Source organism: Rattus norvegicus, chromosome 1, assembly GCF_021556685.1.
Source record: "Rattus norvegicus strain SHRSP/BbbUtx chromosome 1, alternate assembly SHRSP_T2T, whole genome shotgun sequence".
Classification (NCBI taxonomy): Eukaryota; Metazoa; Chordata; class Mammalia; order Rodentia; family Muridae; genus Rattus; species Rattus norvegicus.
Window position 1 is genome coordinate 166,982,050 of NC_141534.1, and position 441,288 is coordinate 167,423,337.

General features: G+C 43.7%; 8 protein-coding genes and 4 long non-coding RNA genes across 26 annotated transcripts; 6 read left to right on the top strand and 6 right to left on the bottom strand.

Moving 5' to 3' along the window:
- Positions 1-19,726: 19,726 nt before the first annotated feature.
- On the bottom strand, positions 19,727-58,322 carry Pold3 (DNA polymerase delta 3, accessory subunit). 3 transcript variants are annotated; one of them, XR_015685468.1, is made up of 12 exons: positions 58,169-58,307; positions 56,660-56,715; positions 49,410-49,512; positions 45,548-45,587; positions 43,696-43,828; positions 37,773-38,034; positions 36,241-36,313; positions 33,344-33,509; positions 30,254-30,363; positions 26,658-26,761; positions 24,430-25,687; positions 19,727-21,510 (listed from the first exon to the last, which is right to left on the bottom strand). XR_015685468.1 is itself a non-coding variant. In NM_001024750.1 (12 exons), exons 1-12 carry the CDS (start codon positions 58,226-58,228, stop codon positions 21,308-21,310), a joined length of 1,389 nt encoding a protein of 462 aa, NP_001019921.1. In that variant the 5' UTR covers positions 58,229-58,322; the 3' UTR covers positions 21,079-21,307. The 3 variants fall into 3 exon arrangements, 2 of the variants coding, with proteins under 2 accessions (XP_087513039.1, NP_001019921.1); NM_001024750.1 differs by having other exon boundaries at positions 21,079-21,510; positions 25,609-25,687; positions 58,169-58,322; XM_087656913.1 differs by lacking the exons at positions 24,430-25,687; positions 26,658-26,761.
- A 47,868-nt stretch (positions 58,323-106,190) lies between these two features.
- Lipt2 (lipoyl(octanoyl) transferase 2) lies at positions 106,191-108,518 on the top strand. Its single transcript, NM_001108917.1, has 2 exons — positions 106,191-106,661; positions 107,095-108,518. The coding sequence occupies exons 1-2, from the start codon at positions 106,196-106,198 to the stop codon at positions 107,322-107,324; spliced, it is 696 nt and encodes a 231-aa protein (NP_001102387.1). The 5' UTR covers positions 106,191-106,195; the 3' UTR covers positions 107,325-108,518.
- Positions 108,519-117,416: 8,898 nt separating this feature from the next.
- Positions 117,417-173,029, bottom strand: LOC100912071 (uncharacterized). Its single transcript, NR_131097.1, has 3 exons — positions 172,950-173,029; positions 121,859-121,913; positions 117,417-119,879 (listed from the first exon to the last, which is right to left on the bottom strand). It is a non-coding gene; the product is annotated as an uncharacterized LOC100912071 (long non-coding RNA).
- Positions 125,521-148,134, top strand: Kcne3 (potassium voltage-gated channel subfamily E regulatory subunit 3). 4 transcript variants are annotated; one of them, XR_015638143.1, is made up of 3 exons: positions 125,521-125,601; positions 131,402-131,889; positions 145,774-148,134. XR_015638143.1 is itself a non-coding variant. In XM_087586439.1 (3 exons), the coding sequence occupies exon 3, from the start codon at positions 131,442-131,444 to the stop codon at positions 131,763-131,765; it is 324 nt and encodes a 107-aa protein (XP_087442565.1). In that variant the 5' UTR covers positions 125,521-125,601; positions 129,429-129,570; positions 131,402-131,441; the 3' UTR covers positions 131,766-132,148. The 4 variants fall into 4 exon arrangements, 2 of the variants coding, with proteins under 2 accessions (XP_087442565.1, NP_071571.1); XR_015638142.1 differs by lacking the exon at positions 145,774-148,134 and adding an exon at positions 136,968-137,215; XM_087586439.1 differs by lacking the exon at positions 145,774-148,134 and adding an exon at positions 129,429-129,570 and having other exon boundaries at positions 131,402-132,148.
- Positions 173,030-173,443: 414 nt separating the features above from the next.
- Positions 173,444-222,609, top strand: Pgm2l1 (phosphoglucomutase 2-like 1). Its single transcript, NM_001109454.4, is given in 14 exon segments — positions 173,444-173,842; positions 196,924-197,091; positions 198,926-199,032; positions 200,012-200,096; positions 202,083-202,166; positions 205,258-205,451; positions 207,069-207,258; positions 207,557-207,654; positions 208,258-208,435; positions 210,825-210,918; positions 211,590-211,719; positions 212,198-212,387; positions 214,101-214,234; positions 216,202-222,609. Coding segments are annotated over 14 exon segments (1,866 nt in total). The 5' UTR covers positions 173,444-173,731; the 3' UTR covers positions 216,305-222,609.
- Positions 187,029-197,736, bottom strand: LOC147996897 (uncharacterized). The gene is made up of 4 exons (XR_015652167.1): positions 197,389-197,736; positions 196,419-196,494; positions 193,704-193,759; positions 187,029-190,648 (listed from the first exon to the last, which is right to left on the bottom strand). It is a non-coding gene; the product is annotated as an uncharacterized LOC147996897 (long non-coding RNA).
- Positions 222,610-230,457: 7,848 nt separating the features above from the next.
- P4ha3 (prolyl 4-hydroxylase subunit alpha 3) lies at positions 230,458-265,408 on the top strand. 4 transcript variants are annotated; one of them, XM_087570559.1, is made up of 14 exons: positions 230,609-230,717; positions 235,424-235,600; positions 236,257-236,399; positions 237,976-238,199; positions 242,462-242,611; positions 245,618-245,669; positions 249,687-249,850; positions 250,052-250,228; positions 255,768-255,832; positions 258,014-258,173; positions 260,101-260,163; positions 262,777-262,845; positions 263,663-263,759; positions 264,750-265,408. In XM_087570559.1, exons 2-14 carry the CDS (start codon positions 235,596-235,598, stop codon positions 264,818-264,820), a joined length of 1,440 nt encoding a protein of 479 aa, XP_087426685.1. In that variant the 5' UTR covers positions 230,609-230,717; positions 235,424-235,595; the 3' UTR covers positions 264,821-265,408.
- Positions 265,409-269,727: 4,319 nt separating this feature from the next.
- On the bottom strand, positions 269,728-316,713 carry Ppme1 (protein phosphatase methylesterase 1). Its single transcript, NM_001191838.1, is given in 14 exon segments — positions 269,728-270,876; positions 271,980-272,047; positions 274,686-274,750; positions 276,737-276,781; positions 278,253-278,382; positions 281,326-281,449; positions 284,703-284,768; positions 286,299-286,389; positions 288,770-288,924; positions 292,504-292,555; positions 292,847-292,904; positions 300,903-300,995; positions 301,462-301,555; positions 316,468-316,713. Coding segments are annotated over 14 exon segments (1,161 nt in total). The 5' UTR covers positions 316,569-316,713; the 3' UTR covers positions 269,728-270,857.
- A 60-nt stretch (positions 316,714-316,773) lies between these two features.
- Positions 316,774-415,267, top strand: C2cd3 (C2 domain containing 3 centriole elongation regulator). Of its 7 annotated transcripts, XR_015685472.1 has the most exons (34): positions 317,102-317,241; positions 319,056-319,325; positions 323,229-323,386; positions 333,947-334,170; positions 334,849-335,096; positions 338,978-339,110; positions 339,557-339,646; positions 343,236-343,383; positions 348,324-348,475; positions 349,210-349,377; positions 349,998-350,110; positions 352,420-352,538; positions 354,944-355,066; positions 357,632-358,150; positions 360,122-360,273; positions 361,741-361,987; positions 364,412-364,592; positions 366,947-367,130; positions 368,163-368,335; positions 369,739-369,862; positions 372,556-372,824; positions 373,244-373,333; positions 374,226-374,825; positions 378,037-378,171; positions 378,258-378,375; positions 381,951-382,089; positions 383,849-383,913; positions 387,385-387,590; positions 388,153-388,283; positions 392,972-393,133; positions 395,917-396,137; positions 399,077-399,971; positions 404,350-404,461; positions 414,491-415,267. XR_015685472.1 is itself a non-coding variant. In XM_087656939.1 (33 exons), exons 1-33 carry the CDS (start codon positions 316,881-316,883, stop codon positions 414,638-414,640), a joined length of 6,975 nt encoding a protein of 2,324 aa, XP_087513065.1. In that variant the 5' UTR covers positions 316,774-316,880; the 3' UTR covers positions 414,641-415,267.
- LOC147996898 (uncharacterized) lies at positions 378,036-380,314 on the bottom strand. Its single transcript, XR_015652180.1, has 2 exons — positions 379,976-380,314; positions 378,036-378,719 (listed from the first exon to the last, which is right to left on the bottom strand). It is a non-coding gene; the product is annotated as an uncharacterized LOC147996898 (long non-coding RNA).
- LOC147996899 (uncharacterized) lies at positions 397,305-425,803 on the bottom strand. The gene is made up of 6 exons (XR_015652177.1): positions 425,642-425,803; positions 419,585-419,794; positions 418,318-419,245; positions 416,345-416,449; positions 413,763-413,978; positions 397,305-398,005 (listed from the first exon to the last, which is right to left on the bottom strand). It is a non-coding gene; the product is annotated as an uncharacterized LOC147996899 (long non-coding RNA).
- On the top strand, positions 418,090-431,042 carry Ucp3 (uncoupling protein 3). Its single transcript, NM_013167.2, is given in 7 exon segments — positions 418,090-418,185; positions 424,183-424,340; positions 424,847-425,048; positions 425,247-425,447; positions 426,352-426,453; positions 426,821-427,001; positions 429,608-431,042. Coding segments are annotated over 6 exon segments (927 nt in total). The 5' UTR covers positions 418,090-418,185; positions 424,183-424,214; the 3' UTR covers positions 429,723-431,042.
- Positions 431,043-441,288: the final 10,246 nt, after the last annotated feature.

Genomic DNA, 441,288 nt, shown 5'->3' on the forward strand with positions numbered 1-441,288 from the left:
TGGTGGGAATGCCAGGGTCTTGTTCCCGAGTGCTTCAGGAAGGTCCTCAGTATTTCACCAGAACATGTGCTATATGAGGCCCATTGTTTATCTTGATTTTTTATTTCATGTGCGTTGGTGGTTTGCACATAAACACACAATAAAGGTAATGTAAATAGTAAAGGGTCAGATATGGAACTGGAGTTAAGCTGTGAGCTGCCATGTAGGTTCTGGGATTTGAACCTGGGTCCTCTGAAAGAGCAGTCAGTGCTCTTAACCACTGAGCCCTCTCTCCAGCCTGAGATCCAAGTTTTCAGACACCAGTCATCAGACTGGGTGTGCAGTATACTGTTCTTGGTTTTTAGAAAGATATTTTTTCTTTTTTCTCAAGTGTAATTGTTAAATCTTATAAAAGCACAGTTTATCTTGCATGCGCAGTGGAATGGGTTTCCTGTGGTCTGGGAACCTCTGTCTACAAAGGCTGCTCAGGTCAAGGCAGATGAGCCTCTTAAGTCTTAATGTATCATTGTATCAACTGTTCCCCCTCAGCAGTCCTTAGCCCATCTCTATTATTAAAGCCTGGATACTTTAGATTGTTCATCCAGCACCTGCGAAATGGACTTTGGGTCTGCCTGCCTTGCAGTTGTCCCTTGGTGCCTTTACTGGACTAAATTTGTCAAGTTTGCAGTGTGGGACCAGTGATGTCTTGAGTTTTTGTTTTCTCTTTTCTCTTTCTTTTTTTTTATTTTTTAAGATTTATTTATTTTTATATATGTGAGTACACTATCGATGTCCTCAGACATATTAGAAGAAGGCATTGGATCCCATTACAGATGGTTATGAGACACCATGTGGTTGCTGGGAATTGACTCAGGACCTCTAGAAGAGCAGTCGGTGCTCTTAACCACCAAGCCATCTCTCCAGCCCCTCTTTCTCTTTCTTATCTTTCTTCCTTCCTTTCTTGCATGTGCATGAGTTATATTATGTCTGAATGTATGCATGCCTGCGGATGTGTGGATGAATGTGCTTGTGTGGGAATGTGTGTGTGCATGCGTGTGTGTGCATGCGTGTGCATTAGTGTGGAGGCCTGAGGATGACATTGGAAATCTTCCTCTATCACTTTCCACCTTCTCTGTTGAATCAGGATCTCTCAATGGAACCTAGAGCTCACTCACACAATTAGCTGGCTCCTGGAATCGTGTCTCCTTTTCTAGGTGCTGGGTTTGCAGGTGGCTGCCACCCACCTGGCATTCACATGGGTGCTAGGGACCCGACCCTGGTCTTCACACTTGCACTGCAAAGCCCTTTATCCCCAAGCAATTTCTCCAGCCATCTTGTCTTTTGCAACCTTGCTTTCCAGGGATTGTACTCATGCCCTCATTGTCTACTATGCTGCTAATGATGTCAGAGGCTTCACTCAAACATCCCACATGACTAAGACTTCCACATTCTGTAACAGTTCTGTCAGAACCTGATGAATTGAGGGATAATTGGAAACCCAGGCAGTTTACAGGTCTTGCCGTTGGGCCCTCTAAGGCTTCCTCCACCTGTCTGCCTCAAGTTCTACCAAGAGCGGGTGGACAGCTAGGTCACGCTTCGCTCCCTCCTGCATGTGTATGCTGCCAGGATGTGTAAGGAATGTCAAGGCCCAACTACAAGGACCTCACTGCCTGTATCCCCTGGTGCCCAGCTTGCTTCAGTTGGGATTCATCCTCAGGCCAGCTGAGCTGTGGTTTTTTCCCGTGCTCCATCACTGACATTGGTGTTTGGTTCTTGATGTGTGTGCTCCAAGAGCAGACCAAAGTTAAGTGAGTCCCTCCTCACAACGAAGCTTTGCGCTTTCAAAAGTTGCCACTCCAGAGAGAATGCTGGCCAAGGTAACTAAGGTTGGGGGATGGGCTGAGTGGGGGAAAGTAGGCACAGTGGTGTCATGGTGTTGGAGACCCGGGCTAAAACCACACAGAATCCCACAGTTCTTACCCCAGGTTGGGGAGTCTCTCATGAATAAATGCTTCTTAATTTACTGTAGGATGCTGGGCATTTCTTTGTTTTTAGCAGTTTTAACATTTGGGCTGGTTTATTTTGTTTTAGAAGAGGAGTCTTGAAGCGGGTACACGTATTTTCAGAAGTCATCCGATCACGTCATCCTGTAGCTTTTCTAACCTGTGGGCTTTCCCCTCTGTGACACAAAGTGTGTACAAATCTGGGATTGATTTTCCTACTAAGAAATAGCTCTGGGGACTGGAGGAGTGGCTTGGCTGGTAAGGGTGCACCATGCTCTCCCAGAGGACCAGAGTTCTAGCACCCACAGGAAAAGGCTCACAGCCACCTGCAACTCCAGCTCCAGGGGATGCCCTCTTGTGACCTCTACAGGCATGACACTCATGTCATACACACACACACACACACACACACACACACACACACACACACACACCTCCTTGTTCTGAAGTCTACTTTGTCAGATGCTACTGTATCCATTCCAGGTTTCCTGGTATTTATTTTGCACGGCCTATCTTGTTCTATTCCTGGAATTTTAACCTACCTGCATGTATCTGTGTTTGATATGCTGTCTTGTTAAGTGCATGGTTGGCTCTAGCTCTTTCTCCCCCTAATCTGACCTGAGGATTCTGCCATTTAATGGATAGTAGATCGGTCCATTTACATTTTATACCGACATAATTATACTTAAGTCTGCAACTTCCTTGAGCTGATTTTGCTTATGTGTATATGTATGTCCACGTGTATACATGCATGTACACATGTGTGTGAGAGCTCAAATTCCTGGAGCTGGGGTTACAGGTGGTTGGAGCTGCCTGGTGTTAGTTCTGGTAACTAAATTTAAGTTCTATAATAGAGCAATCCCTACCTTTCTTCTCCTTTTTAAAATCAGGGTCTCACTATGCTTTTCACATTCAATTTTTTTTCTGTATAGCAACATGATGGACTTTCTTTCATGTACTTGTATAGGCATGAACTTAAAGTAGTTCTTTGTGTGTGTAGGTATGTGCTTGTGCGGGTACATACATGTATACATCGTGTGTGTTGAGGCCAGAGAGCCAGCCTTGGGTGTTGTTCCTCAGGCACTTGGTTTGTTTGTTTGCTTGTTTGTTTGAACACAGGATCCCTCATGGGCTTGGTGCCTGCCAAGTGGTCTAGTCTACCAATGCTTGATGTCACTTCAAGCATCAGCACATTGCACTTAGAGATCTGCTAGCCACGTATCAGCCTGACAGCTAATATTCCCACTGCACCTGTCTTCTATAGTCCACACACTCTCTCTTGGTGCTGGGCACAGCACCCAAGGCACTCATTTCCCAAATGCAGTTTTTCTGTAGCCTCTGTCACCAACCATGTAACTTACAACTGAGTTTGGGGTTCTCCTTGGGCAGCCATCATAATGTTTCTTCCAGAAGCATCTTTATGCCTTGATTTTAATTATCCTTTGAAGAAGTGGATTAACAAGAAAACATCTTCAATGCTTCCACATTTCCACATATGGGGCATTCCCGGAACCTTCATTCGTGCATGCAAACTGGATCTCCACCTCCTGGTATGTCCCTCCATCTTGGAGAACTTCCTTTAGCATTTCCTACAGAGCACACAGCTCAGGGTTAACAAATCCTCTCAGCTTTTGTTTGTTTGTTTGTTTGTTTGTTTTAATTGTGTGTGTGGACACATATGTGCAGGTGCTTGTGAAAGCCAGAAGAGGGTGTCACATCCCATGGAGCTGAGATTATAGGTGGTAATGAGCCTCCTGACCTGAGTTCTGAAAGCTGACCTTGGGTCCTCTACTGCTGGGCCCTCTCTCCAGCCCCTGCCTTACCCTTTGGAAGTCCATTTTACCTGGGATAGAGTTGTGGGTTTTCTCTTTAATCCCCAGCTTGTGTTACTCTGCCCTGGTTTGCAGCGTCAGCATTTGCACGTTTATTATTTTTCATTCCGTGTCTTTCTATCATTTATTTGTTTGCAAAAATTAATCTTGTCTGGTACAGGGTGTCCAATCCAGGCCCTTGAGCATGCCAGGCTAGTGCTGTCACTGAGCTACACCTCAACCCCTTCTGTAGAGATTTCACTCTGCTGCCTCAGTGAGGGTTCTGTATTCCATCCTTCACAGGACACATCGTGGAACTATATGCTTCAAGTTTCCATAAACGTGTAAGATTTGAAGCTTTGCTATTTCTCCCCTCCCTGTAGCTTAAGAACTTTTGTTGTTTTGGGAGTTTTGTTTGTTTACAGTTTTGGTCTTATTTCAGTGTTGGAGTTCAAATCCAGGACCTACCTTGCACATCCTAGAAAGTGTTCTACTCCTGAGCCACATCATTACCAACTCTGTGATTTGGTTTCAATCATTTCTACTTCCTTGCCTTCCAATTCACTAAACTTTTCTTCTACAGTGTTTTTATCTGCTGTTAATTTTATCTTATAAACTTTTTTTAAAAAGACTTTGATTGTATTTGTGTGTGTGTTCGTGTATATACACACCCGCAGGGGCAGAAAAGCTGGATTAGCTGGAACCGGAGTAAAAACTATTTGCGAGCCACCCCACCTGGTTTCTAGAACTGACTTCATGTCCTCTCTCAGAGTAGCAGATGCTTTTTTTTTTTTTTTTTGGTTCTTTTTTTCGGAGCTGGGGACCGAACCCAGGGCCTTGCGCTTCCTAGGCAAGCGCTCTACCACTGAGCTAAATCCCCAACCCTGTAGCAGATGCTTTTAACCCCTGAACCATTTCTTCAGCTCCCAGTACAAGGTTTTAAAAAGACCTTTTAAAGGAAAGCCCCACATTCTTACCAGGTCTGGTGTTTTTCTTCTGGATTTGGGCCATTCTGACAGTGTGTGATGGGCTTCATTATTGGTGTGCAATTTCCTAATCACAAAGAATGCTGACCAGGTCTTCATTGCCGCCTGCATATCTTTCTCACCGAAGGGTCTGCTCAAGTCTTGCCCATTTTGGAGACAACCAGCCTGTAAAGTGTTTGTCTTGTAGGTGCAGGGATTTGAGTCCCTAGAACCCACCGGAGGATCTATGCAATCCCCATGCCGGGAGGCAGCAACTGGATCCCTGCGGTTCCCTGGTCAGCCACCCTAGCCTACTTTCCACCCACCTAGAAACCCTGCTTTTAAATAAGCAAAGCTAGATTGATTAGAAAGTAGGTGGTGCCCGAGGCGGTCCTCTGCACCCCCCCCCCACATGTGTGCATTTGCACACACATGAACATGTATGCACACATGAAAAAAATAGTTTGTCTTATTGAATTAGAAACATTGTCTATTTTAAATAGAGCTCTTTTATCAGATGTCTCTGTAAATATTTCCCCTCATTCCGTGGTTTGTCTACTCATTCCTTTAGTGACATCCTCTGCAGAGCATAGCTCTCATTTCAATAAACTCCAGCTTATTAATTCTTGTACAAATCTTGCCTTGAGTGTTATACAGCTGAAAGGTCATCAGCTATCGAAGGTCATGGCTTTCTCTTTTAGCTTCTTAGAGCCTTATAGTAGGTCTGAGTTAACTTCTGTGATGGTTATAACAAGATCTGTATCTCGGTTTCTCTTTTTGTACATGGATGTCCAGTTGTTGCAGCACCATTAGCTAAAATCATGGTCTTCCCTCTATCCCACTGCTTATGCCTCTGTCAGTCATTGGCTAATTAATACGGATCTAGTTTCTGGACTCTCCCGTTTCATTAATCTATCTGTTCATTGTTTTACCAAGTCATACTGTAGTTTGCTGTTTTTGAGACAGGGTCTTATGTAGCTCAGGCTAGCCCAGAACTCCTGATCCTCTTGCCTCCACCTCCCTACTACTGAAGTTACAGTCATGTGTGACCATGCCTGGCTTACATAACCTTGGTTGTTATAGCTGTATATTAAAATTTACCCTTTTCTCCCTTTTGGGACATGGTCTTGCTACATTGCCCTGGTTGGTCTAGAACATATGACCCTCCTGCCCTGGATTCTTGAGAGCTGGGATTGTAATAAGCATATTGTGCCTGGGCATAGAATCTGGACAGTGTCCAGATTTTCAGCTCTGGATTGGTTACTCTGGCTCTTTTGACTCTCCATGTAAACTATGAAGTCAACTTATGTTTATAAAATAACTTTCTGGGATTAAAAGATTGTTACTATTACGTGGCTGAGTGCAATGTGCGTGCACACATCTATGTGGCACGAGTGCACATGTAGAGACCAGGGGACAACTTGTGGAATTTGTTCTACTTCGAGTTTTCCATGGGTTCCAGATATCAAGTTCAGGTCATCAAAATTACTTGGTGAGTGCTTTTACCCACTAAGCCACTTCCCTGGCCCTTTCTGGTGTGTATGTGTGTGTGTGTGTGTGTGTGTGTGTGTGTGTGTGTGTGTGTGTGTGAGAGAGAGAGAGGGGGGGGGAGAGGGAGAGGGAGAGAAAGTGATCGTAGAGGTGGTAAAGTCCAGCCTGTCATACACACTAGGCAAGTACTCTGCCACTGGGTGACCACAGTTTCTGGGATTGACCAAGGAATGAATTTTAAACATAACATGTTTTTAATTAATTGTTTTATAATTTTCATTTCATTGCTGAAACTTCCCTTCTTATTTTGTTTATCATTTTCCTTAAATTGAGTATGTTCATTTGGGCCAGAGATGGCTCAGCAAGAAAAGGCACTTGTTACTGGTCCTGCCAATTTGAGTTCAACCCTGGGACCCACATGGAATAGAAGAAAAAGAACAACTCCCACAGTTGTGCTCTGACCTCCACATCAGAGCCAATTCACTGAAAACTAAATAATTGTGAAGGGGTGTGTTTATAACTGTTTAAAACTCATTATCTCCTCTGTCTAGCAATCAATGCCCCTTGTAAGTCTGTTTCTATTGAAAGTTTGTCTCCTAACCACAGGTAATGTTTCTAGCATCTTTACAAGTCTGCAAATATGTCGTCATATACTGGATATTGTGAATGCTGTACTTTGGGTGTCTGGGTTTGCTATTTTCCTTGATGGACTCTTGAGGTTTGCCCTGGTTTACTCGCAGATGAACTTTACCCACTTGAGGCTGGTTTTGAAGTTTTGTTAAAGTGGTTCTAGAACAGCCTTATACTCACTTCACGTCACTCTACCCTCAAGGCCTGTCCTCCCTGACAGCTGCTCTGAATGCGCAGGGGACCTCTTGAGAGAGCTCAACTTTCTGGTTACTTCTAGTTCAAACATGTCTCGGTTCTCTGTAGTTGTAGTTGTTTAGATGCAAGTTCTCCAGGCTTTGGCATTTTGAAGGACGTAGTGTTCAATACCAACTGCATTATTTGACCTTAGGTCAAACACATAATCTTGTCTGTAAACCAGGGGATAGTATATGCCTTGTGGGGTTGTTCTGAATTAAGAGACTATATGTAAAACCATATTGATATGGAGTGGAAGGGCTCACTGTGTAAAGCGCCTGCTGGAGGACCCAAGTCTCCAGCACACATATAAAAAGCCTGAAGGAGCAGTGTGCACTTGAATCTCAGTACTGGGAGGCAGAGACATGAGGATCTGGAGGACTTGCTGGCAGCTGGTCTAGCTAAGATTCAGTGAGGAACCATGTCTCAAAAATTAAGTAGAGAGCAATAGAAAATGCCACCCAGTATTAACCTCTGGCTTCCATACACATAAAACCAGGCACACACAGGCACACACACTCATAAACCACACACACGAAATCTTGGTCTACAGCTTATGGTCAACTGCTAATAGTAGATTTTCATCTGATTCTATTACTCACTTAATATGTCTCCTGGGTTTCTTATTTCCCACAACACAAAACTCAAACTTCTGAACATGGTTTGTAAAACTGACCACAACCAACCTCCCTCTGCTTCTGTAGCACTGAACTAGTCACGCTGAATCTCAGTGATTTCACTTCAGCCCCACTCAGTGGGATTCTTAATCTAGTCAAGCCTTTCTGTGGTCATAATCTCATATGGAACATTGTTCATAGCTCCAAACTGGCCTACTCTTTCAGACATCACTATATCCATCCATTCTTTGGTTCCACCATTGATCCAGCACTTAGGAGAAGCCACCAGGTGCTTAGGCCTCAGAATTACCAGGGAATTCACATATGCAGTTCCCGCCTTCATGGGTGTTCATGCTTTTGCCATACCATATTCACCAAACCTGGATTGGAACCCTTGCAAATGGTTTCACATACCCCATAATTTGCCTCTCCCAGCCCTGAGTTTACATCACTTACCTGTAGGAGACCGTCCTTAGATCATAAATTCTGAGGGACATGAACTTTACTGTCATAATCCTCAACTTCCACAGTCTGGAAATAACTGTCTGGGTAACAGTGAATCAGTGATGTGGCTTGGTTCTGAAACATGCACAGAGCACCCAGCCTGTCAGGCAAGGCATTGTGGAAGATCAAAGAGCCCAAGTCACAAGACAGGCAACTCAATCTGCTGATTCCTCAACGTGGGAGCAGTCCAAAAACTGACTAAGACATATAAATGTCTCTGCTCAAGTCTTCAGCTAAAATTAGACAATAAATCTTGTTGATTATAGAATCCTTAAATTCTTTGTGCCCTCCTTCTTATGGCATAAGTAAAAAGTTATCACAATTAGTTATTATAAAATTAACTTATTAAAAGACAAGGAACAACATTTCATCCTTAACCGATCTGTGCACCCTACACAAGCCATACAAATATCTTAATGGTACTAAAACTTTGGCTGTGAGATTCAGATATAACAGAATGTACAGCTTTGACAAGATTCATCCTCAGAGATGCTGCACTGACCTGCTGTTCCAGCTCCCTGCTTCCTGATGCTGTCCAGACACTTGCTTCCAGAACAGCTTCAGGAGTTGCTACTGATTCCAGATGATCTCGCCTCATCCAGCCTTACAGACAAATCCAGTCAGGACTTCAGTCAACAGATGATAAAGCTTGCTTTCTTAAGTCTAACCAATTTTTCTGATTTTCCTACCCTTCCCCACCCCTTTAAAGATTTTCTCATTGCCCCTATTCATCAGAAAGAAGCCATGGGGAGTCGTTGGCCTGATTCCTTGGGTTTGGATGGCTAGTCATCATTATTTTACAAATTGTAGTTAGGTTGTCATTCTAAGGGATAATTTGGGAATGGTCATAATTTTGAGCAGGGAGGAAATAGATGGGATGGATTACTAAATTTATTCTTGAACAAAACTTGTGTAGCCATAATCTTACATTGATAGAAATCTTTATAATTGATATAAAATCATAATTTCTTACATTAGTACAAAATTTATATGGAGAGAATTAAGGTTTTCATTGGTATTAATTTATGCATTGATACAAAATTTGAAATTAATATTGCTACTCTTCAATAGACATTGTGCCTATACAACTCAATTAAGAACACAAGGCTTTGACCCAGTCCTATTATAGCTGCTATTACAAACTGTTTAAGATGATCAAGTAACATAAGTTAAGGACCATAAAGTACACTCATGCTTATGTTAGATTCTAATTTAATTTATAATACAGTGCTTTCAATTTACTCAGATAGAAATGATTAACAGTTCAAATATATGTTACATAAATAGGTAGTCTTTAAAAACATCAGAAATCCACAAAATATGACATTTAATGTTGTTTCATTATTAAGGATCACTTGACCATGAGACATGTCTGCTCCTGCAGCTTCTCCATTCCCCTTCAAAGAAGAATTGAGCATCTTTACCTCCAGACAAGTTTGCTTGTCATGGCAAGGTAGCCATAGGGCAAAAATTGCCCTATCCATCTACAGACAAAAGTTGCTGTCCAGGAAAGGACACACAATGCAGGAGAGTTGACAGTTTAGCTCTGCCAAGGCAGAACAAACAAGTCCTTCATAGTCCCTGCTCCATTTTAACATCTGCCAGATGGTTCTGGGCCAAAAGACTGAAGACAGATGCTCCAACGTTATAAGGAAAGGGGACTTGGCCTGGGGTAGTGGGGGAAGGTTTAGGAGTGCCCAGCCTTTGAGGTAGCCAAGACATTTTAAAATTAACTGGTGTGTGTTTGTGTCTTCCACTTGTGAATCCAAGGATTTCCTGGGCAGGTGGCTGGAAGCATGTGACCCACCAGGAACACAAAGTTGTGTAGCTAAACTCCATGCTACACTCATGTCCCTAGAACGAGCATCTAGGTCTTTGGGAAGGCTATATGGAAAGATATCTTTAGTTTCTTTAAGGGCCTACCCTTCTTTCAGGTGCTAGAGAGATGGCTCAGAGGTTAAGGGCAGAGCACTGGTTGCTTTTCCAGAGGACCCAGGCGTAATTGCCAGTACCCACACAGTGGCTCACAACTATCTGTAACTCCAGTCTCAGGGGATTTGAGGCCCTCTGGTGGCCTCTGTGGGCCCCAGGCACACACATGGTACACATAAGCAGGTAAAACCCTCATAGACATGCTAAGTAAAGTGCTTTAAACATCTGTCATTCAAAGGAGTCTTCGGCAAGTAGGTCTAAGAATCTGTTCTAACAACGACCCAGAATGCTTCCAGGATTTGTTTGTGTCTTCTCAAAACATGAGCTCTGCGCTAAGGTAGAATCTGCTGACCAGATTTGTTTATGAGGCATTCGATTGTCCTAGTAGAAGGCTTTTAGGTCCAGTATTTAGCCACCTGTAGGATGGAAAGAAGAAGCAGACTCATGCCTCATACATGTGTAGCAAGCAGTGTAATAACGGAATTGCCTTCCCAATGAATATTTCTTTACGAATGTACATATTTGGTTGCTTCTCTCAAAACTTCGTATGGGCAAATCCTGTTCCTGGCTTTGTTGTTCACTGTTTTCAAGGCTTGCCAGAATGCTCAGCGCAGAGACACAGGGTAATTTCTTGATATTCCTTTGCTTTGAGATAGGGTCTCATTTTAGCCCAGGCTGGTCTTGAACTTGCTATGTAATGACTGAGGATCCTTGTTGAGGATAACTTTGAATATCTGATCCACCTCACAGGTGCTCGAATTATAGGAATGTGATGAAATGTCATTTTATTTGAGGCTGGGAATGGAACCTGGGGCTTCATGCATACTAGGTGTCTCAGTCAGGGTCTTATTGCTGTGAACAGACACCATGACCAATGTAAGTTTTATAAAGGATGATATTTGATTGGGGCTGGCTTACAGGGTCAGAGGTTCAGTCCATTATCATCAAGGCAAGAGCATAGCAGCATCCAGGCAGGCATGGTGCAGGAGGAGCTGAGTTCTACATCCTCACCCAAAGGGAGTCAGGAACAGACTGAGCATCCCCAGGCAGCTAGGAGGAGGGTGTCCCAGCCCACCCCACAGTGACACACTTCCTCCAACAAGGCCACACCTCCTAATAGTGCCACTCCCTGGCCCAACATATGCAAACCATCACACTAGGCAAGTACTCTACCAACTGAACCACATCGTCAGTTCCTTTTGAGTAAACTCTAAAACCTTAAGAGAGAGACCCAAAGCCTGCACTTTACAGTTGACAAACTGAACCCAAAGAAGATAAACGACTTTCCTAGAATCATGAGCCAATGAATCTAAGAAGCAGATTTGGAACTTATTCATTCATTCATTCATTCATTCATCTATCCATTCATTCGTTCTTTTCTAAGTACCTGCTATGCTCCCAATATTGTCCTGGCTTCAGTGATAGAATGACGGACAGGACCGTCCCTGACTTCCTGAGAAAATTTGTATTGTGGTGGAGACTGCCCATTAGCCAATACCCCAACAGATGATAGTGATCAGTGCTATGAAGACTATGTGTCATAGGTCCCCACCCCCACCCCAACCCACCCCTAAAAAGAAAAAAAAATCCCTAACCAGTCAGCCTTCAAACCCTTGCTTTTGGCTTTTGAAGGCCAAGCTCTCTTCACTACACCACTATGTCTGCCTAAAGTAAACAAACAAAGCCCTAATTTACGAGGCTCCCTCAGCTGCCTGTGTGTGCACTTGGTGGAGTTTACACCCCATGCTGCCCTGAAAGAGGGCCAAGACCATCAGAAGCAGCAGCTGACTGGCTTGCCCGCTGAAGCAGGTGTCCAGGCACTGGCCAGACTGGCTTCTGCTGCTTTGAAACTTCACATCTGGTTCCCAAAGAGAGGAGGCGTGTGTTGGAATAAGACAGCTATTGAATCAGTGGACTGAGGAGGGCTGGAGTTGGCTAATCTGGAGAATGATGCAAACCACAAGGGGACAGTACTCAGGAACCACCAGAGAAAACAGATGGACTTGAGCTGCAGGCATGACCACTGCCTCAGCACCCCAGGCATTTCTGGGGAGGCCTCACCACCGCTGGGGATCTGTTTATTTCTTTGTCAATCATGGCATCCTCTGGTGTTGCACTTAGGTAAACAGAATGTGTACTGAGACCGCTGGCTTCCCTCTGTACTGTCCAGGTAGGGCTGTGGTTGAACAAGTGTTTTCTATTCGCACACAAAATGGCACATGGCCAACCTAGAAGGCAGGGGTGTCAGTGGATTAGAGGGAACCATTGGATCAACAACTGGGCACAATCCCAAAGATACCCACTCAACCACTGGCCCACCAGCACTCTCTCCTCATTTTGTTATGACGTCAGTTTTGAGGCTGATGTGTTATTTTGTAACATAAAGTGGACACTTGAGTAAAGTTGAATTTGAAAAAAATTAATGAAGTATGACAACTCATTTTTCTTACAGTAGTAAGATTAATGACTAACGCATTGCTCTAGAAATAATAATAGCACTTGTTGACCAACCACTGGGAACATTTATTATCTCCAGTCCTCACAGTAACCTTTATGGAGCTATTCGCTTAGCAAAGTGGGTGAGCACTGAAGGCTCAGAAACTAACCTGGACCCTTAGGGGCTCTCACAGACTGAATGACCAACCAAAGAGCACATTCAGGCTGGACCTAGGCCTCCCTGCACAAAGTAGCAGATGTGCAGCTTGGTCTTCAAGTGGGTCCTGAACGACTGGAACAGGGGTTACCCCAAAAGCTGTGGCCTGGATGTGGGATATATTCTGTATGGGCTGCCTTGTCTGGCGTGAGTAGGAGAGGATGCACCTAGACTGCAGAGACTTGATGTGGGGGCTGGGGGAATATTCATGAGCCCCCACCCTCTCAGAGTAGAAGGATTGTGGGAGGGGGGTGACTGGGAATGGGAGGCAGTGAGCAGGATGCAAAGTGAATAAGTAAAAAAATGTTTTTAAGTTAAATAGTAAAAGAGGAAAACATAAGAAACTGTCTCTGAGGTCACACTGGGTTGGGAATGTGGCTCTGACTGTAGCAAGCTTGTGTAGTATGCATGAAGGCCTGGGCTGAGTCCCCAGCACCACATAAATCTACAGTGGCAGGTACATACATAGCATTTGGGAAATAGAAGCAGGAGGTTCTAAGTTCAAGGTCACCCTTGACTACTCAGTGAGTAATCTGGGATTTCAAAACAATTCCCATTGATCGTAAATGGGCACTGAGCTCCATCCAATCCACACAGCTCTGAAGGCCAAGTATTTTTTATAAAACAACACAGTGTCCATCTCTAGATGCTCTGGGCTTCTAGAGTGTGGAGGCTGGGAATTCACTGAATTGGTACTATAAACTCGGCTACATGCCAAGTTAGGATCTGGGAATTATACACAGTTCCCATGTTTTAGGAGTGAACTTTGGGGTCCATGGCAAAGACAGTTTGAGAAACATTGTATCATATGTCCCAAGTCCGATGACTTCAGTGGATGCCTTGCTGGGCAGCCTCTGGATTTCTTAATTCACAAAATTGAGCTGACCACACTTTGTCAAACTGATATCAAGTGTACAGAAACCCCTGGTCATCCAGTAGGTACACGGTAAACATGACTTGGGCTGTGCTTAGTAGACCAGTCTGAGAGTATGGGTCACTTTGGCCCAAAGGATTCCAGAGAGCTGCTGTCATTCCAGGTCTAAATCAGAGTATGTCATGTGCGTCAGAGAAGGGTCTCCATGAGCCCTGAGAGGAGCTGTGGAACCAATCCCATCTCCATGCTTTAACCAGGACTATGGCTCAGGCAGGAGCCAAAGGATTTCCAAACAGGAGGTGACCCAACAGAGACTCACCACCCCACACTGAAGTCACTCCTAACCTTCTCCTGTCCTGGGGTTCCAGCGGGATCAAGGCAGTCATCAGTTAAGAATGGAACAAAATCTGACTTCAAATTCTTTTCCTCTGCTTGTCCTCTCAAGATGCAATTGCAGCTTGACTCTGGCTCCATACTGTAGCTCATAGCTCTCTTCAGGCCGTTAAGGATGATTTTTCTAATGTACAAACCTGACATATTAAAATTCTTTGCATAGTGCAAAGTCTAAACTATTCAGCAAAGAAAGACCCTGGCTACTTGGCATCATAATCCACAAAGCTACTGATAACGGAAGCACTGTGCTCTCCCATGCCCCTGTTCCTCCTCCTCTTTCTCCTCCTCCTCCTCCTCTTCCTCTTTCCCCTTCCCATCTTCCTCCTCCTCCTCCTGCAATGTCCTTTCCCCTTTCCCACCTGGCAGACTACAGCCTACTCAAGATATCAACTTTAGCACTTCCTCTTGAGCTTACCTCCCCTTAATCCCTCAGGCTCCAAGTCAGAAAGTCCAGGGTCCACCTCTGGCTTGTCTTCCATGCTAGCCAGATGTTAGCCAAAGGCCTCCTCACCCGGCTGACTGGTGCAGCTTTCCAGGTGGGGAGAGAGGTCTGGGCCATTGTGGACAAAGGGCTCAGGGTCCTAAACCAGCATCTCTCACCCATGATCAACAATTTTAAGGTATCCTTTGTTTTGTTCCTTATGCAGAGTCAGTATCCACACAGGTCTGCTAAGCACAGACATGTAAAGATTCTGGTTCTTCTGTCTGTTCATTTAAGTTTTATTATTAAAAGTAAATGTCCCACTTTTTCTATTTTCTTGTAATCTCTTTGAACTCAGAGTATGTACTGTGTGTGCACACATGTGGAGGCCATAAGAATCCAGGTGTCTTCCTTGATCACTCTCCACTGAACCCAGAGGTCACCGACTGACTGGTATCCAGACTCTGCCTCTTCTGAAGTAACACACGGGTGAGTGTGAACTCTACCTGAGGGACAAGGGAAACATCACAATGGCGCATTCTAGTCTGATAGTTTATTTGTTTTCTGCGCATCCCATCCAGACAGACCAGAACAGCACTGTTGGTATCGTGCTGTTTGTACCATTTTCATATGCCTTTTAAGCTGAGGGAAGTGCCCAAGTCAAGGGTTTTGTTGTTCTGCATGTGTGAGGACATGCAGGTGCTTGTGCATGAGGTCAGAGGTCTGTGCCATCTTCCATTTTCTTCTACTTAGAGGTGGGTCTCTAGGCTAGTCCAGTTAGCTAAACAGCCCCAGGGAACAGGACACCCACACACACACCCACACCCACACCCACACCCACACACACCCACACCCACACACACACACAGTGCTGGGACTACAGGCAAGCCAATGTGCCCATGTGGCTTTTCCTTGGGAGTTGGGAATCTAGACAAATGTTCTATCCACTGAGGGCCAGCCCAGAGGTTCTGATCTTCTAAATGGAGACTATCGACATGGCCTTACCTATTTGAAAAAATGGGCAACAACTGTCCCTGGGCTACTTTCTACCTGTGAGCCTGTAGCATGGCTTATTTAGGCAAAAATGCCCGATGTCCTTTGTTATTCTTACAAAGGTTGTGTCAACAGCAAGGCCAAGAATTGGGATGAACTTCTCAAGGCAAACAGTAGTCTTGATTTCAAGTGAAACCAATTAGATGGATTCCTCCAAGAGCTTAATTTACAGGGTTTCCTGGTGACCCAAAATGATTGGAAAACTTTTGCTTTTGTCTAAACTTCTTCTAAATTCTTTTTAAAAATTTTCCTAACATTTATTAGTGTGCTTGTCTAACTTTATAAGTTAGTATGGTATACAGAACATAATGGGCTGTTTACAGACTCAAGAGCACTTGGTGAGGAGGCTGCAGAGGACTAAGGAGAGTGGCTGGTAAACACTGAGACAGGCTTCAGATATGTGTGGGATCCGAACAAGCCAGCGTGCTTTTCACTTATAAAAGTGAGCATCCCCACTTGAGCAGGCCAGTTGGCTCAGCAGTTAAGGCTGCTCCTTCAGAGGACCGGGTTCAATTCCCAATCCCTCCACAATCACCTGCAACTCCTGACCTCTACAGACATCAGGCACAAACATGACGCGGACATACAAGCAAGTAAAACACCCATACACACACACACACACACACACACACACACACACACACACACACACACACACACACACACAGAGCAATGGAGACCAACTGTCATGATGTATATATCCTGCCTTCAATACTTCCCAATTCTGTGATCTTGAACAAACTACCTGTTTCCTCGTGAAAAGTGAGAATAAAAGTGCCAGTGGACCAGAGACATAGTTCAGTAGAGTATATGCCTACAGTGTACAAAGCCCTGGATTCCATCCCAGTACCACACAAATTGGGCATGATGATCTGTGCCCATAGTCCCACCACTCAGGAGGTGGAGTAGATCAGGAGTTTAAGGTCACAGTTGGTTGCAGTTGAGTTTGAGGCCAGCCTGGGATACAGGAGCCAGTGTCCCAAAAAGTACTCATCTCAGAGTTGTTAAGAGTAAGGGTTAGTTAATATTTACAATGCATGCAACAGTGTTAGGCAGATAGTAGGTGCTCAAAATGAGCTCTTTTCTCCTAGTTTCGTGTGTCAAATTATGAAGTGCTGCCCACACATTATCTTCCTAAGGGTTTGCAGCAATGTAGGTGGCTGTACATTTTTAATGAAGAAGCTGAAGTAGAGGGCAGAACATGGCCTACAGTCAGTGCTGAACAGAGGCCCTTCTGCTTCAAGCTTACATTTCCATCAGAGAACCCTGCTATCCACTGTTGGGATTCCACATAATCAAGTTGAACCTACAGAGAGCCACTGTACAAACTGACTCAAAATAACCCTAGTTTATCTGCTCAAAACTTGTCTGCAACTTTCCAATTTGAGTGGACAGGAACTATGTTAAAGATCCCCACTCATATTTTTCCTTACGTGGACTGGAGTATATGAGTGGTGAATAAAGTTCCAGTGCTGAGAGAACCCATGCAATTGGTAACCCTTCCCCAGTGTTTCTAACACTCATCTAAGCATTGTCATTGTTGAACATTGTTATTATAAACTGGTTAGTGTGTGTGTCTTGTCTCTGGTTCTTACAAATGCCAGAGTCTCTTGTCTGGGACCAAGGTGATGATCATTCAACAGCTTGGGGCCTTTGCATTTGAAAGATCCGAAGCAGACATTAACAAGATGGTTTTTCCATCCTTCGAGTGCAGTCCAGGAAAAGGCGAGCCACATGGAAGAAGAACCCTGAGAAAGCCCAAGAGACCGAAGGAAAAGCTGAAGAAGGGCTAGCCACAGAGAACTCTGAGCCTTAAAAAAGAAGGTGGTGTGAGCCAAGGGGAGGCCTCAAGGAATGAGGAGTCTGGCAAGAGTGAGGGAGAAAAATAAAGGAGGGGAGTGTGGCAACTTAGGCTTGAAATGGAAGGGCAATTCTGGAGTTACGGTGGGTTCTGATCCAATGGAAAATTAGACCAGAAGCCTTACCAAGCTTCTTGCTAAGGAGCCTGGGTGGTCATCTGTGGGTGGCCCACACTTAAGAACACACACAAAACTGGACAGAAACACAAGAGGGGAGAAGTGTCATGCAGCAGGGAGTGGCAAGAGCGGATCCTAAATGCAGTTATTTGGGTACAATGTGCCCTTCAGAGAGGGCACGGTGACAGCATGGGCTAATTTACAGAGCCGCCGGGCAATAATTCAGAGAGCAACGCTCCCTTCTCCCAACAAAACGAGGCAGCCCCTGAAGGTTTCATGGTGGTAAAAGCTGCACTGTACAGCATTCTGAGATCCCAGAACCAGTGAAAGGAGAGACAAGTTTACTAAAGTGAGTCTTGACACTGAGTGCGTTTCTGGCAGATCCGTTATTAGACGCTAGTTCTGCCCCGTCCTCGGGAAACGATTTGCTTCCTTATAAGGTTCTTCTCTTCTGCTCTGTGTAACAAAGACCATCTTCTTAAAGGAGCAAGCTAGGAGAACCTGTCCTCCCCATCCCACTCCTTGTGTTTTAAGCTAAGTAGAGATCCCTACCATTGAGAGTGTCAAGGTACTATCAGCTCTTGAAATCCCTCCTTACCTATTCTGCTACAGAAATGCAATCTGGAGTGGAGTCTAGGGAACAATGCATTGTTTGAAGCAGCTGCAGGAATGAAGCGACTTTGGCTTTGACAAGTCTCTTTAATTTCATTAGCACTTCCCATTACTAGACTTCAGATACAGTGTGCATGTACTGACAGATGTGCTATCACACCATACAGGAGCACAGGACATGCCAGCTGTCACTCATCACAAGGAACTGACTTCTAATGGAATTAAACAAAAACCAAAAAGACCCACTCATTGTTTTCAGCTGGTCTCTATTATCTATGGGCAAATTCCAAACTACTTAGCAGTATCCCAACTTCACATCTCAATGTATTTCCCCATTTTAAAATTCTACAATCTGGGAGCTGGAGACACGGCTCAGTGGTTAAGAGCACTTGCTGCTCTTGCAGAGGGCCAGGGTTCCAGTTCTGGCACCTACACGACGGCTCAGACCTTGGATAAATGCCTTCTGATCTCCAGGATACCAGGAACACACACAATGCACATACATACGTACATGCAGGCAAAACACTCATACACATATGAGACAAACTTTAAATCTATAATCTATTCCTTCACACCCAAAGCCATGCTCTTGGCCTGGAGCATCCTTCTCATTCTTCTTTCTTGGTAAAGTCACACATGTCCTTCAAAGGAGTGTGTGGTTCTCTCCCCCCAGCTGACTTTGAGACCCTCCTCCTTGAAAGCGCTGAAGAACGGACTTACCCACCACTGCAGTCGCTGCCCTGCAACTCCATTTTATAAACTCATGTCCGTGGGATCCTTAACAGTTTCTACTGCATCCTGTGTTCTGGTCAGATGCCTGATGTATGTTAGACACAGCAAATGTTTGAATGAACAGCAAACACTGCTATCTATACGCATTTCTCTCAACAAAAAGAAAATTCCACTCTTTAAAACCTGCCATAAGACAGGATAACCATCTTTCCCTTTGGATCAGGTGTAAAGCCAGGAGGCCTCCGAGAGGACATCATTTGGGTTGTATGTGGGGTAGCTGTCTGCACCCACCATCGGGAGAAAGGCAGCACCCAGTGCCCATCACTGTGGACCACATTCAAGCTACAGGTACCAGTTTCACTCCGCATGCTGAGCGGCTCAGATATTTGCCCAATATCATCCAGGCAGCAAGGGACGAAGCCAAACCAATACAGAACCCCAGATCAGGACTAGATTCTCCCCCTAATGAACTGAAAAGTAAAGAGAGGCTCTCCCACAGGACTGAAAAGATGAAGACAGCAAATAACTGGTCCATCTCAGACTACAGGCACGTGCTTAACAGCACAAACGGAAAACCAGCCTGTTCCTGGGCAGCATTTAGATAACTGTGCTCCTGCCGCCTGGCTGTCAAGTAACAGACCCATCAGACATTCAGTTTGGCTCTCGGTTTCAAAACAGCTTCTTGAATTTATTTAACTCCTGAGTAACCCAGTAGAGCACTGCACAGACTGGAGAGAAGCCACCACTCAATGCCTGCTTAACTTTGCAGGCAGCTCAGAACCCAGGTGGCACATTGGGTACAGAAATCGAAGATTTGCATTCTCCCTGTAAAGATACAACTCCAACTTGCACCAATTCAAGTTTGGTTTTATTAGAAATCCCACCATAATCAGATTTTTAAAGACTGGATGGTTGCCTTGTAACTTTTCCATTCCCATTTAGAAAGATAACTAGAAGCAATGACAAAAATAACCACTTAAAATAGGGGATTCTTCCCCCGAGTTTCTTGTAAGCGTAAGTCCAGGCATTCCACTCTTCCACTCAGAAAAGAAAAATAAAAGGCTTTGGAGCACACCAACCTTTACTCAGATGGACAAAACATCTGCCTCCAGTTCTCACGTTAGACCAGGACGCATATCCAGAGTGGCTGGTCTCCATCCAGCCCATGCTTGCTAAAGCAGCCGAGTAAATCCCAAGGTCAGTCCCAACCCCAACCTTCAACAGTAGGAACTGCTTACACCTCTTATGACACAAGCCAGGCTTCGGCGGAAGGGTCGGGTCAGACACCCCTCATCTCCCGTGGGTGAATCACAACAGCAGTCATGTTTGTGTTCTCTTCCCTACAGTTCAGTGTGCAAAGCCATTGCCACACAACGTGAACAGGGCTCACCTCCTGCCCGGCCATAATGGAAGGTGACTGAAAGTTATTATTAGGACAAAAGTACAAAAGCAAATGTTTAATTGCTGTTTCTATCTATAACCAGTCATCCCCACCCTCTCCTTTTCCTGGGGAGCCTGTACTGCTGGGCAAATGAAGAACCTAGCAAACCAAGGAGCAACACCTGTGTAGAAAGGTGGGCCTACGTTCTCCCTTCCTTCCCAGAAGGGGAAACTGACATTTCTGGACTCTGTATTTCCTTGGGAGGGAGAAATTATCTGGTGCTCACCATTTCTTCTTTTAACCTTTCATCAATACAGGTCCCATCTCTAGGGTATCTAGAAGAATAGACCACACATAAGCACCGTGTATCCTGTGTTGACAACGTGACAGCTCTGGCATTGCCCACCATGTGACTTTAGGCCATTTCTGGTGACGCTGGGTACGTTAGCACATCTCTGTCTGTGCTCTTCCCTAACCAGTGAGTGTGAGGGAAGTGTGAGGGAGCTTCCATGATGAAAGGACTGGACAATACACACTGGCCAAGCCTGGAGCCAAGCGTCACTTCCTGCATCAATGGAGATAGGGAATTATAAAATTTTAGCTCCTCATCTGACCAAGACTTAAAAAGATTTACAGGAAACAGTTTTGTTGGGTCAGGGGACAGAAGTATGGTAGTAGGAAGAGAAAAGTGAACACATCCAGTAGAATTCATAAAATAAAAACAGTCACAAGTTCACAGAATAGAGAGGACCAGAAGAGGAATATGGCACAGGGCAAGTAGGGCCCAGCAGGTAATTCTTGAATGAATTCTCCTAGGCAGGTCAATGATTGTGCTTTATAAACTTATTACAATGTAACAGCTTTTAAAATATTATTTTGCCTCTTGCTTGCAGGAGACTAAAACAGAAGTGGTACAAGTGTCCACGATGGCAGAGCAGCATTTGGTCCAGGCGAGGCAAGGAGCCAGGCAAACTTACACAGTAAGTGACAATCTATACTTCTTGGTCTTCTCCCTTGACCACCCCAAGTCCTTCCAGAGACAGCATTTACTTTTTCTGGAAGAAGCCAGTAATGGAAACTTGTCTGTTGGCTTTGCCCAGAGCAGCAGCCCCTTTCTTGGGACCCTTCCGTTCTTCTCTGGGCTCCCGTTTCACAGTGGCAGCAGGGGGTCTTTGTGCTGAGGCCATCTTCATCTTCGTCTCCTCCTCACTGTCTGTGCAGGACTCACTCTCATAGACTTTCTCAGTCACTGGAATAAAAAAAAGAAAGGACATAGGTAGACTGAGTCATTTACTATAAATGGTAAGTTGTCCTGCTGTCTTTTTCTTACTGAAAAAGCACATCTAGACTCAGCCAGAAACTAGCCTACAGTCACATGGCTGACTCCTCCACAGTGTCCCCCGTCATCAGATGGGCCTTTATCATCTCATTGCCCACATCTGTAACTTGGGTCCTAGTCTACACTGACTAACTTCCTGAGCCCTACATATGAACTGTATGGCAAACACCGACCTCTAAACTCCACGCTCTCACTGGCTTCCTGAGTCCTATTTCCCTGACCTGCACCCATTACTGATTCTGCCTAAGCACTCTCCCGCCATGCACACTTGTAGCTCACTCTACCCTGGTGTCAACCACTGCCCCAAAGGAAAGCCATAGTTTGTTACTCAGTTTTTGAAACCTAATAACTACTACTGAACCCAAGATTTACTACAGCCTACATCATGGTGAAAACGGCCTCAAACAAACCATTCTAGATGATACACTTGAAAGTTTTAATGGACAATGATAAAATAAGAAAAAATGTTACCAGTTTCTTACTCCCTAGCAGCAGCAGGTTTTCCCTCTGCCATTAAACTGGGCTTGCAGAGACGGCTCAGCTGCCCAGAGCACTTGCTACTCCTGCAGAGGACCTGACCTCAGTGCCCAGGACACACATTACAGTTCACAACTGCCTGAAATGCCAACTCTAGGGAGGTCAAATATGCTCTTGTGATCAATCTCCTTGGGCACTAGGCACACATGTGGTGCATACACATGCATGCAGTATACATATAAAAAACTAAAACTACTCAAACTCTTCAAAAGGAAACCTGGAAAAGTACTATGCTAGAGGCTAGTCACCTCAGCCCCAGCGAGCGCAGGCAGAAGCAGTGTTCCAGTCATGTTCTAAGAGAGCAGATGGAGAGACTTTCTACTCCACGGCATCACACACCACCAGGCCACACACAGAGCTACCTCGCTGAGATGAGAACTAAAGCAGCAGCACCACCTTTCCCGGCCTCTCAGGATGCAGCAGGTGATGCAGAAGCAGTGAAGGGAAACATCTCTCCACTAAAAATGTGACCTCATGTGCATAAAAGTGTGTGAAGCAATCAAGTTCAAAGTGAAATTTCCCCATCAAAGAACAGAGATGTTTCACACTCTTATTCATTGATAATTCCTTCTAACAAAAATACACTGAGTAAACTGTTCCAAAGTTACAGGCACAGGGATTCAAATACCTGGGTCCTAAAGCCCGGGGCTGTCCCAGTGTGAACATGCCCTGGGTCAGCTGGGGACCTCGTGGGAACACTGCTGGATTCTAGCTCCAAATTCCGCACTCAGCAACAGGTCTGTGGTAGAACCTGAGAACTTGTTTTATGCACATTCCCAGACACAAACACTGATGGTCTGGGTGACACTTGATGAACCAATGTCCCCCATTCCATTAAAATGGGGAGTGCAGCATATACGGATGCACGGGCAGTCCTTGGCAAGGCCGTTCCAGTGTGTGTGAGGTCCTTTCTTCACAGTGTGCCCTGCTGGAGGGTAAGTGGCTGCCGCCTCTGCAGCACGCCTCTACCTTATGCACCTAATGCAAACGCCAAGTATCCCCCATGGAGGTCTTAGGAATTGTCTTCACTTTCAAGAACTGAGAACCCACTCTGCTGTCACAAACTTTAAAAATGTAACTCAGACTGGAGGACTTGGACTCTGGTGATCCGATTAGAAGTGCAGCATCTCAGTCAGTGTGATGCAAGCACCTGACATCTGTATACTTGGAGTCCAGTAAGAGAACCCTGACGAGACCAGCCCAAGTTATACGGTTAGACCATGCTTACAAAGGAAGAAAGGAAAAGAAAAGGACAAGAAAAATGCAGAAGAATTCCAATTTTAGTAAGACTTTCAGGTACTTCGCGTAGCTAATAATATTAGAGAAATCTGTCAACCTTTTTGCCAAGATACTTGAGACATTTCCACTGAATATCTACAGTCCAGCAAGCACGATCCCAGAACACCTTCCATCTCCAAAATGCACTATGATACTTACAACTCAACTCATGGGACAAAATTACGAGCTGTTATTATTTATTTCTGTCAGGAAGATCTGAAGAGGCTATGGTACATTACTTGGAAAGTTAAAAACCAGCCAGGCCATACCAACCAAATGTCTCAAGCAGCACACTTGGTGTAAATTAAAAGGGGTGTTCCTACAGTTACAGCTTAGCTACTTCAAACTACAGGACAAAGGAGATTTGAACTTCAAAGCACAGCCCCTCTATGTTAGCTGAACCTGTCACTTTCCTTGGCTGCCATTCTAAAAAGCCTGCTGTGTGGACAACATTCCATTTAGTTTCTTTGCTCTTAGAAACCCCTTCCTTGATCAGAAATTCACCCTAACCTAGGTCAGGGCCCAACACCATACTTGCTGCTATAACCCTCAGGAAAAAAAATCTAGCAAGAGAAGGACAGCCCCTGTGCAGGTCCATCTGCACAGTTGAAGCAGAGTGAAGAAAACACAGCCAAGATTCATTAGGTTGCACTTGGACTAAAATTAAGGGTGCTACGTGAGCAGTTCCCATCACAGCCTCCGAGCCTGTCAACAGTCTTGTGTGGAGAAAAGCTCACAAAGAAGCCCATGTTCCATGCCTGCTCAAATGTGAGGGCTCAGAACAAAGCAATAATTAGCCACAGTCTCCTAGTGAACTCTCATAAAGATATCCTTTACTTTCTCCTTTTAGAGTAAGAATGACAAAAAAAAACAAAAAACAAAAAACCTCACTGATGCTTTTTACCTTTTTAATTAAAAAAAAAATCACAGCTCAAATAGCTAAAGCATTCTAATTATATAAAATATTAAAAGCAAAGCAAAAAAAAAAAAAAAAAAAGGCCCATAAACACATACCAAAGTTCAGAATGCACAGGTTTTCAGGAAAAGTGTCACAAAAAGAGGACCAGCGCATGCTGAGAGTGTTATTCCCAACTGCAGATGGCAGTCACAGTGACAAGCCTGTCAGAAGCACGGGAGATGGGATGACAGGATTGGGCATGCAACCAACACAATGTCTCCACACGCTTTAATGAGCATCCTGTCAAGGAAGAGTTGATTCTTCAGAGCCAATCAATCTTCTAAAGATAGAAAAGGACAACCAAAAAAGACAGGGTAACCTGGTGGTGGTAGCGCAAAACTTTAATCCCAACACTTGGGAGGCAGAGGCAAGTGCATCTCTGAGTTTGAGGCCACCCTAGACTACAAATTGAGTTCCAGGACGGCTAGGGCTACACAATAAAAACCATGTCTCAAAAACCAAACCAAAACAGCAAAAAGATAAGGCATTAGAATCTTCTCTAGGAGATCCACTTCATGATGGGTGCCATAAGAAAGGAGAAAAAGAGGGGGGCGGCTTTAAAAAAAAAAGGAGAAAGATTATCCCTGCTCCAACAAACCACAGGTTTTACAAGCCTAAATCCATAACTGCTTCCAGACAGGAGAGCTTGGTGTTGGAATCCGATCATGTCAAGAGGCTCCAAGTGTGGAATCTCAAAAGCCCCACTGAAGACCACTGAATTGTGGAAAGAGCCCGAGCTGGCACAAGGAGGAAGGCACAGGAAGTAGGGAGATCAAATCATATGCTCCTGGGATGAATGAGACTGGGCACCGAAGACTGACTCGCCAGGATCCAATCATCTTCAGGAAGCTTCTTTTCTACCACTGAAATACTTAGCACAATGAGTAGTCACAAGAATGTTTCTCAGTGTTTGAGACAGTGTTGCTACCTCATCTGAATCTTCACAAAGACTCCACTGGGAGGCAAAACAGATATTTCTCTTCCATTCCACAGATCAAGAAAATCTCTAGCAGAGATGACATGGCTTCGATGTCACACACTCAGAGCTTTATTTCATGGTTTAGGGCCCACACAAAAGCCCAGTGTTCTGACTTCACTGCAGTGGGCTTTGTACTCTGTATTATAAGTGTGGGCCACGGGCCAGAAGCAGCAACTTGAATGACCTAGAGAATTCACATCTGGGATAGACTGCTCTGCAGGGGATCCTAGTGCCCTGATTCAAACATCTGTCTTACCCATGCAGCCTTCTTCATCCACAAAGGTTTTAGATTTCAGTACACGCTTTCGTTTTCTTTTGTTTTCTCCACTTGAGCGCTAAAAGAGCAGAGTAACAACATTAAGTTGACCAGTGAAGCTAAAGAGAAAAACCACCTCCTAACATGACATTATAATAAAAGGAAGAGAAAGGAACTCTACACAGCCCTGCCACTCTGCCAGAATGGTTACTGTATGCACTGGCATCGTCCCAAAGACAAACAGGTTAAGGACCTTAGTAGAAGAGACAGACAAGGGCAGCATACACTGCTGCGGTAGGCTGTGTAAGGAAAGCTGGGGCAGAGATTTTCTTATGGCTCTGAGTATGCACCCATGGAGAAGACACTTGCTGTGCCCAGCCTTGGCTCTGGAACACCATACCCAGCTAGTTTAGCCAGAAGCACACATTACTACTGTCACTTTCCTTTTGTCTCCACTTCTTTCATCCCATTCTTTGGCTATGATGTAACAGCATGAGATTTACAGGAGTCTTAACAGAGTAGATTAAGAAAACTAATGGTTACAAAGAAAAGGAGGCTTATCAGCAGACTCTTCTTAGCATTTCACCACCCATACTAACAGACATGGACAAGCCACAGCTAAAGGGCATTCAAAACTGCACGTCACTGTTTGTTGTGGTTTTTCTCATCCAGTCTTTTCCCTGAAGAACAAATCTGAGTTTTATTTTCTTTTATCTTTCATAATTTGCCCTGGTATAGGCAGGGCCTCCTTTTGCACAATTCCAACTGCAGCTATGCAGCACAGCAGCCATATGGTAGTGGTCACAAAATCCCCAACAGCTGCCTGTGAGCCACCTCTGCTGCCTTCCTAAGGCAATGCCCTAAGCCATGGCTCCCTCAGGTGAGAAGAGAGGCATGTCCATCTGGCCAACATGAGGAGGAGCATCACGAGATAGAGCCAGCAACAAGCACTGGTGAAACACAGAGAAAGTGACACACAATTCAACATGGTGACTATAGGTTCCTGAGGGAGAAAAGACGCACAGGAGGGAGCACTCTGGTGGGTTTACCTTGACAGGAGGGGGCTCAGTTTTTGGCACAGGATCAGGAGGTGGAGATGCAGGAGGTGGAGATGGTGAGACTGCTTCAAACATCTCAGGAGAGTCTGCGAAGACTGGGAAAGCGGAACAGGCTTAATGAAGGCAAGCTCTAAGGGGCACGCTGCCTTCTCCACTGCATCGGCCTTCACTCGAAGTCATCAAAGGGGATTTTACAAGCAGTAATCACGACAACCAAGGACTCCGCAGTTACAGACTTAACTTTAAGAAACACATTGATTTTAAAGAATTTCTAAAGTGACAATATCTTAGAGATCATCCTGGCCAAGGTGAAACACAGAGAAAGTGATACACAATTCAACATGGTGACTATAGGTTCCTGAGGGATAAAAGACAACAAGATCAGAGCATGAAATTGGTTGAAAGATACTGATCACTTACCACATGTCTGGAGTTTCACTTTACCCTCACACAGCTAAGAAACAGATCTTACTCCCATAATACAGTTCAATAAACAGAGGTTTCAGGAGATTCCTTCACTTGACAAAGGCTCCTAACAAATTTTAAACCCATCAGTGTGATTCCATAGCCTTCCCTACCCTACCATCCATGTTCTTATCACACATGACCAGAAGGCAGTGGAGACAGCCTGCTCTACTCAACACGTCACAGCCATAAAGATGCTGCTGTGGTCTGGTGATGACTTACCCCTAGACTGTCTATGAAAGCTGGTCTCCATGAAGGACCTAACAATGAAACCTGATTAGTAGTCTTTGGGACTATTTCTAGTGACTTCACTGATAAGCCTTGCATGGGCACAAAAAGTTAGGAGAGAAAGAATGCAGTGAAATGGGACCCACAATGGAGCACCACGGAGAGGAATCCCAGCGTTTCTCAATAAAGAAACAGAGGTATGGTAGAAGGCCGTCAGAGTAGAGGGGATGAGCTTGTCTGAACCTGAGGCCCTGACCAGAGGCCTTGCAATTATACAGTGTAGTGAGCACTCTACACTGAGCTATGTCCCTAACCCTGACCTGCTGCTGAATCACCACAAAGAAATTGCTAGTCGTGGGCCTTGGCAGCTGCTTCGTTTCACCTGTTCCCTGAAACTCTAGGCTACATTCAAATTCTTTGCACGAATCTTGGAACTGAAACTGTCTTCACTGTAGGTCAGTGTTAGAAATCATGATAGTGAAAGGCTCATGGCCAAATGATCTAAAGAGGTGAGGCAGCACAGCCAGAATAAAACAATAAATGAGACACTTCACATATGAAATGGGCTCCCTAACTTTGTAAGCTCAGTAGGGCAAGAGACAGAAATGAAAGAAAAACAGTGCAGTCAGTGTCAGTCTAGCTATGAAGCCAGCTTCAGGAAGCCAGGGCATGATGGGGGCCTAAGAAAAAGAAGTGTCATACCCCAGAACCAAGAACTCAATGTTTGGAAGTAATAGCTAATTAGACAACTGGACCTCAGTGGTCGGAGGAAAGTCTAGGCAGCAAGGAAGGCAAAGAAAAATTTTTTTAGCACTCAGTGATAAAGCTGGGAGTTTCTGTTCAGTTCCTCAAGAACATGACTTACAAAAGGAAATGGTTCCAATGGCTCCCCCTGGCCCCTCCTAGCATGGCACATAACTGTTTACCTATGTCTCACTTCAAAGAGGCAGGGATGCCAGTTGTTCTGGCACTAACGCAGAGCAGCAGTAACTGGGTTTGCTTTAAATGAAGGAGACTAAGCACTTTCTGAATAAAATTAGGAGTGAAGAATATTCAGGTCGAGGGAAGACCACAGGCACTGCCTTCTTTCCACTCGCCCACCTCCCAAAGAATCGTACAATAATAAATGTCATAACCCCACGGGAGAGAAGAGAACAGAGATAGGGATTTCAACACGTCCTAGCAATGGAAGGCAGACGGGAGAATGCTGACAACAAAAGTCGGTTCCGTGATTCAGACGGGAGGGATTACCATTATAAACTGTTCTATCTGACTTTAAGGGAGGATAAACCAACATTTCCTACTTTATAAACATTAACCACTCATTCTCATAATAACTCCACAAATCATTATTTGTCTCATGTAACTGAGGTTCAAAGACATTTTTTAAAAACTTGCCCATAGTCAGTCTTTACCATTAAGCCAAGCCTTCTGACTTAACTCATCTTACTGACGTAAATATGCTTTGTACACTAAGTATCTGAAATAGATTTGTAGTCGATGATGAAAACATTCCCGTGGCAAAGCATGAGCTCAGGAAAGCAGCTTTGCTGGGAAACTAGCTTCAGCTGACCAGCAATGTAACCAACCACTTGTTTGTCAAGAGTCCTCTGGCAGAGACTAGAAATTCCAACTCCTGGAAAGCAGTCACCGCTTCCTAGGACTCAATACTTACTGTTACAATACCTATCATTACCTAGGGAACAATGTGCACGCGTGTGTGCTTAACATTCTTCACAAACAACCTGCAAGGACTGAAAACCCTCGCAACCTACCACAGCTATAAAAACTATTCCTTCTTAGCAACACAGAGACTAACTAATGTTACTTCTTTCTGGGTCTGGCATATTTCTTTTTTTTTTTTTGGTTCTTTTTTTCGGAGCTGGGGACCGAACCCAGGGCCTTGTGCTTCCTAGGTAAGCGCTCTACCACTGAGCTAAATCCCCAGCCCCTATTTCTTTTAAATATGTAGAACTGCTAAAGGTACTCAGGGTGAAGGCGAGGCTTTGCTGAGGTGTGAGAAGCTACCGTGTGTCAAGCGCTGTCCTGGCATTTCTGACCTGTTGTCTTCATGTTCACAAGGAGCTGTAGTTTGTAGTGACATTGTAACTTTGGAGGAGTAAACATGGAAATTAAGTCTCTGCCCAACATTAGAAAACACAGGAAGCAGTGCAGGAAGATTTCAACCCAGGTCTGTGTGTGTGAGACTCTGGTGCTCCTGCTATCACTGCACGCCTGGGGCACATCTGCTAATGCCCAGTCTGAGATGAGAGACCAAGCTATTATAATCAGTGGAACACAAATAAAAAGTTAGAGATCGTATAAAGGTTCGAGCAAATCCTGATGGCTTTTCAGACACAGAAATTTTAGAATAAAATGATTTAGCCAGATGCCAAAATGATCTCTGGCAGAGGAAAGAACCTGAGGGCCTCTGCTCTGTCAGCTGCTGTCACATGCTGCTCACCGACATCACGTTTCCTTGCACTCTTTCCCTACTAAGTACTCCTAACAGCCTGCAGGTATTACCACTCTGTGGCTACCATCGTCCACAGGACCTCGACTCAGAGCTGGCACTTTCAGTGACACTAGACCATCCAGTTTAGTAGCTCCGTGAGAGCAAGAAGTGTATGCAAGTGTGTGCAAGTGTGCATGCGATTCTACAATATGCACATTAAGAGCCAAAGGAACACCAGCCTTAAAGAGAAAAGAAAGCTCTTAGTATGTGCAACAGCATTCACAAGTTACCAAATGATCACTATTCTGATCAAAAGACCGATGTAGATTTCAGTGAGAAATACTCTGCTTTCATTAGAGTCCACAATAAGTGACGCTTTAGGTCCCTGAGCATGAACCAAGAGATGATCCCCCTAACAAAAATTATTAGCAATATTTACCTTCATCTTCACTGCTATCGGACTGAGGAAGCTTGATCCTTCTCCTCTTTTTCTTCAGGTTTTCGGTTTCCTTTGCTTCCTCATCAGATAAGTCTACTCGCTTGCCCCTGCTGCCATCCAGGAATAAATGAAGCCCGTTACACAGAGCACACATTTCAGTATGTGTATGTTCCTATGCAGCTTCTTTTAGAGCTCACAGTTTTAATTCCAGAGGGTGGAAATAACAAACAAGAAAAGATTTAACTCTTTTTTTGTTTATTTGACATAGGATTGTTTTTTGTTTGTTTGTTTTTCTGAGATAAGCATTCTCTGTGTAGCCCTGGCTATCCTGGAACTTACTCTGTAGACCAGGCTGGCCTCCAACTCAAAGCTCTACCTGCCTCTGCTTTGAGTGCTGAGATTAAAGGGCAGACACAACACTATGTAGTGCTGGCTGTCCTGGAACTCAATGTATAGACCAGGCTAGTCTTGAACTTACAGAAATGCTCCTACCTCTGCCTCCTGAATGGTTAACCACCATGCCCAGTGAGACTGGTTCTCTGGGGATATATACGGTTATAACTATAACTACATCACTTTATAGGTGGCCAGAATAAAAGGTTTCCCCAGTTCTCCATAGGCCATTTTTTAATCTAGAGTCCTCTAGATGGCCCCCAAACCCTGCTAACTGGCCTTTTAGTTTTTTAACACACAATTAATAAGCAGCTAATCAGCTATAATACAAAGACCAGGAAGGAAATACTGTTCTCAAGAAGCTCTGGCAGGCCATGCCCATAATTTCCACAGAGAGGCTTCTAAGACTAAGGCCAACCTGGGCCTCGCAGTGAAACCTTGCTTCAAAAGAGGAGCCTGCTCTGGCCAAGTGCACTAGCTACTATAGGACATGATAAAACTTAATGGACAAATAGCTGTGGGATACGACTGTTAAACGCTAGTAGACATTCAACAGGTAGGAAGGGAAGATAAGTATTCTACAGTGAAAGAACAGTGTGAACAAAGGCACAGACAAGACCATAAAGTCATCCTAATGATGTAATAAAAACCTAGACTCTGTCTTGACATTTTTCAGCTTTTCTGTCTGCTTTCTCCATTACAGCTTTCACTTAATCTATAAATAATTAGGGGCCTATTGTGTGTTACAGTCATGTAGATATGTAAGCCAGGGTCTTTTTGTCATTGAATACCTGTCTTATTTCATTTTGAACATCATTTTTTTCCTACTTCAACTAGAAAAAAATAAAATAAACACAACATAAGCCAAAAGAAATAAACATATTAGTGGAAAGCAATGAAATAGAGAAGAAAGAAAAATTTAAAAGCCCAAAGTTGTTCTGTTAAGGAGAAAAGATTAATAAGCCTTTTACAAAAGGAGGAAAACATGTACTTCCAAGTAAGAACTAGAGAATAAAGGAATCTGTAGTCTTAACTATACAGTCTATAAATACTCCAAAAACAAGACTGCATTGTGAACAACTTTAGTAAGTTCAAGCACTTAGAGGAAATAAATTCCTTTAAAAGCACAACTTACTCAAAACCAAAAAGAACTAGAAAATCTGAATAACACTATCTAAAGAAGCTCTCACACACAAAAATAAAAATCCTTCCTATAAAGAAAACCCAGGCCCATATTCACTGATAGATTTATCATATATTTAAATGTACTGGAAATACATCTACATAGGGCCAGAGATGGCTCAGCAGGTCAAGGTGCTTAGTGCCAAATCTAATAAACTATGTTCTATCCCAGGCCCACATGGCGGAAACTGACTCCCTCGAGAATGCCCTCTGTGCCATGGTGTGTACATAGCCCCCACCCCAGACAATAAATATAAAAATAGAAAATAAAGTTCACAAAGTCTTTTGGAAAATGGGAAACTCCTCTTAATTTATGAAGTTAACACAAGTTTGATACTAAAGCTAGCCAATTACCAGCAAACAGATGACATAAAATAGATATTTGAGGATATAGATATCCTCAAAAATATAGAAACAACCCTCCCTCTAGAGTTACATCAACTGATCTAGCAGTGTGTAAAATAGTATGACCAGGGAGCTAATGCTAAGAATGCAAGGCTGGTTTAACATTTTCACGTAAATCAGTATAATCTACCACATTAGCAGAGAAAGTTTATGAGCCACCTTAGTAAAAGCAGAAAGCGGGTGTAAAATGTAAAATCAATGAGTAAAAGCCTCTCAGCAAACCTGGAATAGAAAAGAGAAGAAGCCTCAACCTGGTAAAGGACACCTACTACTAAAAACCTACACTTGACTTGCTGTTCAACAGGGAAATACTGAGTAGATGCCTGGTAACAGCCTCTAACAGTCAGTGTTGTGATCATGGCTGGGGACATTTTAATCCACATATATCATGTGTTCCTGGGAGGTAAGGCCCACTGGACAGAGCCTTACCCCTCTGAAATGTCACTATTTTGTTGCTCCAACTTTACCACAAAAGTTGGTTCTTTGTGGGCCTATCAGTGCTGACAGTGTCCTTTAGAATTTCTTTCAACAGACTAATTCCTACCAGCTATGAGGTAGTGTCTCAAACTCCTGGATCCATTTTTAACAGCTTGTGTGCTTTTTATTTTCTTTTCTAATTACATTTTACCACTTGAAAAATAAACTCATTGATATAAAAAGAAAACAAAGAACTTCTTCTCTTAAACTGGACTGGAAACAGTAACTTCTCACTGGGTAATTTGATGTGAAACACAAGCACACACACACACACACACACACACTCACACACAAGCACACTTACACAGTGTCTACACACACACATTCACACACAGGCACATTTACACAGTGTCTACACGTTTAACCTGAAGTCTGGAGGCAAAGGCAATCCCTTTGCATCAACAGGGACAAATGCAGCCCTGGATCCTAAATCCCCCAAGCCAGCTGCTCTGTGGTCCTGACTCACTGGATGAGCCATGGGGCTTCTGTCTTCACTCTACCTGGATGGCTGCATCCCTAAACATTAAGTGGGACTTAATGCTGAGCTGAAAACTGCCTGCTGCAGACAACCAAGCAGACCATCTCACCTCCACAAGACACTCTCCCCTCCCCCAAGGGACAAAATTTTCCTACCACTTTTTTTCCTTCTGCTGCATCTTCACAGGCTCTGACTTTCTGCTGGATTTCTTCAGAGCTGGGGGAGCTGCCAGCTTTGGTTCAGCGACAGACACTGGAGGTTGCTCCACTGTTTTTTCTTCCTTTACTGCTTGTTCTGAATCCAAATTGACTTTAAGTTTACCTACAAATAAAGTACGGCAGATGATGTACAACCCATCATACAGTAGTAATCCATCACTCTTTGACAGTCCACAGGTAACATGTTAGGAGCAAGGGATAAAAAACAGTCCCTGTCCTAAAGGAGATCACAGTTGATTAAGAAAACATCTGCAATCTTCATTTCTGCTCCTCACTAATCTCTCATTACCTCACAGCTCTAAATGACAGCAAACAAAGACCTAAAAATACCAAATTCAGCTTTGGGGCCTTAACTTTTTTAACTACATCTACTACTTTATTATATGTATGCTGGGTGTGTGTATGCCATGGTATATGTGTGAAGCTCAGTGGTGTATGCTCTCTCCCTCTACCATGCAAATCCCAGGGATCAAATCGTCAGGCCTGGCAGCCCTTAAGTTCATCTTAATTTACAATAGAAACAGAGCTGCAGGTAGTCATGATGTTCAAGAATAGAGCTTAAAACTGGGTGACTGCTACATTCGTAGCAACATCTTTTCTATTCTACCTTTAAAAAAAAATTACTTATTTTGTTTGTATGGGTATTTTATCTGCATGTGTATCTGTGCACCACATGCATGTCTAGAGCCTGTGGAGCCCAGAGGAGAGCATTAGTTATAGATGCCCTGGGTAGTTATAGATGGTTGTGAGCCACCATGTAAGTGCTGGGAATTGAACCCAGGCCTTTTAGAGGAGCAGCCGGTGCTTTTTAACTATTGAACCCTGTATTCTACCTTTGAATGCCTAGATGTTCCCATCTCACTACCACCTTCAATGATAAAACTGAATTAATTCAAATCTGCTTCCCTCTGGGCAAGTCCAAAAGTATTTTTTCTCTTTGAGAACTGGAATAATATTTACAAGACACTATCAGGTACAAACATTAAGTGAGTTACCTAAGGTATCACTGAGAGGAAAAGCAAGCTCTGGATATGGGCCTCAGTCAGTTCAGCTCCTGATCTGGGTCTCCACACTAAGCTGAGACACCACAACACACATAAGCATCCACGTAGGACAGGAAGGACACAGCCAACCAAAAAATACAGTAATGCACAATCTAGTCTCATGCATACCCAGTGATAGTGTTTGTAGGCAAAGTCACAATACACAATCAGAAAGCTATGTATAGCAAGTGCTTCTTCAAAACAAAAACAAAAACAAACAAACAAAAAACCCAGGTTGGGTTGCCTGTTCTGAAACTGCTTACTCAGTTTCTAAAAGCACGTATATTCTTTGATAGTACAGATAATGGGTCAGAATGCAAATGCACCTATTCATATTTTTGAGGGTTTGTGTGGGAAACCTAAATGGTGGGCTTCACTACCCCAGTGGTAGTATCATTGCTTCAATTTTCAATTTTGTGGTTCCTATCTGTGATTTTCAAAGTTTCCCACCAAAATATCCCAAACTGACTAGGAAAGTGAATATTTTGCAAGCAACAAAATTTCATTCTTTTAAAGGCTAAGTAAACTATCATTGTCTGCAGCTATTTATGGGGAAAGGCTGTTTTGTTTTCCATTCTATGCCCAGTGTGCAACAGTGACAAACACATAGTAGGTATTCAATTAACATTTTATAAAGGGATAACATTTGAAATGTAAATACATAAAATATCCAAGAAAAAATTTTATTTGAAAAAAATTTTTATAATTTGACCTTTTTTTTTACTGTTAGATGCACACATACAAATAGTCAAAAACAGTTTTAAATAATTAAAGTTCTTCACTGAATCTTAAGGTTCCAAACACATAAAACAACCACAAAAGCATCAAAATTGTTAAGAAAGAGTATTGGACTGAATACATGTCCCAGTACCAGGCACACAGGCTAATGACAGTGTGCCATGCGTCATAGAAACAGGGACCTCCTATGCACTGTTCAGTGCCACCATCAAAGCATGTTTCTGGATACCTTCCAAGTACCACATTTTCTACTTTCACAATAAAAAGGTTCTAAGAGCCTCCACAGCACATAAAACACACCATCACTCCAATCCTCCTCGAGTACTGACTGACCATCATGGAAAAATAGAATTCACATTAATTTTGCTTGGATAGGCATGCAACAAAAGGCCACAGATCTCTGTGTGGTTCCTACATTCTTCTTGGTATTCTGCCATGTACCCCCAGGGGATGAGTACTTGATATGAGAAGTATAAAAATATGTAGCTATTGGTTCTAACTATTGGTACTTTCCATTAAGAAAGAATTCTTACTTAAATAAGAGATCTTTCCTTCCTAAAAAAAAAAGAAAAAAAAAAGCATTTAAATGGCCTGACCATTACTGCCTATATTCACATTGACATGTAATTTAGTGCTGTGAGCAATCTTAAAAACCAACTTAAGAAAGGCAAAAATATTTATTTTTGTGGTCCCCAGAGAGACGGTAGTAGTTAGCATCACACCAAGCAAACTGATGCCAGTATCCATGATATTAAGTATAACTCAATATAGGCAGCCACTCTCTCATTTTAATTACCCATTTCCAAAACTCCATGGAGTGATTATTGTATTTTCTTTCTAAGGCAGGAAGTAGAAGCAGAGATAATATAAACTGCCCTCCAAGAGCTCTCACGTACACCCAGAGAGTCTCCTGAGTGGTTGGTTATTTCGCCAATACGTCGGTTGGCAAACTGAATTTGTTAGGAAGAAGGAACGCCTGGATAGGCAAAAATTAGACTCACGGTCTCCACCTCGGCATCTGTGTTACTACAGTAACATAAAGAACATGCTTACTCATGGCGGCTTTTCCAAAAAAGTTGCTCATCACATTCCCTTTTCCTGGTGCTTTGCCCCCAGCGGAAGATGCCTAAAAGCATAAAAAAAGACACAATTTTAAATTTTGTTTAACATTTAGACTGCTCTTGGAGTGCATGGCTTCAATCAATCTCTAGTGATACAGCATATTAAAAGCCAGGCATGACACACAAGACTGTCATTCCAGAACATGGGAGGTGAAACTTGGAGGATCGGGAGTTCAAGGTCAAAGTCAGCATGGACCAGGTGAGGAACTGTCACAAAAACAAAGCCTTCTGCCTTGACAGTACCAACTCTGTATTAACAGCACTGACTATATCAGGGCAAAATGAGCAGATGTTAGCTACAAGAGCCTAGGATAGGGATCCAGATCACCAGACAGCATCAGATTCTAATTCCCAAAGCTTGCTTTCTGTTTATACAATTTTATGAATATATCTGAGTTTTCCTTGAGCACATTTAAAAATTACTTGTCTTAAAAGAATTAAATCAGGAGTGGTATGGTAAACAACGGGAAAGAGGGTAAATTATCAGAAGTGAATCTGAATCCTGGACCTACCATTTAATAGCAGTATGACCTACAGGCAAATTACATCAAAAGTCTGGGCTCAAGTCTGACCCATACAAACAAAAAACAGTGAGAATCAAACAGGGTGGCTAGTGGCTTTCCACAAAAGACTGGGCAGTGAGTGCACAGCAGGGATTCAATGTGCATTGTTCCCCATCTTCCCTCTTTTTTTCCAAAGCAGAAGCTTGAAGACAACAAAGATAGGAAGCAACAACAAAAGCTGCACTTTCTGCATTCTTAAAGCAGTATCTTTGTATCTTTCTCTTATTTTCTTTTTGAGACAGAGCTTCATCATGCAGCCTCAACTCCATGAATGCTGGGATAACAAGCATGTACCACCAAACCAAGACAGTTATTTTTTTAATGCCCTTTAGTTCAGATTACCTAGCAATAAAAAGCAAAGAGAAATGAATGAAGAATAAGGACAAGAATAAAAAGTATAAACCAAAGCAGGACCGTTAAATATGCCAGGAAGGAAGTGCTCTCAAAGTCACACTGCTAATAAATATACAATTCCTCAAACTTGCATGTTCTCAGGATGATTTCTATGTACATTATTTCAATGGCTGTCACAACAATCTTATTAGTGTATAAGCCAGGTATCACCATTTTATAGAAAGAGAATCCAATCTTGGTGAGAAGTATTATGGGGGAAAATGGACTATCAGAGGAGATATTAAACATTAACTAAATATGGTTCAAACCACATTAGGCACAGTGGCTCATGTTTCTTCCCAGCACTGGAGAGGCAGAGAGGGAAGAGGATGAGGCCAGCCTGGACGTGATTGCAAGACCTCAGACAATCATAAATGTTCGAACCAAAGCAGACAACTCAGAACTGATCGTGGAACCTGTTAATAAATAGGCTCGCATGGAAGCCATGAAGGCTTTGCGAGATCCTCATCCTGTTACAGAAAAACGGCCTACAGGAAAGAAGACTTACACTTGTTACTTCTCGGGCTTCTGTTTTGGTGTCCTTGTTGGTGTCTTGGGTTTTAGTAGCAGCTTTAGAGATTAACATTCCCATAATTCCTTTGGGCTGCTGGGAAGCCTGTTTGGAGGCAGGTGGACCATGGCCATTGGTAGTCAGCTCACTGGCTTGTGTCTCACTTGCTGCCTGAAGATTTGATTGCTCAAACTTTCTGGAGGATGAGGATTCTGCAGGAGCTCTGGGGACAGCAGCTGCACACTGTATGGCACTAAACCTAAGGACAGACGTGAGTTTAAGATTAATGTCATTATCAAACTTCATTTTCAAACTCTGTGCCTTCTCTATACCTTTTCGCATTAATATAAAACTAAGGTATTTAAAACTAGACTGATCATAGAAAGAATTTTCACATAATACTCTCATTTGGGTAAAGAAATAGGCAGTGTGAAGAAGTAACTCTGGCCTACGATTTGCACTTACCTAGTTATGAAGCTAGTTCTCAATCAACTGCACTCTATCACATCATACTGAACACACTTGCTTTTTTGTTTGTTTGGGTTTTGTTCTTTTTGTTTTGGTTTTAGACAGGGTCTCTCTACATAACCTTGGCTGTCCTACAATTCAATATATAGGCAGGCTAGCCTTGAACTCACAACGATCTGCCAGCCTCTGCCTCTGGAGTGCTGGGATTCAAGGTGTGCACCTCCACCAGCCAGCATCTACACTTGTTTTTATTTGCCTCTTATTCTCCAGCAAACAGTGATAATCTCACTGTCCTTAGGAATCCAGAAGGTCCTCTGCCCAAGTTTTAGCAGCAGTAACTATCAACAGAGCCAGAGCTAAAAGCCATACATTACTAACCAATTTCTTGGCAACTCTCCTAGTCAGAGTGTCATGCTTTAAAGGGTGAGGTAGGGATAGAGCCACTTGTTCCCATAACTCATGCTCCTTTGCATCCATTTATTTCTCACTTCTAAAAATACCAACTAAGACCAGGGAGCAACACACTAACGGCTAGTGACGTTTGGTGAGCAGTCTGCATAGTGTACTGCTGGGAACCGTCCACTCATAGTCTCCAGTAAGTGCCAATGTGCTGCTTCCCATGACTCCACTGCAACAGTGCACGCACGATGTGGATGGGAGCCACTCAGCCTTCTCAGGGGTTACACATAAGGCAGAGTCTGTGTCTACCCCAGCCTTTCCTGATTAAGACAACATGTTACTCCCCAGTGTTTTGCTTATGGGGTAGGTGAAGGTTGCCTGGAGGCCTCTTCATGCTCTGTATTTCAGGAGCTCAGTATACAGTTGGGTAGAATGACTGGTTGGGGGTGGGGAGAGCTTCTGGCTTCCCTTTCTTTTTCCATGGATCACCTTAACTTGAAAAAGAACATTCGGAAGACACAGAAACCATGTAGATCAGGAGCTACTCAAAACTAACTAGAATAACTAGCTGCCTACATGAATGTCACTGACGATTTCATCTCAGAAATAACTTTGGACTAAGTAGCTTCTGAGCAACACAAATCTTCCACTGAGTCACTGTGGCCCACTCAGAGCACCTCTGGTTGAAGAGAACAGACGGAAATCAGTGACTTCTACCCACTGGTCTTCCTCGCTGGCCTTGCAGCACTTCAGGTACAATGGAAAAGGCAGTGTTTTATTTCACTGTCAGTATCTAAAGGTAGCCCAAAGACAACTCTTTCTTTGGCCTGCATTCCACATCTTAGGATCAGGACAGCAACTGGAAACCAGGAAGACACCAAGTTGGGCTGGAGCAGTCCTAACAGTAAAGACTGCTCACCTTCCTTGCTTTCACAGCAGTTTCTAAAAAACACTGGCTTTTGGAGGCTCACAATTCTTAAGAACAAGCACAAATGTTTTTAATGGAGATAAACGTTCCCATTTTCCTCTCCTACTTCATGTCCCATCCCCAGCTCCTGATAGACAAGATGGTCAACTGGGCAGTGGTGACACACCTTTAATCCCAGCACTTGGGAGGCAGAGGCAGGAGGATCTTTGAGTCTGAGACCAGCCTAGTTTACAGGGTGAGTTCCAGGACAGCCAGGACTACACAGAAAAACCCTGTCTCTAACCGCTCCCTCCACACCCCAAAAAGATAAGATGGTTAATCTCTCAGTTGTCAATTTGATGAGATTTAGCACCTCCTGGGAGTCCGGCCTCTAGGCACAGCTGTAAGGGAATCCCTTGATTTGGTTGAGGAAGACCTACCTGCCCACTATAGGTGGCACCATTTCCTGGAATGAGATCCTGGACTCTATAAAAAGGAAACTGTGAGAGGAACATGCTTTCATTGCTCTCTGATTTTTGATTGGAACTATGATATGACGAGCTACCTCAAGACCCTGCAGCCTTGACTTCCCCACCACAATGCACTGTGCCACTGAACTCTAAGCCAGAATAAACCTCTCTCCTTAAAGTTTTCTTTTGTCAGCAACAGGAAGATCAACCATGATTTGGGGTCTCATGTAGTGCAGGCTAGCCTCGAATTCCTATATAATTGAGGATGATGACGAACTACTACTCTTCTTGCCTCTACCTCCTAAGTGCTGGGGTCAAAGGCTGCACCACCATGCCTGGCTAACTGTTAAATTCCACAGAGATATTCAGTATTAGAGCTCACTGCAGTTCTCTATGAACCACATTCTTACGTACCCTGGCATTTTTGTGCATAGACAAATTTTGCTTTAACTAAGCTGTTCTTAACTTTATGTGTCATAACTCACTTGGGGATCAAATGATCCTTTCACAGGAGTTGCCTATCAGATATTTATATTATGATTCTTCACAGTAGCAAAATTACAGTTATGAAGTAGCAATGGAATAATTCTATGGCTGGGGTCACCACAACTCGAGGAGATGTATTAAGGGTTGCAGCATTAGGAGGGCTGGGAACCACTGCTAAACTCCCAAGCAGTTCCTACTCTTCCTTGTTTACTTGCTGGACATTAACAGAAGCTGTTCTATCTGATATTGGATATGATGAGTCATCTTGACATGCCACACGATTTTAATACAGATTATTTTTAAAATATAATTAAATGTTTTACATAAAATTAGCAAAGTATTTTTTCTTGAAATCATTCCCTAAAACAGGAATCTTATAAATTATTTTCTGGCTATATATCTATTTAATAAATAGTCAAATGTCCATCTTTTCCAAGTTTTAAAATAAAGAGACAAAACAAAACAAAACAAAAAAACAAAAACCAAACAAAACCCTAACCAATCCATTATAATGCCCATTATTAATAGAGGCAACATTAGGTACTGTGTATTGGGCAGCATTTTGAAAAGTTAACCAACAGGAATCCTCATCAGACGGTGTTTAAAGAAAATACAGTTGTCAATTCTGTATCAATTTCCCCAAGGATCAGTTATCCCATCCCCTCTATTTCTTCAATCACTCCCTCTGACTCTTATGTAACTACACAACTTAAGGCATTCTCTTGCCCTTAGCCTGGCTAATCTGGTGCTAAGTAACAAGTTGGCCTGGAATTCAGTGATCCCCCTGCCTCAGTACCAGTCTTGTAATTACTTCTGTGGTTGGGCTTTATTTTATTTTGCAGTGCTGAGGCAGAACTCAAGGCCTTATGAATAATAAGCAAGCCCTACCACCGAGCCACATCCCCTCAACTCTAAAATTTTACATATATATGTATGTATGTGTGTGTATATATGTATATAAGTATATTTGTATATATGTGTGTGTGTGTGTGTATATGTATATGTATATATGAATTGAAACTCTGGAATTATATTTACTATATAATAATTAAATATATTGAATTAAATATTCAATATTAATAATTCAATTTCTTGGGGTTGGGGATTTAGCTCAGTTGTAGAGCGCTTGCCTAGCAAGCGCAAGGCCCTGGGTTTGGTCCCCAGCTTCGTAAAAAAAAAAAGAAAAAAGAAAAAAATGAATAATTCAATTTCTCCTTAGCTATGGTCCTCCTTTCCTCCATTCCAGTCACATTTTCTGGAAACAGTTATCCACGTTAACAGTCTCCCTTCTTCCTGTCTTACTCAGCTGGATCAGTCTGACCCTCCCCTAGCACTCGGAGGCTATCACCACATCCAGTGGGTAGCTTCCATCTCTATTTGACCTGCTTCTCTTGAAGCATCCATTAGTCCCCCTTTCTTGAAATTTTGCCCTAGCTTATGAAACCTCATATATTTTCATAATTTTCTACTTCACTGGATGCTGCCTCTTAGACCCCCTCTTTTCTGTCCATTCATTAGAATAAAGAGCAACCGCAAGAGTACTTACTCTGTGTGGAACACAGCTGTAAGAGCACTGCATCTCTTAGGTTACTCAATCTCTGATTACATGTGAGATTGGTACTATTGAAGGAAGTTGAATCACAAAGAGGCTAAATACTTTGTCCAAAGTCATATGGCTGGTAAAAATCATAACCCTCAGTTTTATTTTCTATCCTTCCTTCATTCTACATTCTCTCTTCACAGTTGCATCTGCTGCTCTGGCCCAGCGCTTACCTAAACCCAAAATCCTTCTGCTCACCTTGAGACTTAAATATTGCAATAAATATCCTCCCTGGGATTTCCAGCAAATCTACACAGTCAAACCCCAACAGCTCTTCTCAGAATCAAGCCTAAGCTCGACGAAAAACACTCAGTAAGGTGTCTGACTCGTCTTCTAGTTACTTCTCACCTGTCTGCCACCCTAGGTTCTAGCCACAGACAATGATTGTGCAATGCCATGCTTCTCTCTCAGCTCCGTCTTTACCCTGACAATTTCTACTGGACTTTTGAGTCTCAACCTAAATGCCTTAACCTTTTAGAAAAGCTACTTCTACCTATCCAGAAGCTGGTAATAAATGCCTGTCTCCAAAATCTTTTCATATAGTACAGCACTGTACTATAATGCTATCTCTTGTGGGTCGCCAACCTCAGGAACAGGCACTGGGCCACATTGTCAAAAGTAACAATTCAATGGTACTCATCAGATATACAACACAAAAACCCAAATTAGCTTTTAATTAATTTATTTAATTTGATATGTAAGAGTGCTTTGCTAGCATGTATACCTGTACACCATATGCATCCACAACGCCCAAGGAGGCCAGAAGGTATTAGATCCCCTGGAACTGGGGTTATATAGATGGTTGTAAGTCACCATGTAGGGTACAGGGAATTGAACCTGGGGTCCCTACAGAATTAATAAGTACATTAAACTACTGAGTCACCTCTCCGGCCCCCGAAATTTAAATTATTATTAAATCAAAGTGGTAGATACCCAAGAATATTTTTAGAGACTTGACTTGAGCTCTTAGTACAATCTCACAAAGTAGGAATCACCACAACTGATTTAAAGATGACGAACCCAAAGCTAGAAAGTATTAAGTAATTTGTCCAAAGCCGCCGGGTTATTAAGTAGCAAAACAGGACTAAAACCTATAATTATCAGTCTCTAAAATCCACTCATTACGGCCTGTCGCTGTCCAGTGCCCTGAAGAACACAAAAGATTTACAAGATCTGATCTTGGCTATGGAGCTCTGGGGACAAGTCACTTTTGGCTGGAAGGAATGGGACGTCAAATTTAGGAACAGTCTTCTGAGGGGCAGCATTTGCTCTAGCCCCTAAAGGATGGGAGAGTCAGACAAGCGGAGACGAGGGCAAAGGGGTACTGAGGGGACACAACAGACATTCCTGGTGGTGATGACAGGATAAATATATGAGAAATAGATTTATGGGGAGTCCAGTGTGGTTTCAATATGGGTAGTGGCTGCTATTTTTCACCTTATGATGTACTAATAAAACTAGGCATGTGTCTTACTGCAAGATAAATGAGGTTTTACTAGACTTGGCACTCACTCTTAAGAGGCAGCCACTGTGTAAACACCTTACAAAATCAATTCGTAAAGAAGCCCACAAGAACATTAAGGAGCTTACTTGCTGCAGTTCTGCAAATTGCTTTTAAGGATGTCATAGTCGGTATTGAACAGAGGCCCACTGTCCTTTAGCATAGCTTTCTGGATGCTGTACACATGGATGCTGGCAGTCACAGCTAACTTGGACTTCACTGCTACAAGTCAACAGGAAAAGCAGTCTGTTAATACACAACTTCATAGCTTGTGGGGACTTTAACAAGAAACTCTTCTGCACTAAAGCCATTTGCAATCTATGGTGGTCCAAAAACTCTAACAGGCCAAACGGCTACATATAAAGTAGAACATCAGGCCTCTGTCTGCAGTGGGACATGGTGAAGCTGAGTTGTTTCTAAGTACAGCACCTGTGAGGGTGTTACTCACCCAGGGACACTCAGCAAATAGTGACTGATGATTAATGACGATTATGAACCTTGTTTTCAGTCAGTTAAGTAATCACTACCTGAGAAGACTTATCTCTCCCAAGAAGACACACTTGTATGTTTCAATTTCAGTTTAAAGAAAGCAACTACATAATATTATTACTAATGAACTGAGTCTACAGAGGAAAAATCAAAAGACCATTATCATAGGAGTGAACTATGGGTTCTACAAGGGAAGGCACTGTGCCTAACTTGTTCCCTGAACCCACAGCCTAGCATAGAGCTTGGAACATATTAACCATCACATATGATGGAGTTTTTTAACATTTCCTTTTGAGCCAGAGAAATTTTTATGCAAATATATTTGCATATATATAGTATACGACTTAAAAATTTACTGATAGTCATAAAGAATTTTATTTTAAAACAACCTTTGGCATACATATAATTTTATTATTAAAGATGAAAACAAATTAAGCAAACTAATGAAACAAGTATGCGTGTTTATTTTTACATAAAGAATTGAAATCTTGGCTGAATATTTGACACTGCAGAATGCAGAACATATCAATGTTTTCTAGCTGATCAATATTTTGCTTTTATAACCATCAGTGCTGTCGATGACTTTGCAGAAATACATAGTACAAAATAGAAGAGGTATATTTAGGCCATTCCAGATTGTTAGAACCCTGATCTAGCTGAAGTTTACTAAACTTCTTCTTAAAATAAAACAAGGAACAACCCAAATAGCAATTTTTAGAATCTAATATTCTAACATAAATACAATCCCAAGCACACTAATTTGATACTTACACACTAAGGAACAAGGATGGGAAAACATTCTGTGTTTATGTTTCTAACAGAGCACAGAAGTTTACATATACAATGAGAAGACTACAACTGAGAACATTCACCACAGCATGAGTCTGGGCTCCAGTCCGGGCCAAGGTGGGTCAGGCCATACTCACTGGTGCTGCATGGCAGGATGGCACGCAATGCAAAGAGCACTGTGCGTTCAGACTGAGGCTGCAGCAAGCTTACATGATGTAACAACGGGAGCACTGTCAGGAACCCACGTTCTGTGAGCTCATCATCCCATACATACTGCCACATTCACTGTTCACCACATTTGATACTGAATTAAGTCTTGGTTATTCTGAGCTCAGTTTGATAATCTTTTCTGCAGGCCTAGATTTGGTTATTCATAATATACTCAACATAATGTCACAGTCCCAGCTTAAGGAGCCATGTCGTCTAGAATTCCTGACAATTTTTTATGTCTATCATGAGTCTTGAAATCCTGTCATAGATGTACTTTATAAATGTCAGCCTTAACAACAAGAAGTTAGCCAAGTGTAAGAAGATTAATGATTCAAAAACCATTAGTAAAAGGAATATTAGACTCTAGTTAAATAGTCAAATACACTTTATACAGACTGTACACAATGCAGTAGAGGCAAAGTGGAAAGCTTATTCAGCCGCTCCAACGCTTACCTTCCAGTCTATCTTCTCTCACTACTGCAACCTTGTGGCACTGCAAGGAACAACACGTCATCAGTAAAGGAGTTACAGAAGTCAGAATTTCAGCTTCCTCGACTCAGTTGTGTAACTATGAAATTAGAAAAACACTGGGTACCCTGAAAATACACTACAGTATAGGGCAGTCTGACTTATTTTAAATTTGCATATTTTACATCATCTTGAAAAGAGAGTAAGGAAAATGAGTGTCAGCCTCAGTATTTTTATGAAACAAAACAATCTCAAACAGTAACTTTTAGTAAATGACTAAACAATAACTACTATATAATCTACAGAACTAAATAAACATTATATCCATCTATTCTTTTATACTCATGGACTGTCATCAGAGAGGCTTCATCCAGAGACTGATAGAAACAGATGCAGAGACCCACAGCAAATATTATACAGAATTCAGGGAGTCCTGCAGAAGAGGGGAAGGAGGATTGTAGGAGGCAGAGGAGTCAAGGATACCACAAGAAAACCAGCAGAATCAACCAACCTGCACTAGACCTCAACTCACAGAGGTTCATAGGGACTGATCTGACAATCAGGGAGTCTGCATGGGACTGACGTGTGTGTGTGTGTGTGTGTGTGCGTGTGTGCGCATGCGCGTGCGTGCGTGTGTGTGTACGTGTGTGTGCGTGAGTGCATGTGTGCGTGTGCGTGCGTGTACGCATGCGTGTGTGCGCGTGTGTGTGTGCGTGTGTGTGTGCGCGTGTGTGTGTGTGCGTGTGTGTGTGATAGTGATGTAGTTTGGTGTTTTTAATGGGACTCCTACCAGAGAGAGCATAGGCTGTTTCTGAAGTTTTTGCCTGCGTTTGGGACGCTTGTCCTCCTACAGGAGTGCCTTGTCTAGCCTTTATATGAGGGGAAGTACCTAAACTTATTACAATTTTATATGCCATGTTTGGTTGATATCCCTGGAAGGCCTGCCCTTTCTTGAAGGAAAGAGAACTGAGTTTAAATAGATCTTAAATTGGTAAATTGCCACAATGGGCGATTTAAGCAGAATATATCCTACAGGAAAAAAAAAACTTGCAAAAATAATTCTTGAAAAAAAATTCAATAATTATTATTAAAAATACTCATTTTTCTCCTCTAAATCTAAATTTGGCTTCAGCAATGAGTGTGTCGATGTTAGGAACCACCAAAATCCTTAATATAGATGAGCAATATAAAAAAAAAAAATCAAGCAATCTATTTTTGGTTGGTTGGTTTTCAGGAGACAGAAAAGCAACCTCAGGCTCAGGCTGGCCTCAAACTCAGTACCTCCTGCCTCAGGCTCTCAAGTGCTGCCAATCACAGGTGTGAGCCGCCATGTTTGACAACAACATAAAGTTTTATTGTTTTGTGTTTTATTACTGATGACAAACCCACAACCTTGTACATGCTAGGCAACTGCTCTACGACTAAGCTATCTCCCCAATACATCGAAGAAAGCTTTTTAAAAATGTAGTCATAAATTTGAATTAAGAAATTTCATAGATTTTTTTTTCTTTTTTGGTTTCTTCTCTAGTTAAAAAATGAAGCAAGGCAATAGCTCAGTTGCTAAAATGGTTGCCAAGCAAGCAAGAGGATCTGAGTTCGATTCCCAATGTCCATGTAGAAAGATATGCAATGGTAGGACCACTTACAATTTTAGTGCTGAGGAGACAAACAGGAGGATCCCGGAGGCCACTGGCCAACCAGCCTAAGCCAAATCAGCAAACTTCAGGTCCCAGGCTTGTCTCAAAAAACAAAGTAGACAACTCTTGGGAGTAATACCCAAGACTGTCCTCTGGCCTTCACAGGTGCTTGTGTACCCTTGGACATATGCACATGCACACACATACACACACACACACACACACACACACACACACACACACACACTTGGACATATGCACATGCACACACACACACACACACACACCTGCACACATTACATTATCATAGACACTAACCACTGAAGCACGCAGACTCACAGTGCAGCCTTAGAGGCAGTAACTAACTAAACCTAAGGCAGCAGTCCAGACGGCCAGGCAGTTCAGCGTGGCTAAGTGCTCCTGTGCTTGGGGCTACTGAAAACGCACAGCCTCAACGGTGGCCATGCCACCTTGCTGTGCAACAACAGTGCAGATCAGCGGAGCTGACTACTGCAGTGGGCACCTGTCAAGATGAAGGGCCCAGCAGCACAGCATCGCAAACCCTGCTACTTGTTAGAATTTTATTTTATATTTTTGAGAGAGGTCCTGCCTAGACTCGCCTGCATCAACCTCTCAAATGCTAGAATTATAAGCATGTACAACCATACTAGACTTCGATAAGAGTTCTTCATAGAGGCCAGGTGTGGTGGGTGATATCTTTAATCCAGAGCAGAGAGAGGCAGGTGGATCTCTGTGGTCAGTCTAGTCTACCAGCCAAGCTACACACCTGTCCTTAAAAAAATTCTGCATAGATTCCAGCTTAAAACTTGACTATTCTGTAATGTCTATTACTATATAAGTGACTATTCTCTAATGTAAATGAATAATAAATTAGGTGGTGATTTTAAAAAATCATTCTCAACTAAAAATCACTACATAAAAAAGCTAATGAGAACTAGTAATGGCAAGTCCTAATTAACATAACAATGACCCACTAACCAGTGGTTCTCAGCCTGTGGGCAAAACCCCTTGAGGATTGGATATCAAAAATCCTGCACAGCGGATACTTATATAACAGTAGAAAATTAAAGTTATGAGATGACAATGAAGTAACTCTATGGCTGGGGTCACCGCAACGTGAAGAAATGTATTTAAGGGTCGCAGCATTAACAAGGCAGAGAACCCCAGATGACTAAACACCTGAGTGTCAACAGTACGCTGACAAGGAAGGATGGAGAACGCGGGGATCTGAATCTAAAGTTCTGCTTCTCCTCATAAAGCTCACCTAAGAGCTGTAAATCTCACATGCTTGAGAGCCCTGTTAAAAACCAACTCCCATCAGTATTATGGCAGTAAACTTACAATTCTGAGTGAAAGTCAAAAGGGAAATAAAAAAGACAATCTCTAAGAGGGGCCCCTGATCCCGGGACGAATGACACTGAAACAGAGGTGACTTCAGACAGCCGCAAGGAAAGTGAAGAGAGAGAAGACGTGCCATTCGCCAGTGTGCAAGAACCATGAATGCTCCTGGAGTCAGTACAAGACAACAGAGCTTCTGGAGCCTCGCAAGGCCTAGGAAGAACACAGTGATGTCTGTGCCCACCCCTGAGGGAAAAATGGAAGTCAACAAGAAAGCAACAGACCTGAGACTGAAACTGCTTTGTGGTTGAGATGAAGAAAGCAACAGTACCCATGTTGGTGGGCTAGATGCAGATGGGACCAGAACAGAAAAAAGATGCAGGAGCCCAAACACACTTCCCAGCCCACGCCGCCGTCTGTCCCAGCAGCTGAGCCTAAGGTCTATCAGCGGGCACTCTAAGTGACCTATCAAAGCCAGTGCTCATGCTACAAACAAAGTTGCCCAATCTTTTTCCTCCTTTTTTAACACCAGAATCTGTGACTTGACATTTGAAGAGATGAAAATTAAGTACAAGTAAGTCTTTAATACATAACCAAAAGAAAAAAGAGGTTCAAGGAAAAGCCATTCCCTAATATCTCATTTCCTAGGTAACTAACAGGGATAGTCTCTTCATCACAGCCAAGATATTACCTAGCCTTACCTGAGTGCAGATTTAGTTTAAAATTTCAGAACGCTCACTCTCTTTAAGAGGTACTTTAAAACTTCCACACCACTCAATCTTGCTTCTTTCTCCTGTTGTTTCTAATGTTTATATCTCATGAACATGAAGCCTTGTTACAAGAGAACTTACAGAATGTCCATTCTGTATAAGACTGCCAGACACCAAGTAGGTAACATGCAGCTGAGCTCCCGAATTTTCCTTCCGTTTCCTTTCAACATATTCATAGAGCATCCTGTTACAAGCAAGACAAAAGTGACTCATTAGTATGCAACTTCCTCATCAACTCCTGATTCATGACTTAGAAGATATATATATATATGTGTGTGTGTGTGTGTGTGTGTGTGTGTGTGTGTGTGTATATAAAATCAGCTTTTTCAACAGCATAATTTTTTACTTACTGAACAGACAACAGACAGATTTTTGAAAAAACAATGGATGAACTTTAGACGGAGCATGGGACTGAAGTCAACTTGTTTGAGTTGGCTGAGGGACCCAGGAAGTAACTGAGATAAATCTAGAAATATGCCACGAGGGACAGAACCCACAGCCAAACAGTGGCAATGATTAAACAGCAGATACAAAAGTGAGACAACTATGTAGCTATGGCATCCAGAATAAAATTTAATAGGCTTCATATCTTCAGGCATAAAGCAGAAGTGCCATTACTACATGAATAATTCTTTTTGTTAAAGACTTACTTATTTTATATATATGAGTTCACTGTCACTGTCTTCAGACACACCAGAAGAGGGCATCAGATCCCATTACAGATGGTTGTGAGCCACCATGTGGTTAATGGGAATTGAACTTAGGACCTTTGGAAGAGCAGTGAGCACTTTTAACTGCTGAGCCATCTCCCCAGGCCATGAATAATTCTTATAACCCAGATTCATACTCTCTCTGCAAGCCTCTATTCTCAAGTATCGGCAGTCTATATATATGTGCTGTTCTGGTGATGATTTGGGGTTTTTAGTAATTCTATGAGATCATTACATTAAATATTCCAAGCTATCATATACATCATGACAAACATATATCCACGTGTTAACTACTGAATTACTTACTCAGAGGTTTCATGATGTAGCTTATACCATCTAACATCTAAAACGTTCCCTAACCTTACACTGCCACACTGAATGCAGAAATGTTGCTTGCAGTAAAGTCCTCATTCACTTTTATCCCAATCACCCACAATACCAGAAGCTGATGCCCCTCAATGGAGTTTAACAATAAAAAGAGAGAGGGGCTGGGGATTTAGCTCAGTGGTAGAGCGCTTACCTAGGAAGCACAAGGCCCTGGGTTCGGTCCCCAGCTCCGAAAAAAAGAACCCAAAAAAAAAAAAAAAAAGAAAAGAACAATAAAAAGAGATACAGCATTTGTCTTTATTGCAAGAAATATTTAGCAAGCTTCTACAACATATCATACTTCAGTTGAGAACAGCCAGAAACTCAGGAACTCTGAGAGCTAGATATGGTGGTACATTATCTTTAACCCTACAGGGAAAGGTAGGTGGATCTCTATGAGTTCAAGGCCAGCCTGGTCTACACGGTAAGTACCAAGTTACCCAGAGCTATGTAGTAAGCCAAAGTAAACCTCAGCCTCTGTCAACCACTCTCTTCTCCAGATGTCCTCTCTTACCTTCCAGGATACCCAACCCAGTCTCCTGATACAACTGCTCCACGTTTTCCTGCAGTTTCTGTGCCTTCCTTTCCTTAGCTGTTAGTCTTGTCTTTAGCCATCTTTCTCTATTTTAGTACGACCAACCACCCCAGTTTGCCTGACTTAGATAGGTTTCCTGGGACATGAGATATGGTTGGTCACCCCCTGGTATTCTCCATGGCCTATTTTATTCAACTCTATGGCTTCATTTTTCCCTGATGACATCATCGTTTGTTCAAACAACCTTAGCCAGAAATCATTACCCTTCTCCTTATGGAATGAGTTGCCAAGTCTTATTTATTATTCCTCCCTCCCAACCAATTCTTGATTCTGTCCTCCTTGAAATTGTCCTCTTTACTAGACTATTTCAAGTCCAAGGGTCACCTATATTCTCTTTCACCATCATTATCTGTGAGGGTGTCATAGTGAAGTTTTAAAATGCAAGTCAGCAAAAAAGCCAACAGAAACAAAACTTTCCTGAGTGCTCACTCGGGTTCTAAGCAGTGAACAAAGGAGTCACAGTTCCTACCCATTTGGACCAGCCATTTCCTTCCTAGAGCATAAGCTTAAAATTGGTAGGAACTTGAATCACAGAGCTCTGTCTGCCTCCCTTTAATGCTAGGAAGGGAGGCAGAGGCAAGCAGAGATCTGTGAGTTTGAGGCCAGCCTGGCTTACAGAGGGAATTCCAGGCCAGGCAGGGTTATATAGGTTTCATCCACCTAACTCCTCCTGCTCCAAGCTTTCTGTAGCAGAGCAGAACACCTCTGCCTGCTGAGTGCTAACAGAGTTTACTCCTCCCTGTAGTAGGAGTATGCTGAGTCCTACTACACCACAATCTACATCGGTTTATATGGATGCCTTTCTGAATTCCATCAGTTACTTAAGTACAAAGCCTGCACTATTTGCCAGTTTTATGGATTCTTCCACCTTGCTCTCTCATGTCTTTCCCACTGCAGAGATCATGTTAGAAGGGCAGATGAGGTGGGATTCTTGACTGTTTATGCTAATTAGGACCATGCTAGTAGAAAAATGAAAGGTGAGAATCATGCTCATCATGCTCTTAAGCATGTCAGTCAAATGCAATCTTTTCTCCACAGCGCTGATACTGCCTGTGTGAGCAAGTCACTGAAAAAATTTGACTTCTTACAGAATATATTTCCAACACCTATGATGACTTACAGCCTCCCCTTTGAGAACATTAATTTTCCTCTCCTTATCAGTTCTTTTTTTTTTTTTTCCTATTTCTTTTTTTCGGAGCTGGGGACTGAACCCAGGGCCTTGTGTTTGCTAGGCAAGCGCTCTACCGCTGAGCTAAATCCCCAACCCCCTCCTTATCAGTTCTAATCATAACTTCCCCAAGAACTAAACCAATTTTAGTTCTCCATAATATTTTCTCAATCTTAAGTTATGTTTAAATCAATGAGGAAGGATCTTCTCTGTTAAAGACTAAAATAATACTTTTAAAAAAGAACTAAAAACAAGAATTTGTTCTGTTTGTTTTGTTTATTCAAGAAAAGGTTTCTCTGTGTAGTCCTGGCTGTCCTTGAACCCAGAGATCAGAGATCAACTTGCCTCTGCCTCCTGAGCACTGGGGATTAATGGCACTTAATCATTCCTCTTAGTTTACATTTTCTATTTTCTAAACATGTCTGAGACAGCATCTCCCTCCCTACATACTGCTCTACATTTTCTTATTAGGGTTGGAGCCCAGGCAATGAATCAAGGAGGACTTTTGAGGGGCTGCTTGAGGGTGAAGCAAGTCAGAAAGATGAGTGGCTTCTGTTGTATGCTAGAACAGCTGTTAAGGCCCTGAGCAGCTGTTCAAGAAATCTGACTGCTTCAAGACACCAAGCCCTGCAACACCCTGGCCCATAGCCGCAGCTAAAGTTCAGTCAGCTGACAACCAGCAGCAACTGACAGATGTACAGAAAGATGATTAAAGACTGGGCTGACACTTCAGCTAAGACTCAGATACCACTCAGCTAACATGGGCCATTCCCACTGTGCCCGGTCCACACTGCAGAACCTATGAATGGTTGTTTCTTCCATTAAAGTTTGGGCCAATTTGTTACACACCCACAGTAATCAAAACAGTGACAAACTTCATGAACGATCAAATCATCTATGCTTCCAAGGAGACAACCTGCAGAAGAGGTCTATAAACCCCTGGTGTTTTAAACTACCCATTTTGTAGTACTCTGTTAGAGCAACTCTGAAACCAAGAACTAACACATGTAATGGAATAGTGTTTGGCCATAAAACAAATTATGTGCCAATACCCACTTCAGCTTGGACAAACTTTGAAACATTAACCAAAAGAAACCAGATAAGTATGAATATGTGTGTGTACATATGTATATATAATATTCTATAGACAGAAAGATTAATAGTTGTCTAGGAAAGGTGAGGTGAGAGACAGAGGTTAAAAAAACAGTGACTATTATCAGGCGTGATTCATTTTGGAGTGGTGAAACACTGTAAAACTGTGACTATACTAAGAGAAAAAGGTACCTCAGAAGCATTCAAATTTGCATCCGACTCATCACTAGTGACGCTAAGTATGTAAGGGCTGTTTTATTTTGGTTTTAGTGTGTATGAATGCTTGACTGCATGTACGTCTGTGCAGTACATGCGAGCAGTGCCTTGGAGGCAGAAGGAGTGGATTCACCTGCAACCAGAGTTACAGGTGGTTGTGAGCTGCCGTGAAGCTGCTGGAAACTGAACCTGCTCTTCTCTGGAAGAGCAGGCAGTACTCTTACCTGCTGAACCACCTCTAGTTAGTTTTTAAATGGTTTAAAATGTTTGCTTATGTATCTGTTGGGTTGCTACTGATTTACCAAATGGGATGATTTCTAAATTGGCATTAGTTATCTTTCTTGCTTTGAAAGATTAAAACAAAAAACAAACAAAAACCCTGCCGATGGTGACAGCTTCACACTAAAAATATTAAATATACTTTGGATGGGTAAATTATTTAGTGGTTCAATATAGTTTAAATAGATTTTATAAAAGAATTAACAGTGAGATTTGGCCCCAACCCTTGCCTAGGCAAAGGCGGAGAGCTGACCCTGGTGGCACAGGCACAGGAGGGTCTGAATAACACAGCCACTACCCAACTGGACACATAGGCCAGATGGCATGTTAAGGCTAGAACAAACTATAGCTCTAATCCTTCAAATGCACCTTTACTTTAATGTCCACTAGGTGACTGTAATAGCAGTTGCTTCATTTCATATTCAAACACCTATCACTGAAATAAATAAAGCACAGCCAGTTGTAGTCCACGCAGATCTCTGAGTTCAAGGCCATCCTGGTCTACAAAGTGAGTTCCAGGCCAATCAGATCTACACAGTGAGGCCCTGTTTACAAACAAACAATAAATAAAGCTCTTATCTGTGTCCATTCCCAGAGTTATTGCAACTCTTAGGTTTAGGCCATAGTTGATCTTGGACAATCTTGTTAAAAACAGGTCTAAATCTAGCCCTGAGCTAACAGTTTCAGTCCTTAAGATCTTGAACATCACAGCTAAAATCAGCTACACCAATAGAATTAACTTAAAGATAAAACTGTTGGCTCAAGAAATCAGAGGCTTCTAAGACGGGCACCATGTTGCTCTGGCTCACAGAAAGCTCCTCCTACAAATAAAAATCAGACTTCCCAGAGGCAGAACAAAGCAAGGTGGCATTTAACCCACACGTGTCTTCAAGTGAGTAAGTAACTCTTCCTCTTTGGACAACATTCTGCACCTTTGCAGGTCAATATTCTAACACTAACTTAAAAGTTGTCATTTCTCTTTTGGCCTCAAATTAGATCTGTTCTAACAAAAATAAAATAAAAAGGTGTGGTTAAATGCAAGAAGGGCAGTGCTCTAGCCATCCTAAGTACTCGCTTCACTCTCACTCAAACATTTAATTAGTACGTGCGTGTGTACATACATGCAACAGCTCGAGAGTGGAGATCAGAAGACCACCTCTGAGAAGTCCCAAGAACTGAACTCAGGGCATCAGGCTCAAGTCAAACATGTGGTGACCTAAATCATCATTAGCATCGTCAACTTTGACATACTCAGGAGTAGGGAGCCTGTACTGAGGAACTGCCTCCACTTGATGGGGCTATGGGTATATCTGTAGGGCCCCATCTTGGCACATCAAGTCACTGAAGGGCGAGGTACATCCATCCTATCCCCTTAGGCCAGACAAGGAGAGACACAGGTAGTCAACAGATTTAGGGACAGCCCTAGCTCCAGCTGTTGGGGTTTTCCTTAATCGTTAAATGATACAGGAGGGTCCAGCCCACAGTGGGCAGGATCATTCCTGGGCAAACGGCTCTGAGCTGTACAAAGAAGGTAACTGAGCAAGCCAGAAGCCAGTACCCTGTGCCCCTTCATGGTCTCTGCTTCAGCTCCTGCTTCTAGGTTCCTGCCTCGTAACGTGAATAAACTGTTTCCTTCTCACATTGGTTTTAGTCAGTGCTTTATCACAGCAACAGGAACTATTATGAAAATATGGGCCAAAGTTAGGCCTAACAAACATGTGAAAAAATAAAAATCTAAAACAACAAACATATAAATCTAAGCTAGAAGACTGGATAGACTATTTAATAAAAGTTACTTTTGTGCTGCTGTGATAAAAGACCATGGCAAAAGCATCTTACAGAGTAAAGAGTTTATTTGGGTGTACAGAGGGACAAGAGGCCACCATGGGAAGAAGGGTGACAGGCAAGAGCTCCCATCTTCAAATGCAAGCATAACTAATAAATCCGAGAACGTGAGCATGAAGTGGGGGAAGACCAGACAGTCAAGCCTGCCTCCAGCACCTCCAGCAAGCCTGGGGCTCCTAAACCTCCCAGAAAGGTGCCACCAACTGGGGACCAAGAGGTCAAATATCTGGGCCTATGGGGGATCAATCTCATTCAAATCACTACACAAGTGAGGTTAACCAGGAGTCAAGGCTTCAAATTACCACATTTGCATAGAGTCCACTGATCTAAAAGGGAGGAGTACAGGGGAAGGGAAATTCTAAGTGGGTCAAAGGCTACCATGCAAGCATGAGGACCTGAGGTCAGATCCCCAGGACCCAAGCAAAGCTGGAGAAGTAGCATATTTCTGTATTCCAGCTCTCCTGTGCTGAGAGGATGGCAGAGACCAAAGTATCCTCAGAAGCTTGCAGGCCAACCAGTCTGCTGTACACAGCAGAGAATACCAAGAGACCCCATCTTAAACCCCTTAGAAAGGCAGGGATGGAACCAAGATCGTCCTCTAACCTTTCCATATGTCCTGTAGCCTGTGAGCATCCACATTCACATACATGAACATGCACACGGTTCAAAAGACAGACAAAAGTAGTAAAAGGTAGAGAAAATAATATTCTTTCCTATTAACACAGGCAGAAAGTCAGTTCTAACCAAAGAGTTCTATGAGAATTAAAACAAAGTGAAAGTTTTCTTTAAGGAGCTGGCCACTGGGAGTTTGACCATGTCCCATGACTATACAGGCAACTCAGATTGGACTAGTTTTTTTTTGCTGTTTTGTTTTGTTTTGCTTTTTGTAGGTGGGGGGAGGTCATAAGTGTAGGAGTTGTACCTGGAAGGACTGGGAAGTGAGTGTGACTGGGGTGCATGATGTGAAATTCCCAAATAAAAAGATTATGCTGAAAATAATAAAAAACAAAGTGAAAGAAAAATTCCAACATTATTAAAATTAGCAGTAAAATGGACTTACTGTTTGGCCTGGTTAACATGAACTCCCAGTGTATAGCTTAGCCATTTGTAAGTCACCTGAAACAAAAAAACAACATTTAAGGTTTTATTAGATGATTCCAGAGTACAGATAAATGCCAAGGGCCTGCTTCTAAAGAGTCTCATTCTTGGATGACTGTGTCATATAAACTACGGTAGACACCATTAGAAAAGCCATACACTGAGTCAGGCCAGGGAGTCATCTTACCAACACTAAAATGTTTCACAGACTAATCAACAAAAAAGAATCTATGAAGGTGGGTCAGAGAGACGGCTCAGTGGCAGTGTTAGTCACTTGCTACCACATCTTTAATAACCTGGCTTCCATCTGTTGAATTCAAATGGCGGGATTGGAGAACCGGGCCTCTGACATCCACACATGTGCCAAAGCACACGTGTTTGCACACTCATTCATTCGTGTGCCACTAAATATAATAAAAAAGTTGTGTGTGTGACACTAAGTATAATATGTTTTAAGAATCTACAAAGCCAAGCCAAATATATGTAAAGATTATTTTGCTTACACTCCTTGTTTTACTTAAGCTCTCTGACACTCGTCTTCGAGATACTACCTAAAACTATCCTAAAATGTATCTAAAACCTAGATTATTTGAAAGCATATAACCCAGGAACTTCTCAGTAAACTTGCAACTATACAAAAGAGGAACAGTTGGGGTGGGGGATCACAAAACCGAGTAAAATGGGTAAATGTAGTATCGAGGTAATTTTGATAACTAGAGGCATCAAACTTCCATCCTTCCGAGACCCGATATGTCTGTTGTTTCTTCCAACGTTAAATGATGTAGTCCCAATAAGAAGAGTTTTGATCAGAGGCTGAGTGACATGAGGGGAAGAGACAGACCCAGGATTCAAGAATTATCTGTCCAGTACTAATGGCCCATAAACACGTCATTTGGCCCTTGGCTAAATCCCACTTCTAGGGATAACACAAAAGCCTGGAGGGCCTGGGAGGTGTGGGTCACTGTAACCATTCTGTACCAAGCTGTGTCCACGGGCTCACAACTGCAAAGTTCCTTCGCGTTCAAGTCTCTCTCGATCTTTACACCAGAGAGGCGGGTCGAGCTGCTTTCAATATTTAAATTTCCAGGAAGAGGAAACTGTCTCTGGAGGGTAAATCACCCGTCAGTAGACCAGATAAGTCGTCCGGTCTCCTCCGGGGATTGAGGGGCCCATCACTGGACAGAACAGGAGGAGGAGGCCTCACGAACCCCTCCTGCTTCCCTGGTTCCGCGCCCCCCGAACCCCACAATCCCGCCGAAGGTCCAGGAGTTTCAGCGCTCGCGGGAGGCTTTGCCCCAGGGCGTGTCTCCCCCACAAGTGCTTAGTGGCGACTAGCGCCCACCTCAGCGGGTCCCCGTGAAGCCCTAGGCACCGGAGGTCTACACCCCTCGCCGACCCGGCAGGCCCAGGCCCCCTCACACCCGCCTTGCACTCCCGCACCTCCCACCCCCCTCAAGTCCTAGCTCCTCACGATCTTGTTTTGGTCCGTGACGAACTCGTCTATGTTTTCTAGATACAGCTGTTCCGCCATGGTGGTGCAGCTTCGAATCCTTTGCTCAGACCGCCCCAGCCGTAGCTCCCGCCGGCGGGAAACAGCTTCGCTCACTCTCAGGTCGCAGGTCGTTTCCCAGGGCAACCAAGGCGCCGCACTACGGCGGCAGATGAGGGCCAAACTTGTGAGCGAACAGCCAAGGCTAACGTAGAGAGAGGTTGAATCCAGACCGACCAGAAGTGAGGCGTGCGACGATGATTGTGATTGTACACCTGAGGACTTTTCGGTCTCTCCGCTGCCACGAGCAGACTGACTCATGACCATATATTTCACCGCTATAAACAAGAATCTTTCCGCTTAGAAAGTGAAAAATATCTCTTGCTGTCTAGCACTGGAATTCAATGGTAGTGAAAGAGGCCATGTCTGCAGAGATTGACTAGAATTTCAGTACTGTGGAGAGATTGGAATGTTGCAGGGTCAGAGACTTACCTTACCTTAAACTAGTTCTAGCCCTCTGGAACCTTCCTTACCCACTTCCGTATCGGAATTAACACTGGTGATTTAAGGGATAAAAACCTTGTGGAATCTATTAACTTAGCAGATTCCTATTTTCTACCAACCCAAAAGCTAAAGATGCCATCAGATAACATCGTGAGTCTATAGGAAAGCCTCTTCCATCTTTCTACTCTCTGATTGTATTTTAAACTTGCCTTGATTTGTGAATTTTGCTGTTCTGTAGAACTCCATGAAACTGCTTTCATGTTGGAGCATGGGATTTGGGATAACCTAAATCTGGGTTCCCGGATCATGGTCACTCAAAATACCTCCAGAATAAACTATTTCTCATTTCCTTTAAGATGAGAACTATGGGTTTTGAATCGACAACGGAGTGAAGCGGGGTGCCCCATACTTGCCACTTGATAGCTTTTTTCAGCCAAAACTTTAAGTAGATGCTCTGATGTATTTCTCAGGCACTGGGGCACAACAAGGGCAGCAGTAACAAGAGACAGATAAAGGACTGCCTGTTAAAATCCCTCAAAAATTAGTGTGGCGAAGGTTTTCCAGTAGGAGAAGAGAGAGGAAGACTGTCTCAGATTGTTCTAGCTACTGAAATGTTGGGAGAAGGGGCCACCGGGGAGAAGAGACATGGAAAGAATCAGATCCTGTTGGCTCTACTAAGCTGTGTAATGGAGCCACATAAACATTATTCCAAGGAAAACTGAGAGAGAGAGAGAGAGAGAGAGAGAGAGAGAGAGAGAGAGAGAGAGAGAGAGATCCTTAATAAACCTCCAACTACTGGAGCAATTGGATAAGAAACAGAAACAGGCTGTGGAGGTAAACTGATTGGTTTTGAATCCTGATTTTGCTATGCGTGTGCTCTTAGGTAAGTTTTTTTGTTTTGTTTTGTTTGTTTTATTTTGTTTTTTAAGATTTATTTATTTGATTTTCTGTAGCAGTGCTCTATCTGCATGTGCACCTGTGTGCCAGAAGAGGGCGCCAGATCCCGTTACAGACGGTTGTGAGCCACTGGAAATTAAACTCAGGACCTCTGGAAGAGCAGACAGTGCTCTTAACCACTGAGCCACCTCTCCAGTCCCAAGTTATTTAACTTTTTTTTTTTTTTGGTTCTTTTTTTCGGAGCTGGGGACCGAACCCAGGGCCTTGCGCTTCCTAGGTAAGCGCTCTACCACTGAGCTAAGTCCCCAGCCCCAGTTATTTAACTTTTAAGTGTTGGTTTATTCATTTTGTAAGATGGGAATAAGAACTTCAAAGGTTTGCTGCAGCATGAATGCATATAAGATATAATTTTCAAAAGCCTACAAAGGGCCTTGTACTCTTCTAGGAGTGATGGGGGTAGAGCTGTGGTCAAGGTTACAATGTTACATTCTCCAGAGATATGTAAGTAAGGAGGAGGAAGAGTGGTTTAGAATAGTGGTGTCTGGCATGGTGGCACATACTTTTGATCCCAGCAAAAGCAAGGGGATCTCTGCCGAAGACTACCCTGGTCTACCTATGGAACTCCAACCTAGCCAGAGCTACATAGTAAGTAAGAACTTGTAACAAAACACAAAGAAACAAAAAAAACAATAGGGATAGTGAAAACTGAAAAGGCTGCCTGGTTTCAGTTTTCTTTTAGAATCAGGAAGAAAAGGCTGCTAATTAGATGAGGGCAAATACAGAAGTAACATGGAAAGGCACTAGATTGGGGATCAACCAGGAGTTTCGTGGATGATGTGAAAAGACTGAGAAAAAGAGCAGATGAGAAAAGAAATCAAATTATTCTATTTGGCTGGAGTTATAAATGAGACATAAAGTCTTCAAATATGCTCACCACTATCACACTAATAATAGTTGGTAACTACGTTATTCCATAACAAACATATTGAGCAAGTGCTTTTAAAATGATGTTTCTTTTAGTCTCATAGAAACCCAGCAAATGGATTTCATAGAAAATCATAACAAATACCCATAAACAAACCTAGGACCACATCAAAGAGATTAAAGTTGTGTCTACAAATTCACTGAAAAGGTTTTAGGGTCAAAAATAAACCAGAGAAGAGTATCCCTTGGAATTTTTCCCTCCCACAAGTTAGAGATGAAGAAAGTCTTTTAGTTCATGTAACAGTTCAGGTAACATGTAACAATTCAGATAATAGTTCAGATAACAATTACTTATTTATTGAGTACCTAACATGTGGTGGGTATCCCTAGCAGTGACCCTAATCCTCAAGAAGCCTTGTTAGATTTTATTTTCCCTTCACACATACACATATCCAAGATGAGGTCCCATCACTTCAAACCAGCTTTATGTTGTTCATGGGAAGAGTGACTAGGAAGCCATCTATATGCACTTTGAAACAGAGTTTTCATAAGCAAAAACTATTTTAAATATGCTCTCAGGGCCATGAGATGGCTCAGCAGGTACAGTGCTCAAGCCTGATGACCTGAGTTCAGTCCCAGGAAGCCGAATAAAGATGACAGGAGAGGACCGAGTCACACGGAATCATCCTTTGATCTCCGCACACCATGGTGCATGCAGGCCTCCATACATGCACACACTAAATAAAAATTCAAACTTACTGTCTTCATAATGTCATAACACCCACATGTAATAGACTCCTAACAAATGTATTTTGACTGAGGTTTAGTTACAACGAAGGCATTGAGATCTAAAGGGAAATACCGTTGAGAAAGAAGTGGAGCTCGGCTGTGCCCACTGTGACTTCCCGTCACTGAATCGGCAGGCGCCATGTTAGACTTTGTGTTTAAATATTCTCATGTAAACTCTTCAACAATCTAGGATGCTAAGATCGCCTGTATACTAATGTAGAGATGTTACATGACTTAAGTCTTTATCTCAATTTTATAGAAACTGTTCAGAGTTAAGTAGTTTGCTCCAACCCACACACAGAGCAAGTATGTTCCCATCCAGGTGTGCTGAAGCCCACAGTCTCAATGCTGTGCTTACTTTAGTGGTAGCACTGGGCTGCCTTTTGTTCTCATCCTTGTCTTTTGGGGGTTTTGGTTTTTTCTCGTCTTCTGACTGACTTTTTACAGATCCATGTCATTTTTATAGTCAGAGAAGCAACATAAAATCAATCTGTTGTCTTCTTCCAGGTATGGGAAGGGTTTTCCATATTTGAGACATGGAATGCAAATCTTCAAAAGGAATGAAGCTACACTTTTGCCTACACTTTCTATGACACGACTTTGGAGCAAACAGCACTTTGACTGCCTCTGCCTTGAGGATAAAGCTTAATATCAGTGTGCCGTGCTGGGAGTTCAACTCTTGGCTAGAAACCAGGACCGGCAATCAGCTTGAGAGCCGAGAGAGTTTTAGATGGCCAAAACTTAAGCATGTAAGTGTCACATGACACCAGCAGTGGGAGCCAGAGAATCAAGACTCAGCCAAAGGTCGTCCTCAGCCACAGAAGGCTGGCCTTCCTTCCCTTCCTCATCATCACTCCCATAGCAGCAGTGAGCACTGTCAGGGACCTGATGGGAATACAGACAGGCTTCAGTGTTGGACGGAGTGAGGAACCCTCTACCTACATACTGTCAGGCTTCCCAGACCCAGTTACCAGCAAGGGAGCAGGCCTTTGATAGGAAGGGAACCCCACCCTGGGCTCCAGGACTGAGACACGGGCCTCATTGACACAGAAGCGTCAGATAGATGTTAATACATACGACACCTTTTGACTATATACCAGACCTTATATGATCTTATAGAGACACAGTGTGTTCTTCATCTTAGAATTTTGTCTGGGGTTGCAACTGGATGTAATGTTAGAGCATCACATAGTGCCAAAAGGAGGTGACTATACAAGCTTAAAAGTAGGAAATAAGGAGATAACTTTGAACATGGGTATCTGAGGCTAGACACCATGTCTTTTCACTATAGGCAAAATATGTAAGAAATAAACTCAGAATAGTGTCAGAATATGTACGCCCTAGCAACAGATAACAAGCCCACCTTTCCTCTTTTCAAAAAGGTTCATCTAGGGGCTGGGGATTTAGCTCAGTGGTAGAGCGCTTACCTAGGAAGCGCAAGGCCCTGGGTTCGGTCCCCAGCTCCGAAAAAAAGAACCAAAAAAAAAAAAAAAAAAAGGTTCATCTAGGGCTGGAGAGATGGCTCCGTGGTTAAGAGCACTGACTGCTCTTGCAGAGGTCCTGAGTTCAATTCCCAGCAACCACAAGGTGGCCTACAACCATCTTTAATGGGATCTGGCGCCCTCTTCTGGTGTGTCTGAAGACAGCTACGCTGTACTCACATACATAAAATAAACAAATCTTTAAAAAAAAAAAAAAGTTCTTCTAGGGATTGGAGAGAAGGACCCGCAGTTAAGAGCACTGCCTCTTCCAGAGGACCTGGGTTAGATTTTCCGCAGCCTAATGGTGGTTTGCAACTGTCCTGTTCCAGGTATTCTATAAAGATTGTTGTGGCAGGTAAAGCCAGCAAAGCCAGGTCACACCAACTTCTGGACAGTGCCCAAAGGACAGTGGGATAAGCCTCCAAGTATCAGTGTGTCGATGTAAAAGTCTGTTATCAAAAACAAGTGTGTGAGCCGAGGGAACACATAGCTGCGGTTCTTTCCCACCTGCAGCACCCTCCTGTCTCTGGTTTCAGGGACACCTGGCTCCAGAAGTCCATGTATTTGTTTTTTAAAAGATTTCGTTTTATTCTTTTTTTGTTGTTGTTTGTTTTGAAACAGTGTCTCAATACATAGTAGCCCTAGCTGGCCTGGAACTCCATATGTAGACCAGGCTGCCCTTAAACTGACAGAGCTCTAGCGGACTCTGCCTTCAAGTGCAAGGATTAAAGATATGGACCACTACACCCAGTCCTTATTTTACTTTTATGCTTGTGTGCACATGTGTGCAGGTACCCACAGTGGCCAGAAGAGGGCACTAGATCTCCTGAAGCTGGAGTTCCAGGCAATGGGTTTTGGGAATCAAACTCAGTCCTCTGAGCCATCTTTCCAGCCTCTCCCATGTGTATTTTTTAAAGGCTTGTTTTATTTCAATTATATGAGTACACTGCCGCTGTCAGACACACCAGAAGAAGGCATTGACTCAGGACCTCTGGAAGAGCAGTCAGTGCGCTTAACCTCTGAGCCATCTCTCCAGTTATTTATGAAAACGAGCCAGCAGCCTCCATTCCTGTCTTGCATCTGCTTTAAATATTTTCCCTTGTTCCTTTCACGGGGGTGGGGTGGGGCTTGGAGAATGCTTTGGAAAAGACCACGTTGTAAGAGAAAATAAGCAGGAACCCGCATTTGGGCATGTCCAGCAGGCTGCAGACCATGCCTGTCCTCAAAACAGGCTGGGTTAGGAACAGTTATACAGGGTAATGGGCAATGAGGAGGATTCGATCACTCAGGGAGCAGACCAAACCTCAGGGACGACCCCAGCAGTGAAAGGACAGTGAAAAAGAAAGGGAAGTGAAAGGGAGGAGGATCCCTGGGAGGGCTCATGTGGAAACAAAAGAAGTGAATTTGAGTACACAAAAGTACCAGTGTCCCTCCCGGTATCACTGCGGAGGGTCCGAGAGAAACAAGCTGGGTCTGGTAGTTAGAAAAACTCTAGGAACATCAGCCAGGGAGTGGGGGCTCAATAGCTAGGGCTCTGTGAGGTGAAAGGTGAAGAGAATGGAGAAGACCTGAACACTGGGTGGAGACACCTCTGGCCAGTTAGCCAGGTGGAAGTGAAGATCTGGGAGGGGCTGTGGAGGCTCTGGGACTCCTAGCAGGTCTGTGCCTCCCCTAGGGGAAAGGCAGCAAGCAGGTGTCTGCCTTAGCAACAGTCATTGTACCCGCTGTCGACTTGACACAAAGCTAGAGTCATCAGAAAGGAAGGAACCTCTGTGCCTCCATGAGATGCAGCTGTAAGGCGTTTTCTAAACTGGTGATCATTGAGGGAGGGCCCATGGCTGATGGTGCCATCCTTGGACTGGTGGTCCTAGGTTCTATAAGAATGCAGGCTGAGGGGTTGGGGATTTAGCTCAGTGGTAGAGCGCTTGCCTAGCAAGCGCAAGGCCCTGAGTTCGGTCCCCAGCTCTGAAAAAAAGAAAAAGAAAAAAAAAATGCAGGTTGAGCGAGCCAAGGGAAGCAAGCCAGTAAGCAGCACCCCTCCATGGCCTCTACATCAGCTCCTGCCTCCAGGTTCCAGCCCTGCTTGAGTTCCTGTCCTGATTTCCTCCCATGATCTGCAAATGTAGGCCAAATAAACCCTTTCCTCCCCAACTTGTTTTTTGTTCATGGTGTTTCCTCACAGTAACAGAAACCCTGTCTAAGACAGTCATGATGAGCGTCCTGGGCGCACCTCAATGTGAGGTTGGGGTACCCAACTATTTGACATCATGGCACATTTTCATCTAAAGTGTCCATGCTTGAAAACCAATGTGATCTACTTACAAGAAACACACACACACACACACACACACACACACACACACACACACACGTGCACAAAAAAACAACAACAACAAAAGCCTTTATACTATTTTAAGTACTTTTGTGATTTTGTGCTGGACTGTATTCGTGGCTGTCCTTGGTCCCATGCTGGAAGGAGGGGGTCGCAGTCAGAGCCTCTAGCTGCAGGAACTAAAGGCTGAATCTGCGAGAGGGTGGCATTCAGTAGAGCCTTGGTTCCCAGGGAATGGCATATTTTCAAAAGGCCTTTGCATTCCAACCCCCAGCCCCCACTTGACCATAGATGGCCTAGGGTAGGCCCTTAGCAAATACCTGTTGACAGGTAACTGAATGGATGGGAGGGTGAAGTTGAATTGCATATTGTTCCGCTCTATAATCCCTTTTGTTGAACCATGGAATATTGTTTGTGGAAGGCGTTGTTTCCTTTTCCTCCCACCACTGAAATTCTTTTATAGTCTGTTATCAGAGTAACCATTATTGATAAGCTACCTAGGGAAATCCAGTTTACTTCAAGGGCCCAGTGATCAGATATGCAGGAAGATGGATAGCCAAAAGGAGCAACAGTTGGGACTAAATCCAGGTCCTAAACTGGCTTGAATTCTGTAAGGCACACTACTGCTAGAGAGCCAAGAGGATTGTCTCAAAAGTCCCTTACACACACACACACACACACACACACACACACACACACACACACACACACACAGAGTTACACGATGCAACTTTAAAAAGCATGCCATGAGGGCTGGAGGCGGCGCAGAGGTTAGCAGCAGGTACTGCCCTTGCAGAGCTGAGATCCCAGGTTTGGTTCCCAGTACTCACATCAGATGGCTCAGAACCAACCTCTACTCCAGCTCCAGGGGATCCAGTGCCCTCTTGTGGCCTTTGTGGATATCTGCATTCATGTGCACATTCCTGCGCACAGACAAGTACATACCTTTCCATGGTTTCTTCTCAGTCTGGAGTAAAAGAAATAGAATCAGAAGCAGCCTTTCGAATATTGACCCCGCTGGTTCCCCCTCCGCTGTACCCCCAGGGGCGCTTCCTCCGAAGCCTCGGATCTCCTTGCACCTGCTGCGATTCATCCTCTTTATCACTGTGTTCTTCTTTTAAGTCGTTGTCTTCTTAAGAAAGCCCATGCCCTCTGTCTTCTTTTCTAGCTCCATCCTTGTCCCTATCTCTCCTGCCCTGTCCTGGTCCTTCTTAGCACCAGTTCCAAGATGATCCTATGCTCCCTGCTTGTCCCTCTGTGGTTCCTAATGGCTTGGAGGATAGAGTCTCAATTTCTAACAGAGGAGAAAAGGTTCTGGGTTTTCTAGATCTTGTCCTGTCTCCACCTGTCAGCCTGCCATAGGCTTTAAATATGTCCCCACAGAACGTAGTATCATATTACTAGTCACTTCTCAGGAGGTTCTCTCTCTCTCTCTCTCTCTCTCTCTCTCTCTCTCTTTCTCTCTCTCTCTCTCTCTCTCTCTCTCTCTCTCTCTCTCTCCCTCTCTCTCTCTCTCCCCACTAAATTTTTGATGTACCCATGCCATACACATCTCTGTTTCTGACTCTGCTGTGAGCTCCTGTGTGTGTCTGATTCACCGCAGTTCAGCTGGGCCTACAACTGCTGTAGTTGGGCCACAAGCAAGCCACCAGATGTGATTTAGTTGGTGAGAGATAGGCATGTTCCCAGCCTGGAGCGTTGGGTTTCTGACCGCCTGCCCCTCCCCATTGTTCTCTGTCCATTCCCAAACGTTATCTTCTGCCTCTGCCAGCCATTTCTGCCTCTGAGAACTCTGCCAACTCTGCTAAGCCAGAAAAAGGGAGCATCCCTCGCCTGGGCACTGAATGAGACTTGGATGAGGCATTTCCTCCTGTTGAGAGCTAGCCTCCCGCTTGGCAGTCCACAGGGGCCACATTTCCTACAGATCACCTGTCTGAGGGCAGGTGCCAGGTGGCTCTCCTCCTTTGGTCCAGCCCTGAGCAAAGGTCACCCCAGCCTCCCACAGTCAGTCTGTCTCTCTGCAGTTCCACCTCCCCATTCACAGCCACAGTTCTAATGCCAAATAGACCTAGGTTGGCCACCCCCACACGAAGATGCTTTAGGGCACTGCTTTAACTGGGGGGGGGGGGGAATCCATCCATTTTAGTATGGGTTGGATGAGTTTTAAAACACCTCTTCTCTTGTGGCCTCATTTCTTATATATGCAGTCAAATCTCTGTTCCCAACCCTCAGACCCAAGCAACCACTCGTTTCCTTTCTGTCTCTAACATTTTGCCTTTTCTAGAAATTTCCTATACCACACGACATGGAGAGTGTGTATGGTTGCTGTAATGGACTGAATTAGGTAGCCCACACACCCCTATGTTTCCAAGATTGTTAGGTTGGAATCTGAATCCTGAGTTCCTCAGAACATGACTGTACTTGGAGATCATCTGAGTTATAAATGAGGTTACTGGGACAGGGAGGGGGCATCTAATAGGATGCAGATCCTCGAAGGGAAGAGGAGGCCATTTCTGTACACAAAGGAAGGCCACACGGAGGCACAGGGAGGTGATATCTGCATGCCAAGAAGAGAGGCTCAGAGACCAACTCGACCACTCCTTCATTTTGGACTTCTATCAAGAAAATAAATTCCTATTGTTTAACTCTCCTACTCTACACCGCTTCGTTTCTGCAGCCCAAGCAAGTGAACCAACAGTGCACACGTCAGTTACACAATGGGACAAAGCACCCATGGGTGAACAGGAGGGAAGGTTTAGCATGGCTCACCATCTTAGCAGTTTAAGCTCACGGTTGCTTAGTTCCATTGCACTGAGTACAGCTGCTCGCCTCATGGTGCAGCAACAGCAGCAGAGAGAAGGGGCTGGAGGTACAATATACCCTTCAAGAGTGTCGGGAGTGCTCTCCCAACATCCTACTTCCTACGGTTATACCTCATGCCAACCTCTCGGTAGTCCATCAAGACATGAGCCCATGCCTGGATTAATTCAAACGCAAGTGTAGAACCCTCGCAGTCCCACCATATCCCAAAGTCCCACCTCTGAATATTGTTGCATTGGGGATGCCAGGTCTTCAGCATGTGAGCCTTGGGCACACGTAACATCCAAACTGTGTCATCAGTCATTCACTAATTCTTATTGATAAGTAATAGTCCATCGTATGAGTATAATGCATTTTGTTTGCTTAGTAGAAAATGGAGTTCTGGGTTGTTTCCAGTTTGGATGCCTACCAGTTTCGGTGTGAAGGTGTTTTCACATCTGTCAGGTCGACCTTAGGATCTAGAACTTAAGATTAAGCCTTCTTATCCACTGCTAAACGCTCTGTGTGTCACTTTCACTTTCCTGTACTCCACCAGCACAAACTGATGTTAAGTCCTGGAGCACTTAGCTGATTAGTTCATTTACTTTCTTCATTTGTTTATTGCAGTGCTGGAGATCAAACCAAGTGCCTTCCGCATGGTTCCAGAGGCCTCTTCCTTAGCCACACTCCCAATCCTACATTTGGCTATATTTATAATGAGTGTTCTCTCTGCTACCCCACTCCCCAAGCACCACTAGTTTAAGGGTCTTCTGGGTTCCTATAACCATTTGAGGTTTTCTCTAGCACACTACAATATCAGTTTATTTCATCTACTAAGCAAGTTCTTTCTTTCTTAGATTTCTTTATTTAATGTATGTGACTACACTGTAAGCACACCAGAAGAGGGCATTGGATCCCATTACAGATGGTTGTGAGCCACCATGTGGTTGTTGGGAATTGAACTCAGGACCTTTGGAAGAACGGTCAGTGCTCTTTACCACTGAGCCATCTCTCTAGGCCCTACTAGGTAAGTTTCTTATGAAGAGGTATGCTATCTACTTTGGTACTGTCACTATTTAGGACCCGTGTGATAACTGGCGCTCAGTATATAGATGGCTACATAATCCAGTCATTTAATAAGTGTTCACTGATTGCCCGACATTGAAAGCTGCCCACAGAGAACACACGCATATATACAATAATGTGTTTACACACACACACACACACACACACACACACACACACACACACACACACGCAGTGGGGGTGTGGTTCAGAGGGGTTGTAAGTTTTTTTAGTTAATTGAGGAAACAAGCCCTGTTCAGAAAAACTGATTAGAGACCAAGACAATGGAGAATGAAGTTGCTGAGGAGGTGATCCAAGGGTTAAAGACACCCATTGTTCTCCCAGAGGACTGTGCTTTGGTTCTCAGAACCCCAGAGCAGTCTTTTGTAATTCCAGTTCTAATGAATTTGATGCTCTCTCTATTCTGGCCTCTGAGGGAGCTGCATGCATGTGGTATACAGACATACTTACAGGCATCCACCCACGTGCACGAAGTTGTAGTGAGAATTTTGGTTTCTTTGAAAACCTGGAAAAGTTATGGGAATATGTTTTTGTTTTAATCTTAGGTGTGGAATATGGGGCCGCTACAGATGGTCCACAGCAGCTGACTATGATTTGCTTCGTGCTTTGGCAGGAGCATGATTTTTGCCAGCTGCACATAGATTTTGCAAGTGTACGACGTTTGGAATTCTGGGGACTCTTGAGAGAGGATATAAATGCAAGGGTCCCACGTGGAATGTGGCTAGCTGCTACTGCTGCTGCTGCTGGTGGTGGTGATGACTGCTGGTGACTGCTGGTGACTGCTGCTGCTGGTGACTGCTGGTGACTGCTGCTGCTGCTGCTGCTGCTGCTGCTGCTGGTGACTGCTGGTGACTGCTGGTGACTGCTGCTGCTGGTGACTGCTGGTGACTGCTGGTGACTGCTGGTGACTGCTGCTGCTGGTGACTGCTGGTGACTGCTGCTGCTGCTGCTGCTGCTGCTGGTGACTGCTGGTGACTGCTGGTGACTGCTGCTGCTGCTGCTGCTGGTGACTGCTGGTGACTGCTGGTGACTGCTGCTGCTGCTGCTGCTGCTGCTGACTGCTGGTGACTGCTGCTGGCTGCTGGTGACTGCTGGTGACTGCTGGTTGCTGTTGTTGCAGTTTGTCAAGTGGTTGTGCACAAAGTGACGAGAAGAACAAATTGGATGTCCTGACTGCAAAGATCAAACTTGCCCCAAGGAACTCAATACCTCTAATCAGCAGGAAGTCATCTAACGATATCAATGCCCACTTTCCACTCTAGCCTTCTTTCTCTTCTACCTCGTGTTGAGGGGTTCGAAGGGATAAGGGTGGAGAAAGGTGGTAGAAATAGAAACCCATATAGTGGCCAATTTGAAAACTTTTTTAATGGACAAGCACGAGGCTTTTCACACACTAGAGAAGCACTCTGCCAACTCTGCTACGTCCCCAGTCCTTCCCATACCTTTGAAAGTGCCCTCCATACTTCTTGGTTTGGCTTACTGATTTCAGTGACTAGAAACTGCTTGACTATAGAGACTAGATTTCTCTTCTTACACTTAGAATGCCTGGGCCACCATGTCAACAATCCTATGCCAGATAGTGGAGGCGACATGGAGGACAATCAAGGTGTCCCAGCAACTGCCAATCACCAAATATGAAAGTAAGAGCGTCCTAGGTCATCCGATGTCACCCAACTCACCAGCTAACCAGATGCACATGGAGGTCAGAATAGATAAGCCGAGATGACCAAGACCATAATGGCAGGCTATATAAACCCATGCAGTTGCCAGCTGTAGAAAGAACGGTTGTTCTTTAAGCCATTAAGAAGTCATTTAGCAGCAAACGCTGAGACAAATTCAAGAGACAAAACCTTGGCACAAAGCAAGCCGGGCATGAATTACCGCTCTATCACCTTCTAGGGAAGGGCTCTTCATTGAGCTGCTCCATTGCTCTTGGAGTTTCAGCATCCTCAGGTGAGCATGGAGTGATGGCACTGCCCATTCCTCATGGGTGTGAGGATGTAAGACATAGATGATGCCAGGCGTTACCTTGTATGGAGCTTCTCCCAGAAGAAAGAGAGCCATGGCTGTCATGGTCCATCATTCAGATGGGCTGACTAAAACTGAGAAAACTAAATTCTGAGGTGTTTGGTGACTTCTCCCAGCCATAACATGATGCACTGGGGACTCGTACTTAGGCCTCTTGACCCCTCACCATTATAAAGTTCCTAATAGCTAGTGGGGGGGGGGGGGAGAGGGGTTAAGGAAGAATAATTAATGTCTACATAGTGACAGATGATCTTCTGTTATGATTTCTCCAGGAAGCCAAAGCAGGCTAGAGTTGGTTTGAAACTTAATTTTTTGTTACCATTGTTTTGGGTTTGGTTTCTTTTTCTTTGTTTCTTAGGCTGAGTTAATGAGGGATCAACCTGAGCTTTTATGACAGAGTCAGCAGCATGAAGCACAACACACTGCCAGACGCTGACAGTCTCACGCGGTTCCTCTCCAGAGCCTGAGTCTGGTTTGCTTTCTCTAGTGCTTATTTAATGCTCCACACCGTGCGTGCGTGCGTGCGTGCGTGCGTGCGTGCGTGCGTGCGTGCGTGCGTGCGTGCGTGCGTGCGTGCGTGCGTGCGTGCGTGCGTGCGTGCGTGCGTGCGTGCGTTGAGATAAGGTCTCACTCTCATTATGTGGTTCAGGCTGGCCTAGAATTAGCAATCCTTCTACGCGCACACTCGCATGTATACACACACACACCACTGAATTCAGTCACTGAGCACCGTGACGGGCCCTTTTCCATTTGCTTATTTATCTCAGCCATTGTCCCTTTTTCAGAAGTCTTTGGTGGCCTTCCAACTCTGCTTGTGTCTTCTGTGGCATTACCTCTCCTCTCCTGCACCCTCGGCCATTCTTTGGCCCCTGTGCTGGACGAGTGCCTGATGCTCAGAGCAGAGACTTTGCTCTCCGGCTTCACAGAGGAGCTGGTAACGAGTTTTCTGGATGTTGGGAGGTAAGACCGTTAGGTACCCACACACCCCGACTATGAAATGAGGGTATTGAGCAGATGTCCTGTGACAGATTGCTTGCAGATGTGATTTTTAGGATGCAGCCTGTTCCCTCATAAAGGGCTGGCAGGGACACGTGAAAATGAGCAGCAAATGGCAGAGGCAGCTCTCCTTCACTGTCTCCCATGAAAAGTGGTCTGCTCAAGAGAGAGAGGACTTTATCAGCCAATTAGAAAGCACTCTGCGAGACAAGCTTTAATGGAATGGATTGCCTAGATTGAAAGAACAGGGTATTTTGCACTACAGTAGTATTTTAGGGGCTGGAGAGAGGGCTCTGTAGTTATGAGCACTGGATGCTTTTCTAAAGGACCAGAGTTCGACTTCCAACATGGTGGTACGTAATCACTTGTACATCCATTTCCAGGGTATCTGACACCCTCTATGGGCCTCCACGGACACCAGACTCACTGGTGGTGCACATATATGAGCATAGATTAAAAACCCATACAGAAGAAGTAAACTAAAATATGTTTTAAAAACGAATTCTAAAACAAAATGTCTACACAGAAACTTGTGCATGGGTGTTTGTAGTGGCATCTTTTTATCATGAGAAACATGCAAAGACAACCCCAATGGCTGTCACCTACTGAATGGATGAGCAATATATGGTACACAACAAAATATTGAATTAGAAAAAGAAATGAAGTTCAGACAGACCTTAATAAACAAGCTAACTGAAAGCAGTCAGCCATAATGGCTCTGTACAACACAATCCCATTCACATGAATTCAAGTCCAGAATAGGGAAATAGCGCAAACAGTAGATGAGTGGCCAGTGACTGCCCAGGCTAAGGAGATCGTGGGGAAGTGTGGAAACTGCTGTTATAGACGGAGTTTCTGTGATGACTAAAATGTTAGAGAACTGACTATGGGAAGAGTTTCACATATCTGTGACTCAATTAAGTTGTTGAAATGCATGCTTCAAATGGGCAAATTATACTGTATGTAAAATGGTGGTTCAATAGAACTTTTCTAAAATTGGCACACACAAACTGTGTTTTATAAAAAGATAAGAAAGGCCAGGAGTATGTATGGTGTAGGGGAAGGGAGTGCCTCGGCAGGGCGCATGCTTCCCTTCTCCCTGAGATACCAGTGACAGGATGGTATAGTATAGAAGAGAGTTTATTCAGGGCATGAGGAAGGGAGTTAAGGGAGAAGTAGAGATAGAGAAAAGCAGAGAGAGAGAGAGAGAGAGAGAGAGAGAGAGAGAGAGAGAGAGAGAGAGAGAGAATAAGAGACTGGCCATGAGCACTTGGAGAGAGGGGAAGGAAGGAGAATGGGGAAGGGGAGCAGGAGCAAGGGGAGGAGAGAAGAGAGCTAGAGCAAAAGAACAAGAGAGAGCAGAGGGGGCAAGCAGCCCCTTTTATAGTGAGTCAGGCACACCCTAACTGTGGGGCGGAGCTAAACTAAATGCCAACACACACTTATAATTCCACATTTGAGAGGCAGAGGCAGAGGCAATCTTGACAAGTTTCCAGCCTGTCTAGACAACACAGTGAAATCCCATGTCACAATGGCAACGAAAGTACAAACAGAAGAAGCCAAAGCAGGTGCAGTGCTAGCCCAGACCATACAGAACCAGCCCAGTCCCCGACCCACCTGTCAGGAGGCAGGTTTCTTAGTTCCCAAGCTCGGAAATCTGTCTCCTTGCTTACTTCGCTGCAAACCGGAAGTATGCGAACTTGAGAAGGGGGAAGCTGGAGGGAATCAGGTGTGAGAAGGTATGCTTGGCCCTTTCAGAGCACAGCAGAAATTAGGGAAATTCATTCAAAAGAAGCCATTGGAAATTAGCAATATAAAAACACTGCTAGCATTTTCTAGGCTCCAACCGGACAGTTACCTGGTGAGAGCCAGCTGTGCCTGACTCACTATAAAAGGGGCTGCCTGCCCCCCTTCTCAGTCTCACTCCCTAACTCTTGCTCCCTTCTCGCCTCCTCTTACTCCTGCTTCCCCTCTCTTCCCATTCCCCCCCTCTCTTTGTCTCCCCCCCCCTCCATTCTAGGGGCAAATAGGAGTGACCATGACCTAGGGATAGAGACTTAAATCTGAATTCCATATGCAAGTAGTTTTCATGAAGTCTTTATAGGAACAGAACAAAGAAAGCCATAAATCAAGACACTTTTCAAATATACTGGTGGGCACATCCGATCTGCAGGCCACAGAGTGTTGGGTACAACAGAGAAGTGGGCAAGGAAGGCTCTTCAGGAAGCTGAACATAACTCAAGATAAAGTGTCATTAGGCCTCTCAGTGGTCAGCATTCCAGCGTCCCCACATCACTGATATCAGTGGAGTTTTACGTCTGTCCATCAGCCTTGGAGGACACAGCACCTTCCAGGAATTTTTGTTAACAGATTTAAAACTCTGTTGCTCAAAGTACAGGTTTTCGACTTAACAGACTGAGCTAAGTCATACCTGCTGTTGCTTTTTGGTTGTGGGTTTTGTTGTTTGTTTGTTTGGTTGGTTGAGACAGGGATTCTCTATATAGCCTTGGCTGTCCTGGAATTTACTATATAGAGCAGGCTGGTCTCAAACTCAGATATCTACCTGCCTCTGCCTCTGTTGGGATTAAAGAAGTGCACCTCCATGCCTAGTCCATGAGATTTTCCTTCTTAAAAGATGTTAAACAAAACATAAATGATACCATATCCCAGAGGCAATAAAATGCCATTCTGTTAGAGCATGTGCAAGCTAAGGTTTAACACTGACGCATGACAATTTTGAAATTATTTTGGAACATTCCTTGCAAACCAACATAAGAACAGACTCAGTGAAGTCAAGTGTTTGGGGCACATGCCTGCAGAGGCAGGAGAATGGCCACAAGCTTAGGAACTATGGGCTGAGTTCCATGCCTGGCAAGGAGACCTTGACTCAAAGAAAGAAAGAAAGAAAGAAAGAAAGAAAGAAAGAAAGAAAGAAAGAAAGAAAGAAAGAAAGAAAGAAAGAGAGAGAGAGAGAGAGAGAAAGAAAGAAAGAAAGAAAGGGAAAAAGAAAGAAAAAGAATAAAAGGAGAAAATAAGCCAGACACCACGACCAGTGCCCGGGATCCCAGCACTTGGGAGATGATAGTCCAGGAGCTCAAGACCAGCCTAGGCCACAGAAGGAGTTTGAGGCCAGCCTTACATTGATAAGACCCTATCTCAAAAAACAAACAAATAAAAAATCCAAGCAATTATTTCGTATGAAGGGCAGAGTTTGAACAATAAAGGTTGTTCTGGCTAACACTTAGCTCAGATGCAGAGGGCCGTTGCTACTTCCTGAATGTCAGGCCAGGACAGAGGCAGAGTTTTAAAGCACTTGGCTCCCTAAAGAAAAAGCTGAATTCCAAGTTAGCATTTGTAACTGCAATAAGATCCAAGAAGGGCAATTTGAGGGGAACTTTTATTATTTTTTTTTTTAATTTTTATTGAGACAGGAGTTTCCGTATTCCCAGGCTGGCCTGGAACTCTCTATGTATCTGAGGAAGACCTTGGACCTCAGATTCTCCAGCCTTGACCTCTCAGGTACTGGGGTTACCGCACTGCATCACCAGGCCTGGCTTTGCTTTTGCGTGGCTTATGTTTCTTGCATGTCTGGGGAAATGTACTTTGTCTAGACATATGTTCCTAAGTTTATGCATAATAGCTCCGGGGGGTAGGGTAGAAAACCAAATATCTGGCTTTTTTCCACTTCTATTAAGAGAAACAAGATCTGCCTCCTTCTAAGACTCATGTAGCAGTGAATTCATCATTTAAGAAAGGGATTTGGAGGTCAGGCCCCAACCCAATGAGTAAGCCAGCCAGGCAACAACCACAGCAGTGCTAAGCCCTGGCATCCACATCTAGACATTTAATTGTAATTCAGATGTAATTACTTAACCTATCGTTCAGACACTCACTCAGCCATGCGTGCCTACAGTCACCGTAAGAACTTATTAAGTACCTACAAGCTCCAGACCCACAGTAGAGAGAACCCCTTAGAATCCAAAACAGAACACTCTCTGTGAAGCCTTCTCCCTGCAGACGCTCCCTCACTTATGAAACACCACAAGGGACCCAGCCAAACGTGCAAAGAGCACAGAGGAGCAGCCTGTCAGCTTGGCTTGAGGTTGGGAAGGGGGAAGTTGGAAAGTTTTTATGGAGATGACCTTGAAGAGAGTCTTAAGGAAAATGGGTGGGTACTTTGCTAGGCATGAAAGAGTCAAGTGTGTTGGGGAAACCCATGTGGGCAAAGTGGGAAGGAAGTTCTTAGAAAGAAGGCACACCTTCCCCTAAGCCTTCTACAGGATGAAAAACTGCTTAGAACCTGGAAGATTGTGGGGAGGTAACAATGTTGCAGGTCCAGAGCTTAACTACAGAGTTTTCTGGCTGCCTTCACTCTCCCCAATAGTCACTTCTTGTTCCACCTCTGCATCTGACTAGCGTCCTTGTGACTAACAAATGAAGCCATTTGGAAGGCAGTAACTTAGCAGATAGACCACAGGCTTCCACTCAAAGGCCAAGAATGTCTCCAGACAGTGTCAGAGGCTTAGAGTAGCATTTTCTCCACATTGCTGTGACCCGCTCTCTCCCAATGTTTCCACTGATGCCTTTGAAATGATGACTTTCTTTGGTCTGTTACTACAAACATTTCATAAACTGTTACAGCTTTGGAATATAGTATCTCAGGTAACTTAATTCTGTCTTCGTGGGCCAGTCATTCATATTTGGCTCTAAAACAAATAATTACTTAAGGCCTTTGAAGATGATAAGTAGTAAAGTCATGCCCCATGCAGATAAGGGATGACATAAACCACTACAAAGCCCAACCAACTCCATTTTTGAAGAAACTCCATTTTGTGCAAGACTAGGGGCTAAACTCCAATTCCAGGAAGAAAATCAGAGTCCTCCTGAGCAAGCTTCCTATGGTAACCCACCCCACTTAGCAACAGCCAATCAGGCTGCAATACCAGGGTCAAGGTACATGTGGATAACTCAGGACACCCTGCAGGGAATAGATAACGCAGCCATCCTGTTTGTCAGGTGGTTTTGTCCCCCTGTTCATTTCCTGCAGATCACACCAGAGATGCGATTTTAAAAATATTAACTTGCTGACCCATATGGAAATTCCCCAAGCTTGCAGTAATTACAATAAGGGGTTCTCACTCTGACCCACTGCAATGGGGACAATGAGAGACCTTGCTCGTGAGCTCCTAATAAAAACCCTATGCTCTTTCATCAGAATTGGCTCCAGTGGTCCTTGGGGTGCCTACAACTTGGACATAACACCACAGACCAGACATAGCTGTTCTGGGTGGATTCAGAATGGAAATATAGAGGCAGGTCAGGTTGTAGGGTCACTGTGGGGGTAGATGGCAGCAGAGGACTGGGTCTCACATCACCACCTCCATCACACATTTAGTAATGTCTATCAGAGCAGTGGCTGTCATATGGGCCCTGAGCCAATTAGTTCTAGATGGTAAGTTGATTCTGTGACTCCGTGACGTGCTTACCTAACTCAGCCTTTCCTTCTCTTCTTTGACCAGCCGGTTTCTGTTTCTGTTGCTTGCAATAAGGTATCGGGCTTGACTGTGTTGAGACGTCAGTGCTGAGAGCAGCCTGGGTGGACTAGGACGAGGAAAGGTTAAGACTGAGAATTTCAGACTGCAGAGATGGCTCAGTCAGCAAGCAGCCATGTGGACCCAGGTTTATATCAGCATCCATGTAAATGCCAGGTACAGATTTCTGGCCCTACAGACCTGCACCTACACCTGTATGCACACATGCTCTTACCTACACAAACATGCATCTACCATGAACAAAAGTGAAAAAATTAAGTTAGGTTGTTTGTGGAGTAATCATCAGGAATCAAACCACTTTCATTTGTATCTTAGCTCCCTTGCCTGTGTCTTTATCAGCTTAAGATGCTATAACAAAATACCACAGACTGGGTAGCTTAAATAGCAAGTATTTATCTCTCATGCTTCTGGAGGATGAGAGGTCTAAGACTGGGATGCCAGTAGACTCTGTTTGCTGAGGGCTACCTTCCAATTTGTAGGGAGCTGCTCATTTATGGTCTCCTCTCCTGGTGGAGAGAGTGAGCTCTGATCTCTTCAGGCTCTGTTTTCACCATAAGACACCACCTTACCACACAATCTAAAAGAAAATTACTTCACCAAGCCTTTTCTTCCAGATACCACCACGTTAGGAGTTAGAGCATCCGTCTGCCTCTGGGGGGATACACAGATGAGTCAGGAGCCACACATTAACTGAGTGACCATGAACAAGTCAGACACTGCCGATGGTCTCACCTATGTGATGTTAAATGGGGATTCCTCTCTAAGGCTGATGCAAAGATTATATTAATCATGGGCCTAAATGTGCTTTGTACACTTATGGGGTTTAAATGAGATTGGCCTCCTTAGCCTCATATATTTTCAACCTTGGTTCCCAGTTGGTGGAAGATTGGGAAGGATTAGGAGGTGTGGCCTAGCTGTGCCACTGGGAATGAGCTCTTAGCCACCTCTCCAGCACCATACCTTCCTGATTGCCACCAAGCTCCCCGCCATGATGATAATGGGCAACCCTCTGAAACGATAAGCCAGCTGCCAATTAAGTGCTTCCTTTGTAAGAGTTGCCTTGGCCATGGTGTCTCCTCACAGCAATAGAACAGTAACAGTGCCCAACACTGAGTGTGGCACACAGAGCATGGCAACATTTGAGACACGAAGAAAGGATAGCAATCCTTTTGAAATAATGGCTCTCTTCCAAGGACTGTGATAATTTTTTTGGTCAACATTATCTTCCTAATAGCCTAAGGTGACAGCCATTGACTGCCCCTTCCCAAAGCCCTAATAACATGTGGTCCCGGAGGCAAATATTGGGAGGTGGTGGGACTTTTAAGAAGTCATTACATGCTAGTTTAATTCCAGCACTTGGGTAACAGAGGCAGGCAGATCTCTGAGTTCAAGGCCACCCAGGACTGTAGAGTGAGTTCCAGGACAGCTAGGGATATATACATAGAAAAACCCTGTCTAAAAAAAAAAAAAGAAAGAAAGAAAGAAAGAAAAGAAACAATAGAAATCACTAAGTTTAAGAGGCAAATGGAGCATTAAGAGAGATCACGTAGTTTTTGAGAGATTAAAGGGTGGGTTGTTACAAAAGTGAGTTTGGCTCTCAGCTCCCACCTGCTATCTCTTCCACTTGTGCTATTTGTCCTTTCTGATTTCTACCATGTAATAGCCTCCTCTCCTTGTAAGGGTCTGAGAATTGTTGAAAGAAGACCCTAGACTTGAACAGTACACAAAGACAAAGAGCATTTATTCTGCAGAAACAGCTCGGGTCAACCAAGCATCCAAGCAAAATGGTGACCTGGGGGGCGGGGCTCACAGCCCCCTTTTAAAGCCAGTTAGGGGTCTTCCAGTTATGGTTAGGTCACCTTCAACAGGATTGGTTGGGCTTATGATATGGTATATTTGTACACTTCTGATTGGTTTGTACCTCGAGGGAGAGAGAGTTACCATACAGTAACTTTTTCACATCTGTTGTAAGCCCCTGGACAGATGTCAGGGCAGTTGTCGTTTGGCTGCCCTTTTTCTTAGATTTTTTTTTTTTTCGAGAAACCTGGGCTGTCCTTCTGGGAAATTGAAGCCTAAGGCCTAATATGGCTTCCTGTTCTAAAATGGAGTGTGTTAGGTCCTTTCATCCTTTATAAATTACCCTGTCTGGGGTGTTTTGTTAGAGCAACAGAGGCTTAGACCACCACCAATGTTCCTGAGTTGCCCAGGGCTCTATTGGTGCTAGCACTGAGTCTCACACAGCAGCCGTCTCCTCAGATGTGGACAAAGTCTATCATGCCTACCTTACAAAAGAGAAACGGAGCCTCAGCAAGATCTTACCATGTGCCCAAATCACATTTACTGACAGTCAAAATTTGAACCCAGATCAAACAAGACTTAAAAAACAAACAAACGAATTATAGGGGCCAGAGGGCAAATAGACATTGGAGTATGTGAAGCCTGTGGTCTTTTAGCCTTATGCTAAGCTTGGTTTGGGGAGCTCTCCTGGAAGACTGCCCAGAGGAAATCTCAGCACCCTGGTCCATTGAGGGCAAGCCCTTCCAGGCATGGTGCCTGCTCCTCTGTGTTTTTACTCCGTAGAAACTGTTTTGCTTCTGTGGCGTGACTTAAGCCTCTCCTGTTTGATCCTGTTTATAATTTTCCTTTGTGTTTTGTCTTCTTTAAGCATGAAGGAACAATTTAGCCTTTCTAGTTCCTACTGCCTGATCCCCGATCTTTTTTTTTTATTTATTTATTTTCGGAGCTGGGGACCGAACCCAGGGCCTTGCGCTTGCTAGGCAAGTGCTCTACCGCTGAGCTAAATCCCCAACCCCCTCTTTTTTTTTCTTTTAAAGATTTATTTATTTATTATATATAAGTACACTGTAGCTGTCTTCAGACACACCAGAAGAGGGCATCGGATCTCTTTACAGATGGTTGTGAGCCACCATGTGGTTGCTGGGAATTGGACACAGGACCTCTGGAAGAGCAGCCAGTGCTCTTAACCGCTGAGCCATCTCTCCAGCCCTTGAGTCTTGAGTAATAGAATTGCAGTAATGACTTAGGTAGAGGTGAGTGGGTGCCCAGCAGGCATCAGGACCAAGTACTTCTCAGATGCTAATGCCTGAGTCCAACCTTGAAGGACAATATCTAGGAGTGGGGTGGGGGTGGGGGTATGATTCCCACCCCCACACCCCCAGTAATTTGCTCTAGTGCTATGTTGAGAAACTGGAGTCTGGAAGCTAAGCTAGCCTGTGGTCCCCAGCTCTGTTCTTTGAAAATTGTGCCTTCTAAAGAGTACCATCCCTCTCTGAGCTTTAGTTTCCTTATCTGCCAAATGAGAGAGTCACGTGATTAGGTCACAAGCTTCCCCAGCAGTCCTGTGAAGTTGGCTTTACAAGGACAACCATAATCCTGCCGAAGAATGATACCCCAGTCTCAAATAGTATGCAGAAGTAAAGAGCTTTTTTTCCCCCGCAGCCGTCTAGCATGGAGGGGAGGTGTCTCCCATTACCAAGATGGAGACATCCAAGTGAGCTCGAGGGCCCGATTTAAAGCACATTAGGGGAATTCTGAGAAGGAGTAGGAGACCTTTATCTCAATCTGTTGACTCTATCTCAAGGGACATCTGAGAACCATTGCTGGGGATTGGGGGCTAGGTGGTACTATGTAAGTGGATGTGAAGATGTGAGTGTGAGTGCAGGATTTGAGTATGAGCCAGTGTGTGTGTGTGTGTGTGTGTGTGTGTGTGTGTGTGTGTGTGTGTAGACCATTCACTGAAAAGGCTCACCTGAGACTCCAGCTGTGGTACAGGTCCCCTCAGCCACTTCTCCATCCTCTACAACAGCCTTCCCATCTACATTCCTTCCTGGGTGGGAAGGAAGGACACTGGCATTGGCAGGGTGGCACTGAAGACAGCATCAGCAACAACTCTGGACTTGGGCTTTGGGTTTGAATCCTGACTCCACCCTGTGCTAAGTAAGTAGCCATGAGCACATTACTTATACAGCTCTACATTTCCTCCTGGAGGTTGCGGTTCCCAGCTTGGCACAGCTGTGGGCTCAGAATGAGAGGAGAGTATGCAGCACTTAACAGACCCCAACTCTGCAGATGCTCAGACAGGACCAGCCACTGTAGGGCCTGAAGCGAAACAAAAATATAGGTTCTCTCTCTTTTAAAATTGTATTACGTTTTGTGTGTGTGTGTGTGTGTGTGTGTGTGTGTGTGTGTGTGTGTGTGTGTGTGTGCGCGCGCGCACGCGCGCGCGCACGTGCCTGTGGGCTGGAGAGGTGGCTCAGTGATTACGTGTTGGGAGCTATGCCCTTAAAACCCTCCATTATTGATGTTAATATTATAGTTAGAGTTAAGTTTGACCGGGTTCATAAGGAGGTCAGGACATGGAAAACCCCCAGCTAGCTGCACAAGGTGGTGGTCAGGTTGCCTAATGATATGACAAACTTGTGACCTTTCTGAGAAACTAACATCCTGTTGACGTCAGCCGATTATCTGACCACAAGAGCACTGTGTCCCTGGCTTGTGTAGACAATTCTCGTTTCCCCCTCCCTCTGTTACCCCTGCTATGGTATAAATTCAGCCTTGGGAAAAAATAAAATTTGTCACCTTGATCAGACTCTTGTCTTGGCGTCCTTCTTCGCGTCTCTTGATCTCCATTCTCTCCTAGGTAGTCCTCAACTTCCACTGACTGTCCTGTGAGCCCGGGCAATTACGACTACATACTACTTTCTCAGAGAACCAAGTTCAGTTCCTAGCATCCACATTAGGCAGGTCACGAACACCTGTCGCTCCAGATTCAGGGGATTCAAGTTCCTCTTTTGGGCCCCAGAGGCACCTGCACTCATATATATGCTCATATATACCATGCACAGCTACACACCCAGTAACATAAACTAAATAAAATCTTTAAAAATAAAACAAAATGTTAATTTTCCTCCCCTCAGGCATGCTCAAACCCATGAGCTTCCTTAATTCACAGTCTGGCCCCCAAGTGTACTTAGTCTGCTTCTCTGTTCCCATAAATAAGTGTACCCATCGTTAGGCTCTGGGCCTGGGGGACAGTTGTGGCTTGGTGATACAGCGCTCCCCCTAGCATGCTCAAGTCCCTGGGTTTGATTCTTCTGCTCCACATAGAATAAGTGTAATTGTAAAAATGCTCTTTTCAGCTACTATGTGGAGGTGGTTGTGGGTAAGGGGGTGCTGCGTGTAAGGGTCCCCAAGGAATTCAATCAGCAAAACCCAGAGGCTTGGAAATCTCTCCCATTCCCAGCCCCTTCCTGGACCATCTGTGGCCCTAGAGTCTGGATGAAGGTCAAGGCAGCTGAGTCACTTGCTTCCTGAACACTTCCTATTTTTTCCACGACGTTCATTCATCTTCCCTCCCTCCCAGATGCCAAGGCTTAAATGAAGATAGGACATCACACAAGATGTTTCTCAGAGTCTCAGTCATCTTTTCACTGCTCCTTTTATGTCACCTAAGTCCTTCTGGATCCCCAGGAAAGAAACCAAGGGCCTGGGGCCCAATGGCAAGGAAGGAGCTTCCTAGTAAGAACACTGTCCACTGGGTAGGAGGGATGCTTCAGGCCGGAGTGTGGCAGAATGCTAGGAGCTGGGAAGTCAGCCAGTGTCTCATCTTTTGTTTTTTCCTCCTAGGGCTTCCTGTCTCAGAGGTGGCTGGAGAGGGGTCATGGGGACTTCCTGGCCTCTACAAATAAACCTTTCCGTTGCAGTTGTTCAGGCCACACTTCCAGGCCAGACAGACCAGGTTGGTGAGCAGTACCAGACAGCAATGCATCCCTCAGCGGAAATGCCCCCCCAAACCCCAACTCCCACCCCCATCCCTGCCTCCAGATCCCATCAAAGATCCCTGCAGGAGGAGGCTACACACTGCTGCCTCGGATTAGAGACCAGGACTTATCAATCGCCCACTTTGGTGAGTGGTAACTGGATGAGGAGAAGTATCAGAGATTAGCAGTTTATCCCTGACGAGTCCCAGAGCCTACCATAGTCACTGGCATGAACAGGAGCTCAGTGACCTTCTAAATAAGTGAGTGGTGACTCAGTACAGCACCTGCACTTCCCTGAGGCAGGGGAGACAGACCCATCCGGAATGAGCAAGTTTCCGTAGACACATAATGTATTAGTATCCGAACCCAGACAAGAGCTGCATTCCTTATTGTTTCCATTTTGGTAGCAAAATACCTCACAAAATTAACTTGAGGAAAGAAGGAAGGGCTTATTTTGGCTCACGGTCAGAGGTGACAGACCCTCACGGCAGGGGAAGCATGGCAGCAGCAGGAAGCAGCTAGTCATATTGAACCCACCACCATCAGAAGCAGAGAGGAGTGAATACCAGCGTTCAGCTCTCTTTTCCATTTTTATTCAACCTAGGACACCAGCCTAAGGAATGGTGCAGCCTACAGTTGAAGTGGGTCTTCCAGCCTCAGTTAACCTAATTTAGATAATTCCTCCTGGGCATGCCCAGAGGCTTGTCTCAGGTAATTCTAGATGCTGTTGTGTTAAGGATATAATCTTAATTTATCACAGATGCTCACAGTTCCTAAATCTTATACCAGTGTTCTTTGTACTGACTCGTGATGCATGTGTAGGAGAAGTATTTTTCCCTGTGCAAATGGAGTTAGGAAACTTCTATAAAAACCCTCAGAGAGCTTGACCATCTGAGGACACTGGAGATCCTAAGATAGAAATTGGTGAGTTGAGCATGTGTTTGAGGAATTTAAAGATGAGAGACTCCATGGAATGTTTAGGACAAGGGCTGATGGAGTTGTGCCGAGAGCAAACTGTTCTCCCATTACTACTACGAGGCAATGATGGGTGTTTTCTAGGGACTGGTGTGGACCTGGATGAAGGGAATCGGCCTACAGTCTTTAAAAGTGACACGCCCCAAGTGTGGTTACACACACCTGTAATGCCAGATTAATAAGAGGAAAAGCATACACATGATTTTTATGTAATATCAGAGCAACAGTTCTCAACCTTCCTAATGCTGAAGTTCTTCATGTTGCAGTGACCCCCAACCATAAAATTATTTCACTGTTACTTCATAACTATAATATTGCTACTGTTGTGAATCAGAGTGTAACCTGATATAGGATATAGATATATAGGATACAGAATCTGATAAGCAGGGGACAGATGACCCCTGTGAAAGGATCATTCAACCTCAAAGGGGTCCCAAGCCACAGGTTGAGAACCACTGTAGCAGAGGCCTACATATACCTAGCTACCTACATAGGTAAATCTGTGTGTTTTTAAGGTTAAAGAAGAAGCAGGTATCTATAGAGAAACATCAGTGAATTAAAGTATTGTCCATTGTAATATGCTGGAGGGATGTAGCAAAACCCATTTGCTCAGACTCCTTTCCCTTAGATACCGCAGGGTGTGCTATTCACTTGAGGGTCTCAGGGACTGCTGTAGAGTGAGGTCAGAAACTCTCTCTTAGCTTTCTTTTTTCTTTTTTTTTCTTTTTTTCAGAGCTGGGGACCGAACCCAGGGCCTTGCGATTGCTAGGCAAGTGCTCTACCAATGAGCTAAATCCCCAACCCTCTCTTAGCTTTCACAACCTGAGTAAGAGGAGAATGTGGGAGGGACTGTCCTGTTCCTGCTGTCTTCTCAAATACAAGGTGCTGCTGTATGTGGGGGTAGCACTTCTGAACCTCACTATTGTTGAATGAAAAAGTGAACAAGACTCCCCACTGTTGGTGAAGGCATTAAATACTATAACTGTCTGGAAAGTATTCTGGAACAATCCAGGAAATTTTAAAATGTAAGTACCATCGGGCCAGGCAAGTCTTCTTTAAGACCGTGTTACCAGCACAAAAGTATCTTTTTGTGCTATAAAATAAATATAGGTGCAAGAATAAATACCTCTCCCAAAGGTAAAATAAAGGTACAAGGGTATTTATGAGAATATTGTTTATGGTGACAAAATTGGAAAGGACCTGGGCATCCAACAGCAGGAACATGCTTTCAATATCCTTTTGTGCATTTGTTTTACACCGTGACTGTTTGATGCTATAGCTATTCGAAAGACAAATCAAACCTTCCTCAATGTCTTTTTAACAAGCTAGCTACGGACTGTAGGAACCGTAGCTGTGCTGACGCTGTAGGTGAGAGCAGAACGCCCCGGAGTGTGTTCTGCGGGCCTGAGTTAAATGAGCAACAGTAGAGAGAATCTTCCTGGGTTTATAGTTCTCTACTAGCAAAAGTGTGGCAAGTCCCTAGACACAGTGTTCATACTGGTTTGTTGGGGGCACGCTGGAGGAAGCACTGAAAGAAGGGGACTGATTAACATGTTCAACATGCCTTGTGTTTGACCTATTAAAAGAATGCATTACCAGAGCTTCCAGGGACTACCTAAGGAGTATACATGGACTGACCCTGGACTCTGACCTCATAGGTAGCAATGAATATCCTAGTGAGAGCACCAGTGGAAGGGGAAGCCCTGGGTCCTGCTGAGACTGAACCCCCAGTGAACGTGATTGTTGGGGGGAGGGCGGCAATGGGGGGAGGGGAGGGGAACACCCATAAAGATGGGAAGGGGGAGGGGTTAGGGGGATGTTTGACCGGAAACCTGGAAAGGGAATAACACTCGAAATGTAAATAAGAAACACTCAAGTTAATAAAAAAAAATTCTGAAAAAAAAGAATGCATTACACTTTAAATTTTTTAAATTTGTATTTTTATTTATCTTTATGTGTTTGTGTGACTGTATGCCATGTACGAGCAGGTGCCCAAGGATACCCAGAAGAGGGCACCTGTTTCCTTAAATTAAAATTATAAACAGTGAGTCACCCAAGACAGGTGCTAGAAACTGACCTTGGGTCTTTGGGAAACCAAAGGGTAGAGAAAAGGCACAGCTTCAAAAATTAGGAAAAACTGGCTTCAGCCTCCTATTCTATTGCTTACTAATTGGGTAAATACGCACTACTTATAAAAATGTCCCCAGTCCAAGGTTCTCTTATCTGATAATATGGGGGTAACCCTTAATTCTCAGGGTCATGTAAAGGTTAAGTGAGGACTCGGGGTGGAGCTCAGCGGTAGGCACTGAGCTTCAACTCCAGCAGTGGAATAAAGAAAACAAAAGAAACTTATGAGCAAGCATGGTGACACATGCCCATAATTGCAGCAGGAACCGAGAGCGGCCTGAGTTACAAAGCAGTGTCCCACAACATCGTATGACACTTAAGTGCTTGTTACTTAGTGGACACTCAAAGAAAGGATATTGACTAGACCCTGTCACAGCTGGATTGAGCTGAGTGGGGAACACAGGAAGGTTTATCATTTTGCCGCACTTAGGACATTCAGGAAAACAGAGTTCACACAGGTCACTTTAACAAAGAGAAAGTCGTAGTGACAATGTTAGAAATTTGGTATCTTTTAAAACACAGAAATATTATAAGAATGTGCTTTTGCTTTAATTCCAGGTGTGGGGATGTGGGGCTGCTCCGGACTGTCTGCAGCAGCTATGATTTGCATCGAGCTCTAGCAGTGGCATGGTTTTGCAGGGGCAGATGGTTTCTTTGATTGTGTGGTGCTTGGAATTCTGGGAATTTTTCAGAGAGCCCTCAGTGATTGTGGGTCATTTAGGGAGGGTGTTGTTGTTTGTTAGTAGCCATGATTAAAGAAGAAACAACAACAACAACAACAACAACAAAGGAATATTAGATTCAGGGAGTTTTCTAATTCCTCTCTCCCCTCTATTCTTGTTTCTCTCCTATATAATATTAGGGGGAGAATGGGTGGGAAAAAGAAGAACCTGCAAAGTAGCAAAGGTCATTAATGAGTGGCACACAACGTGGGGCTCGATACAGAAAAAATGGGAAATTTGATTTCAAATGCCATAGAGGAAATGGCAGGAGGTGAAAGAATAGATATTATTTTTCAAGAAGGCAACACAGCATTTATTCTCGTTCCTGCTACTGGGATATCCCCTACTTTGCTCCCAGGGAAGGGTTCTGTTTTCTTCTTTTTCTTCTTCATATATTTTGTTTCAAATGGTTGAAAGGCTGGCTGAGCAGTTGGAAAAATTGCAGGTGGAAATGGAGGAACCAGAGAAGTAAAAACTGGCTGAAATGGAAAAACAAAAGGGGTCACTCTGCTGTCTTGGTTCTGCAGGGTCTGCAGGGTTGGCTCTGCAGCTGGGGAGGTTGTGTGTGAAGGTGGAGGCAGGTGGGAGTAGAGGAGAACAGGAAAAGAGAGAACAAAAAGTCTCAGTCCCTGTGACTGAGCAAGGAAGCAGGAGTTGCCTACAAAAGGAAAGAGGGAAAGGAACTGTGCCAGAGGGTGACTGTGCCAGAGGGCAGTAGGGTTAGAGAAAAGCTGAAAAGGGGAGGACAATCTGATGAAAGAGCTCATTTCAAAAGAAAGGGTTGATCTTGAACCAACCGTGCTGCCAGAGTTAGAGGAGGGCAGCCCTGGGTTAAGCGATCACCATCAGCTTTCCCAGTAGTTACATAGCATATGCCTGCTAATGGTTATGATGGGATAGGATGGCATCCTGTACAAGTGACAGACCAAAAACATTTCAAAGAGATCATGATTTCATATGAGATGTACTCACCTTATGTGAAATAAATTCTAAACAACTGGGCTACTCAAACTAGAATTATTCCCCAAAGCTGGAAGGGATTAGTAATAGCTGTGTTAGAAGCTGGTCCACAGTTGCAATGTTTAACATAGTAGGAAGAAAAGGCCTCAAATATTGAACAGTGAAATAGAACAAGGAAAATGAACATACTAAAACAGTTGCTAGGCAAAGGGCAGTGCAAGAACAGATTCAATTTGATGACGTTACTGTAGAAAGATGTCACTTAGCATCTTTAAGAACTTGGGACAAAGGGGGTTGGGGATTTAGCTCAGTAGTACAGCGCTTGCTTAGCAAACGCAAGGCCCTGGGTTCAGTCCTCAGCTCCAAAAAAACAAACAAACAAACAAAAAAACAAACAAAAAAAAAACAAACCAAAACTTGGGACAAAGTTGAGGAGCCTGGGAGAAAGTCTACCTCATTATACAAGGCTCTGGAGAACACTTCACTAATTTTTTTTTCCCCAAAGATTAACCTTAGCTGTGAACAAAGCCATATCAGACCGTGATGCAAGGGGTTAGTGATAGAGACCTTGGTGTTTGAAAATGCAAATGCTGAATGTAGAAATGTTACTAGACTATTAAAGGCAGAGCAGCACCTATGGGTAAAGGAATAAGGGATATGACTGATATTGGTTCTAACATGTACCATGTTAATATCATAGGCCAAGCTATAGCTAGAAGTCTCCGATGCCTAGTGCTTCAATTGTAAGAAGTATGGTCATTTGCAAAGAGACTATGACCAAACCAAAAGCCTCAGGTCCCAAAATGCCCAGATATCTCAGTTATCTACTTACAATAATGCTCAACCTGTAAAAAGTTGCCAATGGGAAGTTATTCCACAGGGAATATTAAACAGCACACTTTATGTTAATATTTTGTGTGACAACTACTAGAAATAATTTGTAGGCAAGTTCCTTAATCCATCATTTATCATTACACGGATGATATTTTGTTGGCTGATTCTTATGCAGATGCTTTAGAGAATTGTTTAAGGAAACACAAAGAATTCTGCCATGCTGGGGATTACAGATTGCTCCTCAAAAACTACAGGAGAGGCGAGTCTGTTAACTATTTGGGTTATAAAATAAGTCAACAAAAAATCCAACCACAAAAAGATACAGATCAGAATAGATCACTTGCAAAATCTTGATGATTTTCAAAAATTCATGGGAAATATTAATTGGCTATGGTCTATTGTTGGATTAACTAATCAAGACTTAAGTAATTTGTTTCAAATGTTACAGGAAAATTTAGACTTAAACACCCCAAGATGGTTAACAGTTGAAGCAGAGACAGAGTTAATTCTGGTAAAAACAGAGACTGAAAGATGTATATGTGAATTGCATAGATGCCAAACTTGATTGTGTTTTTGTTATTTTGCCTTTACCTGGGCTTATTATGCAATGGGAAGATGGTGTAATGGAGTGGGTTTTCTTAGCACACAAAGTGTAAAAGTGAAAGACTTACACAGAGAAATTTTCTGATTTAATCATAAGAGGTAGAATAAAACTACATTAATTTCCAGGAGCAGAACTAGGAGAAATAGTAGTGCCTTATATGAGTGCTGAGATTATGTCATTATCAGTGATCAATAGAACTGGCATGGAGCTTGTAGCAACTAATTGGTAGAAATTAACATCAAATATCCTAAAAGCAAGCATCTTCAGTTTATAAAGAGAACTAACCAGATTCTCCCACATCTTGTAAAAGGAGCACAAACTTCTGAAGCACATGCGTCTTATACCGAAGGAAATAATTTAGAAAAGGCAGGCTGTAAGCCAGATAGAATGAGCAAAGTAATTCAAAGCCCATATGCTTCCGTTCAAAAGTCAAAGCTGTATGCAATACTTATGGTATTATTCAATTTTCCTGAATCTCTTAGTATAATTACTGACTTTCAATCTGCAGAAAGAGTTGCTCTGCATGTAGAAACTGCTGGATTCATTCTGGTTAATTCAGAATTAACCTTATTGTTTATGTAACTGCAACAGGTAATCAGAAATGGAAAGTTCACCATATGTCACGCATATTCAATCTCATATAGGCTCGCCAGGTCTGTAAGCACAAGGAAATGGGGAAATTAACCTATTAGTAATACAAAAACCACCATGTTAACAGTGAAGGTTTAAAGGATAATTTTTCTATCACCTAGCAACAAGCCAAGGAAACTATAAGAAAATGCCCTACTTGTTCTTGCAGAATTTGGAAAACTAAGGTTTCTACACTATACCATTGATACATATTCAAGGTTTCAGTGGGCAACTGCTTTGAGTTCTGAGAAGGCTGATTCTGTAATCACAAATGTGCTGGAAATAATGGCTATGATGGGGATGCCAGTTCAAAGTATGACTGACAACGCCCTTGCATATGTCCCTGGTAAGATGAAGCAATTAAATTAAAGCACACTTCAAGTACACTATACAATTCTACAGGACAAGCAGTTGTAGAAAGTTCTAATCACACCTTAAAGGAAATGCTTATATAACAAAAAGGATAAGAAGGCCCCTGTCCCCCAGGGATAGACTAAATAGTTCTCTAACTAAATTTTCTGAGTGTTAATGAGAAAGGAACAACAGCAGCAGCCTAGAGACACTGGGTTATAGAAAAAAACAGTGGCATTAAATTAGCCTATATATACTATAAGGGTGTGTTAACATCAGACACAGATTTGTGTGTGTTTCCACAGGAATTGAAAAGCTGTGGAACCCATCAAAATTGATAAAGAGTAGAACTGAGCAGGAGAGGTCTGCTGAAAACCTTGTCCACTGACCCAAAAAGTGCTTATTTCTTTGAAAATGTCTCTGCTTATAATTTCCCACTACCCAGCATAATTAATGGGTTAAAACAGAAAGGGTGAAATGTAGTGACAATTTTGGAATTTTGGTTTCTTTAAAAAATATTATATGAATGTGCTTTCCTTTTAATCCCAGGTGTAGGGATGCGGGGCTGCTTCGGACTATGCACAGCAGACGACTGTGATATGCCTTGTACTCCAGCGGAGGCATGGGTTGCAGGCTGCAGATGGTTTCTGCAATTGTGTGATGTCTGGAATTCTGGAAACCTTTCAGAGGATCGATAAATGCTAGGGCCCCAAGGGGTGTGGGCGATTGTTGGTCATTTAGGGAGGTTATTTTTGGCTTGTTAGTAGCTGTAGTGAAAGAAGAAACAAAAGGAAAGATATTAGATTCAGGGTTTTTCCTAATTCCTCTCTCCTCTCTATCCATGATTCTCTTCTGTCTAGTGTTAGAGGAGAAACTGGGGAGGAGGTGAGGAGGTTACAGGGTGGGAAAGGGAAGAACCCACAAAGAACCTCCAGAGCAAAAGTTAGGGACTTAGTTCAAGGGATAACAAAGGACCGACAGAAGGGAGCCGAGAGATAGTAGAGGGACCGAATTGAGTTAGCTACTTTTCTGTTGCTGTGATAAAAACACCTTGACTTAAAGCAATTTATGGAAGAGTTTACTTTATGCTAAGCATAAGTGTCCATCAAGGCAGGGTGGCATGGTGAAGGAAGCGTGAAGGCGGCTGATCACAGCCTGATGTACAAACACACAGCAGCCAGAACACACTGGAAAGCAAGGGTCTGAACTCTCAAAGCCAGCCCACAGTGAAACACCTCCTCCAGAAAGCACACATCACCTAAACCTCCCCCAAACAGCACCGCCAGCCAGGAACCAAGCATTCAAACACTCAAGCCTACAGGAGACACTCTCCAAGAGGTAAACAGCCACCTCTGTGGCCCTGGGGTGGTTTCGATAGTCAGTACTCAATGCGATCTACTTGGTTCCCAGTCAGTTCACAGGACAGTGATTGGGCACTGCTGCCTGGCTTCTACCACAACCCAGCTCATTTCCTGTCACACCTTGCCATCCGAGTACCTAGGTGTCCAAGTCTCTGTACTTTTAGTCCCAGTACAGAGGAGAACCACTCCTCACCCACACATTCTTGTGACCTTAGTAACTGCTGTAAATTTTGGAATAACTTTGGACAGAGGCACTTTGGCCTTAAGAACCATTCAGTCCACCGTGACGCACCTGACTTTGTCCCTTCATTTGATGTGTGATATCAGCGTGTGATGCTTTTAGATGCTTCTTATTGTTGAATTTGCTTATCAGTAAGCCCCTGAGCCCCCTACCAGCCTCCTGATCTGGTCTCATTGATCGAGACTCCTCAGAACCCAGCCCTTCGCTATGCCTGCTACTAAACGATGTGTGGGTCCTGTGGCTCCTTCGCTGAATGGTCCTTTTACTCCCTTATTAGTAGCAGCTATGTTGTGACATAACCCTAATGTCACAACACAGGTTTTTGCAGCAAGTGAAGAAAGGTAGCAGATCCTGATAAGGAATATCATGGGAGTCTTCCATTCCCTGCATTGCTTTCAAGGAAGTAGAGGGAACAGGGGGGTTAGCGCTAACAAAGAGAAGGGCTGCTTTTTTTTTTTTTTTTTTGGTTCTTTTTTTCGGAGCTGGGGACCGAACCCAGGGCCTTGCGCTTCCTAGGTAAGCGCTCTACCACTGAGCTAAATCCCCAGCCCCGAGAAGGGCTGCTTTTACATGCTTAGAGAATTTAGAGGAATCCAAGAGCTCAAAATACTCTTGTGTAGCCCACTACTCCACCATCCAAGTGTCAGAATCCTACAACCTTGGTGTCTGATCAGCCTTGCTTGCTATTAAGTCTCCTCTAGAGATTGACACCTGCATCCACTTCCCAGCGCAGGTCTTGGGTTTTTCTGTCTCCCCACTGTAGGTGCTGAGAGCCTTTTTGTAAGTTTTCTTTTCTTATTAATTGCCTATGATTTTTCTCATTCCTATCTCATAAATTATGCATGAGCCTAGGAAAACTCAATTCCATTACTGTCCTTCAGTTTCCATGATAGAAATGGTTAGTGTTTCTCTGCTACAGATTAAATCTGGGAGTTTATGTACTGGAAGCCTGGTTCCCGGTGTGGCAGTGTGGGAGATGATGGAGCCTATAAACTGAATGTTGGGCACTGTAATTATGTCACTAGGGGTATGGCACTTGGAAGGAATTAACGGAGTTCTCAGGGAATCTCTAGTAGTAGTGTCTCTTACTGCTGTGACAAAATGCCCTGCAAAGGCAAGGAAGGAAGGTTTTGTTTTGGCTCTCGGTCTGAGGGTGCAGTCTCTCTGATGGCTGGGCAGCCACAGCGACAAAGGCATAAACAAACTGGTCACGTTGAGTAAGGAGTCACGAAGCAAAGGGAGATGGATGTCGGTGGCCCTCTAGCTGTGTCCTTTTTATTTAGTGCAGACCTCTGGCCCATGTTCCCCTCACATTCAGTGTAGGTCTTTCCTCCCAATTAAACCTTTCTGGAAATAGCCTCATAGACATACCCACAGGCGTGTTTCTGTGGGGACTTTAAACCCCATGGAGTTAACGATCGGTTTCTTAGAGATGAGTTATATAAGAGACTGGCTTTTCTACACTTTCTGGCTTTGTGTTTCAACACAAGCTAGCTCCCTCTAAAGTGTGTTCCCACCATGATGCCCAACAGGATGGGATAATGATGTAGCCAAGGAGGTCATCACCAGAGCCATGCAGAGGGCAACACCTTTGCTGGGGCTCTAAAACTGGAGACTAAATAAGTATTTTTTGTTTATAAAGTACCCAGCTTTTGATACTCTGTAATAACAGAAAATAAACCATTACAACTTCCCAAGTACTAAATTTGTCCGCTGGTGTATTCCCCTCCACAACTATTCCACCCAAACTTATTACAGCGAGAGTATTAATGACTCAACCTCCATCTTGTAAGAGCTTTGGTCTTTGTTTCACCTGTCATCAATGATAAGGCCCTCACTGTTGATGAGTGATTCGGCTCAAACATTATTATTTCTGTTGCTGTCATTGTTGTTTTGGGACAGGGTTTCTCTGTGTAGCCCTGGCTGTCCTGGAACTCACTCTGCAGTCCAGGCTGGCTTTGAACTCATGGAAACATGCCTCCCTCTGCCTCCCGAGTGCTGGATGCTGGGATTAAAGGTCATCAGACCTTAGCTGGTTTTATTACTTTTAAATTTCACTTTATTTTGTGTGTGTTTTTGTATAGTGGTTGACACATTTAATCTCAGCTCTTAAGAGGTTGAGGCAGGAGGATCACTAAAAGTTCAAGGGAGGCTTGTGCTGCATGGGGAGACCCTGTCTCAACAAACAAACAAACAAACAAACAAACAAACGAACAAACCTCCCAAAGAGAAAGAAACCCCAGTGGCTGTGAGCAAATCAAAGCTGATATGGGAGAGGCAGGAGAACATGGCTCATAGTTAGGAGAACTGAAGGGAAATTGATCCAAAATGGACACAGATATTGGAACGAACAGAGAAATACATTAAAACAGTTATTATAACTAGATACCATGTGCCCAAAAGAAAAATAGAAACATGGGGAATGGCAAAGAGACAAAGTGCTATATATCATAAGCTAATAAAGGCAATAAAATCAAATAATGGAGCATCTAACTATACAACAAGCAAGGGAAGGCAAACCTCGCTCACATGGTAGGTTGTGTCTTTGCTATGATTCATGAGCGTGGACTACAGCAAATGGAACCCTGGGAGCACCCTGTTGCCGTGGGCATGTTCTTGTCAGCAGGCTCCAGGTTTGCTGAGGTACAGCTTTAAAAGTGTAGAATTGTAAAGACTGATGGGATATCTTCCAACATCCATCTCAAGCGTGTTCTCACCCTGTTTTGTGACCCAGAGAATGGAAGTGACTTCTCCAGTCTAGCAGTACTGTTACAGGACAAGAGCTAGGAGAGTTAAGTCTCTATTCAGTTCCATTCAACATAACAAATCCCTAAATGAGGCCCTAGGGACCCGGCTAAACAGAAGGTGTGGGTGACTTCACTGGGTGGGAGCTTTCAGACAGGAAACACTTGATCGTTCCTTAGATAGCTGACAAGCCTCCTCACTCCCAGAGGGTGTGTTCTGGGTTAAAAGACTCTGCGTGTTGCAAAGCTAAATGAATTTCTGTAATTTGGAAGGCCGTACTCATTCATTCTACTAAGGATATTCTAACCAGAGTTAAGCCACCCACCTGTGTTCATTCGACCCAGTCCGAGTTCTTTGTGATCTGCAGAGCAAGGCAAATAGGGGGCAAATAAAATCACTGACCTTATAAAACTTGAACAAACGTTTTCCGTGTCATGCATCAAAGGCATCGTTTTAAAAGATTTTATTTTCATTTTTAAGTCAGCGTATGTGGGAGGGGGAGTTATGGCTTTGTGCACACGAGCACACCAGGAGGCTGGAAGACTGTGCCAGATACCCTGGGGCTGGAATAACAGGCAGGTAGAGCTGCCCAATGTGGCTGCTGGAAACTGAACTCCGATTCCTTGGTTAGAGCAGTACAGGCTCTTAGCCACTGAGATACTGCTCCAGCCCAAGAAGGCATTGTTTTGTTAAAAGAAAATTTTCTGATTACAGACTGCTTTGGCCTAAGTGTTTTGAAGTCTACACGTTCACAGCCCTGTGCTCAGCAAGAAGCTCCTACCGTGAGCCTCTGGTCAAATTCCTAAAACATCTTCCCTCTAACCGTGTGTGAGTGGCTGTCTGACTTTCACTTGGTGTAGAGGCATCTTGTGGATTGTGTCCACTTCCGGGTGCTAGCCTAGTTAATGGCTCACTATCTGGCACCAGAATGTTCCCAAACACAAAGGTGCCAAACATCGAAGTGCCAGGGCAGGTGAGTATTTCCCAATAGCCTGCTAGCCTTCACATACTGGCATTATTATCAAAATGGAATAAAACACTAAAACGTTGGCATGGCCCTACAGGAGTTTCCATAAAGCAGACTTTGAGAAACTCTGTTCTAATCTTTTCCAGAACCCCAGGCTGGTTTTACCTTAAGAGCTATAAAGCAGGGCTGTAGTGCTGAAGAGTGGGAGTTATACTGAAGCAACCGAGTAGTACTGTGCTGCTGTTTCCCCATTATCTGCTGGCAAACTTCTTGCACTTCGGGTAGATTTTTCTGAAAACCTTTTTTTGGGGGGGTTTCCACAAATTGAGTCCTCTGCACCCCTATCTACGCAACACACTCAGCCCGGCAGATCATAGGTACAATTATTCATTCCACTTCCTGTCTGCCCCTCCTCAGCTCCCCGCCCCCACTGTAAGTCATCTCCTCTGTACTCTAGACTGCAAGTTCCATGAAGGGAGGGACAAGGGACTGACTGAGTCTGTTCATTTGCCAGGTCCTCACTTCCCAAGGTGTGGGTAGGTTCAGGAAGGAAATGAACAAACGAATGAATGATGGATGGATGGATGGATGGATGGATGGATGGATGGATGGAGTGAGTGAGTGAGTAAGCAAGCTGGATGTCCCTCCAGATTCTCTGTCAACTTGAGAATATTCAGCTCTGCCATCTGGATTAGCATTTTCTTTCCTCTCTTCAACTCCAAGATCGATCTCTGCAAGAGCTTGGATGTCTGTATGTAGAAAAATGAATATAGACCCGTATTTGTCACTATGTACAAAGCTCAAGTCCAAGTGGATCAAGGACTTCAAAATAAGCTAGATACACTGAATCTAATAGAAGAGAAAGTGGGAAAGAGCCTTGGACTCATTAGCACAGGGGGAAATTTCCTAAACAGAATTCCAATGGCTCATGCTCTAAGATCAAAAATTGATAAATGGGACCTCATGAAACTGGAAAGCTTCTGTAAGGCAAAGGACATAGTCAATAGGGCAAATCAGCAACCTGCAGATTGGGAAAAAATCTTCACTAATCCCACATCTGATAGAGGACAAATAACCAAAATATATAAAGAATTCAGGAAGCTAACCACCAAAAAACCAAACCACCCAATCAAAAAATGGGGTATAGAACTAAACAGAGAATTTACAATAAAGGAATCTCTAATCATTGAGAAGCACCTAAAGAAATGTTCAAAGTCCTTAGTGATCAGAGAAATACAAATCAAAATAACCCTGAGATTCCACCTTACAGCAGTCAGAATGGCTAAGATCAAAACCTCAGGTGACAATATGTATTGGCAAGGATGTAGAGAAAGAGGAACACTCCTGCATTGCTGGTGGGATTACAAACTGGCACAACTACTCTGGAAATCAATTTGGAGATTCCTCAGAACATTGGAAATAGGCCTACCTAAAGATCCAGAAATACCACTCTTGGGAATATACTCACAGGATGTCCCACCATGCTGCAGGGGCACGTGATCCACTATGTTCATAGCAGCCTCATTTGTGATAGCCAGAAGCTGGAAACAACCCAGATGTCCCACGACAGAAGAATGGATATAGAAAATGTGGTTCATTTACACAATGGAATACTACTCAGCTATTAAGAATGAGGACATCATGCAGGCAAATGGATGGAACTAGAAAATGTCATTCTGAGTGAGATAACTCAGACCCAAAAGGACATGGTATGTTCTCATTAATTTGTGGATATTAGCCAAAAAAAAGTGCAGAATACCCAAGATACAGTTCACAGAACTCAAGAAGGTCAACAAGTTGAAGGGCCCAAGTAAGGACCCCTCAGTTCCTCTTGGGAGGGAGAAGAAAGCAACAACAAGAGGGAGGGAGGGACAGAGGAGGAAAAGGGGATGGTAGGGAGGAGAACTTGATCTGGTATTGGGTGAGGGAAAAGGACTGAAGCCCTGAGGGCCAGCAGAAAGAATGGAAACAGGCAACCTTGGGAGGAAGGAGGTTAAGAAGACCCTATAGAATGTACCAGAGACCTGGAGAATGTGAGATTCTCAGTACTGAAAGTGGGGGACCCTAGATGAAAGGCCCTACAGTGGGGAGAGGGAATGTATTGAATTCACCTCCAGCAGAAAGACAGGGCATCAAGTGAGGGATGGGGTTGCTATCCCACAGCCAAAGCTCTGACCCATAATTCTTCCTATCTGAAAGAAATGGATGGAAATGGAGAAGAGCCTGAAGAAAAGAAGGTCCAGTGACAGGCCCAAAGTGGATTCCAGCTCAAGGGGAGGCCCCAAGACCTGACACCATTACTGAAGTTATGGGGAGTTCACAAAAAAGGACCTATCATGACTACTCCAGAAGATCCAACAAGCAGCTGAGTCAGATGCAGATATGTGTACCCAACCAAGGAACAGAAGCTGCTGACCCCTCTGGTTGAATTAGGGAAAGGATGGAGGGAGCTAAGGAGGGTGACCCTGTAGGAGAACCAACAGTCTCAATTAACCTGGACCCTTGAGATCTCTCAGACACTGGACCACCAACCAGACACTGAGGTGAGGCCTCCAAACATATACAGCAGAGGACTCCTGGGTCTAGGTTCTAGAGAAGATGCACCTAACCCTCAAGAGACTGGAGGCTTCAGGAAGTTTAGAGGTCGGGTGGAGTGGGTGGGGTGGGTACACCCTTGTGGAAACGGGTATGTGTGGTGGGGGTGGCAGGGTGACGGGGAGGAGGTAAGGTATGTAGAACCCTCAGGGGATGGAGTAGAGGGTGGACCAGGAGGGGAATAAAATCTGGAGTGTAAAAATAAATAAATAAATTAAAAAAAAAAAAGAGCATCTGTAAGATTCGCTGTGCTTGAGCCATGAAAGCTCCCCGCAGGGCATGAGCGCAACCTCGTTTTGCTCTGGAACAGATCAGAAGTGCAAGCCCGGGCAATCACTTGCCTCAGGACACCCAGGTCAGACTAATTGCCTCAACCCAGAAGCTGTGTAACAACTACTTCAGTTTCTTCCGGGGCATTGTCTGTTACTTATGCAGTTAGATGTTTTTGATCAGGGCTGCCATAGGAAAAAGTAATGTTCCCAGTGACCTCACCTCCCGGTGGCACTGTTTTGGGAACAAACTGGATTCTCACGGTTCTCCCAATGGTGGCGGGGTGCCCACTTCGGACAAGGTATTTTTCATACTGAAGAGAAACAAAGATAGCGTCAGCCCTCATTTGTAACTTCCCCAAGCAACTGAAATCTAAAATCTCTTTGTTTCCCTTTTCAGTTTGTAAGGCTGACTTTTGTCTTTGTTAAAGTGGAGCAGAAACATGAAGTTAGGGGCAAAAAACAAAACACCTAAAACAAAACAAAATCAAAAAGGAAAAAAACCCTTTATTTACGTATATATTTATTTCTAGACATTTATTTTTGCAACACAGGCCAAAATGGAAATCCTGAAACCTCCGCCCACCTTACCTCCTTAATATAGATACCTCACTTCTCTCCCATGGCTCCACACACTAGTGTCATCGTCATCCCTGACCCCGGACATCCTTCTTCCTTCCAGACCGGGAGGCAGCTCGCCTCCTCATGCCTGGCCTTCCCAGTGGGCCATCCTGGCTTTGACCTCACAACCACCAGACCCTTGTTCAACATTCAATGGCTTCCGCTCTCAGCACCCTGCCAGATCTCTCTTACCCTGCTTCTCCGCCCTGGAACCCGTGGGAGAGTAATCTAGAAGGGAAGAAGAGGAGAACGTAGCCCCACAGTGTTATTCATGGGTCGACATCATAGCAAACTATAGACTACATGCTAAGACATACTTTGACATAAATTTTATGAAAATTAAAGAGACAGATGATAAATTATATTTTTGTTTCACCATTTAAATCACTACCACTTTGTCTTAGTTTCCATTGTTGGCATGACCAATGGTGACTTGGGGAGGAAAGACTGAATGATTTTAAGTAAGACAGTAGCATGATGTCATGGACTCGCCTTTTCTTTATTTCTTCAGCCAATGCCCCCAACTGTTCACACAGGCTGTTCTCTGTGCCCAGCGTGTTTCTTGGCAGCACCAGTTGGCCTTCTGCCTCCTCAGAGGGACCTTTCTGTGGACATTATCTCAGATCACTCTCTCATTTCCCTTCTATCACCCTTGCATGGTGATTTTCTTCTCTTTTCCTTTCTTTTTTTTGACTGTCAACAAATCGATGAACTTCCTGGCTAACCAAAGAAACAGGGAATGTTTCAGTCATTATTCTTTGAGCATCAACTTCTGTGTCTCGCACAATGAACGTAATACATATTGTCAGGAAGATGGGTGGCAGGATTAAGAGCATCTTCGTGTCAGCGCTTCATGAACTAGGAAGCAGACACGATCTGTAAAATGCTTCCATGTCAAGTGAAAGTCAAACAGCCATTCTTGCATGGTTAGAGGGAAGATTTTTCAGAAATTTGACCAGAGAAGCACAGTGAGAGGTTCTTGCTGTACACAGGGCTATGCGTTATGTAAACTTCGAAACACTTAGGCCAAAGCAGTCTGTGCTCAGAAAATTTTCTTTTAACAAAAAAATGCCTTCTTGGGCTGGAATGCTAGCTCAGTGGTTAAGAGCACATTAGAGACGGCCATGGGGTTTTGGAAGCGCTCTGGCTACACTGTAGAAGTGAAGGAAGTAGGTGAAAGCAAGCTGGAGGGAGTGAGTTGCCATTATGCCAGGCTGTTAAAAGCCAGTGATGGGAAAAAGGGAAATCAAGTGGGGCTTGAGTGGCAGCTCAGTGGCTAAGAGCATGTGCCGTTTTTCCAGAGGACCTGAGTTCTATTCTGAGGACCTACATCAAGTGGCTCACAATGGTCTACAACTCCAGCTTCAGGTGGTCTAAAGCCTATTACTTCTAGGAGATTGTTTCTTAACCTGTGGGCTGCAACACCTTTAGGGTTGAATGACCTAAGACCATCGGAAAACACAGATATTTGAATTATGATTCATGACAGTGGAAATATTACAATTATGAAGTAGCAATGAAAATAACTTTATGCTTGGGGGTCACCACACAAGAGAATCTGTATTAAAGGGTCTCAGCATTAGGAAGCTTTAGAACCACCAATCTAGGAGCATGTGCACTCGGGTGCACATACCTATACACAGATACATACCCATAATTAAGTATAATAAAAATAAATATTTTTTAAAAGATAATGCAATGAGGCCAGATAGTTGGCGCAGTTCCCAGCACCCATATAATGGCTTACAACCATCTGTAACTCTGGTTTCAAGCTGTCCAATATCCTTTCTGACCTCTGCGGGTGTTCATACACTTAATCTAAATTAGTCAAGCAAGTTGAATTAAAAAAAATGACTTGAAGGCTGAGACAAGAAGGGGAGGCTGAGAAGAGGACCCTCTGGGTCCTGTACCTCAAACAGCCATTGGTTTTGAATGATGCCTAGTGTATGATTTGATTGGGAAATGGGCTACTACTACGAACCAGTTTCAGACTATTAGCAAGAAAGAACAAAAGAGGCCTCACAAGATCTGGTGGTTCTATATGATGTCACTGTTCCAGCTTTAGTCCTTGATAGACCCTGAGGATGGTGCCGACTGTACTGAAGACCAGGAGAATTAAGTCCTCAGTCTTACTGCATGCCTCCGGTAGTTGTGCGGGATCAAAGACAATGGTCACACCCCATGGATTAGGGGCGAGGCTCCATTTAGAGGCATGGCAGCCAGCAAGAACACTAGGTCCAACCCATAGGTGACTCTAGGACGTGACAGCAGGACTGTAGGCAGCAGCCAAGAACAATCTGCCTTGTACTGTAGGCTAGGGTCAGGGGGGACATACAAATAGCTCTGTCCTGTTGACGAAGACATGTTTCCTGACCCTTTAGGGCAAAGTTCATGGCTTCCTCTTCTGCATATTGCATTGCTGTTGTCTGCAAATGGGTCTATCTCTGCACAGAGATTGGCAGCTTCTTGAAGACAGGGACAAAAAGCACATTTTCATTATTTTATTTTACCTTGTGGGTTTTTTTTTCTGACATAGAGTTTCATGTAACTAGCCTCAAACTAGTAGGTAGCCCCAATTGACCTTAGTTCCTGATTTCCCAAGTGCTAAGATTATAAATATGAGCCAATATATCAAGAAAAATTGTATTTTGAATCTCTGTCACCTATTGGGATGGTAAAGTGTGGGGTAGGACCATATTTCACACAGCAACTCCATTCCCTTCATACACTCAGCTTCCCATGGTGATCTATTTATACACTTACCCAGCAAACATTTTCTGCCTATCATGTGTGAAACAAGAGGGGTGTGTGTGTGTGTGTGTGTGTGTGTGTGTGTGTGTATTTAAAGATCAATTAGAGAGGGTTAAGGCTATGGACTCTGGCACTTGACCACCTAGGAGGGAACCTTTTCCTTGCTACCTTCTGGTCAATGGTAAGTAAGCAAGCAAGTCAGATTCTAGAACTCCATTTCCTCAGTTGTTCTATAAGGACAATAATAGCATCTACTTTATGGATTATTAAAATACTGCTCACATCAGACTGTCCCCTACTCCATTATCTACAGTGTGTAAAACAGACATTCTTCAGTTTGTCCCTTGCCCTGAGAGACTCCATTTTGATTGTAAAAAGAGGCAGGATGACTCTGCTCTTGTTAGGTATTTAAATAACACCATCTGCCTGGTACCACCCCCAAGCCACAGACAGAATTTACTCCCAAAGGTTAAAAAAAAAAAAGTACCATCCTGTAAACTTATCAAAGCAAATCGGGGCTATTGGAATACATGGCATATTAAAATCGTATCAGGAAATTCAGACCCAAGAATGTATCCGACACTCCAAATAGAGAAAAGGGTGCAACACTTTTGCCTGGACCCCACAAAAAGGAAGGCATCTACCACTGTGATGGCGAACCATCCTCTGTCCACTTGGCATATGGCTTGAAAGACCACAGGCAGAGAATGTCCAACTGTCCTGGGAACGCCCACCTGTCCCAAGAACTGCAGCCTGAGCTTACTCCCCACTGATCGTCTGCTTATCAGTGTCTGCCATCCATCTGGTTGACCTGGTTCTCCGCTTCATCTCTGTGACCTCCGCAGTCTCACACCTTGCCTAACCCTGACCCTGCGGCTTGACCTGACAGCTACCAGTGCCTTCAGCCGGGATCATTAATGCCTTATCTAACCACCCTCAGCGACTGTCTTTGTATCTGACCTCTTTGGGACCTCCTGAACTCCACTATGGGTGTTTTAATCCTTTGTAGCCATTCAGTAACCTACACGTATACATACTTACACATATATTTACTGTGTGATATGTAATTGTGGTCTGAGAGCTGAGATTAGTAGTTAAGATGGAAATAAAAGAAACCGTGTTTGCTTTGGCCAGCTATCAGGGGAAAGTGGGAATACAAAGAGCAGCCAACACAACCAATGTAGCTCAGGGATTTATCGTTATTAAATAAATTCTGACATGTGGAAATGTTGTTGTAAAAATATAAAAAATGAAAAAAAAAAGTATGCCTGTCTTTTACCTCACTTGGTCCGGCACTGAGGTGCCCCAAGGTATCTGCTAGATATCTTGGTGGAAACATCCCAACTCCAAGGCAGCCCAGTGTCTCCTGCTTCCACACACTTTCCTACACTCAAACAGTCACATAAAAGAACACACAGCACAATAACCTTTGGCCCAATTGATAAGATATAATTGCCCACCTAAACATACAAAGCCCAGTATCATCCATCTCTTAAGAACATTCATAACAACCTGTAAAGGTACAGCATGGAATTTTAACGTCACCCGCCATATTGTCCTGCCACGGCTTCTCTCTCTCCCTCTCTCTCCTGTCTCTTCTTCCTTTCCGTTTCAGTCTCTTCCTCTTCCTTCAAACGTCTCTCCCGCCCATCCTTCCTTCTCTTCCTTCTATCCCGTACCTGCCCCTCATTTATATTTTACAAATTCAGTGGGGAGAAGGTTCTGGTGAAGTCACCTGATTCTTGAGTAGTGACTAGGCCGCTGTCCTTGGGGCAGTGGGATTAGCATCAAAATACAGATAACTCCAGGGCAAACCACATGGAAAGACATAACTGTATCCACCTATATTTCTGACATAACATTCTCATGACAGATAGCAAATGCACTGATGATTTTAAAGTTTTTAGAGTGTCCAACACATGACAAATATTATCTAAGTATTGCTATTACTCTAGGGCCACGGGACTGGCAAAGGGCTAATGAGTCCAACCCAGAATAACCTAGGTAGATTAGAGTCAGCAAAGGTTCAGAAAGTGTTAAAGGAAATAGGAGGAGGGCAGGGTGTAGGGAGGGAGTCTCTGGGCTGAGCCTGGTGGGTGTAAATTGGATTCAGCATGCTATGAATAAACACTTTCTACAGCAATGATCGTCTTAGGTCCTGAAAATTTGGGATCATTCAGGAGCTTGGAGGTTGCCATGTCCCTTGGTGAAGGCTCTCAGTTCAATGACATGCACGACAAACTATTTAAGGGGTTGTTCTTTCATTCTGCAAATATCTCCTAAGCTCTATAGGTGTCGGACGCTAGTTAGGGGAGATGAGGACCCGAGAATCACACTGTGCATCACCTACTTCAAAGGAGTGTACACAGTGACTGAGACAGAAAATGACCCCGGTGCTCCGCTTTCCTCTGCTTCACGCCAGGACAAGTATTCGGCAGGAACCGAGTTCATCTTAAACAGGAACCAAATCATTGCAGTTACTTTCCCCACCCTACACGGAATTATTAATAAGATGTAGGTGCTCTGAACAGGGCCTTATGTAACCCCACTTTCCAACATCTCCTCTCCCAGAGCCTGGAGCCATCTAAATGGTTATTTTTTTTTTAAACCACATCCCCACCATTGATGACTCACAGTAACTTCAGTCATCCGCTCTGAAACCCACTATTATATATGTTTGCCTGTTCCAGTCCGTCCACCTTGTTAATTCTTGGCATTGAGCCTCATTCAGGTTGTTATTCGGTTCCTGCTTTTTCCTGCCCCACCCACACCCGGTGTTACTGGAGCCACTAAGAGTCAAAGTCCATCCCAGCACTTAGGAGGCAGAGGCAGGAGGATCTTCTGTGATGGAGGTAGGCGAGGAGCTGCATGGCAGAGGTGCGGGGTCTCAGAGAGTGAGAAAGCCCACAGTGCAGGGACATAGGCTCAGGCTTTAGGCCAATATCTGAAAAGGAAATAAAAAAAAAGAGGGGGAAAAGTTAGTGGACAGCGCAGATCTGAGTTATGTCCCGGGTCAGAGTACTGCACCAGAGACACACAGTGTGGTTAGAAACAGGGAGTGGTTGTTTTTTATTTTTTTTTTCCGGAGCTGGGGACCGAACCCAGGGCCTTGCGCTTTCTAGGCAAGCGCTCTACCACTGAGCTAAATCCCTAACCCCAGGGAGTGGTTATTAAAAAAAAGAAAAACATTCCCAAGAATGAGAGTGAGCTAGTGGGCTAATAAAAGCCTTGGGGACTGAGGGCTCAGGACCCTTTACAGGACTTTGACTTCTACCTCTCCAAATTGTAGTTCTGGGGGCTTTCCTGACACATTCTCTTTTCTATGAAGCTCAGGTCAGGAAGGGTTTCTGGGCCAACTGGTTTCTTTCACAAATTAATCTTGATCTCCAGTCCCTGTCCTTCCCTCAGCTTCTGGATCTGGGTCGCCTGATGACTCACACTGGAATTCACCTCAGAATGGGCCTGCATAAGGGAAGCAACCCCTAAAGGTTAATGGTGCCTTCCCAGGAGTGGCTTGTGTTTGAAACCCATCAATGTAGGATATGCATTTCTGCCCATTTGCTTTAATCTAGAATAATTCTAATGGGCCAGGCTAGACTCAAAGCATTCCTGGGGAATAGCTAAGGAAGGAATCTAATGCAACGGTTTCCCTGCACAACTATAGAGTCTGCCTAATCCTGCTTCTTTCGGGTCTTATATATCTTAAAGTACCTGCTACATCCCACACCGACCCACAATAAACTTCTTTGCACACTAGTCTCCTTTCAGTTTTCTAGAATTCAATATATTATTGAATTCCGTTTTTCTTTAAAACATTATAAAACTTTAATATTAGCTTGTCAGCTGTAACACCTAAGCTCTCAGGGTTGGATCTTCGTTTCTCAAACACTGTGCACTACAGTGACACGGTCCTAGGACTGGGTCTGTAGAACACAGAACATACTAAAGAATGATTATTTTTGGAATGAAAGGAATGTAAGACCAATCCTGCTGGACTCTGCGTCATACAGGTAGGCGGGAACTGGGGCCTCTGTCCCCGCCCCTAGACCGAACAGAAGGCGGGGCCCACGCGCGCCGCCTCCCGCGCAATGTCGCTTCCCGCCGTCCGGCTGCTTTGGCTCGGGAGGGTGCACTACTCTGAGTTGCTGGAGCTGCAGGAGCATTGGCTACGGCAGCTACAGGCCGACCCTCGCCCCCGGACCCTGTCGGGGACCAAAGCGGGCGTGCTCTTGGTCTGCGAGCCAGCGGGGCCAGTGTACACGGGCGGGCTACGCGGCGGCCTGACACCCGAGGAGACTATGCGGCTGAGGGCCCTGGGAGCTGAGGTGCGCGCCACGGGCCGCGGCGGCCTGGCCACTTTCCACGGCCCGGGACAGCTGCTCTGCCACCCGGTGCTTGACCTGCGGCTTCTAGGCCTGCGCCTGCGCACCCACGTGGCGGCGCTGGAGGCGTGCGCTGTGCGTCTGTGCGAGCTCCGGGGCCTGCGGGGCGCCCGCGCGCGGCCGCCGCCCTATACTGGCGTCTGGCTAGGCGAGCGCAAGATCTGCGCTATCGGTGAGCGCGCCGGGGCGGAGCCGGGGCAGGACCAGTCTTGGGAAGCTCTGACCTGGAAGTGCCACTGACCTCACTCATGGAGCTGAGACTGAAGAGTCCCCTAGTTCCGCACTCATGAATAGAGAAACACTAGGCATGAATTGCCAGGTTACTTCCTGTGACTCACAACGGGGGGACGTGGCGCGGGGGCGAGGGGGCAGGATGCCAAAATTTAAAACTTCCAATGGAAACGCAATTCCTGTGCTAAACGAATCTTTAAAATAAGGGCAGCCGATGTGTAACCACAACCACTACCGCCATTGACCCAGTTTGTGTTCCATCCAGGTTCCCAGAGATATGGCCCAGCTCTACTTTTCAGCACTAGAGGGATCCTGTGGTCCCAAAGAAGGGAAGTGTAGCTATCTATGCTAAGACATTTTGGCTTGCCTTGCAGGAGTCCGCTGTGGAAGACACATCACATCCCACGGCCTGGCTCTGAATTGTTCTACCGACCTCACGTGGTTTGAGCACATCGTGCCTTGTGGACTGGTTGGGACTGGAGTCACTTCACTGAGTGAGGCACTTCAGAGACTCGTCACTGTGGATGAAGTAATGCCATCTTTCCTTGTGGCCTTCAAGGAGACTTTCAAGTGCACGTTAATCTCAGAGGACAGGCCCAGCTGAAGGACATTCATTCACCTTAGCCTGGGATGACGGTTCTGCAATGGAAAGCTTCTAGTCCGAGTCCCTAGAACTACTCTTTGATTTTTCTGACCATGACTGAGGACAGATCCTGAGCTATTGCTGCCGTATCTCTCCCCACCTACCTCAGGGGTCGTTATGGAAACACTATGAGAAGTCACATGCTACGTAAAGCATCCCTGTGACCTGTTAACGGAGACACTCCAGTGTTATTATAAACTGCCATTTCCTAATTACTTGCTACTTTTTCAGTGCTGTATCTAACAGCAATTTTGGTTGTTAGGTCTTTGAGTTGCGTGGGAACCAAATCTCTGTGAAGAGATAAAGTTACTTTGTTCTCAAAAAAAAAAAAAAAAAAAAAACAACCTGGATCTTCCTTCAATAAAGGGGAAAGCCTCTTCAAAAAATATATATTTTTTTGCCTTTCTGGGTTGAATGCCTCAAATTTGATAATTTTACCTGTTTTTGCTTAAGGTCAACAGAGATGGGTTAAAGGCTTTGTAAAGACAAGAGTATACCCTCATTGAGTACAAAGGCTATAGAGGAAAGGTTTCCCTAAATGGGATCCCTGGTTCTGCATGAAGGTCAAGTCTGCTAAGAAGAAGAAACTTTTGTGATTCGAGACAGCCAAGGAACACATTAGCTCAATTCTTATGGATCAGGAATTTGGAAGAAATGTACCTAGGTTGGTTGGAGTCTTACCAGAGCTTCCATTTAAAGGTGTCGGTTGTCATTAGGAGGCTTAGCTGTTGCTGGGAGGTCAATGTCCAAAATGGATGGATCACTCCATTGTGCTTGCTTGCTTGCTTCTAGTTGTCAATGAGAAGCCTCAGTTCTTTACCATGCACACTCTTCTGTAAGGCGGCAGTGATATTAGAAGGGCTATAGGAGCTCTCATGTCTTTTATGAGCTAGCTGTGGAAGTCACACATTCCTTTCTGTAGTCTCCCAGATGAGCCTCATTCAGAGCAAAAGGAATATCCCATTCACTGCAAGAGATGGAGTTTTTAGGAGCCATCTTGGTTTTGTCCTCCTAGCTTATGAAAGGTAGAGCTTTGGCTGAGGCTCTGGTCCACACTTGGAGCTGTGGAAGTAAGTTATTTCCCTCTCTGGGCTTCAGTGCTGTTCACACTGTATTTCCCAGGAGCCTCATAAAAAGGCTTTAATGGTTAGTTTTAATACATTCACCTCGATTCATTTTTAAAAAAAGCTTTTGGAAGCAGTATAACATTAATATTTTATACTTTTACTGTCTTCAACAATTCGGTGCGTGCTCTATACTTTCAAGAAGCCTCACTTGACTACCCACCCCCTATTTAAGTATGTGCCTGAAACCAGGCCCGCCTTCATTAACTTGATTTGTAACATTGGTCTCATGTAGCCCAGACTGACCTAGAACTTGCTATGTAGCCAAGGATGGCCTTGAACTCCTGATCCTGTCTGAAAGAGCGCCCACCTGTACTATGCTGGGTCGATGAGAATTGCTACATGGTGACTGATTGAGTTGATCTTCCTGAGCCACACTTTCCAAAACGAAGTGTCTAGGCAAGAGGGGTGTCACATAGCTTAATGACAGGGAACACACTGAGAATAATATTGGCACAGACCCCGTGCTCAGGAACTGCTCTCATCACGATTGTTATATTCTGTTCTCCATTGATTTTTTTTGGGGGGGGGTGGGAAGGGTTAGCTTCTCTGTGTAGCTCTAATTGTCCTTGAACTCACTCTGTAGACCAAGCTGGCTGCCTCGAACTCAGATTCACCTGCCTCTGCTTCCTAGTGCCAACTTAAAAGTTATGTGCCACCACTGCCCTGCTTCCATTGGTTTTCTTAAGGGAGCTCTCCCCAGGTCCTGTAACTTCCCCTTGTGGCAGTAGGGTCTTTAAGAATAGAGCTGTGACTCTCTTGTTTCCTTCATATCTCTGGCAAACAGCTTCTGAGCCTGGCACACAGGAGACCAGTCATAAATACTGAGTAGAACTGAACTGTTTAAAAAGTCTCCCATAATGGTCTGGGGGATAGCTCAGTTGACAAAGTGCTTGTTGTGGAAGTGTGAGGGTCTGAGTTTGAATCCCAGAACCCACATAAAATCTGGCAGGCACACAGTTATGCTGGATAGTTGTATGTCAACACAAGCTAGAGTCATGTGAAAGGAAAGTGCTGGAGATGAGAAAATGCCTCAAGACCAGGCTGCAGGCAAGCCTGTAGGGCATTTTCTTAATTAATGATGATTGGGGGAGGACCCAGCTCATTTTTGGTGTTGCCCTCTGTGGGCTGGTGGTCCTGGGGTCTGTAAGAAAGCCACAGGGAGCAAACCAGTAAGAAGCACCCTCCATGACCTCCGCATCAGCCCCTGCTTCCAGGTTCCTGCCCTGTTTGAGTTCCTGTGCTGACTCCTTCAGTGATGACCTACAGTGTAGAAGTGTAAGCCAAATAAACTTCCCTCCACAGCTTCTTGGGGTCATGGTGTTTCATTGCAGCAATAGAAATCCTAAGTAAGACAAGAAGTACACATCTGTAACTACATCAGTTCCTGTGGTAATATGAGATGCAGAAATAGGAGAGACACCAGAAACCTGCAGGGTCAACTGGCCTGGCTAATGCAGTAATGACAGCAAAAGATGTAAAATGGACAGTGTTGTCCTCTGACCTCCACACACATACCACGGCACATGAATGCTAACACACACACACACACACACACACACACACACACACACACACACACTAATGCATGCACTCATGCTTACAGACATAAGCTTACATGTACAGTCTCCCATGCTGCCCACCTGTGCACCAGCTCTAGCTCTTATGTGACCCTTTTAGGCACATGTTGGGGTACAGGAGTCACCCCATACAAACATCAATCTCGGTCAGACAGGGATAGTTTATTAGACACACACCTTCACAGTAATTGATAAGCACATAGCTCATAGGTTATAGGAACATGCAGGAAGTGCTGCCTGGTGGTCAGCACTGACTCAAGCCACTTTAGACATGACGGTTTATTTTGACCTTTAATTTGATGGGTCCTACGTAAAGCTTTGGGAATGGATTAACAGACCTTAGAACATACAGAACCTAACAGAGAACAAACTCTGAGTCAAGTTATTTTTCTATGTCAATGACTGGCAGGCATATTACAGCAACAACAGGAAATAGCTGGCAGGCATGGAACAAGATGGCTACAGCTATGCTGGGAGAGCGGGTAGGCCTCAACAGAACATGTGTCCCTTTAGGGTGCATGCTAATAGCTAAGACTATACCTTTGATGTGGACAGACCTACATAGAGCACAAGCAAATGTATTCCCTGTTCTGGACTTGAGTAGCACACATTGGCACTGCCATTCATAGGTTACTGCTGATCCGCAGGTGTACTCTCTCTGGCTAATAGGATTTGTGCATGTATGTGGGTATATAAACATATTAATGACTAGCATTAAGAAACGGGCCTTTTAATTGATAATTGGAAGCTGAGAAGCAAACACAGTTTAAATTACATTCTCCTTATCTCCAAGACTACCCTTCCCTTCTCAACCAGCCCATATGCTGACATCCACTTCCTAACTCCCAGAGGTGTTTGAGTTTGTGAAGCCTAGTCTAGCTAATGCAGTGTTCTGAGATGCAGCAGAGTATAAACCTCAAGACCATGGCATTGGTTCTGTGCTGCAGCCACGGAGGAGCCTTTTAAGAAGGGACCAGGATACCCACAGATATACAACGAATCACTCAGCATCACTAGCAATCAGTGAAACCCAAAGCAACACTACAGTGAGACACTCCCTTTCATCTGATTCAGCAATCTCACTATTATTATATTAGTTACCTTACTGTTGCTGTGATTAGAGAGAGGAGTTTAAACTAGAGAGGAGTTTATTTGGGCTTATGTTTCCAGAGCGGATAAGAGTCCATCATGGTAGGAAGCAGGGCCATAGCAGCTTGGCATGGCAGCAGGAGCACAAAGCTGAGAGTTACCTCTCAACACAAACAGGAAACCCAGATCAAACTGGAAATGGCTTAAGGCTTTTAGTCTTAAAGCCTGTCCCTAAAGACTAACTTCCTGTCTCAAGGCCCATCTTCTAAACCTCCCCTCATACTCCCACCAACCAGGGACTAAATGTTTAAATGCCACAGCCTATGGGTGACTTTTCCGATTCAGATCATCACGTCTATGTCTGCAATATAAACGAGATGTGTATGCCCACCGAGGTATGTTCACTCCTGTTCACACCAGCGCCAGTCACAACAGCCAGGTGTGACCACCGTGAGGGTAGAAGTGCCCATCAGCTGATGAATGGATGAAGAAAAGGAGATACACCTGCAGAGGAATACTATTCAGCCTTAGCAAGGGAGTGAAGCTGGAGGACAGCCACAAGTGGAAAAGCTCAGAATCAGAAAAACAAATGCTGTATGGTCTCATATTTGCGTCTTAGTTGTGTCTCTATCGCTGTAATAAAACACCATGACCGAGGCAACTTGTAAACCGAAGAGTTTATTTGGGGCTCGTGGTTCCAGAGGAGTAAGGGTCTGCTACCATTATGGGGGACTGTTGCAGCAAGCACCAGATGTGGCAGCGAGAACAGCCGAGTGCTCACATCTCGAACTGAAAACAGGAAGCAGAGAAAATCAAAGTGGCCCAAGTCTTTAAGTTCTCAAAATCTGCCCCAAGGACTTACTTCCTTGAGGAAGACCGTACCCCTTCAAGGCCACACCCCTCCAACAAGGCCACACCTCCTAAGCCTGCTGGAACAGCCACCAACAGGGAACAAAGTATCCAAAAGCCTGAGACAATAGGAAACCGTTCAAACCACCATCAGGCGAAATCTTAAAGTCAAACTCATAGAGATTGAGACTAAAACAATGGTTACCAGAAGCAGGGGAAGATGGCAGAAGGGAGGGTGAGGCCAGGCTCCAGGAACAGGAAGAGCAGTTTCGGGCGCTCTGTTATTGTATTAATGTAGTGTGTTTTGCTAGGAGAGAAGATTTTGGATGTTTTCACAACGGAGAAATGCTATTTAAGAGAATTAATGTTTATCGCATATGTGTGTGTGTGTGTGTGTGTGTGTGTGTGTGTGTGTGTGTTGTGGTACCTTCTAAAGAGGTACAATTTTATTTTAGTCAAATACAAAGCTTATTTTACACACATACGTATGCATGTATGTATGTAAGTATGTATGTATGTATATAACATATACTTTTAGTTCCAGCACTAGGGAGGCAGAGGTAGTCAGAACCCTGTGAGTTCAAGGTCAACCTGGCCTACATAGTAAGACTTTGTCTCAATAAATAAATAAAACTTTAAAAAAAAAAAAAAGAAGAAGAAAGAGGGCCATGACTTACTTTTCCTTGGTCCCCAGCTCAGAGCCTGCTACAGAACAGATTGCAGGAAGTGTATGTTGCTCACCGGTATCTTTTGCTCCCTGCCCACTGGACACAGGACAGGAATGTACTTCCAGACACCCTTGTAGTTGGGCAGGTAATTTGTTCTGGTAAATAAATTATGAATAGGGGTGGCATCTCTCTTCTCAGCTGAACACTGAGAAGGTGGTGCTAGACTTCAGGCACCATCAACAATAAAGAGAATGGTTCCTTCCTGAGAGACTCAGTGAGCAGACCCTCATCTGAGGCTGAGTACAGATAGCGCTCTAATCGGGTATCAATTACTACAGTGGCACACACATTTAATCCCAGCACTGGGGCGGCAGAGGCAGGCAGACCTCTGATTCCAAGGCCAGCCTGCTCTACGGAGTGAGTTCCAGACTAACCATGGCTTCATAGTGAGATCCTGTCACAAAACAAAAAGAGTGGTTATTGGAAAAGGTTCTGGAATCTTAACAGTGCGGTCATGCACATGGGGCTCTGGAATAGGACCAGAGTAGGACACGAAGCGTTTGTGAATGAAAATTCCTGGAAAGAGGCTGTGTCCACAAAGGCAGAACAACTGGTTAAAGTTAAATGATGCAGAGACTGCTATAGGTCCAGAACCTAATGATGGTTTGTTGTGTTGGAGCAAGTCATTCCTTGCTCACCTCTGTGTTGGACCTAACACCCTATCACCTGCAGATAAAGCCAGACCTAAGATCCTGACAGATAGCTATTAACCTGACAAAACCCCATTCCCCACCAACCATCCAGCATGAATGCTATCAGATGGCATCTGAGGCCTAGAGCTGAGACTCCCCAGCCTGGCTCTAGCCTACCTCTCTGCTGTCTCTGATTTATGGCTTTCTTTATCCTGTTACTATAAAAGCTTCATGCAGCTACTTGCCTGCTGCAACATGGAATTCCAGGTGACCAGGCCACGGCCACTCATGTTTGACTCTAGAATAAACTATCTCTTATCCCCTTGAGATGAGAGAATTGACACCCATAGGGAACCCTGCTAACCTGTTCTCTGTATTCTTTGCCACTTGTCCCATCCACAGAGAAGGATTATGTGAGGTTGGAGACAACAGGTGTACAGGTAAATGGGTGCCAGACTCCAGGAGATATCACTGGGACAGAAGGCACTGGATGAGACCCAGGTTTGGAGAGGAAAATGCTAAGTTAAGTTTTTGAGGGATCAAGTTTGAGACAGTCCTGGCAGATGGATGTGGAGAAAGCTCAGAGACAGCTGGATCTGGTGCGTGGTTGCGACCTGTGGTAGTTTAAGTCTGTGGGGCCTAGGAGAGGGGAAGGTTGTTATATATGAGGCACGGGCTGAGGAGAAGTAGGCCAAGGAGACTAACAGGCAAGCGGCATGGAACTGGCACTGGGCATAGAAAGAGACGACACTTCTTCCATTTGTCCCAAAGCCTGTCAAGATAGGACTATTTTATGGGTGGAAAACATAAAGGTAGGATGGGGCAAAGAGGTGCCTCAGCAGTTAAGAGCACTTTTTCCTCCTGGAGAGAACCTAGGTTCAGTTCCCAGAACCTATATGGTGGGTCACAACCAGCATTGACTCTAGTTCAGGGGATCCGACACCTTTGTCTGAACTCCTTGGACCCTGCATGAATGTGCACAGGAATGCATGCACAAAATACTTAAACACGTAAAGGAAAGTAAATAGCCCTTTAATAAACAGCTGTGAGGGGCTAAGTGATTTGAGTGAGATCATTTGAGTGAGTAGGTTAGGGGCCAGGAGCTGGTCTCTGAATGGTGTGGGGCTGGTGTCCGGAAGGAGAGGGACCTCCAACAGCAGGAGGGAGGAGTCAGGGCGGACGGACGTGGAACAGAAGAGTGGATGGTGGCATCATGTCAGGCCACTCCGCAGATTCCCAGCTCCATCCTGCCTGGACAGAGCTCGCCTCCGGTTTCCCACTAGGGATCTTCCTCCAGGAAGGAAGCTGAGCAAGAGGAAGATATCTAGCACCCTGGCTTCCCTCTGGAGAAAGCCCCCTCTTGTTTGTTCAGAGGCTTTTCCTCGTGCGTAAACAGATTGTTCAGGGTCTGGTGGGCCAATGCGGACGGTACGGACGTGACTGGCTGCCGTTAACAGTCCAGGATCTTGTTCCTTTGGTGAGGATGGCCAGGAAACCAGACAGAACCTGCTCTGGGAACAGGACCAGGTGTATCTTGCTGCATTCGAAAAGTCTCTTTTAAACAAGGCTTACTATCAGTGTTTCACATTGTTATGTGTTCTTTATAATTTATATGGGGCAGAGAGATGGCTCAGCACATAAGAGCACTTTTTGCTCTTGTAGAGAACCTAGATTCAGTTCCCAGCACCTATACGGTGGGTCACAACCTTCCTTAACTCCAGTTCAGGAGATCTAACACCTATGTGTTGGAGATAGATAGATAGATAGATAGATAGATAGATAGATAGATAGATAGATAGATAGATAGATAGATAGATAGAGATAATATAGATATAGATAGATATAGATAGATATGGATATATAGATATATAGATATATATATTTGTTGAGAAGATCTCAGTATGTAGTCCAGGCTCGTCTTAAACTCAATGCAATTCTTCTGTCCTAGCCCCTCAAGTACAGGGATTGTTAATGTATACAACCATGCTTGGCATTATTTTTTTTTCTTTTTTCTTTTTTTTGGAGCTGGGGACCGAACCCAGGGCCTTGCACTTGCTAGGCAAGCACTCTACCACTGAGCTAAATCCCCAACCCTGGCATTATATTTTTGAATGATTTAATTTTGTCTTAGTGAAAACTATTAGCTTTTGGTTTGTCCAAGTTTCCTATGCAGTTGTAGGTGACCTTTAACTCCTGCCTTTGCCTTCCAAGTGCTTGGATTATGGGAGTCCACCTCCAGGCCTGGCCTTCATCAGCTTTTTAGTGATGCACATACACATAATAAAAATTGATGGGTTCAGCATGCTGAATGGGGGTCTTGTTCCAGGCCTTCACCCCTTTAGGCTCAGCCCTCTTCCCTGGGAGCTCACAGGGAGTGCTTCCTGCTTGTCTTGCTTACATGTCTTAGAGAGCCTTGTGCACGTGTCAGTGTATGTGTGTATGTATGTGGAGGTGGATGGACATATGTGCTTGTGGGCGCTCTTTCCCACCTAGTAGCACACCATGTGCTAGTCTTCTGCTTCACCTGTTGCTTCAGGTCAGGACATGAGGAACAATTTGTTCTTCTAAAGGACCATTCGGTATTCCATTGAATGACTTGCTGTGCCACTGTTTAGCTAGTTCCTAGTGGAGACACGAAGGTCATTAGTGATCTTTAAAATAAATTCCTTTGTTTTAAAAACTCGGCTGTAGGGCCAGGGTATCACTCAGTCGGTAGAGAGCTTGCCTGGCATGCATGCAGCTCTAAGTTCGATACTCACCACTGCAGAAAACCAAGTTTGGTTGGGTGTGTTTGTAATCCCGGCCTTCAAGAGGTGGAGGCAGGAGGATCAGAAGGTCAAGATCATCCTCCAGTATGCACCAAGTTCAAGGTTATTCTGGGCTATGTGAGACCCTGGCTCAAAAGAACAACCAAGAGACATTAGACCAGTGGTTCTCAACCTTCCTACTGCTGGCAGCCTTTAATACAGTTCTTCATGTTGTGGCAATCCCCAACCATAAAATTGTTTTTGTTGCTATTTCATAACTGTAATTTTGCTACTCGTATGAATCATAAGGTAAATATCTAATATACAGGATATCTGATATGCAACCTCCGTGAAAGGGTCATTCAACCCCCAAAAGGGTCAATGCCCATAGGTCGAGAATCACTGCACTAAAGAGCCATATTGTTTAATATTTCAAATTCCCTTAACCATGAACTTTTCTATATGAGAGACTGACTCTGGTGGCTTGTTTGCTTGTTTGTTTGAGCAGTCTTACCGCATAGCTCTGCTCGCCTCGGCCTGAGTGCTGAGATAAAAGGTTGAGCTGCTACGCTCTGCTTTCTGGTTCTGTTTTGTATCTTTATTGCCTAGCACATTGGAGGAACTGGTGACTTGATGGCTTCTGTGATGGCTTCACATCTGTCCTTTTGCTGATGCACAGCACTATTCCGTCTGTGAAGTGGGCTTCCCAGCCTTACTCACATCCCTCCAGATGCAGGCAGCGCACTTCCTGTGGGAGCCGGGCCCTGGCCCATTGCTCTTGGCACTGGGATTGAGTCTAGGACTTTATTGTGGTGAGCACTCAACCACGAAACTCCACCCAGCCCTGCCTTCGCCTTTCATTTTGCATTGCTGGTTTTGAGACAGGGTCTCTTGTAGCTCAGGCCTTGAATTAATCCTCTTGCCTCCATGTCCCGGTGTTGGATTACAGACCAACACTTTTATGTCTGGCTTCCCACTCTCTCCTCTTTTTTGGCTTCTCACTAAGTTTCTCGTGTTGGCTTTCAACTCATTTTGTAGCTCATTCTGAGTGACTAGGACTAAGGCCCGGCTCCTTATTGCATTGTCTGGCTGTTAGAAAGTTTGTCTTTGGAGCTGGAAAGATGACTCCGAGGTTAAGAGCGATTACTGCTCCCTCACAGGACCCAGGTCTGGCTCCCAGCACCCAAATCATGGTTCTTCTATATCACCTATAACTCTAGTTCCAGGGGTTCTGATCCCCTTTTCTGGCTCTAGGGGCTCCTGAGTGTGCACGGCGCACATGTACACAAGCAGGCTCACACACATATGCATACATTTTTATTACTGTGGTTGTTTTGAGACAGAGTCACAGTATGTAGCCTTGGATGAGTTGGAACTTGCTACGTAGACCAGGCTAGACACCTATCCACAAAATTGGCCTGCCTCTGTCTCCCCATTACCGGGATTAAAGTTTGGAACCACTGTGTCCAGACAAACACATACATTTCAAAAGCAATCAATCTTATTAAAAGATAAGTTTATCATAAACTGAACTCTGTTACCAACATTGTCACAATTGTGCCCTTCTGCAGCATCATCTAGAAGCCTTCCCTGGGCACCTTCATGCCTGCCTGTGGCCCTGAGCACACTGAGTCATAGTTCCTAATTTGTGTGTCAACACCATCCAGACTGCGAGCGCTGCTGTCGGGGTGGTAGCTGTGCACCCGTGGCTTCCTCATCCCCAGCCCAGGCCTTCCACAGAGGAGATGCCCAGAAACAGTCTGCAGAATCAGCAAGTGGATTCTCAGAAGTGTTCTCTTCAAAAAAGACTTCTGGTTCTTCTGTTTTCTTTATTGTTTATTTATTTACTTACTTACTTACTTTTCTTTTTTCCTTTGGTTCTTCCATTTTCATGTAAGATGGATTTTAGACCCCTTATCAGGTTTCTATTGGCCAACGTGTACTTAATCCGTATTGCCTGCAATGGCTTAATCCGTATTGCCTGCAATTGAGGATACCGTGACTTGCACCGTCTGGTATAGTCTCAGCTTCTCCTGTACGCTGAGGATACAGAGATGGTCAGTTCCAGCCCTTTGTCAGAGTCACAACTTTGTAGCAGAGACACATCTGTAAACTAACCGAGCAGTCAGTTGTTAAGTGGACTGCACCCCACATGGCCAGACACTGCCAGAATGTAGATGAAGTGATGATCTACAAAGGGAGGAGGCGAGAAAAGCCTCAAGGTGAAAGCTAATGGACTCAGAATCTGTGTCATAAACAGGAAACAAACGCTCTGCTCGCACCAGCTCCAATCCAGGGGCCTATTCTAAACCCTGTGTGTTGTAATCTCTGCATCAAGAGGCAGGAGCATTGCTACAAGTTTGCCTTGTCTACAAAGTGAGTTTCAGACCAGCCAGGTTTAAATAGTGAGGTTATGATTAAGTATGACAGAACTCACCTTTAATATCAGCCTTCAGGCAGCAGAGGCAGGTAGATCTGAGTTCAAGGCCAGCTTAACTGACTTTGCAAATTGGGACCCCGTCTCAAAAGAGAGAGAGAAGAAGAGAAGGAAGGAGCGGAAAAGGGAAGGAAGGAAAGAAAGGAAATGAGCGAGCCTCTGCCTTAAATAACAAAATGAAGTCTGAGCTAGGCGTCAGGCATAATCATCAGGGCCTTGGATAATGGCATCCGGACGGGACCTTCCTTCTGCTGTTAGCTCTGCTTACCTTGAACCAGTCTTCTTTCAGCCCTGCTAAGGCCACACCTCATATAACCTTACGCTGAACCCGCACTCCATATTACTGCCCCCGCCGTTTCCTAATGCATCTCCTTATATACGACCACTTGTGATCAGGTTCTTGCCTGACAGTCTTTTTCAGGAGGACCCAGATTCACTTCTGACACATTTGTCTGGTGGGAAAACCCGAGTCAGGACCAGAGCTTTGGATTTTAGTTGCCTCGTGTGGGTTTTACAAATACTGAAAAATTCTAAGGCACTGCCCCTCCTCCCAGAAGCTGCAGATCTGGTGGGAAAACCCATAATAATTCCTCTATAATTATGCTGGCTAGTTTTATGTCAATTTGACACAAACTAGAGTCATCTCACAGTAGGGATCTTCAGCTGAGAAGATGTGTCTATAAGTTCAGGCTGTAGGCAAGCCTGTCCCTGTTCTTAATTGGTGATTAATGAGGGATGGCCCAGCCCATTGTGGTTGGTGCCATGCCTAGGCTCGTGGTCCTGGGTTCTATAAGAAAGCAGGCCAGGCAAGCCACGAGGCGCAATCCAATAAGCAGCACCCATCCATCATCTCTGCATCAGCTCCTGCCTCCAGGTTCCTGTCCTGTTTGAGCTCCTGTCCTGACTTCTTTCAGTGATGAACAGTGACGTGGACACAAGCCGAATAAATCCTCTCTTCCCCAAGTCGCTTTGGTCAAGGTGTTCCATCGCAGCAATGATAACCCCAAGACAGAAGACTTTGGGGTGCTTTGCCAGCCACACCTTTGTTTGCTTCTTAGAACCCCATGAGATTTGCAGGACCAAGATCCCTGTTTGGCAGGTAATGATCCTGAAGCGTAAAGTAAATTAGCCCAGGGCCCAGAGTCAAAGATGTCTTCAGCTGGCCCTTCCCTCCACTGTACTTAAGTCTTCGCTGTCTACACGGCTTCTAGACTAGGAAGAATTAGGAGAGTCTGCACTTCTGTGTTGGATGGTGCTCCAGTAAAGACACACATTCGTTGCTTGTCTTCCAAATATCTTGATGACTCTTGAAGTGGGTGGTTTGAAGCACCTAATAAAACAAACAGTGCACTTATGATCCAGGGTCCCCAAGACCACCACCCTCAGACTGGAGAATACCCCTTTCTCTACCCTCTCCCCTCTCCCTTCCACCCCACTCTGCCCCGCCCCCAGCTAGGGCATATTTCTCATCAGTTTGGAGGCTTGAGAAGCCAGAGGAAAAATTCCCATATCAGGGAGTAATGTCCCCAGGAATAGGGATTTTAATCAGGGTGACATTGGAGGAATGGGAAAATAGATGGGAATGGCGCTTGGAGAGGTAGAGGAGGACATCTGGTTTAGTGCAGGAGACCTTCCTGGGAGGAAACATGCCAAGGCAGCGAGACTAGCACAGCCAGAGGCTCGAGGGATGGAGAGAACACATGCTACATTTGAAGGTGAGGTTGTTGTAGTCTACTTTCTGGGGCGATTCAACCCTCCTCCCCATGCTTTAGTTCTCTTACTCCCCTCTACTGCATCCTATAGCCCCTAGACCTAGACCCAGGGCTGGAAGTGAACAGGAGAGGAGCCACTCATCCTGGCTGTTGTCACTGCCTGTGCTAGGTCCTTCTGTCTGTCTTTCCATGTGCCAACATTCTCTGCACAGGCCTCACTGCTCTGCAGTTTGCATCTGGGCTGAGCCAACAGGAGGCAGAGGAAGAGGACCAATGGTAGGAGGGTCAAGAGAAACCAGTATTTATTCCAGCATGGTTGGTTGTAGCCTTTAGCAAATGTCATGGCTTTAGCCTGGATGTCTTCCCCACCTCTGTCTCTCCCCATCCCTGATCTCTCATTCTCCTGCTGGTTTCTCTTTCTGCCCCTGCTAAAGTTCTTCCACCCTGCTCCCAGTGGGTTTGATAAGCATTTGTCATACTTTCTTCAAACTGTCCAGTGTCAGGGTGCCACCTGTTTTCTGCTGGGACCCTGTGTGACACATGGCCCTAATCCATAGTCAGAGAATGGACAGAGCCCCCATGGAATGCTGGGCAAATGTCAAGAGCTGTTGTCATTCAGATCATTAACCATTCACCCCTTCCCAACCTCAAACATTAGGGCCCAGGATACCTGAGATATCTCATACGCAGAATTTTAAATGCCCAATGGTTGAATTATTGACCCTGTTTTGGAAAGGGGAATTCGGCCTCAGAAGGTTCTGCCTGTAGTTGGCTGGAATCATGGATTGAAAATATTCAGAGGAAAGAGGGCGGGGGTTGTTCTGATTTGTTTTTGATATTTTCGTCGTTTTCTTTTTGAGGCAAGACCTCACGTACTCCAGTCTGCTCTCAAATTTGCTATTTAGGCAAGGATGACATTGAACTTGTGGTCTTCTTGTACTACCCTTCTAGTCCTGGTATTACAGGTATGTACTGCTGTGGGCCGTTTGTGTGCTGCCGAGGACTGAACCTGGAGATTCATGCATGCTGTATAAGCACTCTGCCAACCAAGCCACATCTCAGCAACACGCAAACTTTTTTGGGTCATTTTTCTCTAAATAATACAGCACAAAGACTCCTTACATAGTATTTATATTGTATTATGTAGGAGAATGCACAGGCTATATACAAATGCTACACCATTATCATACAAACGACTTGAGAATTCTTGGTTTGTGGTATTCAGAGTTCCTAGGGCCACTCCTCCACAGACACAGCGTTGACTGTGGTTAGAGGCAGGTCCAAGGGTTAATTCAAGTCTGGTGTGATGAGGAATGGGTATCAATAACTTGATGCAATCACCAAGTCTCCTCTGAGTCATTATTTTCCCTGGCAAAGCACCAGGCCTCTGAGCTGTTGATAGACCCCATCCATGCTCACCCTCCCTAGCTTTCTCCCCCCCCCCATGTATTAGCCACTCTGGGAAAACTGGGAAAAATGCCTATCTGGATTCTGCTCTCAGAGCTTATAGTCTAATGGGGAAGGCCCTCCAAATGAGCACACAGATAAAGCTGGATTGAGGTCCACAAAGAAAAGAGACCTGGATGGATAATGGTACCTTCACTGAGAGGCAGACACTGAGGGGCAGCCAGGGGTCCAGTCGCAGCACGTCCCTTGGAGATGAGTGGGCTGTTAGACTGGGAATCTGATGGCTAACCTTAGCGGGTTTAGCTCAAAGGTGGAAAAGCTCCCCGCCGTCCTGCCAGGCGTTCTTAGGTTCCATCTTGGAGAGTTTCCCTTGAGAACACAATGCCAAGTGATTCCCATAACCATCGTCTAATATCATTCAATCATTCACTTATCGTTCAACAAATTCATCTCACGGTCCTCGCTGTGCTAGATTTGGTTCCGGGAATGACTTGGTACACTCAAAGACTTCTGTGCCAGGCTTGGAGTTGACAACCAAAGCAGACAAATAGATCATGCCGAGAGCAGAAAGTGCTGTGTTAACAGGGAAGTTCTGTACAATCGCCAAAATGGGCCCCAGAAGCAGTCATAAGTACTGGCAGTAATGGAGAAGGCTCTGTCCAGAGACGGTCAATGGAGTAAGCAACCATGGTGGGACTAGGGAGGGGGAGTTAAAGTATCCTGGGACTTAAAACACGTGGGCTCATTGCCATCCTTGGACCTCAAAGGGAAAGGGGAGTGGGGAGTCAGTGGGGAGATGGAGCCTCGGCTGAGGATATAGTCAGAATGCTAGCAACAGCCTAGAAAAATCAAAGCAAGAGAGCCAGGGAGATGGCTCAGCAGGTAAGTTCCCTCACACCAGATCTGAGGACCCGAGTTCAAGGCCAGGAACCCACGTGACAGAAAGTGCTGTTGACAAGTAAAGCAGAAGGGTCTTAGGGAGTAAGAGAAGGAACTTGGAAATTGAGTGGTTAAGAAAGGACTCCACAAGAAGGGGGCATTGAAGCTAGGACTTGAAGGTGGTAAATCTCTAGGTGAGTCTTTCCCCTAGGCTAAAGTCAGCACATCCTAGCTTTTGTCTCCACTCCTTTCCTTCACACACCCCATCCTAGCATGAAGACCTTGCCTCTGTGGATGAGGGAGTTCCTCTCACAGACTCCTCAGGGACAGACACTCTGCTCCCTTTCTTATCAGAGGAACAATGCCTTTACTGCACACATCCCGAATGCCTGGTGCACATCATTCCATCTAACCCCCTAGGAAGCCCACGAAGCACAGCTGGGGGAAGCGAGGCCTCTCAGACCATTTTCCAACAGCTCCTTGGTCAGCTGCCTTCTCTAAAAGAAAAATTGGCAGATATTTCATGTTCCCAGGGGGCATCAAGGCCAAAGGGCAGAAGGAGGCAGTCTGGGGTGTGAAGATAGAGATTGTGACAACCGGAGCCACTTTCCTGCTTTTGAGACAATGAACTTCCCACCCCGTCATTAGTGAAGCTGGACAGCTTTGTGTCAACATGAAATACAGAGGATTCACTAGGTGGGGACTGACTAGAGAGCTGTGAGTCTGTCTCACTTAGGTTCTATGTCTGTAAGATGGTGTGAGTCAGAATCTCTGATTCTAAAACGTTATCGGAACTGATCACATGTGCCTCAGAGCACTTCTGATATGGGCAGTGAGTTGCTCCCCTATGTCAAGAAGGCAAAGCTCTTCCCAAACTAGGGAAAGGGGGAGAACTTTGACCGAACCAAAGCTAGCCTGTCTGTCTGTCTGTCTTTCCTTCCTTCCTTCTTTCTTTCTTTCTCTCTTTCTTTCTTTGTTTCTTTCTCTCTCTTTCTTTCTTTCTCTCTTTCTTTGTTTCTTTGTTTCTTTGTTTCTTTCTTTGTTTCTTTCTTTCTTTCTTTCTTTCTTTCTTTCTTTCTTTTTCTTTCAAGATAATGTTCCTCTGTATAGCCCTGGTTGTCCTGGAACTCCCTCTGTAGATCAGGCTGGCCTTGAACACAAGAGATCTGCCCGCCTGTGCCTCCTGAGTAGGTTGCCACCACCTGGTACCCAAGGCTAGTCCTAAATTCTTTTTTTTTCTAGATTTATTTATTTTATTTTATGTCTATGATTATTTTGCCCAGCTATATGGCATGTTGCACCGCATGTGTGCCTGGTACCAGTGGAGGTCAGTAGAGGGCATTAGATCCCCTAGAACTGGAGTTACAGATGGTTGTGAGATCCTGGATGGGTACTGGGAACCTGACAGGTTCCCCTGCAAAAACAGCAGGCGTTCTTGGCTGCTGAACCATCATTCCCCACATCCCTGTGGGGTTTGGTCATTGTTCGTGTTTTGTGTGCCTGGGAGTTCTGTGCCCTACTTGTGTGCCAGACACCCTCAAGGATAGTCTTAACGATCACTGGGAGACTGGGAATCTTGTTTTTCTTTTCTTTGTCTTTTCTTTTTTCTTTCTTTGTTTGTTTGTTTGTTTGTGTGCTTTTTGAGACAGGGTTTCTGTTAGCCCTGGCTGTTCTGAAACTCACTCTGTAGACTAGGCTGGCCTCAAACTCACAGAGATCTGCCTGCTTCTTCCTGCCCAGCACTGGGATTAAAGACATGCCCTGCCACCCCCTGACTAGACTCTTGTTTTTAAAAATGCTGATTTCTGGACCCCATTCCGGATCTTCTGAATCGGCACCTCCCAGGAGGAACCCACAGTCCTTGGTGTGTAGACTGGAAGCAGTGTCTACTGAGGTGATCAGGATGACCTCTGACAGGTGGTTTCCAGCTTAGGGAGGAATGGCTGGATAGAAACGTGTTGCACAGAAACAACACAACAATGGCGTGTTTTGAAGGAGATTAGCAATTATGCACAAAATGCCTACCAAGTGGCACATCTTGTTTTTTCCTAAGCACTTATTAGATAATCATATCCTAAGATTCTGATTGAAATTACTCACCTTGGAAATACTGCAGTAGATCTTTGCAAGTGTGTGAGGGAGCTCATCTGAACGTGTTCATTGTGTGACACACATTGTGTGACCTCCGCTAGGGAAAAGAGCTTGGATAAAAGTGGCTGCTACCGAGTCCCTGAGAGGCTGGTCGCTGTTTCTGTCATCAGCAGGAGAATGACACTTGTCAGCTTCTCTTCTATGTCGCCTGTAATATCATCAGAAACAATTTGAATGCGGACCCGGTGGCTGGAAAACAAGTGTTCTGGGACGGACACCAGTTAAGAAGTGGCTGGACACGAGTGGCTCAGGCATGTGAGGGACTGCTGAGGGAGGAGAGGCCTGCTGCAGTGCCCCGTGGATTCTGACTGAGCCTGTGCTCTGCCACTGACTTGCTTGGTGAGTGTAGATAAGTCGCCTTCCTAATTCGTGCGTCCCTGAAAACAAGGTTTGTGTTAGAATCAGATGTTTTCTTTGGCTATTCCGGTTTTCATATTTTGGATTCTGAAAACACGTCTGGCCCTACTGTAAGCCTATGAAGAATGGATGCAGGAACGGTGGTACCCGGAGAGAGGAAACCAAGGCCCCAGAGAGGAGCTGCCCAGTGGCACACAGCTAGGCGGGTGCCACCCCTGACTCCACCAAAGCCTAGCGCTTGGTCTGGGTTTCTGGAGATCAGCTTTTTGCTAGGTTGGCTGAGACAGAGACACAAACGAGAAAAATTCTGTCCGGGATCCAGGAAGCAGGTGGTTCCCCACAACCGGGTGAGGCCAAGGAGCTGGGCGGAGGCGCCCCAAGCCAGCCAGCGCTGGAGCTGGAGTGCTAAGGCAGGGCGGGGCCAGAGCAGGGACACCCTGGGAAGGAAAAAGGGAGCCAAGAACCAGTAGGAGTGCAGAGCTGTGAGAGCACTGAGCGCCGCTGGGCATCACTGCAGTGCTCACCGGAGACAGATCGCAGAGTCAGGTAAGGCACCACAGTCTGGGCAAGATGTGCAGGGGTTTCGGTGTCTTCCTTGAGGGGAAGGACCCGACGTAGGGTGCTGCTAACACAGAGTGGAACTTCCCCAGGGAGAAACAGAGGGAGTAGGGAGTTTCGCTGCGCTTGGAAAGGCGTGTGTGTGATTCGAAAGAGCTGTCCCAGGCTCCCCTCGGGGCAGCAAAAGCTCCTCCTCTCCTACCGAAAGGGGAACACACAGGTCTGCAGCGGACACTCACGGAAATAACATTCCAGCAGTCAGTCCCGCTCAACCAAAGCTGCAGGCTCTGCAGAACTGCCGTGCACATTCTCCTTCACTGTGACCAGCCCTCGGCAGATCCTCGGAGATCCTGGGACTGGCTGAAGCATCATTTGCTGCTAGCAGCAGGTCTAGGTTGGAAGTCAGGAGTCTTGGGTTCTGGTCTTCAGGCAGTGTAAACCGGTGCAGGTCAACCATGGCTCTGTGCCTTGTGCTTTCTTAGGTCACCACCTGTAAAATGGGTCTCCTGCTCCAGTTGCCCCCATGTAATCCACATTAGGGTAAAGGGGAATGTTGGGGAGGTGTCTCTGCCAGTGCTTTAGATCAAAGTCCTCATCTCTGCCTCCCGCTCCTCAGTAATTCGCATGGGAGAAAACTGAGGCCCCAGGATAATCTTATCACCAGGGGCCATATTGAATTAGAACCAGTGTTTCCTCACTCCTAGCCCAGGACTCTATTTCACTTAGAGATATTGAATAAACTCGTTCTCTCTGGCACTCGGCCACTTTGTCAATTCCAGACGGAGGAGTGCTATGCTGGAGGCATTAAACTCCCTTTAAAGTCTGTTGACTCCCGAAGATGAAAACCAACCAGAAACTTTCCGCAGTTCAAACTCCTTAGGGCATGTTTCTATCTGTGCCTTCTATCGGGGGTGCTTGAAGTACGTTCTAAGAGGGAGGCAGACAAGACAAGAACCCCCAGCCTTCCCCTTGGCTACACAGATTGGCCCAGTAGGGGCAGAGAGGTAGATCTCCTCTTTCTCACGAGACAGAAGGCTCTTCTAAATGGCAAGAGCAGCAGGATTCATCAGAGAGGGTGGGATACAATGGTGGAGGGCAACCCCTGGTGTCTGTGGGTAGTGAGAAGCACGGGGGGGGGGGGCACTCGTGGGATGACTGCTCCTGGTAAGAAGAGGTGAACTGAGCCATGGAGAGATAGGGGGAACAATGTGGGCAGGTTTCCCAGCAATGTTCTCAGGCTTGCTCTTTCTAAAACACTTTCCCGACTATTGTCTCCTCCAGTACTTACGGGGTAAGCACTAGGCACTGGTAATTACCTCTGTCTTACAGATATGGTTCAGAGGAAATAAATGAAGTATTCAAGGTCACATGGCGAGACACACAGCCAGGATTGGGATCATGAAAGGCACCCTTGAAAGGCGAGATCACAGGCTGAGACCCGGGCTGTCTGTGTGCCGTTTGTGGGTGTGGATGGCCACACCTTTAGTAGGTACACAGAGAAGAGAGTTGCAAAACCATTTACCGGTGTTTGGGGGCCAAGAATGTTTGCCCTTTCAACAAATAGGCTCAGATCAAATGTGGGAAGTGTCCGGGTTTCCAAAGGAGGCTCAGAATTTCCCTCTCCTGCCCCATGCCACCTGTTCAAGTGGCCTTTGCTTTATCTAAGGCAGCCTGTCTTGGTCTAACTTGGAGTCTCTCCTACGTTGGTTTCTATTGAAACCCTGAAAGCTGTTTCTGTGAATCCGTTGAGGGAAGAGTTGGGGAGGGTACTGTCTTCTGGGAGAGGTATTAATTCACTTGTTCTCTTTAGCACTCACTATGTAAACAGGACTTAAGAATAAAGAAATGCACGAGGCCCAGGCCCAGGCCCTGAAGCCTCCAAGCATAGGTGCAGGGACACACTGGGCCCACATCTATACTTATGCACAGTTTCCAAATGGCACAGTTCTCTAAAGAGGCTGTTTTGAAGGTACTCCGGTAACAAACAAGAGGAGAAACTAACTAGTGAGTAGGAGAGGGGCTGTCTCTAGAAAGGCTATAAGCAGGCAGCATAGAGGAGGGGTCTTGATGAATGAATGAGTTTGTAGAGCAGATGAGAAATGCAACAGAATTCCTGCTTACGAAGAGAGACATGGGAGTGCAAGGGCTGCAATGAGTTCACAGCCTGGAGCTCATTGTCCTGGTCACAGACACTGGGAGAGCCACAGGGAGACAGAGCCAAGGCAGGGTCACATCGAGAGGAGTTAGTTTGTTTTCCAGTTTGCTCAGTAGCTGTCAGTCTCCTAAGCTAGGCCATTGTCTGTCTCACCCGAGGCTGCTCTCTGACAGGCTCTGCCTATTCCAGCCTGGAAACCTGATAATCAATGAATTTCCAGGAGATGGAAACCAAGGGACTCAACGGAGAAAAGCAAAACACAACAGTGTTTCTGTTGAGTCAGGTCACAGGGAGCCAGTCTGCGCCTTCTTCAGCTCTCGGTTTCTCCTTATCCCAACGGGATGCCCAGCACCTGCCACCTTGTCCCCACCCAAACCCAGCACCCAAGGACAGGTACTATGACCTCTGTGGTCTGAGAGGCCCCAACAGGAAGGTCTGATGGGTGAGAGTTTGTTTGACTCCACTCATGAATCCCACCCTGCCCTTCACTTGCCTCTTACCCCAACTTTGCACACAGTCTGTCTCTTCCCCCGGCTGGGGCAGATAAGAGGCTAGGAGGGAAAAGGAGCAAGTGGATCAGTTTGACTGGGCTGGAACGTCGGGTGTAAGTCAATCCCTGGACTCAGAAACATCTTAGCCTGCTGGGAAGACTCTGTAGCCTCTCTGTCTTGGGCTTTGAAGTCCGTTAGAAGGCTACCCAAGGCTACCCAAGGGCAGCCAACCCAGTCTCCTAAGATCTCACAACTTGGTTCTGCGATTCACAGGATATTTGAGCTGACCATGACCCCTTCATTTTACAGATGCAGATAGAAGCTGAGGTTAAAAAAGAAAAAGAGAAATCACATGCCCAGAGTGACTTATGCTGGACCATCACAGCTGCCTGGGCTTCCATTTCCTTTCCTGTAAGACTGGAAAATGAGAGCATTTAGCCTTGGTGAACTCTGAAGGCCTGTCCTGCTCCTACGCTACACAAACCACCACAGCTCTCTGTGGGATTTACAGCCAAATGTTACATAATGCTCTTTAATCTTCATGATAAAGCCATGGTACAGAGAGTTAATTCTAGGACATATTCATTTTAATTATTTTATTACATTTATTGGGAGGTTGTGTGCATGTGGAGGTCAGAGAACAGTTTTCAGGAGTAGGCTCTCTCTTTCCACCATGTAGACTACAGGATCAAACTCAGGCCATCAAGTTTAGCAAGTACCTTTACTCATGGAGACATCTCGATAGCTCGCTGGGACACATCCATATGCTGTCTGTCCAAACAGATTTGATTAGTAATGCATCATTTCTATGAACTGCAAGCTGCCATTTTACCCTTGGAATTCTAAAAGGTTCCTACTGAGGTGTTAGCACCCCGGGGGTATGGAAGGGTTTAAGGTTGTTCGGTTGTTACAAAGTCACCTGATTAAGATGTTGTGAGCCTGGAACTGGGAGACAGCAATCAGATGTCCCTTGGCCACTGAATAGTTCTGTAGCTACAACTCTAGGCTGGCTTGAGCCAGCTGTTGCAGGAAGGGGAGAGGAGTAGGGGTGGGGTCAGAACCCACAGAAAGATGCTTACGCAACCCTTAGGAACTGTGTGATCCACCCTTGGTTCTGAGGTTTGTGTCTCTGGTTCCTTTCTCTTCCTCCTCTTCTGCCTCCTCCCCAGTTTCTAGCTCTGAGCCTTTCCTGCCAACACTAAAACTCTGGCTGCATCCAGATATACCCTGCAAGTACTGAGAGGGCTGTAGGACGTCCACGCAGAGATCCTCAGAGGTGTCTCAGAGCCAGCAGAGTCTCCGAACTGTTTGGTGAGTTCTGCAGATCGGTGTTATCTTCCCTGTGTCGTGCCAAATAAAAACCCTTTCAAGGAAAACTGAGCAGGGACAGGGAGCGTTCACCTTCGTGTGTGGATGCTTCCAGTTTCCAAAAAGCCGAGAACGTATCTGCTTCTCACAGTGGAAAGCACCTTCGTCCTCCTCAATGCAGGAAAAGAATGCATTCTTCCTGCACGCTTGGGAAGCAGGGTGGGGGTGACAACCTTCTGAGCTATAGTTTAAAATGCACAGCCCCAAACTTGCCCTCTTAACTGTCTGCGTGCTCAGCTACCCGTCTTCACATTGCCATGCCATAAATCTCCAGAACGTTGCATCTCGCAACAGACACTTCACCCTCATTGTCCCACCACCCCCACTGACAATCTCTTTTTGATAGGTAAGGAAGCCATGCCTGTCATGGCTTCTAACTTCCCTCCGTGTGGGCTTTTCTAGATCCGTGCTGTCCTGCTCCCACTTTGTCATGTCTGTCCTGGTCCAGGATTCAGCATCCTATTCCTAAATGTCTTTAGACCCTTGTCACCGGGCTGCCTCAACTCTTACCCCTTCTAGGTCACATTGCAACTACATGATTATTTCTAAACACAGATCTGCCCATTTTGCCCTCTTGAAATGCCATGGCACTTTTAAAGCCAACTACAGGATCAGGTTCCAACACTCGTGTGGCACTCACAGTCCCCTAGCACTTGGCCCCGTTGGGTCCTTCCATCCCACATCCTGTCTTCTCCTTCTGTCCATCTTACATTCTGATCTCTTTATGACACCTTCCATTCCTATAGAAGTTTTGTGTGCTGTCTTGTTTGTGTACCTTTGCTCATCTCTTTCCCAGCCTTGCCTTCTCTACCTCTTAGAACAGTTCAAGTCAGTTCAAAGAACTCCATTCTGGTAAACGTTCTCTAAGCCCTGATCAGAGTTGCATCGTATCAGGTTGGCAGTGAACCATTGAGTGTGAAGACTTGGGTTTGAGCCTCTTCAAGGGGTCAGCACAGACCCTGATCCAGAAAATGGTGACTGATTAAGTGACTCATTGAGTCATTAACTTCACTGTGTCTTTCCTGCCTGCTTGCTTCTTATATCTGAATTCAGGAAGTCTGTGTTCTTGTCTCTCCTTGATCCAGACAAGGGCACAAGTACTGAATGGTAGAGAACCTCAAAGGCCTTTTGTAGAATGTAGGCCAGTCTTGGGTGGCAGTAGGGTGCTGCTCTATTATCCTGTTCCCCAAATTCTGCATCAAGTTATTATAAGTTTTTATCATTGTTAGAACCATCTTTTTTTAGGGGCGTTTGGTATGTATACGTAATAATAAGGATTGCTGACAGTTCTACCTAGGCGAAAGAGGGCTTTGGAATCAGCCATTGAATTATGGTTGTTTGGTCTATTAAGGACTCCTGAAAATAGACACTATTCACTACTCCTTGATCAAGAACAAACTACCTATTTGTTTGGGGTCTCAGTTTCCCTGTGTATAAAATGGAAGGAGCTAGATTAAATAACTCCTAAAGTTCTTGTGGCCTAAAGTCTAGTGAATTTATATAATCCAAGAAAAAAAAAAAGGGAGTAGCATGGCTTTCAATGGCCAGGAAAGACTATTCTGCACACACCATGGGATGCTTCCGTAATTGCTCACATACAGCAGAGGGGAAACCCCACTTAACACTTCCCATCACTGAGCCTGAGGCCTCGAGCAGCAGACAAGAAGAATAGAGATGAATGATAGTATCAGGGCTCTAGCCTAGGTATACAGTGGGGAAGTTGTTCACACTGTGGGTAACAGAGCCACCCTTTCTTTTTCTCTCTCACCATCAGATCACATTCCAGCTCTTCCCATACCTCGATTTCTGTTGCTATGGAGACTTCCAACGGGACTGAGACCTGGTACAAGAGCCTCCACGCTGTGCTAAAGGCTCTGAACACAACCCTTCACAGTCACTTGCTCTGCCGGCCTGGGCCAGGGCCAGGGTCAGGAACAGGGCCAGACAATCAAACAGAGGATCATCGGGCTAGCCTTCCCGGCCGTAATGACAACTCCTACATGTATATTCTTTTTGTCATGTTCCTATTCGCTGTCACTGTGGGCAGTCTCATCCTGGGATATACCCGTTCACGCAAAGTGGACAAACGTAGTGACCCCTATCATGTGTACATCAAAAACCGTGTGTCTATGATCTGATGTGAGGTGCCTGAGGACAATGGAAGATTATGATGTCTGAGGATTGTCTTCTTGGGTCTCCGGAACTCATCTCGACCCTATCAAGCCACAGTACCTCTGTCTATACAAGATCAACGAGAAATTGGTAAGAGAGTTAGGTCATCACTGGGACCAGAGAAGAGGGGCTGATAGGCCTGGTCTTCTGGATGAGACATTTTTCTAGACACAGATGCGCATTATAAACTCAGAGCCCGTGAGCACACATATAAAAGTATGGACAACCAACAAGTAGGAGAGGAAGCTGTGGTGAAGGGAAATGGAGCAGGAAAATGCTCTGGAAATATAATCTTTTAATGTATGATCTTTAACATGAGAGATCTTGATAAAACAGAGAATGCTACTTACTTGTATCGATTCAAAGTTTGTTCTTTAAATAGCCTTAATATTTGTGGGTTTTGCCTCATCTGCCAAGAAAACGGAACAAGTCCTATGACTGGAATCCAGGAACTCTGGTCATTTCTTCTAGGACTTTTCAATCCCACGTCGGGTAAGATCCAGGCCAGAAGAACATTCGGCCGAGCACAATGATGCATGTCTACAATTGTAGTGCTCAAGAGGCTGAGTGGGGAGGATCATTTGAGTTCAAGAGTTCAAGACCAGACTACTCAAGCTCTATCTTGGAAGGGACTTGGTGGGGGCTGTTGAGAAATATCTTACTTTTACAAATATTACCAAAGACACGTCACTGTGCTAACGTATTGCTCGGGCACTTCCTGGATCTTAAGACAGACTGCAAAGTACAGAGTCGTGAGCATGACACCATTAGTGACACGGCCACATGCCTCTTGAGCCTCGTCACTGTGCACTTCCCAGTCAGGGCTCTAATCCCAGGGGCTTCATTACCTCGGGTGTAGCCTCTACTCTATATTCTGTGAGAAATGTTTTAATAACAACTTGAAACTTGCTTCTGAAGCAAGTTCTTGAAAGCCCACTGTGAGTGGTACTTGGGTAGTCCTGGGTTACATAGGAAAGTGAACTGAACAAGCCAGGAGGAGAAAGCCAGTGTGTAGCCTTCCCCATAGATTCAGTTTCAGTACCGGCCTCCAGGTTACTGACCTGATTTCCCTCGGGTTGGATCTAAGATGAAGTAACTCTCCCCTCCTCCGAGTTTCCTTTGATTATGATGGTTATCACAGCGCTACAAACCCTTAACCAAAACAGCTGGATATGTCTCTTTTGGGCCTTTTCTTTTTTTCTCTTTAGTATAATGAAATATTTAGACTTGAAAATGTAAATGCCTTACCAACTCTGATCTTACATTCATATAAGATTAGGCTGAGGCATGTAAAATTGCGACTTGTAGGTCAAAAGCAGGTGAATACCAGGTTGTTTCACGTGGTTCTCCCTAATTATTCGTAGAGTGTGGTGAGTGAATTCTTTACTGGCTATTGTTCCAGGTCCCAGCCTTGGAACCACCCACTGCTGTGGCTGACTTCCATCTGCCGGGCTCTGTGTGCTTCCCAGAATGTGTATGGAGACATACATGCTTGTATTCAGCAATCTTTCGAAGGATTTTTGACAGCATTCTCTCAGTGGCATAGGATTATGGGTGGTCTTCCCTTTCCACTTCAGTAGGGTGTGTCAATCTTGACTTATAGGACCCAACATACCATAGTTGCATTTTAAAGGGCAGGCGTCTTCTCCCTTGAAATGCTTCTCAGTGAAAGCACAGGCTGCTCTTGCAGAGGACCCAGACTTGGTTCCCAGCTCTCATGTAATGGCTCACAACCATCTAACTCCCGTTGTAAGAGGTCCAATGTCTTCTTCCAGTCTCTGACACACAGACACACATGCAGGCAAACATCCATACACACAAAACAGAAATGAAGAAACTTGTTTAAATGATAAAAAAAAAAATGGTTCTGTGTTTCTTGAAAGCTCAAAAGAGCACATGCTGCCATGAGCAATTATGTTGGATCTCTGTAAAAGTGTTCCGGGCCCATGTTCTGAGCTCTTCTTTATCTCTTCTTAAGAGGGAAGAGGTGACTTCCTTAAGGACATAGGACAAGGCAAGACAACAGACTCCAAAGTCCACAGCCAATGGGATTTTAGAGGCTATGCACTCTAAACATCCAAGTAAAAAGTGCACTGTGATTGAGTGTGGCAGATGAAGAAAGCTCTCAGTGTTTTTGAGAAATGAGGGGTTGGGGATTTAGCTCAGAGGTAGAGCGCTTACCTAGCAAGCACAAGGCCCTGGGTTCGGTCCCCAGCTCCAAAAAAAAAAAAAAAAAAAAAAAAGAAAAAGAAATGAGATTAACTTGATCAGCAGGGGTCAGAGAATGGAGAACAGAACCGAGCTTTGAGATGTAAAGAAGCCGGCAGACTGAATGGAGAAAGTAAGACAGGGGAGCTTGGAGCAGAGGCATTCAGACACTGTTCTTGGAACCCGGGAGAAGGAACAAAACCGTCCGGTGTGGTTGCTCTGACTCCAGTCCACATTTGTGGAGAAAGCTCAGCACGCTCAGCACACTAACACTTGGCAGGAGACTTAGGACAATTCTAGCTCCTTTACTTGCAAGTTATAGAAACCTGATGTATATTAACATGGCCGCAGAGGGGATTATGAATGCCGCATAGCTCATGGCTCAAGCAGGCCCTGCAGAAATAAGGCAATTCGAGGGATCTCAGGACCAGGAACTATGTCTGAATTCACAAACTAGGAACGCCGTCTGTCTCGCTACTGAGGATCAGATTAGACACAATTCTAGAATTCTAAGGGGGTCGATTTAACATTCTAATATGCTCTGATGAAGGCATTCCTCTCAGCCTTCTGTCAAACTGACCCCAGAGGGAGCTGTCTCGTGGTAATGAGACATTCACTCAGCCCACCTGATCTTTGTCTGCATTCGTTCTGCCCTCTGCTGGCCAAATCTCAGAACATCGTCTTGACTCTCCAAGCAAAGTTTTGAGACTCATTTATGGACCAGATGTATTCATTGCGTGCATACTTTACAGTAAGCGTCGCCAAAGCATGACGTCATACATAAGTAAGCAAGCAACCCCTGAGGGCATGCGTTTGCTACACAGCAGACACCGGCCTGTGAATTTACATGTCTCTAATTTAGGTGTTAATACCTGACAACAGCACGACAGCAGGTATTTCCCATAATGGTTTCAGAAAAGCTCACTTATGTTTGACCAGTGTCTTCAGAACAAGCCATCCAATCATACCTGTGGCGTGCACAGGCCAGATCTGAAAATGCCCAGAACTAATTGAGAAAGTCATCTTGAGAGCAAAGGGTTGAGGCCAGTGATGCTGAAGGAGAACACAAGACAGATGTTTCCTGGTGAGGGATGCTTGGCAGGAAAAACGTGCAAGGGACAGAATGAAGTTCACTCGGGAGAAAAAGAGCCTAACAAAGTGTGCCTCGTCTCAGGGTGTGTCTAGCTTTGGTCTGAGGCACAGGGAGCTGTCATACGTGGCTGGGACATAAAACATCCACAAAACGTACACTCTTTTGGGGTAAGGGAACCTCTGGCACCCCTAAACTCGTCAGTTCGTTATTGTAAGTCACCGCTGAGGTGGCCTAGAGGAGGAGGTGAGGGGGTTCTGGCCAGCGGAGGACAGTTCTGTGGAGAAGTCCAGCAGCCATGAGCTGCTGTAGGAGAGCAGTGAAAAACAAGCTCACCTGGGTGTGCTTGTAGTTGAATTAGCAACAGGGCAGTTCCTGGGGAAGGGTCTGAGGTTTGCCACCAAGTTAATTCTACCTTTAAAAAAAAAGATTTATTTATTTAATGTATGTGAGTACACTGTTGCTGTCCTCAGACACACCAGAAGAGGGTGTCAGATCTCATTACAGATGGTTGTGAGCCACCATGTGGTTGCTGGGAATTGAACTCAGGACCTCTGGAAGAACAGCCAGTGCTCTTAACCACTGAGCCATCTTTCCAGCCCTAATTCTACCTTTTGTGTCTCTCCTTTTTACCATGTTGGGCCTGCTGGTGATTAGAGGGGTACTCACCAACACCCAAGCATACTCACATTTGCTTGAGGGCCAGTCTCTGGGGAAGGGGCAGTACTAAGGGGATGACAGAACCACTGGACTTCACAGGACTTCATCAGCATCCACCATAGCTGTGCCCACCACAGTTGTGCTAGCTGGGAAATGGGAGCAGAATGTTCCTCTTAAGAGAGCCTTCAAAGTTAAAAGACAAGATGGAAATTGGGTGGGATGGAACATGCTTGCAATCCTGGCACTTGGGAGGTGAGGTAGGAGGATCATGAGTTCAAGACCATCCACAGCTACATAGTGAATTCAAAGCCAGCCTTGGTTACAGGAACAGGGGTGAGGAGAAGGAAGGGCACGTGAAATAAAAAACAAAAACACTGTAATAGACTAAAAAGTTAAGTCCCAGAAAGTAGGGGGGGACAGATACTAATGTGAAGGTGAAAAGAGGAAAGGGACTGGGTGGTGGTGGCACAAGTCTTTAATCCCAGCACTCAGGAGGCAGAGGAAGATGGATCTCTATGAGTTCGAGGCCAGCCTGATCCACAGAGTGAGTTCCAGGACAGCCTGGGCTACACAGAGAAACCCTGTCCTGAAAAACAAACAGAGTACAAAAACAAGGAGAACGGATGCTGGTACATAGCTCAGCCAGTGAAGCGCTTGCTTGGAAAGAGGCTGGGCATGATGGCATGTATTTGCAATCTTAGCACTGGGGAAGTGGAGACACGTAGATCCCCGGGACTCACTGGCCAGATGTCTAGCCTCCTTGGAAAGCACCAGGCCAATAGGAGATTTAATTTCATAAAACAAGATGGCTGAGAAACAGCATCCAAAGTTGCCCCTCTGGCCTCTGCCTGCACATACACAAACATGTACAGGCATGTGCAAAAAGGAGGAAAAAGAAGTATTCGTGGATGCTTCTAGAAGTGGGTTAGTTAGAGAATTAGTAAGACTTGATTAGGAGGTGCAGTAGAGTTTGGTCCATGGGTGGTAACAAAGCAGGCTGATGGTGCCCTGTTATTCAGTGGCCCAGGACAATGACTCCAACCACTTCAACATGTATTCCTCAGAATCTTTCTGATTGCAGCTTCTGTTGTGTGCTTAGTGAAGAGAAAGAGAGAATAGGAGTCCAGGGCCAGAAGTTTACTCTAAAGTACTCATAACAAAAGCTGCATATATTTCTTTTGCTTACACCCTGTGTTGTATCCTCCAACAGTTGATACAGGAGGTCTGCCTGGCTACTCGTGTCCCAGCCACTGTCTGCTACTTTTGAAAAAGAGAACAAAACCTGATGGGCAGCTAGTAGTCTTGAGTCTACCCTTCTCTCTCCCAACACAACTGGTCAAGATCAAAACACTCATGATGCTGCCAGAAGGAAGAAATGTTGCTGCTTTAATTGGAGCTAATAAGGAGGGCAATTATGGAACCCTTAGGAACATAAATAAATCTGTCTTGTGAATGTGACTTTGAGACTTTTGATCTCTCCCTGACCCCTGCAGTGGCACCAATGAGTCTGGTCTGTTCTCATTGGGATGGTAATATTAACAATATCAGTGTAAGCACAAGAGGCTCAGACAAAGCAAGGCTTTTAGAGCCAACCCTGTATAGAAAAAGATTCTTCTTTCAAAGTGCTACCGAGACTCCTGAACACGATCTGCCTGATGAAATCAGAGGAGACGCTTGCAGCCGTGGTTAACTCGTGACAGAGAGTGAGCTCCTGGGGGTAGACGAGTCAGAAGTTAGTCAAGAAGAAAGAAGCGGGGAAGAAAACTAGTATGTGATGAACAGCTGCATCCTTTGGTACACACTGCCATGAACCAAGGGACGCCTCTTCCTGGGGACAGCTGACAACCAGCGATGAACGAATAGATAAGACGATCTCATCGCTTCAGCTTGGAATAGCTCTGAGCGGCCATGTCCGCTCCAGAACTCCAGGGTCAGCCAAGGCTTCCATCACAACCATTCCGGGTTAGCTTTTTTCATCTACTCACTCCTGCTTCCTTACTTCTTTACCCCCATCTTCCCAGAGGGTTCCCCAAAAAACCTTCTGTGCACAATTCTCCATTTCTAAGGAAGCAATGTCTCCTCAAGAACTGCATTAGCACTGAGTCTATTCCAAAGTCGGTGTCTATTAGAACAGAGGAATGGGGTAATAACAGTGAAGGAGGCAGTTACTGGTTCTAGTAAACTAAAAGAAAACAAAAAACCAGAGAGGAGCAACGCTAACAGCCTCGCCGCCACCGAATAGAAAGAACTAGCCGCTAGATGGCGCAGCCCTATAGAGCAGCGGTTCCTTCACAGCAGAGAATGTTGCCTTAGATACGTCACTCTGTGAACGGGGTGGGGGGAATGTTGGCTCATTATTTATGCCCTTTTCCCCCCTTTTACACATTTTAGGGACACAAGTGTCCTAGCCTGTTTCAACACCTTAACGCCATGCCATTGCACACATTCAACTGATCTCTACACAGGATTCCCAAAGTCTGTTTTGTTTTTCTACCCACCACAGTCATTGTTGCCAAGGGGATGCTAATGCGATAGGACATGAGGAATTCCAAACAGTTGCTATGATTCTCACCTAAAAAATGAAGAGAATGGCAGGGAAATCTGTGGAGCCCTCCGTCCCCAACCCCCCTCCCGACTGCATGAGGAGCTGACATAACATCACTGGTTGTGAAATACAGCGGCTCAGGGAAAGTAGTCACGGGAACCGTCGAAGAAGATGAAGAGTTTGAGACAAATGTATAATTGAGTCAATCTATCAATCCTCTTGTTGGAGAGTTAATAAAAAGAAATATTTCCACTCAGAAAAACATTTAGTCTGTTGAAGGTCGGAGGATTTTCCTTACCTCAGGGGGAACATACTTAGAGGTTCCTTTTTCCAGTATAAATTTCTAAAGGAGAAGAGTCTGTTTGTCTAGGGGAGGAACACTCCAAGAATTACAGGGGGAGAGAGATGGATTCTGCAAAACTTGGAAGATGAATGGGTAATAGGGACCTGCGTTTGGTCTTCTCCCAGTCCCCTCCCTCTCTTGCTGTCAGTGATGACTGCAGTCACCCAGAGGAATGGACACCAGGTCAGGGGGTTGGCTCTTCTTCTGACAGGTCCATACCTGCTTGGACAGTGAGAATCTTCAACGTAACTTCAGTGGACCAAAGGCAGTTCTCCAGGTTTTTCATGGCTTCCAGTGCTTCAAGGTCTCTCTCTCTCTCTGCATTATGAGCGGCCGACTGTGGGTCTCTATTTGTTCCCATCTGCTGCAGAAGGAAGCCTCTCTGATGATGGCTGAGCAAGGCACTGATCTATGAGTATAGCAGAACGTCATTAAGGAGTCATTTTATTGCTATGTTTTGTTTTTGTTTTTGTTTTAGAACAGTAGTGTTTGGTTTACCACTACATCTCTGGGCTAGTCTCAGGTTCTTGGTTACCCAAGCAGCGTCAGGTATGGGTTCCATCTTGTGCTGTGGGCCTTAAGTCAAATCAGACATTGGTTGGCTCTTCCCACAAGCTTTGTACCACCGTTGCCCTAGGATATCTTACAGGTAAGACACCATTGTAGATCAAAAAGTTTGTGGCTGGGAAGTGTTTGCATTTCTCTTTTGGCAGTGTGCAGAATACCTTCCTGTACCAAAGACGCTAGAACATAGAATGCAAGCATGAACTTGACTGGGTTATCTGTTTTTGTGATATCTAACCTCTTGAGTTCTTCATATATTTTGGATATTAGCCCTCTATTGGATGTGTAGTTGGTGAAAAATTTTCCTGTTCTGTAGGCTGCCACATTGTCTGAATGACAGTGTTCTTCGCTTTCCAGAACCTTCTGAGTGTTATGAGACCCCATTTATTAGTCGTTGATCTTAATGCCTGTGTCAATGGTGTTGTGTTCAAAAAGTCTGCGCTAGTGAGTTCAAGATTATTCCCCACTTTCTCTTCTATAAGGTTCAGTGTATTCAGTTTTATGCTGAGGTCTTTGATCCATTTGGAGGTGAGTTCTGTGCAGGGTGATAAGTATGGATCTATTTGGATTTTTCCATATGCAGCCATCCAGTTTGTCTGGCATTATTTGTTGAAGGTCCTGTCTTTTTTCCAGTGCCTATTTTAGGCTTTTTTTAAAAATCAAGAACCAGGTGTGCATAGGTGTGTGGATTTAGGCGTAGGTCCTCGATTTGGTTCCATTTAACAATGTGTCTGCTTTTGTGGCAGTACCATATGCAATTGTTATTATGGTAGATCTCTAGTGCAACTTTGAAATCGAGAGTCTTGATTGTAACTGGACTACTGGCTACTTTATTGCGTTCTTTTTCCTACCACCCTTCCTCACCCTTCCAACCCCTCAACACTAGGTAGGAGAGAAAGAAGGCTAGAAGGGAAAGCAAGTACCAACCTCGTTAGACACTTCCTGCTGACTAGGGGCATCAATTTCCTTGGGGCAAGTCCGATCTTCACTGTCAGGAGATTCAAATTCTTCTCCATCTCATGACCACTTGACAAATCACAGCAGCAGGGGGATTAGCAGTAGCCTCAGCCTCTTGGGGCTCTGGCATTTTTATACCGTCTGAAAACTCCCCAGAATGCCAAACATAAGCTATCTTCAGTTGTCAAAATCACACCCCTGCCAGAGCACGAGACAAATCATAGCTGCTGTGGATGATCTGAAGTATCCCCACACTCCACATCTGGGATTAAAACAAAAATGTAATCGCATAACACACTTTTGTGGTTTTTTTTTTTTTTTTTGGAGCTGGGGACCGAACCCAGGGCCTTGCGCTTCCTAGGCAAGGGCTCTACCACTGAGCTAAATCCCCAACCCCCACTTTTGTGTTTTTAAAGAAACCAAAATTCTCACTACAGGTGACACCTCCAGCAGTTCTTTTATTCTTCAGGTTTGTTTTAGCTATGCTGGGTTTTGTTTTTTTCCATACGAAGTTGAAAATTGTCCTTTCAAGATCTGTGAAGAGTTGTGTTGAAATTTTGGTGGAGATTACATTGATTTTGAAGATCTTTTTTTTTTTTTTAATCCGGGGCTGGAGAGATGGCTCAGAGGTTAAGGGCACTGACTGCTCTTCCAGAGGTCCTGAGTTCAATTCCCAGCAACCACGTGGTGGTTCACAGCCATCTATAATGAGATCTGATGCCCTCTTCTGGTGTGTCTGAAGACAACTACGGTGTACTCATATTAATAAAATAAATTTTTATCCTACAAATATTTTTATTGGTTAGAGTTGCCACAAGATTTTATTTTCATATATTATTTGAGGCTTGCTTCCCTGATTTCTCTCAGTCCATTTGTCATTTGTACGTAGGAGGCCTACTGATTTTTGTGAGTTACTATCTATCCAGCTACTTTTCTGAAAAGTGTTTATTAGTTGTAAGAGTTTCCCAGTGGAATTTTTAGAGTCATGTATAGATGCTACCGTATCATCTGCAAATAAAGTCTGTTGACTTCTCTCCAATTCCTATCCCCTTGATTCAGTTGTCTTATTGCTCTACCTAAGACTTAAATTGCTATATTAAGTAGATAGAGAATTGGACAATGCTCCTTCTCTTCCTGTTTTGTGGAACAATTTGAGGAACATTGGCATTAACTCTTCTCTGAAAGTCTGGTAGAATTCTGTGCTAAAACCATCTAGCCCTGAGCTTTTTGTTGTTGTTATGAGACTTCTAATGACATCTCTATTTCAGTAGGAGAGATAGGTCTGTGTAAATTTCTTATCTGATCATGATTTAACTTTGGTAAGGGGTGTGTATTGAGAAAATTATCCATTTCTTTTAAATTCCCAATTTGCTTGAATAAAAACATTCTTAAAAGAATGTCCTTAAGATTCTATGGATTTCTTCAGTGTCTGTTACTATGTCCTCCCTTTTCAATTCTGATTATGTTAATTTGGATATCCTCTCTCTACCTTTTAGTTAATTTGAATAAGGGCTTGCTAATCTTATTGATTTTCTCAAAGAACCAACTCTGTTTTATCGATTCTTTGTGTTTATTTGTTTGCTTCTGTTTTATTGATTTCAGCCCTAAGTTTGATTATTTCACGTTATCTACTCCTCTTAGGTGTAATTTCTTCTTGTTCAAGAACTTTCTGTGTGCTCTCATATTACTAGTATGAGAACTCTACAACCTTTTTTTTTTCCCCTCCCGGAGCTGAGGACCAAACCCAGGGCCTTGTGTTTGCTAGGCAAGCGCTCTACCATTGAGCTAAATCCCCAACCCCTACAACCTTTTTTTATGTAGGCATTTAGCATATGACTTTGCCTCCTTGAACTGCCTTCATTGTGTCCCATAAGTTTGGGTATATTGTGTATTCATTTTCATTCAATTCTAGACAGTCTTAAATTTTCTTTATTTCTGTTTTGACCTGTTTTCCCAGTAAGTAGTCAGTTGTTCAGTTTCTCTGAGTTTGTAAGCTTTCCGTTGTTGTTAATATCCAACTTTAATCTTTGGTGATCAGATAGAATGTAAGATGTTATTTTAATTTTCTTGTATCTATTGAGACTTGCTTTATGTCTGACTATGTGGTCAGTTTTGGAGAAAGTTCTGGGAGGTGCTGAGAAGAAGGTATACTCTTTTGTGCTTGGGCGAAATGTTCCAGAAAGATGTTAGGTCCATTTGGTTTATAAGGTCAGTTATATCCAGCATTTCTCTGTTTAGTTTTTTTCTGGATGACCTACCTGTCTATTGGTGAGAGTGGGGCATTGAAGTTTCCCACTATCAGTGTGTGAGGGTTAATGTAGTAGTGTCTCTTTTACAGACTTGGGTGCCCTTGTGTTTAATGCATAGATGTTAATGTCCTCTTGGCGGATTTTTCCTTTGATGAATATGTAGTCTTATATCCTTCTATATCTCTTATGATAAGTTGTACTTTGAAGTCAGTTTTGTCAGATTTTAAAATGGCTACACTAGCTTGCTTCTTAAGTCCATTTGCTTGGAATATGTTTTCCATCCATTTATCTTGAGTTGGTGTATATCCTTGATGGTAAGATGTGTTTCTTGTATGGAGCAGAAGGACGGTTCCTGGTTTGGAGTTGTTCTGTTAATCTGTGTCTTTTTATTGGGTGAACTGAAGCCATTGATGTTGAGAGCTATCAATGAGCAGCATTTGTTAAGTCCTGTTATTTTCTTGGTGGTCCTTGTTATTTTTTGGGGTGGTGAGTGTGTCATTTGGTGTGTGTGTGTGTGTGTGTGTGTGTGTGTGTGCGTGCGTGCGTGCGTGTGTGTGTGTGTGTGTGTGTGTGTGTTTCCTCTCTTTTGACTTACTGGTCTAGGATTATTTATTCCTTTTGTTTTCTTCAGTGTGCTTAACATCCCTAGGTTGGTGTTTTCCTTCTAGCACTTCCCATGGGGCTGGATTTGTGGATAGAATTGCTTACATTTTTTTTTATCATGGAATGTCTTATTTTCTCTATTGTGATTAAACATTTTTCTGAGTATAGTATTCTCGGATGGCATCTATGGTCTCTTAGAATTTGTAGTATATCCTTCTGGCTTTTAGAGTTTCCATTAAGAAGTCAGGTGTTATTTATTCTGATAGGTCTTCCTTTATATGTTACTTGGTCTTGTTCCCTTGCAGCTTTTAATATTCTTTCTTTGTTCTGCAAGATTAGTGTTTACGTTATCATTTACTATGGGAGTTTTCTTTTCTGGTCCAATTTCCTTGGTGTTCTGTATACTTCTTGCATTTTGATAGGCATCTTCTACTTTAGGTTAGGGAAATTTTCTTCTATAACTTTGTTGAAAATATTTTCTGTGCCCTTGACCTGGGTTTCTTCTCTGTTCTCTATTGTGTCTTAGTTACCAAGAGTCTTTTTTCCATCTCTTGTATTCCTTTGGCAAAACTTGCCTCTGAGGTTCCTGTTCCAGTTCCTAAATTGTTTCTTTCTAGGGTTCCCTCAGTGTATGTTTTCTTTTAAATGGTTCTACTTTCAGGTCTTAAACTGCTTTGTCATTTTCTTCCACTGTTTGATTTTCATAGATTTCTTTAAGGAATTTAATTTCCTCTTTAAGACCATCTATTATATTCATAAAGGCTATTTTAAGGTCTTTTTCCTGTGCTTCAGCTATGTTGAAATTCTCAAGGCCTGCTGTGGTAGGGTTGCTAGTCTCTAATGAGGACACATCATCCTGGCTGTAATTGACTATGGTTTTACACCAGTGTCAGGCATTTGTGTTGGGAAAGATTTTAATTGTAGGTGCTGATACCTGGTCTTTGTTGAGTGGGTGTTTTGTTCCTTGAATTCTGTTGCCCTTTCTGGTTCTTAGGAGAGTCTGGTGGCTGTGTGTTGCCTGGTAGGATTTTCTGGGATCCTGATAGGTGTGGGCACTGTTGGTTTCAGGTAAAATTTGCTTCTAGGTATTGGGAGCTAATACTTAGGGATGGGGATAGACGGGGTGATGGTTGGTGTTGGGTGATGGTGTTGATGGGGTCCACAGAAGGGAAGAAAGTAGGGTGTTTGGTCAGAATCTGCTCAGTCCCCTGGGAGTGGTGGTAGAGTGAAGAAAGGCCTCAGCAGGTGGTCTGCTACTGAGCTGAGGATGAGAGCAGGATATTGAATTTGGAGGAATGAAAGGAGGGGTGAAGACCTGTAGTAGCCCTCCTGCTTTGTTTGCCTGCTTGTTTGTTTTTAAGTGAGGAAGTGTAATGCTCTTGTACTTGTTACCAACAAATCAAGTAATTCACAGTAGTTGAAGTTCCAAGCTCATAACAGCAAATCTTGTTTGGCTACATCAGTAAGGCACAGTAGTGGCCTATTAAGGGATTACAATGTTTTAGGCAACACAGTGTTTTGTTTAATCCTCACAGCATACTTCTGAGGAAAGACCAAGACTCAAAGAAGTTAATTGGGCTGACCAAGGTCATATGTTAGTAAATGCTAACGGCCAGACTCCGCGGAACTTTAGACTCATCATTCTTCGATGTTTAGTCTATTATTCGTTAATTCACTTGACCGTTATATAGTCTGACAGTAAATAGGATCAATAAAACTAATTCTTCCAACAGTGAGACAGATCGACAGATCTGGTAGTCTACAGAACAAAAGGCTCTTAGAATTGTAGAATGTTTTCACTGGCAGCTGGCATAGTGGAAGAACAGAGGCTTTAGAGACAAAGAGACTGAACTAGAATACCAGGCTCTGCTAGTCCTTCCTTTCTTCCTTCCTTCCTTCCTTCCTTCCTTCCTTCCTTCCTTCCTTTCTTTCTTTTTTTTTTTTTTGCCACCCCACCCCTGCTAATCATTTCTTATGTGACCTTGAGCAATTTATTCAACCAGTCAGTCAGATTCTCAACTTCCATATCCCTAGGCCAAATACATACAAACATGTTTTATTAAACTGATGTAAATATTAGCTATAATGGCACATAGATAAACTATGGCCATTATAAAAATAATATGGGCCCCCTTTTTGAAAATCATTAAGAAGATAGTAACAGGAAAGAACTAAGCCAGCTGTAGGAAACTGGGTGTACTAGTGTGTGTCTATAATACCATCATTCTGAACGGCAGCAGGAGGACAGAGGCTGGGCTAGACTGAGTTATTCTGTCTCAGAAAGAATAATTAGGTGCTGGACAGGTGGCTCAAAGGTGCTTGACTGCAGAAACAGGAGGATTTGAGTTCAGATCTTCATACCCACATAAAAACTGTGTGAGGCAGTATGCACCTGTAACGGAGATCAAAGACAGGCGGATCCCCAGGCCTTCGTGGCTAGTCAGCCCAGATGAGTTGGTAAACTCCAGGCTCAGTGAGAGACCCTGTCCCTAAAGAGGGGCAGAATAAGGTAGAGACCGATAGAGGAAGACTCCCAATGCTGATTTCTGGCAGCGAAGGCATACTCCAGGCATATATGCATAATGGCCCACAAAGACAAAACAGATACATGAGTGAACTTATGTAAGTAAGTAAATTACAGGGCTCTCATAAGTATGGGGACCTGATGACCCAACCATGTCTTGCATGGCTGGTATTATGCATTCTAATCATTTCCCCTCCCTAGATCATTGATTCTAATTCTCTCATGTTGCAGATGAGGGATTTGAAGTTCAAAGAAAAAGCAAGCCTACAAATTTTGGCAGAGTCGGGACCACAACTGAGACCTGTTTTGTTCCCAGCATTTCCCGAGTGTGTTACGGACGATGGGAAAAAGATATTCTTTGAACACAAGTTTCTATCAACAAGCACGTTTCTAAGCATTTGGGTAGGTGAAATCGACATTCTGAGGGATTTTTCAGAGTTTTTCCCCCCACAACATGAATCCCAGAGACAGATGTAGTACAGAACACTGCCCAGAAGTATTTGAAATGGACTTTTTAAAGGCGTGTACTGAATATGTCTTAGATGTCTCTCAGAAGTACTGTTTTGTGACTGCTCTAGGGCAGTAGAGTTTCCATGGGCTTTGATCTGTCTGCTGAGGTTGCTCAGATTGTAAGTTAGAAGCAAACAGATTTCTTCCATTAGGCAGTTCTCTTGGTATCCTCATCCCAGCTGACTTGTAAGCCCGAGGAAATAAAAATAATGGAAACCAGATTCTGGGAAAAGCATATTTGTTTAGAGTCACCCAGTTGCATCCAAAGGCAAATCTAATATGCCGTTCTCCCAGGAGGAAGGATACAGAAGCAAAGAATGCATCGTGACCCCCAAATTCTTTCCATTATGGGTCGCTCACAGTCAACACACTACAGAGGCAATAGCTAAGGCCCAAAAGAAAGTTACACAAGCCAGAAACTCAGGCTTCTCATCTTAGTTCTTCCACCTATCAGCCATTTGACCTACATTAATTCATCTGCCCACCCCTTTACCCTCTGAATCAAATTCAATCACCCTCTCCCTTCTTGGAACTACCATACCTTTAGGTTTTACATGTGACCCTTTGCCCCAGGTTCATAAAAACTTCTATGAAACGGTTTTGCAAACAGCACATTGGATGATCTCTGTAGCTCCTTTTAGCTCCAGTGGTCCTTAATTCAAAACATCTTCTTGCTATACTTTTGTTTTGTGTGTGTGTGCACAAGTGCATGCATGTGTGTGCATGAGTGTGTACATGCATGTGTGTGTATGTGTGGTGTGTGTGTGTATGGTGTGTGTGTGTGTGGTGTGTGTGGTGTGTGTGTGTGGTGTGTGTGGGGGGGTGTTTGTGTGTGGTGTGTGTGTGTGTGTGTGTGTGTGTGTGTGTGTGTGGTGTGTGTTCAGGTACTGAGGCATCACATTCCCCTGACAAGGGTGCTGGGAACCTAACTCCAGTCATCTGCACCTGTGTGGCACATGCTCTTAACTGCTGGGCCATCTCTCAGGCCTGCTAGTTATATAATTTATTTATTTTTATTTCATGTGCATTGGTGTTTCGCCTGCATTTATGTCTGTGGGAGGACATTGGATCCCCTGGAACTGGAGTTACAGAGTGTTATAAGGTGACATGTGGATGCTGGGAATTGAACTCTGATCCTCTGTAAGAGCAGCCAGTGCTCTTAAGCCCATCTCTCTGGCCCATCAAGTTCGTTCTTATGTCTCTTTTGACACATTGTTTTCAGTAAAACAGCTTTTCTGTATTTTAATGATCCCTGCAGTTCCCCTCCACAAACTCTTAAATGCAAGTCACTGGGGAGATGACTCTACCGCCGTGATGACACCACAAACCAAACTTGCATGCTGGACCTGATGCTGAATTTGAACTCACTCTTTGGTCCTGAGGATTCTGTTACTGGCCTCACACTGCTTAGCTCCTTACTTCCCTTAGAATGAGTCCCCCACCCTAGCAGAGGAAAGCCCCCACCACCTCTGTGTGAATGGGGTCTACTAGATTGCAGTGCTTACTTGGGTCCTCGGGGAAGCAGACACCCAGATCCAGTGAGAAATGCAAGAAAAATCTGCGAGGGATCCAGGGATGAGGTGTCCTGAGTGGGTTCCTGGGAGAGTTCAAATTGTAATGCAGCCTTGACCCCCATGTAAAAAGGTGGGAAACTTTAAAAGGAAAACTGGGTAGTGGGAGCCTAAGTCTTCCCATTCAGCTCTACTAAAGGCTTAGCTCTGATGACAGGGATCAGGGACTGCCCATTGGAGGAGGGGAAAGGCCAGGGAGGCTGTAATGAGGGTGGGGTAGGGCTGAGGGAACGGTGCAGCAGATTCCAGAAGGCACTGCAACTAGAGGCCCGCAGCTAGCTATACTCCTCCCAGCAGCCACAGTAGTTGTGAGTTGCCATGTGGGCGGGTGCCACACTGCGTGCGCACGTGAATCCCCAAAGCAGACACAATTGAACTCAAACGGAGGCTTCTTGTGCACATTTATTACAAACAGTTATTGAGTGTACAAAGTATTGTATTAGGCACTGCAGCAGCCTGCCTCCTCACCTTCTCCAGTGGAAGAAGTGAAGCTCATCTGGACCGGCTTCAGGTAAGGGGGCGAGTCTTTCGAGCTTGCCTTGACATTCGTGTATATTAAGACTACGTCAGGCTTAGTGCAAAAAAAAAAAAAAAAAATCCTTAGGAAACCCAAGGTAAGTTTGAGTTTGAATAAAATATTCCTCAGTTTGGGGAAGCTTGGAGCAGACTTAAAAACTTTATGCAACCACTGAATGTGAAAAAAAAAAAAAAAAAAAAAAAAAAAGGATCTTTTACTAGAACTGCCCCTGGAGACACCAGAGAAATCTTGAAGTTGCTCCAGCAGCCAATTGAGTGGTGCCAAAGCATGCTCCTCCCCTAGAGCCCCGCCAGCCAAGATTCATGATTTGCTGAGAGGCGAACCCAACACCTGTTGTGGCTCCTGGATTAGATTCAAATTTTGAGAGAGAAACTACAGAGAGAGGAAGGAACTGGAAGGGGTGGTTGACTAGAAGCGGGGAGAGTCTTTCCAGATTCATAACCCAAACTCTGGCAAAGAAAGAGAACACCTATGGTGGAAGGAATACTGTGTATGATTTCAAAGCCCCACTTCTTATTCCAGGGCTGCCTTACATCTCTCGTGCATCTCTGGGGCTGTCTGTGCCTCTTGGTTTTAATCTGCGGCACTAAAACAAACACCCTTTACAGTTCTTCCATAGAGCAGCCCAGGATTTTTTTTTTTTTTTTTAAGACAGACAGAGTCTCCATGTAGCCCAGATGGGACTTGAACTTCTGATCTTCTTGTAGTGAGTTAACAGATATGTGCCACTATACCACACCAACAGTATAAGACTAGACAGCTTCTTTAAAATAAGATAGATAGATGATGGGAGGTGGGGAGAAGAATGAAAAGAATATTCTGTAAGATCAGAGTAATGTATGTCACATCACAACGTAACATTCTCAGCACAGCATTTTATCTAATGAGGTACCTGACCTAACAGGTATTGTGAGAGGTGGCATAGTCTGGGAATGAGGGACAGAAATATCTCTGCAGGGGAACTAATTTTGTGATCAAGATACACAGGCATTGAAACATGGCTCTGTCCTCTGTCTATACAGAGGTGCAGATGTGGAGAGGAGGATATTCTACTTGACAGTTGGTTATAAGGAGTCCGATATCGACAAGTGTGTGTGCCTGTAACGTGACGAAGACCTCTTAAAGAACATGAAACTGTTCTCATTTTACCAAACACACTCCAGTTTTCCCTCAGAAAAGCAAACCATATATACTCCCCTTTAAATCTGCATCTGGTGTTTATCCTCACCCAGGTAAGAATACTGGGAGTAGAAAGCATGCCATAGGTCCCCCAGGCTTAATGTTTTAAGATTTAAAAAACAAGAGGAGTCTATTCTCCCTTCTTTCTCCAACTCAGAAAAAAAAAACCCACAAAACAAAAGACTGCAGTCAAGAGCATGAAATAATTAGTAGCCAATCATGAAAAGGCCACACAGTCCTCAGGTTTCAGGTACTCGGCCTTCCAGGAGAGGCCCTCCCAGAGTGGATCAGGTGTGCTCCTTATTTGAATTAAACATCATTGAGGTCTATAGTTGAAAACACAAACTCTTGATCTAGTCCTAGATAGACAAACCTGAAAGGGAGTCAAAGACCAGTAGGGAGAGAGTGATCTGGGCTCCATGGGAGACCAGACTGGAGAGATGGGAGGAGGGATTGTGGTGTCAATGGGGGACACTGGAGCAGCCCCAGGAGGGCTGTGTCCTGGTCAATAAGTAATGGCAGGTTGGTCAACTCACCTACTTCCTAGACATGCCTGGGGCCTACAGGTCGCAGTCTGCAAACTCACACCGGCTCTTGGATCTCAATCTCATTTCCTTTGGAAGGAAGAGTGAACAAGCACACAGCTGTGCTGGCTACAGGCCGCACACTCTGAGGACGTACTGAGCACAACACAGTTGCAGCAGACTTTTACACCTACTTTTTCTTTTTATCTTATTTTATGTGTGTGAGTGTTTTTTCCCATGCATGTCTGTGCACAACGTGTGTGGGGGGCACGGTTTCCAGAAGAGGTCATCATATCCCTTGGGTCTGGAGTTACAATGATTGTGAGACATCATGTGGGTGCTGGGATCCAAACATAGACCTCTGGGAAGGGCAGCCAGCATTCTTAACTCCAGCCCCAGATTCATACATTAAAAAACAAAACACAAAACAATTTAGATAGCTGGACTGCAAGGATTTTGAGGAGCAGCAGTGTTCCTAATATGAGCCCTTTCCCATTACTTCAGTGCTCTCTCCCAAACTTGCATCAAAAGGATTCTACTATAACTTCCTATAAATTGCCTGTGTACTAGTGTGTTGCACTCGATAGATTGAGAGCATTGGTTAAACTATTCCATTCAACACTACCTAAAATGGCATCTGGCCCTAGCACAGACACAATGGTATTTTGGTGACTAGATGAGAAAAACATTCTCAGTACTGGAGTGGACCAAGAACTCTGTTTCATGGGGACAGTAATAGCCACATCTTGTGTTCAGGACCTTGCTTTTCCCACTGTGTGACTTTGGACTCCAGTAATTTGAAGTTTATTTTTTTTATATATATTTATTTCCTTTGAGCATGGGTGGGGTATACACAAGCCAGGGCACCTGTGTGGAAGTTAGAAGATAACTTTGCAGAATCAGTTCTCTCCCTCCTGCCAATGCGCTCCAGGGATGGAAGTCGGGTCATTGAGCTCACAAGGAGGGTGTGCCACCTAACGAGCCATCCTGTCCCCAGTATTCTGGATATACAATAGAAATAACTCTGCCCTGTCTACCTCAGAAGGTGCCATGAGAAGCACCTCAGAGGAGCCACCAGATCCGCAGCAGAAAATAAAAGACTTCTGGTTCAGGCAGTGCTTTGGGGATGAGGTGTTAGAGTCAAAAACTTCAAAATGTGAAACAGCTTTCACACCAGCAAGGCAGGTGTTGTACCTGGAAATACATCAGTTTCACAAGGTAAAGATCATTGTTGTTGTTTGTTTTGAGGTAAGAGCCTCATATAGCCCAGGCTGGATCAGGATGGCTTGAACTCCTGATCCTCCTACCTTGATTCCTGAGGACTGGGGCTATGGATGTGTACCAGCCTCAATTGTATTCTTCCTTGTGCCTTGTCCTCACATGTCTGCCCACTGTCATCACACCTCCCAGTTTTTTCCGAGCCTCAGCCTGCAGTCATGGACTGACTTCTTCAGCACAGAAAGGGACATGACTACCAGCAGCTTCTGGTTTTGTCTTGAAGTTTTGCCATCCGAGAGAGACTGGCCCTTTCATTTCCAACGGACAAAGTCTCTCTTCCTCATGGTTTGATGTGTCCCTCCTCTTGCCAAGGGTGAGGAATGACAGGATTAGTGTGAGGGGATTGATGTTGTAAGTGAAGGTGGGGGTACTACTAGAAGCACAAACGATGGGTGGGCATTATGCTGACATGATTAATGTTCACTGCAGTATTCTGAAGATCATTCTCCAGCTGCTCACTGAAATAGCACCACTTAACAATCAACCGTCTCGGTTTGGGCCCTGCTTCTACATGATCTGCGTGATCATCCCCTCCTCTTCTCTGCCCCACCATATCTTTTCAGAGTTCCCTAGGACAGAAGGGCAGAAGGCAGAGAGGGAACCATGAAATCACACCATCCTCCTTTGCAAGCCTTCACTAAGGTTCGAGCCATACATCTAGAAAAGGGCTCCTGTTCTAGATTGGTAGCTAGAGAATTCCTATGCTTAACATCAGATACTGAAATCCTCTGGGCTTTGGTCAGTCTGTGGCTCACATGCCAATGTTGCCGATCCCGTAGGCCTAGGCTTGTGAACCGTAGGCCTAGGCTGTTCAATGCTGTGCAGCTGCTTGCTTTGATACCCGGGCCATGGCAGCCCTTTTCTTGACTTCTTTCTAACAGTTCAACCCACACAGCTTACAGTTGGAGAGACTAGAGTCTCTAAAAGGGAAATTCGTATTCCAAATCGCAAAATAAAAAGGAGCTTGTGGCTAAGCCAAGATCAGATGCTACATTACAGGGAACCCGATTTTCCCACCATCCTTCCCTTTGTTCTGTGCGTCTGTGAACTGAGGGATGAACACTCCCTTAACCTCACAGCTTCCCATCCCTTTGTCTCTCTGGGTCATTTCACAGTGTTACTGTTCATTCACCCTGGGCCTCTGGATCACTAGTCTTTGTCTTACTTTCTGTTGACAGGAATGAAATTCCAATACCAGAGGCACTGTCCTACTTCTGTGGAGTTAACGATCACCATTACTCTGTGGCAAGGGCTCACTATGAGCTAGTTTTGACTTGTAAATAATTTCAGGCACAATCCTGACTAACTCCTACTTACTTCTCAGATACTGTACAGTATTTTATTTCAGGAGGAAACAGTCTGGTTCCTCAGTTAGAGCCAAGTGTACTTCTTGTAAATAAGTCTGCCCTGTACACCCCCAACGAGAAAGTCTCATGCTGTATTGATTACTGTCCACTTGCTTTGTCTCTTTTCTTCGCATTGCTGAAATTTCTATTTCCTCTTACCACTATTTCCTCCAGGGCCAGCAAAGAGCCCAGCACATGACAAACATTGCAGAACTATTCGTTGAATGAAAGACAAGGTCTTTGACTCCCTGACTTTTGATTATTTACAGTGGTACTCGAATAACAATAAGAATGTGACATATTTTATAAATGAACGTATAATGTAAGCATCAAAGACTTTTTTTTTTGGTTCTTTTTTTTCGGAGCTGGGGACCGAACCCAGGGCCTTGCGCTTCCTAGGCAAGCGCTCTACCACTGAGCTAAATCCCCAACCCCAAGACTTTTTATCCTAAAAGCACTTCTCTGCGTCTGACACAAGGATGAAAGAAAATATTGTGGTGTATGGAGGGAAGGGAGCCATGAATGGCTGAAGTCCTGAGTGAATGTGTACCTGTAGACATGGGCACTGCCATGTTAAGGACTCCAAAGCCTCAGTCCCATGAAGGAATGGCAAAACCTTCCCCTTCGGGTGCAGCTCAGAGGGAAATGGCAAAGCCTTCCTTTGACCCAAATACTGATAGTGTGTGTGTGTGTGTGTGTGTGTGTGTGTGTGTGTGTGTGTGTAGAGAAAATGTCCACCACTGCATTTTCTCTCTGACCACCACCATGTTTATAGCCTGAAGAATTCTCACCTGCAGAAACTGCTCCCATCCAGATTAGCTAAACCTGTCTCCTCAATCCAGATGTACACCATAATCCTGCCTCCTTGTCTACCGGTCATAGCCAGCCTCCTTATTCAGCTGGTGTAATAGCCCTGCCTCCCTGTTTGACTCTATATAACAAGCATGCTTTCAGAGTGCTTTGGCTTCTCCGGCAGCTGACCTAGTTTCTGTGTGCCCATGTGTCCATCTGTCTGTCTTTCCTTTATTCCCTCACCCCACTCGGGCAGAGTCTGCACATGGCAGTCTACGCACAAGTTTCCCCACACTGTTACATATTCGTAAGATTTGTGCTCCTGCCACAAGTAAGCATCATCGGAAGAAATGAACGGTGTCTTGGGATGTTACTTCTTCTCTAGGAGGCTTGATTATCTACCTGCTCTTTTTTTTTTTTTATTTCATGTATGTGGGTACATTGCCACTGTCTTCAGACACCAGAAGAGGGCATCGGATCCCATGACAGATGGTTATGAGCCACCATGTAGTTGCTGGGAATTGAACTCAGGACCTCTGGAAGAGCAGTCAGTGCTCTTAACCACCGAGCCATCTCCAGCCCTCTATCTACCTGCTCTTGTCCTCTCTATGTCTTGAGCAACTGTCAGCCTCCATGCTAAGTTTTACTTGTATTACCTCATCTATAACCAATCTTTGTGGAAGCTGCTGCTGTTGTTTCTCTTTTGAGACAAGGCTTCTCTGTGTACCCCTGACTTGCCCATAGTCACAGAGCTACCGAGTGCTGGGTTAGGGCTCAAACCTGGCTCCTTCTCTGAGTCACTATGCTGCATGACTCCTCTTTTGACTACTATTCCTAGAAAAACCCTTTACCTTGCTTGGGCCAGCCTACTGCTTTCCAGACATATCTTGGGACTTTTCCATGTCATGACTATTTTATCAAGAATTCAAGGAGCCAGGTATGGTGCTGTATATCTCTAACCCCAGAATTTGGGAGGCATGCAGATCCCAGTGAGTTTATGGTCCATAGATTGAGTTCCAGGCCAGTCAGGACTATACAGTAAGACTCTATCTAGGAAAAAAAAGAAAGAAAAGAATTTTAAAGGAGACTTAACTACCTTATCACATTTCTCATATACGTAATGTTTTTCCAGCTATATGTGTGTGCACCATATGCATGCCTAGTGCCAGAAGAGGGAATCAGATCTCCTGGAACTGGAGTCAAAGATGGCTGTGAGCCCTCATATGGGTGCTGAGAACCGAACCTGGGCAAGAAGTGCTTTCTCTTTAGAATTACAGGATCCAAGCTTGTTTACTGGTTCTGAAGCTGTAGATGGAAATGTACTTACCCTGTAATTGTTTGGTTCTATGGGATAAGGCATTGTGTAAGAATAATGGGAGCTGCTAGGTACTCAAAACATGCTAATAAAAACCTGTGTGTGTGTGTGTGTGTGTGTGTGTGTGTGTGTGTGTGTGTGTGTGTGTGTGTAGGCTGGGTCCCTTCCTTTCCTTACTCATTGATCAACTGAAGAATGGCCCAGAGCTAAGGGAGAAGTATTTGGAAAATGTCCCAGAGAGAATTACCACAGCCTTAGACTCTGGGATTATCTGGTGCAACTTGCAGCTGTGTACAGCCACAGGGAGGAAGCATCATTATCCATGTTTCCTCTTTATCCTGATTACTGAAAGATTATTTTTATTAAATTAAAACTGCTTAGCATTTTCTTAAGTGGAGTATTCCTCTCCAGGTGACATCAAAATTCAAACATGCCCCAAGCTCTCTACAGTCTCTTACAACCTTCCTATTATTTTTCAAGACCTTTATCCTTATTGTAGCCAGCTGATAGAAGTCTTCACTTTGGTAGGTGTGTGTACAATGTCTTAAAGATAGCATGATAAATGTTGCAACCTGTAGTTGCACAGAAGCCCAATATACCTGTGATGAGCCACACTGATGGTTTGTGTCGAGAACCAAAAGGTACTCACCACAAGTACTTACAGAATACCTTTTGCCTAACCTTATTAGAATGACTGTGCTCTTGGCTCTTTGCCAGGGGAGTGGAGACAAGCTTCAAGCCTCTGTACCTCCTCTGACTCTTAGCAGCTCAAAGGGAAATCCTTTAAGAAAAAGCGAAGAGGCAAACACCTTAGGGAGGTTGTTAGCAATCTAGTATTTTCAAACCAGCTGGGAGTGTTTAATTTGTTCACTAAAAAGAGCAAAACTGTCTCCAGAGTATGGTCACAACAATACTGCTGTGTCTACAGTCATCAATACTGTACCAACCACTTAAAATCTAAAGTTTTCTTAGCACAGTAAAATAAGGGCGCGGGGAAGAGCATCTGAGGGTGAGGGAGATAGTCCAGTCAGTAAGGTGCCTACTAGCCAAGGATGCGGATATGGGTTTCTTTCCCAGAGCCTCAATAAAAAGGCTGGGCACGCTGGCTCATGTCTGTACTCAGTCCTAGTGAGGCATAGCTCGGCAGACCATTGGGGTTTGTCGTCTGGCCAGTCAGCCTTGCTTACTTGGTGAGCTTCAGGTCAATAGGAGACTCTGTTTTAAAAGTCAAGGTGAACAGCTCCTGAAGAACAGCTACCGAGATTTTCCTCTGACCTCCACACATGCACCTGCACACATGAGCACCTGTGCATACATGAGCACACACATACACACATGCATATGCACATGCACACAGATGCACACAGATACACACACAGATGCACACATGCACACGTAAACCAACAAAGATCATTTTCACTTATGTTATCCTTTGTAGTTTACAAAATGTTTTCTCGTCTCCACCTCACTTGAGCTTCCCAGTAGTTTTGCCAGGTAGACAAATAGCATTAGCACTAATTTTGCAGACGCTAAATGGTAACTGAGTTCAGTTTCACAAAAATAGCTTTCAGTAACCAGAATTATACACATGTCCAGGATCACACAGATAATCAGGGCAGAGCTATGATTAGTCCCATGATCCTCCTAGAGAGGAAGGAAAAGTTACATAACTCGTTTAGGCAGGAAACAACCTGCTGGCTTATGTAACTGGTGAGCTATACAAGACAGGGTCATCTCCCTAACATCCATTCCGCTTCCTGTTGGTAGTTCTCTGATTTTTATTATCATCCTCCCAGCTATGTGCCCCCAGGTGCTTCTGGAGACAGTAACTTCACCCCTAACCAGAGCTCCAGAGCTTATGGCTCAGACTTATATTAGTTAGCGCAATTCTACTTCCTTGTCTTGTCTATTTGCTCAAGGATGGGCATGTGGTGTGATCTATGCCAAAGAAAATCAAGGGAAGTTTTGTCAAGGGTGCTTGGAAAGACCATCCAGACAGAGCACCTGGAAATAAATATTTTTTCCCACTAAATGTACAACTGCTTTTTTATACCTTGTGTGGTGGTTTGAATAGCGTTGTCCCCTATAGACTTATGTGTTTGAAAGCCTGGTTCATGGGAAGTGGAGCTATTAGAAGTGTGGCCTTGTTGAAGGAAGTGTGTCACTTTGAGGGTGGACTTTGAAGTCTGCTCTAGTGTAGAGACCCTCCTCCTGGCTGTCTTTGGAACAAGATGCAGAGTTCTCTTGGCTCTTCTAGTACCGTGTCTACCTGGAGTCTGCCATGTTTTCCACCATGATCATAATGGACTGAACCTTTGAAACTGTAAGCCAGCCCCACTTAAAGGTTTTACATATAAGAGTTGCCTTGGTCATGGTGTCTCTTCATAGCAATAAAACCCTAACTAAGACACCTTGATAGAAAACACCCTTACAGTGATGTCTTTGATGACACTAACTGAGTGAACTCTGAAGTCAGCCTGTCTCTGGAGCTCTGCAGGCTTCTTTTCCTTCAGACTCCCAGTGGGGTTGGAGGGAAGGAAGTCTGGGGATGAGTTCTGCACAGATCAATGGGCTCTGACAATGACATCCAAAACCCTATTCACCATCTCAGGAGCTAGTCATAGTCTATCTTACGCAGTTTTATATGGCACAGGTTTCCATCAAGTAACAGAAAACACAACACAAACATTAATGGGCCTCCTGTAACCTGCCTGTATGCCACAGAGTATACAGTTCACAGTAATAAAATGATGCCATAATCTAATGGTAACTCCATAGAGTGGAAGGGAAAGGTTGCAGACCAGATCCCTGGGGACTGGCATTGGGTCCCCTTGATAACGGACTTGTTTACTCTTCCTATCTTACTCTTGTTATTGTCCTCAACCTTTTTTATTATCTGCAGGATTTTGACAATCTGCCACTTCAGAATATTGATGTGAGTCTCAATAGGAAAGAGAAGCCTTCCAGATTGGATTATATGGGGGAGAGTAAGGGTGAAAATACCATAAAGATCAAGACAGTGTCCTAAGGTTAGAAAGAGCTTGGTGGGGAGATGTGACCACTCATGAACCTGAGGGGATGAAGGATGAGGAGTAGCTGAAACTACAGATGGACAAGGCTGTGTAAGGAGGGTCCCCAGACACAGGATAAATGAGATGACAAGCCAGCCCCTGCAAACACCTCACTCCCGATATTGCTGGTGTTCACCGTGGCTCCAACACCACTGAATGCCTGAAGGGAAGGAAGCCTGTGAGGAATTCTATACTGGCCAACCTTCTGAGGCACAGAATGGGCTGGAGGATGGGCATAAAGGTGCAAGTGGAGGGCAGCCAGTACACTAAAGACTGGCAACGTCTGTAAAACAGGAGCATTTCTTTTTCAGAACAATTGAAGTTATCAACCCATGAAAGGGTTCTGGCCCTATCCAGAGCAGTGAATCACTTTTTAGTCCCACTGTATACACATATAAGCAACTCCTTACTCTCAACAAATAGTCTATAGGATTGATCTGTGCAGTCTGCCGCATGGAGGTTTACTATAACACACGGATGTCATCAAAGAACAGGCTGAGTATTTAGATATTACCTAGTTTTCCACGGACCCTTTTAACCACAAGTAGGGCTACCAAAAAGCCTAAGAGGCCGACTGGGCAGTGTTACAATGTACACATTTGATTTTTTTAAAAATTAAATTATAAGTGTTTTATATTTATTGTAATAAACATTAGATTCTATAGTTATTTTACTAGTTCCTAAATGAAAATGGAACACTTGAGTATTATAGTGCAGAACCCTTGGAGATGCAATTTCCCTTCTTTTCTGGAGATTCTCTGTGGCTAATTGTGGAGAACTGTAGCCATCTGTTCATTCAGTGGCATTTTCGAGCTATTTTTTGCAGACGATATTCATTACTATGTATGGTCAATGAAGCCTCTGCTTGGTTACTTCAGTGCTTGACGTAACAGGGAGGTCCTTAGATGCCTGTAGCCAAATGGAAAGAAACGAAGCACCCAAAGCACCCTTCTCCCATCTAAACTAAAAGACAAACACTCGGGGCAGCCAAGGGCAGCCTCGTAACATTTCGAAGCAAGGTCTTCCTTACTTTGCCAAGGCTAGTCTCCTCCATCTCATGGTCCTGATGCCTCTACTTCTCAGGTTACTGGGACTGTACTTTCTGTATTTTGCCCCACTGCTCTGGCCCATTCACAATTTTAAAAATACAAATTAAAATGAAAAACTTTTTTGAAAGGTTGGTTTTTAATGTTATATAAATGTGTGCCTATGTGGTAGCAGGGAGAGGGGGGAGCTGCACACCTGAGCGTGGGTGCCCACAGAGTTCAGAGACATCTGATCCCCTCCGGAGCAAAAGTAAAAGGTGGTTGTGAGCGACCTGATTGTGGGTGTTTGGGACTGAATTCGGATCATCTGCAAGAACTATACATGTTTTTAACCAGCCGAGCTCTATCTCTAGCCCCATTAACAAACATTTGATAACAAACTGTACTGGTCAAGATTGAGGTGGGAGGAGGGATGAGTTACTGACAGGAGCCCAGAGACACCAGTCTTTACAGGTAATTAATTATGAAGCTCACACTCATTTGAGCGAAATAGGGATACATGGGAGGAAAAAGCCTTGGCGAAGGGGAGATAAGATGGGGAGACAAGGATGGACTTTACTGTGTTTACAGAAGTCTCCTTCCTCTCAATTGTCTTGCAATAAAAACCTTGCCTATTAGTTCCAGGGTCTGCCTCCTTTCTGTCTACTTCCCACCTCCTCCATATGGTACAAAATATTTTTAAATTATCAAACACCATATGGTATGGTTTTTTAAAAATGTCTTACAATGTATAGTGTACAGATTTGCCTTGGACATATCAGATGTTTAGTCAATAAGTGAGTTTCTATGAAAGGCAGCATGTAGATTATGTAACCAGGATTTCTGCAAAACACAACAGATGGGCTATGGGGGAGAGGACAGGGCAACAGATGACCCAGTCACCGCTCTAAGATGTTAAGTATTTTGCATATTTAGTTGCAACGAAAGTGAGTCTTCATGACTGATTCAGCAAATATAAAATAATTTCAAATAGGCCATAATATAGTAAAAAGAAACAATGAAATGTCATGGAGACGGTCTGACATGCAGATCCACTTTTGTTTGACTAAATGAAAATAAAGTATTAATATGTAAAACCATCAACACAGTAAAAGTATATTGAATTATTATCTAAATAAGAATACCATAGAATCAAAAAGTACTCATTGGTTTTGTGTGTGTGTGTGTGTGTGTGTGTGTGTGTGTGTGCCCTAAATTTAGTTATTGAAGCTGCTTCTAGTTGAAATGCATTCAGTCTTTTTGAAATAAAGCATCTCCATGGCTACTGTTATAAATTGGAACCCAACACCCTTTCCTTAGTCATAAAACAGCTTCTTTTGTGAATCCTTGCAATTCAAGCATTATGAAGGCAGCTTACGGAACAGTCAAATGAAAACCTGAGAACAAGTAGAAAAGAGTAAAAGTCAAGGATCACAACACTCAAATCACACGCTGCTGGAGTCGCGGGATGCACTTTCCAAGGGCTCCACATCGCCACACTTCCTTTCTGCCAATCTGAGATTAGGGAAATAAAGGGAAATGAGACAAAAGGGCAGATTTATAATAAATAAGTGACATAATCAGCCAGTGAGTCATGGGGGAACAGTTCCTGAGCCCCAGTGAGGCAGCAGCAGCTTTGAGTAGGAGAAATTTCCAGTTCTTTTTTTCAGGGACCAAGTATGTTGCTATCCCTCCACTTAAGTCAGTACTGCAATCAGTAAAATGTAACCAAAAACGTATGTTTGTAAACTACAGGATAGCAAGAAGGCTCAGTGAGCAAGTGTCGGTTACCTCCCAACAACCTGAGTTCCATCCCTGAGACTCACATGGACAGTGAGAACCGACTCACAAGAGTCTTCCGGCCTCACAGCTCTCCTCTTCCACAAGTAAAAAAGAATTAAAAAAAAATAAAAATAGTTTTCAAAATGTAAAATGAAGGCTGGATCTTCCTCTGTGATGGGTACAAGCCAGAATTAATTCTAAAACTGTACGTGTGGCAGTGGGACCCCAGGAGGTGGCTGTGCCCAAGGCAGAACAGGCCATAATAAACTAAGTGGGTATTTCATCTGTCTGTATGTCTGTGTGAGGGTGTCAGATCTCCCTTGGACAGTCACAGACAGTTGGAAGCTGTGAATTGAACTTAGCATCCTCTGGAAGAGCAGCCAGTGCTCTTAACCACTGAGCCATGTCCCCAGACCCACCCAGCATAGCCCTCTTCTAAGGGAGTCTCGGCTTGGCAGTTACTACTTATCTCCAGGGCTGTAGGAGTTAACCTAGCTTAATACTCCATGACTGCTCTGCAACTTGGAGACTGCAGCATCCCTTCCAGGAGCACAAATCCTGAAGCAGTCATGTCCCTGCATTTGAGATACTCTGATGACAGGGAGCAGGCTATGAGGACGGATGACTGAGCCCCACCACTCCCCTTCAGCAGACTAAAGACACCAAAACAGTGGTGCAGGGAAAAACAACAATGTGGCCACACACAACTTGCCTGCTCCACCAAGCACTACTAGGTTCTCGGTGTTGTGTTATATTTCTTAGCACAATGGCTGTCTTTTCTACTTCTCTGCAAAATAATGTGAAATGCTTAGCCCAGACACATCCACATAGACCCCCAGCTCTCACTGTTTCCTTATCTAAAACCACTTTCTACACCTGTACCCAAACCTTCCTCGATTAGTCCAGTATTCAAAACAGTCTCTTCTCCCTAAGACCTCTAGTTCCCATGGTAACCAAAAGACACGTACAAAGGGTGGGGGAGAGGGAGGAGACATGGCAAGGCAAGCTATAGAATCTGAGCTATCCCCAGCCGACTTGCTGGGACTCTATCCCCTTTCATCTTGAATACATGTAATAAATAAACCATAATCTTAGGTTTTAACGATTTAATACTTTGGTTTACAAGGGGAGGAAGGGAACTGGCTCGACCAGTTTTAAAAGGCGAATTGCCAAGTTTTAGGGTCATTTGTTTCCACCGCTTCAGGTTTTTAAAGATTTCATGAAAAACATTTCCGTAATGACTCGTGAAAGTTTTAAAGAAAATGTCAAATCACTCCAGACAAACATCACATTTTTTTTCCGACCACAGAGAATACTTTAAATGAAAGTAGGTAGTCCACAGAACCATCTTGGCTTACTCTGCCCTGACTGAGATCAAACATCGAAATCATTTCTCCAAGCGTTCAGTAGGCACATGGCATAGGAATGGGCTATTCTTGGGACAGTGTTTATGGCAGTAATTTGATACTTCATGAGGCCAAATTATTATTTCCTCTGATGTCAGCTCTAGGTACTCAACCATGAGAATTAAGTGCCTGCTACCCTTTTCATGAACTCATTTCCTCTTTAGTCTCCTGGGGATAGTATATGAAGCTTTTGTGCCTTCCCTAGGGTTCTTCCCTTTGCTTTTGCAGTAATGGAGACGAAATCCACATTAGCTAAGTACCCTACCACTGAGCTACACCCATGGCCCCTTTTTATTTTGAGACTACATCTTACCATGTTGCCCAAGCTGGCATTGAATTTGTAATCTTCCTGCTACAGCTAGAAAATAGTGAAGATTGCCGTCATTTCATCCCGCCTGGTATTTTGATGCTGCTGTGAATTCAAGAACTTAGGGGAGTATGGCCTCTCTGTCTCTAACTCTGCCTTTCTCTCCTCTATATTGCTTCATCCCTAGACCTTAACGGATGCCATGGGAGTGTTTGCAGACACCATTTGCTCATTTTCCCATGCCGTCGGAACTCCATATTTACATAGGTTCCATCTTCCTGCCTACAGCTCCCTGGGCCAGCACGCCAGGAAGGAACCCAGTTTAATCTAAAGCACTCATGTGGCCTCACGCACCTTGCCGAGAAGTCATTGTGCAGGTGTATACGTTTGCCAAGGGCTTCTGAAAAAAGTTTTTCAGGTTAACAAAAACCACACATCATTCTCTTCTGCCCTTGGAAACGTTTAGGGTCAGAAATGATGCCTGAAATGGCGTAGCTTCTTGTCCTTATGAGAATAGAGATGACAGAGTCTGAGCCGCTGACTAAACTAATCCTGGAGTGGGCTCAGTGCAAGACTTCTCGTTCCTGGAAATATTGTGCGCCCACTCCTAAGGATATAAGCCACTCAAGTATGTTTTGTTGTTTGTTGCGAAGACAGCCTAAAACAATTTCTCATAGATGGCTAAGGTTTTCCATCTAGTGTGTAACAAACAAAATCGGTAGAGATGATTAACGCCAGAATAAAACTAATAACTAAAATTAAACAAGAATCACCGAAGTAATCTAATCTGAGAGGCTCAGCCAGCTGAGTTCCCTGGGAATCAGTCACTAGGCAGGCTGGCCCATTTCCCCTGGAGCCCAAGGACTCATGGGAAAACAGTTTAAAGGGGGGGCCTTCAAACAGTTTAAAGGGCATGAACCTTTTGCTTGTCACATTCTTGCCTACAGTGGCTACATGATGTCAAAGGTGACATCATCTTCTGACCGTGAGAATAGGAGCAACATGACAGATAGAGCCAGAAGAAAACAGGCTTACTTAGGACCTCTCTTAGCGTCTACACACAGTCTGCCTCTGCAGGGACTTCTTGTGTAGTTTGAAAAAGGAAAACACACCTCTTTTGGGTATCCCACTTAGGTTAGGTTTTGGTTTTGGTCAGATCCAGCTGAATGCAGCTAGAGATGACAAACAGACTCATTAACTGATGATTTTAACTAAAAGATGGATAGAAAAGGCAAGGGTGAAACCCATGAGGATGGAGAGATAGCTCAGTCAGTAAGGCGCTTGCTACATAAGCGTGAAGACCATCTCCAGTGTGCGTGTAAAGGCCAGATGTGCAGTGTGCAACTGTAGTACCTGCACTGGGGAGGGAGAGGCAGGAAAATCCACAGATCCTGTCTGCCATCCTGTCTGGCTAAACCAGTGAGCTCCGGGTTCAGTGAAAGACTCTGCCTCAAAACATGAAGTGGAAAATGGTAGAGGAAAACAACTAATGTCAACCTCTGGCCTCCACATGCACCCGGACCCCCACACCACACACATGCACATGAAGAAACACATATACACAAAAAGAGAAACTCCTAACTTTATAAGATATTGTATAATATGTATGGACCTATAATTAATAATGCACTTTATGAACGCATATAACTTGTTCAAACTTGTAATTTTGTACATGTGTATACTTAATAGCTTTACGAACTTATAATTATGTGTGTAACTTATTGGTTTACATAGACATTTTCGAACAACAAAATCAACAGGAAATTATAGCTCTTTAGTCTTCACTTTAACAGTAATCCATAGGTTTTTTTTTTCTTCCTTCTGTTAAAAAGTTAGCCATTTATCCAAGATATATCAGACTGAGGATGAGAAACTATCAACATAAAATCAGTCTCTAAGAAGAGTCTCCAGTCTCCGGCAGATTCAGTTTCCCTTTGTGTACGTGCACCACACTATGCACACATTATATTAGAAACTGGATCTTGGACTGGAGAGATGGCTCAGCGGTTAAGAGCTCTGACTGCTCTTCCAGAGGTCCTGAGTTCAATTCCCAGCAACCACATGGTGCAACCATCTGTAATGGGATCTGATGCCTTATTCTGGTGTGTCTGAAGACAGCTACAGTGTACTCAGATACATGAAATAAATAATATAAAAAAAGAAGCTGGATCTTATATTTCATTAGAAAATGAACCATTGTTAGGGCAAGAAAACTAACCTCAAATGTATTTAAAGTTCAGACTGATACATACATTAAAATGCTCCAGGCGGAGAATGCTAGCGTAGCACTTAAAGAGGAAGATTATTTTAGAGCTTTCAAATACAGCAGACTTTTTGAACATTTTCTTCTTTCACTAACCACATTTTATTTACTGGTGGTATTTAAAGTTGTCATGAAATCAAGCTAGCAAGTGCCACTTGTCAGGGGCAAGTAATCCATGTGATAAGAAGGGACCCTTTGGTTTGTGCATCACTGTTTCTATTGGATTGAAGACTGTACGGCACAATATTGGGTGCACAGTATAAATAAAGCACGTGAATAATCAAAGAGAATTGGGGGTTTTCAGAAAGAACTGAGAAAGCTGATTTGAGAGATGGAGAGAGAGAGAAAGAGAGAGAGAGAAAGAGAGAGAGAGAGAGAGAGAGAGAGAGAGAGAGAGGTCTTGGTTATGGAGGATCTGTTTTTGTTATGTCTTTTTTTTATCTGCTTGTTTTCCCTTTCTCCTCATTCCAGCAAAAGCTCTGAGCTTCCTTGAGAAAAGGCTCCTCTTTCACTTTCCATCTACCTTAGAGGATCTTGCAGCTTGAGTCAGTCACACTACTTCCTGGCCGCTGTGCTGGGGGAGTGAGCACACATTGCAGAAGCAATTCTCTTTATTTTATGGTTGCTGGTTAGGATGGCACTTACTGGGGATGTGTGTCGTCAGCCATATGTGTCTGGTTCTGAGAGTTAAGTTGGGAAGGCTGAGGGGACGTGAGTAACACAGTTGGAGGATGTGGAAGACAGTACGTAAGTGCTGCAGCTAGTTCCAGCCCTGCAAATACCTTCAACTAAAGAAGCTTGGTGCTACATAAAAAATTAGTTAGAAGCCCATGTGACATGACATTTCCTCTATTAGCTGTTTTAAATGTATAGTTCAAGGCATTTAAGATACACTTGTACTGTGGTAGGAAACTCAAATTTCTGTTTAAGCTAAGGTGTTCGATTTTGTCCTTTACAATAAAAGATGTATTGTTCATCTCCATTGTTCATCTAGGCTAGAAAACAAAACCACTTACATATGCATAAAAAGTGAAAGCTGCACAATTTTGCCAAGAGAAATTAAGGAAAGTCTTTTCAAAACAGACACGTCATTTTTAAGAATTGGAAAATTCAGTGGTGTGTGTGTGTGTGTGTGTGTGTGTGTGTGTGTGTGTGTGTGTGTGATGCATATATGTGCATGTGTGTGTGGAGGCCAGAGGTTAATATCACTGAACCTGGAACTCACCAATTTAGACAAACTAGCTAGAGAGCCACCGGGGACCTTCTGTCTCACAGCCCTAGTAGGAGAATTGCAGGTGCATGTGTGCTTGGATTTTACATGGGTGCTAGGGACTCAACTCAGGTCCTCATGTTTGTAAGGCAAGCACTTTAGGGACTACGCCATCTCCCTAACCCCCAAAATGTGGTGCTTTGTTGTTGTTTTGTTTTGCAGACAGGTCTTCTCTGTATTGCCCTGGCTGTCTTGGAACTCAATTTGTAGACCAAGCTGGTCTGGCCTTGAACTCAGAGATCCCCCTGCCTCTGCCTCCCAAGTGCTAGAATTAAAAAGGCATGTGCCACCACGTGGGGCTCAAATGAGTCTTTTTAAGATGTCATTTATCCTTAAATAGACCTGAAGATTTAACATAACTTCAGTCATAATCCCAGCAGGCTCCCCCACCTAAATTCTAGCTTTTATATTCCAATCTTTCAAAAGACCTAGAAAACCCAAGTAATCTTGAAAGTCAGTGATAGAGTTAGAGAACATGACTTCAAAGCTTACTGAGTTCACTCCTCCAGGATGCCTTCTATGGTCCTTTACAGTTTGGGACTCACTTTGTAGACCGAGCTGACCTTGAACTCAGAGATCCTATCAAGGGATCCCTGTCACCCTCTGTCGTTTTACGACATGACTACTGTTACCAAAGGATGCATCATATTGATCTTGGTAAACCCTACTCCCGAAGCTTCACAAGGGCAGAGCCCAGGCTTACTGTCTTGTGTATCCCTGAGTCCAGGATGCCTAGAAAAGTATTGTAAGGTATGCATCACATTAAGTTAAACTTAAATAATTTATGTAAGGATTAACATTTAAAAAGGAAACTAAGAAAAGTCTATCTTCTGCCTGAGCACTATTTATTTAGGTAGCCAAGATTAATTGATTCTACTTGGTTTAAAAAACATTATTACTTTTGTGACAGGATTAAAAAGATTCAGTGGAAGGCCACATACCCAGGAATATATTAGCAACACAAACTGGACTTGATGGATGTGTGTGTCAACTCTCACACACATACATATATGTATATAGATGGACAAAGTTGGGGGACAGAGAATGGGAGGGAGATCTGGGATTAGGTGGGGAAGGGGTGAATGTGATAAAAATAAATATGATCGAAATATTTTGTACAAAATTCTCAAAGAACTAATTAAAAATGATTAAAACCATGAAATTTAATTTCCCCCCAAACTAGTCCAGTTCTTTGAAATCAAGTTTCTGAAATACTTTTAGTATATTGCCCTGTAATTGAATAATTTAGATAGTTCAGATAAATGGAATAATGCAGAAAACAAAAATACAGCTTGATGCACAAAGGTATCCCTTGTAGTTTTTACTGAAGAGAAAAATTGAGATAAGTAATTCTAACAGATCAACTTGACACAATATTTTACAGTCATAAGATACATACTAACCCTCTCCAAATGAGGTTATTTGTGGTAACCATCTTGCTAATAATAAGCGGAATAAAACTTTATAACCTTCTTTAAAGTTATAAAGGAGAAATGGCAGGCCAGCATGAAAAAAAAAAAACAGGCCAAAAGTGAAGGGGAAATATTAGACCAGAGAGAAACTGAATAGAATGTAGCTTTTGACCTGAAAGCATTTGCCAGTGTTGAAGACTGTGACTTTAATTTTAAAACTCTAGTGAGCAAATAAGATAGGCCAATAAAGTAATGATTTATACAACGTTGATAGTCGGACAGGAAAACCTCTTCAGAACCGTCAGGGCCCTAATATATTGAGGGGATCTAGAACAATAACATGTGTGGAATTAGTTTCTAGAAACTCACAAAAGTTGCCGAGTATTCCAAACCTAAACATGGCTGAACTCCCAGGAACATGGCAAATCCTCCTGAGAGCTGAGAACATTCACTGGAAGTCTAAATTTATCCCAAAATGAGTTTCTAAATATAATGTCCAACATGTACATATATACAAAAACTAAATTCTATGATTTGAGATCTAGGGGAAAAAATGGTAAGAAAAAACTGAGGCACAGGTATTTTAGATGACAAACATCTATACTGACTATAGATATTTATTTTTAAGATTTGAAGATCTCTGTAGAAACTAGGAAGGCCCGGAAAATATGGTTCCTAATTTCCAACAGTCTAAAGTAACTCTATAAACAGAAATATAGTAACTAAAATTAAAAACATAAAGGTGAAGCCCTTGCGTTGGTGGCTATGTTAGGGCATTGTGAAGGTGGCATGTCTTGAGAAGTCACAGAGGCATGTTCTTACATTTCTCATTTAACTAAGGATTAGCACTAACCTGTTGCAAACTCTCTCAAACATCATCAAAAGAGAGGGGCACACCTTTAAGTCCTTTATGAGGACCGTATTGTTTGAGGCAAATACATCACAAACAAAATATTGTCTTAAGATCTCATGAATATGGCCGCATACGTCAGTGATAACTAGCAAACAGACACAAAATAACATCACGAGGAAGGGAAAGAAAAAGCACAGCATAACTTCTGAAACTTTATCTTTCACATGAATATGGGAACATGGGATTTTCCGGCCATAACAGTGGTCAGTGGTTTTCAGAAGGCAAGTCATGTGATAGTTTTGTTAAATATATTATTCAACATTTCATTATTTTTGATGCTATTGAAAATTGTTTTGTTAGCGTCATTCCCACACAGTACAAGTGTTTATGTCGACCTTACAGCTTGAAACCCGGTAGAATCTGCTTATTGATTCTAGTTAAATTTTTATATACACAGATCATGTCATCTCTGAATAGTTTACTTCTTCTTTTGCAATAGGAATACCTCTGACATCTTTTTATCTTTTTATGTTGTTGTTCGGTTGCACTAGTTAGACCCTAGTACTGGAAATACCAGACTTTTTCTTCCTGTTCCTCATCCTAGGGAGGACCAGGCCAGCACTGCATTGTTAATTACAGTGTTGGTTAACTGTAGACCTCTTTTAGATACAAAGTTTCCCTGAGCTCCCAGGTTACTGCATGTTTTTATCATGAAAGGGTGCTAAAGTCTATCTAACACTTCTCTGTATTTATTGAGATACCAAGTGAGGAGAAAAAGTCTGAGCATGTTAAAGGATGGACCAATCTTTCTTTTCTTGAAATGGGGTCTAATACAGTAATCCAGGTTGGCCAGGAACTCAATGTGTAACCCAAGCTAGCCTTAACCCACAGCAATCCTCTTACCTTAGCCTCCAAAGTGCTGGTCTTCAAGGCATGCGTCACCACGCCCAGCTAAAATGGGGTAAATCTTAGACAAATTATGATAATTAAAAGAAACCAATGACAGTGACTTATACATGATGTGGTTCCATTGAGAGAAAATGTTTACGATGGGGCAATATTTACAGAGATAAAAAAATGGATTTGTGGTGCTTCACGGCGCAGGTTGGGGGAGTATCAAAAGGCTTGAGTGATAAGAGGCTGATAGTGAAGGGCACAGTGTTTATGGGATGGTGAAAATGTTCTCAAGTTGTTCTAAAACTCGTCTTTGTGTGTGTATATATATATGCATCTATGAATGATTTTTAAAACCATTTAACTGTATACTTTAAATGTATAGATTATATGGCATCTGAATCATATCTAAAGATAGATAGTAATAGTGTAATGAGGTGCTCACAGGCAGGCAGCAGCTCTACACCTCCACAAGCAGGAGAGCAAGGGCCTCCTTATAACTGGCACCCTAGGTTTGTCACTTTGCTTCACTGTAGCCCTGCTAAGCCTGCAGCCATTCACCCTTACACAAAGATCCCCTTCTGTTTGTTATTATTATAGCTCCTTGCATCAGAAGAGGCCTGAAAGGAGGACATTGCTTACATAATTCTTCCTACCTACACACACACACACACACACACACACACACACACACACACACACACACACACACTCCCTTTATTTTAATACAAAGCTAACTAGGGTTTACCACAGGTATCTCAGTAAGCATCAAGAAGAGAATATATTCAATCGCTTCTCGGCCTTTTGGCTAAGATCAAGAAGAGAATATATTCTTTACGCGGTGGTCACAGAACAAAATGACAGATTTCTTCAAAATTTAATGCCTCGGTTGGCAGGCAGGATGGTTCAGCAAGTAAAGGCTACCTAGCCTGAAGACCCGAGTTCTACTCCGAGGCCCCATATGGTGGAATAAGAGAACAGACTCCCACAGTAGTAGTATGTAGTATGTTGGCCTTTACACATATGCTGTTGCACCACACACACACACACACACACACACACACACACACACACCATGCACGTACACGCAATAATATATTTCAAATTTTAACAGGATTTAATATCTTATTCCTGAGTTGTATCTAGTGGTGCCACATCCAGGACCTGGCAAGGCTTTAGAGGAGATGGTTGTGATAGTTAACTATCTTTGTTTGTCAACCTCACTGCATCTGGAGCCAAATAAAACATAAGCCATTGGGCCCTTCTGTGAGAAATTTCCTTGATTAGATTATCTGAAGCAGGAAGACCCAGCCTAGATATGGCCAGCCCAGATAAAAGACATGGAAGAAGGAAACTCCTCCTGTCCCAAGTTTGCTCTCATTCTTGCGGGTAAATTCATCTATCTTGTAGCTGGTACATTCTTGGGTTTCTGTTGTAAACCAAAGACCAGCCACTGGGACATGTCCTTGAAGGACATGTTGAGACCTACAAGCCTCTTTCTAACTCTCCTTTCCTGGCCAGCATGAGGTGAGTTCTTTCCTCTGCATTTTACCCCTTGCTGTAACATACTGCTTTTCCACACACCTAAAAACAACCGAGCCAAATGACTATCGACTGAAGTCTAAATTAACCTTTTTTTTTCTATTAAGTTGATTCATTTTCGGCATTTTGTCACAGCAATGGAAAGCTGACACAGTGACACAACATAAATATAAATGATAATTATATGCATCTGGCATAACAAGAATGCATAGATATTGATTATAGTACACAATTATGTACAATGTCACATTTGTGTCAAAAGAGGACTGCCTATGTAACAGAGGTCTCATAAGATTTTCCTCACAAACTGATGTTATAGCCACTCCATGATGTTCACCTAATGATAAAATTGCCTCACAATTCATCTCTCAGAACGCATTTCCATTCTGAGAACCAAGAACTCACTTTCATAACCACAGAGCTGACAAACTCACCAAATAAAAATACAGTAAAAACACAGGACGCTTTGGACAAACCCCAACGGAAATGGGAAAGCTTCTGAGAGTTTCCTGACGCCCCCTTCTGGACACACTTAAACAATGTTCTCAGATTTACTGAATTGAGGCTCTTCATTACCTTCCAGTGTCTAACAATAAGCAGAGCCTGTTGAGTGAGACTTAGTTAACCCGTAATACCTGTTAGGATTTGCTGATAAAAGTAAGGAAACGTTGGTTGAAAAGGATATTTAACTAGAGCCTGTATTCTCCTGTCTTCACTACATATCCTATATAATTCCATATATTGAAAGTTGCTGATTTGGCACTATTACTTGATGTTTAAAAAAAATTGTCTCATAAAAACTACTACATACAGTATTTAAATACTAATTACTAGGTTTGTTAAAATGTAAGTCTGTTTCAGTAGAACTTCATTAAGTACTGGAAATTTGCATCTCTTAATATGCTTCCAGAGAGTGCCAACATGTTGGTCCTAATATGTACTTTGATTATGGCCATCTAGGTCACAATCAATAGATATTTTTATGGAGGTACCGCGGTCGTATCAAAATTCGGAATCGCTGGGAATTATGCTCACTCATATAGAATATATTTTAAATAACCTCGTAGTGGACTTGAGAATCGCATATCAATGGAGTTGAAATGCCCTCTACTTTTTTGTTTAATTCTCTGTTCTCCAAATCCCAGTGCAGATCCCTCCTGCTTGATGGCTTGATTCCCACTGTTTGCAGCAAGGTCTTTATCATGGACTAAACATTCTTGCACATACCCTATCCCTCCAGATTTTACTTCTGGGGAATTTGGTTGTGAGCCTAGCTTTAACGGCTGAAACATTACTCCAGACCCAGATTTTATTTATTGAAGGAAATAACTATTTACATTCTTGTAATATCAGCTCCTAGCATAATTCCTGTCTTGTTGATTGCGAGCCTAGCATTTAACATCTGAGCCATCCTCTGAGCCCAACTAGCATAATTCTTAACAGATAGTGAATGTTTAATATTTGTTTTGTATAATAATTCTGATTATAGTGGATAGCCAATTTCTTTCTTGGAACATGGTTGTTCCCCAGTCTTATGAGGTTAAAAGAGTCCCATAAACCCTTAAAAGAATTACTCAAATTTTAAGGCAAAACCTGCAACTCCAAACAATGACAGAAACTCTCAGTACAATTATTTTATGCTAGTAGTTTGGATTTTATTAGGGCAAATGACACCGTAAGCAAAATAAAAGACGTATTTTGAATTCCTTATGTCTTTTTTCTGTGAGCCTCCGAACACTCTAAAAGCATCTCTTCAATTACTGTACTGACATGCTATAAATATTATATACTCCTTACAAGAACAAAAAGCTGATGAGGGAGAGTTTTAATATACTTGGTCAAATCAGACCAAGAAAGAGGAGTAATTGGCATGACATGGTGGTGCACCTCAGTAATTCCAGCACTCAAGAGACAGAGGCAGATGGATCTCTGTGAGTTCAATTTCAGCATGGTGTATATCACGCTCAAGGCTAGCTAGCCAGAGCCACCCTGTCTCAAAAACAAAGAAATCAGAGTGGTCCATATATAGGCTTCAGTATATCTCTGGCCTCAAGTAATGAGACCTGAAAGGCACACATTTTATAGAAGAGAGCAAGCCAAGATGAGAAGAAATTATTTCCATTTGAGGGTATCCAGTTCTTTTTTTCCTCTGTATTCCTACTTGTATTGGTTTATGTATTTTATGATATTTGTACATTCTTAAAATAGGGTTAAATGCTGGACATCATCTGAGAACATTCTTACACATTTTCCAGATATTATATTCTCTCTACCTCTATTCTGCTGTTGCAGTTGACCAAAAACAACTGCTAGTTGAGGTAATGCGACAGACTGAAACTCGCATTCATTTCTCAAGAACACTACTGCTCAGAAAATTCAGTTCGCCTTTCAGTTCCCTCTGTGTAAAATAGGAATGGAAAATGTTTACACGGAATGGACGAAATGACAAAAAAAGACTCGTAAACTTTCAAGCACCAAATAGATACGGTTGTTCCTTACGACATTCCCCCCCCCCCCTTTTTTTTTTACCTTAAAGCAGGAGACCAGCACTGCACAACATAAGAAGCGTCAGGGAACAACAGCCAAGGGCTGGTGCTTTCTCTGAGGGAAGGGAAGGCAACGGGTGTACAGAACTCGGGGAGCCGGGAAAAACTACAACTCCCATGAGACTTCACGCGCGCCCCCTTCGGCTCTGAAGCAAGACGAAGCCCTGAGGCGAAGAGGGTGGGGCCTGCGCGCGCCGGGGACTCTCCTAGTGAGTGCAGAGGCGGGCTGCTTGAGACGGCTGGGTCGCCAGGTGGAGACACGTGCAAGTGTGGGGCGGGTGATAAGGGAAAGACAGCTGAAGAACGGCATAAAAAAATAAAGCCAGCTGTGCACCGTTGCCTCAGCGGACAGTAAACGCCGCTGCGGAGGTGCGGGGCGCGCGCTCCCGGGCTCGCGCCTCATGCCTCGGGCACTTGGACGGGTCGGGGCGGGCGGGGGCGGCGCGGGCGGCGCGGGGGCGGGGCCTAAGGCGGCGCGGGCGAAGGCGGCGACCCAGACATCTGGGACTGTTGTTGTTCTCTCGCCTCACGCCCGCCTCAGTCAGTTCGAGCTGAGATCCGGAGCTAGTCTGCTGGGAGGCGGCTGTCCTGTCTCCGCCCTCCCTCCGGGTTCGCTGAAGCTGCGGCAGGAGCCGGCGCTGACTGAACAGCTCGCGGTTGGTCTCTCATGCCCTTCGTCAAGGAGGGGGTTTCTGGACCCTGGTGAGCGCACCTAGAGCCCCCAGATTCGGTATCTTCGTCTGCCCCTCGGGACCGCAGCTCATCATGGCTGAGAACGCAAATGATGACCTGAACTCTAACCTGCTCCACGCCCCCTACCTCACCGGGGACCCCCAGCTAGACACGGCCATCGGGCAGTGGCTGCGTTGGGACAAGGTGGGTACCTGGTCACCCCGGCATCTGTCCCTTCTTCCTGCCCACCTTTCACAGTCCGCCCTTTCCGGTACCCACCCAGGGCTCTGCCGGCTCCAGGGGAGATGGCTTCAGCTAGCGCAAGGCTAGTGGAGTTGGGCGATGCCTCTCACCTATGCCGGGGCTGCTTCCCTTAGGCAAGCTAGGCTGGGCAGGGACAACTGCAGTCGCTTTCTTTTGTGGTAGGCTACACCGCAGCCCGGCTTCCTCCCCTGCTACCCCTTCCAGTGCCTCTCATTTCTCATTCTCAAAAATACTTTATTCCTCATCCTCATCATTGTAAGTTACATTCCGTGTACTATGCATTCCATCTCCTTTCCTCTTTCACCCTTGACTTCCTTCTCTCTGCAGAACCTAAAAGTGGCTTCTGGTACGTTTCTTGAACGTTACTAACCACTGACTATCTGCTTTGGTGCTCTGGTGTGTTTCCACCCTCTGTCACTAGGTAATCGCTGGCTAGGTATTCACTGGTCTATTTCACTCTTATTTTCTGGTATCACCTTTTGCTATTGAATGTGACAGGGGTTCTCCTCTTATTTCATTCCTCTGCCAGCAGTTCTTTATTGGAAGTCCTGTTCAAAGAATTGTGGCCATATACATCTTGAATAGTCTAGTTGTACTGCTAGTGTTTGCACCATTATTTCTCAAATCTTAAAAAGCAGATATTTAGGAATTTCTTAAGAATTTCAGAATTACTGATGCCATTGTTTCTGCCCTCTTCCTCTCCTTGTGCAGGTATATAGGGTGGGTGGGTGAAAGCTAGAATTAAAATGCACCCTTTTCACTTCTAAAAGAGGCTTTTGGAGGCTCTCTCAGAGGATGGGATGATAATCCAAGTGTTTTTTTAATCAAGTGCATATGATACAGCTGCTAAAACAGAAGGCAGCACGTTTAAAACTGAATTAAGGGGTTTGTATGGAAGTATGTGAGATCATGTTATAAAAAAACAAAAGCAAAAACAAAAAACAAAAAAAACTACCTAGATTAGCTTTCTGAAACAGTTCATTTTCATTTTTGCCCAGGTATCTGTGCAAGATACAAAGAAGCACAACACAACAAAACAAAAATAAACAAAACCAACTGAATACTGAGTGTTCTAGGCCGGCCAGGAAATACTGGTGGTGAGAAAGATAGAGTTCTTGCCATCAGCAAGTCTTTAGTTAGTAGATAAGGAAGTCCAATAAATAAGCAATTACAATTAAGTATTTGGTGTTACTGGGTCATATATTTCTAAGATGTTCTAATTCCAGAGTCTGAACCAGTATTTCTCAAACCTGAAACTGCTAACAGATCATCTCGGAATCTTAAGAGGCATTTCTGACCAGACAGCTAGGGTGGGGCCTGACAGCCTTAGTGAGCTTCCAAGGTGATTGATAATAGTTTTGCTTCTCTGTGGACCACACTAAAAATAATGACATTCTTTTCTCTTTCAGTGTCAGCTTTGTCTATGTTTTTCCTAATAAATGTCCCAGTTGAATGAATTAATATTTCTTGTCTGTGCTATGCCCAGATACTGCCAAGATATACTGAAATATTTAAGGACTGTAAGATGCATATAAAAATAATGCTACAACAGTCACAGTCGCAATAAATGTGGTTGCAGTCATCCAGTGCTTATGGGAGTTCAAAAGTGAGAGTGATCATGAAGTGGTATGGTCATAGACGACTTTATGAGAACGGAATACACATAAAAAGAACAGGGAAAGCCTACATGAGAGAAAAGAGGAAATAAATAGACCTCAAGGAACAGAAAAGAGGATAAAACAAATGCTCCTAAATAAAATTTGGGGAACAAGGAATGAGTGCCTTAACCGAAAAACAGACTTAAATAATTTTATTAATTATATATTATTGATCTCTTTCATAATGGGAGATAATGGTTTTATTTGAGAAACAAAGGTTTATCTACTGTAAATTGATACTTAAGTAAGCTAGGCTAAGTCCAAGGCCACTAGGATTTGGAGTACAAAATGGAATATAAGTATTAAGTTCAGTACTTATAGTCTTTTACTGCAGGGAGTCTGAGCTCAATCTCTGATTAATACCAATCAAGGAATCCTGATAGTGCTGCTGATTCTTTGAGATTGGTAAAGCATGTGATAAGTTATAAATTGGTCTCAGGGCAATTTGCTATTTGCCATAGTCAGCAACATTACTAATTTTAGCTTTGATGGCTTGGTGTACATTGAAAAGTCTTCATGAAAAAAAAAAGATATTATCTGTGTTGAACTTTCTCAGTTAACATTCAGATTTGCTAAGATGGAGAGAGACTGAGAGTCAGAAAGATGGAAAATTGAATGAGTGTAGTTAACACATCTGTGTCTGCCAGAGCTTAGGGTACAGAGAAATCCTTGGAAAGATTGTGAAGATCAGATTGTTGAAGAGCAGTAGGATGTCATTAGTGGATTCAGCAGTTAAGAGTATATGTAAGAGCTGGAGAGATAGCTCAGCAGTTAAGAGCACTGACTGTTCTTCCAGAGGTCCTGAGTTCAATTCCCAGCAACCACATGGTGGCTCACAACCATCTGTAATGGGATCTGATGTCCTCTTCTGCTGTGCCTGAAGACAGCTACAGTGTGCTCATATAAACAAAGTAAAATAAATCGTATTTTCTAAAAAAGAGTATATGTAAGTGCTAAAAAGAAAATAGTGCAAGAAGACAGTCCCAGCATGGTTACTCTTGCCTGTAATCTCAATGCTTGGGAGGCTGGTACAGTAAGAGCAGTTAGAGTTAGAGGCCAGCTTGGGCTACACAGTGAGTCCCATACCAGCCTAAACAGTGTGAGACTCTTGTTTTTATATTTTTTGTTTTTCTAATCAGACTTACTGGGGCAGGGCACTCCTGTGTAGCTGCTGTAGGCTGCTTTCTATGCAGATTTACCAGACTTGGGTGGATACGATGTCCTACTGGCATCCAGACTTATTTAGAGTGTTCACTTCCCTAGTCTCAAAATGAGTCAGTTAACTCAAGGGTATAGAAACTGATGACTGATTTAAGAATATTGTTTTGTTAACTTATGTTTTGTGATATAGTGCAGTAGATTAATTTCCATAGGGAAAGCCAAGTAATCCAAAGATTTTTGGTGACTATAAAGCCAACTCACAGGGAATAAAACATATAGCATTTAACAGCATCAACTTGAAACAAGTAAATGCATCCATCTCTTGTGGGGCTATGCTTTTACTCTAACCCCTTAAGTCCAGGGGAAAGGAGTTCCTCCTATTAGCTGTGCACAGAGAACTCCATTACCAATGTGTTCTCTGCGCTAAGGTAAGGCTCTTACCTCCTTCCTGTTTCTTTTATTCAGGGCTTTCATGCATTGTCAAGTTACAGACAAGCAGTCCTGGCCTAAAAGCTGGGTTCTTTAACCTGACAACTGTCTGTTGATTCTGTCCCAATGTGAATTTATATCTAGGATGCTAAGCACTGGTAAAATATGGGTGAGTGGATAGCGAAGGGGGACTGAGATACAGGGCAGAGCTGCTCTGCTGATTGTAGCAACAACAAATGCCCTGTATATTAACACAATGTGGAGGCAGGAATTTGCCATGGCAGTTTAAGAAATAGTAAATAGAACATTCTGGTCTCAGAATGTAGATCTGTATTAAGAAGGAGTAGAATATGAAGTTGAAGATAAGTTAGGCTTATAAAGAGCCTGGAAAAGGAAATAAAAGATCAATCTAAGCCAGTGATTTTCAGATATCTAATAACAGAACATTTTTCAACAAATTAACCAGAACAAATGGGTGTGAATTAATTCCTCAAGCCTATTTTATTATATAGTAAGTACCTGAGCCTGGGTGATGTATGAAGAAAGGAAGTTTATTCAGCTCAGTTTGCATAAGATCAGGTAACCACATTTGTTTGGCTCGAGTTAGAGCCTCCTGGCTGATGGAGTCATGACAGAAGCATATGTGAAAGGGATTACACAGTGAGGCAGGAAGCCAGAGAGCAGGGAGGAGTGAGCCTTGCTGTTTAAATTTTCTCTCATATTACCTCCTCTCCTCTCTTCTATAAATTACAGCTTACTCTTGTTAGAACTCATCCAAAAAATCCCTAGGGAAGTGCCTTTGGTGGTGACCCAGTTACCTCACATTAGGACTCAACTCTTAAAAGCTTCTACTACCTCAGTACCTCATACCAAAGACCAAGTCTTTGAATGGGAAGCCTTGAGGTACAGGCCACATTTAGACTAATAGCACTTTTAAAAATTTGATAGTTATATAGTTATTCTTTTGAAATATTAAGTTAAATTTTTAAGTTTATGCAGATTAATTTAATCTATGTAAATAAAATCCTGAGAACAGTAACTCACAGACATAGGAATCCCAACTGACCATTCTAGTTAGGAAAATGTTGGCAGAAAACATGTTGTATTTACAAAACAGAAAATTCATGCTAACTTCCCAGAAAAAAATCTGTGATTATTAATAACTATCAATCTATATGAAGAAAACAGTTTGTATGAACAACAAGATAAAGCAATAGGTAAATACATAAACATATATATGATGTATAATACACACACACACACACACACACACACACACAGTGGGAACATTAAAACCTCCAAAATTATAAATTAAAAATAGAGAATTATTTCATCATCGGATAAGAAAAGATAGAAAGATAGTATGAAAAAGCAATAGGAAACAAAGATAAGCTCTAGGAAATGAAAGAAAAAAGTGATTCCTCTACCAAATGTGTATGTATGTATGTATGTATGTATGTATGTATGTATGTATGTATATATACCCACATATGAATATATACGCATATATGTATACATATATATATATAAGTATTAAAGTTGAAGAAACAAGTAGGTGCTGTAAGAAAAGCTTGTATGTAATAACTACTGTAGGGGTCCATTATGAAGAAATTCTAGTTGATAAGTTATGCTCTAGATCCACAGTGTATCAAAAGAAATATGGAACACAATGTCTATGTCCTAAGTAGCTTTTTTTAAAGATACTAGATATCTTTTAAATGGTGAAGATGTCATGTCATTTTTATTAACATCAGAAAGGCAATTACGCAGTCACCTATAAAGAACAGAAGGAAGGGAAAGGAGCAGAGTGTCAGCAAAAGCAAGAAGGAAGGAAATAGGGCTTAGTGGTATAGTGCTTGCCTAGCCGGCGTGCCACCCTGAGCTTAAAAGAAAAGTAAATTACTGACCACAAATGAAGCAAACTAAAATATTACCTGACTTGATTTTGAATAGTTGATCGATGAAGCTTAAGTAAGAAACTCTGTTTGAACACCTCTTTTCAGATAGCACAGGTATATTGCTAGAAAAGTCTAAAGTAAGCAATATTTAGAGCACCTTAGCCTAGTAATTATATTATTTTTCTCTTTGATAATCGTCCAGAAGGAGAACAGAGCACTTAACTTTTTAATTGTGTTGGAAATGCTTACAAGTTATCGTCTTGGTCATTTTAAGGGTATATATAATTCATTAACTAACATAAAAATATTCACATTATTGTAGAACAGACCTTCAAGATTTTTCATCTTCTAGGCTGAAATTCTATGCCCATTATATTTTGTGTTTCTTCTCTCCTCTTTCCCCAGAAAACCACCATTCTTTTTTGCGTTTCTAGAATTTGACTCTTCTGGGTACCTCATATAAGTGGGGATAGAGTGCTTTACCTTTTGTCACTGTCTTACATCAGTTAGCACAAGGTCCTCATTATCATCCATGCTGTAGGTAGGATTTCATTGTGACTGTACAAATGTATACGTGTTGTATGACAAAACTTCCTGGGGAGATGAAACACACAGTCCGCTCACTCCAGATAGGAAACCCAGGACAGTCCCAAGTACAGATACCATCCCAGTCGAACTTGGAGAACCAGTGGGTTTTGTTGGCAGTACTTACACATATATGGGTGAGGAGTTACTTACAGGAGCGGAAATGACAGGAAAGACAGATGCATCACCCATGTCCACCCCAGCATGGGTGACAGGTAAACAAAGCTTGAGAAGCTGGAACACTGCACAGCCTGCAGGCAGCCCAGCCTGTCTATTGAAGAGTGTTCTTATTAGGTGCCTAAGTTGTCTAAACCTCTTCCAGGCCACTGGGCTGGTTTCTGCTTTTTCCAGGCAATGGGTCTGGTTTCAGTCAGTCATCTTTACCGCTGGACTCTGGTAGGGAGGAGCCTAGAAAATCTGGTCCATTTCAGGGAGTGTTTTGAAATATTGCACCCACCTGCTTAAGGAGCTCTCCTGAAAGGTGCAATGTTTCATTCTTGGGGAAACTGTTACACAAGAGGTCATACAGTGATTTTGGGTTAGGGCCTATGTGCTTTGTTTCATGATGCTTTCTGCCTTCCTAATTAATGACTATTGAAATTGCTAGTTAGTACTGAGGCTGCTGCCCTCTGCTGTTAGGAGTTAAAAGAAAGTGATTTGGTCTAGTGCAAAAGAGACAGAGAGATTCAGTATGAGCTTATTGTCACAAATCCTGTATAGGATCTTTTCAACTAAATCATTGAATAAGAACTCGTATTAGTTATTTTTTTCATTATTGTGACAAAAGGAACATAAGGGAGGAAGGGGTTATTTTGACGTTTCTCTGAGGGTATCATCCATCATGACATGGAAGGTGTAGATGGCAGCAGGAGCATGAGGCAGCTGGCATATTATATTTGTGGCCAGGAAACAGAGATGAATGCCAGTGCTTAACTTGCCTCTTCCTTTTTATTTAGTCTTAGACTCCAGCCCATTTTGTCCGCATTTAGAATGCAGAGTCTTACCACTTTAGTTAAATCTCTCAGGAAATGCCTTTACAGATACAAACTAAAGATGTGTTTCTTAGTTGATCCCAAAACCCATCAAGTTGACAAGATTAGACATCGCAGTACTGTATCTTACCAAAGTATAAAAATGGTCATATTTGAATGTCCCAAGGAGTACAAAGGCCATAGCATTGTAAATTAAAAATATTTTCTCAGATACAAAGCATTTCAGTTTTCAGCTAACCAGAGCTTATCTTGTTGGAAAATCTCTTTGATGTAAGTGGGGTTTTTTGCTGCAGAATTTTCTCATGTTATTTTTCTCTTTAAATATTTCATCTTTATACAATAAAAATTAAAATTTTAAAGCCTAATGTGTTAGTCAGTTTTACATCACTATAACAAATTACTATAGATGCCCATCTTATAAAGAGAAAATTTGACACTCTGAAGTGAAAAGAATAGCTCAAATTTACATCTGTTAAAAGGGTCTCTGCATAGAGATATAAGTACACTATTGTATGTATTTAATTAGATTTTTTTACTTTGTTGTGCCAAATACTTGTAATGTGAGATCTATGATAGTTGTATGTTTTGTGATCAATACAATATTGTAGTGTTGTGTAGTGTGACTTTATATACTTGTTTAAATTGACTAAATTTAACCCTTAAAAGGGCAGAATTCACTGTTAATGGTTTAAGTGGTTTAAGTGTAAAGTATATCTCAGTAAGCCCAATGTATAAAAAAGTATACAGAAAAGTTCCGAAATTAATGTTGAGGAGACATGGATAAAGCTAGATGCATAGTGTTTTGCCTGAGTAGTAGAAAATGCTTGGTAATGTTCTCATTTTTTCTTTATAAAACATTTGAAAAATATAACAATATTAAAGAATCAACACTTAGAAAATGCCTGTGTTCTCAGTGGCTTTATAGTACGTTTTTTCCATGGCATGCAGATTACAAAAATAGATTGAGTGCTGTGCTGAGAGTATAGCTCATTGTAGAGCCCATTAGTTTAGCATATGCAGAGCTCAGATTAGTCCCTAGCATCAAAAGCCAATAGTAAATTCATATTTATCTGAATTGTAGTACACTATTAGTCCTCTTATTTAAAAATATTTGTTTATAATTCCATAAAAGTTCTTTGATATTTGGGAAGACAAGAGTAGATCACTTATTTTATGTAAATTTTATGTATATTCTTGTATCTTTTTTTTCTTGCTTTATACCTTAACTAGATGTGATTTTTCTCTTGTTTTCTCTTTTCTATTTTTAATTATAGCTATCCATTATAGAACCAGGAAGTTCCTTTCTCTTCTTTGTTATCTAAGATATATACATATGTAATATATGCACATATACAAAACATGCTTACATTTCCTTGGCTTCAGATTTACTGTGGTCTGGTATTATGTTTTGAGAAATACATCTGGTTTTGTCCCTGGTTGTTAGTACAGTGTTCCTAAAACCTTTGGAATTTCCTGAGTAATTGAAGTATCCTTTGTTATTCATAACAGCCCCCTTTGATCACATCTGAGTTTATGATTAGGTGGAGCCCCTGGACAGTCTTAGAATAGACTGGTCACCAGAATGACCTGTGGACCTTTTTGCCTCTCACTAACTGCTGACCTCTAGTGTAGGAAGGTCCGGGGACTAGAAATTGGGCTCTGTAACAACTTTTGAATCACTGAATCCAAAATGCTAGGAGGACTCCTAGCTAGAGAATGGATGTCCCATCTTCCTCCCCCAACTTCTTACCTACTCATCTCTTCCATTTGGTTGTTCCTGAGTTGCATCCTTACAATAACCTGGTCAACTGCTCTCTCGAGTTTTGTAAGGCATTCTAGAAGTTTTGAACATGAGCTCCTCATCAGTGAGAACTCCCTTTTATGGTTCTATGATCCTTTGCACTCGCATTCCAAAAAAAGGACCAGTATTGTGACTAAATGTTGGGGTCCAGGAATTGCCTCACAAACCATATGAACACCGACCAGGGCCATAGTCCAGATTTCAGAACTGACTCTGAATTAAGATCCTACAGGGTTTTTAAGCCCCAAATTCATGAACATCTGTGCCAACTTATTTTGCCAATCAGGATTTAGGGATAGTGGAACATGTCTTTGTTGTACACTTACCATACTCCCATTGGTTGGGATACTCAACTGTGGCAGGGGACTTGCCTGGTCTAATATTCGTGTTCTAATTTATTTACCAGGATGGGACTTGTCTAACATTCCTGTCTTAACTTGCCACCCTGGATGTCAGTTACCCACATACATGTCTCTTTCTTCAAGTAGGATGTCAGTTCCTAGGGAGGTCTTGGGAACTTAAATTTTACTAGACCACTACTCAAAATGGAATATTCATTCCAAATAGTTTCTTATATTGGTGCAGATGTTTCGATTATGTTGGGGTCCATCCCAGGGGCAGCTTATAAAGGCAAATATCACAAAAGCTTATTCATAGGTGCAGGAAGTCCTGTTAGGTGGTTGGTTTCAGGTTCAAGCTTATTGTGGGTAACTATACAAAACAGTCCTACTGATTTCTATTGTGATTGGTTTCCAAGGGCACAGAACGTAACAGAATATGTAATCAATTTTGGTATTAGAAAGTTCCCTAATAACAGTAGAAACATGAAAAAGTTTGCTTATAATGGCAGACTAGCCAGGTAACAGTTACTTAGACCTTCACATTTTACCCGGGCCTTAACATTTTACCAAAGCCTTAACATTCCATCTAGGCCTTAATATTTTACCTAGGCCCTAACACTAAACCCTTTAATCTGATCTGATGCTGGAGGCATAGTGTCAGAATTAAATAGTCATAAATACTCAGTTTATAGCCTGAGAAGTGGAGAATGATTGCTGTTGGGAAAGACACTGTGTAAGATTATGTTGTCTTAGTCACTTTTCTATTGCTGTGTTAAACACAGTAACCAAGGTAACATAAAAAAAGGTTTAATTTGGGCTTATATGGTTAAATTTGTTGGCGTTAATGGTGGGAGGAAGTATGGCAACAGGCAGGCATGGCTGGAGCAGTAGGTGAGCGCTTACTACACCTTGAGACATAACCAGAGAAAGAGACAGTAGGAATGGTGTGGGCTTTGAAACCTCAAAAACTGCCCTCAGTGACATACCTCCTACTACAAGGCCACACCTAATCCTTTGCACAGAGTTCCATCAACTGGGACCAGATTTTCAAACAGATGAGCCTGTGGGAGTGGGGACAGGAGGCATTCTCATTAACATCACCATAAAAAAGGGAACAAATAAAATCAAGGTACTAATAGTTTTAGGATTAACTAGAGAAATAATTATGTTTAAGAAAAAATATGCGTAATAAAGCAGTCTGGTCAGAGTGTTGCCCTGCTGGTTATTGTCTAATAGTTTGTAACAAAGGCAGCTTTTAAGTGCTTGCTCTAAAACCACATAATTTAGTGTCAGAAGAAAAAAAAATCCTAAAAAAAAAATCCTGCAAACATTTTTACATGATGATTTTATTTTGTCCTTATGACTATTAGGTCATATTTTAATTTTTATACAAGTTGTGAATTGGCTCGAATAGATAGCTAACTTCATAATGCTGTCATAAAACCCATTGTTTAATTAAGAATCTTAGTAAACACATGATTGCTTCTAGATTTTTATCCCCTGTGTTTAATATTTAAGTAATAGTTAAAATTGTACTTTTTTAAAAATCAACTCTCGTTAAAGATCTGATATTCTGTGAGTGGTCCTACCTCAGTATAGAAATTTCAAAACTGCTCCCCCTGAAGCCTGTGGTATCATTTCTGCAATGCACTCTTCCATGATAGAGCTTACCGAATACTCTGCTTTCTGCTTTTTTTTTTTCCAGACAGGTCTAAGGGTTCTTCTACAAAAGGAAGCTTTATTTCAATATGATCTGAGTCATATTGGAGTCCTTTCATTCTTGTGACAGACAACTGTGCTCATCTTCCAGATGCAGTCAGTACCAGTAACCACCAGCATTTTTTAAACGTTTAAAAAGAAAACAGTTATTGTAGTGTAATGCCTAGAACACTATTTAATACTAAGTACTCTTCAGATGTCGACAATACAGACCTGCCCAGAAAACACGTGACAAGACCCTGGAAGTGTCTCTGGACTTTATTCTAGGGAACCTCTTTAGAAAGGCTGATGCGATCTTGTATTTATTTTGCTTTTGAGACAGGGTCTCACTGTTTAGCTCCGGCTGCCCTCAAACTTACAGAGATCTGCCTGCCTCTGCTTCTGGAATGCTGGGGTTGAAAGTGTGAGTCACTATGTCTCTGTTCTCTGTTTTCATCTTGTACATAGCTATGAAGGTTTAGGAGGAAAGGCCCCAATGAATAGCCAAATATTGGTGTCTATGCTTATATTCACTAAGTTAATGTAAATAATATTTGTCAGTATGTCTGTCTTATTTTTCCTTGCCTGTTAGCATAGTAGACTTGATTTTTTTTTCTGTTTACCACACTTTTGAACTTACAGCTTTTTTTTTAATTCTGCATAGTTTTTTGGAGACAAGGATTTTTTCCCACAGGGCTCAGGCTGTCCTTGAAATTGCTGTATAGCCTAGAGATCCTCTTGCCTCAGCCTCCCTTTCTCAGAGGTTATTCCTGTGTGCCACACACCCAGCTTTCCATTCTGTAAAATGATTGATTACTTAACAATAGACTATAAATGCAAAGCTATGAAAAGCACTTGCCGCTTTCTGTTGCTGTTGCCTTCCTACAGCCAGCTTTTTTTAAATCCAGAAACATTAATCAGTATTTGTGTGTGTTCATAGATATTTAACCCGTACCCTACTGGTATGTTGTTTTTTTTTTTTTCTTTTTTCTTTTTTTTTTTCCAGAGCTGGGGACCGAACCCAGGGCCTTGCGCTTGCTAGGCAAGCGCTCTACCACTGAGCTAAATCCCCAACCCTCCTACTGGTGTTTTACCCTTTGATTTTTTTTTCCCATTTAAAATACTTTTCATCAGTATATTTGTAGAAGGGCTCCATTCACTTAAGAGCTATCTAAGACTTTAGTAAATTGATGAGTCAAATTAATTATGCAGTCTTAACTGCTTCTTATGTTTTTTCCTTATTTTATTATCATCACCACTGTTTCTAATGCATCATCTTCAGACATATCTACGTGTCTCTATAGTATCAGTTCTCAGAAATTGGATTATTGAGTTAGGTTTCATGCATATAATGTTTTAATGTTTTTTTTTTCTTTTAATTTTTCTTTTTTTTTTTTCAGAGCTGGGGACCGAACCCAGGGCCTTGTGCTTGCTAGGCAAGCGCACATTATGTTGTGACATATTACAAATTTTGCCCAGTCACCCTCCATAATGGGTGATTTATTCTTCTGTCCACAATACGTAAAAGTCTTTGCTTTCCCAGATTCATTTTCATTAGAAATATGCATTTCTTTATTAAATCAATATGATGTCTGCTCAGACTTTGTTAGCAATGTGAATTGACAGTTCTATTTGGAATAATGTAGAAGCAGCCAAATGTGGTAATCTAAACACTGGAGAGTTAGAGTCTTACTTTCTCAAATCTTTTTTTGGTTTGGTTTTTGAAGACGGGTCCATTGTGTAGCCATGGCTGTCCTGGAACTCGCTCTGCACACCAGGCTGGCTTAGAACTTCATTCACATAGAGAGCCACCTGCCTCTGCCTCCTGAGTGCTAGAATTAAAGGCGTGCTCCATCACCACCCGTCACTTTTCCAAATTCTTGACTTCACAGTTCAATATCAGATATTTTTCTATGTTAACATAAAAAACAAAAACTGTATTTTTATTTGAATTTCTATTTTTTTAAAAAGTGAGGCTGAGTGTATTTTCATATACTTAAATCTTTATTTGATTTTCTACAAACTGTCTTCATAGATTTTACTAACTTTTCTACTGAGTCATTATATATGTGTGAAGAAAGAAGCTTCAGCAAGCGTAGCCATGGCTACTTGAAGATGGCGGCAAGAGGATCAGTTGGACTTAGTTTTTGATATCAGCCTGAGCTGCACAGTGAAATTTTGTGTCAAACTAGAGAAGGAAGGAAGGAAGGAAGGAAAGAAGAGGAAGAGAAAGAAAGAAGCCTGTTTTTTCCACATTTTTCCTTGAAGATCATCTATTTATTTATTTGTTCATTGTTATAAATTTTTTATGGAAAATATAATTCCAACTTTACCAATAATATACTATTTTACTTGATAAATCACCATTTTTCATTGAACATCTTAGAAATATTTCTGGTTTAAAAACAACAACAACAACAACAAGCCCAGAACCCTATTTTGATGCCAGGCCTGGTGGTTCAGGCCTGTGCTCTCAGCTACTTAAATACATCATTTAATGTATAGCTTTTATTTAGGCTTCCTCCCATTTCTCTTTTTTTTTTAAATTTTTATTATTATTTTTGAGTTTTTATATAATGTGTTTTGATCATAGTCACTCCTCTTCCCATAACTCCAGATCTACCCCAGTTCACTACCCTTCAAACTGTGTGACTTTGAGTTCTTTATTTTTTTAAAAAGCCCATCAAGACCAGTTTGCGTTACTCAACTATTCTTGAATATATGGTCTTCCCCTGAGATTGGTCCACCCACCAGGGGCTACACTTTGAAAGAAAACTCTCTCTCCTCACAGCAGTTAACAGCTGCCAAAAGTTCCAAAACTAGGAGTGGGATTCATGCCCAACTCCTATCTCCGTGCTGGGATTTGGTCTGGCTCGAGCTGTCATAGGTTTTCTTCCTGTTGTTGCACCTGCTCTGAGTTCATACATGCAGCAGCACTGCTGTGTTCAGAAGACACCATTTCCTTGTCATCCACTGCCTTGGGCTCTCCTACACTCGCCCCATCTTCTGCAATAATCCCTGAGCCCTGGGAGGAGGGGGTAAGGGTCCACTCAGGACTGAATACTCTGCTTTCTCCTCTTCTCTGTACTTGGCCAATTGTAGGTATCTGTTAATCACTGTTTATTACAAATAGAAATTTTCTTCGATGAGCATGTGGAGTTACATTGATCTATTGGTATAATGGTAAGTCATTAGAAGTTGACTTACTACTATGTACATTTAGCAGAATAACAGTATAGTAGATTCTCCCTTAGGACCTAGCCATAGATTCTTGTCACAGTAATGGTACCAGGTATGGGTTTGATCTTGTGGAGTGGTTCTTCAATCCAGTTGTCAGTGATTGTGATGTTCTTACCACATGTCCACTAGTGGGCATGTCTTGCTATGCCAGTCACTATATTATAGGTCTCAGGGTGTTCATAGCTGGGTATGATTGATGATTACATTTCTCTTCTAGTAGCGTTCATAGCACCTTCTATAGCTGAAAATTAGCCAGTAGGGATGAAGCTTTCATGTACATAAATGCCAGCTTTATTTCTCCATATTCTATGACTCAAATATGTCTTCAGCAATAAAGTCCATAAATAAAATCAAGGGTAAGAGGGGAAACGAGAGCAGTGATAACCTATAATGTTTGGGGGGGGGGGTCTATGAGGCCTCAGTGGCCAACAACACTAAAAGAAGTAACCCATTCCTGGCACTGGGCTTTAAAAGGTTTATAAACAGGCAAAAATTGAATCTAGAGTCTAGTACTGTTACTTAAAAATGAGAGTTCAAAGGGCCGCCATACGACTACTTATGGATTCAGTATCAGCACTAAACAGACTAAATCCCAGGTCTGAGTTATTTGAATGGCCTGAAAATTCGGCTAAAACCAGCTTAGATTGCTGTTGGTTTTAGGTACCCAACAAAAGAGAAGAAAGAAATCTATGTAAGGGGAAGTACATTCATTTTTGTTCATGTTGTTTTAAGAAAGGACGTCAAGTAGCCCAGGGTAGCCTTAAACTTACTCTGTAGACAAAAATAACCTTGAATTGCTGGTTGTTCTGCCTCTGTCTCATGTGCTTAATTTGCAGCTACAGTGCTTGAAGCCTTCATTGAAGGCCTCAATTTTTCCATATTAATAACATTACAAATATAACACCCAGCGTAGAGTGAGTTAGCCAGATCCATTAAAGAAACAGGTCAACATAAACAATCCCCACAAAAACAAATGTACTACAAACTGACTTGTAGCGGTGCTTCATGCTAAATTGTAATATACAGACTTTAAAATAACTGTCGATCACCAAATCTAAGAGGTCAAAAAGAGAAAATTAAACATTAGGCAGAGAAGTGAAATAATACAAAAGCTGGTATGTTTTTAAGTGAGTTCTGATTCTGAACCCACTTTTTACTTAAGTAAAATTCAGAGTTAAAGAGAGAATTAGCAACCTACAGATAGGGCAGCAGGAATATTGAGAAGGAAGACTGTAGTGACAGAGTGATAGATAGTAGGAAGGCTCAAGAGGAAGTATGGGTATGAGTCCTGAGATGATATAATTTAGTTCTCACATCCATTGAAGCCACCAGGGACAGGAAAGAGAGTAGACCAGCAGCAGTATTTGAAGAGACTGTAGCTGTGAACTTTCCTAAGCTAATGAATAATACCAGTTTATGGATTAACTTTGGTATTGATGTATGCTCTAAGCTTGCCCATAATTACAATTATACCTAATTATATTACTCTAAATAAGGAAGAATAAGAATATTAGCAAAGAACAGTCACATTTTAGTTGTACTTTAATGCATATATATATGACTGTTTTACAAATCAGGAATTATTACATATATGACTTATGAACTTATTATGGCTTATATCTCCTAAGGTAAAAATCCTGAGTATCTCACATATCATTAAAAGTTAATAAGATTCTAGATATGATATTTGAATGTATCATTATACTTTTTTTTTCTTTCATTTTTTCAGAGCTGGGGACCGAACCCAGGGCCTTGCGCTCGCTAGGCAAGCGCTCTACTGCTGAGCTAAATCCCCAACCCCTCATTATACTTTTAATGTATGTATGTGCATATGTGTGCTTGTTCATATTTGTAGGTACATGTGTATTTTTGGGTGTTGTGGGTGCATGTGAGATTGGTGGCCAGAGGATGACCTTGTGTGTCGTCTTCAGTAATGTTATCTATTACCTATAAAACAGGGTCTCTCAATGGCCTGGAGCTCACCTGTTAGGCTAGGCTGGTTTGGCCATAGAGGCCCAGGGATCTTCCTGTCTCCACCTCCCATCATAGGATTAAAAGTCCATGTCACTAAGACCAGCTTTTTACATAGATACCCAGGATTAAATGGAGATCTTCATGCTTGGGAAAGCACTTTACCAATAAAGCCATCTCCCTAGCTCCTTATGTTAGCCTTTTTTATTTCACCATTTTTCTATAGAATATGTAGTTTACTTATTTTAGTCAATATTATTAACATTTTAGTGAGTATCCTTATAACTAAATCTTTGGTATGTTTATTTTTGTTTTGTTTTGGAGACAATCACATAGCTGGCCATGAACCAGACCAGCTATGTCACTGAGGACATATAACTAAGTCTTAACATGAATCCCTGATTAATTATACTTCTCTTTAGGGATAAATATCTAGAACTAGAACAACTGGATCAAGACTATTTAATATTCGAGCTACTGGCTAAGTAGCCTTTTACTCCAAATTGTTGGGATAAGTAGTATTTCAGATTTCTAAATTTGGCATTTTAAAGCCCCTTTGTGCAAGTTTCAGCTTTCAGAAATAGCTAGGATCATTTACTTACTTCATCTCACATTCTTTTTCTGCATGGCTTTGTCATGCTTCAGTTGAAGAGAGTGTCCCCTCTCCCAGAACTTGGATGAGATTTCGTCATAGCCTCAAGAAACAGCAGGAGCAGTGGAAGTGATTGTCCAGGGCTGGGCCAGGAAAGGTGGTAGAGCTGCTCTCTGGATACTTGCCCTTAGAACCCAGCATTGGGAGGGCGTCCAGGCTACAAGGAATGCCCTTTGTAGATGTTCTGTTTAATAGCACGGGTCCTTGATAACAGCTATCATCGCTGTCAGATACAGGACAGACACAATTGGAGTTGATTCCAGCAAGCAGATCTTTTGAGTCTTTCAACAGAGGCCTCAGACACTTCCTGTCTACAGAAACTGTGGAAGATAATAAGTGGTTATTGATTCCGGCTTTAAAGTTGGAAGGATTTATTATCCAGCCATAGTAAATTCAACCTTCTTCCCTAGCTCTGCTCTTAAAAACTCTTAAAATTAAATCACAAAGCCATTTTCACCTAAAATTAAAATCAGTTAAAAATGGTGTCTTGATTTAATTTAACTAAGTTACTGAGTTACTGTGAAGAGCCAGTCTAGTCTAAATCTAATACTGAAATCATCGTGTTTCTACTCGCAGCTTTCCCCTGTCCCCTCCAACATCGAGTTCATACTCACTTTTCACTGTCAGGTCAGACCTTGCTTCCTTCAGTTCCCTTTCCTCAGTTCATCCTGGCTTAAAAACGTAGTTCAAATACTGATCTACCACCCAGAACCCAGCGTACTCTGTGGAAACTGCCCTTTTACTTACCTTTCCACCTCACTACATAGTAACCAATAGTATCTTCTAAATGTGGCACATAGTATGTGCTTGGTAAATAGGTATTCCATTTAGTTAGTTTTAATTATTTTACTAGTCTATGTGTATAGTGTTTTGCCTACATATATGTCTGTATACCATAGCCATGCCTAAGTGTTTAAGAAGAGGATATCATATCCCCTGGAACTGGAGTTATTGTGAGCTACCATATGGATGATGAGAATCAAACCTGGGTCCTCGGCAAGAGCAGCCAGTGCTCTTAACCACCAAGTCGTCTCTCTAGCTGCATTCTTATTTTCATACTGCTAGAGATCAAAGCCGGGGCCTGTGTACTAAGCTAGCACCCTGCCAGTGAGCTACATCCCCAGGAAGGCTTTAAAATACAATAATTAACATCTTTAACTTTTCACATTAATCTTTCCCTATCCAATATTACACGTAAATGATAGCAAAGCTGTATTTTAAAACTCACTTTCTGGCTGTGGTCTAGTTAATGTTTTCATTTCTTGGATTTTATTTTTCCCAGAAAAAATGATTTTTCAAGTAAACTGATGAGTATAGCCATTCAAGTTTTTTATCTAGGCTAACTTAATGATAATTTGAGTAAAATTTTTTAAAGATGAGGAAATTAAATTTAGAATTGTACACAGATATTTTCATATGGGGAGACACTCCTTTAACATGATTATATTTTGGGCCATTTCTCTGGGAATCCTGGGTATGGACCTGGCCAGTGTTCGTCTTCCTTGCCAGTATTAAATAAACTTGCTTCAATTGAGAAGAACATGATTATATTTTGAAGCTAATAAGCAGTCATCTGACTGTATTCCCCGCTCTGCTCCAGGGCTGTGGAAATGGATCTCCAAGCTGGCTGACCCTCAGAAGTAAATGTCAGCTGTGTCCACCCCTCAGGTTTTCAGGTTGCAGTTTCCTATTTCAACTTCTCTTTAGACATACTTTAAAAATTCTTTATTATTTTCTTAACCTGGTATTTGTTGTTCAAATATAGATCTCTGAGATATTTAAGAACAACAAAGTTTTGTAATTTTAGACATTCTGAATTACAGAAGAGTTTGTACATAGGCTCCCTTTAATGAATAGCAGTATCAGGAATTGGGATTGTTAACTGATACTGTGTTCTTTAATGTCTTTTCTAATCTTCTAAGATACAGTGCATGGTTCAGATTGTTTGCAAGCTGTTAGGTCACTCAGATATTCTTAAGTAGATTCAAGTTGCATAGGGATTATAAAATAGTATATTAATTACTTTCTCATTGCTGTGACCAAATACCTGACAAGTAGCAACTAAAGGAAGACATTCTTTTTTTGGCTTAGAGTTTGAGGAGATCACTCCTCATGACAGAGAAGGCATGGCAGCAGGTGAAGGAGGTGTCTGAGTGTTTTTTATCCATAATCGGGATCAGAGAGTTGGGGGTGGAGGGCAGCAAGATGGTGCTCAGCTTCTTTCTCCTTTTATAACCTCAGCCCATGGGATGCTGCAGTCTACATTCAGGATAGGTCTTTCTTCAAGCAAGCCTTCTGGAAGCACCCTCAGAGAGCACAGAGGTGTGTTTCCATAGGGCTTCTAAGTTCAGTCAACCTTGCCGTAAGTGTTATCTGTCCATCACAGGTATGGGAAAGGATTTACAGGTAAACCCATTGGCAAACTCGGTTACTTTTATTTAAAGTACTTTAAATGCATTTATATTTATCACACAGAAGCAATGCAAAAGGACCTAATTATGAGCATAAGAGGTTCAGAAAAGCTTAGACGAGTCCAATATGATTTTTCATATGTAAGTGATATAAATTCCTTCATTTGTTGGCAGAGTTGGTGTGACTTGGTGTAGTGTGTAGTTTTCTTCATATCTGTGAAAGGTTGTAAGAAGGTAAATGTTAAACATTTATGTGTATTCAAAGAATCTTGGGAAAGCCGTTTTATTCAGTGGTGTAGCCACTGGCAGGGTACACATGGCTCTGGTAAACATCCCTCACTCGAGTAGCTATAAGGAGCCCCAACGAAACTCACTGAGTCACCAAAAATCAATTAAAAATGTAAGCGCAAGTATGAAAGTAGAAGATGGGGCTAAAGAATCGGTGAGAGCAGAAAAGAGGAAAGAGTAATGAGGAGGAGGACAGTATGATTGAAATTTGTACATGCACGAAAATGTTACAATGAAATGTATTATATATAATATGTGCTAATAAAAACATTTTAAAATAATACTAATACTAAAAGATTACTTTTTCATATTTGCATTTGGACTTAAATGTTCTATGAGTATTATGTAAGTAGTTACTTCCTTTTATTCATTTTAGCTACATAGAGATGCAACAATCAAGCTAGGCATGGTGGCACACCCTTTAGTCCCAGTACTTGGGAAGCAGAGGCAGGTGGATCTCTGTGAGTTCAGGCCAGCCTGGTCTACATAGCGAGTTCCAGGCCAATCAGAACTACATAGTGAGACCCTCTTGCAAAATAAAATAAATAAATAACCAATCAACCTCTCTGCTTCCTGAGGACATGTATGTGTTTAACAGTTGCCAGGAGGGAAAGTCTTATCAGGCTACTAGAACTTGCCCATCCTCTTACAAGTAAGCCAAGTTAAATGCACTGACTTGCCAGGCTGGACGTGGCTGGAATCATTTCTTCAGTCCACCGTTTCTCTCCATATCTAGGGTAAATAGAAATAAATTTCTCAAGCAGTAATATAATAAGGGCAGTTTGTGAGATGAAAAAGATTTCACACAAGCTCACAATAGAGACACCCATTATGAATACAAAACTGGTAGTTATAATAAATGATGGGTTCTATGTACATGAAATATCCAGACAGTATTAGGGCTATAAAACATAAATGTTACCTTTTCACCTCAGTTTCCACTCCTGGTGGAAACTTCACCAGGGATAATCAATTTTTTAGTTTTCTTCTTTTTCTTGCATGAACTAAGGCATACATGTACACTTTTTTTTTTGAAGGTTCTTTTTTTTTTTCTTTTCTTTTCTTTTTTTCGGAGCTGGGGACCGAACCCAGGGCCTTGCGCTTGCTAGGCAAGCGCTCTACCACTGAGCTAAATCCCCAACCCCACATGTACACTTTTTAATACTAATTAAAATACTTCATATACTTTTCTGCCTGCCTTTTCACTTATTATTATATCTGAGATATACATGGAAATTGTATTTTAAAATAATTTACCTATATTTCTCTAGGTCCTTGTTACTGTTTACTGGCATCATGGTTATTTAAATATTTTTAGCAACAAAATACAACTTCAATTTCATTATCTAAAAAATAGAAGCTATTTATAACTACATAGCTTTGTAAGTCTTTTTTCCAAGTTTATAACACCATGTAATTTAATTAATAATTTAATTATCTAGCTATTAATTAATAGAGACATGAATTTAAAATAAACCTCAAATGTCTGTCACCATAATCATTTAACTCTTTCCCATACAGGTTTACTGTGTTTAATGTATCATGATTCTTCATTCTTATTTTTCTCAAACAATAGCTTTTTAAGAAATAGGACTTAAGTTAGTACTGTATCTGAGATTTGTAATACAGAGAAGTTTAGGTCCTGCTCTCATTTTTGTGCAGTTTAACATTAGGAAGTATCTTCAGTCAGCTCATAGTGGTGGATCATTTGCACATTTATGTAGCTGTATCAAAAAAGATGCTGTTTCACATTGTACCTGGAGTTGAATTGTTTTTACACATTATTAACCTGCTCAGTACAATTGTTTTCTACTTAGAACCAGACCAAATGTTCAACCAAATGTGTTTAAATCCTGCCCAGCTAGCTCAGTCCTCTGGGGAATCTGTGACTCTTTTTTTCTTCATCTGTGTGATAGTTACAATAATGCTACCAGCAAGAATGTAGCGGCGAACATTCTGGTGTTGAGTGAAAGTATTGCTTCAGCACATGGGTCCATGGGTCAAAAACATATGCAATCTAAAATTTGATGCTTTGCTGCAGTTACTCTGGAAAACCTTTCCAATTTACAGCCTCACTAACTGGAAATCAGTACTCATCCTCTGTGCATAAAGAGGCCATTCGGGTTTTGCTTTAATCTCCTGATGTTAACAGCTTCGTTTTACTTCTTTCAAATCTAATGATACCTTTAACTTTGGGATAGTTTGTTAGTAGCTTAGATATTCTTTTGTTTAGATTTTTCTCCTAATAGCTATTCCTATTTTTATCCAGGCTGTGTAGATGTTAGTGTATGCCATTTACAAAACAGAACATGCTTGAATCTAGGTTTTACACATGCACACTCTTCAGTGTTATTAAAATCTCAGAGCCCGGTATGGTGGCACATGCCGGTAATCTCAGCGCCTGAGAGGTAGAGGCAGGATAATAAAGATTCTAAGGCCAGCCCTGCCTATGTAATGAGTTCAAGCACAGCCTGAGCTACATGAGAGCCTATCTCAAAAAGAAAGAAAATTCAGTTAATAGAACTGCCATGTCTTATTAGTTTGCCCACAAACTCCAGTTACTTTAGTTTCTATGATAGCCAGAAACTGTTTGGTTTAAATTTTGTATTAATGATGTTTTTATGTGTAAATTCAAAGTTCTTTTAGCACTGAATACCCATCGGGTGCCTTGGTTTGTAATGGTGAGCATTAATTAGCATTTTATAACCTATCAATGCAAAAAAATGTCAATACTACAGACTCAACTCATAGTAACTTTGGCGAGAGAAGTTATGGTTCATTTTGCATTTTTTAAATATTTAGTCCTCCCATAAAGAATATTAGAAAATTCCATTTAGGCTTTCTCATAATTTTATTTCAATTTTATATCTGCTGGTCTTTTTGTTTGCCTGTTTATTTCTTTATGCTGGGTATTGAATCCAGGGATCTACACATGCTAAAATTATAAATATGGATGTTGGCATGCCTTGTCTCTCATGCCTTGTTTGCATTTTAATGAAAATCTAACATGACATACTTGACACCTAAAATCTCATTATAGTCATCTGGCGCTGTAGGTGAGTGGAATGCGGTTTTTAAAAGACTAGTAAGGGTTTTATTTGTTTGTTTGTTAGTTTGTTAGTTTCTTTTTTAGTTTCTTGAAAAGGGGTCTGGAGCTTGCAGTGTAGTGAGGTTGCCCTCAGACCCCTGATAGTCTCTCTCCCTATCAGATACTCAGTAGAGACACAAAATAACTAATTCTGTATGGTCTTGGTGAGGTCTAGGAAGGAGATAGACAAGAATGGAGAGGAAAAACAGTCTGTATTCTACCCATCAAGCCATCTTGTTACTCTTATCCTGCAACCCCTGCATTAGTACTTGGTTTCTCAGAACTAAGCAAAAGAGGACTTACTGTTTAGCAATATCGATTAGAACTATGTCCATTCGTGGGTTATAGGCTTGTTCCACCGTGCCTGGTTTATCTTGATCTGAAGATCTAGTTAAGTAGGCATTGTGAGGTATCTTCATAGCATTTATCCAATAGTTTGTCTATATATTTTAAAGTTTAATGTAGACTCTTACTTTAATTGACTAAAGGAATTCATAGTTCTTAAATTTAGGATTATATAAAAATAGATAAATGTAAATCACCCTCAGTGGAACCTCTCTTAAGGACTCAGTATCTCTGAGGACTCAGGAAGTGGAAGGATTTTTAATAAATATATACTATACACTATATATATTTGTGTCTTTGCTCTGCTGTTGTATTTTTGTAGTATATACTAACTTTAATAAGTACTTTAGACTCTAATGAACCAGGCTTATACGTTACATTTTGCGTCCTCAGACAGGCTCAGTATCAGCAGTTTATGTTCTCAATTAGATCTGCTTTTTGTTTTGTTTTGTTTTTTAAACAGAATCCCAAAACAAAAGAGCAGATTGAAAATCTCTTGCGGAATGGGATGAACAAGGAATTGCGTGATCGTCTTTGTTGCCGGATGACTTTTGGGACTGCAGGACTTCGATCTGCCATGGGAGCAGGGTTCTGCTACATTAATGACCTTACAGTAATACAGTCAACACAAGCAAGTATCACATATATATGTATTTTTATACTTTTATATATGTACTATTATATATGTACTTTTCTCTGTTATTTTAAAAATTTGGCAGTACCCTATAACTTTAATTTTTTCAAATCCTACTTATAATGATGGTTCTTAAAAGCTTTAACCTCGGGGTTGGGGATTTAGCTCAGTGGTAGAGTGCTTGCCTAGGAAGCGCAAGGCCCTGGGTTCGGTCCCCAGCTCCAAAAAAAAAAAAAAGCTTTAACCTCCCTTCTAGCCCACCACCCACCAGAGGTAATAGAAAAGAAAGGATACGGGGAAGTGGACCTGTTTAGAAAAGGTTCTTTGGGGCAAATGCCACCTGCATTGTCAGGAAATCAACAATTCAGTTTACAGGTCAGCAGCAGCAGCTTGATTCACTTGCAAACACTTCACATATTACACCAGCAGTCTAGTTCCTTCGAGTCAGGATAGCAGCAGTGGTGGTATGACCTAGCAGGAACAGCCAGGCCTCAGCTGAATCAGCATGAGTCAGCAGGAGGGATTCAGACCAAGACCAACAGAAGCACCAGGAGAAGTTTTTAGCTATGCCTTTCTCAGCAAAGCAAAAACCAGCGAAGACCAACAAGCGTTACACAGCTAGCTCTACCAGCAAGCCTTGCCAAGCTCCTCTCAGTCCCTTTAGTTCTATTTATACCCTCCAAACATCACTTGTCCTCTACATGCCATGCCTCCCCAAGTGTCTTGCCTTAGCACGTGAGTGTGTCTCAGCAGACATCACTCTGCCAATCAGCCCAGATTCTGCTGAAGCAAACAGAAGCCACAGCACTCCACCAGAGGTTTTTTGGTTCGTTTTCTCTCTGTGGAGTCCCAACAAATGGAGCTCAACTATACTTGTAAGGCGGACCGATACATGTGTGTCGTTAACGAAGAATCCATCACATGTCCTTTCACATGCTTGCTTTAGCAGAATATCCTTTCACCTATATCTGCCTCAATGAAACGTTCCTTCATGTGTCTGCCTTAGCGAAACATCCTTTTACTTGTGTCTGCTTCAGGAAAACATTGCTTCACATGTTTGCCTCAGAAAAACATCACCGACACAACTGACTACTCAAGAACTCTTAAAGTTTCTACGTCAGTACCCTTCTTTTAAAAAAAAATTAACTGTTTTGTTTGGGAAGGTATTCTCATAAACAAAAGGGACAGACTCGATTTTGATTTTTTGTTTTGCCCCAAATTTATGTTGGAAATCATTTATGTGTCTACAAGGACACTTCTTTTCATGAAGAGTTCTTTGACTCAGTGTTGTGAACACCTTTAGTCCCAGCACTAGGAGGAGGAGGGGGAGATTGAAGCTGATGGAACTCTATAAATTTGAGAACAGCCTGATCTACAAAGCAAGTTCCAGTCCAGCCTGGGCTACATAGTAAGATGATGAAAATTCTGACCTAAAGCCTTGAAGTAAAAACTAGTTTCCCTGGTTCCTTCTGAGTGTTCTTTCTGACATGTCCCCTTCTCCTCTTACCCTCATTCCTCTCTCCCTCCTGTTGTGTGTGTTGTATTGGGATTGTGGCATTAAAATGGTATTTCTGTAGTAATGTGGTGGGCAGTATTGCTCCCACATTAGTAAGCATGGCTATAAACATCAGAGCCAGTTCTGAGTCAGTAAGCAGCTGAATAAAACCAAGAGACTTAAGTTGTAAAATTCAGAGGTTGAGGCTGGGCTGCAGCTCAGTGGTAATGCACTTGCCCAGCTTGTTTGAGGCGCTCAGTTCATCTTCAGTGCTGAAAGGGAAATGGGGGGCACTTAAGGCAGGTCAGGAACTAACCTTCTGTGTCTTTGCTTCAGGGGATGTACAAATACCTGGAGAGGTGTTTTTCAGACTTCAAGCAGAGAGGCTTTGTTGTTGGCTATGACACCCGGGGTCAAGTGACTAGCAGCTGCAGCAGCCAGAGGTACAGTGTTAACTACCGCAGGGATACATTGGAATGGGAGTGAAATATTTAATTTTTTTTTTCTGCTGGTAAGAGTTCTGAAAAGAGACCTTGGTATAGAAGCTGATCCCATGCTAATGCTGATTGAATGTTTTCCTGAAGCTTAAGAACAATTTTATCTGAAAGAGAAGTAAAAAAGCACTTCAGAGATAAATAAGCTTTGGATTTTATAGAAGTATAACTTCCTAAAATATTGGAAGTTCAAATAATAATATCAGTGTATATATTGGGGAATGGAGGGAGACTGTAGGAACCGAGTAGGGAGTAACTATGAAGCGTCTGTTCTCTTACAGTCCTGCTCTAGGATCTATTCATAAGTTGATAATCATGGTACCTCTTTATGAAGTTTATCTGTCTCACTGTCCTTTGATCTTGTTGCCTTTTACATGCTTTATTTCTTAGTTTAAAACCGCTATCGCTGCCAAAAGATGAACAAGATGTAAAGAATTGTAGTGTCAGTTCTGCTTGTTGTTAAGGACCGTATAGTTTTCTTGTTTGTATTTGGAGGATTAGGGTCTTTTGTTTTGTGTGTGTGTGTGTGTGTGTGTGTGTGTGTGTGTGTGTGTGTGTGTGTGTGTGTGTGTGTGTGTCTGGGAATGAATGCAGCTAGGGCCTGGTGCATACTAAGCCAGTGCGCTACCACTAAGCCATATCACTAGCTCCTTAAAGAAAACAAGCATCAACAACAAAACCCTTACTTAACAGTTTCAAGTTGGAGCATGTAGCTTAAATAATTGTCTGGCCGGGCGTGATAGCACATACGGGAGACTGAGGCAGGATCATGAGTTTGAGACAAACCTACCTAATAGTTCCAACCGGTTTGGCTACTGCAGAAGATCTTGTTTCAAAATTCAGAATAATTCTATCGTGAAACATTTATTATACGGAAGATTGGCTTATTAAAATTATGGGAAGGACTAAATGAAATCTCTCTTTTTAGGCTTGCTAAACTCACTGCTGCGGTGTTGCTTGCTAAAGATGTTCCTGTTTACCTTTTTTCAAGATACGTTCCTACACCTTTCGTAGTAAGTATGCTGTGGTAGTCACTACTCAGCTGGCTGTCCTTCAGGGGATTTCTTAAGTCAATAGGATTTAAATCTTTGCCATGCGTACGTCCAATTCAATGAAAATCCAACTAGAGGAAGAAAAATAGTTTTGCTTTGAGCTTGGTTTATATAAGTTGACCAGCTGATGGTCATGGTGAGATGTTTAATGATCTTATTTCAGAAATTGATTTATCAGGACAAACGTGACACATAGATTTGAGCTCACTATTAGCAGGTTGAGATGGGTTTTGTGTGCATTTCCACCTGAGAGCTGAAAAACAGTGACCAGTCACCAACAGACTTCAAAGACTGATACGATTGACCACTGACCTGATGTGTTTTATATGTATACAGTGATCTAGACTAAAGAGCCACCAACCACATTTGCAACTAGTGCAGTTAATAGATCATGTCCTAGTTACTGTGTTACAGTTATAATCGATGTACATGGTCTGGTGCTACTTGACAAAATGTAGCAGTGGAAATGTGAGTATATTGACAAGGTAAAGCAAAGACTCTGTCTGTAAAACTGAACAGCAACGAAAACAACAAACAGCAGAACTTGTAGAGCTAAGCCCTACTTCGAGAGAAGTGTGTAAGTTTAATGAATGTGTTAGCAAGAGAAAAGATGTTAAGATACCGAGCTTGTGCTCTAATAATGCGTTAGTCCTAAAGCAGAGTAAAGCGAACGAAATCATAAAAGTATAAGTCAGATAATAACAAAAGACAGAACTGGGCTGAAGATATGGCTCTAGGTGCCAAGCCTGACAGAGTTCAGTCCCTGGGGCCCACACAGTACAAGTAGAGAGCCACGTTCTACAAGTTGTTCTCTATTCTTACGTCATGAATGCACCCCCAAAATAATAAGTAAATGTAATTTAAGATTTAATTGATAAAACCGTGGAGTGCTGAAGCTGTAAGACGCAGCAAAAGGAGTGTGTAATAAATACAGTAGAAACTAAGATAAGCGTAGTATTTCTAACAACATAATTCAAATAAATGCAAACTTGGATAAATAGCCAGTTTCTTAGAATAACAGTTGATACAACAAAACTGATAAGAAATAAGCCTAGATAAGATCTATAATTATTCAGTAACTTTAATTGGTATTTTTAAAAGTATTCTCAAATGTCTATAGATTATTCTATTGTAGTTGCTAAAGTATTTTTATCTGTCCCAGATTTATTCCCTTTTATCACCATGACTTCAAATCAAGGGTTGTCTTCCTTGACTAAGGGTAGCCAGAATATCTTGGAGAAGGAACTCTGATCAGGTGTGGGTTTTAAAACTGTTTTTGGAATCAAGTTAAGGGAATAGACTAGTATGATCGGACCTAGAACATCTACCAGGTCCCTTCCCCTTTCCCTCCCCCACCTTCTGTGGTCTGGAAAGTGGTTGGTATGATGGTGGAAACAGGAAGGAAGTGTCCAGGGAAGAGAAATAATCAAGAAAACGGTGAGCTGACACTTTATGTGCCGTGGAGGCCACAGATCATATGTAAAGATCTTCAATTAGAAGACAAAAAAGACTTATACCTTTGAATCTGCTACCCAATGACTGTGTAATGTCAGATAAAACTCGTGTAAAATGTGATGGATTAGATGGCTTCTAAGTTTATTTCCATCTCCAACTATTTGTAATTATACTTGCCATTCCCAGTCCAGCAAAGTGTCTGTCATATAGCATTTACTAAATATTATTATATAACAAAGATTAAGAAAATTTTATATCAATCAGCAATAGGAGATTGAGAAGAAAGACCATTTAAGGTGATAATTGAATGGTTGTTGAACTGCGCGTGTTAGAGAAGGACCTTACCCATCAAGCCTGGAGCAGGAAGATCTTAAATTATGATATCTGTGTCCTCCTGAATTATTTAACCAAGTAGCGTTCATAGAAAATATGCAAATATCTAGCAAGCAAAGTAGAAGAATGCTGCTAGGAATTTATTTTTTTAATTTTCAGCCATATGCAGTTCAGGAGCTCAAAGCAGTCGCAGGTGTGATGATTACTGCTTCTCATAACCGCAAAGAGGACAACGGGTACAAGGTAAGCCTTGGACTCCCAGCCTTGGCCTATTTTATAACTTTTACTTGAACAATATATACTCGATATTTTCTATACTGAGGAGCAAAGCCAGGCATTGGAAACATATCAAAGCTTGGATGTGTACCTCTGATAGTGTTTACTGGTTCCCAGGGTGTGTATATTGCAGTGGTCTCTTCGTTGGAGTTTTTACTTCTTTTTTTTCCCCTTGATTTCTCCATCCCATCCCAAATATATCCTCTGTATAATTTCAGAAATCAAGTCATGTTTTATATCAGGAATATGAAGACTGAATGGAAGAGTCAGGGAACTAGTACCTTGAGCTCACTCTCCCCTCTCTCTGTTCTGCCCAGGCTTCGCAGTGGCACAGGACCTACTTGCTTCATTAGCCTCTCTGACAAAACATTACAAGTAGAGTGCCAGAGGTAAAAGTAGCTTGTGAGGTGCACATGGAAGGCACACAGTATAGTACTGAGCTGCGTTCAGGCTCCTGGGAGATGGACCCATATTCTTACATTTTCCTTCTTGTTTGGGAGGACTCCAGACACACCAAGTTCTATCTTAAATGGGAGAAAGGTTTAAAACTGATTAAAGATTTGGGGCCTGCTGGGTAGTGGTGACACATGCCGTTAGTCTCAGCACTAGAGAGGCAGAGGCAAAGCAGATCTCTTGAGTTCGAGACTAAACTCTACAGAGTAAATTCCAGGACAGCCAAGCCTACACAGAGAAACCCTGTCTCAAAAAGCAAAATAAAACAAAATAAAAAAATATTTGTGGCCTGGCCCATTCCTAGAGGCAGGGAAGAAGCATAATTAACTCAGTTTGTGACCTGTAAGTTTCAGGTATGGTGAATCAACCAGGTAAGCAGATGTGCTGTGAGCAGCTGGATGTGGAGATCTGTAACTCAAGGAAGAAATATGAGCTGAAGACACAGACTTTAGGGTTCCATATCTATTACGACATAGAGACTGGGGAAATGACTCTGTGGGTAAAGTGCTTGCTCTGAAAGCATGGGACCCGCACTTGCTTCCTCAATGCCCATGTAATCACTAGATTCAGCAGTGCGCATCTGTAACCCCAGTGCTGTGGGACAGAAGCAGGGAACCTGGGCTCACTGGCCAGCCATTCCAGCTGAGACAAGGAGCTCTACCAGGTTCAGCATGAGATCCTGTCTCAAAAACTAAGCTTTAAGAGGGGAATAGAGGTACAGTTCAGGGCTAAGGGTTAAGACTGCTGCTGTTCTAGAAGACCCTGGTTCAACTCTCAGGAACCATGTGATGGCTCACAACCATCTGTAAATCCGGGGAGGGATACACACACTTTTTAACAAACTTCTCATGCAAGTAAACACAAATATCCTAAAAATAGGGAAATTTTGGCCAACTTTTAATTACTGCTTCTATTTTACTAGAGCTTATGAATCTGATTAAATTGTTTACTTGATCTTGACTTAACATTGGTAGTTTATATATCAAGAAATTTATCCTTTTTATTTATTTATTTATTTGTTTTAGGTTTTCCAGTTTAGTAGAATACAGATTTTTAAAATATGTCCTTCTTCTCTGAATGGCCTCAGTGTCTGTTACAGTACACTGTTACAGTACAACAGTAATACCCTCTTCATCTTTAATTTGGATTTTCCACTTTCCATATTTTGCTTAATATGTCTTAGGTTTCCTGATCTTGTTGATTTTTTTTCAAAGAACCAAGTCTATTTCATTGATGATTTGTATGGCTTTTGTCTTGTTTCTGTTTGTCGCCTTCAGCCTCAAGTTTGAGTACTTCTTCCCTTACATTCCTTGGATGTTATTCCTTCCTGCTCTAGAGCTCTAGGTGTGGTGCTAAGTTGCTAATAGGAGATCTCTTGGGGTCGTCTGCGGGCTTTAACGTGGTCAGTCAGTGGTCTCAGCTCGCTGCTATAACTGCCTTCACTGTGCCAGAGGCTTGGATACGTTGTGTTTTTACTTTTACTTAGTTCTAAGAGGTTTTTAATTTTCTTCTTGATTTTTATCTTGACCTATTTTTTAATTCAGTAATAAGTTAATTAGTTTCTATGAGTTTGTGTACTTTCTGCTGTTTCTGTTGTTGATAGGAGAATCTTAAGTATAACAATTCATTGCGTTGCCGTGACAGCCTAGTATTAAGTATATGCACTCAAATGCATTCTGCTTTCTTCCTATTTGTAACATAAAGGTTCTATGCTGTATCCATGACAGATTTGGCATAAATGTTTTTAAAGCAAAGTCCCCTCCAGCTTTGAAACCCTATAAAGTCTTAGAGTTAACTTTTGTTTTGTTTTTGTTTTGGGAGTTGTATGTGATTATTCCTGACAGCTTATTGATTAAGCTGCTTGATGAATTGGAAACTGGTTGAAATGTATATAGATAATTAACATCTTTTCTGATACATAGTTTAATTCTGATACATACTTTAATTTATAGTGGAAATGATTTCTTCTGTTTCTTATAACTGAACTTAATAGTGTAAATCTTTGCGGATACTTCTTTGTTTCTTTGTTTTTAAAGGTTAAAGTGTATGAATGTTTTGCCTGCGTGTATACAGTACCCTCAGTGCAGCGCTGAAAGAGGGCATCAGATTCCCTGAGACTGAGACTGGAGTTACGGGTAGTTCTGAGCTGCCATGTGGGTACTGAGAACCAAATCCAGGTCCTCTGCCAGAGCAGCCAGTGTTTTTAATTGCTAAGCCATCTCTTCAGCCCATTTCACGGTTTTTTTTTATATTATCTTTATATGTTATATAAATATATAATATACTTATATATTATATATTATCTTTAACATGTAGTTATAAATCTAAGCGTATCATTAGACACTAGTGTGTGCATATAAGGTGGTTATATGATGCCTTATATTGACTTGTTACTATTCTAAGGTAGGAAATAACACATGATTCTCTTTCACAAGCCTTTCTGAAATCCTTAGCGTCAGTGTATTTTGGTGTTAGTGAATTAGTCTAATACTGACATATTTACTTGCTTAACTTTTTCACAATACCAGAGATCATCTCTACCATAGCTAAGAAAAAGCCCAGCAAGCATTTTAACTAATTATGGCTATGTTTATGTATCATATAGGTTTATTGGGAAACTGGTGCTCAAATCACATCTCCACATGATAAGGAAATCCTGAAATGTATAGAGGAGTGTGTGGAGCCCTGGGATGACTCTTGGAATGATAATTTAGTGGACACCAGCCCACTGAAGAAAGATCCTCTTCAGGACATTTGCAGGAGATACATGGAAGACCTGAAAAAGATCTGTTTTTACAGGTATCCAAGCGGGGCTGTGCGACGACCTTAGAATGCCATTAACATAGATCCAGGCCTGGTATAGAAAGTGTCCTAAATGAGCTTTATATCAGAATCAATCAGCCTCTCTCTTTCCTTCCGTCTCTCTTTCTCCTTCCCTCCCTCCCTTTGTGCCTCCCCTCTCTCCCCTCTAACGTACTAGGAGAGACTTAGGTCATATTAAAGACATAGAAGAACCAAGATAAGGGATATGTCACAAACCAACATGAGGGGCACGTCACTAACCAAAGACTATAAAGTCATCGAAATGAAGAATCACTGTAATTAATTGAAGAAGAAGAAAAAAGAAAATCAATGGTTGTTAGTAATAGTAAGGAAGCACATTATTGGTTACTTTTGACTATTTGAAGACTAAAAATCAGTCATTCAGGGCTTTTAATGAATTGTGAATCTTCATTTTTAAAATTAATTCTCATACTTTTTCTTTTCCATGTGTAAATTCCATTTCAGAGTTAAAGAGTTGACTGAAAGAGGAACGTTTTTTCAAAGAGAATTAAAAGCTACTTTTTTTCTATGCTAGAGATTGAACTCTGGGCTTTATACATACTAGAGAGGCACTCTACCACTGATCTAGTTTCCCCAAATTCAGCTATTAAATGCAGAAAGAAGAATACATTTATAACATCACAATTTTGTTATTTTGATAATGAACCTTAGCAGTCATCCTTAAAGCTTATAACAGCAATAAATTGATAGGGAATTACAGGTGGACGGATGAGGATGACAGGACACTGATAAATATTAACTGTGAAATTGGCATTTTGAGCTTCCTCTTGTGACTTAGTAGAAAATACACATCTATTCTTGCTAGAGGAATTGGACTAGAATCTAATGTTGCCTCTAAATTCAATGACCCATCCATAGTAGGAACAGAGGAGTGTACTATTTATTATATACAAAGCTCAGTTAATAGAATGAGTGCTAGTGTGGACCAAGCCCTCCCTGGGTTGACTCCCTAGTAATGCACAAACTGGGCATGGTGATGTACCATGTGAAATCTTAGTACATGGAGGCAGGAGGACCAGAAGGAGTTCAGTCATCCTCAGCTACATAGAGAGTTTGAAGCCAGCTGCAGACATTTAAAAGATCTTGTCTGAAAGACAGGAATGAGGAAGGGAAAGAAAGAAAGAAAGAAAACAAATTATAAAAGGTTGCATAATTTGCATACCAAGATATTTGACATAGTGTGGGGAGAGCAAAGATTGGAGAAATAGGGAAAAAACGTTTACAAGTTAAAAAAGATTTGAGAGACAGCAACCAGGTGATATTTTTAAACACTTGGAGAAAATGTGAACACGGATATTCGACAATAGTTAAAAAATATTGTTCAGTTTCTTAGATGAATGAAGGTGTAATTGTGTTCTTAAATACTAAAGTACTTTGTGCAAAATAATATGATTTTTTTGAAGAAGTAAAGCCAGGCCAACAACGGTGAAATCAATCACCAAGTATATGTGGATGCTGGGTGTTCTCTCTCTATGGGTATTTTGCTATTTTTATAAATTTTGTTTATTATAGGAAGTGGTTAGTTAAATGGTAAGTAAGGGTGTGTGTGGTTTTTTTTTTTTCTTTTAACAGGGACTTAAATTCAAAGACCACCTTGAAGTTTGTACATACCTCCTTTCATGGCGTTGGACATGACTACGTGCAGTTGGCTTTTCAAGTATTTGGTTTTAAGCCTCCAATTCCAGTCCCAGAACAGAAAGATCCAGATCCAGACTTTTCTACTGTTAAATGTCCAAACCCTGAAGAAGGAGAATCTGTGCTGGTATTGTTTTTAAATTTAAATGATGCTAAGCTTCTCGGCCACCAGGCGGGATGGGTCTGAGTGACGGTCAGAGGTGGCGTCCATGCTTTCCTCATGCTCTGCAGCAGGCTCCACCGTGTTAAATCAGAGCAACTAGGAGTTCTGTTTGAAATTTCTGTAGAAAATGGCTTTAGTTCGATCTCTCTAGACTGCATGCTTTTTGGAATTCATGTCATGACAGTAGTGCCCACATTTAGGAAAAAGAACATTGGGTCTAGGTTCTTTAGTATAATCTAGCCTTTTTGGGTCACTGTTTTAGGAACTGTCCCTGAGACTGGCAGAGAAAGAAAATGCACGGATAGTGCTAGCCACAGATCCTGATGCAGACCGGCTGGCAGTAGCAGAACTTCAGGAGAAGTAAGTAATTTGAGCTCCTGCCCTGTGGGACAGATATCTACGTCTCCTCTCAGGCATTGAGGGTTGTCATAGAAGAGGGCTATGTAAAGATCCTAAGAGCCAGAGGTGGTAAGTGACTACAGCCATCTGTGTCTTCAGGGCTGAGGTCCTCGGCACCTATGGTGGAGACAGGCGGAGGGGTTCATGGAGCTCCCTGGCTGGCCAGCCTAGCCGAATTGATGCTCTCCAGGTTTAGGGAAAGCCCTATCGCAACAATAAGGCAGAGAACTGGCTTAGCGATTAAACGTACATCTCAAGTTCTGGGTTTGGTTCCAAGTTCTAGGGAATCCAACACCCTCTTCTGGTTTCCACAGACATTGCAGAGACGTGCACATACAGGAGAAAACAAGCACACAAACATACACATAAATAAAAATACTTGTGTGCACACATAGATATTCATGTATACTACACACCGAAAGGTGGAATAAATGTTTTGTCAAAAGTTCCATGTAATAGAATTTGGGGTTTCCCATCTAAAGGAAGGTGATTTGAAGCTATAAGTCAAAAAGTTTTCATGAGAAGCTATGAAGGTCTTGACTTTGAATTTTATTCTTTCTTCAGTGGTCATTGGAAGGTGTTCACAGGGAATGAGTTGGCGGCTCTGTTTGGGTGGTGGATGTTTGATTGCTGGAAGAAAAGTAAACCAAATGCCGACGTGAAGAATGTTTACATGCTAGCCACCACTGTCTCTTCTAAAATTTTAAAGGCAATTGCCCTTAAAGAAGGATTTCATTTTGAAGTAAGAATGAACTGAACTTCACTAGAAGTCTGTGTGCTGCTTTGCTAAACATTTCTGTAAAGACATCACTGTACCAAACTAACTTTCATTGATCTCATTGATAACTCTGTTTTCTACCTCAGTTCATGCCTGATCAATATTTTTGATAATTTAGACACCCTAGCCAAAATCATCTAGTAAGTGAATTTCTGACTTAAGATGAAATGTTCTTTAAGACGTCTCCATGTAATATTGTCTGGGGATGTTGTATGGGAACATAGAACATTTTAGACCGGGAAAAGTTTCTGACAGACATCAGAAAACTATAGATCTCATTGAATCTTTGCTTCTACTCATCAAATGCAGAATTATGACTTGTTACCTTAAATGTAACTCTAAATTGGAAACTAAGACCCAATGACGCTATATCCTGAAATTAAGTAGTGACTCTCAGAGCAGATCATTCATTTTTGTGACCCTCAGGCACTTAGTAACCATGGACTTATGATAGGCAGTTAGTTTCTTGCAGTCTCTCTTGGACTAATATCAATTTTAAGTTGCCTTTTGTCATCTTTGTTATCGTCAAGCTATGGGTCATAACACTAATTAGATCTAGCTACTAATCGTAATTAGATTTGGGAGGTTTTCATCTAATGAGTTACTGTCCCACTGCAAGCCATGCCCTGCTTTAGTGTCAATAGGGCACATCGTGCACACTAATGCTAGACCTTACCATCACTAATCTGATTCCTAGTTCACTTTTCTGCTTCCTCTCAAAACAACAACAAAACCCTATACACAGAAAAGCCAACCCCACCCTCAGTAAAAACAAATGTACAGTTTTGCTCTTTAGAATCAAGTTTCTTTTATGCTCAGGATATTTTTTTTTGTTACAGACAAGGAAAATGTTAACATCATGCATCATGATTCAGGATCTTAGCCCTGAATAAAATTTCAGTATCTTCTAATTTTTTTTTTCATTTCTTCTAGTTCTGGGCTGGAGAGATGGCTTAGTGGGTATAGTTTAGCTGTGCACTCTTGGGAACTTGAATTTGAATCCCCAGAACCCATGTAGAATTGGATAGAATACTGCATGCATAAATTCTAGTCCTCCTGTGACAACATGGGGATTGGGGGTGGGATAGTCCTTCTGAAGCTCACCGGCCAGCTGTCCCAGTGAGTGCAATAGCAAGCAAGGAGGAAACCCTGCTTTAAGTAAGATTGAAAGATGTGGACTAACTCTAGTGTTGTCCTTTAGAGTCCACATGTGGACTGTGGCACATGCATGCATGTGCATACACACCCATCACACATAACAAAAAAGAAAAGATGAATATTGTGCTTGTTAAACACAAATAAAAAATTAGTACATGCTGACATTTTATTCAGGGCTGAGATCCTGAATTATGTTTCATTTTCCTTGTGTATAGCAAAAAGATATCCAGAACATGAAAGAATCTTGATTCTAAGGAGCAGAATTATACATTTGCTTGTTTTTACTGAGGGTGGGGTTGGCTTTTCTGTTTAAAGGGTTTTGTTGTTGTTTTGAGAGGAAGCAGAAAAGTGAACTAGGAAACAGATTAGTGATGGTAAGGTCTAGCATTAGTGTGCACGATGTGCCCTATTGACACTAAAGCAGGGCATGGCTTGCAGTTGGACAGTAACTCATTTGATGAAAACCTCCCAAATCTAATTACAAGAAGGACTTGGTAAAGGCTTTGTGTCTGCCAGTGTTGTGGAATGGTACACACAGTTCAAGCATGTGATGTGCTTATGTTTTGTCACTAAAAACTTAAAGGCCTTGATTAGTCGAGAAGACTAAACCACATCCTTCATGAGTGCTCATATTTTTTTTTTTCGGAGCTGGGGACCGAACCCAGGGCCTTGCGCTTCCTAGGTAAGCGCTCTACCACTGAGCTAAATCCCCAACCCATGAGTGCTCATATTAAGGTTGTAATGCGCTTAAAGGACAGCAGTTGCTTCAGGAAAGCAATATAATTAAACTGCCTCCATCCCTTACGTGCAGTCTTGGGAAGAGTAATCTCTGAGCTTCTGCAATGTTGGTAAGCATTGGAAGGAGTGATGTGAAGCATCCATTTCAGTACGTGCTAGGCAGTATCCATTGTACCACATATATACATACACCTGTCATTGTGAATCTGTGTTTATCACTTATAAACATATTATATTTGATGTAAATTGCCTGTCACTCTGCTACTGGGTCATTAGTTGTGCCTGTGTGTGTGGTTATGGTAGCTTGAGACTATATGTCTACCACGATGTAAACCTTTATGGACCAAGGACTGTGACAGAAGCTCACTATGCAGGAGCTTCTTAGCACTTAGAAATGAGCTCTTTAAAATGTGTTCATCAGAGTCAGTTAACTGGAGTGGCTTCCTCTACATTTCAGGAAACATTGCCAGGCTTTAAATGGATTGGAAGTAGGATAAAAGATCTCCTAGGACATGGAAAAGAAGTCCTTTTTGCATTTGAAGAGTCTATTGGTATGTAGTAAATATCCATACTCTTTTCTTTCGGTTGAAAGCATTTAAAATACAGTAATTCTGTAGAGAGGAGACATTTACCTTCCGGTTATAATTTTGAGTTGCAAAAGCGCAGAGATGCATGCCTAGCAGTATATGTCTTCAGTGGATAGTAGCTCATTGGATGAAAAGCCCTCAAACCTGATTACAGACAAGGGCTTGGTGAAAGGCTTTATGTAGCCATGGTGTTAAGGAAAGGTACCCACAGTTTAAGCATGTGTTGTGCTTATGTTGCCATTCTAAAAACTTGATTACCTAAGAAGACTGAATCACATTTTCCATCAGAGAAGAACTTAAAGATGCCTGAATACATTGTTACTAGACTCTGATGGAGTTGGGTGTGGGTGTTGTTGTTGTTGTTGTTGTTGTTGTTGTTGTTGTTGTTGCTGTATTTTGTGGTTCATGTCGGTGGTCTTTGTTTTGTGTTTTTATTTTGAGAAAAGATCTTGGTGTCACAGCCTAGACTGGCCTTGAACTCCCAGTTCAGCCCCTGAGTGCTGAGATAGAATCGCACAGTATCACACCTGGTTTGACACTGTGCTGCTCTTCAGTTCCCTGGTCAGGGAAGAAGTGCAAAACTGGAAGCTGTAGCAGAAGTTTCCCCCTTTCTAAAGACACCGTCTAACCTTCAGGCTTTCTGTGTGGAACCTCTGTGCTGGACAAAGATGGAGTCAGTGCAGCTGTTGTTGTTGCTGAAATGGCCGCTTTCCTGGATGCCAGGAAGGTAACACTGATGGAGCAACTGATGAAAGTTTACGAAACGTAAGTTCTCATGCAAATCTCACATGACAGACCTGCTTGCTTGCTTTTTTGGTTGGTTGGTTGGTTGGTTGGTTGGTTGGTTGGTTGGTTGGTTGGTTTGGTATCCTTTTCTTAGTTTGTTTTTCAGGAATAGACCTTCCTTCCTTCCTTCCTTCCTTCCTTCCTTCCTTCCTTCCTTCCTTCCTTCCTTCCTTCCTTCCTTCCTTCCTTCCTTCCAAGACAGAGTTTCTCTGTGCTGCCCTGGGTATCCTAGAACTTGCTCTGTAGACCAGGCTGGCCTCGAACTCATGGAGATCTGCCTACATCTACCTCCCGAGTGCTGGAATTAAAGCATGTGCCACCACCTCCTGGCTATATTTCTTTACTATTAATATTATCAGTATCACTTTCTATAAAATAATTATGTTGGCTTATCTGTCATATACACATATCCCAAAAGTTACCAAGACTCTGACTTTAGCTTTAAATCTTTGTGCAGATACGGTTATCACATGTCAAAAACTTCATATTTCTTGTGTTATGACCCACCTACCATCAAAACCATCTTTGAAAGGATTCGCAATTTTGAGTCTCCAAAGGAATATCCAAAGTTCTGTGGGGCATTTGCTATTTTGCATGTACGGGACATAACCACTGGCTATGATAGCAGCCAGCCAAATAAGAAATCAGTAAGTACCTTTTCTTTCTTCAAACAATGAAGACAACTTAATGACTCAAGTCACCAAAAAAATCTAAAACTGCAATAAGTTTTTTATAAGATCCAAGCAAGTGTGCTCATGTTTACTAGTGTATGGTGGTTACAGTTTAGAAGCAGCCAGACATACAGGCAAGAGACATACAGGAAGAGACATACAGGCAAGGTTCTACAAATGGAGGCCTTCAAAGCCAGTAGCTTTCAGTCTTCCTAATGCTGCAACCCTTTAATACAGTCTCATGTTGTGGTGACCCACAACAATAAAATTATTTTGTTGCTACTTTGTAATTTTGCTGCTGTTATAAATCACAATATAAATATTTGATAGGTGAATTCCAAAGGGTTCAAAACCCACAGATTGATAACGGCTGTTCTAAGCACTCTCCAGGTACACCTCCTTCCCAGCATTCTGTGTGTTCAGCTAGAAAGTGAAGCCCCTGGAAAACACCTCTTTAAAAAACAAACAAACAAAACCAACAACAACAACAACAACAACAACAAAAACTTCTAAACAATATGTCGTGATTCATGCTCTAGTAAGACTGACCTCTAGTTTCCTGAGGGTAGGACCTGTTATTTTGTGCATTCACTGGTTTCTTTGATTGATACTTATCACTTCCCAAATAATGTGTGTGGCTGGTGCAAAGGGAAGTGTGCTTGGAGAAGAGGGACCAAGGGAGAAGAGGACGAGGGAGAGGGAATGTGCTGTTAGCATGAATGCTGTGGGAGCATGACGTCTAGAAGCTGATCTCAGAGCCCTTCAGCTTTCTATTTTGAACATGCTTCCAACCCGACTCTATAACTCTGGACAAATAGAGGAACTGATGATTTCTTAAACACATTTGGGCCAACTTGTTTGCCTCAGTTTATCTTTTCTCCTTTCTACTGTAGGCTCCGACCCCACCATCACTTAAGGTATAATTAAGGCAAGAGCCGATGGTGGCAGGCACTTCCCTAGAATGCTTGAGGCCTAAGACTCAAGGCAGATGTTACCTCTTCCTTAGGAATTCCAGGTCCCATAATCAGTTTTTGTGTAATCAGTGTTACACACCTTCTTTGGGTGTATAATCGTGGCTTTGTTGACATCTACTTAGGTCACTGCTGTGTTAGACGTGGCAGGTCCATTTCCTCCATGCCTCTCAAAGCTCCTACCTCTGTGCTCAACAGATGCTCAACAGATCCTTACGTGATAAGTTCTTACATTCATTGTATCATAATTATGATAACTGTTAGCTTAAGTTCCACTTGTAATTGTTCAGATGTATTCTAAGAATATATTTAATCCATGTTTTCATCTTACCCATTTTATATAATTTTTATCTTCTTTGAAAATTCTATACAAGTATACATTATATTTTGATCTTATGCACCCCCACTACCTCCTTCCAACTCCCCCTGGGATCCACCAACCCATCTCCCTCAGGACTTTATGTCCTCTTTTTAAATCTTAAATTTCAAAGCATGCAGTATAAACATACTTACATATATTATATTATACAACAGATTTTCAGAACTTTTAATCTTGATAAATTAAAATTCTCTCATTAAACAACTTTACACACTCATCTCCCAGCTCTTGGCGACCACCAGTTTACTTCGCTTCTATGACTTAGACACCTTAGATACTTCATGTAAGTGGCGATGTATTTTATTTTTCTTGAAAATGAAACTGTTGCATTTTGTGTAGGTACTGCCTGTGAGCAAAAACAGCCAAATGATCACATTTACTTTTCAAAATGGCTGTGTTGCTACTCTTCGAACAAGTGGGACAGAACCAAAGATAAAGTATTATGCAGAGATGTGCGCATCACCTGGCCAGAGGTGAGATTTTTTTTGCATATATGTGTATAAGTTTTATTGAAATACAACTTATATACCATCAGCTCACACATATCAGTGGTTCTTAATATATCTAGAGTTGTGTAACCATCACTGCAATCCACTTTAGAACATTTTTCTAACTCCGAAAAGAGTTCCTTTAGAAATCCTTTCCAACCCTGAACAGTCACTGATCCACTGTCCTTTCCCATAGATCTACTTATGCTGGTTTTTCTTCATGTTTTCAGCGTTTAAAAAGAGGGAGGGAGGATTTATTTGGGGTCACACTTTTTGAGATTTTGGTTCATAGTTGTCTGGACCCAAGACAAGGATGAACATAATGTCATGTGGAGGAAGAAGGGATCAGGTAAAACTTTCAAAAACAGAGCCCTAGGAACCTATTTCCTTCAGGTACATTCTACCCCAGATAGCATCAATATCTAAAAAAACAGCATGCATGTACTACGCCTGAGGCTGTAAGGGACATTTATACTAAATAAAATAGATTATATAGTCCTTAGTTGCTAAAATCATCCTGGGTCCCCAAATATTTCACTGTATTAGACCTATACCATGTTTTTAACTCCTCTTGTCAGTGGACATTCAGAGTATTTTTAAACTATCAAGAGCAGTTATGATTGAGTTCGTGTGGCATTTTTTATTTTTCTTGGATATATATAGAAGTAGGATTGCTGGGCCCTAAGCTAACTCTTTTTTTACCTGCCAGACTCTTTCCCAAAGAAGCTGTATCCCTGGGAATTGAATTTCAAATTTTAGTGAATTTCTGTTCTTGGGAAGACTGAGATTTAGGATAAAGAAATGATAAATCTTGTTTGTTTTTTTTTTATCTGCCATGGTTTTGTATAATCTGCAAGTTCATTTTCTAAAAATATGGGTTCAGTTTGTCACAGATCTTCTTAGTAAACATACCAAAAATTATTTAAAAGTGTTTCTTGGGGCTGGGGATTTAGCTCAGTGGTAGAGCGCTTACCTAGGAAGCGCAAGGCCCTGGGTTCGGTCCCCAGCTCCGAAAAAAAGAACCAAAAAAAAAAAAAAAAGTGTTTCTTATGATTATGTCATTCATTGACCAACGAATTTGGGGAAGGAGTTTTCTTTTTTAATTGCCTTCAAAACACAACTAGGATGTGTTACTTTGTATTTCCCTGTTCCATGTACTAAAATTAAAATTGTATTTCTACTGGAGAAGAAAAGAATCTCTTTATGTGTGGAGCAGAGTTTATATTTACCCAAATAATTTTAGCTTAAAATGAGGAATTATTAAAGTAATAAAAATGGTTTTGTTGTCTGGCTTGTAAAATGATTGTGGAAGCAGGTACAAGAAGCCTCGCTAGAAATGTCTGGCCTATAGCAGTGCTTCAGTGATGATTCACAGGGAATACTTGTAAGGGTAGAGTTATTTTTTTTTAATAAACACCTCATTGTTTTTCTTCTTTTCTTAAAGACAGGCTCTCACTTTGTAGTCCTGACTGGCCTGGAACTCTATATAGACCAGACTGGCCTCAAACTCACAGAGATCACCTGCCTCTGCCTCCCCAGTGAGTGCCAGGACTGCTCTCTGATACTGAGAGATGTATAGTATTATTCCATATCTTCTGTACTGAATGTCCAGTGTCTCAGAAAGCCAATGCTTAATAATACTACCATTGGCGTTCTGGCTATTAAATTGACTAACCTAAGAGAATTCATTGGTCATGATGAACTCATACTTTATCTTGGGCCAAAAGACACCTAGTAACTCAGTTCAACTCTAGCTTGTGATTGTTGTTTTCTATATAATTTTTTAAACAGTCTTCTTTTGTTTTATTTCAACTGGGTGGATTTCTATTTTGTTTGCCAAGTATTGAGTAGTCCTATCTGATATGTGCCTTCCTTTAAAAGTGAAAATAATTTAAATAAATGTTAAGGCTATGAAAATAAGAACTTTAAATTTCTCTGTCTTTTTCCCTCAGTGACACTGCCTTACTGGAAGAAGAATTAAAGAAACTCATTGATGCTCTGATAGAGAATTTTCTTGAACCCAGTAAGAATGGACTGATCTGGCGTTCTGTGTAGGGCACATCAGTACGTTATGCCTTTGCACTGACATATGGAACGAAACCTCCAAGAACTCCACTCAGTGAACCTTGTGTTAGAATTCTCTCGTCTGCCAAGTTATCTTTCCCCTTTTCTTTCCTGTGTTCAGCCGGCTAAATAGATTATATACATTTGAAATGAAAATGTTTGGATACGAGTCAAATATTTTCAAAATCTTAAGTGACAGTCATTACAATGAAAGTGTTTCAGTGGCTCGCTGTTCCTCCTGTATCACAAACAATACAAAAGTGAGTTTTCTTATTGAACTGTGGTTAAGCTTAGTTATATATCTTGTAATTGTGTACAGCATGGTTGAAAGAAGTCAAACATTACATAACTATAGGGTTAGTTAGGACATTCTTTCTTAATGGTGTGTGTGTGTGTGTGTGGAAGTATTGTCTTGCCCAGGGTGGGAAAGTTCTGTTGTAGATATTGTTTTTCAAATTAGAAACCTAGCTTGGTGACATATTCCTGTTACAGCCTTAGGGGGCTGAGGCAGGAGGATCATTAGTTTATGGCCAGCCTGTTGCACAATAATGTTCTGTCTCCACAAAAAAATAAAAAAGAAAGAAAAGAAAAAAAACTGTATCTAGGTCATTTAGGTTTTCTGACTAGGACAGATGTTGCAGTCTGTGGTTGTGCACCCGTGATGGATGTGTCATTGGCGTGGTGATCATTTACGTATGTATTTAAGACGAACGTTTACTGAACACAAAACAGTAGTGGCAGCACTCCGAGTGGATTTACTCTTGTCAAATTCCTCAGTGCATTCTCAGGGTCAGGTGTGAACCGAAACGACGTGGAACGTAATTCCATCAGTCCATTTTCAGGTAGTTAAGGAAGATCTTCCAGACTGTATAGGTGCTTCCTCTACAGAAAACAGATCTGTTGACATCTAGAGATGGGTGTAGAAAAAGGTCTTAATGTGGCCTAATGTGACTGCAGCTGGGTCTTCATGCTAGGACTTAGTTATCATAGCCTGTAAGTGACAAGCTCCGTCCTGTGGCACAAGCATGGCATTTATTCGGCAGTCTTTTTGAATTACATTTTCATAGCCAGGTTTGTTGTATCTGATAAGGTGATGCTAATTTCAATAAGAAATGAAGCATCAGGTTAGAAGTATTTCCTACAGCCATACAACCTTGATTCAATACCCAGTCTCACTTCATCTCAGAAGCCAAGCAAGGCTAAGGTGCTCGGATGGGAAATCTTAGTATGAAGCACTGAAACTGATGTTCAAAACTGAGGTCAGTCTATTTTAGGGTGTTGCTGGCTTTGGAATTTCTGATCATATAAATACTTTTCATCTTTTTCAGTGCAAAACAGTTTTCAGGAAAGTCACTTGAGGTTGACTCTTCAGCCTTCTGACGCCCTAATAGAAAAATAGTGTCTAAGCTTTCCACATTATATCCCTACACAGTTTACAGAATACATACATGATAGTCATGATGACAGTAGCAAGGCTTTCAGGTGTAATCATTTAAGAAAATTTGCCTATAGGAGACAGCACTGATGTTAGATGATTTGTTTCCTAAAAATAAATACTAAAAAGCCTGAACCAATTAGAACGTTCATTAGACCATGGTTTGGTTTGTTGCAGCTTGAGGATAACTGTGTGGGGATAATCCCAACACTGCTTTTACACTGCGTTGCCACGACTGCTCTGTGTTCCTTCCTTAGAGCTGGGTCCTGTATGGCTATGGATGACAGCTAGTGACTGTTCAGTGCCACTTTAAAATAATCTCACTCTATGAGATTATTTTAAAGACTTTGTGCTAAAGAAGTAGTGCATAGAATTTTTTTGTTTTATTTTTTAAAATGTCAGCTTTTAGGAGTATGAACAGTAATTTAGGAAATAGCATGTATTCTACAAAGTGGCATAATCAAAGCTGTACATTGGAAAACATGCATATTCAGTTTTAGTGTCTGTGTCTCAGTGGCCCAAGGACAAAATGAAACTTAAGTGATGTGACAGCCAACTTATAACAAAAGAGCCACATCATGATTGCCCTTCACTTACAAGAACATTTTTGTTTCCATGCTTAAGCATATTTAAGAAATAAGTCATCTTAAAGTGAAGTTACTGACATTCGAGCTCTTATCTTGAAAAGCTAAATTCCAACTCTATATAAAGGTTCCGAGAGTGCATAAGTTGCGGAAACTATTTGATTTTGTCTACAGAAATCAGAATCAGAATCCATCTGAGCATGTTTAACATGAACTTGACACAATGGGTGCATAGGTGCTTAACAGGATAAATTTAACAACAGCTCAAGAGAGGAGTGCCAGCCTGTGCGTCTCAGCCTTGGGCTAAACTACGTTGTTTATCTCTTCCCCTTTTTTGGCAATAATATGGGAATATATGCTCTTTGAGCAAATAAATCAAAACAGGTATTTTCTGAGGAAAAGAATTAGACTGGAACATAGCCCAGTGGTAAAGCACTTACCTAGCATGCAGATAAAGCAAAGCTTACATTTGATCACTGGCGATACAAAAAAAGAAAGAGAAAGAAGGTTATTATTGATGGAGCAAAGTCAAATCATAAAGTGGCAATAACCAATAAGAGACCAACAAACTATATATACATGCCAGTAATGGTGACAGAAGAAAAGCTTGAGAAGTACAAACCATGCACTGTAACAGGATAAACTGTATGTGAGGCTGTTCACTTATGTTTGTGAGGACGCACAGACAGCAAGCCTATACTGTTTTCATTCCTTCAGTAGTGATCGCTGAAAAGAAGCCCAGTTCTAGGAGGTGAGGTTCAGTTGAGCTGTGGGGTGTTATTTTAGAGTCACTCGAAGATAAAGAACAAAATTAAAAGAAATAAAACCAAGATTGAAAAGTATAGCCTCTAAGAAAAAGTTCAAAGAATTAAGATTTTTGGACTCTGAAACAAAGAGCTATTGAGTTCATTTACCAAACCATAAGTTATTCATTGGGATGTTTACTAAAGGTATCAAAGTAAGAGGGACTAATGGCACCCTGATTATCTCTGGTAAAGACACCATGGGGAATAAAGTTGTAAAAAAACAAGACCTGTTCTATAAACACGGAAAAAAAAGATATAGAAGGGAGCTAGTTGAAAAGTGAGTCAAACGGGTAGGAGAAGTTTAAGAGAAGGATAATGGGGTTACTGTGATCATAATGCATTCTGTACATGTACGTAATGGTCAGAAATAAATGAATAGACAACGTGAAATGTTTAAGAGGTTAGAATTTCTTGGGCAGAAGTGATTATAAAACCTATTTGAAACCTTATTTTTGATGGAATAATATTTGAAATATTAAGGGAGATACCAGATGGCAGTTTAAAGATCCTTCAAGCACATTTTTAAGAATCGGGTTGGGACAAGACTTATGTATAGAGCACTATCAGTAACTTCTGCATTTCACTCCGTATCTGGTTGGCTCACCAGTAACTTGTATATATTTTGAATGGGAGGTGCATGGGTGCAGTGATGGGTGTTCTCTTTAATTTGCAAGCTGTATGAGACTTGAATGCACTCTTGTTCATCTCGGGGAATGAGCAGCTTTATAAGATATTTAAGATTTATTGCAAATATAAAGTATCAGTATTTGGATATAGTAACTTAAAGAGAGATTCTAAGAGATTGGATATTTTGTGATGTCTGCATGTAGCAAGTAGACCCCCCCCCCTGCCATTTCCTCATCAAGATGCTTCTGAAATTGATGCAACAGAGAGTGGGAGTCCCCTGGAAGGGTTGAGTACTGCTGTTCCTGCTGCTGTTCTCGGACCTCCCACTGATATTTCTAAAGCCTGAAAACTACAAATTCCACTTGGAAACATTTAATTTCCCACCTTTCCTGCTCTACCTCTCTTCCCTAGGCATCCTCTCTCTTACTGTGAAATGCTACTACCCTGTTACCTCACTGATAAGTCTTAACTGTGTTCATTCAGATGGCTTTAAACTTAGTCGTGAATTGTTTATAGACTGTTGTTTTCATTGTTGTTGTCTGAATATCTGAGATGTACTGTATGAAGTAACCTCACTATCTTTCAAAGCCCATTTCTGGTTGCTGGACACTCCTAGATGGCGTCACTGTGGGCTTTACAATGAATTTGTTTTCTGAATTTGTTCTAGAAACTGATGAGGAAACAACTATACCAACCAAAGTAGTAGGTTGACCAAGGATTTTATTGGGGGTCCTCTGTGCTTTGGGCAGTAAGAGTACAAAAATTTGAGGGAATTTTTTTTTTTACATTGCCCCTCAACGCATTTTACCATAAGCCGAAAGAAGTCGAAGAGAGCTGGTTGTGGTAACTCATATGTATAATCTCAGCCCTGGAGAAACTGAGGCAGGAGAATTGCTGGGAGTTCACAGTCAGCTTAGGCTACATGGAGAGATCTAGACAGAAAAACCTTAAAATAGAAGAGAACAGTGCATTGTCTGCCTCTTCACAAAGCATTGGTTTAGTGCCAGTCAAACACAAGTCAGTGTTACTAATATTTTTAACTAGAGAGAGAGAGAGAGAGAGGGAGAGAGAGAGAGAGAGAGAGAGAGAGAGAGAGAGAGAGAGATAACCTATGCATTTAATTAAGAGGCCAAGACAAGGACGAAGTGACCAGAGTCTGCTTTCTAAATTTTCCATCCACAGAACCCTAAAGTAGAAAAGTGTGAAAAGGATGGAAATGGGGCCCAGAGCAAAGCCCAAAGAAGCCACACACTGGCGTGAGGCCATGAGAGCCTCTCAGTCACAGTGGATTCTCAATAGAGTAAACTCTAAGAGAAACATGGAGCCAGGACGGAGCTCAGTGGTAGAGTGCTTGCCTGACATGCCAAAGGTCCTAGGTCCAACATCCCCAGCACCATTGAAAACATTTAAAAAGGGGAAAATACCAGAAAAGAACACAAGCCTGTCATGTAATTCCTCAACTCCCAGCCCCAGACCCCCACCTGCAGTGGCTGCTTTTTCCTGAAGGAATACACAATGACCTTATAAGAAATGTGCATTCTAGGCTATTCTCTGCCTTTCTGACCTGTACTTCCAAACTGTTAATGCCAGACCAATTGGCCTGCAATATGTTACCCTTGAACCTTATAACATTGTCTGATCTATAAGCCAATTTGTTTTCTTTAATTCACTGACAGACACTCTTCAACCCACCTGTCAGCTGCCTGACATGGTTCATTGTTTTTAATATCTGTTTTTCTTAATTCAGTATCTCCTGTCATGCAGTATTTAACTGGTGATAATAGTAGTAAAGGAACAAGCTTAAAAGATAATAAAACAGTAGTTTTCCAATTCAGTTTCTAAAACAGTATTACTGAGATATCCAGTAAGCAACATTTACTAAGCATGCATACCGTTAAATACTTGTTGTCTTAGGGATTCTGTTGCTGTGATAAACACCATGACCAAAAAAAGCAACTGGGGAAAGGAGGGGTTTATTTCCTCCTTGAGCTTATACTCCATCCCTGGGGGAAGCTAGGGCAGGAACTCAGGGCACGAACCTGGAGGCTGGAACTGAAGCAGAGGCCATGGAGGGGTGCTGCTTCATGGCTTGCCTGCTTTTTGAGAACACCTAGGTCCACAATCCCGGGGCGAGGGGAGGGGGGCACCACACACAGTGAAACGGCCCCTCCCACCTCTATCATCAAGAAAATGCCCCATAAGCCAATCGGATCTGGGCATTTTCCCAACTGAGGTTTCCTCATCTAAAAGAACTAGCTTTTGTGTCAAGTTGACATAAACCTATGCAGCACACTGTTTCTTTGAAGAGTACAAAGCATCTTTCAACATGAAAGTATATATAATTTTGCTCGCAAAACAAGGTTTTGGCCAGGAAGGCTACGAATGTATCTTATATGGGTTTAATGTCACTGGTCTGGATGCCATTTTGAACCTAATAGCTCCACCTTTCAAGTGAGTCACATCTGATTTAATAATGCTTAATGCATTTTGTCCAATATTAGGATTCATCATGTGTGTTATTGGAGTCACTCAGGCACAAAAAAATGGGAGGAGGGGTGTCTGTACCTGTGTATGATGAGACCATGTTATAGACCACTATAAGCTCTTGGTGTACATTATTGAATATGACAGGTAAAACACAGAATTAAGAATGTAATACTTTTCTAGTAGTAGCTCAGAATTGTGCCCTTGTTTTCAACAGTTTCTGTCAATATCTCATCTTTCCCTGTAAAAGAACAGGGTCTATTGTTAGCCTGTGAGAATTTGCACTTTATGTATTTGTGTGTGGATTTCTGTGGTTTTAACCAAATGAAATGTTCTCAGTAATAAACAGGTCTCTCCATAGGCATGAGTGTCTGTGCAGTTTTTATTGTCTCAGATACTTTATAGTTCATGAAGTTTTCTTTCTAAACTGAGGTCCTTAAAATGTGGCATAACTTACCCTAGACTTTGCTTGTAACTTAAATTCATTTTTTTGCCTCAGTGTGATGTGGATTATTTCTTGATTGGCTCATCTGGAAGTCCCAGAGGTTGGAAGTCTCAGGGGTTATCATATTAAAATGATAGCCTGAGGCTACAAGGGAAACTGGGGTTCAGAAAGGTTGATTTCCTGGTGGGGAGGTAATGAGAGCAGATGAGATCCAACTGGGTGAGGAGACTTTCTACTTGTCCACTCCTTCCACTGGTGGACAAAAACTTTAGAATGTGTTTGGGGTTAGGGTCCCAAATCCAATCCAAACATTTCTCTCTGTAGTTAGGGCAACCTTTGGGCAGTTCAGGGACCCACTGAGAACACAGTGGTAGAGCCAAGGCATCTCCTTACCCTGCAGCTTCCTTCCTCAGCTAATGGCTCAGTTTGAGAAGGTAGAGCATTGATGAAGGAAGAGGCCACTGAGGGGAGGCCACTTCAGTTCACTCTGTACCCTGACTGCCAATGACCATCCTGCCACCATGGCTTTCTCACCATAATGCCATATATCCCCCTTGAACTGTAAGCCTTCCTTAACTTGCTTTCCCTTTATTACAACAGGAAAAGTAATACATTCAACCAAGTACCTGAGAATGGCTTCTCACAATGTACTCAATGAATCTCAGTCCTCCACCCAGATGGGGCATCCTTCCCTACTTAAATATAAAAGCCCCATGATAGAAAAACCCTGAACCAAGTGAGTGCTCAGAGATCACAGAGGTGACTGGGACTGATGCTCAGATCTCTTTAAATTGTGTGTGTATGTGTGTGTAAGTTGTAAATCTGTAACATGTTTAAGACAAGATCACATAACAGAAATGTGCAGATAGACTAAGAATAAAATGGTGCCAGACAGAGACAGGAAACTGCTGAAGCTGGGAGAGCCCTCCCCCTTTCACCTACACTGAATTTTGGCATTTCTGTTTGTCTTGTGCCCATGCACAAGGTCAAAGGAAGTCATTGAACATCCTCTGTCACTCTTCCTTATCCTCTTGAGGTAGTGTCTCACTGTGCCTAGAGCTCGTTCGTGGTTTGCAACACCCTCTTCTCACTACACTGGAGCCCAATAGGCCCCAATGATCCGACTGTCTCCCCCACTCCATGGTGCAGGCATTCATGGCAGTTTTTAGCGCGTGTGCTGTGGATCCAGATTCAAGTCCTTATGCTCACACCACAAGTCCCTTAACCTCAGCCATCTCTCCAGCCCAACTTTTACTTTTTTAACCTAGTAAATCCTGCCTCCATGGCGTCTTACTCTGAATTCCTTTTGTAAACAGGCAACCTTTATGAAGTCTGGTGTTTGTTGACTTTTTCTTTCTTTTCTTTCCCTCCCCCACCCACCTCTTTCTCCCTCTCCCTCTCTCTCCCCCTCCCTCTCACCCTCCCTCCCTCTCACCCTCCCTCTTTTGAGACAGTTTCTCTGTGTAGCCTCTAGAACTAGCTCTGCAGACCAGGCTGGCCTCAAACTCACAGAGATCCACCTGCCTCTGCCTCCTGAGGGCTAGGATTAAAGGAGTGCACCACCACTGCCTGCCTGGCTGACTCCTTGTATTATGAACTTGTTGTATACAGCCAGGGGCATCCATCTGACAATTGATTTTGTTTTTTGTTTTTGTTTTGTTTTTTTGAGACAGAGTTTGTCTGTGTATCCTCTAGAACTAGCCCTGTCAACCATCATTTAGGAAGATGAAGTAGGAGGGTTGCCATGAGTTCAGGGCAGAAAACAAAACAAAAACAAAAAAAATAAACAAAATAAAGACATCTTTAAGTGTTCAATACATTCACCATGTTCTTAAGCCTTTCCAATGCCATGTTAAAGCTGCAGATGTAGAAGTAATAGACTTGGAAGTCTTAACTGTACAAAAAGAAATGAATCTTTTTTGCTAAGCCAATAGCAAATGTTTACCAAGGATGGTGGATGTGTATTGGCTTCTAAATCCCACTAGGGGGCAGTGTGAGAATGTCTCTTTGGAAAGACCCTATCTACTTTGAAAGAAAAGGTGTCTTTTAGTAAACTGGCTATTCGGGCTCTGGAGACAGGTGCATCTGAGCCATGACAAGCCCAGAAGACTGAGTTAATCCTGACAGTGCCCACTTCCTCCTGTAGCAGTTCTTCATTCCTAAGAGCTTTCTCAACTGACGGAGCCAGGGTAGAGATTAGTGTGTCCTCTTTTAATATAGAAAGAAGTGAGTAGAAGTCAGTTCCCAGAAAGGTTCCTTGGATATAAAAGAGAGGCTACCCCAGAACTGATCGTGAGCAACTTAAAGGAATGGACTGGAGTGGTGGTTCAGCGGGTAAGAGCGCTGGCCACTCTTCCAGCTGACCTACATTTAATTCCCAGCACCCACATGGCAGCACACTATCACCTGTAAGTTCAGTTCCAGGGGCCTCTGTAGCCTCTTCTGGCCTCTGTGGGCATTGAGTATGTGTGTGGTACCTTTACATACATTGCAGGCAAAAACACCCATGCACATTAATAAAACATCTGGTCCCAGAGATAGCACCAGTCTCTCTTTCAGAGGACCTGGGATCAATTCCCACACACATAGCAGATTACAGTCTAACTCCACTTCCAGGGGATCTGTACCCTCTTCTGGTGTCCAAGGACACCAGGTACCTATGTGGTAGACAGACAGACATGCAGGCAGAACACCCAGACACATAATAAAATATAAGTGATGGGTGGAAAGAACATGGAAGTCAGCCTCGGAGGCTCTGTTCTTGCTCAGGCTGTGCTGCAGCTGAGCCCTTTTGTCTCAACTGTGAAGTGAATACATATTTCATATTGCTTAATTTTTGACTTTAGATTTATTTTTTTCCACTTTATGTGTGTGTTAATACTTTGTTTGCATGTATACATGTGTGTGCACCACAAGAGCGCCTGGTACCCACAGAGGCCAGAAAAAGGCATCAGATCCTCTGGAACACATTGGTTGTGAGCTGCCATGTGGAAATCAAACCCAGGTCCTCTGTAAGAACTACAGGTGCTCTTAATGGCTGAGCCATCTCTCCGGCCCTGGAATGGTTAATTTAGGGTCGCCATGGAAACAAAACTCATGGATCTGTAAAGGATTATCTAGAGTAGGGTAAATGAGTCAGGAAGACCCATCATAACTCTGGATGGTACCTTCCATGGGCTACGGTCCTGGATTAAATAAAAAGAAAGGGAGCTGAGCCCAAGCAGTGGATGATGGGGGCCTCAGAGGAAGCATGGGAGACTGGTCATGATGGACTGTATGTATCCCCTGAAACTGTAAGCCAAACCTTCCCTTCCTGAATTGCTTTGTTGGGTGTTTTTGTTGCATCAACGAGACAGTAGCTAATACATACTCCATGGATTCATTGTCAGAAGAAAATGGAGATAAGTATTATAAAAGGTTTGACAGAAGGCTGGGATAGTGACCCTTTAAAGAAGAGAGAGGCAGATGGATTGTCCTGAATCTACTTTATTCTTTCCTTCTGAGTGCATGCTGATTGTTGTTAGGCACACTCCATTAGGCAGTCCTGCCTACTCGAAGCTTATGATCTGGTGGCAGCAGACAGCTATTTCCCGCAAAAACAAGAAACTATGAGTGTGATACATTCTTCTAATGGAAAAATATAGGGTGTGTTTCTAATGGAAAATATGGGAGCTTTAACTTAGCTGGCAGACAAAATGTCCCCAAGGAGATGATGACTCAAAGGATGAAAAGGAGGTAGTCAGAAATTACTCATGAGTCAGGAGAGAGCATGGCAGGAGCCAGAAATGAGGAGACCAAAAGGCAGCACACTGGGAGGGAGGGAGGGAGGGAGGGAGAGAGGGAGGGAGGGAGGGAGGGAGGAAGGAAGGCAGGGAGGAATCAGGGGAGGGGCACGGGAAGAGCTCAGGGGAATGGCTGTTTTCAAAGATGCTGCTCCATTTTCCTGCCTTCATATTTATCTGATAATTTTTATATTTTCCTCAGTCCTTTTATTCCTATTTTCTTTTTCTAAAAAAATATAGTAACATTTCCCAAAAGCTAAAAATGCTTTTCATTTTTTAACCTTCAAAAATAGGAATAGCATAATAATACAGGTTTACATCAAAGTCCAAACAAGAAGCCACAGCAGCTCGCTAAATACCAAAAGGAACTTGAGACCTAAGAACAGTCCCCAATAAAGGAATTCAAGGGGTTGGGGATTTAGCTCAGTGGTAGAGCGCTTGCCTAGGAAGCGCAAGGCCCTGGGTTCGGTCCCCAGCTCCGAAAAAAAGAACCAAAAATAAATAAATAAATAAATAAATAAAGGAATTCAAAAGAATTTCTATGCTGTAGGAAATTCTTGTAGGAAAAACCAAATGTATATTTTACCCTGCCTTGTCCACAGTGTGCAGCTATAAAAACCTAAGAAAATGCATGAAGCAGGAGTCAAGTCTTTGAGGACTCTGAGTTCCTAACACCTGTATTCAGTTCTAGGAAATAAGTGGCAGGGTGGTTTAACTGAAGCCCCCAGTTTCTGGCCAGAGAATCAAAATGGGGTCAGGCGGGGAGCACAAGGAACTGGAAGATGTTAGGCCTCAGTGGGGAAGGCCACAAGAGTGAAATTCTGTAATTCCTGGGCCCAGTGTTAAGCGGTATGTTGATGCTTAAGAGCAGGGCATAGACTTGGGTACTGAGACACAGGGTACGCCACTGTCCACATCCCAAACTGCCCAATTGTGTGCACAATGTGGATGTATGTCACATGAGAGCTGAGTCCACCTGGGACAATGGCAGTGCCAGAGAGAAAGAACCAGACCTGAAGGACATACAATTCCAATTGTCTAGTGCTCAACCCAAGAACTCTTAGCATACAGAGAATAAAGAAAATCTCAATGAGCATAAAAAGGAGATAAAAGAGGAAAACAGAACAGAAAAGACAACCGGTGATGAGGACAAAGCACAAATGTCAAGGTTGTTGAAAACGATGTTAGAAGATACTCTAAGAAGCCCGGGTGAGCATGCTTGAAATGAAGAGAAAGGTGAGAGAGACAGAAGAAAAGAGGAGGGAGCAAAGGGAAACCTTAGGACTGAGTGCAGAATGGAGATGACAGAGGAGTCGATGTATTTAAACAGATTCACAGAAAGTGTGTAATGTGAAGGAGAGAAAAATTGCTCTAAAAAAGAATCTGAGCCTCAGAAATCTGATAGGAAATACCAAATTCACGTACTCAAGAAACGCAAGAAAATTCAGAAAAAAAAATAATGTAGGATCAATTCCCAAATTTGATAAAAGGTACAACTTACAGAAGCAAGACGTTTAAGTGATTGCTAAACAGGACAAACGCAAATAATTCAATGCCAAGCCATTAAGCTGCTGAAAGATAAAAGACAATATGACAAAGAAAACACTTTGAAACTAGCTGGAGCAAATGATACAGGAGTGATGGAAAGAGATGTACGTTTCCCCCTGAGGACAGAGAATGCTAAAGTGCCGAAAGAAAAGCAATGCGAACATGAAATGTTATGGCCGATGAGACAAACCAGAAATAAAGCAATCCTACAGAAAGAGCATCAAGAGACTTAGTTGCCATGTAACCTGCTCTAGAACAATTGCTATGCGGATCGAATCAAGAACCAAAATTTCCCAAAAGAAAGTTTAGAATTAACTGACTTCAATGGTGAACTCTTCAAGTCACTCAAAGAAGAACAAATTTCAGTCCTTTCCAGATTCTTCTAAAATGTAGGAAAGGAGGGAACACTTCCCACTATAATCTCTGAAACTAGTTTTACATTGATATGAGGACCAGACACAAATAACTATAGGCTAACATCTCTTATAATAAAGATATAAAAATTTTACAACAAAATATCAGCAAACAGGGGGCTGGAGAGATAGCTCAGCGGTTAAGAGCACTGACTGCTCTTCCAGAGATCCTGAGTTCAAATCCCAGCAACCACATGGTGGCTCACAGCCACCTGTAACCATGTAATCTGATGCTCTCTTCTGGTGTGTCTGAAGAGAGCGACAGGTTACTCTTCAGACACACCAGGGTACAGTGTACTCGTATACATAAAATGGATAAATAAATCTTTAAAAAAAATCAGCAAACAAAATCCAGCAGCACGTTAACACAAATGTGCATCGTGACCTAAGAGAACTTATGTTAGGCATTCAAGGTTGGTTTAACCCACAATAATCCATTTATATAACACTATATTAAGAAAGTAAGATGCAAACACCACACCGTCATCTTAGTTGGATGTCTTGAAGCTGAAGTGATAGGTGATTGTGAGCTGCCCGACCTGGACGTGGGTGTGGGAAATTCAACTCAAATCTTCAGTAAGAGCAGTGTGTGTGCGCTCTTAACTGCTGACCACCTCACCAGCCTGTTTCCTATTGTTTACACAAATTATCACAAACGCTGTGACTTACAATAACCCAAATTTGTTGTCCTACTGCCTCAGAATTCAGAAGTCTGAAACAATGTGTTAGACTTTCTCGGCACTGTGATCAAATATCTGACAGACACGATGTAAGAGAGAAAAGTTTTCTTTGGCTCATGGGGTCCATCGTGAAAAGGAAGGCATGGTAGCAGGGCCTGCTCCATGGTGCTGGCAAGATACGTGGCTAATGCTCACACTACCCAGCAGACAGAAACCTCATGGCTCTGGCCAGAAGTGAGCCCTAATGGAGTAGATAAGCCCTACTTCCTCAAAGCTTCATAGCTTGCTCTTTGCCAAGTAATCAAAAGGATGAAGCTATGGGGTACATTTCAAATTCAAACCATAACTAATATGTGTCACTCAGCTAAAATTAAGGTGTCAGCAGGTATCTGTTCTTCCTGAAGACTAGGAAAGATCTGTCCTCCAGCCGTCTCAACCTTCTAGAAGCTATCGTCTGTTACCCACAGACCATTTTCAAAGTCACGACACAGCATCATCAAGTCTATCTGACTTTGCTGTTATTGTCTCGTATCTTTCTTTGCCTTTTTAAAGGGACCTTGGCAATTGCACTGAGCCCACCAGGATAATCCAGGATGGCCTACAATCAAGATCCTTGTTAGAACTACACACATTGGCTCTGTGATGCTCTCTCCCCATCAAAGCCTGCCAGGAGGGGCCCCTCTTGCGTGCCCTCACCCATTTACGCCTGTGATTGCCTGTGGCGCGTTTTCGTGACAGTTCACTTTTCCATGTCCCTTTATGAGCAGCAAGCTGCATCTGCACCTACTAGAGCACAGATGTTACCGAACACTTAAATGAATGAACATTGCTGGGCAAAGGGGTAACGGGTGAAAACAAGGAGCCCAGTAGAATATAATGATACTTTTGTGTGACTATGTAGTGACTGGATCCCAGAGTTTCAGCTTCTGTAAGTCCTAGCCATCTTTCAAGATCGCCTGAGGTCCTGTCCTCTGTGAAGAGCCCCCCACCCCCACCCCCCACCCCCGCTCTGCCCTGCCACTTGCACTTCTGTCACCATGCTGTATCTGTCACACTTTGGAATTCCCCTTCATAATCCAAAGGTTTTTGTGTTCTTCTCTCCAGTCCCACAGGAGGAATCTGGCTGATGGTACAGCACAGCGTTAACTAAAGAAGTCACTGCTCATCCGCTCTGCCTCAGTTTCCCCAAGTGTGACGGGCACCGTAGAATCAGGGAGGAGTTAGCAGCGGCCCAGGCACTGAGATGTCTGGTGTTGAGGGGCTGCCAAGGGCGGGAGACGCGAGGCTGCGGGGCGGGAGCGGGCGGGCGGGCGAGCGGGCCGGGGCGGTGCCGGGCGGGAGCGCGGAGGGACGCGCGACCCCGCGATGGGCCCAGGGGCGCGGCTGGCGGCGCTGCTGGTGCTGCTGGAGCTCGGGGTCCGAGACCCTGTGGCGGCCGCGGGGCGGGAGGACACGTTCTCCGCTCTGACCAGCGTGGCGCGCGCCCTGGCGCCCGAGCGCCGGCTGCTGGGGACACTGAGGCGCTACCTGCGCGGCGAGGAGGCGCGGCTGCGCGACCTGACCAGGTGAGGGCGTCACCGGGGAGACCCAGCAGTGCTGGGTGAGTAGTAGCTAAGACCCAATGTGACTTCCAGACCCAGCTGTCATGGTGTGGGGACCCTGAGATACTTTGAGGGAAAAGAGGAGTTCTGCGTCACAGTCTATGAGAGTTCTCTCTGTCCCATGTGCTCTCTCTCTCTCTCTCTCTCTCTCTCTCTCTCTCTCTCTCTCTCTCCCTCTCCTCCCCCCCCCCCCCCCGTATATGTGTCTCTCTGTTTCTGTCTCCCGGACTCTGTGTATGTGTCTCTCTGTCTTTGTGTATGTGTCTCTCTATGTATATGTCTGTCTTTGTCTCTGTCTGTCTCTGTCTCTGTCTCTGTCTCTGTCTCTGTCTCTCTCTCTCTCTCTCTCTCTCTCTCTCACACACACACACACACACACACACACACACACACACAGAGCCCAGGGTGCCACACACCTCCCCATCCATCCACCTCCACATGTCCAAGTTGGTACCCTGTGAAAAGCATGGTGATTCTAGGATTTACTTGGATCTCACAAAATGCTATGGCAAGTAGCGAGTGACCTCGGACTTCTTGTCAAGTTACTGCCAACACAGTAGAATGGTGTAGTGACCATTATAGCTCTCATTTCTCTTCCACACATAAAAGCTCTCTGAATGTAAGTAGTGGCTGAGAGGTTGTATGTATGAGAAAATATCTGACTCTAAGAAAACGATGGGAAAGCTATTTCATGCTGGGTAATGCTGGGTAATAATGCAAATGCACAGCCTGTATTATTTTCTATGCAGTCAGAAAAACAGCGTTAGAGACTGGAAGGTGAACTGTTCTAAAGTGTGGGACTTCGGGCGCTAATCGGTGTCCAAGATGAGGAAGGAATCTTTGCACAGGGTACCGGCATGCTCTGTGCCTTCTTCACTTCAGACGCCAAGACGCCCGCGGACGGTAAAACGAAGCCGTTTCCACATACATCCAATTGTCCTTACAGACTTGGCTAGAGAGAGCAGAAGCAGGTCATTTGATTTCTAGCTTTAACTTTAAACTTCAAATGCATCCCCATGCCAGCCCCCCTCCCTGCTCCACTCACACAAATGTTTATAAGAAATGGTCATTAAGGACAGCCAGTTTCGTAAGAGTTGGCTAATCCTGCAGTCTGCTCTTCAAATAGCCATCGGTGGCAACTGATGACTTGTATTCGGGCAAGCATTTGTCTGAGTTGCTGTATCAAATCGGCTTGTTAAAAACTGCAGGTCATACTCTTACGCTAAGAAAAACAATCTGTAAGTAAGAGGCAAGTTTAGGAAAAGCTAAGAAAAGAGACCTGTCTATACTAAAAAGGAGGAAGAAGAAGCAGACGAGGAGGAAGAAGAGGAAGAGAAGGAGGAGGGGGAGGAAGAGGGGGAGGAGGAGGAAGAGGAGGATGATAATGCAGGAAGAAAGTGTGTGGGACACTGGGTACAGAGTCTAGAGTCAGGAGCTCCACAGCCCTCTGTTTGGCTTTTGACTCTAACAGTGTTACGTCTTTTAAGATTTAGTTTCCTAATTTATACAGCGAGGCTTTAATGGTTATTCTCATTGGGTGCTTGGAACGGTTGCATCCCGGTAAAGTTATTTATCATTGAGCTTAGCACGGAGTAAGTTGCTGAGAAAATGCTAACTCCTTTTGACTGTTCAAAGCTGGCTGGTGAAGTCCAGTCCCAGCAGTGGGGAGGCTGAGGCAGAAGGACTACTGTGGGTCAAGCAGCACCAGCGTGAACCAACCACCAACACCGCTGCTCATGGACTAAGCAGTAACCCCGCCAGCTGTATGCACTTGCTGGGATTCTAAAAGACCTAAAAAGGAATTTAAAAATATCCTAGATTCTTTTCTTAGATGATTATGAACATTTAATCTCATCACGTTCGTGTTGATGTTTAGAGGCTGTGATTCTGTCCCCCAGTCATGCTCTAAAGCCCCAGTGGAGTGTTCGCTTTTAAAAATGAGAATTTGGGCAGTTTGGGCTCATTTTTCCATAGTCCCAATCTGGTGATTTTTATGTAAATTGAAATGTTATTTGTAAGGCCCTCGTTTTATATTCTCTGGGTTTCTAAATCAGGAGATGAGGTGGGTGTGGTTGCTGAAGCTGCTCCTACCAGCTAATGGATAGAAAGTGCTCATTAGCGCCCCCATCACTGCGTACCCCATCACAGAGCACACAGTCGGTGGGGGGGGGCACAGTCGGCAGGGGGGCGCAGTCCATCTCTAGTTTTTGTTGGTGCCGTTAAGAAATACAAAGAGTGAAAGACTGGAATGAAATCTGGGCTCAAAGTGAAGTATCCAGGATGCCTCCAAAGAGTGGTGGCAAAGCCATCTCTCAATTTCAAAGGAGAAACACATTGAATTGACATGGCCCATGTACTGTGGTCGAATAAGCTACCCGGGAAGCTTATTGCAGGGATTGGGTTGCAAATTTTATGTGCAGATTCTTGAAGGAAAGGATCTGATTTTCCACTCTCAGCAGCATTTGTTAAAGCAAAAAGCCGCTTAGGGAAGCCTGAGGTTTGCCTTCAGCGTCTCTGGAAAGGAGCTGTTTGCTCAGAGGCCGGGCATACAGCCAAGTTTGCATTCCTAGCCAGCCTCGGATATCAATCTATAGATCCCGCCATCCCCCTTCTTCCCTGTGTGAAAGAAAAAGAAGTCATATTTGAACACTGCCTTGCTTGATGTGCTGCAGTAACGAGAAAGCCCTTGGTCTGATGCAAAGTGGGGTGCAAGGAAGGCAGGAGTGAAGACAGAACTTTTGGTTTGATGACTGACGTGGAGCGATGTTCACCTCTGTGCCTCACTGCTTTCCCTCTGCGCCTCTGATTGTCCAGATGCCTTTTAAACACTTGTCCTTGCCCTAGGAAGGGTCTGTTGATTCTGTTGTGGAAAGGTGATGGGAAGAACAAGAATGGAAAACAAAAGGACCCAAAGAGGTCTAGCGTAGACCAAACCAGTCTTTTCACCTCACGGAGCAGAGCTGGTTGGTGGCTGGGTCAGAATTAGCCTCAGGGCTCGGGCTCCTCCCAGCTCCTCCCTGTCCAGTGTGCCTTGTAAAAATCACGGCGCTCAGCCTCAATTGTTCCTGGACACTTCACTTTTTACGCCAGACTTGGCTTGGGCCCATACTTGGACATTTTTTTCTGTCTAGCAGTTCACTAAGTGGATCCATATGGAGCCCAAGCAGGAAATAGCGAGCTAAGTAAACCGGTCTCCACACTCCAGAGGCAGGTTTGGGTTTGAAACCCCAGAGGAATGGCCCACAAGCAGCCCAGTCTTTGGGATTGGAGACCCCAGAGGGACTTGCCAGGCTTCTGTGTCCTGCTTGGGTCACCCAGGCCCAGATTTTTGTTCCTCTGTTTTTGTTGAACATTGATTGCCTGGAAGCTTCGGTGGGAGTCTTTGTCTATTGCCAGCTTTCTTTCTCGCCTGCGAGCCTCGCTCTTTGGAAATCCTCAGATTACACTGCCTGTCTCCCTCCCACATTCTTCTCTCTCTCTGTCGACAAGGTCCCTCACTTTCCTCAAAGCACTCGTGAGCTCTTGTACTCACTCATGCAGTCTACTTCTATTGGGCTGTTTTTATATTGATTTTGAAATTAATTTTTGGATAAGGAAATAAAGCTATTTATTAGAGCAGTGGTTCTCAGCCTTCCTAATGCTGCGACCCTTTAATACAGCTCCTCATGTTAAAGAACTTGGGAGGCTAAGTCATGAGGATCACAAGTTCAAGGCCTTCCTGGAACTACCAAGTGAGTTTGTGGTCATCCAGGGCAAATTAGAGATGCCCTATCTCAAAATTAAAAGAAACCTAATGATATAATGCAGAGATAAAGTACTTGCCTCATGCACAGAGTCCTAGGTTAAATCCCCAGGAGCATACACATCCACACAAGAGTATTGAATTTAGATAATATGATCTGAACGAGAATAGTCCTCATAGGTTCATAGATGTGAAGACTTTATCCCTAGTTGGTGTAACTATTTGGGAAGGATTAGGAGGTGTGGTCTTGTTTGAGGAGGTGTGTCACTGGGGACAGGCTCTGAGGTTTCAAAACTCACTATTCCCAGTGTGCTCTTTCTGCCTCATGCTTGTGGATCAAGATGTGCGCTCAGCTGTCCTTCTGCCACGCCATTGCTCTGCCATCATGAACTCTAACCCAACTGAATACTCTCTTTAATAAGTTGCCTTGAAGGTACTAAGTGATAAGAACAAGTTCTTTCGGACCATGGGATATCTTTTGGTGGGGGAAAGGTTTGAGGGGTTTAAGACAGAGGTTCTTTGTGTAACCCTGACTGTCCTGGAACTTACTCTGTAGACCAGGCTGGCCTTGAGCCCAGGGATGGACCTGGCTCTGCTTCCAGAGTGCTGGGATTAAAGGCTGTGCCACCACTGCCCAGCTTGGTCCATGAACTCAATGAGCAGTGGGTCTCATCTTTGCTTTGTATCCCAGGACCCAGCATGGAGTCAGGCATCTCAGAAATGATGCTTACATGTTAACTCATTGACTACGTAGTTACATGTCAAACGTTTGCAGTTTGTACACATTGGTTCCCATTAGCTCGAAACCTACCCTTCTTACCTTCCCTTCTTCATTTATTTTCACGGAGCCATGGCGAAGTCAACTCAGAACCAAGGCTTCTGAATGGAGTGGCTTTGGTTACAATGCTGGTTTGCTACTTTCTAACACTGCAGCCTCATTTTGTTTTCCTCTACTGCAAATAGGACAAAATAAAATCTTCACTGAATGGGCTGGAGAAGTGGCTCTGTAATTCATAGCATTTGCAGCTTTCCAGAGGACCCAGGTTTGGTTCCCAGCACCCACATGGCTCACAACCATCCACATCTCCAGTTCTAGAGGATCCAGAGACCTCTCTTCTGCACCAGCCCTGCACACATGCGGTACATAGATACACAGGAAGGCGAAACACCCATGTACATAAAATAGAAATGAAATAGAATAGAACGCCCAGTACGTGGTAAGGATCCAGTAGGTAGCAGTCATGGAAACATTTAAAGAGCTCCTCAAGAAGCAGGTTGCCTACACCTTTTCCAACCACCATGGTTCCGTACGCTCCGTGCTCTCTTAGCATACCTCACACTGACTGTTGTTTGTTCCCAAATGCTTCTGAGTTCCTTCCAGACACTAAGTACTGGGTCTAGAGTGACAACAGAGGGACAGAGCTTTGTGTCTGTAAAGCCTTTGGGCTGGAGCACACCTTACCTTTGTGTCTCTAACATTTAGTGTAGTGACAGACGCACTGACTAAGCGGTCTACACTGACCCTTGCAGTGAATAAATGAACGGACCGGCTTATGGGTTATTTACAGTTTCCAGGTCGTTTATTCCTGCCTGGATTTTTTAGATGAACTGTTTACGGGAGTTTCAAGAGGTTCAACACTCCAGTTTCCATACCACCACCCCATTCCTAAAGAGGTTAGGGCTACAGGCAGGTACTACTGTAGCCTGCTCTTCATTTTAGCTGCTCTCATCATGGTAGCCCTCCTGGGATATAACAGTTGTGTCTGGGTGAGACGTTTCTTCCTCACTTCTTTCAGATTCTATGACAAGGTACTTTCTTTGCACGAGGACTTGAAGATCCCTGTAGTGAATCCCCTACTTGCCTTCACTCTCATCAAACGTCTGCAGTCTGACTGGAGGAATGTGGTACACAGTCTGGAAGCCACTGAGAACATCCGAGGTAATGAGGAGGGCTGTGGAACACAGGGGAAGCTTCTAGCTCCTGATTCAGTGGTAAAGAGAGAGAAACTGTTGAGTTACAATGAGGATTAGCAGAGCAGACAGAAACTCCTAATCCCTTTCAAGTCAATAGCAAGTCCCTTGCCAATAGGTTTATAATTTTATTTTATTTTTATTTTTTAAAACTTTTATTATTTTATGTATATGAGTACGTTGTTGCTCTCTTCAGACACACCAGAAGAGGGCATTAGATCTCATTATGGATGGCTGTGAGCTACCATCTGGTTGCTGGGAATTGAACTTGGGACCTCAGGAAGAGCAGTCGGTGCTCTTAACCGCTGAGCCATCTCTCCACCTTCCCATCTATGACCTCACTTGATCTTTGCCACAATCAAGTGAAGAAATGTACATCTGCCCAGTTAAATATATGTGTTATGGAAAGAACGTTTGGCCTTGTAGTCGTTTCTGTTTCAAGTTTTTAAACCTGAAAGTTAGAATAATGTAATGTGACCTGTAAAGAAAATCACTTTCCTAATTCATTCTACCTCGCACTATAAAAAGTTGGTTGGTTTGGATCAGTTACGAAAAAAGAGTTGGGGCTGGAGAGATGGCTCAGCGGTTAAGAGCACTGACTGCTCTTCCAGAGGTCCTGAGTTCAGTTCCCAGCAACCACATGGTGGCTCACAACCATCTGTAATGGGATCTGATGCCCTCTTCTGGTGTGTCTGAAGACAGCCACAGCGTACTTATATAATAAATAAATAAACTTTAAAAAGAAAAAGAAAAAGAGAGAGTTGTCTCTTGCTAAAGGGAAGGATTATAGACGTACAGGGCAGAGGAACACAACCAAGCTGTGCACCTTGTTTCTTTTCGCCTCCTCCATGCCGTTGTTCTGGATGTCCCTCACTCAGAGAGTCATTCACAATCTACTCTGGGTGGGTGGGAATGGGAGTATCTTCATAGAAGCAGGGGGAGGGAATATGGAGGGGGGGAAATAACATTTGTAATGTAAATACATAAAATATCCAAAGGAAAGAATCTACTCTGGAGGGCTGGAGATGCCAGTGGTGAAGAGCACTGGCTGTGGTTAGGGATTTAGCTCAGTGGTAGAGCGCTTGCCTAGCAAGTGCAAGGCCCTGGGTTCGGTCCCCAGCTCTGAAAAAAAAAAAAAAGAGCACTGACTGCTCTTCCAAGAGGACCCAATTCAGTACCAATGCCTGCATCCCAACTGCTCACGCCTGCCTGTAACTCCAGCTCCAGGCGATCTCAGGTGCTGCTCTTTGTGGCCTCTGAGGTCACCTGCACACACACGCACTCACACACCCACACACATACACACACTCACACACCCCCACACACACATGCACACACACGTACATACACTCACACTCACACACGCACATGTACGTACACACGTGTACACACATAAACGCATGCCATTTTAACAAAAAGAACCCAGTGTCCCAGGAGCTGAGCTTGTTGCTGAGGGCAGTTTGACCAGGTAGTCAGATCCCACATGGAATAAATGCCCATTGCCTGAGTTTCAAGGTGGGGTCACAGCCTTTCTACCTGTGCAGCTCTGAAGGATGGTTATGAGAAGGTGGAGCAAGACCTTCCTGCCTTTGAGGACCTCGAGGGAGCAGCAAGGGCCCTGATGCGACTGCAGGACGTGTACATGCTCAACGTGAAGGGCTTGGCCCAGGGCGTCTTCCAGAGAGTCACGGGCTCCTCCATCACTGACCTGTACAGTCCCAGGCAGCTCTTCTCTCTCACAGCGGATGACTGCTTCCAAGTTGGCAAGGTGACATGCAAAGAAGGCCGCCTGCTCGATTCTACTTTCTTATGGATGAACTGTATCTCATACATGTGTCTCTATGTATTCCCTATGCTTGAGGTAGTGACAGGGTAGATCACTAAGACTGCATCGTGCAGAGTAGGAGAAGCAAAGTTGAACCCCATCTTTTAGCCTCCCATGCTCTTACCATGGGGACGTGAGGTTATCATATACTTAGGGCGTGTGAGAAGGAAGAGCTTTTCTTTTCTTTCCAACAGGGCATTGTGTATCCCAGGCTGGTGTCAAACTTGCCAGCGTCTTCCTGCCTCTATCTCTCCAGTGCTGGGATTGCACCATGCCCGGCTTCTGCAGTGCTGGAAATCAAACCCAGGGTCTCATGCATACTAGCCAAGCACTCGACCAACTGAGGTACAGCCTTCACGCACAAAACGGTTCAGTTATCCACGCCAGGCTGATAGCCATGAACCAGGCAAAGATCATAAAAAACAAAACAAAACAAAACAAAACCCTCTAACTGCAGAGCCTGCTAGTGTATGAACCGTGGTGGAAGCAGAGGGAAGGGTGGAGAGGAGGATCCAGATGGTGCTGTGAAGGTGAGATCACAGAAAGGCCTACTGAGATGCTCTGGAATCCTTTGCTGTGTCCCCTACGTACTCAGAAATGCTCAACTAAGTTAGTGTCAAACAACCAAGGCTGTGCACCTGATGTTGCTCGAGGAAATAGACCCCAGGAATCTCCCGTGGGTGTATTTACCTGATATTTGCTCACACTGAGTTGTTTTATAGTATACTCTTTGCCAGCCTTTACCTTCAAAGACATGGGGTAAAAAAAAATTATTTTCCTTTAGAAGATGCTTACCGCATGAAAGTGTTACTTTTTTTCTCCTGCCTCCCCCTACCCAATGTTCATTCACCGATCTAACAATGTGCATCGTGGGTCCTAGCTCCAGGCTTGGGGAATCAGGGTCCCAGACCTACACAGAGTAAGGCTCTCTGCTTGCCCGTTCTCTCTCTCTCTCTCTCTCTCTCTCTCTCTCTCTCTCTCTCTCTCTCTCTCTCTCTCTCTGCAGTCTTGGGCAGAATGGGAGTCCTGTCATGCGCACGGCTAGTTCAAGTAGCTGGTGCACAGTGCCAGTAAATGCTCGTTACTGGAGCCTCTTGGCCATGCATTGAGAACCGTTAGCCATAGACTGAAAATCTAGTAAGCTAACTTCCTGAAAGTCTTGCTGCAAACCTGTGTTTGTTTGGAAAACAATGCACTTCAAATTTATCTGTATTTATTTGAAAGATAATGCATTCCAAAATGTAGGCCGTACCTAGGACAATATCAAATGTAGTTTTATCTCTCTATCTCTCTATCTCTCTATCTATCTATCTATCTATCTATCTATCTATCTATCTATCTATCTCTCGTGTGTGTGCAGTTATATCTATGAATGAAGTGACATTCATTTTCAAACTTGGCTATATTTAATTACACAGTTTTCCTTCTTCCTCCTTCCACCTTACTGTCACCCAGGTCACCAGTGTTCTCTCCGAGCAGGACATTGTCTTCTGCGTTGGCTTCCTCACTCTGCAGTTTATACTACGATACATTTCTATTGTCATATGTATTGACAGCTCATTTTTTCACCCCGCCATTAATAGCTCATTTTTAAAGACTTATTTAGTGTGTGTGTGTGTGTGTGTGTGTGTGTGTGTGTGAGTGAGTGTCTGCTCACGTGTACGTCTGTGCACCCTGTGCATGTCCAGTGCCTTCAGAGGTAGAAGATGGTGTCAGATCCCCTGGAACTGAAGTTATGGGCACTTGAGAGTCTCCCTATGAGTAATCAGAATTCAACCTAGGTTCTCTGCAAGAGCAGTCAGTGCTCTTAGCCATCTCTCCAGCCCAGTAATTGATTTTTATAGATCTATTGTGTGCATATGCCATAAATGGCTTAGTCTCTTGTTGATATGTGCTCAGGCTACCTGCCGTGTGAGCTACTGTGAGGAATGGATGCTACTGGCGTTCTTTTTTGTCTTTTTTTCCCCCCCGGAGCTGGGGACCGAACGCAGGGCCTTGCTCTTGCTAGGCAAGTGCTCTACCACTGAGCTAAATCCCCAACCCCGCTACTGGCGTTCTTACTGCATCCTGTGGCTGCTTGTGCTTTCTGCCTCACTCTGTAGCCCAGGCTGGCCTCAGTTGCCCACACCCTACACAACTCAAGCATCTGCTAATGTGCTCACTGCTTAAGTTTTCAGCTAAATTTATGTTTCTACCACCTGGCATTTTACATTTTTTCTTTGGAAACATGTGAGGACTTGAAATTCCCCATGAAAATATCAGATGAATGGTTAGGACTGGGATATAGCTCCCTAGCATGCATGAAACTCTTGGTTCAATCTCCAGCATCACTTACATACATATACAACACATACATATATACCACATACATACATACACACCACATGTACACATATACATGCTGCACACATACCACACATATATACACACTACACACACCACACACATACACTGTCCCTACCATACATATACACCACACACATACCACATACATACACACCACACATACACATGTATATACTACATACACACTCCATACATCTACTTCCCCTAACATACATACATACCACATGTATATATATATATACTACACACACCCACTTAACACACACATACACACACCACACATAACACATATGTCTACCACACATACCATAATACACATTTACATACTACACACATATACCACATACATACACACATACCATACACATACACTGCACCCACGTACATACATAATACACACCACATATATACTACACACATATACCACATACACATTACACACATACACCACATACACACATATGTACACACACCATATATACACATATACATACTACACACATGTACATATACACACAACACACACAGTTAATTTAACTAGAAAAGTTTAGGTATCACCGACTTATTATTACCATTCACTTCAACCTTTTTTAAACAAATTAGACATGGGTAGAATGAGCAAAACCATAGCAGAGGCTGCCGGCAGCCTGAGCTGGGAGCTGCTCTGTTATTCTGGCTGCAGAGTGGCAGCATCTCTGGGTCCTGCCCTGACTGGCCGTTACACCTCAGTGAAGTCATTCGGTAACAGTTTTCCAACCCGATGACTTTATAATTCCATGTTGCTTCAACGTTGACTTCCAGGAACCTCTCCCCCAAAGGTCTGGAATTCTATTTAACTGTAAGCTGGTGGGAGACGAGAGCTCTGTCCGGTACGTGCCGCCATGCTTCCTGGCACTCCAACATTTAATCAGAACTGACCTGCTCAGTGACCATAGCATTCCCACTGCCTGCCACCATTACAGTTTGACTGTTGTGCTGGGGGGCTGGTTTGCTCACGGGCCTTCATTGACTCAGTACTTCAAGAAGCATCACATGCCCAAAAATCAGAAAGTACTGGATAAGCTAAATGTACCTCATCCTCACAGAGCTACCACAATGTCCTTCTAAGAGCACAGTCCCGCCTGAGAAGGCCGGGTGGACACCCTCCATGCTCACTTTTCTGTTTCCTTCATGCTAGACCCCAGGAATACTGTGAGCAGAATGATAACTTTGCCATTCTCACCTTAAAAGTCCCTTCCTCGCGGGGCTGGGGATTTAGCTCAGTGGTAGAGCGCTTACCTAGGAAGCGCAAGGCCCTGGGTTCGGTCCCCAGGCAAGGCCCTGGGTTCGGTCCCCAGGCAAGGCCCTGGGTTCGGTCCCCAGGCAAGACCCTGGGTTCGGTCCCCAGGCAAGGCCCTGGGTTCGGTCCCCAGTTCCGAAAAAAAAGAACCCAAAAAAAAAAAAAGTCCCTTCCTCGCAACCCCTGCTCACTGAAATCCTTTTCCTTCTTTGAGAAAAGTCCGTGCTGCTCTGTAAACCTGCTCTGGTTTGCTCACGGGCCTTCATGAGTCTCTTCCCTTCTCCATGCCCCATGCAGTATGCATTTTCCTTAAAGCCCTGGCACCATTCTGCCCTGTCCCGCACATACTTGAGTTTATCTCTCTCGTCTCCTAGAACATAAACTCCTCCAGTGCAGAAGCCTGTCTCCTTTCGATAAGCACAAAGCCTCACACTACTGTTAGATAATGTATACTAAACTGAATAAAACTGAATTTGAGAGTAGCTAGCTTCCTGGGACTCAAACCCCTCCTACTCTGCATATTCAGGTAATTTCCTTTCCTCTGTCTGTGAACTGAAGCCGTAGCTGGTGTCCCCTGCAGGTGGCCTATGACACGGGGGATTACTACCATGCCATTCCGTGGCTGGAGGAAGCTGTCAGTCTCTTCCGAAGATCTTACGGAGAGTGGAAGACAGAGGATGAGGCCAGTCTGGAAGACGCCCTGGATTATTTGGCCTTTGCCTGTTACCAGGTAGGAGAGTGATGAAGTTCGTTGTTAGCACAGTCAGTACAATGTTCTACATCACTTTCTCCCTGGGGTGTGTGTGGGGACCAAGTGTTGTTATTACCACCACAGGTCGAATGTAAGTAAATCAAGCTTCCAAGAAACTCTTAACCTTCCAGGATACTCACAGAGGTGGGCTTCAAACCCACATCTGAATCACAGTCTTCGCCTGTCTCGTAGCAGTCTCTCTCTCACCTGCTAGTGCAGCCGCCACACGGGTGTTTGATGGGACCACTGTCAATGCAGAGCGCTCACTGTGGTCTCAGGAGCTCAGGATGCTTCACTGATAACATGGTATTGCTATGGAGGGAGAAGTTTGGTTATCCTCTCCCACCTGACTCTGGATCCCGCTGAAACGTGGTCATTGTTGGCTACAGAGGTGACATCTTTATTCCAGTGTACCAACCTGAGGGCCTCCTGCAGCTCTCTTTCCTAGGCACTGTTGGTCTCCTGCCTGCCTGTCACACACTGACATCTCTCGTCCAGAATATAGGAGTTTCCATCGTTCTATTTGACTAACTCCATTTCTCACCAATTGTATGGTCCTCAAGAATAGGCTGGGGGGAAAAAATCCCACTACCATCTGGCAGGTTCCACGGAGTTTCCAAAGTTAATGATCCAGGCTGTTCCCTGAGGTTATTTTTTGGAGGATTCTAGGAATTGAGCCTTGGGTGTGGTAGGCAAGTGCTCTACTACAGAATTACATGCCAGCCCCATGCATACATTGTCTCTGTTTTCCTGAGGAAAGGGGGAGCATGTGTGTGATCAAAAGCCTTGCTGAGAAGACAGATTTATCCTCAGAGCAGCTAACAGTCTCTTCCCTCCATGGTTCTTCTTGGTACATGGGTTTCTACATCTGTGTGCTCCTCCTACTCTCCTAGGCAGTTTGCTCTGTATTAAAATGGTTGACTGTGACGTAGCAAAGGGCGGAGGAGTGGTTGAGCTTTAGTAGAGGAAGGAAACAGAGAACCAGCATAAAGAGAGCGAGAAAAAGCAGACTGAAGCATTCCACTCCCAAGATGGGATTAGTTTTGCTTTATTTCCCTACAAATCGGGTGACAGGCTTCTCCTCCCTTGTCCTCTCCTCTCCATGTCATATTTGATTGGTCTGGTAAAATTCTGTCCTTCTGGCAGGCTCAGATCAAGTGTCAGCACCTTATGAGGTCAGTCTCGCCTCTCCTCACCCCCTAGCTTGCCCCTGGGACTCTCACAACACATTCCATCCATCCTTGAAATTTGCAAAAGTAACAAAACACAGAAGACTCATCTTACAAATGATTTACGCTCCCCGCTTCTACAGTGCATCTGGTAGACATGCCTTCACTTGGAACTTTTGACTACCATATAAAATATATTTTAATAAAAAATGTAGTAACAATTAAATAGGTCGTTAAGCCATAGACCATGGAGTCACACAGACAAAGTTGAAATTCTGTGAAGATTTGGGCCACTGACTTAATCTGCCTGAGCCTCACTTTCCTTACCTGTAGAGGTCAGAGAAGACTGAGAGATTGGTGCTTGTTTTAAAAGCTATGATGTGGGGTTGAGGATTTAGCTCAGTGGTAGAGCGCTTGCCTAGCAAGCGCAAGGCCCTGGGTTTGGTCCCCAGCTCAGGAAAAAAAATAGAAGAAGAAGAAGAAGAAGAAGAAGAAGGAGGAGGAGGAGGAGGAGGAGGAGGAGGAGGAGGAGGAGGAGGAGGAGGAGGAGGAATGAGGAGGAGGAGGAGGAGGAATGAGGAAGAGGAGGAGGAGGAGGAGGAGGAGGAGAAGGAGAAGAAGAAGAAGAAGAAAGCTATGACGTTGGCATCTGGCAAGTATAGAATACTCTTAGGTTGTTGAGCCACTCCTCTGTTAAGTATAGAACAGAACAATTCACGGTGATAAGGAATGAAAACTATCTGTAATTCCAACAGCAGCAGAACGTTCACCATCTGTAATGTTGTTTCTGGGTACAATAAAATGCCGCCATTACAGTGGTTTCTAGGAAGACCATGGTGTGATAAAAAGTATTCCTGGTACAAAATTACAAGGAAACAATAACAATAGGAAAAAAATGAGATCATAGATACATAAAGACTGCATATAGTCACAAGTACCTGAGTGGCTGGGCTTCAGTGGAGTGATTTTTTATCTCATTTTTCTAATATTTTGTAGTGTGATTATTATTGCTTTTATCACTAAAATGGAATGTTAGTATGCTAAAACTTCAAGGAATTCCATTTCTGTACCTTCCCGTTAGCTTGTTATTCTGCAGTGCCTGGAGGCAGACTGAAACCTGCCTGTGAGGGGTTCTCCTCCTCAGACATACATCCTTTTGCCCATGAGGAGGCAGGCCAAGATTGCATGGTTGCAGATGGCTAATTCCTACACACCAAGCAATGCTTATTTTAGTTTTTCTTTTGCTTCCTTCCCGCTAACTGTCTAGACACTAGGAAATACTAAGCCTGGAGAATAAGTACAGAAAAACCGTACTTTTGATAGAATTTCTTTACCTCCTCCTCCTCCTCCTCCTCCTCCTCCTCCTCCTCCTCCTCCTCCTCCTCCTCCTCCTCCTCCTCCTCCTCTTCCTCTTCCTGGTCTTCCCTCCCTTTTTCCTTTTGGTGGTACTGTGGCTTAAACCCAAGGCGCATACCAGGACAGCAGTTCACCACTGAGCTATGCACCAAGCCTAATCAAGCTTACCCCAATTTCTCTTTCTTCCCTTGCTGGTATGGGTGGTAGTAATATATTTGTTAACAAGGAGACGTATTTGTCACAGGGCTGTTAAAATAAAAAACAAAAACAAAAACCTACCAAACAACAAAAACAAAAACTAAGAACAAAAAGGAACCCTCTGCAATTCTCGCTCATTACTCTTTTCAGTGAACTTGAGTATTCACTGTGGTAAGAATATTTTACAGTTTCACTATTAAGTGATTTAATTAGAGAAAATATTGTTTCAGTTGACGTTTTCTTTCTTTTCTTTTTTAATAAGGTAGGAAATGTTTCGTGTGCCCTCAGCCTCTCTCGAGAGTTCCTTGTCTACAGTAAGTAACACTAAGACAGAAGGTGACCGACCCATCCTGCCTCTGCTCCTAAACTGTAATTCTTGTGAAGTAAAATTTGAGTGTGTGTGTGTGTGTGTGTGTGTGTGTGTGTGTACCAGTGAGCATGCCTGTGGTTGTGCATGCAGAGATGAGAGAAGGGTGTGGGGTGACTTCCTTTATAGAGATCTCATTTATTTTTATTTAATTTTTAAAATTTTTACCTCAGGAGTATTTTTATATGCATGAGTTCTTTCTCTGTCTATGTTTGTGCACCACTTGAGTGGCTGGTGCCTGGGGAAGCCAGAAGACGAACTCTCTGGAACTGGAGTTTCAGACAGTCGGGAGCGGCTGTCGAGGTTTGTACTAAAGGAGGAGTCAGATCTCTTAACCACAGTGCCATCTCTCCAGTTCCTCCTCCTCATTTTTAAAGACAAAGTCTTTCCCTCAACTTGAAGCTCATTGCTTTGTCTACGCTGTTTGGTAGCAAGTTCCTGAGCTCCAACCGTCTGCCCATCTTCAACCCCCAAAAGCTGGGATTTCAAGCGCAGGTAGCCGTGTCCAGCCATGTATGTGGGTGTGGGGATTTGCACTCAGGCTCCTTCGTGTTGACAGCAAGTTCTCTGTGAGCTACCTCCCCAGGTCAGATCCCTGAAAGAAGGAAATTCATGAGTTACTTGGGGAAATGGTTAAAAGCTGTCAACCTGCCTCTTTCCAACTTGTTCTTTCGACGAGAACAAGTCGAGGCTAAGAGCCAGTTTCTGCAGGGGCAGTTTGAAGACCCAGGGTTTGGAAGGAAACCCAGGAATGAATCAAATCAATGTGCACTGTGTATGTGAGAAGGGAGTGAGTCAGAGGGCCATTCACGTCTTTGGCTGTTTACTGAGAGCTATCAGTTCTTCCTTAAAACCAGAGCTCACTTGGCTATGCAGGCCTCCTGCCCAGGTCCAGCTTCAGCCCCTGTAGGGGATGCCTGTGTCAACAGCAAAGGGAGAAGATGCTGCGTAGCTCAGCTTTGAAAGTTTTGCTTAAAATTTTGGTGGTAGATGGCTTCCTAGACTTTCCTTTAAGTATTTAGCTACTAAAGTAAGATGCAAAATCACTAATAGTCACTGAGTATTTGAGGACTTCTTGACATCTTGTTTTATGTGCATGAGTGTTTTGCGAGTATATGTCTGTTGTGTGTTGTGCACATGCCTGGTGCCCGTGGAGACCATGGAGAAGAGGATGTCAGATCATCTGGAACTTGAGTGATAGATGGTTGTGAGCCACCATGTGGGTGCTGGTAACTGCAGCCACATGCAAGGGCAGCCAGAGCTTGTAACCATTGAACCATCTCTCCAGCCTCCGGAGTCCTTTTTAACTGCAGCTATTCATAACTTTTAGATGAATTCAGCTAGTGTGTTCTTCCCTTCATACCTATCGCTGAGTTCTGTTTCCATGGATTCAACCAACTTTGTATTTTTTTTTTTAAAAAGAACAGGTATAGCCTTTCCTCTTGTCATTATTCCCTAAGCACTGTAGGGTCACTATTATTTCCTTACTTGTGCCTATAGCATTTATGTGTGTCTGCTGTTATAAAATAAACCAGAGGTGGTTGGAAGGATGTTGGTGGATGTGCATAAGCTGTCTGCAAACACTACACTATTTTATAAATGAATGAGCTTCTGTGGATTTTGGTACCTAAAGAGAACCTGGAACCAATCCACTGTGGACACAGAGAGGGCTCCAACAGTATTCCTTTTGATACCTTGACAAAGAATACTCGTCTGCAAATCCACGGGTAATTGGTAGGATAAGGAAAACTAAGGCACTGGGGTGATAGCTCTTATTAAAGCACGTGTCTTGCAAGGGTGAGGACCAGAGTTCAGATCAATAGAAACCCATATAAAATACGGGTTGTGTGTGGTAGTCCACCTGTAGATCTAGCCTTCAAAGGCAAAGGGTGAAACAAAAGACCTCCAGAAGATGGTCACTAGCAAAACTAGCCATGTTCAACAGCTCTGGCCTCACCTGAGAGGTCCTCTGAGAGATCCCGCACAGCAAGTGAGGTGGAGGAGCCATGGAGAGCGACTCGACAATGGCCTCAGCCTGCACATGTGTGTGCAGCCTTCCACGTGCCCTTACACATGTGCAAGAACATGCACACACACACACACACACACACACACACACACACACACACACACACACACAGAAGAAAACATAAAATCTAAAGTCAACATTCATTTCCTTCTTTGCGCTTGATCCATTAAAATCTCTATCTCTTAATGACCCAAGCTGTGGGCTAACATTGGCGGTAAATAGGGCACAGCCACTGAAGGCCTTGCTTCCGTTTCTGGCTTTGTGGTATATCCACTGGGGTTTGGATCTATCGTTTCCATTCTCCAAAACTTCATTCCTCCTTTTACTAGGAAGGAGTAACCACATATGCCCTCCCCTTCCCTCTTCAGTAGGAGTGGCACCTTACAGGCACAGTACGTGCCTCAGAGCCTCTGACTGTGGTAAAGTCTAGCTCCCTTTTGCCCCATCCTGTTCTGCTCTGTGACGGCCAGTAGGAATTTTTCTTTTTCTTTTTCTTTTTTCTTTTTTTTTTTTTTTTTTGGTTCTTTTTTTTTTTTTTTCGGAGCTGGGGACCGAACCCAGGGCCTTGCGCTTCCGAGGCAAGCGCTCTACCACTGAGCTAAATCCCCAACCCCAGGAATTTTTAAATAATTATTTTTAGCTTGTAATTATGTGTGCATGTTGGAATCCGTGTGTGGGAATGTGCGTGTGTGAGTGCAGGGACCAGAAGATTCCAGAAGGGGATATCAGATGCCTTGGAACTGGAGTTCTAGGTGGTTGTGCCCTGCCGGCTGTGGGCACTGGGCATTGAACCGTGGTCCTCTGAAAGAGTAGGAAGCACTCTTAACCACTGAGCCATCTCTCCAAACCCCTAGCAGGAATTCTGAAGGATCATGCCAGAGCACCTGTGGGCCCAGGATGAGGAAAGGTCCTAGCATTAGGAAGGCTGAGAAATGCTGTTCCCGAGGACCTAGTAGAGCAGAGAATGAATATGCTTCCAGTTCTACGGAGAACAGGGAGCTGGGGAGAGAGCCCTGTGGGTAAGGGCACTTGCTACACAAGCGTGAGCTCCTGAGTTTGGATCCTCGGCAGCCATGTTAATAGCTGGGCATGATGTTACCCCCGACCCCGGGCGCCTGTAACACCAGAGCTGAGCTTGGGAAGGGAAGATACATGTGGCTTTCTGAGGCCTGCAGGTCAGACAGCCTGGCTGAAAAACAAGGAACGTCAGGTTCAGTGAGAGACCATGTGTCAAAGGAATAAAATTGACAGCAATTGAGGAGGACACCCAACATCCCTTCTCTAGCCTTCAGACGCACCCACAAAGGCGCACCACCTGCCGTACGCACATATACCCACAGGAATAAGATATATAAGGAGAACAGGCTGGGCCTGTCCTCTAGGTGATGGCCGAGCTCCCTGCTTCTTCTCTCACTTGCCGTGCTCTCCTCCAGGTGGTTATTGGACTCCCTGCTCGGGGAGTTCAGCTCAGTATCTGGTGTAGGAGATGTTTTGAAGTGGACTGTAATGGAAGGCTGGATGAACGGCGAAGCTTCTTTTCTAACATAAAAGTGACCCTCGTGGTCCCTGTCTAATAATGTTAGCAGCAGGCCCAGGACAGTCACTTTTTAAAGCCACATGCTCTTCCAGGAGGAAGGGCAGTGACAGGAGACGTAATTTAAAGTGTGAAGGTGTCAGCCCAGTGTGACAGTAAAGCTTCGGTAGTTTTGTTTTTGGAATGTTGTCGTCGTTGTCGTTGCTGTTGTTGTTTATGAGACCAGGTCTCACAATATAGCTCTGGCTGGTCTGGAACTCACAGAGATCCTCCTGCCTCTGCCTCCTGGAAGCTGGGGTCAAAGGTCTGTGCCAGCACAGCCAGCTGCAGGAAGTCTTGAGAGTTCTTCCTGAGGCCAGCATTTGTTCATCTGTGTTGTTTCCTGTTCGGGTTTCCCCCAGGCCCAGACAATAAGAGGATGGCCAGGAATGTGTTGAAATACGAAAGGCTCTTGGCTGAGAATGGTCACCTGATGGCGGCTGAGACAGCAATTCAGAGGCCCAACGTACCCCACCTCCAGACCAGGGACACCTATGAGGGGCTATGCCAGACCCTGGGCTCCCAGGTGGGATTCCTCGGGGAGAGAGAAAGGGGAGGATTGACTGGAGTCGGGATAACTTGAGTGAAAACCTGACGCCTTAATGGCGATACAACTTAACAACAGCACCCAAATGGCCCCATGGTCTGGTAGTCTTAAATTCCAGTTTTTAATGCCATGGTTCCCTAACCCTTCTTTTCTTACATCAACTCTAATCTTTCCCTCCAGCCAACACACTACCAAATCCCCAGCCTCTACTGCTCCTACGAGACCAATTCCAGTCCCTACCTACTGCTCCAGCCCGCACGCAAGGAGGTCATCCACCTGCGGCCCCTCGTGGCTCTCTACCATGATTTCGTCAGTGATGAGGAAGCCCAGAAAATCCGAGAGCTCGCAGAACCGTGGGTGAGCATCCCCAAATACCCTCTGTGTCCCCTCATGCCTGGAGAACAGACAGCTGGCATAGCAAGACCCTTTCTTAGTCCAGGGGTTCAAAATGCCAACCACTCTGTAAGACCAATGAGCGGTGGGGAAAAGAAAGCATGGCTGTACTCGCTCCGGTGGGGAAGGATTGAGATGAGGCGCTGGGGGACTAAGGAGATGTTCACATTGCGCTGCCAATATCTTCTCAGGGATATGGAAATCATGGCTTAGACAGTTGCTAAAATCCAGCCAATAGTGTGTGTGAGATGCAGGTGTACCATTGTACATTATCAAAGTGATATCAAGAAATACAAAGGAGACTTCTCAAAACGTCAACTCGTCCTTATAGTCAGTAGAGGGAAAGGACTTGACAGCAGCAAGGGCTGACACACTGGTGTGTATTTGCTGGTTCAACTTCATGACTCTGTTAAAAAGGAAACTGAGGCCCGGATTTAAGATAAACGTGCACTAGAGTCAGGACTGGAGTTTAGCAGGTGCTGGTTGTCACTCTGTTGTTTTTCTTATTTGGAAGCTTAGAGGGGTTGGGGATTTAGCTCAGTGGTAGAGTGCTTGCCTAGCAAGCGCAAGGCCCTGGGTTCGGTCCCCAGCTCCGAAAAAAAAAAAAAAACTTAACAAGGAAGCTTAGGCTAAGTGAGGTTTGGTAATTAGTGGCCCCTGACCCTTGGAGACGGCCACAGCTTACCACATTACACACTGTGTTGGTTGGCAGAGGCTCTGGAACCCAGCCTGGCAGAGCAGCCTCTGTTGGGGCCTCATGGAAGAGGGAATAAGACAGAAATGGCAAAGGTGAACTGGCTTTCAAAGCTTCTATTTAGAAGTGAAAACATCACTTCCACCCACATGACTGGTGAAAGCAAAGGCAGAGGCAGGAGGATCTCTGTGAGTTCGAGGCCAGCCTGGTTTACATGGTGAGTTCCAGGACATCCAGGGCTACGTAGTGAGACACTGCCACACTGTCACACACACACACATACACACACACACACACACACACACACAGGGCTACATAGTGAGACACTGTCACACTGCCACACACACACATACACACATACACACACACACAGGGCTACATAGTGAGACACTGTCACACTGCCACACACACACATACACACATACACACACACACAGGGCTACATAGTGAGACACTGTCACACTGTCACACACACACATCCACACACACAGGGCTACATAGTGAGACACTGTCACACTGTCATACACACACATCCACACACACACACAGGGGCTACATAGTGAGATATCATCACTCTGTCTGTCTCACACACACACAGACACACACACACACACACTCACACACTCACACACACAGAGACACACACACTCACACACACAGACACACACATAGACACACACACTCACACACTCACACACACACAGAGACACACACACTCACACACACAGACACACAGAGAGACACACACACAGAGACACACACTCACACACACAGAGACACATACACAGAGACACACACTCACACACACAGAGACACATACACAGAGACACACACTCACACACACAGAGACACATACACAGAGACACACACTCACACACACAGAGACACACACTCACACACACATACACACACATACAAACACACACACACACACACACACACACACACACACACACACACACATGAGGCCCATCTAATTGTTCCCATGGAAGGAAGGAAGGAAGGAACAGCAAGTGACCGAACTGAACTGGTGCCAGTGGGAAGGGGTGTGTCTTTACCCCTGCTAGAAAATGTGGCAAATATCTAGAAAAGACACCCCATCTCACCTCTTCAGACCTGTTGTGCTTTCTTTAAAGGCACAATTATATGGTGCAGAATTATTTATTTCCAGCCAGACATCGTGTCCTTAAGTATGCTGTCCAACCAATGAGACAATTAGTCATCCATCAACAGAACATAACTACTTAGACCCTTTGCTTTCACAAAGGTGTGAGGAACGTTTCCTCCATGTAAGGCAGTGGTTTTCAACCTGTGAGTCTTGCCCCTTTTGGGGATCAAGGGGTCACGTATCAGATATTCTGCACATCAAATATTTACATTATGATTCATAACAGTAGCAAAATTACAATTATGAAGTAGTAATGAAAATAATTTATGGCCGGGGTCACCACGACATGATAAGCTGTGCTAACTAAAGGGTTGCAGTGTTAGGAAGCTTGGGAACCACTCGTATAAGGGAAAGGCAGTGCTGGGGGTCAAATGTGCTGTGTGAGGTGACCTAAGAGGAAGGCGGGTGGGAGGGGAGCTCTGTGGAGGAGGGAAGGAGCCGCTTCTTTCACTGAGAGCAAAGGCCAGGAAGACAAAGCCACACGTGAAAAGGGCCTGATAGGTGACATTATCAGAGACCAGAGAGAAGCTTGGTGGCTGTAGTGCACAAAGGACAGGACAGGAGATGACCACTGATAGAGATGGACAGTGAGACACCACTAACAAAGGCCACAGTGGAGAGTTTGGGCTTTATCCCATAGGCCATGGAGGAGCTGGGGGCAAGCTGCTAAACAGAGGGGGCCATGCCTGGGCCTGTGATTCTAAGGAAATCTGAGAACACTTTGAGAGAGAGTCTGGGTTGGAGTGAGAATAGCGACCATGCAAGGTCCTCGCGGCTGGTCTAGGCCTGTTCTGTTGCTTGTTTTGTCTTTGTCTTTAGTCAGATGGGGACGACAACGATGCATCAAGGGTGCTGTCAGCTTCTCAGGGAGCCAGAAGGGGCATCAGGCCAGCAGCAGCTTTTTCCTTAGAAAGGCTCTGTTGCCATGGCGATGACCACCCAGAGATGTTCGCTGAATCCTTTACTGCAAGGTCATCTATTTGGCATGCACAGACCTTGCCACTCTCCCTGTCCTGCCAACCTCTCACTGGGGTTGTTGATGGCTGTCTGGCCTGTGATTTTTCTAGGAATAAGCTGAGGACAGTGAGGGACGGTGCCCATGGCACCTGAGCCTCCGTGGCTCTCGGCCTCCTCCTCACTGTTCTCTCCTGAAGCTCCTCCCATCAACTTCCCTCCCCATCTCCCCCTGCCCACCCTTCTCAAGGACTTAGTGGGATCCACAGGCCCCCAGAGGGCCCCCAGCGCTGGCCTCCGGCAGTTCTGGCCTGCTTTCATTGGTTCTCTGACTGACTGCGCCTTTCAGGGCACTTTTGTGGGGCCATGTGCACTAAACCACCCTTTCTCTGAACACAAAGCTTTTGTTATATAGCACCTCATTTTTCTGCTATTTACATATTGGCTGGTATCACTAGACATTTGTGGGTTAATGTCCTGACTCCCCAACCCCTTGGGCAGCTCACTGCTGCCCGAATCTTATGATTTTGTCTCGTGTGTGGTGTTTGTAATTGTTCATGTATGTAGACTCATTTGTATGATGCCAGACTGAATTTGAAGGTCCTCTTCGTTAACCTCCTCACCTTACTTTTTTGAGATGGGGTCTCTCATCAATCCAGCTAAGCTGGCTAGCCAATGAGGTTAAAGGATCTACCTCCCTAACCACTGGGTTATAGACTCACATCCGGCTTTTTACATGAATACTGGAGGTCAAAATCCAGGTCCTCCTGCTTGCACGGCAGGCTTTTATCAACTGAGCTCTCTCTCCCACAACCCCTTATTTCTATACTTGGAGAAAGACTGTCCTGTCACCCAAACTGGCCTCAGATACCTGGGTTCCTCCCATCTCCACCTCCTGAGTGTTGAGCCTACCAGTGTAGTGCCTTCCAAAACTAATCTTTGAAGATCAGAACTGTCTTTCTAAATCTCTTAAACTCCTGCTCGAGTGCTGACACAGCTTTGTAGCCTGGCTGCTGCTGAGTCCTTCCTTGCCCTTGATACTCCAACTGCATGCATGTCTTTTTCTATAAATAGGCCTCTCTCCCCTTCTGTCCCCCACTTTCTCTCACTCTCCTCCTCACCCTCTCTCCCCCTCCCTCCCTCCCTCCCTCCCTCCTTCTCTTCTTTCTGTCTGGAATGTCTGGAACACTCTACTCTCTACTTCTTTCAATGTGTGTGACTGCGGAATGAATGCAGGCTTCTGGAAAGGCTTCTGACCCCTCAGAAGGAGGGGCTGGAGGCCTGTCTCTGTGTGCCCATAGCAGTCTGTGCCTGCCCATTGCAACACCCTCGGTCTATGGACAGGAACTTGGTCTGGTTTAATACACACATACATATACATCATATACATCCATCACAGTGCTTAACATCAAATCACAATCAATAACTTGCTCTCAAAATGGATGACTTGTCCATAGAGAATAATGACAGAACTGAGAGGAGTTAGGTACAAAGTGATCCCCTCATGGGGATGGGGATTTGTCTCTAGACATTGGTTTTGCCCTAGAGTAACAGAAGAGGACATTTCTCCTTGAATCTCGCCTCTCTGTGTGACTGGTTTTAGAAAGGACAGAGGACATCCTAGGATAGCAGAGTACCAGGACAGGAAGAGCTCTCGAGAGAGCACTGGCATGCTGTACCTATCGGTGAGGAAATGAACCCAGGGAACGGGAACGGGCTTTCCAAGATCATCCGCCTGATTTAGCAGCAGAGAAGCCTGCTATGCTGGAGAAGGGCTCAGCTATATGCCGTTCAAAAAGGAAAGAGGTGGGCTGGGGATTTAGCTCAGTGGTAGAGCGCTTGCCTAGGAAGCGCAAGGCCCTGGGTTCCGTCCCCAGCTCCGAAAAAAAGAACCAAAAAAAAAAAAAGAAAGTTTCAGTTGCCCGTGGAAAGTTGCCTGAGGGAAAGGATTTCGGTTGTATACCATTTATTGTTCCACTTCTGAATCTAACTTCTGGAGATAGGGGAGCATGGAGGAGCCGGCTTCACTCACCCAGCTGTCCCTCGAACCATTTCTGAGCACCTGCTCCCTGCCTGGAGGGGCCTTTGCCCTCCAGAGGCGGACTCAGAAACCAGAGACAGAAGCACATACAGTGCTCATTTCTCTGTCCTAGAACAGTGAGTTTGCAGTAAAATATATAAAACATAAATGCTGCTTACAGATGCGTTCAGAACAGAAACAGTTAAATTAGTGACCTCAAACCTGTGGGTTTTTTTCATAGGCTGGGCTTATGAAAGCTTATATGGCTTATCAGTGAGCCTCTGTAAGGAAGGGCTTTGGCTAGGATTCTTCCAAAGGAACGGGCTGCCCCTGAGTGCACACCTGTGTTGTTGGACGTGTTCATTTAATTTGAAAAACATGAAGTGCTTGCCCTAGCTCAAGCCCCAGGCCTGACATTATGATACAAACGGAGATGAGAAATTGCTCCTCTCTCCCCAGGTCAGTCTTGCATGCACAAAAGGGATTCTGCACAAACACAATTGTACTGTCTCTTTAAATGCAGGCGATGTTCCTGCTTCACACACAGGACACTTCAATGAGTAAGGAACAGGTGGTTGTCACGCTTTAGAGAGTGATGTGTCTGTAGTCGTGATAGGCTGTGTCCCTTCCCATCAGAACCTGGACTTTCTCTTGTGCTTCCCACCAGCTCCAGAGATCAGTGGTGGCTTCAGGGGAAAAGCAGTTACAAGTGGAGTACCGCATCAGCAAAAGGTAGGAAGGGCCTTGTGGGCAGCCTGGGACTGAGGGCACAGCTGACCGCTATGTCAGCAGCAACCTTTCTGGGACTGCCAGGGAACCTGTAGTATCGAAATCTACCCTGAGAGAAGTTTCCACAATGACAGTGACATCGATTGCAGTATTGTCTGGAGACTGACTGAGAGGTCACCAGGAAAAGGCTTGGAGAAAACTTCTCCACCTTAAAGCAGAAAACACTCATTGCTGTTGCTTCTCTGGAATGAGTTCCTACACACATCTGTCATCTGACTTTACAGTCTCCCTTCCCACCTCCTGACTCCTATACAAAGCATTCCTACCAACATGCAGGCAGACAGCAGAAATGGACTCCCTGGGCCTGCTGGCTTCTCCAAGAGCAGGCTCCAGGGTGGGCATCCAGTCCTATCATCCCCCCTCCCTTCCCCTCAGCCATTTCTTTGCACAGCGAGTACAGAGCTGTGGAGAGAGTAAGAGAAGGAACATCTTTCACAGTCACACGAAATGGTGTTAGCACCCTAGAGAAAGGCTAGGGTCCTTGTCCTCTGGGAGGGGCTGTGAGAGATGAGCTTTGGTTCAGATGATTTGAACTTAATGAATTTGGTCTGGTACACTGGTACTGTGTGTGCTGCTTCTGCTGTGAACAGAAACCCAGCAGGAAACAACCGAGGAGAAGGGTTGAGTTTAGTGACTGTTTTGAGAGGATACAGTCCATCATGGTGGAAAAGGCAGAGTGGCTGGTGTCTCCACAGTGGCAGGGGAAACTCTTCACCTTCTTTTGTCTCTGTTGAGTGGAGACAGGGCCTGGGGCTGGAGGCAGGACTACGCCATGATCCCCAAGACCCATCCCCAGGTTCAAAATAGTATCATTGTCTGGTGACCAAGTGTTCAAACACATGCACCGTGAGAAACATTTTCCAATCAAACCATTAACAGGGACATTTTACATTAAAAGCTCTTCTCTAAACTATGGAGTATCTGCTTGTCTGTATGTACGACATGTGCGTGCATTGCCCACAGAAGGCACCTTGGAAGGCACTGTGCTCCCGGAACTGGACTCACAGGCAGCTGGCAGCTGTCCAGTGGGAACTGAACCCAGGTCTTCCTCAAGAGCAGCCAGTGCTCCTAACCACTGAGCCATCATCTTTCTAGTCCCTCTGCTTTTCTTCTTTGAAAGCAGTGGCCAGCTTTGTCCTGGGTATCTTTGCAAATCAAAGAGCGTGTAGTTTAATAATCTCAGTGTAGTGTACGTGGAACAAATGAACCCATCAGGGGGTTGCAGACTTTGCTTGGAGAACGTGGCCTTACTTTTTCAGGGGTCTTGATTCTGATTCCAAATTTTCTACTTCTTAAGAACCTCAATATGACATCCAGGAGCAGAGTCTGATCTGGGCTTTGGTGGGTGTGGGTCTGCGTAGAGTTGACCCAGAGGGCTGAGACTGCCCTGGGTATCAGCAGTCCGTGACATACCTGATGAAACTTCTCCACGAGTCTTCCTCTTACGGTCTTCTAAAGTCGTGAAAGGAGATATAATCGTCACCCCTATTTACAAAGGAGCACACTGGCCCTTAGAGAGGTTAAAGGTTAAGGACCTGACACCGCCATGCAGAGAAGAAGTAAGGTTGCTACTGCTTTAGCTTCCTCCCCTCCCGTTCCTCCATTTTTTCCTTATCTCCACTTCCTTTGGTTGGGTGTCAGGGCCTTGCTGTGTGTCCCAGGCTGCTTTTAAACTCCCCTCACCCAGCAGTCTTGGCTTTAAGTCCTGGCTGCTCCTCTTGCTACTCTGCTTCCTCTGTTGGAGAAGTCCTCATAGCACAGTGGTTTTAAGGATGGAGTTTCCCCCATTTTCCTCTCTGAGTCACAGTCCTGGGTTCTGTGGGCTTTCACCCGCTCAGCTCAACATAGCCTCAGAGAATGCCAGCTATGAGAGTGAGATCATAGGCCAAGCAGACAGGGCTGAACTGTCACGAAGGATGAGTGGGTGACGAGGCATTTGTGACTCCCTCCCTCCCTCTTTTTCTCCCTTCCTCCCTCCCTCCCTCCCTCCCTTCCTACCTCCTTCCATGGTAACAACCATGATTCATTCATCCATTCATAAGTCTATCCACCCATTCATTCAGGAGCATCAGGTAGTATTTCTAATATCAGATCACTTATGTTTCAACCCTTGCTGTGTTTTAGTGCCTGGCTAAAGGACACGGTTGACCCAGTGCTGGTGACCCTTGACCGCCGCATTGCTGCCCTCACAGGCCTCGACATCCAGCCTCCGTACGCAGAGTATCTCCAGGTGGTGAACTATGGAATTGGAGGGCACTATGAGCCTCACTTCGACCATGCTACGGTAACGGTGGGGTCAGTGGTCAGTCTTCTGGGACAGGGAACCAGTGCATTTTCCTTGGGAGCAGAGGTCTGTTAGGGCTCTCAGAAAATACTAAGTAAGGTCCTAGAACAAAAGCCTTGGTTCCACTGATTACTGGATTCATTTTCTTTTTTTTTTTTTTTTTTTTTTTGGTTCTTTTTTTCGGAGCTGGGGACCGAACCGAGGGCCTTGCGCTTCCTAGGCAAGCGCTCTACCACTGAGCTAAATCCCCAACCCCTGGATTCATTTTCTTATCTGGCACCACCTTCTTCTTCTCCAGAATTTGTGAGTAGGCGAAGAAAATGGCCTGTAATAAAATCCTGTCTCTTATCTCACCTGGGGACGGTTCAGTGAAGACCGTCCTCAAACCCCTTGCTTTATGATCTCAGCTGCTTACCCACATTGCCAGTAGCATTTATTTATTTATTTATTTATTTATTTATTTATTTATTTATTTATTTATTCACTCACTCACACTCATTCATTCATTCACTCACTCACTCATTCATTCACTTTTACTCTTCTCTCATACATTACATCCCGACTGGTTTCCCTTCCCTTTATTTCTCCTAGTCCCCCCCACACACTCCACTCTCCCCCAGATGCACATCTCCTCTGCTTCCCTTCAAAATATTTTTGAGGATTAAAAGGACCTCTCCAAGATCAAATCATGAAAATATCATGATGAAACCTATGAATGCAATTAATATGTTGATAATTTTTAAATCAGCAAAAAACATGATATACATGTGACCAATAAGCATATAAAAAAATCCAACAATGGACCTATAGCTCCAACGTTATCAAGAGTGCACGGACTCTAGAAGTAGCACTCAGGTGTCCAGGGGGATCTCGGGGGCGGGGGGTAGAGTGTGTGCCACTCAAGCGTGAGGACCCATGCGAGATTCCCTAGAATCCAGTTAGAAAGCAAGCCAGGCACAGACGAGCATGACTGTACTCTTAGGGTGAGACGGAAGGCGGAGACGAGAATCCCTGGAAGGCTTTGTCCAGTCAGCCTGGCACTGTAACAGGCAAACGGCAGAGAGTCCTTGCCGCAAACAAGGTGGAGAAGGAGGAGTCACACCCAAGAATGTCCTCTGACCTCCACATGTGTGCTCTGGGGTGCGCATGCCTGCACTCGGGGACACGTATATACATGCACACACCTCATACACTACATGTACAACACACACACACACACACACACACACACACACACAGAGGGTGGGGAGGGAGAGAGAGAGAGAGAGAGAGAGAGAGAGAGAGAGAGAGAGAGAGAGAGAGAGAGAGAGAGACAAGTTAAAGAAGGAAGCCAGGCACAAAAGCCTGCATATTTTGTGATTCTGATTACATAAATTACTAGAAAAGACAAAACATAGTTTGGACAACAAAATTTAAGTAGATAGCCAGGTGGGACTTTCTAAAACTAAAATGGGCAAATTTGGGCAACTCTTAAAATTTGCTAAAATTCAGTGAATAGCATCTACAGTGAGTGAACTTTATGGTATGTAATTTATATTTCTGGTTGTCCCTTGATTAAAGATTGGGTGTGTGCATTGGGCAAATAATTTGGACCACCAATCTATGATTTGACATTTCTATCAAATAATCATCTTTTATAATAAATTATATATTTTCTTTGTTTTACTGAGAACCTAACTTGAAGGCTTTTTTTTTTACTTGACAAGCCAGTTGTTTGATTTGTATAGAAATCACTCACGTGCACATCCAAAATTTTAATGTTCAATTAAACAGTATATTGAGTACTTACCAGCAAAGGTGAACATGCTCTACTGGGAGTAGGTCAGGGCTACTGCTGCCCGTGACACCCTGTTCATCCTTTTCTATACTAATGGTAAATTAGGACATAGCTGTCACGCTGGTGTCATCTGTTCTATTTCTGTCCTAGTCGCCCAGCAGCCCCCTGTACAAGATGAAGTCCGGGAACCGAGTGGCAACGCTTATGATATATGTGAGTCTCGCTCTGGGAGGACCAGGGCTTCTTACTTAGTGGACGAGTAAACCATTTTATAATATTTACTTTCTTTCTTTCTTTCTTTCTTTCTTTCTTTCTTTCTTTCTTTTTTTTTTTTCCGGAGCTGGGGACCAAACCCAGGGCCTTGCGCTTGCTAGGCAAGCGCTCTACCACTGAGCTAAATCCCCAACCCCTATAATACTGATTTTCATAGTGATCTCATATATTGGTTTTATCTGATACACAAACATCTCTAAATCCTGTAAACTTCAAGACAGCATCTGGGGGGTGGGTCAGGCATAGAATAAGGGACACCAGCAGACGTCTGTCCTCAGAAGGCTTGCAGTGTGAGGTCTAAATATGATGTTACTGGGAGGGGAAAAGCCAGGAGATCATGGGACTTGAACAATACGGGAAGAGGATACAGTTGCCTCCCACCATAAGGCACCAAAGCCTGGTTGGTACTCAAAACCATAGACCCTCAGGGAGCCAATGGGCTTGCAGGGGAAGAGAAAGAGCAGTTTAGACTCTGAGAGGGACAGCAGCCATATGTAAAGTCACTAAGTTCCTATGATGTGCAGTAAGAGCCCTCACCCTTAGACAGTCAAGTGATCAGCTGGCCTCCTCCCTAAATCCCTAGCCTGCTCCAACAGGAGTCAGTCCCAGCCTGTGTCAACCTTATCGTTATCCTTCAGGCTTGAGGTCTTGCTTTCTTCTCCACAAACCTGCCATGATTCCAACCATCTGTCTCTTAGAGGAGACTTTTAGAAGCGACCATTTATTGGGGGAAATTATTAATGCTCCTTGGTCTTTCGGCTAAGATCAAGTAGAGATGAGACCATTGGTGGAAGGGTGAACACGCCAACCACAAAGGATTTGAATAGCACCCAAAATAGCACCTGGCTTCAGGAAGAACAAACAGCCTTCCCTGAGGGCTGGATCAGGTCTCCACAACACAGCCAGGAAGGGCACTCAAAGTCCTGTCTCTGTCAATGATCCCAATGTGCCTCCCAGTGGTTCAATCGGATACTTTCTGTAGTGACAAGATGTCATCTAGAAAGTGTCATAGTCAGTAGGTAAAAATGTTTGCCTTGCAAAGTATGAGGACCTTGTTCAATCCCCAGAACCTATGTAAAAATCTAGGCTTGCAGACAGTGCTGGAGAGACAGACAGGGGGATCCATGGGATTCAGGGGTCAGTTAGCCTATTTCCCAGGGCAAGTTCCAGGCCAAAGAAAGACTTTGTCTCCAAAACCAGGAGGACGGTGTCTGAGAATTAATACCTGAGGTTGACTTTTGGCGTTTGTCTGCACATGCACACACATACAGGGGTGTTGGGGTTTAACACCAAATTATTCTCCAGTGTTTTACGGTTATTATTGCTGTGATGAAACACTGGGACCAAAACAATTTGAGGAGGAAAAGGTTTATTTGGTTTACACTTCCACATTGCTGTTTATCATCAAAGAAAGTCAAAACAAACTCAAACAGCCAAGGAACCTGGAGGCAGGAGCTGATGTAGAGGCATGGAGGGTGCTGCTTACTGGCTCCCTGTGGCTTCCTCAGCCTGCTTTCTGATAGTATCCAGGACCTAGGGATGGCTCCATCCACCATGGGCCGGCCCCTCCCCCATTAATCATTAATTAAGAAAATGCCCTGCAGGCTTGCCTACCACCCCATCTTATGGAGGCATATTCTTAATCTAGGTTCCCTCCTCTCTGACGACTTTAGCGGGTGTCAAATTGATGTAACATTAGTCAGCACACTCAGCTTAAGTAACCTAGAAGGATCCTGAGTGACCCGAGGACCATAGTGGGGCCAATAAACAATTCCTGTGATTCCCACTCTTTCCTAATTGAGATCCTTAGAGAGAAACAGATTCAGTCAAGGACATTTGAGGGGCAGGCAAGATGGCTCAGCAGTTAGGCGTGGCTACTGCTCTTGAGAGAACCAGAGTTCTGTTCCCAGCATTTGCAGCAGCAGCAGACAGCTACCTGTGGCTCCAGCTCTTTTGAACACCAAGCCCCGGCACACATGTGCACACACACACACACACACACACCACACACACACACACACCACACATACACACACCACACACACACACACACACACACACACACACACATGCACACACTTCTAGTATATATATCAATGTTTTGCCTTCAAGTACATTTGTGTGTCACATTCATGCCTGATGCCCAAGGAGGCCAGAAGAGGAAGTTGGATTCTATGGAACTGGAGTACAAGCAATTGTGAGCTGTTGTGTGGATGCTGAAAACCAAACCTGTCCCTCTTCAAGAACAAGTGCTTTTAACCACTGAGCTATCTCTCCAACCCTTACACATCATTTTTTTAAAAGTAAATACTTTTTAAAAGATCAAATCTACTTATTATAGCCCTCCATCCATCAAGATGGTAGCCAGAAGCAAAAATAAGGGAAGAATCCAAAACTTCATCTTGTGGTGAGAAGCCCCAGTTTCTCCCACAACTGAAACAGGGGAGCCTGGCTCACAGTCTGTGCAGAAGTGACCTCTAAGTTCATGAACACTTGACAGAGAAGGACGGTCTGCAGCTACCTTAACTCTGTCTTCTTCTTCTTACATGATAGCTGAGCTCCGTAGAAGCTGGAGGAGCCACAGCCTTTATCTATGGCAACTTCAGTGTGCCTGTGGTTAAGGTAAGAGGGTCTGGCCCCAGAAGATGGTGTGTGATGGGGCAGAACGCACACCCTCCCCTTCAAGCTGATGCCTGGGGAGACAGATAAAGAAACAGATTCCCAAAGACAGTCTCCCATTCCTGTCACATGTTCTGTGGTCTTACTGGCTGTTTTATTTCCATGCCCTTGTCACCGTGGGTCCCCTTCGGATTCTCCGCAGTAACTAGTTCCCCATGGAGCTGAGGTACTGAGTCTCGAAGCGAGGCCTCAGGCTCTGCCTAGGCTACTGGCCCCGGTTAGAGGGAGTTTTAGGGAACAGATAAGAAAACAGTGCATGGGCGGAGAACATAGGCCGGGATCAGGATATGGATGGAGGCTTGAGTCCTCACTTTGCTTCTCAGTTGTGTGATGTCAAGATCCCGATGAATGGAGGACCACGATGCACTAGCGGCCAGTGGTGTACGTGGAGTCTTTTTCTATCCCATGGGTCTTGGGCCATCTGTCCGCAGTGATCCTGTGAGCCTATGTTCACCTGGCTTCCAGCACTTAGCACATTGTCCTATTCCGCTTGTCTCTCTTGAGCTCCCCCAAGAGCAGAGTTGGGTGTGGTTTGTCTCCACAAGCCAGGCCTGCAGCAGAGCAAGCCAGGAGGCAGTGGCCCTCGCCTGAGTGGTAACTTTCACCCTCTTGTGTCTTTCAATGCCTGCTTGCTGCAACTGCAGAGAGGCAGAGTTTCCTTGTTTGATGACATAAATTGTGTCCTTATTCATGTGCCTGCCTGGAGTCTAGGATGGGGTCTGACCTCCCTGCACCCCGGGGCTGGCTCTCTCGTTTTTAGAATGCTGCACTGTTTTGGTGGAACTTGCACAGGAGTGGAGAGGGGGATGATGACACACTTCACGCTGGCTGCCCTGTGCTGGTGGGAGACAAGTGGGGTAAGGCTTGACTTTTCAGGTGACAGAATGAGTGAGGGGACATAGAAAAGTGAAGCAGGAGTGGGTAGAGACTGGCAGAGCCTCACTTCTGAAAGTTTTGTGGTACAGCCAGCTGAGGACCATTCACAGGGACAGATTAGAACAGAAGCCCAGAAGACTGGAGCCTTTGATGAGCAGGCAGCCTGTGCCAGAACAAGTGTCCACAAAGGTTTCCTGGTCTGAGCAGGAGGCTTCCTTTCTGAGAACAGAGGAGAGGAACAGGCACCAGAGTTCCTTCCTTCCCACTGCACCAAGGCAAATGGGACTTTCTGGATATATATATGTATGTGTGTGTATAAATGTGTGTGTATAAATGTGTGTGTATAAATGTGTGTGTGTATAAATGTGTGTGTATATATGTGTGTATATATGTGTATGTATGTGTGTGTGTGTATATATATGTGTGTGTGTGCATATATGTGTGTGTATGTGTGTGTATATATATGTGTGTGTATGTGTGTGTATATATGTGTGTATATATATGTGTGTGTATACATGTGTATAAATGTGTGTGTATATGTGTGTATATATGTATGTGTGTATGTATATGTATATATGTATATGCATATATGTATATATGTGTGTGTGTATGTGTGTATATATGTGTGTATAAATGTGTGTGTATATATATGTGTGTATGTGTGTATATGTGTGTATAAATGTGTGTGTATATATGTGTATGTGTATAAATGTGTGTGTATATGTGTGTGTGTGTGTGTATACGTGCATATGTATGCCAGAAGCAGCAGATTGTGCACAGTTGGGCAGGACTAGACTAGACAAAGAAACAACACTTCAGGTCACACTATAGAAAATGTAATCTTAAAATAAACCAGATGCTCTATTTACTAGCCACAGGCTTTTAGGCTCAGCACCCATGCCTGTGAGCCAGTGCACAGCCCTGTGGCCATTTCCCTGCTGAGCCCCCTCTCCCTCCCTGATCTCCTCCAGTGGCCAACAAGTGGATACACGAGTATGGACAGGAATTCCGAAGACCCTGCAGCACCAATCCTGAAGACTGAAACACTGGCAGATGGCAGCTTGTCACCGAAGCCAGCCAGGAGTCAAAGCCAAGGGCAGAGGGGAGCAGATCCTCCTGAAGGAAGGCCTCCAGCAAGGGAAGATCTAGAATAGGTCTTCAGCAGGAACCATCTCTCAATCCCTAATTTGCATCTGTTTCTACTCTAGCTGTGAGACTTAGAGGGCAACACAAAAGAGGCCTAAGAGGCTTCGAGGGCTCAGATATCCTTGGGAGGGAAAGAAATGAACTCAGTGTAGAAACTGATTGTTTAGAATGTGCAAATGCCTGATTCAGTTCACTAACACTGAACACACACCACACACATACACACACCCATACACCCACATGACCCTCACACACAGACATGCACACACACACACACACACACACACACACACACACGCATGCATGCACTCTCTGCAAACAATATATGGGTTGACTTCTACTCCTGCTCCAGGAGGAGAGTCTGACCCAGAGGTCTTCATTCCTATCACCAGTGGGAATATATATCATGTGATGACTTTTTTTTAAAAGTGGAAAACAATTTTTTTGTGATTTTTTAAATTGTCATTAAAATGTTTTAAATTTACCTCTTTTAACAGTGAATATTCTTTCATGATGTTGAGGGAGAAAACCAAAGTTGATTTATGTTCCTGGGCCCCAGCCTCCACTACCCATTTGTCGCCTTGTTTTAGACTTGCTGACATTGTTCCTCAGAGTCTCCCACCTCTGAGGCCTCCCCATCTGCTGTCCCTTCAGGTCCTCAGAGGAGCTTTCTTCGGTCCACACAACATCCTTTAGAGAGGGACCCTGACCTCCTCCTTCTAACTCCGTTGGATTCACCGCACTTCCCTGCTAACACTCCTGTGACCTAGCAAACTTCATTCCTCCGTTAATCTGGCCACTTGCTGTCCTTCTGGGCCCTGTTCTATCGATGCCTCTGTTAGAGTCACATCTTGATGCACCTCCATACTTGCCAGGGTTCTTGCCTGGACTCAGAATCCCCACGGGCTGGTCTGAAATAGGCAGGCAAAAGCAAAGGTTTTATAGAAGCCTGAGGAATCCTTCCTGCAGGCCAAATGAGCATCAATAATGTAGATGGTGGTGTTTGACTGTTTGCACCAAGCAGATATTAAGGCTGCTTGGCTTGGGTCCCCCTGCCCCTGCCATGACATGGGTGTGCTTTGCTCTGAAGAGCCACCAATGAAGGGTGTGGGCAGTTACTTTGTTCCTCATGTCTGCCCCTTTCCTTCTCCAATGCTCTGCTGACCTAACTCCCTGTGCTCAGCTTCCAGAGCTCTCTCACTTCCAGTGGAGACTCTGACGTTCTGATGCCCTGCTTCCTTGAATGTGTCCTGTATTGATGCTGAGTGTGCCAAGATTCAGGAAGTCTACGTCACCTACGCACCCTGCCTCCTCTGAAGGAAAGCTGCTGCCTAGGTGAGACCGCCTAGTCTTCTCTAAGCTCAGGCTTCTCAGAGTTAGTTACTAGTTTAGACTGAGCGAATCATAGCAATGGTGCACTCAGCACGGCTTACTCAGATGGTTCTAAACCATGGGCCAGTGAGATGGCTTAGCAGGTGGCGTGCAATTCTGACAACCTTGGCCACTTGCCTAGTAAGAAAGAGGCTGCACTGAGTGACAAGAGTGACTTCTTCAGGCCTGTTCTGTTGCTGTGTTAAGACACCATGGCTAAGGTAACTTACAGAAGAAAGTTTTTCTGCACTTATAGTTTCAGCGGTGAGTTCATGACCTTCATGACGAGGAGTCAGAAGGCAGGCGTGACACTGTAGCAGTAGCTGAGGGTTCACATCTTAAGACTCAACTGTGAGGCAGACAGAGAAACTTAGAATGGCACAAGTCTTTTGAAACCTCAAGCCCACCCTCAGTGACACAACTTCTTCAACAAGGCCACACCTCCTCATCCTTACCAAACAGTTCCACCAAATGAGGACCAAGTATTCAAACACATGAGGTCATTCTCATCCAAACCACCACAAGGCCTGTCTTCTGTACAGTCATTCCTGCCCATCTCTCAGGTGTGGCCCTGAGTAGTCAGGTATATGCCGGGCTGGGCGATGAAGCCTGATCCAGGACATGTAGCTGTGCAGCCTTAGGCAAATCTCACAGCAAACTCCCTGATTCTCTGGCTCTTACAATCCTTCTGTCCCCTCTTCTGCAATGTTCCTTGGACCCTTTTGTGCAAGAGTTATATTGTAGATATAGCCCTTGGGACTGTGTTTTGATTGGCTGTGGTTTTCTGTAATGGTCTCTGTTGCAGAGAAGTTTCCGTGGTGAGGAGTGAGAACTCTGTACTTTGTGTGGGTATAAGGTGTATTTGTACTAGTTACGGTTACTATTGCTGTGATAGATCACAACCAAAGCAACTTGAGGAGGGAAGGGTTTATTCAGTTTACACTCCCTCCCACATCAGTTTATCATTGAAAGAAGTCCAGGCAAGAACTCAAACAGGGCAGGAACCTGGAGGCAGACGCTGATAGAAAGGACATGTGACACCACCCATAATGGGCTAAGCCCATCAATCACTAATCAAGAAAATGTCCTACAGTCAGATCTTACACATTTTTCTTGAGTCTTCTCCTTTCTGATAACTCTTACTGTATAAGGCTGACATAAAACCAGCCAGCTCAAACTATGTTGTTGTTGTTGTTGTTGCTTTGTACATGGTTAATTCCTTAGGATTCTCTTGGATAACCTCACTGTTATTTTGGCCTATAGCTGTCTCTTATTGATGGACATACTTTAGTCTGGGGTTCACTGACCCTTTCTACACAAGTTTCTAACGTGACTTTACTTTAGGGGGGAAAAGACAATTGTCTTATGCCTGGTTTCTTTTTTTTTTTTTTTTTTTTTTTGGTTCTTTTTTTCGGAGCTGGGGACCGAACTCAGGGCCTTGCGCTTCCTAGGTAAGCGCTCTACCACTGAGCTAAATCCCCAGCCCCTTATGCCTGGTTTCTTTAATGGATGTTGGACTTGGAACTAGAAGGCATGGATGCTCACCCTAGTTGGGGCTGTGGGCAAGCCATTCCCTGTCTCTGAACTTCAGTCACCTCACCTATAATTGGATAGAATGTATACACTTAATGGCCACGTACAACTCATTCCCAATGCGTAGTCCCCAACGAAGCTCAACCAACACTTTGTTCATTTTCAGCTTCCATCCACCAGGACGGAGGTCTCATTTCTTTGGTGACCCTCTTCCTGCTCTTCTGGGCTGATGTTCCTCTGAGCCAAACAACTGCCATCTTCAGTTCATCTCTGCTTGCTTGTAAACGATCCTCACAGCTGGGCTTGTTGACTAATGTCCCGCCATGGGAAGAGGTAGAAAGTCACTGGACCCTCACCTGGTACCATCATCCATGTTTAGTGAACACTATCCAGGCCAGTTGCTTTGGGGTCACCCAAAGGGTCATACTCCTGTCAGTAACTCCTCACTCATGCTCTGAAATTTAGCCCAATAAACACTATAGTTCCCCTGGGAGAACTTTGGTAGAAGTAAATTTTGGTTTGTCACTGGGACCTTGTGGAGTGTAAAAGCTGCCCAGTCCCACTCCCAAATGGCTTCTACCAGGGGCCCTTTGTGTGCCTTAGGAGGAGGAATGCTGTAGAAACCAGTTGAGTTTGAGCCTGACACTGTCAATTCTGAGCCATAAAAATAAATATCTCGATACCCGTAAAAGGAATAGAACAGCGACTATCCTATAGGTTCTTCTGAGGATTCAATGTCAAGTAAATTTGATGGTGCTCAAAATTGGTAATTAATGCTTACCTGGTGAACAAAAACCAGTGACCATGCTGCCCTCTGCAGGCAACAGGGCATGCAGCTGACAGGCAATCTGGAAAGACAGGTGGCAGAAACCATAGTACACAGAGGTGGGCCCTTCTCTCTGCCAGGGTGCTCTACCTGGTCAGTGTGAATATCTCCTCTTTAGCTTCTCCAGCCTGGGTGCACCTGAAAATGCAGATCACTTCTGCCTCAACAAGACTGGAGTAAGGACAAAACCTGCATCAAAACTCCTGGTGAGGCCAGCACTAGTGTGGCTCAGGGACCACTTTTGCCAGTCACAGAGCTTTGTCGCTGACCTACTCTATCATATATGGTCCTCCCTGGCCAGTGGGGCAGGTGTTTACTACAGTGTGCAGATGAGGAAACTAAAGGCCTTAAAATAGGTTCGTAGACAGAAGCCCCAGGGCAGGGGGCGGTAGCAGGAAATCATCAAGGGTAAGGCAGTAATTTAGGTGAGAGGTGAGATCCACGCTGGTGTAACTGGGGTGGAAAAGAAGGGCGTAAAGAAGAGGCAGGGCGTGGCAGCAAAGTGGCTCTGAGAGGAAAGGGAAACTCCAGTTGTGGTCTGGACAACTGACACCTACCTGCTTGCGCCTACCTCATACTGAGCTGCAACCATGCACTCAAGAGCAACTTTCAAGGAGGTCAAAATAAAGTGGCTTCTGGTCCCCTGGGAGAGACCTGTGGGACAGATGGACACATACACCTAGAGCTCAGGAGATGACTTGGGTTGTTGATTGAGTGTTGGCATAGAAACCATGAGTAAAGGAAGACACAGGGGCAGAATGTCCTCTTGGCCAGCTGAAGAAATGGGTTCTGTGGCTGTAGTGAAGACATCCGCCCATTTCAGGGTCAGATCTGAGGAAGATACTGATAGGCTGTCTCTGTAACACAGCACTGTCTATCCATCTGTCCTAGAGCTTCATTAGGGTGGCTTATAGGAACACAGGTGATGATGTACTTACAGGAGCATGGGCTACTAGCCAGTGGCTACAGACAGTGGCAGACTATGGAGAAAGGGGCTTCTGCGATCAGGTGGCAACTAACTAATAAACTGTTCCTAGCCAGATCAGCAAAGTAAGGACAGCTCCTCAGACGAATAAAGGTTGGGGGATATTTATTTTCTTTAAACAAGATCATAAATAACAAAGAACAAAGTCGGTCCCAGACTCTGGACCGTGCAGCAGGACAGGGGTAGGAAGTTGTTGGGTGAAAAAACAGAAGAGGGCTACACAGTCACCTAAGACAGTCACAGAAAGATGGGCTTCAGGAGGCTGCCCTGCCCCTACCCGTGAGCAGCAGAGGGAGGCCCCAGTGCTGTGCTGGGACAGCTGGATGAGGGCAAAGACTGGGGATGCTAGTCCATGATGTTTCTACAGAGTGACATGGAAACCACAAGTGGATCAAGAAGCTGTGGGTCTAGAAGAGGCAAGCGGGCACTTGGCACACCTCCAGGAACCAACTATGAAAATGTTAAATTCAATCCTTAAAAACAATTCCACAGAATTTAGCCTGTGGCTTTGTGCATGGGCTGTGTTTAACCTGGGTTGCTCTGTGGCAGATGAGGGCTCATGAGGCCCTTGGAGCAGCCTGGCCTCAGCCCAGGGCAGGTGCCCAGACATGTGGGAGTGGGACAGTGGGCTCGCCCAGATGGGAAGCCATGTGCTTGGACTGGCTGGACCTGGCTTACAGCTTGGTTTCTTGGGATACTTGCTATCCACTACCTCTCCCTGAATCCTCATTACTCTGGATCTTCCAGACTTGGAACAGTTAAGACTGGGATAAAGGTACCCGACTGGTGTTTTATTTGAAAGGGAAAAATAAGGGTCAGTGTGTGCATTGCCCATCCCATGAGGAAGGGCAGAACCATGCCAAGAACATCCTCAAGGAATGGAGATCCCTGAGCCTGGGGGTACACTGCCGGATGCCAGGCACAGGGCCAGGGAGTAGCTCTGGAGGCTTCATCCTAGGCAAGGCAGGGAGCACAGGAGGGGGAGGAGGAGCTGTGGGCCCCAGACTGCATAGGCCACTGCTGGACAAGGGCCCTGGAGAAGAATGCTTTCAATGGGTATACAGGAAAGGGTTTGTACGTCTGGGGATGCCCTCTACAGGAGCCGGTGTCACATGGCTGGGCGGGATGGTGAGGAGGAGACAGCGGCATCACAGTGGCCTCTGGAACGATGTATTTACAACAGAGTTCAATGTAGAGGGAGGAGTAGACAGCAGGTCACTAACAGCCAGGAAACACACTGTTAGGGGCAGAAAGGGAACTGTTACAAATCTGACCACTACAGGCTTTTCTCCAGCTTACTTCTTTCTCCTAGAACCCTCCCTAATGACCCTCAATATCCCATCTCAGTGGATGGTTCATGACCAAGACACCAAATGGTTGGAAGCTCCCAAACACATTATTGAGAAATTAAGTCCTCATTATTGACTCCTAGAATCTGTGGATGGTCAGCAAGAACCGTCACTCTCCTGGTCACTGGACCAGGTCCCTGTCAGGTCTGATGTCCACTACTCCTATCACTGCCATTTCCCACGACCTGGCAATCAGAGTTGTCGAAGGCAAAAGGCACTTCTTTTTCAAACTTTCTGTGGCAAGTTTCCCCTAAAGCCTCACCAAACTCTGAGAAGAGGCCAACAGGAGTGACACCTTACGTGACACATGGGCTGAGAAGCAAGGACCTCCTCCAGGGCAGAACAGAAGCTTGTGAGATGAGCTAGAACCACCTAATGTGTGTATCTCCTTCCTCAAAATAAAGCCCAACTTGTCTCCCTAATATGAGGAGCCTTCTGAGATGTGGGCTTGCTCTCTCCCCGTCTAGGTAAGCATTGTGTCCCTTCTGCCTCCGTGGACAAATGGTTCCATCTGGACACAATTCTGGTGGGCAGAATTATGTTTAGGAGGTGTTCCTGGAAGACAGTGGACAGAGGCCAAGGTGTTGCTATGGCACATAGGTCATCCCGTGACCACAACAAAGAATCATCTCCCCCACACGTCAGCACTGCGGGGATTAGAATCCCTGATCTAGACTGTGATACAACCTCCTCGGCTCTGCTCACCAGAGGCAGAACATACATTTCTGGCAAAGTCTGATTCCCATTACAGCCTCCACAGAGAGCATATCCCTCACTGCAGGAGATAAGATATGACTCAATCACAGCTCAACAAAGTCCCCCTGGACCAGAGTCCACATACAACCAAGAAAACACACACCAATTTGGTGACCTAGAACAGGCAGGACTAAGGCAGAAATATTCACACCGCTCCTCCCCAACCCAACCTCCCAAGAGTCTTGAGTCTTGAGGCGGGCCAGCTGGCTACACTCATACACTTGTGCACACTCACCACTGGAATCCTCCGATGGGCTCTGCAAACCTGTGTCGGATCAGGAAAGTGGCAACAGCTTCAGCTACCTGGAAAAGAAGAGGCATTTCTGTCCCTGTGAAGGTAGGTGCTAGGGCCCAGCATTAGAAGCCTGTGGGCTTCTGCTGGAAGCTCTGTGGAAGGCTCACTGGTGTCCTCATGAGTACTGTACTACTGTGGGTGGCCTAAGAGCAAAGAACCTGGAACAGGGACTCCTTGTAAGGGATGGCTCCAGAATGTAGAGGAACGAGGACCTTCTGGTGGACTGTATGCAGGAGGAGTTGTGGAGGGCAAATGAGCTTTCTGGAGACAGCCCACCACTTTGCATGGCTGTGAATGGTATATCCTGGAGAGGCACAGCCCCAGGAGCGTCGTCCCAGGATTGCTTCTTGCTGCTGCTGTGCCTTCTCATGTGTGTCATGGCTGTATTCCTCACTGTTCTGACATGGTGTTAGTGGGCAAAGAAAGACACTTTCTGCTTATAGTCTGTTATGGTTGATTCCTAGGTACTAGCCCACCCTACTGGGCAAATTACATGCAGATCAACATGAAAATGAAATTATACTTTTTACATGAATTGATAACTTTATAACTCCTGGTAATGATTTTATAGAATTCCTGATTTGACTCAAATAATTTCAAGAAGTTAAGATAGTTGACAGGAAGTTTAGAGTTAAAATAAAAATTAGAGTGTGCCTCCTCCTGCAAAGCAGTAAAGGTTGCACAGTTCAGAAAGGGACCGCAGCGAGCTTTCATACACCACAAGCAGGGATTATAATTATAAATTGCAGGAGGATGAAAAATAGGCTTGGAATAAATTAACAATCAAGGAAGATATCCATTCTAGGTTAGGTCCAGGAATGAGGCCGCTGGTCTCAGTGTACACCGTGATAAGTAAGGTCATGAACAAGGAGTGGGTAGATGACCTGTTTTGTGGTAAAAAAAATACTTTGTTAACCTATGACATAAAAAAACTATTGCTTTGAACTTATAATGACCTTGTAGAATAAAAGATAAAAGTGTTTAGTTAGATATCAGTTTGAATAGGAAAACATGTAATCAGCAATCCTACTGTAACTCCCGGACATGCGGGGCAAGTGAACTAGTAAAGCTGATGGAGTCCAGACCCCGGGACACTCAGAATCGAGTACACTGGGCGTGGGGCCAGTTCCTTCCAAACTCTACCTACTCTGGAACATGTAGCCATGACACCACCCTGAGAAGACCATAGCAATGAGCAAAAACCTGGAGCTCTCCATGCTAATGAGGTATCTAGAGAGTCCCTGAGTATTCAGCCAATGAGCTTCCCTTCCTGGGGCATTCCTTTCCACAAAAGGTATTTAATCCCTGGTTCACCTTGTGTTCAATGTACACATTCACATCCACCATCAAATAAAGCAGTTTGGACAACCAAGGACCCTCTCCTTCATCAAGGATCACCTTGTGGGGCCTTCGTCATGAAGAGCAGAGCTTTAATCTCTCTCCCAGCCCATCTGTATTCTCAGCACTCACTTGGAACCAAACTGGGTTCTACCCTTGTCCTAGGCTCTACATTCCCCTTCCTGCCTGTTGAGTGGATGTCTTGAGGAGAAGTGTAGACTGAGAACCCCTGTCCTCAACTCTCAGGTCCACAGGAGATTTGGAACCACAGAAATTGCCCAGTTACCACTGTTTCCCACCCAGAGGAACATGGACTGAGGACCCACACCCATTATGGACTGTATTCTGCTACCCCTGCGCAGTGTGCTAGCACTCCTGGCATCCCAGCAGCAAGGCAGACACGCAGCCTGATACTTGTGTAGCAATTTTATCTGCTTTTGAATAAGGTTAGTTTTTCTTTTTACACAGAGAACTTTGACTTAGGGGTAGAAAAAGGCTAAGAGAAAAAGTAAAGTTGTTAGAGCTTGCACTCTGAAGCTTTTCTCTACCCACCAACTGTGTGTGTGTGTATATGCATGTACATGTGTGTGTGTGTGTGTGTGTGTGTGTGTGTGTGTGTGTGTGTGTATGTATGTAAAATGGTTAGAGCTTCGCTGGAGCTTTCCTTTTTCCACTAGGTGTGCATGTGTATATATGTAAGGTGGTATGTATGTATGTATGTATATATGTATGTACGTATGTATGAAGTTGTTGAAACTTGCTTATTGGAGCCTGCTTTGCTTCATCCACTAAGTTTCTGTGTACAGAGTCTTCTGTTTCTTTCTCACAGCCCCCAAAGAGTTTAGTTTCTTACTGGTCACAGAAAGTACTGGTTCCAGATAATTAAGCTTTGCTCCTGCCCACACTACCACTGATGGTATATTTCCTGCTGCAGTCAGCAGAGGCCACAATCACCAACTGCACACGTGGCTCTCCTCGGTTTTCCTTGTGGTGTGGGAGCTGGGCTTCAGCAACGGTTTACTTCTGGAAAGGTTATGAGCACCTTTTTCTTACAAGCACTATTAATCTCTGAGTACAAATGGATTTAGGGTGCAGTTTGGCTTTAGTGGTAGCCACAGGGCTCTGGGATCAAACAGAGTGGGCCAGCAGCTCTTCAGCACAGACAAAGTCAAGACCACAGGCACTGACTGGGAAGGAGCTTGGGGAGCTGGCAGATTGCAGATAAACCCCATGGCAGGCTTATCCTACTTTCTGTGGAACCCACATTCCTCCCAGTTGTCCTCTCAAGTCACCAGGCCCCAGACTTACCTTGTCAGGGGCATCCTCATGGACTGCATGGCCACACTGGGGTAAGACCTGCATCTGGAACTTCCCTGGAGAGGAAACAAGCAGGCAACCTCAGGGACAAAAAGCCCTCCCTCCTCATCTCTGTTCCTCACAGGTCACTGGGCAGCCCAGGAGGACCATCTCCAGGACAGTCTGACGAGTGTAACTAGACCCTGTTCCTCTCCTTTCATGGTTCACTTTTGCCTCTTGGTGTAAATTCACTTTGGGCAGAAAACTCAGCCCCTGTGCTCACAGGATTCAGTCCAGTGGGAGAGTAAAACACAACACTATCGTCGATGTGGTCCCAAGTGTGAAAATGGTCACATCGACTGTAAAAATGTAGTAAAGGTCTTGATGAGCCAGCAGGCATCCAGGCAGGCTTCTGCACAAACACAGAATAGCCCACTCCAGGGAGAGATGGCTTAAAATGGCAGTTACCCATGGAAATGATGGCCTAGCACCATGCTGATGTGAGTGGCAGCAATGGAGCTGTACTGGAAAAGCAGGGGCCACATGCGGAACTCTGCAAGTTATGTTAAGAATACTGAAGTGGATGATTACAAAAGACAGCAGATGACTATTTAACAATGGGCCAGGCTCTGTAAGATGTACTTCCTCACACTGTCTTACAGAACACTGCAAGCTTACAACTTACAGTAATTTGGGGGGCGAGGCTATTTGGGATTAAAACTAGGGCCCAAGCATGGTACTCAAAACTACCAGTGAGCTACAATCCGAACCCTAATAGGACAGAATTAAGAGTGAACAGCTGGGCAATGTAGCTCTGCTGGTGTGTGTTGGTCCAAGGGTCTGGTGTCAGAGTGAGCAGAGCTGAGCTGAGTTGCTGCAGGAGCAGCAGGGGTGTGCCTGGCAGCCAAGCACTGCAGTTAAATGCTAACGACTGGTGAGGAAGTGTGAGGGGCCATCTTACTCTCTGAACCCAGTTTTCCCATTTAAATGCAAGAGAGCTGGAACAGTCTTTGGGGCACCAATGCAGGCACAGCAGTGGTTCTCTCCTGCAACAGTAGCTCATGTCTTCAGTGTACTATTCTATCCACTGTTAAAACCAACTCTACAATCACATGGGTAAGGAACCTAGTTCTGATTAGGGCAATGCCCTGCCCAAGGCTGTGAGATTAGTGAAGGGACTGAGTCCATACCATTTATTAAGCCTATTAATGGCCCTCCTCCTGCATATGGCTGCCTCTCCTTCAGATCTGTCATATTATTAACTCATATGATTCTAACACAGAGCAAAGAATGGGTCCTGCAGCATCCACAGCTGCATGGCCCTCCTCTCTGCACTTGTGTGTGACACTCATGCCCACCACACCTCGTCACCCCTCTGAGGCTGCATCAATGTTCATGTTTTACACGTGAACAATGTTCCAGCTGACTGATTACTGGGAAGCAGCATCTAAAACTCACCACCACTCTGAGGCTCTCTTCTCCCTCCTCACCATGATGTCTTCTAACAGACTTTATTCCCTTTGGTACCTATGTTTTTTCTTTCTTAAACTCTCAACATTTAAAAAAAAACGCTGAGAAAACTCTTTCTGTTCCCATCCCAGTGTTAGGCACTTCTATAGACTTAATAGTTTCCAGATGGACCACTTCATCTTAACCTTTCCATCGTGGTTACAGATAATATAATAGCTCCCATCTCTAGTTAGGGGAAGACAGTCAGTCACTTCAAAAAAGGGAAGATAACCTTGGGAGGCAGAGGCGGTCTGAGGTCAGCGGGGTCTACAAAGGGAGTTCTAGGTTAGCCAAGGCAACAGAGAGAAAACCTGTCCAGGGTGGGGTGGGGACAAAACAGAACAACAGCACCAGCCCTCAAACAAAACAAAAGGGAAGGGAAGATACCCGACCACACCCCCTCCCGGGCTGGAGAGGAGGCCGTCCAATAGAGCTGGCTCACTGCTCATGCTCTCTCCACTGTGCGTCACCATCTACAATCGATTTTCCTAAGATTGCCCACATTTCCTTGCCCTCAGAAGAGGATCCATGGGCACAATTCCTGGATGACTTACCCTGCATCTGGCCTATGGTCAGATCTTTATCCAATCTATCAACACCTAGAACAAAACAGGAGAATCTGTGAGTAACTCCCTAGAAAAGGCCTTGTGAAACGGGCTTCTCAGTACGGAGTAAACACGGCCTCAGAACTGTAAAGACCACTGCACTCTCAATCAGACAGATACAATTCTCTGACTCCATATTCCTAACAGATGAAAATTTTCAGGTTGAGATTTCTGGGTAATCATGTTCATTTTTTAAGATTTATTTATTTTATTTCTGCATATTTCACATATGCACTTGGCACATGTAGAGGTCAGAAGGATGTTAGACCTGGAATTACAGACGGTTGTGAGGCACCGTATGAGAAGTGGGAACTGGATTCAGGTTCTAGAGAGTAATGAATGTTCCTAACCACTGAGCTGTCTGTGCAGCCCTGCTCATGCTCACTCACAGATGTTTAGACAAAAACAACATTTTCTGTCTAGATTCAGCGTTCAGAGTGCTCTAGGAGTTAGGTTCCACCAGGTCCTCAGGGCAGGTCAACAGCATGCAGACTGGAGGGTGTTTACTCCCATTAGGTTTAGGGCTGCATAGGGGTTGGTTAGAAGGGGGTTTCTCCACTTTAGAAGTCACTGCCCATTTGGTTAATAGTAACAGTTGTGATGAGGTCACATCTAGATGACAGTATACTCACACTTCTATGGACTGGCTGTCTCCCACAATTCATGGGGAAGCCATAACCCCCAGTATATTTGGAGATGGGGTCTACAAAAGGTAAAATGAGGTTGTAGGGTGGGGGTCTCTGACACAATAAGATTATTGTCCTTGTAAAAGACCTCAGAAAACTGTCTTGCTTCCTCTTAGCCATGTGGAAGCACAGAAGGTCTGTGAATCAGGAAGAGCTCTGAGAACTTAATCCAACCCATACTCTTATCTTACACTTTCAGCCCCAGACTGTGAGAAAAATAAGGTTCACTTCTTTAAGCCACCCAATCTATTTGAGTATTTCAAATGTATTTCAAATGTTTGATTTCATCCAAGGAAAAACAAACACACGCACGCGGGCACGCGGGCACACACACACACACACACACACACACACACACACACTCACAATCACACACATACTCTCACATACACACTCACAATCACACACACACTCACAATCACACACACACTCCCAGTCACACACACACACTCACAATCTCTCACACACACACACGATCACACACACACTCTCACAATCACACACACATTCACACACACTCACAATCACACACACACTCACAATCACACACACACTCACAATCACACACACACTCTCACAATCATAAACACACTCACACACACTCATAATCACACACACACTCTCACATACACACTCACACACACACTCTCACAATCACACACACTCACACACACTCACAATCACACACACACTCACAATCACACACACACTCACAATCACACACACACACACACACACACACACACACACACACACACACACACACACACAGCACTTACCTGCCAAGAGCAGCAGTTTAGGAATAGGACAGCTAAGAAAGAGATTGGATAAGCCTCGGAACCAGCCGTCCCAGTACTTCTCTGTTTTTGCCAGCTCAATTCTCCAGGTGTATGGATGATCCTTCTTGGTCTGTAGGGATGAAAGCAAGGTGAATCTGAGGTTGAGCCCGGGGAGCAGGACCAAGACCAGGTCTGTGGGAAGGAAGGTGAGCCAGCACTGTTACGAGTTCACTACAGCCCAGATAGGTGAGTGTCCATTTAACCCTGTAGCAGCACTGCACGCTGCTGTAACTTCTGGATGATCTGGACCTTTCTTTTTCATTCCTATTGGCTTTCTTCTGGCTCACGGAAGCCTCCTGCCTCAACCTCCCAAATGGCCAGTGCTACAAACAAGGTTCACCATAACTACTGGTAACTTTAGGTAAATTTAGGAAGCAAATAACTATTGAGCCAAGGTACAACTTTCCTTTCAGTGAGTATAAAGATTAGCAAAAGATTCACACAAAGAACATAGTGAAATAAAACAAAAGAACCCCTGCCACCACCCCTCCCCTCCCCCCCACCAACCTAAGTGAAAGAAAAAGCAGAGACTGTCCTTCAAGTTAGGATGACTACCAGAGAAACGTGGTAGACGTCTGGGAGAGAACAAGCTCATTTGTGAGTACAGTGCTGTTTTCTCATTTTCAGGTTGATGATGATGACCAGGGACAGTCGTTCTAATAAGGTGACGTGACAAATACATCTGACAACTGGGTGGTGAATGGCACACAGTATGCTATCAAATATTAGGTGAACTAGCTGGGCTGTGATAGAGCATGCCTTTAATCCCAGCACTTGTGAGGCAGATGCAGGCAGATCAGAGTTCAAGGCTAGCTTGGTCTACAAAGCAAGTTCCAGGACAGCCAGGGCTACACAGAGTAACCCAGTCTTGAGAAAATAAAGCCAACCAAACAAAAAACCTTTAGGTGACCTACTGAGTCCCCTACTTGCCTGCATCATAGAACTAGGTCAGATACAACTGAAGCAATGGCAGGACGAAGCACCAACTGCAACAGGAGATCTAGATGTGGACAAGATGACACTGTCTGCTCAAGATCAGTGGGTGACTAAGATGTCCACAGCACCCAAAGTGAGCCAGTCAGTGGAATCAAGTCTAAGTGGTATTTTTGGATGATATTTCAATGATCTTAAAGTTGTCTAAGACTACATACAATTCTGAATAGCCAACCAACTTTGCAAAAGTGTTAGAAATCTGGAGAACTCATTCTTGACTTCAAAACAGTACAATCTGTAGTAATTGAGAGTTTGGGACTTAGAGATATACAGTTCAGAGGCACAGGTTGAGCGTGCTGAGGCCTTCTGAACCACAAAACCAACAAAGTTTATAGTGTCATTAAAGACAGACAAAGGAAACGGAGGTCCCAGAAATGGACACTGAGATACACAGTCAAATGACCTCTGTTAAGAGTATTAAAAGTATTGGTGGGGGATACAAGGCCTCTTTTACAGTGCTGAGATAACAAATGCAGCCATGCAGAGAATGCAGGCACAGCTAGGCAGTAAGAGTGGAAAGATGCCCAACAGCAGCAGGCAACATGGAAACAGGAGATGGCTGCACTCAGAGACAGACAGCACTATGGGAACTATATGGAGAAACCAGAAGCCTCATTCTCTTAGCTCTCCATAGTGGGAAAAATTCTATAGAAAAATCTATATATTCATCATTTGAGGGACATATTAAAAATGTGACATATCAATACCACAGAATATTTTTCAGACATACAAATAAGGCAAACACTGATGCATGACACATGCAGCCACATGGATGAACCCTGAAAAGCCTGACCTACAGTAAAGAAGCCAGTCACAAAGGACCACACATTCCATAGTCCCTTTTATATGTACTGTTCAGATTAAGCATATCTACAGACCGAAAGTAGATTGATCATCTCAGCTAGGAGAGCTGAGGAGAAACAGGAAGTGGCTGCTTACAGATACAATAAAGAGGGAGACCTCTTCATTGGGGTGAGGTAGATGGAGAGCTAGGCCTCCATGTGTGAGTGCCTCCCACTGAGCTACATGCCTGGCCCTTTCTGTTTTCCTCCTTCTTGTAGATTTTAAGATAGGTGTCACTAAGGCACCCAACCTCCTGACTTATCATGTACTCCAGGCAGGCCTTGAATTTTTGATTCCTCTGCCTCAGACTCCCAAATCCAATTTCTGAATTAAGATGCTACTATATTATAGTATGAGAGAAAAATCTCCCTTCACCTTACAAGGTATTTCGAGGCCCAAACACATGAGGTATTATTTATACATTTGTAAATTCTAAAGAAGTATAAAATATTCTGATCATTGATCTTAAAAATGGCAGAAAGATCCTTATTAAGCAAAAAAAAATCCTTTAAAAATATGTATTCTTCTTGCTAAGAGCAGCACCCCCAAAGGCAAGGGAGTGTGTAGTAACACCAATATTACCTGACAGAAAGGAGGTGCTTACAATACGCCCTAGGAAGTCACTAATGCACCTCGCAAAGCAGCACTACCCATCATTAGCCTCAAACAGACTGCTCCACCAGAATCCCTACTTACACAGACATGAACTTAACACAACTGGTTTGCTTGGGTAATGATTTCTATTAAATGACAAGGCAACAGGAGGCATCACTGACAGTCAGGCATCCACAGCATCTGTGGCTTCATTATTGGGACTCCCTATGCGAAACTTCAGAAGTGTTACATTGCACATATCATTGTAAGTCTACAATGTAGATGGACTGACAGACACTGAGGTCAGAAAGCTTGTTCCAAGAGACAAGCCTCGGAAGGCAGTAAAAGCTGGACAGTCAAAAGATACAGGTACCAAATGAGGAGCCTGGTGAGGAAGTCTGAGGGGAACACAGAGTAAGTTTCTCACTCTAACTGCTGCATTAGTACTGCATTAGTGCCCTCCAGGCAATGCTCTCTTACCGCGGTGTCTCTGCCCACTAATGTATCTAACTGGACAAAAATAACAATGTTATCCCTGCTCCCCCACCCCCCATCCTCTGAGGAGGAGGCCTTCCTCACTCACTTCCATGTCGTCTTCCTTTTTCCTCTTGTTAACTGACTCACTTCCTTCTTCATCTTCTTCCTCCTCCTCTATGATTCCTTCTACTATGGATTTGGAACTTTCTGGACTTGTAATTCCTTCACACCTGGATTGAAAAAAACTTTGATGAATGTCTTATCAAATTGTCTTATTAGATACTCTTATGGCCCTTTATAATCAGAAGTTAGAGCTAAAACTATTCCTGGGCAGAAGATGTGTGGTTTTAGGGCTGGGGGAGGTCAAGGCCAACCTGTGGCTATATGCAAATAGCTAATTTTCAGTTCTTATGCCAATAAGGACCCATAAAAGGGAGTGGCCATCTTCTGGATAATGATAATGGTTTTATTGGTACTTTTAAATGACTGTCATAGCAATTCTTTGAAGTAGTCCTAAAGAGTTCAGAACAATGGCCAAAGAGGACAGTAAAAAGTCCTGCATTGCAATTACAATGACCATGGCAAGCAGAACCTGCAGTTTTGAACACCCAATCCAATCAATCACCATTTTCTTCTTCTGAGAAATGGTGCCCCTTACACAAACAAGGGATGACAGAAGAAGGGAAACTCACTGGCAAGAAGAAGGGTTTCAGCAGGAGGGAATGAGAGAGGGTGGACAGGGGTGTAAGTGACTACAGTTTTTCTGTATGTGTATGAAACTGTCAAACCTAAACAAGTAAGCAGGCAAACAATGGGGCCTCTTTACTATGTCATTAATGGAAAAATCATAAGCACCTGGTCCTACAATTCCTCTTAGAGAAGAGTTGATGGGAAAGGTTCTGACAGGTGCTAATGTGAGTCTAAGGTCTGAGGGCAGTGAGGCAGAGCTTGTGCTCCACGACAGAGACTATTTATTTTGCCTTTGAGAACAGAGTGTGACAAGGGACAACAGAGGATAAGAAGGGCAGGGATGGGCAGAGAAACTGAAGGGACAGCTCTCACTCAGCTCTCACTCTCTTCTTAACAGATAACAGGGGGCTGGGGATTTAGCTCAGTGGTAGAGCGCTTACCTAGGAAGCACAAGGCCCTGGGTTTGGTCCCCAGCTCCGAAAAAAAGAACAAAAAAAAAAAAAAAAAAAAAAACAGATAACAGGAGTAGGTTTTCCCTAAGGCCTAGAGTAAATGGACTCCATTTTTTTGTGCACTTGTTGTTTTCTTTGGTATTTTTTGTCCTCAACTTTAGTCTGTTTTAGTTTTAGGGTTTTTTTGTTCTTCCTTTTTGAGAGAGACAAAGAACATAGTTGGGTAGGTAGAGAGAGAGAGGGAAAATCTGGGAGGAGTCAGGGAGGAGAAAAACATGATCAAGATACACTGTTTAAACATATTTTTAAAATAAGTTTTGTAAATTGAAGGGAGAGTGACAGATTTTTATGAGCAGCAACTTCTCCTTTTTTCATACTAAAACACGGTAAGGTGTGTCTACAATGTTAATCATAGGCTAACAGGCCTATTAAGCTTGAGATGCCAAGTTTCACATTAAGTATTCAGAACAAATGTATTTTAAAAATCATAACAAAACATTGTGTCCTTCAAAATCCAGAGCCCAGGGATAAGAACGATCAAGGCAGTGTTACGCCATTAAAAGGGTGACCAGGCTGTAGGGCACACAGCAGCCATTTACACATTCACACAAGTCAGACAGAGGGCAACATGGAAGTGCTTAGATGCCTGGCAACCTGCAGCCCATCCCCAAAACCCACATAAAGGCAGGAGGAAACTATCCGAAGTTGCCCTGTGACTTCCATATCTGCACTGTAGGATGGACATGTCTCTCCCACCACAACAACTAAGTATTTTGTGAAGAGAAAAATGACTTGAAATTAAATTTAAAACCACTGAACTTCTGCATAGAACCTATACACAAAATGCTCTACCACCATCACATGCATCAGACTTCAAAACATCAGTCGTTGAAAGTGGGCAATCTCATACATATCTGCACCAAACTTTCACATTCTCTCCCCGATATTACTGGGGTTACCTTCTGTAAGCATACAGTGTGCACCATAGCCCTTGAAGTCAACACACTGCAGTCTAGATCTCAGGTCAATCTCTACTAGCTGTGTGGTCTCCCAAAAGACATTTACTCTTCTCAATTCCCATTTCTTCAGCCGTAAGACAATATTACAGTAGAAGGATTTTCTTGACAAATCTAGACAGTGGGAAATTCTACATGGCAATGGGACAGAGGAGAGGAGAGAGGGAAAGCGGAGCCTGCAGGTGAAGACACTAAGAGGCACATCCGAAGACTGTTCTTATATCTATGTATACCTAATTTTGATTTTCACTTTGAACTTATGAACTAAACAGCAAGGAAACTAAAGCTAACAATAAGGTTGAACATATTTCAAAAAGGCCAGAAAAGAAGATTTTTGAGTGATTTTTACCATGAAACAAACATTCAAGGTGATAGATAGGCTAATTATCCTGAATTAATCATGATAAAATAGACATGACACTGAAGTATTTATTATACTATACCCATATGCATATGCACACACACAACTATTATCTGTAAATCAAAAATTCACTAAGATTTGAGACAATCAGAAATATTACTGCTTATATTAATTAATGTTATTAAGACTCTGGTTTGTAGGTATGATAATGTCATTATTCTTATGTTTAATCTTTTCTTCCAAAACATAATGAATTCTCACAGAAGTAATCAGATTTGGGTAGAGTTTGCTTCAAGACATTTATGCCTAGGGGAAGTAAGCAGGCATACAGACCAAACAAGACTTGCCACTAGCTAAAGCACTAAAAATTGAGCACTGACCACCCCAGGGTTCCTTGAATTACACTAAGATGTAGTTTCTCAGAAATTCAGGATCTTACAAACAAAACTGCAGACTGAATCTGCTGATAGTTCCCGTCATAGCACTCCACGATGCCACTAGGATTTTCATCTAACTCTTGCTCTCCTGCCAGCTCTAGGGGATGAGGGTTTCTCAATTAGTATTTATTTGTGGTTATACAAAGGACTCATGTAACTCCATTAAGAAAGATCAATTAGGTTAGGTAACTTTAGCTCAGCCTTTGAATTTAGTTTTTACTCTGGTTCTGCCAGAATTTTCTACTTGAATTTCCCAGCTACTGGGTTTGGCTCAGTGACACCAGAGCTGCTATCACAGGAACACTGGAGTAGATACTTAGTTTAAATGTTTATGCACTGGACACTATCAGGCTTTAGGATTTATAAAAACAAAATAAAAATGGCTAGCCTAGCAAAATTCATCTGGACTTTTATCTAAAAGAATGAAGGCATTTACCAGTGTGGCAGAGTGAGTGTAGAAACAAAGGAGCAATCTAATTCTCTGCTCTCTTTCACTCTCTAACCGGATAAAGAGGTAAAAGACCTACTGTTTGACTTGGCCGACCATGGATACACGGGCAGACTCTAGATTTCGAATCTGGCCACTCTTCACACTAGGAAAGAAAAATAATTAAGGAGAGGTTACTCTGCATTCATCTCAGTACAACACCAGAAGGAAAGAGTAATTTTGTAGATTATGTATGATATAACAAAAAGGTACTGTTGCAGTGAGAATCCAATTCCTAGGAAATGAGCTTTGGGTACTCATTCCAACTAGAGCAATACACAGGTCCTGGAAGCTGTCATCTGCTTGCCAGCCCTGCCCTGTCGCAGTCCCCATGCTCTCCACTCTGTTCCTAGCACTTAAGTCTCTCAGAATCTTCTTGCTTGCCCTTGCCCTATTGTATCAGTGTTGTCTGTGTGTCCTCTTCCTTCTGTGCTTCTCATGCAGACTGGCACACGGCACCCTCAAATGTAGGTCTTTACTTAACAGTGGTAATAGTCAGGTAGAGGGGTGGTTGTCTTTTGTTATATCCTACAGAATCTACAAAATTACTCTTCCCTTCTGGTGCTGTCCTGAGGTGGGACCTTTAAGACGTGATCAGGTTAGGCTCTTCCTTCAGAAATGGACTAAGATCCCAGAAAGAGTTTGCTGAGCTGGTTGGATGGCTCAGAGATTAGTGGTTGCTGCTCTTCTAAGGGACAAAGCACCCATGGTCCTGGCATCCATGTCAGGTGGCTCGTAACCATGTTTAACTCCACCGCCATGGGCTCTGATCCCCTCTTCTGGCCTCTGTGGGTACCCACACAATCTTTTATTGGCAATTGTGTATCTGTGTGGTATACATATACACATAAATGAAAACGTAAATCTTAAAAAAAATGGTGGCTTGCTATAAAGTCAATTTGAGGCTAATGAAATGGTTCAGCGAGCACAGAGCTTTTTCATCCTAAGACTTGTCTTCTGCAGAGAGCGGCAGTGTTCCATTCATATTTGAACTGCCATCCTTCAGCATGAAGTAAATTTCATACAGACTTATAAAATTATCAATTGGACTAATGAATATATTCATGACTGACAGCCTTTAATGGAAACCATGAGCAATTCTATCAACAATTTTTATAAAAACTATTTACTCAAAGTTTTTGGTTATCACAAACCCAAATAATTCTAGAGAGAAGAATCTCCACCTGCCCTGTTCATTCCAGAACAGAAACCCCACCTGCCATTTCTTTATCACTGTATGTGACACACAGAAAGTGAGTGAAGAACCATGGAGCTTCAGAGGGGAAAGTGGCCTTGCAGACTACCTGGTCTAAGTCCTCACCTTCAGGACAAACCCAGCTGGACAGCAGGCGGCCTGGAATTACTACTATCCTAGGAGATGATGTACTAGAAAGGCACACTTTACAGATGACTGTGGCAATTACAAAACATTTAAAAAATACTCCGCTTTAAAATATTTCCTTATACACTATCACAGAAAGGGAAACTCACCTGTTTATCTTAGTACCTGAGCTGACTAAAAAAAATAGAGAAAGGAAAGAAGGAAGGGAGGGAGGAAGGAAGGAAGGAAGGAAAAGAGAGGGTGGGGCAGGTTATAACCTAACATTCACAATTAAGACTTAGATTTGTGGGTTACCTCCATTCAATAGCATTCTCCAGAGACTTGAAGGTTTTGGGCCGACCCCGTAAGAAATTCTGCATGCTATTAAGGGCATCCATGGCTGTACCTGAAACAAAAATATTAAACACACCAATAAACTTTTTGTTTTCTGGCTTTGCAAATTGTACTAAATACTTATTTTCCCTTTTTAGGTCAATACACAAAATAATGACTACATCACTTCTGTCATACTTTTTTACTGAGCACTCACGCTCCCTCCCTGAGTACCTGAGTACGCCCTTCACACCCTACTCCAGCTGGCTCTTTCTCCCCCCAGTTAAGTCCCCTCTTTTGCTCTCCTATCATATATACTATTACCTCTCTCACCCTCTTAAGACATTGTCCTCCTCTCATGATGGTCTCTTTTATAGCTCTCTCTCTCTCTCTCTCTCTCTCTCTCTCTCTCTCTCTCACACACACACACACACACACACACACACACACACACACACACACACACACAATTTTAAATTTACTTTCCACATGAGATTTTTGTGGAACGTGTTATAAAAACATGGTATTTCTCTGAGGTTTCTCCTTGTTGGAGGAAGTGTGTCATTTTGAGGGCTCCTAATGCTCAAGCTCTGTCCATTACAGAAGAGAGAGTCTTCTCCTGACTGTCTGCAGATCGAGATATAAAACTCTCAGCTGCTTCTCCAGCACCGTGTATGTCTGCTTGAGTGCTGCCATGCTTCCCACCACGATGATAATGGGCTAAACCTCTGAACTGTAAGCCAGCCCCAATTAAATGTTATCCTTTATAAGAGCTGTGAGATCATGGTGTCTGCTCACAGCAGTAAATCTCTAAGACACATTGATCTATAGTTTCATCTATTGTCCTGTGAATGCCATGATTTCCCTTTTTCTGTATGGTTACATAAACAGTCTTTGCACGTGTGCATCACATTCTCCTTATCTATTGCATCTGCACTAGACATTTCCTGACTATTGAGAACACAGAAGCTATATAACGCATGTGTCTCTGGTATTCTGACTTTGATCAAGATAGATCCAGTTGGGTCATATGGTAGTTCCAATTTTTGGGGACTCTCCATACTGATTTCCAGTGTGGCTACATTCCAGTCAGCAATGACCTCTTTCCTCATATCCTTAACACCATGGAATCATTTGTTATTTACGACAGGAGTCCTGACTGGGGTATGTGCAATCTCAAAACAGTTTTAATTTACATCTTCAAGATGGCTAAGGATATGAAATGCTTTTTCAATTCTTTATTGGCAATTTGTTTTTCTTCTTTTGAGAACTAAATTTTTTTTAGCCCCTTCACTGACTAGATATCACCTTATGGTGTTGGAATTTTACATATACACAAAAGATATGTGTGTATATGTATATTAATATCCAGCATATATGTCTATATTCTGTATTTATATATACAGTGTATGTTTTTATATACTGGATATTAATATATATTTATATATTGGATATTAATCTCCATTATGATCTAGCTTTCAGAGATCCTTTCCTGTTCTGAAGGCCATTGTGGAATTCCAGTAGTTAATTTTTCGGATTATTTCCTCTGCTATTGGAATCCTACACACCTTTATCTATGCCTGCATCATCATGTGATCAATACTCATATTACTCTTCCCATTCACAATGATGGAATGCCATCATTTACACAGGAAGACTCCTCCCCAAAAGGTTCATGTATGTATGGCTTGGTCACCAGCTGTTCACACTATTGAGAGGTGGTTGAATAATGAAGATACTAACTTCATTGACAGATTAATCCATTGTTGAGTGCGTGTTTGCTCCCAGTCTCCCTCCCTCTGTATGATATGCTGACTCTCCACATCCTAAAAGCAATGGACCCACTAACCAAGGATCAAAACCTTTGACACTGGGGGCCAAAACCTTTCCTCCTCTAAATTGCTTATCTGAGATATTTTGTCACAGTGGCAGAAACTATCACACTGAGTCAACTCTATATATTTGTTCCTGGTAACAGCAAAATTCAGTGATACTTGGGTAAAATTAAAGATGCAATTTAATAACATTGCAAAAATTAACACAAGCCAATTTCCAATATGGCTCTAAGTAATTCTTGACTACTGGTATTCACTCCTTGTTTGTCATACATCAATAAATATAGCTACCCTACACAAGCAGCAGTGAGATTCTCAGGGTAAGTCAGAAAATAAAAAGTAGTTTCTTTTTAAATGGTTAAATAAAACTAAGACACCCACACACACACACACACACACACACACACACACACACAATTAGAAATATTATTCAGCCATAAAATGGTGTTGTTGAACAGTTTCTGGTAACATGAAAAATGACTTTATAAAGATACAAAGACATAGGGGCATACTTCAAGATGAGTGAAATTGAGAATAAATTAAGGACAAGGTAATAATGTATGGGGGAGGTCTCCTACAAGTTACTGAACTGGTTTGGTCAATACTATGAAAACTTACCTTCCACAACATCAATCATACAAAGACCCAAAAGGCTTGGCACCAGGTTAGCTGCTGCTGTGTGTACTGCAATGGCACCGCCCATGCTGTGCCCAATCAGCATGACGGGAGGAGGGAGGTCGCCATACATGGCTTCCACCACATTACCAACATCTCTGTAAAGAGGGAGAGATCTGAGAGTGCTGGAAGAACACACCCAAAACAGCTTTCTTTCTCAGGTCCTTCTCCTGGACTGTAACTAGTAGTTGTGGGAAATGTTAAAGACTTAAAGGGCCACTCTACAAACACACCTGTGTGAGCCTGCTGCATGCTCCCTAGAATCTCTGAAGAGAGTCACATACTTCAGATATCAGTTCTCCAAATAAATGGCCAGATAAGGATTAAGAACCCCAAATTTCTGATCTTTCTTTGAATCATGCTTTTATCATCCTACAAATTTAGTCCAATCATATAAATATACAATTGTATGTTTAACCTAAGCTTGGCATTCTGGAGAAATAATTTAAGCCTCTGTTTTTCCATGAGTAATGCAATAAGGTTTGGGGTAGCAGGATGACAATCACCCTCACTATGAGCTTTTTCTGTTACATAATATATATTTGTTTTACAGTTTGTGTGTGTGTGTGTGTGTGTGTGTGTGTGTGTGTGTGTGTGTGTGTATGCGTGCGTGCGCATATGAATGGCATGGCACATGTGGAAGTTAAAGGCTAATTTGCAGGAGTTACTTTGAGAAATGAGAAAGAAGTGAATGTAAAACTGTTATCCAGAAGGTAGAGTATTATTCAAATGAAAAGACTCAGCTGAAAAGAGAATTAAAAAGTAAAAAAAAAAAAAAAAGAAAAAAAATTCAAGTTTCCTTCATGGTGGTGTTGCTTCTAAAGCCAAGACACCCTGTGAAAGACAAAGTGTTATTTAGTGCAAAGAAAAACTAAAACTTATTCAGTGAAGCTGTGGTCAACAAATGCCTTTCTTCAAATCACATATTGTGAAGTACAGTTATTTGCAAGTTTGCAGAGTCTCTGTTGGAAGGAAGAGCAAGCATTGATAAAAGCTGAGCATTGCGCTTGACTTAGGTCTACATTCTTGCTGGCTTTTGTTCTAGATAGTAGTAGAAACAGGTAGGACTTATAACAGTGACTGGATCATAAGTGGCTGGTTTCAGGAGTTCATTAACCACTTTATAGAGTAATGAAGGAGTCACTGTTATAAAGAGCGTTCTCTCTGGGTCAGAGCTGTCTTACCATGTGCAATCCTCTACCATACTATAATGCAAGACTAGCATCAGGCTCTAGACCTGTGAGCCTAATGAACCACTATGGTGGTACAGCAATGCCAGGCAAGTACCTGTCATGACTACAAGTTCTCTATATCATCAACAAGGTTATTCTTCAACAACCTTGTCTGAAAGGGTTCTTTCTACTACTCTTTAAGAAACTCAGACATACTTATCAACTGTAAAATCAGCCAAGAATTCAGTTCACTGGGTCTACCAAAATATCATTGTATTTCTACCAAAGTTAAAAAGAAAAAAAACTGCAGATTTCTGCTACCACACCTAAGTATATTTAAAGACCCTTTCCTTGGACTCCATAAAGCCACTTCCATAGTGACTCCATAAAGTCAACACATTTCAAGAATAAAGATGACTCAGATAAGTAGTAGTCTCTGAAACAAGTAACATAGGAGACTTATACAACTTTGAAAAAGGAAAACCAAGTAGTATTACTATATATCAATATGACAGAGCAGAAAAAACTGTATGTTCATTCCTATATGTACTTACACACAACAGACTATTGGCTTAATTAATTAAACTATGTGGGCTATGATTCTATTATTTGGGGGCAAATCTTTAAAAAATAAGTTAAAGTTTAGAACAAGTATCAGTGTATAACTTTCAGAATAATTCTCAATTTTAATAAAATTTTAGTTGGTAAGGATGAAATGAACTAAATAAAATGTTCTGGAAGATGTTAAATTCCACATCTTTTTTTTTTTAAAGATTTATTTATTTTATATATAAGAGTACACTGTTGCTGTCTTCAGACACACCAGAAGAGGGCACCAGATCCAGTTACAGATGGCTGTGAGCCACCATGTAGTTGCTGGGAATTGAACTCAGGACGTCTGGAAGAGCAATTGGTGCTCTTAACCATTGAGCCATCTCTCCAGCCCCTAAATTCCACATCTTAATATATGCATTAACCAAGTTAGATATTTACTATGAAAGTTGTAAGTGTATGAAGGTAGACAGGGTCTAAAATGCATAATAGGGCTTGGAGAGAACGCTCAGTGGTTAGCACTGGCTGTAGCCAGAAAGTTGTGGCCTATACCAATAATCCCAGTACTGGGAGGCAGAGGCAGGTGGATCTCTGAATTCAAGGCCAACAGCCTGGTCTACAGAGCAAGTTCCAGGACACAGAGAAACTCTGTCTTAGAAAAAAAAAAAAATACAAAACAGCAACAAAAATGCTGGCAGCTTTTCCGGAGGTCCTGTGTTCGATACCCAGACACATGGTAGGATTGTCTATGTCTCTTCTGGTGTGAAGCAGACATGCAGACAAAGCACTCATATATATAAAGTGCACCAACGTCATAGCTAAGCTTAGGGACGATATGTAACCCAATCTAAAAGTAACTGATCAATTATTTAGAAGTTATTCTTATTAAAGGCAATGGTTCTTAACCATTATTTATGGGACTGACTACACCAGATCCCTTTACAGTGTTTTAGGAATGTAAAGACTAGGGCTGGAGAGAGAGTTCAGCAGTTAAGAGGACTGGCTTCTCTTTTACAAGTTGCAGGTTCAGTTCCCAGCACCTACATGGTAGCTCATAATTGTCTGCAACACCAGTTCTAGGGCATCTGGCACCTTCTTCCAGCCTCTACAGAGACCAGGCAAACATGTGGCAAACTATCTATACCCATAAAAAATAAAAATATGGGGTTGGGGATTTAGCTCAGCGGTAGAGCGCTTGCCTAGCAAACGCAAGGCCCTGGGTTCGGTCCCCAGCTCCGAAAAAAAGTAAAAAAATAAATAAATAAAAATATTAGGGGTTGGGGATTTGGCTCAGTGGTAGAGCGCTTGCCTAGCAACCACGAGGCCCTGGGTTCGGTCCCCAGCTCCGGAAAAAAAACTATTAAAAAATAAATAAATAAATAAAAATATTTTTTAAAAAATAAAAATATTTTAAAGTATATTATATGTCTAGGTTTTACTGCTGAAAATAGTGATTCAGCAGGTCTGGGGTATGTCCAATGCACTTGTATTTTTTGCTAGTTCTTCTATGACCCTGGTGAGTGAACACAGAGAGAAATATGGAATATACACGACTTGACTTAAAGGCCTAGGTTCTAAGTTGCTATTCTTCCATAGCCTGCCCTCACTTTCCTGTGACTAGCTAATGAACACATGCAGGCTGCCTGAACATGCATTCAAGGCTACATATACTTTTCTAAACAGGAGTCCATAGAAGATACATACCCACATTCCATTTACTTACACCAAGAGAGCAACATTTCCAAAAGCCTGCACAAAATAAACAATTTCTGTGCTAAACACCAGACTGGATAAGCCAAGAAGGACATTAATAAGGATAAAAAGAGAAGAGAGAACAGAAATGAAATTTGTGTGTTAAGGACTGTCCAGCAATTTCACCAACAGCATAATAAAATTGCACTACTGTTTATGATGGCGTCAAGATGCAGGCAATCAGTGTTTTTTCTTCCTTACTTTGCCATTGTTTCTGCTGACAGGTCTTCAGAATTCTTGACTTTAGTTTCTCCTATAAATAAATAAATAAATAAATAAATAAATAAATAAATAAATAAATAAATAAATTTCAATGATAAAAATCATCAAACCAGGAGTAATGAACTAGGGACTTTAAAGATGGATTTAGCAAGGATGTTCTATATTCCAGACATTTCTTTATGGCTAGCTATTCTAAAGATGATAATTATACATACAAGCTACGATTCCTCCCAAAATACCCAAATGGGGTACATTAGGTTCCTTTTTGCCAACATTGCTAATGTCTGGGCTTATTAAAGGGGCTAGGGGGAGCTGGACTCACCATGGCTTCGTAGATCCAGAGCCACAATCCGACACTGTACTCTACTGATGATTGCTGCCTGGAAGGAAAAGAACGAAAGGGGAGGTACAGAATTTGCATAATTTTGTTAAATGAACTGTGATCATAATCCAAGGTACCCAAGAGAAAAGAAAACTTGCCTTATCTCAAAGGTTTTCTTTTAAGTATAATAAAAGAACTCACACACACACACACACACACACACACACACACACACACACACACACACACACACACACATATTGTGGTCGGTCCCCAGTGTAAACTTTATCCAAACCCCATGATAAAGTCATTCTTCCTAGCCTTTCCTTATAGCATAAGCACTTCTAGCACTTCCAGATGCTGGCTTATGGTTTGCATCCATGTTCCCTGGATGGCTTTTCTTTATTTTAGAGCCAGAATCCCCAGATAAGGATTGTGAATCAACTAGAAATACAATTTTGGCCCAGGAATTACATGAACATGACATTTGAGTTACAAAATTACCCTAAAATCAGAGCAAGTCATGAAATCTACTGATAGGCACAGCAGTATATACAAGCTGTGATACTATTACATAGATTTTGGAAAGGATTAATATCACAGGATACAATTTTAGAAGTTTAAGGAGACTTGAAATAACTGCTTCCTCAGGGAGCTAGATTTTCTGACAGTCATATATCACAGTTAGCAAATGTCATCTCTATATTTTAACTTTAAGAATAAAGCAACGGTTTAGTCCAACATTCACATTTTAAGAATGAGAAAACTGTGACCAAGAAAAAGGAAATTATTTGTGTATGTTCATGTAAAAAACCAAAATTAACATCATGGTAAGTTACCAAGATAGTATAAGCATACATCAGAAGACAAGACAGATTCTCGAGTTATACTTTAAAAACTAACTGAATAAAAGCCAACATGTCTCCTTCTCTTACTCTTAGTGAGCATCTCTTTTAAAGTAACAAAAGTTTGAAATCCTACTATATTGTACTGTTTGTCCCTGAGAAGGACAGATTTGTTCATTTACAGAAGTTATTGACTGCATTATGGTAACAGTACAACCTTCTAGGCCAAAAACAAAATTACACTTTGAATATAAAGTTATGGAACAAATCTGATTAATTGTTCCACACTTTTAAAAGTTATTACAAACAAACAAAAGATAGATCTGAGGTACATAATTGGCTATAATTTATAACCATTATGTGCTCATTGGGAAACATAACAAGAATATTGAAAGCATCTTTTGGTTTCCTATTTAAATATATCTTTCTAAAAGATATCTAAAACTACCCAAATGAGCATGCTGCTGCAGCAATGGGGAACACAGACATCCCCTGCACCCATGCTACTGGCATTTCTTTATGGTTAGAACCACGAGAAAAATAAATGAGTGCAAAGTAAACTCACAGAGTACCATGGGTCTTATGGATGAAGCTGAGAGAGTGTCTGTCAGTGACTTTGGTTCTCATCTTGTTTCAAATGGCACAATATTGATATTTTTTTTCTTTTCTTTTTTTCAGAGCTGGGGACCGAACCCAGGGCCTTGTGCTTGCTAGGCAAGCGCTCTACCACTGAGCTAAATCCCCAACCCCTTGATATTTTTGAAGTAAGTGAAAACCAGCAAGTTCAGAACCAGACTCACCCAACTGTTTTCTCCTTGGGATTTATGCTATCAACACTGATATCAGTGGCCGCTAATATTTACCAAATCTTCCAAGGTACCATTCATCAATCTAAGTACTTTCAATGCATTATCTAATTTACTCCTCAGAACTCTTCAGACAATTCTCATCATTTTACAGGCGAGGAGATTTTATAAGGAGTTAAGCATCTCACCAGGGTCAAAGAGCCAACAAATGATAGAAACAGGGTCATCGTCAACCTTGTCTGCCACACAGAAGTATCTAAGGAGTTTTGAGGAGTACAGTATAAGCCCACCAGATATTCTGATTTAAAGTGAACCAGAGGAGGGGCCAAGCTTATCTCTATTAAGTTTTGGAACTCTGTGGGTAAATACTCTATGGTAAAGAGCATTAGAGAAAAAACTGGAAGAAAGAGCTAGCCAGAGCTATGGTAGCACATGCCTGGAATTATACCAGTGGGAAAGCTGAAGCAGGAAGGCTTAGAGTTTGATCCCAGCCTCAGCTACAAAGCAAGACCTAGTCTCCAAGGTGTGTGTGTGTGTGTGTGTGTGTGTGTGTGTGTGTGTGTGTGTGTGTGTATGAGAGAGAGAGAGAGAGAGAGGGTGTGTGTGTGTATGAGAGTGTGTGTGTGTATGTGTGTGTGTGTGTGTGTGTGTGTGAGAGAGAGAGAGAGAGAGAGAGAGAGAGAGAGAGAGAGAGTGAGTGTCAGGATCACTTTGATATCCTATACATTATTTCAGATAATTTCAGCCTTGAAAAACACGCTAAAAAAATATGGCAGAGTATTTGTACCTGGCAAGTATTGAAGATGTAGAGAAACAACTCTCCTTACAAATGTACTATCCTCTAATGCAGTAAGATTTTTGTCTAGGCTCAGAATTCTGTTTATATTTTGTTGCTTTTACAGGTATGGTATTGCTCTAAATTTCACTATCTTTGCCTAAACTGAAAGGATCACAGAAAAGGTAAATGGGACTATGCACCTAGACACTGCAGGGGATGTAACTAAGACAAGGCAAATGTCTAGGGACATGCAGCTGCTTATTTTCCTTGTTGTGGTTGATCCCTGGGGCTCACTGGTCCCAGACTCTAGGCGGCATGGAAAGATGGCATAAAAGGCTATGATGGAGAGCAAACCCGTGGGGAAACATCTTCATTAGTAGTCACTGTGATTCATTTCTACTACCATTTAACAAAGAAATGGTACACTTACAGAATCTAACTTGACGAAAAGCTATTGTCTAAAACTAACATTCTCGGCATCTAAATAAAACTGGCCGTGTGAAAGCCAGTGCTCTAGCAATTGCCTTGACTCCAAAGGTCAGAACTCCCCAAGCTTTAGAGCCTATCTGTGAATACAGGCACAGTTAAACGTGAACAGGGACTATACCAACAGCAGGAACAGACCCAAGTATCTTACAACACGAGAGACATGAGTAATGACCTGATTGGTGGGAAGTGATTACATAAGCAGGATATATCCACGAGCAGAACATGGTACAACTCTGTAAGACAACTTTCCTGGACAGTGGAAGCAGAAGGCACACAATACTGAACAAGGCAGTCTGTGCTCAGAGGTCTCATCACACTCCAATCACAGGACTTACCTCTTCCTTATCCCTTTGACTCCACTGGCCATGTGTCCTAAAACTGGGAGCTTTCTAACTATATGATGCAACTTCTTTACTAGTCATATATAAATTACTTATTTAATAAAAACCTAGGGGCTAGGCAGGCCTTTAATCCCAGCACTTGGAAGGTAGAAGCAGACAGAGTTCTTTGAGAATGGAGCAAACCTGGTCTACATAGTGAGTTTCAGGTCTGTCAGGGCTGCACAGTGAGATCTTGCTTAAAAATAAAAAAAGCCGGGGTTGGGGATTTAGCTCAGTGGTAGAGCGCTTGCCTAGGAAGCGCAAGGCCCTGGGTTCGGTCCCCAGCTCCGAAAAAAAGAACCTAAATAAATAAATAAATAAATAAATAAAGCCTTATTTCCTGCTTTTGTGAATAGAACACATCAATCAATGTTTAATCCCAGATCAACTGTTTGGGAATGATACAAACGTAGTCAAGGATGGAGTACCAAGCACTGACTCTGTGACAGACATTATGCAGACATTCCAGAATAATAAAGCTGTGTCTGCTCTCCAGGATCCCGCGGCCTAACTACTGATCACACACACTGATCATCTAGGTGCAGCTGCATCACACATCATACCAGAACTGACAGTAATTCAAGAACAAAACACCCCGTAAGTACGCATAATTTAGCAGACACAAATAAGCTAGGATCTTTGCCTACAAAAAGGCAAGGTGTGCTCCGTGAATTTAAAAGATAGTATAAGAAGGAACTTAACACGTCACTATGGCTTAGATGTGGTTTGAGGGTTCTCCCTTGCCACAAAGTTTCACATGTCAAAATTTAATCTCTTTAGTGAAGAATTAAGAGGCTAAAAGTTGATCTGTTGATAGTTTTTAGAGGCATATCCCTTACAAAATGATTAGGAAAAGATAAAAATCCTGAGGGAGAAGGCCTCATGGTAGCGTTATGTATTTGGAAGAGCCAAGCTTTCTTGCTAGTTTACTTGCTCAGGAAACAAAATCTCAAATTCATGATCTTCCTGTTGTATTACAGAGCAACAATAATAAAATAGCATGGTACTGGCATAAAAACACTTTGATCAGTGGAATCAAACCAAAGACCCAGACATATGTAAACATACCTATAGACACCTGATTTACTTATTTACTTACCATTTATTTATTCATTTATTTCAAAGAAGCTAGAAATATACACTGGGGAAAGGATAACACATGCTGCTGGTCTAACTGGATGTCTGCGTATAGGATGCAAACAGAATCATATCTATCACCCTGCACAAGACTCAATGACCTTAAAATAAGAGTACACACCCTGAATTTCATAGAAGGGTAAACATGGAATAGGCTTGAACTCATTAGCACAGGAAAGGACTTTGTGAACAGAATACCCATCGTGCAGGCACCAAGACCAACAATTAATAAATGGGACCTCATGAAACTGAAAAGCTTCTATATGGCAAAGGACATCATCATGCAGGCAAAGTGGCAGCCACAGAACGGGTAAATTCCTTATCAATTCAGCATCTGACAGAGGGTTAATATCTATAAGGAAAAAAGTAACAAAACAAACCTTAACATTAAGAAAACAATAACATTTAAAAACGGGACTAACCAGATAGTTCTTAAAAATGTTCAACATCCTTAACTATCAATGAAGTGTAAATTAAAACTACTTTGAGATTTTTATCTTACACCAGTCAGACTGATCAAGATCAATAAAATAAACGACAATCTGATCTACAGAGCAAGTTCCAGGACAGCCAGCTATACAGGGTTGCAAGAAACCCTGTCTCGAAAAAACAAAACAGAACAATAATAATAAAATAAATGCTATTCCATGCTGAGGAGGAGGCGGGGAAGGGGAACACTTACTCGTTACTGTCGAGAGTACAGACTGGGAGAGCCCCTATCAGTGTGGCAGTTTTTCAAGAAGCTGGAGATCAACCTACCTCCAGGCTCAGCTATACCACTCGGGCATATATCTAAAGGACTCTACACTCTATTACAGAAACACTTGCTCAACCATGCTCACTGATGCTCTATTCATAATAGCCAAAAATTGGAGACACCTTAGATGTCCATCAACAGATGAATAGATGACAATGGGATACATGTGTATAATGGAATATTATTCAGCTACTAAGAAAAATGAAATTATAACATTCACAGGTAGCTAGGCAGTGGTAGCATACATTTTTTAATTCTAGCTCTTGGGAGGCAGAGGCAGGCAGACCTCTAAGTTCAAGACCAGCCTGGTCTACAGAGCAAGTTCCAGGACACTCAGTGCTACACAGAAAAACCCTGTTTCAACAAAATAAATGAATGAATGAACAAATGAATGAATAAATAAAAGAAATTCACAGGTAAATGGATAGATAGGGGTAAAGTCACTGTAAGTTAACCACAGCCCAAAAGACAAATATTATATATTTTCTTTTATGTGTGGATATCGGTTTTTAAGTTTTCAATATGTGTGCTACAATCCACACAACTGCAGAGGTTAAGGAGTACACATGGATTGGAGGTCGAGGTGGGGGGTGGGGAAAGGAGATCACCCAAGAAAGGGGAAATACACTAGTGTTATAGAGAGACAAAAGGAAAAAAAGGGAGGGGGTGGGATAAAATAGGGAGGGGTTGGGAGAGAAGGGTAAAGGAGAGAATATGACAACTAACACTAAAGGCCATTTGAAAAACTATATGCAAACCTGCCACTGTAGAAGCTTCATATACATATATGAAAGGAATCCAATATACATACATGGAGTCACCAACTAACAGGGGAAGACAATGACCCATGTAAAATGTCCTATGACAGAAAGGGTTACATCTAGTTGAGTTATTGGCCAAGGCACTCCATGAAAACTCTCAGACACTACAGGCTAATGCCTAGGCTATTGATTCTTGTCACAACCCGATGATAAGGCCCTATTGCTGAAGACATTTATGTCACTGAAAATGGAGAAGTTGAGTTTGTACCTAACTAGAAGCTTCACTACCGTATGTGCTCTACACAATACCTGAGGAAAAGGAAAACCATCAGTATCTCCCAGCTACAAAGCAAACCCTATAACCTGCAACAGTGATCTACCTACAAGATATAGTTATACTAGTAGCAGAGATGCTTCAGCAGTAACCAACCACTCTCTCGTTGGATCTAAGGCCTACTTCATAAGAAATCCAAATTTGACACTGCTAAAGTGGCCAAGAATCTGAGACTGTATACAGAGGGCCTGGGCCTAGGGAGAAACTTACTATTATTTTTCTAATCATACCATACTGCTATACCATAGATCAGTGTCTCACTCAACCCACATCAGAAAAACTGCATTTTGCAGTAGATAGGAATTATAATTGGGAACCTATACTAAACAATGTGCAAAGAGTGAGAGACATTGAAACACAGTCCTAAATGGCATATGTTCATCAATGTCCTCTTTACAAGGCTCAGGGATCTATGTCGACTGTAGGAGACAGAGGTGATGATGACTCTAAAGAAACTGTTTTCCAGACACCATAGGGCAGATGGACACTGAACTAAGAGCACTGACTGCTGTTCCAGAGGTCCCGAGTTTAATTCCCCAGCAACCACATGGTGGCTCACAGCCATCTGTTAACGGGATTCCATGCCCTCTTCTGGTGTGTCTGAAGACAGCTGCATTGTACTCATATAAATGAAAAATAAATACATCTTTAAAAAAAAAAAGAATTACTGTGTATATCTGCTTGATACATGAGAAGGGATCGCTTCATTTTATATGAAGGTGTTGCTACTATCTTTCTTAGCAGTATGTCCTGGCATGTAGGCTGCCTTATTACCAAGTCAGAGATGTGAGGAAGATTTAAAATAGCAGAATTCATGTTAGCCCAGGCCCTGAGCATCACCAGCTAAGTGTTATTATTTCTTAAGAGTTCAGAGATGCAAGTATGCATGCATACATACCTACATACATACACACACATACAATACATAAAACACATATATACATACAAATTAAAAGGTAATATAAGATAAAGCATTGCTTTAAAAAGAAGACAGCTAATATTCCAGCATGGATGAGAGAGAGGTTCATGAAGATCTACCCCTAAGCTGCGGGGCTATTGGCAACTGATGGCTGTTGGAGGAGGGGAGTAGTTCTTCTTTTGCGATATGGTTGCCTATGCTCCTGTAATGGGCCCCTCATCCATTCACATGCAAGCTGTACTAATTAGACTTCATCAGTCACTTAAAAAAATATGAAGACGGGGTTGGGGATTTAGCTCAGTGGTAGAGCGCTTGCCTAGCGAGCGCAAGGCCCTGGGTTTGGTCCCCAGCTCCGAAAAAAAAAAAAAAAAAAAAGAAAAAAGAAAAAAAAATGAAGACATGAAGGTAGAGAAGTTTTGAAAGGCTCGGAAGAAGTGGGAAGAAGAATATGGGTTGACTATGATCAAGATAACATTGTATTTATGTATGAAATTGCTAAATAATAAAAATAGAAAAATATTTTTGGAACATCATGTACCTGATGAAGACAGAGATATAATCTAAAGCATCTGAAATAAAATATCTACTCATGTATATTTAAATTACTGAGATTAAAGACCCCCACTTTTGACAAGGCACAAACTCCATACCTTCACCCTAGTGCATACATATACAAAGCGTTACAAGAACCACTAGCATAAAGAACAGGTGACCTTGAGTACATAATGCTAAAGTTTTGCTCTGCCTTCTTCCCAATGATGAATGAACATGTTAGGAAGAGTTAACTAGACAAGTCACCTAGAAAAGAATGATCACTGCAATACACCAGCCTCTGACGCCAACAACTTACCGTGAATACTGCCCAGGAAAGGGCAGAATGGCCTCCTCCATGAAGCAGCAGCAGGACTGGACCCTCGGAACCACTCTTGTAAACTCGAAAAGTGTATGAACAGTTAAAGACAATAGATTTAAAGTTTTTATTATTCATAACAATATTTATTTTTGAAAGAGACAAACAGGGTATAACAACTTATATGAAAACTGCAGACTTCCAAAGACACTTTAGGTGTTTCTGAGATAGCAAGACTGTTTTGAAGCCTGCAGCCAGTATGCCTTCTTCTCAATGAAAAATAAATATTTCCTTTTCTCTGAAGAGGATTCAGTACTTGGTTTCTAGAAACTAAGTCACTTCAGCTTGTTGGACTCAGAGTATGACTTTCAGGAATTTAATCCTAATCCCTTCCCATGCAGGTGTCAGACAACTGCAGCCAAGAAAGATTCTGCCAAAGACTTAAAGGTAACTTTCCAGATAATGTAAGGAACTGCTGGGATAAATAGAACATCTAGGAGCTACCCAAGTGGGACTTAGTCGCCCGTCCTTATGCTGAGCAGCCCCTTTGAGAGGATATATCCTTGCCAGTTTCATTCTCCACCTCCACATCTTCCATTGACTCGAAGTACTGACTCCATGGAACAGGGGTAAAGTCCCGCTTCCTTCCAGGGCTGAGGAGAGGAAGAAGAAAAGGAGCTGTTCAAATAAAACAGTTATACATAAGAAGGTAAAATCTTGGTCAACAGATTCTAAATGTAAATCCGAAATGAAAATAGCAAGTGTTTTCTTCTCATAAAGATACAAAGAGTTCCCAAAGCACCATATACAGTATTTAAATGGGTCCAAACAGAGTTAAGAGTAAACATGAAGATTTTCTAAAATTGAAAGGCATGGTTGTGCATGCCTTTATTCCCAGTACTTTGAAGGAAGAGGCAGGTGGAATTAAGAAGAAGTGACCTTTGAAAACAAGACTCAGGGGTGTTTACAATATGGGGAATGTCAGAATCAGAATCAATCCTAAAGGTGAATTAAGTCTTATTTAAAATAAGAACTACTTTGATAGGTCAATGCATACAAAATCATTTTATGACAAAGTAAAATTTATTTTAAACTTCTAAAAATGAATATACAATTTCTATTTCCTGCTACCCCGTTGGGCAGAGAGGTACAAAGCAGGTCACAGACCAGGTTTAAAATCTAACAAGAGATGTGTACACTTCATTTTTCAAGCACATGCACATACACCTGGACTACACAGGCAGGTCCAGAGCATATAGAATTCTACTTAGAAACTCATTTACGACTAAATTAAGAGCCACAGACCTGAACTTTGACTCCAAACAACCTATTTCTAGAGAAAAGAGAAAAGAAAATGACAAGACAACATATTTTTAAAAAATAGTTGCTAAGCTTGTAATAATTTTTTATTTTCTACCTAATGGGTTTATTTTTTAATCCAATTGTGTGTTCCTTGTGTGATTTTAAACACAGTAGTTAATTTCTACAAGCCCAGCCTGTCCATGTTTGATGGGGCTGTACTGTCAATTTTATACAGGGGGCGTGAAGATTAAAGTAGCCCCCTCACTGCTCATTACTCTCAGACTAGCTTGCACTAGTTATACATTTCCTAAAAAATATTTTAGCTCACCTAGGTTGGCACTGTGAGAACACTGAGAACAAGCACATTCTCCAAGTAGTCACAGAACCTGACACATCAATAATTAACATCTGTTGACACAATGAAACGAGCCAATGTGAATATAGCACTTAGCTTGGTGTCTCAATATATACCCATTATTACTACTATTAAATGGCTTGGAGGCTAATAAACACAGTTCCCCTCACTTGAACCTAATAAAGTTTCCAGTGAAAGACAATGAAACACTATACATCTATAGTAATCAGGCCTGTAGTACATGAGTAAGGATTAAGATCAACTCAGTCCAGAAACAAACTCTAGCATCTGATTCAGAGACAACGGTAACTCGGGGTGGGGGCACAGAACAGCCTTCCTACAGATGCTGGGGTTACTGAACATCGATAAGCTATTCTAGAAATCAGTATGGAGAACACTCAAAAAGATAAAAATAAATCTACCATATAACCCAGCTATGACTCATTGGCATATGCCAAGGACTAAACATCATCATTGCGCTCTATTCATAACAGCTAGGAAATGCAAGTATTGCCCTTTAACTGACAAATGGATACTGAAAAGGGGGGTGTGTGTGGATGGATGGGTGGATGGATGGATGGATAGAGTAGAATACTATTCGGCCATAAAGAAAAATGAAATAATGGAAATAATGAATTTGCAGGTAAGCGAATGGAACTAAAAAATAGAGAATGAGGTGACCAACACCTGAAAGACAAATGTGGCATATTCTTTCTCATCTGAGACTCTTAGCTCCAATTCTTCAGACGTGGGTATACAACATAGAAGAGTAACAGAAACCAGGGAAGTAAAAGGGAGCCATGGGAGGAGACACTAGAGATAGCAAGACACAAATGATCTGAAGGAAGAGAAGAATGAGGAAACTATACATATACATATATAGTTTGAATGAAGTTTTCCCATCTGGGCTGACAATGTTCCCTACAAGAGCCATAGATTATCTAATGAAAACTAATCCCAGATCTGAGGTCTCTGATTTGTTGGTCAGGAAGTCCCAGAGACTCCCAAAGCAATATAAGTTATTACTGTTCTAGGTTGTCTCTCAGAAGGTGGAGTTAAGTCCCTACTGCTGAAAGACACCACAAACTTTGGACATTGGACCCCGAGAACCTTAGCTGGATCTGACCTGAAAGTTTTCTCCCCTGAGGATTAGCTCACCTAGTGCCATGAAATCTTCCAAGGGAGGGAAGCAACCATTAGTTGTACCCATTTGTGACACATGAACCACAATGACCAGAATGGCAAGATATCCCTAAGGGTACAATAGTGGTACTCTCTATATGGTGGTACTCAACAGCTCTCTAGTGAACTTAAGGCCTATTTAGCTGGAGGGAAACCATACTTGATACTGGAATCTAGCCAACAACCTGGGGCTAGGCTAATGAAGTCATGGAACTTAGAGGACACATGCTACCACTGATTTCTGTGCTCTGCCACTCGGTTGAAAGTGATTTTAAGAGCTATGAGCTTTGTGATAAAGTCTTCAAATACACAGAATTATATTGTCTGCAAAGAGGGGTAACCTGACTTCTTTTCCATTTGTATCCCTAGGAATTGAAGCATTAGAAGAGCGGAGAAAGCCAACAACCTTGTCCTGTTTCCGACTTAAGAAGAAATGCTATGTTGTAAACAGACCACCAGTCTGCGTAAATAGCCTCTACTAGGTTGAAGTATGTCCCCTCTATTCCTAGTTTCTTCAGGACCTTTCATCATGAAGGGATACTGAACTTTATTGAAAGTCCTTTTTGCATCACTTGAGATATTCATGTGATATTTGCCCTTGATTCTATTTATGTGAAGAATTCTATTAATTGATTTGCATACTCAGAATGAAACCAATTTGAGCATGATGTATGATCTTGTGTTGTGAAATAAGGTGCAGTGTTTTGTTTAGAACTTTCACGTGCATATTTTATCAATGAAAATGGCTTACAGTTTTCAATTTGTTATTTAATTTTTTTCCTTTAATTTTTTGAGACAATGTCTCACTCTGTAATTCTCCTACTACAGTCTCCCAAGTGCTAGGATGACAGGCCTGCAGCGCCACACCCTGCACTAGGCTTTTGCTATGCAAACATTAGTTTGTAAGAACCAAAAATAAGGAGCAAATTAATGGTAGGTTAGAAAAATTTCCAAATAATTTCAAACATAATTATTTTACTATAAATTTCTGGTATGGCATACTTTAAGAAAAAAAGTTGAAAAATATTCTAGATAGTAGACAGTATGCGCTAATATTTAATGGTTTTAAGTTTGTTACACTATTACATACACATATATTTAGATAAAGCAATTAGATAATTTGGTTAATAGTCAAAATTATCACTGCAAGAGAGATAATTATATAATTCAAAGTAACAATCTTAATCTTAGTTTCAAAGTAGAGATATGAGTGGCTTATGATTCCTTTTGTCTCAATTACTGCTAGTTATGTCTACTGAAAAGGCCTACAAGCAATAATTAAATTAGTAGTAGTGAGCTTTTCTTATGCCCAGGATGTGAAACATCACTTCTATTGTCTGGCAGCTGCCTAGGATACTGAACTTGCAGGTCCTTCCTCTATTTTCAAAGATAGCAATGCAACAAGTTTAAATCTCTTCTAGGCTTTAATCCATTCTGCCTTCTTCCTCTTTAAAAGATGTCTGTAATTATTTGGGGACCATCTAGATAATTCAGGATAGTTTTTTTTTAAAGGAAAGACATTCTTGTAAAGATTTATTTATTTATTTTGTATATGAGTACACTGTAGCTGTCTTCAGACACACCAGAAGAGAGCATCGGATTCCATTACAGATGGTTGTGAGCCACCATGTGGTTGCTGGGATTTGAACTCAGGACCTCTGGAAGAGCAGTCGGTGCTCTTAAACACTGAGCCATCTCTCCAGCCCCCAGTTTTGTTTTGTTTTTTTTAAGGTCAACTAAAAAGCAATACTAATTTTCCTCTGTCATGTAAAAGATACATTCACAGGTTTCAGGGTTTTCATAACTATGGAGACTATCACTTTACCTGGTACAGTTTCCTAAACTCTTTGTACAATTTTGGAAGAACAAATAGAGTAATTTAACTAGGACTTTTCTACTCACTTAACACTACGACAGAACCCTAAATAACTCACTAAAAAACTTTAAGATCAACTTTAGTACACTGCAGAAGCAAAAAAAAAAAAAAAACCAACATGAGTTATATTTTCTATAGTTAAAGTAAAAAAACTCTAAAAGTAAAATTAACAGAACAAGCCTATTAAAGTACCACTATTAAGAATACCAGGGGTTGGGGATTTAGCTCAGTGATAGAGCACTTGCCTAGGAAGCGCAAGGCCCTGGGTTCGGTCCCCAGCTCTGAAAAAGAAGAATACCAGGAGTTGGAGGTGTGTGTGTTGGGGGGGGGGGGTTGTGAGTGAGCTGTCTCAGTGGGTAAACGAACTTATTTCAAAAATCTGACTAGAGTTCAATTTCCAGAACCCCATGGAAAGGCAGAAGGAAAAAATCTGGCTCCACAAAGTTGCCCTCTGGCCTTCAGATACACAGGATAGCATGCATGCCCCACCTTCAATAACAATAGTAAATATACATATTTTTCAATTTTTAAAAAAATTAAATAATACTTAGGCTGGCTGGGAAGATGGACCAGGTGGTAAAATGCTTGCCATGCAAGCATAAAGACCTGAGTTTAGATTCTAGCACCCAAACCAAGTCAGGCACGATAGTGTGCACTTGTAAGCCTAGTGCTAAGGTGGAGACAGGTGGATGTCTAGAGCTTACTGACAAGCTAGTCTTCCCAAAGCAGTGAGTTCCAGATTCAGTGAGAGACCATATCTCAAAAATAAAACAGAAGGCTGGAGAATTGATTCGGCTTTTTTTTTTTTTTTTGTTCTTTTTTTCGGAGCTGGGGACCGAACCCAGGGCCTTGCGCTTCCTAGGTAAGCGCTCTACCACTGAGCTAAATCCCCAGCCCCTGATTCGGCTTTTAAGAGCAATTGTTTCTCTTGGAAAAGGACCCAGATTGGATTCCTAGTATTTATATAGTGACTTCTAACAGACTCTAACTCTACTCCTGGGGGTCCAACACTTACTTCTGACTATTTCAGGCATCAGGCAAGCATATGGTATACATACATACATACATACATACATACATACATACATACATACATGTGGGCAAAACACTTGCATACATAGAATAATAAATCTTTTTTTAAAAAAAAGGTGAAGAGTGATTGAAGACACCAAACATTAACTTGTGGCTTCTAAACATACACACACACACACACACACACACACACACACACACACACACACAATACACACACACAGACATATACGAATGTGTACACAAACATACATCAGATACATCCATACACAAATACATAGAATAAGTTACTAAAGAAATGTAACGCTTGTATATAAAAATCTATATAGTCTATCTTTGTTATCCCTCACAGATAAAAGGAGAAACGCCTGTATCCATAGATAATGAAGACCTCATGTTAAGAGGGAAGACTCTGCAAATTACCTACAGAGTCAAAGGAGCATCTGTGAAGACCGTAGCCCACTCCTCAGTAGGGAACAGAGTAGTTGGTCCTGAAATTCACATGGAAATGGAAGGGATCCAAAGGACTCCACATAATTTTTATAAAGCACAAAGCTGGAATCTTCTGATTTAAAACTTACTACAAAGCTACAACATTCAAAATATAGTGCTAGCTCACAGACAGATACATATCACTGAATACATCAATGACATAAAATTTGAAAACTCAAAGACAATCTATTTGATATGGTCAAAGGAATTTTTTTTTTTAGATGTCAAGATAATGCATTAGGAAAAAGAAACCCCAGCCCCCAAAATGTTAGGATAACCTATTATCCATTTGCAAAAGAACCAAGCTGGACCCATTCCTTATATCACCCACAAAAATTAACACAAAATAGAGCAGGTTTACATTCAAGAGCTCAGCGTATAACACTCCTGGGGTTGGGGTAAAAGAGAGAAAAGAAAGTTCCCTTTGCTTGGAGGCCTGAGTCCTCACATAATGGGGCTACGACACAGTTGAGCTTGTGCTTTCATTTGCCTACAAACAGTCTTCAGTTTGTCTCTGCTAACAGCTCAATAGTCTTCAATTTGTTTTCTATCTTCTTGAGTCTTCTTGGCATCCTATCTTCCTCCATTTCTGATTTTATTCCTTTTTCTAAATTACTTTCCTACAATTGAGTGAGGTTTTGACAGGTTGAAGGAACCACAAAGATAAAGGCACACACATTAATTTCTACAACTCTCTGGGTTTTAAAACCGACAAAATTACAATGAAGAGAAACCAAATACCTTGTCTAAAACTTCAGAGAGGATGTGAGCTAGAACTCTCAGATCACTTTCTAATCAGTTCTCCATACTGTCCTCAAAATAATCTTAAGTTATTTATTTTTGAAACCATTTAAGCTGGCAATTCTAAAACCCAGAAATCCTTCGGAAGATGTGAGGAGAAGCTCTTCCTGCTGTAGGGAAGAAAGGTAACAATAGGCAGCAGTAAAGGTTTTGTAACTGAAATGACAGATAATGAAGGGGCCAAGTGGGGAGTAAAGCAAGAAGGCAAAATTCAAGTTCTGTCTCCCCAGTTTATCTAGTGCTACTCCCAGCGAGAGAGAGAGCACAGGAGGTACTTTAAAAGAATTCCTTGATAAATACTGAGATACTGTACACATGAAAATCCTAAGTCCTAGTCCTTGTTTGTTGGTGATGCAAACATTAAATTATCCAGATATCAGGCATTATGGAGTCCAAAGTGGAAATAACAGTGGTTTATGTAAGGTCTGGCATCTAGACAAGACAGGGGACATGCAGCAGGAGCGCTCAAATAATGTGGCTCCAAGCAAGTGAGTCCAACTGTACTCCACTAAAAGCCATTCATATAGCCTGCTGAGCCAGACGACATAGAAATACACTTCGCTTAACACGCACAAGTGAGAGAGTGCTGCTGCACAACAAGAAAAGTGTGATTTTATACCTTTGATAACCAAGAGTTTAATTCAGGGAGATAGGCCTATACTTTATTCCACTACTCACTCAACACGAGGACAACATAGCCACAAACCTCTTACCAAAAACTGGACAGCATAAAACATATTTTCAATGAACTAGAATTACCTATGTGGGCTTACTACCTAACACGTTACTGGCATAACCTTGACTGTTTTCTTACACTGTACAAGGCTAGCCTCACACCATGTTGAGGAGGAACTGAGGTGGCATACATGTGAGATCACTATAAATGGTGTAAAGGCATCTAACACAAACGTCTTTACTATATTCCAGTTCTGATACACTTTCATATTTTTGATACCAATGTTTTAGTAATGCAGGTGGCCAACAAACAGGTCTAACTTGATTGTGACTACCTGTATGAGGATGAACAGCAAACCAGAGTCAGAAATTTAAAGATAGGTGTTGACAGCCTGGGAGAAAATCTTGGAGACTAATATAAAGTACTTTCTGCCCTCTGAGAACTGAATGGTTTGAGAGCTAGATGTACAGTCATGAGGTCAGTAGTAGATGTCAAAGGTAAGATGGTTTTACATAAGCATGATACTGGTGTGTGGGCTGCTGTTTGGTTTTAAGAAACACTCCATGGCCAATGTTCCTGTGAGGCACAGAGAACTATATTGGTGAGAATGATTCACAAGAGTGGAGACTAAATATGAAAACGTGTCAGGAGCACTGCATTTTATTTTGCTTCCCTTTCGCTTTCTGCATGCACTCATAAGTGATATATGATCACGCAAACAGAGCTCATATAAAATAATGAGAAATTTTTATGTCAAAATTGAAAATGAACTCTAAGTGATAAAGTATTATGTCACAATTTAATTGATAGGTCTTTTTCTTAATGGTTCATTTGATGACTGATGGTGCATTCCAGCACTTGGGAGGATGAGGCAGGAGGGCCATTAGTATACAACAAACAAATTTGTATTAAATTGTGTTATATCTTAAACAATAAGTCTGCATACATAGAATCCCATTTTCTCCTTTAAAACTGAGTAAGATTGGTTTTACATATTTTAAGAAAACAAAGTCAAGTTACTCTAATTAATGAGCCAAGAAGGGAATCCTACTTGGCTTTTTGAAACCTAACTTCATTCTTCTACAAGACAGTAGTACTGAACCAACAGTATTGAAACTGAGCTGAAAATCACGTCTGTGGGCAAGTCCACGCCGATCCTTCTGTTTCTGTATGGCCCATGAGTTGAGAGTAATGTCTGAAAGGGTAGGAAGAGACTGTTTAATGATATGAAAATTACATAGTGAAGGTAGGAAACTGTTTTGGACTCCAATCAAACAGTTGTTTAAAAGAAACAAAAGAACAAGAAGTAGGTGATATTCAAACCTCAGTGGCTCCAAATAAAGTATTATTGGAGCACAAGTGCTCTCGCTGACTGGCTTCCTTCCCCCTGAACAGCAGAGCTCCATGGCTGCAGCAGAGCTTCTACAAGGCCCTTCACAGACACACTGCTGACCTGCATACAGCCAAGATGCCACGAGGACAGCGGAATGCAGGATGGAATGGTTACACTGGCCAGGCAAAGCCTTAGGATTCACTTGAAATTAATGTTATACATTCATAAATTTATAAAAGTATTTCTTTAACTTGCTACTACAGAAAGAAAAAAGAAACCAAACCCTTTGCACTCTAGGAGTTTGCATTAATTTATCCCACTCATGTTTGACATACTAACAATGAAGAAAAAGAAACCAAACAAGTGACATACAAAAGTTAATGAGTAGAAATGGCAAAGCATGTTATGGATACTCAGGTGATAGGGAGAGAAAAAGCATGGGCTAGGGTAGCCTCAAAGAGCTTCCTGAGAGTAGTACTGTATAAAGTAAGGGAAAAAAGAGTGCAAGCAAAATTAATGCAGCATTTGGCACATGCAAAAAGCCTTCCATGGGCTGACAGTGTAGCTCAGTGGAAAGGAACATAAGTGGCATGTTTGCTGCCTGAGTTGAATACTCATCAACAACCAATAAATACAATTTTAATGTTGCTGCCTGAGACATTGCTATGGAGAGCTTTTGATGTTTCCATTTGAAAGTGTAATGTTTGATCTAGTCTCTAAACTTGGCAGTTACCAGTGTGTAGGTGGCACCTCCTTACAAAACAGTTCTCAGAGAACAGGGCAAGTGATGAACAGGGCAAGAATAGGAAAAAAAAATTCTATAAAATGAAGTTACTGTGGAAATAACCACTAATAGTACTCTCCTTTATGAATGGACTTGCTTTCAGGTTAGAATTAAAGAGGAAAAGATAATCAGGAACAGATGCTTTCAATAAAGAGACTAGTAACAAGCATGATCTGGTTTTAAGTCTTATGAATTTATAAGTCCTACTGTACCTACACTCTGGTGAAATAAAGTACAAATTATTACTCTATAAAGTTTAACAAACTTTCATAAGAAAGAAATACAGCTCTGGTTATGTCTTCAAGGTACCTGTGGGGAAATAAGATTATTCTTATAATAGGTGTAAAATTAGGTCTCTGTCAATGGTCAGCACTTAAGGACGTATCGGAGAGGGCTGGTGATAAAGTGCTTTGCCCTCAGCCTGGTGATTGGAGTTCAACCCAGGACCCACAGGGTAGAAAGGGGGAGCCAGGCTTCCTGTAAGTTGTGCTCCATCTTCCCACACATGTGCACACACGCAAATTCAATAAATAAACACAAAATTAATTTTTAAAAGCACCACAAAGAAATCTGGCAAAAATCCTATCCTAAGGAAGCTGTTGAGGAGGAGACAGATAGCAAAGAAAAGGATAGCAATGGTTATGTCAGATGGGGGTTATATCTACAAAGAGACAAAACAGCTACAGTGGTGTGGTTCCTACTAGAAGATAACCAAAGGAAGAAAAATATACATCAACCATGGCAGAAGGGGAAGGAGAAAGAAAAAAAAGAAACATAGTTGTATATTTTAAGCAAATGTTTCAAATATAATTAGACCTAACAGACTTGAAGATCTGGTTAGAGTGTTACTGTTAATGCTTAAGAATGAATGTCACAGGCGCTGTCCTAGTCACCTGTCGCAAACTCTCTAGACAAAGAATTTTGTAGCAAAGGCTAATAATGAAGTTTAATTACAGCCAGTTACTTAAATCAAGGCACTGCTGCTTCTAAAATGCCTTCATTAGCAGGATTTTTAAGAAAACAAACAAACAAGCAAACAACCAACCAAATGGCTGGCTAGGAGTTGTAGTAGAATTGGAGTGGCCATTACTAGTGTTAAGGACACACTCTTATAATAGATGCTACAATTCAAAAAACTATATATAATTTGCATCAAAGCATTAGAAATTATCTAACTTAAATTTTGCATGTGGGGGGAAACAAGTTCTGTTATGTAGCCAGCAAGGCTTTAAATTCTGCAATAATAGTATTTCTATTATAAAGATGGCTCAGAAAAGCTCCTTTTTATAACACTTAAGATTGGATTTATACTATTTGGTGTCAAAATATTCCTTTTATGATACCATGATGGTGGAGGCACAGACAGAGAAAAAAAGTAACTAACCACCAATCACACTGTTAAGAAGCAAGAAAATGAAAACCCACTACTGTAAGCATGGCAAAAGAAAAGACAAAGTTGTGGGACTGAGTAGGCTATAATTAAGGCATGCTTTGGACAGTCCTACAAATAATAAATATCCACACCAGATGTGGTCACAGACACCCATAATCCTAACATTCAGGAGGCTGAAGCAGCACAGCAAGTTCAAGGATAGATGAAGCTGCAGAGTTAAGATCCTGTCTCGGAAACAAAAAACATTCATTTTGTAAAAATTAAATAAAAGGAGCCAGGGACGGATGAAGGAAAACCTACCTTTTCCATTTATTAAAATAGATTACTAAATCTCCCCATATTAAAAATATAGCAATAGCACAAATAAATAAACCACAGAAAAGGAGAAACACCTCATTTTAAAAAAATGCCCCAAATCTATGTGGAAATGTGTCACATGATACAAATGTAATTTAATTAATGAGGAAAGGACAACTTCTTAACTAATGTGACATTTGCATAATGAGAAAAGGTCTTCAAAGAAATAATATTACAAAAACCAGGCAGCATGTAGACAGAGTTAAAACTAGAGATGTTACTGAATTAGCATATCTCAGGATATTTAAAGGAGATGTAAAACAAGAAGCCACAAATGTAGTGGGAAAAGAACATATAGGAATTCCCTTAAAATATGAATGATAAAAGGCCTTTTATGGGACTTAAAAATCAAAAGCAAGAAATTCCAGATAGATATATTAAAGTAATTTTAAAACATTTTTACATGATAAAAAGATATGCAAAACAAAAGGGCAACTGGGAAACTATTTTTGACACCAATAAAGAGAAAATATCCCTAACACACGAAAAGCTTTGAAGAACTATTAGCAAACTGGCAATTTCTTTAAAAATTCAACCCAATTAACAAATGACCTTACAATTCCAGTCTAAGATATGTACACAGGACAAATAAAATTATATTTCTATTAGGCTGGAGAGATGGCTCAGTGGTTAGGAGCACTGAATGGTCTTCCAGAGGTCCTGAGTTCAAATCCTAGCAACCACATGGTAGCTCACAACTATTTGTAGTGGGATCTGATGCCCTCTTTTGGTGTGTCTTCAAACAGCAACAACATACTCATATACATTAAATTTTCTACACAAATAGATATTTATGACACATAATTCCTAAAACATAAAAAGTAAAGCACTGCAAGTGTCCATCAACTCTTTGGCACAGTGGGTATATACTGACACAATAAACTAAATTCAGTCATAGAAGGAAATGAGGTATAAATATACCACAGCTCTAGGGAGGTTCTTTGTGCATAATGAGAATGGTTTAGAATTAGTGATGATCACTGTGCAGTCTGGTAGACGGAATAAAAATCAGTTACTCTTATTCATTCATTGAGGTGCTGAAGATCAAACCCAGGGACTCCAGCATGCTAAACACACAGTCTACCAGTGATCTTTATCACTAGCTCAAACTGCACACACTAACAGTATGGATTCTGTGAAATTAAAATGTAATTTAGCTGGGTGGTAATGGTATACACTGGGGAGTGTAATTCCAACACTCGGGAGGCAGAGGCAGGTGGATCTCTGAGTTCAAGGCCAGCTTGGCCTACAGAGTTAGTTTCGGGACAGCCAAGGATATGAAGAAAAACCCTGTCTTAAAAATCAAACTAACAAATTATATGTGTGTGTGTGTGTATGTATGTAGGTATATGTGTGTATATAATTTATTTTAATATAATTTTAAAAGTAAACAAACCAGGAACAGAGGAATTTGGTTTTTTTTACCAGCACAGTCTGTAACCTTTAGCAAACATTTCATAGTGCTCTTTATCTGTGTTATTCTGAACATCACATTCTTTGACCCAAGAAGATCAATGAACTAAAAAATCTACAGTACTGGGTTTGATTGCTGTTTCTGCCAGTGATTCTGTGGTATCAGGCAAGTCAATGGACATTTGTTAAAAGAAAATGTTACCTGAGTATGTGTTGCATGACTGTAATCCCAGTGCCTTGTCAGAGACAGGAGAATTAAGGGTTTACAAGATACTGTCTCAAAAAGAAAGAGTGGTCATTGGGTAAAAACAAATTAATCCACCCCTGCCCTAGTTTAATTCATTGGATACACACACACACACACACACACACACACACACACCCACTCACACACAAAGACCATTGACTTCTATGCACCAGTTTGTTTGTTTGTTTGTTTGTTTGTTTGTTTGTAAACCCAGTTTCTCAATTTAGCCTTGACTGTCCTGGAACTCATTTTGTAAACCAGGCTGGTCCCGAGCTCAGAGATCTGCCTACCTCTGTCTCCCAAGTGCTGGAATTAAAGGTGTGTGCCACCAACGCCTAGCTTCAAGGAGAGGTTTTTAAGTGGTACTCCCCTCAAGCATATCAGGGTTTCCAGGCAAGAACCCCAAATCAATTTAATGAGAGTATCTTCAAAGTCAGTAGTAAATTCAAACAACTATGTTTGTGTCGTCTAGGAACGTCTATTAAGGAACTGTGCACAGGACTCCAGGCCTTCCCCACGAGAGCACTGGTTCCTTAAAAAGGAGAGACTCCCAGAAGCTAAAGCTAGGTCGGGTTCTAGTTCTAACACATGCCACTTGGATGACTTTTGATCTATTTTGTAGATTAAACCAAGTCTCATAATTAAACTGCAGCGAGACCATATCTCAAGAAAAAAAAATAACTAAAAAATAAAAACACACAAAGAATAATTATTACATCTATTTTACCCTTCAGGCTAATTTTCCAAAAAAAAAAAAAAATAGTATAGGTCAGTTTTCAAATTCTCTTTATGCTAAAAGCTCAATCTTTGTCTTTTCATGACCAATCTTTATTTTATCTTATAACAAGCCTTCCATTTTACCTTCTATTATGCCTCCATCAATCTATCCTCAGTCAATTTTCTTTTGTTTTTCTACTATAGGTCAAAATCTCTTGGATTCTGACTTTTCCAACCATTTTAATAAGCAGAATTCTCCATCACCTCTTATACTCAGCCTTTACAGAACTGCGTCCATCTTTTCTTGCCTTTTGGTCAGTCTGTGGACATACTACTACTTTGGAACTGAATGTATCTGTTTGGTAGTCTTCTCCCCAGGAATATCTACCAGCTTCCCCCTCGAATCCCAAATATACCAGACCTCTTTTTTCTTTACAGCAGTCCTCCAAATAGGCCAGTGACTATCCAATCCTCTCTGCTTCCCAGCAACTCTTACTAGTGTGTTCAACTATCGCACTTTCTCCAGCAGCCAAGTATCCTATAACTTGACACAAGCCTGTCAGGGTCTAAATTTCCAAAGTTTCTTTCATTAGCTCAGCTGATAAATTGGGAGTGTAGCACAGTGATGTGGCATTTGTCTAGTTCTGGGTTCCAGTCTCAATACCACAAAAATGAATAAATGTTTCTAGCCCACACAGAAGCACAGATACACCTGAGCCCTACTTCCTTTCCAGCAAGCTCTTTACCCCCCAATTTATTATTAAGTGGCCACTCCCAGTGTTTCACTAACTCTAATTCTTAGACCAATAGTTTCCCCTTCAAGTCCCATTTGCTTGGCAAAACAAAACAAAATGATTGACCAAATCTTCTTTTATCTTCCAGATTTTACCTCTCCAGTGCTTCCATTTAACAAACCTATTCCTATTTACTTCTCAGTCTCTGGATATCAATGGTTACTGTTCCAAATTCAGCTGTCTTCCTCATCACACCCCACCTATGTCTCCAGCCTCTTGGTTCACTCCCTTTAACAGTCTCCTAGTCATGTTTCCTTAGGCCTATTCCCCGAGCTTTCTAGTTCACCTCCTCATCCTCTGAACTCTTACACTTCTGGAAACTTTCTCTAGAACCTTCTACTCTCTAGTCTTTGCCTGAGATGTTTCCTATACCCCGCAGGTGAAAGAAAGCCTTCTTACTCCTGGCTAACTTACTTGATCCACCAATTCCCTTCAACTTTTCTCTCAGTCATTCCCTATTCCCCTTAACTATGTATGGCACATTTCTCCTCATCTCACTGATCCACTTTCTCCCAGAGTCATCACTTCTAGAGTTGATTCCCGTCATCCCTTAAATTAACCTTTCATCTTTCTCAACCTTGTCCTTATTCCCCATCTTTCTCCAACAATGTTACCAGTCCTCTGGTAGACTATTCCCTTAGCGCCTCACCTAGTCCCCGAATCTACCTTCTACTCTATCTAAACATCTCCAGGCCAAGGCCAGCATTTCCTCCAATTCACAGCGTCCCTTCCCGTGGCACTCTGAATGCCCAGACACCAATCTCCAATGGCCTGGGCCTGGCCTCCTGGGAGAGAGGTACAAGTCACGTACCCCATCCGCATCTTGGCTCCGCTCTGACTGCCCCCGCTGCCGGGTAGAGGAGGGCGAGAAGGTAAGCGGCCGAGGTGCATGCTTTTTTCAAGGGCCGACATCAAAGGGAGGCCTCACGTCGAAAACAGTGGCCCAAGGTCCGTCCCACGATACGTGCGGTACAACCGGTCACAGCTCACTCCTCTAACGACGCCCAGTCGCCTTTGGACAGCAACCAGCCACCGGCAGCGCCGCCTACCGCCCACTGGCTCAGCAAACCCCGCCCTCTCGCCTCAGCGCTTCCACCGGAAGTGCGCAACAGCCTTCGCACAAAGGAAACTGGGTAACGGAGTCTGCGGATCCCTCAGACTCCTATCAGAGAACTCGACAACCCTAGCGGGAAGAGTCCTCTTAAAGGCAATGCATGCTGGACAATGAAGTCCTCAAATAGTGTATCAATTTGCGCTTGCGCAGCTGCAGGTGTCCTGGTCCAACCTCGCAAAGGTAGGAAAGCAAAGCATCATGGGTGTTGCAGTCCATTTGCAGGGACTCTTATTGGCGCCTTCTTTTGGCACAGCTTTCCGGGAACTGTTGGAGGAAGAGTGTTTCTTCCTGCGTCCCAGGCTTCCCAGCGGCGCCCGTTGCCGGGGAACGCAGGCGCCGTGGGAAGGGATGGCGGGAGCGTACAGCTTAGGAGCTAGCACCAGCGTTGAATTGGTGACGAAGGGCCCAGGCTCGACATGAAACAACGGAAAGGCCAAGTGCCTGGGGGCGGCCGTGGGCGCAAGAAGCGAGGTAACTTTATCTGTCTAAGCTTGAGGAAAGCATAAAAGGGCTAAGGAATTCTAAGGAGACTTCCACCTGCTCTGGCTAAACAAAACAAAAGAGGACTGAAGAGAGAATAACCAGGGAACCAGAAAGTTAAGAGAGAATTTTTTTTTAAAGATCGGAAAGGAGGTAGCGCCTGTGGGTCGATAAAATGAGGCAAAGTGAGGATTAATAGATAACATATAGGAAAACAACAAAATTAAATGTGTTCTTTTTACGACAAGGATAAATGTCTGTGTGTTAGAGGAATTCGGAGTAGGAGGAAAGGGCATAACTATGTCCCGAAGAACCTTAGATGATGAAAGGGTGTATGGTAGAGGACACCGTGAAATCAGTAACCCAAGTTGACTCAAAAAGCAAACAAAACCATTTCTGTATATACCTTTCTATTTCTCTGACTTTTTTCTTGGGACGTGATTGTGCTTCATTAGAATATACTAAAATCTAGTCAGGAACCAATACAAATAGCTCTTTCAACTGAAACAATTTGTGTACTGTAGAGTGGAGAAAAGATCTACCATAAAGCTCAGGGATAACTCGTTGAAATTCAAACGTATTTGCACATATGGACTGCACCTTACTTAGAATGACTTGAATCCAAACTAAATCCTCTTAGTTTTCCAGCTCTTTTAAGTGACCAGACAGGGGGCCTGATGGACCCCAGGCTGGCCTTAAACTTGATCTCTTGCAGTAGTCTCTCGGTTTTTTGTTTTGTTTTGTTTTTGTTTTTGTTTTTGTTTTTGTTTTTAAGCATTCTCTAAATCTTTCAGAAAGGGTACTGATTGAAAGGAAAGCCAGGGTTGTAACTGATCGCTTCTTCTACATTTAACTCATCATCCTTCTGAAATCTAGTAAGATTTAAAGTTAATATTATGAACCCAGAACCAAAAATAGCAACAAATCTAAAAATGTTAGTCTCTGTCCTTGACTGTATGATCTTGGCAGCAAAGACAATTTAAGAGTGAGATGAAGAGGCAGCTGTGATGGCGCACACCTTTAAACCCAGTAGTCGGGAGGCAAAGGCAGGCAGATCTCTGAATTCAAGGCCAGCCTGAGTTACAAATCAAGTCCAGGACACCAGAGCTTGTTACATTGAGAAACCCTGACTCAAAACAAACAGAACAAAAAAAAAAAAGTGAGATTAAAAATAATGTATCTTCTCCATTATTTTATTTATTTATTCACTTTACATCCCAATTGCTGCCCCCCATCTTCCGCTGACAGAGTCCCTCCCCCATGACAATGTATCTTGACTGTGGTGAACTATGGATTTGCAACAGTTAACAAAACTTCCAACTACTGAGGTTTAAAAATCTGTCCACTTGTTTTATTGTCTTTATGCTTTTCAAATAGTATCTTTCAATTAAAGAAAAGTTTGGATTAACATAAGTGACCAAGTAGGGTTATTCTATGGCCTGTTTTTTTAGTTACTTCTCAGTATTAGAACAGTTAGGAAAAGCTTTCTCTGAAGATTTATTTTTCATTCAGAGAGTATATAGGGTGCTCCTAAGTAAGGCGCAGTCCATATATCATATGCATTTGAATTTCAACGAATTATCCCTGAGCTTTATGGTAGACCTTTTCTCCACTCTACAGACCTTATCCAGCTCTCAGGAGGAAGAGGCAGGTGGATCTCTTGAGTTTGAGGCCAGCCTGTTTTAAGTAAGTAAATTCCAGACAAGCGAGGATTACCTAGTAAGATGTCTCAAAGAAAAAGAAAAAAAAAAGCAAATTGTGTTAGACCAGATTTTAAATACAGATTTTGCTGTATTCCTCCATAGGTTTGAGTGACATTTCCCCATCTACAAGCCTGCCACCTCTGGTTGAAGGACAGTTACGATGCTTTCTCAAACTTACTATTAACAAGGTCGTATGGAAGATTGCGAAGCCTCCTGCTTCTGTACTTGTCCGAGTGAGATGGTGGGGAGAAACATCGGACGGAACCCTCTTTTGTCCCAGGGACGCATTACAGACTGAGCCAAAAGCTGTGAGAACAACTACCCGTTATGCTATTCGCTGTGGCCCGAAGCAGTTCACCTCATACCTAACAGGTATGACTGTTTTTGTTTTGTTGTCTTAACTGTAAACCTGATCTGAAACATGCTTGCCGTCAGCAGTCTATTTAAACAGACACCACCATTAAACTGTCTTTCCTGCTGAGAAACACAGTCAAGGACAGAGACCAACACCTTTAGATTTCCCACCACCTTTCAGTGCTAGGTTCAAAATATTAGCTTTGAATCTTACCAGATTTCAGAAAGATGATAAATCAAAAGGTAAATGGTATTTTACTTGTAACACTTAAATCATCAAATGAAGAGGGTTAGCAGGTCAATAAGGACAAAAAGGTATCTTTTTAATACAGGAATCAACAGTCATACATTTGTTTGTACATCCTATGAGGTAACTATACATCATATGATTCAAGTTGGTGTGGGACCTATAGGATTTAAGGAAAGTAACTTTACATTTCTGACCTATTTCTTCACCTGTAATATGAGCTCAAACACCTGCCCTTTGACCTTCTGGGTATTTTCATGAAGAAGCAACATGGTTGAGTTGAAAGAACACAACTGAAGTCTAAACAGTTAAATTTGAACTCTAGATTCAGACCTGGATTGTTGTGTGATGCTAGGAGGTGTTGTTGTTTGTTGTTGTTTGTTGTTGTTTGTTGTTGTTGTTGTTTGTTGTTGTTGTTGTTGTTTGGAGACAGAGTTTCTCTGTATAGCTCTTGGCTGTCCAGGAACTCACTCTGTAGACTGGCCTGGCCTGGTTCTCAGAGATCCACCTGCCTCTGCCTGTCAGTTGTTGGAATTAAAACGTGCACCACCAATGTCAGTCTAGTTTCTTAAAGTAGTAGAGTCTCAATGTCCTGTTATAAGGAGAATAATATGTCCTTATCAGGAATTACCATGGAACTTGATTGGACAAAAGTAAAGTAATAGGTCCAGTGCCTGCTACATTGTAGGTGTAAGGTCTGCATAGATACTATTTAAGGCACAAAGTAATAAAGTTTTAAGTTATTGTCCCTACCAAGAAGTCATGTAAAGATTAGTCGAGAAAAGAAGAACTGTCACAAAACATTAATAAATGATACCAGACAGAGGGTGGGTGAATGTGTGATTACCCTATACGTTCAGAATTTTGACTATTCTGGGTTGTCAATACAGGGGGATCTTGTAAGTTATTAGGAAACAAGAATCCTATTTTACCCTTGCTACTTTACATTGGAGAAGCCATTTCATCTTCTGGGCTTTAATTTCCCCATCAGTAATTTGAAGGAATCTAACACAAAATAATATGCCCATACCCAAATTTCATTTTCTAGTTAGGAAAGACGGCATTTTTGAACAGGATCCAGATATTGTGAATCTTATAAGAGATGAGCTGGCTGTCAACAGAACCATGACATGTTTTCTAGAAAACAGAGAGCCAAAATGGGCCCGTGAAGTGTCTTAGAGGGTAAAGGCATTTGCCACCAGAGTGGGAGCCAAAGGTCCCACGTGGTAGAGAAAGAAAAGTGACTCCTACAGGAAGTCCTCTGAGGGCCACTTGTACACTGTGGCAGTGTACCCTCCCAACAAATAAGTAAATGACATAGAGAAAATAAAATAAAATGGAGAGCCAAGAGGTCTGTAATTCTTTCATAAGAATGTATAGTATATCTGAAACCTTAGGAAAAGTATGCCTATTTCTGATTCTGTGTGTGGGCAGAATCCAATTGTTCTTTTCTATACCCTTTTCTTGTATATCACACTCAAGATGCAAAAGGTAGACTAAGGAGTAGTTTATAGAATTACATGAAACAGAGAGGACAGAGTGGAAGGAAATGGTCAAACTAGTGAGTTCAGATAAAACAAAAACACAGGGAGCAGTAGGATCCTTCATGGTCTATGAAATACCTTCAAGTCTATCGGCCTAGGAAAACAGCCATAAACTTAGGAGGATGAAGCTTTTCTCCTTTAAGCAATATGTAGTAAAATAACATGGTATAGTCAACTTTAGAATTGGAGAGAAATGAATTTTAGCCCATTTTGATGACTTTAAAACTGACTGAACCTAGGAATGTTATGTAACCTCTCTGATTCCCAACCTAGAGTTAGAAACACCTAGACCAAATAATTGTAAAGAAAGGGCCAGGGATTGGCGATTAGCTCAATGGTAGACTACTTGGCCTGAGGTCCTGGATTCCATCCTCTGCTCTGGGAAAAAGGGGGTGGGAACAGTGAAGTAGCCCAGTGGGTAAAGGCGCCTACCACCAAGTCTGATGACCTGAGTTTTGATTCCCAGGCCCCACACGGTGGGGCTAGCTTCTGCAAATTGTCCTGTGGCTTCTCCATGTGTGCTGTGATACACTTAAACACACAACACAAAAATAAGTAAATAGAGGTGTAATTTAAAAATTGTAAGAATAATGAAGCACGAAAGAGTGTAGTTATTAGTAGGTAAGCAGTAGCTGTTAGTGCATTTCTCTCAGACCACCTGTGTATATGTCATTGCAGCCTCCAGAGTACTTTTGCATCATTTATATAATTTTTAAGATGACTACCAGAAAAGGGCTGTGGCATGTTAAGTAATTTGTTTAAAGTCATATAAAGTCATTCAGTAACTGCTATGTGGGAAGACACTGTCCTGTGTAATCTATATGCAGTATCCTCAGTTCCCCCACACAGATGTTAAGATGCCTATTTTATAGATGGTTGTGACTTCCACCAAAACAGCTCATGAATATTAGAGCCAAGAAAAGCCCACATGGAATTTCTCATTACAAGGCCTACATACTTTCATCTAGGTATTAGACAAATGGTAATCATGAACCATTTCTTGGCAAGGGTGAGAAAATATTCAGAATTTGTACTGTCTTGACATGATTTTAGATCCATTTTGTACACTTTATTGTCTTTCTATAGATCATGTTAAGATCATGAAGGGGTAAGGAATAAGTTGTAGAATGTAGTTAAAGGATCTATTTCTGTTTGTCTTGGTTTCAAATGTTTTCAGTACCTTAATACTGCAAATATAACTTAGGAACAAGCAATTAGCAACTGGGAGGTCAAGACCAACCCTCAAAGTCATGCCAGAGCAGCCCTTTCCCACTCAAAGAATGAGAAAAGATAGGATGTATTTGTATTTCAACATTTTAGAACTAATGTTTGAGTTCTTGACAAATAAGATTTACTAGTACTTTTTTTTAAAAAAATGAGACAGGGTCTTACTACTTGGCTTTGGCTGGTCTGGAATTTACTGTAATGACCAGACTGGCTTCCAGCTCACAAAGATCAATTACTCTGTCTCTGCCTCTACAATGCTGAGATTAAAGGCTTAGACCACCACACTTGGCTGAATATGTTTACTAGTAACTCTTAAAAGTATCGTGTGTGTGTGTGTGTGTGTGTGTGTGTGTGTGTGTGTGTGTGTTTGTGTCTGTGTGTGTGTTTGTGTCTGTGTGTGTTTGTGTCTGTGTGTGTTTGTGTCTGTGTGTGTGTGTGTGTGTGTGTCTCCTCCCAGGTCTCACTGTGGTGGCACTTGCTAGGTTGACTGGCCTAAAAAGTCCAGGCATCTACCTGTCTCCACTTCCTCGGAGCTGGGATTGCCAAGTACATGCCACCTTGTATGACTTTTTTAACAAGGATTCTGGGAATGAACTCAGATCCTTGAGCTCGCAAGACATGCAGTTTACGCACAAATACATCCTCCCTAACCTTTGAAAGTTGATTTTCTTATCACATACTTAGCATGCTAAGTATTCTATATAATACCCTTTAATATGAAGTACTTTAGAAACGAATGCGTTTCTAAACCTCTTGTTCTTTTGGTGTTGGGGTCCTTCCTCCCTCTTATGGTACAGTAAGCACCTGGTTCAAATTTAGTTTCTCATTTTATACCCTTTAGCTTACTTCTAAAAATCAAAATAGTGGAAGCTATCTGAATATGTTGTAATTGTTTCTGATTAGATATGGCCGTGCTGGTGTTGGAAGTAATCACCAAGTTTGATCATCTTCCAGTCGGCAGAGTTCAGATCAGTGGACTCGCCCAGCTCTCTCCAACCCATCAAATCAATGGGTTTTTTACCATTGTTTCACCAGCGTCTAAGAAACTTGGAGAACTTCAGGTAAAAATGTTCTAATTCTTTACTGCTGTGACCACTTTTCTTATTACTCTGACCAAACACCTGATAGGAAGCAATGTGAGCATTTGTTTTGACTCTTGATTTGAGGTTACAGTCACATGCAGCAGGAGCTCGAGGCCACTTGCTCACATCTGGGAAGATCAGAAAGCAAAGAGGACAGGAGCCTATAAACCTCAGCCCCTCTCCAAGAGCCTCAAGTCTTTCACTAGACCCCTCCTCCTAAAGGTTCCACAACTTTCCACAGCAGCCCCACCTGCTGGTGATCAAGTATTCAAATACAGGTGCTTATGGGGAATATTTCATGTCTGGCCAACCAGTGACAACTACAAAGAGTACAGTCTGGCGGCAGAAGTTGAGTCTTCTAGAGAGGATAGGTCCATGATTTCCATGTCTCATGCAAAGCCCTTGTGACTTACTCATTTTTTACCCAAAGACTGTACTTACCTTTGTCCCCTTTCTCTGAATCTAGCATCCAGGTTACTTTCACACCATCTGCTGCTCTGTTCTCTGCGTGATGCATCATTGTTCTAGTGCAGTATCCAGACTTGTTTATTGGTGGGATCCCCATTGAGAGTCTACTCCCTAAAAGATGAGACTATATTCTCCTTTCCCTTGGTTCCTATTATAGTGCCAAGAAGCATTTTGTGTAGGTGCTGTTTTTGATATTGTTACTTATTGATCCAACTTGTATTTTGATGCACTCTAGTGTGTCAGTAATACAGAGATAAGGAATGGTTCTCTCGTGTAGTTTTCTAGACCACAGCATGATACATAATATGCTGTAGGTACACAGAGGATGCTGGGTTAATGTAATTCTGGGGGCTTTTCTATGCCCACTTTGTTCCCAAATAAACAGAAACCTTATTTTTATTAATAAGCTGCAGCACTAAGCTGGGCAGGTTCTGAGCTATTCTGATCTGGCTGTGCTTGCTGGATTACTTCCCTGCCATACACCTCATTGCTTGCATCTGAGTCTCACCCTGCTTGCTCGTGGATCGTCCCTCACGGTGAATCCGGCTGGTCCATCTCTTCCTCTTCCTGTCTCTCTCTGTGCTTGGGGCTCCCTGACTGGGATCAGAAGTCCTTCCCTGGGGTTGGGGATTTAGCTCAGTGGTAGGCCCTGGGTTCGGTCCCCAGCTCCGGAAAAAAAGAAAAAAAAAAAAAGAAGTCCTTCTCTATCCTCTTCTGCCCAGCTGTAGGCTGAATCAGTTCTTCTTTAACCGATCAGTGGTGATAGAAAAGATTTTTACATGTGATTGAGACAGGTATTGCTCCAATTATGACAATGCTAATGTCTGGACTGCTGCCAGACCTGTGGGCACACAATTAGCATTTGAATACACAGAGCACAAAGCCATCCCCCAACAATAACGGGAGGCCTGTAAAAGGATTCCTTTCTGAGGGGAAGCTTTGGAGCTTCAGAGTAAACACTTAATTTTCACATTTTACAAATTCAAGTGGTGAATGAATTCTAGGAGCCCTCACACTTCTTCCTGAAAGCGGCCTGTAGCAGCAGTGACCTGTAAAAATGGTTCCTACCCTCTTGACCCAGAAAACCTTGCAAAATCATGCAAATCAAGAGATTCAAATCGTCATGTTCACTTTAAGAACACTGAAACTGCCCAGGCTACCAAAAGTATTCATGTCCAAAATGGTACCAGGTATCTGAAAAATGTCACTTTAAAGAATCCATCTGTTGTTTTGGATTTTTTGTTTGTTTGTTTTTTGTTTTATTTTTGTTTTTGAAAAGTCAGGCAGTAACACATACCTTTAATCCCACCCCCTCTGCAGAGGCAAGTAGATCTCTGAGCCTGGTCTACAGAGTGAGTTCCAGGGCAGCCAAGGCTACGCAGAGAAACCCTATCTCAAACAAAACAAAACAAAACAACAACAAAATCCCAGCCACATACACTGTTCAACAGTATAATGGTGGAGTCTCTAGGTGAACCCAGGCCAAACACAGAGTCGATGGCCCAAAAAGAGTGCTGAATTTTTGCTGCATGAATGGAGACAGTGATGCCGACCTTAGGGTTTAGACGTGGATTCTCATCCATGAACATTCTAGTGAACAATGCTCCTAAGATGTGCTATTGAACGTACAGAGCTCATGGCTGAGTTAACCTGTACATGAGCTCCCCCGCTATAGTGAGATAGCAGAAAAGGAAGGAAAAAAATGTTCCAAAATCAAAAGAGGAGGGGGCACAGAAAAGAAGAAGAAAAAAGATATCCCAGAAGAAGACGAAGAAATTAATACTTATGACATGGGAATAAATTCAGCATGAAATAAAAGTTTGGAAAATTCAATTGGTTTTGCACCCTGCCACATTTGTCCTAAAGTTAATACAGAAAATGAAATGAAGAGGGAAAAAAACCAAGACAAAGTAGGAGAAAAGCACTTAACATTGCCAGACAAATAAAGTGCACCATAGAAGTGCACGTCTCACGTCTGTGCAACTCAGAATACCAGAAACTAAGTGGAGGAGCTCAGGGATTTCTCACTATATTTATGGTGTGCTTGTTTAGAAAGTAGTGATCCCTTCTACTGATGGCTCGGTGGTGAAGTGATTGTTCACCCAGTGCTTCTGATGGCATAGGATTTTACCCATCAGGCCTGGATAATGATAAACTCTGCCAAAGGTGATGAACTTCATTTACCTCAGTCTTAGGGAAATGCCACAAAACAGAAGAGAAGCTCTGCATTCCCGGGGTTAGTTATGGTAATGCCTTTCAGTACTAGAGAAATGGAGATATTGTGATCAGCAGAATTATATCTGTGGTCTGATGATAAAAGAAATTAAGATAGTACTGCATATATGCATATGATTGATATGTAAGGAGAGATAAGCAATGACCACAGCAACTGGCATAGAGGGTTCTCTGTGGCCTTTGTGGTGTTGCTGTTTATGATCAGGACACCCTGTTAAGGTGTACAGTATACTCATGAAATTATATGGACTTTACTACTAACTCCAGGACATTTCTTTCATTCCAAAAACCAGTATGGCACGCATTGTCTTCCCATTCTTCCATGATCCCCATCCCCAACCCCTGGCACACCAGTCTACTTTCTGTCCTTATACATTGCTTACTGCCGATGTTTCACATATGTGGAATATTATGTACTCCTTTGAAACTGGCTTCTCTTACTCTGCATCAAGTTTTCAAGGTTTAGTATACATTCCTTCTTGTGGGTGAAGCATTCGGTTGTACATGTAGACCTCGTTCTGTTTGTCTGTTTAAGTTAAGCAGTATTTGGACGCATTGGCTTTGTGCACGTCTCTGTTTAAGTTCTCTGTGAACATGTGCTTTCAGTTCCCTTGGGCACATACGTAGGAGTAGAGTTGGTGGGTGATACGGCACTCTGTTTAACTTTTTGAGGAACTACCAGAGTTTTCCAAAGTGGCTGAACTATTCTTGATCATATTTAAATGTAATTTATGTAATAAGATGTGTATTTTTAAATTTAAAGGGCATTGGATTGTTGAGTTGTTTTTAATAGAAGATTAAGACAAAAAGATTTGGATCAGTTCCAGTAAAGGTGAAGCAACAACTTAAATCTTCTTTCTACAGGGCTGGATATGATGGCTTAGTGGTTTTTCCAAAGGACTATGTTCAGCTCCCAGCACCCGTGTTGGGCAGCTCACAACTGCCTGTAACTAGTTCCAAGGAGCTCGGACTCCAGTGACTTTCTCATGCACCTGCATTTACATGCACATAGCCATACACATACGATTTAAAAGAAAAAGTATTTTAGATTCCACCTCACACCAGTCAGGATGGTCAAAACTCAGGTGACAGCAGATGCTGGTGAGGATGTGGAGAAAAAGGAACACTCCTCCATTTTTAGTGGAATAGCAAGCTGATACAACCACTCTGGAAATCAGTCTGGAGGTTCCTTAGAAAATTGGATATAGTGCTACCTGAGGACCCAGCTATACCACTCCTGGGCATATACCCAAAAGATGCTCCAACATATAACAAGGACATATGCTCCACTATGTTCATAGCAGCCTCATTTATAATAGCCAGAAGCTGGAAAGAACCCATATGTCCCTCAACAGAGGAATGGATACAGAAAATGTGGTACATTTACACAATGGAGTACTACTCAGCTATTAAAAACAATGACTTCATGAAATTCATAGGCAAATGGATGGAACTAGAAAGTATCCTGAGTGAGGTAACCCAGTCACAGAAAAATATACATGTTATGCCCTTACTGATAAATAGATATTAGCCCAAAAGCTCAGATTACCCAAGATACAATCCACAGACCACATGAAGCTCAAGAAGGATGACCAAAGTGAGGATGCTTCAGTCCTTCTTAGAAGAGGGAACAAAAATATTCACAGGAGGAAATATAGAGACAAAGTTTAGAGCAGAGACTGAAGGAAAGGCCATCCAGAGACTGCCCCACCTGGGGATACAGCCAATATACAGCCACCGAACCCAGACATTATTGCTGATACCAAGAAGTGCATGCCGACAGGAGCCTGATACAGCTGTCTCCTGAGAGGCTTTGACAGAGCATGACAGATACAGAGGCGGATGCATGCAACCAACCACTGGACTAGGAATGGTGTCCATTGGAGGAGTTAGAGAAAGGATTGAAGGAGCAGAAGGGTCTTGCAACCCCATAGGAAGAACAACAATACCAACCAACCAGAGCTCCCAGGGACTAAACCACCATCCGAAGAGTACACATGGACAGACCCATGGCTCCAGCTGCATATGTACCAGAAGATGGTCTTGTTGGGCATCAATGAGAGGAGAGCCCTTGGTCCTGCCAAGGCTTGATGCCACAGTGTAGGGGAATGTCAGGGCGGAGAGCTGGGAAGGGATGTAAAGCATCGTTGCCAGCATTAAATGAGATGAAACTACTGTACGGAACAGTACAGCAAAGCACACACACTGGAGAGGTGTTAAGTAGAGTGAGAGTAATAGGACTGAGAAATTAGTTATGGCAGAAAAGGGCTAGTGTGATGCCTGGTAGTTCCCATCTAGAGTTTGAGCTAGAAAGACTTCTTATATTTTTAAATGTAAAAAAAGAATATGTAGTAATGCCTAAAATATTTATCCCAGCCCTCTACAAAATAAGTTGGCCAAGCCTCTTGTAACAACAGTATAAGAGCCAATAAGATTCGGAGGAGACCGTGGAAGGAATCAGAGAAAGAACTGGAAGGGCTTGAAGGGACTTGAGATCCCATATGAACAACAATGCCCACCAACCAGAGCTTCCTGGGACTAAGCCACTACCTAAAGACTATATACATGGACTGACCCTAGGATCCAACCGCATAGGGAGCAATGAATAGCCTAGTAAGAGCACCAGTAGAAGGGGAAGCCCTTGGTCCTGCCAAGACTGAACCCCCAGTGAACGGGATTGTTGTGGGAAGGGCGGTAATGGGGGGAGGATGGGGAGGGGAGCATCTATATAGAAGGGGAGGGTAATAGGGGGAGGAAGGGGAGGGAAACCAGGGCCCAGAAACCAGGAAGGGGAATAACAATCGAAATGTAAATAAGAAATACTCAAGTTAATAAAGATGGGGAAAAAAAAGATTCGGAGGAGAAATTGATGGGGCTACATTGTAGCATGAGCATATGCATCTTACCACTAACATCCTGCACAGTGTGCCTTCCATTAGACCTACATGTGCAAATAGTGTGTATACACACAGATCCGGCTACATTCGGTGGCAGTCCTTTAAAAAAAACTTACCATCCCAGCACTCAGGAGGCTGAGGCAGGTGGATATCTATCAGTTTGTGGTGATCCTGGTCTACAGAGTGAGTTCCAGATGGCTATATAGAGAAACCCTGTCTTGAGAAACCAAACAGCAACAAAAATTAAATAAGAAACTTTCTCTCCATATTAGGCATTGATTCTTTCTGGCTCATCTGTCTGACTGACGTCATGTGGAAGAGCTGCCTTCACTTTGTTTCAGTTTTTAAATCTCTTTTAATTTCAGTATTCCTGTGTCATGATGGGATGGATATAATGTTTGACAGTAACATTTTGCCCATATGTTATTCACTAGAAATATAATCTCTTCCATAATGAAACATACCTGTTCCCATTTATTTAAATTTCCTGTGTCTTTTTCTCCCTTCATAGACATAGAAATATTACATTTTCTTTGCTTATATACTTTTGTATGTGATATAAAAGTAGAATCAGGGCTGTTTAGAAGATGAAAGGGTTTAGTGGGTAGAGGAGGGAACAGGCAACATTGGGGTACACTGTCTTAAAATACAGATTATACTGGAATTCAAATGCTATCATAAGGGGTGTGGGGATGGCACGGTGGTTTGGTGCATACCATGCAAGTGTGAGGACTGAGTTCAGATCTAGAGAACCCAGGTAAAGCTGGACTTGGTGGGACATGTCTATAATCACAGGGTTCCTACAAGGTGGGAGGCAGAGACAGGAGAATCTTTAAAAGCTCATGTGCCAGCTAGTCTGTCTATGCCCTGGTGAGCAAGAAACTCTGTCTTAGGCACCCAAGATCGCCTTCTGACTTCGACAAAACACCATGGCATACCCATGCCTGCACTCACTCTCACAAACACACACGGCCCACAATTTTTTTAAAACATTATGAAAACCATTGCTGAATACAATGAGTATATACTCATTTTAAAAGGAAACACCTCACTTTCCTCTTGTCTCTGCCATAAGAAAGACAGCAGATTACAGAACTCACAGACATTAAAAGAATGCCTCAAGCAAGCCTACATGGGGAAATCAGACAACTTAAATGCAATGGCCCAATTCTTCCCAGGCTGTGAACTACAAGAACTCCCTGAAGAAGGTGTGGTCTGAGTAGACCTGGGGCTATCTGTAAAAGTTGAATTTGTAGTTTCAGACCTGCCAAAAAAGGAGTCTCTAGGCCTAGATGACCTTATTAGCAAATTCTTCAGATTCTTAAGGGAAGGAAAAATTACCATCAATCTTATTGTCTGTTCCAGAAAAATCAGAGGAGAAAGCACTATTCTGAGGCATGTAACACTTTGATACCAAAAGTAGAGACAGAAAATAGAAAAACAGTATTTCTCATAAACCTAGACCTCAAAAAAATACCCTAAGAAAATGCCAGTAAACTGGGGCCAGCACTGTACAGGAAGAGCAGTCTTATCCTCAAGAGCTTACCCCAGGAATGCAAAGCTGCTTCAGTGCTTACACAGTAACCAGTGCACTCAGACATCCGCCATGATGTTCTAGTCAGTAAAAAGCATAAACACTTGCAGCACCACAGTAAGTCTCCAGAGAATCTCCAAAGCTTACACACTAGACCATGGCCTTTGTCTAGGAAGAGTCTAGAAAACCATCGTGAGTGGATGGTACCGGCTCACAGTGAGGAGGGAGTAACTGCATTTGGGGAATGATGGAACTGTTCCCTTTCATGATTGTGGTGATTACATGTATGTATACTATGTGAAAAGTCATAAAACTATTGTTATAAAATTAAGGTTTTACTGTAGGAAAAATAGCCCCAGATGTAGCAACAGAGAGATGTTATCACCGTGCCTCACACTGGGATTGCTGTACAACTGTTTGCATGTCCTCACCAAGTCGCTGGTCTATTCCAGCTCCTTTTTGCCTCATGAGAACTGGACTCCACTTTGCTGGATCTTCTGATTTTTCAAGAAACAGCAGAGATACCAATTTTTGTAAGAAATGTAGTTTTTGAAGCATTGCTTAATCATTTTTAAATGCTATGTTGCCTAGCATAATTCTGAAAATTGGACATTAGATACCACAGATATAAGTAGAAAACTGTAGGCAACTTAGTACCAAAGAGGCCCTGAGTCATTGCTAGAAGGCAGATGAGCATCCTTAACATTGTGCGGTTATGCATGGGACACGCATATGGTGTATTTATGGTGTATGTGGATGGTGTGGGCTTCAGAAGAGGCGGATATATTTAGACGGTAGAGTGTGTTAATTCCCTTATCCTCACAGATGAAAATTGTTTGCATTGGAGAAAACTTTGGGAACATAAAGACATTTTAAGGGAGGAATCTCCAGTTTAAAAAGTAAAATAGTTTGATAACAGAGTGAACATGACCTGGGGCGGGGCTTAGTGAGATGCAGATGAATGAGGAATGTGTGAGGAACAAGGAAGCAGGGGGCTTAGCAGTCAAGCCCAGGGCTAGCCAGTTGACTGCTTCATCTTTCTAATGCGACCGAAGTTAGATGGTTTTCCTTAGTCTGACATGTTTTATTTTACCTTGGCTTCATCTGGCTTCCTTATGGCTAGTATCTTGAGCTGAGTCATTTTTGTTCTGCTCCAGCCATTCCTCACGTCTTCCCGGAGCTCACCTGTCTTCCTAGTGTTCCCACACCACCTAGGACACATTCTTACCTGAGCAGTCACACTTGGGTTTTAGATTATTTAAATTCCCACTCTAGGGTCCATTACCTTCTGGACAGAGTATTTTAGTCATCTCTGCCCCAGGCAGTTAGCACGGAGCTGGTATCAATAAATATCGACAGGTGAGTTAGGCCAGCCCTAAGTTTGATTGCAAGATGCTGAGGAAAATTCAGGGTTTGTCTTTGAGCCTTTGTCTATGATTCAGTGTCACAGCAGGCTTATGAGTTGGTGGTTCCTAAGTCTCCTTAGTAAAAGCAAAGCCCCTGGCCAATCAATAAGTTCAAGTTAAGGGCAGGGATACTTTTACTCCCGGCCTCCTGTGCTTCTACAACGCATCGTCAGTCTTTAGCAAGTGGTTAATGGTAAGGAAACACCCTGACATTTGTATTTGGGCAGCCAGGATTGTAGGGGGCGCAGTTCCACGGTCACAGCCACGTATTCATCACACTGCCTTCCTGGTGTTGCCTTTGTAGGAAAGTTTTGATGAATATATTTGAATGATTTTATATTTCTTGGTTTGTGGCCAGTATTCTCCATAAAATCTAGGTTTGATTTTCTGAGTTTATGGGTTGGCAATTTCTCTACATAAAATATTTATTGACTTTTTCAGCAATGTCTGAAAAACTAATTTTTTTCTTTTTTGTGTTGGGTCATTCATTATTTTAATTATCTATAGCTGCTTAAACCATTTCTTCTGTTTCTCTCATGAAAATTAAACCTTTCAGTACTGTTATTTTCTTTCTTCTGAGGTATATTACTTAATTTTGTTGCACTTACCTGTTAGGTTTTTCTCAGTTGGCTTTTCAAAGAACTGAAGAACTTTTTTCAGATTTTTAGGAGAAAGAGATAGGGAGTGAGTGTGGGAGTCTGTGTGTGTGTGTGTGTGTGTGTGTGTGTGTGTGTGTGTGTGTGTGTGTGTCTATGTGTCTGTGTGTGTGTCAGTGTGTATGTGTGTGTATCTGTGTGTGTATGTATGTGTGTCTATGTCTGTGTGTGTGTGTCTGTGTGTGTGTGTGTCTGTGTGTCTCTGTGTGTGTGTGTGTGTGTATACATGTACATACCACAGCATGTATGTGAAGATCAGAAGACAGCTGCTGAGAACCATTGAGTCAGTCCTCTTCTGCCTTCATATAGGTTCCAGGGATTGAACTCTGGTCTCAGGCCTGCTCAGCAAGTGCCTTTCCCACTGAGCCATCTTACTGGAACTGAAGAATGTTTTAATAGTGTGCTTGAACTCACAGGAATAGAGTTCTGAGGGAGCTTTGTCTTTTCTTTTGAGACCAGGTCTTGCTGTGTTTCCCCCAAGTCCTAGGCTGTAAAGATCTTCCCGCATTTGCCCCCCAACAAAGCTGGACTACAAGCAAGCGCTTACCTCAGGCAGCAGAAACTTAGTTTCTCCCCTTAGCATTTTTCATCTTTACCTCCAGCAGGACAGTAGGGACTTTTCCATGCCAAGCAACAAACCGTAAAAATGCAAGCAAACGCCATGTCATTTCCTTATTAGAGCCTCAGACATGTTGACATCAGTGCCATACCTATGACACTGTGCTAACCAATCTGTGGAGACTGAAGATTATGCTTCATGCTTTCCAGGGATGCATAATCTCTCAGTGTGATAAGTAAAAGATGCAAATCCGCTCTCTGAATTGTGGCTTTTTTTTTTTTTTTTTTTTTTTTTTTTTTTTTGGAGATAGGGTCTTACTAGGTAGCCTAGACTGGCTTGGAAATCATAATTCTCCTGCCTCTACCCTTTACATGCTGGGCATTACTAGGTGTGTACCCCCACTATGGCCTCTGCTTTTTTTCCTTATTCTTATAGATAAGATAATATAAATTCCTGGTAGAGTAATGTCATCATTGAAGTGTGTCTGAATGAGAAACACAGCACTTTCCTGTCCTATAGGAAAGCACTCAGTAAATAGTGGTTCTATTGGTGGGTAGATAGACACAGAAGGAAGGCAGTGGCACAAAACAGTGAATGGAGAGTGCTCAGAGGCAATTGGTCTGTCAGTCAGAGTAATAGAGAAGCCCCCCGGGAGCCCAGTGAGAAAGGATTTTGAGGTAAGTAGAAAGCAAGACCTAGTCTTTTGAGGAACTCTGTCAGGGAGGGAAATCTTACAATTAGTTGCTGGAGGCTAAAGAAAATTTGTTTTGTTTCATTCTTTCAGGTCTCACTTGCCCTGGAGCCTCTGTCAGAAACTTACGACAGCTACAAACCTCTTCCTGCCACTGAAGTGACAGAAAATGTGCTTTTATCTGAGCGAGAACTCAGAGAGAATGCTGAATCCAGCAACAACCAGTCAAGGATTCCATCAGGGTCTTATAGGGTACCTGCCATCAAAACTGATGGGAAAGAATTAGCAGGCAACAGCAGTAGGTCAACCACACCAAGGTAATGATCACACCTCTGAGTCTCTGAGTCTGCCACTCTCACTGTTCTCATTCTTTCTCATTTGTGGTAGACTGAAAAACTGAGGACAGAAACACAGTCACTCTCTCAGCAGATAGCTCTTAAGTTCCCACTGCCAACCTGGTTGGATACCATGGACTGGCACAGAGTAACAAGACACAACTCCTGGGACTCAGGTAGAGTGAATACTTAGCATGTCCCAATTACAGCAGTCACAAAAGCACAGTTTTTAAGGACTGCTCACAGTCTAATAGAGAAACCAGTGTACACAAGTGACTAAAAAGTTTGCCAATGATGCTGTCTGTGAGGGGAAAGAGGGAAAGGGAATTATTTTGTGAAACCAAATGAAGTATGAGAAACGGATTTTATCTTAAGTAATTACTTGTGAAGCATTTGCATTGTATCAGATTCTGTGTACACACACATACTTACTCCCTTCCCCCATGTGCTGGTGTCTATTTTGTATCACTTAAGAAACAACCACAACTATGGTCAAGATTTCTTTTATAAGGAGATTAAAAGCAGATACAAAGTCACATTGCAAGAGAAGCCGCCTGTTCCAAGGCCTCAGCTTCAGTGCTCTCACAGATCCCCAGACTGACAAGGTGGAGCATTCCCCAGACCCGGGTATAAGCTGCCGGCATTGTTTCTTTCTAACAGGGGAAAGGACCACTTGTACTTTGCAGAGAACTCCGATGCAGTAAAGAGCTCTTCGTGTGGACCACGGCATCAACTTAATCAAGGGACGAATGTAGAGACTGTAACCCTGAGAGGCAAAGCCCCACAGAAGCAGCTGTCCCTCCTGAACAGGTCTGAGTTTCAGCCACAAATTAATACAGTCGCCAAGAGTCACAGTGACTCATGCATCCTGTCTTCAAACAACCCCCCTACAAAGGACCTTCTTTCAGGTACTTGTCTATCTTACCTAAGACCATGCTGCATTTATTGGGTTTGCTCTGCTTGTAAGACAGGCCACGAAGGGAAGCAAGACTTCCCTGTGAACTAAACAGCCAAGTAAAAGTGTGAGACTCGGTGCCAACCAGGGCTCATGCAAAGGCAACTCTAGTAAACTGATTAGTGATGACCGCTTAGATGTTTCTACTTTAAATTAGTGAGTGGCAGAGGTGCGTGTTTGTGGGCTACAGTATGATGTTTTAGGATGTGCATACAATAAGTAGTGATCATATCGCCTGACATGAATCATCTCAGACATTCATCATCCGTGTTGGGAATGTTTCAGATGTCTTCTGTGGAGCTAGTAAGATGGCTCAGCTTCTTCCGCCAAGCCTTGCTGACTGAGTTTGACCCCCATGACCCACATGGTGAAAGACTTGACTCTTTCAAGTTGTCCTCTGACCTCCACACACATTCAGGTGGCATGCTCCTCCTACCCACTGCAGGCACACATGCTCAGGGGTGCACACACTGGTATAATCTGAAAAACAGAATGTTCTTTACCAACTATTTTGCCACATTTGTTTGTCAACTGCAGTTATGCTATGAATGCTAGATGTTACTCCTTATGCACTTGTACTCTCCCTACCCTCCTGTGTGTGCTAACCTCTCTTGTATTGTCTGCTTAGAGATCAGCTTTCAAGTTTCCACAAATAAATGAGAAGATAGGATATTTGTCTTTTATGCTTAGTTCCTGTGAAGTCCTCCAGAGACATGTTATTCCTATGTGCACCTGAGAATGTGTAAATAGAGCCTTACTTTGCAAGTTTGGATATGAGGGTAAAGTTCTTCTTCCAATGTTAGTCTTTATCTGTCCCCAGATGATTTAAGGCAGCTAGGGTGGTACCAAATTCATTTCACATTCTAAAAACTGTTACTCTTCATGAGGACATTCAGTGCTGCAGGTGATCTGATTGCTTAAAACTGGAGTAAAATTCTGTTGAAGTTTTTGTCATACTGCAGACTACAACAGAAGTAGGAGGGAAACGGTTTACTCATGTATAAGCTACCTTTCTCAGTGCTGTGATCAAGTGACAAGAAGGTTGATTTTGGATTATGGTCTGAGAAAGAATTATTGTCAATCATGGCAGGGAAGGGATGAGCCAGCCAACCACACTGGGTCCTCCATCAGGACCTAGAGAGAGGACAGGAAGTGGGGCCAAGGCTAGAAGAGTCAAGGCTGCCCTAGTGGTCCACTTTGTCCAGCAAGGTTCTATTTCCAGGTTCCACAAACTTCCAAAAGAGTGCCACCAGCTGGGAACCAAGAATTCAAGCACATGAGCAAGCCTGCGGAAGTCCCATTCCAGCCACAGTCTAAGCACATGGGAGCAGCACATGTCACCTCAGCTCAGGGGATGCCATGCAGATAACCTTGTTATTTCTGTGACAGCAAGGACACGGCAGGAATGTGTGTCCACTCCACTAATAAAATCCAAAGGAGATATTTGTACCATTTATTAAAATGCCTTATAAATAATGACTTAGGTACATATTTTATATGATCAGGAACATGTGGTCTTATATTTTTGCAGTGATGGGAATCTGGCCCAGGGTCTTCTGCATATATACACTCTACCACTAAGTTATGTTGTTCATATCTTTCATTTGAAGTGTCTTAGGAATCTGTTTTTAAAAATAGACTCTAGGGCTAGAGCTCAGTGGGTAAAGCACTTCCCATGAAAGCTGGCAGACCCAAGTTCAGTTCCTGGAACCCACATTAAGGTGGAAGGAGAGAGCTAACTACAACTTCATGCACACCGTGGCACATGTGGGTCTGCACTCACTCACATACACCACACACACAAAATAATAAGTGCATTATATGCGTGGATTAAGATTATAAGCCATTAATTTTAGTTTTTTAATTTAAAGAGTCCATTTAGAAGGGAAAAAATTATCCACTATGCTTAGCACCTGGTCATCTTGTACCTGGACTCTGTTGTGTGGATTGTATACCAGACTTTGAAGAAGGCATTTGTTTGTTCATTAAGTAGGCATTTACATAGCAACTGCAAAATGTCTGGTGCTCTTCTGTCTGTCAAGGATTTAGCAGTTTAAGTTTTTCTTTAAAAATACAAACTAGGGCTGGAGAGATGGCTCAGCCGTTAAAGGCTAGGCTCACAACCAAAAATAAAAATACAAACTAGATAAATATGTATGTTAGACGGTGGTAAGAGCAGTGGAGGTAAATTAAGCAAGGAAGATGAGAGAAGTGGATGCTAGTTTTGCAGAAATTGGCAAAGTAAGGCCTCTTAAGAAAGTAGCAAATTTGGGCATGGTATTGCACTCAGCATCCCAGCACTTGGGATGCAGAGGCAGTCAGATCTCCATGAGTTCTAAGCCATCCTACTCTACAAAGCAAGTCCAGGACAGCCAGGGCTACAAGGAGAAATTCTGTCCTGGAGAGTGAGAGAAAGAGAGAGAGAGAGAGAGAGAGACAGACAGACAGACAGACAGACAGACAGACAGACAGAAGCAAATTATCTGAAGAGGACTAGAAGCATAACTCAGTGATAGGATGTGTTTCCTGCATATGCGAGGCCCCATAAGCATCACAGAGAAAAGGGGATTGGAGTTCCTTCTAAGGAAGTTATGGCACAAGAGCCACCAAGAGTAATTTAACCTGAAGGCAACAGCAGCTCCCATTCACTAAACACCACTAAGTACATACTCACTCCTTGCCTAGTGTTTTAGATTCAGTTTTGTCAATAAGTGTGGTTACATGTGGTAGAGATGATTAGCCCCACTTAAATTTCCTTTTACATGTATTTGTACTTGTGAGTGCAGACATGTGTATGTTATGGCACATGTGTGAAGGTCAGAAAACAACTTATAAGAGTTGGTTCTGTCCTCCAACCATGTAGGTTTTGAGATCCAACTCAGATTGACAGGTAGCATAGCAAGCACCCTTCTTGAATTGTCACAGTGGTAAATCTGAGAAGTGAAATAGCATTGCCAGACTCAGAAGCAGATAGAATATGCAGTATGGCCAACCTTAGATAAAGGGATGATTCCGGTCCAGTACAGACAGGAATGGATTAAAATTTCATCACTCTACTCAGAATAACACACAAATTAAACTTGGAATATATAGTTTCCATTTAATGTTTTTGACTAAAATTTCAGAACGTGAAGCCATAGACAAGAGGGCGCTTGCAGTGTAGACGTCGTATGTGTGGCCCGGGCAGGCTGTCTGTCTTCTTGGGGATGTTGCAAGGGTCTAGTGAATGACATGTAATGTAGTGAGGGGATCCTGGCACGTGGTAAGTGCTTACACGTGCCCATTGCTAGTGCTGCTGCTGCTACTACCTCAGGCTGGGGTGACTTCTGCTTGTCAACACGCTGAGGCCGTGTGTCCATCTGTTCTTCCGTCACCCTGCTGTGGGAACTTAGACCTGAGTCGTGCTTGGGCTTCATTTTGGCATTCTCATTAATGAAATACAAATTTAGACTAGATTGTTATAAGTGTGACTGCTTTCCACAAGTTTGACTAGCATAGTTGTCAGTGTTTTTCCTGGTTACAAATATTAAAACTCTTATACAAGAGAACCAGGTATCTGGTTATAAAATGAATCCTAGGCACCATTAACCCCATTGTGTACAGACAGCTGTTGGAAGCATGGCCACTCCCACAGTGAGATCAGTGTTTACTCCTTGAGGTAGCATCTCTTAACACAGGGCAGAAACCAAGCAAACAGTGTTGTTAAACGAACATCCTCAAGGAATTGCCAGGCTCATGGGAGAACAGAGTCACCGCTAGGAGGACAAGTACTGGATATCACACCCTTCCTGCTGGACTTCAGATACTTGTGTTTTCTGTGTTTGCTGCCTTCAGCTCTGCTAGAACAAGGCAGTAGGCTGCGGAATGCCATGTTGATTTCTGCAATGAACACCAGCCCAGATACTAGTATGCTGCTGGACAAAGTTCCTCCTCCTGTGGCAGATGATGTTTCCAGATCACCGGTGCTGTAAGTTAGGGACTCACACAAGCCCCTGCAGCTCACTTCCTGAGCTGTTGACTCACCTCCCGTTTCGTTGTTCTGAATGGGATGATCTGGGGAATGTTCAGCAAATAATTCTTAATGTGCCAAGCCTATAGTAAAAGGTACTCAGAATCCAACACCTAGCTTCAGTATTTGCCAAATATGTAAATGGGTAAATTCTTCACTCTTCTAAACTAGAATGCCTGTATATAAAATGAAGATCCTCCCCCTCCTTCATAAATGAAATAGGATTCTGATGTTGGGAAGAATTTGCAAAGTGTAAAGTTTCATATACATTTAAGGCAGATAAGTCTAAAAATGCTAAATTTTCTAAGTCAGACTAGTGTCTTCTACTCTTAGCTTGGTTGGGATTTAAATTTTTCTTACCTGTTAGCCATTCGTGACAGTATTTTCTCACACCTTGGAACTAGGAACTCACCTACGAATCAATGTAAAGGCCACCGTGAAGACCACCTCCTGCCCTTGGTGGACACCAGAGCTATACAGCTACTGTTGGGCAGGTGAGTGTCCTTTCTTGCTTTCTTTCACTAAAGCTTCTCCCAAGTCACTGAGTATTGTTAGCAATACTTCCTGACCTCGCTCCTTTCTGGGTCCTTAAACTAGGACTGTTTGCCCATTAAATAAAAAGCCAGTGGATAGCCTATTTTGGGGGCTTTGCTTACAAAATGGCCCCCAATCCATTTTTGGGATTGTCTTGTCTCCCCCTTCTTCTCATCCATGCTATGTGGTGTGATAAAGAGAGCATGGATTTAATTAGAGTCAAGTTGAAATGTGATGTTTGTTACTTAGCGTTGAGGCCTGAGGCAGTTAGCTACAGAAGCACCAAAGGAACTTGCAAACTTTGCAAGACTGCAGTGAGGATAAGGAATGAGGTAATATAAAGGAGTTAGTATAGTGTTAGCACTTAGCAGTTTGATTGTTGGTAGCTATTGTGAATATTAACATGTGCACTAAAGCCAGACTCATCATTTATTGTCTCTTAAATAGCTTAAACATTACTGTCTTGAACAGATTAAAAGCAATTCATTATACACATATGAGAAACATGTGTTTAAGAATGCACAATTGCCGAGAAGTAATGGTGCAGGCCTTTGATTCCAGCACTTAGGAAGCAGAAGCAGGCAGATCTCTGAGTTCAAGGCCAGCCTGGTCTACATAGTGAGTTTCAGGACAGCCAGGGCTACACAGAGAAACCCTGAAAGGGAGAGGAAATGCACACTTTGGGTTTTGTTTTGTTTTGGGGGTGTTTGTTTGGTTTTGGGTTTTTTTAGACAGGGTTTCTCTATATAAAAGGCAGAGAATACAGCACGCCCCCTGCATTGTTCTCCTATGTGTCATAATGACAAACATAAGTCCCCTTGGCTATAAGGCAAGATTAAAGATGGCTCACTTTTGAGCCTGAAAGTTTATAAGCCCAAGTTGCCTGTGTTCAGTAAACACCGGGACAATAGAGCTGATGCTCAGGAAAGAGAATAGAAGGGCTGGAGAGATGTGGCTAAGAGCACTGACTGCTCTTCCAGAGGTCCTGAGTTCAATTCCAAGCAACCACATAGTGGTTCGCAACCATCTGTAATGGGATCAAATGCCCTTCTTCTGGTATGTCTGAAAGCTACAGTGTACTCATGTAAATAAAAAAATAAATTAAAAAAAAAAAAAGAAAGAGAATAGAAAGAGAGTATTTGTTACTCCACAACAGTAACTGAAAACTAGAGAGTGTACAAGGTCAGCCAGGGAGCACACAGCATAGTGACAGTAAGAACGGCCATACTCCATGTCCACTTACTGTTAAACTGTAGTGCTGTGGCAGTCAAAGACTAGAAGACGTGGGAAATCAAAGCACTGGAAAGGAGACGAGAGCACTGAAAGTGTCAGTAAAACGTTCTGAGGTTAGAAAGCAGAGGAAGAGGGTAACTGACTACTGATGCTGACCTTAAGATGTGGCGCTCTCCTGCAGTCTCCACAGCAACCTCCATACATGTTGTCTGGATTCACTGGGTTAATTCTAATATGCATAGAGTAATCTCTTGGTGATGTTGACTGTTGTAGCTCTGCTGCTTCCCCGCAGAGGTAAGAGAATTTGCATTCCCTGCACGCTGAAGAAAGGGTAGACATTAACTATAGAGGCCTAGATTCATAGTGTCAAGCCCAGCTGAGGTAGGGGTGAGCAGCACACTGAAGGAAACAGAGATAAAATTCATACATGGGATAATGAGTTATCCCTCTATCCTCAAGCCCCCTTCTCGTCTCCTTCCTGACGCCTAAGCACACAGCAGTTACCACACATTACCACCACCACCACCACCACCACCACCACCACCACCACCAGGCAGGAAGTTGTTCTGGTCAAGACAAAAGAGATTGAGATACCACAGACTGAAATTTACTCAACAAGATGACCCAGCTCTTCCCACCAGTTACCAAGGTCCTCCTGACTTCTAGCCTGCGTTCTGAGCTTCTAGCCAGCATTCAGGGCTTAGATTTGAAGACATGAGGAATACCTCCAACATCTGCACACAAAACCAAGATTCAATAGGTTATTTAGAAGAGAAAAGGAAGGAGAAATAATCCCAGAAAATTTAACAAAGAATGAAATTAGAAAATATCAAGTAAAGTTTATAATTTGGAACATTTCAAAAGATTCAATATCTAGATAATTGAAATTCAAGAAATATTTGTTAGGAAAAATAAAGGAATCATGCTGAGCGTGGGCTTGTCTTGTGGCTAAGAAACACAGGCAAAATTTAGTACTATAATAAATCATAAACAGGCAAGTTATTCAAACAAATAACTGCAAAAGTGAGAAACAAAAGTATGGAGGGCCACACACTGGACATCAGAGTCTCTACACTTGTGTGCAGCACACATCTAAGGTGGACAGCATAGACCCTCAGTCCTCAGTAAAGATGGGCTGGAGAGATGCCTAAGCTGTTAAAAGCACCTGCTACTGTTGCAACCTGGGTTGCTTCCCAGCACCTGCATGTTAGGTCATGACCCACTGTAAAGCAGGTTCCAGAAGATACCATTTCCTCTTCTGACCTCCACAGACATGCACTACACACAAACAAAGACAAACATTTATAGACATAAAATAAATTTTTTTAAAATAATCCATTATACAGAAAAATACCAAGACTACTTAAAAAAATAAAGAGCAGCTGTAAAGTTCCAAGAGGCTAGCAAGACAGCTCTGCAGATAAAGGCTCTTACCAAGCCTGACAGCCTGAGTTCTATCCCTGCAGCCTGTGTGGTAGGAGAGAACCCACTCCTACAAGTTGTCTGCAAATGCATGTACCTGCTCACAAACACATGTGCCTCTAAAGAATCAAAAGTCTTGAAGTAATATACAAACATTGTCTCATTTGAAAGTGAAGACTGCACATTTCTCTAGAAATTAAAGAAAAACAATGGTAGCATAAAAAGGAAGCTGAGGAATAATGAGTACTAACTCAGGGAGGAGCACACAGTATTTACTATTACTGCTTTATTATTAATGTTCATTAAATATTAAGTTCAATAATGTTAAGTATTAGTTACTATGAGAAAGAAAAATAAAAAAATTATTCCTTAAAATATGAGTTTATAGTAGTTATTTATATACTTACCTCCTTAGTTTATAAACTTCTTATAATGTTTTATTCATTTTTACATTCAATATAAAACTAACTGTGTCATAATTATTCCAAAGTACATGTGTTTGCTTGAATGAAGAAGGTGCCTTTGTAAATTAGCCATTTTTTGACAGAAACATTGAATTTACAAAATGATAGGTGCCATTTTTTCTTCTGCCTGTCAGCACAGACACCATAGGAGCACAGCTGGACCTAGGTTAGCCATCTCTATGACAACCATAGCACATAATGGCCAACAGCTGTTTACTAAATGAGAGCACAGTAGTGGGATTTGAGTTCTAGTTAATGTCATCCTAAGAGAGGAAATAGAGTTGGAAAATGTCACCTAGTAGTCAGTTTAGAGTACATCCGTAGCATACGCTCTTTCACATTTAGAATGTTAGGAAGCTTTGCCAGAGAGAGGAAGTAGTTCTGCTGAACCTTCTTTTAAGTCCTTTGGCTTTGTTTTTCCTGTCTCCAGTGCTGAATTATCCCAGAGTCATTGCTGGAATGGATTAGGCTCTCCTCCAGATTCCCCGGCTCCTGGGAGTGATGTGTATTGCAGCAGTGACCTGAATGATCCTCAGTATGACCAGAGTCTCCTGGAGAACTTGTTTTACACAGTGCCTGTAAGTCATTGAATTTGAAGCTCTACAGCAGTTAGTAGCCAGTCCTAATACTTGCAGGAAGCTATTCACTTTATGTATAACTTATTTAATAATACTTACAGCTGAGGAAGAAAGTATTATCATTTTATGGTAGAGACAGGCCTAGAGGACACAAGTCTTCTGTCCCAAGGATAGCAAGTGTCAGAGCCAGAATCAGATACAAGTCGCCTGCATCCAGAGCCCGTGTTCCAGTATGTCACAGGCTTCCTCAGAGCACTCCTAAGAAACAGCTAGTACAGGCATGCCTTGGAACCAACTCTGTATCTGTACTGAAGAGTCCAAAGCATTTCTACTCATGGTGACAAAACCCTCAGTTGGCTCGTTTGTAAGATAGGGGATTCTTTCGGGCAGTTCTGCTTTATTCCAACATTCTTTTTTTCAAGCCGCATGATCTGTTGCTGGTTAAGCATCTTCTAGACATTGTACATAATAAGCCTAATTGCTTTCCACAAATAGTCCTGAAGGTCACTGTCATGTTCCTCATCTAAGCCCAGTTTTGTTACCATAGCAGAATACCCGAGGTAGACTAACTTTTAGAAAAAGAGGTTTGTGTAGCTCAGTGTAAACTCTGGTAAGGACCACATTGGCTGCACCATCTGGTGGCATATATGAGAGAGGGATCACATCACCAAACAGGAAGCCATCATGGCAGGACCAGGTTCCACCATCATCCCTTCTAAAGTCTTGTCCTAACAGAACTAAGCATCTCTTCCCATGAGGCCTGACGTCTTATTGGTCACTGAGGGCCAGGCTTTCACTATAAAAGCTTTTTGGGATGTACTCCAACTGTATGCAGATCGCTACACTTCTGTGTTTCCTTTTTTGTATGTTGAGGAAAAAATGACTGAAATACAAGGCAGTTCATTCTGGATTGGTAGTTAAGTTGTGGGGTGTCAGCAAGGGGAAATGATAAGATATTGTCTGGCAGAGCATAAGCAGGCATAAAAGGTTCAACAGACTTGAGTTTTGAAAGGCAGAGAAATGGCTGTCTTAGTTTGCTTTCTGTTGATGTAGTAACATTATAACCAAAAGTAACTTGGAAAAGAAAAGATTTATTTCAGCTTGCAGCTTCTTTCCCGAGGGAAGTCAGGGCAGGAACTCAAAGAGAGTAGAGGATCACTACTTCCTGGCATGTTTCTCGGGGCTTACTCGGACTACCTTTTATACAACCTAGGACCACCTGTAGGGATGGTCTGGGCCCTGCCACTTCAATCCCTAATCAGTAAAATGCCCTATAGGCTTGACTATAGGCCAGTCCCAAAAATCTAACCAGCACAAGGGTGTAGGAAGAAAGACTTGTACAGAAAGAAAGGATGTTGTGCAGTTACTTTTTCTCTGTGTAGTGCTGGTGATTGAACTCAGGGCTTCGTGTGTATCAGGCAAGTGCTCTAGCACTTGGCCATATTCCCAGTCCAAGTAAAACTGGGTTTATGCCCTGCAAGGAATCCAGTTAACTAAATGACAGTTTGCAGGAGATAGAGAATGTTGCACTGGCCTAATGCAGCCAAGACCTTGAGTATAAGCCTCAACAAGAGGGAGTAAGTGCGTGGGAAATTGGTTGATAGGCCAGCCTAGCACTCTGTGGACAGACTGAGCAGCTTTCCACATTGGGTGAGGAGGAATGATGGGTTACAACCAGATGGGAGCAGAATTAGAGGGCAAGTTATCAGAAGCAGATAGAAAGCTTTTGGTTTCTTGGGAGAGGAGAGAGACACAGAGTAAAAGGTGAAATTAGTATCAAGAAAAAAGAGTTTGCATTGGAAAGTTGCCAGCTGTTGGATCCCAGGCCTTCCTGTCTCGGCGGCCATCACTGTTACGTGTGAGATGGAGATATCCATTTAACCAGCGTTCTATGTGCCAAGGCCTTTACATGTTGTCCTCATAATTATGAACTGTACCAAATGTTTTTAATTCATTTTTACTTCAATTTAATTCTTTTACCAGAGCCATGAGATAGTACTTCCACTGTCTCATTTACCATGAAAGACATCTTAGAGAAACTCTGTACAAGGAAGCTTGCCTGTGGTGGAATACACCTGTAATCCAAGTGCTTGGGAGTCCGAGGCAGGATCCAGGGTTCTGGGCCTGCCCTAGTTAAAGAGCAAATTCAGGCTACATAGTCAGACTCAGCTTTAAAGAATAAAAACCATTTGCTGGACAGTGGTGCCACACAACTTCAATCCCAGCATTTGGGAGGCAGAGGCAGATGAATCTCTGAGTTTGAGGCCAGCTTTCTACACACAGAAAACCTGTCAATAAATAAATAAATAAATAAATAAATAAATAAATAAATAAATAAATAAATAAATGCCTTGTAAGCCGTTAAATGGCAGAACTGGAATCCTTACTCTACACATTACCAAAGTCACGTATGTTGTTGCTGTCCCACACTCTCATAAACTTTAAGCGTGGCTTTAAACCTCTGCCCCAACTTACCTGCCTGACCTCATGCCCCACTTCTGCATTGACTCTGGTATCTCCACAGGAGCACCTCATCCCACTCTTACACATTCCAGCTCTTCTCTACCTCCTGCCTTTTCCTTCCTCTGATCCTTTGCTGTGAATGTGGAAATGTTCTTCTTAGTGCCCATACAGCAAGGCAATCAGTAAGTGAATGTTTGAAGAGCACTAAGTGATACCCGTGCTATGTGAGCAGAGTAACCTCAGAAAGTATTTGCTTATGGAGACACTGAACCAGTTGTTTGGGGGTCTGGGAATCTCCACACAAACCACCCAGACACCAATCTCAGTCAAATAGGAAGGATTTATTGAATGCCACACTCCAAACCTGATCTATTAAGGACATGGTTCAGGCTCTAGAGCTGAGCTGTGACCCCAAGTTAAGGTTCTACAGGATTTTTAAGCCCAAAATTCACAGACATCTGTGCCAAGTTATTCCACCAGTCAGGAGTTAGGGGTAGTGGGTTTCCTTTAGGAACATGTCTTTCTTGTACACTTATCCTGCTCCCACTGGTTAGGATAGTCAACTGTGTCAGGGGCTTGCCTTGTTTAATATCCATGTCCTAACTTGTCTACCAGGATGGGACTTGGCTAACATCCATGTCTTCACTTGCCAACCAGCATATCAGGTACCCATGTACATCTCTCTCTGCCAAGTAGGATGTCAGTTCCCAGGGAGGTCTTGGGAACCTAAACTTTACTGGACCACTACTCACATGGAAATCATATTCCAAATAGTTGCAGGTGTCTCTCTTAGGTTGGAGTCCATCCCGGAGGCGGCTTATACAAGCAAATACCATAAGCTTATACACAGGTGAAGGAAGTGCTGGTGGGCGTTTGGTTTGGATCCAACCTTATTGTGGGAAACTATACAAAGCAGTTCTACTATCATGATTGGTTTCCAAGGGCACAGAACATAGCAGAATATGTGATCAATCTCGTTACTAGAAAGTTTCCTAGTCACAGCAGAAATGTATGATGATGATCTAGCCAGGTACAATTACCTAGGTCTTAACATTCCATGGAGGCCTTAATAGTTTACCTAGACCATAGCAACTTGGTCATGAGGCATAGGAAGACCAAGAACTTAGCATGTTCCTGTTCTGCTCCAAAGGCAGTGCTTGACATTCTGATACTGACTATAGCCACAGCTAGAAATTCAGCATTATCAAGTGTGGGTTTGGTTCCTGGTATTCCAAGCTTCTTAACAACCCAATTTATATTTGCCCTAATTAATTTTCTTTTTTTTTTTTCTTTTTTTTTTTTTTCCCCCGGAGCTGGGGACTGAACCCAGGGCCTTGCGCTTGCTAGGCAAGCGCTCTACCACTGAGCTAAATCCCCAACCCCCCTAATTAATTTTAAACTATGAACCTACTTAGATTTTGATTATCTTATCTGTAACCCTTTTTATTGTTTGTTTTGTTTTGTTTGTCTGAGTCAGGGTCCCATTGTATAGCTTTGGCTGGGCCGGAACTCAGTATATAGACCAGGCTAGCCTTGAACTCGTAGAGATCCATCCACCTGCCTCTGCCTGTTGACTGCTGGAATTAAAAGCATATGTCACCATGCCAGGCATATGTACTCAGTTGTAAAAGATGCTACTAAAGGAAAACTTACGAGCAAAAAGCTTTCTTCTTTGGTCTTTGACCATGGTCCTGATCATGGATCAACAGAGTATGCCCCCAAAAAGTGCTAAAAGGTGGAAGCTAGAGAAGACAGGGTTGAGCGACTGGGCTTTCCTAATCACACTGTGTTATCACTGACTGAGTACCTTTTTTAATTTGAAGCCAAGTAGTCATCCTGTCCCCTTCTGTTTGCTTTGCAATTTGTGATTCAGAAGGCTAATTAGTCAATTACAGTAGGTGCCTTTAATCAAAAACAAAAATAAAGGGAATTTTTTAACTGATTTCTTTCATGAAGGCAATTTATGAAATATCATTAATCTTAAGCACAATTAAAATCAGAATAAATAATTTAGAGCATGGAGAGTAGGAGGAAAGACAGTCTTTGCACCCAGGTAGGTGACACTGTAAAAACCGTTCTGCCTCAGTTCTACTGTCATAGAAAAACAGACTTCAAAACTCATGGAGATAAAAATGTGTATGCACCCCTGATAGCTGGCAGCCACAAACAAGCCACCTGGCTTTCCCAATTGTAAAGACAAGATAAGGCGCCCGGCAGGAGCACGCTGGGTGCTTGGCTGCCTGTGCAGTGCAGAGCACAGCAGGTAGGCGGGCGGTGCACTGGTTCCCCTGAGAACTCTGTCTCCCCTTGCTTACTCTGAATGGATTTTGAAGTGCAGATTACTTTTGTGTAACCAGGAGCACTGTGGAATATGGCCCTGCTGCCAGTATCTCTCTAATAGAATGGTGCTTATGAAAAGAAATTCTGCGTGCTTTTGGAGACACAACTGTCCATGCTTTCTGTTTATCTCCCCCTAGAAATCTGATGTTGGCGCCAGTGATTTCCTCAGTGAAGATGATGGACTGGAGCCTTCTAAAACAATGAACCAGTCAAAAGCCTCTGACAGATCTAAGGTTGAAGGGTCACGTGAGCAGAAGCTGAAGAAAAGGGCAGCTGTCAAGAAAAGCAGGTGAGCTTCTGTGAACGCTGATGCCGACTGCAAGGTCAGGGGCCTTTCATCAAGGAAAAGGGCCTTGATTTTGCCAAGACTGCCCAAGTGGTTTGTTATGGCAACTCATTGAAGAATTTCAGTCCTTAAAAAGGTAACACACAACTCAGCAGGCAGAGGTAGGTAGAGCAGATCTCTGAGTTCAAGGCCAACCAGCTGTATGCATGGTGAGTTCCAGGACACTCACTACATAGAGAAATCCTGTTTCAAAAAGTCAAAAAAGTCAAACAAACAAACCGCGTGAGAAGACAGGTTATGGAGAAAGCAGTAATGGTTGTGTGTTTACTGTGATGGCTCCTATATGGAAGCATGAAAAGGGACACACAGGGGCATGATAACGAGGTTAGGACAGTGAACAGACTAGAGTAAGGTACACTTCCCTTCTAGAAAAGTCAAATTCTGTATCATTCATTCCTGCACGTGGATGGATTAAAGAATGTTTTTATACACTTTTACATGAGGACCAGATTCACTTCACAAAAGCTGTTTTCTGACCCAGCATGGAAGTCAAAGGAAGATCAGGGATTTCAGACCAGCCTGGTCTTCATAGTGAGACTTGTCTCAAAGACAAACACAGAGCTGTTCCGACTTCACTGGGAACAGAAGTCCTCGACGCTTGTCCTCTTACCTCCTGTACAACTGGATTGTTCCAAATCAGGCCTCTAACTCCTGCCTTCCTGTCTGTGAACTTGCAGAAATGCAGCGATGTCACTAAGTGTGGATAGACTGGCTCTCCTGGGAAGAGTACATGCGGTCAGAATCATCATTGAAGCCATGGGAGTCCCTCCAGATAGTCCCCATGCGACACCAAGCAGGAAGATCTTTGCTGGGAAGCCACCAAAGCCAGCAGCGGCAAAAAAGTGGTACAGCTAAATAAGAAAACTAAGTGTGTCATTCGGGGACAGTGTGGCTGGTAACAGGAAGTCTAACATTTGTTTTTATGTACATTTTTTCGATCAGTAAAAGTGATTAGAAGTTCCCAAGAATGAGGGTAAATTTGGAATAGAGGACAGTGGGGTAGAAGCCCTCCTGCAGCCCTCACAGCGAGAGCAAAGCACACCTGAGATGGTTGTCACCTTGAGCCTCAGAGCCCAGAGACAGATTTTATATTGAAAGCACTGTGGGCTCTCTCAGAAACAAACTCTGTCTGGCATGGCAGATGATGAAAGTTCTGAGGATCAGACTTGATCTCTAAGTGACCTCTGAGGCAATTTGATCCTGAAAATGGGAACTTTAATGAAAAGAGAGGCAGAAAATTTATCTACCTTTTGTTTGGTTTGGCTTTAGATTTTTTTTTTTTCATTTTTATGTGTATGGGTCTTTTCCCTGTATGTGTGCCTGGTGCCCAAGGAGATCAGAAGAGGGCATTGGCTCCCTCATACTGGTCTTAAAGACAGTGGTGAGCCTCCATGGCAGTGCTGGGAACTTAACTGGGGTCCTCTGCAAAAGCAACAAGTTCTCTTAGTCGCTTTTTTTCTTCCAGCACTTTCTTTGTGGAATATCACTTTCCTGTGGGCTTTTCCAAAAATGGACTGGGAAAGACAGCCTTGATCACTGAGGTGGTTCGACTTGCCTCCAGTAAAATCTCAGATGGAGGTAAGAAGCTGCTTTTCCACTGACTGCTGCCTCCGGCCAGAGTGCTGGATGAGTGTGTGCCAGCACCCTCGCCTGGTTTTTGCTTTTTGACATGGTCTCACTATGTAGACTAGGCCGACCTCACACTTTCAGTCATCCTGCCTTGGTTTCTGAAGGGTTGGGATTTTAGGAATACCACATGCCTAATTGTAGATGTGTTTATAGCAGTGTCTTAGTTTGTACTGCTGTGATGAAACACTGTGACCAAAAACAAGTTGAGGAGAAAAGGGTTTGTTTGGCTTACACTTCCACATCTTAGTCCATCATCAAAGGAAGTGGAGGCAGGAACTCAAGCAGGATAGGAACCTGGAGGTAGAGGACAGAAAGGGGTGTTTACTTGTCTCAAAGTAAAACACAGCTGTTCCTACTTCACTAGGAACAGCAACCCTCGATCCCTGTCCTCTTTCCTCCTGTGCAACTGGGTTGTTCCAAAATGGGCCCCTAACTCCTGCCTAACTGTCTGTGAACTTGCAGAAATCCAGTTAACCAACACAGGCTCTCAAGAATTCTAGGACATAACCCAGGACTTACAGTTTGACTCTCAAGCGTGTTCAAATTGGCATAAAACCAGCCAACACAAGTATAAAAGTTTGTTGTTGGTAGTTGGTGTTTTGAGCTTTGTTTGGTTCGGTTTTTGATTTTTCAAGACAGGTTTTCTCTCTGTAGGCCTGGCTAGCCTCTAACTCGGAGATCTGCCCACCTCTTCTTCCCAAGTGCTAGGACAAAAGGTATGCGTCACTACCTCCTAGCTACGTTTTCTGTTTGTATGCAGTTAATTTTATCTACTTTTCCTTTGTTGCTTGTACTTTGGATACTTTTTATTTTCTTTTTTGTTGTAAATATTTACAACATCAAAAAAATATGTTCTTGTAACCTGATATTACACCTGCTTTTTTTTTAATTAGCTATTTTCAAAATTTAGTTTTGTGTGGGGAGGTGGGTGTGAGGTGCAGCAGCAGGGGAGGAGGCCCCCAGCACAACTCTGACTTCTCTCCTTCTGGTGTGGGCTCCATGAATCAAGCCCACGTCATCCGGCTTGGCAGCACATGCCTGCAGCCTGTGAGCGTCTACAGCCCACAGCTGCCTTCCAACGCCGTCTGCTTGGAAGACTGGTCCTCATGGTGGCCATACACACGCTAATCGTGTGATCTCAGGAATATGCCTAGATAGAAAGGAGCATTCTTCACACCAGATGCCAATGGAATTCAGTTTGTACATAAGAACTAATACTGTACCCAGAGTGTCTTTCCGTCTGTGCCCTCAGTTGACCTTCCTGCTGCTCCAAAAAGGTATAAGTGCTTTTTTTCTTTTCCTAGTTATCACAGCCAAAGAAATTGATCTCATATCAGTCATGGTGACTGTTAGTTTTCTGGGCACAGGCCTTTTGACCCGTGTATGGATCCAGATAGCAAGACTCATGTCCTGCCTAAGAGCAAGGAAAAGCTCAGAGTCAACAATTAAGATGGCCAACAGTCAAGAGAGAAGACTAGGTCAGAGGCGATTTTAATGAATGAATTCAGTGTGGATCCTCTGCGTAGCTGGGCTGTTGGCGTTTCTGCAGGCCTGTTAGAGCTGCTTGGGAGTGAGTGAACAGAAGGTCATCTTACGGGTGACAGATTGTAAAAGGAGCACATCTTTGATTTTATGCTCATATTCCTTTTATTTCCTGGATGAAGCTCCACATCAGTGAAAACAAACTGAACAGACACTGTCCCTTGATCCAGTTTATAGCAGAAACTCCTGTGGGACAGACATCCCACCCCACATGGCTAACTAGCATGAGTAGTTGATATCTGAGTGACAGCACTGGATTGTCTATCCATTAGCCAGAAAATGAACTTGGTTTTATTGTTGGAATTGTTCATTTCCTCCCTCATCCTCCATCATTGAGCCACTTACCTACCGGTCTTCCGAAAACAGCCGCATTTGCTGAGCCATAGTAATGTTCACCTTTAATCTCAGCACCTGAGAGGCAGAGGCAGGAGGATCTCTGTGAGATCCTAGTGAGACCTGCTGCCTAGTGAGACCTGATGTCAGAATAAATAAATAAACATTTAAAAGCTCACATTGCCTTGGCCACAGTGAAGTGTGTGGCTGAGTCTCCATCATACCGAGTGTTCACGCGTGATGGTCATTTCTCACACAGTGAAGTGTATGGCTGAGTCTCCATTGTACCGAGTTCTCATAGCAAAGCGGAGTGGTATCTCTGTGCTCACTGCCACTGATTACTCTGGTTGGGTTGTGTGACGTGTGCCCGTTCTCTTCCACAGTGGTGAAATTCCAGCAGCGGTTTGTGTGTCCCATAGAGTTTGGTGGCGCAATGATAGAGCATTGGTGGAGTTCAAACCTCACCTTCCAAGTTTATGCAAAGAAAACCCCACAGAAAAAGGTAAGTCATTTGAGGCGTACCATTCATACCAGACACTCTCCTAGGTAAACAGATTTTTGGGCTCAAGTAACAAACCCTGTCACATCTAATAATCACAACAGCTCTGTGAATGAAGTCCCTTATCACCTTCATTTCATAGAAGAAACTGAGACTCAGCAAAGTTCAGCAACTTGTCTGAGATTCCTACTCTAACAAACAGAACCAGAGCATCGTGCAGCTTCTTGGTCTGCTCTGCTCTTGTTTGGGTTTTTGTTCTGTTTCTGTTTTTTTGAGACGGGTTCTCATTTATGCAACCCAGGCTAGTATTGAACTTGTAGTCCTCCTGCCTCAGTCTTCTAAGTGCTAAGATTGCAGGCGTGTGCCAGCCACAGCTGACAGAGAGCATGCCGACTGCCCAGTCACAGTAGTGCAGTGGCAGTATCTGTGTAGGTTTTACCTAGGCCTTAGCTTGAAGTCTCTTTTCATTTGTAGGCAAAGTTCTTGAATTACCCAGCCCACACCCAAAATAGTCAGTTTGTAAGTAGAGTTCCAGTTTATAAAGTTTACTTTCCAGTGACCTCACGGGAATGCGTAAGGTAGGCTGTTGCTCCTTCACTAAAAGAGCAACCCGGATGACCCGACTCCATCTTTGTTTGTGAATAGCGTAAATGCGTCTTTGGTTTGGTGCCCCCACCCCCCATCCCAAAATAAAAACAGAAACTCTTCTTAGAAAAACAGCAAAACAGAAAGAAGAGGGAGTAAAATTAGAGTTGTTCATCTGTGAGAAAACTTCGACAACCTCTGCTGACATTTTAATATATCTACATTGCATTTACTGTTATTTTAAGAAACTTGAAAAATGTTTTTCTGTTTGACTACCACCCACCAAGAAGGCAGAATTTGTCCATAGCCAAGGCAGAAACAGGTGATCTCGGGTGTTATTTATTGTGTGTGTATGTGAGTGTGTGTGTGTTACTAGGGATTGAACCTAGGACCTCAAAAATGGTTGACAAGTACTCTATTGCTGAGCCCCAGACATATTTTACTTTTTATCTTGATCAGGTTCTCACTAGGTTACCCAGGCGGGTCTTGAACTCATCTAGAGAGACACTGAACTTTCAGTCCTTCTGAGCCTCCTAAGTAGCTTGAGGTTTCAGACCAATAGGGCTAGGCCCTGCCGCTGTGTTTTTCAACTGGGTACAATATGATACATAATTTTGTATGTATCTTTTTGTTTGTTGGGGTTTTTTTTTAATCTAACTTGTGTCCTGGGCTTTTATTTCATTTTTAGTAAAATAATTTTCCACATAATTTTATGTTTGGGGATTTATATGATGCATGTAATTTGTCAGACATAACAGTTGTTACTCATATTAAGTTTTTAGCGAGCCGGCAGTAGTGGTGTACTCCTAGGCCGCCAGCAGATGGGAGGGAGAAGGATCTCCTGGTGCATGTAGCAAGTCCAGGACAGACACAGTTACAAAGTATGACCCTATCAAAAAGCAAGCAAAAGCAAAAAACAGCAAAGTGAAACTCTTTTGTTAACTGATCACTTTGATGGCTGCCTGTCATGCAATTATATATAGATTTGCTAAAATTAGCATGTTATGTATTAGAGCAGTTCCAACCTTCTTAATGCCGGGACCCTTTAGTATAGTTCTCATGTCATGGTGACCCCAGCCATAAAATTATTTCATTGCTACTTCATAAGTGTAATTTTGCTACTGTTATGAATCGTTCATCTCTGATCTGTAACCCCCACAGATTAAAAATCCCCGCAGTTGGGGTTGGGGATTTAGCTCAGCGGTAGAGCGCTTGCCTAGCAAGCGCAAGGCCCTGGGTTCGATCCCCAGCTCCGAAAAAAAGAAAAAAAAAAAAAATCCCGCAGTAGACATTTAGTTGTTTCTGATTATTAACTGCTTTTAACATATGCAATTATGTATAGTTTTTATGTTATTTCTCTAGTGTAAATTCCAGAATTATAATTATTGCAGCAAAAAATACAAAGCTTCTCATACTACTGCCAAATTCCCATGTGAGGGTATGTGAGTGTTATATTCCAGCTTGTTCTATGCCAGTCTTTTTGCTCCTTCATATCCTCGATAGCTACGAAATCAAGTGTGATTTTCCTAGTCTTAAACATTAGCTAAGGAATCTTACTGAAGAAATGAGTATGTGAGAAGGACTAAGTTTTGATAGAGAAAGATATGTTTTGTGGCTTATGGGATCCTCTGTTATCTTCTAGGAGTAAATAGTTAAACCCGAAGGGAGCGTGAAGGCTGGCAGGATAGGGCAGCATTGTCGGTCACATCATAATAGAGCTCTGTACTTCATAAGGCACTGTCCTCTCACGAGCCCTCATAGGGTCACTTCAGTCAACCCCCCGCCCCGAAGCTCCTTACGCTTTTCCTTTCCTTTCCTGTCAGCCAGAAGCCGTTGGGTCTGCATCTCTCCCTTTGCGAGCTGTCCTTGAGTCAGAGCTGCTTGCTTTCAGTCGCCAGCTTCCGGTGCAACAGGAAAATGGTCTGTATTCACTTGGCCCCCTAAAGGTACGTGAGTCTACATCCAGAAAGCCACTAGTATTGCATGGCACTGAGAATACAGCTGTGAACAAGAACACGTTTCCTGCACTTGGGAGACCTCTGTTGAATTGCAGCAGAGTGCAGTGGAAGGAAGAAACATGCACATGGTATCTGACAAGCTCTCGCTAAGGACGGGTGTTTACAGTGATTTCTGAAAAGAAACACACATGCAAACGTCTAAAGTGAAACTAATGATTGCTGTCACAGGATAGCAAGCAACAGGGAGGTGGTAGAAAATAGGGTTGTACAGGCAGGTCAGAGTGAAAGTCAGATCTTTTTAGGTCAAGGCAGTGTTCAAATTTGAGCCTGTGAGCCAAGGAAAAGGCACCCAAGCATTGCGGTGACATCTTTCATTGTAAGTATTTCTGGATGGGTGGTACATTTTAGGGAGGGCAGCAGGAGTGAACACTGAAGCATCCCTTCTGAAAAGAATGCTGGATGTTGGCTTAGAGCGGAGCTGTAGCAGGGACAGAGGAGCACCATGCGTGCGGGAGGAGCGCGTCTGAGGAAGTTCGGGCTCTTTCCCGGTGTTCAGCATCATCCAGGGTCCTCGGCCTTGACAGTGTGGTCTCAATGCAGCTTTGTTAACTATCGCATCAAGTTTTTGGTGTGTTTTTTGAGACAGTCTCAAAATGTAGCCCAAGGTGGCCAGAAGATCACTATGTAGTCAAGCTTCCTTTAAAAACTGCAATCCTCCTGCCTCACACTACTGAACGCTGGCCACCATGCTCAACTCTAGTGAGCTTTTGAAATTTCCGTACCCATGCCCTAAAAACCTTCTCTTTGCTTCTGACCACACAAAGGATAAAGTGTAAAACCCAGCTTATCACCTCCTTCTCCTCCCTCTTCTACAGATAGCCAAGTCCAGCCATGTCTCACCCATAGCCCAGCAGGTACATGGAGCCAAGGATAACTGAGTGTGACCCAACACAAACAGCAAACTGACTTAAAACATGAGGGGCTGTTTTCGTTTGTTTTTATAACTCACCTGCATGGTCTCAGTCATGAATTTTACAGATGACATCATGGGGTGATATTAAAGAATCGGATTTGAATCACTGAAGTGCCAAGCTGGCTCATGCCACTCATCCCCAACCCCACCTGATTTTAGATACAGCGTCTCCCTGCGTAGCCCACGTTGTCCTGGGACTGATCATTCTCATCCAGGTTTAACTTCTCACCTGCTTGGTTCATGCCCGAGAAGGCCAGGACGTTGGATTGATGGGCTGGAAACTGTTTCTGTCTGTGCTCTGCACCAATGATTCTCAACCTGTGTGGGTCATGACCCCATTAGGGCTGATTGACCCTTTCATGGGGATCACATATCAGATAGTTACACTGTCATTCGTAACATTAGCAAAATTACAGTTATGAAGTAGCACCAAAAAGAGTTTTATAGTTGGGGGTCACCACAACATGAGGAACTGTTTAAATGATTTGCAGCATTACAAAGGTTGGGAGGAACCACTTCTCTAGACGGTAGGAACTGAGAAAGAAGTACCAAACAAGAATGATACTTGCCAGAGCTTGGCTGTGGAAAGAAAGGGTTTCGGAGAAATGAAGCAGTACGCACTCTCTCCTCCATAATTCACCATTGTAACTAGTGACCACCCCTGGTCTTCAGAGTCACTCACTGTTATAAGCACTGCTTACCCTGCTCTGCTGGAGGCAGGCTCTCATGTAGCTGGCCTGAAACTCACTCTTCCTTCCCTGTCTCACTTTCTTTTCTCCCTCCACATAAGCACAGATATGTAGTATAAATGTACACACACGAAAAGTTTCTGAACTATTTGAGAATAAGTTACATCATGTCCATTTCCCTATGAGTCCTTCACGTGGATTCCATGTATTTCCTGAAAACAATGCATATTGTCCTTGAGTTTTAAAAACTCAGTTTAACACGAGTGACATATCCTCTGTAGAGCAGGCTGGCCTCAAGCTCACAGAGAGCTGCCTGCCTCTGCTCCTGAGTGCTGGGATTAGTGTGAGCCGTGATGCCTGGCTAGGATGCTGGTCTAGAACTTCGGGGCTTCTTCCTTGTGCTTTTTATTTTTTTCTCCAGTGATGGGAGAAAAAGTGTGAAACTTGTGTCCATTACACACATGCTTTACCAGAGCTGCATCCAGCTCTCTGCACATTTACTCATTGACTTTATTCTGCATAATGATAAGACAGATCACTGCTCCTTCCCAGGTTAGTTTTGTTAGTGTGGACTCTCAGATTCTGGCATTATTCAACAGGTAATATAATCTGTTGTTCTTACTAATTCCGACTTAGCCAGTGGGTGCCTCTTCAGCTAGAGTCTGTCATTGTACATGGCTCCCTCCTTTCCTAGCAGTTCCTTGTTTTCTGGTAGAGGATGATTTTCCAGGTCATCCTGAACTGATAATCTGCCTGGCGAGTCGGTGTATATATGTCTGTATTTGAATATGGATGGATTCATTCTTTAGTTTGCTGTCAGCTTCAGCTCCAAACATTCTGATTGCAGCTCTGCAAGACATTCTCACCGATGCTTCTCCGTGTGTGTTCTAGGTCACCATGGAACTTGTCTTAGGAAACAAGGATTTCACTGGCATCAGTGCTAAGTTAAGACGCAGCACCCAGCCTGCTCCACCTTCAGCTGCTGCAAGTCTAGATGCGGTACTGCCTGAGACAGGCCAGGGCACTGCCTGTACCAACAGTACCACCTGCACCACCTGTACCAACAGTCCACAGAGCCCAAATAAAATTCACAAGGAAACGACAAAGAAAACCCAGAATTTAGTGTTCCCTGAGCCAGAGTCAGCCAGCTCTGTAGCCTCGAACTCTTCGGCTTTCATGGTTATGCCACCTAGCAATTTAGTACCTCAGGTAAATGGCTCAGCCAAAGAAGACGGTTTGCTGTTACATGTGCTGTTGATGGTGCCAGATGGGAAAGATTTTGTTTTTGGAGAACCAGAGAAACAACCATCGTGCAATGTTTATTTGAACTGCAAGCTCTTCAGCACAGAGGAAGTCACCAGATCTGTCGTCTCGTGGGGCACAACACAGCCTGTCTTTAATTTTTCTCAGGTAATGTATGTTTCATGTCCTTTAGTTGTTATGGAGGCAAGAGACAGATGTCTTCTAACTAATGCTTCTGTCCTAAGCATTGAGTCTTCATGATGGAAGACACTTTTGTGGTGACCCGGTGTGCTGTAGTGAGGGGAGTCATCAAGGGCATGACTGCTGAAAAGTTCGACATCTGCTACTTTCTGTTTTCCCAAGTTCTAGATTCTGTTCCTTTCTGCTGCCTAAATTTAAGACTTTATCAGCTAAACGCCCCACCTTTCTGCTCTCTAAGCGCTTCAGTTGTATTTGTTTGTTGGTTGGTTTTTTTTAAGTTTATTTATTCTCTATATCAATATTCATCTGTTGATTTTCTATCCAATTTAGTGCTGATCCCTTTTTTCTTTCTTCGTCTTTTTTTTTTTTTTTTTTTTTTTTTTTTGTGACCCTGACTGTTGAACCTAAGACCTCGCCTGTGTTGGGCAAGCATTGTACCACTGAGCCACACCCTAGCAAGCCACTCTGGTCTTTTTTCGGACTCAGCAGCTGATTGCCTTAGTCTTCAGGCCAGGGAAAACCTAGCTCGTTTTCCTTAGAAAGGGTCGGGTCTGTTTGGCAGGCGCCCCTCCTCTCCGTTAGGAAAAGGATACCCTAGCACATTCTCGCTTCTCTCTAGCTTGAACTGTTAGGTCTCGCTTGCCGCTCTTGCTGCATTCTTCCAATCTCCCTGCTCTCCCGGGGACACATGCGTTCCCACAGCCTCAGCCTCACTCACTCTGTCAGTAACTTCCAGTCTATACTTCTCTGTAAATCAGACATTTCCCTCAAGGGCCAGCTCTGGTTGTTGGTTGAGTGTCAGCATCTGGGTGTTTTCAAAGCTCTTTACACTAATATTGCCTAACAGGTGCCAGGCATCCAATAGGGATGTGCAAAGTTAAGAATTCAAAAATGAGGGGTTGGGGATTTGGCTCAGTGGTAGAGCGCTTGCCTAGGAAGCGCAAGGTCCTGGGTTCGATCCCCAGCCCCAGAAAAAAAAAAAAAAAAAAAAAAGAATTCAAGCTGGGGATTTAGCTCAGTGGTAGAGCGCTTACCTAGGAAGCGCAAGGCCCTGGGTTCGGTCCCCAGCTCCAAAAAAAAAAAAAAAAAAAAAAAAAACCAAAAAAAGAATTCAAAAATGTCTAACCACTTGGGGTCCTTCAAATTTGTGGCCACTTTGGCACAATTATTAATGATGGAGCAGCTCTTGGCTAAATTCCTGGTTCATCTACCAGCTAGCCTATTCTAAAATGGTTTTGCATGGCAAATCCAGTGAGCAGCTGCCTTTGCTATCTGCTCTAACGTATGCTAAGCAGAGTGGGGTTTGCATCAGTTAGTCTTATTAAATGCTGTCCAGGCACTGGATTGGCCACCCTTTGATAAAGGGTTCACTCTTTCCAGAGAGCTGCAAACAACTCTTTCTCCAGGCTGGAGAGAGGGCTCTTGTTAAGAAATTGCAGTGCTCTTGCAGATCTGTGTGGTTCCTAACACCCACATCAGGCAGCTCACAATGACCTATGACTCCCAGGCCTCTGCATCCTTAATACCTGCACACATGTACACATACCCACACACAGACAATACAGACATACGCTTAATTGAAAATAATAAAAATTAAAAATTTTAAAGTGCACACATTTTTCAGTGGGATTTAAAAATGGATCACTTTGCCTTAGAAGGTTGGGTGAGTTTGGTAGGCAGCATATTTGATTTGCCTGACAACCTTCTCTGTGCCCCTATGTGAACCCTGTCATCAGAGAGAACCCATGCTGGTTTGTACCTATCTTTTATGTATTAGTCTCTTATACCAGACTGTTTCTATGAGGATAGGTTTTATTTTAATATCTTCAGAATAGTACTGTACATGCACATAGTAGGCTTTCAGTAAACATTTGTTGAATGAAGGGATAAATTAATTGTTTGAGCTGTGGAATTTTTTCTCCTGATTGTTCTCCCCAGGTGATTCCTGTCTCTCTGTCCTCCAAATGCCTGGAAAGACTTAAGAACAATGTGATGATAATCGAAACTTGGAACAAGGCACGGAGCCCGGGACGGGACCAGCTGCTCGGGCTGGTGAAGCTCCCTCTGCACCAGTTCTACATGTCCTTCAAGTAAGTAGACCTTTTGGAGTATTCTTTATTTTGCATCTTTAACTTTATCTGGACTGAAGACGAATTATTTAGATATGCAAGCATTCCTAGAATCCCTCTCAGTTTCAGACACTTCCTGCTCTTCACTGTAAAGCAGTCACACAGACCCTCCATCCCTGAGTGTTTGTTAAGGGCCTTAGGACTTTAAGGTAGTTAACTTTATAGCAACCTCTGGTGCAGGCTTAGAAAAGTGAATTGAGATTTAAAGGAGTTACATTGCTCGTGGCAGATGTGAGTGAAACCAGAGAGTAAGAGTGAAACCAGAGAGCCTGGCCCCCCACTCCACTCTACTCAAAAACTCTTCAGTCAAAGGTAGCCTTCCAAGCTAATGGTTGACTTCCTCATCATGAAGTGGCAATATGGTTCACAGCAGCTGTTGTTAAGATTTCTGTGACAGGTTGAGTTTTCCTAACTATGTACTCTCTTTAATAACTGGTAAAACATTGATTAACTTGAAGGTTATTTCTAGTCATATAGATTTCCTTTTCTGTGTGATTCAAAGTACAGATTTCTGATTGCTTTAGCAGTAGGCACGCTGTGTTGTAAATGTATGTGTTGCAACAGCACTTTTCTGTGCATTATCTCACTGGAGTTTCACTGATAGCTCATGAGTATTATCGTGAGCCTTATTTTACAGATGAGGAATTGCCCTGGAACTTTGAGAACGCAGTGTCTCTGGTCTTTTTTTATTCCTCGTCTCTAAAATGAGGGAGATGCTGGGTTTCCTGTCTCACTTGTGCAGCAATCATGAGGGTCTAGTGAGAAAATGCATGGGTTTGCCTTCCAGGAATAGGTGTTTAAGGTGGTTACATTAGCTATAACCAGGCTGAGGAATACTGCTGAAACCATGGATGTCAAATCTGTTCTAACCACTCAGCTCACCACCACCACTAGTGCACACGGACACACACATACACAAACACACATACACACCACCCCTTTTTAGTTGTGAAACTCATCTGACCTGCTATCCTTCCTTCACTTCCCTTCCCATCCCATTAAATCCCACTTGTTGCTCAAGTATAAAACAGTAGTAGCTACCAATACTGAGCATCTACTGTGGGCCAAGTGCCTTGTTGGCGTTTGACATGGGTTATCTCGGTTCAGTGCTAAGAACTCTCTTGTTAGAGCAACTTAACAAGCCCCTCTGAAGCACCATTGCATTGCCGACACTGGATTTGGACTTAGTGCCACCACGGTACAAAGATCAGTTGGACTCATTAGCAGCCCTGTAATTGCTGTGGATTGAATTTGCCTGCCTTGTAGTTTTAGTTTGGTTACTGGCAGAATCCTATTTTTTAAGTCCACTAATTTATTTATTGATAAATGGTTATCAATCCATTTCTAACAAACTGAGAGGAGCCAAGTAAGCAACGCTGATGTTACTGATGATTGTTATTTGCTCATTCACAATATCTTACTCCCTAGGGATCCCAAGATTTCTCGCCTGCTGCTTGATGCCAGGTACCCAGTTGTTGCTGTCGACAGCTATATGCCTGTGATTGATGTATTCTCAGGCCACCAAAATGGGAGTCTTCGAGTCTTTTTAGCCATGGGTTCTTCAGATCAGATAATGATGCTGCAAAGATTAAAGAATGAAGAAGGAACACTCCCTCCCTTCAGCCCTAGGCCAGCCCATTTCCTGGACCAGCCACCTGTAGCATCTGTTGCTATGGTAATGATCCAAAACAGCACTAGCTCATTTTCTCTTACACACTTTAATGAAACCTTTACCCAGTGAAACGATAGAGCTTGCACCCCAGTACTTGCTTTGTGTTGTGTGGGGCAAATGTGTGTGCAGGTGCATTATCTGTATGAGTGCTTAAGCTCAGGTGTCGTTCTTCAGGAGCCCTCCACCTTTATGCATGTGTGAGTGTGGTGCATGTGTATCTGGGTATGCTGCATGTGCAGGTAGAGGCCAGGAGTCAGCACTGGCTGTTTCTCTATTGCTCTCCACTTTAATTTTATAATATTTTTTTCATCTTCTAAGTATGGGTGTTTCGCTTGCATATACATCTGGGCACCGTATGCGTACCTTATCCCAGAAGAAGGTGTGGGAACCCTTGAACTGGAGGTACAGACATTGTGAGCTACTGGGTAGATGCTAGGACTCACCGTAGCCCTCTAGAAGAGCATCCAGTGTTCATGACTACTGAGCCATCATTTGAGCCCTCTTTACCTTTTTGGTAGTGCCGCTGTTGTTTTGCTTTGTTATGTTTTTAAAACAGTGGGACCCGAGACTCAGCAGTCAGGCCAGGCTGACCAGACAGGGAGTCTAGGGATACACATGTCTCAGCCTCTTGAGCACTCGGATTACAACCACAGGTCACCACACTAAGCTATCTTCACAACCCCACAAGCCCATTCAAGACTTGTGGGGCTAGAGAGATGCGCACTGGTTAAAAGCACTTGCTGCTCTTGCAAAAGTCTCAGATTCGGTTCCCAGCACATATGATAACTCATAACTCTACTTCCAGGACATCCAACACCCTGCACACATGCAGTGCACACATGTATATGTAGACAGATACACACACATAAAATATAAACAAATTTTTAACTAGTATGTAAAAGACTGGCTTTGATCCCAGTACCACAAAAAAGAGGAAAGAAAAGAGAATCTGTTTGGACAACTAAGTATTAATCCTCCAGTGTACTAAATTGTCTTACAAGAGACAGCACCCAAATATAAGGCTGTAAGTCTTAATGTTTGTTGATAAAGTCTGTGTGGTAAAGTAACAATTGAAGTGTCTTGCTTTTCACTTGTACCCAAGAAATAATTTATTTTATACATTGCTGTACAATTGAGAAGACATATTGGCCCACATTTCCATGTTTAGTTTCGTAACAGCTGAATACAGTGGGGTTTGTCTCTTTTTTATAGGTGATGAAACAAAATTAAAGTGATTAAATTAATTGCCTGAGGTTGTAAGTAAGGGTTTCTGCTAGTTGCAAATTACATAAAAAGCACAGAAGCACCTGTGGTATTCTTAAGTCTTTTTAGGTGATGTGTGGTCCTAAGCTTGCAATACAGACTCATAAATCAATTAATTTGATACAGAAAGTTAGAACATGATTCTCAGGATACATCCATGCAGGAAATCCTTGAGAGATTTACATCTACACATTTAACAGTTTCCCCCCTACCCTGTCCTTCACCCAGTTCACCATCAGCAGGACCAAACTGTTAAGTTTGCTGTAATGCCACATGGCCAAATTAAGGAGCTATCTATCCTGACTCTTAATAGAGTTCTACTCTGCCATTTTCCCCCCTCTGGGAATCAAATTGAAATTGTAATCTTTCTATTTCCCACAGAGGACTTTTTTTTTTTTTTTCTGGTTCTTTTTTTTCAGAGCTGGGGACCGAACCCAGGGCCTTGCGCTTCCTAGGCAAGCGCTCTACCACTGAGCTAAATCCCCAACCCCCACAGGGGACTTTTAAACCAGTATTATTACATATGCTTTTAGGTTTTAAAACAAATAATTAATATACTTTCCTCTACATTTATTTGATTTGTAGCTAGGATATTATTTAAAACCTACATTCTCACTCTCACTTGACCCCAGAAGTCTTCCTTTGAACATTGGTACTAACTGGTTGCTAGTGTCTGCCAAGGCTGTGTAAGTTAGCGCTGTAAAGAATGTGGGCTGCAGGTCAGGCAGTTGTGAGTCTGGGCTGCGGTTATCGGTTGTTCCTGTTAACCAGCTATACAAGGGAAGTGTGGATTCAGTACCTGGCTTGGGGTAAACAGGAAGCTCATAAGAAGTGGTTATGAAGTAGTACTCTTAACAGTTAATACCTGATTGCTTCAAATATGTGTTCTTTCTCCTATTAAGGAAGAAATGTCCTATTCTGTGTTCTAAGAGCCCTTATGAATGACAGATATCGAATTGTTGAGACTAAGGTCTTCTTTGTTCCATTCTTGCACTGAATCACATTGACTTGGTTGTATGCTCTAGGGACAGTCCTGCTTGTTCTAGATATACTTAGCAGTTATGAGAGTTACGTGTAGATTTCTGGTAGGTTTCTTTGTAGGCCGGCAGGGGTATTCTAAACATGTTATCTTCCAAGCTGACCAGGATCTGTTTCATTTCATAGCCAGAAAAACAAGGAGCCCAGTTGGTGGAGCACCACTTTGAGTTCCATGTGGTGATGGTTAAAGGGCTCATGCCCCTTCAGGCAACCGTCTGGGGAGAAGCAGATTGTTACGTCCAGTACTACTTCCCTTTTCAAGACTCCCAACCCAGTATGCTGCAAGGACCTGCCCTCCTTGAGAACGGTAGGCTGGGAGACACGTCTTGTCATTTGTGCTTGGTCCCTTTATTGCACATACTTAGGACTTTTGTTTTTCCTGGGATTTTGTCTTGTTAGTTGTTCCCAATCTTACCTGGATAAAGACATGAGAGACGGCCTACGTTTTCATTGTGCTTTTCACCTGATTATCTTTTGGCATTGCCATGGCATTCATAGTGTTCTCATGTGGTTGATAACATGGGAGAGCACATTCATGCACTGTGCCTTTCTCTGTGTGCTGTGCCCCTCGTGTTGAGTTAGAGAACATGCCAGGGCCTCCCGAATCTCTGGTTCTGGGAGGTTTGGACAGGATTTCTCAAGCAAAGTGTCTTCCAGGTGCCCTCTGACCATCACTTTAGCGCTTCCATGGAGAAGCACGTAGTAAAGCATGGCTTCCTTTCTGTGTCCCCTTTGCCTAAGTCTGACAGTTTCTCACTTGTAAGTCCTCCTTTATATGCTTGCCTGCATGCGTATGTGCATGTGTGTGTGTGTGTGTGCGTGTGCGTGTGTGCGTGTGTGTGTGTGTGTGCGTGTGTGTGTGTGTGAGAGAGAGAGAGAGGGAGAGAGAGAGAGAGAGAGAGAGAGAGAGAGAGAAGCATTAAGGGACTTGCCTGGAGCCACCTCATTAACAAGTGCCAGGTTTAGGATTCTGACCCTGGTCAAGCATGGTAGTCCACACCTGTAATCCCAACACTTGGAAGGCTGAGTCAGGAGGATTGAGAGCTCAGTGCCAGCCTGGGATACCTTATGAGATCTTCATCTCAAAAAAATGAAAGAGAAAAAAGACCTAGACCCAGAGCCCAAGTGTCTCTCACTATACTGTCCCACCCTTTCATCTTTGTTTTCTGATCATCTCCAAGAACTAACTCAGCAAGGTGGGTTTTTGCTTTGTTTGATCTCATCTGATAGGAAGGAATGTCCATCAGGCTGTGTGTCTGTCTACCAGGTGCTACCAATATTATTTTATTATAGAGCTCAAAGAAGAGACTTACATACTTACATACTCTTAAAAATGATGTTTAACAAAACAGGGCTAGGGATATAGCCCACTTGGTAAACTGCTTGCTTGCCTGGTGTGCACAGAGTCCTGGGTTTGATCCTCAGCACCAAGTAAGTCAGACATGGTATTGCTCACAAGAAATCCCAGCATTCGAGAGGAGGGAGGAGGAGAATCAGAAGATCAAGGTCATCCTTGGTCACATAGCAGGTTTGAGGATAGCCTAGGCTCTTGAGACCCTATCTGGGAAAAAAAAGTTTCCTTGAGAAACTGAGACAGGAGGACCATATTTGGACAAGTTGGTATGAGACTGTCTCCAAATAAATAGTCTGGTATTACAGTTCAGCAGTTGAACTCAGATCTAGCATGTAGACTGCCCCGATTTAACCCCTAGTACCACACTTAATTATTAATTAATTAATTAAAATGGGCTAAAGAGCTGATTAGAAGTTTATCCAGAGATATACAATTAAGTATTCAGAAAAATACTTTATTAGTCTGTTTTGGTGATAGAACAAAATGTCTGAGACTGAAACTTTCAGAAAATAAAAGAGGTTAATCAGTATTAGAGATGGCCTGTCCCCCATTGCCTTGTTCTTTACTGAGGACCCCCTTTGCTGTGTCACAATGACTAATAAGCCAGATCAGAAGATAGTGTACCAGAAAGACCAAGCCCATAGGGTGACATCACTTTGTACCAACTTATTCTTGAAAGAACTAATTTAGTCCGAAAGACTAGCATTAATCACTCAGAGAGAAGCAGCCACTTCCTTCCAGATCCTGTTTCCTAAAAGTTCCACCACCTCACAACATAGCCACATTAGGGTCTGGGTCTGTAGCACTCGAAGCTTTGGGGAACATGAGCATCACCAGTCTTTTAAAGAATGCAAATCAAGGGGCTGGGGATTTAGCTCAGTGGTAGAGCGCTTACCTAGGAAGCGCAAGGCCCTGGGTTCAGTCCCCAGCTCCGGAAAAAAAGAACCAAAAAAAAAAAAAAAAAAAAGAATGCAAATCAAAACCTTCATGAGCCTACCCTCAGAGACAGGTGTAATGTTTAAGAGCTAAGTGCTTGAAAGGACATGGAAAACGTGAACCCTCGTATACTGTCCACCAGAAAAGGGTTCTTTCTGTTCAGTGTTATCCTGGTACTTCCTGGACCATAGCCACATTTGTAACAGACCTGGGACCTACTCTCTAATACCTTCAGGGTATCCATACCTTCATCTGTGTTCTCACAGAAATCACATGAGGATAGAGTTGAATGATAGATATGTAAGTCAGGGTGCTGCACATAAGCACCCATTGACATGTTCGATATTCTCAACTGCTTTTCTTTCCCGAAGGAATTACTCTGAAGCCCTTTAGAACTTCAACCACACTGTGTGTCCCAGATCCCGTCTTTAATAGTCAGCACCATCACTCTCTCCTGCTGCCAACCGAGGTTCCAGTGCAGAGGCTCCTGCTGAGCGCCTTCTCCTCCCAGGGGCTGGTGCCTGGGGGTGGAGTCCAGTTTGAAATCTGGTGCAGGTACAGTATGGACAGCCCAGGCCCCCAGGAAGGAAGTGCCCAGGCACAGGCCCTGTGCTTGGCCAGGTGGAACTGTTGTAAGAAGCCCAGCAGGACACCCTCACTTTACAGTCTCTGTATCTGACAGTAGCTTGTGTCTGGGATTTACACTATGTTAGGCTCTTCTGAGCAGTTATGTCTACCCTCGTACCCTGTGGTCCTCCCACTTCCCTTTACAGATAGCAGTCACCATTTTTGGTATTCTTTCACCACTGTCTTTACTCAGGTCTTTATTCTATGAGACCTCACTGCTGTGAAAGCCTCCCAGCTGTTCTCCCCACTTCTACTGCTTCTTCCCACCATCAGAAAAAACAGTCTTCACAAAACATTAATGTTACAGGCATTGGAAGGTTTCCAGAAAGGATGCTGGTCTGATTGTAAATGTTCAGCCCTGCTCCAACATCTGTTTACACCTCCAGGAAATGCACGATAATGATTAAGAGAATACAAGTAAATGTAAAGGAAGAAGAACAGGATCACGAACTGCTGTCACCCAGCAGAAATGCTCTCCGCAGTCAGGTGGAAACCAGACACAGGAGAGATTTTTTTACAACCGTCTATCTCTCATGTGCAGCTTTATGACTTAAGGGATTAGTATGACGTGGAAAGGAAATAGAGTGGGTACCAACAGATTCTCATCCTACTGCAAGTTAGAACACCATAGGCCTAAAGGCCTAGATGAGCCGTGGGGACGAGGGAGCTGCCCCGCCAAGAACCACCGCTGCGATAGGATGGAACTTTTGAGGAAGGCCCGAGGCACAGACAGGTTCTCACCAGAAAACCTCTAGGAAGCAGAGCTTTGCCACCCTGAACGAGAGTTTGGATTTATAAGGTTGCTTCATGTGATGGGCAGTGTATCCAGCCAGCCCAGCCATCATCATATGCCACCAGTCTCAAACAGCTGGCCTCCAAAGAGAGCGAGATCCCTGGGGCAGACTGCAGTTTATCCACCTGATGACTCTAGCTGGCATGTTGTGCTTTTGTGGTTTTCAGATACTATTATCCTAATGTAAGGGACCAGATGGTTGCCAAAGGAACCTTGCCTTTATCAAGGATCTCTGCCATGGTAACCATGCAGCACCGTGAAGACATTGGGACGCAGAACTTTAATCTCCCGTTAACCCCCAGACTTGAGCCCAGCAAGGAACTGAAGAGCCAGTCATCAGGTAATTGAAGACTTACTATGTCTTTCCTTTTCAAAGGCAGTGTATATAGATATTCTTTTTTTTCTTTCTGAATTAATGAGTCTTCACTTTGGAGGTATTTATCGTTTTGAGTCTCCCCGTCTCTTAGAAAGATGAGTGTAGAATATGTAATGCGACTTTGCACATAATTTTAGAAAACTCACAGTCCCATAGACTCTGTATAAATGTTGTTTGTCTCATTTTACCGTGAACGCTTAAGCATTTAAAAAGCCTTCAGCTTAAGTGCTAAATACTTCCTAGGTACTCTAGAAGATTACTCTGAGCCAACATGAGCAGAAGCAGGGCTGGTGGGATGTGGTCAGCTTGCATGGGAACTGGCTATAAAGGAGACGTTTCAAAAACATTTTTGTCATATGTATTCACACATGGGGAGGGCACACCTGCCATGGAACGTGTGTGGGAGTTAAGATTTTATTTTATGTGTGTGGCTCTTTATGCCATCCATAGACACACCACATGCATGTAGAAACCTCCAAAGTCAGAGGAGGGTATCAGATCCTTTGAAAGTAGAATGTCAGGCAGTTGTGAGCCTCCACGTGGGTCTAAGAGTTGAGTGTGTGTCCTCTGCAAGAGCAGCCAATGCTGAGCCATCTCTCCAGCCTCAGGAAAAGGATAACAGGATGGCTCAGCCACTGCTTCCAGGCCAGATAATCATGGGCAGACTGCAGCTTACCCACCAATTATTCTAGCTGGCGTGTTGTCTGAGTCGGTCCCCAGGACCTACTTGGTAGAAAACCAACTCCCACAAGTTGTCCTCTGACCCGGGTGGGTGGGTGGGTGAGTGGATGATGGTTGGGTGAGTGGATGGATGGATGGATGGATAGATAGATAGATAGATAGATAGATAGATAGATAGATAGATAGATAGATAGATAGATAGATAGGCAGGCAGGCAGGCAGGCAGGCAGGCAGGCAGGCAGGCAGGCAGGCAGGCAGGCAGGCAGGCAGGCAGGCAGGCAGGCAGGCAGGCAGGCAGGCAGGCAGGCAGGCAGGCAGACCTTGAAAGATTAGATAGACCTCGAAAGAGCTTAACAAGAAGAATTTGGCATTTGAAATGGTATTTTAAGCTGATGGTTTCTGGAAAGGCAGTCCATCCTGCAAGATTATCAAAATTAGCTTTCTGAGTCAAGTTACTTGATACTTGTTGAGAGCATCTGCCAAAATGAAAGGTTTTAATCTGTGGAAGGCTTTTAGAAAAGATGATGTGTGGTTACATGAGGCACACTATACAACTTGAGTCTTTTATTACTCACTGTGATTGCAGTCATCCTCCTGTCTCTCCGGCTAGGAGCTGATGGTTTAGAGGAACAGAGATCCTTCCAGCTAACCTGGTAGTCTTTTTCTTCCTGTTTTCATTTCATCAGGTTTCCTGGATGTGAGTTTGAGATACCGGCGTAGTCCAAGAACAGCAGAGGGAGTCCTTGCTGCCCAAGCTGTCTCCATCTCAGTCCAGATTATCAGAGCCTGTGGTCTTCAGGCAGCAGCCAAGTGAGTCCACCTTAGAAAAGTGCTTCTTAAACCTTCCTGTGGAGCAGCCTACACTGCGTGATGCTCCTATGCGGGTGGGTGACTGAGACCTTCCTGTAGTGTAGTCTACAAAGCGTAATGCTCCCACGGGGTGACTGTCTTGGAAAAATTCCATTTCATTACCCAGGACTTTCTGTTCAAGAAAGCATTTCAGATTTTGGGAAGTCCCTTGTAGACTCTTACACTGCTGTATTGCAAATTCATTCTTCACTTTGCCACAACTTTGTATTCTCCCCCGCCTTAGTCCCCTACGACCATGGTTATGCTCTGTACCCTCACCATGCTGTGTGCTCGCTACATGTCCTTTATAGACTCGTGATCACATATGTCCATCTCTGTATGACGTCCTTTTTTCCCCATCTTGTACCTCTTCCATCTGGTCTCAACATAATGACTGATAACCTATTAAAACTAACTCCAGCCTTGACCACGTGTCTACTAAAAGAAAGCCACCATCCTTGCATTGTTGTAAGGGTCCACACAATATGACCTCCTGTAATCTTTGGAACAGTGTAGAAGGGAACAGCAGTTGTAATCTCCCTCCACTCCAGTCACTGGCCCTCTTATTGCTTCCGAAGACATTAAGGACATTTCCCCACTCAGGTCCCTTGCCTTTCTATTTATTCTGCCACGTCTGTCTCTGTTGGGGAACAGTGTGGCTGTCTCCCTCAGCTCTTTGCTGTTATTTCTCTTAGCCTTAAATATTTCCTCTTCTCTCTTTAAACTTTCGCTTTCCTTGATGAGTGTGTAGCATCTCGGCAGCCCTCCTTTACTGTTAGCACCTCAGTTGTAACACATGCTGCCCTCCTTTACTGTTAACACCTCGGTTCTAACACATGCTGCCCTTTCTATCAGGCCTGCATTCCCCACACTAGACTGTCAGTTCCTCTAGTTAGATACTCTGAAATCCCCTCTGTACCCCACATATCACATGGATGAGCTCTGGCAGCAGTAGGTACTGATAAAAGTAGACCAACTCCTGCCTCCAAGTAGCTCGCTTAGGACTTCAAGAAGAAAACCAGTTCCCCTAACTTCTCTTTTTGTGACTCAGATTGTTCACCTTGAACTGTACTGGTCTCTAAATGTGTGATTGGGTCACTGCCCATGTGAGGTCTGATGCTGAAGCAGCTGATAAAGGTTCAGTCTAGTAAGCCACTCCGCACTAAACTCTCCAAGTAGACTTCCCTAAGTACCCAGCAACATCTTAGTGTTTGTCCAAACACTTTCAGGGGTCAGCAAAATGGCTGAGTGGGTTAAAGCATTTGTTACCAAGCCTGAAGATCTGAATTTAATCCCTGGGATGCACCATATGGAAGGAGAAACCAACGACTAAAAGTTGTCCTCTGGGGGTTGGGGATTTAGCTCAGTGGTAGAGCGCTTGCCTAGCAAGCGCAAGGCCCTGGGTTCGGTCCCCAGCTCCAAAAAAAAGAAAAAAAAAAAAAAGTTGTCCTCTGACCTCCATGAGTGTACACAAAAATAGATAATGAAAATGTACTAAAAATAACTTCTTTCAGGCAATATTTATAAATTTTATTTTATTTGATCTCTCTATGGGGGAGGCGGGTTTGTGGGTGTGTGTATGTGTACCATGTTCATTCAAATACCCTTGGAGTCGACAAGAAGGTATCTGAACTACAGTTAGTTATAGGTAGTTATGGACCACTCAAGTGTTTGTTTCAGGAACAGAACCAGGGTTCTCTACAAGATCTTGATGAGCCTTCTCTGACCCCAAATACCCATGCTGCTAAAATTGGTAATGTTCATCTGCCAATAACAAATGACACTAAGGCTACTGCACTAAGATCACAGTTAGGGATTTCATTGAACAAGTTGGGTTTACTGCTAGTTGCAATGACAGAAAGTAAACACCAGGGGGAAGTAGAGAGTGTCTTAGTAAGAAGGCCACAGAGGACTTGGAGCATCTAGCTGGGATTCGCTCAGCTGGGAAAGCGCTCAAAGGAACAAGACTTTGCTGCATTGTCTTTCTTAGACAATTTTATCCAGAAGGAGGGAAGGGAAGACTAGAATCAAAGTTGAACCTGTTAAGCTTCAGGGGTCACCCAGTCTATGGAAGAGTGTTAGGTTTACAGAGTTACCTTGCTTTAGCGTGTTCTAAAGTAAGACAGTAAAGAAGCCTAGTTTTTGTCTCACTTTGTTGTAGTGACAGAGTAACTTTATGTCCAGTGCCTCAGGGTGGTTTTTAATCAGGTTACTCCCTACATTAGAACTTAGAGAGTTTCCACTGTCAGTAGCAGTGGTCTCCCAGTTTTAACTGAGCATTTTCATTTAAAAGTTAGCACACTTTCAAGTTGGGGTGTGCTTTTTCATATATAAATTATCTTCTGGTACACCTATATTAATATGCTAAATACATTATGAAAAATGTCTTACAGATAGAAAAACTTGAGTACATCTAATAACAAGTTTTAATATTTTCTTCCAGTGTCCCAGTTTTTTACCCCATGAACCTCTCTGCAAATATACAGTCATATCTAGGGTGCAGAGAACGCACGTTATTCACTGCCAAAAGCCTGGACAGAGACCTGTCGATAAGCGTGCTCAGCGCTTGTGAGAATAACAGGTACTTCCTGGGCACTCAGGCTGATTTCTAATATGTCGGGTACCTTCTTCCCCTTCCCTTTCGTCCCCTACAGGGCTTTGGCTGAGCAGGAACCCGCTCTACAGTTTAGCGCCGCTGTTGGAGTCAATGCTTCGGTCACCACCCATCTCTCATTTCTGCCCAAAGGGGAACAGCGCCAAACCCGCCCTGTGGCCTGCTCCTTCTGCCCCGAGTTCTCCCATCACCTTGAGTTCCCGTGTAACCTGGTGACTCAGCACTGTAGCGGAGAAGCCTGCTTCCTGGCAGAGCTGTTGGAGTTTGCAGAAATCATTTTTGCTATCTATCATGAAAATACCAAATCAGGTAAGCACCAAATGACTCGTCACCTTCAGAACCACATGAGGCTCTCCTTTGGATGGCGATTCCTTCCTAGGCAATACTGGAAAACTTGAGAAGGAGGCGTTATAATCTCTACAGTTTCCAAGAGGCAAAGCCAAAGTGAGACAGAACTGTTGATGGAGCAGTGTAGAAGGGAGCCTCGGTTGTGTTCAGATGTTAGTGGGTGCGTGGACGTGAAGGGTGGGTCTCTTCACTAGGGAGCTTAGTGCACTTCCCTGTGCCTGCAAAGGGAGGGTGTGATTGGACAGTCTAAAGACCTTCAGACTGACCAGAACGCATCAACTCAGCCCTGACTAGCATGTGTAGAATTGAAGTGTTGTAGGAGTCCACCGTAAACAGGCCTCAGCCCAGCAGTAACTCCCCATTTTTGCTTCACTTAACAGTCAGTGATATAACCAGGATCCAGTCATGCAAAAACTATCTGCTTGGAGTAGTAAAGGTTCCAACAAAAGATCTGCTGGTCAAGAGATCTGGTAAGGATGCTGCCATGGTGAGGTAATCCTGTCTAGCTCCCATGCAAAATACACCAGGAAGCCTGTCCCCAAGACATGCTGTGAACTCACCCAGGTACCTCACAGTTCTCTCAGGCTTGCTATAACTGCCCTGGTCATGAGGTCATCTCACCTACTTTAAGAAAACTGGCGACATGTTGAGAAGACAGCGGCAGCACCTCTGCACATATGGCATGATGTGATTAACGTCTTCCCTCAGGCTCTGTCTGACCTCACAGTAAACGTGGCAGCCAGATGATCTCAAAAAAGCTGATTGGCCAAAACTACACAGCTATTGCATTTCACAATTCACAATGTAGTCATCATTTACCCGTTCCTTTGACTCTCCTGTCCTCCACTACAGTGGAATAAAGATAACTGCATAGAGGCCTGAGCAAACAGGCCCAGCCTGGCTCTGGGCCCAGGACCCAGCTTCTTGCTCCATTCCCTTTCCGTTGCACTCACAATACCAGGGCATCAGCGTCTCGGATTTCTAGAGCACTTCCCTTCAAAGCACTTCCTCAGCCATTGCTGCAGTCAGTGATATGTCAACTTCCGTAAATAAGATCAGTGTGCGTTTTCCCATGTGTGCACATACAAGTGAGAACGATGGGAGATTATCGGCTTATCCAGAACAAGCCACTAGTTTGGAGTCTAAACCAAGGAAAGAACTCAGATCTTCCGATTTCTAGCCTTATCCTTCCTGTCTATTCTCATTGGGTCTCAATGGTCAGAGAAAGACAGGCTCCCAACCTAGTGTGGGTGTGTTTTCTATTCAGCTTTGGGCCAGGGTAATGGGGAATCTGAGATGTAAAGAGACTGTGTGGTTTCTCTTTGAAGATGGTGATTGAAACTCTCTCCTTTTCCCTGTAAGGGATCACAGGATGGTATCCTGTCATTTTACCGGAAGATGAAGGCCTGCATCAGGGCCTGGAATTTATGCAGAAGATTGTGGGAGGCCTGGAGCTTTCTGTCTCCTTCACGCATCCCGGAGATAGAGAGCGGGTGTTGGAAGCTGCTGAGCTGTTGGGCTGGAGCTTTGAGGATACCCCAAAGGATCTTGTCAAAATGGAAGAAGAGGTGCCAGCCACTGTCACCATCTCCACCCCCAGACTCTGGCTCCCTCTCCACTGTGTGCTGCTCGCTGGTCATAAGAACATTCATAAGAATACATATTGCTACCTTCGCTACAAGCTATACAATCAAGAAGCCTTTTGGACTCCTCTCAGGAAACCTAAGGAGTCTACAGACAACCAGGTCCTGGTTACCTTCAAGGCATCCAAAAGAGCAGAAGTCACTCGGAGCCAGTCACTGCTTTGGTACTTCAGGGAGGAGAAGTTAGAGATCCAAGTGTGGCGAGCTTATGGCAACGATAACTTAGAGAGGCCGCACCAGACCGACAGCTGGATTGGCTCAGCCTATGTAGACCTGTCCAGACTTGGGGAAAAATCAACAAGGACACTAACTGTCAGTGGTGAGTGAAGATTCAGGTTTAACTAAGCACCTTCTCTGTACATAAATTCATCTGATTTGTACGTGTAATCTGGTACCTAAACTATTATAGCACTTAGTTAACGTGTACAGGATGGGGTCGAGTGAGTCTCGCCGACTAACTGTAATAGGTATGTCAGAGCCTGGGTGGTCATGGACGGTGACGGTTTATTTGCTGCATTGAAGAGCACCTTCAAGGATATTCTCTTCCCTGGGTATTTCTCAGGACAGTCGTCCTTTTTGGTGAGCACCTCTTAGAGCTGGTAAAATGACAGCACATCATCCTGTGATCCCTAATGGGGAAAGAGTTTCCATCACTGCCTTCAAAGAGAAAACACACAGCCTCTCTGCATCTCAGATCCCCCACTTCCCTGGCCCAGTGCTGAAATAAAGAAAATATACATGCTACTAAATGGGTTCAAAGACAGAAGGAAAAGTGTTTTACACACAGAATGTACTGCTCACCCCTGTTGCTTTCCTTTGGTGTTCAATGCACGAACTTGGCCCTGGGAATTCAGATTTGAGCAAGGACTCGTTCCTAGCCTAACTGTCTGTACGCTAACCTAACAGGAGATGCAGCTCTAAGCAGTGGATGAAAAGCATAAGAAGCAAAGGGCTCCTCAGTGGAACAGGAGGGCTGTGCCGCTCATGGGCCTGGAGGTTTGGTAAAGGACAGAATCTCATCTGAAGTGTAGTTTCAAAGGATTTAGGGGGAAACAAGGGAAAGGGGAAAGGTTTTGGTTTTGAGTCAGGGTCTCTGTGTAGCACAGACTGGCCTGAAACTCACAGAGATCCACTGCCTCTGCCTCCAGATTGCTGGGATCAAAGGTGTGCTCTACCACACCCAGCTATGTGTTCTAAAGACAGGAAGAACAAGTGTGCAGGCACAGAGACATGAAGTAGCTAGGTGTATTGAAGATGCCGTAAGTGACCTGGACCCGCTCAGGGTACACAGGTTTACAAAGCACTGCCATAAAGCCAGGACTGTGGCCGAGGAACTCGTCCCATCAAAGCAAAGGTTATTTGGTCTTTCTTCCAAGAACTGTGGAAGGCTCTTACAGTAGGTTCTGGAATGAGAGCTCTGCACTCTAGAAAGTGAGTCTACTGCCTGTAATGAGTTGCAGGGAGCCGGCCAAGTGTTTTGTTGGGTCTCATGGATCACATAGCCCAAGGTCACCTCAAGTTCACTATGTAGTGAAAGATTATCTTGAACTCCAGGTCCTCCTTCTGCCCCTTTAGAATCCAAGATTGCAGGTGTGGACATCGTGTTATGTGGTGGTGGGGATCATACAGGTTTCTCATAAGCCTGGCAAGCATTCTGCCAACTGAGTGCACACCAGCCGTGACTAGAGTCTGTGCAAGCGTGGGGCTTGCTCAGTTTAAAGCTCCAGTAAGATATTTCCCTGCTCTATGCAGCTAGAGGTCATGACCTGTTTTACTTCTGCTTCTTTGGTTTGGGTTTTTTGTTTTGTTTTGTTTTTTTGGCTTTTGTTGTGAATGTGTGGTTTTGGTTTTGGTTTTGATTTTGTTTTTGTTTGCTTGCCTGCCTGCCTGCCTGCCTGTCTGCCCTGCCTGCCTTCTTGCTTGGTGTTTTTGAAACAAGGTCTCAAGATGTAGGCTAGATTGGTGTAGAAGTAGTGATGTGTCTCTAAACTGGTCTTGAACTCACCATCTTCCTACTTGAGCTTCCCAGGAGCTGGGAGTATAGGCATATGGCTCTAACCCTTTTGATGGCCCTCTCTACAAAAGGAGAAATGAGTGAGTTCAGGCGATTTCCCAGACTGCTGGGCTCTTTGGGGCCCAGCAGACCTACGTCTAACCCTCTGAGTATCTCCCCAAGGCTGCATTGCCAGCTTCATCTAGGCCAATCCAGGTCACTTTACCAAAACCAGAGAAAGAGTCTTTGAAGCAACCCAGGCTAACTTGAACTAACTTTTTTTTTTCTTTTTTTCTTTATTAAATTGAGTATTTCTTATTTACGTTTCGATTGTTATTCCCGTTCCCGGTTTCATGCCCAACATCCCCCTAACCCCTCCCCCTCCCCTTCTATATGGGTGTTCCCCTCCCCATCCTCCCCCCATTACCGCCCTCCCCCCCAACAATCACGTTCACTGGGGTGAACTAACTTTTTTTTTAAAGATAGGCTTTTAGCTTCACTGCTCAAGAAAACAGATCTGGGACACAGAGTATAGGTCAAGGGTCAGACTTCCATCACAAATCCTCCCTTTTTATTGTTTCCAGAGAGGCTATTGAACATTCCAGATTGTCTGTGCCAATCATACCCCACTGGTTTAAGGTTTGTATTCTCTTGTACAGAGCCTTAGACATTTGATGTGTTTGTTAAATGTGTCAGTTAATATCCACTAAGCCAGCCAACCTGTTTCCATATACTGTTTACACGTCACGAGGGTTAGGAAGACCCACTGGGTGTCCTCCCTCTATGATGACTCTCATTTTGTACTTTTGAGAGCCATGATAATCTGTGTATCAAGAAGAAAAGAAGCTGTTAAAGCATTTTAAAAAGTCAACTGCCATCTGTGGCAGGTAACATCTTTTTCTCCTAATAGGAATGAATCTAGCAAAGCAATCTTTGAGAGTCAGAAGGAATTATTGAGACTCTAAGTAAAATCTCATTTTAAGGTCCAGCAAACCAGTAAAGTTTAAATCCACTGATTCTTGGGTATATGATCTTGACAGATTCATTGACCCATCTGAAATTCTGGCACAGAAAGGACTCCACTGTTAGTACCCTTACCCTCCTTACTCCTGCCACCCACTCCTACCTCCCTCCCAGTGGTGCCTTGGGGATGTTGTCTGATCATATGCAGATGGTAAAGAGGCTGATTGGAGCCCTGGATAACTTCCCAGTGGGGAGAGATGAGGGGACGCTGTATCATGCAGAAGAGGGCTCCTCTTCCTTTACCTAGTCCCCCCTCCCCATGTATGAATTCTCTCCCATAGCAATATTGCCCACCGCAAAGCATGTGGTTCTGGCTTCAAGTCAGAAATTAAATACCACTTAGTATTATTGAATGCTACTGGACATAGTAGGGGCAAGTTTTCTGTATACCAACTTCAGATTCATTTGGCAAATTGTGTTGAGACCTGTGGTCTATCCCAGGAAAGAGGCCCATAAGCAGCCTGCAGGAGGTCTTCTTTCTCACGCAGGCCTTTTTACCTCTGTTCTCTTACAGGTGTGTATCCTCTGTTTGGAAGAAATGCTTCCGACCTCTCTGGAGCTGCTCTGCGTGTCCATGTGGTTCTTTCCCCCTTCTTCCCACACTCTGAGCCCTCTCGTGAGCTGGACTCCATGGACTGCAGCAGCCACAGTGAGTCTGAGCAGCTCCCCAGAAAGAGCGATGAGCCCCAGCTCTCTCCGCCCTGTGTGCTCCAGAAGTCTCCTGCCTCCACCCAGGTCCATGGCAACAGCACTGCAGCCGATGTGTGCCCCTCCCAGCAGGGCCCTCCCGAGTTGGATGGGACTTTTGCTGTCAGCATCCTGGTAGAGAGAGCCATGCACTTGAGCTTGAAAGGTATGCTCTCCATACGGACCCAAAAGCAGGTGTCCAGTTCCTCACCATACTCTGTCTTCACAGAACTTTCAGGTCATGCCAAGACCTACAAGTATGGTTAGTTTTCTTAGTAACGCCGCAGGTCATAAATTCCTGACCAGAAGTCCATATGTCACCCTCAGTGCCTCTCTCTCTCACTTATCCACTGTCCAGTCTCCACAGCAAATAAATGATTCTATTCTTAAACTTCTCACAACTCTCTCCATCCTCCTCCTCCATTCCATCCACTCAGGTCCTCAGGATGCACCCAGGGTCTACAAGTCCCCAGGAAATTCATAAAGAAAACTCCAGAGTTGGTGATCCTACTACATACAAAGAGAATTGTGTTAATATGCCTAACTGCTGACAGCCATATAAGTCACAGGCATCTTGTGTCATTTCATATCTCAGAATACCACTTTATTCCACCAGCCCTTAGAACTTACAGGGCTTACAGCTGTCTTATCAATAAAACACATACTTTTATATTACAGAGTCCTAAGTTTTCATAGCTCCCGGTATAATTGGATTTCTTTATAATCTGATGTGTTTTGCATTACAAATATAAAGAAACACTATTAAACGAAGAGGCCCAAACACTTCATCAGACTGCAAAGGAGCCTGGGAAAACAACCTCCTCCCAGCTTTGTTCAGCCTTGCTTCTCCACTAAGATTTTGCTTCGCTATCATCTTTCCTCTTCAGGCTGCTCTCTAGCTCCCCATCAAGGCTTAGGTGCAGCATTGCTGTGGACCAGAGGACTGCCTAGCATAAGGCTCCCTGGTCTGTTCCCTCAGCACCTTTCCATCATCACAGTATTGGCCAGATGTAGTCATTTCCCCATGGTTCTCTTCTCTGCTAAATAAGCCCTATCAAGAGTAAAGGCCTTGTATTTGTTTACTATGCATTCGTTCATTTAGCACCAAGATGAGCAGTAGAATTTGCTGTGTAGTAAGCAGTCTTGGTGCCAGGGATAGAGTGGCAAACAGACAGGGTAAACAATCATGTGTTCATCTCAAGTTCCTGACACATGGCTTGAAGAGGAAGGATTTCTGCTCACAGGTTTAAAGGTTCAACATGGCTGCATCGCCATAGAGGGCAGAGCTTGGAGCACAGGCTTTTCTTCAGTTCGTGACAGAAGATGCAAAGAAAATTCGAAAGAGGAGTCTAAAATAACCCACAGCCGTCAAGGACACAGCCCACGTCATATCATACCTCTCCCATCTGAGAGCCAGGCACATAGCACATGAGCCTGTGGAAGAGCATTCACTCTCAAACCCTGACAGCTCTGCCCCAGTTGTTGCCTCCAGTAGTCCCCGCCAGTGTCTTTCTCATTCTGCTGCCAAGACTGTATGCCTGGCCAGAAACCAGACCTTGTCTCTCATCAGTTAAAATACTTGGTTCCTTTTATGTCACTTGCAACCCTGGCAACAGCACCCAAAGCCCTGCCCCTCCAGCCTCCCCAGCCTCCCAGCTCCTTCCCCTCCGGCCTCCCCAGCCTCCCAGGCCCTGCCCCTCCAGCCTCCCCAGCCTCCCAGCTCCTGCCCCTCCAGCCTCCCCAGCCACACCAGCTTCACTTCTCACCATGTTCACTCACAGCCAACATGTTTTGTGCCAGTGCCCTGTCAGGTCTCAATATTGTCGAGCCTTGTGCTGTTTCTTCTGCTAAAAATACCCCACCCCTTATTTGTGTGGCTTGCTTCCTCTTCTTAAAAGAGTAGGTAAAGTGATGCCATCACTCTGAAGCCACCCTGTCACCTATTAGCAGTACACATGCCTCTGCACCGAGAGCCGGCCTGTACCACCACCACATTCCCACAAGTCAGTATTTTGTACTAAATACTGTCTCTGGTTCTAGTCCTCGGGTCAGTGAGTGTGTTGCTTATCTCTGTGTCCTAACATCCTGACTCTCATGATGCAACTAAGCAAATATGATCTCCTGTCTGTGACTGTGAGGCATAGCCTCTCACATTTCTGGCTGAGTGAACAATTTTTAAATCACTTGTTACTTGGCCTCTTGTAACAACCAGCTCATGACAACACATGGGGCAGACTCCTGGCAAGTAAAACTCAGGATGGAGCTGGGGCAGTGGCTTGAGACAGATCAGAGCAGTGTTTGTGTACATCTAGAATTAGAATTTTATTATGGGAGATGTTTTGATAGCATGTGTCCAGAGGAGAAACATGAGGCCAGGGAAATGAAATGGCAGTAGTAGAAAGGTCACTGGTGAGCCAGGCTTAGTGGCATATGCCTGTGTTCCCAATACTAAGGAGGCTGAGGCAGGAGGACTGTAAATTTGAGACCAGCTTGGGAGTAGGAAGGAAGAACAAAGGAAATGGGAGAGGGGTGTCACAACTTGTCAGACAGAAAGAGTTGCCCAGATAAAGACCGAAGGTAAGAGAGCTAGACACAGCCCTGCTTATGCATATGTGAGGCCCCTTCAGCTCTCTGATACCCAGGAGCTCGGCTTCTTAGCCTGTGAGTCATAGCTAATACAGATTGCATAACAGTGTGGGAGTCACGGAGCATTGATAGTAGGGAAAGGTTTCTGATTGTACAGAGACCAGAAGTTAATTCAGAATCAAGCATTAGCAAATCTCAGGTGTTTCTGGCAACTTATAATGCTTGACTTGATAGCAGCCTTGGTGCTGAACTCACACATGTACATTTTACACCACATATGCAGTTACCACTCAGAACCAACACACACCCTGAGACACCTGTTACAATGTTACAAGTTACAATGTTTATACAAAGTTTTCTACTTTTTAAATTTTGAGATAGATTCTTACTATGAAGCCTTGGCTGGCTTTGAAATCACAGAAACCCACCTGTCTCTGTCTCCCATGTGCTGTAATTTAAAGATGTGAGCTGCAACACCCAGTAATTTAATTGAGGAAAACAAAAACTTTTAATATTTTCTCATCACTGTTCCTTAGCATGTATCAAATTCCTTTATTTCTAGATTTTAGAAGAATGTTTGGTTTCTAGATTTTAGTAGAATGTTTGGCTTTTTTTCTTAATTGCTGAATTGAGTTTTATAAAGGCAGAAAGGAAGGAAAAAAGGAAGAAAGAATCTGCCCATGAGTTTTAGCTTGGAATTAGGACAGAATTTCCAACATTTTTCTGAAATGGCCCTAAACATGCTTCTGCCATTTTGTAATGTGCATCTATGCAAAATCAAACTAAATCGACCACATCCTGCAGTATCAAATATTCAACAAAGATTTAATTCTTTATGTAAAAATAAACAAACACATCCATAGACTGCTTTTATCTTTTATGGACAGTAAATTTATGTGTATTTTAAAGAATTTTTTTTTTTTTTTTGGAGCTGGGGACCGAACCCAAGGCCTTGGGCTTGCTAGGCAAGCGCTCTACCATTGAGCTAAATCCCCAACCCCCCTAAAGAATTATTTTTAAATAAATTTTTTAATAATTTGCTCTTGAGTAAATGTTGATTTCTATGCATGTTTCAAGTTTATATACCCGCCCACCCAAGTCACATACAAATTTCTTCAGATAAAATACAGTCATCCCCACTGTGTTTTCTTTCAGGGAGCCCCTTGACAGATCGGAAAGTGTCCGTACCTAGTTGTTGTGTGTCCTTTGCCACAGCCACTGAGCCATCTCCTGTCTACACCCACGTGGTTGAGAACACCGATTCCCCCATCTGGGGTTTTCAGCAGCAGTCCAGGTTTGTATTTCTGATGTTCACCCCCTGTTCAAAGTCAGCTCTCTGTTCTGGGGGACAAACTCCGAGCCAGAAACATAATAGATACAGCAGTGTTTGAGCAGAACTGCAAAGTGCATCTTTATGAAGTCATTTAGTCCCAGTGTTTATGAATTCATCGTGGCTAACAGGAGTTAAAAGCTTTATTGTTGTATTGTTGCAGGTTTTTTTAACCTTACTGCATTTGTGCGTGTGTGCTCAGGCGCACGCAAACTCATGCACATACATCATGGCAAGTGTGTGAAAGTCACAGGACAAATTGTGAGAGTTAGTTCCTTCCTTGTGGGTACCAGGGACAAGTTGAGTTGTCGGGCTTGGTGGCAAGTGCTCTTACTTGCTAAGCTATCTTGCTTGCCTTCTTTCCGAGGTTTTAGTTCTAATTATTGCTCAAAATATAAAAAATAAAAAAATAGTGAGAGACAGAAATATGCTCTGTCTCATACATTGAGAAAAATTCTGTCTGCAGTTAAGTTGTGGTCATCCTGGAAAGAAACACCCACATTATAGGTTATCCTCAAGTGTGGCAGTGATGGAAAAGAAGTAAGGCGGATGCTGGTAGTAAGATGGCTCAGGAAAAAAAAAGATGATTTAGGCCAATCTGGAAGTCAGAGTGTGCTTCATGAGTAAAACTCCTTAGCTAAATATTAGAAAGCCGTATACATACATAAATTATGTAGATGAAGAAGCCAGGGATAGGGGTGGTATTCCAGGCAGAGAGTTAATGTCAGTAAAGGAAAAGACCTTTCTTTAGTGCAAAGAAAAGAACCTGGTCTTTGTAACCGGAGAAACTCTGCATCCAGCCACATCCCTGACGTACTAGCCACGTGAATCACTAAGTCACCTAGAATCTCCAGACATCTGATTCTTCATCTTAAGATGGATATGTTAGCTCAGTGGTAGAGCGCTTACCTAGGAAGCGCAAGGCCCTGGGTTCGGTCCCCAGCTCCGAAAAAAAGAACCAAAAAAAAAAAAAAAAAAAGATGGATATGATCTTAGAGGTCACTGTAAACATCTAAATTAGATGAGGTTATTTTGACTGCTTAACCAGTTTTAATAACAGACATAAAGTTCAGATGGTTGATGTAATCACTGTATAAAATACTGTCTTTTAAAATAGAAAGTTGCCAGTCCTCATGCATAGTATACCCCTTTAATTCTAGCAGAGGCAGGCGTGACTATGCATTTGAAGTCAGCCTGGTATACACAGCAAGTTTTAGGCCAGCCAGGAATAGTAAGACTGCCTAAAACACACACACACACACACTCACACACACACACACACACACACACACACACACACACACACACACACTCACTCACACTGAGGTGGGGGGGTGCTGTTTTCCATTGAATGTAAGGGTTTTTTCTTCCCTTCTCATAGTATTTCATGAAAGGAAATTATCATTTATATTCAGGTTTATTACACAAGCTATTTTAAGTATTATAAGTGATTACCTTTCATTGGCCTCAGGGTTTATGTTGTGGCCAAATTTTGCATCCAATCAATGTGTCAGATCTCCCACCCAGAATGGATGCCACTCTGGATTCTAAGGCATTGATTTCTTCTTGCAAAGTTTTCTTTGCTTCTAATATTCCTTGGGTTTCTCCTTGAGAATGTCTAATGAAAATATCCCCAATCTGATAGAGTATGGTCAGCAGATCTAAGTTCTGTACTGTAGAAGGTTCCTATAGCTAACTCATAGTGATTGATGTTTTCTAACAGGTTATCAAAAGAGCTGCTTTTGGACCCACATCAAACCCTGGTCTTCAAAGTGTGGCATAAAGGAGGTATGAGCCCTATTCTGTGATTTCCTTTTCCAGCTAAGCAAAGCCATGGTGTCTAGTAGAGGAGAACCTTACTGAAGACATTATTCTTTTGTGGAATTTAAATACTTAGGAACCTTTTTTTGTTTTGTTTTGTTTGTTTTGTTTTGTTTTGTTTGGACTACTTAATGTAGGAATCCAATTACATCTGAGCCTTTCCCATTGCATCTGTCTTTAGCTATAATGTACAAGGCACATGTAAGTCATTTCCTTCCACTTCATATGATGTTAGGCCTTCTTTGGTTCTGGTTTGTTAAGCAAGACCAGTATGGAGAGACCAGAGTCTGACAGGTTATCCTTCCTTGTTTTAAAATCTTCCCGATGAGGGAGTGCTGATATCATGGTCCTCGAGCCTACCTTTACTTAGCTACTACGGGTTTTTTTGATTGATTGCAGTGATTGTCTCACTGTAACCTGCTCTGTTCTTGAACTCACTCCTCTCTTGCATCCAACTCCCAAGTGCTGGGATTGCAGGTGTGTGCTACCTCTTTTTTTTTTTTTTTTTTTTTTTTTTTTTTTTTTTTTTTTTTTTTGGTTCTTTTTTTCGGAGCTGGGGACCGAACCCAGGGCCTTGCGCTTCCTAGGTAAGCGCTCTACCACTGAGCTAAATCCCCAGCCCCATGTGCTACCTCTTAAGAGGCGTAACCAGGGCTGATAAGATGCTCAGTGGGTAAAGTTGCCACAAGACCCAACAGCCCACATGGTGGAAGAAGAGACCCAGTTCCAACAAGTTGTACTCAGACTTCTCTCCACGTGCAAGCTGTGGCACATGCATTCCCCACCCTCAAAACATAAATAAACATAACTTGTAAAATGTCAAGGAAACAAAGAGGAGTCTAGAGCCATGGATGCTGCAGCCAGACTCTTGACACAAACGTCAGTTCTGTCCCTGCTGTTTCGGTGTGATCTTAGACAATGCCTTGACCTGCGTGTCTGTAAAGTGGGGTTAACAGTAGTGCATCCATCCTAAGGTTTACAGAGAGGTAAATAAAGTCCAGACGGTAAATGTGCTGTGATTGTACCTGTGTACTAAATGGCAATGTACTATATATAAGCTTAACAAGCATCTCAAATCCTGCAAGGTAAAAATATAGTCTGCCTTTATAAGTATAACTGGGGACATGGCTCAGTCACCACAGTGCTGTGCAAGTGTGAGAACGTGAGTTTGGGTCCCAGCACCTACACAGAAGCTGCTCATAGCACTGGAGAGGTGGAAATGGTGCATCCCTGCCAGCCTAGCCAAATTGGTGAGCTCCGGCTTCAGTGAGAGATCCTGTCTCAAAAAGTGAGGTTGAAAGTCATTGAGGACAACCCTAGCCTCAATCTCTGGCCTACACACATGCATACAGGGGAGAGAGAGAGGAGAGTGAGTGCGGAAGCACAAGTTGGTAGAACCAGGATTTGAACACGGTTCTGACTGACTAAATAGCTATCACTGCGTATTCTCCCTATGTAAGTAAAGTTGGGTCACAGATGACCAGCACCCCATCTTCTCACAGCATAGTAAATTTAAACTCATTAGATCATCCCTGTAAATCCAGCTCCTTAAAGAATCTGCTAGCTCCTGGTTTCCAGACATTCCGTTGTTTGGAGTCATCCACAAACTCACAGTACTTTGTCTGCCAGTGTTTAGTTTCAGTATTGACTACAGCCTGAAAAAGAGCAGGAGTGCCTGGGACATGAAGGCCATTGGCCAGCCCTTTCCTGTCTTTGTGAGGGCTGCTCTGATTCTGGTGTTGGGGATGAGTGCTGAGCCACCCCTTTGCATTCACGTAAGGCCCACCCCACCAGCCTCATGGGTGGTCAGAAGTAGTTTCTCTTGATCTGCATAAGTAATTCCTGATGTGTTTAACTGGGCTCCACACTCCTCCTTTCTTTCCTCCCTAAGTTTCTATAGGAATTGTCCACCACACCAGGGTTCACCTCAGTTCAATGGCAAGAGAAAGGGACCTGGGTTCAAATCTTCACTCTGCCTTTTGCCAACTGAGTGACCTAAAGTAGACCATTATGCCTGCTTCTGATCTTATACAGTTAGGATATAGTTCCTTCCTTTTCAGGTTGTGTGAAGATTAGAAATAATATCTGTAAATTACATGGTACATAAGCGCTGCTCGGTGAATGGGCTACTGTGCTAGGGCTACTGGGCATAGAGAATAAAGTCCAGTCCCTACCTTAGGGCCTAGTAGAACCTGTAAGCTCATGTTATAAGTGGGGGTAAGGGAAATGCATAAACCAGGCAGCTAAGGTCCATCTAACTGCCTCTCTCCCTTCCTAAGGCCTACCCATGTAGACCCAGTAGATCTTCCACAGAAAGCATCCAGAGCACACTGTTCTGTGTTCAGCAAGTACTTGATTTCCTACCCTGCCAGTCACTAGGCTAAGTGACAGGGATATAAAAGTAAAAGAAGGGGGTTGGGGATTTGGCTCAGTGGTAGAGTATTTGCTTAGCAAGTTCAAGGCCCTGGGTTCGGTCCCCAGCTCCGAAAAAAAAGAAAAGAAAAAAAACAAAAACAAAAACAAAAGTAAAAGAAGACAGGTGGCCCCGTCTTCACAAAACTTATAGCCATGAGGGACACAAGAAATGCAGTACAGACAAGCATAAGGCATGCAGGAAGGGGACCTTTAACCCAAACTTAGATATCAGAGTGGCTTCCTGGACCATACCTCAGCTAAAGCTGGATCAGAGGGACAGCAAACAGTATCCCATGCTGTTTTCCAGGGTGTTGTCTTTCTTTTATAACTGACCTAGTCAGTTCTTAATTAACTATGATACATAATGTATATTAGAAAATGAGAGATACAGGTAACTAAAAATAAGAAAATAAACGTTTTCGAAATTGCATAATTTAAAGAATATCCCTCGCATGTGCATGCACACACACAAACCCCTGAGAAAAATCCTGGAGGCATTCTAAGGCTATAGAAAGTAGTATATGGATTTAGAATTTTTTCTAGTTGTTTATATCAAGAATACAAAGCACACCTCTGCCAGCCCTTCTCTGATGTACCAAAACAGGGGGCCTGAGATGTAGCTCAGTTTGTAGAATGCTTGCTGAGCGTATATGAAGTCCTGGGTTCAGTCCCCGGTACATATAAATACAGCATGGTGACACAACTGTCTTTCAATACATACCTTATCCTAGCCTCAGGATCACCTCAGCAAGATCAGAAGTTCAAGGTCACCCTTGACTACATAGCAAGTTCAAGACCAGCCTGGGATACATGAAAACTTGTCTCAAAAAAGGAAATGGGATCAGAGGTAACCACAGCACAGAGAAGGACTTCGTAACAGGCTCTGGCTCCTGGCCTCATTGCCAGTCTTGTTGAACGACTTTGTCATATAATTCAGCTTCTCCATGTGTAGCCTCTAACTTCAACAGGAGAACACACCCTGCCATGCTACCTAGCTCTTCTCTTCTCTTCTCTTCCCCACAGATGAAGAGAGGGTGGTTGGCTTTGCCTCGGTGGACCTCTCCCCACTACTGTCTGGCTTTCAGTTTATCTGTGGCTGGTACAATATTACAGACTTCAGTGGAGAGTGCCAAGGGCAAATAAAAGTTGCCATTTCGCCTATGGAGAGTCTGATGCACTTTAAAGAAGAAAGACAAGCAAGACGTGGGATAGAGACTCCAGGATCACTGGTAGGTTCCCTTGTTCACGCACAGTTAAGGTTCTCCTATAAGAAGATCCTTCGTTCATACTGTTTAGTACTTTGAGCTCATAGCTCACGTTTCATACAAACAACAACCTCCTGGCTTGGGGCAGGAGGAGGGGTGGAGGGCGTAAAAGAAAGGGAAGTTTTCAGACAGTCCAGAGAGGTGTACTCTATTGCTTATTCTTGTTTGCCTGGCAGAGCATGGAGTCAGTGGGTCTTGAATGAGTGACTGCATGAGAAAGTGACCAGAGTTTAGTGGTCCCTTTGTAAGATGACTCCTGATCAGTTCTGATAGTTATCCTGATGTGTAAATAGAAACCCCTGTCCAGCCTAGGACCTAAAATAATAAGAACATAACTATGAGAAGAGCAACTAAAAGGCAGTCTGAGGGCATGGTGTGTGGAGCAAGAGTAAGTACCTACTTCGCGGGAGGTGATTACGTTTAAATAGGCAATGCATGTTGCTCCTAACGGTCTTCCTATCTATTACGGCTCTGTCCTGAACGGGTTGGTGGTAACACTGCACCATTTTTCTCATTGCTACTCCAGATCCCAATGTTCAGCCCCCTTTCCTTCCCTGCCTCTACTGTATGTGATGCGTTCCCTGGGCCCATGGCAAGGCACATCCCAGGCCTGCCTGCTCACGCCGCTCCAGAGGAGGATCTCTCCTCTCCTGCAAGGTAATGACTGATGGGAAGAGGTGAGGTCACAGCAAGATGCATGTAGACTGTCTCATCGTTTCTCTCTCCTTCAGAGGAGGAACGAGACAGAAAATCATACACAGACACGCTGACTTTCAAGGTCTCTGAAAATAACTTTGTAAGATATGAACTAGAGTGTTTTTACTGCCATGGAAAGAAGAAAATTACATTGTCTCTACCTAACCCCTCCCCACAAAGAAAAACACACAAGGGGTGTAGCCCAGTTGGTAGATTAATAGAGCAGGGCCTGAGTCCAGGCCTCAGCACCACATAACATTCCTGTGATCTCAGCACTTGGAATGTGCAGGCAGGTGGATCAGAAGATCAGTCCATCCTCCCCTATATTGTGAGTTCAGAGGCTAGGCTACATGAGACCCTGCTTTAAAAAAAAATTAAAATTAATTAAAAAAATCCCAAGCCACACATGATTGGCTCATTGTGTTCACTAAGCTAGCCATCAACAGCAGCTGTGGGTTTCTGGACTGTAGTGCGCCCCATCCTCTTAGCGACTAGGCCAAAAGGAAGACTGTTCCTTCTTTTTTTTTTTTTTTTTTTTTTTTTTTTTTTTTTTTTCTTTTTTCTTTTTTCTTTTTTTTTTTCCGGAGCTGGGGACCGAACCTAGGGCCTTGCGCTCGCTAGGCAAGCGCTCTACCGCTGAGCTAAATCCCCAACCCCAAGACTGTTCCTTCTTGCTCGCTCCTTTTCAGGCCTTTGTGCCTGTGTCTTTCTCACACCTCAGCAAAGAGACAAAAAAATAGTCTCTCGTGGGGCACACACTTTTAATCTAAGCACACAGGAGGCAGAGGCAGGTAGATCTCTTAGTTCAAGGCCAGCCTGATCAACATAGGGCGCTCCAGGCCAGCCAGGGCTGCAGAGCAAAACCCTTTCTCAAGGCAGCTGCTCCTGCAGTGGCCTTTACTAAGTGGGCCCTTATTCTGAAACAGATACTCTGTGCTGCTCCCCTCAAGTACCTGTTCAGTGCTTTGTAGCGTTCCCTTGGTCACCGTCTGTCTAGAAGCTCTATGTCTCAGTTCCTATGTTCAGTGTTCGAGGCTCCAGGCCTTGCTTTGACCATAGCCCGTCAATGACACATGGCTACGGGTATTGGGTTTTATTTCTGAGTGCCCAGTGTTTAGTAATTTTAAAGCTAAGAATTTAGTTATTTGCTTTTTATCCACATCAGAATGCCCTAGTTACTTCAGAAGGGCTGGAAGGGCTGTACTGGCATGTCCTTATTCTGAGCTGTCCATTTTGGATTGCGCTCTCGTCCCTCCCTAACCACCTTCAGTTGTCTCTGAGCCTGCCCTCCTCCAGGGATGGTGTGAAGTGTGTGAGATTTGAATCCCAGCCTAGCTGCAGCCTGGACTAGCAAATGGTCTTATTTATTTTTTGTGTCTGTGCCACATGATGCTTATGCCCTTGGAGTCCAAAAGAGGGGTGTGGGATCTCCTGGGACAAGAGCTGTAGATAGGTGGGAGCCACCATGTAGGGCTGGGAATTGAACCTGTGTCCTACAGAAAAGCAGCAGAGCTCTAACTACAGAGCCATCTCCCCAGCCCAGACTTTGGTTCTTTGAGCCTCAGCTTTCCTATATAATCAATGAAAACAATATATCACCTCAGATTTTAGCAAAAATAAATGAGAATAGAGATAAACTCATTTTAATACATTTTATGTATGTCAGCTGATTGTTTTCGCACCAATCTTAAATAAGAGGTTCCTATAATCCCTAATAACGCCTTTTCTACATTTTTGTCTGTTATAATTGAAAACTAAACAACCTAGATAGCTGCCAGCAACCAGGTAACAGATGCCAAACTGTGGTGTGTCCATAAAATAAAGATGAAGCTGAGTCTCATTTATGCTGAGAATAGAAGGGAGAATAAAGGAGTGCACTGTAAAAATTCCATTTACACAAAATTCTAGAAAATGCATTCTGATTATAGTGACAGAAAGCAAATTAGTGGAGGCCTAGCGATAAGGCGGGAGGTGGGAGGAGGCAAAGGAAGGGGTCTCAGAGCAGAAGCTTGAGCGGGATGGAATATTATCTTGTGAGACTTTTCTTAATGTGGGCAGATGTCAGAACTCATCAGAGTCTGCAGTTTAAATATATTAAGTGTTTTGTTTGGTTGGTTACATCACAGTGAAACAGTGGTTCTAAACATTCCACTTAGGAGCACTTTTCTTTTTCTTTTTTCTCTTTTTTTTTCTTTTTTCTTTTTTTCGGAGCTGGGGACTGAACCCAGGGCCTTGCGCTCGCTAGGCAAGCGCTCTACCACTGAACTAAATCCCCAACCCCAGGAGCACTTTTCTACTTTTAAAAATGGCAACCCAAAAAAAAAAAAAAAAAGAACATGAGGGGTTGGGGATTTAACTCAGTGGTAGAGCGCTTGCCTAGGAAGCGCAAGGCCCTGGGTTTGGTCCCCAGCTCCGGAAAAAAAAAGAACCAAAAAAAAAAAAAAAAAATGGCAACCCAGGCCAGGCCTGTGCTCATGCCTTAATCCCAGCACTAGATCGGCAGAGGCAGGCAAGTCTCTGTCAGTCTGAGCAACTTACGTATACAGTGCTCAGGCCAGCTGAGCTGACACAGTGAGACTGTCACAAATAGTAATAATCTAATCCCATGTTCATGAATTCATGAACTTAACATTTTTAAGGTTATGGAACTTCCAAAATTCTTAATATAGGTTCAACATAACATCAAATCCCTATTGGTTTCTTTCTAGAAATTAGTAAACTGATTTTAAATTCATATGGAAATTTAAGAAATGCAGTATAGACAAAACAACCTTTTGCAAGAACGAAGTTCCCAATTCCACAAAGCCACAGTAAGCAAAACACAGCACAGGCTAAAAATACAGGTCAGTGAAATAAAATGAATATTCTACAGGCAAAGTATGTCTTTAACTGACTCTTAGCAGGTGTGCGAGACAGTTCAGTGAGGGAAGAACAGGCTTCTGAACAGAACTGCAGCAGCTTAATATCCCAATGCAGGCTGGATTCAAGCCCCTCCTAGTGCCAGACACAAAACAGCCCCAAATTGGAGTTAACATTGTAGCAAACAAGAAACCCTTTAAAAAAAACATAATTGGTGTAAATTTTTATGAGTTGTTAATTCCCTGAATATGACAACAAAGGCACAAGCAGCAAAAGAAAACTGAATCCTGAAAAGTAAAGATTTGAGTGTTGGAAAGGGAAGGGGCAGGGAAGATGGCTCAGCAGGTAAGAGCAGCTGCTGGGGGTCCAGGTTCACTGGCCATCACCCACATCGCAGGGATCTTGTAACTCCAAGTCCTCAGTATCCAGTGCCATCCTCTGGCCTTCACAGGCACCACACACATAACATACTTTCACACGCACACACACGTGCACGCACACGCACACACACGTGCACGCACACGCACACACACACACAAGTAAAATAAAAATAATTTTTGAAGAAAATCTAAAAATAGAAAGTAAAAAAGAAAGCTCATAGAAGAATAACTTCAAACGTAGATCTAATGGGAATTTATAACTAAATCATAAGCAGAACCCAGGCAATAATATGAAACACGCCATCTGATGTGCTTCTGTTAGAAGCACTTGCCTGTCTGGGTTTGATCCCCAACACTGGTAAAGGGGCTTAAATAATACACTTTTAAAACAAAGTAGCTGGATAGACAGTTCTCCAAGGAAGATATACAAGCGATGGTGGAAAATGCAGGTTGAAACCAAAGTGAGGTGCAGCTTCATACGCACTGCAGTAACTGGGGAAAACAGTATCACAAGTGTTAGGAAGGAAGACTGTGGAGAGATTGTAAAGGTGAGGCCTTGCAGAACTGTGTGGCGGTTCCTTAAAAGTTTAAATAGAGGTGCTGGAGAAATGTGTCAGCCGTTAAGGGTGACTGCCACTCTTCCCAAGGACCTGAGCTCAGTTCCTGCTGAGCATCCACAGCTGGTGACACAGCCACTTGTACTCCAGCTCCAAGAGTTCAAACACCCTCTTAGGCGCAAGCACACGCACGCACGCGCGCACACACACACACACAAAATACTTTTTAAAATTGTGGATACAAATTAAATTGTGAATAAAAAGGAAATAAAGTACTAATATATATTATGACATAAAAGAGACTTAGAAGTATATCATGTGATTTCATTGGTATGAAGTATGAATAGACAAAAAGACAAAATAATGAGTGGTTGCCTCAGCTTGGGGGTTTCAAGAAGAAAGGGAAATGATTGCTGATGAGTGTAGAGCTTGGTTTTAGGGAGTAATAAAGTGTTCTAAAACTGATGTTTGAAAAGAAGGAAGTAGCTCTGAATATACTAAAATCATCAGATATATATTTTAATTAGGTTAACTGAATGCTATATGAATTACACCTTAATAAGGTGCCTTATTAAAAGAGAAAAGACTGTGGTCACCTTCTTGAATGCTGTGCTTAGGAATTAGAGGTTTGTTCTATCGATTAAGAAAGCTGGCACTAGAAAGGACAGGTGGCGGTGAACAGAATCCTTAAGGAAGGCCCCATAGGCGGTGGTGTTTAGAAAAGTCACACCACTCAGATATGGAGAATAGAAGGAAGTGAGGTGGGTAAGACTGAGAGCAAGTTTATTTAAGAAACACCAAGAGTTCTCTCCTGGGTTAGGAATTGACTTCACTCCCAATCTCCCCGTGACAGAAATGGCACCATAAGAAACCAGGCAGCTCGCCATGAAGAGCACGTGCAGAACATCCGCCGCTTTCACGAGTCCCTACAGCACGGGGAGGCAGTCTTGCCAAGTGATGGGAAACCAACCACAGTGCCTTCCACCCCCCACACCTCCATCCTGACGTGTCTCAGGTGAGGACCTGCAGTGAGAAAAGGCACAGGGAACCATTGTGTGTGTGGCACAGGTGACTGAGCAATGGCAGCGTGGAGTGTCATTCCCATTAATTGTTCCTTCTCTGGAAGGGTCTCCTGCATTAGTGCTGAGTCGGACCTCAGAGCCTCACAGACTTGCTCACAGACGAGTCTCTCAGTTGGTGCCCTATATTCCTTCAAGAGGCTCTAGTACTGATCAACCTGTGAATCCAGGACCTTTCTCCTGTTCACAGAACTCTCTGATAGCCACCCTCACACCTACAGAGCATCACATCGTCACAGCTTACAAAGCCTCATCCTGTCCGTGGCCTGATCTTCACAACCACATCCTATTCTCGTATCTACCCTGTCATGTGTTGGTCTAGGTAGCAGAGAATCACTGAGAATTGAGACATACTGTAGATCAGCTCGAGGGTGTCAAGTGAGATCTGGTACAGTGGAGAGGACTTGATTTTACAGTTAAATAGGTTTGACCTTAAGCCTGCCAGCCCCAGTGCAGGAGAGAGCCATGGCCAGATAATGGCAGCACAGGGTAGTGACTGCTGAGTTTCCTATGCACAAGCAGGGAGAGGAATCCAGAAAGGGAGGCATGGAAAGAGTTAAAACAGCAAATGTGGCCTTCGAAAGAAACTAATAAATGTGAAGACTATTCTGTACAGAAAGAATATCTCCAAATCCCAGAGGCATAGGGTATGTCAAGACTGGGGAAATACTGACTCTACAGTCCAAAAAGAGTTGAGCAAAAGATGCAAGGGGTAGGCCAGCAAGATCTCTCAGCAGGTAGAAGCACTTGCACACTGGCCTCACATCCTGAGTTCAATCCCAGGATCTCACACTGCAGCAGGAGAGAAACGACTCCTTAGAGTTCTCCTCAGTGCGCACGCGCAGGCACACATGCACACATACACTAAATAAAAATTTAAGGGCAGAGAACAGAGCAGTGTTTTAGAAGTTAGCTCACGTAAGGTCTTGGGTAGACTGGAGACCCATGTGTGACCTATAGTACAAGTATTGATAGACCGTGTCACTAATGAAGAAGCGCAAAATGGTGTTAGCAAGTGGGTGTGCCCTGCTTCTGTGCCACAGCAGAGAGAACTGGGTTCTCAGGTTTTCTAAAGCTGTGACAAGTGGATTTGCATTTCTGCTTGCATTTTCCTGCTCTGGATGTAGCCACATAAATGATTTGCTGGACACCTCCACCATTTGATAGACTGAATTCTCTAGGGATAGAACAAGGATGAACTCTGTCATTTGGATCTGACGCAGGCTAGCTGTGGAAATCCTCCTGAGCATATTTAAAGCAGCAGACAAGCTTCCTCGAGTATCTGTTCCCAGGTACTCATGGCCTAGCTAGAGAAAGTGGATGGAATGCCAAGTAATGAAAACTGACGTGACCGAGGCCGTGTGCTAGAACTGAGAGTGAAGGAGTTTAGAAGGCAGGTGGCCCAGGGATTTCAAATAATGGACTTTGAAAAGGAAGCCGGTGAGCAGCAACTTTACAGGATGCAAAGGAGAGAGAGCAGGGAGCAGCTTGACTCGTTTCCTGATCTGCTGCAGGAGTGTGAGAAGGAATGGACCAGGTTGGGACAGAACCCACTTAGTGTTGTAGAATAGCCACATAGTACTTACCTAGACAAACCACTAAACTCTTTACTTGTAAAGTAATAATTACTAAGGCTGCAGAGATGGCTCAGAGGTTAAGAGCACTGACTGCTCTTCCAGAGGTCCTGAGTTCAATTCCCAGCAACCACATGGTGGCTCACAACCATCTGTAATGGGATCTGATGCCCTCTTCTGGTGTGTCTGAAGACAGCTACAGTGTACTCATATTGAATGAATGAAGGAATCAATTGATCAAATCAATCTTCACCCCAAAAAATGTAATAATTACTGATTTCAAGTGGCTAGCTAAGAATTGCCAAGGTGTAGTGTTTTTGAAAACAAAATCTACACAAATGAAGGTTGGTGTGATTCATTATTGGAGAGTGGTGAGATGGAAAATGAGATTATTTTAAGTCGCCCATTCATGTTAACGTACTCATTCCATAGTCATTTGTTTGTGCTAAGCACTATGATTGTTGGGTATAGTAGGTGTAAGAAGTTATCAGTGAGTCACAGTGCATGGGGGAAGTAGGTCTGAAATCAGCAGGTGCAGTGATTGAGAAATACAGGAAAACCTGAGATGGAGTCCAGAGCCAACCAGAGCATCCAGGGGCTGGCTCGGAGAGGTAACAGGAGTCAGGCGAAGCAAGAAATTGCCATAGTGATGGCTAAGAAGGATGGCTTATGTGCCACCTGTGATGACTGTGATAAGTGATGCTGGCTTGTCCATCCTCTCAGCTGAGGCAGGAATAGTAAGTTCCAGGCCTGGACCTTCTCTTTAAAAAAGTAAAATAAGGGGTTGGGGATTTAGCTCAGTGGTAGAGCGCTTGCCTGGGAAGCGCAAGGCCCTGGGTTCGGTCCCCAGCTCCGAAAAAAAAAAGAACCAAAAAAAAAAAAAAAAGAACCTGCAAAAAAGTAAAATAAAATAAACACCTTAGCAAAAAGAATGGTTCCTTGTGAGAAAGTTGCTAGAGGTCAGAGAGAGGGGATAAAGTTGGCTCTGGTGATGGAAGGGTGACGGGTAAATGACGGGTTGAAGAGGATAGTAAGTCTATACAGTACTAAGTCAAGGGAACAACATACAGTCCTGCCTCAAGTGTCACGTGGAGATTCTTGTAATGGCTCTGAATGACCCCTTTGTTGCCCTCCCCTTTCCCCAGGAAGAATCTGAGTGAGCTGGATGAGATCCAGAAGTACTTTAACCAGAAGCTCAGCAAGCCTTTGCTGCCCTTCAGCTCTCAGAGCTCTCCTGCTGTCTCACAGAGCCAGGAGAGCCAGAGGGAACCTGTGAGCGTAAGAACCAGCAGCCGAGACCCCGAGAGCCAGTGCATCCTGGAGAAATCCAGTAACCTGGTGTTGCAAGTCAGTTCCTTGATCTCAGGTATGGCTCAGAACTGCTTCTGCTAGTCAGCATTGGTCACTAGATGCCAGGTCAAAGGCCAGCTGAATGTCTACACTCAGATAGGCCTCCATGACAGAGACAGACAACAGTTTTCACATCTTTTTTCTTTCTTTGCCATTTTCCTTTAAAGGAAAGGACAATAGTGTGGACTGGAGCATGGGACAATGGAAAGAGCCCTGGGCTGAGAGGCAGGAAACCCAGGTGCCTGGTTTCTGGCATCGCCTTGCTACTGACACTGGGCTCTTTCCTCTCTTGGGCTTTCATTCCCCTAACCAAAAACAACAGACTTCGATTAGATGACAGCTCCCTAAAGTTCTAATCCCAGAGTCCAGAAGTGCGCAAAGGTTCTTTTTTGTTTGTTTGTTTGGTTGTTTGGTTGGTTGGTTGGTTGGTTGGTTTGTTGGTTGGTTGGTTGGATGATTGGTTGGTTGGTTGGTTGGTTGGTTGGTTGGTTGGTTGGTTGGTTGGTTGGTTGGTTGGTTGGATGATTGGTTGGTTGGTTGGATGGATGGATGGTTGGTTGGTTGGTTGGTTGGTCGGTTGGTTGGTTGGCTGGCCTTGAAGCAGGGTCTTACTGTGTAGTGCAGGCTGGCCTCAGATTCACAGTCATCCTCCTGCATTGTCTTCCAAATGCTGGGTTGCAGGCATGTGCCCACATATCCAGAAAATGCCTGCACACTTAAAAAGATTGTGGGTGGCTCTAAGTCCCTTAGAGCACTTCTCACTTTGCTCCATATTGATGTTGGGAGGTAGAAGAGGGTAAACACTACACATCCTGAAGGACATGTGTGTTTGCTCTGTAGTGAACTTCCACTCCTTCACCACATATCACCACCATCTCAGCCAGACCAGACAATTAGTTATCTGCCATCATAAACTTATATTCTATAGTCAGCCAAAGAAACTTCTCCCAAGAAAGAAACCATTAGACAAAACAAAAGAGAGGCTTCCATCCAAGAGAACTCAAAACTATCACAAGGACGCTGGAGTATAGCTCTCCATAATTGATGGCTTCTGGCAGGAGTGAGGGGAGGATGGGCTCAATTTTCTTTAAGGGACTTGCCACCAGGAATGTGGCCATGCTCCAGTGAGTATACGGGCAACACAAATTGGACTTGTTTCTTTTGTTTTTATTTTTATTTTTTTCCTTGGGTATGGGGGTGTCATGCGGGTAGGTGGCCTGGGAGAACTGAGAAGTGAGTGTGATTGGGGTGCATGATGTGAAATTCCCAAATAACCAATAAAAATATTATATTGGAAAAAAGAGAGAGGGGCTTGCTTTATCAGGATATATGTGGCGACAAATAGGAGAATACCCTTATAGGGATGTAGTAAGAGAATAAAAGGATTAAAGCTGGCCTTGAAGTCAATTTGGATTTAATGCTTACCCAGAAAGAAAATATAGATGCACTCAGACGACAAACATGTGCATGCCCCTGTTTCCACCCTATTACCTCATAAAGAAAGATGGGGAAAGAAAAGGGAGTTCTTAGCAAGGAACTAGCAAAGTAAGAACTGACTATACAGGGAAGTAGTTCAAAAGTAATAAAAGTCTGCCCTGTGTTCATCACGGGTCAGGACACTTCTGAAGAGGCGCCTAGACCAGTAGGTATGAGGGAGTCACAGGTGAGGTCGCCTGCATCCTGAGTCTGTGTGGTGAGCCTTTGCTGACAGACATGTGGACGTTGCCCAGAGACACTCACAAATGATAGGGGAAACAGGTTCTTTTACACCACAGTGTGTTCTCCTGTCTTCCTCACGGAACACGGCCGCAGCGGAGCTTTCTAGCTGGTACATCTGGGCAGGCTTCCTGGAGGTGTGATGAGCGAGAAGCACTGGAAGATAAACTGATTTATAAAAAGAAAATCGTTCCAAGATAGCAGTTAAGACCAGAAAGCCAGGGCCAAGTAAGTCTGCCTGGTGCCTGCTCTGCTTACAGGCACACTCACACCCAGGCATGCTCCCCTCTGATGGCCGAATGTGACAGCTGTGCTAAACAAGGCCGTCCTGTTAGTTAACCCTCTTGGTGAGAAGCGATAGCCCTCAGCCCTGGAAGTCAAGTCCGTCACTAGTTTGACACTTTCTCTAAACGAATCATGCAAATGTGTTATTTACTATGTCTTTGTTGTTACTGCTATTCCTTTTTTTGAGATGAGATCTTGCTATGTTGCCCAGGATAGTTCCAAACTCCTAAAGTGATTCTCTTGCCTCAGCTTTCAGAATAGCTAAAACTGAAGGCATGAACTATTATACCAACTTGTTTATTAATCTATCCACCCTCATTTCACCCCAAAATAAGAGTTGACTCGTATCTTCTCCTTAAGTGCCTACACATGCTCTCAGTCCCAAGCCTGTGGAGTGACTGGTATTGGTCACATATGAAAGAAAAACGGGCTCAGAGGGGACAGTTTGCTGGTGACCACAACCAACTATAGAAACTGGACCCAAAGCCCACGTTCTTTCCAAAGCCCTACTGCCCCATTCTTTTCTTTTGTTGTGCATCACTAAGATTTCCTCGCTTTATTTTCCAGGTAAAATAGATAGTTTTAGTAACTGTCATCGAATAGGTAAATGAGTGGACTCTCGTTTTGGTTTTAATATAGGTGATTTCTGAAGTAAGCGGAAGCATGAGCATGCCCGTCAGGACCCAGCTCCCGAGAGACCTGAGCATGAGCACTTCCACAGGTGTCTCCACAGCCACACATAGACTAGATTTCAGCCCTCCCTCTAATCGTAGAATAAAGGACTAGAAATTGTACTGCTGTGAGCATAGTTTCACTGACTCCTGGGTGAATTAACTCTCGTGAGGGTCGTGTAAAGCCTAATCACAAAGATACTTGTGAAGCTCGAGGCCAGTGTGGGAACCTGAGTGGTCTGCAGCCCTGCTTATAGTAAGAGTGATATCTGTTGCTATTCAGATCTGCAGACTATCACCAGAGATTCACAAGCAGCTTTGACTTCTCACCAAGCCAGGAGTAGAAGCAGAGCAGTCGCCACCCTCCCAGTTGCTCGGGACACCGAGGCTGTTCGAGAAGGAAGCACCACTCCGGAGGAGCCATTGGCAGGAGCTATAGAGGCGAGCCCAGAGTCTCTGCCTCCCCCTGCTGAAGCACCCTCAGAGGGAGGAGGGATGGTTCGTGAGTCGCTGGAACAGACAGTCCCCATCATGAGGGTGCAGAGCAGCGATGACACGGAGGTGGGCCCAGACTACAGTGATGAAGACTATGAGGAAGACATCATTGAGCCCAGGACCCTAAATGAAATAACCACAGTGACAGACAAAACGAGCCCCTGGTCCAGTTTCATGTCAGACATGAGTGAGATCCTTAGCCCTCAGCCCAATGAGGTACAAAGGGAAGGCCCCTCCCCAGAACCTTTCCCCAGAGAGGAGCTGAAGGTCAGAAGTAGCCCTCAAAAGGCACTCAGCCCCCATTCTGCACAGGGCTCCCCTAGCCAAAGTGTTTTTTGTGAGAGTGGAGCCTATGAGATCAAGGTTGAAGACCTTGCCTCAACCAAGCCTCAGCTTGTCCCAAGCCTAACATTCTCAGAACCCCAAGAGAGCACTGATTGTGTTGAGCAGTATCCACCACAGGTAAATCAAGGTAAGAAGCCCACACCAGAGATTCTGGCTGAGAGTGAGGCTTTCTCCAGTGAGTTCAGTGACTCTTCTGAGAGCTTTGAGAAGTTTCCTCTGCACCTACCCTCCCAAAGCAAAAGGGAAGACCACAAGAAGCCACCCATGGACTCCCCTGCTGTGAGGCAGAAGCAAGTAACAACTGGGTCAGAGGTGTCCACAAGGCAGAAGCTCCTTCTGTATCCTTTGCTGTTTCCCACAAGTGGTACCCAGGCCATCTGTCCTGGGCATTTGGATGCTGGTACTGGGCTAACAGTGGGTGTGACCTATGGCTCTCATGGAATGCACTGGGGGATTTTGGGTATGGGAAGACTCTTCCTTCAGAAGGCTCACTTGCATGACTAGTATTATAAGTCTACCACTGAAGTCAAGCTTGATGGCCCACACCTACAATCCCAGCTCTTGGGGTCTTGAGATAGGAGAGCTTTGAGTTCTCGATCGTGTAGGCTACATAGCAAGACCTTGTCAAAAAGTAATAGTAGTAATAGAATCTACCATTGACACCTGCCCTTTCAGGTATAAACATTGAATGGGCTTGGAGGCTTGGGTGTTAGTATATACATAATAAACTTCACTGTCTGACTTCTCCACTTTAAACATGTGCAGTTAGTTTCCTGGAGACAGGACTCAGGACCTCAGTTGAAATAAAAGGGGAGGCTGGAGCTGTGGCTGTAGTCGCTTGGGAGAGCACTTGCCTAGCCTTGGGTTCTATCCCCAGTACCACAAAAAGGAAAGTGGACATGTAGAGAGAGAATATTGATTTGCATTATTGTATGTTAAGAACTCTTTTTTAATTTGGCACAAGTCTTTTAGATATGTGTCATCTACTCTGCATGTGAGGAAACAGGCTTAGTCTTTTTTTTTTTTAAGATTCATTCATTACTAATTTATGTATATATGTGTTTTGCCTGCATGAATGTCTGTATACCATGTGCATGCAGTGCCCATGGAGGCCGGAAGAGGGTGCTGAATCTCCTGGAACTGGTGAGCCTCAGTGTGGGTGCTGGGAGTTGAACTCAGGTCCTCTAGAAGAGCAGTCAGTGCTCTTAACCACTGAGCCATCTCTCCAGCCTTCATGAATGCATTTAACCAACTGAGCCAGAGAAGTAGGCTGCTTGCTGATAGAAGATCTTCAGAAGTCAGCAGGCCTGACTTTTAAGGCCCTACATCTTATTACTTCTATGAATTCAGGTTTAGCCTGTCTGAACCTGATCTCAGATCAAATGGAGGAAATGATTCCTACCCCAGCACACTTAGAAGCTCCTCAGGTCAATGTCTTGTTTCTCCCTGTTTACCCTCACCTACCTTTGCAGAATAGAAATCACTAAACTGTAGTATCATGTTTCCATGAGATAGAATCGGGTGAATGGAAACATTTATGTTTGTATGCGTGAGGTCTATTCATTGTGCATGTCCATGTGTATGCACACTATGCATGCTCGCTGCATGTCTGCTGGTGCATGTGGGAGCTAGAACCTCCATGTCCTTCACCTTATTCTCTGAGACAGGGTCTTGCACTCAACCTGAAACTTACCACCTCAGCAGAACTGCTCCAGGATCCTGCTGTCTGTCCCCTCAGCACTAACATTACAAGCCAGGTGTTACCTGACTTTTTATTTAGCTGCTGGGGTTCCAAACTCAGGTCCTGCACAGTGAGTACTTGACCAACTGACCCGTACCCCAGCCCCCAACACACACACACACACATATGTGATTCATGATACAGGTCAGAGAAAACATGAGGACTACAGTAGGGATTGGGAAAGACCTGTGGCTGGAGAGTAGGCCTTCCCAGCAGGCCCCCTCTGGGTGAAGTTGCTCCCCAGACTTATGTTGGGTGGGGCTCCTAGCCAACTGCCAGTGTAGTTATGATCAGATTGTTGTCAGGAAAAGAGCTGCCACATGTGCCCAGGCTGCTTGAGCTCAAGCCTTCCATTCTTGTCAGAAACCAGTGTTGCCAGACATTGCACTGAGTACTAAGGACAGGTTAGAATTAACCCTTACCTCCAGCTCCCATTATCTGGTGAAAGTCAGGTAACAGGTAGTTGCTCTAAGTGCTTTGGTAAGAGATGGGAGCAGGTAGTGGGGGGGGGGCTTTTAGGCTGCTCAGAGTATCAGGAAGAGATGTGAGGAATAGGTCTGCTGGTGTGGTAGGGCACACCCATCATGCCAGCAGTCAGAGGCTGAGCAGAACAGTCAGGAGTTCAAGGTTAGCCTGGGAAAAATACTGTCAAGAAAGAAAAAAAGCAAACATCAGAAGAACACAGGAAACTTGTGCCAACAAGAGATGGAGACCGTCCAGCCTAAAGCATAGAGTGGGAAGAGGAGAGAAGATACAGGGTCAGATAGAAGCATGGGGATGAAGAGGGAAATTCGAAGTGTGACTGACATTTCTATCAGGTTATAAGTTGGCAGTGTCTTTACTAGACGGGGAAGCACATAGACCGTCTTGGAAAAAGAGGTTTCTGTATTGAACAAGTACCCGAGGGGCGTCCAGGAGGAAGTGTAGTCCTCAGTTATAAGCGTAGGATCAAGTGAGCATCTTAAATATGAAGATAGCCAGAGAACAGATGTAAGGTGCTGGGGGCGAGCATAGGGAGGTGGCATGACTGCAGAGAGGATGGGTCCTGTGGGAGACCTCTGAACGTTAGGAAGACTTGCAGTGATAAGAGAAGACCAGACTTCAGTGGCTAAGGGAACTAGTGGAGAGGACAGCTACAGTGGGCACCAGTCCCCTACACACTGGGACCACAGAGCAGCTTTATGATGTCAACTGCCGCTCTAAGCAGGTTCTCTATATAATCCATTCATCCTTATTGTCAGCCGAGTTGTAACTAGAAGGGGAGTCACAGTGGGGATGGGACAGTGTTGGTCTCTTTCTAAATGTAAGAGTCTAGTATACTTCCATACACAATGAGAAAGGCTTAAAGTAGACAGCCATCCTGCAGAGCAAGCAGGAGAGGGCGAGCTAAGGAGAGCCTCTGTGTTCAGGGCCCACTGATGCCTCCCCATCATCAGCTGACTCCTGGCTAAGAGTGGTAAGAGCACACCAGCACACAGGCCCAGCCCCAACTCTAGTTCCAGAGATAGCCTGAGTCAGAGGGTTCTACTCCTCTGGGGCCTCTGTTCTACCCCACCTCTCTAGGAGAGTCAAAGGCTTGTACACCTGGTGTAGTTGTCCATTCAGGAGACATATACTGAACATTTATCCTACCCCAGGTACTACTATGTTAGGTAATAGGAATTGGGTTATAAAAATGACATAGTCTCTGCCCCGTTGGAGGCCAGTCCATCATAAAGAGAAAAACAATAAAATGGAGAGTTGAGTAAATGAATCTGATTCAAAGACATGTGTAGCTGCTTAAACAAAAACCCTAAAGAAGGGCTGGAGAGATGGCTCAGCGGTTAAGAGCACCGACTGCTCTTCTAGAGGTCCTGAGTTCAATTCCCAGCAACCACATGGTAGCTCACAAATATTTGCAGTGGGATTCGATGCCCTCTTCTGGTGTGTCTGAGGGCAGCTACAGTGTAGTCATATCCATAAAGTAAATAAATAAATCTTGTTTTAAAAAGAAAAGAAACCCTAAAGAAACAGCACCACAACAGCCCCCTCCGTCTCCTCCGATTAAGGCAATCTCAGTCAGTGCTGTGATTCGACAGGTATTGTAGAGCTGTGTGCTTCCTGCAGCCGCTTACCAGGGTACTGAGAAGTCAGAACTATAGCCCAGACCTTATAGATCTCATGTGCAGAGTGGACAGACCAGCTGTGCCCCTGCCCCCTCCAGTTCTGGTTTTTTAAATGTTCAGAACAGCCAGAAGACAGGTCTTCCCAGTGCCAGTGACCTCCATGGTCAAGGCAGTACCCTTGAGCTACCTTCCACATCACATTAACCGGCAGGCCCTCAGCCAGTGTTCAACCCTTGCTACCTTGCAGGTTCTAGGGTAACAGAAGGGAGATGCTGCTGAGAAATCTGACGAATGTTGAATGAGGCGTAAAGATCTTAGGAAGTAAACTGAGGGACTGCAGAAACAGCCCCATGATCAGAGCAGACTGCGCCTCCAGAGGAGCAGGTTCAACCCAGCACTCACTCACTGGCTCACAACTGTCTGTAACTCCAGTTCCAGGAAGTCTGATGCCCTCTTCCAGCCTCCCTGAGCACCAGGCATGCATGTGCTACCCAGACGTACGTGCAGAGAAAACACCCATACACAGAAAAGGATAATTTGGAAAAAGTTATAATTGAACATTCTCCTGTGATATAGACTGTACTTTCAGAATTAAAGAAAGAACCACGTGGCTACGATAGGAAAAGTCTTCCTGGAGGAGGTTGAATGTGAACTCATTACAGTGAAGACTAAAGAGAGAGAGGGAAGGGAAGGGAAGGACACATTAGGAGGGGACAGGGTCTTCCAGTAAGGGAGGAGCCACTTGTGCCAAGGATTCATGGAGGGGGGAGTGAGATGAGGAAGACACAGATTGTGTGATTGAGGTCAGGGGGTGTTGGTCTAGTATGAGGGTAGGTTTCTAGGTAATTTATTCCTTAACTACCATTTCAGCCCAGAACCTGTTGTGGTGCCCAACTTCTTTTTGCCTCCCCAGCAACTTGAGGCCTCTCTACGCATGATCTCACACTCTCCAGCTTTGCCGCCACCAGCCACAGCTGACCAGGTAAGAGCAGCCGCTGGTCTCCTCCTTAGTACATCAGCATCTCTTCCCTAAAAGTGTGCAGCACGCAAGCTGCCCCAGTGGTCACTCTTTATGCTTTCCTGGAAAATATCCCGTGGATCCCGACTGGGCAAGGAGCTCAGACATCAGGACACTCCGAGCCTCGTTAGCTAAGACTGCATGGAGGGGAGAGCAACACAGAAGCATAGCAGCAACAGTGCACATCCACGCAAGCGGGGTTCCCCACAGCAGAGGACACCACATAGAAGGGTGCATCCCTAGGGGACCATGACAGCCCAGTCAGCTCTGGATGAAGAGGAGGTCACAGAAGCAGTGTGTCTAGTTGCCATTTACAAAGCACCTTCCTAACCATGAACGACAGGCAGTTGGGACATGTGCATAGATCTTAGCTCTCCACTGTCTGCTCTAACATAACACCTGGTCCTCATTGCAGGTAGCAAAAAGAATGGTTATAGTATTCTGATATGGCATATATAATCAATTATATAGATAAATTATCTGGTTTTGTGAATACAAATCCTAAACAAACAAGAAGCCAGCCAGGTATAATGTCAGAAGCAACGATTCCAGCGTCAGGATCAGGAGTTCTGGCCTGTGCTAGGTGAGCTCATCCTTCTTCAGAGAGAGAAGGGGAACTATCCAAGGGCCAGCCACACTCAGGGCTACCTTGCCATGTCCCCAGGGCCACTTGACTGCTTTTCTAATTAGATGCCCTTTGGGGAGGCCATGACCTAACTTACAACAAATATGTGGAGTGCCACATCTGCATGGAAGAAAGCACCGCGTGATGTAGTAGAGAAGGAGCAGGCCACACAGAGTTCCCAAAACGTCTTTTCAGAGACAAATATAAGTTATAAACAAACTGTGTTTGCATACTCGCTGTGGTTAATAGCTCCTATTCAGTGCTCCCTTCACTTAGACATTATTCTAAACACTGTACACAGTCAGACTATCTTAAATCCCAGCAACTGGATGGGCTAGCCAGATTCTCTCCATTTAGTAATTGGGTATGTCAGAGTTGACACTGTGGCAGGCTACCAGACAGAAGCAACTTAAAGGCTTACTTGAGTGATCGCAGTCTGTAGTCCTTGGCTGCACCGATGTGCAAGAAGCTACCCACCTTACAGCAGACAAGTAGCAGGTAAGCAGAGACAAGCCAGTGAGCTGAATGTAACCACCAAAGGTTCATTCACTCCCTCAAGCCAGGCCCCACCTCCTGAAACTTCCAGAATCTACCAAAATAATGCCACCAGCCTCCAGTACATGAGACTTTTGGAGGAACACTTAATATCTAAACCATAGCAATGCGGGAACTGAGGCTCAGAGCTTCCTGTCCGCATCTTCAAGGCATCAGTGTATCTGCACATGAAGAAACTGATGGGTAAAGGCTCAGCCTTTTCCCAAAGAGCTCAAAACCCTGCCCTGTGTGTGTGTGTGTGTGTGTGTGTGTGTGTGTGTGTGTGTGTGTGTGTGTGTGTGTGTGTGTGTTGCTTTGCTTTTGAGACCGATCCTCAGCTGGCATAAAGCTCCTGCCCTGGGCCTTTAGCAGTTGACAGTGTAAACATTTCCCATGTCTTTGCATAGTCTGTGTTGGTAGGAGAGAGTCAGTCTGACCATTGCTGAGCCCTGCGTTAGAGCTCTGTGCTTAGTCACAGCTAGCAGGCCAGGAGACAATTGTGTGATGGTTCTCAAGAGAGGCCTTGAGACACCTGAACCATGCACTGGCTTTCTAACCCCTCTCTCCAGCCTCCCTTCCCCCACCCCCGCCCGTCCCCCGTGTTTCTAAAACATGTGTTGGTTTGGAGGATAGCTTGATCTGAAGTCCTACCTGCCCCTTCCAGGGGCAGAGATGCTGTTCCCTCAAGGATCCTGCCGTGGTCTTACTCCTCCTCTACTTCTGCACCTCTTCTGACGGTGCACACACATGGCTGAGACATTTGCACTAGGCTTTAGGGGCTGTGCCCAGGCACTGAGCATAAGCTTGGAATACAGCATTCATGGAACAAAACACTGGACCTGCTAGTGAGTAAGCAAAGGCTCTTAGGCTTGTGGCTTGACCTTACTGAGTCTGTTTTGTTCTAAGTAACGTCAGGCTAATATGGGTGGTTAACAGGATGAGGATGAGAATTAAGTAGGCACGGTTGAATCCGTCTCCCTGCCGCCGGCCCTCTGGGCCAAGTGGGTAAAGGGTCAGTGAGTCATGCAGTCAGGAAGAGTTCCACAAGCCACTGTGACAGAACTGCCAGCCAAAAGGTTGCTCCTGTTTCTGCATTTGTGCCTTTGCAATATAGTCCCTCCCCACAAGGACAGACTGTCTTTGGTCTTTTCGATTCAGAGTGTGGGAGAAGGAAAAGATGAGAATGTCCCTTTCCTTAAAGGGCACTCTGAGTTTCAGGAAGATGAGCTCCAGGCTGTTCTTAACTTTCCTTGGCTTGCCCATAGCACAACTCCACTGGTGCTGCCTTAAGATAGCTTCTTTCCGTAGGACTCAGTCTGAGTCCCAGTTAGGAGAGCCAGTGTTATCACAGTTTGCCCTGGGAGGTCCCAAACCAAGAAACCCCAGGTGACAGATTTTGGCTGGAATCCTGATGGTACCAAAAGTTAGATTGCCTGTGTATTTATGGCACTAGTATGAAACTTAACAAAATGGAATGGCCATGTCTTGTTCTGGCAATGTTGATGATAAAGTGGAAATTTTTAAAGAAGGGGACCTTGTGCATGTGTGTCTGATATGAAGAACTCCCACGAATGCAGCCTCACACAGGAAGACTCGTGTGAGGCTATCTGCCCAGTATTGTTGTCAGACCTGGACTAGTGCCACTTTACAGTTAGTCCTTGGACAGACACCCTTTTGTTATTGTCCTTGTAGCCAGGATTGCTTTGAATGAATATGTCTTCTTTGTTGCCTTTAGACGTTCTCTGTAAGCAAGGGTACAGTGAAACCACCCAACAAGACCACTCTGGATGGAAATATTTATTCAAGCTGCCAAGGCTTTCTCTTGGGGGTGGGGGAGGCAGAGGAATAGGAATAGAATAGCAAAGGCGGCAAAGCCTTGCCAGTTTTAAAGAGGTTAAAGGAGGAGGCATAGAAGCTGGAATGGGGTATAGGAGTGGGGGTGGGGCTGCTCCCCAGAAGAGCCGGGATCTGTATGGGGACTTTGCTATATGTTACAGGTCTGTGTTAATAGGGAACTAGATGATGTCCCCTTGCCTGGAAGTTGTAGGCTGTAGGGGCACATAGGCAAAAATAATGGCTTTTCCTAACAGAAACCCACGTTTGTGGGGAATGCTGGCTTTACACTTTTGTTTATCCACTAGCAATCCTTCTGTTTCCCAGGTCAGAGCCCAGCCTGAGCTGAGCCCATGCTGTCACTTAGGACATTGTCAGTGGCACCGCCATCTTGGGACAGCCACTCTGGATGCCAAGGTTCCCACAGCACACACATTCCACACTCCAATGCTTCCTGCTTAGCCCCAGATAAACAGCACCACTCCTCAACATCCCTGCATGCAGTTTGACACTGGTGATGCAGGTACCCAAAGGTCAGAGAAATGTCTTTTTCAAATTAAAATTTTAAAGCACTGAGATAATTGTCCATGAGTTGTCAGAACCTTGAGTGTCTTATATTTTCTTTAGATTTAATTGAGAATTACATTTGGTCAGGAACACCATAATCATCTCACACTTTAAAGTCTCTGAAAGTCTTAAAAATGACTTCAGTGGGAAAGGTCCCTGTTGCACAGCATGGGGACCTGAGTTCAGATCCTCAGCACCACAAGAAAAGCTGTTAAGGCAGAGACCAATAAAGGAAAACACCCTACATCAGCCTCTGGCACACAGACACATGCACCTGCAAACCATTCACGCACACGCACACATACACGCACACGTACACACATACAAGCACATACACTGGCCTTGCTTTGAAGAATTTTAGGCAAAGAATAGTCTTAGCTATTTTCCCACATACTCGCTCTTCTCGTGCACTCGTTCTCTCATCCTGGTTCTTGCTGGGACAGTTACCCTGAGCCTAAGGGCTTCCTTTAAGGTTTCATATCTCATGGACCTGCTGGTAACCAGGCCTCTCCAATTTAATGTTCCCAAGTTGCTTTATTTTGCCTTCATTTCGAAACTGATTTTCACTGGCTATAGAATAAAAGCCAACTTGAATGTTAGCATTTTAGAGATGTCTCACTGGGGTTCATCAGGTGACAAAGCTTGCCTAGGATGTACAGAGCCTTGAGTGCAAGCCCCAGCACCACAGAAACTGAACACGGTGGTGCCTGCCTGTAATCGCAGTCCTTGGAGGCTGAGACAGAAGGATCAAAAGTGCAGGATAACCTCCAAGACTCTGGGGGAAAAAAATCAAATAGACGTCTCCATTACTGTTCTCCTGGGTGTTACACGGCCTTTACTCTTCAGCTGCCTTTAAGATCTGTCTCAGCTTCTGATGATGTAGTGCAGTGTTCTCAGTTGTGGAGCTGAGAAGGGCAGGTACGAGCATGCAGGTCATTAACAGTGCAGGCTGGCAGCATTGCAGCCCTGAGGCTGGGTGGTGGATTTACAGAGCTTGTTTTATTGTGCTACACCGTTTACTTACATAGACTCGTTGTTATTTGATGAAGTCACAGAACCTTATGTAATTGGAATTTAATGATGATGGCTGTGAGTTTGGAGCAGACTGGCTGGGACAGCTCCTGGAGTCAAAGGAAGGCTTTCTTATGTTTTAGGATGTACGAGTGTTTTGCCTGCGTGTATGTGTGTACACCACGTGTGTGCCTGGTGCCCATGGAGGTCAGAAGAGGGGATTTGATCCCTTACAACTAGTGTCACAAGTGCTGTGAGCTCCTGTGTGGGTGCTGGGAACTGAACCTGAGATCTTTAAGAGCAGCCAGTGCTCTGAGCCCCAGGAAGACTTCCAGAGGACTGAAGGTGGAGATCTGGTTCAGAGGATCGCCTACCTGACAGAAACACGTGATTCTTCACTAATGTTCCAGGCAATGCTCAGCTTAGAGTGAGAGGGGAAGGGGGAATAATCCAGTCTTGAGTCTCCATTTGTGGATCCCATATGTTCTGTCTCCTCCTGTTGTGTGCAACAAAACTTTTCTTGGGGAGACAACATACATCAACTCACCCCCCATCAGGTATACCACAACAGACCAAAGCAGATACCAGCAAAGTCCAGTTTGGTGAGCCATGAGTTTCACTGGGGGTACTTACAGTGACTTAGACAGCTGCAGCACCAGAGCCCGGGTGACAGCTTAATAGGCAAGCTCCTGTCTAGTCTGTCCCTAAAGAGCTAGCTTTGCTGTGGATCCGCAAGCTCCCCAGGAAGAGGCAAGTGATTCTTCTCAGTCTTTCCCTGTACCTAACTGGAACTCTGGCCTTTTGCGTACCTGCCAGAAGAGGTTTACCAGACCATACCAGAAAGGCGACAGATCCAAGGGGACTTTATAGAATCCAGGGCCCTCATGACTGTGACCTGAGCCTTATGGCTGAGCTGCTCCTCTTGTTAACAAGTGATCATGACCTGTTTCATTTTCTTTGAACCATCAAGTCCCTAGCTCTCTGCAGAGTCAAAGAAAAGACCTAAAGGTCACAGGAAGGGTCCGCTAAAGGCTATCTGAAATTTTTGAAAGAAGATTAGCAACCTGAGCGAGGTTATACAGGAGTCAGAAGAAGCCAGAACTGGCTGTACCTAGCCTGACCCAAACTGCAAGTCAATGGATGCATCCCAGAAAGGCCTACAGACCTGTTGGCAATGAGCTGTGCTTGTCTAGACCTGAGCAGGCTGGTGTGCAGCCGGATTCAGGAACTCTGCCAGGACAGTTACCCTAACCCATTTCTCTGGACTTTGAAAACTTCCCACTAGTCAGCACTGATTAGTGGGCTAAGAAGTCTGTCTGGCTCTCCTGGGCCCTTCATTATGGAAACTGAGGGCCAGTGGTGGTGTAAGCAGGAACCCTATGGAATGGGCCTGTTAGAAATGGCTTCTCAGAAGGACAGAAGTGCCAAGTGGTAAGGCACAGAGGGACACTTGGGTAGAAGAACCCCATGGGTAGAGTGCTAACAGGAATGGAGAGTGAGCTGGAGTAGGCCAGCCATGCTGTAGCCGGGTTAGTTAAATTTTGATCTTCTGCTCAGGGATGAGACTCTGGTCTGAGTTTCCTGTCCCCACTTCCCCTTATTCATAGCTGTGGCTGCTGAGTTCTCTGCTGTCTTCAGTCTGGGAAGTCCTTGTTACTACCTTAGGAGAGGACAGTGGGAGCCACCCCAGAGAAAGGCAGCTAGCCAACGGGGTGAAAGTTGAGCATGGTGACAGCTGTGTAGCGCCCTCACACAACCTCTGAGGCAGCAGCAGTCCAGGCAGCTTTGCTGAGCAGGGCAACTGTTTGCTTTCAGTTTTATCTCTCCAGTGTTGTTTCTCAGTTAAGGGCACTGCTCTAGAAAACAACAGAGCCTTAGCCATGAGCCCAACCTAGAGGATCACTTGGGGTCTGTGGGCAGTTGTGGAGGAGCACTTGTCTAGCCAAACCCTAAGCCTACCCTGGGGAACTGCCAGACCTAGTTCTGCTAAGGACCTGTGAGGCCTAGCTTCTTGCCTGAGATAAGGAAAAAGAAAAGCTAAGGAAAAGCTTTGTTCTGCTCTGGTGTCTAGCCAGGGCCAGCCCTAGCTCCAGCATAGCTCCTGTGTTTTGCCCGATGTACCTGGCATGAGCCTCCATGAGATCTGAATTTTGAGTTTCATAGTAGACCAGAAAAAGAAAACCAGAGTTCACTACTACCTCTCAGTGAGCACTGAGACCCACAAACAGAAGCCATCTTAGTCTTAAGCAAGTGAGACGGGTCATCTATACACAAACCAGTATTCCCTCCATTCATCCTACTACGTGCCCTCAGAGAAAGGGCTGGAGAAGCTTACAGAAGACTAGAAGCAGTCACCACACCCACCACTCCCTAGGAGCACATAGCCTATGATGAAGTAAATTTAGAGGTGTAATGAAAGGGCTCTGAATTGAGATTAGACCACACTGCAGACCAAATAGCACTTCTAAAGAGACCACATCACAGGGACCTGTACAAAGTCTGTCTGTCTGTCTGTGTGCCACACACACACACACACACACACACACACACACACACACACACACACACACTTTTACAGATCAGCTAGTTGAGGTTAAAGAGGAACAACAGGTCAGACGTCCCCCAGACTACTTTGTGGTTTGTTGTTTGTTTGCTTGTTTGGGTGGGTGGTTTAGTTTAGTTAGTTGTTGTTTACTGATTGTTTTTTGGTTTTGAGACAGAATCTTACTGTGTTACTTGGTTGGCCTCAAATTCCAGAGGTCTCCCTGCCTCTGGCTCCCAGGTGCTGAACAGCTCCCTTTCCTGTGTCTGCCTGGTGACTGCTGTCAGCAGAGGAGCTCCCTCTCCAAACCTCCATTTGACATCCTCTCCCTTCATACTGTGTTCAGACTTCATGTTTCTCTCTAGTCTCTCCTCGACGTTCCCCTCCAGGGATTCCATCTACATAAGGTCCTTCTGTCCAGACCTAAAGAATCCCTAAAGTTTGATGATCCACTTGCCATATGTGTCTCTCCTGCCTCCTCAGGACACGCCAGGCTGCTGGGTGCTTGCTTTTTGTCTGCGGTGCAGCTGCCCTAAGCAGGAGCATGAGAGTATGTAGAAGAATGGCCAGTACACTTGAGGTTATATATCCTGCCTTGAACAGTTTCCTTCTGCCCAGACCTGCAGGGTTACGTGTTTTGCTGTAGCAACTCTGATAAAGAGATTCTTTAGCACTTACTGATCAAGATGTTTGTCAAACCCATTAAAGTCAACAGGTGCTACTGAGTGTATGTCTGTGTGTATTTATATCTCCACCCTCTCTGCCCTGGGCCCTAGGCCTGGGCTGTGCAGATAAGGTCCCCTAGGTCACTGGGTCTGGGTGTGGGTGCTGGAAGGTGGGCTGAATCAGCCACATTAGCTTCAGCTCCAAGGATGATAGGACCCCGAGGCAGCTATAGGCCTGTGTGTATGCCCTTCCTCTTTATGGCTGGCCTCACTCTCAGCTCCAATGAAACCCAGCTATCTTAAGCTCCCAACACTCATTGAGGCCTACCTGGACCGATTCAGCTATTATAATGGCTCCTTTCCCCATGTTCCCAAGCTCCAAACTTCATCTCTGACTGCTGGGTAGGTCAGTGTCCATCTCCCTTTCATCTTGAGTCCTCTGCAAGGGCAGGAGCCATGTCTGTCTATTGTCCACATGAGCTGTTCAGAGGGAATAGGTCTTAAACTTATAGGAGTCTTGATGAGCCACCAACAGAAGCTTGATGGCCATTTCATGAACTACACAGAACTGTGGAAGTCTCCAAAGTAGAGACATAACTTCTAACAAGTGTAGAAACAGAAGTCCAGTTTTAGAAATTGACAAATGATCAAATACGGTGCCTCGGATCAGAGGTACACAGTGAGACCCTAGCTCATAAATACAAGACCTGTTTCCATCTGATCTGGCTTAACCTCTTAGTTCCCTGTAGCAGAGGATAAAAAAAAAATGTAAGCCACAACCAGTGACCCAAAAGATGTGTCTGTAGTACAGCCAGAGCACCGAATGGGACGGATGTCTCCTCTAAACACCAAACCCTCGGGATCTTGGAATGAGGCACACAGGATCTTAAAAGTCTTGCAGAGAACCTGAAGTACTGTGTACACACAGTAGGCCACAGCCATTGGCTCTAGTGGAATGAGTGAGGCGTTTACTGCTCAAGGCAGTTTTCTCCCAACCTGATCTAAACCAGGTCTTCACGACCCAGTCCTACCCACTCTTGGTCTCATGGCTTCCAAGCCCTCATCTTGACTTGGCCTGCCTGGGGTTGTATATTAAAGCTCTAGTTAATGTCCTCAGAAGTGCCGAGTCTGGAGCAGAGGGCAACATGGAAACACTGGTCTCTTGGCCCTCCCCTGGCCTGAGGTGTTATTTTAGAAGGAAGACTGCAAACCAACAAATACCCTTCCCGTTGGCCTAGACTCCCCAGAACACAGAGCTGTACCTCCAGGCTCTGACACTGCTCGTTCTTGGTCACCAGGAATGCCTGCCTCAATGCCTGCTCGGCTTGTCCACCACCCTGCAGTGCGCAGAGATCTGGACTGACAGGGACAGTCCCTTCTGTCTGCCCAGCCCCCTTGTTCATGGTTGGGAAACTAGCTCCAAGCAGTAGAGAGATGCCCAGCTCTCATTCCCCTTAGCCATTCTGGCGGTAGGGCACTGTGCCTCACCTGTTTTACTCTGAGCTGTGAAGCCAGGAACTGTTCCATTTATGTCTGCCTCCATTTGGCATGTATTTCTCCACAGAAAGGAGCAGTGGGGCTTCGGAGTGTACTTCTCCTGGAGCCTCTCTAGCCAGACCTGTTAGCACGTTTACAGGGTACAGGCTGTGGGGAGGGCTGGAGCAGTGTGGTAGAGTCTCATTGCTTCATCCTCATGGGAAAGGCCTGTAGATTTAAGGACAAGAAAGAGATCTTCCCATAGGGCAGGCTGTGCACTGTGAAGCCAAGCCCGTTGCCCTTGGTGACGGCCTCCACTCCTCTGTGTTGGCTCTTCCCTGCCTGACCTCCATCTCTTCCCTAAGGGCCTTATTCTCAGCCCGCCAGGCAGCTTTGCCATGATACAGATCTGAGCCCCTTCAGCACAGGAACCTGGCAGGATGCAAAGAAGGGGAAGTGGATGTGCACACACACGGCTTTGTCTGTGGTGGCTGCTCCAAGTGGGATTCCCGCCTACCTCAGCTCTGCCACTCAGAACTGCACAACCTTGAACTAATTGCACCTGGCCTGTGGGGAGAAAGGTACCCCAACCTTGTGATGTCATGGCAAGGGTTCCACAAGACAGAGTGTGTAACGTATTTGCAACCCAGGTACCTGCAGAAATGTTAGCCCAAGCACCAAAATCATCCACTGTAATGCTATGTCCTCGGTGCTAATCAAGCTGACTTCCTTTTCTCCAGGACAAGAGTGAGGCTACCACAGGAGCCCTTGCCCAAAGGCCTTGTCGCCCCAGACCTTACTCACTCCCTCCCAACCTTCCTGAGGAAGAGACACGAAGGATTGCACGGATATTTTCTTCCCAATATTCCCAAAAGACTGATGAAGCCTGAGGGAAGTGGCTACCAGCCAACCTCTCAGCTCTGTTCAGCTTGCAAGAGACACCAGGTCTGTTTCCCTCGGCATCCTGGGGCCACTACCATCACCCTGTTCCACAGGTATCTTCAGACCTAGTCAGCTAAGACCAGAGGAGTGTCCCGAGCCACCTAGCAGCTGCCTACCAGGACCTCAGCTTCCTTCTGGAATGAGGTGACAGCTGGATGACTCCAACACCCAAGTGTCCCGCCATCTTCTGACTGTGGGGCCTGTAGAGGCCTCTCTGAGCAGAGAATCCAGTGTCCTTGGCACAGCCTACTGCTGACCAGAGCATGGGCTCTGCGTGAATAGGACGGGCTATTTTTGCCGTAAATATTGGAGAAGCATAGAATAAGTGTGTGCATAGTGAGCACATTCCAGGGCCCTCTCCAGCTTGTTTGTTTGGGAATGAGGTATTTTATAGATATAAATTATTTTTATGATGTATTAAATTAATCAATAGAACAAGGGAATTGCTTCCTTTAAACTGTATTCGATTGTCTGAAACCTAACCATGTTTTTAATGTATTATTTGTTTTTACTCAGCTCTGAAATTCATTGTTTTGCCTTTGTTTTAATAAAAGTCTGGCATTTGTATTTGTGTACATGTGTTTTGGGTTGGTCATTGGGGAAAGGTGTTGGAGTTCATCTGTACTTTTAACTGCAGAAAGAAGGCACGGCTGTCACTCAGCCATCTGCAACGTGGGACTTGTTCTTCCAAGTGTCAGATTGGCCCATGTTCGAGTGACGATAGTGTCCCTCTTCTAGTGCTTTGGGCTTTTGCTTGCCCATTCTTGGTTTGTCTTTTCCTCTGATGGCCCTTTAAATCTCACAGTGAAAGTCTGCTGGTCCCCTGTGTTACTCAGGAGGGAACTTCTGTCAAAACAGCCACTTGGGCAGCTACCACAGACAAAGCCCTCTGAGGATGATTCTGAAGGGGCACAGCTGTCCAGTGCCAGCTGGGTAGTGAGGCTAAAGGGAGCTACCCAAGGGCCCTCTGCTTGTCACCCCTGTGTGTCATTTCACTGAATCCTCAAAACAATTCCCACAGTTAAACTCAAGGCCAAGGAAGTCAGAGACATTGCTTCTGTATAGGTAGAAAGTGCATCAGGACCCAAGACATTCCCAGAAATAAGGGGCTCAGACCAAAGCAGGATACAGCCAGCAAATGCCCTGAATTGGGGCAGGCTCAGGCTGCTGCATCCAGGGAAGGATTCCTGAAAGAAACCAGAACTGGGGTAAAGCCCAGAGAATAGACCAGGTCATGGACAGTTGCACAGGGAACCAGAGAATGTTCTGGGCCATATCAGTGTCCAGCCTGATTGAGTTTGTGGCTCTGGCCTCATCTGGAAGGCACAGACACTTAGACGCTGGCTTCATATGGTTGCTGTGAAGATCAAATGGGACATTTCTGAAAATGCTTGGCTGGCATTTGGCATATAATGGGAGCTTGAGAAATGTCAGCCCACACTTCCTAAACGCTGGAGTGAATTCGCAGCAAGTGTACTGCTTACCCAGAAGGCAGAGCACTCCAGCCTCCCTAGATGGGCCATGGACCCTCAGCCCTACCTGTCCCACATATTTCTGCTCCTTGAGCGTCAGCCTGCAAACCTGCCCCATCCCTACCCTGCAGCTGGCCTTGCCCCAGACCTCACACTCAGCCAGAATAGAGCTTCCGGTACCTGGAATTCCACATCCCTTGGGGTGAGAGACCTCCAAGTTCCAGGCCTCAGGGGGAAAGCTTGAGGTGAAGAAGGTCACTGCCAAATCCTGTTCCTGTAAATAACCTGAAGGAGTCAAGTGAGAGCAGGGCCACGGGAGGGCACGGCTGCAGGCAAAGTGGAGGTCTGAAACAGACCATGCACAAATGGTGTGTTATTTACCAGTCCCTCATCCCTGACACCTCTGAGGTGACTTGACTTGCCAAGCTGTACAACACATTTGTCACCACAACCAGAATGAACCCCGACCTTCTCATTCATACCCTCCACAGATGCCTGAAGACTATTTCTGGTGACCCAGAGACCATAGCAGTCAGCCTTAAAACTTCCAGCAGAGGCCTAGCCCTCTGAGCTCACCTCCCTCTGGGTTTCTCCAGAACCTGCTGCCTCTAGTTTGACTTCTACTTGTACTCCTCCCCCATGTGGCTCCCACAGTCCTGCCCACCTCCAGATTAATAGTTCCAGACAGAGCCCAAAGCAGTAGGCAGTCTCTGGTCCAAGAAAGAGGATAAACAATCGGATGTCATAGCACCCATTCTGCCATGGCTCTGCACTCAAGTTCCAAAAAGTACCTTCTCTGCCCTACCTGTCTCCTCTCCCCTCTCCTTTTAGTCTCCCTTCTATGTCACCCAACTCCCAGCTCAAGCTGCACCCAGTCCTTAACCTCAGCGGCTACAGATGGACCAGCCTACAGTGTTTGCTGCAAGGAATTCTGCTCATCCTGCCCCTTCTCACTCCGGCCCCAGCATCTCCATGCCAAGGGCCATGTCATGAGGAATAGTGATGGCAGCAGATAGACCCAAAGTGTGTTATAGGTTACAGGGTTGCAGTGTACTAGTGGTGGGTGTGACCTCGGGAAGTCACTGTCCTTGATTTTCTCTGTAAAGTAAGCATTGACACATGAGGGCTGTACTCAGTGTATATGTATCTACTGATACACACCACAGTGTGCAACAGCACCAGGGAAGAGACTAGCCACAAGAAGCCATACATTCTGTACGATCCTGCTCAAACAAAATATCTAGAAGCAGAATAAAGATGAGTGGTTGCCTGAAGCTCGGGGAAGGAGGAAGGGTTGACTCGTTTTTTGTCTTTGAGCCATTATGAAAATGTTCTGAACTAGAATGTAGTGGTTGATCAACCTGACTTTGCTAAAAGTTGTTGTGTGCTCCATGTGGGCAAATCACATTCTATGGAAAATACATCTCAAAGCTCTTTTCCTTTGCTTTTAAGTCTAGGAGCCTGTTTTAGTAATACCTGCTTCCTAGGGTATGGGAAATAGACGTGGTGAACCTCAAGTATCAAGCATATCTTGGTGCCAAAATGTCCTCTAGCTTCTCCGCCCTATCTTCTCCTTTCCCTTCTGGAGGAGAACATGAGGTGTCTAAGAAATGATGCCTATAATCATGGCATAGGATCCTGGAAAGTCCCTGTCCTAAGACCTTGACTTTTGGGCTCTGAAAGGTGACAAGAACTGTCACACACCACATCTCCTGGTCACCAAGGTAGCCCTCCTCTTGAAAGCTCAAAGGAGCCACGTTACAGAGCCCCAGGTCACGGAAGCTAAACCAGATCTGGAACTCACTGGTCTCCTCCCTGCACCCCGCCTCTTGTCAAGTGACCAGACTGTCAACTAGCTTCTCAGAATTAGGTTTCAGGTCAGCTGGTGCATAAGGCCAGTGCCGAGCCAGAGGCAGCAGAGACAACAGTGAATGGTGAGGAGGGGCTGTCAGATCCTGCTGCTGCTAATGGATGGAGCCTTAGGGTGCCCCTACACCTCCTGACCTTGGCTAGACTCACAGGTAAGACCCCATACCTCTCCTCAACTCTCCTCTGTCCCTGCTCCTCTGTCTTCTCTCCCTTCCAGGGATGCTCACAGTAAGGAGCTGCCAGGGATCACTCACACGGCGTGAGAGACAGAGTCTAGCTCCTACCTGTAAAGATGAAGGAACTGCAGCCCTGGGGAGAGCCTTGACTCCCATCTGTGTGACTCCTCAGGACTCCCTTGTCCTGCTGACCACTCTGCTGGGATCTTAGAAATGTCAGGTGGAAAGTGTCCCTGTCCTTTGGCCCAGGATCCCCACAGAGCACACGGCCCTTCCTGGGTAGACATGATAAGGGCACGTCTGTCCTGAAGCCTGGTCTAGAGTCGTGTTCACTCCGTCTAGTGGCTTCCGTGATAGAGATTTTGTTGGAGAGAGTTGGGTTGGGCAGGACACGCTCAGCAAACACCAATGGATCCTGTCAGCTAGAGCGCCCCATGTTGTGGTTACCCCAGTAGAGCTACAAGGGTGAGGATTGTTCTCCTCCCGCTGGTGGCATCAGACCAATGCTGGACAGGTTTCCTCAAATAACAACTGAGGTGCAGCAAGGAGGAGGTTGGGAAGCCCTGAACTCGGAGTTTCCTGCTGTGCTGGCCATTGCAGCCCCACCCCCACCCCACCCTGTATGTCTGCCCATCCTTTCTATTTCTCATGGATGTCTCAGGGGTACTCCTTCCAAACTTGGGTACACACAATTGCTCTCAAAGGTGACAAGTGCTGTCACACACCAGCCTCCACTGTCTCTTGAGAGCCCCTTTCCAGCAGCGTCCTCACTGATAGAACCCCATCGCTCCCCTCTAATCTACCCCTGCTTCCTGAACCAGCATGCTCTGACTGCCTGGCCCTGACCCCCCACACTGGACTTAGCGTAACCTTGGCATTCGAAGCCCTTGATCAAAGGGCCCTGAGGTCATCTTTGACCTCATTTCCTGTCTCCTCATCTTGGTAAGAATGGTCTGACTTAGGGTCTTCCCTACAACGGTCTTCACAGAGAAGGAGGGTAAGTTGATCTTGTCCCAGTTTGAAGGCTCCGACAGAGCTGAAAAACAAAACAAAACAAAACAAAAAAATGTTACAGATAATGAGGCAAGCTACAAGACTAGGGTCAGAAGTAGCAGAGGACAAAGTGGGTACAAGAGGGAAGTCCTGACTGACAGGGAAGCAAAAGCACCGGCCTCAGCAGGGAGAAAACTCCATTCAGTGTCCTCTGCAGGACCTGGCTCAGCACCAGCATCGCCTGAGACAGTGGCCATACACAGGTTCTTCGCTTGTTTAACATCAGTGTTTCTCTCCAAAGCAGAGCAGAGCACAGGGCTCTCCTACTAACACATGAGTAGTCCCCAGACAGACTTTGATGAAGGGATTCTAAAGAACTTACCCCAAAGGGTCTCTCCAGATCTGAGCGAGCCGTAGATTTAGGCTTTCAAGTTACCCAGAAGTCTAGCTCTCTGGGGCAAATTCAGGACTTGAGAGAAGAGAGGCCACTAGGACACCATGAGGAGAGTCAGCTGTTCCCACAGTACATTCCAGGCTTGGGCAGGGAATCCAGTGCCTCCATGCTGGGAAGGAGCCAGGCCTTGCTGCTCTTCTGTAGGGCAAAGGGGAATGAGACCTGAGCAAGTGGAGGGTATTTCTCTAAACACGCCCACACCGCTATCCCTCAGCCAAGTTGGCTTTAAAGGCTCTGGGCCTCGGGCAGAAGGCTGAGCCTCCAAAGAACCTGTTCCCTGCTCAGGCTTGTCTGTTTACAACTCAGGCAGACATGCTGAGAAGACAGTCTGAAGGGAGAGCCTGGGAGAGCCAAGGCCTGATTACAACTACTCACACAGAGCTTAGCTTCTCTGGGCCCATGAATTCCATCTGCGGACCTTGTATTCACCCAGCCTTCTCCAGACTCATGCTTGGCATTGTGAAGCATTTAGTAACTGCTTCGAATGCTCAACAAAGGCTAAGACCCCGAGAAGCCAGGTTACCACACTGACTAGACCTTATGTGGTGTAGCGAAGACAGCTTTATTGCTTGGCCCTCAGAACAACCAGATTGGAGTCCTGTGACCAGTGGTCAGTCAACCTCTTTCCATCTTTTATTAAAATAATTTACTTATTTTTATTTTATATGCATTTATGTGTTGCCTGCATGTGTGTCTGTGTAAGGGTGACAGATCCCAGAGTTACAGACAGTTGTGAGTTGCTATGTAAGTGCTGGGAATTGAACCTGGAGCCTGTGGAAGAGTAGTCAGTGCTCTTAACTGCTAAACCACCTCTTCAGTCCAACCTCTTTCTGTTTTAAGCCTCTATTTTCTCATCTGTAAACTGGATTTAAATACTGCCCTGCTTCTGCCAATGTGGTTTTGAACCTAAAACACGGGCTTGGACACCAGGGGCTGGAGACACTAAACAAGCTAATGTCTCTAAGCCTCGGCTGCCTTTCCTGACAGGTGTTAAGGATCAAGGGGGATGACGTGTGTAAAGTCCCCAACTGCAGGGGCCTCACAGACCAGCAGCCAGGCCCTCCTGCTCTGAGCTTCCACTGAACCAACACCAGTGGTTCTCGATTTGTGGATCGTGACCCCTTTAGGGGATGCCTATCAGATATCCTACATATCAGATATTTACATTAAAATTCACAGCAGTAGCCAAATTACAGTTATGAGGTAGCAACAAAAATAATGTTGTGATTGGCGTCCATACAATATGTCTGTTAAAGGGATACAGCATTAGGAAGAGTGAGAACTACTGCCCTAGAGGTTCAGCCTCCTGCCTCCCCTGGGCCATCCTCATTTTTCCAAAAGCCCTCACACTTAGCCTGTATTGATCCTCTTGTTCCCCTACAAGTGAAAGGTCAGATCTTCCTTCTCTGTGTCCCTTCTTGACAGCTCCTCTCCATCTCTACTGATCACAGCTCAGCTTGAACTAAGCTATTTATGGGCACGGTCTAAGCCAGCCCTTAAAGCCTTCTGGAGATTTTTCTAGATAAACACACATGGATTTTTATTCTGGGATGCCAAACACAGAGATCTGTGTGGGACGGGGTCTCCTCAGCATGTGCTGGCTTAGCTCAGTGCTATGACGTGAAGATGGGGTTAAACAGACACAAGAGGGGACTTCCAATAATATCACCATCTGTTTTTCCGGCAAATACAGCACTCTGACTGGGTGAGGCCACTGTTCTTGGAGACAGGGCATCCAAGAGGGAAAGTGTATCAGTAGATGGGCTGAGGGGTGATCCATCAGTGCTGTGGGATGGACGAGAATGATACTGAGCTCAAGTCTGAGTTCAGGGAAGGCCCTCTGAAGAGGTGACATTTGAGGAGGAATGTGAAGGAGGTGAGGAGGCAATCTGCTGGTGCCTAAGAGAGCTGTATTCCAGACAGGTGACAGTGATCTACGTGACTAAAGCCCAGTGAATGAGTTGGGGGGAAAGTGGGAGGAGGGGAGCTCTCACAAAGAGCCCTGACCAAGGTGTTGAAATGCTTTTGATAAAATGAGGACTGGGTGGACTATCTAAAAACTAGGAGAGCGGCAGGCTCTGACAGATAAAGGCTTGGACGTCGATCTCCAATGGAGAACCCCTCCTGCCTCTGCTATTTAGACCTAAGTTTCCTGAGTCAATGTATGATGCCACCTAGTTTAGTGGTCCTTAAGATGCAAACAGGGCTGGGGATGTAGCTCGCCTTAGCACACACAAAGCCCTAGGTTTGACCCTCAGCACCGTGTAAACTAGATGTAGAAATGGACTCAAAGTAAAAGGCAGGAAGATCAGAAGTTCAAAGATGTTATTGGATACATAGAGTATTTGAAGACATCCTGGTCTGCAAGAGACCACACTAAAAGAGAAAAGGGGGAGAAAAGAAGCATGAAATGATTTTGCCTCAATTCTTCCTCAGAGCAAGGTTCAAAAGCCATTATCCTACACTGGGACCCAGGCTTCCAGACTGGGACCCAGCAGCTATCCACATCCCACGTACCCGACCCCACTCCCTTCACTCTCCATTCAGCCTCCTCACTAGAAACCAAGCCCCTCGAAGTCAAATCCAACCAAGCCTGTTCCATCAGTATCTTGCCTTACCCGGGCCTAGTACAGTGGTCAAGAAATAGCTGATCAGTGGCCAATAGTCATTCATTCAGCATGAATTAGCACACCAGCCCCTTACCAGTGACAGTATTTTTCAGAGAGAGATGACAGCAAGCCTGAGTCTTTGGTTTCTGAACGTACAAGTAGAAGAAGCATCACAGAGGAAATATATATATATATATATGATATATATCATATATATATATCATATATATCATATATCATATGTCTCAGACCTGAAAGAAGACAACACCTGGTCTGGTTCCTACCCCCTTTGGTACCTAAGTGGTTCCTATTGATGAACTAAAATTTTATATATTTTTATTTTATATATAGTTATTTATATATTATATTTGTCAGATGAATTATATATATATGAGATAGATATATCTATATCATATCCATACATTTTGTGTGTTTTTTTCTCATTGGCCCAAGAAGGGGTAGGTGCACCTAAGGTAAACCTTAGAAGACAAGACCAGAGCCCAGATTTCCCAACCACTGGCCCAGAATCCTGTTTCCCTGTAGGGAAGCAAGTGCACAGTCCTATGAGACTGGCCCTGGCCCTGCAAATGGACCATTAAAGCATGCAGGACTTTAGCACACCAAGAAAGCATCTGAGCTAGAACACCAGTAGATGTGCACTGCCAAGAGACAGCCTCAACCCAGAAGGCATGGTGCACAGAAACCTAATTATAAGAACACAGGGTCACACATGATGGTGCACCAGTTTCCCTGTGCACCCAAGGCTAAGCCAAGCCCTTCACTTCAAAAGATCCCTGGCTAAGCAGCAGAAAGTGCACACGTCAACACACACACACACACACACACACAGAGAGAGAGAGAGAGAGAGAGAGAGAGAGAGAGAGAGAGAGAAACATGTCTGCTGCCCTGGCATTCTTTGTGTACTGCCTTGATCTAAGACTGACTGTCTTCAACTGACCTCTCCTCGGTGACTGGAGAGGGTGCATGATCCAAGCCAGGCAGAGCAGCCATAAACCACCACAGACAGCAGAAGTGAACATGTGTCAGACCCCAGACCTCAGTCAGCCCCATTGGGAAATGGAGGGCAGCAGAGTACTAAGCCCAGGCCCACCAACAGACCAGCGATTGGGAAATCTTACAGAGATGGGAGCAGCAAGAACTGAAAAGGATTCTGCCTCTTTTATATGGGGAAGGTATATCCAGGCCAGCATGGCTGTGCAGGCAAACAGTCCCAGCATTCGAGAGCCTGAAGTTGGATGATTTCAAGTTCAAGGGTGGCCTGGGAAATTTAATGAAACTTTTGGAGAGAGAAAGGGAGAGAGAGAGAGAGAGAGAGAGAGAGAGAGAGAGAGAGAGAGAATGAGCTGGGGGTGTATCTCTGTGGTAGAGCTTGCCTTACACTAAGCCCTAAGTTTGATTCCCTTTCAAGCACCCCTTTAAGGGATATGGCTTAGTCCAAGATGAATGAGTGTCTCCTTGAGTCACAAGAAATGACCCCCCTGTTTGGGAAAGAGGCATGAAGCACCTCAGAGAGCTTGATCAGTGAGGAAGTATCAAAACCCTGGGAAAACACAGTCAAAGCCAGGCCTGCTGCCTGCCAGGACCTCGGCTTTCCCAGCCATTGATACCACAGGCCCTATCTGCTTCCCCGTTAACCCTCTGTTCAGGGGTGACAGGGACTGTAAGGTGTGAGAGACGAGAAATGACCTGAGTATATAAACCGAACTCAGGCAGGTTAAGTGTGGCAGTACCCAAGCTTCTCACTTTGTAAAGCCCCTTCAGAGTGCTGTGGTTCCCTGGAAATGGGACAGAGCCAAACAACCCAGGCTCCATCTGTTTCCCCGGCCTATCTCCTGCAGCTTCCTCCCTTACTAACCAAAGGATTGCCAGGCAACCTCTTTCCTTGAACTTCAATAGGCAGCAAAGGAACCAGGCCATCCTCCGGAACCATGGTTGGACTTCAGCCATCAGAAGTGCCTCCCACAACAGTTGTAAAGTTCCTGGGGGCCGGCACTGCAGCCTGTTTTGCTGATCTCCTCACCTTCCCCCTGGACACCGCCAAGGTCCGCCTGCAGGTGGGTGCCTTTGGCCAGTGGCTGCGATTCATTCACAAGGAGGAAGGGGCTGCCTCTACCCAGCATCAGTCCATGTGCCAACATATCTTTTTCACACAGAGCTGAGGGAAGGCTACCCCCTACACTGCCTTGGTCCCCACCACCATCTCTTGGGACCAAACAATCCAAATGCCTTAACATGAGGTCTCAGGGCTCTTTACTGCTTAGCCTTGCTTTGTAAACCATAAAGTGGGAAATAAAGGTAAGGAAGTAACGGTGTGAGCGTAGGTAAGCCTCTAATCATCTATTATAGGACAGGGAAAGCAAACCGACCCCTCTGGTGTGGGTGTGCCGAGATGCCACACCAAGTAAGAGCTGCTTTGTGAACCGCAGCACGCTGCACACTCAGCGTTTTCACTCTGCTTTGATAATCATGACCAAGTTCCCTACAGGCATCCGTCCTGCACACACAGCACTGCCCTCCCCGGCTGCCCATCAGCTCCTCAGGCCCTGTTCTTGTTCCCCAGATCCAAGGGGAGAACCCAGGAGTGCAGAGCGTGCAGTACCGCGGCGTGCTCGGTACCATCCTGACTATGGTGCGCACAGAGGGTCCCCGCAGCCCCTACAGCGGGCTGGTCGCTGGCCTGCATCGCCAGATGAGTTTTGCCTCCATTCGAATTGGCCTCTACGACTCTGTCAAGCAGTTCTACACCCCCAAAGGAACGGACCGTGAGTGCCAGCACCCGAGGACACCGAGGGACACCTGTGGACATCCAGGGGTGGGCGGGAAGCTTAGTTGGCAGCTGGAGTGTGGGTCAAGGACACGGAGTTGTCTACCAAGCAGAGTAGGGGAGGGGCAAGCTGATGACAGACACTGGTGAGATTCTGACAGTGTCAGAGACTCCTAGTTCTCTCTGCCTGCCCCAGACTCCAGCGTCGCCATCAGGATTCTGGCAGGCTGCACCACGGGAGCCATGGCAGTGACCTGTGCTCAACCCACGGATGTGGTGAAGGTCCGATTTCAAGCCATGATACGCCTGGGAACTGGAGGCGAGAGGAAATACAGAGGGACTATGGATGCCTACAGAACCATCGCCAGGGAAGAAGGAGTCAGGGGACTGTGGAAAGGTAAACTTGGCACTCTAGGGCAAAGCTTTCCTCCCTGAGGGCTGAAAATGGTGGCCCAGGAGGGATCCTTGCCCTTCTACAAAGGGTAAATCCAGAAAGGAGGAATTCCCAATGCATGGTTCAACATCATGAGAACACTCCAAATACAATACCCCACACACTGGCCATAGGAAGTCAAATAGTGTTCAACTCACCAGTCATCACCTGCATAGGCCACCCTGGGAGAGAGTCAGAAATGAACACGGCATCCACAGGAATTTATTTCAGAGGATCTAAGGAGGCCAAGGCAGCTTACTTAGCTTATGCCACAGGCTGGGGGTCAAAATGCAGGCAGGACCTGAGAGGCTGTGCTGGCTCTGAAAAATACAGAAAGGCACGAAGGAGCAGAGCTATGGAGCCAGTTGTGGAAAGATGAGTGAGGGGACTTCCTTTGGGGTGAATACTGTAGAGTTCCCTATGTGTTTAGCCCTTGGCAAATTCCATAATCCCTCTTCACTTGGACTACAATTCCCATGATCCCTTGCAGGAGAAAAAAATTCAGTCACAGTGCTGCCAGGGCATTCCCTTGCTGATGTTGCACCCACGCCCCATCCTGTTGTCTTCTCAGTGAAACCAGTCTCCTAGGGCCCTGCCATGCATCTGTCACTGTCCTGGAGCCCAGGCTCTCTCCTCTTTCCTCCTTCTGGGTCTGAGGGAGGCATGTTGAAATTTTGACAGAGAGTACAAATTATGCTCCACATGTAGGCAAACCATGGGTGTGGTGTCTGTCTGTGAAGATGCAGGGGGGTTAAAAGCTGATAACTTCAGAAGGAAAAGTTGGGGTCCCTGGCTGAGACCATTGCCATAGGACACTGTACCCAAGTGGGAGTGCTGCATTCATCAGTTCCTGCTGCCTTCCTAACAGGGACTTGGCCCAACATCACAAGAAACGCCATTGTCAATTGTGCTGAGATGGTGACCTATGACATCATCAAGGAGAAGCTGCTGGACTCTCACCTGTTCACTGGTGAGAGTGGGTACCACCCAGAGGCACCAGGGACCCTGAAAAGATAGAGAGAGGAGCAGTGCCCAGTTCAGGGTGGTAATGAGGAAAGAGGCCTAGGCTAGGAGCAGAGCTCTGGGTTCTAGGGGCACCACCAGACTCAATATCTGTGACAGTCACTTCCCTACTGACTTCAAAAAAAAAAAAAGAGAGAGGTCTGCAGCTTTCTTACTCAGAGCTGCTGAGTTCTAGCTTGCCAAGGCTAACCAAGAGCTCAGCCTTGAGCACTGTGCTCCAGAAGGTCAAGGTTACACTGGAAACAAAATGGCCGCATCGGCACCGATGCACACATACCTCATCCCTGGAATGTGTTCTTCCCTCCCTTCTACAGACAACTTCCCCTGTCACTTTGTCTCTGCCTTTGGAGCTGGTTTCTGTGCCACGGTGGTGGCCTCCCCAGTGGATGTGGTAAAGACCCGATACATGAACGCTCCCCCAGGCAGGTACCGAAGCCCCCTACACTGTATGCTGAGGATGGTGGCCCAGGAGGGCCCCACAGCCTTCTACAAAGGGTAAGTAAGCTGTCACCTGTCTCCAGAACTCTTTCCAGAAAACTTGGGTTCTTGCTCCCCTTGTCTTCTCTTCTTCCCTTCTTCTCTGCCTTTTTCTTTCTCTCTGACTGATTCCATGAATTCCAGGCTGGCCTAGAACTCACTATGTAGCCGAAAGTGAGCATTCACTCACCCTGGCTCTGCCTCTGAACAGGGCATTGCGGGCACACACCAACACACCCAGCTTTGGGGGTTTTCTTATCCCAAGTACTTACAACAGAAGCCTTACTAGGAAGAGTAGGCCCAGGCTAGATTAAATTGCTATTTGTCTCCGAATGTTTTGGGCTGAAGAGGTTTTTCTCTACCTGCTGCCCTAACCATTCACTACCACACTCAGGGCAGCAGAAATGCCATATTCACCACAGCAACACTCAGTGTTCCATAGAAGGCCTATCCTTCAAAAATTTACCACCATTATCAACAGAGTCATTATTGTGTGTGTGTGTGTGTGTGTGTGTGGTGCGTGTTAGAGAGACAGAGAGACAGAGACAGAGACAGACACACACACACACACACACACACACACACACACACACACACAGAGATGCCTGGGTACCTTGCTGCAACACATGTGGGGATCCGAGGGCAACTCTGTGGAGTTGGTCCCCTCCCTCAGCCTTTACCTGGGCTCCAGGGGTCAAATTCAGCCTAAGGGCATCCTCCTTGTGCAGCGGAACCTTAGCCCACTGGGATGCCTTTCCCTCAACATCTGCACAATTTAAATCTTAGCCACTTTGCAGACGAGTCCCAATGCCAACTCCTCCCTCACACTGTCACACATGTTTTCCCTCCTCCCATGAGCTTCAGCAATACCGTGTGATCCTCTCATAGAATATTTCCACCTTTTACAAAATTAAATTCACCTCCATGTTCGTTTGCAAGCCCCCTGGACCTGCGGTTGGCAGCTCGTCTGAAGAGCCACAAAGCAAGCATTCAATCCTGCTAGTTCCTCACTAGCACCCTGAAAGCCAAGGCCCTACACTGAGCCTTATGCTAGGTCCTTTATACCCATCATATACCACAGCAACCCTCTGAGCTGGCTGGTAGCTCCCACACTGCTCTTCAAAACAGTAGCTTGTCCAAGATCACAGAATGGCAGGAACCTGGTCCGAGGCCACACCCACCGTGGAGCTGCCCCGTTCCACAGGGAAGCTCTTTGCTTGGCTCCCACCTCAATGTCTTTAGCAAGCATTTTCTGGTGTGTGATGTTAAGTTGAACCCAACAGACAGACTGAAGCCACTGGAGATTCTCCTGTCTGGGAACAACAAGCTTAACCTGACACTGCTTGCCTCAGTCTCTTCAGCTAGTGCCTCAGTCTACTGTGTGCTGGGCTCTGGCCTTGGCCTCCCTTGAAGAGTCACATTGACAGAGCAGTGCTAAGTGCTGTCCCCCACTGGCTCAGTGAACCTAACGTGACTACCCTGTAAGGGGGTTCCTGCAACACACACTTATTTTAGGTTCTTTGAAACAAGGCTTCAGGTTGCTTGGACTGGCCTCGAACTCCTGATCTTCAGGCCTCTGCTTCTCAAGATCGCAGGCATATGTCAGACCCCCAGCTTTTGTTGTCCTCACTTTCAAGTTGGGGCACCTGAAGCTGGGGGAGCTAGGGGTTTAGCCCAGGTTTGACAAGACTCTACAGTTTGGATACATGGTCAGAGTCCTTGTGAAGGTCTAAGAACAGCCATGACAAGCTAGGTATGGTAGAGTTGAAGCAGGGGTATTGCCTTGAGTTCAAAGCCAGCCAGAGCTGCAGAGCAAGGCCCTATCTCATATCCTCCCAACAAAGAAAATGTCATGGCGTGTGTCTGCCCCACCTGAGTCCTGCAGCACGAAGAAACACCCTCCAGGCTGGAAAAAGATAAGGAACAGTCGGAGCTGAGGTAAAAGCAAGTGCTTACAGGGACAGGAGAGGGCCTGGCATCCTCAGACCATGCAGGGTGACTTGACAAGTCTGGCAGGAATCAAGGGGCCAGAGCAATTAGAGAGTGTCTGAGAGAAGGAAGCAGAGAATGGGCTCCTCCCTTCCTCTGAGAAGCACAGCCTGGAGGACACTCTCTCCCAAGGTACTACCAGAGGCCCAGAGTGCTTTTTGGAGGTGAACTGGATCTGGTCCCATACTCCCTCCACCCTGCCCCCCATCCACTTCTTGACTCCTACTTTGGGCCTTCTCTGGGTGGAAATCTGGATGCAAGGGAGCCCAAAGCCCATAGCTAGCATCCGGATGAGCTGGGCCGGGCAGTGTGTCTCAACCCTAGGTGGTATTTACCAACTGCGTGGTTTGAGTTACTCAGCAACTCTGGCCTCAGTGTCTAACAAAGGCCCTGGCAGTCAGCAGTGTGGGCACACAGACCTCGAGAATTAACTTCCTACACAGTAACCTGCCTTAACAAGTTAGCTTTCTTTCCTTTTCTGATCCTAAATCCCCTCAGTACAGAGGCCAAAGATGAAACAGAGTTCAGAGAAGACGCATGACAAGCAGCCTCAGTCAGCATGGGGGGCAGCATGGTAGGTGTGTTGGTGCCCCCTAATCTGCTTCTACTCACGTGGTGGCCATTTCTCTCCTCAGATTCATGCCCTCCTTTCTGCGTCTGGGATCCTGGAACGTGATGATGTTTGTAACCTACGAGCAGCTGAAACGGGCCTTGATGAAAGTCCAGGTACTGCGGGAATCTCCATTTTGAACAAGGCAAGCAGGCCGCTTGGTACTTTCCTCATTAAAAAAGGCCGCCTGGAACAGAACAAAGCTTCTCTGCCCAGGGGTCGCAGGCCCATGCACGCACACGACGGAACCCTGCACTGTTACTGACTTGAGAAACTGAACTAAAAGAGGGGGAGAGTTTTGGTCTTCGATGTTTCATCCTAAAACACCTTTGTTTTGCACTGACCAGATGGGAAATAAATTATATTAATTTTTAAAACCTTTCCGGTTGGATGCCTAACATTTAGGCAAGAGACAACAAAGAAAACCAGAGTCGACGCCTTTGAAATGTAGGATCAAATGATGCATAATGAACAGGAAAGGCCAAAGGCTTTGGCAAGATCGGCCCACTGTGTTGTCCTTGAATCAAACAAACTGGCCGGAGGGACCCTTCAGCGTCAGCACAAAGCTGCCATTGCAGCCTTCCTAGTCACCAGATGACTCCGCCCTGTAATGTGTCTGCCAAGTGGACTCCATCAGGATTCTGGGGGAAGTGAGGAAGGAAAAAGAACACATTGAACCTGTACAGACGAGTCCCGCTGGGCCCACGGAGGACACTGGAGGATAGAGCATGTTCAGTGGATAACAGTGCTCCCCTGTCTGCCCCATCAGGGTGTTGGGAAGATAGAACATGGAAGCACTTTCGACAAGGCCTGTCGTCCACAAATGAGGACGATGTTTTAGGAGAGATTCTGTCCAAAGAAGTTTGAGGAAAATGCAACCTGGACCGCATGCTAAGGACCATAGGTGACTGAAGCCATGGGGACCTGCTGCCTGGAAACGTCAAAGGGCTGGGCTGGGGAGCACTGCCTGTCCATCAGTCTGGAGCAGCAGGACTCGGAATCTTTAGGGAATTGTTAGGACTCAGTAAAGGAATTTCTACCTTAAGGGCGAGGGGGGGAACATCTGCTCTTCCGCCTTCTCCCTTGGAGATTTTCTCACCTCAGGGTCCTCCTGGTCAGGTCCCTGACCAGCTTCACCTGCATACACTGCCTCCTGCTCTCACCCTGTTTTGGTTGCAAAGCCTTTGTTCTACCCGTTAAGCCTTCAGCCTTCCATCTGCAAAAGGGAGGGCGAAGTTCAGGACCAACTTCTACGCTTAAGACTGCACATCTAGAAAAGAAGTAACTCAGTGGGGTCAATTCAGGGGACCCACATGGTGGAAGGACAGGATGGACTCTCGAAAATTGTCCTCTGACCTCCATACGGGCGCCCTAGACAGGTGCATATACGTGTATATTGTACAAACACAATAAAGACCGCAATAAATGTAAAAAAAAAATAAAGGAAAAGTTTTACTGAATATGGTGGTTCAAATGAGATACGTCCTTGCATACGTCCCCCATACGTCTCAAGCATTTGAATACTTGGTCCCCAGTTGTTGGTGGCTGTTTGGGGAAGCTTAGAAGATGTGGCCTTTTTGGAAGAAGTGTGTCAGTGGGGACTGGCTTGGAGAGTCCAAAGATTGACAGCACTCCTAGTTTTTCTGGTTTCTTGGTTTGAAATGGGAGTTCTTCTTAGCTGCTCCAGTCGCCATGCCTGTCTGCTGCCTGGCACTCCTTACCATGATGGAATTTTATCCCTCTGCAAATGTAAGCCCCAAATAAACTGTCCTTCTGTAAGTTGTCTTGGTCATGGTGTTTCACCACATACAGCAACAGAAAAGTAACTATGACGGTGCCCATCTTACAAACTGTCTTACACAGCCGTGCATATGACATACAGAGTCTGTCTCTGCTTCTTAGGAGGTTGGCTGGCTCTGATGGAAGTCAGAAGGGGCTCCAGGCTGGAGATGTAAGTCATCTGGCAGAGTGCTAGCCTGGCACACTCCGACCCCTGATCCTCAACACCCCATAAACCAGACATGGTAATGCTCACCTGTGATCCCAGCACACAGGAGGCAGAGGAAGGCAGACCAAGAGTTTAATGTCCAAACTAGGCTAAATAGTGCAAGGTCAGCCTGAGACACATGAGGGTCTGGAAACGAGAAAGGAGGAGAAGGAGGAAGGAGAGGAGAAAGGAGGAGGAAGAAGAGAAGGACAAAGAGAAGAAAGAAAAAGGAGGTAGAAGAAGAGGAGGAAGAAGAAGGAGTTAGAGGAAGAGGAGGAAGAAGGAGGAGGAGGAGGGAACTGGTCTCCAAGCCTAACCCACCTCACTTTGCTACACCTAGCCACAGACTCAGTGTCCTCCCAGAGATGTCACGCTGTTAATCCCACCAGGCGAGAATAAGACTGCTACCATAATTGTGAGCCAAATTTGAGCCAAGCTTTAATTAAATCCTCACCAGAATGATGGACTCTAGCCAAGTCCATTCCTGGGTTCTTAGAAAATGGCGATGGGTGACCTTAGCCATATGGCTTAAAAAGGTCATCATTTCCCCACCCGGTCCAATCAGGGACAAGCAGACATATTCCTGCCTACATTCCCCACTCCCCCGTGTGATCCAGCACATCTGGTAGGTGCAGTTGGGGCAAACAAATTTATTTAGGGGGAGTGAAGACCTAAATAACAGCCTCTGGCCTTTGAGGAGCTGTCTGTCCTCAGGCACGGAGCTTACAGACATTTTTGATTCAAGGATCTCTTAGGCACAGTAATTAAAACTTAAAACTTAATGTGGGCTGTCACGTCCCACTAGCATGTGGACCAGCATTTGACTCCCAGAGCACACATGGTGGGCAGCTCACAAGCCCACCAGGTCAAAGGGATCCGGCCCTTTCTTTTGTCTTCTTTGAGCACTGCTTGCATATGGTGCCCATACACATGTGCAGCATACACTCGTACACACAGAATTCCAATAAGTAAATGTAAAAGGAAATTACAGGAGGAGCTTAGCAATGTCGTGTCCTCCCTCCTTGCGCAGGCTCAGCACCCTCCTACAACCCAGCTACAGCTGGAGATCATCTACGTAGAAAAGATGGTTGAAACAAAAGCAAAAATTATCTTGGTTTAAGGTCCCCCACGTCCTTCAAACCAAAAAGCCTGTATTTAGAAGATTCCTTTGTTTTGACTCAATTGAAATATGAGAATCACACAAACTCCTGGCCTCTTTTTCAGAAGTTCCTGGGGCGGGAAACTGTCTTCTATATGAATTTCTATGTTATTAGAAGAGGAGACGATGCAGATGGAGAAGAGGAAGAGGTGGGACAAACAGGGAGCAGCAGGAGGAGGACTCCTTTAGTTTTTGACAGTCTGATGTAGTCCAGACTGGCCCGGATTTATTATGTAGCAAAGGATGTCCTTGAACTACTGATCATCCTGCCTCTGCCCCTCCAAGTACTGAGATTCCAGGAGGAGTATAAGGCCAAGCCTGTCTCTAAAGGATTTTGGTGGAGAGAGATGCCAGAAGTTTTTGGGTCCAGCCTTTCAGAGAAGGGAAGATTGATGAATAGTCTGGGGGCTCTGGGCAGAACACCAGGCTTCTCTCCTGAGTTCTTCAGTTATTGTTTTGTTCTCAGAATCAAACTCAGGGCTCGGTGCTAGGCAAGCATGCTACATCCGAGCTCCACCCTCTGCCCACTCAAAAGAGGAGGTTGAAGCAGTTGTCTAAGGGTCACTCCAAATACTCTGTCCCCCTGTAGTCCTGGCTTCAACTTCTGCCTTTAGGAACTGTCGTGAACTCACCCATGGAGGAACTCACCCAGAGAGTTGGATTCCTGGGTCCTGGGACCCCAGCAACCCTGAGTCATTCCAAAGAAACCCAGGGGCTGGAGAGATGGCTTAGCAGAAAGCACGCAGTTCAGTTCCCAGCACCCACGTCAGGTGGCATGACTGCCTCTGACTCTAGTTTTAGGGGTATCCATATCCAATGCTTCTGGCCACCACTCACATGCATGTGGAGAGCCCCCTCCTCACACATACACACTTTAAAATAAAATTTAAAAGAAATCTGCTTTTCCTCAAACTCCAGTATATCAAACAGAAACAGACTAGTTTGAACCTAAATTCAACTACAATATAGACACAGTAGAACACAGAAGAACATTGGCATTTTTCTTTCATTTCTTCCCATTTGTTTGTTTGTTTGTTTGTTTGTTTTGAGGCTGTGTCTTTCTTTTCTTTTCTTTTTTTTCTTTTCTTTTCTATTTTTCGGAGCTGGTCCCCTTTCTCCTTTTATATATTACACATCCCCACCCTCACCACCACCTGAATGCACAAACATGTATGCAGGTACGTGTGTGTGTGCGTGCACACACACACACACACACACACACACACACACACACACACACAGGGCCTTGTGCTCGCTAGGCAAGCCCTCTACCACTGAGCTAAATCCCCAACCCCGAGGCTGTGTCTTTCTATGGAGCCCTGATTGTCCTGAAACTTGCTCGTCTTGAACATAGAGATCAGCCTACTTCTGCCCCCAGAGTGCTGGAATTAAAGGTGTGTACCGCCAGACCTTCATTGTGGCCTGTTTTCTTTCTTCTTTCCTTTTTGGCATGGTTTTCCAAGACAGGGTTTCTCTGCTTAACAGTCCTGTCTATCCTGGAACTCCCTCTGTAGATCAAGCTGGCCTCGAACTCACAGAGACCCTCCTGCCTCTGCCTCCCAAGAGCTGTGACTAAGAACCACCATTTTGGCCTTTTTCATATACACTTGGTCTGGTTGCTCCTGCCCTGCTCTTCTGTCCATCTTCTCCCCACACTCTGCTCATGCCCATCGGCAGCTCCTTAATCACCTTTATCATCCTCTATTGCCTTCCGCCTTCCTCTATCCTCCTCCCCTCAACCCCTCCTTAAAACCCTTTCTGCTGCCATGGTCCCCTTTCTCCTTTTATATATTACACATCCCCACCCTCACCACCACCTGAATGCACAAACATGTATGCAGGTACGTGTGTGTGTGTGTGTGTGTGTGTGTGTGCGCGCGCACACACACACACACACACACACACACACACGGAACTAGGATCTGCATATGAGAAAGAATATACAATATTTCTTTCTATTGTGTACATATACCACAGGGCATTGAAGATGGGTCAGAGTCTCCCTGAGTGGCTATGAGATTTTAAAAGCAGTCAAGGTTGCCATGACAACATCCAGGTGAGGGGCTGACAAGTGCAACTTACAGCTCCTACAGTCTCCACAAGAATAATTGGGTCAAAGTAGTTGTGTTTCCCACACAAAACACACCTCAAACACCACCAAAATGACCACTGCTGCCACCCTAACTTCAGGAGTGGTAGCATCAAGGTTCCCGTGTCCACCAGACTTGGAAACAGCAGTAGCAATTCCAACTGGGCTTTGATCTCTGCCTACTTTGGGGAAGACACGGGATTTGCTCTCAGGCCATCACCACTATGGGGCCAACATAGGTGAAGAGTTTGGCAGCTACTCATCAAGTAGCTGAATGCCTACACCCAACGGCTTCAGCCATTAGAAGAAGAGGCTTCTTGGTGGCTCCACTACAGCTCTTGCTTCTCAGTCCAGGCAAACCTGGGCCACATAAAACCCTGTTCCACAAAGAAGGGTGAGGGGCTGGGGAGTCAGCTCAATCAGTAAAATGCTTTGTGGCAAAAGCATGAAGGCCTGAGTTTGGGTCCCCAGCACCAGCAATTGCATAATCTCAATGCCGAGGAGGCAGAAACTGGAGGATGCCTGGGCTTTGCTGGCCAGCCCAGCTAGTCAAATCAGGTTCAGTGAGACCCTGCCTCAAAAACTAAGACAGGCAAACATGGTGGTACATGCCTTAGTCCCAGCACTTGGGAGGCAGAGGCAAGTCCATCTTTGAGTCTGAAGGCAGCCTGGTCTATGTAGCAAGTACCAGGCCAGTCAGAGTTACATAGTGAGAACCTCTGAAAAACAGCCCCTCTGGACTATCTCCCACCAGCTCACAAGGGCTGCATTTTCTCTGTACCCCAATAAATGCTTATTACTTTCTGGGGTTCACAATAGTAGCCATCTTAATAGGTATGTGGTAGCACCTCATTATAGTTTGGGTTTGGGTCTTCTTCATGATTATTGTTATTCAACTTTCTGTCACTATCCCTGATGCCTGAAATAAATCGGCTTTATAAGGAGATGATTCATAGGTTTCCATCCACCTGGCCCACTTGGGCTCCAGTGGTGATGCAGAAGAACATGGCATCCAGGGAGGAGACAGATAGGTAGATAGATAGATAGATAGATATGATACTTAGATGTAAGCAGTTAGACGGTAGGTAAGTAGATAGATTATAAGGTAGATAAATGATAGGTAGGTTATAGATTGATCATAGGAAGGTATGTAGATAGGTAGGTAGATACATAGATGGTAGATTGATCGATAATAGATGCTGGATAGGTAAATAGGTAGGTTGGTAGATAGATACATAGATAAATATATAGATATATAGATGATAGATAGATACATAGATGATAGATAGATAGATAGATAGATAGATAGATAGATAGATAGATAGACAGATAGACACGATAGACAAAGAGACTGAGACTCTGTACCCTTCCTGCCTCAGCCTCTCAAATACTTTACCAAAGTGCAATCTCCAAAAGTTGCTTTGCTATTGGCTCAGCTCTTTGATGGGAAAATTTTCATGACCAGTTGTTAAACTCTCATTTGAGTATCTGAGCAGCTTCTTAAACAAAGACCTCAGTAAGTTTCAAAACACTGGTAAAGGACAGTATGGAATGGGAGAGATTTTGACCAAGTTCATACTTTGAGAAATGGAATTCCATGTCTACATAACAAAAACATAGCTTCATGCATAAGAACAGCTCTCCTATCCTGCGGAGGCTCCCTCAGTTCAGACCTGTGATCCGAGGCAGCAGGGGGTCTACATAAAAGTTACACATTGGAGCTGGCAGGATGGCTTAGCAGGTAAGTGCACTTGTGGCCATCTGAGTTTCATCCCTAACAACCGTGTCCATGTGGTAGGAGGGAACTCACTCTTTTAAATTAAAGTCCTTTGACTTTGCCAGGCATGCAATGTCTGTGCACCCCACAGCACATGGTATATGTAATTCTTAACAATCAAAAGGTTGCATCTCGCACACACCAAAGATACAAAGAAACTGCTCCCTGCTTGCTTCATGGCTCTTTTGCAGTGAACCTAGCCTATCTGAACAGGACTCCGATGTGTGTCTTTGTGCAGCAATCACATCACACCGGTTTGTTCTAGTGCCCAAACGTTTTAAACTTGAGAAACTAGCAGACGTACTTTAAGATGAGCCTCATTACTTACCATATGTTTCATTAGTAACTGGTAATGCATACGTCATCATTTACCATGCTGGGCATCATGATTTGATGCTCACAGTGATGAGTCACAGGATGGAAGAAAACCTCTTTCCTTTCTTACCGTGTAGCCATGGCTGTCCTGAAACTCACTATGTAGACCAGGACACACTTCCTAATGCTTCCCAAATACCAACTGAGGGTCAATTATTCAAACATGCTGCCTTCGGGGGTGTTCTCATTCAAACCACCACAACCAGAATGGAGATTTAGTCTTAGCTCTTTATGTGGAACACTCTAACTAGAGTATCAAAACAACAAAGCAGTAAATGCATACCTGCTGTGGAAAGCTGCAAACTGAACCGTTTGACATTTGTTGATGGTGTTAATACAAATCAACATTCATGCGGTTTTGGCTAGGTCTGCTGGCCATCCAGATCTCGTCCCCTATACTGAGGTTATAGCACACCAGTCACACCTAGCTGTGTGTACAGGCACTGGGAACTCTGACCTGGATTCTCATTCTGGTAGAGCAAGCTCTCTTGCTCACAAAGCCATAACTCCGGCCCCTCCCCCCATTTACAGTTATCCATAGTATAACACTTCGTTCATTGTTTGAATTACATTTGCTACCGCTCCACTTTTGTAATAGCTTTATCAAGATAAATCCACAAACAATACAGTTCAGTGGTGGTGCATACCTTTAATTTCAGCACTTAGGAGGAAGAAGCAGGTGGATCTCTGTGAGTTCAAGGCCAGCCTGGTCTACAGAGGGAGTTCTAGGACAGCCAGAGCTGTGACACAGAAAAACCCAGTCTCAGAAAATAATAATAGTAATAATAATAATAATAATAATAATAATAATATTTTAGATATATTAAATAATAATTTATTTATTTTTAAAGAGATTTATTTATTTACTTTATGTATATGAGTACACTGTTGCTCTCTTAACACATACCAGAAAGGGGCATCGAATCCCACTACAGATGGCTGTGAACCACCATGTGGTTGCTGGGAATTGAACTCAGGACCTCTGGAAGAACAGTCGCTGCTCTTAACCACTGAGCCATTTCTCCAGCCCTAAATAATAATTTTTAATAAATTATTATTATTCAATAGTGATATGTTCAGTGTGGTATACTGAATAGAGTTTTAGCCATCCCTATAAGTAATTCACACATTCATCTATGAGAAGATGCATCTTTTAATTCTTTTTTTTAGATTTATTTATTTATTTAATATATGTTAGTATACCATCACTCTCCTCAGACACACCAGAAGAGGGCATCAGATCTCATTACAGATGGTTGCAAGCCACCATGTGGTTGCTGGGATTTGAACTCAGAACCCCTGGAAGAGCAGCTGGTGCTCTTAACCACCGAGCCATCTCTCCATCTCCACATCCTTTTTTTTTTTTTTTTTCTTTTTTTTTCGGAGCTGGGGACCGAACCCAGGGCCTTGCGCTTCCTAGGTAAGCGCTCTACCACTGAGCTAAATCCCCAGCCCCCCACATCCTTTAATTCTTATTTGACCTTTTTCCTTTTTTTTCAAAGAGTGGTTTATTGAATGCGTTGCAAGTGAGCAGTGGGCAGAGCAGTAAGTAGAGCACTGTCAGCCTTGTGGGGTCACCACCCACCCACCTTCCGGCTATGTGTGGGGTCACCACCCACCCACCTTCCGGCTATGTGTGGGGTCACCACCCACCCACCTTCCGGCTATGTGTGGGGTCACCACCTACCCACCTTCCAGCTATGGGGTTTGCCACTTGCTAATGAAGATTTTATCTACTCTGGTTTAAAGTAAGTCCGTCCATCTTTATATCTACCCAGCAGCGTGCTTGCACACAGCCTACATGCACACACATGTATACACAATGTGTTTTCAAAACCAAAAGAAAATAGAACAATTATCACACAGGATACGGCAGTTAGAAAAAGTATGGTTCAATTTCATTTCTTAAGTAGTTTTTAATCCAAATTTTGCCAGGCAGGAGGCATATGCCTGTAATCCCAGCACTGGGGATCCTGAGACAAGGTGTTTGCCTAAAGTTCACGGCTAGCCTAGGCTATATACAAGTACCAAGCCACTTAGAGCTACACAGCAAGATTCTGTCTTAAGGAGAAACAAAAAAATTATTTAATTCAATTTTATCAACTGTAGTGGCACACATCTGTAATTCCAGCATTTGAGAGATCAAGGAAACAAGATCACAGGTCATAAAATCCCAGAAAGGGATACAGACAGAGACATGGTTTCACTGGATTGTTTTGTTCATTATTTCAACTTTATATTATTTTTTTAAATATATGATCACCAAATATCCTTGACTTAAAAGAAGTACAATCACCAAGCAGTGATTGGACTAAAGCACACTTTAGTCCCAGCACTCAGGAGGCAGAGGCAGGCAGAGCTCTGAGTTTGAGGCCAGCCTGGTCTACAGAGTGAGTTCCAGGACAGTCAGAGCTACACAGAGAAACCCTGTCTCATAAAAAGAAGAGTAGGAAGAGGAAGAGGAGGAAGAAAAGGAGGAAGAGGAAGAGGAGGAGGGAAAGGAGAAAGAGGAAGAGGAGGAGGGAGAGGAGGAAGAGGAAGAGGAGGAGGGAGAGGAGGAAGAGGAGGAAGAGGAGAAAGATGAAGGGAATTAACAGTATCTATTAATATTTTTATGAATTATCGGTCATTGGAAATGTTTAACTTTTTCTCATGCTGATGTTTATTAACTGATGTTTTCAATTTTCTCTGTCGTTTGTGTGCTCTTAAATTTTACAAAAGAATCAGAAGAAGAAGAGGAGGAGGAGGAAGAGGAAGAAGAGGAGGAGGAGACAACCTCAGGAATTCATCAAAGGATATTAGGGTGTCTTTGGAATCTAGATCCTCTCCTTTTTCAGCTACCAGAAATAACAGCTTGATATGCAGGGGTTTTTTGGATCTATCTGGATCTCCCTCTCCACCACAAATTCCCCAAGAACCTTGGCAGTCTCTTCACCACAGCCAGAGTCAGAACCCTAGACAAAAGCTGACCAGCCAGCTAATGGATGACTCCAGCCACAAAGAAATTATTTTCTGCCTTACTCTCTGAGTCCCTGTTTCTTTTTCAGCCAAGACCAAGCAGCTGGTGAGTGTCTGTTCCTGCAGTGATTATCCAGTCCCTCCCAGCTCAGGTCCTCTCAGTGTCTCACTGATAATTTTTTCTATTTATGGAGGACCAGAAAACTATATATCTGGTTCCAAATTGACAAGAGTTTAAGCCAAAGCCACTGTGTGACATTAGGCAAAGTGATTTACTTTCTCTGGACTCGGTTTAGTTGTGGGGTATCCACCTAGAGAAGACTGCTTGGGCACAGACTTAAGCCAACCGAAGTCCTTATTATCTATCCAGGATTCCGAATGCACCTGGCTAATAAAGTTACACTGGGTGTTCAGGATCCTTTCCTGTGTAAGCTTTTAAGCACAGACCCCATGTTTTAGGTTGACAAACTTCAGTTAACAAAAAAACAGTTATCCAGGAGTGGAACTATAGAAGCCAAAAGGCAAGGTCAGTACCTTTAGAGACTTTCCCAGAACTATGGGAATTGATGGTTCTGTCTGTGTGCTGAGCGCACAGCTTGAATGGTACTTCTACTATGGAATCAGTTGTGTGCTAAGGTCTGGGGTCCTACTAAGGTCTGGGGCCTCTCACAACTTCTTGTTCTGGAAAATAAAGGTTAACGATGACCTAAAAGGTTATATGGCATGCCTGTGCCGCCTACCTGATGCATACTAATTGCTTTCTACAAATGTTCACCCAACCCCTTCCTCCCACTGCACTTTCCACAGCAGCCCAAACCCACTTGAGCTTCTATTAGAGTATATCCGGGCCCTTGGTCCCCTGCTTCCGGCTCTTTGGGCGCTTAATTCCTAGGCAAGCAAAAAGTTCCACGCCCTGATCTAATCTCTTAAGACTCTGGGGCGGACAAGGATAAAGACAAAAGAAGAACCATTCGGAGAGTACCAAAGTACGGACACAGTCCAAAGGCAAATTGAGACCTGCTTCCTACTTCCTAAATGCACGTTAGTCCTCCACACAGGGCCCAAGTATTGCTTTCATGTCCACCCCCAACACGGCCATTATCTCGCTGAGGTCTAGTCCACCTGCTGAGTCTGTCCTCGCTGGGCTGAAAGTGCAGCAGGCGAGCATCTGCCCTGCCCTCTCCCTTGCAGGGCGCCAGCTTGGCTTAGCTTGGTGCAGAGGGAAGGTGAGGCCAGGTGTCCCTGCCCCACCCCAGCCGTTAGGTGCCAGTGTCCCCAGGGACCCGACCCGGAGCGGCAGAAGGCGGGAACGCCAGCCTTGCCCCGTCACCACGCCCGGGTTGGTTCCGGTCCCTGGAGCC

What these genes read in the sequence shown, in the direction of transcription:
- Kcne3 (XM_087586439.1), top strand. Translation starts at nt 131,442, where the DNA reads ATGGAGACTTCCAACGGGACTGAGACCTGGTACAAGAGCCTCCACGCT.
- C2cd3 (XM_087656939.1), top strand. Translation starts at nt 316,881, where the DNA reads ATGAAGTCCTCAAATAGTGTATCAATTTGCGCTTGCGCAGCTGCAGGT. An exon ending in AAGGACACTAACTGTCAGTG is followed by an intron (nt 374,826 to 378,036) that starts GTGAGTGAAGAT and finishes GTTCTCTTACAG; the next exon opens with GTGTGTATCCTCTGTTTGGA. An exon ending in AGTCAGTTCCTTGATCTCAG is followed by an intron (nt 396,138 to 399,076) that starts GTATGGCTCAGA and finishes GTTGCTATTCAG; the next exon opens with ATCTGCAGACTATCACCAGA.
- Pold3 (NM_001024750.1), bottom strand. Translation starts at nt 58,228, where the DNA reads ATGGCGGAACAGCTGTATCTAGAAAACATAGACGAGTTCGTCACGGAC. An exon ending in AAGCCCGAGAAGTAACAAGT is followed by an intron (nt 36,314 to 37,772) that starts GTAAGTCTTCTT and finishes TTATGCTTTTAG; the next exon opens with GCATCTTCCGCTGGGGGCAA. An exon ending in CAGCAGAAGGAAAAAAAGTG is followed by an intron (nt 30,364 to 33,343) that starts GTAGGAAAATTT and finishes CCTGGATGGCAG; the next exon opens with CAGGGGCAAGCGAGTAGACT.
- P4ha3 (XM_087570559.1), top strand. An exon ending in AGCCACTGAGAACATCCGAG is followed by an intron (nt 236,400 to 237,975) that starts GTAATGAGGAGG and finishes CTACCTGTGCAG; the next exon opens with CTCTGAAGGATGGTTATGAG. An exon ending in TCAGTGTGCCTGTGGTTAAG is followed by an intron (nt 262,846 to 263,662) that starts GTAAGAGGGTCT and finishes TCTCGTTTTTAG; the next exon opens with AATGCTGCACTGTTTTGGTG.
- Lipt2 (NM_001108917.1), top strand. Translation starts at nt 106,196, where the DNA reads ATGTCGCTTCCCGCCGTCCGGCTGCTTTGGCTCGGGAGGGTGCACTAC. An exon ending in GCGCAAGATCTGCGCTATCG is followed by an intron (nt 106,662 to 107,094) that starts GTGAGCGCGCCG and finishes CTTGCCTTGCAG; the next exon opens with GAGTCCGCTGTGGAAGACAC.